The 559,064-nt window shown below is 39.4% G+C and overlaps 3 protein-coding genes and 4 long non-coding RNA genes across 21 annotated transcripts; 2 read left to right on the top strand and 5 right to left on the bottom strand.

Moving 5' to 3' along the window:
• Positions 1-6,006: 6,006 nt before the first annotated feature.
• LOC311442790 lies at positions 6,007-69,540 on the bottom strand. The gene is made up of 8 exons (XR_014696870.1): positions 69,220-69,540; positions 68,978-69,115; positions 57,060-57,192; positions 39,864-39,929; positions 38,164-38,208; positions 36,818-36,970; positions 7,026-7,082; positions 6,007-6,385 (listed from the first exon to the last, which is right to left on the bottom strand). It is a non-coding gene; the product is annotated as an uncharacterized lncRNA (long non-coding RNA).
• Positions 69,541-70,228: 688 nt separating this feature from the next.
• On the bottom strand, positions 70,229-95,203 carry ANXA2 (annexin A2). 2 transcript variants are annotated; one of them, XM_084532405.1, is made up of 14 exons: positions 95,056-95,203; positions 90,812-90,871; positions 86,939-87,038; positions 81,498-81,592; positions 80,700-80,756; positions 78,223-78,336; positions 76,439-76,529; positions 75,020-75,099; positions 74,613-74,672; positions 73,911-74,004; positions 73,062-73,157; positions 72,278-72,336; positions 71,522-71,644; positions 70,229-70,610 (listed from the first exon to the last, which is right to left on the bottom strand). In XM_084532405.1, exons 2-14 carry the CDS (start codon positions 90,857-90,859, stop codon positions 70,551-70,553), a joined length of 1,077 nt encoding a protein of 358 aa, XP_084388531.1. In that variant the 5' UTR covers positions 90,860-90,871; positions 95,056-95,203; the 3' UTR covers positions 70,229-70,550. The 2 variants fall into 2 exon arrangements, with proteins under 2 accessions (XP_084388531.1, XP_084388532.1); XM_084532406.1 differs by lacking the exon at positions 80,700-80,756 and having other exon boundaries at positions 95,056-95,192.
• A 1,951-nt stretch (positions 95,204-97,154) lies between these two features.
• LOC311442792 lies at positions 97,155-98,458 on the bottom strand. The gene is made up of 4 exons (XR_014696872.1): positions 98,437-98,458; positions 98,124-98,202; positions 97,416-97,582; positions 97,155-97,298 (listed from the first exon to the last, which is right to left on the bottom strand). It is a non-coding gene; the product is annotated as an uncharacterized lncRNA (long non-coding RNA).
• Positions 98,459-112,223: 13,765 nt separating this feature from the next.
• On the bottom strand, positions 112,224-136,169 carry ICE2 (interactor of little elongation complex ELL subunit 2). 4 transcript variants are annotated; one of them, XM_084532392.1, is made up of 15 exons: positions 136,092-136,169; positions 135,178-135,282; positions 132,124-132,391; positions 131,197-131,316; positions 129,960-130,094; positions 129,486-129,602; positions 127,851-128,010; positions 125,844-126,055; positions 123,805-124,756; positions 123,068-123,246; positions 121,700-121,829; positions 116,130-116,214; positions 115,987-116,037; positions 114,588-114,846; positions 112,224-113,451 (listed from the first exon to the last, which is right to left on the bottom strand). In XM_084532392.1, exons 1-15 carry the CDS (start codon positions 136,118-136,120, stop codon positions 113,281-113,283), a joined length of 2,973 nt encoding a protein of 990 aa, XP_084388518.1. In that variant the 5' UTR covers positions 136,121-136,169; the 3' UTR covers positions 112,224-113,280. The 4 variants fall into 4 exon arrangements, with proteins under 4 accessions (XP_084388518.1, XP_084388519.1, XP_084388521.1 ...); XM_084532393.1 differs by having other exon boundaries at positions 125,844-126,028; XM_084532395.1 differs by lacking the exon at positions 136,092-136,169 and adding an exon at positions 135,391-135,882.
• Positions 136,170-136,252: 83 nt separating this feature from the next.
• LOC311442789 lies at positions 136,253-180,357 on the top strand. Of its 3 annotated transcripts, none has more exons than XR_014696867.1 (7): positions 136,253-136,323; positions 137,481-137,573; positions 150,060-150,128; positions 152,956-153,039; positions 170,586-171,321; positions 171,892-171,956; positions 179,839-180,357. It is a non-coding gene; the product is annotated as an uncharacterized lncRNA (long non-coding RNA). The 3 variants fall into 3 exon arrangements; XR_014696868.1 differs by lacking the exon at positions 179,839-180,357 and adding an exon at positions 175,472-175,733; XR_014696869.1 differs by lacking the exon at positions 179,839-180,357 and adding an exon at positions 174,048-174,322 and having other exon boundaries at positions 136,254-136,323.
• On the bottom strand, positions 144,293-550,520 carry RORA (RAR related orphan receptor A). Of its 9 annotated transcripts, XM_084532396.1 has the most exons (16): positions 550,408-550,520; positions 549,605-549,712; positions 547,931-548,062; positions 513,883-513,974; positions 511,077-511,315; positions 509,958-510,205; positions 252,471-252,500; positions 169,584-169,669; positions 160,802-160,943; positions 159,028-159,423; positions 155,713-155,834; positions 154,158-154,290; positions 153,286-153,393; positions 151,705-151,815; positions 150,428-150,540; positions 144,293-149,160 (listed from the first exon to the last, which is right to left on the bottom strand). In XM_084532396.1, the coding sequence occupies exons 5-16, from the start codon at positions 511,088-511,090 to the stop codon at positions 148,996-148,998; spliced, it is 1,668 nt and encodes a 555-aa protein (XP_084388522.1). In that variant the 5' UTR covers positions 511,091-511,315; positions 513,883-513,974; positions 547,931-548,062; positions 549,605-549,712; positions 550,408-550,520; the 3' UTR covers positions 144,293-148,995. The 9 variants fall into 9 exon arrangements, with proteins under 9 accessions (XP_084388522.1, XP_084388523.1, XP_084388524.1 ...); XM_084532397.1 differs by lacking the exon at positions 513,883-513,974; XM_084532398.1 differs by lacking the exons at positions 509,958-510,205; positions 511,077-511,315; positions 513,883-513,974; ... (1 more) ...; positions 549,605-549,712; positions 550,408-550,520 and adding an exon at positions 443,433-443,481.
• Positions 260,327-266,347, top strand: LOC311443065. The gene is made up of 2 exons (XR_014697056.1): positions 260,327-260,479; positions 265,864-266,347. It is a non-coding gene; the product is annotated as an uncharacterized lncRNA (long non-coding RNA).
• Positions 550,521-559,064: the final 8,544 nt, after the last annotated feature.

The following is a 559,064-nucleotide window of genomic DNA, read 5'->3' as shown; positions in this document are numbered from 1 at the left end:
AGGCAAGCCAGCTCAGTTGCTGAAGTCCTCAGCTCACACTTGGAGTTATGAATGTGAAGAACTGTCCCACACTTCTCAGCTGTCTGACAATCACTACATTCAGACCAGGCAGAGATGGATCTCCACTGCACTGTGAGACCACACTAACTCTTTCTCTGTCGCCATTCAAATACCGTTATTACACAACATAACATGAGGTTGTCAGCACTCATCTCTACAAAGACAAGATTGCAAAAAAGGAAAGGGTTTTGCAATGCTATTTTATTACAGGGCAAGTCAAATCTCATTTAAATCTGAAGCCTTTTTTTTCTCACTGCAACTAGGAAGAGACAATTCCTCTCTAGATAATCTGTGAAAAACATACCATGAAAAAGACATCAATCACAAGTAGAAAACACTGCATCAATGCAACCAACCTATACAAAACCAGACAAGCTAGGTTCATTTTAAAGCATAGTTTTGAATGAAAATCCTATTGTGCACAAGCATTTATTTGTTGTATCAGCTGTAGTCACATATCTAAAATAAACAAAACAGTTTTTCAGCCCGTTAAGTTTGGGAGAAAGGGGCAGCTATTTTGTCTGCATTTGAAATGGAAGTGAAGCAGACCCCTCCTCCCAGCAGCATTAACCATTTCAAAAGATCTCATTAAAAGGTTTCTCTGTTTTCACTGATTATTATGTAGCATCTACAAGAACACCTATAAATCTGTTCGAATTAGGTTTTCAGGCCTTATTTCCAGATAATTTCTTTTCCCTATGTGGACTTTCTCAGGAAATGAGATTTAATGAGTCATAGTCCTTACTGATAATCACAAGAGAGCTCATTAGCTTTCTGTCAGATTTGTACCCACTATCTGCCCTCAATGTGCTTATGACTTACTTGAGCTAAATATGACACTACAGAGGAAGCAGACATACTCAGATGGAGCAATACAGTGGATTTCAAATACTGTAGCAATAAATATTTCTCCATAATTTACTTTGAGAACTTAAAGGAGAAAAAACAACACACCTTCTTTCTTAACCTTCTTTCCCTGTTATTCTTCTATAGCAACATTAAGAGCAAGACACCCAGTGTCTGAGAAAATTAATCATGACATTTCTTGAAGAGTCCTTACAGACACAGTAGCAGAAAACCAGTCTGAACAGTCCACAATGAAAGGCTCCGTGGAACACATCTCTGTTCTAGAATACAAAATTGTGGTTTATCACAATCCTGTAAAACCTTCAGGCTACTCATAACTGATTATTGCATGAAGCAGCACAGGTGAACCTGCTTGTACACCTGCCCCTTCCACAATCAAGGCTCAACATCTCCATTTCAAGTATTTCTAACTGGGTTTTTACTTCTGAGCTTATCACCTCCATAGCCACGTGTCCCCTGGCCCTGCCCTTCTCTGATCTGTTGTGCAGAGGAACTGTGGAGCCCTATGGCTGTAGCACTAGAAAAGATCACAGAATCACAGAATTTCTAGGTTGGAAGAGACCTCAAGATCATCGAGTCCAACCTCTGACCTAACACTAACCAGTCCTCCACTAAACCATATCACTGAGCTCTACATCTAAATGTCTTTAAAGACCTCCAGGGATGGTGACTCCACCACTTCCCTGGGCAGCCTGTTCCAATGCCTCACAACCCTTTCAGTGAAGAAGTTCTTCCTAACATCTAACCTAAAACTCCCCTGGCTCAACTTAAGCCCATTCCCCCTCGTCCTGTCACCAGGCACGTGGGAGAACAGGCCAACCCCCACCTCGCTACAGCCTCCCTTGAGGTACCCATAGAGAGCGATAAGGTCGCCCCTGAGCCTCCTCTTCTCCAGGCTGAACAAGCCCAGCTCCCTCAGCCGCTCCTCGTAGGACTTGTTCTCCAGGCCCCTCACCAGCTTCGTCGCCCTTCTCTGCACCCGCTCAAGCACCTCGATGTCCTTCTTGTAGCGAGGGGCCCAAAACTGAACACAGTACTCGAGGTGCGGCCTCACCAGAGCTGAGTACAGGGGGACGATCACCTCCCTAGCCCTGCTGGTCACGCTGTTCCTAATACAAGCCAGGATGCCGTTGGCCTTCTTGGCCACCTGAGCACACTGCTGGCTCATATTCAGCCGACTGTCCACCATCACTCCCAGGTCCTTCTCTGCCTGGCAGCTTTCCAACCATTCCTCTCCCAGCCTGTAGCTCTGCTTGGGGTTATTGCGCCCCAGGTGCAGGACCCGGCACTTGGCCTTGTTAAACTTCATGCAGTTGACCTCAGCCCAACGGTGCAGCCTATCCAGATCCTCCTGCAGAGCCTTCCTACCCTCGAGCAGATCGATACACGCACCTAACTTGGTGTCATCTGCAAACTTACTGAGGGTGCACTCCATGCCCTCCTCCAGATCATCGATGAAGATATTAAAGAGGACCGGCCCCAGCACCGAGCCCTGGGGGACTCCACTAGTGACCGGCCTCCAACTGGACTTGGCTCCATTCATGGCGACTCTTTGGGCCCGGCTATCCAGCCAGTTTCTAACCCAATGAAGCGTGCGCCAGTCCAAGCCAAGAGCAGCCAGTTTCTTGAGGAGAATGCTGTGGGAGACGGTGTCAAAAGCCTTGCTGAAGTCAAGGTAGACCACATCCACAGCCTTTCCCTCATCCACCCAGCGCGTCACTTTGTCATAGAAGGAGATCAGGTTCGTCAAGCAGGATCTGCCTTTCATAAACCTATGCTGACTGGGCCTGATCGCCTGCTTGCCCTGCAAGTGCCACGTGATGACTCTCAGGAGGATCTGCTCCATGAGCTTCCCTGGCACTGAGGTCAAACTGACAGGCCTGTAATTTCCTGGGTCTGCCCTCCGGCCCTTCTTGTAGATGGGCGTCACATTTGCTAGCCGCCAGTCAACTGGGACCTCCCCCGATAGCCAGGACTGCTGATAAATGATGGTAAGCGGCTTGGCCAGCTCCTCTGCCAGTTCCCTCAGTACCCTTGGGTGGATCCCATCCGGCCCCATCGACTTGTGCACATCTAAGTGCCGTAGCAGGTCACCAACCAGTTCTTCATGGATAGTGAGGGCCACATCCTGCTCCCCATCCCCTTCCACCAGCTCAGGGTACTGAGTATCCAGAGAACAACCGGTATTGCCGCTAAAGACTGAGGCAAAGAAGGCATTAAGCACCTCCGCCTTTTCCTCATCTCTTGTAACTAAGTATTTGGTCTCACTCTTTTGTTTATTTTATTTATTTATTTACAACTAGCTGTCCAGACCCATCCTTTCATTACTCCTTTGCATGCTTCAACACATATTTGCTTTGAACCCACAGCACTCTCAGGAACATGTTACCTTCATTTTCCATTTGGAAAATACGTGTGTAAGTGATATTCTTGCTGCACCAGAAAGCAAAGTGAAATATATAGTATTGATTGCTGGGCCTTATGTACATTAGGCTTCCATGTGGCCTCCATCCCAATAATACCTGAGCACTTCATTACCATAGTACTTGGTAGCTGACCTCACAACCTTCCCAAAAGGTAGGGAAAATGTTTATTTTCTTTCTTGCAGATGAAGAAGCAAGACAAGGCAATCATCCTATGTTCACCAAGGCATTTAGTAAAGGAGAAGAAAAAGAGACCCAAGTCTTGTGCCCCATGCTGGGTTGCTTTATCATGGACCAACCCTTCAAAGCAATCAGGTCATTTGAATGTAAATGCAACCAGCCACTGCTCCAACCAGCAATGTGAGGAAAAACAAAAACAAAAACCTGAAATAGTCTAGATCTCTCTGTGCCTTAGACTTCATGGCTCTCTGCACTAAATCTCATCTCTCTCCAGCTTGACAGAACTTTTTATAAAATTTAAATAAAAATGATCAACACCAGTTTTTGGCTTTTCAAAGGAAACTACCATGGACCCCACATAGACTGATGGGGGAGTTAAAAATCCTGTAACTGCATTAGATCACAGCTCTGAATTATGTCGATTCACCTGTTTTATACTTCCCCTTACTAGAAACGCAGGGGGAGGAATAACTTGTAAGAAACTGAGATCATCCAGTACAAACTTACCTTTAAAAAAAGCAATGACAGCTCTGCATCTTGGAGATGCAGAGCTGAGCTATTTATTATTACAGGTTCAGAAGGTTTCACGGACAAGCACTGGTTTTGCAAGTCCATTCTTTCCTAGACTGGGGACTCCCACCTCCTCAGCAGCTCCACATCATGCAGGCCTTTCTTCTCATTAAGAGCTTTTCCTGTGGGGCCAGTGGGGGTGATGAATGTGCAAGTCCCCAGGCATGACACTTCCAAGGGACCAGGGAGCAGAGGGACAGCTGCACAGAGCCACAGGTTCCATAGACATCAGATTTTCAGGAAGACCCTCAACTATTTGTCTGATCAGACCACTTGCAGATTTTTTATAGTTTTTTAAACCATGTTTTCACAGCAACAGATATGAGAGCTTTTTGTGCCACTGTATAATTTTATTTTATTTTTTTCCCCAGGAAGATAGTAGTTTCAGTTTGAGACAACGCAAATATAGATTGTAGGTGAAATTCCAGCTCCGTATGACTTCAGGGTTCCAATATCAGTCATTAATCACTTGAGTTGCACTTTCTGGGTTTATGATTTTGACAAAATCCCTTCATTTGAATTATGGCCTTGTATTCAGCACTAGGCCATGTATTATTCTACATATAATTTTTAAATACAAAGAGAAACAGCATGGAAAAATTAAAATCTATGACTTAAGAGTGTAGTTCTCTTATGGCATAGGCAAACAGAATGCTCTTGACTTTAACCTATGGGTTCCACTTCATATGTAGTGTATTTTTCATACATCATGGATTTTTATAAATTTGCTGTATAAAGCACCAGAGCTACTTTGCCAGCAAAATATAAGGAAAACAAATATGTCAGGGTAATGATGCCAGGACAATTCCTTATTGAAAAAAGCAGTTTATTAATACCTTATTGCTACAAGCTAGATCTTATTATCATCTTGGGTCATTTAGAATCTTATTAGGTATTCTGATGGTGGATGAATAATCCTGTGATAAATTCTTTGCCATGTCCTTCACAGTTGTCATAGCAGGATCATAAACAGCATTTATAACAATCTAGCCTGGAGGAAAAGGCTTACAATGGTCTGTTTAACATGCAGGAAATATTCAGATCGGCCGCGTCTGGTTAGATTTGAGACCCACAGGAGAGATACCCAAGTTAAATGTAGCATGGGTTTCTCTCAAGATTAGCTTTAAAAACGGCTTTGGGTCAGGGACATGGGGGCTAATGCCAATGATACGTCCACAAGCAGTCTTCTTTCAAAAAAGTCAGTTTGGACAGAAATGGTAGCTGCATGTAACTGTCTTACCAAAATAACATGTAAGGTCACTTGAGCTGCTACTTAAGAAGCATGGCTGAAATTATTTGCAGCTGAATGGCTTGAAGCTCAGACACCTACTTCAGCGATCACTATATGAAAAAAAAGTGCATACACTCACATAGTGAAATATATGCAGGTCTTTGCAGAGCCATAACTTGCCTCTACTATGCAACTTTGTGAACTTTTGCAGGCTCGGAACCTAATTCTTTAGAACTACTACAGAAGTTATATGGGTAAATTGCAGAAAAAATTTACATTGTTTTGAGTGGGTATTAAAGAAAATATAGTCTATATATACAAACAGAAATGGCTCCCTATCACTGAACACGATGAACTACTTGCACCTGTTGCCATTCAGTGTCACGTTCCAGGGCAGAGTAACAAATTCCCAAGTCTAAGCATAGTAAGTACATCTCAAATCACCAGAACCTTTCAGAACAGAAGCTACTGTTAAATGCTAACAGTAGTATAAAGTAAAGCTTGGACAAGACATTGTGCAGGACTGTCAGACTCCTTTTCAGGATGGTGATAATAGAAGTGGGTGGCTTACTGGAAGGGATTGTGGTGGCATGTGAGAACAGCCACGTATGCACAACAAACACTTTCTCTACAGTATATGTTGTTACTTTCTTAACACAAACAACTGAGATTATGAAAGATGCACAGCAAAATTTGCTTTTATTTGAAAAAGATAAATCGTGTCTTCTACTTGAATTTTAAATACACACACACACACACAAATAAAGAGTTCTGCAGCTCTAGTCCCTAAAACAGAGCTTGACTGTTGGAAAGCTAGCATAAACATTCACAGCTGAAAAATGTAAAAATTCCTTTCCAGGACATTCTCTGCTGCAGTCATTTGGACACCTCCAATTAGGAAAACACCGTCATATCCCAGGACTTGCTTGGCAACCGCAACCACCACCTCTGAGAACTGATTTTTCAGACATCTATGCCCAGGTCTGGCTACCAACATAAGCCATGCTGCTTCCAAGGACAGCATGTATGGCAGTGCAGTGGAAACACAGTCACCCTGCAGAGAGCAAACATGCTGTCACAGATGCTCAGAATTTGTCCCTGCAACTTTAAACACAAATTGTCAATAATTCTAAGGGTGAAACGCATCTCAAAAAAGAAATCTTAACAAAATCAAGTGTACAATGAAAGAAGAGTGCTAAACTCACCAAAGAACTGGTTACCTAGAGTAAACAGTTCTTGGTTACATTCTCTTATCCACTTGTATTCTCTCTCCTCTAAGTTTTTGCTTGCTGACTGCAGAGTCTTTGTGAGATTATGTATCTTTATTAGTTTTTAGCACTTTGGGGATTTACCAGCAGAATTAATACTTAGCATTGTAATTATTGAGATGAAACAAAAGAAAAAAGAGCTTTGGATTAAGCAGTTAAATGAAAAAATAGAAGTCTGCAAGAAAATGTTACATAAAGAAGCTGTAGAACTTGAGTTACTATATAATTTTAGCCAAAGATGAGGCACACTTTTTCACTGTATTTGTTTTTCTGGTTTGTTCTTAGCACAAATCTAGGTAGGTTAATGGAAAGCTCACTTAGAATCATAGAATCATTAAGGTTGGAAAAGACCACTTCAGTTGCCACAATACTGAACATGTATGTTTACAGTCTAATATAACAAATGTAACATAGATAGAAGCAAACCTTCAGCATTACGCAGTCATTTTTCTCCGCCCTGTTCACGTGCCATCTCTTTTCCTGCTGAAATCAATGGGATTTCTGTCACTGATCTGGCCTCATGTAAATCATACCAACTGATTGATTTCCTACCAGTTCAACAGTGCTAGCACTGCTAGTATGAGAGCAAACATGGCCCAACAAAGCTATGGTTTATCTCATAGAATTTTTACGCTGCTATACAACTTATGTTTGATGTGCAGTTAAATAGTCTAGTTACAAGAGGTCCCATCTGAATTAGCATTACCTGACAAACTTTGTATTGTTAGCTCTTAAATTGACATCTTAAATTGACCAGCTGTATCGGGATGCTTCAGCACTAACTGTGTGTGAACTAGTTTTTTTAAAAAATCACCATAACGCTACATTCCGATTTTCACCCACTGTTCAGGATTCTCATACAGCTTGCAAAGCCCACTACCTGAAGCACTCAAGGAGCTTTTCAATGGGTACTTGCAACAAAGCACATAAGAGCAACACTGCTGAAATAAATTAACAATCAACTCAGCACAGAGGATCCTTTTGACCCCCTTTTTTTTTAAAAAAAATATATATACAGAAGTAGTAAGCATTCATAATTACAATAAAGGAACCAAAATACACTTTCCAAGCATGCTGGCTAGGTTGGAAGAGACCTCCAAGATCATCCAGACCAACCTCTGACCTAACACTAACCAGTCCTCCCCTAAACCATATCACTGAGCTCTACACCTAAACATCTTTTAAAGACCTCCAGGGATGCTGACTCCACCACTACCCTGGGCAGCCTGTTCAAGTGTCTAACAATCCTTTCAGTAAAGAAGTTCTTCCTAATATCCAACCGAAAACTCCCCTGGCGCAACTTTAGCCCATTCCCCCTCGTCCTGTCACAGAATCACACAGAATCACAGAATTTCTAGGTTGGAAGAGACCTCAGGATCATCGAGTCCAACCTCTGACCTAACACTAACAGTCCCCACTAAACCATATCCCTAAGCTCCACATCTAAACATCTTTTGAAGACTTCCAGGGATGGTGACTCCACCACTTCCCTGGGCAGCCTGTTCCAATGCCTCACAACCCTTTCAATGAAGAAGTTCTTCCTAACATCTAACCTAAAACTCCCCTGGCTCAACTTAAGCCCATTCCCCCTCGTCCTGTCACCAGGCACGTGGGAGAACAGACCAACCCCCACCTCGCTACAGCCTCCCTTGAGGTACCCATAGAGAGCGATAAGGTCGCCCCTGAGCCTCCTCTTCTCCAGGCTGAACAAGCCCAGCTCCCTCAGCCGCTCCTCGTAGGACTTGTTCTCCAGGCCCCTCACCAGCTTCGTCGCCCTTCTCTGCACCCGCTCAAGCACCTCGATGTCCTTCTTGTAGCGAGGGGCCCAAAACTGAACACAGTACTCGAGGTGCGGCCTCACCAGAGCCGAGTACAGGGGGACGATCACCTCCCTAGCCCTGCTGGTCACACTGTTTCTGATACAAACCAGGATGCCGTTGGCCTTCTTGGCCACCTGAGCACACTGCTGGCTCATATTCAGCCGACTATCCACCAATACTCCCAGGTCCTTCTCTGCCTGGCAGCTTTCCAACCACTCCTCTCCCAGCCTGTAGCTCTGCTTGGGGTTATTGCGCCCCAGGTGCAGGACCCGGCACTTGGCCTTGTTGAACTTCATGCAGTTGACCTCAGCCCATCGGTGCAGCCTATCCAGATCCTCCTGCAGAGCCTTCCTACCCTCGAGCAGATCGACACACGCACCTAACTTGGTGTCATCTGCAAACTTACTGAGGGTGCACTCAATGCCCTCCTCCAGATCATCGATGAAGATATTAAAGAGGACCGGCCCCAGCACCGAGCCCTGGGGGACTCCACTAGTGACCGGCCTCCAACTGGACTTGGCTCCATTCACCATGACTCTTTGGGCCCGGCTACCCAGCCAGTTTCTAACCCAACGAAGTGTTCACCAGTCCAAGCCACAAGCAGCCAGTTTCTCGAGGAGAATGCTGTGGGAAATGGTGTCAAAAGCCTTGCTGAAGTCAAGGTAGACCACATCCACAGCCTTTCCCTCAACCCACATCCCTGAAGAGACTGGAGAATCCACAGAGCAGCTAAGAGTTTCATTTCCTCCCCAGTTGCTCACGAGGAGGCTGGGTCAGTGGCTCAGGGGAGAGAAGCAGAGCCAGGTTGGTCTACATTCAGGTGCAGGCAATAGCATCCCCAAGGGACCAGGCTCCCTACTGTAGCTGCAGACCAGGCGCTGTCTGTGGTTTATAGAGTGAAGCTCACTCAGCTGCACATGCCTCACTGCAGAGATATCATCAGGTTCATTGAGTAGACTCCTCTTTAGGTATACCAGCCCGTAGCAACTAGAAATCAAATTATACCTTCAGTGAGCAAAATGCCTTAGAATTATCACTCAGATGAGAAAAACTTGTAGCTTACCAACAGGGAAAGTGATGACAGTCAAATCAGCTCAACCATTCCACAACACATGCACCAAGCACCAACCAGGAAGAATATATGCAACATACCTTCCTACACTTCTGTCTCACTGCCAAGGTGCCATTGCACTTCTATTTGACAATGCTATTGACACAGAATGTATATGTAGGAGAAGTCAATAGTTTGCAGAATATTCCACAGACACTGTACTAGCTCTCAGGTAATTCACACTGATGGATAGATGGTGTGCAAGCCTAGTTTCCAAACCCCTTAGAGCAAAAGACAGAAATATGGTAAGGACTACTGAAGAAAGAACAGATTCACAGTAATTCTAAAGAGAAAAGATTTGCAGAATTTCCCTCTTGCTATCTTATTTTTCCCAAAAATAACCTACTCTAAGTTCTGTCCCCTCTTTTTACCTCTCTATGAAACATTCCCACTCACTCCACTGCAAACAGAGGTATTAGCTAACAGGTTTCCTAGGACTTGGCTTGGCACTCTCAGTGAAATACCTCTTTAATTTTCCTCATGCACTGAGATTAATTTACAAAGCTATTTCCATTGAGAATGCCTGATATACACTATAAATCACATATGCCCATATACATATTTCCCACTGTAGACCAGCAAGATGCTCAAATAGAAGCCATGCTCTTTTGCACCTTCCCAGCTAACTGTGAATACCTAAACCAGTTGTCCTTTGGTATCAGAGCCACTCAGCTGTAAATAGGTAAATTGCTCCTGGTGTACAAACCATTGATTAGATAGATCAATGGCCTTTGCAATTCCCCATGAGTGAATGCTATATATGCTCACTAACTGATTGTCTTAACTGCTGCCAATTAGAGCTTAAATGTCTAATTAACAAGAAATAGACAGAGTTCTCCACTGTTGACTTTGGAGGACTATGACCATTAACTCTACCTGTACAACACAATTAGATGATGAGAGGGAGAAAGTGAAAATTAGATGAGTGAAGAAATTGTCTGGATACCAATAAAACATATGTATAAATACTGCATGGGTTTAGATACTCCTGGCTTATTTCTCAATCCATAGCTTCTCCTAGAATGTGATGTCTCTGGTTTCTACTTATTTCTGTTTATTTCCCTTGATTTCTCCTAGAAAATAAAGTTATTTCTAGAATCCAAAGTACCTGTGAAGTAAGAACCTCTAACACTTCTATCCAGTCATTTTTGTTATGAAAATAATCCAACAAAGTCATGACCCTGTTATGCAAGTGCATGGAAACATCCATGTAAGAAAACCATGTATGGAGATGACTGCATTTTTTCTTTAATGGCAATCATGTATTAAACATTATTGATATTCCTCCAACAATAATCAAGCTGAAGAAAAAGCAGAATAATAAAATGTACAGTGAGAACTCAGTTGGATTCACTGCAACTCTGAACAGTTCATCCGTACAGATTATGAACTACTAAGATCAGCCTGAGAGCCTGTAGCTAAATACAGCTGGTAAATACCTTGATCATGAACAGCAACTGCATTATTCTTCACTGTTCAAAGCAATTTTTATTTCTTGAGCAGGATTAGACTACACAACTGCCCAGAGCTACACAAATAAATGCAATATGGTGCTACCTGAAAAAGAAATCTGCTGAGAAAGATGTTTGAAACTGGCAATAGATGCAGGCACTGCAAATAATTTTTCTGAATAGAAGGGTGATGCACCAGAGACCAGCTCTTATCGTGAAAACTACAATAACAGATGCCAGTGAAATAATACTTAGCAATGACATGGACATTCTACAAAAGTCAGTGATAAGAAAAAACAAAAACCTTTTCAGGTACATACGTATGTTGTTAATCATAATTAAGGCAAGTATGACAGCTTCTTGGCAACAGACACTGAGTTCCCTTCCCTGACAAACAAATCCTGCAGGAATACTCTCTCTTTCATTATATCAAGCCTGCAGCACTTTACACCAATATCCTCTACTTAGAGCACTCCAAGTCATAGGGAAACTTGTTTTATCAGTTGCTTTTTGGTAGATAATCACATGGTGACCTCCACAAAAGAATGGAGCAAGTTTCCCATTAATAAAGTAAAAAGAGCTTTAAAAGCTAGTACTATAAACAAACACATATACTATTACAGACAGGGGCAGGAGAGCAAAGACAGAAGAGAGATGCACAGCATCCAAGTTAGGGACCTAACACTACCCATATCTTCAAAGAAGATTCAGAGTGCCAACCCTAACAGTAGCAAGTGAATTGTAGTCTTTCTAAATTTGCATTTTTACTTGCATAATACAGTATCTCTAACACTTAACAATGAGCACCTGTAAATATTAAAAAAAAAAAAAAAAAGCAATACTAGGTATATAGGCATACTTCTTAGGTATACTTATTATCGTCCTTTCAGTAATTTGGGTATTTCCCATTCTACAAGAACAGCCAAAAACTGATCATCTGAGGGGAAGCAAGCCACTTTCATAGCACTTTAAAAACAACAACAACAACAAAACAAAACAAAAAACTTTTTTGTGGCAAGATTTTGGCCAGCTGTAAGCTTTTCATTCAAATCAACTCACTTTTATTACCGTGATTCATTAATTGATGAATAGTACTGAGCCATTTAAAGAATACGCTATCAGTGCAGGTAATAGCTGAAAAGGGTTGGAAAGAAACATGGTTAGGCATCTAAAAGAAGGTGTAAATACCACAAAGAGAAGAGAAATTCCTTACAGTATTTATAATTACATTACTGATGATTACATCTAAGTAATGAGGAAATAGAGGGAGAGCATTAGCAAAGCGTCTCACAATAAATTGCACAAGTTTACGGAACAATCTCTTTAGGGAAGTGCATGGAAGCTCCCTACCCCATCTGAAACGAATAAAACATGGGAGACAAAACACATTCACAATGTGCTGTGGGGACAATACTGAGCTGGAAGAGAGATGGACTAGTCTTTTCTAAGTGCTACACCATGAACCTAGGAGCGGGTTTTAAAATTACCACCTCTGCTGACTTCTGATTTTGTTGTCTGTTCCTGGCTGTATCTCATGTTAGTGAGATCCCATAGGGTTTAGCAATTAGCATGAGGAAAGCAGTATGATAATCAGAAGAAATTAATGGTTTAAAAACATAATCTTACACTTCCCTTGAGACTTGTTCCATGTAACTGGATTCTCAAAGAAAGAAAAAAAGAAACAGGTAATTGATTCTTATTAAGAGAATTATCTGCCACAAAATGTTATTCATAGGAAAAAGATATGAATTTTAAACTAAAATGCTCTCAGAGCCTGTGTGAACCTAGTTTCTGCCTAGCTTCCTATGAAAGAGAAGATAAAACTCTCTCTGTGCCATTCTTCTCTTTAGCACCTACACAGAAGGGCCAAGCACAATACAGGTCTTCATGTGCTAACGACATGCATGTGGAAAAGGGAGCAGGATGTGATGGTGAAATAGCAATCCCCAGGCTTCTGCCAGCAATTTCAATGAGAAAGCTGGAGAAATGAGCATGCACTGCATGCTCTTCTCAGTCACTTGTGCAGAGAAGCTAGGTCAGCTCCCAAGTCATGGATATTATCAACCTTCATTCAACAGAAGCTATATATTGTATTTAACTATGTCCAATGCTGACTTTTTCTACACTCCTTAGGAAAGACTGAGTTACAGACTTTATGGTTAACTAGCCTATTAAATAGGTGCGTGTTATTTATTTTGGCTTAATTTACTCTCTCTTCCAATAAAATGATGAAAAATTAAAGAAACCAGCCACAAAAAGCAGGGAAGAAAAAACCATTCTCAATAAATGTCTGTTCTTACTCTTATGAGTGCAGAAACTAAATGGATCTCTTAGGAAATTTTCCAAAAAAATTAAATACACAGAAACACTTCACTCATTTCAGTTCAAAACAGTGTGACACACAGTAAGTCATCTAGCTCTTGGTAAAAACAGAGGAAAATTTTAAGAACCCCATTCTGGGAACAACAACAAGAACAAAATCACACGTTGCATTTTGACAAGCTGCAACACCCCATATTTTCTTTATATGGTTTAGTCTATACAATACAGGTGGGTGCATGGATAGAGTTTTTTGTGTGTGTGTGTGTGTTCATTGGTAGTGCCTGTTCACACTGAGAAGCCCTGCTAAAAGATTAGCTCAACCCCAAGAATAAGGCTTCGTGCAGACTTCTGTTGCTCAGTTTCACAGATTTCATAGCAAAAATTTAAAAACATGAAGCACCTTCCTGTAACTGAACATCAGCTCGCACAGTAGAAAAACAATTTGGAAGCCTACGTGTAACAGCACCACCTGGTGATCTTTGACATAATGACAGAATGTCTTCCATCAGGTACTCAAAAAGTTACATTTTGCCCTTTTCTTCCAAAATCATTAATTAAGAAGATTTTGGGTTTTTTAAGTAGACAAAATATCTCCAATTCAAAAGTTGTAATGGGAAGTTTAAAATGTATATCAAATATAAAGCAGTCTAAAATGAATCTAAATCTCAAGTCCCCAGAATACTGGGGAAAATCTTAAAGAGGTAAACAATCAAGTATAAAAGGAAAGATAAATGAAATTCGGTACAAAACAGAGTTAACACAGCTGGAATTTTTATGTTTTCCTCTGACTAGAGCTTTGAAACAGTGAAGTTAGCCATTTGCATCCACTAATTTTACAAAAGATAGGGTTAATTCTATTCAGGTGTTCAAAAATACCGTTTATTGCTCTGTTATGAGCACTGCTGCACCCCTAGAAACCTTGGGAATCAGAGTTTCCATCTCCTTGTAATGTTCTGTACTTTGAACAGTCTTTTCTTGCCCACCAAGAGTCTTTCTTCAGACAAGATCTCCTTCTAATTTTACATATATTCCTCCATCAAAATACAACCTTCCACTCTTTCTCTCATCAGCCCAATCTTCCCTTCTACATCAAGTCATTGCTTCATGACCGTTTCTCTCTTTCTTGAACCATAATAGATTACGTCCAGAGAAAACACGGTATCAAGGTATACGCTCTTTGTTTTTTGGTTTGTTTGGGGAAAAGAAAAAAAGATGTTAGCATGACACTTTTTCTTTTTTAAGTCACTTTGGGAAGGCAGATCAGGAAGACACAAAACAGACCTCTCCAAGAGACAGATCAAACAACACTGAAATCTCCATGGAGACACCAGTTCATTCATGCCCCACCCTTTTCATAGCAGAGGGGCAACAGTCAACCATCCCTGCTGAAAAGGTGACTGTCTGGATCTTCCTCAGGAGGCTTACACCACTTCCTTCTGCCAGCTGGGACATGAGGGCATGAGCACAGTACTCACATCTGAGCACGTACCCACCTTACTTGGGAAAGCTGAGCTGCAAAACATTATCCCTTCAAATTAGGGCTTCTTTGGTTATCTCAGACATCAGGAATCTCTATGCTTCTAAATAAATAAATAATAATAAATAATAATAAAATCTTATTTTTAGAACACACAGCTTATTTTCTTCATGGATCTGGAGCCCCCACACAGTCAGCAGCTGGCAGCTTGATGCCCTTAGTAGCTCCAAACAAAGCATCTTTACTATCAGACGGTGGAAAAACAGGGGAAATGCTGTATTCAGACAGATGTCAAAAGTGTTTTTTTTGTTGTTGTTGTTGTTTTTTTGTTTTTTCCCCCCCCCCCCTCCGGGGACAGTGTGCCTGACTGCCCTGCAGTTTTTGTCATTCTGAAAGCTTGACACAACTCTATTAGGATAAATTTTGTCATAAGATAAATTGCACACTCAAAATGCCTCCTGAAGTTTCAAAATCCACAATTAACAATTTCATATTCATAATGGTAAACATCAATATATCTTCCTCAGGAAAAAACTACCATCTGCATAAATTTAATGAGTACTTTATTAATACAGTGGTATTGTGGTCGCACATTCATGCCACTTTCTCTTTTGAAGTCTGACAGTATTTTCTGGAAAAACTACTAACAGGGTTGTATTTTTTATTATTTTTATTATTTCTGGGGCTCTATAAGCACAACTGACTGCGTTCATGATTACAGGAGAAACATAGTTAACTCTCAGAAAGCAGTAACGAAGACATTGCTCTTTTACAAAAAATATATAAGGCTGGACATTCAAGACCAACAGAAACTCACATTCATCTTCCCTCCAGAACCGCAAACTGTGTTGACTTTTTGTAATTTATACTCTGCAACAGAATATTAACCTATAGAAAAACTACTAAAGAAGCCAATGTTTTTTCCCATAAAAAAGCAACACCATCTAAAACTCAATATATTTAAAAGGAAAGCTATATCTGGGGATGCAAACTGTCAAATACCTTTCCCTGATGTCTACTGCCATCTTTTGCATTCTGGCAAAAATACAAAACAAAAAAAATATTCTCAGGTTTTATTAAATTTCGTTAAGTTCTCAGCACTATACCCTTGTCATATTTACTTGAACCAAGTTAAGTTCTCAGAAAGTTATCTATAAGCTACATTTCCTTTCCAAGCAGTTGATGTCAATTATCACAGTCAGCACTTCGGCATTAGAACTAGATTCTGTAATACACACATTCTAGCAAGTGACTATTTATGTGCTTGGACGGAGCTGAAGGAGAAGGCCATAGAACAAAGTATGACTGATACCCTCTTTTTCCAGAAAACATAGTGACTCTCACGAATGATTGCAGAAAGCATTCTGAAAGCAGAAATTAGTAGAAATATCCCACAGAGCTTTTTTTGGAGATGGAGATAACCAGCTTGACCACAGATGCAATAGCCCCATTGGCGGTGTGATCCATTTTGAACCATACCCTTAGGATTGTCTAATTATGCTCATCACATACATTAAGTACTTCTTATCTGTAGCATCTTATACACCAACATCAAAGAAGGAATGGTGAGGAGCTGTTAATATCTTTGATCCTCTGCCACATGACTCACCACAACACACTTCTCTGATACTATTAAGCAATTCCATTACTGGCAGACTGAAAAGGTATTCAGTACTTTCTGAAATACTAGTCATCAAGAGAAGACAGCTGGCCACGAAAAAAAAAAATACGGTGAGAAGAGACGATTTCAAAGCTCCTGGTTCACTGGTGGAGCAAGGATTTCTTAACACTGGAAAAACAGGTGTAAAAGGAATTTTTCCATAACTATAAATGAAGAGCATCCATCCTCAAAAAGGCAATGTATTTTTAGCTTCTGGTATATTGATATTTGTACCATTATCAAGGATTTTTCTAAGTTGTGGCAATGTAAGCAGGAATTCTCAGACCTAAAAATTAGAGACAGACTTTTAAACACCCACTGTTCTCCAGCATTCTTCTATTTACCATCTAGTTTGTATTTTTATTAGGAATACAGTGTTCAACTTGTAATTTTCTAATCAACTGAAACCACAAAATGCTGATTAATCTAAATGATAACATAATTATAGTGAAATCAGTTGCACCACTAATTGAAGGCAGACGCAATCTGAAGAGAGTGATTGGTGCCTTAAAAATTGAATTCTTGGAGTAACAACGGGGGATCTAAAAGGATTTTTAATGCTAATGTTACAGCTAGATCCTATGATATACAATTATTTAGAAAGACACATATAGGCAAGATTTGGGTGGAGTATGCTGGCACAGAATCTCCCAATTCTTTGTCTAACAAATCTCGTGGATGAAAGAAAAATAAGACAGTAAAGGATTTCATTGCTAAAATGTTTTGTCTACCTTTCTTTTCAAATCACTGCGACCATGTGTTTTATCAATATCAGCTGAAATTCCTGGTAAAGGAAGTTACTCTCAGAGTAGCTTTTGGTTCTCTAGAAACAGAAACACACATATCCCAGGTAGCTTCTGATTGATAAGACGAAGATAAAAATGGTGGGGGGGGCTTTTTTTTTTTTTTTAAAATCAGTCCTGATTAAGTTGGGCTTTTGCAATGCCTGACATTTCTCCTCATCTCCTCATTCCAGGTAATTACTTTTTTATTATTATTATTATTTTAAAATGGGTAGTGATGTACTCAGATGATCTTTCAGAAAGCTGTAGTTTTCTTTAAAAACAAAAACAAACAAGCAAACAAAAAAACTAGCCAAGAATTACGTGTTGGTAAGTTCACTAAAAATGGCAACATTGTAGTGCAAACTTTCAAGGAAATCACTTATTCTTTTATTATTATTATTTAGTTTGGACCCTTTGTAGGTCTAGATGCCATGTTTAAGCAGATATCAGCAACCAAACTTTAAAACAACTGTAACTAAGAGACTCTGCTTGCTCCAAACACAAGTCCTCTGTAAACTAACAGTGAAGTAAAACCTTACCCATCTAGTTGTTATTTTGAAAAAGTGGGAGAGAACACCAGTTTTGAAAAACAATCCTAAGATCACATGCATGTTCTGTTGTGCCAATTCCATCCCATGTCATGTTTCTAAGGGACACTAAACATAATTCTCCCTCCTTATGTCCTAAGCTGGTTTTGATTCAGACCATGGACATGGGAAATGGTCTCACAGAAGCACACATTTTAATTGTTCTACAAAGATGTTTGTAATGCATCATAATGTTGCAGGGAACTTCACGTCTCCTTTATGCATTTATTCTTTTCTATACTGTTCCCAAAATAAGTAATTTAATTCCCAGTTGCCTAAATTCCCAACTTCCTAAATTCCCTTCCTGGTAGTTGAATACAGTGTTAGTCTCCAAAACCTTAATTCAAAATGCATTGCAATTGCACTGTCACAGAAAAAAGCAAAGAACCTCTTCTACAGCAAAAGGCTTTTGAGCCATCCTTTTATGTCATTAATTACTCAAATTCCTTTAGGACTTATTCTGTTTCTCCCCCTCACTTCCACCTCCACGAAGTTTTTTGATTGATGGACATTGCTGAGTTTACATAACATGAGTTCAGCTCTGATTCAAGGTGTCTTGACTCCATCGAAGCCATTTTTATTTTTTTTTATGTCTTACTACAGAGGAGTCTATAAGAAGTGCAGATTTGTCATTTTTCTAATATGATTGTTTCAAGTTAGCAAACTAAGAATGATGATGATGCACTTTGAATTTGCTGCTGAGACACATATTATGGACTCTTTCTGATGCTCAAAGACCAGAAGAATTTTGACGAGTGAAGTTGACCAAAACAACAATTTTCAATCTGCCTTGGTCATTTGCCTCAGTAGCAAATATTTTTTCAAGGTACAGATGGTTTGGAAGCCACTGAATATGCGAACAGATTTTATTTCAAGAAGGGAATATCTTGGGATTTCCTTTTTCTTCAGGATAATCACTATCTGTAGCATTTGTCATTTGTAGTTGGAGTTTCACACCACCCTTCTAGACCACTTTTTTTTTTTTTTTTTTTTTTTTTTTTAAGATCCCCTGTTACCACTATTAGAGCAATCTGTAATCAAATATAGGATAAACACTGATACAAACACATCATACTAAAAACTACCTTATGTGAAGCCTGATTTTTCTGAACTTACCCTGTGTCTTCCCTAACACGAAACAACTAAAGACGTGCTGCATTAATTTTACTAATCTTTAATAGATTATAATTGGAATTAGGTCTCCAAAGGGATGGCTTGAGTGTGTGTTTACCAACAGAAGAATGACAATGATTGATCAGAAATGAAAACAGAATGTTTAGTCTAATTACTTTATTAGTTATCTGAATGTAACTCACATTTTATTTAAAATTGTTTATCTAGGAAAACAAGATTGCCACTGGAAACAAGAAATCCCTTAGCTTTCTTCTTTCCACTGGCAATCTGCTAACAGCAGCAAATTACATTCAAATTACACATCAACTAGTATTAGTATTAATTGTAAACTAACCTCAGTTCACTTAATTGTGGGCATAATGAAGTATTACAATTAGCCATAATATATTATTTAAATAAGAAATATCAATATTATTTAGAGCAGGTGCCAATTACAGCAGGCAGTGAAATATGCCACCAAAAAAGGATCTCAATTAAAAATTCAATTTCAGCAAAGACAAAGGTCCCTGTCACTCTAGTAAAATGGCAAGCAGCACTACTGCACATCACCTTCATGGGGGAAGGGAGGCTAATTTGGAGCTCACCTGCATTTTGAAATATGGGTCTTAGAGGTGTTCAGGAGAGACATTTCAAAGACTAAACTGCAGAATTTTGCAGAATAGGTTTGTATAGTTCTGTACAGGAGAATGAAATCCCTACACAAAGCCACTAGTTTCAAGATGCCAGTATAGTGTTATTTCAATTCAAAATTATTTGGGTAAAGACCTGCATTTCCTATCTGCTCAGTCAATACTGTTTGAAATTCTCTTAAGAATATGGTAAATATGTAACATAGCTGTGGATGTGAAAACTCTATGGCTGAATATCCACATGCCTTTTTTCAGTATTTTCAAACTTTCAAGATTCATTTCTGGCTTCTAAGCACAGTTCTCTGCAGTCTTGAGCAAAGTGGTAAAGGCTGATGCTTACATCACCACTGACATAAATGTGGATTGAAGATGCTTAGCTCTCCTAAAAAGTTTATCTGCTTCAGTGTTTCCACCCACCGTTCTCTACCAAGGTAAGGCCTTTCACTCTAAATATCCGTGTCAAACCAACTGTCAGACAGAATAAGCAACGCTTTTGTTAGAGTACACTTGTCTTTCCAGTAAACAAACAAACTGGCAGATACTGTTCTGCTGGATGCAAAGTGGTAACAAGTTACATGTGTAAAGCAACCTAGACTAATTTATACTAGTTAAACTTCATACTAAAGACAACTTATGCTATAGCTGCAAAAATTTAAATTTCTAAGTTTTCACCCATCCTCACTGCTTCACATCTCAGTTTGTAAAATTATAAAGTAAATGTAGCAACCCATGTCTTGCAAAACATGGGAAATCTCAGGGGAAAAAATTAAAATACCAAATGCATTCTGTCTTTATCATTTGCTAGAAATGCTCAGTCCTCAGTTATGCTGCATCCTAAAATTGGGGTTGTCAAATGGATGCTGCCAACAACAAAACTTAGCATCACTGACTCTTAATTTTCCAAGTATTTAAAGGCATTGATCAGTTCCTGTCACCAAGCTGCAATAACACCATGTAAGGAAAAGATTTTGAGTAGAGCTGGGAAAAGTTGAAGAGAAAAATTGCAAGCTGGAATATGGTGCAAGTATGCTCAAGTTTCAGCCACAAGCCCACAGTGACAGAACTTTCCTTGCTGTACATTAAGATAATTTCAGCACACTACAATTATGTGCCTAATTAAAATTAAGAAATTAGAACACAGTTAAAAGGAATGATATTTTGCTCACAGCTAATTTCATTAAAGTATTAATGAACAGGACTCATTTTATGGCTAGAGGGCAACTACTTTCTCCAAAGTACTTCCATGCTAGCTAATTTATTCATGCATGAAAAACAATCCAATGAGAAATGAGCGAGCCGGGAACTGCTGGTCCTAATTAAAATATTTAAAACACCATGTCTATTCTGTTCCATCTAGTCAAAGACCTAAGCTAGAAGCCAGCACGATACCAATTAACATGGAACAAGCAAACACACAACACCCACAGACTCTGATTAAAGTGCATATTATTGCACCATACAATATATTGTTCTACACATGTATGTAAATGTTTAATTAACCCATGCCTAAATCTCTGTAATGTTCAGGAACTGATACTTTAAATCCTGAGCAAGTGACAATCAGGCTGCATGCCACGTTCACTCTTATTTATGACAATGCTTTATTAGCTAACTCGTTGGAGTCATCCTGCAATTCACACATTAAAGTATTTCTTATGAAGGGAGGGGAGACAGAAGGAGAGGAGAAAAAAAGAACAAGAAAAACATTTTCTCTGCATTTCAGACAGCAATGAGATTGCTGGTTGCCAAAGGCTTGGAAATGGAACGCAACGTTGGGTTAGCCTCAGGTAATACAATATTTTTCATTAATAATTGAAGGAAGAGCCTGGGACTAAACCCATTTGTCAGTCTTGGATGGTGGCAACAAAAACAAAATAAAACCGCTTTCTTTATCAACCAAAGAGCTGTTTGTGGGGGAGGAACTCAAGGGATGGTTCCCACTAGAGAAGAACACTGCAAAGGCTCAGAGAGAAGTTGGAGCCTTGCAAACTTAGTAGAAAGCAGGATCAGAAAAAAAGAAAATGCTCTAAACTTCAGTTCACACACAGATGAGAAAAAACTGAGTTCAAGGAGACTTGAAAAGCAGAAATTTGCCTCAGTTTGCACCAATGTAGGTCTTCCTTTTTGCGAAGTTTCTAGAGTCCTCTTCCCCCCCCAACTGCCCTCCCCAGTTAATCTTCAAGGATTTCATGAGAAATCTAGCTCCCCACAGAGGTTTTTCACCCCCTTTTCTATTTCATTCCCTGACAACACACATACACCAGTTTCTTCATTAAATGCAGCAAGTGAAAGAAGTTAAATAGCCTTCCCTTGCTTTTTCTGGCTGATTGGGTAGACTTATTTCCTTCTTTCCTTAACTCTAAAGGCTTGCAACCTGTTGATGGAAGTGCCAAATACAAAGAACTCAGAGTTGCCAGAAATCCCCCTAAGAGCAGCTCTTATATTTTCCCATTAAAAAAAAACAACACAAGGAATCTGTTAGTGGAGCCAATACTCATTCAAATCCTTGTGTGCATGGTCTTCACATGCTGGTAGTGAAGTGACCAATTAGTAAGACAACAGTGAGTTCATATACACTTGCTCCTATTTTCTGCTCTGGGCTTGGTCCTCACCGTGCCCTGATGAAGGGAAGGCACAGAGAGCTCTAATCCTCCAGAGAGCCAGGGAAGCAGAGGTATACAGTCAGAAGAAACAGACAAAGAGCAAGGAAGCTCAGGGAGACAAAGCGGGGTTGGTAGTCAGACGAAGCTGAATACAGAGGTCAGTGAAAGGTTGCAAATCACAGAATCACAGAATTTCTAGGTTGGAAGAGACCTCAAGATCATCGAGTCCAACCTCTGACCTAACACTAACAGTCCTCCACTAAACCATATCGCTAAGCTCTACATCTAAACGTCTTTTAAAGACCTTCAGGGATGGTGACTCCACCACTTCCCTGGGCAGCCCGTTCCAATCACCCAGAAGGAAGTACTGAATGGAACTGTCCTCACGTTACAGCAGTGAGATACACATCAGATACCTCAACTTCAGCTTTGCCATACAATGGCAAACCATACAAATTGCTCTATAAACCACCACCTGAGCTTTGCTAACACTAGTTTGCAGTAAGGGAGGTATAACTTCACATGAAATGGAGTTGCACCAGGGGGAGTAACAGCAGCCGCTGCTGCTGCCGTTTACTGGAAGTGAACCAGAGATGGTGGTCTCTTCAAGTAGAGGCTTTCTCATACAGTATTTGTCAAGTGTCTAGTTTAGTTACTCTTCATCAATCAAATCAAGTCATCTAGGCTCTGCCATAATACAAATAATTGCAAGTGCGGGGGTCGTAATTTAACATCATTAATAAAGTGCACTATAATCTCTTGGAAAGATTTCACCGTAGCTCAAAATCAGGCTTCTTCAGGGCTGGCAGAAAGCTCCTATTCCTACAGAGAGGAACCTCATGAACAAACTTTAGTGAATGAGACACACAGAGGATTTTTCTTTTCCTCCCAAGCAGGTTTGCTCATGTTTAAATCAGAATGGATTTTCAATTCAAATGTTAAGATTTACTGGTGTTGAATTCTACCTGTTCCTTAAATACTAAAGGGAAGAATTTCTGAGGAAGGGAGAAAGAAGAAAACAAGAAAAAAAAAAGATATAAACTCAAAATGGACAAGAAAGTGCCAAGCACTATTCACACTGAAAAAATAGGGATTCCTAGGGATCTTTCTTTAAAATCTTTAAAATAAAAAAGGGAAGATGCATGCCTTGCTTTCAACCCGTTTATTTATGATTTTGACAAAGTAGTGTTAGAGAAATACCAACTTAAATATTGTATTATAAAACCTTACAGCCACATCAACTTCACCTACAACATTCTCATATACGCTGCATAAACAAGGGTTGGAATCAAACAGAACACGGAAGGCCAGAGAGAGATCTGAAAAGGAACAAAGAAAAGGTGTTCATACAGGAGGAGTAAGGGGACACAGGTAAAAGAAAAAAAGTAGTCAAGTTTTGAAAGATAAGAAGAACAGTCAATACAAATGAGGAGAGTGTTTAAATAGCCAGAAGAGTAGGTACTGAAGCCAATAAAATTACCCTTGCTTAACTGGACCCTCTAATTTGATCAATAGAACTGTAGGTAGTACTGATACCAACTGAGAGCTGGACAGAAATTGGCCTTTTAATCGAGAGGTTAGGGATGTTAGAGGAAATTTATTTTAAAATGGTCCTGCTGTCCTGTGTCATATCATTGAAAAACGACTATCTTGGGTCTTCATAATGCCATTTTTGAACATTATTACAAAGCAGACGAAATAATAGTGTGTGCTGCTTTCTAGTGATTCAAGAACAAAGGTGCTCTGGATGATGATATTCACTGTTTTGCAAACCGTTCTTCAACCTGTAGTGTCATTTGTGACAAAATACTCCTGTAGTCTCCTAAAATGTCTTATTATCCACATACATATATTCTGGTCTGGTCTTCCAGTTTAAATTGGTGAGTCACTGTGCAACCCACTTCAGGCTCTACACACTGCCCTATTTATCTGCTGCAACGGTAACACAAACAAAAATATAGACAGACTCAGGATCTTGATTAGCATACCAGACAAAAAGATGACTTAAGGTTACCTCAGTCCATCCTCACCTCCTGTTCTTGCATAATACCTGGCCCAGTAGCTCGCTATGAACCAATGCAGAATAATTCGCAGGCATTGGTTGCTGTTAGAAGTTTATTGCCAGCGAATATTCTTTTTCTTTGTCGGTATTTTTAGAGCTGAACTGGGAAAAACATACAAATAGGTCTGCTAGTTCCACACGCTAAAGCCTGGCAAAACACCTTTACATTCTGCAGGAGACTAAGAGGTTTTTGGTTGTTGTTTTTGTTTTGTTTTCTTACCCTGGACTCTTTAAAAAAATTAACAGCATATCACTGAGTAGTAATACATTTGGGATCCTTGGAACTTTATACATTCAAGATAAAATCATGCCTAATGCTAAATAATTCTGCTGCCTGTCCTTTTATACTTCACAAGGGATCCACTTAAAAAGATCTTCTGCTCCACAGTAATCACTGAGGGATTTCTGCTGCAAACTGCTCCACATGGAAACAAGATTCTGCTCACTCAGCACAGTTGGCAAGATCAGGCCCAAAAAGGGGTTGCTGGGCTTTCTTTTCTTTTTTTTTTTTTTTTCTTTCTCTTTTTTCTCCCAACTCCTCTGATCGTCCCGTATGAGCAAGAGTGGGTACAAAAACTCACAGTATGTACTTGGCTTCATCAGTGATGGAGAGCCTCTCAGTAATTTAAACAGCCAATATACCAAGAGTTATATCACTTCACTTTTAACTCTGGTTGAAGTGAAGAAAGTTTTTCCAAGAAGTTTGTTGACTTTTTGTCAGCAAGGTACAGCCCATTTTATAAGACATAATCTTTTTCCTTGAGCTTTGCAGTGAAATTTGAATTATATCTGTAGGTTGTATACAGGGATAAATATCTCCTCTCCAAGTTAGTGGCAATAGATAAACCTCTAAAAATTATATGCCTATGGATTTTTTATTTGATTTTTTTTTTTTTTACCTTATTGGGATTTTTAAAAACATGACAAATAGTGTTTACCTGACATGCCCAATTTTCTACCTTCTCTAGGAGACAGTGCTTTCATTTGTGTTCTAAATTAAGTAGCATATGTAGGTTTCAACATTCTCCAGTACCAAAAGGAAAGAAAAAACTTCAAAGAAGACAACACATTTTTATGCATCTTTAGTCAGATAAACATTAGTCCTTTCCCCTAACTGAAACAGCTAGTCTAAATAATTTTAACTTACTGTTTCCTAAATATGCAGATGTTCTGTTGTCATAGTTCCACAAAGTAATGAAGAGCTTCTTAATATTTAATAAACCTTGCATGCTGTCCCCAGGCAGGGAGCTCAGACTGTTGATAGCCAGCTACTAAATGGCCATTACAACACAGAATATCTCTTTAAAATCTGCTTAACAAACAAGTTATATCACCTGCAATGAAATGTGAATTATTTCAGTCATAAAATTGCAATACTCTCATCCTACAAAAGCCCTAAATAGGTAGCATGGAAAACCAGTACCTCCTGCACTCTGTTCTTACTCAGAAAAATCTTCAGTCTGTGACAAATGCTTGTTCCTAGTGCCATTCAACTTGGTTTGCTGTATGGCAAAACGCAGACCAAAGGACTTCCTGTGGTCCGAGAATGCTACAGAGAAACTATAAAACTGTTTCTTGGGAATCTTGTTTACTGTCTCTTGTGTGCAATGCAAGTTATAACGTATTGCAATAATGATCTTCACTAATTGGATATAGGAGTCATTAATACAGAACAATAGTATTTGTGCACTTTTATATTCACTTTTATATCCTAAAAGCAAAAAACTAATGCTAATTAGATCACACAGAAATAAGGAAAAACATTCATGCAGCTAGGATTAGACAGCGTCCTTCATGGTGCTGCCACACTAGGGGCCCACGTATGCATCATATTCTGTGCCAGACTTTGCCAGATGGTTTTGCAAAGTTGAAGACGTGTTAAAGTGCTGTGTAAGAAAGTGCTACGCAAAATACTGGAAACTCCTAACTACCCCTGCCCAATCAATGCCAGTGTGCAAAGGCCACATCAACAGAGCTGGTGTGCAGCTGCAGTTTTGGTAAAATTAGCTTTGTCACCTGACTGCTCACAAATATCCTTACACTGCCAACACACCTTAGTTGTCAACAGATTGCAATAAAAGAGAAAATATACGTTAGTATCAAAAGACAAATATGAAGTTATCAGAAATAAATATGGAAGCTAACTGTTCTGCCAAAGCCTAGTGTGGCTAGTAGAGAGTGTGGCTTTGACTTTGTAAAAATAGAGTAATAGGAAAATGTGATGCTTTTCATTAAAAATGTTTAAGAATCTTTAAAACTGATCTCAGCTATCTCTGTAAGAATTTCATGGACTGAACTCAGGCTTTTTAGATTGTACTTCTCAGTGTCTAATTGGTTTGATACCTGCAGAGAAGGAACAAACATGATTAGAGAAGAGCAAGCCATCCTTTGAAATCAAGAACCTCTTTTAATCTTGAATATCCCATAAAAGTGAGCTGGATCCAGCTAGCTAGTCCAGTACTTTTGAGCTACAGGAGCCTAACTGGGCTACACTTATTAATTTAAAAGGTTGCAATAATTACAGGATCAGTCTTGCTTAGATAAACTCACATGGAATGCAAAAAACCCACATGCATTACCTGCAAGAATGCAGACACAGAAAAAGGGGGAAGTCTGTTCAGAACATTACTGATTGGTTCTTCTATCAGTATACACTGATGCTTTTCCTGCAGTGGCATGTGATCATATGAACCTGGGGTCATATCAGTATGCAAGCCTTAACTGACGAGAAGGCAAATTGGAACTAAAAATGTTCCGAAAGCTCTGATATATCCATGAAACAAGCAAGTGTCATGCAATGCAAAGAAAGAGCACCTGCTGGAAAACAAAACAAAACAAAACAAAAAAAAGACAACCATTAATAGAATTATATATTTTGCATTTCCAGGAAATACCTTCCCATATTTCTCATGGAGATTTTTACATGTCTGTTTATATTACAAAAAATCTAACTGTAACTGTATATTTTGGAAACATTCTTACTTTAATAAGCACTATTCAACCTGGGGAGCTTTTAAAGCTTGAAAAGGCATGCAACAGTAGCTTTCGTGAGATAATCTCAGAGATGGCATTTTTGAAATCAGGATGGTATCTTTTCTTCTAGTCTTTTTTCTGATGAAGTGAATTAGAAATACAACAATCTGAATTATTCACAGGTTATTCTCATTGCATGACAATGAATGAGTAGTATTTGCATACTTCTGGGGAAGGGGGGAAAAGAAGAAAAGGAAAGGTCTTTTTCCCCCTCCCATCCCCCCATAAGCAAGAATGGTGTTTCTGTATCTTTCAGGTAAGAGATCTAGTTTCCCATTTAAAAGAGTAGTTTGAGTTGGGTGAGCCAAGAGTCAGTAAACTTCAGATGCTGCCAGGAATTCATGGAATCAGATATATACTGAAAGCACAAAACTGCATTGCTGTTGATAATCTGTTTTTCAAAATATTTCAAAACCATTAAAAAGATGAAGAACTATTTTAGCAATTCCATTTTTATCACTCAGACACACTATATCTGCTGTGGCACTAAGGCCCTGAACATCAGCAAGAAACTCCAGCACAGGAACATACCCAGAACACAACCTGGTGGCAAAAACATCTACGTAAATACAGTTTCTTTCAAAGCTTACTAAGGGAAACTTGGAAATTAACAGGAACAACCATCTCTCAAATCAGCCCTTTGTCCTTTCCTAGTAGGAGATGCAATGACAACAATGAATAACTATCATGCTTTGCTGAGTTTAGGCCTCAGTTCTGCCCACCTGTGACCTTCTAGCTATCAGCTACATTTGGTAGGCTAAGGTATGGGTGTCCATGTGATGAACTGCTACAATCAGTAGCTCTGCTCTGTTGCAGTCCTTGCATAAATCTGCTTATAAGTTAGTAGGCATGAATAGTCCTGCCTCATGACTAAAGCTGAGGTCTAAAACCAGAAGACATGTCCACAACTAGAAAAAAGAATTAGACCTCAAGCCAAAGTTTAGGAAAGAAGTGTCATGTCCTGTGGATCAGTGTTCAGCCAAACAGCAATGATAGATTCTGCTGCTATTGGCAACCCACTGCGAAATGACTGCTCCAGTGCTTATTACAGTTTAATCAGGGAGAATGTAGATACAAACAGCTACCCATTATGATTAAATGAACTGGAGCCATACTGTAGCATTGCTATAAAGTAATAAGGTTTTGTTTCTCAGACAATTCACTGGGGTCCTCAAAAATTACATCTAGATCTTGACAAGATCACTTCCTACAAGACTGCTCACAGACCCTTGACCAACAGCAGCACTCAGTTTCCGAAGGGAGATTCTACTGTCCAGATGACTAGACACGCTTTTCTTATACACTAAGGTTAACTGTGGCATATTATGGAGTAGATCAAACCTTTCATTTTTAGAAGACAAACTCTGACCAGACATCAAAACATTTTCTTTGTAAATTAGAGACCTCGACACCTCCTGTCTTGAGCTCAAAAGATTTCCACTCTGAGCAGGTAACGCAGTTAATACAAATAATCGAGGATTGCATATGGAGCTGAATGTTGTATCAGCACTGACTTTCTGAATTTCTTTAGCTTAACAGTGCTCTGAAGCAAATTCATCTAAAAGTTCCTGGCACTATTTGCCTCTCTGTTTTGTGTTTGATATTTTACTAGCAACATACATCTCAAAAAAAAAAAAAAAAAGCAACCAACCAACCAAAAAAAACCACCAACTCCTGCCTACACAAAAAAGTCTGGTACAGCTAGCTGTGAAACCATCTATCTTAACGGTGGATTTCCGTGAGACTGTACTTACAGCTATCTCAATATGTATGGATACAATTAGGCAGCATCTGTGAAGAACGGTCTTCAAGGCAAAGAAAATAAACTCTAAACAGCCTGAACTGAATTATGAATGAGAAGTTTTGAAGCTTCCAAGCAAACAGACTGGCTGACTGCCTGTGGAAAGCAGAATCTTGAATTAAAATGCCATTGGTACAGCAGTTGGAATCTATCTTTTAAAGACCTTACACAGCATTCATTATACACAAAAAAGGTCTTCTGAAATTATATTGCTCAAGCCATAGAAGTTTTCTGGGCGTAAGGACTGCAGCAGAGGGCCCTAGCAAGACAGTAAGCTGTTATTACGAAACAGTGATACTAATGCTCCTTCATCTACCTCTAGTGGAAAACCAACCAATCAAAAAAAAGCAGGAAAAGCTTCTACTCTTGCCCTTGCGATATGACCGAGTTTAATTTTAAGTCTACAAGTAGTTTTTACTGATACCCATAAATTTATTCTTTTAGCTAACAGTCAAAGACACTAGCTCATTAGACTTTAAGAACCATCACCCAGACATCTTTGGAATATTCATTATAAGTGCCTATGTTGACACCCAACTAACTTTCAGTGTGGCTGCATCAGATTTTGAAAGATCAATATTTGTATCCCACATGACTATATGCACCAATGGATGAAATAAGAGCACATATCTAAAATAAAGGATCCAAATTTCTAAAAGCATTTTATCACGTCTGATTGTGATTTGGTAGCTTTCAGATTTTTTAAAAATATAAAATCTACTTTGATTTATCTTTGAACTTCAAGTTTCCTAAAGATTAGTATCTGACCCTGGCAATAGCCCTAAATGAAGATCATATTTCGTGTTCCTAGGAGAGTCCATACAGAGGTAGTTCTGTTTTCCTACCACACTGCTACAGCTAATAAGCTCTTTCTCCTGAGGAACGTTCTGGGGAATATCATCTTCCAAAGTGGATGATGTCTCAGAAATGAAAGAATTGCAATGTTGATTTGCTGTTGATAAAGTGGTCAATAATTAATCTAATTTAAGATATGTTGTTTTATTTAAAAAATAACTAATTATTCCTATAAACAATCATTAAAAATATACACATGCTACATAAACTGGAGATGCCCTGAGCAATGATCCAAAGAGTAAGCCTATCAGAGGAACATGTCAACAAGCCTGTCATCAAAATAGCCCCCACTCCTTCACCAGCCACAGATGCTGTGCTCTTATTATAACTAGGATTAACTTTTAAAAAATATGTATAACCACTTATAGAATTTTAAGTAGAAAACAGATTTCTTTTTTTTTTTTTTTTTGATATCACAAAAACCATTACATACAACCTTCTCCCTCTGAACAAAAGGACTTTATGTATGTACTGTAACTCTTCTCTCTGTGGGTTTGAAATTACACACAGTAGTGCCAAAGGTAAGTCATTTCTAGAGGTTTAATACATTTCTGATTTTTTTTTCCTTTTTCTCCCTCTTGTGAAATATATTTGTGGCCCACAGCAATCACTTTAGACTTTTTAGACACGTCCGGATAGAGATAGATGACACAAGTAATCTACTTATCTTCCTTTTCCATCACCAATAAAAGTGACAGCCTGCCTAATTAGGCCTAATAAAGCAGCAGCCAAGAGAGGGGCTCAGCAGCGATCTAAAGAGAAATGGCATTGACCCACAGATACAGGTGCCGCCTTGAGGCAGTACTGGTATTGCTTTATCTTCAACACATTACATCTAGCTCATACCATATTCAAATGCAAGTAGCATGTTTTTCTCCTCAATTCTTAGATCAAGAACAAAAAAAAAAAAATCTCATCTAATCAAAAAAGGCACTGACAATTTTTCAGCCTTACATTAAAAGCAAAGAGTCATTCAGAACAGTGCACTCCATATTCTATTTTATAATATCACTTTAAGCTATTTCTTTGAATCACAGACATTTCTTTGTTAAGAAGGAAAATCAAAAATTCATCAGAAGAAGTTCTCAGGTTTTTTCCCTTTTTTTTCCCCACCCTTTCCCCACTCCCCCCCTTTTTTTTTCTTCCCTCAAACAGGGCTACAGCATGGGGTTTTTAGCTGGAACCAACATTTATGGAAGTTAAGGAACCTTAAGCAATTATTAGTGGTGAGAGTTTGACACGCCTGAGAGTTGTCAACAACTGACTTTATTAAAGTAGAAGGAAGGGAAATAAACGGTGCTCTCAGCAAAATTAATACATGGCCTTGCAAATTAAAGATGTAGTGTTTTTTAAACAAGGAAAAAAGTGAACTTTGCATGAAACAACATTTTAAGCACATCTTTGTAAAAATTATCAGATTGTGAAACGGCATGAAAGTAAATCAAGTCTGCAGCTACGCATATTTCTACATCTGTTCAATACTTTTTTATTATTTTATTTTTTGGTCTGGAAGTATTCTTCATTCTTATTAGATCAGATTGCTGAAGGCTGTTTTTGTTCAGCGATGACTGGAATACCACTTCAAGTGCATTCCTTGCTAGTGGAGGGTTTATACCAAGAGAGATGAACATACAAGGGGCTTTATTTCAAGTTCCTGTCTTTTCTGAATGAGGTGCAAAAGCTACCTACAGTTCTGTCCAGAAAGCGGACAGTGCTTATATAAAAATACCTTGAGTGCACTACTTCAAATGCCAGCTTTTCTGTTGATAGTAACTAACACCAGTGATACCCATCCTGACAATATTTGTGTTTGCTGTTCAAAATAGATACACATAGCACTGTGAGTGAAGCAATCTTCTTCCGTTAGAGAATTACTGCTTTGAAAATACACACTACTAGTCTGGAAGTGTCACAAGCCATCACTAGGACTGCAGCCACTGGAGGGGGAAGAAAAAAAAAAAAAAGGAAAACACAAAAGATCTAGTTCAAGGCGTTAACTTGTCTATGAACAACAAAAATTAGTGAAAAACATCCTGGGTTTCTTTTTCTTTCCTTAATAATTGACCATCTGATACACATTTGCTTACTCAGAGCTTTCTGGTTCAAATTCAAAAGCCTTTACATTTAATCAAAAGATTTCAGTTTACTTAAATGGCCTTGATTTGGATCCTTCAAGATCACAGGATGAAAATGCTTTAGAAGATTAGAGCACAGAGAAATCTTACTGGTTGAGGATTAGAACAGAAATAAATACAGTGACATTTTCTATCTTTTTTTCCACCAGATGAAAATGAGCATACAAGGCACTGGATATGACCAACTAGTGGGTGCCAAAGAGGAATTTTACTTTTAACTAATTAAGCTGGACTTGCTATAACAACGGAATCCTTTCTAAAGAAAGGTTTAGCTAATCACGTAAGTATTCTTTACATTTATATTCATGAAAATTACAGAAGTTACAGAAAAGCCCAGGCTGGAAGGAACCTTAGAGGTCATCTAGACCAGCCTATCGCGTATGACAAAAGCAGGGCCTAGACAAGAATGAAGTATATTATCCCAATATTCCAATATTTGATTCCAATATTCTTGGGACAAAACTAAATCAAACAATACATATTTTTCTGTAAAGAGAATGAAGGAAACAGAAAATGGAATATATTAATAAAATATGTATGAAAAGCTGCTTGGGAACATACCTAAATATGCTGTTAGGGGACTGAAATACCAATAGGCACTAATTGCAAAAGGGCATACAGTAGAATTGGGATTCACAATTCTGATTTGACAGATGATGATGCAACCCAATGTTCAGCCTGAAATTGTAAATATTCAACCTATCAGTCATTAGTATGATACCTTCACAACAGCTAATATCTTGTCATTGCTTGAGACTTATTTTTAAAAGGAAAAAGTCTTTCAACTTTTGCTATATCACTAAGATAAATCCAAATAATAATGAGAATTTCATAATTCAGACCTCACCAGAACATTAACTACCATAGGAGGTGCAGAAACTGCAGAAGAAACACTACTGTTTTTATTTTTTCCCCAGTTCTATTAAAAACATATATATGTGTATATATATATATATATATAAAAATTAGCCAGCTCTAATAAGCATAATGATGTGCAAGTTATGCCAAGCCATAGTATCAAGATTTGTATTTGGAAACTTTGTGGACACATTCTTCTACAAGCTAAGAACTGTAGGTGTATTAACAGAACTACCTATATGTGTTGGGAAAATATTTCTATTACAAAAACCTTAACACCATCAGTATGATAAACACAGGAAACACAAAACTATGAATGACAGTGTATTCCCCACCGTTTAACATTGGGAAACTGCTCCAAGTTACTCAGTATGTTCAGCTTTGAAAATACTCTATTTATTTTGTGGGAAGAATTCCTGTTCTGTTAGTGCCAGCCACCAGAACCACTCAAGCTATTGTTAACATTACCACTATCAGCTCTACTGCAGTAAATACTTGCAAGCCTCAGATGCCAACCTCAAAATGACTAGTTAAATTACCAAAAATGAGTATCTAGGCTGAGAAAAAGCCAAAGGATTTGCTTAAAGAAAGCTCCCTGCAAGAACAAGAGTATCTTTCGTCAGATTCATCTTTTGGTTTTAGTAGCCACTGGTATCTCTATTTCCTATTTTAGAGCACTCATTTTGCATAGAAGCTCTGGGAGGTTATTTAAAGGGATCAAATGGAGGAGTTACATAGCTCAGCAGCATAAATTCAGATGAACTTAGAAGAGAGAAAATAATCCCTCATCTTTAAATTCAACCAACCTCATAAGCCAACTACAACCTGTCATTCTGTAGTTAATCCCACTGATTTAGGATTCTAGACAAAAGAGGACGATCCAGGTAAAAGGAGAATTAGCCTACTTACTGGCATACAGGCAATGGCTATGCATAACCACAGAGAATACAAATTAATTATTATAATAATTATTATATCAGCTTATTCTATTTACTGTTTTTGTCTTCTCCACATTATGTAGGGAGATTGATTTTGTTACTAAAGGGAGTGAGAACTTAAAGATGCAGGAATGGCCCAGAGCAGGCAAGTGCACGGTTTACATGGGCATTTCTACAGGGTCTGGAGAGCAGACAAAGGTGAATGATCTCGTACTCATAGGCAGGGTTTCTTTGGATGAGGAGGGCACCATTTAGGTCCCTTCCTCTGAGAACCAGAAACTTGGGGAACAGAATCAGAAACATTTCATACTTCCTGCATGCCAACTGAGCTTACTGATGACAGCAATTTATAATATAAACTAAGCCCTTGTTTGAACAGACCCCACAGTACTGTGGACAATTGAACTGCGAGCCTACAAGAGATCCACCTCTGTACCAGCCCTTGATACTGTGGCATCTGCTGGCTCAGCAGTGCTAACTCAGTCTGAACTGGTAATAGACTACCATAAAACCCTTAACCCTTAATGAAGTGAAATAATGTGATTTGCTGAAAATGCTTGGCCTTCTTTTTCTTATTATTTAAAAAGAAGTAACAGATGTAGGTTAATCTATGAATATAACAGATGAACAGCCTCGCACTGATCAAAGCTAAAATGCTGTTGGGAATCCTCTACCTGCAAGTTTGCAACATGCAACATCTTATTCATTTAAGAACATGGTTTACACTTCACTGCATTTATGATAGAAGGTTTGTCATTATATACATTTATGGACCAACATGGCATAAAAAACATGTATGCTGTCTTAGGTGTTTTAAGACAGGAAAAATGTAGTTATCACCAACAAGCACAGTGTAAATGAATCAGATCTTATTAGCAATTTTTTAATACAGTGATATCCTCTCATGAATGAAGTCACAGTTCCAGAAGTACAGTGAAGGTCACTTCCAGATCATGCATTAAGAAACTTGGAATTCTTCTGGACTAGTTTTCAAAGGCACTACAAAATCTCCTGATTTGAACAAAACCTGATGAAGGTCTGCTCTCTTGAAGACTTGGGCCAAAACATGTCACAAATATTAACACAGCAAATTTTAAGACAGTTACCACATAAAGAGTAAAGTTAACAGCAATTTTTTCTCTGATACTTCCCAAGGACACATCACTAATGTTAGTTGGAAAAAAGAATCCTCAGCCTCTCCAATAAGTTGTTGCTTTCTCATTTTTCAGTCCAAGGTAGTATTCACATAAGAAGGAAAATCTTGAAATAGGATCTATGAACTTCTATAACAAGGAAAAAAAAAAAAAAAAAAAAAAAAAAGCTCTTAATCGACTCAAAACATAGAATGACTTTTTTTTTGGGGGGGGAGTATCAGATTTGTATTCCTTGATATCTAAGCTGCAAATGAGTTTGGCTTTGATTTCAGTAAGTTCTGGTAAGAATCAAAGGTCCGTCTCCTACCAAATCCTAAAAGTAAATGTTTATGGTTGAACAGATGAATCATCCCATTGATGGCAAAGACTTGACCACCTAAAGCTAATCAAATGTGCTGTTAAATTGGATTTCTGGTGCATATATCATTATGTTGCACAACTAATGAAGTACAAGGTCTAGATGTAACTGATGAGTAAAGCCAAGTAGTTTTTTTTTTATGTTCCTGTCTCAGTTACATATTTTCCAGGTCTGTATTGGCATCACCTCACCTCATGTTGAGAAAATAAAGAAATTGCCAAAGATCAATTTGTAAGATAAGTTACTATAAAAAGTATTCTGTAAGAATACAGTAAGAACTGTCCTGTGTCAGATTACCAAAATCTCACTTCATGCCCACAGAAATGTACAATCTTCAAACTTCCTGTAAATTTACATGTACTTACATTTCCGTGACTTTGCTCCTTAGAGTTCAAGGGCACTAGTAGAAGATGCAAGACTATATATTTATGAATCTGTCTTTTTTTTTTTTTTTTTTTTTTTTTTTGGGACTGGGATTGATTGCCTTCTAGAGAGGCAGGTATTTGTAAGAATGCCCTAAGGGTTAAATAATGATGCCGAGGGGCAAAAATTTAGGTCAACCTGCATAGTTTCATATGGCCTTTGTAACCAGTATGTAGCTCATCACCACTGCTGATGATTACACAGAGAAAAAAATTCCCCCAGTGCTCCGTAAGTAAATAGAAAATGCTAACCTTAGCATATTCAAAGGAGCATTTTAGCATGCAGTCATTAAGTTATCTCTTGGTTATTTATTTCTTCTGCTTGTTATTAGCTGTGTGAAGAATATTATTCTAATTATGTCAGCCCAATCAGCAGTATTGCATGTCCAGGCTCATTTCCATTAGTTTGAGCTTTGTCTTTCACACTGTGATACTAATTCAATGAGACATCAAACATTTAAATCGACCCAGGATGCCGAGGTCAGGCAGTTTTGCCCTTCCACTCTATTAGCACTCGAGTGTAATTGTGTTTGTCACTCCCCGCATGACTAATAGTATCAGGGTGACTATCAGAGCACAAATGAGCAATGCACTAATATATTATTTTGTTCTATAATATCAATATGTGTTTATTCAGTGGTTGTGTTAGCCAAGTTGAAATGTTCACTTTAATATAGTAACCATAAACTGTTCACTTAAACAGGGGCACTCACTCATACAATTACTTTACAGCAATAGAATTCTGCTTAAGTGAGAAAAATGAAAAAAAAAGTCACTTTAAAAATAAGCTTCAAGAGACTCAGCTTTACAACCTAAATTTGGTCTAAAAGCATTAGTTTATATGCATAATTCATATATACAGCATATATAACAGTTTTCAGTATATAAATATAAATGCATTATGAACTATATATAATTAGAGAGTGCATAAACCATTGAAGCAATTTAAAAGCAGTTTGCATCTTTCAGAACAATTGCTAGAAATTTTAAAGTACCAGGCCTTGAACTAGAATATTTACATACCTGAAGAAAAGGCAGACAAGGAATTTCCTCTACATTGGTGCAATGGTACAATCCTCTATGGAATTTCAGCAAGTGGCTGACTTGAAAGATGCAGGTAATCACCAGATGATACTTTTCATGTATATAAAACTACACATTTGCCCTAATACATTCCTGAAAAGGAGGCACGATTAAATAGCTCAAAACTTATATAAAAATGGAAAAAGAAAGGCCAAAAAAAAAAAAAAAATCAAATCAGCACACATGAGAATTATCAAATCTAATAATTTCAGAAAAATTGAAATTCTCTCTCTGCAGAACAATAAAGTTTTTGAGTACTTCAAATGCCATATAATTTCTTTAACAGGTGGTTTTAGAATAACTAACACCGTCAAGTGCGTATGCATTTTCTCTTTGAGTTTATGTTTCAAACCAAGGTAAATTTTTTCTTTGTTTTCTAGGGGAGAACATGCACCAACTTTCATCTACAACATTAGTATTTTTGTACTTTTATTCTCTAGCACTGAATAAAGAACACGTAATGCATTTTTGTGCCTCTTTCTGAAATGTCAACTGTTAAGAGTATTATTTCACACCAGCATTACATAACTAGCTGATTCCAGGTTTGGGAAATAGGGGAATGACTATTTATTTGCTTATCTTTTAAACTGATTTAATACCACTTCTCAATAGTATACAATAGTTGCTTGCAATAGCTGAATACAATAACGCTTTCAATGAGCTACATAAACGTCACAGAAAATTATTCAAACTTTTGTCATCTCATATCACATCTACTATAAACAAACAGACCAAAAATAATTAGTCAAATCTGGGAACCATTTGACAAAATTTTGGGATGCTTTAGTGACTTATTGTGTATGCACACCCCTGTCTTTAGGCAGGGTTTCAAGAGAAGACTTGAATATATGCTAAATTTAGACTGATGTTTTGAGTTTCACTGACTCCAAACAAGCATGCGAGGCTTTTGGTGACTCACAATCAAAAATTTGTTCTTTCAATGGACTGGAGATAATATGCTGAAAAGCACCCAGAGTTGAAGTCATATTCTGAATATTAAGAGAGATGTGATATACCTCACTATCAATATGTTTGCTTCCTTCAGAAAAAGTACACTGTGTTAGCATGTACAATTTCATGCTTCACACATACAGCTTTAAGTGCAAATAGTGTTTCATAAGTGAAAAAATGTTACAGATCTTGTCAGGAATTGTTTTAGAAACAAATATTTGTCCTTTCATGTTAAGCAGACTAACTTCTGAAGTTTTACACTGAGTAAAATCCACTCAGCAAAATTCACATCAGAATGACAAATTAGGGCAAACAAAAGCAATAAACAAACCCACCTGATCCAATCCTTTTTCTTACCAATTGTTTTCTTCATTTATGATCTTCAGCAGGAAGAAAAAAAACAAACACAACAATTAAAAGCTCCAGACAACAACAAAACCTAACCTAACCTAAACAAACAAAAAAACACCATACCACAAGATCACCTGACTAGAGAGTCAGAGAATTAAAAATGGTTTCAAGCTACAGGAACCCACACCTGAGATGAACTTCTCGGTGTCTGCACATCACTGAGCATTAGCAATCTGTATCTTCTTTACATTCTCAGCTTGTGATGAATCTGCAGCAGACCAAGTTTGGCATCACGCCCAGTCTAACTTACATATCTTCTCCAAATCATAAACTTCTAAACTAATGCTTCCCTGTGCAAAGATATTGGGAAGAGGATAAATCTGCCTTAGCAGGCTGCTTTAATCCAATGAACCTGTGTGTGTTAACTGAAAAATTGGTTCTTATAAATACAGATCAAAGAGACACAAGTATATTTTAAAAGTTTTTTATTGACCTTTTGCTATCTGAGCATCCTCTCAAGAGAATGAATGCATCTAACATCCACATCACATTTTTGTTCCCATTTCTAAGGGAATTGCAAAGTAGATTTGTTAACTTCCTTGAATGCGTAACATCATTCCTGTTCATTTACGTCTCAGACAAAAATCAAGTTTTTATTTAATCTTCATGAGTTGCTCATATAAAAAAAAAAAAAGCATCATTTATGGGATACATTACGGATGGAAATACCATTTTCTAGCTTCTGTAAGAGAAGCCTAAAATTATTGTCCACTGTGTCATTGATTCATCCAATCAGTGAAAATTATCTTTGTATCACACTGATCCCTGTGTGTGTTGAAGATGTGCTATAAACCACTGAGCAGAACTCAAGAGATATATTTGTCTAAAGTACATTTATTTCTCTACCATACGGATGAGGCAAATGTTTGCATTCCTTTCTTTGCTCTTCCCAATTAGGGTAGCATGTATTTCTAATGAGTAAAATTAGGCTTCTTTGCTCAGAGTTCAAAGATTTTTTTTACCCTCATCCGTGACAAGCAATACCTATATATGGTAGAGTTTGTGCATGCTTTTCTATCAAAATATTTATTTTGATAAAAAAAGACAAAGTGTGGGTGGCAGGAAAAGCTGTATTTTGTGCACAGCTCTAATTACATATGTATGCAGACACATATGTGAAGAGTAAATGTGCTGTTTTGCATACTTTGTTTTTGCCTACCCATTCATGGTAATTAAGCCCGTGTGTATTATATTTATTCCCATGAGTTCAACCCTCCCTTTTGACAAATCCAACTATTAAACACATACTTTACTTCCAACAAGACTATGCAACACAGAACTGCTGCCATTTAGTTGCAAGAACTTCGTTTCTATTATATTATAAACACACAGCTTTTTTTCTAAAACAAATGAATGCCCATTTCCCTTTTCCCCTTTCACTTATGCTCTGATAAGCAGCTCTAAACAGACAACATTTGTCTTCCTAAGGGGAGAGCATTACCTTTCATTCAGCAATGTAACTTCTGCATCGCAGCAGATAGACAGTTTGTAAGGAAGTTATACCGGTGTGTTAAGAGTTATGAAGGCATCCCTAACTACGCACAGAGAAAGCAGAGAAATAATAATTTTTGTATTAAAACCATAACACAAAAGAAAGCATTGCCTTTGAAAGGCCTTACCTTACCTAGCCATCTCTGCAGATTCCATGCCACAGATAGCAGGTAGTAAAGGCAGCCTCAGAGGTTCATGCCTAAGAAATACAATGAAAGGTTCAGGGCAGAACTTCTTACTCACTTCCCTGTATGCTTTTATTGATTTCAGTTCAAGTTTCCAAAAGATTAGTTACTAATTCTTCAACTTCCTGCAGCAAAGATGATGATCAGTTCAAGCAGCCATTTGACTGGTAGGTCAGCGGCATCTGGATAAATAACTATATTGTGCAAATGAGCAGTGCATACATTCCATTTTTTGTAAATAATGGCTTTTCAAGAAATCCCAGCATCATTTTAGCCGTAATCAAAAGAATCTTGATAGCAAATTAAATTCTGTTTCAAAGTAAAACAGTATGGCCCACTGTGATCAAGCTCATGGGCTGGTACTTGAACTAACAATGCAGATACCGTGAGCAATAAATACCAAGTGCTATGATAAAACTCTTTTGACCCCAAAATTAAAGAAGGGAATGTCTGTTCCCATCACAGATAATCAAAGATAACACTGTAACACAGGTTTCAGTTTCTTTGAAAATCATGGCCATTATAAGACTACATGGCTACAACTTAAAGTAACAACAAAAAAGCAAAAACAACAACAACAACAACAAAAAAAAACACCACCACCATGTATTCTTCCTATTGATTTGTACTACAGACTGTGGGGAAGTGCCACATTGTAAACATTGCGAATTGGTGGGCTATTTTGCTAGCAAAAGAATGAAAATATAGGTTTGGCATTCATCCTATAAGGCCTTTCCTTTCAGGGTGAACACAGACAATTCAGGCATTCAAATCCAATGTATCAGCTACTTTTACTGGGATGGAAAGGCTTCACATTCTCCTTTTTATACTTTGTGTTCCACGCAGGGTCCAGGCCAGCAAAACTTTCATAACATATCTATGAAAAGTAAAACACTTGCAATTCAGTTGACCAAATAGTTCACAAAAGTAAAGCATTAGTGCTACATATGCAGCTGTCCAAGCCCAAGCAGCACTGCTACATTTGCATCCTGTGAAGATCATATCAGTAGCATACATGATCAACCTCCAATCCCACATAGTTTAGAAAAGGGAATCTTTTAGATTTAGGAGAGATTATAATTCATTTGAAAGATAAACATAGGTAAGTGTCAGAGAAAAAACAATGTAATATCGACAAATTATGGGTGCGCTTTATTTTAAATAGTTAGCACATAGAAACACAGGAATTTAAATCCAGTATTCTCAAATCATTTCCTTATTATAAGCTGCTGAGAAAATCCATGTTTCAAATCCTAAACTAACATTTTTCTGCTTAATTTCTAATGCAGATTAGAATGCGTTCATATACAACGTGATCTACAACAGCATTGCATCTCAATATCCATACATTTACATATGTGTGTGTGTGTGTGTGTGTGTGCATATACACCTCTGAGATGGGATAGATTTACACCCTTGAAGTCAAACACACAGGTGTGACTTCAAAAGGATTTGCCAGACAAAATTACAGACACATCACATTTGCAGTAGTGGCCCTGATTCCACTTTATGTGAGATATGTTGTCCCTTTGTTTGCTGCTGACAAGCGTAAAGAGCCACTTTCACTGCAGATAATAATGGTTAATTTATCACACAGAGCAGTGGCTGACCTCTGTGCGTCCCTGGCCCTCCATCACCTTCACACCTGCTCAAGCTAATTGTTAGAGCCAAGTGTAAATGAAAATCAACTGGGCTAATAATGAATGGAGGCCATTACTCTCAACAGCACGTTGCTTTACAAAGGTTTATCAAGCTATGATATAACTAGTCCCTTAGTCACAGCTCCCTGTTTTATACAGGAGGATAAGACAAACGCTTCAAGCCAGGAAAGAAAACCTGACAGTAAGGCAAAATGCCTATATTTGGAAGTGTTTTTATAGAATCTTAGCACAGTGAATAATATATTGATGTTAGAAAATGCAAGCTGGAAATCACAGCTCATAAAGCAAGAATAATATTTTTAAAAGTCTTGAAGGAAGGGATTTCCCTCTTATCCATTTAATAATATACTAGCCTAAGAAACACAGGGGCAAATATACTAATTAACAAACACAAACAAATGTCTGTGAAAATCCAACACATAAGTCCCTCATAAATCATACCAGAGACTTTCTCTGTAAAGAGCCCAAGACAACCTAGCACTTCAAATGCTACAATTTCAAGGAACCTTATCTTGCAGGTACCCTTGCTCCTGATAAAACAGAACCTAAAACTCCAAAATGATTTGTTACAGATTAGCAAATCCAACCTCCTACATCTACATTCATTTATCTTCATCCAATAGGAAAATTATGAAATTATTCAACCTCTTAGTCTCATAATGAAAAATAACTGTAAAATTCAGTGGGGTGCTTGTCTGTAACTTTAAAATTGAGGATACAGAGGACAGAAATATTTATGCAAGAGGTACTACAGTCTGTGAGATCCCTCTTCAAAAACTGTTTGCTCATACAAAATGAATTGCCAGGCTGGCAGTGGGCTTATGTCTCTCTGGCTGCACCAAGAGAAAAAAGACGATAGTCATATTCAGGACCACTCATCAGATAACAGATAAAATGCTACTTCAAGCTCCTGATCCAAGTTTGAACTGTTTTCAAGCAAAAACTCAGGAACTAAAGACAGGTAAAACCGTGTAGCAAGCTTTAAACACATCTAAACTGTGTCCTGGGGCCTTCAGCGGTTTACCTGAAGAAAAGCAAATATGTAGCTTTTTGCAAATATCCCATTATTCCTCTGCACACATCACCACAATTTTGGCTTTTACCCACTTAAAAGAAAAAGTATTAAAATTATCCATAATCTGGTAAAATAATTGTATTTACCTGATTCATTTATATTAGAAGCAAATGTATACTAGCTCTTCCTTGAAAGTATTATTAAAGCAGAGCTACTGATCAATTCAAAAGCACTGTTCTATTATTAAAAAAAAAAAAAAGAAAAAAAAAGAGAGAGAGAGAGAGAGAGAGAGAGAATGAAGACATCTAATACTTTCCACCGGCTATATTTCTTTTAGAATATACTAGATGCCTCAAATTCATTTAAAAAAAAAATCTTTCTTGCAGGAATCTGCAGGACAGAATCCAACATCAATAAAAATAAATAAAAGAGCAGGGAAGTTACTGAAGATCAGATTGCTTGTGGCAGGGCAAAGGCTAAAGAAAAATTAAAATGAAGAACTTGGAAGTGTGGTGTTTGAATTTTGGACAGTATTTCAAAAACCAGCAGTAATTACCAGTCAGTAATACTGCTGAAATTGCACGCACACTATTCTGGGAGAAAATCTATGTATGTATACATATTTTACAGGTTTACACAGGTATCCAGATTCCCCAGATTTTTTTTAGTAAATTTGATAGACTTACAGTTTTGCTTCCTATTATATTTTCTCTTGTTTTCACATTTTCATCAATAAAAAGCCAGTGATTAATTTTGTAAAACAAAATTTTGCAAAACAAAAACCCAAACTGATGTTCCTTTTTCTTTAATGGAAAAACACTTTCCAGTATGTGCCAAGAATCTTATGAAAGAAAACTAAGTGATTTTGCACTTACTGCGGTCAAACTTGTTTAATGACACTTAGAACACGGAAACATATGGCAATTAGTGACAGTTACAGTGCTTAGGGTTCCAAGCTACATTTCACAAGAATCAACATGGTGCAATACTTCACTGGAGCTGTACCCATTTACACCAAAATATGAATGCTGGTTTACAAACAAGTGGCAACCTCTCAGTCATATGCAAATGTACAGATGAAGATTAAAGAAATGTACACACATTTATTGCTGATTTGCGATGAAGGTGCTCTGCTATTTCACCTTACTTTGGGATGGGGGAGATTTGCAGAGACACCTTATCTGTTCCTTGGGTCACAGAAAGAGGTGATCACCTATTACAGTAATCTAATGATAACAAATTCCTATCTATTTGACTCCAAATATTTTCCAGCCTACTTACACACCCCATTCTTTTGCCACACATTATCCGTGTTACATAAGCTCTTGCTGTAGTATCTAACATACACTTTCTGTAATATGCCTTAAGCTCGATAGTGTGTCCAGTTTTATCTGCCAGTTGAGCAAAACTATTATAGAAAGGTTGAAAAAAAGAAAAAAAAAAAAAAAAAAGAATTTTGCAGGAAGATACCAGCAAAAATTATCCCAAGCAGTGCACAGAACCCCATCACTACCATGACAAGGCCCAAGGTTTCTCCCTTATGTAGAAATCACTGAATCAGGAAGTAAAGCAAAGTCACTTGAATTAAAATAGAAGGCACACACAAGTCCATGTCTCATTCTTTTCTAATATATAGATCCCCAAACTTTTTTTCATAGTAAGAAATTATAAACATAATTAAATATGGAAATATAAACAGAATTCATGTTTTTTCATGATAGACTTGATTCTCTGGGTTACCTTCAGAGCCTATTTAGAGGCAAATCCATGGACTCGAAGTGCAAAAACCACACGTTGCAAACTATGAACAGTTCATCACCATTTTCTCTGTAATTGTCAAACTGAAAATATATTTGGGAAGGAGGCAGCGTACTTACTTTCCCTCTCCAACCCGACCCCCAAGACACTCATATTCCAATCTGGAAGAGAGTTCTGATAAAGAAAAAAAAAAAAAAAAGCAAGCTTGAGGCTATCTCAGCATCTCTTCTCACCTCTTCCTCAGCTCTGTTGAAAAACAGTGTCTTCTCGGCATTCTCTCATCATCTCCTCTGCTTATGCTCTGGCAGCAATGCTAAGCATTGAAGAAAATTCTCAGTTCATGTACAGAAATAATTTTTTAGACATTTTACCAGGAAGACACCAGGCCAGAGAAGGATCTGAGTAGAATAGAAAAAAACCTCCTCTGCACAAGTGCCCAGGGCACTGCAGATACCACAGCAAGCATTCCAACTGTCAATGATTTAAGAAGGGAAAACATAGGTGCCAGAACTAAGGAACCTGTAAAAGCAATTATGCTCAGACTAGCAAACATTTTGTATGCTATTCCAAAAGCAAGGTCATTCTGAATATATAATTTGATTTTATTTAAAACTTTTATATCTTTTAAAACTTCAAAGTATTTTATGAATAGAAAATTTACACTACATGTCCCATGAAACAGTGCTAAACCTTTAGAGAACTAATCACCCCACTAAATAGAATCCTTTCCCTCTAAGTAATATTTAATGCAGGAGAGAGCTCGATTGTGACAGCAAAAATACATTTTAGTTTTCTAAAAGAGGAATCAAAGAAGTCCAGGCTTGAGCAACTATTTTCCTACACAATTAAATAAGGAAGATAGAGGAAAAAGCTTAGAGCAAGGCTCTATTTAAATAAACAGTGTTGTATACTTCTGTATTAGTCAAAAATGTAAACCTGCAGAAAGGGAACAAAACAATCATTTAGATTACAGGGAGAGAGAGAGAGAGAGAAATTCATTAATGTTTGGGACATTCAGTAAATTCAGTTAAGGAAGGCAGCAAAAAACAGTTGATGCAATCAGAAAACTCTACCCATCTATTAGGCATACAGCATTTAAGAAAATTTACAAGCACTAATATTAATTGGTGTTTTCAGCTTTTACAGTGTGTACAATGAGCTCAGACTTCAACAGACAGAATAATTATGCTAATAGAAGAAAAAACTTTCTGAAAAAAGGCAGCCAAATCTAAGAGACCTGTCAATGCCAGTGTCATCAATGGAGTGATAACTAGTAGAGAGCAGATATCAAAGGCTGTCTTTTTCTTCCACTCCATGCTCTGTTCTGTTTGAGCCCATGGTGGTCACAGCTCCTTTAACAATATTTATAATGAAGGAACAACGTTGGAGATGTCAACCCTGATTATTCATAAAGGCTCCTCCTGCCCAGCTCTCCCCTTAGGCTAACTGTAAAAGTACCTGATTCCCAATTCTCAAACACAAAAACGCACAGAGCTTGAAAGCTGAGCTGACTAATAAAGTTTGCATATCCCTAAGAACAAGAGCACACAATGAAGAAGAAAAGGAATGGCAAGATTAAACAAAAACAGTAAGCTTGGATGGGAAATAATAAAAATTTAAAGAGGCAAGAACTTAGATCCCCCACACACATTCCTGTTCATTTACATTTCAGCATGGCCTAGGAAGCATCTGTTTTATCTCTTGACTGCTGCATCAAGGTGTAAGATACACCACAAAACTTAAATAACATTTTGGAGCTGGAATGATAAGCAGTCATGAGCAATATAACTACTAATTCATTGAACTTCAACTCAGGAGGAATCTAGAACAAGGAATAAGATTGACCCAGCAAACGATGCTGGCTTACAATTTCACTTTGGGGTCTTTATTGGTATTCAAAATGTACATAAATATGGGAAATGCCTTCAAACAAACAGGAAACTGGGCTTACAATAGGATCACAAGCAGGATTTGCCTGTTGGAGAGCTTCTATGCATCTCTGAGTACTCAACAAATAGGGGCTGGTGGCTAGACTGTCACATATTTTTCTTAATCACGCAGGGGAGTAAAAGAGAACAAGGTCTTTGTCCCTTTGCTCTGCCCTGTTTATACTATGACTCATTGCTGAAAAGGACAGGGGTTCACCTGTCCCATACAAGCACACGGGTAGGAAAGAAAGCAAGAGGATGGAGTCCACACTAGTACTTTCTAGACTTTCTAGATCAGAGGAATTGCTATGGGATCCTGTCTGTGAAGTTCACTGACATTTATTTCCATGATAGAATCCTTTCAGGGCTCAGAGGTCACAAGCTGCCAACATGCACACATCAGAGCTGCTGACAGACACACCTCGGCACCAGGGCCACAAGTCATCAACATCTGAGACAATGCATCCCTTGAAAGTGAAGCCAGTGGACTACACTTCTCCCATCTCTATGACTACAGCTGCTAAGAAAAACAGACCTGTAAATAATGGAAGGGAATAACATATATTCCATTCCATCTTTAAGAAAAATGGACTTGTTTTTGCCTCACTTGCATAAACTAGAGTAGCCATGGATGTTGAGAACAAACTATTTTTTAACATGAGCAGGATAATATTTTCAAGAGACTTTCAAACTCTATTTGTAATGTGAGCAAAATGGAAACAAGGAATTAGAAAAAAAATACTGATAAAATTTTAAAACAACTGTTAACAATAGCAAATCCACTATCTTTACAAGCATTACTTTTTAAATCACACATGCACAAGACAACTGTTTAAAAAAGCAGTGACACAAAATTAGCATAGCTAGTTAAGCATACAAGGCAACCAAAATCTTACACAAAAAGGACCCACCTTCTTAGCGGGGCTGCAGTCACTTTTCCCCTATGCTATTAAAGGATAGGCCAGGTCTATTGCAACTGATTTTTACCACTAAGCACATACACCCTTATGTGTCTTTTGTTGGAAGGAGAAAATATGGGTAAAATTTCACATTACCTTAGCCTAGACTAAGTATTCTGTTACTCTTATAGCTCAGGTTATCCCATCTCAGATGACAGGAAGTCATAGTACTGTCTCTGAGACTCATCAGTTTTCTCTTAACACCTGTGTTATGCTGCTTTGATTTATTGTAAATCATAAAGAAGGATGCTGCTGTGGTTGTTTTAGCCACAGAGGGCATATACTCTTATCTAGATCCGTGTCAGCCTTGCAGTAAAGTCAAACAGATACTTCCTTTTACATTTGGCTCATTCAATTCATTGTTTGAAAGCATGTCAGAAACAAATTGGTTTCATCTCTAACATATGTGAAAATTTTGTGCCTCTGAAATGTTATAGTTGTCTAATTTCAGCCTTTCAAATCCTCCCTGCTGACTCCACCTGCACACAGTGGAAGATGAAAACTAGCAATTAATTTTCAGTGAGATACTTGTTCTATCACATCTGTACTAACCTGATCTGAACGACAGGTGGCTGCAGAAGTAACTTAAACATTGAGAACTTGACAGAGCTTTAAAACTGGTTAAACATCTCAACTGTACATATTCTGAATGAAAATATTTCTGTTTAAGGACCAAAATGTCCCCTTTTCAAAAATTCCTAGTTGTTCTATCTTTACAACATCTTTATTGAATTACAAAGGTATGCCACATCTAGTTCCTGCTGGAGGTATGGACCTTCATCTAGCTAGCCAAACAGCTGTGTCATTACTCCACAATGTGCATGTGTTTACACTTTACCGCCCTCCAGAAGAGTTACCTCTCCTCAGTTTTATCCATACAGCTTGGTCATTTGGCAACATAAAGGGACATATTCATCTCTACTGCTTCTTTAGCAATTGTGATGTGCTTCTACCAGGGATGCCTTTAGTTCAGAATTCATGATACTTTTCTCCCAGTTTAGGCAAGAGAGCAGTGCATGGAGTGGCAAAGGAGATGGAGAACAATACCTGATTCAGATCACTAACCATGGGGGCATGGCCTTTTTACTAATTAGTATGATTTCAAAAATAATTGGCCTTCTTCACTAAGCCTTAGTGCATCAAATGAAGTTGAGAGCAAAGAAAGAAGCACAGTAAACTCATTACTGTTTATTCATTCACTGCCAAATTATTAAAAGAGGTTATTTAAAAGGTCAAGAATGATCCTACACTACATGAGAACTTTAATCTGAACATATAAGAATAGGTGATGACCTAACTATGAAACCAGAATTAATAGGTAGATGGTACAGAACAAGAAGATAAACACAATACAGAAAGAAGTAATTAACCAAAGAAGTCATATATCTCAGGACAGGTCAACCTTACCTTTCTAGCCATTGTACTATACTGTACACTGATTAAACAGCTATTTCTGCAAATTTTATAGTGCATCCCACTAGTCACATTTTCTGGCTGCTCTCTGAGTCTACTCACTATCTTCTATCTCTGCAGCTCAGATTGACAAAAAGGCACTAAAGCTCTTTTCAGGTTCTGGGCCCCCCTGCTGTAGTGCAGATCTCCTGTCTTCTGCAGCATTGTATGATCTAGCAGCCCAGATCCCATGACTTGAGTCTTCAGGCTCTTCCCATAGCTCACAAAATCTCAACCATGAGTTTTTGGTTTACAAATGAGCTTTTTAGGAGTCTCATAGTTGATGTAGGCACAACACCCTTGCCCTAGTTTTTAGCTGTAAGAAATAAACCTTTACAAAAACTGATTTCCTGGAAGTGACCCTTCACTCTAGGTTGCTTCTCCCTAAAAGGATTCACAACCCCAACTTCTGTTTACTAAATGAACTTAGAGGTCTCTTGCCTTTTTACAATTTTCCAGTGTCTTTATTCAGACACTCCTTAATAACACACTACCCAATGAAAGCAGGAACTACCTGAAAAGCAGCTGACCTTTCCTGAATACTGGTCAATTGCTTTCCGAGGTGGTTTGTATTTGAATAGATAGTCATTCCTATTCAAAAACAGCTTTTCTGTAGTAGCTTTGTAGCTATCCCCAGCTGTTTGGATTCAACCCTATCTAAAGCTTGAATACAGAAAGGATAATATCTATACACCAGTCTATACATACATACTCACTTTAGTGAGTTTGCTGCTCACTGAAGACACACAGAGGAAGTTCACCTGTGCTATGAAATCTTCATGGGATCTTCAGTCTAGCTTTTCAGGGTAGTTCTAGAGCTTGTGAAACAAACTCATTTGTGGCTTATGGCCTTATTCGCTATGTTCAGTGATGCATCTCATAGGACAAGAGACATAAAATAAGTAACACTATTGTAATGACTTGCCACTGACTTATTTCCATAAACAAATCCTGTTCAATCTCTCTCTCTTTAGTACATAGTCTCCCTTGTAAAAACACTATGCCCTAAAGAAACAGGGAAGAGAGGGAAGGAAGGAAGGAAGAATCTTACAATCAAATCCCCCCCCCCAAAAAAAAAAAAAAAAAAAAAAGTATATAACTTTTCTGCTTGTAAGCAGTTTGTCCCAGCTGTCAGGAGCAACTACCTACCTTCAACTTTCCAGCAAAGCAGATGCTTTCACAAGAGCACTCATTATCACAAGCTTGAATTTCATACTCTCAAAGAAGTGCTCAAAAGCACTTCTTTGCAGCTGACTATGTAGAAAACTCAATCAAACCCTCACTAGTAGCTACGGACAGAGCAATAAACTCACAACAAGCTTCAGCGGGGAAATAAGGCAGCTTTTTTAAAATCATGAATTTCATGTCAAGTCACTGTTGATAAAATCAGGTTTATAGTATCTGCAGCAAAGCAGGCAGACATATGTGCCTACTGGAGCCACAGCTCTCCATTTTCTAAACCACACATTCAATTTAGATTTAATAACACAGTAATTGCACATTAAGTTCTCATTGATTATCTAAAATATATTTATTAAGAAATAACAGCAATGTAACACGTCTCTGCTAGATATTCACATCTATTACAAAGTTGTTAAACAGCAATAAATGTTTATCTAAAAATTAGCATTCAGCTAACATAAAATACACATCCTATTAAATCTAAGTGAAATACATGTTGAAGACAATTACAGCTCCTACTTGCCTCAATTTTTCTGACCAATGCTGTTTTGCCTATTCCTGAAGTCACAGCACCAAACCTTTGAATAGCAAATGTTTCTTGAAAAGATTCAAGAATTTTTCAAGAAATCCTTCCTAAAGCTTTGTTTGCTTGATAACAGCACAAAACCCTTCACAGATGTGTTGCTCCTGACTCTGGAGCACAGAGGAGGGCTCGCTCTACCATATTCCATCCACCAGAGCAGGCAGACTTCTGGGCAACTGCTTTCCATGTGTAGCAGGGCTGTGCTCCTGTTGCTGTTCCTGGTCTTGTCTGATTCTATTTAATATAAAGATTGACTTAAAAAAAAAAAAGGGGGGGGGGGAGGGGGAGAGGAGGGTAGGGAATTGTACTCCCTCTCCCAAAGAACTACCCTATTCAGTCCTACCCTATGGACAGCCTGAAACTATGAAGGAAGCAGCAAGGAGAAACTGGCTGTGCAGTTGATAGCAGCTGAACTGAGGCTTTCAGAAAAAGTAACTCTGGATGGAAACAGGAATTTGCATATAAATCCTTATTTACACATCAACAAGGAACTTTCAAGCCTTGACTGAAAAGGTACACACCAATGAGTTAAGGAGAAAGGGAAACAACATTCAGTGAAGTAAAGAAAATTGCAGTCTCTAGGGATACATTTTACTAAGATAAAAATAACACTCAAGCCACATCTGACCGGGATCAAAGACTTTTGACGAATTGTTGACAGGAGTCTAGCAAAGAACACCAAAACAAGCACAAAAAGAAAGAGTCTGAAAATGGAGTAGAAGGACCCAGGTGAAGACACCGCTACACAAATAAGAAATAACAAACAACGCACAAACAAAACAAAAACTTTGCTCTGAACATTTTCTTTAAGCTCAGAGAACTGATTTTTAGATACAAAAGAGCAACTGGAATGAAATGAGGTACATTTTGTCCAGTGGACGCTCCTTGGAATCACATCTGAAGCACCTATGTAGGGCAGCATAATGAAATTTCTATTTCTGCTGCTCACAAATCATCAATTTTCTGGGTAAGTCTAAAACTCCTACAGACTCACTGGCCTCCTGCTGCAGCAATTAATTCATTTTTCATACTAAGCTATTAATTAATTTTAAAAAGCCCTTGTTGTTGAGCAATGCATATACATCATTAACATCAGAGAACCCTTTTATTGCATTATTGTTTATTAACACACAAACTCAGAAAAAGGAAATTGGAAAGAGTGAAGGTTATAAAGAAAAAAACAGAGATGGCTCTGGAACATAGGCATACTCAGTCATGGAAATTCTGTTTGAAGCCTCACTGTCTGTTTTATTATGGATTCCATAGGCAGCTTCTAATTTAGTGCAGCTGTTAACACTCCTGCTACATCAAAAATTCTCTCTGCTGAACTTTTGTAGAGGTTTTTGCGTTACACAAGCAACAGTCCTTTCCAGTTTCAGTTTCCTAATTATGGTATTGCAGTTCTCATTTATACTATAAAATAGATCAGTTAAAAAAATAGTAGTAATTTACAACTGTTGGTAGTACTGTTTTTACTAGCTACTGCATTTACCCAGGGATACATAAAAGGTGTGGAATAGCTGGTCAGTAACTAGCTTAGACATTTTTACTAGGTGCATTGCCGTGAAACATGTATTATAGCACCTTTTCTGGCAATTCACTATGAAAAGCTTTGATCTTTGATTACTATTCAAAGCATTAATACCCATTTCTTTTAACCACATACTTTAAGAAAATCAAGATAAACAAATATGTCAATTGCCAGCTAATGAAGGGTAAAAACCTACAAGAAGGATTAACCCACTAATTGAACATTTAAAGCTTTAAATACCAAACTAATTGACTAAGAAAAGGCTGCCATTGATTAAACATATCTGCTAATCAAGATAGGTTTGTTTTTCTTCTATATGTCTACAATAGCCTCCTTTTCTTCCCAATACATCCACAATAGTGTTTCCCTTTTCTCTAGTGTATTAGCATATTGGAGATAACACACTTCATACCCTTTTCAGTAAAAATGATTCAGGACCCTTCTGAAACATTTATTCTGCGGTGACATATTGTGACAAATCCAATGACAATGGGGAAACGTGGAGAATCTGACAAATACTTTACTCCTCACTTTCACTAACGAGAGTAAAACAGTAAGAGAAACACCTATCAAAAAATTGCAGTAAGCAATTTATATGGTCGAGACACAAGCAGTGCTTTTTCTTTCCCCACTCTCCTTTCTCTTGCTTTTGCTTAGAGCAGGCTTTTTGTTTTTCTCTTCGTTTTGCTTTATATTGTCAACCAAGAACAGAGTTCCTGAGGAGACAAACAGGGGGTAAAGAAGACAAATCTGTCTCCTTTGTGTGAGAGCTGTAGGCCAGAGTTATCAACTCCTCTGCTATTCAAGACAGATTTGCATATCCAAGGCCACCCGAGGCAGAGAAGGCATTTGGAGTCTGATTTTTCCACAAGAACACATCAGGGAGCAAAGCAAAATAAGGAAACTCCGAAAAAGATCCAAGTAACTACTAAAAAATATCACAAAAGTTTGTGGAGGGGTAAGAACTCCCATTCAAGAATTTCTTCCTTGAAAAAAGACATTTTATACATAGTGGAATTTCCAAATATCCTTATTAAAGAAACTTCATGGACAGCAACTTGGCACAAGAACTTCAGATTGGCATCCATGCTGTTTCTGTCTATATCTTAATACAACAGTACTACTCTGAAGACAGGAATCAAGAATGCTGGAATAGTCAGTCTGCAAAACAGGGTGGGTTACTTTCCTGATAGTCATGTACCTTAACTATAGTTTAGTTATTGATAAATAAATAAATTAAATCCAAATGCACAGATGTAAAGCCACTATGAGAGGTACAAAATACATCAACTCTACCATTAATATCTACTATTTGGAAATACGGGAGAAACATCAGTGGTGGGAGATGAGATTCCAGTGCAGTCAATCCCTAACCACAATACTTGTCTTCCTACAAATATCATACTGGAATTAACTGAACATATAATGTCAACATAGTGATTAGAGAAATTACTTCCAGATGTGCTTTGAGGAAAATCACAATTAATACAACTATATTTACATTAAAGTTAACCTTTTACTGGGAGTATGTATATGCCTGCACTATGTTATGGAGGAGAAGCTGTACACATCCAGTACTTTCACTTACTACTAAGGATTAGCAGCTAATTAACTGTTAATCTTCTCTCCTACAGTACAACCTACTCTCCCACCATCATCCCCTCTTAATCTAACAGAGAGCTACTTTTGGACTTGTTCTGAAGTGGTTTGGAGTTCTGAAGGAGGGCATTAAAAATAATTACAAACAATAAAAGACAAAATAAAACAGTTGGAGAAAAGCAAATACTTGGAGATGCATGCAAACAAAAGTTCTAAGCATTCACAGTCTGGCACACTATTTTGATGGTTTCCTATATTCAGAGATAAAGTACTCTAACAAATATTCATGTCAACATAAGATGAGAGTTTTACCATGTGAGACACTGGCTAGCAGTAAGTGAAGGCCACAGAGTTAGATGGTAGCATCTCTGACTTTTCCACTGCCTGTTGCCACAAAGAGTTAAAGGCTGACAGATGAATGTATGTGAGACGAGGAACAGCAGAAGAACAGCACAGAAACTTAGACCAGCTCAAGCTTTTCCTCACCTGTCTATATAATAACACATTTCTTCCCATAACAACATTTCCCATGTGGCACACCAACAATTAATACAATACCAAAATCAGCCTGTTCTGTCTTAGAAACTCCACACAGCTGGTGTGACTGAAGTGAGTTTTCTCCCTGGGTACCCAGACTGGATTCCCCTAATCTATTTCTTGTCTTCAGGACAGTAGTTACTAGAAATGCAGTACATAGCTGGCAGCTCCTACAGCTAGTAGCAAGTCAGGGTAGAAATTAAAACCTAATGAGGGCACTACTTTGCAATCCTACAATGCATTCAAAAGCAGCAAATCTAAGACTCATATCATTATCATAACTGGTTTTTAAAACCTATGAAATAGCTCCAAACTGTCTTCTAGGTCAAGAGAGAACTGTCTAAGCTCTATTCTCACTGCATCCATTTCATAAGTATGATGACTTTTTAGCTTTTAAACAGCAAAGAAAATAACAGTCTTTGACAAGACCTCTCAAGACTCAAATCAAGCTATTCTACAAACAAAGAAAAATAAAAGAAAAAAAAAAAAGAAGCAAAGAGCAAATATTTTTGTTTATAACATTTGCCTCACAAATATTTAGCATTTGTTTAGGATGAAGAATAGATCACAGTGCCAGATGGTAAAATTACGCACCACAGGCCACACTCACGGAAGTACACTGTCACAAAACAGTATTTAGAGGCAATTTGGCTCAGCTGTAGGTAGCACAGACCTTGCTGTGAATTAAAATAAACTAGAGTTTGTAGGTGTAATAGTTGTATGTCACTGTTTTTGTCTTTATTCACCATGGTTAACTTTCCAAGCAGTTGATTATACAGCCCAGACCTTTATCAGTGGATTGCTTCCTTTCCAGGACATGTTCTGTGCTGGACCTGGAGGAAAAGCTGTAGGAGAACACAGATCCTGAAAGACTACATACAGGCAATACTAGACACAGTTTGCTATGGTGTCATTCTTGCAGCTTTTCCTGACAGTCCTTCAAGGAAGTTATTCATCTTCCAGGACAGGGCCAATCCGCAGCAATTAAGGGAAGCAGTGGCTTAGCAGCTACAAGAAAACAATGCATTGTGAAGTTTAACTCTTCTTTGAAAACTGCAGCCAGCTACATCACAGGGCATACCTTCATAAATACTAATTCTTCTTCTTCACAGCCATTGTAAAAATGGAATTACAGCTGCTAAACCATTAAAGAACCTTTTGAAAAAGTTGCTGGAGAGCTACACTCACATATGCATTAGACAAGGTAAAGTCTTATGACAACTCTCAGACCAGCATCACTTAATTATTTTCCCTGTGATTTCATTATGGAATAGATTTATTGCTGTACAGCTTGTAATTGCTAGGACTGTTCAATTCTGTGATACCTTTTAAAACTACTGAGTTCCCAAATTAAATACCACATGTAACATTCTGAATGAAAGGAGGTGAAATAAGTGGTCCATGTTGTTATACCATAAGGACGTTTGTTCAGCTAATGTATGTGGCCTGTAGTCACACAGATTTACACCCATCCTGGATTTAGTATAATCATTTGTTTGCTAGAATATTTCCTTTCTTGTCAAGCACTCTTAAAAACATAGTCTCACCTAGACCAGCAAGCAAGAAGTTGGATAGAAATGGCTTGAAGTTATGTTGGGGAAAATTCAGACTGGATATCAGGAAAGGGTTCTTCACTGAGAGGGTGGTCAGGCACTGGAACAGGCTCCCCAGGGAAGTGGTCATGGCCCCAAGCCTGCCAGTGTTCAAGAAGCACTTGGACAACACTCTTAGAAATACAGTTTAACTTTTAGGTTGTCTTGTGTGGAGGCAGAAATTGGACTTGATCCTCAGAGGTCCCTTCCAACTCAGGACATTCTGTGATTCTAGGGAAACTGACATGACAGCTGGAGGTTCTAAAGTTCAGTCAAAAATATTTTGTTTGAGAATTGGTGAAATGGTACAATTTTCACTTCCATATGCCCTTTTAGTATACAGAAAAGGAGGAACTTCATCACTGCTCAGTGTAATTTGGAAATATATCCTAGAGTATTATTTTAAAGCCAATGCAAATATGAAGTCTCCCTATTCACTCCCTGATATATTTTTACAATTTTTTTAAAATGAACTTTTTGCTCAACAGCAACTGAATGTAGCACAATGAGAGCTTGACATGAGTTTGAAGATATATGTACAGTCAAAGTCATTCAGTTGTTTTAAGTCACTCAGTTGAATATTTCAATATTCAAATATAACATAGCAGCAGAAAATTAACTTTTTAAAATTCATGTCCTTTCTAAGCTCAAATGGATTAGCAGCAGATTCAAGGTAATTAATTATAATTACAAGTTTCCAAGGGAAATAAGGCATAATAGACTCATTAACGGAAACACTGCATTTGTTCCGTGTTTAATTCTTATATTATTTTAACACAGTACAACATTTGTTAAAATTTTGGGGGGGGCAGACACCTTTACTTACACTGAATGGTTGCTCTCTCCATGAGTAGCCCCAACTGACTTCAAAGAACACCCACTTGGGCTCTTAATTAGACATTTTCAGCGTATGAAGGTAAAATTCCTTCCTTCTTGGACAAATTCTGTGGTGTCTATTGAACATGTGTCAGTGTGAGCTTTTCTCTGGACAGGACCATTGAATTTGGCCTCACAGTTACTTCCCGATACTCTCTTGACTCCTGAACAAAAGATAAACCATCTAACCAAATATCTAACTAAAGAGGACATGCTAATTAAGAAAGTGAAGTTTTGAAATAGTCTTAATAAAGACCTCAGTTATATTCTTACTTTTCAACTATTTTCTGTCTGATGCTACTGCTAAGCAAAGAAATAGTTTACACCCTCATTTCATTATGAAGATATAAATGTCACTGAACTCCTTATGAACTGAACACATGGAGAACTCAGTGCAGCCATTAATAAACCCAACATATAAAGAACTCCGCATTGCTATTAATAACTTTTCACACAAACCACTGCACTCACAGCCTAGACAATGCCAGGAACACTAAAGCAGCCTCTTCATGAACGCAAAAGATTCTCACTTTGATAGAGTTGTATCGTTGTCCTCAGTTGGAAAATCAAGGGAAATTGGTGATGCACTTGTCAAAGAAAGTAGCTGCAAAAATGAGGAACAGGTTAATTAAAAAAGGAATTACTATTTATTTTATGGTCCTATGCACACTCAGTAAGTTCTGAAGCACAGAAGAGAAATTAAATAACTTTTCATTTTGTCTCTATGCTTTTAGAACTGTGCCCAGTAAGATTACAGATAGGAGAGCGACAGGTACAGCAGGGATTTCTACCAATTAAGCTTCTACACTCTGGGTGGGTAGAGGTGTTTTTGAACCATGAGTTATTTTTGCACAGATCATGGGCTGCAGTGGCTAGCCACAAAAGGGCTGCGTTACGAGCAGTATTGCTCATATTGCTTTGCTTAGAGCTTATCATGCTTTCCTGCAAGTCCAAACTTCTAACAAGATTTCAGTGGGAGAACTGGGAGTGCTCAGTTCTAAAATACTCTCCTGTCAACAGATATAGCCAAATGGTGCCACATTTAATTTCACTGCATACTTGCTATTTTCTCCTCCAAGTCACCTAGCATCCTAAGAAGCTACAACACTGTTTTACTATCTACAACTAAAACACAGATTTCAGGTTACTATTTTTTTCTTTTTGGAAATCAAAGGCACTGTTTGACTCTCTACTACACGCAAATAACTGTAATGTTTGGGATTATCTCTATCACACAGTTTGCTTCAGGAAATACCTACTCCCTGACTACTTTTTATTCTGTAAACTAATTTTGATTCTGTATTTCATAGTATTATGAATAACCCATTTTGTAGATTGATAATTCAGTCACACTAACATGCCCACAGGTTCCAATAAAGGTTATTTTCGTTTGCTAGTTCTGCAAGTCCATCAAAATACGCCAAAAGTATCAATTTACATAACAACACACAGTGTGATATAAATTATACCAGTGTGGTACGTATCTTGTATATTCCAGCTCATCTGCAGATGACTAGAATGATGAAACAATCCATATGTTACATTACTTTCTTTCCTCGTATTGAGCAAAGGCCTGTATTTGGCACAGCAATCTTCTGGCTGACGTTTTAAGCATATTCTGAAGCTCAACCTCTTCAGCAAAAAACATAACTTCATGATAATATAAAAACTTGGTATTATAAGCATATCTTTAAATAATTTTTAGAATCCGGTCTTACATACAATACTACAGCACATTGTCAGTTTTTCAGCTTACCAAAACAGGAAAGACTAATGGAAGTAAACAAAGCTACTTTGATGTAAAGCTGTATAAAATGAGAATATTTTCTGTTGCGAGACTAACTGAAGACAGATTTCCTGAAGATCGTGAGACAGATTGAGACAGTTGCCTTTATCACAAATTTCTGTTAGGAAAGCAGGTGCAAAATCAGACATTTGGGAAAAAAAAAAAAAAAACAACTCATTAGGTAAAGGCAAACTGCCTGAAATTGTCACATTCTTATCACACAATATCAAAACACTCCAAAGAATTAAGAGATAAAAGCATGATTTTTACCATTCATATACATTAGCCAGTTATAATTTCTACTTCTCAGAAACAGTTTAGAACAACTGGAAAAAAATAAGAGAATTACACAGAATATGTTCAAATGTTCCATTTTTCACAAAACTGTCTAGCTGTATTTTAATGTTCACTGAAATCTTAAAAGGTAATTCTCTGTCTAAGAATCATTTGGTGGTAAAAATAAACCAAAACCCTTCTGCCATTCATTCTTGTTTTTTTTTTGTTTGTTTGTTTGTTTGTTTTTTGTTGTTGTTTTTTGTTTTTTTTTTTTTTCTCTATTCATTTATTTCATACAGGTTATTCAAATGTAAGCACACTTCCCTTTGCTTTCCTAAAGCCAGTAAGAGGAACCTGCAAATCTCATGGAATTCGTGTTTGGCCTGCTGCCTGAAAAACAAAAATTACTTCAGTCGGTATCAGCACAGAGCTGTTTTACTAGGTTGATACATAAAACTAGGCTTTCCTCCAGTTAAACAACAATAATTTGTTTTAGTTTGATAGGTCCTTCTAAATAATGGTGCCATCAGTAAACATCTGGCTTCTTCCTAGCAGATTAGGCCTCCAATGAGGAAAGTGTGTTTATAATTCTAATTTGAAACACAGCACATTAATATGCTGATTCTCATAATGTTTGCCTTAACCTGTTTGGAGAAATTATGACTACAAATATCTGGTACACAACACCTCTAAACTACCAGCTTGTATAAACAACACAAGAGCCGATACAGTCTCATACAGATGATTAGAACCACTTCAGAGGCAATCATGATTAGCGATTTGGCTCAAAGCCATATTTTACACATAAACAAAGCATCTGTTTCTGAGTTCCTGTCCCAAGCTAATAGACCCACCTCCCCTATTACTAATAAACCCATTCAAGAGAGCCAGATGGCCTATCTGAAACAGCCCGGGTGTTTTCCTGAGCTAGGCAAACCAGAGCCATGGAACCAGAGTTGGCTCCAAATCATATTTCCTTGGGCTCTAGGAGCCCGTAAAATGACACACAAACTGGCTCCACAAAAGAAGAATACAAAAGCTGGTACCATCCATTATTTAGAATTGGTGTGAGGCCAACAGCTGCCCCTCCAGATGATCCTTTCATGTAAGGTACAATGAAGGAAGATGAAAAGTACGGTGCACTCTTGCAGGAGTTGGTGTACTGCAATGCAGACTGTCGCCATTCCTTGCGGGATTTTTTTTCCTTCAGATTTTGCAAATCCCTGCCCGCAGCCAAGTAGTACTGCTCAGCTGTCTTGTCTGTATGTTGTATGTACTTGACAATTGGGTGGTTTTACATATTTAATAAAAGCGTCATATTTCATTAGTGGAACTGGGCTTTAAAAAGGATCTTGGGCTCCTCGGCAGGAACTGGAACTGTTGAGAGCCAAATAGAGCAGCACTGGTGTGGTTCAGTTGTAAGATCTCTTTCCTCTCCTGTGACCCAAGTTCTCATTTAAACAGTTCAGTCTGTAAGTGGATTAGTGAAGATGCTCCAGAAGCCAACGAGGTAGTGCTGCATGAGAACCCGTAACTGACCTAACCTAAGAAGACTATTAGAGATAAATTTTGTTTTATTTTCCTTAGAAGCAAATGGACAGGTGGTAAGTAGTGACAGGCAGAAATGGCCATTTAAGTTGCCTGCCCCATCAAACCACCTGCATAAAAAGAACTTCATTTTAGCCCTTTCACTATGATGCATAAGGTGCTTTGTTCCACTAAGCTGATGACTGAATTTCAGCAGCGTATGTCTGCATGCACAATTCACTACAACAGGAGCAAATAAACCTCATTCTAAGAGCAGTAGCAGGTCATATCACTCCTGTAGAAGCAAGGAATTTTTTTGCAGAGAAAGTCCTTTCAGAACAGCACAGCCAAAGTGAGAATGTTTCTTGTGTGCTACTATCCCTAAGCTACAGACCAAAACTTCTTTATTTCTGTCTCCTGGGCTACCAGCAGATTTGCAAAGACATAAACCTCCTCAAATACAGCTATCTGCCCCCCACCCAGCCATTAGAGACAGAAAAATGAATCATTGTAAGGGGAAAAAAATCAAGGAAATGTGCTGAAACAATTGAGGTCTGTCACTCCTCTTCATTAAAAGCAGGTTCCACTGTAGTTATTGAAGCTCTCTGGGATCTCTTGGGATAACTGCTGGAATAGAAATGTAAAGTACTGTTTTTCATGTATTTTCCCCATACTGTCAGTGCTGTGAGCAGGACATTCCTTGATTTTTAAAGGAAAGCCCTGAAAAACAGGCATATTTCACAGCCCAGATCAAGCGTAATTCTGAATCTATGTCACTGTTCACATCAGTGGCTGAGAACTCAGACTTTCCTTCAGAGGATAAAGGATTTAGTGAAATGTGCATAGCCAATGTTGTCCTGTTAGTCTAAGGTTTCTGCTGATTTTCCTTGAAGAGATTATTTCAGTGCAGGTAAGCCAGAGTATAAAACTTGAATCAAAAATCTCTTTCTGCATTCCTAGAAATGTAAGAAAAGATCACCATATACACATATTGTAAGAATGACATGCATGTTCCAGGTTTTCCTACTTCATGTTTTGAATTTCTGATTGAGATTTATTGTACAACAGGGTTTTGCAGTGGGGGGAAAAATAATTTAAAAAAAAAATTGGTTTTACCCACTGAGGGTAAAGTAGAGATAAGTAGAGAAAGGATGCAGGGGAAAAGAGGAAAGTGACCAGAAGCAAAACTGAATCTCCTGTTTCAAGAGGAAAAGCAGGTTGATGGTTTATGAGAAGTTCATTTGATTAATATAACAAGATTTATAGCACTCAAACCAAGCACTGTCTACACTAGGCATTTTATTGCAGGATTTACCAAATTAAGCTACCTGGAATAAGTCTTTGGGATGAATTCTACCCTCTGAGAAAGTTCCTTTAGCAGTACAATTGGGAACGAAGTCTTAATGCAACAAAAGCTGTCCTGAGCAGCCCCTTCCAAAAGTCACCGATGGAGTTACCAAAATTCTTACAATAACTCATGGCTCCGAGTCCACCTCAGCCTGTTACTTATGAAAACAAACAAACCAAAACCACCCCTGTCATTTCTGGAGTACATAAAATTCTCTGTACCTCTACTGGGCAATCACACCATGACAGATGCTGCCCTCAGTCCTCTGCCACAGTGCCCTGCTTCACCAAGGGGAATTCTCTCACCGTACCACGCAGTCTTCCCTTCCTCTGAGACCAACTGTGAGAACTTATCACTTTCATCAACAGCGCCTGGTTTAGCTAACAACAAGATCACTACAATATCAATTTCAATGTGTTTCCATTTTTCAGAGAAGCCTCCAAACATGGTATTTGCACTGTTAATCTATTTGAGTAAGAACGCACTAGATATTTTGTGAAACATGGTGAGATACACCTTGTCAATCTTTTTTAATCTGAAGAGTTGAGATCTATTTGCTTATCACTTCCCACCAAATGTTAATGCAGAATTTATTTAATGCTAGTTTTCGTGTGCTGAATTAGCTCACGACACAGCTGAGTGTCCCTCGTGAGCAAGTGATCCATTTGCACATGTCAAGCATCCTAGTCTATTTAGTCCTATCCCAACTGCTTAATGTCTGAAACAGAAGCATCCGCTACATTCTTCTTGATCTAAACAGCTAATTTAATACCCTTGGACAAAAGGGGCCTGGTGTTTTGGTAAGCTCCCATGGGTCTAACTATCACAAAGAAGAGATTGTTGAATACACACATAAAAAAGGAAGAGATAGGAGGCAGGCGGCCTGATCTTTATGACCCACTGATTATTCTATCAGTAAGTAGAAGCATAAATCTAGCTCCTGACCTAACAAAATACTATTTTACTTCCCTTTACTCTATATTTTATCTTTTATAGCCAATAAAACATTAAACATTACAAAAGGTTATGTTCGCACCAATATTTTCACTAAATGACAATAAATTCTAAGTTGAGCCAAGCAGAGGTTTCAGCAGCAGCTACTCTGACAGTTGTTGGACACTCTTCCTGCAATTCCCTCTGAACACATGAATGCCACTAATATCAAGAAAGCCCATCTGGAAAATCCAACACTGAATTTGAATCAGTCTAATGATCTTCTTAACGATTTAATAGCAAATCTATACACTAATACAAAGCTGAGTTCTTTTTCAATGATCTGGCTCCTCCACCCTCCTTTCTGAACATCCCCAAATACCAAAATCATCATCAGCCTTCTTAACTGAATTCCCTTGCCTTTCAAGGCTCTGAAGAGTTGTCTGTTTTTTATTCCACAGTGCTTAAGAGGGGAAAATTAAAATAATTGTTAGGAAAAAAGACAAAAAGAGATGATGGGACTGAAGAAGAATCAAGGTAGGGAGCAGACTAAATAGTCCACTCAATGCAAAACTAGGTTCTCCAGTTACATGGACTGTGTGGGTGACAGACAGGCAGAGTGGAAAATAGGTCTGAAAAATGGTATGCGTTTTGTGCTCCGTCGCTTTGGGACAGACAGGGAGAACATGAAGTTGTTTTGAACTGGATCCAGAAACAATCATCAAGAACCACTGATCAGACTCCCAAAAGACTAAAGATAGGACAAAGGCATTGGCAGGACAGCCATCACAGGGCAGACTGGACAGTTCTCCCATCACAACACAAGACTTTCCTGAAACACTTCCATCTAAAAGGTTCACTCAGTCACCAGCTGTTCTGTTCATCCCATAAAGCACTGAATATTGAACTGCTCCTTCTCAGATGCCAGATCCCAAGTTTGCAGATTCACCACTGTTCTAGTGCAATGTAAGACCTACAGCTGAGACAACTGTGAAAATACTTGCTCACCTGGGAAAATAATTTCAGATACATAAGCTATGAAAGTTTGATCAAGGTTTGAAAGGACATTTCTCAAGCAGCATTTGAGCTGAAATTAATTAATGACAATTAATGATCACCAGTGCAGAGGAACTGAACCTAGGAGCAGAAAATATCAGTGAGAATAGTCCACCACTCGTAGTAGACTCAATATGTCAAGATTTACTTTAAAATATTATTTTATTTTAAATGAAGAATTCATCTCTAATTTGAAAGGGAAACTAAGGCAGAGAGCAGCTAAATGACTTACCCAATATCACACAGTATATGAAGACCAACAGGGTAACACTATCAGGTAATTCTGTCCCAAACACAGTATCTTTTTTTATTCTAACATCAAATCCAAACTGCTGCCAAACTAATTAAACTGAGAACGGCATACTTCGGTAAGACCGTTTTAAAATGTGCAGTCATGAATACACTAGGAAAATGGAGAAAATGTTAGCGAGCATCTTAATTTTGTTTGGGAGGAGAAGAGGACAGCTATACTTATAAAACACATTAACTACTGGATTAATCCTGAATCAAGAGCATTTTCATGGCCAATTCATGTCTATTGTGATTGGTGAGGTGTGATATGAAGCTTTCAGTTACATTTTTTTCTACGACAGAGACTTTTTAGTGACATAGGAATATGGAATTACACAGTTTAAACTAACTGACGAAGAAAGTCTGGGATCAAACAGCATGTCTGCAAGCCCAATTTCTGCCCTATTTTAAAAATGCTCTGAACAAGGTCAGCAGAGCACTGTCCTGACTGAAGGGCCCACAAAACTTCAAAACCTGGTAAATACCTGACTAAGGGGCAAGCATACTGTAATAAGGTCAGATATTGAGAGGAATGTAGACAGTTGAAAACGACAAGTCTAGATCTTCAAAGCCACTGGAGTGCCTCATATTCTGCATTCCAGACTGAAGACACAGACCTGAATTTACAGATGACTCAAGGCGAGCATTCCACTCACTTGGACAGCTCAGGCAGGTTCTTACAGCTTAACAGACATATCACTCCGGGAATTCCAGGAGTACTCTCCCAGCTCAGGGGTTTTACTTGTTTGATAAATTACACACAACATTCCCATCTTTCCTTTCTAATATTTAATCAGAGAAAATTGTTCTATGTGAATTAGCTCTTATTTAACCAACTGCCTTTTAAAATGAATTTCTTACATGCAGAATCAAGGCATCTCTGCAGCTTATTCATCTAATGTCAAGGTGTTTTCCAAGCCATGACCTACACTAATCTAAAATACATATAACACATATAATAAAAAGAGAGAGAAGTAGATTACATCTTCGTATGTTCTGTGCCGCTGAGAGCTCTCAAATCATGTATGTTGGCAGCCTCTGAATATTTTGTCAGTATATCAGTTAGTTTACTACAGGTCATTATTTCGAGCCTTTTGGCTCCCACCCAGTTCCAACAACTTGTTTTAAAACACTGTATTATCATTATGGATGCAGCAGCTTCTGAAACAACTGCACTTCTCATTTTTCTTCACAATCTGGTATTTCCAGGATATACAGTAATATATCTTTTATATAGCAATAAAGGGTGGAAGGCAGAAATAACTGAAAAAGCCAGATCACACCTTATCAGTATTTTTTAAATCTTATTCCTTATTCTACATGACACACACAAGACATTACACCTCATTATCTGTGCCAGTTTTGAACTGACAGGTCAACCCCATTCTCTCAAAGTGAAATAAATTAACTCAAGAAAGAAAAGGAACAGAAAAAGGAGGAAAATTGTCCCATCTACCCCCATCAAAAAATGTAGCATGAGACCTGAATGTAATCAGAAAAAAAAGCAGTTGCTTTAGTGATACATTTTTTTAATAAAAAAATTGCAAAAGAACAGAAAAAAATCTTCCTGTAATCCATCATTTGCAATAATATTATGACTTAGTCATAGTTCAAAACTACTATACAGTATAAACTGTTTTCTGCTCTATTGCAAGAAAAAACCTTGTTGCAATGAGAATGGATATTCTGAACTAATAGTCCACAGCAAAACCCAAAACATACCTAAAAAGCTCCTAACATTATTTATGGAAATAGGGGGGAAAATAGAAGTTGTAAAGAATTTAGATCCCCTATTATTAGTGTATTTATTGTGAAATGCCAACTGTTGCTTTACTGTCCTATTTAAGTACATCATTATTAAATTTATTTGCAATAATTTCATTGCAATACTGTCTCAGAAACAAAATTGAATTAACTATGTAATCATAAAAAGCCTACAAGGATATAAAGCAACTCATTTAATGTTTTTATGATAAAATCTTTAAAAATATTTTTTTCCAATATAATTACCCTTCTTTAGTGCTTAATAAATTTTAAAGATTCTAGGAAGAGATTTGTTTGTTTGTTTTGCATTTACTTTAAAATCAAGTAGAAACACAGCAACTTTAAGATAGCCTTTCTTTTTCAGGGAACAAAATTTCAAAAACTTCATAAATTCAATCTTTTGTAAAATGTGGTAAAATGTATTTATAACTATTCTTTCAATAATAATAATAAAAGCAGATTTTTGTGCAACAGATAAGTTCTGTGTAAGTTTAGAAATAGTCCCCACAAACCTTAAAGCTTATTTTCACCTTACAAGTAAATCACTACCTGAAAATACACAGGTATAAAACCGACAGCTAAGGACTCCTAGCACAAGGCTGCAGAAGAATGGGCAAATTATTTAATAGCTATTACATCATGAATTCACAAGCAATATACTGTGTTCTACAGTTAACACACCTGTATACATTTCTTCCAATCAGCCTTCTTAATTAGCAAAATATTATTTTCTATTAATCACTAAACAGGTCCTTACATAAGCCACAGTAAAAAAGATCAGTGAGTATTTTTTCCATTAATACACTAAAAACGCATAGGCTGAACTTAAACAAAGCCCCTTCATATAATCAAAATAATTCTTGCTGTATTAAAAATTTAAAAACATTTCCTGAGTGTGGAAACAACAGTCTGAGTGAGAAGAAAAGGAACATTAATGTACTCAAATAATTGGAAATATCTCCTTTAGAAAAGCTATGTTAATGGCACACATTTTATTATCAGATAAGACAGTGAAAATGCAAAGATTGTTCAACTGATAGCAGCTAAATACTAGAGTGCTAATATGAATATAGCAAGAGATATGGCAACGTATTTAATTTTGTATGGAGAAAATGAGAATGAGTACCTGTTTTAAATCAGAAAGCAGCAGATTATTTCAAAATCAAAACACTTCCTGCTAACGGGGAGAAAATTCCTTTACTGCTACTGTCATTACTAATCCACTCCTTGGAAGGCTATTCACAAAAAAACCTTCCAGTTTTGAAAATTTGTAATACGATTAGAATATCAAAAATCATTTGGGTTTCCTGTGCCCTAAAGAGAGCAATTATAAAATTTAGGTAATTATTTCAAAGAACATAGTCAATTTCTAGATACAGAAAAAATACTGGAAGATGAAACTGAATTTTTGACATGAAGGTTTAGAGTCAAGGAATGTAAATGTTTGGAGAAAGCAGAGTTCATAATATATCAAGATGTATCAGGATTTTTGTTTTGCTTTAAAGGCAGGAATACTTGAAGCTTTCTCTGAGCTCCCTCTCGTGAGCAGATGCTGACAATACACCAAATGCATCACCTACAGTGGGACCCAAATAACATACGAGCTGTAATTTCATATACAGTTATTTGTTTCTTATTGCATCATACCCCAAAGAGCCTTGCAGACAGCAAGGTTCAGTTCCAAAGATAGTCATGTACAGCTAGCTTTCCCTAGAAGGAATAAAATATAAACAGAAACATATAAAAAATAAAATCTGCTTCTCTATCTGGTGCTTCTGTAGAGTTCATGATCTCTCACTGCAAGGAAAAGTTACACTTGAGGGACAAGCTTTAAAGACAGTCATAGCAGTGTTGACAGAGCAAGCATTATGCTTTCTGAAGTAGAAATGCTACAGTTTTTTTCCCTTTTTTAATATTAATGAAAAAGGTATTTTAAAATCAACCACTCAAAAAATCTTTCATCTTGCAAGAAGCTTTTCCATTGAATAGGATGTAAACATTGTCTTAGCTCTTCACTGAACTACAATTAATTTTAATTAATCCATTTTAAATCTTTCTCCCTTATAAAACATTTTGCATTACTCTATATCAATGCACTGCAATAAGAAACCACCTCTTTTATACGAGGTTTAGATGATGTGCAAATGGAGTTACAAATCACAGCAATAAGGATTTTTGCATCAAGGTGTAATCCCTGACAGCTTTTCCACCATTAGTGTCTTGATCGTAATCTGAATTAGACTGTTTAAACTGTTCTCAGGTGACTAATTTACCTGAAATATGAGGAAGGAAGTTGTGTATAAGAAACAGTAAAAGTCACCCTTATGCGTATGACTGTAAACCACACCAAGGAAACCACCTAGAGCCATGTTAGAAACATCACTATTTTCTTTGTAGTTGCTTAATTCCATATTCATGGAAAGGTATATGCTTCTTTAGCCCTATTACAATGCCTATGTCACAAAGCAGATCTGATAAGACACTAGTATAGATCCAAATAAATCCTACTACCATTATTTCTTGTGGAATTTGGTTTATTCAGATAAATGGTGCCAACAAACTGTAAAATATCCCTGGGAAACTTTCTGTGGTTGCATGTGTTACTGGAATGGGGTAACCGAAGAGGAAACAATGAACTAAATCAAGATCTTATCCCCAAAAAATGAGATCAAACCCTTTCTTCACACATTTTTGGGACAGCAAGAATCTGGAGAGGCATATTTTAAGTGCATACAATTTCTCTTCTGAAGGCAAATATATCTCAGATAAAGTAACAGTCTAAATTATATCACCAGCAACTGAAATTATGTCTTTTTTTTTTTTCTTTGTTTTATCATGTATTTGATTTGCCAGGTGGGGAATTACTAGTAAAACATTGCAACACTGCCAAGTACCATTCTTAGAGGTGGTTTTGATTTTCAAAGTCCAGGAAACCTGATCCTGACAAAATACCTATGACCAGGGACCTATCTTTTACATTAGCAAGCCCGCAACCACATGACAGGACCTACACGAAAGCTTGCAAATTTGTCCTTATCTGGAACATCAGTAAGCCAGTAGTATCAATAAATATATAAAAATAATATATATATATATATAAACTAATGACATCAACAAAACACGTATTACATGCAGAAAACATTTTTAGAATTCACAGGAGGCTAATATAGGTTTCTAGTCTACATTTAGCAAAAACAATCCCGGCCTTTGAAACTGTGCAGGTTTATTTAACATCACTTTGCTCCCAAAGAAGGACTGCCTGCAATTCTAAACACCATGTAGCAGCAAGGCAAAGCACGCTAGCCATCAAATTCTAGTTGTTCATTCCACGAACTGGAAAAATACTCGCCATTTCATTTCTTTTACACAGCCACATTTGAGCAAGCAAAGGTTATAGAGATGGCTTACCTAATTAGATTCAAAGAGTAATTTACTCTCTCAGCAATAGTTTTTAGATGTACAAATCTAGTCAGAGAGGCATTTTGTGACCAGGTGTGAAAGACACTGCTCCATCAGGCATTAAATTGGAGCTGCTCCTGAAAAATGCTATCATTTGTGTATTTAAGTTACCAATATTTTATCAACTGCATTTTATACCAAATATTCCTTGTGGTGTACAGCCACAAGGCATTTTTGCATGGATCTCTCACCCCTTCAATAGCAACACGAAACAGGCTACTGCATGCTTCTCTTTTCAGAAGGCTTGATTTAAAAAGTCTTAAGATTTACCCATAGAACTCCATCTGCCTCTGAACCAGGGCCACAAAAGAGGTAATGTCTGAGAGAAAACAGCTGATACATGCTAGCAGCTTCTTATTGCCAAAGCAACAACAGCTGAGAAACGAGAAAAACAGTTTCTCGTCAGTTACTTAATGCTTATACTGAAGTTGTGCCGGGAGCCGCTGTGAGGGGCTGGATGTGCGTAGTGAACGCTCACAGCGCACCCAGGGCCCTCGCCTCACGCTGCCGGCTCGCCTCGGCCCCGACGCAGGAGGGCAGACACGCAACACTCCCGAGTGAAGCGTTGAATACCTGTCACCACACAGCAGCAAACAGGACTCCCTGAGCGGCAGGCAGGGCGACGGGGACACGGCGTGCGCCTGCGGCTTCCCTCACGGCTCTCGGCTGGGTTTTGGGCGGCCCCGGGCTCCCTGAGGCGGACGAGAGGCGCGCGGGGGCCGCCCGCAGCCTGCTGAGGAGCTCAGCGCCCCTCAGGCGCGAGGCGCGGCCCGGCGGGAGCGGCACGCGCGGGAAAAAGGGCGGGAAGGAAGAAGGCGGGAAGGCAAAAGGCGGGAAGCTGCCTCCTCACGGGCCGAAGGCCTGAGGCACCCCGGCAGGGCGCGGCCCGCTCTGAACGCTGCTGGAGGGGGACTCACAAATACTCGCCCCATGTTTTACACGGACAAAAAAAAACGAAAACAAACACCTGGGGCTTGAGTTTTACTGTCACTGATTTGCAAACATACGTAAATAAAAATCAGGGGAATCGTTTTGCTTTTCTTAAGAAATTGCATAACCAAAAAGGGGAAAGGCTTCGAGGGAGGAAGATAAGGTTTCAGCCGTGGGGAGAAAACAAAATACAGAGAACGGTTGGCAAAGGCTAAATATGTGTCAATTGTTCACGCAATTTTCAAATTAAAGGTCCAAAAGAGATACATCTTAAAGTAAAACTTCCGTTTTATTTAAGTTTTATTAGAAACATTGCACAAAGAGGCGGTCTTTCAGAGGCACTTTCACCTCTTATCTCTGGAACGTTAGTTAGTTTCTGTGGCTTTATGCTGTTAAGGACTTTGGCAGAACCAAGCAGAGCACTGCTGCTGAAAGAAGTGCAAACAGCACTTGGAAAGCATGCTATAACAGTGGTCTTGCAGATAGAAAGGCAAGTCAAGGTTAGCCAGGCAAGTCATTTTTCCTAGGGTTACAGTAACAGGAAGAGCAGAAAAAGCATGTCTCTTGATCTGGATTTCTTCCATCACAGTTTTCAGTCCTCTCCACCACACAGGTTCAGCAGTGCCCTCTGGTAATCACCTTTTGTGTCTTGCTGTAAAGACAAAAAAAAAATGTATTAAGAAACAATTGCAAAATACGAAGGCATACACTTTATATTCTAAACATGTGGGACTGACTGTTTTACAGCTGAAGCCTTGCCAGCCTGGAGTAGACTATCACAATTGAGTTTTACTTAAATGTGAATGGGAATTATTTATCATTTCTGCAAAACATATGCAAGGTCAATACAGGAAATTTTGGTACAAAAAAGAGTAACACAACAAAGGAAAGCTGAACAACTTGATTCTGTTCCTTTTCACTAATCACCACAAAAATTTATACATTAAATTCACAATTTTGACAACTTCCTTATCATTTCAAATTGACATTTTTAGGAAAAGATTTGGGCTTAAGGTTTTGATTGCAACTACATCTAAACAAGGAAGAACGTATCTTGCTGATGCAAAGGTGGATATAGGAACAGTTTTCAACAGCTGCACAAGCTCTTTACCTATACCCCAAATTAAATAAAACCTATCACTTAATATTTCCTCTACCCAATCACACAAAGGGACAAAAAATCTGGCTAAAAAGCCTACTCCTTGGGCACTGGAATGAAAGATAACAATTCAGATGATATGTTCATTCAGCAATCCTAGAGCAAATTTTTTTTTTTCTTTTAGTCTGAGATAGAGATGGGTGAACAGAATTTTCTTTTATAATAAATCAACTCATTGGACTAAACCCACACATAACAGTCAATTGGCTGCCAGGAACTGCACCAGCAGTAGACTTGAAAGTTTAAGGTTGGTTTTTCTATCGGGCATTGATAACTGGTAATGACCTATTATTCTCACTGCAGCCTCTGAAGGACTTCCCATGAATTCTAATGGTAGAATTAGCCCAAAGAAGAGCACCAAGAACATCCACACAATTAATATAAACTGAAAGCTGAAAACTTACCTGGATGAAATAATAGAGGGATTTTCCATATTTCCTCTTGAATTCACTCTTAATTTTCAGCATGTCAACCTCACAGCGTGAGACCATAATCCTGATCAGGACCTTGTCACGGGTTCCCTTGCCCTACAAGCACATTCACATTTAGAACTTTAAGAGATGAAATGCATTAAAGGATGCTGTAACTGACAGAAAAACAACGAACTACAGGTAACTGAGATGCATCAGTAAAAGATCCAATGAATTACACCTTCTAACTAAAGTCATTATTATGATCCAGGAATTTGAGCATGAACATACCCTTCTCATCAGCAGTATTTGACCAACTTCTAGACACCAATCTAGCTACCTAGACTGCAATCCGCAGTTCCAGTTCAGCAGGAGGTCTTCTTCCTGGTATTGTCTAACAGCTGTCACCAGGCATTTCTCTTCCATCCCTTTTCTCAAAGAAATCTTTTGAGGCAAATTTAGTTATCTGATTTGGCATTTCAATAGATAGATTTTCTACTATCAGCTCTTGTTTACCTGCAAAAACAGTCAACTAATCTAATGAAGATCGTTATTACATGACCCTCCCCTGCACTTCCCTACACCAGATACATATAGCTATTAAAGAATGCTTTTGAACAGTATTAAGTCTTAGTTCACTCATCCACATGCCAGTTACACATCATATGAATAAAACTATCTAACAAACAAAAATTTGATGAAACAATGGCTAGAAGATAATGAGTAGTAAGAATGAACAGTCTTCCCTACCTTCATGGAATCATACAGTCTGTCCGCAAAATACAGCTGCTTGTTCTGAATGCATTGGACTGAAGAGAGAAAGACAATGAATAGGTACATACCCTGCCATTCATGTAAGAACAGAACACAGAATCTTGGAGTCTTTTTAAAGACATGCTAAGTACTCAAAAGAAGGTTTCCACCAACAGTTTCTCCAGAAGGGGACCTGGAGTAATCATTTTTAAGCTGAGATTGTTTACAAGTTGTTTGGCTATCCCTTTCTTTGTTTTGCATTTTCCTTAAACAATTTGTTTCTCTCAGTTTGAAATGAATTCTCTTCTTAGAAAATGTCCCATGAAACCGGGCAATACCCTAGTCATTTTCATCGCATACCACAATAGCAGCCACCCAGTATCCTCCACATCCCATCTTCCCTCACACACACACACAGCTCTATCTCCAGCCTATGTCTATGCTGAATGCTTAATGTGCCCAGCTAGAATTCCAACCTTTTGTGTTTGGGGGAAATAAACATTAACTTCTGCGACACTGACCCTTTAACAACAGATCACAAAACATGCCTTTTCATTTTCATTTGGCAATCAAGATATATATTTTGCAGAGGGCAAAAATCTGCTACTTCTCAATATTTGTAATGTCCTAAAATATGCAAATGGACCTAATAGTGCCAGCTCTTCTAGTTTCTTTCTCCTCCAGAGATACAGAAGAACCTGGGCCCTCTTCTCATCCCATTATGCTGCAAGTGCACCAAAAAAGATACTATCTAAAGGTAGACGACTTCAGAGTAACTCACCAAGATTAAGGAAGGCATTCTCCAGATCTCCCTTAACCTCCTTCTTGATGCTCTCCAACATATCATATGGACTGTAGCTCTTGTACCGCTCAAACACTATTACAAGAAAGAAAGCAGATGAAATCAAAGTCAAATCAAGAGCTGTAAAAGTAACCACCCAAACCAAAAATGCAGACAGAGCAATGCAGAGACATGGTTTAAAAAATGATTTAAAAAATATCTTTTTTAAAAATGTCTGTCCAAGTCCCTCTGAGAACTCTCTTAACTACAGCCAGTTTGCCAGCTGATAATGAAGTTCCCATACTATCATCTTTTTGTTTTCCTTGAACACCTCCTCAATCCTCTAGAATACCAGTTAGTCCTGTCACTAGTATTTTTAGAAACAACAGTGATTTAGCTCCTGAAAATAATGTTCAAATGGCTTTCCCATGTGCTTACAGAAGCTGCTTGATGGCCTTCAATATCAAATTTAAATGTGTGATATAGCTAACCTACCCTGGGACAGAATGAAAAGTTGAAGGACCTCTTCAAGGTTTCACACAACCCATTTTCTAGATTTGTAACATTTTCATTCTCAATGTACATAATGTACATGGCATACCACTGGGCAATTGTTGCAAAAAAAATAGTTAAAAAAAAAAAAATATGTAAAAAAGAGCTCTACATTCAAATTTTGAGATTAACATATCCACAGATAATTAAAAAAAATTGTAACAATATGTATATGAGTAAGATTTCCTTGTTTTATTACTTTTCACACTCATCTCCATCACCTTTGGGACAAAATACTTACTACTTTGCTCTAACTTGCTCTTATAGGGAAAAAAAAATCCATCTTTTGAACAGTACCTTTTTGCAGGTGTGGAACACTCCTTTCAGTCATAATGTTGATCCATTTGGGCACATCAGTTCCCTTCCGCTTCACACCAGCATCATAGAGTTCCTGAGTTTAGAAAGTAAAGCAAAATCATGAGTTACACAAAAAACATCTCAAATATATACAATTACTGGAAAAAGAGCACTACTGGAACTGTGTCCGTGTTACACAAAAGGACACATGGCTGGGCAGATCACTAAGGACAAAATATATAGATCTAACCCAAAACCAAGACTAAAACTAAACAGAGGTAATTAGAAAGCAATTACTCTAATTAGCTGTGTTTACCTCAGCAGAACTGCTTTTGGTAACTTACAGGTGTAATCAACAAGCATTACACAGCCACAAAGTTCAATAATCCCTCTCTCTGAATCTTTTGCAATTTTTTGGTTGCCAGTCTTTGCAAGATGCTCCCTTTTGTTACAAGATCTCATTTTCTATGCGCTTGAAAGAAATACCAGAGAGTTTCTGTACAGGTAAGTAGCCCATGAAAATTGTTATCAAGATTGCAAGTAACAAATACCTTGAGAGCATGCAAACATTGCTAAACAATACCATCTGAAATATACACACCTGTCTTCATAAATGCTTCTAATTCTCACAGAAATTGTACTCTGAATATCTCCGTAAGTTTGGCCAACTTGAGACATTTCATGGTTCTTACTAGCACTTACCCTAGCATCTTGGTCAATCAGTTCATAGTCGATCACAGAAGTATCTTCACATCTTTTGCCCTTCAAATGAGAATAGCAGGGTTTAGAAGACATTTAATTGATTGAGAGCAACTTACTACATGCATTTTTTTTCTCTTTTGTTTTATTAATCAGTGTTTGCTAAATGAGTAAACTTATGCTTCACTTTATGAATGAAGCTATGCTTTGCTTATGAAGTGGCTATAAACACTGTGTTCCTGTCAAAATACACCGTCCTTCAACATTTAAATTACTTTTATTTATTTTCAAAAGACTGAAAATACAAGGAAATTTAATATTGAATCAGAAATCCTATTGCTTTTCTGGCAATCACCAGTCAATTACCAATGGGCAGGCACATTAGGAAAAGCGGAAAGACAAAGACCCACCTTGGCTAGGGCAACCATCAGCTTGCGGAAGTCACCAGATGTGTCTGATATAATATCCTTTTCCAGTTCTGTCTTGTACACTAGAAAACAAAAAATTCTTTTTCAATTAAAGGTATCCTACAAATACCTCATTACTAGAACAGTACCTGATGACTGTTTTATGCACAGCAACATACAGCTACCATCTAAATCATACATGGAAAGCAAGGAAAACGCATGCTTCCATACAAAAGAAAAAAACCACTGCTATCAGCTAGTTTCTGGAGTTCCCATGTCAACAAAGGCTACCTCCTGATGTGGAAAGATAACAGGAGAGCCTGAGGATATTAAAAGGAAGGGAATTTTGCTTTAAGCTGAATATACTACTACACTGATCTTAGTTATCAATGACTGCTTGTTTGCCAGCCGTAGCATTTAGACCTTCACCACTCATGGACCTACAATTAGACAACTACAATTACAAGTTTAATGCAGAAGACAAAATTGTTATGATAGAAAAAAGGAATGTTGCATGTGATTCCAGTATGGTGTCTCAACATCTTTGTGGTTTTCTAATTGCTACAAGATCACATTCTCTCTCCTGTTGTACAGCAATTTCATTTACAGTAGCAACATTCTCTCCACTGTTACATAGTTTTTTCAATATATGTCATTAAGACTACATTGCTTTTGCTTGTCCTTTTTGATTCTACCAGTGTCTTAGTGGAATTGCTTGACAACAATTAAGCATTAGCACAGAACAATTTTTTCTATTTCAATCTATTTCTGGTGAAGCTCAGTTTTGAAGATCAAGGAAACAAACAGGTACTGGACAGCTGTACTACCAATTGTAATGAACACAAACAGAATGACCAATGTGTAAATATTATGAATATTAAAGGAAAGAAATGTTTTAAGATGGACCTTAGGTCACTGTCGCATCTCCTTAAGTTGTCACATCTCCTTAAATGAATTATACCTTAAATCAGATAAAATGCTTTATAAAAGTTGAAAAAGAGAATATATAATTTTATGAAGTTTTACTTCATGTCTTTTCTGGCAGATCTAACAAAAAACTTCTAAGTATGCTTTAGGGGGGTTCAAATTTACCTATTTATAGCATAACTGACCCTAGAATCCATAAATCTTTCATTGTTGATTCTATCACTGTTCACAGAACTATGTAGCTTACAAAAGAACATTGAGCCACAACTTAGATGAGTAGTGAATGTTCTCCAACTTGTTTGCTGCCAAGCAACAGATGAAACTATATACACACACTAATATCCAACATGCCAATTTAAAATTTCTTATACCCAAACACCAGAGAATCAAAGCAGACATGGTATAAGAAATTCAGTTAAATCAATACAAAGGGGTTATTATCCAAGTAGCTTCATGTACAAACATAATGCATTGAAACTTTCAAAATGAACTTACTTTCTCTGTAGACTCTATTAATTTCACTAAGCTCCTGATTTGTCCGTGAGCAGATGATTTCAATGAGAGTGTCTTCATCAGTTCCCAGACCCTGGAACACATTCAGTTAGTTGCTAGAAATAAACAGACATGCTTGAACAGTTTCAAAATATTTTACAGATATTTCATTATCCTCTCTCCTTTCTCCCACTCTTAACAGTTGCACAACCATTCAAGGATATTTTTGGTAACTGTTTGGTAAATGTTTCTAATGGGCCAGAGAAACCCCAGATGGAACATTTCTATTTGCCATATATTAGTTTTCTCTAATAGCTTTGAAATCTTGTTGCAAGTATTCTCTCTGGGCAATGTGCATTTTTCACAAGTGTCTGTAACTCTCAGCAACCTCACCACCACCACCGCAACTGCTGGAAGTCAACTTATGGCAGCCTATGGGTGGTTCTTTGTATTGACAGCACAGGATGAAACTCTGATTCTTAGCATGCAAATGGGCAGCAACCAATTTGTTCTTCCCTACCTCCCTCCAGATACCTCTCCAACTATGAAAGCAAAGTTAAGAAAATAATCAAATCGATCTTAAGCTCAAGCAAACTCAGAACAGTAGACTGAGTGCTTGCGAGATGGGAATGTCCAACTTAATAAGAGAATATAATACTTTGTACCTATAGTGACTCTAAGTTAATGGTTTGGTATTCAGGTGGTAAATGCAGCAGAAATGCTGCAAGTATATGGCTATCCTAAACATAATATGGCATAAATTACACACACACACACACACACTAGATTTACAGCAAATTCTGGATAGCCTGGGCTTAAACCAGAAGAGGGCAGCATCTGATTGCTCAAAGAATGGATTTGGCCCCCCCATTAAAGGGTTACCATATCAGTAATGGCATTTTTTTTTTTCTACTTGCTTTTCATAGTCTGGACAAATTAGTAAATCATCTCTGTCTTGTTCTGAGTTTCAGCATATAAATTGTAATACTTGTGTGGTTTTTTTTACATATTAAAAAAATAACCACATAAAGAATATTTGGAATTTAAGGGATGATTATAAATACAAGCTTCCAGACTTTAGTTTGCTTAGAAAGGTGAAAGCAGTGGCATGAGCACCTCTCAGAGTCTTGTTTCAGTGGCTGGCAGAGCAGATATTTCTCAACTAGTGACCTATTCCATGCTTATGTGTGACTGTAGGGGACTGAGTTCAGTGAGTTACTGCTGCTCCAAGAATGCTTTGATGCCCCCTCCTCCTTATGTTCTACACAGATGCAGGCCTGGTACATGATGTTCTTTCAAAATCAGTGATATGACCCAGTAACTGCAAACTACTTTCTCAGCCTATAAATGCATGCAGAGGATTTAATAGTTCCAGCTAGCAGCTGCTCTCTTATCCTCTTTTTTTTTTTTTGTACTAGGAACCTGTACGTTGTTTTAAAGAACAGTCACGAGAACTGCAACTAGTCAGAGCAGCCTATCAGTTACACCTGACCTGATTCAATTTTTCCTAAAAAGAGGATTTAATTAACCCTATAAATCACATGAAAAAAATCACAGAACTTCTTTAATTTCCCACTGAGATTTTGGATGCCTTGCAGATGGATGCTTAAACTGTAGGACTAAACTAAAATAATAAAATAAAATAAAATAAAATAAAATAAAATAAAATAAAATAAAATAAAATAAAATAAAAATAAAGGACGTATTTGAAAACTGCCCTTGAATACAAATTCATTCCTGACATAGTGACATCAGACTAACAGACTGAAATTACAAATCTTATTTACCTTCATGGCAGCTTTCAGTTCAGATGCATCATACTGTGATGGTGTCTTCAGCAAGCCCAAGATCACTGCCTCTAAATGACCTGACAGAGCAGACTTGAGTGCTGCTGAAAGTTCCTGTAAAGAAAAAGGAGACAGGATGGAAGGACAAAATTAAAGCTCACTTCTGATCTCCAGTGAATTTAGCCTGCAGTGCTTTAAATCACCAAGCCTGCAACAGTGTTTATTAAACAATCGACAAGGAAACAGAACATAAAGAGCTTTTGTTTTGTGAAAGCCTAAAAATGAAGTTAGGGCAAATCGAAATTTTCTCATCCTTTGACTATACAGAGAAATTCACTGGTGGCTGGCAAAGTGCTGGGAAGCATGATGCAAAGACATCCAAGTGACTCTGAACAACTCAGCTCTGGTCTTGAAGCACAGACACTTTGTTAGATCTAATAAGCACTGACAGATCTGAGTGTGACTCCCTACTGTCAGGTTTCTCCATCATACGTTCACAGTTTTCCCTGTAGCACCATATTATTTGTGTTTTTCCTATTATCACAACCCTATATTAGCTGACACATTGGAAAACTGACTGCAGTTATTCCACTGTAAAGGCCCAGTTCCCAAACAGCCAGCTGAAGAGAAAAAGAATGATCCTTAAGGGAAGAAAAAATACCCTGATCTTCAAGAAAACTATCAGAATTGTGTATCCAAAGTCTATTGTTAATCACCAGTCAATCCTAGATGAAGAAACATGTATATTCACTTCACAGGATGCATGCGGGTCTGCATTAAAGTCAGTGACAGACCCTCTTTCATGGAATTCAGATGTTGCTTGAACATCTGAAGGTGTTAGGATCTGTTAGGATCTGTTAGGATCAGCTTCATTGCAGTACAGTTCCAAAGTTCAAATCCCTGGAATGAAGTCTGGAGTCCACACAGGTCAATACCTTCCCTAAGCTGAAGGTAAGTACACAGCACTCAGAAGAGAGTTGTTGCTTATCAATTGCTGCTTTCTACAGTAACAATTTGTGCAATGGAGGGGCAGGGAAGAAAAGAAGAAAGATAAAAGTAGCCTCAGCAAAACTGCAAATAAGTTTGTACCAGAGAAATAAACAGCGAAGGCATTTATTTCCAAAGTCACCAATTTAATCCAGGATGCTAATATATGCTAATACTTCATGCATTTACTGCATGGATTGACCACAACATTGAGTCTTGGGCATCTAGCTGCTTTAGTCCAACAGATATTTTAGTACACTAATTGACTGCATACAAGATTTCACTATTTGTGTGGAAACAGGTTCTTCAGACATCAGCTGAAAGAGAAAACAACCACATACCTCTAAAATTAATTTTAACAATGACATGAATCACAATTAAACAAGTAAAGGCTTTGCAATCTTTGCGCTTTCACATGAAGACTGACGGAAATACAAATCAATAGAATATGAGTTACCAAACTAACTGTAACAAAACACCCCAAACTGAATCAAGAACATGCCCTCATATGAGCAGGCTCCTGGAAAGATAAGAGCTTCTCCCCACACGTAGTAAAGCGGGGGCTCCACTCTGCCATCCTCAGCCACAGCTAGGAGTGCTATAGGAGAGAAGCACATAGGAGGCAATGGACATGTAACTGCTTTCTTTGCTATTTGTAAATTGATGATTTTACTCAGTGTTCCAAATGAGCATGTGGCTATTAGCAGATCCTTTCAAACTTAGAGATCATTGGTGGCAGTTAGGATTGACCAGAAACACGTGAAGCTTTGGAGAGACACACATGCAGAACCCCCAGTTCCACTAATGCTTGTGATGGGGAAGGATTTCATAGATCAAACCATTCCTCAAGATTACCAGTAGTTCCCATTAAACATAGCTCAACTCATAGGAATGAAAATGGGGCTAGATCTGCAACTTTTTATTTGTTATAATAATCTATTGAGAAATCCTGCAACACACAAAATGAGGAGCCTAGCACAATGTATTGCCAAACAAATCCATGAGATACTTTCCCTGGAACATATACCTGCATCACTGAACAAGATACGTCTTTTTGTATTCCATTTTCTCCTCTCTTACCATTCCCTTGTTTATTTCACTGAGTGGTCTCTACTGAAGATTTCTGTTATTTCTATAGCTGTTTATCCTTTGGCACTTTTTGTACTTGATAAAGTCAGTTTGCTTTTGGGTTGCAGCAAGGAAAAAAAGTAAAGGAAGAGATAAAAACACTTACATGAAAGAAGCTGCATATTTTCTTGACTGCGCATTTTTGTGGTCATGCAAAACATTTAACAGAGCTTAGAGTGATACACTTGACTACTAGGGTCCAGCTTACATGGAAGATTTTCCCACTGCCCACAGGAAGTGACTGCCAAGGTGCAGACGTGCACACATGCATGTGTCCAACCTATGTGTGTTTCCGCACATATGTGCCTATATGAGCCATGCATAACAGCTGGTGAATTTACAAAACTAAACTTCACATTTACATGTGGTTTTGGATGAGCATTCTGGCTTGGAGGACTACCATTTGGGGTCTGGCAAACCTGAAAGAGATACATTCATCATAATTCCACCTCTACACAAGTTTCTTCTTTTATGTGGGCATAAAACTTAAATTATAAGCCTTTCAACTTCAAAAGTCAAGAGAACATCTCTTGACTTCCAGACAGAAGGACTCATTATGCAGACTGCTGCTTATTATTTTAGATTTCTCTCCATCAATAGATCAGTGCATACAATACTTCTGACAGGACAGTACCTAGTTCAGCTCATTACATCACTTTGTTCCACATCTGCAGCACTTGTAGCACAACTGACTGCAGTCTTTTCTCATTTAAACTACACCTGTGAACAGAAATGGAGTGTTTTCTTTATGCTGAGTTGTCTTAACAATATATGTATCTCCCCTAAGACCATCGCTTTTCACCTTTTCCTTCCAATTGAGACACTTGCTGTCAATGGCTTTTCACTACTGTTGAACACATTTCAGCATGGAATCTTGATGGCTGGATGGTTGATATGTTACCCATCATGATTTCTGTAAGTGCTAGGAAATCACCGTATCCAAAAGGTTTCAGTCCCAGTTGTACGTATTTGACCTATTTGGAATACTCCCAGTCCTAAACTGTAACATATGAGCACAGTATGTGCATCTTCCACTGAAAAAAATAACCAAACAGTATTTATCTCCAGCTTATTCCAAGTTAACTGCAAGACGTACAAGGCCTGAAAATCGAGTAACTATCCATAAAATTAATAATTAGCATTTCTGCAAGTTCTGCTACCTTTTTTGTTCTCCTCTGATAGGCAAAAGCAATATCCTGCCTCTGTTCATTGCTGCGGTTTGTCAGGATGTTGATGATGGTGACCTCATCCACACCTAAAAAGACATAAGACAACAAGTTAAGGAAATTCTTTTTACCCTCCACTTTGTATTAGTATGTTCTCTGACACTCAAAACACAGCATATGCGCTGTCTGGAGCAAACTTCAGTTGCTCTTATTAATTGGTATATGTAATGCCCTGGCACTGGAGACAGACCAGATTTTCAATGCAATGCCGATCTTTGCGTGCACAGGCAAGTAAACACATCAACTAAGTCTAGTCCATGACCTGTTTTGCTGCTTCTGTTTTCTGCTTCACTTGTGTTCACTCAGTACTCTGCAAAGCAAGTTGCTCAAGAACACAGGCTTTAAAACTGGAACAAATTTAAACTTAAACATTTGAGTTCAGTGTTTTCAATTAAGGCTTCTTAATAAAACAGTTATATTTTCTAATTCACCCCCTAGTCATTTAACTAACACTCCAAACATAAAAATGGGGAAAATAAAACAGTATACTCTGTGTTCTCCCAGCTGTAGTAGTTTGTATAGTCGTTGGTTGTGGGTTTTTTGTTTTTTCCACACTGGAGGGAACATTGTATGTTTTGTTTGTTTGTTTTTTAATCACAACGAGAAGATTTGCACTGAGCTTTAATAAAGCTAGCTAGAGATTTGTGTGTTCAAAATCCCAACCTCTATTTTAGTAGCTGAACAATGCGTCAAGAAAGGTTTAGCTTTAAATGAATTTAAGTGATGATTTCCAAATCCATGCACTGATGTTCAACTACAAGCTTAGAAAAGGAAAAATGTATTTCTAAGTATTGTACATCTAAGACTAATACAGTGCATGTTCTGCAACAGAAAGATGATTTGTGTATAGTTTTTTTAATAGTGAATTGCATGGTAGGCTTTAAGCAAATATGAGGTTCTAAACTAGATATCAGATCAAGCCCAGAGGGACTCAGTTCTCTACATTTACTACAACAAACATTACAAATAGCTTCTTTCACATTTGTGCACACATTAGTGTAAGTGATGATTTTTTTTTGATAGAAACCAGACAGTACAGAATGCATCAGCAGCTAGGAGCAGATCCTGGATCCCTGCCAGAACCCATTTACATTTATATTCCCTAATACCAAAAGCAACCTCACAGCAGCGTGAGACAACTGCAATAGATATTATATAATAAATCATAGTCAATGTTGCAAAAAAATTTGTAGTTCCTAGTTAGAGAATCTGAAACAAGTCTGAAAGATTCGGCTTCCTGTCTCCCTGTTGCCCACATTTTTCATGTGGAAGTACTGTACTTGATAGCCCCATGTCCTTAGCTCATATCGAGGCAGACCTACATCCGTGCTCTTATTCACATAAGCTTGGCCTGCAAATACCAAAAACCCTGGAAAGCATTATACCTCTTAGTTAGAAATTCTGGTCTGAGAACATGCTGACTGCACACTTCAGCCATAATCTACAGCTAGAACATTTTAAAGTGTTTCCATTTTACAAAATAAAGCAAATTCTCCCAGTCCAGAAATGGCCATACACGCACACAGCTTTTCAGCCTTTACAGGGCTTAGGCATAGAAAAATCTCTTAAGCGTTTTAATAAATTCTAAATTTAAACAATTCAAAACTGATAAATGACATTTGGAAGTTTTATGACAATTGTGATAGCTTAGAAGCCCACAAATGACTGCATCCAAATTTCTTATTCAAATGCTTTGTGGATGGAAATATGCGCCAACTCATTGCTCTGGCATTTACGGACTGCACACTTGGGAATGGTACTGCCTGGACAGGATGCTGACTCACATCTGCTGAGGTGGGGTGGAGCATTTCAGCTGCTCATTTTTCTCTGCTGCTCACTAAAGTCTCTGGAAGTTTCAGGATAGATTTCATCAGTGTATTTTTATCAATGGGTAACAAAGTTGCTCAGTTGTTGGTGTTTTTTTTTGTTTGTTTGTTTGTTTGTTTTTTTAAATACAGAAGGTTCCTTGCAGATGGAAATATACTTGCTAAGTATACTTTCAACACCCCCACTCCCCTAATAAAGGACAACTTTCCTCCTAAACAAGGTAATCTGTTGTGTTGGTAAGATCATGGTTCAATCAGGAAAAAAAAAAAGAAAAAAAAAAAAAAAGAGGAAATGAGCACATGCAAACTGTTAGATACAGTCTTTTCTTTGTTAAAAGACACCATACGTGAATTTCCACAAGCCAAAACAACAGCACCAGCATTGTTCTGAATAAAAAAGGGGATGTGAACAGTCTCCTAATTTTCTTGGAGGAGGTGAGAACAGAGCAAACATTCTTATTTTGCCAGAGCTGGCATATGTTCCTTCAGCTCACTTAGTTGAAGTCTGTTCTCTTCAATTTCATTTTCAAATGCACGACGGACAGAACACCAGAAGCTATCAGCCCTAACAGCATTGAAGTACGACAGAGATCATCAACCTGCATCCATCAATTAAGCGGGATTGTAGCTGGCTCCCGTTATTAGGGGGAGATGTATGCAATTAGCCCTTGCAAGACCTCAGAACCATCAAAGATCTGGTACCAACACAGTCCTATAACCATTTGACTGAGCTCACGACCATGACTTGTCTTTATTTTCCTTGGATAAAACCCCAAACCCATTAGAGTTAAAGGGAAAAACTCAGATAAAATAGGACTAATTTGAGCTTTGGCTTTTTGCTTAGTAAGATTGCACCAAACCCAAACTATGTTGCAATGTTTCTTTACTGATACTATTAATATTCTGAATATGCAACTGATAAAGTTTGGTGAATTTGGGGCACTGTGCCCCCTCACCAGCATGCCAGCACAATTCCTCTAAACTTTTACTTCAAAACAAGAAAAACTCTGATAAAAGGTATGGGCATGTTGAACACACCACATAAAAAAGTGAATTCGATTTCACACAAGACTTTATACTATGGTTTACACCTCATTACTGTTTTAATGATTTCTGGACACATACACACACACACACACACATATATATATATATATAATTATATGTCACAGATGTCACAAACACTTTCCTACAATAAAACCCATGTTTGAATTCTGCCAGTCAAGGAATCAAAAGATATACCACAGACCTCAACAAAAGGGTGTGGTTTGAGTTGCAAGTATTGAACTATTCACAGACTAGCCTGACAATTATTTAAACTATTTGAGATATATAAAGTCATAATTCTGGGGAGTACTTTGGAAACAAGAAAGAGACTTTAGCAGTCTTCTTTCCTACAAAGAATGAAAAGGAAATCTAGACTATGCTCTACTAGTATTTCTTTTATTTAAGCTCATATACCTGCGCTAATCTATACAACATGAAGGGCATAACAGAGTGTTATACAGATATTAAATCGTTTCTTGTCCTATGCAGCAAAACAACACTTAAAAAGAAAATTCTAAGGTACTAGATGAACTCTACAGAAAACCTCAATACTATAAAAGTGAAAATAGCATAGCAATGGCATTTATTACAAATGCAACAAGACAGAACTGTAACAATTCACTGGCATTATGCAAACTCTAGCACAAACTATTGCTAACTGCTACCCATTTTTTACTCTAGAGCCATATTTGCACATCTCCCTTTCTAGGCTGTTGGATACACAGAACAACCCTCCACTAAACTCAACTCCAGTGAAAGCCCAGCAAAATGCTGAGCAGTGTATTTGTGCAGCACAGTTTTTGCAGATAGCATCTAAGTCCCAATAAACACACCACAGTATTTCTCACGGATCCCGCAACAGATAAATAGATGGCTAACCTCTGAAGAATTAATCTGAAGAGTGTGAATGAATGTTGGAGTACTGAGATATTACACAGAACAGAACAGTCAGATATTCTAACCCAGGTTTTTGTCCTGAGGCAAATAGATCTGTTGTTTAGCAAGCAAGGCTAAGTTTTACCCACGTAACACACAACCATCAAAACAGAGGTGACACTGATACAGGGAGTTTGCATTGCTGGGAAACAACTAGATATTTAAATGGTAGCTTCTCAAAACTGGCTCCCCCCATCACAAATACTGTACTTGTATATTGTTTATGTAAGAATGCGTAAGATATATCCAAACAATTTTACCCAGAGATAAGACTCTACACAATATAAATTCTGTAGTGTCGCTACAAAAGTTGCGACTTGAAAGACTACTCCAAGGATTGTAAAATATGTATTTCATATACATATTAAATCTAAACAAAACTCTACATACATGCAAAGCATCTTCTGCCAAACATTTACTTTTTTTAAAATTAAACTGTTTAAAAAAGTCCATAAAATCATTTAAAATCAGAACTGAGCCTACTTTAATGAGCATACAACAGATTTCTCCGGTTAAATTAAGAAATCTTGTGAAAGAGAGCCTCATGCTTGTTAGAGACTGGTAGTATTTTATGTTTTATAGCAAGCCAAATATGTGCTTTGCTGGCACTGATGGAAGACTCAGCATTTCTTTCTGATGAGAAATTGTTTGGCTTTTAAATTTCTCCTTCTTCTGAAGTGTAGGCAAAACACTTGCCAGTTCTAGCTAGGCCCAGGTGTTGCCTCTTAGGCCCCAAGAAAGTCTGGAAAGCCTGGCACACACCCTTCCTTTGTTTTAGAGCAGGACAAGGATCAAGTATCACCACCACAGGAATACCAACATAGTATTACTCGGGAGTTGCAGCCCACACTCTCCGTACTCCTGCTTGTTTCAGTACACCAGGCTTTTCCATGGGGCTGAATCTCCTCTGCTTCATCATGGTCTCCCCACCAGCCAGCAGAAGTGGTGGATCCTGACACTGATAAAAGGACGTTTAAGTCTGCCTAGGAGCCTGCTTCAGAGAAGTAGTGGACTGACATACTGCCCCACTCATCGAATATTGCGACATCATTTCAGAAACTAGACTCTATTGTTTCTAGGACATTGACCCCTACAAGATACACAAGCATTTAGTTCAAAATCGAACTAAAATGGAGAACTAAAATGGAGAGCTGACAGGAAGCAATGTCCAATCCAATAGAAATCTGCAATTCAGACCTTGGTCCCAAATCATTGCCATGGAAGCTGACACTTGATTCTCACTGGCAGAAAAGTAGTAGAATTTCAAATGTTGGTAAGCCAAGAGAAAAGAAGTGGGTGTTTTCAGCAATAACCCAAACAACTCCTGGGTACAACCTTTTAAAACGTGTTTTAAAGCATACATTTACATATCTCAAAATCTAACTGTTCAGATTTCATCACTGAGGTCTGAAAAATCCCAACCCTAAAACAGGTATCCAGATTATGGACGTTAAAGTGTTGGAATGCTGGTTGTGCGATGCTTTACCTTTTGTTTGGTTGCTTGTTTTTTGTATGTAAGCATTCTAACTTACATGAAGGATCAAACCCACAGCCCATGGTCCTCACCTTTGGTCTTGATGGCTGCTTCCAAGGCTGCAGCATCCCGGTCAGCATCAAAGTTTGAGTATGCTTTAACTGTGGCATATGCACTTGGAGGGAGAGAATGCTGGGGGGGGGGAGAATAGAAAAAAAAAGAAAAGTTAATACAAGCTGTTCTCACTGCAGTTAATAAAACATGCACCTCCTTTAGTTAGCTGTTATTTAGCCAAATGTTTAAATACAACAACTACCTTGGGCTATTTATGAAGACTGAGTTCTGCTAAGAGCCACCAAACTCTGTTCTCCAGATGTGACTTTTCCAGAAACCCATTCAGACATGTTTACCATGCACAAATAGATACTACCGTAGCAAAAATCTAACACATTCCAAGTTTATTTGCTAATCCTAGATTTTCTAAAATCTAGAGCTTTCTGGCTAGATTTGAAGAAAATTGACTACATAAAGGTAATTCAAATAAGTTTTAAGCAACTGTTGTGAAAGTCTGCAGTATTTTAGATTTGAAGCCAACATGTTACTTGTGATTTCAAGCTACAATGAAAAAAATAAGTAGAGTGAGATAGAGCGTGAAACTTGTTCAGACTTGCTGATTGTTCATCCTCTATCTCATGGACATTAAACACAACACCAAATATATCTTTTTGAACCTGTACTTCCAGAAAGCACAAGTTACTTGCTGTCTCCTTTTCAAAGTCTGTGCCTGCAGATGCTTGGCTTAACCAGCACAAGGCCAACAAAACTAAACAACACTTCAAATTACCTCTGCTAAGAAAGCACTTGTTTGCTGAGTATCTACAACTGGAACATTTTAGAAGTTACCAGATTTTATCAGCTGTTTATGATTGCCCTCTCCAGAGGACTGTAGCTTCAAACAGGAGGTCAAGAGAATAGCAACTGAGCTCTTCTCAGCTGCTTCAATGCAAGTAACATATTAACTCGTATCACCTCCCATGGGCAGGTTAAACTAAACCACAGATTTTCATATAAATAGCTGAGAAATATGCATAAGTCCCATTCTGGTGAGCCAAATTTAGGGAGCTAAAACTCTGGCAGAGATGCATAGTGACTAATATCTGAAATGACCATAGCTGTTCCCTAAGTGACTAAGCTTTTTTGGTAAGGATCCCTGGAAACATTTGCTTCAGTCCCTAACTGTAACAGAAATCAGGGTTCATAAACAGGACTAAGATATCTTAATGTGCCTCGAAGATCTTTTTACAGACAAGTCGTTAAAAGGAGGACAAATTTTAATTAAGAAATTCTAAGTTGTAAAAACAAACAAACAAACAACAAAAAACAACAACAACAACAACAAAAACAAAACTACATTTGATGCTGTCCTGTAGAGGTCATGCTGTCCTGAAGATTCCTCTGGCTGTAGCCACTGTACCTTCCTGAGAAGGTCTGTGTTACTCTGCAGAGATTGGAGTCCATAAAGCACTGATAAACCGAACCATTCTTGCTGGTCTCTTCCCATCAGCTCACAACTGGCTGCAACTGACTGCAGTCTGGCCCACAGCCACACCACAAAGCTCAGCCTTTCCTGTTAGCAGATTGAATTGCTAACAATAACAGTAAATGGAGATGAGCAATGCAGTCTCAAAGAAATCACTGTGCCTGAAAGATTTCTAAACTGATGCCCATTAGTACACACATGCACAACTCCATGTGGCACTCCTGTTTAACCACCATAGCTGGATAATCTGATGTAAGCCAGCTGGCGAGCTGAGTACAGTTGTGCACCTATCCTTCAGCTCTAGTTTATGTGCCATTTGGACAGAGTATTTTACTGCAAGACCATATCATACACTGAGAAAATACATAGATAGCGTATTTGCAATGTGGGAGCCATCTGGGGGCCACTCAGAGCCATTTGGTGTCTCTCCACCCAGTGCATGTAGCAAGTTGCATTCAGATCTCCAGGCACCATTCAAAGACCCAGAAAGTGCCATGCAGATATATATCCAGGAAAGACAGAAAACTGCCAGCTACTCCACCAGTAAATGGATCATCTCCAAAATCAGCATCCACAAAGATGTTTTACTCTCTGAGGCGATGTTTATTGACTCTTTGGTACCTCAATGAAGTATGCAAAGGTCTTATCAGGCTGATTATTCTGACTATGAAAAACAGCCATTCCAGACAATAAGGTCTCATATTACTCTGGTACCAGAGTACAGCTAGTGTATGCTTTCAGATAGAAGAGTTTTTCCAACGGACTTTGCATTCAGTTCAGTACAAAATTTTCCAGGATGTGACAGTAAAAGTTCATCCTACTGTGTAAATGCACCAGCAGTTTGGGTCAGACTAAAGCAGGGGAAGATCATTTTTTCCCCACACACCTAGTCTGTTTCAGACATCCTACAACTGGTTTACTTCCTCCAAGCTGGAGGAATTAAACCATACTGGGAAGAACAAAACAGCAATGAGAGGTTATACATCACTAACGGGAAAGCTCAAAAGGTTTCTTCCAAAAATTTCTTCCAGAAACCATGAATCTTTCAAGATACCTACAGTTCAGTATCTGCCTTAAAAAAAAACCACTAGTCATGTTTGAAAAATGAGTTGGCCTGACATCGCCCTGCAAGTGATCTATACAGTCATGACTAAAATATAGGCTTCCGTTTTCCAGTGTAAAGAGGATATGATAAAGCATATCAGGAAGATCTCTGACAATCTTTCAATTCTCTCTTGTGGAGAGATGCAGAAATGGCAAGCACAGATTAACTTCACCTCAACAACTCCTTCTTTCCTTACAGGAAAGAGAAGGCAGTCTGAAGGAGTCTGAAGCAAGCAGGCCAGTTAGTAAAGGCAGTTTTTTGGTCTTGAAACAAATCAGTTGCTATAACAATGATGCAGAATGCACAAGTCCCCTATTGCAGAAGATAGGGTTCAGCTGTGCCTATTCTATACTACAAAAATTAAAAACTATTCTGAGAAAAATGGATGGCTGAAATACTGTGTTTAACATTAGCTAATTTGCTGAATCATTATTTAGGGGAATGGAACTGGGCAAATCATTTATGTGAACTGGCTACTCAACTCTGGCTTCCAATTTAAGACCTACAGAACAAACAGGATCCCTAGAATTTCTTCAGCTCTGTGGCAGGCAAGATTTATGATGAAAATGCTGGCATACAATGGTACTCGAATTTGACTTTTGAAATTACTCACATAAAACTAGGTTGTTCAAATATTATTACAAAAGAAATTCCCCATTGAAATTAAGATGGACAAGAAATCTGAAGAACTGACTGCTTTCGCTATACAAAATCAGCTCTGTTACTTACAGTGCGCTAACTAGTTACTTTCATCAGCTCTTTGACTGAGATCATACAGTCTAACTTATTTCACAAGTACCAAAAATCAGCAAAAAGTTTGCTTGTACCACGCTCAGGTCTGCAGTTATTGGTCATAAAATTTAAATGTATAGTAAGTTTATAAGCAACATGATGAAATGATGCGTACATGGGATTCACTTCCTCTTCAGTACCAATCACAGAACCACAAATTCATGGCACAATATCCTGACAGTACACTGGTAACCCTACCATCTAATGTTGCAATATAAGAAATCAAACAAAGAGTGTGATTTTCCAGCATTTTGATTAAACTGCACATGAACATTGCTCATGCTGCTGGCCAGTTGGACAAGCTGTCCTTAGTCACCTCATACAACTGTCTTATGATTTACAGTAGCCGTGTGGCTGAAAACAGACCACTACAGACCAGATTTTAGTCTAAATAAGTCTAAGTAGAAGAGATGTGTGGAATCCTGTGAACCGTACAGCTCAGCAAAACTGCTGGAAGAGTTCTGTAAAAGAAAAAAGACACGGCATTTAAGTTAAACAAACTTTTCTGGTTTGAATAATAATACTTACATCTCCTTCAAGGCTGAGCTTGCTTAAAATTTCATGGACAGTAGACATTGTGAAAGAATGCTGGAGGGAGAGAAAAAACAGAACAAGCAGACTTAAGTATATTTACAGTTAGAGCAGCATGTTACACACACCTGCACATTGCAGCACTGAAACTGACACAATCCAATACAATCCAACTAATCCCAAGCAAGAATGATGATTTAAGAGTTTCCAAACCACACTACTATAAGTAATGCAACAGTGAAGGGTCTTCGCTTTATAGTACAACAAAAATTTTTCTTTACTTCTTATAAAACAATTTCTGCTGCTTAGGAACTGGATAATCTCTACCTTACAAAGAAGATGAACTGAACCTATAACTCGGTGCAAGGAAAATTGTGGAGAAGGAGTATAGCCTGGTTCAGCTCAAATCCAAACATCAGCAACAAGTAACAGCATTTAAATCAGATGCTAAATTCCTCAGGTGCTCAAAAAATACACTGAAACTATTTATATCTATGCAAACATTTTACAAAATCATAATGTCGTTTAATCTTTAATCCTGGACACAGGCCTCAATGCCTCTAATACCATATGGTATTGCAGTGACTTCCCAGTAATAAGAGCCTCAGGGCAAGGCTACAAATGCCCATTAGTAATGTGATTGTCAGATACCAGCTAACAAAGACTACTCTAAAATGTTAGCTTGAATAATAGCCCATGAGGTAAGGTAATCAATATCATTGCTCCACTGCCAGAAACTGTACAACATCTTGCTACGACATGTAAAGAAAAACAGAAAAAAAAACCAGCCCTGAGACAGACACATTGCAAAAACAAACAGTGATTTGATGTATGTATGTTACAATGCCCTGCTTATTTTCAGCTCTGCTTTCTGGGCAGGGACGTTTGCCAGGGCTGTATTGCTGTTTTACTGGAAGGGTCTCTCAACTAAGGAAGTTTTTCTTTTTTTTTTTTTTTTTTTTAATTCCCCACAGATTATACACCAGAGGCAATATTTAAGTGGCTTGATGGAGTCCCAAAAAACAGCTTGCAAATTCTTCTGCTGAAAGGAAGGATATTGCCATTCACATTTCCTTCCAGTCACTCAGGTTGCACCTGCAGCAAACATTATTTTGTCCACTGAAATCAAAGCTTGCTTCTCAGGAGCTCTACAGTCAAGCTGTAGAGACAGCATTATCAAACAGGGAAAAGAGCTGGCTTGACAAGAGGTGAGAGAGAAAGTTCAGTAACACCTTAAGATCAGTGACGTTAAACTAACTGATAACTGGACCTGGAATCAAAATTGCATTATTCTCAGCCTCACTGGGAGCTATTCCCTTCACTTCAATGCTGTCACCAGTTCCCAGTCCACTGCCCAGGTAGTATGCCCTCTGAGCCAACTCCTAGGTGTGCCCTTTCCAGAGGTTTTCAGAACTTGTTGTCATTGACTGAAATTACTCGTGACTCTTTATGATGTTGGGGCTTCCTCAGGCAAACACCCCAGACAAACCAAACTACCCTCCAGTCAATGATCGGATCTGGAATCAAGACCTCAGAATTTAGCAATAAGTTACAAATAGTTTCTAAATAGCAGAGATCTGGTTGAAACTGTAAAGCAAGTATTTATGCTTTATTTTAACACCTAGAAATCCTCCCCCCCCAGTTCTTTTAAAAGAAAAAAGCACTGAAATCTTTACTTTTAGAAATAAAATGCAGAAACACAACTACATTGCTTTCATAGCAGAAACGCAGTAATTGCATGTTTCCTCACTTAAAATACAGCAAGAAAACCTTCCATCTTCTGAAGCAACCTAGGTATATGAGTAACAAATGCAACTCTATTTCATGGGAAATTAAGATCCCAGGGAGGAAAAAAAGGGCAGAGAATGAAAAGCACAGTCACACATTGATTTATTTGAGAATAAATCTTTTTCAGAGCAAAAATCCAACCCAGCTTTTTAAAGATAGGCAGCAGAAGTTGTAGTGAGCTGTTGGCACTATTACATATACCCTTTAGAGGTGGATGACATATTCCAGAGTTATGAAATTCTTCATGTTTATTTCAATAAAATTAAGTGCCTAACAATAAGACCTTTGTACTCGGACAGTGTTACAACCCACAGATAAGCAATGGAAGTCCTGTAGTCTTCCTTGCCGCAAAGAACCAGAAAACACCAGTGAAAACTGAAGCAAAGCAACTGCACTATAATCTTTCACAAAGCTTTTCGCAAGACTCCTATTTCTAAATCAATTAAAAACCACATTGAATCAGGCTTGTTGGAACAAAACACTTGAACAGCATCCAGGAACAGAACTAACACGCCCTCACGTAGGGCTGGGGCTGGAAGGTTCATGTCATCAGCACACAACAATGCTATAGCAACCACCCGTCCGTCAGCGGCATGTTGGCCACAGAAAAAATGGGAGTTTTTCCAAGAAACTTTGCAGAGGAAGGTCTTTGCTCAGAACAAATGCATCTCTTGTCACACCCTGCTCTGCAAGGCCATCACATTTGAGAACAGACTGAGTGTTTTTCAGAGGAACTGATTCTATCCAATGTAGATTTGAGAAGTTCTGGTTGGGTTTGAGCATGTAAATAGAAAATGTATGCACAAACTTGTTCTTCCTTATGCTGGAAAGAATCCATTTCCCACCCTCCTAATGTAAACAGATACTTCAATAACTTCAGGCAAGTTTCTATAGCCAGTTTGATTCATAAGTTTGTACTACATAACCTGAATCAAATTGTTATTCTACTAAAAGCAATGAACAACTATTTGACCCCAATCTGCATTCACCACCAACAGTGATTAGTGGCATCCAAACCTATTATTGTATTGGGTCTAGTCTATCCTCCGCATCCCCTCAGGAAAGCCCCATACCTTGAATCCCAGAGGCAGCCCAGGTATGTGATGTTAGGGGAAAACTAAACAAACATAAACCCACGCAGGATCCATGGAAAAAAGTGCCAGGTATGCACAAACAACTACATTGCTCAATAAGCAGAGTTAGCATTTTAAGAATTTAATCTACCCCTGCAGACAGAGCCTGAGCAAAGGGTGTTCCCATCCACATGAGCCAAAGAAGCGGCATCCCCGGAATGAGAGAATGGAAACCACCTCCCTCCGAGCACATTTGTGTCAGGTCTCCAAACCAGGGTGAGGCCTGGCAACGGAGATGTGGGAGAGTGGGGAAGAGGAAGAGCTGCAGTGGCTGATGCATGCAATGGAAGCCGCTGGGTGCTTATTTCACGTACAGCGCGTTTTGTGCTAACTGCCAGCACAAATCTGTCAGGCTCACTCTCTCTCCAAACCACGCTGCAGGACTTAGCAGGACGTTTGAAGTCACTACTTGGAGAAAAAAAAATACTTTAAACAAAGGGCTCTTCAAAACTGTTAAACCACGCAGCCACAAACCACTCTAGAACCGTTCTCTTCCACAGGCACTAACAACCCAGGAGATGCCCCGTTCCAGGAGGACACTGAACATACAAGAACGAGGCTCTTTCTCTCTTTAAGCTTGACTTACTTCACCTCAGAGATTTTATAGGAAAAAAAAATCTAGGAGAAAAAAATAATAAGTATTAAAACCGTCATGCATAAGAACACGACCAGCTCCTGCCTAACTACCTTGGAGGAGAAAAATAAAAATAATAATAAAAAAGTCTCCCTTTTCCTCCCGTTAGAGCAGCCAGCAGCGTCCCTGTGCCCCCCCAGCCCCGAGCGGCTCCGCACAGCGCCGGCAGCGGCAGCGCCACGCCCGGGCCGGGCCGCCAGGAGCCGCAGGGGGCCCGGGCCCCCCCCGCCGCCCCCGCCCCTCCGCTCCCACCCCGCCGGGCCGAGCGCGCTGCTCCCGCTCCCGGGGCAGAAGGGCGAGCCGAGGGCGCCGCGGCGGTGCTCGGGCTGAGCCGTGCCGGGACAGGCGGGTGACGCCCCGGGGTGCCCCGTGGTGCCCGCCCGTTCCTCTTCTTCCCCGGGCGCCGCCGCCACGCCCGGCCCCGCTGCGGGGCACACGGAGCGCCCCTGGAGCCGCCGCTGCGAGGGGAAGCCGAGAAACGGCAACAGGCGGCAGCGGCCGGGGGAGGAGGAGGAGGAGGAGGAGGAGGAGAAGGAGAAGGGGAAGGGGAAGGGGAGAGCGGCGGCCGACCCCCGCCCCGCTCCCTCGGTGGCAGCGGCTGCCCCGACCCCCGCTCGCCCCCCCCGGCCCCGCCGCCCGCCCCCGCGCCGCTGCTGGGGGCCGGGGGTTGCCCGGGGAGCCCTCACCTGGCCGGGGCGGGCAGGGCGGCTCTGGCGGCGGCTCTGGCGGCGGCTGGGGCCGGCGGCGGCTCGGGCGGGGTTTTGTAGGGCCGGGCGGGCCCTCCCCGCCCCGAGCCCCCCCGGCGCGGCGCTGACTCACCCGGCCGCGCCCGCCGCCCGCCCCGGGGAAGGGGCGAGGGACGGGGTGGGCGACGGCAGGGCAGGGTCGGGCCGGTCTCCGTGTCCCGGTATCTGTGCCCCGCTATCTGTGTCCCCGTATCTGTGCCCCGCGCCGCCCGAGGGCGCGGAGGAGCCGCCTGGAGCCGCGCCCCGGCGGCAGGGGCTCGGCCCGGGGGGGGCTGAGGGGATCGGGCCCCGCGGGCTGGGACAACACGGGGAGGAGAGGAGAAGGGGGCAGCCCCTGGCCCGGCACCGCCCGCCCTATGGGGGTCCCCCCGCCGCCCGGTCACGTCAGCCCCGGGGGGTGCCAGCCCGGCCCCGCTGTCAGCGGGCGCTGCCCGGGGCGAGCCCGGCTCCCCGGCGGGCCCTGACTCATCGGCACAGCCCCGCGGCTCGCCGCTGGCACAAGGCAGGAGCCGTGTGGCACCGGCCATAAACGCCAGGAGCCCTCTGCTCCGGGGCTCAGCCATGTGTGCTAGGTGAACTCAGGCACACCACACCCAACCAAGGAAAAAAAAAAGGAAAAAAAACTTCTCGCGAAAAATGACTGATCAAAGCCCAGAGGTGTCGGCGGTCACAAAAAACAACGTAGAGTAAAAGGAAATTCTCAAATAAAACCTTCACGGGATCACTTGAGATTGCATTCACCACGATATGCGGACAGTACACTGGTAATCAAACCCCAAAGCTTTGGAGAGAAGTAAGCACTCCCCCTTCCCGATACATGGGGTTAGCCTTGTATTTTAAAGGTTTGTTTTTTATTGAATCCCCTGTAGGTGACCACCTCAAGGCAGTTACTCTGACAGTATGTTGTCAGAGAGCGAATGTGAGAGCTATTTGCCTCCACTATAAAGCTGGGCTTTAGGCTCAGCCAAGTACGAAACGCAGCGGCGACGAAAGCAGGCAAGCACTACAGAGACAGCAGAACACGGGCTGCGAGACCAGGTAACTGCTGGGACTAAACCAGATCAGAGATTCAAAAAGGAAGAAGTATTACTAGACTTTGAACATCAGGTAGAAGCAAAACAGTGGATGGATTAACCAGTCATTGCAGAATGTAAAAATTAAGTTAATAGCCTTTTCCTATGGCTATCCCCTACACATCTATTTTATTCAGAAAAAGAGTTATTATAGCACAGCATTTTGTAAAACAAAGAACATCATTGCCAATATCACATTAGTTTCACACGTTAGTTTTCTTTTTGGCAAGGCCACTCTATTAATGAATCTGCTTTATGAATTAATTCCTGTCCACCAGGGTCTGTCACTAACAGTTAAACTCATAATTTCTCTCTGCTTTTCAGGTTTCTTAGAAAAATCACTGGAAACTTGGAAAGGTGATTCACAAATCAGAAATACTCACAGTCCCAGAAGTAACAGCTATCCTGTATTGCAATATTCATTAGGGGCTTTAAATAGGGATGAGCAGCTGAGCAGATGCCAGACAGCCAATTTGCTTACTAATAGATGCAATCCCTCGGGGATGGTTTAGCAGCTGGGGGTGGGCTCCCAAACTCTTGTCAAACATTCTCAAAGCAAAGCAGTGGAAAAGCATAACCAGAACCCCCTCAGCTGAAAGAAAATGTTTTCACATATGTACGTGTAACCAATACTTTATGTTGCATTCTTGTATAAAAACTGCTCAGCACATGTTAACATTCATTCTATCTCAGCACATTCGTTCTCTTAATTGAAGGTCTACTTACCTTTCTGTCCTCTACTGCAGCCTAATGGCACTACTATTCCCATTTCCTCAGAAAATTATTCTATTTTTAACAACTCAATATTTCTTAAAACTTGAGGTAGCATATAGCTCATATACCACCAGTATTTTAACTAGATTTTCATATGAACAGTTTGAAGCAGCTTTGATATCAAGTGAACTATTACCATTTTAGCTACATTAAGTGCAACATGAAAACATTTTCCAGTAATTCCAACAGCTTCAGAAAAGAACAGATAATACTGCCTCCAATATCCAACTTAATCAATTATTCAATCTTCGAATCACACACTCACCTCATTTTAAACACTCCCCCACATTCAGCAGCCTGTCTGATCTTACACAACCTTCAGGGACTGTTGAAGTGCTTTAGTAAAGAAAAAAAAAAAAAAAGACAGTGAACCATAGTGGGGAAAAAAAAAAAAAGTAGTAACTGAAATCAGTCATGAAGACATTAACATTATATTAAAACATAATGAATTACTTCAATAGATCTTTGCTTACGTAGGTCTACTGACATCAAAGGCACTTGTACCAGCTGGGGAATCTAACACGTATGAACAGCAGAAAAGGCATCAATACTTTTGGCAAGAAAACATCCTCTAATACCAAGGCCTGGTGATCCTGCCCATGGAAATGCTATACATTCTTCTGTATTTGAGGAAAAAAAAACCCACAACTCTGCAAAACCTGTGAGCTGAAGAAGGCAGCAGTCAGACTTTGCAAATAGGAAAGACTTGTTATCTGCCAAACAAGGAAAGGAAATTAATTCAATGGGAGAACAGCAGCCAAGTGCCTGAATCATTTTTTAGAATGAGACATAAGCTTGTAAGTCATATAGGTTATTTCTGAAGGTTTACTGAAAGCTTGGAGGGTTTGTACAACACCGACCAAAGTATGTTCTGGTCCACAACCACTGCTCCTTAGCATGACATTAGAGTAACTACTGTTAGCATTAGGCTGGTTAGAAGGCTGGGAAAAGGACTTCACTTATCACAAGCCCAGTCTCCCTTTGTGCCTGCCTCTCAGATGTTTAACTGGAAGAAACATGCTGCAACTAGCCTGCAAGTAAGGCAGTTCCAGGAAAGGTTTTCAACGTGTATTTACATTGCTAAATCCCCACAACCCCTTAAAATAACTGCACAGAAAGTCATTATTTCAAATAACCTGCAACTACCTCAGCTGCAATTACCTATTTGTGATCCCTGTCTTCCTGCACGCTGAGCACAGAAATCAGAGAACACTTTTGTTGACTGGAGCTCCCCAGAGTCCTGAGGATGGAAAAACAAATGTAATTGTGCTAACTTCTCATTCTTCCTTTCTGACAGCTCACTGTGGCTGTGGTTCATCTCACCCCCTATGGACATGCCTGTACGTCCATTTACTCCACCTTCTCAGACTCAGTGACATCACCATTGCTAACTCTTCCCCCCCCCCCCCCTTTTTTTTTTAATTATTGCTTAATATTGTTTGGTGTGTTTGATACTCATTTTCTCTCTGTTTACCTTCTATTTAATACACCTATTCTCTTCCATCTCAGCAACATCTTTGATTTTCCTTGTCGCTATCTTCATCTTATGTTATACTACTGGAGAACTGATCTGTTTAACTTGAACATTCAACTTAAGTTCCCCTCTGTGCCAAGCTTTACCATTGCAATAACATTAATACAAATGGGGCCACTCTGGCTCTCCTTTTTTTTTTTTCTTTTACTTCAGTCCCTGGATTGTTTGGCTCCTTCATCTACACAGATCTTGCTCACGCTCTCTCACAATGCTTTCTCAAAAAAAAAAAAAAAAAAAAAAAAAAGCGCATTAACACTGTAGTTATGAAGGCCACAATTCTCTCAACATTTATTGCCTATGTAAACATTTTTCTTAAAATACCAAAACAACGGGATGAAGACAGAGGACTTTCTGGTTTAGGTGTGGCTGATCTTCTATGTACCATGTTGCCTCACTGAACGTATTATGTTGCAAGAGGATAATATAAATTCCATTCTGCTTAACACATGATCAGGCAGACCTCTGGGAATTATTTTTGCACCTTGATTATTTGGTCTGATTTGGGAACTGCAAGGAAACAAATACACAGGTTTGTTATTAGTACTTAGAGGGATCACAGGTTACAAAAAAGTAAAATATACCTTTCAAGTTATGCTAGTTTGACTCCCATGGTTATGCTAGTTTGACTCCCATGATATTGACTTGGCAAGTTACTACATCTATTGCAGACTTCTGAAAGCACACCTTGCTTATATGAGCAAAGCTCTAAACAGCGGAAGTGCTTTTTTTTTCCCTCCCCCTTGGGAAATGCAGATTTTTTCATTACCATCCATAGTGATTTACTCTTAATCCTACAGAACTGTAATTCTGCTCTGTGTTTTCAAAAAGTACATTGAGTATCAATGCCATCCTTTTATCTGCTACCGTACCGGAGAACTAGATATCCTGTTAGATGCTCCACCTAGAAACCTCATCCCTGGGATCAATTCTATTCTTTGCAATCTAATTCCCACACGTACACACATATTCCTGTACAAATGTTGTTCTATACACAGAATTTCACTGACTTGAAATAATTCTTTTTAAAGAGCTACATTTATCTCTGGAGTGATCTTGTGCATTAGACAGATCTCACCTATTTTGTTATGTGTGCATTTTTACAAACAAAGTGTTATAGTAGGTATGCGTAGGTGGCGTTTGCCATTTCAGCCTGGCTACAGGCAGATAAATGGTATGCTTGTGAGTAGGCCATCCAGGTTAGAAACAGGAAGCCTGGACTGTATGCTATGGCTTGCTGTGTGATTCGGGATCATTGCTTTCTCACTGATCAGGTCCTGTTTTTTGACTGTTAACTCTTCAAATAAATTACTTCAACATAAAGAATTACATCATATTCAATAAATTGTTTCCAGTTTATCTCCATCCGTTTTGTATGACATCTACATTACAAGAAAATGGATGTAACTTTGTTTTAAGTATGTATTTAGCAATACTTTCAACTGAAGAGGTGATGGCCATGTTCTACAGTTACCTCCCATAGTGAATCTCAAGGTGTTTCACCCATTGCATTAGAACCTGACAGCAAATACTTTCCATGACTAGTAAAACATCTACCTCTCTCCCCCACTAATTAGCTGCACCTTGCACACAACTTTCAGAAGTCACCCCATATCTCCTTATACTCTGTTCAATCACTGGACTTCTCTTCAGCTACTTCTCTAGTCTGTATGCATGTAAATTCACTTCCATCTGCTGTTCTGTGTTCCTACTCGGAACACACTTTCTTGTGTGTACAACCATAACCGCAGAATGAACTCTATTTTCAGAGATTTTCCTCATCACCAGTGTAAATATCATCCTCATTCTTTCATCTTACAACCTCAGTGGATCCTTGCTCCCTAGCCCTATGGGCAGCAAGGAGCTTGCCTCCAGAGAGAAACAGATGCCTGGGTGATGTAGGATCTAAATCAAGGCAAGGGAGTAGCAAAGCAAAACATAACTTAGGACTTTAATTACAGGGTTCAGTCAGAAAGAAACTTCTTTACGCACAGAAGCTAATAATCAGGAAAGCTGTCTCAGGGAATATATATAGCCTAATTGAAGTCACCACCAATAACCAAAAAACAAAGGTTGATCACCATGGTGGAATCCCATCACACTGGCTGCCTGCTGTTAACAGAAAACAACATGGAATCATCTATGCTCCAGTCAAGATGCTCAAAATGAAGCAAGATCCTTCATTATTCTCACCTATATGACACAGAAAACAACATGAGCCAGTAACTTGAAAGGCAGAGTAAGTCTGTTTTGAAGCATGGGGAAAACAAGCTATCACATATCCTTTCTTTCTGTTCAGCATGTTCAATGGAGTCAGGCAGGAGTCATATACAAGTTCAAGCGACAGAGATTTAGTGACAAATGTGCATCACAAACAAATGATAACCCAGCCACTCAGATGCTCTTCTGTTCTTTGGAACACATGTAACTCATCTGGCATACATTCTTCACAAGCATTCATAGCGTCTGGACTTCAGTTTTGAATTCTGAACTAAAACACTGAACCTTAGCATTTTGGTGTTCTAGTGTGCCTCACAGGAGTAGCTATCTAGCATCTGACTGGGAGACAGAGCATAGATACATACATAAATACACTTGCCTTATTCCTTTTACTGGGGGTATTGGCAGGATGAGTAAACTCAGCATGTTTACTGTGAATGAAAGAGTCACAGGATGCACAAACAGTTGCTATGTGTGTAACCACATCTCTGTGCATTTCCTCAATCTCACAGGGATTTCCTGACACCTTGCCTGACAGCAAACTATCTTTTAATGCTAGAATTATTGTAGCGGGTTTACGTGGCAAGGTTTTGGTAGCAGGGAGCCATAGGGATGGTTTCTGTGAGAAAGATCTAGAAGCTGCCCCATGTTTGGGAAGGGCCCCATTGTTTTCCAGATCCGAGCCAATAAGCGATGTTGTTTTGCGCCTCTGTGAGAGCATATTTAAGACAGGGAAAAAACGCTGCACCAGACAGCAGCCGGGAGAGTCAAGGGAGTGAGGAACGGCCTTGCAGGTGCCAAGGTCAGTGTAGAGGGAGGGGGAGAGGTGCTCCAGGCGCCGGAGCAGAAGTCCCCTGCGGCCTGTGGTGAGGACCATGGTGAAGCAGGATGTCCCCCTGCAGCCCATGGAGTACCACGGTGGAGCAGGGTTCCACGCTGCAGCCCGTGGAGGAGACCACGGTGGAGCAGGTGGCCCTGCACCGACGGAGGCTGCCGCCTGTGGAAGACCCCTGCCGGAGCAGATTCTGGGCCGGACCTGTAGCCCGTGGAGAGGAGCCCACGCAGGAGCAGGTGACCCGGCAGGAGCTGCTGCCCGTGGGGGATCCAGGTTGGAGCAGTTTTCTCCTGAGGGATGGACCCCATGGTACGGACCCATATCTGGAGCAGTTCTGGAAGAGCTGCTGCCTGTGGGAAGCCCACGCCGGATCAGTTCATCAAGGACTGCATCCCGTGGGTGGGACCCCACAGCACAGGGGACGAGAGTGACCGAGAAGGAGCGGCAGAGAAGAAGTGCTGTAGACTGACCATAACCCCCATTCCCCGTTCCCCTGCGCCGCTCGGGGGGAGGAGGTGGAAGAGGGTGGATGGGGGGGAAGGTGCTTTTGGTTTGTTTTTTTTTTTTTTTCTTTGTTTTCTCACTTCTCTCGCTTGTTAGTTGTAGGCAATAAATCTTACTATCTCCTTATGCCGAGTCTGTTTTGCCCGTTACAATAATTATTGCGTGATTTTCTCGTCCTTATCTCAATCCTTGAGCCCTTTTCACATATTTTCTCCCCATTCCTCTTTGAGGAGGGGGAGTGAGAGAGCGGCTGTGGTGGAGCTCGGCTGCCCACTCGAGCGGAACCACGACAATTATACAACTTGTCCTTTACAAAGGCTGTAGAACATAGCTCAGATGTTCAGGAAGGTAACTTCACTTTCTGTTCTCAGACCATCACAAATAGCTTCACAAGCACAGTTTAATCTCCTCAGGGGGTGGAGAGTTGCAATTCTATTTGAATTAGACAGATATCAAGATGTCTTTGGCCCTATACACATTAATAGGTTAAAAATACATCTCAAACCTGCTATGATAGGTTCAGCTTTTTTGAGCAGTATCAGCATAATGCTGCTAGCAAACAGACTAGTAGCACATTACAGCATTAAGAGAGATTTTGAAGCCATTTAGATGGCACAATGTGTAAAACGATCACAGCTGCCAGCTCTGCAATAACATTCCCCAGACTGCCAACATACTGGAAAACACTGTAGGAAATATTACTCGTGCACACAGAGGCCCTGACATCATCCAGAACAAATCAGCATGAATAACCACAACAGACTGGTCTTTCTTGCCAAAGAACAGAAACAGCTATAAAAGATAGATGCTGCAAAAAATCCACAAGGAATTTTTCCTAGGAATAGTGTTAAAAGATTCATGTAAGACCAAGTCTGTCTGTTTCATTGTTTCCCATTGTTCAATTTTTTTTTTTCTTTTTCTTTTTTTTTTCCATTTTAGTGACTCAGAACAGAAACAATCCCATGGTTTGGATCATCTCCTAGCTTCTGCCAAACTAGAGGGGAGGTTGCCACGTCTTACATATACCCATGAGGCTTCATTGGCATAATTTTAAAAGTTTCAAGAAATCTAATTAAGCACCAGCTAAGCTTATTTTAAACAGTCCTTAAACAACAGATTCCTATGGCAAATTTGCAGGCTAATAACTGCATACCGCAAAAAATAACAGCCCCTTCTTATTAAACATCATACCACTTCTAAATCATCCATGAAAATGAATTGAAAATCACTTAAAGATTCACTGACCAAAATCAGCAAATGGTTACTACACCAGATGAACACATCTGCAAATTTCAGTTAAGATCAATGATTCTGTGAAATAACGGGAAAGCTTTTGTTTGGTTTTGTTTTAAAACTTATCAACCCTGTTTCAGTCCAAAATAACTCAAAATTAGGATTTTAAGTTATTAAATGATCTGAACTTCATTATCTAATTAGGCTCAGCTGAGGTTGTAGTGGTTGGGGAACAAACAATGCCTTTCAATGCAAAACACTGTCACACATTCAGAAACATCTCTCTTTATCAAACAGGACTATTGACACTGACATCCTTTTTTGTTCTTTCAAGTGGCAACTCATGGCTTTAGATCAAATTTAAGGCAAAGAAACTTGATTTCAAATAAATATGTTGCATCATTGAAAGGGAACGGCTGCTTGGGGAGATCTGTTTCTGCCAGGCAGGCTAAGACTTGCATTTTCAGGTCGAAAGTACAAGTTTGAATTCTAAAATCACTATTCTCTCCCTTCAATGAATCAGAAATGTATTTAAAAGCCTCCACATTTCAGTGTGAAGGAATACATCTAATATGTAACTGCATAACTACAAGCCTTCAACAAACACTAAGTTGATCAGGACAGTGCTTGCTAGTTCCATGGGGAACAGATCCGTTAACCTTAGGAAGTGAAACAAAAGGCTATAGTGAAAGCAGAACTACAGATGGCCTTTCAATCAGGTGTTCAACACTAACGTTTATTTTCCTGGTACTGCTATCATTCTAGGAGGTCATCAACACAATAATAAGCAACCATCACTGTCTGTAGAGAATAACCTCATATAAAGCAGAGAGGAGTGCAAGACCAGCTGACTGATCTACAAGAACAGACATGGAGAGACACGGCTGTTGCCTGTCTTGTGGAGTTGGAGGCAATACCAAAGAAAGCCTTCAGGGTAGTTTTGCAAGTATAATGGCTAGAAGCCAAAGCAACAGTCTGACATACACATGCGCTCACAGCACACAGAATAACATAAAGCCACAGTAATTTGTTACTTGAAAGCAAAATAAATGTGTACTCTATTTCATCTCCTCAAATCTATTCAGGCTGGAGGGAAACCTTTTACAACTGGATTATAATGCATTCTTTTGATAGATATGATGTTGTATGAGGTATCTTCCCTGGACAAGGCTGGAAACAAACTTATTGTTCATGTACCAGCATATAAACTTACTGTTTATCGACTAAAAGGCTGTAGTGAGAAGTGTAATCACCCACAAGTTTCTTTTTCTCCAGAGACAATGAGTGTCAGCATAGCATGTTCTCCATTTTTCTTAACCTAAATGTGCTGCTTTTGAGATAGAAAGTCAGTCTGATCAATGTTAATGGGCATTCTGTTTAGGGTACCTGTAAAGAACCCAAATAATTTTGAATGCACTTATTCATTTGTAAATGACTATGAAACAAACAAACAACAAAAAATGAAAGTAGCATGTGCAGTCACCTACCAATTACAACTCCTTTTTATTTTATTGTATTACTTTCCAATTTTAACAGAATATCCAGAGAATTACATGAAAGCACTGTGCTTCTTTAGTTAATCAAGGGAACAGAACTGCATAAGCACAGTAACTGAATGCAATAACTAAGAATGGCTTGGTTCAGTAGAAATTTGTTTACTTTTTTTTTTTTTTTCCTGAATTGCTTGCACAACGATTTAGTAGGTAGAGTTTTGGAATGTACTGAAACGTCCATTGCAGGAGGTGTGGCACAGGATGGCACTCATGCTGTTCGCTTAACTATGGGATATACAAATATTCAAGTCTGCGTTAATCTAAGAGCCATGACCTCATAAACAGACTTGGGAATGACTCAAATTGGGAGTAAGTGCTCCCGACAAGTGAATCTGTTCCTACTGACATAGAAAGTGGGAACACTTTCTATGTCAGTAGGAACAGATTCAGTGGGAACACTTTCTATGTCAGATTCAGGTCTGAGGAAGCACTAGACTGGGCGAAAGCTTGCCTATTTTTCTGATTTTCTACAGCTTATAATTTGGAGATACATGTATATGAACCTCTGTATAAAATCTGGGAATTTACTGTGTTATCATTAAATATCTTTATAAGGAAATGCCCAAACGTTCTGACTATACTTGCGCAGACAATGTATGACCTCCCCTTGTATGACCTTCCCTTGTAGAATCACAGAATCTCCCGAGTTGGAAGGGACCCATAAGGATCATCAAGTCCAACTCCTGGCACCGCACAGGTCTGCCCTAAAGTTTAGACTGTGTGCCTAAGTGCACAGTCCAATCGCTTTTTAAATTCAGACAGGCTCGGTGCAGTGACTACGTCCCTGGGGAGCCTGTTCCAGTGTGCAACCACCCTCTCGGTGAAGAACCCCCTCCTGATGTCCAGCCTAAACCTCCCCTGCCTCAGCTTGACACTGTTCCCATGGGTCCTGTCACTGGTGATAACAGAGAACAAGTCACCTGCCTCTCCACTCCCCCTCGCGAGGAAGTTACAGACCGTGATGAGGTCCCCCCTCAGCCTCCTCTTCTTCAGGCTGAACAGGCCCAGTGCCCTCAGCCCCTCCTCATACGTCTTCCCCTCTAGGCCCTTCACCATCTTCGTCGCCCTCCTGGGGACACTCTCCAATAGTTCAATGTCCTTCTTGTACTGTGGTGCCCAGAACTGCACGCAGTGCTGGAGGTGAGGCTGCACCAGTGCAGAGCAGAGCGGGACAATCACCTCCCTCGACCGACTAGCGATGCTGTGCTTGATGCACCCCAGGATAAGGTTGGCCCTCCTGGCTGCCAGGGCACACTGCTGGCTCATATTCAACTTGCAGTCACCCACAACCCCCAGATCCCTCTCTGCGGGGCTGCTCTCCAGCATCTTGTCACCCAGTCTGTATGTATAGCCACGGTTGCCCCGTCCCAGGTGCAGGACCCGGCACTTGCTTTTGTTTATCTTCATGCGGTTGGTGATCGCCCAGCTCTCCAATCTGCCCAGGTCTCTGCAAGGCCTTTCTACCCTCAGCGGGGTCCACAACTCCTCCAAGTTTGGTGTCATCGGCAAATTTGCTCAGAACACCTTCTAGTCCTACATCCAAATCGTTTATAAAAACATTGAAGAGGACTGGCCCTAAAATGGAGCCTTGAGGTACCCTACTAGTGACCATGAGCCAGCCAGATGTGGTCCCATTAACCACAACCCTTTAAGCCCTGCCCATCAGCCAATTGCTCTCCCATCGGATGATGTTTTTGTTAAGTTGTATGCTGGACATTTTGTCCAGTAGGATCCTATGGGAAACCGTGTCAAAAGCTGTGCTGAAGTCCAAAAAGATCACATCAGCTGGTTTCCCTTGACCTTCAATGCATTTAGGTTGAATAACCATGTTGCAAATGGTTTCAAACTCAGTACTGTTCTCACCTGCACCAGTTACAGCTAAGGATCAATCATCCTTCATTTAGCACTACTTTATCATCTTTGATGTTATTCTGTTGAGGGATTCAGCAGCTCTCTCGCCCTAAACATAAAAATCTGACTATTACAGTGCTCACACAGGTCATAACTAGCAAAGGACTGATTATATTAATTAACACAGCATTCTAAGTATCATTATCTCTGCCAGCCTCATAACTACCATTTTTCTGAAGGCATCAGTTCCTAAAAGCCTGCAAATTGTAAAAATTCAGGGTTTCCTGTACAAGGCAGTGGTGGGGAGTAGCCTATAGCTCTCACTTTAAGGTAAAATTTCAATAATATTATGAGTCACATGTCCTCAAGTATTAAAAGGTTTCTGGCATCCTTGAAATGCTCAAAAGGCTCTCAAAAGTATTTCAAGATTTATTAAAACTCAAACTTTTCTCACATAGTGACTTTTAAAAGTCAGAAGTGTTATCATTGTTCAAAACGTTCTGATATCTACCATGGTAGAGCTTGCTCTTTTTCTTTCTTCACAAATTAGTCATCTGGCAGTTACTGAGAAATGAGAAGCACTGATGGGGTATGTGCTTATTTTTGAGACACAGGCAGGTGATATAGCCTTTCTTAGCCATTCATGCTGCCTTACGACAGAGGAATCTCAGACATGCACGGCAAACTGTTTAGGTAAGTATCTCCAAGTAAGTCTTAGCAAAACTGAAATGCATTTATGCACCTTTTGGAAAAGTTGCCTTTAAAAGTATCTGTGTAACTGTAATGTGAACTACCACCTTCAACATGAAAGAAGCTGGCTTGGCTGATAGTAGTTTTGGTCAGCAATATCAGTATACTTTTCCTTTTGGTTCTTCCAAACAAAGAAATGGCCCAGTGGAAAAAATAACGATTTTCCTTTACTAAGGCAATCTCAAGAAATGTACACTTCAAAAAAAAAAAAAAAAGATATTAAGTTTCCTCTGAATTACCTCTACTGTTATACTTCATACAAAATTACCATGATGCCTTGAGGAATGAGGTAAGTGCACAAAAGATGAGTACTCATACTGATGAAAGTCCTCAAGACTGCACTAGGACGAATACCATTTAATAATGACACCAAATTATTCTACAAACCAAGCTAGCAGTGTGTTGCTGCAGTATCATAGGAACAACAGAAAATCCCACTGCACAGTATAGGACAGCAGTGTCTTCTCAATCTTACAGGCAGATATGTACTGGCTTGCCTCGAAGACAGTCATAAATTAAATCAGCCTTGAGATTATCTACAGAAGACCCTTGTAAGACTCAGAATGTCTATGGTCAGCTTTTTGACAATGACAAATCTTCACCTACAAACTAGGTAAGATGCAATTCAAATATTCTCTGCTTAAACCACCTGGACACTATAAGTTGCTTTCTGGAAATGTAATTTGGGATACATAGTAGAATAACACAACTTCAAAAATACTTTAATGTATTATTTTCAGCATAGAGTAATGGAATTCAAACTTGCAAACAAAATTTAAAGAACTCTGCAGAAAAATATGATTTAAAAACAACTATAAAAAAGCAAACCTACTCTAAACAAAGAGAAATTTGAAAGCATATCAAGCAATGGCAGTGCTTCTGGGAAGGACTGTGCCCTTCCTTGTAAGAAAGGCCGTATTGTGCTTAAGAAAAAAGAAGCTTAGTTACAGAAATTCTCAGAAGCATCTGAGACGTTATATATCCAATCAGACTTAGACAAAGAGAGACTGAAAATGCTCTGATTTCTTCTTCCAGTAGAACTAAAGCCAGCTTAAATGGAGGTCATCACTAAACACACTGAAGGACCACATCTAAACTGGTCTTTACCTTGTTTTGGAGACAAGCTGCTACTTAGAATACTAGACAAACAAATAAGAAGCAAAAGAAGTACCTTTTTAAATGTTTCAATGTTTGCTATTGAATGTCACTGCTTTGAATTGATATTTACTTGTTGTGGGTAGCTCCTACCTGCCAGCACAAGGATGAATGTCCTGTCACATGGTCCCTGTTCTTTTCCATGCTTCCAGCTGCTAGGCTACATTACAAGACACTGAGAAAACACAACAAATCTTTTCCTAACATTTTTACATAAACAATGTGCATTGTATTCTTAAAAAGTTTTGCATTCAGACAAATAGTGAAGAAGTCTAACAAGTCACACGTGGAAATGAAAGCCGATCATTAGTGAACCTTCAGTGCAAAGTGCAAATAGAGCTTGAAAGCACTTATTACTGAAAAAAAAAAAAACATGAAGTTACATTTCACAATCAGTAGTCCAATGCAGTCAGATCATGTTTCATGCTTTTGCGTGCACATCAACCAATAATCTCAAATGCCAGGTAACGATTGCCCTTCTAGTCCTCCAAAACTAAACTGAGACTGCCTACCAATTTAACCTAGTAAATAAAGGTAGCGAATGGAGAGAACCAGATTTAGTACCAGTCACTTTATACAGCACATAAAACTATGTTCTCAGAGGGTGTATTCTATTTTTGTGAGGTGCTTAGTGGCTCAGAGGTGTACTAGTAGTCATGACTGGAGCTCCTCAGGAGTTGACACTTGGTCCACTACTCTTCAGTTGTCTTATAAACCATCCAGCTACAACAACTGAATCAATCTTAGTTTGCAGATGACACTGAACGTGGAGAATTAGAGTTGACAAAGAGTTGCTGTTCAGAGAACCCTAGACAGTAAGAACTGCATGAAATTTTTAAAAGAAGTCCTGCACCCAGAATAAAAAAAAAAAAAATCACAAGTAGCAGCACAAACTGCCCCATTAGTACCAGACCACAAACATTTGCACCAAAATGCTGAGAGAGAACTGAATACCGAATTTAGAAAGACTCAGGGCAATTCTCCCGTAGTTACAACTTCCAATTCTAAGAGGCAGGACAGTATGTGCTCTTTATAACCAAGTAAATCACATAAAGACAAAAATCTAATGAGGGAAAAATAAAACTGGAAGATTTTTAGATGGGATAAGTAACATCTAACTACGCACTTCAAATGTTTATATAAAAGATATTCTTAAAGTACAGATCGACAAAAAGTACTAATTGTATTTAAAAATGAGTCCTATAAACCTTAATGTAAATGCACAACCCATTCCAAACACCAAGCTGAAGATTGGAATTATAGGACAGAATTGTGGTACCTGAAAATTTGTTCCTAAATTTAGTGGACTGAGGCCACAAATAAGATCAGTATTAGCTATCGATAGAGGAACAGTTTTCTATGGAGTAAGATCCAGGCCTGCTCACTCTCCTCCAACTGCATGTTCCTTCTTTGCACAGCTCTACACTCTACGTTAGATTTGGGAATTGACTGGTGGTAACGTAACAGTCTCCTGTATTCCTTCCTTCTCCTCCACAGGTAACTGTCCCTTTAGGATCAGTCTGCATAGGACCAACAATTCATCAACTGATAGCAGTTTTTCAAACTTGACTGAAATCCTTTTTTTTTTTTTTTAATAAAATATTTTTTTAGCCTTTTGTTTTGTTTCAAAGTTCAGAAGTTACTGCTCAAAATAAGTATCCTATCCATTCTCCTTTCACCAAACTCCTTTAAATGGTATTATAGATACAAAATGAAATATACCTTGCTACAACATTTGCCTCAAATTAATGAGCATTTAGCAATATGTTCTGCTAGCAGATCCCTTTCACCAAGCAGAGTTTTTTCTGAATTGTAATTAGAGAAAACAATAATGTAATTTGACTTTAAATACAGGTATCACATTGGATTACAAAGCTGAAATTTAGCAAAGTAAGAAACTCACAACAGATTTTAGTCCACGATATTTCACATTACTCCATTTTTAAATTCACCAAACCAACGATGCTGAAAAGCAAGGCAATCTTTTGGTAAACAGGAATATCCAGCAGCAAGGTATCAAGGACATATTGTCTTTATGCTGTATCAGGCTCTTACCTAAAAAGACAAGATTTGGTTTTCATATGGTGTTAAAACTAGCATCTCTCTTCCCACAGAACCTCATGTACTAAGACCTTATCAGGATGTGGCAGACATAGGAAAAAGGTGTGATATTGATCTAGGAAGCAGCAATAGTTATCAGAACCAAATCTATTCTTTACTTTTCAAGTCCATGCAGATTTGGAGTGCATTCATAAAAACACATACGACACAAAACCTCCCTACTATTACAAATAAGAGCTATCCAAGTGATATTGTTCTGTGTCAGTTATTTCAAATTCCTCCCCTTGGAGAATATCCCCAAGATTCATTTTAGTATCTTCAAAGCTATGGAGAACAGGAATTCCTTTCTGACAACAGAAAGCTTGTTGTGCTGTAACTGGCTTGTAAAAATAGTAAATTGTGTAAAAACTTTATGAAGGTACATTTGGCACGGCCACAACAAAATGAACAGACCAGAGTTTTTGACAGTATGTGCTCTACCCAACAAAGGGCACAAACAAATAAACCCCATGATATGTGAAGAAAAGCTGTCTTTAAAACAGGTAACCTACCTTAAAGCCAATTCCTCCAGTGCCACTTAATCCAAAACAGAATAAATAAATTAAAAAAAATAATAATGAATTAAAAAGCCATTTCATGTGTTGTATACAGACTCCATATTCCCTACATATTCTAAATGGATAATAAACTACAATTTGGATACTATTATTAGGTTAACATTAAAAGATAGAAGCAAGTCTTTTAGCTGCATAGATTGATTAGCAAACCGAGCACACATTTCTAACATAAGAAACTGTATCAAGAAGCTAAATTCCACAAAATTCTTGATAGAGATTTTATGTATACACACTGAAAACTGCTTTGATTCCCCACACAGACTAAGTTAAGCGGCAGAAATGACTCACAACTAAAATATTCCTATTATGGGAGGTCACTAGATGGATTTTGGATTTTGAATCAGGAATACTTGTAATGTGCAAACAGCTCTACGCTAATTCAGCTTGTCAGTAACATATTGCTACAGCTAAAACAAACTGAATAACATTATAAATATATCTAACAGGGACAAAAATCAGAAAATACTTGGTATTTCACAAAGAACAGTTTTTAATGTACATTCATTGCTTAAACTTGCTTAAAAGAACCTGTCTGCTGGATTTTTCAAACATGTATAACCCAGTGAATAAATTAAATGTTTTATTTTTACTTTCATGATAAAAGTATAATGTCAAGAGTTGGTAATCTTCCTTTGTCCAAATAAAACACTTGGAAGGAAACCTGTAAGGTCTTTGATTCACGTTAGCAGTATATAAACAGCCAGAATATCACTCAAAAAAAAACCAAACAAGTGGCCCAGACATTTTAAAATGGTAGTGTGATTTAAAATACCAATATGGGAAAGAATTCACTGGGTTCATTCTTGAAACTTTCAAGAATTTGTGAGCTCTTCTAAAATCACTACTTCTAGTAAAGGAAGACCTAGGCTGCAGTCCAAAAGATAGAAAGCAAAAGCTACAGTTGAGAACATAATTTTGCAGCCACAATTTCTAACATTGTTTCTGTTGAAATTCTGTTTTGAAAGTCAGTATCATAGAATAGCTTTAATATTATCTTTCTCACAATCAATCATGTTAGTTACAGATGCATCACAGCTTACAACATGCTTTATACTGGCCTTTTCACAAACAATAAAAATACTCTCTCTTATTAACTTCAGTCTGTCAGACTGGCTGTGAATTTTAAGTGAACTGCTAAGGCACAGCATAGTCCGGGTGATTTTTTTTATCAGATGACCTAAGGCAAACCTTAATACCTCAGATGAACACTACAGTATATCCACCCGTAATCTGATACAATATTTAGGCTGCAGCTATTCAGTAATACAATAAAAAACTGCAATATTAATTTTTGAAGACATGCTGGAATCCAAACTTCTTGGAAATTGTGTTGGGGAATCATAGAAATACTCTTTAACTGTTTCAAACTTTGCTATACTTCTAAGTTTCCTAGTGCAGATTTATAGCACACAGTCTTCAAACAAGCACAGCTTTTGTTCCCCAAGACTCAGCTGCTACACCACCCTAAAAAAGAACGTATTTTTTTAATGTAATTTAAAAATTGTTAGACACCGTGCTAAAATGATTAAACTAATTACATCTCTTATTTACATCACATAAAGCAAAATATGATTTTAAAATATCAGAATACAAATATGTAGTGATTCTTGAATTAAGGGAACTGAAAAGTTGTTTTTCTTGCTATTGTTTGACATCAGATACTGCCGTCAACCACTGCTTCATTCCTCATGACGCAGTTTTTCTGTGGAAATAATGAGACAGAATATACATTTCTCCTCTTCTCAGCTGCAGACACTTGCCTTTAAAAAAAGGAACAAAACAAACCTGACGGAACTTGAGATTTTAATTTGAATGTATGCACTGAGGTAAGAAAGGGTTAAGGTTTATAGACTCTTTCAGTGTTTTAAACATGGCTCTGGAGCTGTTTCCCCTGCCAGCTTGTTCTGGCTCCTTTGAAACTGCAAGAAAGCCTCAGATTTCTTGTTTCATTTTCTCCTTTTCCAGCCCATACTTAGCACAGTTCAGCTATTCCTACTTCACTTGTATTTTACTTCATTTTCCACTTTTTCTTCATCATTCTTTGTTTGCAGTAAATCTTCTTCAGCTTCTTTGGAGCCACACCTTCATTTCTAACAGGCTTAGCCGGATTGCCTTTTGTTTCCATAGTTACTGGCTTTCCCTCACAGGGTGTGTCCGACTGCCCTTTCACCCCCGTCATCTAGGCACATTAAAAAAAAAAAAAGAAAAAGAATTAATAATCTTAAATCTGTATTAAGCATAGACACACAACTACCTGCAGAGAGCTGTCCTCTACTTCTCATTCCAGCCAGCCTCAGAGGCTGCATCTGGCCTGGGTGACAGGCACAACTGGTCTTCCTGTCACCAGTGGGATCTGCCCACATGCCTGGATTTCCGTCTGGCAGAAACCAAAGCACACAACATAATTAGAAACTGCTCTGTGTTGCCCTCATATGAGGTCAGGATGTAGGTAAAACATACAACTGGCAAAAAAAGTATCCCACAGTCCACTAAGTTAGGCATAGTTAGCATGTGGGCTTTCAACAAATCAGTAAATCTACACCAAAAGGAAAAAAAATAATGCCTGAAAACATTTTTTTTTTTTTTTTTTTTTTTTTTTTACTTCTGACATGTCCATAGGTAAAATACATCAAGAAAAGCACCCTCAGAAGCAAAACTAGGAAATCCTTATAAATGGAAACACTGTATCTGTTTCAGCTGCACTGAAAGCCTTAAAATTACAAACCTTTTATTTAAGGCAAATGCTACATTATTTTTGCTGTCCAACAGCACGATTAACTAAGATTAACAATGCAGAGCTCCTTTCTGAAAAGATTTTGCCGAACAGGGAAAAAGGTGCATTTTTAAAAAACACATTAGAAGAGAAATGGAATAAAAGTTCAATATAATGTCTTATAGAACAGACCTCTGCAAGTAGAATTCACCTCACTTGACCGTACCTGTCTACAGCTGTGCTCATCATCTATACTTCTGTAGTCATTAGGGAGAAAATAACTCTACAGCATGAGTCCTGCAGTCTACTGAAGAGGCCTGTCCTGGTGCAAAGGTAGATCTACACAAAGTATTCCATTTCCCTTTGTTGAAAGTATAACAAGCTCCAATATTGCTTTTCCATAAAAGTTAAGTAAAATGAATCCCAGCTGAATACCTTTCAGGAAAAAGGCATCCCTATTCCTGGCAGTAGATGCAGAAGTCTAAAAGATCTCTCATACCCCCAGAGATGACAGACAGATAATTTCATCAGCTACATCCAGTGGATTAAAATAGATAATTTCAAGACTGGTGATCTGTTTTTCCATTAAGTGTGATACTGACCTTGTGTTTCCACATGGATTCTTGGGGTGCAGGTGGAAAGGTGCATGGCACTCTGCCATGATTCATGTGATAGGGCAAAGGGAGGCTGGGATCTAGTGGCACCCAAGGGACTGACAATGTGGCAGGTACTGTGGGCAAATCACAATGGGCCTTATGTAAGTTATATGATGCTCTCGTTGCCTTGTCAAGACAACTCTTGTAGATTGCAACTGATGAATCTCCTGCAGCATGAGTCAATAGATAAGAGCCCTCCTGCAAACTGAAAAGATAGAGATAAAAATTAAAAACACTTATTAGTTTGTTTCGTTGCTTCACTTCATCTGACCATTTGACCAGGACTAGTAAGTTTCTAATGCTGAAACAAAGCAACTTTAGGTATTTACTTATCTGTCCCTATTTCACAAAAAGACTATGGACAAAAATGAGTGAGTTAATCTGTATTCATAAATGCTTACTGATTTATATTTTTCTAATATACTTATAATGAACAAATTTATCATCATTGTATGTCATCAGTTACTTACATTATGTTTCAACAAAACATTTAAGCATATGTTGAAAACTGCCCACTTACAGCAAACTGTAACATTTTATTTAACCAGCATCTTACCAAGCACAATGCTTATATGGATAGACCCAAAGAGCAGAATTGCTTTATACACACAGGATTAAACAGGTTTTCAAGAAGATAAACATCAAACAACTGCCCATATAAAAAAAATCTTAGTGACAAATTACAAAGCCACAGAAATTACTTAGTGCAGGAAAACTCTTCTGTAATTCAAATTAAGATGCTTCACACAGTGCAAGAAACTTGCTTCACAAAAAAAAAAAAAAAAAGGAAAGAAATTTGCAGACTGAAAGCCCTGAAGTAGCTAAATAAAATAAAATAAAAAACAAACAAAAAACAAAAACAAAAACAAAAACAAAACAAAACAAAACAAAAAAACAGAAGAAAGGTTGCAATGGTGTACAGAAAAAACATAAGCTGTTATACTAAGCAGAAGGGAACATAACAGTCAGTGTTACTGCCACACATAAAGTAAAAAGACTATAAAAAAATAAAAAGTTCAAGTTCTAAACGTCAGCATACATAGATAGCATTACAACTTACTCCTGTTTAATCAGCTTGGAAGTGTCCAGCCTCCTCTCTTGAGTTAAGTGTTTCATAAGAAACAAGCTCTTATTCTTTTGCATCATTTACACAAAAACTGTAACCCTAAGAACACTTTTACATGGTATTACATTATGCTGTGCTAGACCTAAAAAATCTAAAATATTTCATGTATCCAAAAAAATCCTCCACAAAATCAAAGAGTAGACAACTATTCTACAGAAGAAATAGGATCACTTGGATAACACTGCAAATAAATACAGCCAATAAGAATAGAGAACTTACTCAGACACTTTCTTCAAAATGTGATGAAGTATATTCAATGAGTTTGCAGGCCTGTAAAAAAGGAAAAGAAATAAAAAAGTAGTTACTTGTAAGGCTAATTATAATTTCAAATTCATTATTAAAGAACTACTAAAAATACTCACTTAATCAATCCAAGTTTTTCTCTTAATATTTCTGGAGAAATCTTTTCTAGCATAATAAGCTTTGATGTAAAAGCATCAATACGCCCTGTAAAATATCAATACATTATTTTTTTTTTTCAAAAAAGAAAGAACAAACAAATATAAAAACATAACTTGCAGACCTAATGCATTTTAAAGAGAATAAAATTTTTTGCTCTTTTACACTGTAGAGCAGCGAAAAGTACTTATTGCACAGTACATGAAAGTAAAATGTACAGTTCAGTTGCTTTTAATTATGGGTAACTGAATTTGGACTGTCTTCTAAATCAGGGAAATGTCCATGATTCCAGTAAATCTCACATGTTGCATGAGGTCTAGCACATGTAACTTAATTTTGCCATGGCCTTAATCTTGTCTGCTTGTTTGTATCTTCCCAAATTCTTCTGATGCGTTTAACACTAGGCTTCCTCACTGTACAGATCACCCAAGTTTATCTTTTAAGGTAAATTTACCTCGGTGTTTAAATTACTTCATTTTCTATTCTGATATGTTATCTGAACATTTATGTTATTTCATATTGTGAGGATATCTTTGCCTTTTTTTTTTTGAAAAAAATACAGCTTACTATTCCGGCCTTTTTCATAGCAAATTGGTAAAGACTATTTATCTTTGACATCACTAGGAATAGCAATTCAAAGCTTTCCTCAACACATTTTTATAATAACTGCTGAGAGGAATGGTTTAGCCCAAATTTTCACTTATTAAGCAATAGAGATCATTATCGTAGCTTGTACATAGATGTGGTGACCTATGAAGGGAAGTTCTCATGTTGAGATTTTCCCAGAAAACTGTTCTATTACAGTTCCCACAAAATGAGGAAACGACAGCATAATAAAAATGACCTGCTCAATACAATTAACTGCCTTGCTACAAATTTGCTCTTGTAGGTAGTCTACACACTTCAATTGTACATTTATAACTGGTAAGCCAAAGCATTTCACATTCAAGGATAAACATTATTCAGCAATTTGTTATATGATGTAAGATAACCAAGTAATAACTCTCTTTTTACTAGATTTTCAAAAAGGCACCAGGACATCTGGTTTCTTTTAAATACCAGTGCATTTACTGCTTTTCTTGATATCAATATCTTGTGTAAGGCTTAAGTACCTAGGATTAATACTCTGCATTGCTAACTATAAGAAAAGAAACTTGAAGTCATTTTTATTTTATTTTTTTATAATGTGTTCTCCATTCCTAATTAGTGTCTTGTCAAATCAAAATCTTCTCCATTCTAAACTCATTGACAGCATAGCTGGGAAAAAAAATCTATGAACTACTCATACCTAATTTATATTACTGTATGTTATAATTGAGAAATGACTGACTGAAAATACTTGACATTCAGTAAGTTACCATACAGTAATTTTTTCCAATCAGTTTTCAAATAATCTTTATTTAAAAAACCATATTATTCTATTTAGGTGAAGGTAAACTATACTTGGGCACTTAATACCAATTGAAGAATAGTATCTGGGATGAAGCATTTCCATTTTTAATCAGAAAGCTTATCACTTTTTTTTTTTTTTTTTTTTTACTGATTAAATAAAATACAGGTCCTCGATTTAGGAAATGTGACAGAGATTACTTCCCTCTGCAGATGCAGGATTTCTTGTTTGAGTAGTAAGGGGTCTTAAAGCAACCAACCGAGCAATGTGCTCTGCCATCTGGAGGATGGCACACTCTGTTTGAAAACAGTATCTCTGCTTTTGTACAAACTGTAAGTCTATGAGAATATATGAAATAAAAAATTCCACTTGATAGCACATCTTGCAATTTACACAAGAGGCAATGGGTAAACTTCCGTTTTCTCTCTCATCTCCTGAGCTGGCAGCACTGATGAGTCACTGTGCTGAGCTACGAGATTCCTCCCTCAGTCAGAGTAATACCACTGAAGAACACCGGACAATTATAGGGCACTGGCCAAGGTCCAAAGAACTTTCCATCTAGCAACACAAAAGATTACTAATACTGTGAGTAGAAGTTCTTTCAAGGTCCAAGAGCTCCTAACCAACTTACCACTGATGTCTGCTAAGCACTCAAAACTTCACTTATAAAGGGTTCACTTAAGATCTACATAGTCTCAGAACTATCTGAATAAGGTGGCAAGTTTTCTAGGTACTGCATTATTAATAGTAAAAATAAGTTTTTAAACATTTTTTTCCATGTCTTCACCGTTGTACTATCACGTGAATTCAAGACGAGCACTAAGTCTGTGTCTTTACTATTGCTAATTTTAAAATTCCTTTACAATAGGTCATGTTTCACGTTAAAAATTTCATACTGTAGTATGATCCAAGAGAATGAATAATTCAAGTCTGTCTTTCTGTTTACCCCAAATACATGATAGCAGTAGTCTTACTTGCACTTATCAGAGTAATGAACAACAATGAGACATTCACCCTATTCTAAGCTGCCTGTAATACAGGGATATTATCACTGTTGAAGAATTGTCACTTGTGTTTCAGGAAAAAAAAAAACATGCCATTTGAAAGAAGTGTCTAACTAAACCAGGACACTTGCCACAATGTTTTTCACAGCTCCCCAAAAACATAAGCTGAAAAGCAAAATTTTACAGCTGCCTTTTAACATTTTTAACCATAGCAGAAAGAAGCCTGAAGTAGAACATGGCAACAGTTTCCTATTAAATGCTGTGGCAGATGCTTTTTCACAAAACTTAATGTTGACTTCCATGCATCTATTTTACCTACCTCTACGAGAAACTACATGTTGGTACCAAAAATCCAGAGCCCCCAACCTGCCTACCTGAATAAACCACATATTCTGTCAGTATCAAAAGTTAATCACATTCTCAGAGTCCATTTGTGTAGCATTAGAAAATAAATAAATAAATCTATATATATACGTATACATATGTATATTTTGTTGTTAAATAGTTGGGAAGAGGCCTGCCCCACATGCTAGGAGTACCACTTTAACTCCTACAAGCCCCCCCACTCCTGGACCCAGGTTTTGCTACTGGAAGAAGCACATCCAAGAGCTGACAAACAACCATGACTGGAATAACTAGTGTTTCTCAACCTCAGGGACACTTTCTCCTGAGCACAACAGAGAGCCTGTCAGAAGCTCGTTTATCAAGGCCTGCCTGCCTAGGGCTCCACGCCCGTTTCATGGTTAGCAGGAATCTGCACCGTACAGCGGAGACTAAGAAACCTCTGAATCAGGAAGGGGTGACTGCTAATGCCAGAATAACTCCTGCAGCACACAGACTTTTTTCTCCTACATTCCTGCGAGCCCCAGTAAAGGGGTGTTGGCTGGGTGAGCTGTATGCAAACTTCTGCACCCTAGCCATATGTTAAGTATCCTGTTACTGATGTAAGATTAGATAGACGTGCATTCTTTCAGCCTGCATGCTCTGTAAGCCAATCATCAGCCTCTACAAGCTTCCCTATTTCCTCACACTGCTTCTGCCTCCAGAGAAGCTAATAAAAAGTTTTCTTGAAGGGGCTAAATTTCAATGCAGTTTAGTACTGTTCTTCTACTCAAAAAAGAAAAGGAAAAAAAAAAGCTTCAGTAGAGTATGTCAAGATAAATTAGAAATGGAGAACTTTGTATGTCACTATTTTGTCTTTGTGAGGAATTTTAGAGGGGGGAAACCCACATCAATTATTACTTTCAAAATTAGAAAGTAGAAAAAACTTTCTATAAATATGGAGAGCAGACAAAGAGATTCAATCAGCTAAACTATCACTTAAAACATATCTGATTTCCCACAAACCTTATACTTCCATAAGATGCAAAGTTTCTAAGTAGAAATTAGGAAAGAATGAACTGAACATTTCTAAAATAGCATTCTGGCATGAGTCATCAAGAGCAAAAAGTGTCATTCAGCGCAGAAGTGGAAAGGTTAAGACAACCACAGGCCACAACTGCTACCATAACAACCATAAAAACAGAGCTTTCTACAACAGGAAAGCAAGGCCCTGCCGCAGAACATTCATTCACTGTACAAACAGGATTGGCCTCACCCCAAAGCAAGCACCAAACGTAGTCTAAGATGCGTTTTGGCTAACTTCTTTAATTGTTGCAGATCTTTCCTTCTAAAATGTTATTAATTACGAGGTAATTGGTATTAAAGGTATGTGTATATTAAAAACTTTGGTAAAATAATCTGGCCAAGTTCTTTATACGTACCTTTTTTTTATTTTTTATTTTTTATTTTTTTTATTTTACGTATCCTACTAGACATAACATTTCTTGACTTCTAAAAGAATCATTGAATCATTGTACAAACTTGAATACAGCATATTTTACTGCAAGTTTGTTAAGGAAGTTACCCTTGTAACACTGAATTCCTAGATTGTTTGGTTTAAGTTTTGATTTTGCACAAAATAGTCTTTACGCTAAGATACATTTCTGCTAACATTTCCATGTTTTTTATCCCCAATTTATTGTATTTTTATTTTCTATGCTCTGATTTATGGCTGTAATTTCTTCTACACAGGATTTTTTACAACTTCATTCTCATTGAATACACATTACTTCCCATTCTTAGACATTTTTACATCATCCTTTTTTCCATCTGCTGCATGATACAGGACAAAGAGTATGAAGACCATCCCATGACAGGTATGTTTCAAGTCCTAACACTTATTAGGAAGCAAAATTTCATGGATCAGTTAGGTATGGACAATGGAAAATCTGGAAAATGTGGTAATGTAAGTGTGATCATCCAGCGTTCAAAGCTCCTGAGCAATACAACCAACTGCTATAAAAAGTTTTCAATAAACTCACACTATATATTGTTCTTTTTCTGCAAAAGCATAAAGTTATTTTCAGTACTTTAATTTTGAGACATAAGTATATTCTTTTCAAAGCTTTTAATTTCTCATAGTTTTGAACAGTAAAACTTAGTCTGGTTTTATCTTGCTTGCTTTTCCTCATTCTCTTATCTTATCTGTCTACATGTTATCAGTGTAGAAGTATAAACATTATTGGCAGCTGTAAAAAAGAAACAAGTAGCATTTGACCCTTTCCCATGCTGAAGGTTCAAAGCTTGAGAAATCAGTATTTTCTGAATCATACACCTGATGGTCTGTTCTTCACCACTGTTGGTATGTGATAACAGATTCACTTAAAACAATTTCACAAAATGATAAAACATATTATAGAACATATCTCATAAAAAGTTATTTTTACAGCCCTTAATTCATGTTGTATATGTATGTTGTATATGACTAAAAAAAAAAAAAAAAAGAAATAATAAAGATAACTAATTTCTGAAAATTAAAATCAGGGTTATAGATACATTTTTATTTGAAGGGCAAATACATGCAGTTATTGAAAAAAACATTACTGGATGCTAACCATCCAAAACCAAAGTTGAAATATCACCAAATGGAAAAAAAATTTAGACACAAAACTTATTTAAGATGAAAGTGAAAATCTAAATTAGAAAATGAAACTAAATAAGGACATGTGGAATATATTTGTAATAAATACTTTTTTCATGTTATTCCATGAGCATTCAGACATATATGTTTCTTAAGCAAAAATCAACACAAACTTACCAATATAAAATAAACATGCAGAATGCAACATACTCTCTGTCCACATCTGACATACTTCACTTTCTGTAAGAGCTTCAACACCATAATAGGCTTGGTATTCCAGTTTTGGCAACAGGAATATTGGAACAACCTACAAAAGTGAAAATACACGCAAAATCAGCACTGACTGTCAAAAAAAAAAAAAAGATTACTGCACTTGAACTACATTTTGTCACTAATAATCAATATATTCTTCTACTACGCCAAGGACTTCATGTAATGGCTCATGTTTTATGAAACCCACGCTATGAGCTTAAGGCTATGGAGACACTATTTAAAGGAAGGTGAAATGGAACAGGGTGGCCTAGGCAAGCTTTTACAAATAATACTGAGACTGTATTATTGTGAAGTACCCACTTCTATGCTCTACTGCCCTCTGCAGGAATTTAAGAAAAAACACACATAATTATACCAATTTGCTCATTCTTAGAATTCTGCCATTTAGTCACCTTGTCAGAACCTCACCTTTGCATGTTTAACAGAGAAAATATAAGCCTCTCTCAATTGACAAACTAAGGTTTAAACTCCAGCAGTAGTTTTCAAAAATAAACAGTGCTCAAATTCTGATTAGAAAACCAAGCAGCCATTCACAGGCTTTTACATGCAGTGGACAGCAAAGCTAGGATAATTCTTCAAAGTAAGATTCGCAGCACAGAATCTTAACAAGTAATCAGGGCTACTGAGACCAATTTCTATTTCAACAAGAGTATAAACACCTCCTATAGCATATGTATACCTGCCTACCACCACTCTGGTATTTTCGGGAGGGAGATGCCAGATCAAATTTGTCAAATGATTGTGAGGACTCTTGACAAAAAATGAATTACTGAGAATTCCAGAATAAGATTTCTTTCTCCCGATGTAACGAGGACCTGATATAAAGAGGAATATTTAGATTTCACTTGTACTTGAAGCATTTTAGCTCTTAGGATGAACAATTTGCTAAAATATATTTCACAGCCTTTTCAAGCAATGTACTTGTGATCCTGAACAACCTCAAAATGTTTGGTGAAAAACTAATTGGTGCATTAACTTTTAAGAATAGTTCAAATTGATTTTATGTGAGTATAATTATATATACATATTACTGAAATATAGCTGTAATAAGAAATGCAAAACTACATTTATCTGTTCTAATCAAGTAGGCTAAAAAAAAAGTTGCTTCTCTTCCTAGAGCAAATATTTACTTAAAAAGATGTACACCATAGAGATACAATTAAAATGGAATAATATTTAAGGAACAGATTCCAGTTGAGCACAACTTGAAAACCAAAAAAAACCACCACACTAAACCAACCAACCAAAAACCCTGAACAAAAAATGCTGTACCTTTTGATCTTTTTTCTTTTTATGGGAATGTGGCAATGGCTTCACTTTCTGCACATTGCAACGCACAAGTAATAACAGATCATCCAAACTGAATAGCTTATACACAAGGTTGCCATCCTGAGGTGCTTTATACTCTGAAGGGTTTTCTGCAAGCATCTGAAGTTCATCGGGCAGCTTTCCTATAGAAAAAATAAAATTGAAAATGACAAAACTTGCATATACTTCACCATGCGGCTAAATAGCTTTTTTTTCCCCTCTCACGGTAGCTTTTTTGTTTGACAATAGTTTGGGGGTGAATGGCCTGCTCATTAGGCACAAGAAGTCACTTCTGTTTGTTTGTTTGCTTTTTAAATGATTTTGGAAAATATCTACTGTAACTTCTAAAGAGTACATTATTAAATACTCCCCCATATTTGATCCTTCTTATTGTATTTTTTACACAAACAGACCATTCTATACAAATAGAATTGAAAGGCTGTTTTCTATGTCACAGTCACTCAGCATAAAACATACTTAGAATGAATGCCTACTGAGAGCTGCCATCCATTTATTAGTTACTGAAACAGATCAAGCCTCGGGCTTAGATAGTGGTGCAAAGGTACTGTTAAAAAATCATATCCAGATAAACATAACAGAAGTACTATTAGGATTTTCTTCACACAAAAGAATGCTTTTTCTTGTAAGTTGTAGTGAACTGTCTCAATTTTACTCAATACCCAGCGAACACTGTTACTTACTCTTTGGCACGCCCTGAAAAAGCCATGTCCAGGTATTCCTAGATGAGCCACTGGGATTCGAGGCAGGACTTGGCAAAGTTTCTGCATGGGAGGTCACTGACAGTTTTGGAGATTGAGGCACATGAGCTTGCATAGCAGTAGAACTATCACAGCTCACTAATGGCTGCTCATGACCTTTTCGGGAAGGTGACTTAAGGAGTTCTGTTTGCATTTTTAAAATCTGTCCCACAGGATCAAATTCTTTGGACAACTTTCTTGTTAGCTTTTTGGAAGCATTTTTTCCCTGATCGACAACTTCTGAGTAATCGGTCATACTTGCTGATGGATTTTGGGTGGGGGAAGGCGACTTGGAAGTCCGTGATGAGGTATGAGAAACAGTGTTTGGTACAGTTGTTTTGCAAGAATCAGTATTTTTACATTCTGTATCAATTATCAAACGCTCTTCATCAGTGTCACTACTGCATAAAGGAGTGTATGTCTCATTTTTTTGTGCAGGATCAGACTCTTTCTTGAAACTAACAGCATTAGATGAAGTATTTAATTTTGTTTCATTGTCTGATACTTTTGTGTTTATGACATGCTGTGCTTTGTTCAACTCTCCCTCCTCTGACTGAAAGGTTTTATGAGATGAGTCTTTTCCAGGGCTGAAGCATAGAACGCCACATGATGGAAACTGTATGTTGGAATACGATGAAACTCCTTGCTCAGAAAGTGAGGTCTTCCCCTGTTCAGCTCCACTGCTTAGAGTGGATGTCTTTTTCTTTCCTAATTTTATGTCATGTGACAAAACTTTAACAGCATTACTAACTGTAGAAGTATTTTCTGTTTTAGAAGTCGTTGAGGGTTTGACAGCTGCACCAAAAGTTTCCAGTTCTGTAACATCATCATCAAACTCCATTCCTGTGTCATTTGGAAGAGGAATCTTCCTGTATTCGTAAGTATCAGAAGCCATCTTCACAACGGAAGAAGAAGATAAATATAATACAATCAAACAGGCCAATAAATAAAATGTATGAGTCACAAATGAGACACTGCCAAGTTGGAAACCTGAAAACTGTTCTACTATCCACATTCTGACTGTTGGGAGACAGGGCTGTTAATGAAAAAATGCCAGTGTTTCATGTGGAATACCTTAAACCATAGGTATTGAAAGGCCTTTCAAAAGAGAAGAAAAGCCCATAAAACTTTTATTTCCTAAATAAACCAGTCAAAAAATATTTTAAAGAAGTAAACATTAAATCTGAGCTGAAGACAAAATGGAAGCATTTAAAGGAACTAGACAGACATCTTCAAAGACAGTGCCTGTGCCTCAATAGTAGAAAAACTCTACAGGAAACCTAAACTTGCCTTTATTAAGACACAAGTAACTTAGAACTATAACCTAGCGTCCTGGTTTCAGTTAGGACAGAGTTAAATTTTCCTCCTAGTAGCTGGTAGAATGCTATGTTTTGGCTTAGGATGAGAAGAGTGCTGATAACATGCTGATGTTTTAATTGTTGCAGAGCAGTGCTTACACCAAGCCAAGGATGTCTCAGCTTCTTGCTCTGTCCTGCCAGTGGACAGGCTGGGGGTGCAGCAAGAGCTGGGAGGGGACAGACCCAGGACAGGTGACCCAAACTGGCCAAAGGGGTATTCCATACCATCTGGGGTCATGATAAGCAATATATAGGCATGACTAGCCAGGGTGTGGGGGCCGGCTGCTTGGGGTTAGGCTGGGCATCGGTCAGCGGGTGGTGAGCAATTGCATTGTGCATCACTTGTTTTGTACACATTATTAGTAGTAGTACTATTATCATCATTATTGTTATTATTATTACTGTTATTATTATTTTTCCTGTCTTAATAAACTATCTTTATCTCAACTCAAAGGCTTCACTTTCCCATTTCTCTCCGCCATCCCAGAGAGGGAAGGGAGAGGGTGAGCAAACGGCTGTGTGGTGTGTAGCTGCCGGCCGTGTTAAACCACAACACCTAATAGGATTTTTGTTTATTTGTTTGTTTCATTTTGTTTTACCCAAAGAAAACGTGAAGCTACGTACTTCCCACTGCAGTAGATTGTCCTCAGCTGGTTTGTCCATCAAAATATCAGAAATTGAAATGTAAGACTTCTTAGTTGCTAGGAAATCCATTGGAATTTCATAGAAGACTTGGTTCCTCTCTCTTACTGTCATTTCCTTTTTCAGAAGAGGTGAGTCAATGTAAACCACTTTAGCTGGTTTGCTATCTTTCAAGAAAGGGAAGTCATTGAGTTCTTATTAAAAGGAAGAAAAAAAAAGACCACTGTACAATTTAAACAATAAATCTTTGAATTTTCAAATATGTTCAAATAAATTCCACATTCACACTAGATATTATGCTCTCATTCATTATCAATGGAAAATAGAAGTATGTCCAGATATAGTGCAAATTATGATCATCCTGAAGCAGCAATACAGAACACATTAACAGTTGATTACATTTTAAATGCAATTCTACACAGAGAATTTCTAAGTAAGAATTAAGGATTCAAGATTCTTCATATCACATCGAAGTAATGGCTTCAGTTTAAATTTCTTCTACTCAGTGACTGGATTAGTGCTCTGCTGCCCCACTCTCTTTTGTTTATAACTTATATACACATCATTAATAAATTCATCCAAAACCAAACACAATACCCAGGCCAATATTATACAGAAATCAATGGCACAGGTGGGCCACGCTATCTCTGTTTTAGAAAAATCTGAAGAAGAAATAAAAACACTAATGCGAGATGTAGGGGTGAGGGGAGTGGGCAATGGATACAGAGAAGAAACCCTTTAAGAAACATTATGTAATGCTAACACACTCCCAGCGCCCCACTGGCTGTTAACTTTGAATCTAAAAGTTAAGCTTAAGAACCATAAAGCTGAAACGAAAGGAGTCAGGCACATTACTGCAGATAAAATACTTAAATGTTTCGGTAGAAAAATTAAAAACTTGTAAAACGTGCAGATATTTGCTAGCTACTATTATCCAAGAGTTTGCCATACAAATCTGTGTGAAGTACACACAACAGACATTTCAAGATAATATTCATTACTAATACTCATAATGGAGGGAAAAAAAAAGGGGTAACAAGCACTCTATATTCAAATTACTGATGGGGTGCTTGACAAAAGTATAGTATTCAGATGATTAGTCAAAACATTTTTCGTTGCGATTGGGAAAATGAATAAATAATGAATGTTCATGGAGTATATTCATTATTCCATGATCTGAATTGGACTTTTTAATTCAGGAAGGCACTTGCTCTTATTCTTTTTTTTTATTTAAATAAAACTCAAGAGTTTCTATTTATCTTATTGAAACCTGTTCATTTGATAGTATTAACAGCACCATGCAGTTTTTTCCTACCAAGGAGCAGAGTTTACAGTTTTAAGAAGCAAAAGGACATTTAACTGACTTTTTTTTCCCCAACTGGAAAATAGCTGTCTCTCTCCAAACCCAACATTAATGGCCATACCTATAGCAGTTGTTACTATTCTCAGTAACGAGGGAAACGAAGTGTAGACATAATCTTGCTATTAACCTTCCTCCTTGATAACAGATGGCATTCTATATCAATGGATTTTGAAAATTATTTTTTATGATAACTGCACTTAAATTACCATTGTTCTTTAAAAAGCATAGGTATATGACTCGTAATTACCAGATTACACTTGAAAATCATTTACTTCCAATTTTTTCCCTTTGAGATGTATGAATTGAATCAGCCAGATTTTATTTGTTAGTTTTTCTTAAATTAAAAACATGTAAGCACTTGAGACACTCATAGATACATTGTAGAGGGCAGCTTCTTCAGAAAGGGTTAAGAATCTGAACTTAGAATTACAATTATGATTTTCATTAACCCAAACTAAACTATTTTATTATTGTGTAAACTAACCAAACTACTATGTTCTTCCTTCCCTCAGTTGATTTTACTGGTCATACTGATTTCTTGTTCTTCAGTCAGCTGAAAACAGATTATGAGAATATATAAGACTTCGTGGACAAAAATGTAGTTTTTGGAAAAAAATATACTGTACCTGCAGCAGGGATCATCTTAACACAAACTGGAATTTCCCACTGTTCCTTGTAATTTAGTCCATGGTTATTCAGCAAAGTAAATAATGACTGATTACTTAAAACAACTTGAGGAGAGTACTTCAAAGCAAGTTTTTCTGCATTTGAATCTGAACTAATATCCTAAACAGAAAAAATTAGAATTGAAAAGTTTTTTAAGACATAGAATTTTCAATTCAAAACCAACCAAACAACATAGGTTAACTTGCACCCTTACAGAAGCCCAAATACCATCAGAATCAAAGGAAAAAGGTTAAAAAACAAACAAACAAAAAAACACACGCACAACAACTCTCCTTAAGGTTTTTGTCTGAATCCTACAGTTCCACCTTTCAGCATAAGGAAAAATGTCTTATTTTCTATCTTTCTCCTAATTCCTACTAATTTGAATTACCAGGTCAAACAGGAATTTGGAGGATACTAAAATACAGGAGTACAATGTAGAAGCAAAACCAACACATTCATTCTAACATATATTACAGATGTTCATACAAGTTAAGTAATAGCATCATAAAGCAGTCTAACAGGAAAGCATAATTAAAACTGCACAGTTGTTTGAATACAAATTATCTCTAAAGAACCTTAAATATAAAACCACAAAAAATATAAATGGAGATGACAGAAGTAGAAAAATTATGAATACAGGTTCCCATGAAAAGAAGAGGTTGGGCATGCTCACGAGGCAGAAGAACAATTAAGAACTGTGGAGATAATGGAAGCACGGGAGCCTTAAGGGCCATGAGAGAGAATTTCTAGCCATAAGAACATCTAGCCATATTCTTTTTTCTGAATTTTTGAGAAATAATAGTTTACAGCTCTAACACCTTCAATGGTAAATCATTCTCCTGTGTCACCTCTGCTGCTTTCTTAAGCAACAAACGTCTCTGCAATTGCACTGTCTCTGTTGAGAGGTTGGTTTCTGATATGTGAAAAAAATCCTTAAATAGGTGGATAGCAAACTATTTGGAATAAACAGTCAAACTAAGCAAATCATACAGAATGAAAACACTAATCCACTTCCTCTGAGGATGAACACAAACAGCAACAGCAGGTACTTAACCAGGTGGAATGGAAAAGTTGTTCAACTCAGACATGGAGTTTATGCTGTTTAGCAAAGGAGATTTCCAGGTTAAGGAAATGCAATACACTTTTCAGAAAACTAAACAGTCTAAAGTATTTTTTCTTATTGTCAGGACTGCTTAAATCACAAACCTTCATCCACCCTCCTTCCCCCACCCACACCCCAACTTTATAATTGCAAAACAAAATTTAAACGGAATAATACTCTAATAAACAATTCTATCTAGCTTTCACAATGTATTCTAATTAAAGGGCTGCTCTAATAATTCACAGAGAGAAAAGAGAAGTCCCATCATGAAGCACTAGCTCAAAAATGCCATAAGCTGATTTTCAAAGAAGATGGTATGATTGCTATACATGAAATACTACTACTCAAGTAACAGCACAGTACATTTTTCTATGCTACAAGATGTGTAAGATGAAGACGAAAATAATGAAACAATGCTGCCACATAAGAAGAAACAAATCATTCTTTACTACAATATATGCCATAAAAATGACAATAAAAGGTTACTTACATTTTGCATAATAGAAGCCTTTTTATCTGGAGTTATAAAAGATGTAACAGTTTTATAATCTGTGGGCAGCTGAACAGGCATGGTAGGGAAATATGTTTTACCATATCTTGCTGTGCCCTTATAGAAAATAGAGCAACACCAGGAAACAACTTTAACTGAAATCATGATGACCCAACATTTTTGTAATGAAATATATTAATAATTTATGCAGGTGCAAGTTAGTGTTAAGAAGACAAAAAAAAGGACTATTAATATATAATTTTTAGCTGTAAGCATACAATGAAGGGGGTTAACAGCCTTACTGCCAAGAATAATTTCATTATTTTTACTCAGATGCTTTTCACTGAGTTATAATCCCTAACCAAGCATTGGATATTACTTAACAACAAATTCAATCTTGGCATAATATAGTCCGAATACAAATATACTTATTTGAGAATAACAACAGAACAACAAGTATATTTAGGATATTACCATTACAAGAAGATTTTTTTCCAGCCTAAAGGTCAACTGTGTGTTAAATTTTCCTCCCATGATACTCATGATCTCCTGGAGCGTGTAAAACTCAGGGTACTTTTTCACGTGTCCAATACAAGCACTGAATAATTCCTAACAAACAAACAAACAAAACCTTTAAGCATTTGTGTCTTTCATAAGAGTTTCAATAAATTTATTTCCTGCAGTTGCCATACTTCCAACTTCAATATTCTTCCTGTAGATAATACAGAAATATCTAGCAGATCACTGTCAAAGTTTGGAGACATGTTCTGAGAAATTAAGATTGATTATTATTGCTTAAGATAACTGCAAACTGTAAGACATAAAATCATAAATCCCCCACGTTTTTTTTAAAGCATGGTTTTTGTCATCACGTTTCCAAACTGTGTTAATGGGAGAAAAAAAATACCGTGTACATGAAAACCCACAAAATAAAGTATTTTCATGAAATAAAATCAACCCCTCTGACTTTAGCTATACTTTCTACCCTGTAATAAGTACATGTATTTTTCTGTTTTATTCTGTAAAAGAAAGTGATACGGTACTTAGTAGAACAGACAAATTTTAGCAAGAAGTATTTAACTAGGCCACTTTTTAATTAAAGTGTGATACTATGTGGAAAAAAATCAACAGAAAGTCAACCTGCGATGGGAAAGTTTATCAAATCTGTATTCTGTAATTCTTTTCCCAAAATGTGATATTAAACACTGAATGATATATAAATTGCAGTCATGTTTGATTTTAAAATTGTCAGACTGGATATTTAACACAGCATGAACTTGCAGATGGTTATGATTAAAGCCTGATTAACCTCTGATTAAAGTGACTTTGTAACATACTACTTTGGAGAAAAGCTTAACATTCTGCTCAATGCGTGCTCCAGTAGTGTATGTTTATTTTCAGATTGTCATTGTAAATGCACTTAAAGAGTGATTTCTTCCTTCCCAATAGGATCTCACATTGATGACTTACTATACCTTTCTACAGTATTGCATTCAATGACCTCACTTCTGTCATATCTTATTGACTACATCTGAACTGTGGGCCAACTCACGCTGGACGGCGTAAGTGGAATTCCATGGCTCAACCAGACATGGAATCAGCAGAAGTTCTGGGAACACCACATCCCATGAGCAGTATGTATCTATCTTAATCGCAATTTCAATATGATTGTTTAAGAAGGATACAAATTAAAAATGGCATTGACAATTACCTCAGTGTAAAGTACTGCATCTTCAGAGATGTTATCGTAGTCTTGGATACAGCTTTTTGCAGCATTTTGAGCAAATTTCATAAATTCTGCAACTTCATTGTTTACTGCTTCTTTCATTTGCTGGGGAGGGGAAAAAATAATTCTCATTTTTAAGTCACAGTGGAAACCTGTAGGCTAGGTATGTAAACAGCAAATTTCCAGAGAGGTAGCACAGGCAATGGGTACAAAGAAGGGCACAGATTCCATTTCATGATCAATCTGGCAAGTCTCTGCATGCCTTCAGTTTCACAAGTTAAAAAAAAAACAAAACATAACAAAACAAAATCACGTTTGCAAGATTAGGCCCACTTCCTTTAAAAACAAAGGAAAATAGAGCAAGCTTTTTTTGACCATGCATTGGTGGTTAAAAGAAGTAAAAGAGGGGGGGGGGGGGGGGTAAAAGACACTATTGGAGCAAGTTTACATTGACAAAGTGAGGTTATCTGAGCTCTGACTTAATAAGCAATTACAGTGTAAATAGCAACAATGCAGTAAGTACTGATTTGCCCAGAGACTTTCCCACTGATACAGCACTAAGCAAAGGAATTGGCATTTACAAGGAAGCACAGGATACCAAATGCAATGGCTCTAAAACATTTACTGATTAATTACCACATGCACTTCAGCTAAAATTATACTACCAACCAACATGAAACATTTTAGCTCCTGCTAAAAAGAAAAAAAGACAATAGTTTTCAATTAAAAAAAAAAAAAAAGAACCTTCCCTTTATTTAAAAATGTCACCCCAAATACTTTTAATATGGTATTATGAGTGGCAATGAAGGTTTAAAGGGAGTTATAACAAATTCAATTTTAAAACGTTTCTGCTACGTAGTAAGACTCTCCTTTGTGACATTCATGTGTGTATGAATCTACACATACACTTACCAAATACATGAGTAATTCTCTTTGATTTGCTGCATTGAGTGGAAAATGGTTGTTTTTTTTTGAGAACTTTGTCATCAGATATAAGTATGTTTTCTGCTCCTTCTCAGTCAAACAAGAAGTAAATGGATAGGGGAGTCTAGGCTCTGGAAAAGGATGATCATCAGTTGTGGATTTAGCATCCACCTCCAATGGATCTGCAGCCTGTGTGTTACAAGTCTGTTTGTTTTCTGAAGAGTTTGCCGATGCCTCCACATTTTTCTTTGCCACTCTGAAAGAAAAATAGTAAGTGAAACAACTTATGCTTTTCACCTGAAGAGTAATATTTTTCAGAACCAATAAAGACAGTCATGCAAGATTAAATTTCAAATTCTGCAAAATGCATCAAGTGATACTGTGCCATTCCAATTCCTAGCCTAAATCCTAAGAATTTTCTTATTCTGAAACTTCACCTGGGCCATCAGACTAACCCTTAGTACCAACAGCAGGTTTGCCATTGATTTCAAGACCCAAAAAAAGGGTTTTTATATTCTTTTTAAAAGGTGTATATATTCATTTGTGTAATTAATATTGAGACTAAAAAGCTATGTATATTAAACTCTGATTCTTTGCTCTGGAAACACATCAATGAAACAATAGCCTCAACATCTCCTCATTTCACTGGAACAGGCTGCCCAGGGAAGTGGTGGAGTCACCATCCCTGGAAGTCTTCAAAAGACGCTTAGATGTAGAGCTTAGGGATATGGTTTAGTGGAGGGCTGTTAGCGTTAGGTTGGAGGTTGGACTCGATGACCTTGAGGTCTCTTCCAACCTAGAAAATTCTGTGATTCTGTGATTAGCTGATGTGTGGTATTCAGAAAATTTGCACTCCAGAGAGGCCTAACTTATGAGTTGAAGTTATGTCTGTAAAGGGGAAAGACTACCTAGAAAAAGCTTTTCTTTCCCTGTGAAAAAAAAAAAATAAAAATTAAAACCTACTTAACTGTCACAATAGGAATTCCAGATCTCCTTAAAGATTTTTGCTAAGAATAGAGTACACAAGCTTCATTTTTCAGTTCTGAACAGTGCTAAAATTATTTGCCAAAAATGGCACTGGACTAAGGTAAAGAGCGTTAGCATCCCTCACAACAACAAAGTAACAGCATTATAAATCTGTTTTTTAAAACAACTCCAGTATGTGAAGACCAGCTTAGCCCTGCTCCATTTAAAATAAGTGGTTTTTAAAAAGAAAATATTTAAGGTTAACAAAATGAATGTTAACTGCTGATCTTGGAAAAAGCATATTTTTAAGATACGGTTCCAGAAGGAGAAAACATCTCAGGCGTTATTCAAACCCAACAGTATCACGTCCACAGTTCTTAATAATACTTCACAGCTGTCTCTCTGAATATGAGAATGTGTCCATCCTTGTGGCACAAACTGGCAAATTTAATTAAGCTGCAGCAGCAACAAGATGCTGACTCAGATATGCCAATGTAAGAACGTCAAGAAATTCTAGCAGCTTAAATTGGCTATATTCAGCACTGAATGAAATGGCAGCATATCAAGATCATTTCAGTATGCAGTGCTGTCACAATCTTCATCAGGGTGCAAACCAAAATAATCTGACAGAGCTTTTCTGTCCATATTTACAGCATTATACTTTATTTAAGCTGACGGCTTAAATTTTTCCCCTTCATTTTATCAGCAACCTGTCTCCACAGCTTCTATGGTGAGAGAACATACGCTTTAGAAAATATTTATCAGAAACCCCAATATACAAATTGACATGCTTCCTCCAGCTTTTACTTTCATATTTACCCCAACAGGTTACGTTTCTCTTTTTCTTCATAATGGCCACTCAACCCAGTTCCACTGATGCCCAAATTCTTGGGGTTGCAACCTCTGAGTATAAGCCCTCTTCTACCATACACAACTGAACATAATCACACTCCTAAGTACAGACATGTATTCTCCAAACCCCTTCCCCACCCATTTTTTTAACCTCATCGAATGGAAGAATCCTACAGCAGTAACAAATAATACCCTGTGAGGATTGTGCTCATCTCAGTCACCACACAGAGAGTTATTCCAACATAGATAACCAGGCAAAACACTTAAATCCCTTTCTCTAGCTAAAGATGTAGGACATGGCGAGACATCTATTCCCCTACAAAGCACGTTTTCAGTATCAGTTAATGAAAACACAGCAATTCCCTTTGGAACAAATTACTTCTCCACGTGCTAAATTCCTCACTTAGAGCACAACAGCTACCGGAGTTTCCATCCCCATTTTCCATAATGTGAATATTCATCCATCAAGAGAAGCTTTCAGTTCTACCTCCCTAACAGCTGGAGGATTTCTTCAAACAAACAAGGCAATACCCTAAATACAATATTCCAGCTTTTGAAATCCAGCAGCACATAGTACTATCTATGCCAAAATTATTTGTGTCCTCAGCATTTCACTTCCCATCCTTCAGCTAACAGCCTATATAGTTTCCTGATTACCCAAGGAATTAGTTGAATCTCCACTGCAGCTACCTTGCTGTTCTGTGTAAACAGTGCTAGCTACTTCCAAAAGACACAAGTAAAAAGGATTTCACTGCATAGAAACATCAGCCTTCTAGAAAGTGAGAAGACAAGAGACTGACAACAGTTGTTAAAAAGAATTAGGTCTGGTTCATGGGTTACAGACTGTTTATCACGATTGAGTGCTTCAGCCCTCTTTGGTATGCAAAACCAAGCCAAAATAAAACACACCAAAAAAACCCACCACCAAACCAACCCCACACGTGCATCCGACACCGAAACGAAACAACCCTCCCAAAAATATAAGCCCCATTCTGCAAGACAGTAAGGACCAGCCAGAGGTCCCAACCTAAACTCTCCTCCCTTGTGTGGGCTCACACCAGGAAAGGCAGAGCCCAGCTGCTGCCCCACACAGCCATTAACAAATCACGCCATAGCCGGCAGCACACAGGATGCTCGCAAAACACTACGACCACGTATAAATTCGAAAGAACAACTATGAAGAGCAAAGAATATACAAAAAAAAAAAAATATATATATATATACCTGTTTGATAAATTCCATAGTTCAGACAGGCTTGGAGCCAACGAGTATTTTTCATAAATTTCATGCGAGAAAAATACTTCACTGCCATTTTTTGGTGGAATATCCCTGATAATAAAGAACAAAATAAGAACACTGCAACATACAACAAACTGAAGGCCAAATCTGACCCCGAGGAACAACGAACAGCATTAATTATTAAAAACTGGCAACTACCTATACAGTGTTTCACCCTTCCCTTCTCAGAGGCTACGTATGCAGTGTCAAATTCCCTCGTGGTTTTTAGTAGTTAAGTAAACACCTTCTTCACAGTCCAAAAAGAACAATTTAATTAATTCTGTGTATAAGTTCTAGATGTGGCTACAGGGACACTAATGTAGTTCTATGCTTTCAGACGTTCATCAGCCAAACTCCACCAGAATAAACTCGCTAGAATTTGGAGAAAAAACACAGCCACCCTGTTTGTACTTCCTCATTAACGGGAGATCGTCTGTCAGCCAGCCCGTGCCACCTGAAGGCTGCTTTGGCATGAAGCCCTTCTCGTGCACAGTGTACACAACACGCATCTTCCCGAACTGCCTCGAAAGCCACGAGGAAAGATTTAACTCTGCCTCCTTCACTCATTAACAAAGCTGACAATACGGACTCAAAACACCGACAGTGCCCTGCAGCGTTTCCCTGCGTAACCCCAGCCCCAGCCCGTCCCCCCTACAGGCCCAGCGGCACAAAATGGCGCCGCCCAGCCCCCGGCCGAGGCGGGAACTCAGACCCCGCCCCGCCCCGCCCGGGCGCATGCGCGTCCCCGCCGCGGTGCCAGCGTGAGCGCGGAGCGCGCCTCCCGCTCGCCTCCCGCTCGTCGCCGCTCCTGAGGCGCGCTCCCGCCGGGCGGGGGGCGGCGGGGAGCGCCCCGCACCCACCACTGCGGCCGCTGCTCCGCCGCCGCCATCTTGGTGCCCCTCAGGGCGACGGCTCCGCCGCCCGCTCGTCGGCCGAGCCCGCCCTCACGGCGCTGGCCAATCAGCGCAGCGCGCGCGGGGATCGGCTGTGCCGAGCCAGCCAATGGCGGCGTAGGCGCGGGCGGGCGGCGGGCTGCGGGCGGCCATCTTGTGGCAGGCGCCGCCGCGGCGAGGGTGCGGGGTCGGGCCGGAGGTGCGTCTGAGGGGCTGCCCCGGGGACTCGCACCCGCCTCCGCGGCCTTCGCCACGGTGTGGCCCCGACTGGGGAGCGGGCGCCTCGAGGCGCCTGTGCCCGCCTCGGGTGCGATGAGGCGGCCGGGCCGGGCTCTGCCGGGCGGTTGGGCCCTCAGGGGGTTTGGCCGCGTGTGAGGGCCGAGGCGCCTCACGGCGGTGGCAGCGCTAAGCGGCTCCCCTCTCCTCCCTGGGCTTTCAGTTTCCCTGGGTTATTCCCTGGGTTACGTGGTAACAGCAGGGCAGAGCCACAAAATCTGCCCCCCGTCCACCCTTTTTTAAATTTTCTGATGATGAGGCTTCCCAGTGTGGTGAAATAGCGAGTTCAAATGTTCTCAGTAGCTGTAGATTTACATCACAGAAAGTCATTCACTTGTGGTTTTATAAGAAAAAGTGATCCTCTTCACAGCTCTACCGATGGAGAAATGAAGAGGAAACTGCGTATTGTAGCAGTCAAAGTATTCAGAGCACCTAGTCCTGTAACTAAAACTCTGGGGATTATATACAAATGCCTATCAATGTTGAGAGGGTTCAGAATTTTCGAGAGTACTGCATTGGGGTCTGGGGGTCCAGTAGCAGAGAGGAGGGCCATGAAGATGATCAGAGGGCTGCAGCACCTCTGCTATGAAGACAGGCTGAGAGAGCTGGGGCTGGTCAGTCTGCAACAGAGAAGGCTCTGGGCAGACCGCACTGCGTCCTTGCCATGGTTGAAGGGGGCCTATAAGAAAGATGCGAAAATTGTCTTTGGTAGGATGTGTGCTGATAGGATGAGGATTAATGATTTTAAAAGAGGGTAGAAGTAGATCAGATATTTGGAAGAAATTCCTTATTCTGGGTATGGTGAGGAACAGGTTGCCCAGGGAAGCTATGGATGCCCCTTCCCTGGAACTGTTTAAGGCCAGGTTGGATGGAGCTTTGGGTAACCTGGTCAGGTGGGAGGTGACCCTGCCCATGGCAGGGGTTGGAACTAGGTGGTCTTTAAGGCCCCTTCCAATCCAAACCATTCTGTGAGTCTTTGTCCAAACCCACCACCAACCAAGGAGTCTCTAGTTTGCAGTTCAGCATTAAGAAAATGGTCTGATTTTAATTTTGCGCTTTTTTTTTTTTTTTTTGTCTCAGATAGAGGCAGAAAGGTTTTATTTCTCACTGGAGTCCCCCAGAGCCCGTTCTTGGAGGTAGCCTTATGAGGAGTAATCTTACTTCAAAGCTCAGGTATGGTGGCAGTTACTTAGCACAATGATTAGAAGACTTGCCCAGGTTGTGAATGTGTCAAGTTAAGTCGAACTTCAGTCTGGCATCTCCCTAAAGCCTGCACTTTCCTTTTTTTTTTTCTTCCTTTAAGTGATATACTTTATAAACATAATTTTCTATTTCTGTGACATAAATGTGAGCACCAGGACACACTCAAAGCCACCAGATCCTAGCCTACAGTTCAGCTTTTGTTACTGGCAGACATGGGAGTCCACAGATTACTGTGAAATGAGAGACAATTTCTTTTGTTTTACTTTGAATGGATGTTGCCTAACATATCAGTGGCTAGTTCGTCCAGTGGCTAGTGTCATCTCCTGCAAATGAAGAGATTGGGCAGAAATCACATCCTGAGGATGAGAAAATTAAACTTGGAATTCCAGTGTCTCAGAGAGTGCTTAAGCCATGAAGTTTGCCCAAGAACAAATGGCACTACTTAGCACTCGCTCTAGGAGTGCAATGGCTTCCATAATTTTTTTCTTGGAGATTCAATATGTAGGTGAAGGCTTCCAGATGCAGTGCTTCAAAGATGAATGCTAATAACTAATTCTGGATTATGGTCAGGCAAATTAATACTGAGCTGTTAAAGTTCTGCCAAGACTGAGGCACTGCTGGCTAGAGGTACAAAGAGAATTTTACATGCCTGAAGTCTTAAGATAGAAATCAAAGGTGCCCCCAAGTTAGCACAACAGAGGGGAGCTGCAACTTTGAATTTTCATGACTAAATAATACTAAAACTTCAGTTTTGATCCATGAATCCTCTTTCAGAACTAGCCCAAAGTGCAGTCTCCAAATTCACTGGTTAGTTTTTAAGCCAGATTTCTTGTATGGTGCACTCAATGCAGCGAACTGTGATGTTAAAGAAGACACTTTCAAGGATAGGGAAGCTAGACTGATCCAAAATAAATCTGAGGATGTTTATGCTCTTCTTAGCCAAAAGGGGAGCTTAAAAGGTGTTGGGGAGTCTTCTAATTTCCCTGCCATCAAGCGTTTTTGATTTATGTAACAAAAACCTCTTGATATATGTGCCTGAAAGCACAGCCTAATTTTGTAATTGTTGATCTCTTGAGGATTAAACCTAATGTATATCAAGATACAGAAAAACACAAGATTTTACTAACAAAAAGAGTCAAGACAGATTTTTCCATTAGAAGCTGAAGTTTTATTACAGGATAACAGTACATAAAGCACATCTAAAATCGATGTGTTCAATGCACTTAATAAAGGTAATGTAATATTAAAGGTACAGTTTCTAAGTACAATATAACAACATTCATATTAGAATGAAAATTGGAGTATTTAAAAGACAACATTAAATCTCTTATTTTTACAGTCATATTTACAAAATGAATCAAAATACTTTTTTTCGGGACTGAGTAAAATAACAAACTTGAATATAAGCAGGCTATTGTAAGAGTGAATTGGAAAGGTCCATGAAAGTGAAAAGTTAAGTGATTGGGTAAAGATCATTAGCAAAGGTTTAGTACAATACCACTTTAGTATTCCTCTTGATGGCTTACGTTTAATGGTGGCTAGAAAAGGAATTTATACATACTGTACATATAACAGACGGCATACATTTACATGTACAGTATAGTTTCATTTGAAGTTGTGTGTATTTACAGAAATTTGAGCATATCACTCAACGAGGTTTTTGAAGTTCATGTGCTTAATCCTCAAACTGACGTATATTTGAAATCATCATTTATTCTCATTTTGTTACGTTGAACATTTAGTCAACAGGGAAAATATGTTAACCAAATGGTTTTGCATAAATATATCAAACTATTAAAATTAAAACAATAGGGAGAACGTGTTCCTAGCATTATGTATAAGTTAGTACATACAAATTTAAGAGCGACTCCTTTTCTTTTTGAAAATATCAAAAGGTGACTTAAATCAACAAGGGAAAATAAAATTGTCATGGCTTGTATTTAAATAAGATTGTAGCTTCAAGAGGTTTTTATAATTATCCTGATAGTGTTTGCAATTAAACATTCCACTTATGAAAATATACGCACGGTGCAGTAAAGTTTGTATTTATTTTTAGGACAACAGTATGTTTGCTGTTTAAAAAAAATTATTTATATATATATATTCCTTGAATTGAGGGTATAAAAGCAGTGCATGGAAGCCAAGAATCATGGCTTTAAAATTCACTACCTTCTATTATCAAAAAGTGCAGTAAACAGAAACAATTGTATTTAATAAATTGCTCAAAAATCTTTGCTAAAGATCTTATAAATTCAGTAATATTACAGAAAAATTCTAATAAATATTTAAAAGGTTAATTACCTCCTTAGTTAGATATTTGATATCCATTGGTTTTTAAGAATTAACACAAAAACAGTATCTAGAATGAAAGGAACAGGGGATAAGAATACTTTTAAGGGTACATGACTATGTAAATTAAGGTATATATGAAAAATAAAAACAAAACCCCCAGACCTGACAAATGTTGCGAATTCCACTCCTTAATTAACTTTAGTTGCTAGTGGCTGTCCTCAGATACGTATGCGTGATTTATAAAGCATACCCAAGGACTGAATTTAGCCATCGATCTATCATCGAAGATTTACAGAAAATTCCTATTTACAGTAACTGGAGTTAATTGTGTAGGCATAGCCTAGTAACATCTGCGGTTTGAGTGTGTACAGATCCTATTTAACGTGAAGAGGGAGGAAGGCACCCATCAGAATAACATCTATAAATATCAGATGCCATAAGAAGATAGGTATCTACAAACAAGCCAAATAACTACCTCCCTTTCAGACAGACAGCATATTGTAAATAGTTTATACTGCTAGATTTGATTCTTTTCTTGTTTCTGATACGATACAGGCAGACTGATTTATTAACCAAAAGGGTAACAAGCTGGACAGAACGTTTTTAGTAATGTTAATAATGTAGAAGAAAATTCTACATTTGATATCAAGTATCTGTACCGGTGAAGTAATTTTCTCCTTATTAAATATACTATAGAATAATTTATATAATGACACTATGCATTTAAAGAGAAAACCATGTCCCAAATCTTGTACTCTGATACAGGTACTTGTTGGGCATATGTAGGTGTATATATATATATACACAAATATATATATATTTATATATAGTTATACTCAGTGAAATTAACAAGACCCAAAGGTGGTATTGTCTAGGAATAAAAGGGGTTTGTTTGCTTTTGTTCACAAAAGTAACTTATCTAGCACCACACATCAGAAAAACACAAAAATAGCACACTCTAGTTCTAAACAGCTATGTCTAAAATAGATTATATAGTAAAACAGATATTATACAGCATAATGTGGTATTTGATAAACAGATAAATATTTGCACTGTGTAGGCTGTTTATAGTATAACTTTATCTATACAGAATGAAAGCAAAAAGTTAACTGTATAGAGGTGAGCAGAACAACATTAAATATTATGACTCCAAAGCAGAGACGAAGTTAGAGTTGAAAGAATAGAGCAAGATAAAATGTTTACAGGCCATTACAAGTCCTTAAATTAGTAGTAAAATAAGGAATCAGTTGCTCAAGTTTAAGAAAGCAGTAAACAAGAGATTGCATTTACATGCAGATGTCTAAAACTTGTATTTCTTTTAAATCTATGCACAAAAAGTCATTTGTTTTTATTGCTTGACATTCAGTTATGGCTAGAGTATTTTTTAACCTTTTTTGTACTTTGGAAACAAGAATATTGTTAAAGGTGCCATAAAAATGGACAACATTGAAAACAGTTTGCAAATAAACCACCTAACACTGCAGTTCTTTATACATTTTAAAAAGCCTTGTCTGGGGTTTGTCATATGTTAAATATATTTAAACTGGGAAAATACATTGTAGCTTGAAGCCTCCCATTGGCCCAAACATCCAATACAAAAACACATCTCCAGAAAAGGAGCAGGCAGACAGTACAGTTACATATAAAGAAGCAGCCAGTTAATGTCCTAATATTTCAAATATTCACCACTGTTCTGTAACTTGTTTCTAAATCAATGTAGAAATGAGGAACATTTTGGATTTAGAAAGGTGTACAGTACGTATGCCTTTTTGTGAAATAAAATTCACTGTATTGCTTATGAATTCTCTGCATTAGAAACGACAGCATTACAGATTGCAAATTCCTGTTAAGTTTATGCATCTACATTAAGACTCTGTGGGGTAATTTAGGTTAGTGTTTCTCAAACTGAAAGTCACGACCATTAAAAGTTGCCCAAGTGTTTAGATTATTATCAAAACACTTTGTCAGGCTCACACAGCTTGTTTCTATGTGAATCGTAGCAGCTCTGTTCACCAGCACAGACAGACGCACTGTGCTGGCCGGGGAACTCATCCTACTTAGTGGATGCAGCTCAGCTCCCCTGGCATGAAGGGGCTGCAAGAACTGGCTGTTGGCTGCCTGCGCTTGTGGTAGCCATGGAGTTACTGCTGAATACCCAGCAGCAGCTCAGTTGCTTTAGCTGGGCAAGGCGGCCAGTAATTACACCTGGTTCTCACTCCCTACCCCAGGAAAACTAAGTTAATTCCAACACATAGAGCTCTATGAAGAAATATAGCCCAGAGGGACTGTGCTTTCAGAAAGCTTGAGAAACACTGACTTGCAGGAAAACAAGTACACAAAGGACATAGGAACACTGAAAACATGCAGGTGTTAACAAAAAGGTGTGGTGTCACACATCAAGTTGAACAACTTGATTGTGAAGGTCAGCTTGAAGAAGTAATGAGATTCTGAGGGAAGACAAAGAAATGAATATTGTGGCAGGAGGATTGAACCCATGAGTATTGATCTGAAGCCTTTATCATGTTTTTTCTTATTTGGATAGCCTACTTATTGCTATAAAGTTATTGCTATATTCTACCGATGATAAAGGCAAACAAACAAAAGACAAGATAAAGAGCAATGTTACGTGTGAAATAGGTAGAATACAGCTTTTATTTTGATGTTAAAATTCTATTTAGTACCTGAATAAAGTTCCAAAGATAGACTGTATATTAACCTAAATGTTACATATTTTCCCCTCAAGTCCAGTGACTTAGCATTATTTAGTGAGCTACTAACACAGTACTAGGATTAAAGCACATACTCAATGATTTTTAAATAAATAACTCATTCAAATTTTAAAACTTCTCTTTTTGTTGTTGTATTTGGTATCCTTATGCATTTGCCCTCATTTCCACCAAATGATTTACTGACAAATATTTACGCAAAAAGAAAATAGGAGGTTAATATTCAAATACATTGATGGAATGCAATGTTTAAAGTAATAAATATTAGTATTAATAATAAAAATTTAATTCTAGTAGTTACATTTCTCTAGCTAAGGAAAATAAAAATGTTTCCTCTGTGCAATCAAAATGAGCTAGCACAGGTAGAATTTCGGATACTGACTACTCAAAAGCAAATTGCTTCTTATTTTGGGATATTGGATGATAAATGCTGTTTCTGACACTGATTTATCTACTTTGGGGACTTCAAGAATTTGCTGGAAAAAATCATACACTGTTTGCACAGCTTCTACTGGCAACCTATTTGTTCATCAAGTACAGACTGGGGAACATCTATGTCAATCCTTAGAGCCCAAAAGAAGATACTGTAATGTTTGGATCACCCCGCTACATAGTTAATACATTGTGTAGACTGCGAGTATTAATAGTATGTTTAATTGATCAAGTATGAAAAGGAGGATTTCTGTTGAGAATCAGCAATAGTGATTTTCTTCTGGTGACATTGCCAGAACACAAGCTAATCAGGAGGTCATACTTACTTAGCAGTTGTAAGCCTTAGAAGGCCATTCCAAGCTAAACTGGACCATCAGCTTGCAAAATGTTAAGAAAGGTTTCCCTAATGATTATATGTGAGATCAAGTAAACAACTGGAAGCCATAGACCCAGTGGAAAACAAAACAAACTTACTAACCTAAGATACTGGAGAACTGATGCTTTTTGCAAGAAAAAAAGACGTTTGATAGAGAAATTCACTCTCTTCCTGATCTCTAACCAGTCTTGAAATCTTGCTCATTTTGTCCATAGTTGCTTATTTACTTTCCTACTTGCATTTTCAAAATAATGTGAGGCCACAAAAGAAAACTAATTGTGATAGGCTTCCAGAATCATACAATTTGGCACTTAGAGACTTACTAGACACTGCTGGTTTTCGCTACTGTTGTGATCATTTGAAACTGATGTACTAGATACGAAAATGACTGACTTCAGCCTTAGTGTTTCTTTCCTGTCAGGTTTTTTGCTTTACCATGAAGCATAAGTGATAATGATAGATAAGGTCTGAATTACTGTTCTTGTATTCTATGTGACTTTACTGCCAAAACCTGATCATTGCATTTTCATTCATATTGTACTATCATAAACTGATTTGTTTTCTTTGACAATTTAAATACTGAAAACCCATTTTATATTGCAAAACACAGAAATTCACCTGGAAAAAGTCCTATGATTATAACAACGTCCAGAGGTTATTGAAATTAAATTTCCATCACGATCTATTAATGGATCAGCATTAATTTATTTGCTAAAATATAATTGCAAAAACCTTTGCAATTGTTTGGAGTAATATTGTTTGGAAGAAAATAAAGACCAAGGAGCAGATAGATTGCAAAACTGAGTCATAGAATGAGGCACACATAGAGCATTTAGTTAAAAAAAAAAATAAAAATCTATCCAGTTCTCTTGTGCCTGGGGGAGAGGGGGAGAGGGGAAGGGAAAAAATACTAGCTTTTTTTTTTTTTTTTTCTTTTTAAAGTAATTTGTCCCACCAGTAGTACTGGCCACCCTGTTGAAGAGTTTTAGAAGATCCCTGAGCACATTAGTTTCTGACTCTTAACCCCAGCTCCAAAATGATAGGGCCTCCGTTGTTGATAACAAGATGGATTGTCATTCACAGTTAAGTCAATCATAAGGTGCTTATATATTTACCCTTTTTTTCACCAATCAGCACAAAGAACTGTCAGAAAATAACTTTTATTTTTCTTTTTAAATAATAAAAGGGCACAAAATTATTAAACAGTCAATGTTTTGTGACAGTGGTTTAGGATTATTATCTGGCTGCCCCTCAACAACAGACAAGTGATTCAATCGACATTCCTTAGCAAAAAAAAAAAAAAAAAAAAAAAAAAAGGCAAAAAAAATCCTGTACAAATATGTATTTTTCCCTGAGGGATCAAGGTTACACCCGCAAGTGCTCTATGTACATATTGCACTGTAGAGGAATGAAGAACATGTGCAAAAAAAGCAACAATGATTGAAGCTTACTAATCAAACCTTTTAATCATGACCGCTATGTCATCTTGCATTTTGGAATGTCGGAACACAGCTATTCCTTAAATCTACAATGTAAAAAATGAAGAAAAGAAAGAAAAAGAAACACACACCTCTACTATGGCACATTCAATGAAATAAAAAGTTTTCCAAAGACAAATAGACAAATTCCATCAAGAAAATAATACAAAGTTCGTTCATTTGTGTTTTTTTTTGTTTTTTAGAAAAATTACATTACTTTCTTTCATTGTTTCACATTACAAAATCTTTTTTTTTTTTTTTTTTAATGTTTACACAAATCACATTTTATTGCAGGAATATTTCAAGTGCCATCAAATATTTATAGAAGGGTTAAAAAAATAGAAGTCTCTCTAAAGTGGTCCAGACAAGGCTTTGTATAGAATAAATCTTTTTTCCACCTTCTGTTTTTGTCTTAAGTATTTTCAATACATTTTCTTTTTTTCATTGACACTTAAGAGCCTAGAAGCAGCCACTCACACGCACCCACGCATATATTCATGTGCGCACAACAGTACTCTCTTTCACACACACAGGTGCACATACACACACAGATATCTTGGTATCCATACTAAGATAGATAAGCTTTAATAAAGAACAACCAAACTTAAAAACAGCCTCCCTTTTCACCTCATCCCATAGTTTTTAAAAACCAAACAATATTAGAGATGCTGAAGTATGTTAGGGCGGTCCAAATGACAGTATACTATACTCTTTTCTAGAAAGCCAGAAAATATCTCTGTGGATAGTTATTATGCCCAATAAAAAGTCTCTTTGCAGACCTCAATGAACGGATCATTCAAGAGCAATATGTTACTTCTTTATCTTCAGCTATCCTCACGTTTTTGTTTGTAGTCAGCTGGGCAGATCATGAAGATACTTGTGAATATCCACTGCCCCCCAGTATGGTTTTTAACTGAATAGTCTGTTGATTGTCTGACACCAGGCCACAGTCCCAGAGTTGTGCAGAGTGCACTTCCTCTGCCGCGTCAGGTTCTCACATGGCAGGCATTCCGGCCAGCCGCACTGAGGCTAGTCTACATCCCCTTTCATAACAGCCTCTGTGGCAACTGCCGTCTTTTCAGTACATCTGCCATGGCCGTATCTCTTTTTTCCTTGTCTCTACCAAGCGAAACAAAGCCAGTAATATTCTATTGCCAAGTGGCTGCTAACTGTGATCAGGAAAGCAGACTTCCTTGGGGTGTGTATGCACAGCCTGGTTTGACAAGGTGCTAGTACACAGGAGCTCCCGCTGTGAAAAACAACAGCATGTAGGTGCTGCATAACCTGGGAGATCATGGCACAAGCCAATTCTAGATGTAACAGGCTTTCAGTTAAGGCCTTATTAGGAACCCTTCTATGATTATGCATTTTATTATTAAATGCTCCCCAATTCTGTGTTGTCAGTGACTTATGGGTATAAATACTCTGAACTAGATACTGAACAAAACCATTGGCGTCTAAAGGCCTGGTAAAGTACTAATATTCATCAGGAAAAGATAGGTTAATGATGTGACTGAAAATTAATCCCAATTGCCTGGTAGTCTACTTATTTTCAGAAACAGGAGTTGTATCTCACTCTCTAAAAAAGTACAAGTCTTACTTCATTACTCATTAGTTGACACTGCAATTAAGTTTAGTTGATCTTTAAAGGACTAGCACCTAAGGCTGGTCACATTCAGAAAACATTTGTTAGTTAAAAATGTTGATTTAAAAGTAGGAACACATACTGGAATCAAAGTACCGTATCATGCCAGTTACTCCAATAAAGTAAACAATGATTCTAGGAAAAGGTATCAGTGAGATTGCAGAGAGCGTGTGCTGGGCTGGGAGCGGGCAGGATGGCACAGCACAAGGACAGCTCTCTGGCCTCCATCCTGGTGCTCACAAAGCTGCAAGTGTTCCTGTCCACCTCTCCCTGCTTTCACCCCATATAGAGGAATGATAGCCAAGTGCTATCCAGTGCTATCTACAAGGTTCCCTGACGAAAAAAAAACAACTTTGAGAGGTCATGGCTCAATGGCTCAATTTGACCCTAAAGGAAACATTCAAATCACAGAATAAATCTCTGTTTTGCTTGTAATGATCTGCTGCCCTAGTTCTTCTTTTAAAATGGTTAGACTTCAGTGTGCTTCTGTTCAATTGAATGTTACTTTTCAATGACTGTATGTAAGCAATTTATTATCTTTGGAAATTGAAGTGGTAGAGTGCATTGTGGGTTTTTCTCTTTTTTAAAGTCCTATTTTTTTCATATGTACTTCATCATAAACTTAATTTGTACAGGTCTATAAGACATCTGGTTGTGTGTACTCATCTCATCCAAAAGCAGTTATGCACCTCTGGTGCAATAAGCCACAGTTTATTTTGTGATGTGGTTTAGTGTGGATATGTTCCCTTCAGAACTAATTTAATTTCTGTATCTTGCTGCATTTACTCAGAGACAGTACTATATGTAAAGAGAATGGTAACGTATTAATAAAGATGGCAAGATTTGGCTTATCAGTTGGTTACGCAACGCAGGAATCACAACTTCAAAATGCCAGAATGTAGATTTATGGTATTTGTGATTTCCAGGCATTAAACAGAGTCCAAAACAATGTTTTCTAGCAACAGCGTACCCTTATTTTATTAGTCTGTTCTCATGTGATAAACTTTAAAGTGCATCGATTTAAATAAAGAGAGCAATTCTGTTCAGCTACTTTAAATTGAACTGGTGGATGTTTGAAGAACATGGGTCACTGTCTAATCTCACTGAAGCCAAAACCAAACATCCTGTGGATTTTGGTAGGATAGAGTTTGGAGTTTGAAGGCATTGTTTACAAAATGGAGTAAAAAGTATGTAATATTATGTCTAAAAACCAATTTTCCACATATATGTCATACACATACTTTTACTGTAGATACAGACTTGAGTAAATCCCTTCAAACCTGGGTTTATGTTGGGCTTGGCACACTTTGTTAACAGCATGATTTTCAAGGGTGATGCTTTATTCTATCTGTAAGCGATCTGTAATTGCTTAAGTTAACTTTGTCCAAGGAAACTCAGCACCTTTGAAAATGAGGCTTTTGACTTGTGTGCCTAAATCTGAATCTTGGCATATAATTTTAAACATCCAGGTTTGAAAGATTTGAAAACAAAAGTACCTTTTAAATTAACAGTTGAAAAGCTGATTTTAATTTAGAAACTTTTCCTTATTTTCAAACTCTTAAAAAAAAATCTGTGTAACTATTTCAGGATATGACCAGCCTCTCTTTAAAAGTAACATGGAAAACAGCAGCATAAATACCTCCCAATGTACCAGTACCTGCCAAAAACCTTTTTCAGTTAAACTTGAATTTCTGGTGCACATGCAACACAACAATGAACACGCTAGCATTTAATTTAAAGAAAAAGGTGCAAAATGAAAGTGCCTTATCAATTCAACAAGAAAAGCTATACCAGTAACTACATTTTATATTAATTAAAACAATATATAAACAATATCTCTTTTGCTATATATAGTCTTCATGCCCATTTACCCTGTAATATATTATAATGCTATTGTTGCTATTGCTATGGACCCTTTTCATGCCGTTCTGTCTACTGGCAAACAGTGGTAGGTGAAAAAAATCGTCCTTCATGAAACAATGAGCAAGTTGTGCAAACTGATGCTGAAATCTCTGCAATGCACACCAGTCGCTGATTACTAGGTGGACTCTCTGTTCTGATCAACAAATTGATTGTTCTGTCAGAAGTCTGGGCAGTGAACTACAAGAGAAAACAACCTTCTGATATTAGTACCCTCAGTCTGTGTAAACAGAGGTCAAGGATTGAGAAGCTGAGACAGAAAAAGGGTCCATATTTGTAGGCATAATGGAAATCATATGCATGAGAAAAACAAGTTCAACTTTGTTTCATTGTTTCCCATCCTTCGCCTGACCCCGACTGCCAAGAGATGTGCAGTGTGTTGGCTCCCTAGGTCTGTGCAGGGCCATATAAAGTGTCTCGGTTTTCTTTTTTTTCTCTTTTTTTTTTTTTTTTTTTTCTCTTTTCCTTTCTTTTGTTTTAATGTTTGTACTTCAGACATTCTAGAAGTGCTTAGGTGATACGTTTACCCATCAATTTGCATCGCTGGCTCAAATTCTGAAGTGAACAACTCCTTGTAAAGTGGAGGAAAATGAAGTCGTACAATGTCTGGGTATATTGCTTTAAATGCCATAAGCTTTTCTGTATGTCGTCCGCACAGTGCTCTTAAAGTAGACACTTTGCATATTAACTGTAAAAAAAATGAACAGAAGTCACAGAGTCATACATAGAACCAGGCCTCCTTAGGATCAGAGCTCTCTGAAACATATGGAATTCACTTCAGTTGTTTACATTAACAGTGACATTTCAGAAGCATAGTAGTGGCTGAGTATGGTATGTCAGATTTAAAAAAAAAGGAAAAGGGGGAAGCCACTAAAATGCTATCAAGTAATGTATGAATACTATTTGTGAAAGAATCTTTCCTTGAAGTAGCTAGAAAAATGTATCACTTGCCTAGTATCTAGGCAATACCATGAGCACCAGATTGATATGGAACTATTACCTGTCTGGACCTTTATTCATGCTACTTAGCTACTTCCTTGGAAGAAGGCATGGCTGATAGCTCTTAAACCCACTGTATTATATAGGGAAATGGCAGTATAATAGATCAGGCTATTTACATTTATGCCCAATAAAGGTAAAATGAAATTGTCATAAAGGAAAGATCAGAAAAATCTGTACTAAAAAAAAATATGGCTAGAGCGGTCATTGAACTTACTGAGTACATATTTGTACAAAAGCACTGGAAGAAACCTTCTAACAAAGGTATCTAAAGTATATGCTGGGAAAAGAATGATATGAGCTAGGACTTGAAATGAGGACAATCTGGAAAGCCTAGACTTTATACTGGGCTGTAACATCCTGCTTGTTGTAATTAATTCCATGGTGTTAAACTAAGCATGAACATCCCTTCTGTGAAGTTCAACAAGGAACTATGTCTGCAAGGTAGTGCCTGTCCTTCCCCTGGTTTTCACTTTTTTTTTTTTTTTTTTTTTTAAAACATCACACTGCCTTTGAATTTTTGAAAACTTATGTGATGATACTTTAGATTAACATAATAGTATTTACTATCTCTTTTCTCCTCCCTAGCCATCAAGATTTGGAAAAAATGATGAGAAAAAGACTGTGTGGGGAACTCACGGAATGCTGAGAAACAAGGTTAGTTTGGATATTGTGTCTTGTCACAACCTAGTTGTCATGCAGACAGAGGTTTCATGAAGATCAAGGCCTGCATATTGGAAAACTGAAATAGTGTTCTGCATGGCAGAAATGTTGTTTAGGACAAGTAGAATAAAAACGTTGATGGGTTTTCATTTTCATTTTGCATTTATGCATTTACTAAACCATACTTTAGTGTGGTTTACTAAAGTATGGTTTAGTAAATGCATAAAAGCTTTTATATTGTTCATAAGAAAGTGTACTTTCACAGTTGTGACATGGCACAGTATGATTCATACCTTTGTTAGAATTCCATCTTCTCGGTGGTTTTTCTGTAGGACATGCTGAAGTGCTAGCTGAATCTTCTGTTGGAGTTTTTCAATTTTTACCTTCTCCTGAAGCCATGAACGATCTAAATACAAATGGAGTTAACACCTCTAGTACTGCGTACATCCATCACATTGCACCAAGAAATACTAATTCTATTGCAAATTTGTATTTCCTGTTTGCAATCTTCCTTACATTTTAACACTCTTACATAAGAAATGAGTTTTAAAATTCATTGGTTTTGGAATACATTTATTACCTCGATTTAAAATTACTTTTATAAAGCCCTCAATAAGAAGATTGCTGCATATCTGAATAAGCTTTATTAATTATTTGCTAATAAGGTCTTTAAAATGCAGGGTGTTTACAAAACGAAGCTAGCAACTTTTTAGTGGGAAATGAATAGATTACATAATGAACAAGCAGTTGGAGTGGAACTCTTTCCTTAGACCTACAGTGACATACAGAAAAATCAGAAGCAATATTAAGCTATTCAAAAAGTGCTCCTAAACTTCCTAGCAGAAATGAAGGATCACCTGCGACAGCTGGTGTGGCAGAACTGAGGGATTCTGTGGCTTAAATACTAAGACAAAGGGCAAACATACTTCCATCACGGCAAATAGCATAAAAATATCTTTATGATGGAGTCAATAACTCACTGTTGCTAATAGACTCCTCCAACACATACTGCTGAGTCCACTATACTGCAGTTTAAAAAAAGACTGTATTTCCTTTGGTCTTATGCCAAACACAAACTGACTTTCTCAAGTGGTATCCTATTTCACCCAACTTAATATGTCTTCCCAGTACCTGGAGTACTGTGTGAATCTGTTTGAGATAATAATCTCAGAAAAAAACACATTTTATCATGTGCTTGTGACAATTCTGTTACAGCTGCACGCTCACACCCACTGGCAGTTGACTATATCAATTCAATGCTGTCCATGTTCTGCCTGTCCCACCTAGATCGCCCTGGTGATCTCAATCAACATGCATTTAAGCTTTTGCGAAGAAGCTATACCAACAACAAGGAGAAACATTAGAAAACATGGGTTTAGATTAGAATTTCCAACTTGATTTGTTCTTAAATTTATGTTTTAAATATATTTATGAAAAAAATTGGTCATGAGGGACCAAAACATTGTTGACATTTCATGCTGTCTGATAGTCTTAGCTTTACCATTAAAAGATACTTCAAAATGAAAATGAACTCTACCATAGAAATCTAGAGCAATACTTTTTCTCTTACCTGCTGACATTAAAACAAATGCAGAAAACAAAGCTATCTCATCTTCTGTCAGGTGCATAGAACACAAACTTTTTCCAAATTCAAACACAAAACTAATGAAGTCTTCACAACCTGCCAAAAAGAAGGTACAGCTCATGCCAAATTGTTTAAAACCATTTCAAAGCTACACAGTTGCTGATATATTCTGATGAAGGTGAAACATGGGTGTAAAATACTTTATGAGTGAACATTCTTCCCCTTAAGGACTGTCGAGTGATGATATCGAGATCTCATTCATGCCTGTTTTTTTTTAACCTATTCACCCTATTTTATTTATTTATTTATTTACCAATTTAACCTAGTCCCACAAGTCCCCCACACCCTGGTACCCAGTATTCTGAAGGCTTTGTACATTTTATCTTGTTGTTCTTTTGGGGTAAATACAGATGAAAACCAAGCCATTTTTGAACTCAAAATCAGTTTGGCTTTGTTGCCATTCTAAATGAAACTTTCTCATGTTACTGTGGACTGGATGTTTTAAATGTGTACTTGGAAAATGCTGATTTCAATAATATTGAGCACACAGAAGAGGGAGGGGAGAAAGGCATACAAGATACATGCAGGAGCAAAAGGAGAAGCCAGGGTCTGAAAGCTTTTCATGCAGAAAAAGAACTGTGTCTCCTTTCATCCATTCTCTTGCTCACACAGGTGTAAGTCAGGTTACTGCTGCTGTTACACATGCTGTTACGCAGTTCACAAAAGCTGAGCCCTGCTTTGAAAGGGACTGCAACCTCTGTTGGAATAGGGTTCTCCTCTGCAGATCTCAGCCCCCAACCCAGCTTAAATTTCTGGGTGTAGTTGGTAACAGATGAAAGTAATTTTTCATTGGATCTAGTAGCAGGTAGAGGCCCACATCTGATACTGCATTCTCTGAATTGTTTGCACTGAGACTTTGTACCTTGAGGTATTTTAGAAAGGCATGGAATACTTCAGTAACTGTATGGTATTCTTCACTGCCATATTGTCACTGCCATTTTTCACTGCCCTCCAAAATGGCTTACATCCCAAATTTATACCCAATTAAATGCATCCTTTTAAAAATAGAAGTTTAAAAAAATTGCTACGGTATGGTTTAATTAAAAAAATATTTACAATATTTTACTTGCAAATAACTAGATTTTGCATATTACAAGACACTATTAACAACTTCAAAGCAGTAATGTCAGTGTATCCAAAAGAGACTTAAAGTTTCCTTTTTTTTTTTTCCAACAGGATACATCAAACTTTACAAGGGATTATGAAATCTGAGCTTCTGTTCTTCACAAATGTGTCCAAACAGATCTACCCTGATCTAAGGTACATAATGGATTTTAACACCAACAATCCTTTGCTGCATGGAGTTAAGCTGTTGTAACTCCTGAAATCAGCTTGGCTTCAAACAGAGCCAGCATGATTGTTTACAAAATAAGCAGTTTGAGCTTTTCAACTCTCTTTTTATTTGAATACTACAAGCTGATTTTTTCAAGGCAGCTGTCTCTCTTGCTCTTCTACCTTATTGTTTTTATTCTGTGGTTTAAAATGCAACACTTGACATTTCCTTACCTAAGGACTTGAAAACCTCTGGGCTAGCATACTTGCCATCAAAGTAGACTGTGTTGTTCTGGGAGTCAAAGGCACGGCACATTCTGATGAACACAACCTCTAAAGACCCTAAAACAGAAACAATGTATGTTTGACTATTTAAGTAGAGACTTCAGTTGCAAGTGAGGATTCAAAAACTTCAAAATGCTCTGCCTTCAGTATAGATTGAGTAGAGTAGTAGGTTTCTGTGGTGCAACAAAGAATAGTTCGATTTGATAGTACAATTAAAATAATTCCCATAAACCCCTTTAGAAGTTTTTGTAAAAGCAACTTAGTTAATGCTAATAAATATTTTTCATTAGAATAATGAAGTCTCTGAAGTCAAAGCAGTTCATTTAGATTATGCTCATGAAGCTTTAACAGCTTTGTCTAAGTAATCTGCATTACTTCTACAACATCTTGTGTAGAACAATCTGGATTTTTACCTACAAATATGTTATTCACTGTTAGTACGCCAAATCAAAAAAATTGAATCCAACTTCTTCATCCTTACACACTTATTGCTCCCTTTGTTCATAATGAAAATTTCATACATAGACTGGAACTCATCATAGAATGGTTTGAGTTGGAAGGGACTTTAAACATCATCTAGTTCCAACCCCCCTGCATTGGCAGCATACATCTTCCACTAAATGGAACTCATTCCATCCAGAGTAACCAAGAAAACATATTATTTCAAACAGAAGACACACAGAATTTGTACGTTTGTTCTTGTAGTATTTTAAATTATCATTGTACAACATATGTATATAAGTATACATCGTAACTGTATACAGCTAGCACTTTCCTCAGTCAAAACTAATAGAAGCAGACCTTAAAATTGACCCACATACCTGCTTTTAAAAGCACAATTTGATCATTTTGACACAGTTCCATAAAGCCATCAATGCGTTTGGCAAATTCCACTACATACTGTATAGCTTCTGTTATTTTGACTGCGCATAACTGCCACATTACCTCCCTTTGCTGTTTGAGAAAGAAGAAAAATTGAGAAGTTACTAATTAAGGTTTTAATGTTTGGAAAGCCCATTTTCATAAAGTAAAACTGAGCTGAAAATCAAAGTGGAGTGAATTCTCTCCAGCAATCCTGGCTACAGTCTGCTTATAACAAAAGGGATGTTAACCTCAAAGAAAAAGCCTCATGAAGATGAGTGAAAATGCAAACATGTAAAACTTCTTCAGTGATGGCAGAGAGATCCAGGTTGCAATATTTTTAGTTCATAAGCCAAAAAATCTCCAAGTGTAATAATTCTGGTGATTTCAGTGGGACTGTTACTCACTGCATCAAAAGAAAATTTACTATAGCACTGCATAATCACGTTTTTCCTATCAACTTCTGTTTTTATTTATTTATTATTACAGAACATGAATTATCTAACAAGCTGGTCTTCATAAGGATACATATAAAGTATACACATATGAAGATCATCTTGTGAATGACATAAAGGCAGCATGCAATTAGTGAATTTCTCTTATGTTAATAATAATTCAGGATGAGATTATCTAACAAGTGGAAAAAAAATATTCCTAAAGGTTAAGTATTTTTTGTGGAAATGAAAAATAAATTCAAAGAACAGTGTGCTTTAGTAGTGACTCTCAAGATAGTTTTCCAAAAGTATCCATTTGGTAGTAGTACGTGGATGGAAGGCATAATGAAAATACAAACAGGGATTAAAACTTACAATACCTACTGGAGGCATGGCAAGCATTCTGATGCTATTCTATAGGTAAATCTGAAACACTGTGGCAGCTGTAGAATGAATCAGGGATCCAACCCTGGCAATGAAGGTGGGAAATCTGATGGGTTCTGTGTTTATAACCTCAAAAGGAAATATACCATGCAAAACAAGAAAGCGTCAAATAAGCCAACAGACTTTTTGACTGACTCCTATTCAGGTTGTTGATTATTGGATAGGAATGGAAAATGAGTAAGACACTCCAATCCAAGATTCATGCATGTCCTTGTATTGATGACTATTTTGCAGATCAGCTGTAAAGAACTCTACAGTTACAACTTGATGGTTTCAACTGATTTTTATTTTATTTATTTATTTATTTGGATAATAGGGGTGATTATAAACTAAGAAGAGTAAATAACATGTCATTTAGGAGTGAAAAAAAATGCTGGTTTGTTATCTGTTTATCAATAAGAGACAAATATGTTTGGGAAGCTTTATCTTTTCCTGTATTTATAACAATCACAAATGCAAAGTATTTCCTGCCATACTCATTTAGGCTCTAGTACTGTTTTTTTTTGTTTTGTTTTGAAAACACAAAAATGTATATTCCTGATAGTAAACAGAAAGCAGTGAAAAAGTGACTTTGCGGTGCGTTATGGGAATACCATGCTTTAGAAAAAGCATGCCAAACTACGGCACGCTTTTATACCTTGTTCTGATAGTTCTCAATTTCTTCCTGAAGAAAAGTCTGCCATGTTATCTGCTGTAGCTCTTCTCTCAAGTACTGGCAAGTTTCCATATGAGACTTGGAAATATTCTGTGCAAGATGTTCTAAAAGAAAGACCAAAAAGTTATACACATTAAAAATGCAAAGCTATACCTTCAGACATGAGGAAACTAACATACTCCATTTGCAAGTAGGAGGTGGGGAAAGGTTAGCTGTTAGAACGCTTCCATTTCAGATCTCCTTGGATTTTTCTTCATAACAATAAATTAATGCAAACTGCTAACTGACTCATGGTAGACAAAGCAGAATTCTGTTTCTTAACATACCTGGCCCAGCTCCTCAGGGGCCCAAAGCATCCATTAGAGGGCACTCTGCACATGCACATACACACATAACACACGCACACAATGCAGTTCTGAGATTTGAATGCAGGAACACCAAGTATAGTCCTTTCACTAGTTTGTAAGATGTTTAGGTGAACTTCAATTTATTTTTAAATAAAGAAAATTGTACTGGGGACAAACTTCTTACTTACACAGCAGTGGGTGCAAAGAAAGCCTGCAGGATCAAAAAGCTTGAAAAGTAAAGGCAAAATTTAGTGAAACCAGAGAGCATTCCAACTACTGCAAATTCAGTAAGCGGCCTTCCTGCTTTTATTAAGATAAAGTCAGCTTTGAAACCTGGACTAAGAATTATACTGTGAAGTACTGTTCAGACTTAGAAATCTTCTTCTTTTCTGTCTTGTCTCTTGACATGTATTTTAGCACATAACAAGCAGAGGCCTAGTGCCTTGTCTCACAGTTCTGCAGTCAGTGCTTTTTCAAGTTAGGCCATCGCTGACTGGGAAGGCTTGTAGTGCCAAGTGCAAGGGGCTGCACCTGGGTCGGGGCAATCCCAAACATGAGTAGAGACTGGGTGATGAGTGGATTGAGAATAGCTCTGCGCTTGTGGGTATGGGTAGATGAAATAAATACAACATGAGTTGGCAATGTGTGCTTGCAGCCCAGAAAGCCAACCGTACCCTGGGCTGCATCAAAAGAAGTGTGACCAGCCAGTTGAGGGAGGTGATTCTCCCCCTCTACTCTGCTCTTGTGAGACCCCACCTATAGTACTGGGTTCAGCTCCAGGGTCCCCAGCCCAAGGAAGCCGTGGACCAGGTCCAGTCTTGGAACAGGTCCAGAGGAGGACCAATAAGATGCTCAAAGGGCTGGAGCACCTCTCCTACGAAGACAGGGAGTTGGGAATGTTCAACCTGGAGAACAGAAAATTCTTGGGAGACCTCAGTATGTCCTTCCAGTAGTTAAAATGAACCTACAAAGAAGACGGGGCGAGTCTCTTTGCCAGGATGTACACTGACAGGACAAGTGGTAATGATTTTAAACTAAGAGTAGATGTAGATTAGATACTAGGAAGAAATTCTTTACTCTGAGGGTGGTGAGATTCTGGAACAGGCTACCCATGGAAGCTGTGGATGCCCCATCCCTGGAAGTGCCCAAAGCCACGCTGGATGGGGCTTTGGGTGACCTGGTTTGGTGGGAAGTGTCCCTGCAGGGGTCCAGGCAGGGGGTTGGAACTAGGTGGTCTTTAAGGTCCCTTCTGACCCAAGCCATTCTGTGATTCTATGAAAGTGAAAAAGAATGGTGATCAAGAACTACATGATATCCTAAAGGATGAGAGTGTCAGGTCTTCTGTGAAATTTGCTTTGCTTAATAACACCCTATACCAACTCTTCACAAATTGAGCTGCTGGACTGATCAGTCTGTTTAGTACTTATTGCATTAATAGTTTGGTTTAAAATAATATCTAAAATCAGATTGTATTTGCTACCTGAACAATCAACAATCTACAACATAAGGTAGTTAATACTTTTGTTTTTATCATAGCTTTCATGTATTTCAGTACAATTTTTGTTTACAAGTGTGTACTTAAAACATTTACCATTTACTCTTTTACTTTCACTAGCAGCACCTGACAGCATTATTCATATGCCCTTGCAGGATACAGAAGGTGAAATTTTACCATGTTATTCACTAACTTTAGCCTCAGTTCTAGACCATATTTAAGCACACACCTAAATACTTTCATTGAACAGCCACACCTTCCTAAATTGAAACCTTAGTCTAGAAGACAAACATTCTTCAGACATTGTTTGGCAATGTCAATGCTGGGCACCCAAATCACGTTCCACGAGGCTTAAATGCAAGCACTGTGTAAATAAAGGTAAGCAATACAACAAACTCATTTTACTAAAGGGTTCCAAACTCAACACCTGGCCTAAGAAGGAAAATCCCTTTCTTTATAATATAGGTTTAATGTTGATCTTTTACTAATTCCCACGAGAATTTTAACAACCAGCGAGTGAGACAAAGCCAGTAAAATAGCCTTTATCCTATTTTTCTTCTCATTTTGACTTTATCTGTAACTGAAGGTACTTGGAGAATGTAAATGAAAGTAAAACCAGCAGAATATTTTTATCATATGCTTGCCACTAATTAACAAAAAAATAGCAAGAGAAAAAGTTACTTTTGGAATACCTGATTGTTTCAATTTTTAGGTTGTTTATTAATGGAATAATTAGGCATCTTAAAGCGGCTTCTCTAATGTCCTGTTCTAGTTCACTTTTGACTACTTGACCCAGTGCTCTCTAATGTGTCTGATATTGATAAATAAGAGTTGTGGAATTCAGCCCTACTGTAATCATTGAGTGAAAGGTTTGAAATAAAACATCCTAATTAATGTGGTCATTATACGGATCTTAGGGAAATTATCCAAACATGCTCCACTGAAAATTTTTCTGAAGTATCTGAGTCCAGATTCTCTTCAACCACTGGAAAAGAGAACTGCTCTCAGATTACATTAATGTTTTGGTTCTGTATATCCCAGATCCAGGTAAACAGTGGAAGAAAATCCACTGACTTTTCATATTAGAAAATCATGACTTGTCATTAGAAAATATGGTATTTACTTAGTAAAAAAGGAAGATAAGACATTCAAAAATAAATCTTCAATTAAAGAAATACTCTCGTTGCTCAGCATTAAAAATTAGATTGTTCATCAGTATTCAGAAGGTACTATTACAAGAATTGAAAACAAAAGCAACGTTACTAGATCTGATCTGTAACACTTCTGTAATGTGTTCAACCGTGATTAGGGTATTGTGCACTTCACAGAAGAATGCCCATACATGCTCACAGCTGTCCTGAAACAGCATTCTCACTATCACCTGGCTAAATGTGTCATTTTAATCCAAAGGACACTATCAAGACAATTACAATGGAAGTTTTTCTCTCTCATTACCTAATTCTGCCATGGACACAGTTGGAGAGGTCTCCCCATTTGTAAAAGAACAATAAGGGAAGAAGCCCGATGCTGGTGTGTAGTCACATATTGGTTCTGGTTTGATTCCATTAATATCAAGACCCGACTGATCTGGAGAAGGTTGTATGTCTAAGTAGAAGCTGCTAACTGCAGAGTCTGCTTTGCTACCTTCAGGGGTATGCCCATCAATGTAATTACTGAGGTCATCATGTAGCTCTGTTAACCCGTTGGTGGTGATATTGTATGTTGGTGTTAGTGGTTCTGCCTCTCCTGGTTGCTGCTGATGATCTCGCTGCTGCTGCTGCATTCGATGTTTCTGTACCTCCGCATACAGGCTGTCCCTCTGCTTTTTTGACATTCGACCAAACTTTACAGCTGAAATACAGACACACAAGACATTTAATTTCTATAAATCCACTACTGCATTTTGTTTGTCTTGGGTCTTTAAAAACTATACTGAAGGAGACAGTATAAAAGCTAAATCAGCAAGACGGGCAGACCTGAGAATCACTTCTGTCAATTACTGGTAATATAACAGCATCATGTACTCTTTAAAACACCGTTTTACCATACTACTTAAATTGACCATTAGAAGTTACTGTTTTAGCTTGATTTATTACCTTTCCATTTCTGTGCCTAAAATATTTTCTTATATATCCACTGAAGTTGACCACGTATCCCTTAAGCATTCAAATTCCACCTAGAAAAGCAGAAGCTAAAAAGTACTATGCTTGTCTGAGATGAAATGTCCAATTCCTGCCAGCAATATATTCGTAAGTCCTAAGAATATGTTATGTGATTTCTGGGACCTGTGTCAGCTGTAAAAGCCTCACAGTTTAATAAGATGGTTACCACCTTTTTTTCCTTCTAGAGGAAAGCAAATGTGTTAGATGAACTCATCATTTCATTACATGGTCAACCATTTCAGATTTTTAGTTTCGTGCCCAATAAAAAAAAAAAAAGAAAATTTATTTTAAGAAGTACACATAATCTGAAAACTATTTCCTTATTCGGGCCTGATGTACATAGAGTAATGCACATGTGTGCACAGAACATGCAACATTGCTGTCACTATTTCAGGGGAAAAGACTCAGTTAAATCTTGAAATTGTCTAAGTGATGGCAGCCTCATTACACCTGTGGAGGAGGTATACAAATATCAGCTGCAAATTCGGTTCTAATAGAGTAACATAAGCTTGCATTTTACTGAGAGGTAGATTTGCATCTTTACACTAGGTGTAACTTTGAGCTTAATAGTAACAGCACTAGAACACATTTTCTTCAGAAATATACCATTAAAAAAGAAACACTACAACACAGGTTTGAAGAAACAATGATTTTCTCTCTGATTTTTTTCCAGTATTCACTATACATGCATTTAACTTCTGTATTTATTCTAAAACAGTTCTGATCTGTATCAGTATGGCAGTCCATTACTTGCAACAACAGTACGTCACTTAAATTGGAATGAATACATAGAGGTAGTATTAACGTTAACACTAAAAACTGCATCTTAAAGTGACCAAAGGCAAAACCCTTAACTGGAATCTACAACAGATGAGTAGGAAAAAAATTCATACATGCCCTAATTTATATGTATTTATCTAAATGTATAATGTAAAACCACTCAATGATCTCAGCTATCAGCTTGATATCCAGTAACTGTTAAACCTTAATATTGCTTCAGTTGAACACACAGTATACTAAATACTGTTTTGCTTTTTGCAATTAAATTGTGGGTTAGCAGAGCTTACCATCTCGAGACATCCCCACAGCAAGGCATTTCTGTAATCTACAGTGTTGGCAGCGGTTTCTACTGGTTCGGTCAATCAAACAGTTCTTCTGACGAGGACAGGAGTATGTAGCATTGCTTTGCTGACTCCTTCTGAAAAAGCCCTAGAATTGCAAATAGAACTGCAATAGAATTGCGTAATACAAGTCAAGAAGCTGTTAACTGATGGAGTGAATAAAGACTCAGGAAGGAAGCATACCTAACTGAGAATGAAGTTCAGGTGCCCTATAGTCAACTAAAGGAAGAGTTTTTGTTTGTGTTGTGTCATCCCCCCCAAACAAACAAAAAACAGTAAACTGAGTAAGCTGTAGGAAACAACTGTTAAAAAAGTGTTATGATACATAAAGGAATTGCAGTTTTTTTCACTGATTTCACAGATTCCATGTGATGTACAATAACACTGTACACCAATTATTTCCAAATGAGATAATTATAAACCTAAATTTCCTTCATTTCCTACCTTTCTTGGGTCAGCATGGGTATTAAAATAGGAAGGATTCAACAGCTAGTTAATTCAACAGCTGATACCCTGTTCTGCTCTTGGAGATGACAGTAGCACACTGATGTTCAGCCTCATCAATGTATGTATGTGTTTAAAAATAGAGCACGATACTGAGCAATTGCCTCTATAGAGAACAAAACTTTAATGTATATACATTTAAAATCAGTTTGATGCTGACAAATGAGTTTTTGTTCAACTCAGTGAAGAGTTTCAGGTGGGGGTGGGGGGGAGCTGCAACAGATTTTATGTATTTGTTTTCTCTTTTTTGAATCAACGACAATGGGCAGGTCCACCTCCAAAGAAAGCTAACTCGGGAAGGTTGTGCAGTAGTTAGAAGTTAGTTCTTTCCACCAGAATGGCACGTTAGTAATCACTATGCCAGCTGCTTGTTTTGAAGTTCATTTCATCTTTTTGCCACAGACTGCCCAAACGTAAGCTGGTATGTGTGTAATACCTACTTCACAGGGATTCTGAAAAGATGTAGTCATTCTAAAGAGGCATTTGAGATCAGTAAGCACAGTATTTTAGTTTTATGTTGCCACATAATGGATTAATTAACACCGCTGCAAAGAAAATACTTCCTCAGAAAGGCTGGGCACCCTTTAATTAAAGTTGGACTTTTACCAATCTTTTATTTATTCAAGGACCACATTCTGGAGTCTCTCAGCACATGCACACTCTGTCCAGACACTTGGTGAAATAAACAAGAAGGACTTTTGCATGATAAGTAAGAAACTTCCCGCAGACAGAAGAATGACAAAATGCTGAGATAAAGCCATATGCTCCATCTTTTGAGGAGGGTACTAGTTTTCATCAGTTACGTCTCCTTTATTAAAGCTCTACTGGGGAAACATGAAATATATATATATATTTAAAAAAAAAAAAAAAAGAGAGGAAACTTAAGATGCCTTCTTTAATCCCATTTTCTTATACGTTTTCTCATACCATTTATTCTGGTCTGTTTTATCTGATTGAACTTCAACTAATATTTATCAATAGTGAGGTAATTGTCACTGAGGCTGAAAGTATTGCAGCACATGCTGAGCTCCAACTGAATGCATTTTACCCTGCAGAAAACGTGAAATAAAACCAAGGAAATGTTTAGGCATCATTCCAACATCATGACTGATCTCTCTGGAGGAACAAAGTCTCAGATGAGTAGACAGATTAATTTCCAGTTCTTTTAGCACCCTTACTGGAGCCTGGCACTCCATTGCAACTACGCATATAAGGACAATGCGATTCACTGGAAAAACAGGCTTAGGGATCAACTTGAGTGATGACTTACTGATCAAGGTTCTGCATCTCTGCATTATCAGTCCTTTAGAAGATTCAGTTCTCTAAACACTTCAACAGTTGCACTGAATGACATGCTCGTATATTAACTGTATTACATCTTCTGCCCCACTGACACCCTGTAAACCAGTTTTATCGATATCTACAAAGAACCTGCCCTCAAAGATCTCTGCTTTTTCTTCTGGCTGGTACCTGTGCTGTGTCTGTATTGCCAATTAGGCATATTTCTCTCTGTTAAGAATATTTGTGTCAACCTGAGGATTATTTTTAGTATTATAATGGAGAAAATATTGAGTTTTTTGCTTCTTCCAGATTTTCCCTAGAGACACAGCTGCTCAATACATTTTAGTGTACAATATATCAGCTAAGTTACAGCTTGAAGCTGCATTTTCAATAGAGCAGAACTGCCTCAAACTGGGGCCTTTAAAAGCACTTGCACTTTACAAATCAGAGATGTAGTAGAGTGCTTTTAAAAACAAACCATACAGTATTGTGTAGGCATGTTGAAAACATCAACAGTAGCTAAAGCAAAAAAAAAAAAAAAAAAAAACACAAAACCTTGCCTCAAATTTTAGAAGTGAATTTAAACTTGTCTAGAGCTCAGAAACATGTGAGATTTGAGGTGGAATTAAGAAAGTTAAACTGAAGGTCTTTTAATTGCAAAATTCTTCTATGTTGTATGCTGCTGTCATTTATCGGTGATTTCTCTAACCTTTTGACAGTCCCTGGTATCTCATGTCTCTAAAGGTAAAGGGAAGCCCCTATTTAGAGGAGACTTCTGTGGGTAAATATAGTTTCTTTCCTTTTTTTTTTTTATTTCATTTTCTGAGGAGAAGGAAAGACACTATATTGTGTTGTTCTATTTTCTCTCTTTTGCCAGAGGCACAGAGCTAGCTATAATTTTTCCACCAGGAAGGAGGAGGTGTATGCATGTTTGGTACACGTGTATACATTCAATCATTATGCAAACCAGCCCAGGCCACATACCCTTAATTGCATGGATGTTCATAACCATTATTTGAAATTCACGCAATTGCGTAATGGGCCACAGGCAGACTGGACCCCTCTTGATCAAACAAAACTATTCCTGCACTAGACAAATATCACTATGTTACACCGCTCTGACTGATGGCATGGGCTGAGCCAAGGTCTCTGGTATCAGAGTGTCTGTGAGTGCGTAGAGCCCTGCCGCCTTCTGATGTCAGAATAAAGAGCCAGCTGATTTTGATGAGGCATCATTGAGCTTTGCCCGTCTCCCTATTTATGTAGCTGTATTAACACAGTGCCAGAAGAAGAGAGGAGCAGATTACAAGCCATAGCCTCATCTCTGCATTTCAGACTCCTATTTATGTACAAAACAATATATGTTTTTTCATACGCTGCCAAAAAATCAAGTTTGGGAAAAAGGGCACAAGAACTTTTCATTTGCAAGTCAGTTTGAATAACAACTTGTTAAAAAAGAACTTTGAAATGTAAATAACAGTTTTCACAAAGTCTATTAATAGTTCCAGCAACTTCACTGTTCAGTGGTTCCATGTTACAGACATCTCTGTCTAAGCTTCCTACTTTGAAAGGGAAAAATCCGATTGTGATTCTCTGATGTCACAAATCTCACCGCACAGACTCCCTCTCCAGTGCAGCGCAGGCTGAAATGCTGATCTCATGTTTGGTCTTTTGACAAATTTTCATTTAATGAATTGATTCCTACAGTTCATTAACATACCCACTTCCACTTCTGTATACACATATGTCTTAATTAGCTGCTCATTGGCTGTTTAATTACAAGAAAACAGCTGACAGCTGCCTTGCTGCATCCTAATGGCAGACGTTTTGGAATGACTGTATGCAAGCCCGTGACAAAAAAGACTTATTCATAATCCCATGATTTATGGCTAATACTTAAAGACTGCCACGTATCATTAAGTTTTGCAATATTCTGAGCAATTAACAATTAGTTGGGGGGGGGTGATTCTTTTATTTTTTTCTAAAGCAAACTATATAAAATTTTCTTATAAGAAGCATCAGAAAAAATACACTGCCAAATGTAAGAAATGTAAACATTACAAGTGGATTTTAACCCTTTTATGGCAAGGTGCATGTATTTTAATTATAAAGGGAAAAGAGTACCATGACAAAATTTTAAAATAAACTGTTAATAAAGTATTTGATAACAAAGTTATAATGACACTGAAAACAGAAAAATAAGTTTTATATAAGTAGCAAATACAGGAATGATATTTTGCTTATCAGGTTATACAAGGCCTCTTATGTACCTTCTTCTTAACATGGCTCATTGCTTTCTTACATCTTTTGCTTAAACTTGGTTAGGCAAAGCATTATGAAAGAAAAACCTCAAAAACATGAATTAGAGGTACGTGTTTACATTACCAACGTGACACTCCATGTTTGGCAGAATAAAGAAAAACCAACTAGTACACAAAGTCAATGTCTAAAGGAAAAAAAAAGCAACACAAGATGGGAAATGACAATACCAAGTATTGTTTTCTGAAGTAACAAACGAGGACATTTCTTGTACTTACAATGAACAGAACCACCTAAAAAGTCACAGGAGACAGAAGGCAGGGGCTATAAACCTTTGAAAATATGAGAAATGTGCAGAAGTGCCAGGCATAGACGGTCTTATGAGAACAACTGCAGGCATTTAAGCAAAGAGGAGTCATACTAATGTGTTTGTGGGTCAGTTGGGCATGAACTGGCACTGTTGACAGCAAAAGCAAGTAATTGCATCAGTAAATTCTAAGATAGAGTTCATTAACACCAAGTTCATTTCAAACTAAATGCTTTGCTATGTCCTTTTCAGCATTCAGGTGTTACCTGACAACAATTTCTTCTTGCAGTACCAAAGACAGTGTTGGTGTCTCTCTTTCAAAAAAAAATCTGCCTAGCTAATTTGAAAGAAGGATGTATGTATTAATCTGTACTGGTGTTTCAGTTCTGTCTAGTCGTTCATAACAAATCAAACAATATCTGCAGTTCATAGCTAGGTGGGCAAGGGAGCAAAAGGAAGGGACTCAGCATGGTTAAATGGCCAGAGGCCAGTACTTAAAAGAAAGAGATCTGATACACGTCAGTAGACCAGCCTGAAGCAGAAAATACTGAACTGGATGGAACCATGTGTACAAACTAGTGTCCTTTCTCACCGTGGTTCCTAATACTGAGGAAAAGGTTTTTAATGTGTTCCTACAACTAACAGCTAAACGAGTGCTCCATTCATATACTAGATTTTTCAATAGTGCTAGTACAGTGCTAGCATTTCTGATCTTAAACACAAGAATAAACTTTTTTGGACTCATGCTACAGTGTCCATGGCACTCTTCACCTATGCTTCTGAGAAGAAGTCTTAAATTACTCATTTTTCTCTCCCCTCTCCATCACCCTCCATTGTATGTATCAATGATGGTAAGAAAGAGCAGTCTCTTAAAATTTATGTGATTTATATTTAGCCACAGGAGCCCTCTGAGATCAAGTATGAAACAGAGCTTGGCTACAAACTTCATTTTATCACTGGGGGGGGGGGGAGGGAAAAGTGGAGAGGGTGTTATTTTTCATATATATATTTTTAACGTGAATTCAGATTCGGTTAAATGGGTTCATGGGTTGGGAGTAGTCAGTGATGTTTGCGCAGAACAGCCAGTGACGTGATAAAAACAGCCAGTAACCCCAAAGCAAGGTAGGAAATGAAAACTTCTCAAGAAACACTAATTGACTTTAAAGTCTTCAATTCTCATATGTCAAATGCAATAAAGCAAGAAGAACTGGCCAGAAAACTTTCAGGTATATGAAATGGAAGGGCTACAAAACTACCAGGGCAAATAGGATCAGCAAAAATCAATTTGACCAAAGCTTTTCTGTGATTTCACACATGGTACAGATTAAGCTTACAAAGTAGGTCTTAGCAACTGAAGCTTCACATTAGATTTTAAAGAAATCATATTTCTAATGGTTATTAGTATTTAAACAGTATCATTTATGTTAACATTACTATTAAGTAACATTAAAGTTCACACCAAAGTGGAGTGCAAAACAGTAAGGGAGCCGAAAGCTTCCCACCCTGCTGCTGTTGCTGCCCGTAGATCGATCATTCCTGACAGGCCTGGCTTGAAAGGGCAGCAGCACCTCTGTTCATTTACGATGACTGAGGCCCTGATCCTGCAATCTGAAGCCCGTGAATGGGTTCTTCTGTGCAGAACCTCACTGACTTCAATGGGACTACGTTTGTGTAGGACATCAGCTCCATGAGTCAGTGTAGGGCTGGGAACTAGGTCTTCGTAGCAAAGTAGTTTTTATGAAAGAAGGTTTAACATAACATGAAGAGCAATGTAAGCATGCTCAAACCTGCAGAGATCAGAGCCATAGAAAAGCTGGGAAATACACTTCAGGGGAAAAAAAAACCACACCACCAACAAAAAAAGAACAAACCCAGACCAATACACACCTGGCTCATTTGGGAGAAGCCAAGTTATGCCAACTTTTTCACCAGCCAAAATAGTTCTGTTGGGTGAGACTTTGTTGACATTACTGTGGAATAGCTCAGCACAAACAAAACTCATCTGCTACAGTAGTGTACTTTAAATGCTGTACAGCCATTATCATTTAGACTCTTCCTGTGACTTGTCCCCACTAGAACTCCCTTATCTTTCACTACTTGCAGGTCACCCCTCTGATGCTCTGGCATTAAAGAACAGTGAACTTCAGAGTTCTTTGCCTCCTAGAGAGAAATAACTAAGTTGATATTTATTTGCTTTAAAATACAGACTAAAATTGTATAGTTAGAGAACTTGATTCTGCTATTGCAAGAGAAGGAGAAAATGCCTAACTTCAATCTTTGAGCCACTGTCTTGTTTATTCACACATGCTCCACCTGTGTTCAAATAGGCTTCAGCATGGTAACTGTACTTGCCTTCCCTTCTGCCCTTTCCCACCAGCTGACCATTCTGGTAGCATTCTCAAAGGCAGACTGAGGACTGCACAGACTTTCAGAGACAGATTATATAGAGTTCAAAGGAAAACGTTTTGTTCTAAAATGCAAGGAACTGCACATGCATTTCTCACTACGAGGCCAGCATCTGTTGTTCTGGCTGTTGGAGGTATACAATGGATTTTTCTCCTAGTAACTTTTAAACTTTTTAATTTTTTTTGTTTGCATTTATTCCTGTGAAAGCACAGTCACTCTGATGGGAAAGTTCTCAATGGATTTCTTTTTCTAACCCATAGTGCTAAACTCTTAGCAGCTACATACCAACTAATGTGACTGTGAGTATGGTGCGTGCTCTGTTATTTCTTCCTGTATGTAGCCATCCTGCTGCTTTTGTTCGGGTCTCTTCTCGCATGCAGGGCTTAAGAGAAGGCCTGCATTCAAAGAAACGCATGACAATGAAGCCAAAGATGATACAGTTGGCAACTTTCCTTCCCTTTGGCAGCCTGTTCCTGCTCTGCAGCAGGCCATGTTGTGAAAGCCCTGTTTTCTGCACAGATGAGTGTTAGCATTATGCTAACCTCAGTCTCTTGACAATGATGCTCATCAGGAACCTTGAGGCAGTCTTTCAGGTATACAGGTCCCAGACCATGTAAAGATTAAAGGGTCTTGGACAGTCAACGTAACTTGATATTCTTACAATCACACAGCAGAACTGCCACTGATAATGTCCGCCACTTCTCAAAGCTGAGATTTGATAGGTGCTGTTCAGCTACTGCATAAAAATGAAAAAAAAAAAACCCTACTATTTATTACGAATAAAGTGTTTTTTCCTACATTTGAAGTGCATTTCCTGCATTCTTCTGTAGCAATAGCTCTTCCAAAGGGCATGAGGTGTAGTCCTACATAATTTTAGCATTCTGAGGTTTCTTTTTCTTCTTACCAATACTTGCATGAGACCCAAAAGAACGTGAGAATGAAAACAAAAATCTTCAGTGGAAAAACAAAAAAGATATCTCTATGTTGTGAATGCAAAGACGTTGCTTCTTTGATGATGGAAGGCAGTATCAAGCATGTCAGGAGAGTACCCTAAAACCTACCATAAATGTAATTTCTTAACAACTAAAGCGTAGATTAATAGTGAAAAACCCATCAGCATGGGACAGCAACACATAAAGAAAGCCACAAGCTACAGCACAGCTGTGTGTACTGTGTCATTCCCAAGCTAGCGCTGTAATTCTGCACTAGTGATAAAAAGGAACGATCAGCTTCACATCACCGTGAGCTAGCGCTAGCATTGTTTTGTCTAGTTCTTGGTTGTGAGAGACAAACTAAACAAAACACAAGTGCTTCTATTGGAGTCCTTGTTCACTAAAGTTCCTAAAGGTACAAATCCAGAAAAAAAATCAAAGCTTAAACCTTAACACAGCAATGAGCTACATGGTAAGGAATACACACTGCTCAGAGAAAGACTTGAATAAGTTTAATAACAGTAGCATGTAGTATTTGTGCAAAAGCATCTTCCATACAAACCAAAAGAGATTTGTAACTGTAACAGGTTACAAAAGAAAACTGAGAAGTCACAGAGCTCTCACAGTAGCTATCTCAGCACAGCTTCTTAGTGATTTATAAAGCAAAAAATGGAGAGGGAGACTCAAGAAAATCACAAACTCCCTCTCAAGTGCATCCACAGAACAGATTCTTTGCTATTTGTTAGAAGTGGTTTATCTTTTTAAACCTCTTCTGCGTATTCATAGAGAAACAGCTTAGAGCACATGCAGCACAACTGCGTGATTTTTGAAGCCTGTCCTGAAAGGTGTGTCACAAAAATGCCTTTTTCAAAACCCAAATGAAAACAGTACTTCAGACTCACCAATTGATTTCATATTCTTTGAAATGAAACGTACTGATTCAACTTCCACACAATAGTTGCTCTTTAAAAGAGGAAGAAAAAGAATCACTATCCAAAGGCCAAATGCTGTTTTAAGACTTAATTTTTTAGACCCTTACCTTGCAGCCTTCACATGTAATGACACCATAATGGATTCCTGATGATTTGTCTCCACAGATCTTGCATGGAATAATTTCAATTTGAGCTGCAACAGAAACACGCAACCAGTTAATTACATTTTCTTTTAAACACCTTATAAAAGCATTCCCCGATCAGCATTTGTACAGTGAAAACTAATAACCTGCTAAACATTATACTGCATTAACTATTCATTGCTGAACTGTGAGGGTCCCCTAGAGCTTTGGACTAAATTATGGCTGCTCGTTATATAATAGCTTTTGGGTTATTAAAATGGGTCATTTGAGAAGGTGTTTAAGAACCACAAGAAGGCTGGAATCAGCATTTCAAAGCCAAAAAGAGTAAGAGAGTTCACATTTTGGCCAAAGAGCTAGGAAGACAGTGGAAAGGTTTCTTCCAGTCTCACTCCTGCGAGGTTGTAATGTAATTTAAAAGTTTGCCCTGCCTGAAAATGGATGCAACATCTTCAACGGAGGAGTCAAGATAATGCCACCCAGCTCACGTGACTGGCCAACACATAAGAGACGCAACACGGTAAATAGTAACTGCAGTTTAGAAATCCAAAATTCACATATCTGAGTTGAATTATCAGTAAATTTTTGTGTATTAGTTTCCACAGAGTGAATGAGGGAGGAAAACACAGCAGCATTCTAGTCAGCATATAAAAACCAAAGGAGATAATGTAGTCTGGAAAATGCCATAGAGAGATACAGGGTGCAAAAGCCCTCATTTTTATATCAAACTTACATATACATATACTATATATATATCATTATATCATTATTTATATACACTTGTAATTCAGTTTACTGTGTGATAAAACTCTCTGCATGCATCTCTAAATGGCAACTCCTTCCCAGACATGGGAATATACAAGGAATACAAGGATTTAGTAAGGGACTCCCCATCTACGCAGGAATACTTCTTCAACTGCTTTCAGAGAAGGCAGCGGCAGTCATTTTGCTAGCCAAGTGTCTCTTCAGACAGGACCATGCTGAGGCAGCAGCTTATAATGTCAGAGAGCAGCAATCAACATTTTCCGTGTGCTTGCATGTGCTCACACAAACACACCAAATGTGTCTATCAGCTGGAGAGCAAGAAAAATTCAAAGAATGCACCTTCTGTCCTGCAGCTGCGTTGGATCGGCCGACACTGATTTTCCTGAACTGGGTTATCCTGAACAGGAATACAAAGACAACCCTTGCTGCGTCTCTCACTGTGATTTATTAAACAGCTGAAGTGCAGTTAATCTCCTGTGAGGAACTGAAACCCATTCTCAAGATATGCCTGATAGCTTCAGAGAGCCTTTATTTCATCCAGTTCATGGCTATCCAGTCTGTGACAACACACAAAATCGCACCTAAGATACTGCATTAGCCTAACTTCCATTGTACTTTCAACAAAGCTTTCAAAATGTCATGTCCACTCTTTCAAATGCCGTATTTTACATGCCATTAAATCCCTAACTGACTGCTTACTATTAAATAGAATCATCTTTTATAACAAGAATGCTACTGTATGCTCCAGCACAGCTCAGGATCAGGCCAAAACTCAAGACCGGTAGACTGTGAGTACAGCACTGACTGCTCAACTGTTACTTCAAAATATTCTCCTCGCTACATCAAATGCAGTGAACGGAGCACCTGAACAGTACCCGTTTGTTCCCAGGAACCTAAATAGCAGCTGAAATAATCTGCTAAGGGAAGCACTACCCAGCAGGTAAGGGACTACATTGTTGTTTGCCTGGTATTTCCGTATCAGCAGCTTTCAAAATATTTTTGTACTGCAGGACACCACTTGCATCTGCTCCCATCATAAGGATCTTTGCGTTCTTGACATTTAATCCCACACCTTCCCTGCAGCAACAAATGATAGGCTGAAATTAAAAGGTGCGTTTAGGATGCTTAAGGAGACAAAAACTTCTGCCCTGCAGTCGTCCAAAAAGTGTTTTAATTTCACTTGGCTCTCAGCTAACAGCAAGGCAGGAAGTGAAATAATAAAAGAGAAAAATAAAGTGGATGATATTTTATTAATTCGTTCTCTGCATTAATTGTTAGGAGAGCATCCTGTGTTTCCAAAGCCTCAGAACAGAAAGAGTAGCATAACCTCCCCTGAAGTTAACACTTTACATTACCAAATTGAACAGAGTGAAATTCACACAAGTTCAACATTTGTACATCAGAAGTTCAATTTCAGAGAGAAATCCTATAGGCAGACTCTGGAATAGATCTATTGATTCCCATTTGTAACTTTTCAATATATGGTTATTTTTTTTTACTCTGCTACAAGGAGTCACCAGCCTTCTCCAGCTCCTTTGGCGGAACAGCAATAAAGCTCATCTGAACAGCTACACGGTAATATATTTTTCACATTTCACTTTTATATGCATAATTACTGCCTTATTACGAAGAGGTATGATATAATTGGATCTTGTTTATCTACAATCTCCAGCATATTAGTTAAATCACCCATGAAGTCTGTCTATGCAATCTCTGTTTCTTAAGCAACAGGACATTTGCAGAGTGTTTCTGAAGGAATGTAACATGCCTTCAAAGTGATGGCCTGAAGCTAGCTTACTAATAGCCTAAAAGGTGCAATAATTGGTCCCAAATGCATTTGCCAGGGTCCTTTACTGTTAGAAGAGAATCTACTCAGGTTCACAGGCTCCAGCTCTGCTGGATTGTGCTGACCAGCGTGCATACAAACAGCAGCACCAAATCCAGAATCGTTTCAGAACTCCCAATTCCCTAGAATTTACTACACCTTCAAGAGCACATAGCATTTACAATTTCAGCTTAACATTTCACTTTGAGATACAGTACAGTGGGATGAAACTCAGAAACATAAATTACTTGGGACTGCCACAACCAATTGTATTACAAATTAATGCCTGGAAAGACATCAGATCAATTACTGCTCTATGTGGTTGCCTTTGCAAATCAGCTCATTGAAATGGAATCCCTGTCGCAAGTTCATACACTTTCCATACAGCATGAAAGGACTTGGATACTTTAAACTTACTAAATGCAAATTGCCTGTGCCAAGATTATGCATTTTTCTTACGAGGGTGAAAATATTTTCCCCACTTATAACTTTGACATGCAAATATGTACTTGCTAAAACCTTGTTCTTATGCAAACAAGGCAGGTGGGAAATATTTTTACATGTCAAGAATATGTTCCAACTTGGTTTCTCACATTCCCAGAGTTACTTAGAGCTTCCTGCCGTGTTCTTATTAATTGTACCTGTGCTGTGCTTACATATATTTATATAGTGTATTTTCCAAGATTGTATAAAATACTCTAATTCATATTTTAGACTAGAATTAGCCTAAATTACAGTTTACAATTTCTGTCTCCTGAGGTGGTGCTCAGGCTGATTCTGGTTCATGCATGAGCAAATTATTTCTTAAATATGAACTGCAGAAAAAAATAAACTCTCGTGGTTGCTTAGAAACCGCTACAGATACCCAGGTGACAGATGTCGTCTGTATTCCCTGATTAAAGGCCTGAGAATCTTTCACACCCTGAAATAACAGTGCTCCAGAATACTACCAATGATGTCCTCTGCCAAAGGCAGTGATGAATAGGAAGTGAAGCCCAAACAAACACCAGGAACAAAAGATACAAACACAAGCACGAAGACCCACCTCAAGCATTGAACAAACTGCTAGAGAAACAGCTCCTGAGAGAAAGACGCGACCACTAAGGGCCACAGGTAGCAGTTGTGACCTGATGTCAAACACAGGGCACTCTAGTGTAAAACTGAAGGGCATCTGACACCCACTTCTATAAACGTGTATATCAAAGATCCCTTAAAACGTAGCTATTCCTATCACTGGAACGGCACGTAGTTTCCAAGAAATGTATCGTCTTTCTGCTGTAATGCTGTGTGATGGTTCATTTTACAGCAGGAAAACTGAGTGCACACTCTGATTTACTTGAAATCAGACAGAACAGTAACTTGAGCCCAAACACTGCAAGAGAAAAAAAAAAAGTATTTTGTCCCCTGAACCATTCTTCTTCCTCCATCCAGTGTGTCTTGGCAATATCTTTAAGTAGCTCTGATATGCCTAAATTACATGATTGTCTCCACCTAACTCCTAATGAACATGCCTACCAGACAACCAGAGACAACTAAACAACATCTTTTGTTGGCATCTGTAACAGAAGAATATCCCTTATTTCTTCCTACTCCAGGCTTCACTTCTTTCCCCAGATCTGAACCAGTTTCACTGGACTTGCCTGCCTTTTTAGGCCTCTCCCCAAACCAACCCCTCCAGACAGCCCGTCCCTTTTTATTAATTCCCATATCATGAAATGCTGCTTTATTCCTTGTCTGGTTTGAGCAATAGGGGAAAGAAAACTAACTAATTCTGCATTGGTAAGGAACTGTTTTCTAAAAGCTCGTCATAATAGTTTCTTCCTTTCTAACTCCTTGGGCAGACTCCCATCAGGACAAGGCTCTGTACAGCCATGGAAGCAAGGAACATCTTTCTCCTCAGTTCTGACATCCAAGTAGAAACGCGTTGAGCCTTGACACAGGAAAGTGTATTATCAATCCACCCTGAAGAAAACATTCTTCTTTAGAAGAAGAAAAAAAAAAAAAGATTTTCCAGAGATCTAAGTTTTCTCTTTTCTTCTCTGTTAAGGTGTGTGAATGAAAATTCCAGGTGTACACCCTCTTTTTTTTACTCAGTAAAGATGGACTGAAGCTTGTACTGGTTAGTGTGCCAGACTGAAGTCTATTTCTTAGAAGCTATATGGGCACTAAGCATCCTTCTGGGACCCACTTGCTTTCTGGTGAAAGCAGCGTAGCCAAAATTGCTAGCTGAACTCAAGACTTCACGGCCAGATGCGGTGTGCATATTACAGTCAGGACAGGAGCTGGGGTCTCTTAAGACTCAGGGTACTGCTTAAGAAGTTCTCTCTTCTTTTTCTTCAAAAAACATTTAAATTCCCTTCCCTGGATGTGGCTTACCTGTCCCCTGCTTCAGAGGGCGCGTAGAACTTTGTAGCTAATTCAGAAGGGTTTTGAATGAAGCACGATACATGTACAAATTGGGCTAACTTGTTTCTAAAGGGATGCAGTTTGTGCCAGACGATGTTGCTAGTGCTGTTCGTAAGTATATTGATTAAATTAGGAGGCATACATATTCACTGACATATTCATACATATTCATTGACTCAAACAAGGGTACTGCATGTAATGTGGTATTTAAAGCAACATAATATCTGATCACAAACTGAATTAACAAGGAATGATTTTACTATATAATATTCTAATCTTCCTGCATTTTCAGCTTCATTACCTAAATAATTTGCTCTGTCATGTACCCTAAGTAATTTGAGCTGGCTGCAAATTACTTGCCTCTGAACACCTGCAGCTTACAAACACTGCAATTCCACTAAACTAAAAGCCAGTGGCAGCACTGCTCTGCCCGTTCCATTAATATGCTACGCTAAGTGACCATCTGTCCACTCATATATATTAAAATATTTAAAGCCTGTGTACTTCTAAAGATGACATCTGGTTGGTAGACATCTGAGGCATTTTCAGAACACACAGTAACTGCTTGGATCAATAGCTGATGGAGACAAGCTCCATTTACCTGCCCGCTCCTTGTGTGAAGGTCTGTTTATTCAATGTGCAATCCCCACCTTAACTCCGTTCTGACCATGAGTAGGCTGCTGGGTATTGTAATGGCACAGCTAGGAACAAAGAGTTCCCGAGAAGACCTAAGAAAGCTGCCATGCTAGAGACTTGTGTCTTACGGTTGGATTTCTGGGGGGCTAGTACAGTTGACATCACATCACAGCAGCTCTCCCAGCACGTGGGACGTTCATTGTGTCTTTTTCTCCTTTACAAGCTGTCATACCTATAGCTGAGCTCAAGCTGAGCAGCATCCCTCAGAGCATCACCTGGCCATCTTCAGTTACCACGAAGTGTGCAGGAACACCTCTTTGAGACTGCTGATGCTGTCCAGCTTCCCTAAAACTGACCAACGGGTTGAAAATGGGTTTGGAAATTGAGAAGTAGGATGGATGGGCAGAAATCAAGACAAACACAACAACCTCTCTAAGCCTTGTTTCCTTAGGAAATCAAACTAATAATAAAACAAAATAAATACTGAGGTTATGCTGGTACAAATCCTTTGAAGTCCGTGGGTGTGATGGGTGGAGTGCAAATGAATGTAGCCACCGAAGTATTAATTAAAAGTAAAGTATGAGCAACACCTCAAACACACGAGGCAGAAATGCTGCAATGCCAAGGCTGGCTCTTTGGGCCTGAACACAGCTGGATCCCTCTTATTAGGTCAACTGATTGTGTGCAGCACTCCATAATGCTACAAACACTTGGCTTCAAAGAGTATGAAATGAGATGCATGATAAATAGTACAGAACAACAACATGAGCACTTTTGGGGCTTGCAAGGATGAATTTTAGGAATAAATCTAATTCTTTCAGCCTCTGTTATTTACTTATTTAGGGGGGGGGTTTGAAAGCTCCACCTTCGTTACTAATTCCATGAAAATGAATTGAACAGGAATTGTGCGGATGGTTGAAATAATACAGCAGAAGTTGTACAATGCAGTAAGTTATGTAACAATGATATAAAATCTTTCAATTTTATGTGATTTAGACACGTCAAAGGGAACAGTGCAGTAAGGGCTCATATTCTTATGCCAGAATCACTGGCATTTATGCTTAATATTCTTCTTTAAACCTCAAAATTTTACTTACACATTTTAAATTATATGCTTAATGTTCTTCTTTAAACCTCGGTATTTTACTTACACATTTTAAATTAAAGAACCTGAGCTTGTTATTACATTAAGCACTAGCTTCAACAAAGATACCTGAATGCATAATGACAGGAGGATATATGGAAAATAGTTCGGATTCTCCAATAGGCACAACTATTTCTGTGAAACTGCTGTGATATTTTTAATTTTATATTAAAATGGAAAACTCCTGAAAAAAACTTTAATAGAACATCAAAATATACTTAACCTCTGTAAGAAAAAATAAAACAAAATGAAGTTCCCAACACAAAATATAGGACTTCTACAAGGGTCTAGGAACACAATGTAAAAAATGACAAAAGGTTTTAAGAGGAACTCAGAGAGATGAAGTCTGCTCCTGCTCAGTCACGTGTGTAACACAAAATCATTTTTTTTCTTTTTTACTACAGTCTCATCTCCCTCCACAGTCTTTTCTTTATTCATCCAGAAATATTCTTATTCTTCTTGATCCAACAAGGCAACTTGGTATCTCAACATTTCTAGAATGAAGCAACTGAAATAACTATTTTTTCCCTTCTATTTTTGAGGAAAAAAAAGAGCAGTGATCTAATTTGTAGTCAAAAGCTAAATGGTTTGATTTTCCTTGTTGAAGGAATGACTGATAGAGACAATCCTAGCCTGGGACTACAGGCACATTACAAAGGCAAACCACAGATGAGAAATCACACTAAAGCAGTGAGCTTCATGCTTTTGCTTAAAATAATTGGGGCTGCCACATCCAGACATGTTCTGTCATCCAAGAGCACAGAAAACTAGTCCTTACTTGATAGGACATCCAACTTATAACTAAAATCTATTAGTTTGTTAAATTGAGGGGGGGTTTGAAAGCTCCACCTTCGTTACTAATTCCATGAAAATGAATTGAACAGGAATTGTGCGGATGGTTGAAATAATACAGCAGAAGTTGTACAATGCAGTAAGTTATGTAACAATGATATAAAATCTTTCAAGGATAAGAAAAAAATTAAGAAAATCCTAACCACTTCCTGGTTCCAGATCTGGGGAAAGAGTTGTTCTTTCTGAGTAGACCCCACCCACAGGCATAGTAACCAGAATTAATAGCAGGGACTAGAAGAGGGAAAGAATGGAGAAGGTTCTATGCATTTCAAATCCAAAGCATTTTAAGACTGGTTTGACTATTTTGATATGTTCAGAAAGTATTTCCACATTATATTATATCTATTCAAAAAAAAAAAACAACCCAAAACATCATTATACTTCATAATACTTTGGCTTCTTGCGTTCTTTCTTGTTCACTCAGTTGCTTACGAATAAACATATGAGTATTGAATTCTCTTCTCTGGTTCAAAATTAACACTAGATGCATTGGCTATGATGAGGAAGGTTTGGAGTATGATTAATTTAAGGACTGAGCTGAATATAATTGTTGTTAAATAAAGCAATGCAGTACAGCAGGTTTTCACAACAAACAAAAACACACTTGACACTGCAATCATGTGACTGCCTTTACTGGAACGCAACATAGTTTTATTCAAAGCCCTGGACTGCACATCAAGACGTAGATATAATTCTCATACTACTGCTGATTTGCTATGTGAATGGAGACACTGGTCCATTTCTCATTTTCTCTATCTACATAATCAAGATAATCAGCCTTTACCTCTACACAGCTATCTTAGGCAACTGGTACATACTGCCAAGTCTTGCATCTTCATTTTATGACCCAAGAAGCAAGTCAGTAGACCTCCAAACAAACACCATTCGTCATACATCTGCTGTGTTTTGCACTGCTTAGATAAAAGCTGCCACAAAACTACACAATAGTGATTGTGACCAGACCAGTTATCTGATTAAAACAAACAAATAAATAAATAAAGCCTACAGGTTTAATTGCATACCTACAAAAGGTTGCTCTTGACAAAATTACACAAAATACAACTTTCAGAAGCAACACAGGTGTGAGTTATGACCACGGTAAGTGGCAGCACTGCCTGTTTTTTCTATTCTGATTTGTTACTGCATTTATCCAGTAAGCAGCAAGCTAGCAGTTATTTCATTCCACGCTATGTTGATAGAGGATTCTAGACTTCACTTGGTTTCTGTCATCCCTAATTTCTTCCTTCAGATAACCAGTAACCTTGGGTATCTGTGAAGAGGAACACCTGCAGCAGGGGCATAAGCACAGTTCTGTTAAGACACATTCTGTACCATGCTGCTCTGCTGCTAGAACAAACCAATGCATATTGCCTGTTCAAATAAAAAAGGAAAGGAGAGAGGAAAGAAAGAAAAAGAAAGAAGTGAGCTGGCAGGCCAAGATGCATGTTCACCTGAAGGCAGAGAAAGTGCCCTGATACACTCAGACACACGGGGATTTCTTCAACTCTGCAGTTGTTTTTCCCTGATATTAGATAAAAGCAAATCTACGCTGATTTGTACTCCATATAGGAGTTGGGTCTTTCATTCTTAGTAGTAACAGAGAGGAAGAAAACAAAGTGAAATTTGCATGAGAACATAATCTGGAAGAAATATATTTTCTGGAACTAACTGGAGAATAATGAAGGCATTCTCGCCTCCCTGACAAAAGGAGTCAAATTCCTCCAACTGCATTGAAAAGCTGAAATGTATCTATATTTCTATTTATACAAAATACAGAAATAAACAGAAATAAGAGAAACTAATGAAGACTTAATTTCAATAAGGCATGTCTTTTAATAATGTCTGTTTCAGAGTGGAAATCTAAATTACCTCTAACATTTGCTCTGTTGATTAATGCATGAAGTCCACCTTTTCTATGAAATTTCCTACTCTGAGCTGCAGGAGCTGGCATTCCAAACACGGAATTTGTTAACTCCAACACTGGCCTCCCAGCTTCTTCTTCCTAATTAAATGTGCTGGCCTGTGGGAGCATCTCAATGTATTTGTTTGTTTGCAGCATGAAAACAAAGAAGAAATTACAAACCACTTGTTAATTTTAACCCAGAAAAAAGTATGCCAGCACAACATTCTTTAATTATTTTTCACGGGTTTTGAACAGCCTTAAATTATCAATACTTTGAAGGCAATCATTTTAGTCCCTATTAAAAGGCATATAGTTACATTGTATGCCAAATAATGAGATTTAATTAGTTGGTAGCTAAATTGCACTAGCATTTGTTCACTAAGGAAAGATCTTTTACTAGCTTTTTGAAACAGTGGTAAAAGTAGTACTTCACTTGCAACATGGTATGAAAATTGTTAACAATTTCAACTAAATTCATTTGTAAGGTGAATCACTGAACATTAGGTCAATGAGACTAAATGTGACTGTGTGTAACGCTTCCATTTCATTCTTTCCATGCATAGGCAGATAGCTCTCTGATCAATCCATAATTCCTGAATGCATGCTCCTACTTTGCAGGTTTCCCCTGGTTAGTGACCCATCACCTCCGCCCGTTCCCTATTCCAATGCACGTTTTCTGTTACATTTACAGTTTGGCCAAGTCATGGTGCAGTTCAGTATTTATTACCCCCGAGACAGCAAATGTCAGTCTGGAAAAAGGAACATGGAAAGCATATGGAAAATACAAGAGGATATACTTTGCCCAATAAGGCAGGTGTCCCTTTAAACAAAGGGTTTTGTCATGATTCAGGTTTGTCCTGCCATTTTGCTGGTCTGCAAAAATTTTATTAAGGGTTTGGCCTCTGCAGAAATTGCAGGATGTATCACTATGTGTATTGAGAAATGACACTTTGTATGAATACGTTAAAGCAAGACAAACATGGCTAGTGCAGAAGACACTTCCTTGCAAAAGAGCTGCACTTTGATGAAAAAATATTCAAAAACTCGATGTAATTGTAGAAGAAAAAGTAGCACAAAAAAAATATTTTACCCAGACTAGAAAAGTTCCATCATTCTCAAGTGACTACATCTTCCTTTTTAAGATATTTTCATTTTCTTTTTGGCTGTACACAAATTTGATGTCATTAAAAAGTTTTTCTTTGATGCTGTATGCCAAGTGGAATCATTAGTTTCTCACAAAGGTGTGCTCTCAATGTCTAGTTTAAGTTTTCATTTTCAGATGATTCATTTAAGGGATGAACAGTAACAACCAAAAACAACTTCAGAACTCTAAACAGTAAAAAGCCTGTTTAACACTCGCTCATTTTTAATTTCCTCCAACACCTCCTGTCTGGATTCACATGGCAGTCAATACTGAGAATTTATTCTGCAACTCCTTCAGTGATATTTGGCTGCCAGCAGCTCACCTACTCAGGCCCAAACCAGGATCCCTCAAACCTCACACAGGGGTTCCTCTGGAGTCTGTGTTCTGCATCTTCCCAACTGGCACAGGGACATTTATTTATTTATTTTTATAACCAGGGATGCTGTTCATTGCCACTGTTTTAGGGTCTTTGTGCTGTCTCATCTTTTCACGGCTCCTCTGCATGCTCTCTTCAGATGTCTTTAGAGGATTAATAAAACTACTTTTAGTAGTCCTTTCGACTTGCATTAAGTTCCTTGGTGGTCCCTCATTCTTCTGAAGCCAGGCCAGGACTGCCCATCTTGCCAAGGACAGGGAGAGCTGCTGGATAGCAGCCAGTTCTGCCTGGTGGTGGTTGGGTGCACATTTTTCTCCTCCTTCAGATGTTCACAGGAAGGAAATGCTATGTATGACCCGTTCGCAAGAACGACACCAGGAAGGAGAACATGCAGGATCATATCAGAGATGGAAATTGTATAGGGTGGGGCTTACCACATAACAAAAACAGTCTAGGGAACACTCAAAAACATTTCTGCCAGAGATAGTTTTCAACATGTTCTTCAAACCATGCATTATGTGCATGTGATTTGTTGTCCCCCTGCCAGTCACATTCATGCCATCTCCCTGGCCTCGGCTCTGGTTCCGTAGTTCTTCTCCTGTCTGTATATACTATCCTCACTGTTTGAAAATCATCATTTTTTGACAAGGATGATGGAAGGAAAAAAATACTTCCTCACAAAAACGCTTTAGAAAATTACAGGCTTGTGAAAAGGTGAAAGATCTTCCTTTGCCACAATTATGTTAGGTGCTCTGACCTCCATTAAAACCCTTTCTTTTGACGATTCATTTCATAGCATTTCATTTCCTACCTCTCCATGATAAAAGCAACTGCAAGGCAATAGATAAAGCAAGTTTGCTTGCTGTTTCAAGTAGATAAATTAATGCTTTACACTTAAGAAGCTTTCAGAGTGTCCTCAGATGCTATTTAACTAATATTTTACATTAGAACATCTACGGTTGGACTCTTGCAGCAAATATCTGACTAAAACTTACTACAATTGCTCTGTTATGATGCTGTATGCACAGGATACCTCCATCAGATACATTAAGGAAGATTAAAGTTAAGCTTCACATATTTAAACACTAACAAAGTCTACTTAATGGCCGTCTTCAAAATGACAGTGCCCTCCTAATCTGCTGGAGATAAAGAAGTGCCAAGATTAACGATTACATAAGTGCATCGCAGAGCCCAGAAATAATAATCAGCTCTTCTGTTGTTATTTGTGTATAAAGGCTATTAGAGTCATCTGACATTCCAAAATCCAATTTAAAGTTGTTAAACCCCTTTCACGTACTTACTTGAGGTTGGAAAAATTAGAGGTTCGAAAAGGGAAAGGAAGGGCTTGATTTACTAATTCTTTTTCCCCTTACTGATTTTGCTCTAAGCCAAATCTCACTAAGAAATGAAAAAAAATATTTTAAACAATGCCTAGAGTAACTGATGTTGCTGCTGAAGGAATAATACCAATAAAATCCTAACGTGCTTAGATAGCAAAATTTAAAATAATGACTACAAACAAAACAAGCAACTATTCTGTAGGAAAAAATCCTATTGAATTGAGGGTTTCAGTGACATCAGCTGTGCACACCTGAAAATAGTGAAGAGCTTCAGAAAATAAGCAAGGTAAGAAACCAGATGTGCTCTGACACCACACACCCATCTCAGTCTACTAACAGTATCAGCTTGTGTTCATACAAGCACAATATTGTTTGCAAGAGACCAATCTGTTCTTGGCAGATTGAGGCAAATGAAAGGTCTGACTGAAGCCTCTCTAAACACTACACGATCAATTCTTTTTCCACAAAAATCCTTAAAATTCAAAATAACCCCCTTTGTTCCAGACTAAGACTGAAAACCAAGTTGAGAAAAAAAAAAGTGTCTTCTCCTGGTTCCTACATTGCTCCTTGGGCTGTGCAGCTGACATGGGATGCGACAGGAAATCAGGTGGGCACGTCCCTGCCCTCTCCCTCTGATCAGCCGGCCCTGGTCCTGCCTCCCCTCCTCCACGCCCGCACGGACGGACAGCACGGCAGCTCTGTGACCAGCCATGCGTGCAGCGGCTGCACATCGTGCCTGCCTCTCAAGGGAGCAGTCAATTACCATCCAATTTGCAGCACAAATTGCTGCGACTCTGAATGCAGAATTCCCCTCTGGCTTAAAAATGCCACAGAAAGGGCAGCAGAGCAAGCTCTGACAGCCAGACATGAGGGGTGCGTGTGGCAGACAGACCTACGGACTGACCGCTGCAACACCATCTTGGTGGCGATGGGATGGGATGGGATGGGCCGGGCCTTGGGCTAAAACGGCAGCCCCAGGATCCACTGCCCCTGCTGGGGACAGGGCCCGCCTGGCAGCAGCTGGCATCCAGAGAGGCAGGCCCCACGCCCTCACCTTTACACCAACTTTCTTTGTGGTATCAAGAGAGAAGCGAGGTGACAGCTGCGATTCAAGCTGAGGAAGTTAATCGTGAGGATACATCTAAAGGAAGGACAAGATGTCTGAGCTCCCATAGCAGCAGATCCGAGGCAGGTTTTCTCCTTCCCTGTTGTGACTGTTAGCGTAACGACCTCAGCTGCTTGTACAGCACAACAGAGCTGTGTGGACTCTGTGCAAAAAGCTTTTCCTTTATGGCCAAGTAGTGATTTTCTAGTGTTCCCTAAGGTAAAGTCAATTAAGTGATAACTGCATCTCTGCAGAGAGTATTCAAAATGCTAATATCCCCACCCAGATAAGTCTTCAGCTTTGCCTGCCTATTTATCTCCAACTCTTAGAAATTATTGCCATGAATGCTCCAGCGCCTTCACCCATTATCTTTGCAATCCTGCTTCTTCCTAACAAAAAGGCAAAAAGCCCAACACGTAATAGCTCTACCACTATGGCCTCACTGGGAAGTAAAATGATCCAAGCAAATTATTATCAGCTTATCTATTGCAGTGTAGTTACCAGCATATTTTGCTGCTCTCAAAGTTCATTCAACTTTTCATCAAACCTATACAGGTAAGAAAATATGATGTGCCATCAGAGGCTCCCATACTCTAGAAATAACACCAGCCTGCACTGTGAGTTACCTGATGTGATTACAAAAACACACGCTCTCGTCTTTAGTGTTGTGCCAGTTGACCATCAGATGTGAAAATTTTGACATTCTTTTCAATGAGGATAACAAGATGTTATTCTCCTGCACATGGCTCTAGGACAGCATTTTTACCTCAATATGTGATGATTCATGTTGCATATTATGGTCACACAGGTTAAATATGTTCTCATGTTTTTAAGTGGGGAAAAGAAAGACAACAATATCAAAGCTGAAAAATCCTACTACCAAAACCAAAGGAACCTGATGATGTGGATACACTGCCTTATCACCAACATTTGTATGATTACTGTAATAATTCATTTATACCTCTGTTTATTAACAAGTAATACTACTAATAAAAAAAAAAATTGCAAAATGATCCCTCAAAGAACCAAACAGAGAATACTGGCATCTTTTTCAGACAGCTCTGAAAGTACAAAGGAGCAGAAATCAATCCTATGCTCCACAGAAAGGGGCAGAATACGTGTGTTGGGTAGAGTATGAGTACTAGCAGGAAATTAGAGTATAAAGTGATTGAATCATTTGCTGCTAAATTCATCTGAGAGATGAAAAGGGAAGAACCAACTTGCTTTGCATTGTTAATACTAGGTTTGAAAGGCCAAATGACAAAATGGCAGAAGCAGGCAAGTAGTGAATGTATTTCATCTGTGTTTCCTAAAAACAAAGGAGGCTCGATAAAGATTAGAGTAAAATGACAGAAACAACACCTGTATTATTGTAATAATTGTATCCAGAGATACTGAAAACCACTTACTGAGCTTTGCAAGGACAAGAAACCAACCTCGTAATCAGAGCTGAATAAAGCCATAGAATATTTTACTGAGAATAAAGATCTCTCAACCCTTTCACAACAGTCTTCACCCATCACTCCTGCTGATGTTTCTTTTTATGTTTGTTCTGCATATGCCAGAAGACAGACAAGAACGAACGCCAAGCAACTCCAACTGTTGACAGTTTTAATGCTATAGTGTTCTAAAACACTTATACAGAGTCCTTTACTACGCTCTCTTTGATGAAGAACCAAAACGTTTAACCAGAACTCCTGTATTTCTGCTCTTGGAAGAGTAATTGTAGCATAACTTTGATTGTCCAAAGCTACCAGGGGGACAAGTAGAAGCAGAGATAAGTGGGGGAGCAGCCAGAGGTCTTCTGTGAATAATGGCAGTGAAACGGGAGGAAACAAACTCAACAAAGGATTGTTGGCTCAGCTCAGAACTAAAGTTTCCCTGTTCCTGAATGGAGCATTCATAAGTAAAATAAGCTTCTCAAACCAAGCATTCTAAATTTTTGTAAAAACCATTTGACAGAGTGAAGAATTATTATTCATTTTGGTACTTGACTCTCCAGAGAGAGAGACAGCTGTTGTTCTTACTGCAGCAATTTATTAACCAGTTGTACAGCCGTAACAATGCTCCTCCTGGTTGTCTCAATGGTTAACAAGCAACCAGGCTCTTTCCAAATCCTTGTTTCCCCAAGTATTATTCAGGAAACATTGCTACAAGAAGTTCCAAAAACAATTAAAAATACAGATATATCACAAACCTTAGCGTCTGGGCAGAATCCACACAGAAGAAATATGTTCAGGTGCTTTAGACATGAAGCTAAAGATTTTAGTTAAATTACTGCAGCATAAGTTAGTGACAATGGAGTAGGAGAGTCACTTTGGATTTAGCATGGAACCTGGCCCAGGGCACTGGAACACAGAATAGAAATAAATACTAATCATGCTTGCTCACACTGAGAGGATTAGATAACTACAGACGTAGGAAATTAAAACCACAACAAGATGACCCCATGCTTATGATTTCCCTGTTGTACCAGATCAGTCAATATGAATAATTGACATTGTAAATTGAAATCCTCAGATAAAAATAATAGTTTTACCGCTTTATTTCTCTTCACTCACACATGAATTGAGTAGACTATCTCTGACAATGCCATGGTTTAATATTCTAAACACACTATCTCCTTTAACAATGCCTGGAATAGAAACAAGCTGCTGAGCCAGATCCTCAAGGGGTGAAAATCAACACTGCTACACTGACTTCAGTGGAAGCACATTGATCTACACCAGCTAAAGCTTTGGGCCCTAGTGGGCAATTAGGTTTCTATTATATGCTAATTTAAATAATGTACCACAGAACATTTGCTGTACAATAACGCAAGGCTACATTCTTCTGCAGAGAAGGACAAGCATTTGCTGTGGCAGGGTGAGAGTTATGTATTCTGGTTTCAAGGAGCAGGATGAAGTTTCGATATAAACTACTGCTCATAACAACATTTTTAAACCTGTAATTACTCACACTGTACTACTTTAGGAAGCCTGTAATTATTTTGTAACTTCTTACCAATGTCTAGTCTAGTTCGTAATTGCTAACACTGCCTCCTTCAAAGGAATTAGTGACTATGTTAAAATCTGTTTTTTTATTAGGTTTCTACTATACAGAGTGGCTGTGCTGTTACATTACAATCTGCGTTCAGCAGAGGAGGAAAACTCAAACTGATTTACGTCCAAATCTTGAGCCTTTGAGCAAAGCCTGAACAAAAGAAATGAGTAAAACAATCACCCACACTTTTCTTATGAGACTTCTGCAATAGCAGAGTTGGAAAAAGGATTGTGGCTGCAGCTGACACAGGCCAGAGTTTTTTCTCAACAGAAGTTTATACCACTGAGGACCATCTGCAACAGCCTCTTGCTTTCCCAGGGAGGCCTCATGCTCCAGCCAGAATATGAAAATGAGAAAAGTGGGGGAGACACGGTTCAGCCACAACAACAGCAAAAAAGTTCTCCAGGGTCTCAGCTGTTTTAGGTTGTAAGGCAATTCAGGTGAAAGGATACCATCACCATGTAAAAAACCACAACATTAACACCAGTTGTTAAAGTTTTGGTCTCTTCTGAAGCAATTTCTTACACGTTCTCTTATGTTTCTCTTATGCTACTTCTCAGTGTTTGTTACTGTCATCTTTCTTTCCTTAGTTGTCAGCAAGCAAGTTATTAGCATGCCGAGGTCCCTACTTGAAGTTTTCTGGAATTCTGATATACGTGCTTTATTTTGAAAGCTAAAAGCACACCTCAGCAGGGCAATTTGGAAGCTCTCTCAACAGCACTTTTGGGAGTGGGAACAGCAAAACAGGGCATTCTACCTGTATGCATGACTCTCACATGAGAAGTCACAGCAGAAATCTGGAGATAATCTGCAGCTAAAGACCAACATCTTTCCCCCCCCCCAGCATACACCATTTTGATTTGTCTTGTTTTCTGAGGAACCACTCACAATAGACAGGGAAGGTAACATGAGCTGATGTAGGTCCAGGTGTCGCAAGGTGAGATGTGGTAGTAAGCTGCAACACTGACATTATGTAATTCCCTTCATAAATGTACTTATCCTGGTAATAGTGATCTTCCCCAGCTGCATTCATAACTCTTCAGAAATTGTTGACTTTTGAGCAGAAAAAGTTTATATAGAGTCAAACATTTTTAACGATAGCAGCCACACAAGAAAAACTTGCCGTACGGGTAACAACTAAAATGTCGTCACGAGAACGCATCCACAGCTTTGCCGAACTCCACACTTCTCAGCTGCCCCTTCACCGTGCTGTGGGGAGGCTCTACAGACATGGTGAAAATCCCACATTCACAATCTACACTCAAAAGAAGAAACTAGAACCAAATTCACTTAAGGCTTTGATTTTGTTTCTATTCCCACCAGGGACAGGAGCACACAACCCCACTACACCAGCTCCGCAAGCCATGCACCAGCATCGATTTTCAGCCACTGAAAGGCACTGTCCTCCCCTGCCTCTCCCCCTCCTCCCGTGCCTGTACAGCTGCACCTCGTGAGCCAGACGAGCGAACGACTCACGCTGAAACTGTTCTTTGGCGGATTAACTTTACCCTGAATCGGTTTCCTGACTTAATTCCCCACGTGATTGCAGAGATGCTGTTGTGCTCGCGCAAGGGAGGGGTGTGTCTGTTTGGCACTGCTCGCCTGTGGATGGTTGGAACATACACATCTGAACTGCTAGGCCTGCAGATCGGGAAGAGGAGGCGAGGGGGAGCAGACAGAAGGACGAGGAGCACAGGCTGGTTTTCCAAGAAACTGAATAGTCTATGAATAAGTCACTGGTTTCTACGTCCAATATTGCTGTGAAACTTCAGGCAAGTCACTTATTTGATGTCCTCATTTCACAGCTGAGGAATTGACACAACACTTTCTTACATCACCAAAGTGTTGTAAGTTGAAAATTAATGACTGAGGTACTTGGATACCCTGGTGACAAGGGCCAAGTCCATACGTAGCTAAGAGAGAGGAGTGATTAGTGACAGGGAGGGGCTAAGGAATCAACCCATTATTTTTGGTGGACTATTTCCTTAGAGGATAAATGAGAATAACTGCTACTTACTTGATTGCAAGGAATTGAAAGAGCTCTCTGTAGCTCTCTTGTGGGTGGACAACTGAACAATTAAATAGCTATGCCCTAATTTTAGTCAGAGACCTTATGTCACAAGGAATTTTCAGGGAGGTGTCTTCTCCATGTGCAAAAAATAATTGCACTGTGGAAGGATAGTTGACCAATATATTAATTTAGCTGTTCAGAACTCAGAGATAGACTGTATCCCATTCCCCTTCCTCATATTCCCAATTCCAGAATTTCTAACCGTAAGAGAGATGCCATACTCAACTGCCTGTTCGAAAATATCCACCTGTCTGCTTACTCAGACTGAGGGAAGTTCTGTGAACATACTGCTTCCAGCCCCAGCGTGATGGGCTCAGGCTAAAAAAAAATTTACAGAAGCAGAAACCTATAGGCAGCAGGTGACATTATAATCAGATCTCATGTTCCGTGCAAGATAAATGGTGGACTATCACCGAGTGGGCTTAGTGGGTTTTCCGAGACACACATATGTACCAGCGATACTGGAAGGCATCTCGCTTCAAGCTACCATTGTTATACACAAGGAGACATCAAGCCATAGAAAATACACTCCGATCTTAGAAGTTGTTTCAATGGCTTGTTTTCCTTGCAGTTAAAAAAAACATCCTTTCTTCCTATCCTAGCCTGAATTTTCCTACCTTCTCTCAGAGGAATATGTGAAATATTTCTTCCCCTTGTGCCAACACAGGACCTGCTGTCACAGGATTGAGACGATCTGACTTCAAGTCCTTGCGCTGTTACAAGGATCGCATGTGAAAGCCAGTGCGAGTCATAACTATCACCGAGTCGTGCGTGTGTCTAACTTCTGTAAAACACGTAGGTCTCACTGAAAACACCAGGAGTTAAAGGATTAAAAAGCATCATGGAGCTGGGCCCATGCCCTCCTGTAATTCAATTCATACTTGTGGAACATTAGGACTGGAGAATTCCTGTCCGTGAGGATCCGATAAATACTGCAGAGTGCTTGGGTACACCAACAGGAATAGAAGCCTTGCAAATACTTCAATAGGTAAACAGTGTTTCAAGTCTTACTGAGCTTATTATGTCTCAAGAGCTTATCATGTCCTTGCTAGATTAGAGAGCGTGTGCTCAAAAAACACATACAAACATAAGGAAAAGTGCAGTGAAGAAAGCTTTCAAATAGCAGCCTCACAATTTTAGCTCCTGCCTTATGATTCTGTAATATGTGTTTGACCATTCTGAAGATCCCTGGGACAGAGTTGCACTGAAATTCTGTTTCCTCTCCTCTGAGCCAAGGGATCAGCCCTAAATAATTATTACTACAAAGTTGCATCAATGGGTTAAAAGCATCTGTAGAGAAGTAAATCCTGTACTGTCTGGATTTGCACAGAAGACCACTGAAATAGAAGGCAGGCTGAAATCTCGGCAGTCTGGCAGTTTGCAATTAAATCGCTAGGAATGCATAAGCATTATTGGCCTTCCAAAGCAGATCCTTCCAGTTTTATGGGCAGAGAGTTAAGCACCCTGTAAACTGTACTCAAGCCTCAAATTCTCAGTGTTGCATCTGCTTTTGTTCAACATTTTATTTTCTGAAAGTCTTGTGGTTAGGCAATGAATTGTGAGTCTTGATTCCTGGCTATGACACAGGCTTCTTGTGTGGCCCAAGCCAAGTCTCTTAAACTATACTTCAGTCCCTTAGTTGGGAAACAGGTAAAACACAACCCTCAGTGATGTTTTGTGCATAAATTAACTCGTGGAAGCCGGTTTTTCAAAGAGTTCACTAATTAACATTATAGACAACCCTATAGATAAAGAGATTATCAGAGGGCTCTGTCTGGCAGCCCTGGCAAAAGGGAAAGAGCACATTCCAGAACTGACGATAGGATCTGCATACAATTCAAGAAAACCAAGTTTACTGAATTACACAAAGATATCTTTTAAGAATATATACTTCTTTGTAAAAGAATATGTATTTCTTAGCAGTATGGATTTCATACAACATAGCCTATCTCCTACATTTAGTTTTGTTTGGAGAGAAATGCCACCATCAGCTGTCAGCACAATCTATGTAAGGTATGTTGACAAAATGTTACTGACTTGGAGGAATTCTGAAATATTTACTAAGTTTGCAACCAGAGTTGAACGTTGGACACATTATTTGCCACAGATACGCAAGTCTAAGTTGCTGGAGAATGGAAAAACAATACGGTATGTCTTACAATAAACATGTTGATTATCACAGATATTAAGGTATAAGCTAATTGGGGTAGATAATATGTTTTTCCAGTGTTTATACAGTGCCTACAATCTGGCTCATGCTTACAACAAAGAAGAAATTTCATTAAGCTTCCAAATTTCATATACCAGTATATCTAAGCATGAAACTGAATTAAAACAAAATAAATTAGAGCTTTCACATTAGCTTGACTAGAAATAGACTACAAACAGGAGTGAACATTAATAATTGTTCTATCTATGCTGACAAGAAATTAAAATAAAGGACTAAACCTTGAGCCTTAAGATTTTATTTTTTTAATGATGTAGGATGAACAAACTCAGTCTTCACTACTAAACACTTGATGTAAACCAGACATATCAAACTTCTTAAGCTCATCTCATTTTCTAAAAAATACTGATTCAAATAGTCACACAAAGATAAAAACTGAAAGATAAAAACTGGATATAGTTCATGAAATCTGTAGTTATGGTTCTCAGGAGCCACTGAAAAGCGACTGTACAATTAGGAGCTGAAATATGCTTTCAAACAACAGTAGAAACTGGCTCCAAAATTCTGTCATAAGTTACTGCCTAGCCCACATACCGAAAAGTTAAGAGTTCTCTTTGAAACATAGCAGCTTAGTGGTTACAAGAACTTAATATTCATTTTTGCCTTTGATTTGAAGATCATAATCCAGTACCAGAAAAACGGATTTTTCACTTGCTGTGCACCAGTGAATCTACTTGCTTTATTTCAAATAAAGCAACATTAACCTCTCACTAAAGCACAAACACCCGAGCAGGCAGAGCAGCCCCTGACAATCCCCAGGACACATGCAACAAACTGCAATTTTCAGATTTCTCAGTCAAAGCTCAGGTGAGCTTCATCTTTGTTTTTGTTTACTCGCAGGTGGTATAATTAATCCATCAAAAACTCTGTTGCAACTTTAATGGCATTCAAAATCAGCATGCCCCAAAATTGTCGCGAAGTTTATTTACAAAAATAAAGACTGCCTGTGATTTCACGATCAACTGCACACCATGATTATTTTTCTAAAGCATACGTTCAACTCCATGTTGTATACAGTATTATGGAACGGAGGAGGCCCTGTCTGACCCTTCATGCTTCTGTCCCAGAATACAGAATACAGAGTTAAAGCACCGCTGGGGTTTCCCACATATCTTCATACACAGATCTATGGCTGGGACTCTGCCATCACTACGCTTCAGTAGATCTCCAGCCTGCTTACATTCTAGTCCAACCCAGTGTAATTTATCATCCCTACATAAAAAGAATTTAAGTGATTACAGAGGAAATACAACCAACGCAAAGCCGTAACTTTTCAGAATTTGGAATCAGTTCTGCTGGGGCAGAGAGGAGTGCTCCGTGCCAAAAGAAACTGGAGAAATGCCACTTTGAAATTAAACCATCCACTTTCAGAATATACGCTACCAGGGCAGCAAAGCAATGTTTTGCTATTGATGGCACAGCTCTGAATCCTCCCTGTAAGGCAACAATACCAATCTTTTTTTTTCATTCAGGTATTTTGCACTTGCTTCTGTGAGCTTAGCAAGGAGGAACTTTTTTTTACCAATACACTTCTGCATTACAAGCAGAGGTAGCAGCAAAGAGTCAAGTAACTCTCCCAGACAGAAACTAGTCACAATCCGGAATAACAGGGCAGCTGGGGCTCCATGCGCATGACTGCCTGAGCAGGAGGAGCAGGAAGACGAGCACTACCAAACTGGGCTGCAAATTTCATCTTGGACCTTAAAATGTGAAGTCTTCCCAAAACTGAGAAGAGCAGCTGAACGGAGCCCATGCAAACAAAAGCCTTCCTGGGCCCTTATCTGATGTCAGTGATCCTCTGAAATTAGGTGTTGCCCAGGAAGAGCAGTGGGAAGGTACAGGGCTTGCCACTCCTAGGTGGCACCTGTCTTAAACACATTCCCACGGTTTCTCACAGTCACGTTGCCAGAGAGGAAAAATAAACCAGTAAAGGCCAGCAGTAGTTCCCTGAGAAAGCTGTGAAAAAGGAGCTATGGCTCCTACCATCTGGTACAGTGGGGAAACTACCCTCTCCTTTCACCAAGTCTCCCTGTAGTCCCAGCACACATGGAAGGTGGTGTGGCCCAGCAACAGGAGGATAGCAGGCTGGCAGGGGGAAGGCTGATGGCAGCACTCCCAAAGAGGTAGGAACAATCAAGGAGTAAGCGATGACTCACGCTGTGCGATTTATTGCTGGGCATCGTTCCCAAATGTGTTAATAAAGTTGCAGCCAAAGCAATGCATATCCCTTAGGTCTTGGCTTTGTTCAGCCCGGCCAAGATGATCAAGTCTTGTTTTCAAGCAAAACAAGGATGAGATTCCATACAATATTCCTACTGCAAGTGATATATTTATGTCTCACCGTTCTACCGCACAGCATTGCCAACCCGCAAGTATTTAATAAAAGAAGTACAAAACAAGAAAGAAGCAAGAATACATACAGACACGAAGTCATAAGATATTAAACTTAAATTTTAGCTTAAATTCTTTTTATTTTCTTTTTTAATCTTCTCTAATTTCAGATGTAAAAGATGACAGACAGTAGTAGTCCTCAATCACTGTATTCAACTGAAACAAAATGCTAATATGAAACCAGGTAGCAATGGATTCAATAATCGACAGCTATCATTTTCTTGAAGGTCTTTTGGAAACTGAGAAATTGAGGAAAGAGAAGAGAGGCCATAGAACTGTTTGAAAGGAAATATTTACTTGATCAGCTGGGGAAGCAGTGGTCAAGCATAAGAACTGTGACAGGTTTCTGTAAGCAGCCTGGTCAAGTGTCACATACCAGTTAGTGACAGAGAAGCATTTTTATATAGCGATCACTGTGCAAGCAGATGCTCCTTTTATCTCTAATTAGAATTAAAAGAGAAGCTATGTTCACTCTTAGACTTCAATGCAGCTTTGGATTGTTAGAGATGTAGTAACTCAATATGAACTGGCTGATGTCAGCACTTCACAGGACAGTCCTGTGAGGGACAAAAATTATGAAGCTATTAGAAGGGCAAAGGATAAATGAATCATTTTTGCAGTGTGCAGGATACACTTCCCAGTATTGTCCACAAGTAGGAAAGAGAGTTTCAGAACGATGTTTGAAGATGTTCTTGTTTCAGAAATTAAATGAGACATGGGCTAAATTAACAGAAGAACATATTGTCAAGCTATATCCTCAAGTAAAACAGGTATAAACTCAAGTATAAACATGTTTTTTTTTTTTTTTTAAAATGGCAGCTATCAGCTATCTACATCCATCTGTTTCCAAAGCCAGAACTGGCAAGGGAGGGGAGGGCAGGAGACAAAAACCCCAAAGTCTTTTCACATCTGAATTATGCTTCTCATGGAGAAGTGGAAAGCTCATGCTATCATCAGTCAGTAGTTTGCCAAAAAATCTGCAACAGATCTGTGAAAATTAGAAATGACATTCAAAATTGTTCATGACATTCATAACTGACTGATTTCTCTAATAGATTTTAGTAGATTTAGTGGTCTTACAACTCACTAGCCACCTCCAGGAATTCCCCCACTGAAACTCAGGTAGTGAGTATACGGCTGGGCCTTACAACATGTAGCCCAATCCATCCGTGCTTCCAGCATGTGAATCCCTAGTCAAGTTCTGCCAGATTGCATTCTACCAACAATATAAGTACTACCAGATATGTTATTTTATAAATCTTTTTGTTACCATGCAAGCTCTGGACATTGTGAGTACAAAATATGAAACAAGAGACAAGTGTGCTTTGATAATGACCAACAGCTCATGACCAACTCCTTTCCAGAGTGGGGTGCACAAGACAATCCACTGGGGTACAGGAAGAAAGTATTTTTATACCACTGATAAATTACTGCATCTATATCTCATCCTTTTAAAATTTCTCTTCCTGTGCTTATTTTATCATGTACATATTAACACAGTAATACACATATATAATTTATAAATAAAAATACATATATTGGGGGGTGCATTCTCTTTTTTAAAAACAAACAAACAAACAAAAAAAACACCGATAGGGGTACGCAATTAAAACTGTTGGGAGACCACTTTTCTAAACAACCTGATAATGCAAACCAACACCTACTGGCTGCCTTCAGTAAAAGCTTATCAGCACCAGGTTCTCGTCTATGAGATAAAGGTGGCAGTTCAATAACCGCTTCAGGGAGCAAGACAAGGAAAGGGCAGGTAGATAGCAGGTTCACTGCTGTCACTAGGGTTGAGCTGAGGAACCATGGTTTTGGATGAAGATCTCAGAGTATATATGCAAATAAGTAATGTGTATATTCAAATAAAAATATGATCCCTGTGTAATGGAAATATGAAAACGTCTCTTCATGTTTTCTTTGCTCCCTTCCTATTTCAGTTCCAAAAGTTGTTGACAAACTCACTCCGCTATAATTCTGGTTTTGTATACCTCACACATAATTTAGATAATGACTTCTGTGTTTTGTACAACTTGTTCAAGAGTAAGTTCATACAGGCTTCTTGCTAGCTCATTTTAGTAAACTCACATCTACCTAGCACTGCATGAGCGAAGCAGAGGTTTGATCCCTTCTAAAAATCCATCCTATGGATGATTTGTTACCAAGCACATGTGTAAGCAGAATAATTTGTATACATTCAGGGAGCTTGTTACACAAAATTAAACACTGTAGCTACAAAAGAGCCTTGGCACATTATTTCCATGCCTCTTTCCTCTAACATTCAGAATCTGAAAGCAGCAGTTTCTCTCCAAGTGAAGTGAAAAGCAGGCACGAATTAAGTTCTCCTGAGGGTGCCAGTGAGCTGCACTCACTGCCAGTGAGGGTGCTCTGTTGGTGACCCTGGCCCAGAATGCAAAAAGTTTATAAGAAATTCAGATTTTTTTCAGGGGAAAAGTGTAGGTGGGAGGGATAAGCGTGGCTTTATTGACCAGACCTGAATTTTGGTAAACCGAAAGACAATCTGGAGACAATCTGGTTTCTTCCAGTTGTCACAATCCTCTGGTGTGCTTAGAGCTATTCCAGAAGGCTGCTAAAGGAACAAAGATCTCTTGAAGAATTGAGCATGAAGGATTAGAAAGGTAAAGCACAGAGGTGTTCTAGAGGGCTCTGTCTTTCATTCTTTCATGATGATGTGAAACAGCCAGCTAGAAAGGGACTAAAAGGTACAGTTGCATTGTTACCCCTAACTGCACTGATAAAGGGATTAAATAAGGCACTGGCAGCTTGCTTTCAAAAGAGAGTGAAAGAAGAACACAAGAAAGTGAATTAGAGATGAAGAACGTTAACATGAAGGAGAAGAAATGAAAGAAATGAAATGAAAGAAATGAGGAACTAGACAGCAAAGTAAAGAGGATCAGGCAATTACACAGCACCTCAGCAAGATGACAGTACTGCGTGCAGCCCCCTGCAACCCTACGGAGATGTGAATTCCAAGCAGGCAGATTCTTACATTCACCCAAACGGAATAGCCAAAACAAGGTGAAAGGTGGAGATTGCAGCAGTACCACGTTTCAGTCTAAAAACATATACACTACTCATTTCCCAATCTGTCTTTGCAATATTAACTCTCCTTGGTAAAATTAAGAAGTCAAAAACTCTTTCAGAGGTTTTGCTTTTTTTTGACAGAGTGGAAGCTTCGGAAACTGGGGTTGGGAGGGTGTTTGAGAAGCACAAGCCCCAGCAATCCACAAAGCTTAGATTTATGGTATTTTCTTGAACTCCAGAAAAGTCAAAAAGGAATCCTGTTAACAAGTGTAACGAGCAGGTTCACAAAGGCTCACAAAAATTACATTAAAATCCACTGTGTTTTGGATGCATCTAGATATTAGTTCTGACGATCAGCTAGCACTTTATCATGAGCTTCACACAATGCATATAAAACGTCAAAGGCGTAACATCTCTCTCTTACATTAAATTGCCTGAATATAACAAACCAATTATTCAATTGAAAATACATCAGAGGAAAATTACCTTGAAAATTTACCAATCTGACAAAAGTTAATGGATTAACTAACCAAATAAAATGGTTTTATTCTGCCCAGTCTAGTAGGCTCACAGCATAGCCAGATCTTACTGCAAAGCCAAAGACCTTAACACGATAAAAGCAAAAAGCATTAAGTGTATTAATGCCTGTTCAACAGTGAATTGTCTTTGCAGTATAGCAATGCATTAATCTAGCTTCTGTTCACACTTCTTTGATTACAAAAAAACAGAAACACAAGCAACCCAACAAACAAGTCACTCTGCATAGCTTAAGAGGCCCAACAGCCTTTTAACAAAACAATTCTGTTGCCATTTTTACATGGGTTAGTCAATGCCTTTCTTTTTTTTTTTTTTTAAATGAGCTAAATATAATTAATGACTTCAAAACAGAATTAGTTCAACAGCATTTGGCTGAAAGCATTTATTCGTACGAATCCAGTTATAAATCATAACTCAAAGGCATATTGTAAAGAACTTCACTGAACATTTGAATAGCAGACTTCTATATAAAAGTGGTATTAAAGCTTAGACATTAGTCCAGTCAACACAAATTCTGATTTTAACAGGCTTGCATAAACATAAATTTTGGCTCAGCTAGTGAGCTTCGGCTGTCAGTACTCTGAAATAGATACAAGCTTTAGGAAACCTTTAATTCAAAAAGCCCATTATTGTACCAACTGGAATAGAAATACTTGAGTATCAAAGAGGAGTTCTTCCCTCCTTTCATGGTATTACTTCTGCAAGACACCAATTGATCTACAGCCCTTGAAAGAAAGATTCTCTCTTCCCTCTCCTGAACAAAAGTCAGTGTAGTTTTTTATCCATCACAGTGTAACAGCATCAAAAATGCTTTCTGCATCAACTTAAAACAAGGAGAAAAAACTGCAAACCACAAAGTTATTAAATGACATGTCAATTTATTTTGTCTGACAGATTCACTGCAGGGAAAAAAATGTTTTAATTAAAAAAAAAATATACATGAAGATTTGTTTAGAGCAGGTAGTAAGAACAAGTGAGGAAGAAGAAAAGGAAGAATTTATCTGGATAGTACTGCTAGTGTTACTCCGAGGTGCTGTTTGGCTTCATCAACAAAACAAGGATAGCTCACTGAATCCAGCAAGTGAAACACTACCCGAATCTAAACACCAAAGTGTTATGCCCCCTTTTCCTGGTGAGGAGCTGCTGTTCTCCAACAGCACCTTTGGGAAGAAGGTGCAATAGCCGTGCTTTACACAGGGAACAGGTGGGTAAAGGTAAAATCTGCCCCACAGCAGAAAAAGCCTAGGCTCAGAAGAACTGTGGGCAGACAGCTATTACAGGTGTAACTTCTACCAGATGTAAGCGCTTTACCAGCTTAATATCAGATCATTTGGAAAGGACTTGAAAGACATAACTGTGACTGCTACAGGCTGTTTGGGGAGCTGAAGAGCACTGAGATCTGTCCTGTGTCCCCTGGTTTGGGGTAGATGTCAGCCTGCTCTGATCCTAACAGCTTCCAACACAAAGCCTGTTTAGGCTGGCTTTTGCGGAGGGTAGGGCAAAATTTCACCAATAAATGAACAGAGCACGGCTGCCTGGCTCGGCCCTGTTTCAGATGACAGCAGGACAGCCGTGCAAACACCAGACTGGATACTTACCTTCTGAACTGGAGATTATTTCTCTCATCTGGGACTATTTATGCAATGCCTTGAGATTTAATACATTGCCAGACTTGCTGTTGGTTACTTAATAACATCCACAATATTTAGCAGTGTCTGATAAATTGTGTAACATACTTAATTTACCCTCTCTGACATTAAAAACAGTTACTGTTAATGAACAATGCCTGAAAATATTTAGGTGGGTTGTTTAATTCAACTGAACAATGTACTTGGAACTACTGTGATAGAATTAGCACACAGGGAAACCAATACGTGCTTATTTAAATTCCTTCTCTGCTACATGTATTTTCTCTTTAATCATACAGCCCTTCCATTTCTCACTGGGTATAGTTACTCTACAGCGTCTCCCCTGAAAAACAACACAGTATCTACACTTTTTTCTTTTAATGGCAAAAATTTTTATTCTTCCAGGCCATGCTAAACTTTCTTTGATCAGGTTGTTCAAATGGCTGAGCTCAGCACGGAAAAAGTATCATTTTGAATAGCAGCAATACGCACAGCTTCACTGAGAGACCTGATTTCCTTACTGGCCCATATTAAAAGCAGGAATATTTCTGCAACGTTATCACAAAGGTCCTGTACAGAAGAAGCTCAGCCAGCCTGCACTCAGTGACAAGGATGACCTGCGCGTTTGATGCATGCAAGGTGCTCCACTAATGTGAAGAGAAATACAAACAGGATCTGCCACACCAGCCTTGCAGCAGCTTGCTACGTGTCAAGATGAAGGATAACTTCTTCCTTTGGACAGACTTGGTACAACAACCAAGTCTTGAAAAGAAAGGTAAACACCTAATAGTGCGTAGGTTTGGAATAATTTTTCGAATTCTATTAGCATGAGTTGTGAATGAGTTCAAAATGCTAGGGACATGACATTATTTTCAAAAAAAAAAAAAAACCCACAGTAGATATTTAAAACTAAACAAGTCTCAAGATTACATGCTACTGACATTGTTTACAATGGGATTAATTACTTATGGGAAGAAACTATTCCATTGTATATCTGCCTACATTTCTGAAAAACAAGAAAAAAATAAAAATAAAATCTTGTTTGCAAAGCACCAGATTAGCTGCAAGCAAACTGGGTTTTGCTCCTTGGATAAATCTCTTAGATAGCCGAACCAAAGTAGCCCTTTGTGAAAAAGACTTTTTACTGAGATGTTTGCAGACTTGGAACATTTTCCAAAGTGATAACAATTTTGAGATCCAGCTTAATACAAATTTGAAAGCATTTTCTGAACACTGGAATTAATTATAATTATTCTCCCACATTATACTTGGTGATTATATTTGAAGTCATGCTACGTAATTTCAATTATGAAGGTGCTTTTACACTAGAAGTAGATAAGAGTCCTCAAAAACTGTAAAACTTTCACCAATGAAAATACGCTTTGCTAACAAAAACTTGCTCAAATGTAGAAATAATGCACAGCAGTGCTCTTCATATGAGATACATCGGTTTATGCCAGCTTTAGACATGTCCCTAGAGCTTTACCTTTAGCCTCTGAGGAAACAACCAGGCCACCTGTGCATGCTGACCATTTTGAATATTCATCTACGTGTAGAGATCCCATCCGTTGCTGATACACAATCTGAACTTAGAATAGTTTCCAAATCTCTAATAGCATGGCAACAATCCAACAAGAGAAGTTAAGTAACATAATCCTGCATCATTTTTTTTGCCAGCACTTCCCTAAGAAATATTTCAGCTCAATCCAAAAACAGAAAAAAAAAAAAAAAAAAAGTATTCAAGGATTTCATTTTGGGGTTTTGACTTTGTTGTTGGCAACTCTCCCCGTGTACAAGCTCTCTGAAATAACAAGCTATTAACTTGACAGTTCAGGTATTTTAAAGGTGGGAAAGACAGTCTCTAAAGACTTTTTTTTTTTTTTTTTTTTAATTCAAAAGTAGATTCCTTTAAAAGTTCCTCCAATTCAGCACATACATCACATACATTGAATTCATTTGATTAGCCTTTCTACAATGTAAAGCTCTTGACTCTTCCAAACATACTCCATGCCAGCTAGCAGGTCAGGACTTGACATAACTGAACGAAACCTCCACCTTCTTGTAACAGCACAGTACAAACACCTCTGCTGTTAATTCCTCATCACAGGGTACACACAATCATCACATTTACTTGAGAGTAATGGTTACTGTTTACAAACAATTATTACAGTTCCTCAGCAAAGTCTCAATTTCAGAGTGTGGAGCACCCTCAGCTCTCCCCGATGCCCTTGTGTACAGAAATGATCAGCGCTATTAGAAGTGCTCAAGCACCTTGTGGGGCTCAAGTAAAGCCACTTAGCTGGTAAAGCTCTACAAATACAACTCATTTCTCCCTATATCAACAGAGTGAGGCAACAGAGAGAGAAATAGGCCTCCCTAAATATACTTAGGATATATTTTTTCTCGAAACAGAAAAATAGGACCTTGTTTTTCCATGCAACACCTCTCAAATCACTAAGAACTAAGTTCTCTGAAATCAGGAATGCTCGTGGCACTATTTTCTTCTTCCTTCCTGGCTACTGCTACTTGTCGCTGTGTGCATAGTCTCCCAGGGTAGAAGCCTTTAGTCAGGCAACAGTCATGCAATCAATGGGGGGACAGCAAAGAATTTCATACAAGGTTTTGAATGTGTTTTCAGAAGAGTAGTTCACCTATGTATCATCACATCTGCACTGGTCTCTACATACGCAGCCACTGCAGCTCCTCTCTACAGTAGTGTTATAGAAGACCCTGACTTTTCCAAAGAGAATACGGCAGGATACTTGTAATTTCTTCATGGTCTCAAAGCAAACAAGACAAACAGTGGTACAAATCAATAATCCATTTTATATTTCACATGGCAACTTGCTTATTAAAAAAAATATATTCAAATCACTGTATTAACAAAAGGATCATTTTAAGAACACTTAACCTGATGCTGATTTAAAAACATACAAATATGTATGCTTGGTCCATGGACTGATCAAAACATCAAGTAACACCAATCCAAAGGCACTGGGGAATACTGTGAATGGTAATATCGACTTGTTTACAACTGTTTCATTGGTAAGAGGCAGTGCTAATCATAAGCATGAGCCTTCCCAGCTCCCTCTTTCATGGCCTTATGGAGAACTTTTTGTCCTTCCAAAAAATGCAAATGCAGGTTTCTCTTGAGGTGCCCGAATTGTTCTTTTTGAGCCTTGATGTCTTTACACAATTCCCAGCAGTTCTTAGCCTCTTACATTGTGACTTCTGTTTACTGATGCACTACTTCACTTAGTGTAGTAGCACATCAATTAATTATACAGGAGTATGCCTAATCAGGTTTCCCTAGGGTTTTTAACAGAAACCCTTTGTATTTCCTAATGATTCCCTGAGATTGTAAGTATTATTAGTTCTGCAATAAAAGAAATCAGAGTCTGCTGACAACACTATTTCCATAAAAGATGAAATTGGTATTAAAATTGTTGATCCAAGCAAACTCGAACTTCAGAGAATTCAGATTTAGTCTGGATTTCATGATTAACATTTTTACACCACATAAGCAGTCAGCACATATAGACAAGAAACACAAATGAAAAAGAAAGGATGGAGCTGAAGAACTGACGTGACCTACTTTTCACTGTAGTATTAAAACATGCATTCAGATTCATCGCAAAACCTCCGCTAACTTTAACACGATACTACTGCAATTGGTCAACGGTGGTCAAACCATTTTCTGTGACAAATTCCTCAGACCCTTCCTTGCTCAGACACAGTAGCTGTGCTCTAGATGGCCAGTATTTCTTTTCCTTTTTCTAAGGTAGAAAATCACAAACTTTCACCTTGATTTAAGGGAGACTTCAGGTATTAGTGTTTTAATACACTAGCTATGAAAAGTCTGAATCCACAAAACCACATCTCTCTTCCATGTTGCAGAAGTTCAGAAAAGATTAAAACAACAACAAAAATATATTGCATGGACTTCCACTATGTAGGAGCTAGTCACATTTTTGGCTAAATCACGTCTTGTATTAGGAGTAGTCTTAACTAGAAATATAGGTAGATGGCTGCCTTAACATAGAAGTGTTATTCTTAAAGAATCACAGAGGAGTTGATGTTGGAAGAAACCTTTGGAGGCTGCTTGGTGTGGCCCCTGCCAAAGCAGGATCCACTACAGCTCAGGGTTCTGAACAGTCGAGGCTTGAATATCCCCAAGGATGGAGACTCTACAGCCTCTTAGGGCAACATGATCCAGTACCTGACCACAGATATAATAACATAAAAAACTATTCCAGAAGCAGACACTTAGCTTTCATTTCTGCATTTGTACAACTTTTGCCCATCCTCCCTCCAACCAACGAGACCGTGGTGTTGTAAGCATACTGCCAATCTGTCGACCGTGTTTATACACTTGAGTCACAGCACACACAGAAACTGCGCAGCTGACATCACGTAAGCTCAGACGCTCATACCAAGTATGTTGGCAAGACTGGACTCTGAAAGACTGCTTTGAATTCTCCACCTTACCTAGTCCCCAAATCAGAAATGAAGATGTGCCAGAGATAATTTCCACATTAAGAAAGCAGCTCTCTCTAGCATTCCACGGGGACCTGTCTGCAAGGCTGAACTGTATCTCTACAGTTCCTTTTGTCCTGTATTTGCTCTTTGATGTACAAGTCTGCCACAAACTAAGCAGTGATCTCTTTGATGTTGAACTTTTATACTTTATTGTAACTAGCATGCTTACAAGAGCAGCTGCCAGTCATTTTCCCTTCTAAACATTCAAATTTCACGAGGCACTTACTTTATGAGTCAGATTTCTCAGCAACTCATTTTCAGAATTTCCACAATAACTGCGCTACTCTTTTGGAATGATAACTTCATTGGAAACCAAAATCCAATCATGTTTTTCAAGTATTACAAATTAATGCAAGCAGGAGCTAATATATCTGAATGCATTTAACAAAATATAATTAACTAGTCAAGTATGCATTTACTCACTTACTTTTAGACAATTCAGGTCTGAGCTAGAACCATGTTCAGCCAGTAAAAAGCACCAATAGCAGTTTATTAGGATCTCATCAAACACGTAATGCCAACTGACATTGGAGCTGCGTGCTTCACCACTTCTTAACAAGTGTATCAGCATGTTTTACATAGCCAGTTCTCATGGTTATTCTTCGTCAGGATCTTCTCGTTCAGGCTCTACTCAGTCGTCATAACAACATTCATACTGCAGAGAGCAGACACTAAATTTTAGATCTGACAATACCAAGGCAGATTAAATTACAAAGCTAGTGACTTCTGTTACAAAACTCTAATCAATGTGGGCAGAAATAACATGCTATGAAGTGCAAGTTTACCACCAGTACACGCTAGAGCTGTCCCTGTGAGACATACAAGAGTTTCCATCCCAAAGCTCTTTTGTGAGGGCTTTTAAGTCAACCATAACAACAGAAATCCTTTGGAGTAAGATTTTGCCATTCAAAAGGTCTCTGCTTTAGAGTGACCTTTAGGTTTGGCTATTTTTCACTTCTGCAAGTATAAACAGTGTGGTTGGGAGGGCAAATACCGGAAGAAAATCAGAGTATTTTGGGACAGTGACAGTAAGGAGGGGAAGTTTCCCCCATACTGAGCTCTATGTTTCCACCATTAAACCAGTACTACTTCTGGGGCCAGTGTTCTAGCCACAGAATTGCACTACTTCACACACTTTAATCTCCAGTTAAAAATGTAAAGTGAAGAAACATTTTTAGTGTGAAAGAAAAAAAGGATTATACAACGGAAGGTTTGTCACAGACAGTGATTCCCAGTATCCCAAACTACCTCGCAGCTCAGGAACAGAACCGATGTGCTCAGAGCTGGAGGCACTCAAAGGAAGCAGCGCCCCGGCAGCGGCTATGCTGGGCAGCCAGCTGCTGCGATTCACCTTCCTGACCGGGAGCTGCCAGCTTCTTCCGACAGATACCTGCAGGTTTTTAGGAAATAGGGTTAAGTAGAGCCAACATTAGCAGGACTGGAAACATCACATTCTCAGGGCCGTTTCACGTCCAGGCAAAAGGTAAGCTCTCAGCACTCACCCAGACTCGACCAACATGCAGCAAGACAGCCCACCAAGAAAAACAAGAGTGAAATGCTGCTCATGTTACAGAGAGGCTGCACCTAAGTTTCCAACAGTGCATCCCATGCAGGAGGCAGGAGATAAGGAGACAGGAAAACAATCTGCCTTCAGCTCCTGCCGCTGGGCCCCAGCCCCATGCCTGCCCAGGGTGCTGCCTGCCCGGGCACCCTGCGGAGCTGCTGCTCTGGCTGCGGAGTGCCGGGAGGGAGAACGCGCCGCGCCCGCTTCCGCAGCCATCCAGAAGGCGCCTATGTATATGAGGTTTCTCAAATGAAAGATCTATGGCTCTTTAATTAACCTGTCTGGTTTTTTTATTATCTGTTGATACAAGAATCTATCCAGCAGTCATAAACATCCTGATGCACTCATATTTTAAGCAAATGCTTCTTTTAATTCAATAACGTACCCACAGTACAAGAAAAACTCTACCCAAAGCCTAATACAATACATCTCTGTCAATCCCACAATTGCAGGGAGTGTCCCTCCAAAGGAACACAACGCTGAGCATAAGCTCAGCTTCTCCAGCTGATCACCAGCAGTTTGCCCCTCTCGTGTGGTGCAGCATGATGTGCTGCTGCAGTGAGGTTTCAAAACACACCTCCAAAGCACCAGGGCGCCGCGGCCCCAGATACCAGGCCTCGTACCCAAAGAGTAGCTCCGCTGACATTTATGCTCACCAAAATTTCTTAGTAATACAGCACCCAACACACAGATGTTTCTGAAGTAAACTAGAAAAACCTAGTCCAACAAGGGAAAAACGGTGGAAATCTACAATAAACAGCTTTGCGCAGTGCAGAAGATGGATTTATTAATTCCCAAATTGAGCTTGAAGCAATCACTATAAATTAACTAGAAAATGTGTTTTCCCACAATAACCACTCTGCCAAATCAAACACAGACAAAGATGAGCTAATTAATTTAGCTGAATGGAAAAGCACACCCATTATGAGTAACATTACAGTTGATATAGGAAGTGAGCAGCTACTGCTGCTCCTTTCAACTAGTAGAGCAATTCAGATCATTCAAATGCAAGTCACAAGTAAAGGATGCAAATGTAGAAATGCACAGAGAGGAAGCTCCAAATATTCTGATGACAAGGGAGTGCTTTTCCCGGGCTGTCTATGCTCTACTTGGACTACCAGCTTCAGGCAAAGAACACCTGGGGCTTAGAATTTAGCATCCTTTTGGGATGAGAGGAAGATAAATGACCCTTCAAGTAGGCACAGGGCTGGGCACAGGAGGCTGGGCAAAAGAGTGCTCCTCTCCTCAAAATTAAGGAACAAGTAAACATCATCTCACAGAAGTTTTAGGAGTTGATACTGTGCTATGGGTTAACTGGGCCTAAGACCACTGATGTTAAGTCTCACATGCAATGAGAACTTGATTTCTAATTGGATCATGCAAATTGTACTGGGTCTTAAACAGAAAATGGTTCTTGGGTGACGAGAGAAAATTGCTGAGTTAATCTTGACTCTCACTGTGCTTTGGACAAAGAGATGGAAATTCAGTATTGCAAACACCCTTTCAAACTGTAGTGGAGGGCCTGCATACCACCCTATTCCCACTGTCCTGTTTAATCTGTCCAGAAATTAGCATTTGGAACTACGACAATTCTGCCCAAAATGTAAGTCAGAAGCCGTGGCCATACTGCATCCTTCCATGGGCTTCTGCTGCTTGCAGTTGACAAAGCAGCAGCAACAATAACAAACTCTATACTGGTTTAAGAGTACTAAACAAACAGCATATTGTAGAAGAAAGCAAGTGCAAATAGGAGGGCCTTCTCCTGATTTTTTTTTTTTTTTAGTCCACAGTACAGAAAGTATTCTCTTGTATGTTCTAGGTGTGAGCAAAGGTGGCAAGAGGCCCAAACACACCCTGCCCTCCCCTGCTGTGCATGCTCTGTAGGGCGAGGTGCCTGCAACACCTCTGGCGAGCACCACCTGGAGCCAGCGAAAAGCAATCCTGGCATGCAGGAATACAGCCAGCAGTACGCTGTCAGCCAGGCAAAACTCCAGGTTGTGGTCACTTTAGTTTGAAAGAACACCCTCTGAAAAACCCTTGGTAACAGCAGAGCATCTATCTATGTAAAAATTCAACATCGCTTTTATCTCCCCCCCACTGCAGAATGATCAACTTCTTCCAAAGGGCGCAAATAAAGAGCCATCCAGTTGGCTGTACGAAGCGCCTTGTACCAGGATTCAATGGCAATAAATACCATGGCATTTCAAAGAACACAAATATTACACAATAATTACATGGCTGATACCCTATAAGTATGCTGACTATTCTATTTGCATTGTTCAGAAGTGAAGAGGTTAGCCTTATTTACATTCAAGTAGCTTTAATTAACCTTAGAGATAAATGCTCTTAAAATGAAAGCCAGGATGATTATACCTCTCAACACTGATTTTAGCCTAGATGGCTACATATGCAGCATGACAAAAGGCCCAAAGGCTGTATCCACGAAAACAGGAGAGCCACAAGCTACGGGTCCTGCATCACTCTCCACCATGAAGGAAAAGAAACAAAAATCTGCAGCAAAATCAAGACATCGCTGAAGTCAACTGTGTAAGTGCTGTGGAGCCAGGCTGCACGTCAAACGGTGTCAGCTGCGGGTGCTGCTGACCACTGCAAGGTGACACCGAGACAAACTGCACCCAGCTGCACTCATGGACAGCAGAGGATAAATGGGCTACGTTTGATGGTGAGGGCAGCAGGCCAACCCACCCCCTCCAGCACTGCTGTGGAGCCCCCCAACTTCTTGGGGATGCCCTTACACTTGTGACTCTGATGGGAGTGCTCTCACATCAGGCTGCAGCCCAGGAGCAAAAAGAACATCAGCTGCCTCAGAGACTGCACCTCCACAGCTAACAACCAAGTCCCAGCTTTGTGCTTTTAAGCTGAGAGTACACGTGCATAAAGCGAGGGGAGCAGGATGGAGCAGATTCTCTGCAATTTACTAAAACCGGGCTCAGATTTTCTGGGATATCCCCTTGCTGCTTCCCATCAGCATGAAGGCTTTGGCTCCCTGTGCCACCAAGAAGGAAAAGGGAAGCAAACGCTGACTGCTCCATGAAAACGGGAGCCTGTCTGGGAACCTGTGCAGACACAACCTCAGTGCAGAGCGTAGGCACTGCAAGGGGCTTGTTGCAGCGCACTGGCTCGTGCAAAGCCTGCCAGCTGTCAGTGGGCTCGGGACTGCAGCTCCCGCACGCTCTGAAGAGGGGAGCACTGCGACACCCCGTGAGTCACCGCCGTCCTGAGTCATCCCCTGGTGTTCTCGACAGAAGGCACAGCCAACTGGGGAGCAGCCTGAAACTGCACCCAGCGTGCCAACCTGTACTTTGTAGAACTTCTTTAGCCTGAATGCCTCTAGTGAGAAAACTGGAAGAAAAACAAAACGCAGGGCAAACGAAAGACTTGATTAATCACGGGCAAATCTCCCTTTAAAACAGCATGCAGCATAAGAAGCATTCATCTGCCAGGACCCCTAATAAGGCTTTCTGCTTACGTTTTTCAGCCTGTGTATCTTTTTCATCTAATGAGCAAAGTGCTCTGCACCATATAGTCACCTTTTTCTCATAACACAGCTGTTCTGGAGAACAGAATCCTCCCCTTCCCCATTTACTGTTTATTGCAAAACCAAGGAAAATGATCTTCAAAAAAGAAAAAGAGGCAAAGAAGAGAGTTTCTGCACCATTACTTATGTGCATATCCCTTAGATACCAGTCCTCAAGGAAAAGACAACTCATGAAAGGAGAGAACTACCGGCCGTTTGATCTTCGGAGTTATCAGCTCTAACTGCAAATTACTGCTCATAGATAAATACAATAAAGGTGAATATTTATTTTTTTTCCTCTTATTGCAAATGAAAAAAGAGCAACATATGCTAAAACGTATCAAGTCTGACTAGTCTTGTAATGACTTTACTAATTTTTGTTATATGCAGTTATTTTGCACACTACAACAACTTATCTCGTGGGAATGTGTAAAAAAAACACACTGCATCTCCACTTCCTTTAATACTAGATACAGAATTGCAAAGTCAGGCAAAGTTGCATGTACCTACTCATGGGAGACACAAAGGTTTGACAGTTTTGATTTAGCAATGTATAGTTTAGAAACAAATATACCAATTTAGAGTTCTCTTGTGTAGTGAAGATGAAATACTTGCAACCCTGCCAGTAATTAGTACATGATAGTTATCATTTCTGCAGTGTACTGTAGGCAAGAGAAGCAATAAGGAAGATTTAAAAACCCTTCAGGTTAAAATTTGGTGCTACATAGGCCTCAAAAACCCATGAACACACAATGATCTCTGCAACAGGGAATAAGAAAAGAACACCATCTTTTTCATAGATGCTGGTGAAGAACTTGATATAAAGAGGACTCAGTTCTTGGCTGGGGTCTCCAGACACTTTTCCCCAAGCAAATAAATGCCAATACACACATTCACCTCTGGCAGGCAGAGCCAAGCACGGCTGCAGGCCATCACCCTGTCTGGCACGCTGAACCCACCGCCACCTCCCCCCCAGCCAAACGGGGGCAAGCTTTCATATTTGTGCAGAACCTGCACCCCAAATGGCCATTCAGTGATTCCTGCCTGCCTACCTGTAAAGCCTCACCCCTTCAGGATTTTTTTTTTTTTTTTAAGGGTACATTAGTCTTCACATGGTGTCTGCAGGTCACTGCGGCTTTGTCCTATTTATTCAGAACTGGCCTGGAAGAATTATTTGTGAGATCGTATTGCCAGCCAGGCGGAACAGGCTTGCCGTTTCATCTAGGCAAGAGCTGTACAGAAGTTTGAAGTTTGATCTAGTGAGGTGTTCAGCACCCACAGTTATCACTGACTTAAACAGGACATACAGATTGTCCATACTTGAAAGAATGTCCCCAACCGAGACTTGTACAGAGCATGCAACTGCCTTCGATTATCACAGAGTGAGACATAAAGACAGATTTCCTCTTTTTACTTGCAAATCTTTAGTCTTTCAAAGGGCCAGAAACGTAGATTTCAGCAATAAACCTCAAACCAATCGTATCCTGTGAATGTGCCGCAATGAATGTCTTAGGTACGAGTCAGTCATTCAGATCAGCCGTAGTAAATTAAAGTAGCAAGAAAATAGCCTCTCAGCTAGCAATTCCAAAGGCCAGACTGTGTTAATATTTAGTCAACCAAGTTCTGTACTAGGGTATTTACTACATTGGATTTAACTCTCAACACTGCCAGAGCAAAGGCAGATTTAAACATGCTTCAATTTGTGAGGCAACTTTCTTTAAACCCCTGTCAAGATATTTTCCCATGCACGGTTGTTTACTGGTGAAAAGCAGAGAGTAATTACAAACGTGCTGATAGGTCAGTGCCAAGAAACATGACAAAAAACATGTCAAAAGGTCAGGCTTGGCAGGCTCAGGAAAGCTCAACCACAGTAAACAGCCCTGCAAACTCCACTAGGCCTTGAAGCGAGCTGGCTCTGCAGAGACGGAGCACGGAGGGCGCCACGAGAAAAGCTCACAGCCTTCAGCACTACAGCCCTGCTCATCTGCCAGGAAAAATACAGCAAGATACGAAAGTAATTTGCACTAATAGGGAAAGCCACGCGTTCTATTTCCTTAAATAGTTCTTTTTCAACGCCTAAACCCTCTTTCAGAAACAGCATCAGTCAGAAAACAAGTTGTATTTCTAAAGGTTCAAGCACAGACCTGGACAGTTAAACAATTCTTCCCACAGCAAGGTAACAACCAATTCTTCTAATGTAGCCCTTGAAGCAGCAACAGATTCAACTTCATTGATACCAACACAGCATAAGTCAGAATTTAGTAGCTCAGGTCATGCACTTCTATCTTAACAGTAAACATACCCTGTAGAAAAAGCACAGGAGATTCATGCCTTACGTCCCACAAATCGCCATTTAGAAATGTCCATTTAAAGGACTGTAAAACTATTGCTAGATTTCTTTCTGTACTTTATTAATTCATCACAGTGAAAACTGTTGTGGCCTCATGACTGTACAGGCCAAGTACTTCAGCTCTCACCACTCCCAGGCCTGCTTCCCGTCAGTCCCCCTAGAAACTAGGTGCCAAAAACGTGTAAAATACAGGTTTCTGACTAGCTCTCTCTGTCTTGGGCTCACCTTGAGTTATGTACTGGCACGATAACCTAATCCACTTGTTTTTACTCCAGTGCAGAATATTTGCTCACCGATTCATCGCCTTTAGTTCCGTTCTCCTTCAAATCAACCTTGAAGCTTCTCCCTGAGAAGACTTGCAAGAATAAGGTCTATACCAATGCATATGTTAGCAAAATTATTTGATTTCTTTGCAAACTTTCAGTGGTCAAGCATAGAAATTGCACTCCCCCTTAAAACCTTCACCCAGTTAAGTCTGGCCTGCATGTATATAAACAAACAACACAAGGTTTCCTGAATCCTCTAGGCAGACTTGTAATAGTTAGTAAACAATTTTTAAAGGTCCATCAGCCTAAAAATATTTGCACAAACTTTTTGAACTGTGATGCTTCACCACTACCTATTTTCTTAGAAACAGAGAGAAAAAAACGCCTTTCTTCTCTGCCCGAAACCATGAAGTTCCATTTCCTATCACGCAGCCTGCTTCACCGGCACCTCCAGCCTCCTCACTGGATTGCTCTTCACTTCCCAGCTCTTGGAGCATACCAGCCCAGCTGACCAAAATTTTCACTCATTCAAACCTGTATATAGTCTGAAAACCTGAGTATTTTCTAACATGAAAGCAGGCGTGTTTGACGGAGCATTATGTTGCATAAAAAAATTGTGATTCAGAATTTATTTCACATGGTACCCATTCAGGGTACCTTGAAAGTAACTGAAGAGAAATGAATACTTTTCTTTTTTGCTTGAAAAAAGAAAATGATAAAAACATCTCACTATCGTTCTGCAGACCATAATTTTCTGTACTTTACCTACACACCAACCGTAAAAGCTTAGAAGACCCAAAAGATGCCATTTCAGCATCAAGAATAAATAAAATATTAAATTCACCTACGCATCTTGCATTTTTCCCTTGTGCATTTGAGCTTATATAAAAATGGATTCCCTACCCTTCTAGTCTGTCTCTCAAATAACAAAATTGTTGATCTATTATTTCATGGAAGTCAGAGGTCACTTCAAGACAAATGACAACACATTTCCTTCAGCTGAACTCTATCCAGCAAATTAAGGAAAACATACGAAACAATAAAGTTTTTCAATGCACTAGAAAATTAAGTGGAACGAAATACGAATGAAATTTACTGTAGAAGCATTTTGTAAAAAAGACAAAGCCCTAAATGACTTCACAATAAAGCTGTTCCAAATTACACTTGAAAATCCAAAAGATGGGCTCTGACAAGGTTTTACATCAGTATGGAAATTGCTTTATATGAAACTCCCAAAAGAACAGAAAAAGATTACTTCAAAGGTGAGTTGCTGAAAATCAGCTTCTTGCTCTTTTACAATACCGCCTCATGCCTCTGTCCAAAAGCATACAAAGCAATTATACTCTGATTCTCTTTAAAACTGGTGTACTTAAAAAAAATAAAAAATAAAAATAGTTTTTTTATGTGGTTGAGGCAGGCTTACAAGTGACATGCTAACAAACCATGCTGTTTGTTATATGTAAAATTCTAAGGGACTGCTAGAATGGCCATGGAGTTCACACTTAAAAAAAAATACATTTTCTTTTGTTTCAGATGCGAGTATTTGAACCAACCCAATTATAACTTCTTGCCAAATACATGCAGCAGAACTAATGATTAATGAATATAGTGCTTTTCTTTTTGTTCACTCTGGCTCCCTCCGAGAAGCAAAGGAAGCCCACTAATTGAAAATTACCCTGCTTCAAACGCTGCTCTGCTATCGGTGCGCACTGCCTGCTGCTCTTGCAAAGAGGGAAAAAAAAAAAGAAAAGGAAACAGGCTCTCAGCGATGCAGGGTTTAACCTTCTTTTTCACGTAAATATTTCACGAAAAGGAGAAACTTCAGAAAAAAAAATTACCTATGCAACCCATGGAAATAATTTAAAAGGAATGGATCGTGAATTTCAGTCAGAGCGTTAAATTCAGACGTCAGCAGCGATGCTCTTCTGAGATTACTGTGGAAGAAAATCCTCGCTAAATATGACAACTACTGTTTTAAGATTTTTTTTTTTAAATACAAGTAATACTTCAAAACGCTGCAGTGCAAATCTATACCACCGGCACAATTTTATTAGGACGCGGCAGGGACTGGGCACACACCGCTGCTCTTCGGATTCCTCATCGAAAACTTGCTCGGTCTCAGTCCGGCATCGCCCCTCGTGAGGGCTGGCGGCGGAGAGCAGGGAGAGGGGAGGGCTGCGCACCCCGCTCAGCAGCTGTCATTCCCCTTCGGTCGCAAAGCCCTCCGGGGCCGAGCAGCTCTCCCTGCAGACGCCTGTCCCCGGGTGCCGCTCGGCCAGCTCCCCCTGCCCCGCGCCGAGCCGAGCCCCTTCCTTCTCCCCCCGGGAGCTGCGGGGGGGCCGCGACTCGAGCGAGCCCGGGGCCGTGCCGGGGCAGCGCCTACCTTTACCTTTCATCGCGGCGAGCACAAAACACATCATTTGTCAGGGGCGAAGCGGCGGGGCACGGAGCGGAGCGGCGAGGAGCGGAGCGGAGCGGGGAGGAGGCGGACAGGAGGCGGGCCGGGCCGGGACCCGGACGAGAGCCGCCTCAGCAGCAGCCGCCGCCGGCTGCCAGCGCAGAGGCAGAGGCAGAGCCGCGCCGCGCCGCCATCCCGCGGCCCAGATGAGGCTCCATGTGAGCGCCGCCCGCCGGCCCCGGCCCCCGCCTTGTTTACGCCGCTCGCTGCTTCCCCTCCCCTGGCGGCGCCGAGGGGCGGGCACGGGGCGAGCCGAGCCCTGCCGGGCCGGGACCAGCCCCGCAGCGCCGCCCCCAGCGCCCGCCCCCGGCCCCGGCCCCGGCCCCGAGCCGCGGGAGGACCGGGCGGTCGCAGCGCCGAGCGGGGCCGCCGGCGGGCCGGGGCCCGGCACCGCAGCGCTGTAAGGCGGCCCGGGCGGGTGCCGGAGCCCTCTCGGAGCCCGGCACCGGCCGCAGGCGGGGCTGGCGGCGGGGAAAGCCTGCCCTGCCCGCAGGGAGCGCGGCCCCAGCAGCCCCAAGGAGACAGGCGGCGATGCGCCGAGATGCGGAGCAGGGGACGGCACAGTGCATGGCACGGTACGAGCGGCATGGACAAGCGCCTGCAGAAACGCAGGGAAGGCAGATACACGAGAGGCAGGGGAAGCATCTCAGTGCGTGGAAAGGACCTTTCTACGGGGGAGGCACTGAAACATTCTCCTAATAAATGGCCCACAGCGGCTCGTCCTTACCTATTTCTCTAACGAGCGCCTAATGCAGGACAGTATTATTCAAACATGATTAGAAGCTACCCAGGTGTACTTACATTCGTCGGTCTAGCCAGTCAAGTCCCATTACTGCACGATACTGCCTTAAATCTGCCTGACTTAAAAAATGCCACGAGCACTGTGGTGCAGCAGGATGAACCTAGCAGGTATCTGGTACACAGAGCTGCCTTTGTCACCCTGTCTTACGCCAAACCACTTCTATCGAGAGCACTGCACGCACAGTGAGACACTGCCCAGAGAAGTTACAGCGGCAGATCCACTCCCTGATGAGATTTATGTTCACAGACATTTATCTGCAGAACATGTTTTAAAGTTGCGAGGCACCGAACAGCACTCTTACAGGACATGTGGGACCAAACCACGTCCCACTGACAGCGCTGCTGGGAGCGGGTCAGGCCCCGCAAAGCGCTGCTGTTACTGGGGGCGGCTGCTGCGGCTGCTCTGCAATTCAGATGCAGCCAGATACCTTGCACGAGAGAGAAGAATGGTGTCTGAATAGATTGTAACACAGAGTAAACATTGCACTCCGACACAGCAAGTAATGGCAGACCTATGGCTTGAAAAATGTCACAGTCCATTAGCGCTAGTTGTCTTGTCAGACATTTAACCTTAAGGTACGCAGCATTACATTATTACTGATCTGTATTTATTTCCAGTCCAACTGAAATGAAACCGGTAATCTGGAATGACATCTGATGTGCTAAACGGCCCCGATAATAAGCAGGCGACACAGATTTCGCATTCCTACAAACGCCTTGCAACGGCTGCTTCACAAAGCTGCAGAAGGTTGGTCACCAGACATTTTAAGTGGCAAACACAGCTCTCGCATTTTGAAGGCTGGAAAACGAGTATTACAGAGAGAGAAGAGCACACTTAAAATAGTCCCCGAGTTGCTATCAACATCCCAACTCAGGCCATCTGCTAGCTGCGCTGGGGCTGCACAAACACATCCACTCACACTTCAGCTTTCTTTGACCTCATTGTGGAAATGCAATTCAAAATGAGTTTCCTCCTAATTTACCAAGCGATGGCGATACAGAAAGTGGCACTGGAGTTTCGGGCCCAAACAAGACAAGTGGCAAGACTGTAGCGATGTGATGGGCCAGTAATAGCTGGCTTGGTGGCGCACGGATGCCAGCGTGGCTTTGCACAGCAGGGTTTTGCCCAAGCTACACGAATGCTTCCTATTTTCCATGAGCTTGCCCTCTGTTGTGCTTGCTAAGTGATGGGTGAGCACCACCGAGACGTTGTGATACCGCAAGGTTTTGAGGACAGCGGGCAGCTGCCCCTGGGCCGGGCCTGGGGCCACCCATCTGCGTAAGGGCGGCGGCAGCTCGGGGAAGCTTATCGCACACTGCGACGGGTCGTGCAGGCAGGACGGGGCACAGCCTGACGGCCTAACCACAAGCCTCTGTAACAATGTGCGGGAACCAACTGGGTCTAGCAAACTTTGCTAGCTGCGAAGGCAAATAAAAAAAAAAAAAAAAGAAAGCGTGACACTGCTGAGAGAGGAAGGGGAAGCACCTCTGCTGGTTATTATCACTTGTCATCAGGGAAACAGCACTTAACCAGGCACTCCATGCACGCAGAGGACCAAACCTGAAAAGCTGTCCTCCTCCACCTCTTTTACAAGCTGGAGAGCAAAGGAAGAAACTCACCCTCTGAAATCAACCGACAACCACTCTTAACAACTTGTTCAAAGACATCCCCCAGCAGAAGAGATTTGACTGCACTTTATGAAAGATGGTGCTTCTGTTGGCCCAACTCGCAGCGTGAGTGGCAACCACTTCTGCAGCTGGTTTTGCATCCCTGCCCAAGTGGAACTGTATCATTAAGCTTAATTCAGGAGGAGTTCCGAGACCTCCTTATCAGTAAAATTCAACATTTGAATAATAAATACAGGGTGTAGCCACCACCTTCCCTCCTTATAGAGCACAGGGGGGAAAATGTGCTTAAAAGACAAAAATGTGTCGTGTAATAACCCCCCGGCTGGGGGAGGAACCATGCAGGGCTGTTACCAAGCTGAAGCTGTCAAACCGCTCCAAGGTACAACATCCCCTCCCTCACTGCTGGGTTGCTGCCACATGTACAACTGCATGTAAATCCTCTTGCATAGAAATGACTGCATGCAGCATTCCTCCCAAACGGATGAAAACTTTATTTCCCGGAAAAGACATGTGGCAAAAAAAAACATGTCAAGAAATCGGCCAGGGCCTTCATATTTTTCAGTTTTAACAGCGAAACAGCTTCTTCGTTCTGTTAAAACCACCTAGAACTAAATTTTCCGCATATGTTTTTGCTTTAAAAATGGCTTCAACTGTCAGGATAAATTTATGCAATCATGCATATTTTTATTTTTTAACTTTTCATATGGTTTTAATGAAAGACGTTCTTTAAAATGTTTAGGAAATCTTGTACTGATTCAAATAGATCCTATGGATGTTTGGAAATGTTGAAGCATTTCAAGCACTTGAAACACCTATAAAAATTAGTTTCTTGCCAACATTTTACTAGCTCTTTTGTGGAGTTAAGCTCTGCCAGAAAAAGTAATGACAGCTTCACAATATATGGGTAAAAGCCGGTGTGATACTGAAGTGTAGACTTTCTCCAATTGCAGCCCAATCACAAGTCCTACCGTCAGATGAAGCGTGCAGCTCCCAGCTCCTATCACAGGGGTGCAGCTCCAGATGCGATTTTACAACGCACAGCATGTTCCAGGTGTCGGAAATCTGCACTGGTGCCTTTTGGGCTTCTTACAAAACAATAATTACACCACAAAACCCCGCAGGTGCAGTAGGGTCATAACAGCCCTGTTTACCAAGCACATCTAAAACAAAGTGTAGGAAGACTGCTGCTGTAAGTGATCTTTAAAATATAAAACACAATTCTGTCCGTCCTATTGATACTCACTTTTGAAGGGGTTTGTAATTGCTATATGCAACACACACAAAATTACTGCTCCTTAACACATTTCCCCCCTAGATTTAGTGGTATTTTAATCTTCATTTGTTTCCAGCACTCCAAGTAGCACACTGCTGAAGATGAATCTAACTGAGGTTGTCCTCATTAAGTTGCCTCTTTTTCATCTATTTAAAACTGCTACTATGCTGACCCTGCAATCGTACCATTTTGCTTCAGACAAAATGCCTTCCTAAATTCTTGCTGAGGAGGTATGCTTTTGCGCAGTGTGTGCCTGCAGCTATACGTCTTAATCAAGCCATTCTATAAACTACCCAACAAGTTTCAATTAAGTACGTTGCTATTCACAACTGTTGAACTGGTTGCTGCACTTTGTTAAACAGCTGCTACAGTTCTGCACCTGGTGAAATCGAGTATGAAGCTGACAAAATGTTTTGGGATCCATCTGGAAGAAAGGTAAGTCCAAAGTCACTGTCACGATCAGCTGTATATGCTATTACGGGCAGTAAAAGATTGGAGAAATCTAGTGAACTACGTTGTCACCCAACTTCCTCTGACCTCGAAATCCCTTGAAAGGATATCCTATTTGCTGCTTTTCAAAATGCAAGAAAACAGCAGTACACGCTGGAATTAAAGTGATTAGAAAAATGAGATTATGGCCAATCACCTGCCACCAATTGCAAATGGGTCTGTGAAATGATAACAAGATTGGCATAAACACACTGAACTGGATTTAGTAACGTTTCTGTTTTACCTGAGTACTCTAAAAGGGGGTTCTGAAGTGACTAGCATTGCATTTCTGATCACACTGCCACCGAGTCCCTGCTTGATCTCAGAAAGATTCTCATCTACATGGCTTTGAGGTTGTCTTAGATAATGTTATCAAAATGTTCTGCATTGTCCTGACATTCATGCAATCAAATAGCAAAAATTATTTGCAAGTTGTTGCATGTACTCTTTTTCATGCACAATCTTACCTGGCTATTTTTGGCCAGTGTTGCTTGCCAAAAGCTGGAGCTATGTATTTATTGTATGTCCCTTCTTGTAGGGACATGTCAATGGATGGTATGAAGATGACTGTCAAGATGCCACATCAAGATGGTGTAGCACAAAGAACAGCAACATTCTGGTTATCCTCAAAAAAGCAATTGTTAGATCCTTCTTTAAGGATCATCATATAATCATTTTTGTTATAAACAGGCTCTCAAAGAACTGTCTTTCCATGTAAATCTGAAGAACATCCTAATAGTATTGGAAAGCTTCTTACTCATCTAAAAAAGTCTTTGACCTGTACACTTTTTACTCACGTTTTACGAGCAACAACTTAGTTTCAAAAAGTATTAGGTCCATTTCCCAAAACATAGTGTGTACAGTCATTTGCAGAAGATTTGCAATGCTGACGGAGGTGCCCTGTTTTCAGGGTATGAAAAGTGAGAAACAGAAAACGAGAACTAACAAGAAGGGTACAAGCCCCCTTGATTTCCCCAGGAAACGTATGACTGACCTGACTACATGCTTCAGGTCTTCAGCTAGTTACACACCAGGGATAAATAACAAACTTTTCCTGATGCACTTTGAATGGATGTTGTTCTATTTACTTAATTTGGGGGTTTTTCTTTCTACCCTCTTTTGCATTGTCAAGAATGGCCAAGGATGGAGAAAGACTAGTAGTGAGCAGAGCATCTGATGAATTGAGATGGATTTCTGTCTCTGAATCTTCCTCGCCCACATGTCTGGCCAGACGCAGCATCAGGAAGGAACCTAATGACTTTATTGCCTTTTTTCTGATGAATGGTTCAACAGTCAAGATGATAGGGGCATATATATGCATCAGTGGATACTCTGCCTACCTCTGCATGTGCCTAGGGCATTAACAGCACTTTGGCCTCTTGTTTTCCTCTCTGTGTATGGCACACACTCTAACCTCTTCACAAAAAGAATGCTTGAACTGCGTTCATGATAAGAATAACCAGAGAAATATAACAGTCTACAGACAGCCTGTTCTGCTTATAAGCTCTAGAAACTATGCATAAGTCAGAGTTGCCAGAGAACAATGGAAGCAATCTCACTTAAGGAGCTAAAGGGTAAGGATAAGGATGCTTCAAAAATTGAATTTGCCTGGTACCCATTTCCGGATTTAGCCAAATTGATCTGCACTAACCTGTAAGCACACCAGTGCTGATGCTGTTTCAAGTCATGCTCAGTGTCAAAGCTGCCTCCTACACTACACAAGACCAGCAAGCAAATTTTCATTATTTTCAACATACGACTAAGAATCTGAGCTTCACTGGAACAAATAAGTTGTCCTGAGCATTCAGAGAACTAATATGGAAATCATTTTTCTTTCATGGAAAAGCAGAAGCATCTGTCCAGTCAAGCAAACAATGATTCTGCGTTATGAAATACTCTTTTTATAACTATTGACATTTCAGTCAGTAGTGCCACATGTCAATAGCGGTTTTATTGCTCGCATTTAAAGAAGAGCTTCCAGGATAGGATTCATCCAAGTTGACACTGTCTGATCAGCAGCATATTTCCTGCTCCTGTGAGCATATACATTATTTATACAGCTTTGCGCTGGAGAGTATTTGTGCTAGTATGAGAAAAATTAGACGATGCAGCATGTTTTCTGTGTCTCGGTACAAGACAGAAGCTTAGAACCACATACACTTTTCTCAGATAATTCAAGTCGATGTCAGGCCTCTCTCCAGAACTAGTTTTCAAGCCACAGCTTGCGTGGGCTTCTAAGCTTGTCCGGCTCCCTCTTTTAAGAAAAGTATTTAACTAGCAGGTCTTAGGTACCTGTGCACGTGGTGTTTTCTCCAGTTCCACCTCAGGTCAACGCTGAGCTCCAGAACATGAATACTAGCAAATCTAAAGTTCCCTCTGATGATGTACTGTAAGATCACTGCTAATTTCTTACATTTCATACTTCTTAGTATTCTGATGACAGCTGGCAAACTGTTCCCCTCTGCCCCAGTCAGGTGCTATTGTTCTCATGAAACTTAAGATCTACTCCAGCAGCCTTCACTCCAGATGTCCTCCCCCACGGAACCATTACGTTCTTAACATTATTAAAGAAACTTCATGACTTATGATGCTATTAGTACCGTAAGTGACAGCTGCTTACGGCTTTTAGGGCTTCAGCTTCAAGTATAACATAAACTTTAATGATAACTGTCAAAACTTAACAAAGCCTCAGCAATTGTTCTTAAACCAACCAACCACTGCATATGTACTTAGAGTGACAAATAAACTACACAAATGATGGTACAGATCCTGGGCATGAAATCCACGCAGATAATTCCTTTGCATAATTATGATTATCAGACACGATAAAGAGGCACTGTTGAAGGATATTAGTCTTCAGTAGACGCAAAATAAAAAGATGATTCACTCACAAAGGAAGATAATTATTTGAGAGTATTTTTTCTTTTTAAATAATAATCACCCAATTCTGAGAACACCTGCACAGCACAATCTTTGGCTTTAAAAGAGGGGAGAGCAGTATATTCTAAGCTGATGAATGTGACTACAAAGCAGAGCATATAGGGCAGACCACCTGTAGGGAATGATCTATTACTTCTTATAAAACCTGGTTTTATAGCCTGCATTTGTATTAATTTAGCTCAAGACAGCATTTTTTATCTTATTTCACTTAGAAAAGCAAAACATGTAAAGTAATTAGAAGCCTCATTTTCCATCTTAGTAATTCAGTATGAACTACTACCACTTGCTTGATAACAATCATTTTTAACTCGTGATTTAAAACTCATTAGCATAGCCCTGTCTTACAGAAAAGAATCTGCCAAGTGTTTTTCACATAGGCACATCATTTCTGATTATTTCAATTCAATTTTAAAGGATCTTTGACAGGGCTACTGAAAGACTTGTCAAAGAACAGGGAAACATTATGACATTCTTTCCCCATATTCCTTTCCAGAGTATGAAATATGAGGGACATTTCTAATAGAATCACGACTAATTTAAGACATAGTTAATCTTTAAGGCTGCTGTAGCTGGAGGGGTTACCTCTAACACATGGCAGCTGTTCTCCAACGCACATCTGTAATCAGGTTCTAACACATACCCCAGTTATTAAACAGAAACTTCTCGACTCCAAAGCAAATGCATTGCAATGCATGTTCTTTACCAGCTACAACAGACACTTGAATTTCAATAGTTTTTTGGTTTTTAAAAATTTATAAAAAATAAAAAATGTACTAAAAAATTAAAAATGTACCTGGTGCTTTCAAAAATTCTGTTCATTTTTTAGTTGAATGTAAACTGCCTCCCTAAAATAGCATTTTAGCTTTAGTTCTAAAAAAACTATTCGCTCTCTAGCATGAGTAATTGAAATGGATTTGTACTTTCAGTTAACATACATCATCAGAGCTATTACACATATATATCTGTTAAACAAACCTTTTATAGTTACACAATCCAGTAAGAGTTGCATGATGGTATAGGTAAAATGTGCTGCATATAGTGGGCCAATCCCTGACTCCTGTACACGCTGAGAAATCCTATTGAAGCCAGCAGGGTTATTCATACTTTTGGGACAAACTGCACTGATACAGTATGTTGGATCACTGCTCTTCTGGGGACCGTGTATAGAAGAACCAGGTGTTCTGAAATATCTGGGACAGGTGCATTTTGACAGAATGTGAAAATAGAGCAGTCCCTGTGACATCTTCTTGACTCTCCTCAGCAGTATGATACATCTGCTGTACTTCCATACAGCATTGAAGTGAAAAGGACACAAATAGTAAATGGTAGCTGGAGCTAACCTCCTGGAGTGGGGCTGAATCTCAAAAGCTCAGTATTCAAAACCAGGTGTGCTACAGGAACACATATCAATGCGTACAACAGAAAAGACATTTTCAAAAACTAGCAAGTACATGCAGTTACCCTCAATGTTTGGCATTTATCAATGCCTGTGATAAAGACACTATGCTAAAATTCTGCATTATACAATAGATTCAATAGCAAGTATCTTCTAACCATGCTGTAAGGGCTGTCCTATTAAGTGATGGTACCTATATTTAATTTTGGAACTGGGCATTTTTCCATAATGAAAAAAGAAAAAAAAATGAGCTAATTATAGGTTCTCAATATCTTTGCACACTCACACAGTCAGGGTCCTGAAGTCCTCTGGAAAAAAAAAAGGACGGAAATTACACGTATGAACTAGCCTCTAGAGACTCCTCTAGAGATTCCTAGAACTAGCCTAGAGACTCCTCAAAGACCTATCTTTGAGGAGAACTGAGGATTAACAGCTCCCAGGGATTAGGTGCCTTTGTGATCTTGGAGGGCTTCAAGCCCTTCAGGTGAGAAGGCACGACCTCCTTGAAAGAGCCTCCAAGGGGATCTCTGTGGACCCTCCCAACCCACTGTAAGCTTTTGGATATGCGCTGACCTGTTATAGGAAGGAAACAACATTCTGAATATATTTGCTTCTTTCTAACTCATCTGTCCTCCTCTTTTGTTTCATCTGTACAGAAGCTGGCTTTGCCATACTGTGTTCAAGGCTACACAAGAGCATTTTAATGCACTTTAAGATGTTTCCCCAGTTTAAGGCTGGTACTCTGGAAAGAGCAATATGCATTTTCACTGTGAGGAGTAAGCACATTATTTTTGCTTTCACAAACTCTAGCCCTTCCTCTTTACGTGTCTAGTGATCCCAAACTGAAAACATGCCAAAACACTGCAATATAAATGCTTCATTGGTTTTGTCAACCAAGTAAGAAAAAAAATGTTTTCAAGCAATCAGTCTGTAAGCCTGCAAAGCATTAACAGTATTAAGAAGGAAGAAATACACTGAATTTTTGAATGATAAAATTGAAAGGAAAAATCTATAAAGCCTACTAAAAATATAATTACCCATCATAAGAAATAAAGCTCAAATCTGGTTCTGAATCCACACAGAATCAGCAGCCTACCTGTATGAAACATTCAGCAGCTGGGGTTCACATTGGGGTTTCAGCCAGCATGGAAACAGTAGGGAGGGCTGTCATTTTCCTAAGTGAAAAAGATGCTATCTTTGTCAGGGGGACGCTGGAGTCTGTCTCACACTGCTACACCAAATCTTCAAGTCTGATATAACTGCAGAGTTTTATGATAAACACTTTGTGCAAAGTAAGTACAGACGAACATACAAGGGCAAAGTTCACTATGTTTATAGAGTTCTTATGGCAGGTGAAAACTTTCAGGCAGTTTGTTACAGGTATTTCTCCTTCTTTAAAGAAATTTTCACTTGTTTACATTACTCACGGGAATGATTCCATTTCTTTCATATCCAGCCACCTAGCTCCCTTCCCTTTCGTTTTCTGATGGAGACAGAAGGACAATCTAAGGAAGAACTGGCTTTGCATTAATTGGTCCTATCAGTAACATGGTAATGTCTTGGCTCGTAATTATTTCACTTACCACAATGCCGCACAGGCTACAGTCATCCCAATTTAAAAGACAACATTTAGTCACATTTCACATGCTCGGTGCTGGAGATCTGACAGACTATTGACATGATCCAAAATCCAGCAAAGACAAAAACAAACTTAAAAGGCATGAACAGCAGGATACCTGCACGCTTCCAACTCTGCTAAGAAAGGCAAAATGTCTCAGTAGAGATAGACCTAATTGTCTTCCCCACTGATACAGATAAAGCAATAAATAGGAAAGTTCTGGCAAAGGTAACAAGATCCTGCCAATGGTGGACAGAGGGTTTACATGAGTTAGGACTAGGGAAACAGCAATACTGGAGAGTCAAGCTAAATACATCTAGGTCATGTATAAAAGCTTTATCTTGGCTCTTTAAAAGTTATTATTAGTTTACCTACAGGTTATTATTTTTTTCCTTTTCACTAAGACCAATCAACAACAGTGTGGATGTTTTAATAATTTATGGTGATTCTAAGTTTTGCTAAAGGGGATGAGTGGGACTGGTGTGTTGTAGTTTCTCCCATTAGTGCCACACTGTACGTGAGTGCTGCAGGATGCGATACTGTACGGTCTGCATCACATTCCTGGTCACGTAGGTGGCCTTTATGCCTGCGAGAGCTGGATTTGTAAGCCACAGGTTTTGCAGCTAAGTGATTTTCAAGATCACTACTTGAAAGGCACATGCACAAATGGGGACATCATTGACAACGCCTTATTTCTTCTAGTCTCCCACTGCCTGAGCTACCATTTCTAAACTGTGATTACTGGGCTTGGGGGAGTCTTCTTCCATATCTACGAAACCAATCACCTATTTGTCTAATAGTTCTATCTGTCTAGGTTGGATAGGCAGGAATGAAGGTTTCCCTGAATCAGTGTGGTGTGTGCATCCTTCCGTCTGCAATTTTGATAAGAAATGTGGTGGTATTTCAGCAAAACAGGAAGCTTTTAGAAATCAAAAGAGGCAGCACAGAGAAAACAAAAGGTTCGCACTGTGTTACCGCAGAAAGTATGGAAAACACTATTTTTTTTCAAAATGTTTAAACCACAATATTTGTTTCTCTTTTCTCCTGGTTTCAAGCCTGTGCGGCTAAATACAGGCCCTTGTTTGCTGTCTCAGTTAGCATATTTTGTTCAAATATTACTATAATAAAATAGTTTGAGAGGTACAACTTGAGATCAGAAACTCAGCAATGGAGCTTATATCTGTTCCACGAGGTGTCAGATGGTCTGCAGTGGAACATTTGGAGTGGAATTCAAATAGACCTGAGGTTATAAGAGTTATTCAACAGTGAGTTAATGAGAGCGGTCCTTTATAAAATGGAGAACTACAGAGTGCTTTTATGGAACCGTAGCTTCTTTGAAGAGCATTTACTATGGAAACCAAGTTCTGTGAAAGGATCCAAAATACAAGGGAAACCACAGGTGTGGTGTCTGAACCAGCTTTCTGACCAAGGAAACAAGAATTTTAAAGCGTAGTGGCAGGGGGTGATTGGATAGGAAGATAAAAATCCTTGTTCAACAAAAGCAATATCTGGTATCCTATCTTGAAGACTGCAGTTTTTAGTGATAAAGTGCAAGCTGTTACACTCCTCCTCCATATGCATTTCCCTGGCTTGAGAATATTTCATTAAAGATGATTTGTAACAAGACTTAGCCATTTAAAGGTTTTTTTCATTCCACATATGGATTTGTAGGCTCTACTGATCATTTGCCTAGCTGACCTCCCCACAGAGAAGTGTTGGAAACAACATTATCGAGACTGAAAAAGCAGGTCCACCAAGGAGTGTCTGGATCTGCCAATGGACAGGGAAAGTAAAGACTCTGCTGCAAAGTGGTACAAAGTCCTGGTGCAAGCACGGGAAATGGCCACAAGGCAAGAAGCCTTAGACTCCTCTCTAAGAAACCCCAAACTTACAGATCAAACTCCCACAGGCAAACAAATCATTCAAATCCTGATGGATCGGGAAACAGATATGTGGGGCCATGCTTCCTAAAATCTTTGATAACACCACTGTTTATATGTCTGGAATGTGTTTTCATGCACACACCTGGAAGGTGTTCACTTCCTTTATTCCCTGTATCTTCATGCAAAAAGTTTCAATAAGTACAAGGCTATGAACATGCACTAGCCATTTCTGCATTTTATGTTAAGCATGTTGTTGTTAAAATAAGCCTTTTATGAAAAAGGAGGCCACTTAAGAAAACAGTCTATCCGGTTTGTTCACCAGAACTAGACAGAAAGCAAAAGAAAATATATGCTGCTTTACAACTTCTTGTCAACCAGGTAAACTGAAAATGTGCTGAGTTACACATTTCATTATTACATGCCCACACCCAAAGGATGCACAGGGAGTGGAGAAGAAGAGAACTACATGTTCCTTCTTCAAATTGCACCTATTATCTAATAAACTAGTAGAAACATTTCCCACAATAATAATATATATAAGCCTCAAAAGCTGTTTATTTGGCAACCTTGATGTATATATTTCATTAAAGCATTAACTGGCATATCACCCTACTGGCCTATTGCAGTGATTTAAGGACAAACAAAACAAGAAACAACCAAAAAAATAGAGCTGTGTTTTGTCCACATTGTAAGCATAGCCAAAAAGTAACATGGATGGGCATTTTCCTGGTGAAGTTAAGTAGCTTTAGAACCACAGACTGTTTACATGAATGACACAGATGAGAGCGTTCATCTTGTCTTACAATATTGGAAGTGAAGACAACTGGATTCTGTTCTACCACAAACATCAATCAATAGAGCTGCCAACTAAATTCTGATGAAGAAACTAGTTATTGAAAACAGCAAAAGTCGAAGGACTGGCAGAACTGGATGAAATTGGATCACAGATTATGTTTAAAAAGTTAAAAAAAGAATCAGAATGACTTTCCAATTAAATCAATTGAATGCAGAAATTAGGAAGAAAAATACATTGCACTTTGAGTTGTCAAAACGTATAATGGCTCCAGTAACTTCAATAAATCTTACCAAACTTCTTCTAGGCCATGCAGAAGTAAGTATTACCTTTTGGACTGCCATTTTATACCTGGTATTGCTGCAAACCAAACCTGCAAGCTGTCCATGTAGTTCAGAAACCACTTCCTCTTACACACGATTCGCAGACGACTTCATCATGCACTCAGAAATGGTTATTTCTGATTACATCTAAAATGAGCTGTACCACAGGCCTAAAACTTTGGGTGTTGAGTACTTCATTTGGATATTCTGGAGGAGGGATCACAAATGCATTTGGCAAGCAAGACTGATAATTATATGCTAGTTTTACTACCCTAATGAAGAACTGCCCAAAGCGCTGTAACTGTTCAAACTGTTTTGAAAAGAGACTTGCTTTGCAAGCATGTAAAAAATCATGTTAAAAATACTCAATTTTTTCTTGCAGCTTAAGCAGGGAAACCAAAACACACAATATTTCTACACACAAAAAAAGCCAGAAGGGACCTTTGTATCATTATGTTTTGTGGTTTCTTTTTGGGTCAGAAATGACCACACTGCCAAAAGCAAAGCACATCAATGATTACCCAGACCTATTTATAATTCCCATATGCCAAACAACTGTGACAGAAGGCTCACCATAAAGTGTCATTTTCTGTATATAAATAATATAGTTTTCTGAAACGATTCCACAAATAGTAGTGCTGCACATCTGCATTAACATTAAAAAACAGGTAAATATTCATTAATGGCAGGTTTCTTTCTTTTTTTTTTTTTTTTTTTTTTTTTTAATAGTGAAGTTTGTAGTTTCTTGATGGCTACATTTAGTGTAGCTGGCCTGATTCAATCTGTGCATGTTTACTGGTATAACGTTACTATATTTACATTACTAGTATATCCAAATATATTTTGGGAAGGGTAAAAAACTGAGGGAGTGGTGACTGAGTCAGGATCCCACATATAAGATTTCCATTTGGAATAGGTTTCCCAAGGTATCTAATTTCACATGCAGCACTGTATGTCTGGGATTTCTCAATGTCTAATTGATGGAAAATATTATGTCTGTGTTTTAATCCAATTCCTAAAAGGCATTCACTTTATATGGTTATAAGTACTTTAGTTGGATATGCCAGCAGACTTTTTGGTATTGCCATACCAAAGAAACCATGCTAGATTTTCCGTAATGGGCATAAATTCCTGTGGCTGCTGGGTCTTGGCTTTTTTAACTAACAACAATATACTGTTAGGAGTCACAAAAGTGAAATATCATAATATATATTTGAAATTTATTTCCAAAAGGCCTATGTGGATCAAAGAAAGCCCTGAGTTAAGAATGAGTCTATGCAGGAGTGAAGGAAAAGAAATACAAAATAACAGGAAATTTATTGCTTTGACATGGTAAAAAGGAAAAATACATTTCTAAAAAGAAGCCTAATTTGTTAACACTGAGTCCATGCACATAAGGAAGAAGCATTTTGCAAGGAGAAAAAAATAAAACAAAACAGCAAACAAAACAAAACAAACAAAAAAAAACAACAGATTTTTTCAACTTAGGTTTAAGAGGATCACATTCACCCCTGATTTATCTCCACTGTAATCACACTTTACAGTAGAGTTACCTGCCTGTAAACCATCACACCTGAATCTGCTTCTGCAAAGGCAGAATTAGAAGCCTAGGGATGGGCACTTGCTTCTTTATTGATTCCTTTCCAACTAGGGCCAGCGGAAAGGATACAAGGGAGATAAATTACTATGCAGAACTAGAATACACCTGTCATTCATCTGCTCTGTGAAACGGATCACTGAGCTCTGGATTTGGATCACAAAAGAAGATCACAGAGAAAAACTGTTGATAAACGTAAGCAAAGTGGAAAAATAATAGCTATTAAAAGATGTGATGAGGAAAAAGAAATAGATATATTCACATAACCAGTTTAATTTGCATCTGCAAAATCATCTCTTTTGGGTGTACCTGGCTCCAGACTATTGGAAGGGCCCGTGTTCAAGTTCTGATGTAGCTGGGAAGTTGAGAACCTCATCAGGCTATTCAGCAGCTAGTGATCCGTCCGGACCTACGGTTCTGATCAAGGCCCATCCACGCCAATGCAGATGAAAGAGCACTTCAGCCAAGATGTTCCAGACACACCTCACCTAGCCTCCCCTTTCCCCCTCCCCAATATTCCATGTTTCTGAAAACAAAATCACCATTCTGGTTTTATATTTACATTGCTCCAAGAATGTGTAATTTTAAACCTGAAACTGTTATAAGCTTGAGCCTATGTTAAAATAAATATGGCTTACATATACTGTTCGTACGCCAACAGCTCAGATAAGCTTATTTGTAAGCTAAGTATAGCACTAATCACACGAAGACATGGGTAGAAAATCCTACCATCACTATGAATAGTTCCCGTTAACTGTGCACATAATGGCAGATTCTCCCTATTTTCAGTACTTACGATATTGAAAGCTCTGAAGAATTACTGCTTAGGGAAATTCATTACCAAACTGTCTGAGAGTCCAAAAATCCTTACTCCAGGAAGAAAGAACTATATGAAACTGCAGTCTTCTACTTACAGTATAGTATAAACCAAATTCAATTAGATCCATGTAAACAAAGCTGCAAACACTCACGAGAACAAAAATGATGATGTCTTGCCACAGAAAGAACAGCTCCCCTGGGAAAAGATTAAATCAATATACTTAACCTTTACATTCCAGAGGACTGCCAAATCACCGCACTTTGGCAAGGACGCTCATGTAAACACTCATCAATTAAATTAAAAATCTGTGAGATAAACCCAGTTGAATTCCTTCTGGGAATGACTCTTGTAGGTATAAATCATACACCAATGGAAGGGAAAAAACATAGTAACAATTCCTGTAAATCCAAGGTTCGTTATTCTTCAGACACATCCAACTAATTAACTTCATGCAGACCTTAAAAGCAAGTATCAAGTATGAATTCATGCCAGGTCCAACCATGCTAACAAAAACAAGACAAGTAGCACCTCTCAGCAGGGCTGCAGCTGGAACACCAAGCTAAGAGAACAGTCCAGTACGCTGTGACACACCAAGTTCGAGAAGCCTCAGGTTGCCTCAGTAGGAAGGTGACTTTGCCATTTCAGTGACAGAACAGGTAAAGTACGTACAGGTGAACGTGCATGCCAGTAGTAGCATCCCAGCTAAAGCACAGGTGAAAATGTTAAGTTTTTAAACTCCTTCAAACTCACAAGGTTTGTGTGATTACAGCTAAATGCAATTACGCTACTTCTGCTACCCAGCACTAGCTGTACAGCTGTTTTACACAGCACTGAATTGCACCATTTAGATAGGTCTGTTGTTTTCATTCTAAAAGTGGATAGTTTCAACCTGTGGGGAAGTTTCAGATGACTGGGAGACCCAACACATTAGAAAATGCTCAGAGTAAGAGGCACTGGGCATCAACTGGAACACAGGGGGTTCCATCCAGGCATAAGGAAACCTTTCTTCACCATGTGGATGCCAGAGCCCTGGCGGCAATTGCCCAGAGAGGTTGTGGGGATCCTTGGAGATCGTCAAAAGCCGTCTGGGCAGGGTCCTGGGCAAGCTGCTCTGGGTGCCCTGCTTGGGCAGGGGTTGGGCCAGAGGGACCTGGAGGTCCCTGCCAACCTCAGCCAGTCTGTGATGCTGTGATCTGCCAGAGTTGAACAAGTTCTAATGAGCATCTTAAAATCTGTCAGCAGGGGGCTTGGGCAGAAAGAGGGTCAGAGCTCAAAAGCAGGAGAGCAAGTTTTACCCACTCCCAGTGTTCTTAAAAAAAATACCTCAGTCCAGCACACACAGACAGCCTATTTACTCGAGAAAAATATATACCTGGCTGTACAAATGCAGCTCACAACAGGTTTCTTCAATTATCATGTCTCAGTCTCTCACTGCAAAGTGTTAAGAAATCACACTATTCTGGCACTGTCACTTTGATACCTCCATTTTACAGCTGGTGGACATGAGACAACTGAAAAGTAGGCATGTCCTTGCCCAAGTCAGTGGAAAGTTTATGGCCAAATATGTTCTCATTAGCTTTCTGGCACAGATACTGGAACTACTGCTGGCCTGTACGTGCCTGTATTAGCAAATGGTGTGCATAATGTTCCTACCGCATCTCTAGCTGGAAGCTGTTCTGGCTATGACTTTTGCCATTTTGAGGATTAAGTATGCTTTTGAAAGATTAAGGTAGAAATTTTCAAAAGACTGAGGAAGACAGGTGCTCATATCGTAATGGAAGTCAGTGGAGTTAGCTGCTACAGATTTCTTCTGACGTTCCACCTTAATGCATTTTGATTCTACTTCAAACAGGACATTATATGGAGTCAAATCACGTTCGGAGTATCAGAAGCCACATTACTAACTTAAATGTTGCAATTGCTAAAGTGATTAATGCTTCAGTTCACAAGCCAGAAACCTTCAGACCCCATTTCCTTTCCACATGTCAGCGAGGTTAACAAAACACAGAATGTATTGCCTGGCCCTCAGTTCATTTTCAATAGTTCCTGTCACTGAGTCATTTGCCTCTACTGGTGTGACTTTACACAACACCAATCTCGTAATGACCTAGGACTGGCTTCAAAAATGCGTCTATGAAAACTGCTGCAATGGAGAGGCTGTGAGGCAAAGGAAATACTTACTTGTATTACACATAGAAACTCTTAAGCTGGATAGCAGTGTTACTTACCTTTTTGTGTGTACACACTGGCCACTGAGCTTCATCGTGACAGACTTGCTTTATTGTGGTATATAGTAAAACCCAGCTAGGAAGTGCAGCTGTTCAATACACATGGCAACACCAGGAATGGCAGAGCTATGACAGTTCCCTTCTCTCTCAGAGCAAACATCATACAAACAGATATTTCAGTAATAAATCCTGTATAAATCCTGTCTTCACCTCCAGAGGTTAGATTTGGCACAATTTTGCAAAGGAGGGAAGGTATAGGATTTGCAAAGAGATTGGGGGGGGGGGGGGGGGGGGGGGGGGAAGCGGGGAGGGGCGGGAGGGGCACAGCAAAACAGTGATCACTCTATCTGCAGAATTACTCTGCAGAATCAGCTTCCTCTGGGAAGGTGCACAACAGCACATAAGAAAGTATATATGTTTAGGATAGGTCTGGGAAAGCATGATGATCTACTTGAATCTCTTGCTTCTGAAGAAACCTCTTCTCCTTTTCTAACTGCCTTCCTCTTGCCACTTAACAAATAGAAAAACTGATTGAGAGGAAGAACACTAACAATGCGGGAGCTATCTGTGAAGGTGGTATTTAGACAAACCACAAGTTCTCATGCTCATTATCTCCTCACCAAATGAAGTCTTCTTACCCACCTGTGCATTGTTCTCATCCAGCTGCCCTACTTCTGTTTATTATGTAGCATTCATTAACTGGTTCTAGAGATAGCAATTGAGAGTGAGTAATTATCTCCCTAGCAAAAAGAATAAGGGTCAGATTCTTAAAGGTGACTGCTGAAGGTTTCAAAAGAAAAAAGAAAAAACAAGAGGGACTATTTTGCAGCTTGGCACTCCATAAAGAAACCCTGTATCCAAAGAGAGATACGTTGTTTATACTCTAAAAACCTTGCAGTGCCTAAACAGCTTTTGATGGTACACACAGATTTCAGGGGCTCTCCCTTCTGGATTGAAGAAGTACGGCCACTCCGTGTGCTCTTTAAACAGAAGATCAATTCAGCTATAAACAGTACATTAGAGTCTTCAGAAGTGTTGCACTAAAACTTTAGCACATGGTATCATACATTCAGGTAACATGACTTAAAATAGCAGTAAAGATACAGTAGGATAGTATTTACCACCTTCTTGCCATCGAAGGGCATAGCTAAGGCCATTGAAGGGTTATTAATCCGGTTGCTAGATCATATTAAGTGTGCCGTTGTAAGGTTGCTGCTATTGTTACCCATGCTAGCTGTTTATTATTATAATATTAACTTCCTAAGCTCATGATACAATCTTGGCTGAGAATACTGTAATAGCTCTATTTTATTTTGGTGTTCTTCTTGAGTAGTTTCCTTGCTAGAATTTATAAAATGCCACTAGTTGCAATGGTGAATTTTTAAGGCCCACCACAGCCTCCTGCTATGGAAAGTGGTAAGACAAGGGCAAGCAAAAACGATGCAGTCTAAGCAAGAGGACATGGTAGCATTAGCAGATCAACGTCTAAGGGGCCACTTTCACCAAGTGATAAACAATCACAATCAACAAAGTCATCAACAACTCAACAAAGTTCTCCTTTAGAGCAGTGAATGCTTCACATACTTAATTTTTCTTCCTTCATCTTCTAACATCTGGGAAAAAGAAGAGCTTCTCTCACCCTTCCTACAGAGTTCTGGCCTCCTGCCTCGCGCCAGCATGTACAGAAGACTAAGCTCTGCTTGTTACAAAGCATGGTCTTACCTTCCCTTGAGACTCATTCCTAAATGTCAGAATCCTTCTTTTAGCACTAGCTGGACCTGGCCATCTAAACTGAAAATATATCTTAATAAATACTACTCTGTTCTTCTAGATAAAAAATAATGCAACAGCCTTTCAGATACAGAAGAAAGGCTTTCCAAACTAATTTTCACATCTCATGAAGCAGCTATTACTAAGGACAAGCCTGCATTTCATGAGGGGAGAACAGACAGAAGGAAAGGGTCATGTTTAAGAAGACTCTGATTAAGTTCTACAGCAAGAGAGTGAGAAATAGATTTGCAAAGTGTGAATAACTCAGTAGAAAAAAGATTTTCTGATTGGAAGTTACTAGCATTAACACATTAAAAACGTTAAGCAGTAGCATCAATCAATCTTACTACATCATCTTTACAGCAATCTGAATTAAAGATCTATCTAAAAGAAGGACATTTGTTAGAGCCTGGATATCGCCACAATAAAAGTTTGCTAACAGAAAACAAAGTAGCTACATTTAAGTAGCAGCAGGGGCTACTTTGTCCCACAGAAATTTCAATGAGCTGACAGTGCCAAAACATACCCTATGTACTGATGTTGCCAGCAGCAAAAATTAAAAATCAGGAGCACATGCAGTAAACACATAGTACCCAGGTGGTCTACGTGACAGTTAGAAAGCCATCTATCGGGGGTGTGTGTGTGTGTACAAAACATTCATGTCACCAGGAGGAAGGGAAAGCTTTGTTCTGAATGCATGGTGCTGGCTAAAACCATGCTAGTAAGAATGCAACGTATGCCAGTACGGCTACTTACTCTAAACCCAGGCAAAAAATAATTTAGTAGAAGGTACTTGTATCAGTGTACCTGTACCTAGACTAGACAGGTGCCACTTGGACCAGGACAGCAAGCAGCAGATGCAAATTAGCTTTGACAGCATCAGCTGATGTTCAGTCTCAGATCAGCAGCGCTGTATAACAACAAACCCCTCAATTTCTGCTTGCAGGACAGCTTCTGAGGCAGTTTACCACTGTAACAAGTAACCTCTCCCTAATCTCTATCGGAAAAAAAATGTAAGCGGCCAGAATTGCTGAACCAGGCTAATTGGGCTGCTTTTGCCAGGAGACTAAGGCACATTCACACAAACCGTTGTATCCACAAGTGGGAGCTGGAAAAGGCCTTGTATCACTTCATTTTTGGTCTTGGTTCTCCTTCTATAGATCAGAGTATTTCTATGCCTTGCACAGATATTGAAATATTAAAAACTGTGAATTACTTGGCTCTGACAGTAGTGAGGGGAAACCTTCCATATGACTGATGACATGTGGATAGATTCTGCTCAAAATCTGGCATTTGTCCTTGCTCAGATGAAAAGACGTCCTTACGCTCCCAAAAGACAGTCTGAGCTCTACTGGCAATTATGCCCCCTTTGAGACATCACAGTTTGTAGACTAGGTAAGGAAGGGATTACTTTCTGTGCGCTGAGAAATATTCATGAAAGGTCATGCTTGGAATATTCTGTAACCAGTTACAGATAATAGCAACAGCCAAGCTGATGCCAAGACTGATTAAGTTACTCCAAAATATCTTTCATTTACACTTAATTTGACTTATTTTTTTCAGTAATTGGTACTGAGTTCTTTAAATTAATCTTTTAAATTGTTAATTTGAAGTATGAGTTAGAAATCAATTTAAACACTAAGTGGGACCTACATGAACCTATTAACAGCGAGTACTCATCTAAGCTATGGCTCCCATATTAGAAGCACACCAAATCAATCTTGACACGGGCTATTATACTTCCGTTAGCAGCACAGCACTGTGTGCTGATCAGGAATGAAAGATAAAATGTTAGATGAAAATCTCAGAACACTCTGAAAACTCTTGGCAACAAGTTTCATTATTAGTCCTCCAGAGATACACTGCACGTCTTGATTATTCTCCCATTTGCTTATAACTGCATCATTATTTTTAAATATTTTATTTGAGAATTACACTCCTTATAGCTTTTACCTTGGAAACAGCAATCATCCAGTAAAGAGTGGAGAAGAACACAAGGCAGACCCAGGTTCTTGTCCTTCTGCAACACCTCTACTTTTGCACCACTGTAGGAAGAGCAGAGCACCTTTCTAACAAATTTTGTACTGCTGGATGAAAAATGATCACATACGTACACCCGTACAGTTAAGCAGCTATTAGAAGCTGACACATTACTGTGGCTCCTCAGACTGAAAACAGGGTTTATGTAGCATGGGTTTCATTACCATGTTTAATTTCATGTGTAATTTGTGTTTTTCAAGAACACAAATCTGTCTATACATATCACGAGAATCACACTTGAGTCCAGCTAGCAGAACTACAGATTCACATTGTCTTTCAGGAAGAGTCTGACAGATACAAGCTGATGGATCTAAGTTGAGTGTAGTGGTTTACAATACTTATTAGTAAGCAAAACAGATCGTGTTTAGTAAGCAAAGCCAGGACTTCTTCCAGAAATAAACACAGTCGGGGCGGGTAATTGTTTATATCATTCAAGCTCTTTTGGGAGCGCTAATAATCTACAATAAAAAAAAAACACATTATGGAAGTAGTTGGCCTGCTGGCTAGGGACCGCAGTATGGCATAGGACAGTGGCCTATAAAAACATTGCCAAAAAAAGTACAAATAGTGAAAGTAACATCAGTATGTGCTTCGCAGATACATCAGTATGCAACAGTGCCCAAGTGCAGTAGATTCTCAGTCACTGGTAGTGCCCTACAAAGTTGCTTTTTGTGTCTAGCGTTTATAAAAAAAAGTTTGTAATTCTAACAATAAAATTTTGTAAAACAGTTGTTTACCAAAATGCTCTGAACTTTATTTACCACTTCCCTCTTCAAATTGCCAAAGTATACTGAATTCCAAAGTGAATTATGGAGTGTTTTTTTGATGATTACATGTTAGGTAATCATCAGGAGATTCAGAAATACTGCATTAAGGAGATAATAACCTTAATAACATAATGGTTAAAATTCTATGACATGAATAATCTTAATATTTCTGGTGCATTTGAGTCAAGGAAGGATGGGCCACTGTACAGGGAACAATAAAAATATTCCCTGGGTTACAGTCAGCTCATAATTCATAGAGCAGCATTATCAGCCAATGGTTGTTTTTTTTTTGATTAATCGTCTGCCAGAGCCAGAGAGTTTGAGGCTAATTGTTCCATTCTTGACTGCAGAATGAATTAGAGAACAATGTGCAGTCCTAAGCCAAGAAGGGAAAACAAAGCAAAACCAAGAGCCCATAATGAATGGTGAGGTTAGCTAGGTGCTTTTCTCTTCTATTCACAAAGATGTTGTGAAAATGGCTCCAAGGAACAGCAGGCATAAGAGATAGATAAAATCCTACACCACATGGTCATAGGTGACCGGACTCACAGTGGACAGCTTGGTTAATGGAACAATAGGTTTGAACAAGGAAGAAAGCAGAGCAGCATCACATTAGAAGGTTAACTCAGATTTAAGAAGTAACTGACTGAGGCAGCAGGTGACTGAGGAATGATGAATAGGCAACAATATAAAACAGACACCTTTCATTATAGGGAGAGGAAAACTACTGTTTAAAAGGATATTACAGAGCAGTTCTTGTGGCTGTATCTCTGCTAGCACCATAAATTAAAAGGTCTGTTGGTACTGGCTTGTGTAAGTAAAGGACTGAAAAATAAAACTGTTGGTTGCATCAGCCACCATTGTTAGTGCCTTCCCAGCCAAATCATCACATGTCCAGTTTTTTGGTAATGCTTAAATTCTTAAAATATGTATTTTAAACAAAAAAGATACATAACATTAAAAACACAGATGTAAAGAAACAAAACACAGAGTACCACATTCATACATAAGCCACAACAGGGTCATTATCCATGACTCCCTCTCATTCAAATTAATAACATGTCTGCAAAAGAGCATGGAAAAACAAGATGAAAGCTAGATAAATACAGTGTACTCAAATTCTGAGCAAAAATGATGCATTCTCTGCTTGGGCTTCACCTTTCCATTGAGAATGGACACTTGGAGGAAAAGGAAACAAGTCTATAAACACTTAGCAGTGCCAACGAATAAAACAATTAAAGTAATGACAGAAAAGGACAGCAATATTTAGCCAAAATGCTTAGAAGAAACGCCAAAGTTATGATGACCCAAACATACAAATAAATAGTGCCTAATGCTTTTAGATACTTTTAGGGTGAAGAAACAAAGTTGACTGTAGAGAATGAGCTGGCACTGAAACAGAACAAAAACAGTGACTCAGAGAAATTGTGTCTTTTCAAAACCTGCAGAGATTCTGGAGGCCCATCTCTAGGTAACACTACAGGAAAGAAGGGTAGGAACATGCTGTTTTTTAGCTCACTACGAACAGTCAGATGGACAAAGTCACTAGAGATAGCTGAACTGTTCCAGGTACCAAAGAGACAACTGTGAGAAGCTACTGATATACTTATTCAGAGCCTGGAAGCATATGCCAATTCATATATTCAAATATGAGAGAAAACCTTATCTTGTAGGAGCTAATTATCAGTCTTTTTTTTTTTTTTTTTTTTTTTTTTTTTAAGTTACTTGGCCAAACAACATGTTGTCAGTGCTTCAACAAACTACACCAAGTTAGCATTTACCAGGACTAGTTTTGAGTGAGTAAAGGCTGCCAAAGCTTTCCACAGCACATAGAATTGCCAAAACAACCTTTGACTCAATGACTATAGATAACAACAAGGAAAAGTCCCATCTGCACACATGCAAAAAAATATGGATTCTGTGCAGAAAACTTTTCTTTACAGAACACCTCCCTTTGTTCCTCTTTTCTTCATGAATCTCCATGCTGTAAGCAATGTAAGCCACATATAGAGCAACAAAGGCTTTGGGCCTGAAATCCAGACAAAAATAACACAGGATAGCATTGAAAGCTGTATTTCAGTGTTCATTTTACCACATGCTGGGGCACAATAATCTCTCTCCACTCTACCCCAATAAATGTTTTCTGTGTATATGGTGATAATTCAAAAAGTTCCCCTACATACTGGAACGAACTCTAGGTTCTTATACTGGCTACGCTACACAACAGAAAGGTAAAAAAGGAAGATCAGTCTGACTTTATGAATTTCTCCCTAATGAGGAACAACATAAAGAGCATTCTTGAACCATCAGTTTATTCTGAATAGGGGTGATGTTGATTAAGATTTTTATCCCTCAGCAGTTACTGCACAGAATAATGGAGGAATGCTCCACATTTATAGAAAAGAGAAAAACGTTTCTCTACTTCTGGAGAAATGAGGGAGTCAGCTGTCATCAGGATCAGGAGTCATCAGGATCAGCAGTGTGCTTCTGAAGCAACTCTCTCCATCACTTCATTATGTTTCAGCTTGCATTGCGAAGTGGCCTCAGAGCACTTGAGCGGGATTCCTTTCAGATGAAACTGAACTGAAAGATTTGCTCCCAGACCATATGTAATGCACTCCAGCTGCATTGGGCTTCCTCAGACTAGACCAGACCTACTCCCAAGTAAACAACCTCTGAAACACCTATGTCACCCTGATGTCAGATCCCTGTGTCAGCTGCTCTGCCCTATAGAGCTGCTCCCTTTGATCTGAACAAGTTGTTAAAATACACGTGCCTTTAGTGTTCCAGACTAGAATCTTTATGCTCCATCTATCCCAAGTTCAGCTACGAATAATTCTAAACATGTACCGAGGAGTTGGCACAGACTGTATCAAAGTTAATCAGAACAGATATTGTTAAATCTCCAGTAAGTCTTCCTCTGACTTTTGGGTAAGGCTCAGAATCTGTCATTTCCTTCTGTTATTCTGGTAAAGAGATAGCAGAGAAAGAAAGCTATTCTGGGGAAAAATCAGAAACTTATTCTGTTACTATGTGGTGAAAATTCACGGTACAAATAGCATAAGCAGTATAAAGTGTTTGACATCATGGCTCAGCAGCACCTACACGGTTTTCTTTCTTCCTTTAAAATTAAATGGCCTCAGAGTACAGTTGCACTGGTATGAAGCCGTGTGGTACACTACCTATAACACTTACACACTTAGCTCAATGCTCAAAAACTATTGGCAACTGCAGCAGAATTACAGCCAGCCTCAGCATATCCCGTGTGTCTAGCAGTAAGACTAAATGAAAAATGACTGTTATGCAAATGTCTATAAATATTCACCACCTATTTCAGATATTCAAACAACCATTTCAGTCACCTAAATCTGAAAATGATTAATTTACTATCTGCTTTTTGTTTGTGCGTAACAATAAATAACCAGCAAGTTCCCTGAGGGCTAGGATTTCATGAATCATTAAGCTTGTCACCAGGTGGATGTCTGTCATCAAGTACAGTTTGAGAGGCAGAAGATGAGCATAAGGACAGAATTCAGAAAGTTACATGCAAGTGATGCCCAGGAAAGAATCAGGGTCTGCAATTTGATCTACAAAGGGAAGAACCATGGTCTAACACAGACATCCCAGCAGTCAGGGAGGCTCAGCTAGGAACCAGGGCTTTCTCACAGCTCTGTGCAAGACTCCACAGAGGAACAAGCATGGACAAGTTACCCTTAGAGAGCATTTGAAATATGAGCAGGTGCTACACAAACACGATGTAAAGAACTTAGAGCATCTATCCATACTATTTTGAGCCAAGTGCTACATTTTCTTCCAACCATGAGAAATTGGCTTTGGTTTTAGAGCACAGAAGAGAGAAACACAGAATAAAATCAAAAAGATATTCAAAAGATATTTCCCACAAAATGTGAAAACTGGATCTTAAATCTGTCCACTAGGGTTGGAAACAAAATGAAATAAACCACATTGTTAATTCTACCCTTTAACTTAAACTTATTGCAGCAAAATGCATGAAAGACATCTCTACAATTACAGGAAGAGAAAATATAATTGTAACATGCACGTAAAATGTGTGTACATTTTCCTATAGAAGTAATAAGCTAAATATTCAACTATCTTTTCCTAATTATTTGCGTAATCTGACATCGTAATAAATACTAAAGCGCTTACACCTGCACATTACTCCTGAAAACTTTTGCACACATGAAGAACGAGCCATTTCTAAGTCACACTCAATTAAAGCATGATATGATCACCATCAGTTTATCCTATAAAACAAAGAACAGTTTTATAGAAGAGAAATTGATTTTACTGATAAACCCCAGTTCATTCAACACGCCCTGTCTTACTGACACAGAGGACTTTGTTGCTGTGACGTTACCTAGAAGACTCTGTCTTCCAGGAGCCAGGCTGCTTTGAAAGTAATTTTTCAGCCTGTTACAATGTGATCCATGAACTTGCAATTACAGCTCCCAAATGGCTAGGCAATGCCAAAGCCCTTGCTATAGTTCTGAAGATCAGTCAGCTCCAGTAGCCTAGGGTGTGTACAGGGATATGAAGCCATTTCTCTCAGCTTCCTTGCTTTTTAAAGCAATTTCTATAATGCATGAGCTGAGTGATAAAGTGAAATGTGCAAAGACAGTTGAAGCTCCACCAACAACCCTGATATTTGTAGTCAGCCCTTAGTAAGCACAAATGACTCCATGACTTTGACACAGAAGCTGCTTGTTTATCAGCTTATAATATTTGAGTATACTCAGACTAAAAGTTCCTCTTATCTTAATACAATCTTAATTCAAGCCTCATAAACAAACCCTCCCAAATTACCACCACCTGCTAAATGGCAAGAGCCTAATTTCTCCTCCTTCTCTGTGTATGAGACTCCAGACCTCTTCATGTCTGAGCACACACAATCTGACAGTTTTAAGCTTACATCACAAGAAACTGACACAGCGAATATGCCAATTTCAAGATGACTGCCATGAAAACAAAAACTGATTGCCATTTAATAAGCTTGTGTTTTCATAGAAATACAATGTGTTATAGATGGATTGTTTCCATGAAAACACGTTTAGAAATGAAACAAATATTTACTCAACACTAAGCCCAGTCATCTGCAAAATACTTAAAATCAAATAGTTTAGGATTCACATTTATATTAAATAATTGATGAAGGGTTGATACAACAGCTAATAGAATTGCTTTTATTTTTTAAGAACTTGAAATATTGATGTTTTTGGAAATCTATTTAAAAGCACCTAAGAACATGAGTAGTACATTTGATAATGCAAAGTAGACAAAGCTACCATCCATTGATAGATTGGTCTGGGAGAACTGCATTAACCTACTGGCAAATACTCTGATAAGATCCTACTTCCTGATGTTACTGAAACTAATTCCTGTACAACAGCAGCAAACAACTAGGTACAGCATGGTGTACCATTTCAGGCATAAAGGAGAAGCTATACCACTTTGCAGAGAACAAAATGAACAGAACCTTCTGTCTCTAAAACCAATGGCAGGATTTCTACTGACTCTGAAGAACATACAATTTTCCACTTTTCTTGTTTCGAACTTTTTTTTTTGTTGCATAGAGATTCCTACAAAAAAACATCTCAGAAGTGTGTTTTTGAAAGAGACAAAGAACTTCACCTCTAATCCTACTTTAATCAGGACATGCTTAGCTCGATGCATGTGGGTAATAGTGTGTTGACTTATGACCTCACTGGACGGAAGATGAAGTTTAACAGCTTTAATGTATCAAACACAAAGTCTGCCATCACTCAGTTCCTGTTGCCATTCCTTTACGCACAATTTGGTCACCAGCTACTTCAGCTGAAGCTTCAGTGTCTCTTCTTACCTAACAAATATGTCAAATTTGCACATAACATTTTGAACAATAGTAACTGAGTCCTTTCTTTTTGCTTCTCCTTTCCTTTTATTATTCTCTCTCAAACTCTAAGAGTAACAGTAATCATAACAGAAATCTAACCTCAAAACTATTTGGAAGCAAATGTGAGGCAAACACACAAAACCCATTGAAAGAGCTGTCTATTAAACCATACAGTGATTCTAAACAGGTAAAACAATAGAAGCTAAAAGGAGAAAAGACTAATTTGTGCTAAAATTATTTAAATACTCAATTAAAAACTTCTTCTGTATTTTATTTTATTTTTTTATACAGCAATGAACTAACCTAATAAATGGAATGTCTACTTTGGAGTATGTTATTCAAAACCAGCATACTGATTATTTATTTATTTTTGCTCTGTGCAAATTACATTTGCACTTGGTCAATTTATTTAGAGATAGCACCTTTGTTTTAATGACAAGTACCTAGGAGAAAGATTTTGGACGGGATTACCTAAAAGACAGGAAAGGAAAAGGAAGAATGGAATCATTCTAGTTCTACAAACTGTTGTAGAGGATAGCAAAGTTTCTCAGCAATTGCCCAAATCCCACCAGCAGGGGCAGTCCATGTCAAACTAACACTTAATCAAATTGTAACTGCTAAATAGACCTTTTGGTTCTCAAAAAGAGCACTATGAAGCTTAATCTGGAGGCTTACCATGCAAGTGCCACTATTATATATGCAAGCCAATTCTGACACAGAAGAACACTAAAGATTTAATGGACAACCTATTTTACTATAGAAATAAGTATGTTGATAGTCTTCTATTGCTTATTCTGGACATACAGTAAAATGTCACATTCTTACTCTCATCTTGGTGATTTCAAGACGAGGAACTCAATAGCTTGAGCCAAGAACATAAGTAGCTACATATAAGCCATCTTAACTTGGCACTTAGCAGAATGCAATACTGCTTGCCAGGCCGGACCACAGTCTAACTTCTGATTTAACACTGGAGTGAGAAAAGCAGTCTATCTACAAAAAACACAGTAGGCTCCTATCTCAAGTGACCATCACATAACCTCCCTTCTGATGACAATGAAAAGCAGCAAATGCATATGCAGAAAAGGGAATTTTCCTGGCAAACTGGGATTAGTTTCACAAGGAATATTACTGAATTGGCAAACACTATGTTCCCAGGTCAAGCTTCTCTGTGCCTGTTTTCTAAAGTTCCCTCTGTTAGATATGGCTGGGGTTTTTCTGGCGACATTGTTCATTTTGAAATATGAGCTTGTCAAAGATGAAATACTCTACAGGAACGTACATTACCATTTCATCATGGACAGGATTTTGTATCAAAATCTACTCTCAAAACAGCTGACAGAAAGGTGGTGAAGTTGCTCTAGCAGGACATGGAAATATAAAGTTCACTGCTTTGTTTCTAGCCCAGCTCTTAAAGCCAAGTCATCACCATCTCATGTGAAGTACTATTCACTGCTCACTGTGTTAAAGACGTGTTTTGTTTTGTTTTCTTTCTTAAATCTTCCTTGTGAAAATTGCTGAAAAAAAACAAACTATTTCAGTGAAGTATCAGGAAGTCTGTTCAACAGGAAAACAAGATAGAATGAAGCTTTAGTGCTCTTTATGTCCTTAAACAGCATGTAAAGTTGTATTTTTGGATGACCACTTAACTTCCACTTCTATTTCAAGGACCATAACTCTGGAGTAAGTTGGCAGTGTAGGGGGAGAAAAGGAAAAAGGGGTCAGCGTGAAAGAAATGTTAAGAGTTTAAACAGGAAACGTGGCTTATCTGTAAACGCTGTCTTTGCAGCCAGCAAATATCACACCTACATATCAGTTAGGTAACAGTAACAAAGATAAGAAAACAGTTTCTTCAGACAAACAGTGGTGGGAAGGATGGTTATCAACTGATGACTCTATCTAAAAGGAAATCACAAATGGCTCTGGTAATACACTGGTGTTCTGAAACCAGAGGTTTCCCTTCCCCTGTTGCACAGAGATTAAGCCTAATTTGAATTTCCAGAAAACTGCAAGTATACCACCACTGTTGTGAACTGGCTTTTGAAGTCAGTGGTAAATACCTCAAAAAAAAAAAAAAAAAAAAAAAAGAGAGAGAGAGAGAGAGAGAGAGAGGAAATACGCTTTAAGGGTGTGTCTGGTCTGTTGTTCAGCAAGTCATATTGTTACAGCTTGCTGAATCTGATAGCATATGTTAACCTTAAGCAAGAAGTCTTTACACACAGTGGAAACTAAACCAGATAGAAAAAAGGTCTCATAACAGCATCAGTTCTTGCAGCAAAGTTGTCAAGCTCTTTGCCAAGGCTTCAAGTCTAATTAACACTTCACATCTTAAATTGCTTAGTTTTTTTGTTGTTGGTGGTGGTGGTTGGTTGTTTTACAAAAATTCACTGAAGGTTCAGTTCTATTTCCATTCAAGTCAATGTTTTTTACCACTAATAGCAGTAAGTTAAAAGACAGAAAGCCTACTGAAGTCCCAGATGCAATCCCTTAAACCCCTAGTTTCTGTTTAGGTAAGATCTACTAATTTGATAAAGCTAACAGTGAACCCAAAACCAGACAATACAGTAATCCAAGGCAAGATGACTGCATCATTTAAATTGTGCAACTTTGGTGTTTAACTTACAATTGCAAGAGTTGAAGTACCAAAATACATTCACACTGGAATTGAACGATGTTCAGACTGGAGGGCGTAATTCTGATACTGACTTTTTCTGTCTCTTTATGCGCATATAAAATATATTTAGCAAAGTGTCATTTCAATATTGTGATGCTTATTTCAATGTGTACGAATAGGCACATCTGTATTTGCAAAATCATGCATATTTTAACTATGTTTTCATAGTGCATATACAGTTGATTGAATGGAAATCATTATGGCATTACAGAAAAATTATGTGTTGCTTCGTTGTATCATGAAAGCAGCTGTATTTCTTCTGCTGTTTTAAATTAAAGCACAATAGGAAATTAAACAACTACCCTATACTAAAATAACACCAGGCACCATGTTTTCTGGAACTAGTCTTCTGGCTGAATGAAGAATTTTGCACATGCACTTTATACGTCATCATCAGTTAGGTAAGCTGATGACCATCTTTCCAGCTCTCATGCAAATTACCAATGCAAATACGGACAGCATTTATATACTCTGTCTGAAACTTGACCCAAAGTATCTGCCACTACCTTTTGATCCTTTACTCAATTAGTGTAAAATTCAAGAATCACCCACTCTCCTTTTTAACCATAACTTGCATCAGGATTCTATTCAACCTCAGGCTAATCTCTTTCCATTCATACTTTTCAACTCCAAACCTGAGTTCCTCAAACTGACCCACACTGCTCTTTGAGGTTTTTTGTCCTTTTTAGGTGAGCATTACCAAGTATACTTCATTACATTAGCAGACTTTTTAAAATAGTGGTTTCACATAATATCACCATTTGGTGATAAATTTAAGAACAAGCCATTCAGTATGAGTTAGGATGACTAACTGATCTGTCTTACATGTTTTCGGCATGAAACTGTGTCCATAACTGGGGTTAAAATTTTAAATGATTTCAGATTGATCTTCTCAGAGAAAAGCTGCAAGAGCTTCCAATATTTTTACAGTCCTGAAAAGGTTAGACATCAATGTAGATTAAAAAGTCCTTTTCGGGTTCCAACAGTTGTTTCAGAATGGTGACTGCAAAAGTCTAGCAATGCACTGTCAAATAAATGAGTCTATTAGGAATGATGGAATCAGTCACTGGTTTCAAAATTCAGATAATAAAATGTGCTTTTTTGGGATCAGATACCAACCTTGGAGAAGTCCGTATGACAGCTTGCTTTAGAATCATTAGAATTCAGCCTTACTACAACAAAAAATGTAGTACTGTGTTTTAAGAAACAATGTCATGAAGTGAAATGACTATGAGAAGAGAGCTCTAAGGACAGACTCTTCTCACCGTATTGAAGAAAGGTAGAAGTACTATTGTCCAGAGGAATAAAACATGTACCTTAGGAAAAAGGCTTTGACTTTTGATCTTTGAACACACTGGACCCAAAGATCGTATTTTAACCCTAATTTTATAGTTGTGCAAAACCAAATCCCTTGCTGTATTTAGTGACAATCCACTCACAGAAACAAAGACTTACCTTTTTATAAAGACTAAGGTGACTTTAAGAAACAGTTCAAACCAGATGGACAGGTCTTGCACCAAGTCTGGTCCCACATCAATGAAATGAGAGGAAGCCTCTGCTTAACTTTGACAGAAATTGAATCAGTCTTTGGAGAGCATGACCATCTTTGTTTAGTAAGGGTAATTATCTCTTAGGAACCTATTCCTAAGTATGTGCTCAGAAGGCTTTCAGTGTGCTGATATTCCACAGCATGTATAGTTAGAGCTACCTAGACTCAGACTGTTCAGAGCCAAACTATGCCAACACTGTACTTCATTCAGCCTGGGTGATCCACATATTAAAGAAGAAAGTCATAAGCAACAGCACTTCTTATTTGTTTTCACATTGGTTGCATTGTAAAATACCCCAAGTGCAAAAACAGATTTAGAACAAGAAAGCAACATTCATTTTCTATCAGATGAGAAACGAGTCACTGGCATAGTATTTTGTGTGGCAGGGAACAAAACTTACTGATTGGTGGTGACAGCACCCAAAACAAACTTTTTATAGGGGTGTCTTCAAAGGTGATTTAAAAGTACAGCATCTAGCTGATGCTGAACAGGTTTTCTTTGACTCGCAGGAAAAAAAAATCAAGTATAGCAGTAGTTCAGTAAAAGTTTTGAACAAGAGAAAAGCCCTAGATAGTTGTCTTAGGATTATTCAGCAGGGCAAACAGTGCTTCAAGGACAAGTAGGAAAGTAGCTGCTATTTGAGGCAACTTCATTATAAAATCATTTTTAATAAGCTATCTGAGCAAAGAGAGGGAGTGCTCTTGCAGAGAAGCCCCCAAGGGATCTTAAGGCTGCCCAGTAAAGTTATTAGGAGGTTACACACAGGGGACCAAACAGCTATTTTACTGGCCTCAGGGGACAGGGTTTAGTTTTCACCTGTTCTCTTTAGGCATTGGCGCTAACAGCAGATCCTGTTAACCATCAATATTCTGCAGCCTCCTGTCTTGTGAGGAAAAGTGTCATTTACTTACTTCAGCTGGGACTCAAAACACAGGAAGTAGACTGTGCCACTCATGTAGTAATTGTAAATCAGATCAAGAAAAAACATCAAACTTATTTTCCCTTTAATGCAATTAAACAGAATAACTAACATACCTCAAGAAATCATTAGCACTGAGACTACTGGTCATATACCATACTGGAAAATACAGTAATATACCAACAAGGAAAAAGTTAGAGAAAAACTGAAATTCAGGTATTGGGTTCAATTAAGCTGCAAACCTTAACATGCTTGTAGAATTTGGGTGAAAAACAATTCTAGGATATTTGGACATCTTAAAAGCAGAAAAGTTGTCTCATGTCCCAGATCATCCTTCTCAGGTGCTACGAGAAGAACACTGCTTGTTAGAAACCACTTGGAGATATGAAGGTCATCATTTAGGAAAGGATCTCTGCTCACAACAGTATTAAGAGCATGTCTACACCTAAAGAACAGGGCACTCTTTTTTGGGATAGTTATGGTGCAGCAGCAGCACTCCAAGCTCTAGAAAGTCTCAGGGATTTATCAGGACTATATGTACCTGTTGAAATACCTATTGAATTTTATGCTGAGTCCAACATCTAAGCTTATCTAACATAAAGCCAACTTTATCTCCCTATGCTGTCTAATCAAACCTACAATCCAGCTGCACTGTAAGCTTGAAACATGAAATGACCACTTAGCCTGAATTTCAGTCTCATTAAAATACAGACTCAAGATATTTCTCTAGACCAAGGCCTACTACAAGTAGTATAGGAATCAATACAGAGCTTGATGTGGGAACGAAGGCAGCGTGCTTGGTGTGGAATACCACACCAGAGAGCAGATATCCCTTCAGATAGCAGAAGGGGTTGGTCTACTTGCAGTCTTTGTCAACAAAGACTTTGTCAAACAGCTCTTCTTCTTGCAGATGGCTTTTGTTTGGTGAAAAAGATTCAAAGCATACAGTCCCTACTTAATTCTCCATTAGGAGTTCTTGTCTTTAAAATTAGTGGCTAGCTTTGGAAACATCTCCAGAGTCTGAAATAAAGGGCAAATATCTTGCATAATGTTACAAAGGAGTCTTAATCTATAGAGGGTTTTGGTAAAACTATTGTTTTTTAAATCTGGTTATACCCTGGGTTATAAAAATATAAAATACACAGTGTTGAATGTAATACCAAAGTACATTGGATATCATACAATACCAAAGTACACTGATTATAACACAAAGTACATTTGTATTACAGTTAGAGATAATAAAGGATGAACAAATTAGTCTATAGATCACTAATAGTGACTTTCTTACTTATGTACTTATCATAATGGAATCTAGTAAGTATAATTGCAAAGCATGGTTTCAGCCAGTATCACACATTAACAGGCAGAGAAACAAAATAAAGAGGGAAGTGTCAAAACTTGTAGTAGTTCAGGGAGTAGGTGACAGTAACTTTGTGCAATGTGAAAGTTCACACCAATCCTGACCAGGTCCTGTGAAGGCACAGCTGTCCTGACCTAATTCTACCTCAGGAAGAAAGGTATTCTGGATACGTGTTTGAGATGAAGCTGAACTTCCCAACAGCTTAACTGATCAGAGAATGAGTTACATCTTTTTGTAGAGGACTTTCACGTCTGATTCTGAGACAGAGATTCAGCAGAGAACAGTGTCAAAAAAAGGCAAAAATATAAAAAATATAATAAAAAATCCATTACCAATGAGGTAAATCCTTACCCACAATTGAACGAGAGAACCAGACTTGATTGGTAGGTTTTCAGCTTAAATTTCACTGAAAAGTCCTTCTTTCTGAAAAGTGACCTGGTTGAAGTACAGGAACTGAGGTACTTGGCTATCCATACCTGGGACTGCCAAAAGAAACATGCTTTTTCTTTCCAAATGATAATGCCATAGTCTCAGTGCGTGAAGTAGGCTGCTGAGTTTTGGACTTAGCTCTCAAAGGGCTGCCTGTATGTTGACGGTGATCTGTAGGTGTACTCTCCCTGAAAAGTTAAACCCAACGAGCTGTCCCTAATTCAAAGTAGCACCTGGGTTAATGCAGTCCATGCTAGAGAGCCCCAAACAGGTCCCTGCCTCTTCAGTCATGCTCTGCTCACAGGTATGTCAGCAGGACTAGGCTAGGGGTCTTAATTCTTTTTTGCTGCATAACATTGTACCAGTCTAAGAGCTTCCTCCAGAGGTCTGTGGGAGTACTTGTATGGCCTTCTGAAGACAGATGGAAAATTGTGAAAATATATGGTGCTTTTTTCCATCTTAAAAATGTCAGGTAAGCAAGTAACTCAATGTACCTGGACCTCCATACAGATATGGACTCCAGCTATGTAATCAAACTCCTCTGAAGCCTTTGACTGTGGTTCACTGAAATTCATATAGTGAGAGAAAGAAGGTTTCATAAGATCAAGGATTCATTAGTGTTAGCCTTCTGGGTACATAAGCAGGAAACAACTCCTCACTCTTATAGTAGTCAAGTCGAACTCTTCTAAGAAAGTCAGTGTCTAGAATATAAAAGTGGTCTGAAGAAAAAGAAAGTGATTTATTTGTGTAACAGTTCTGAGACACAAGCGGTGTGGTAGAGGTCATCACACTCATTGCATGAAATATGGCAAGATTTAAGATTAAGATGCTGGAGGTGAAATACTGCATACGTCATGGCTGATGGTCCTTTGCAGCGTTTGGTTCCCCCAGAATTTCAGATCCTTATTATCACTGATGCAATGACACCTGTCTGAATTTGTGAAAAGGCTAAAGCTACTTATCTAAGCTATCTACTTGTCTATTCAGAGCATGAAACATGAGAGGAAGGAGTTGTATTATGAGTATTAGTTCGAATTAAACAACTGGAAAAGAATCGAAATGTCAGTCATATCTTTCTCCAGTCAAAAGAGAACTGCAACACCAAAAGTCCCCCTTTATACAGAAGATGGGATAGGGTTTTGCCTCTAATATTTGACTTCACTGGTCTAAAGGTTATATAGGATGGATAACTTAACAAATCAGCATGTGAGCCCAAGAAATAATAGTTCTACAAATAGACAGAAGGTAAGAATTTTTACTGCTTCAGTCTGTTTAATCCACTGCGTGAAAAATTGCATTTTTGGGTGGACAAAATTTATTCTCATTAGTGCTGCTTGAAAGCAGCAGTATTGCACTCCCTGTTTAAAAATGGCAGGTTTTGTAATGCTCAGACTCTGATACAGAGAGGATGTAGGGAAGCAGCAAATGAAACAATACTTGGATAAAATTGGTTGTATCAAGAAGAGTAAAACTCTCTTGGGTTATATTTAGCTTGTTACATTATGAGAGATCTATTTTTTTTGAACATCATAGTGCATGTGCAGGAATACTGAACTCACATTTCTTCCAGAAATGACCTAAGCACTCAGTATTCAGCAGCCCCCTAGTTCAACTTCAGCTGACAGAGCACATTTGTCAAAGACTAATGCCAAGAAGGGGATAAAATATACCCAAAATCTCAAACAATAAAACCAGGAAGAACTTAGGTAGTGGACCAAGAACACCACTGTTTTCAAAACCCGTACTATAAAAATGGCTATTCGGATGAAGCCTGAAAAGGATTAATCCAATCCTTTAAGTGCATAATATATCAAGCTTCTAGCATCATACTTCAGTAATTAAGTTGAAAGGTTGTTACAAATAAGTGCTAGTTTATGGTCAGTCAACATCCTCAGATGCTGTACGTGGTAAACTTGGAATACGAATACTTCACCCAGATTTCTAAACAGTAATAAAGACAACACATATATATTTCACAAAGTGTTTGTGGGAATGTTTTTGAAATTTGTTTGTAGAAATCCCATTCCACGTACCATGTTTTGGGTATATTATATACATGTATATGCTAATGCAGAGTGATAGGTAAACTCTAGATACAAAGACGTGATACATGAAAACATTCTGCTCGTCACTTGCAGTTGTTGAGCTCTATGACTCAACAACTCAGATGTTATTCAATATCTTTGCATTTAGGTTTTTATGTAAAATTGGACTTTTTTCAAGTTATTCTAAAGCCTAATATTGATATCTACTTTTTGTATTCAACATTTTTTTTTTCTAAGTAATAAGGAAAAAATGTTTATTGTGCATATTGTCAAAATACCAAACATGCACAATTTACATCAATTCCTCTTGTATGAGAATTTATCGTAACAGGAATGTATTTTAAAAGACTTTCAACCAGAGCTGAATAAACCTCATATAGATTTGCTAGCAAATGTAGCCTGCGTTTTCATTATGGCAATTACAGCATATTGCTCCTTCTATTTTAATCCCTTCTTAATGGGCAAGCTTATCTTCCTGTTATTAAGGGAACCTTCTTGTTCATGCTTCAGTAGTTGCATGAAAACTGATTAACAAATTGGGGAACTACTCATAGCCAGTTCCCGTAGAATAGCATAAACATAGTTCTCACAATGTAGAAGATGGCAGAAGATGCTGGGACCCTAATTTCTTTCTTCACTAGATTCAAGGCCAAACCTAGTGAACAGCAGCTAACCACCTAACAGAGCTGATGAATACACCTTCATGTCATAATGAACCTCAAGCACAGCATCCACTGAGATAGGTGTGATGGCAGTGTCTTATCAGCGCTGGCAGGGCTTGACAACATTCCTGTGCTCTTTAGATCTGTGGTTACTAGTTAATTTTGCCTACAACAATTACTGAATATTGGAACTGGAGACATGACTCTTACAGCTGGTCAGTTAATGGCACTGCCATTCACAAAACATACGGGGCGGTTTCAGCTGATTTCCAGGTGGAGTGTTACACACCACCGTGTACAGTCACTAGCCTCTATACAAGAGAGGCCCAAGCCTGAGCTAGCACAAATACTGAGTTACTTACCACCTCTAGAGAGGGTGGTCGCTCCAGGCCAGGGTTGAGCTCATGGGCAAGGCTGTGCAAGGAAGCTGTCTGTACAATGCCTGGCCTGCGGATATACAGAGGACTTCAGTCTCCTGTACTGTTAATCTCAGTCAGCATGAGCTCAAATATTTACTAAAAAGGGTCACATTCCGCTCTCAGACACCTATCTGTAGCTCTCAGTAAGGTTGATGGAAACCATATATGCATTCACCCAAACAGAAGCTGACCCTAAGAATACATTAAGGAACAAGCCCACCTAATCAGAGGACTATCATGCTCTAAAGGTTGGCGACATTTAACATTTGCTTCAAAATTCATACCGATCAACTTCTCATTTGAAACTGTTGTATCAAGCAACTGTACTTTTTAAAATCTCTGTTGGGAGATTTCACAAGTGGCATACAATATCAAGTCAGATTTTTCAATACACGAATATTTTAAAAACAAGAATGAAATAAGAATATTAACATAAGACACTTTATGACCACTTTAAGCCTATGAAGTTGCGGTGAACATATTTAAAATGCATAACTCTGTTAAAATGCAATGTAAATCTTTGTAAATTTTGTGCACCCTACCACCTGTTTTGTTAGAAAGCCCTCAAAGGACTAGTAGCTTCAACTTCAACCTATTGCTATTTGAGATCCTGGGCAAGCACAATTCCTGCACTGCCAGATTTCAAAACCTTCACAGTATCAGAAGAATCTCAACATACCTCCTTCAGCTACAAATTGTAACATTTTCTTGGCATTGAGCTTTTAACTCACTGTAGAGTAGATGAGATCCGATTCCCAATAACGTTTTCTTTGAAGAGCATTCAGAATAAATGTACATGTAAGTAAATGCACGCATCCACATCCATTTCCAAGGTTGCCATTTATGAAGACTGTTTATATAGTTGAGAGCAAAACAATAATCATCTTATTTCCATCAAGAACTCCTTAAGCATAAACACAGAATGATCTATCTTACAGATTAACGCATAGGGACAGAAGACTTGCAAATAAATAATTTCTTTTTATGTGAAACAGTATGTTTCACATAAAAACATACTGTTTCAAATGCAACATACATAGAAAATTATAACCATTCTAACCACCTGTGTTTTCTAGATATATTACTCACCAGCTAGCTGCAAGGTACATACTATAAAACAAGGAATTCTGTCTTTTGTCTTCTTATCTTTCCTTTTCTGCCCTTGGCCTTGACACATATGCACATGCACACACACACACGCAGAGTATAGTCATTTAGATGACATTTCAGGCCAGGACTGGAACCAATCTAAAGCAGAAAACCTGCCAGCATTTTTAAAATGGAGCCTTCTCAAGACAAGACATAAACCTAGCAGAGCCACAGCACTGCCTAACATGAATTCCATTCATTAAAGAAAACCAAATCAAAAGATATTACTTACATGTATGAGTCTTCTTTGTTACAGAAATACCTGTAGGGAAGAAATGATCCCAATGTTAGCAAAATGACCACTGTGTAAATTCTTTTGACATTTATTTCATTGTTAAACTATTTTATTTCAGGCACACAGCTGCCACTACAAAAGAAGAATGAAAATTGCAATGATTTTTTTTTTTTTTTTTGTCAGAGCAAGCAGCAGCTCCCTTCTTTGCATGCAGGCTTTAATATTACATTGTCTCTTTACACCTCCTCAATGAATGTTTCAACACACAGCAATTACATTTTGTTGTTGGCATGTTTATCTACCTGACTTTCTTATAAAACAGAAGCTGATGCAAACCAAGGATATTGACAACACTACGGAAGATCCATCTTACCTCACATGGTTAACAATTTTACCACACTCATGTGACATAGCACAGATGAACCTACCCAGACAGAACAGACACAAAGAGTACAATTTATTTGCTACGTTATTAAGTTCTAGTACTTCTTTGACTGCCAGCTGTGGCCTTTGCTCATTGAAACCAAATGAAAAGCTCTCTCATTGATATGGCATTACTTGCCGTAATTCCAAGCTAGATGCAAGTATCTCCAAACTGTTAAATGTATACTTTCTGAAGTAATAAAGATGTTTTTATACTAGACGGGCATGTGATGGCAATCATCAGTGATGGTCTAGTGCCAGTGAAATGTGAGAGGCATTTTAAAGAAAGCAACAAAATGAACAGAGTGAGGCAAAATTCATAATACCAGATAAAGATAAAATTAACTCTGTTAAATGTCATTGGAATTCATGCTTGAATACAAACAATGTTGTCTTCACTTTAGCAGATAACTAGTGCTGTACTCAGACTGCAGAATTTAAGCTTCACTTTCCTTGGGGGGAATTTTATGAGAAGAATAAGAAGTTATTGGAAGCAGTACAAGTATTTGAAATATTTCATTTACGATTAAGGCCAGTAATGAAATTTTGGAATTGGAATCGTTTGGATTTCTTTTTATTAAAGAGAGAGACCTCCTCCTTTAACTACCCTCTTGCAAAAACAAATCACTATGGAAAAAGCAGGCTTCTATTTCAGGCCTTTTACTTTGTCGCACAACATCTCAGGGAGACAGCAACACATTATAAGGAGTCAGAAGAATGTAGATATCTTATCTGCAAATTTAGAGAGCTTACTTTTAAAGCCAACAGTTTTCAAAGTAATCCTGATTTTGGTATACATCTAAATCCATACTGCCAACCCAGATATTTAGATATCAAGTCAACATAAATGTAATGAGATTCTTTTTTGGTTTAATTGTATCCGTATTGCTATCGGTCTTTTGGATTTGAACCACCAAGTTCTGCAAGTGTGAGCACTGGAACCTTTCTTTTCCACTCCAAATAGAAGCTGAGTCTCCAAGCTTTGTGAAAAGGTTCTAGGCAGTTAGTTCCTTTGAGTAGTTTTGTAAGTGGCAGATACTGGGAAGTAATTTACAAAAATCAGACTACTGGCTCTTGATTATGTATGTGTATTGACTTAAATCTGAAAGGTCCCAGCCAAACCTCCCCATTCCTCATTCCAGGAACCCTAGAGCCACAGTAAACAAAAAGAACAAAAGGAAAACAAGCATAACAGAAAGAAAGCCATTCAGTTACAGAAGTAGCTACTACAGGCTGCAAATTCATTCTGTAAATCAGGATTTTGTAAGAGCCAGATTTCTCAGATTTTCATTCCCATTCAGTCATGCCTGGGTGGCTCAGAGCAGTTGGTCAGCTGTATGCATCAAGGAGGTGACTGTTACTACAGGAGTGAGAAAAAGCAGAGACCTGAAGTAACTAAGGCAAAGCCGGAGAAAGGCCAGTGAAAGTGTGCTTTTTGCCATATGCAGTCCTCCCCCCAGGTTTTTCTCAAGGTCCGCCTTACTCTTTGGATTTGAAATGACAGCTGTCATTAGGACACTTGTTCTTCTACCAAGGAAGAGCATGTTCCCTGTCTTCTTGCATGACTGCTGAAGAGCATGCACAGCTCTCCACAGTATTCATTGTGAGGAACTGTCCCAGTACTTCCTTGGCAGAAGTACCTGCCCCTGTCCTAGCTTGCTTGGCCAGCTCCTACAATTTTAAGGATGTTTCACTGAATAGGAAATGCAGTGGGAAAAGGTCTTTAATCTGAACACCATTTGCAAAACTTCCTTTCCCAACACCAGTGCTAATGAATTGATACGTCAGTGCTCTTTCAGCATTATGGGAGCCATATGTGTACTTTTCTCAGAAAATAATGCTTTCTGTAAAATCTCTTTGAACAGAAAGTGCTTATGCTGTCACTTCTGATTACTCACAGCCTCTTCACAATGGGATTTGCCACAGCACAAAACAGACTTAGCTGTATTCACTGGCTGAGGGACTACTTTCCCCCATACATGAAACAGTGATGGAAACATTAGCATTTATATTTTTTGACTTATTTTTTTTAATATGAAATGAGTGGTGGGTTTTTCCAATCATATGTTTCCACAATAATTACTGATTACCATCTGATAAAGACTTTTAGCTGTTTTATGCAGATGTTTTTAGATAACCTTTTATAACAACACAGAAGTGGGGTTTGGTTGTTGGTTTTTTTCTTTCTGTTTACATCATCATCATAATTATGTTTTTAAATGTAGCAAACAAAAAAAAAAGTATTTTGCTTTGAATTGAATTTTTTAAGTGATTAATTGTGATCTGGTGGAACCAGGATAAATGTTGCCAGTGAGTTCAACAACATGAGATTTAAATTAACCAGGAATCTTCACTTACGTTAAAATTAGACTAACTTTCAGTTCTAATTCATGAATTTCCAAGAATCTTTCCCTGTCACATCAGTAACTATAAGCAACTGGAAAATGTAAGGAAAAAAGTACTGGCATATCCAAACAGTTACTCGGGTTAGATGCACCACAGCTAGTGCTTTAAATACCAAATATGCAATGCACTCCTACCTCATTGCGATCTGTTTTAGCCTTAATGCAGGAGGCTGGTGACTGCCAGTCAAAACACCTGAGAAGTATAATCAACTCCCAGAAATTACTGTTTTATGAAAAAAACAGTCTGAAAGCTACTTCATGTAAGAAAGGAGAGTTGCATGAGCTTTGGCTTCCTCCTGGTCTGTGCTAACTCCCACTTACATAAATGTCTGTACGCCTTTCCTGGGAGTCGTATCCTACAGGTCTTATGCAGACAACTCCACAGTTCTTTTGAAATTGACAGGATCTCTTGAGAAGCTAATTCTGCAAGTTCAACATACTCAGCAGTTTTCTTCACAGAACTGGGCACGATTAACTCGGATTACTCTTGTTCATAAAATTTATGGGACTGGACCATAGATTTACGTAGATTTGAGTGGACATTATATAATAAAACTAAAACCTAATACAAAGCTGAAAGACAAAGATGTATTTATTTTTGTGGAGTGGAGTGCAAATGACCTGCTGATTCCTTTCATAATGTGATTTAATGTAAAAACCCATTTTTTAAAGTTTATCCTCCTATATATGGCATCATTTCAAAAAGTGACATAACTGAGTAATATGTGATCACTTGCCATTATTAGCACTATCCTAAACTGCCAGCTTTTGATTCTATAACAAATAAAAAATAAAATTAAAATAAAAAATAAAATAAAACAGGGCAAGAAACAACCCTAACTTCAGTGCAGCAAGACTTCCTGACTTAACCAACTAGACTTCAAAGTAAAGCAAAGGAAATGTCATGAAAATACCACAATATATCACTGCCGTGGTTATCAGTGAGTGAAAGTTTCAGTATTACAGTTATCACAGAAATTATCACTTCAGCAATGCAATTTGACATTCCTGATCAACACCAAATCTTAAACAAATTAACTTCTTAGATATACTTTTCATTGTTGCTATGCAGTGCTCTTTGCAATAGCAATCAATTGTTTTAAATGAAAAGAATTCATACCACATTGCCTTTCCCCCTCCCGCCTACTGCATTTAATTTGCCATGATGGGTGATATTTACAAAAAGAGCTTTCCGTATGCAATGAACTTTGAAAAGAGTATCTACCAACAGAGACAGGATATTCTTTTGCAAGCGGTTAGCCTGACTGACCTTCACTAGCCAACTTCAAATAGAGATAACAATGTCTTCAAGTACAAAAGGAGACTCAGATATTTTATACATCATAAGCTATTTCTCACAGTTTCCCATCCAAATAGAGAGGCATAACGAAACGCTGCTTACTCTGAACCTAGATCCCTGCTGCTGTTGTACAGTTGTCAACTTTCTGTATTTCAAGAGGAAAACATACTTTGATGTACAGAATGATAAGGAAAAAGTCCCCTGTCTGGCAGAATACATTACTCTGCAAAATATCAAAGGAGGATATTCTTGAGAGCAATTTTCTTAAACCTCCAGGAAAACTGTTCCCCAGAAATTTATATGGATAAAGACATGTGTTGCTGGCAAACCTAGTAACTAATCTTCAGGACATATGTTAAACACCACTGTGTTTCCTTCCTTTTGTAGAGTTTGCTTTGCTTTTTTTTTTTTTTTTTTTTTTTTTTTTTTTTTTTTTGCCATAAATCAAGTGATTCTCATTAGTCTGATGACAGTATATGGTTGTAAGATTGCCTACATGTATGATGCATGTCATGTGTGTGTGTCTGTGTGCGCGTATAAATGTTTTACTTACTTCTAACCTCCCCCATAGCCAGCACTGTGGCTCTAGTATATTCTGGAACTTAGCACTTTTGTGACAAATTGTAAATCTTTGGAAAAAAAGATTAAATTTTTAAACTCTATGCCTCCTGCCTAACATACTGTGTAAAATCAGAAAGAAAATGTATTACAAGCTTGGATCCCACTGCGTTCCATCCTGTCACTCCACTTCTTTTTTACTTTGTCACTACACAAAGCTAGCAATTAAGGTGGAAGATTATATGTAACACTTGGGCACTTGCAGAGAACCTACCAAAGCAGAATAATAGATCTAAGCATATTCAGACAGGAGTTCATTCTTTTAGAAAGTTTAAAAAGGGTTTATTTTAAGTCTGTATGGATCTCTGGTTTGAAGAAGCTTTGTGGCCTTTATAGGCACTGTTTATAGTGACCAAGGTAAAAAATAATGTGCATAAAAGTATAGAAAATACAACTCAGGTGGATTTAACCGAAGAAAATGTTGCAAAACAGTGTCCTTGTCTAGGACAAAAGAGCCATTAATGATGATCAGCACATATTACTGAAAGTGCTCCAAGTAATTTTAGCACTTTGTTTCAAAAATTGTTAATGCACACTAATGTTTATAGTTCACTCAAAAGAGAAACAAATTATGTGTTAGGGTAGCAAGGATCAAGGACAACATTACACAAGGTACTATAGAAGTATAGTACCTACGCACTAGGACTATAAGAACAATGAAACTTCCTTTAATTACAAAAAAAAAGTTTGTTTTTTTTTTTATAAGCACTTTGAATATGATAACTGTAATATATATATACATGTGTGTGTATATACATATACATATATATATATATATATATATATATAAAATAATCCATTTTTTCCCAGGCTTATTCACAGCTTTTACTGACTAGGAAAGAGTTCACCATCTGAAACAAGTTTTTCAGTCAGCTCTAGATCATGCGTCTGTTATAAAGTCCACGATAATACACCAAAGTCCTAGAAAACAACACTGACCTAAATGTTTCAGTCAGAAAAAAAGAAAAAAAAAAACACACTTGTTTTCCTAAGATTCATAGCTGTTTCTTATACCTAAGACCTATTTTTCAGAATTTTATTTTTGAGTTTTTCTAGTCCTACTTCTAGAATCATATGGTTATTTCAGAGTTAGCTACATTGTTATTATTATTATTCCTTTCTGCTCAAATATGGATACAGGATATTTGAGGAAAAGAGATTAAAAACCAAGTTTTCTTCCTCCCCTCCCCCCCTTTTAAAATGTATTATCCTTATTTTACAGACAGATGACCTTCTTAGCCCTTGCAGCTGAGACTGGCTTCCTGATTCTGAGACTGACTTCCTGCATTGTCTAAGCATTTTATGACTTCATTTTTCAGTATGTGACAGCCTCCCCTGACAAATGAGCCTTAATATGCATCTGTGAAAATAAATTACAAGTCACTATAATTCTTTCAAAGTTACAAAGTATTCACAGGAGACAAAATATCACTATCAGGAGAATTATTATTTGTAATCTGTACAATTCTCAGTTAAAAGAATTCCCTGTTCCTTCTAGATTTTCCCAAACCAGAAAGCAGTCCCCAAACTGACTTCAAACCTCTAGCGCGAAAATTACTCCAAACAAAACAAGAATTTTTCATGAAAAAAACAAAAGATACAAGTTTCTGTGTTTAAAGCCAAGATAACAATATAGATCCAGTTAATGTTAGCCCGAAAGTGAGATACTAACTTCTCATTTATGATAAATACTAAGCAAACCATTTCCCCCATATCATCATCCTGGACAACTGGCCACATCAAACTCACTCCAAAAAAACTTTCAATAAGTAATTTGTTCCTACCTGTACGGAAACCTGAGCTTAATACTTGTTTGATGCTTGATGAAGAGTCACCTTGTTATGCCTGGATCCCTCACATGCAAACAGTTGGCACCATTGCACAACTAGGAGATGGATCATCTGATGGCACAAAGCACTTTTTCTTTTTTCCTGATGTGTGATGGAATAGTGAACAAATGTGAGAAAACGATGAACGAGACTTTTGGCTGTAAAGAAAATGATCTTTAACCACTTTTTTTTTTTTTTTTTTCTTACAGCCTCACTGAAGATCCCTCTGAATTCTATTTCTTTTGTCCTCACAAACAGTGGATAAGATTAGGAGCAAGGAGACGAAACTTCACTAAATAACCATTATGTTCTTATGTGACTAACATCACTGCGTTACGTACATGTACAGCTGCAGCACAGGCTAAGTATCCATTCCACACTTGCACCGTATTTCACATATTAAAAGTCAAAGACAGTTCGGAACTGTATATAAAAGAGTATTTCCAGCAGGAAATAATTTTATAAAAAAAAAAATAAAATTATAAAATTTTATAAGAAAATTTTGAATGAGCTTTGTTTAAATGACTACTTACTCTACAATTGACTGAACAGATCACAAACTAAGAATTTAAAAATAGTCTTGCAGAGCAACACAATCACAGTGATGGAATCCAGTTGAATGTACAAAGTTTCAAAAATCCAAGCAAATTACTACAGCTCTGGAAGTAAACTACAAATTGTGAAGAAAACCAGCACTTCCTAAAAACTGTCACAGGCGTTTCTAATGTTGTATATTTACTTAAAACCATGAGCCTTACTGTAAGTCATTGTTTTATGCAGTTTAACAACAACAGCAGAATACTGCCAGAAGTATGGCAGACACCGCTGCTGTAAGCTGTTTTTTTTTTCTCCCACTGACATTCAAAGAACAATCTCCTCTATCTGAAGGATCTGTCCTATCAGCACACTAATAGGAACCATTTTTTAACTTGCACCAGATATGCAGGCAAGAAGCTCTGGAATATATGTAGTTTCCTGAGGGGAATCAGTCCTTACGACTGGCCCTTCCTAGCATTTGCTTCACAGACTACTGCTCTGCTTACTTTCTGCTTCATGTGATCTTAGACAAAGAAAATATCTCAGCTGATATAAACTGTTACATGGTGAGCATCATTTCTGCAAACTTCCTACTGGCTGAACATCAGCAAGAGTTGAACAGCACATTTGTAGAAGCAGCAAGTTTGGCACATGCGCACAGGGATGCGTGGGAGGGTGGTAGCTACTTGCCATATGTTAATTCAGGCCAACAGCTTTCACTCATTTCTCCAGGTACACGGACATTCAACCATCCTCAGAACAAAACGGAAACTACCACACAGAGGTCCAGGAGCTGCAGTACTGGCTGAGACAGGAACCGTGTGATAAAACTGCAAGCTGCACCAGTCCCGACTAGACCAATTCTCACCTCAAGGCAGTTCTTCAAGACAAGAGGTAAAATAAGCCTCAGGGCCCCTGTTCTGTGCCTTCAGGTAGCTCTAACTATGATGTGAACATCTGCATACAGGCTGCTAATGCTTTCACAATGGTAAAACAAAACAGAATATGAAACAAAACCAAACAACTATCAAACGTGTAGCTGCAGTCATTACTTATATTCAGTATGCTAGGAATCTATTAAAGAATATTTTAATATATTAACAAATATTTTAAATATATCTTTATGATTTAAAATGATCTGATGGATATTGTTATATCAAGGAAGGAAAATACTGGACTTTTATTCTGAATGCATTTTAAGATACAATTTTAGATTACTTCTCTTATTTTATCCTATAATACCTTGCAATAAAATATTGTAAAGAATACATCCATTTGTCTTCTGTGCTAATGCTGAGCACAGAAAATTGTCTCCTGGAGAGCAGGAGACTATCATTGAAATCCTCTCAGTAATTTTGTGACCAGAAAAAGAAATTGTTTATGAGTTGTCCATGAACACAGTATGACTATAAAATCCATAAATATGAGAGCAACAGTTTCTTCTGGAATCTGTATGCATTTAGAAATGCAACAACAACAAGAAGAGAAATTCAGTTCCTTAATTCATGAGTTACTGATCTAGTATGTTTTCTGAACCTACATCCAGTGAATATTGGTGCTGCAATGGGCTGCCTACTCTTACATGTAGCATGCTCATCTATGAAATGAATCATTTCAGATTCAGGCCTCCAGCATTCAGTAATACAAAAAAAGGTATTTTCTCATCACAAAACCCTATCTTGTTGAGCAGCTCATAGCACGTTGTGCCATATACTGCTTGGTATCACAGAACCTATTTGATATAGTGCCAATAGGCCATGCCAGATACTCTTAAATCTTACAGAATGAAAGCATGTACTGGAAACCCTCTGCTGCTCTATGTATATACAGCTGACACTGCCGTCTTTTCTGTAGTAGCTTGTTCTAGGCTAATTAAAAGTCACAGGTCTCTGAAGTCTGTATGCGTCCTGGGAGTATCTTTGTCCAGGTCTGTCTCATACAACTATGTGCCATTTCTCTGCATTTCTTTTGGAGAAGTGTCACTAGATGCAACATTCCATTCTTTCCATCATCCAAATTTCCATCTAAGTTTAATTATTTGCATTAAACCCCATATAATATCACATTACTCAAGATGAAAGTGACTTGTCAGCATCAGGTTGATTCTGTGTGTCAGTCTGACACTGAACCCCATGGATTCTTCAGGTGAAAGGAAGGAAAACATACAGGGTTGTGTTCTCAGCTGCTCTTTGATGGGAATATACATAGTTTTAAATGACTGTGTATATATAACTCTTCCTATAAAATAAAAACAAAGTCCAAAAACAAATCTGAAGGACATAATGGTTTTGGATTTCAGGAGCTTCAATTCTACATCTGTGCATCTATCCTCTTTCCTACATCAGTTTAAATCAAAGTTGGCATGCAAAACACTTGGTTCAGAAGTATGCTGCAACATGCCCTGCAAGTTTGTTATATCAAAGTGTTCTCCCTCTGTTCAGCAGTTCCTACTGTCCTACTACAAATACTGCTTTGTCAACTCTGTAATGACAGTCACTTGGGACAAAGAAGAGATACATCCATAGACTACTCAGATGCACCACTCTGACGGCAGTGAAAGGAGCTGGCCAGGCTGTAAAATTGGGATGAAAAAGGATGTAGAAAACTTGCTACATATTTTAGCTGAAAGATGGCATTTTGACTAGCACAATCCCCCCGATACACCACAGATGAGGCTTCTCTACAGAGACAGAAAAAGTGGTGGGGGGAAGGACACTATCAAGTGATTTATCAACCCCATTTGCTCTGACATACAAGTTGCTCTGGGAGATCTCCAATCCAAATATAGCCACAATAAACTCCAGGTTAACTTTTGAGAACAAGCAGGAATATCATACAAGGTGATATGTTTGCAAGCTACAATAACTTTTTTTTTTTTTTTTTGCCAATTTCTTACATAACATACAATCAATCTACAAAATTGCACTTTACTGAATGGCTGACTATATGTAGAATTGCAATGTCTGCAAACATCTGAGGCGTTTAGTGAAAAATACAATTATATTCAGTCAAACTCAACAATGTGAAGATTTATCCCACATCAAAAAGAACACAGCTCTCTCATGGGTACTTCTTTTGTTTTCCTTGGTGTTACTCAGTTGACATTTTTGCAATACTTCACATCATCAAGTTAGCTTTTATATATCCTTAAAAAGCAAATGTTATCTGCCATTTACAGACAAAGAAACAGAAACTAAGTAGTTATGTAATTGCAAGTCTTGGATTTGTAAACTGGGTTGCCTGGCTTAGAGCACCAACTTTAATTCAAAAACTACAGTAAGAAAGTATTTTCTTACTGCATCTTTCACAATCGGTTTCTGACTTCATCAAGATGAGTGAGATATCACAAGATAAGCAACAAAAGCAAATTTTTAACAATATGCTAATCTCATCCTATTACGGATTTATATTTTAGAACTGAACTTTGGGCCTCTATTCTAAAGGTAGTTCTTGTAACAATGTGCTAAGATGACATTATCATATGTGCTAAGACAAGATCTTGTTTATATTTACATATATATATATATAAGACACAAAATATTTTTCCTGTAAGTTTTTCAAATCACCCTATGGTATTTGATAAATACTAGACACTAAGTACAGCACAGTGTTGCTTTCTGTATTTCTAAATCATTTTAAATGACAACTGATTCATAAGGTACCCACTTCTCTGTTGTGCAAGCCCTTTCAAAACCACAAAGGAAGTTTATTATGCAGAATGAATTCCTTGGTTCACTCCAAGGACTTAAAGCAGACTTCCATCTACTTAACACCTTGGATGAATTTGGCCGATTGTGCAGTAAATGAAGCCAACTTTGGATATCAATTTCTTACTACAGTCATAGGATTATTTAAAATGTAATTGAAAAATCATCAGTATTTTTAATAAGGAGTGTGTTTTCTTTGCTCAATTGCTCAGTTAAGTATTTATACATCTATATTTTTGATCCAGAAAAAAATGATTTCTTAGTCATTACTTTATCTATCCCAACTGAATACTCTAGCTGTAATGTACATGTACATTTGCCTTTCATTATTCTTCTGAGATTGACTGTTGCAAAAATTGTAATTTTTCAAGCAGCCTCCCATCATGGTAACTTTTCCCTTTTTTTCTTTCAAAATATACTGAGGTTAAATCTCAACTTTTCATTGCTTTGCTCTCATGAGGAAAAGAAATAAAATTCTATTATGTCTTCTTGATCAGCTTCGATGAATGAGGGGAAAATAGAGAGAGGGAAGGATTTGTGCTAGAAGTTTATGCAAAATTTGAGACTTGAATATAGCACAAGTAGCACTTCAACACTTCAGACTCCTTCAGTGCTGAGACCCCTGGAGAGTTGAGTTTAAATCACTAAATTTATTTCAGGAAAGGGGAGAACACTCTGGAGAAAACTCTGTCGACTCCAGCAAAATTAATAAACTGGTTGCTGCTGATGTGAACTACATTTCCTGGCAAAAGTTTGACAAATTTCTAATTCCCTCTTAGCTAGCTTGTGAATACTGCACTTGTTGCTCCTTTTTAACAATTATTTAATACTATAGCACAAAAGAAATGATCAAAATTGCTAAGTTTCACTCATCTAGCATTTTCAGTGCCAGTTACAAGTGATAAAGGAAAATTATGACCTACCTCAATGGTAGGTCTGTCAAAAATGGCAGCCTATTCTTTCTCTATTAAAAAAGTTAATGTTACTAGAAAATGTATTAGTTAATGTACTAGAAAACAAGTTTAATCCCCATTAGATCATTTCAGTTCAAAGAAATCAGAAGTAATAATTTGAAAACAACCTGAAATTAAAAAAAAACACATAACATTACATATTTTTTTTTATTTGAGACAGAAGCCATATATGGTGTTGTATATGCTACAAATCAGAACAGAATTAGTTAAATTTGTCATCTAACTCCATTCATTTAGTATAATTATACCCTAACCTTGGTGGCACACACTTTTCAGTTTTTCTTCTCCCCCTTCTTAAAGACCTTTACTGCTTTTCATTTCCATATGTTTAGGATGCCAGCTGTTTTAGTGTTCATTGCACTGCTGTGATGGTTGGTGATAGATGGTACAGTTCTGAGCAGTTCCCTATACTTCGGGTCTAGGGGAAAACCTTCAGTCTTCGAAAAGAAAAAAGATTATGTTCCAGAATTGAACGCAGTTCATAACGTGTTTACATGGCTTAAGAAATACAGCAAGGTGTTAACCCTTTGACCTTAAGTATATTTTACAATCTCTATAATAAAACTTGCTATGAAATATCTGAATTACACTAAACAAAACAATAAAACATAAATTAGAACAGAGTCCATTTGCTTTTTATCACATACCATGAAAACTGGTGTTTAGCATTTCAGAAATACAAGTCAAAAAGGGCATCTTGAATCAGTACCCTGAAAACTCCATGTTTACCTTGTAAGCACAGAGGCCCTTTTATTATTATACAATAAGGTTTTATTCCTTGTAACTATTTATTTACAGAGCACAGATACCACCCAGCTGTATTTTTCTCTTACAACAGGGCTCTAAGCAAGCCTGTAACTGTATTACAAACTTACTATGCTTCCCCTTATCCTGGACCTAGTAGAACCTTTCCATTCAGTAGGAAAGGTCTTCCATTAAGGGAAACTCTTGGTGTCCTAAAAGCTCTATGCTGAAGTAGGAAAATACCTGCAGTAGACAAAGAAGAGGGAAAAAGGGAGGGAGGGAGGAAAGATCATGTTATGTTAAGAAGTATTCTAAAATACTGTGTAGATATGTGTACTGCGCACACCAACTATGATCACATCACAGCTACAATCATCTGCAAAATAAAACCAGGCCTCTGCACTTGTTAGTCCAGTCCTCTGGCAGCTCTGTTGATAGGTACCTGTGCATTCCTGTTCACAGAGTGTGACAGTAAATCTGTGTGTCACATCCATCATTCGAAAACTCCTACTACAATACATGCAAGCTTCACATGCAGATTTGTGGAATGTGATTGGTAAAGCTGCCTATTGCCTACCAATTCTTAGTTTGTCCTAGCTGGCTTATTGTCCATTTGTTTTTTCTGACCTGAAAGGTTTCTTGTTTATTGTACACTAAACTTGATGAAGTGCAGTGGAGTACTTCAAACAATTATTTATCACTTTCAGTATGTACATTAATTTGGCACAGAAAAAAATCCATGTTAATTTTAGATCTAACTCTCAAGCAAAACTGCTGCCTTCAGCACATTTCGGACTGACTTTAGTTTTTTTTTTTTTTTGCTCTGCATGCTAAATTCATGGGAACCTGTCAGTGAACCACGAACTAACAGAAACTCCTCTGAAATGCAAGCCTGTGGGAAGAGACCTGTTTCTATGAATTCAAGGACCTGATATGGTTGACACTGCGTGGTTGAACCTGCCAGGCTGAAGTTACATGGTTAAAATTTCAACTATATGAGCTGAAAAGGAAGAATTAAGTTTGGATCTGAACTACTGCACCCAGAATCAAGAGACTTCAACTCGCATTCTTGTCTCATCATCAGTTTCTCTAATGACTGCGCAAAATTTGCTCCATTTTTGTGTATTACAGTCTCCTACCAACGTAGCAGACACATCCAGCCTGTATCTTCCACTCTTTGCCTGTTAAGTTCACACGATAAACTTTTTAATATTGGACCTGAATCTTGATGTAAGTTTGGATCAACTCTACAGGTCAAAATCACCCAGTCATAACAATGATCACAAGCTTTTATTTTGGGAAAATAGAGAAATTTGATTAAAGCAAATGCTTTTTCATTCTGTTTGATACATTACATCACCATCCACAACACCCACCAAAAATTGTGACCATCTTTGCAATTAGCCAGCAAAATCCTTTCCTTAAACTTTTTTTTCCCTGAAGACAGTGGTCCCCTCAGGAACACCGCAAGAGCTTTAACAAATGCTTAGAAGCAAGATGAAGCTGTATAGCAGTAAAGAAAGAAAGAAGGGAAAAGAAAAAAAGGAGAAAGAAAACAAGAAAAAAAAGAAAAAATATGAAAAAGATCCAAAGAATCCCACATTACTTATTCTCAGAGCTCCAGGGAAATTAAACAAGGCTAGGAGAAAAGCATAACCTGACTCCTTTACATACATAGCTCAAATTTACAGCATTAGCAACTGAAGCTCAGGACAAGAAAATTGAGCATTGGTCTGTAAATTCATTCTAATGACATCACTGCCAGGATTATTCTTTTGGGGATAGCTCACGTAGGGGGTTGGGAAGAGACGGCAGGGGATTGAGGAAGGGGGATTTGATTATGTTTGAGCTATTTCGATTTGAGGATGCTCTTCACTGACAATACAGAAAGTATCTTATCTGAGAAGGGATTTCGCTCAGCTGCTTTAAAAATCCTCCATACATACTGAAAGTCAGCACATTCCCTGCAGGATCAATTGGCTTGACAAACTCTCGACATCCTCTGTACCATCTTAAAAAATGTATTTCCATATAAAAACTTTCTCCAGGCAAAAATATGACATGCAAGGGTTTGTCCCGGGGCAATTAAAAAATAACTTTTTATAAGTAAATTTAGTGCTCGCAAAAAGTTGCTGCATTGACAACACTCAGTACCAAAGGGTTCTCTTTAATCCAACAAGCTGCAGCAGGGTGAATGTCTCTCTTCTGCCACTGCTCTTTATCTCACAGTAGGCTGAATTAGATCTACAGACGGGGGTGAGAGTGAGTTTAGCTCTTTAAGCTCATTCCTCAATAAAACTTAGTTTTAAACATACATGCAATCTGACTTGAAAGCTAAACAAAAACCAAAACCCAAAGCAACAACAACAACCTCATCCAAAAACTTGAAGTGCTTAAAAGACTTTTTACATTTTAAGCAGCCAAGCATTGTTCTGTGCTGAAACGGCTAGGAATACTGCCAGTTATAGTGCCAATTAAAGTCAACAAAAGCTCTGAATGGAGCTCTTTGGTGAACAGTACTCTTCAGTGCACAGGTGGAAAGCTGGTAAGAAAATGACACCTCTTTCTTAAGGTTTCTTGTATTCCCAGCACTAAAACATTAAGTTCATCTAAAACACTGCATGACAGTAATCAATGTCCAAGCTGTTCCATTATAAAATTAATATTTTTAGACTTTTGGTATAAGATCCTTACTTTTTGCACTGCATTTATTACTGTATTTACTGTTTTTGCATGCAACATATGCATATAATTATCCCTAGACAGTCGTGATACCCACAAAAAAAAAGACCCCCAAAAATGTCATTTAAGAAAATAAAAGCCTTCCATTCTAGAGTTCTGTGACTATAGCTGTCATCCTTCCAGGACTGATGATACTTTTCAGAATACAGGAAATTTAGCAACTAAATTATAAAATAGGTCAGATTGGTTGAAATGCAACCTTTCGCAGAAGGGAAGGATTGCCAGAGCCCCCCTTACAGCTCTGGGTTGGATCACCTGCTGGTGTAGTTGACCGCTGCTGAATAGCAGACTGGCTCACTTCTCCACAGCAGGTAACTCTGCTACGCTCACCCACATCAAGTAACCCAGAGCTGCCTTAGCACATCAATAATGGAACTGCTACTTTAACACTAGGCATCTAATTAGGGTCCCTAGTTTAAACATCCCTACATTTAGAGCATAGTTACATGCAGATAGAAAGCATGTATGTTAATGTATAATAGTGTAAGATTCACTTTCTGTTCTGTATCTGTTATTGAGAAAATATAAGTTGACATCTATTGTGCATACTTATCACAACCAACCTAGCATTAGTAACTATTCCTTCTTGTCTGCTATATGATTTGGCACTGACTAGTAAAATAGGTGGTTTTTCTTGGAACTGCTTTCAAAGAGGACTTCACAGTTGAGGCAATCCAAGGTTTTATGGGGCCTCCACACACTCCCTTCTGCAATCAAAACCGCCATGAACGTCAACATGACCAAACAGGGATGGAATATTGAACTTTGAGCTGCTGGGTAACAGCTACGTAATTTAGCACACGCCTTAAGCTCACCAACACGGTTTATCACATTCACTTTTGAGATGCCTGTAACAAACACTTCCAGGTGAATGTCTCTATTCGTTAATGTGTGTAATAAACTGAACAAAAAATTGTCAGCTGAGCTCCACTAAAATGAACAAATACTTTCTCATGCTCATTATAGTTATATCAAGTTTACTGCACACATTAAAAAATGATGAGATGCTTCCAAGCGGCTCTTGCCTTCTACACGTTTAAAAAGGAGAGCTTGCTATCTAAGAAATGGCTTCTTAAGAGACAGGACTATGGATCTGCCTCATCATAATGCAGAAAACTGAACTGATTTAGTTCAGCATTCTCTTGTAATCTAAATATTTATGCTCTTCCTCATACTTCCACAAAGATGTGAACCCAGTGTTCCAACAACTCTTTAAGAGCTGGCTATTTTTTTTCTCCGAATTGCATACATTAAAGAATGAGAAACCAAGGAAACTACTGCCTATGTCGCATCACATAAAAATAGCATTTTACCCTGACATCAATAGCACTGCATAAATGCAACTAAGAGTAGCACCTGAATCAAAAGATAAGGACATAGTAGAAATAAGTGAACAAAGAAAAAAAAGGTAATTTGAGGGAATTCTGAAAGAGTCCCCTAATGACTAGTTGAAAAAATGGGAGAAATTCTCTAAGCAGCTTCTGTGATGTTTCCATAAAGGAATTCAATGCTTAGGTCTCACCTTTTACTTGTTTGCAGAGGAAACGTGCATTTGCATATGCGGTTAAATATGTACGTGTCAATATATGTATTTTCCCATAGTGATGGGTGATTTTGCCACTACGTCTAAGGCAAGGATTTTGAATGTATCCTTGAGCCAAGCATTCAATCTCTGCTCCCCATCTGCGTTACTGGGATAATATTGCCTCCCAGTGATTCTACGGGTAGGGATAAATAGGATTAAGTTTGAAAGGTGTTAATACATCCCAGAAAGCTCATATAAATATTCTGATTTATTCCTAACATCACCACAGCACGATATTCATTTATTGGACTGATACTCACTGATAGCACTGGCTACTTGGTTTAAATTAGTAATTGCTCTTCACTGGCTTTTTCATTTTAAACTCAAACTCCTGGCAAATATGATGAAAAAATGATGATGTAGCAAAGTGAAACCCAGGAAAAAAAATCTTCCAAAAATACAGAGATTTAAATTTACCTATTTCCTTACCTCTTCCTAACCTGAATTGCCTTGCTCAGAAGGGGTCAGACAAGGAGTCTGTTAACATGTGGAAACAGCCTCTTTTGGATGCACTGAAAAGAAGCAGTATTCATTACTAAAAATCATACAGGAGTTGTATAAATATTTACTGAGCTGAAAGAACAAGTTGGCCGATGTTTTCCACAAATCAGTGGAAAGGAGTCTCTAATTAATGAAACCAACGCTGTAGGGTTTTAATAGGCACTTAAGACCAGTTCTGGAAGCTAAACGCAAATGCCACAGTTCAAAGACTAGAGTCTATTAAGGCCTAGTGCACTCTTGCTCTCGGCTGACTGCTTGCAAACTGTGAAGAGGATTAAGGTGGATGGGATCACTGCCAACTTCAGGCTGTTAAATTACTGCATTACAAAAAAAAAAGCTCCATAACTTACTGTTGAATATTTTTTCCTTAAAACTCTCAGCCACTGGAAAGATAAACAGGGAGGCAGAAAGGTTAAATTTTTTTTTTTGGAAGTAAAAGTGCATTTACTGCACTGACAACAGCAGGATCATAACTACCTGACTCACCGAATATCAATAATAACAGGGAAAAAAAGCAGTAATTAATGGCCACGTCTACATTCATTTCATTAAGTGCAAACAGCTGTCATAAATATCTTAATTTAAAGAGCTGCTGGACAGGGAATTATAGCACTCTGAAAAGCTTCTTCCTTCTGCTGCTTCACAGAACTGGAACATATCAAGGCTTTAAATTTTTAAGTATGGCTTTCATGTACTTTACTGCACAAGAAAAAAAATCTCTGAAAGATCAGCTTGTTAAGAGATTCTCTCCTAGCAGTCTCCTACTTTTGTTTCTGTCTGGAATGCTTTCATACACTGAAAGGAAATGTGTCTGCTTATTAAGGTTTTAAATACATATATATATTTGTTGTTTAAATATTACAGTAACTTTACCTCATTTAGGTGGACAATTCCTCATTATATCCAGAATATATACAAGTAGTCTTGTTAAAATCTCACATTTCATGTTAAATTGGGTAGACTTTTCCCCATTTTTTTCCCCCCAGTTTTTCTTAGGGGTCGCAATGTTATCATAATTTAACGTTTGGACAGTTTGAAAGTAAGTCATAAATACAGACCACTTCCCATACCCAGGGCGTAACCAGAGCAAATTTAGGGAAGAAGAGCAACTGTGTAATTATATCAACACAAGATATACCAAAGGAATCAAAGAACATATCATTCATGCCAAAACCTTCTTTCTCAAAAGACCAGTCTATTGCTGCCTGCTTAGCATACCCATTTTCAAGATTAACAGATCCTAGGATGACTGCCCTCTCTATTAAGAAAAGTCGCTGTATCTACCAAACCATATTTGAACATTAGGGGGTTTTTATTGCCTTCTCTTGCCAGTAAAGAATGACTAATAGCTGTAATTTGTAATTTCCCACCTTTTGTGGTTTCTGTTTCAAGCAGCGTTCCTTATCTTTTGAGAGTTTCAATTTGGGGAAAATTGTCTTATATACAATATTTTCTCCCATTTCCTGTCAAGTTAACACCTGCTGGGTCCTAGCTAATGCTGTAGGTGACAAGCACACACTGACTGAGACACTTTGTTTTGATAATATTGCAACAGCACAGGTGTCAGAAACATTATCTGTTGGTCAAGCAGAGCATGGTAGAGTCGAACCTTTTGACTGACTTTCAACTTCTGCAACTAAACCGTGAAAACAGGTAGCAACAGGAAACACCACTTATCCCTGAGATGGGCTTTTCTTTTCAAAAACAAAAGCTCTGCGGAGTCCCTGACTAAAGGAAGACTTAGTAATCGTTTTAGGGCTTGGCATACATTAAAACCTCTCTTTTAGATACACAAGCAGCAGCTGACTTAGGCCTGTCAAGATCCTGTTCCCCACTTGTTTTCCAAGCTGCAACTTAGTTCATCTGCTACATAACCACTGGAAAACAGGCAGTGGCCGTACAGGTCAGAAGGAAACTCTGGGCCTATCCTGTTAGCTTCACATCCTCCACAGAAACAGCTGAAGAGACAGCAAAGGGAAAGGCCTATGAAATGCTCAGCTTTTAAATTAGCCTTAGAAGATGAACAACTACGTATGCGTTCCCCAGCAATACTCCTCAACGCTCCAGAAGCTCCACTACTTGTTATTTGTTTAACACAAAAATCTCCAAGCAGAGCTCATGACCAACATTTAGGTTATACCCACATATTAGGAAATAAATTAAAAGTGCACAACTTTAGGCATATAGTCCTATTACCATTGCATTTTCACAACACTCGCACCCAAGTCCAGAAGGTGTAATTGTCTCCATTGTAAAACAAATGCAGACCAACAATAAAAACAACCACTTTTAGAAATGGTTTAATTACTTTTCAGTGTGTGTACCTTCCAAAAGAACAGAAAAAGCCCAATTCATTCCTGACCCAGAGTCTGGCAAGACGTCTCCTCAGGCACAGCGTACGGGCTCAGAATACGGGGCAGCAAGGCCAAACCAACTTGCAGAGGTACCTCGGCAGGCAGTTCAGGCGGGTTTCTCACACCCATATTTCCAAGTGAGCTCCCCAGCTTTCCACGTTATCACACTCCTGCTCAAGTCCTGACTCAATTATCGCATTTGCCCACCCCAAAAATTCAGCCACAGATAATGACTGGCTTGAAGTTAGCCTCCCGCCCCTTTTCCAGGCAACATGGACATGATCCACATGGGAAACAAACCACAGTCAGCCTTGGCTAACAAAGACAGCACAGGCGTAGTCTAGACCTAACCTTTATTTCTGTCAGGTTTTGGATAACAGCATGTATTTTCACTTGACACCATGAAAGCCTCTATCTATGCACAATCTTGTGAGAAAATAAAACCTAGGGTTCTGGTTAACAGAATGAAACGTATCAAATCTACAATGCTGGGAATGTCCTGATTGTGCTAATACAAATGCAGAATTCAAGTAGTGCTTTTGTTTCTGTATTTCCCTTCTTCTTGTTCTTTTGCTGTAGGAGTTTTTTGTAAGTAGGAAAACGGAAATGGCAATTGCTTAGTCTGGAATCAAGGAGAGAATGCAGTAAAGCCAGGCAAGGGCATTTAAGTCCCAAGAAACACAAGCTGCAAGCTTTGCACACACAGCTGTTTCATTGCAAAGCAAGTTGACAATGTATTCCAAGAACAACACGTGGTTACAACACGTGGTTTATTCCATTTTCTTTCAGTTTCAAAAACGTAAAACAAACTGACCAAACACACTACATCATTCTGGGACAGAGCAAGGGAGAAGACAGGATGAGAAGTGGAACTAAACCTGAACTGTAGTGAAATTGCGGCCCATAACTACACAGTTCAACATCTCTCGCCGTGAAGTGCTAATAGAAAGGTTTCACAGGCTACCAGTGCCAAGCTACTAATTTTCAGCACTCCACAGGTCTCTGCTGAAATGCATCACTGGAAAACTTCCCTGCTCTCCTCCGGTCTAGGCTTCCAGATTTGACAGCCTGAAAGACTGGTCTTTTCATTCTTCAACACTTCAAAAATGAGTATAGACACCCAGGGATGTTTTAAATGTGGCAACCAACAATTTATACCAAATGTGTGTTGTCATTCTTAGAGCAACAGGATAAAGTATTGTACTGGTGTGAAAGTTCTGGGCTACAGAAAAAGGCTGCTGTTTCTTTTTCCAAAAAACATATCAAGTATTGAAAGACAAAGTAACATGCAAGTATTCTCAGCCCAAAAGGTATCATTTTAACTTCTGATGCTTCTTCTAAAACACAATCAGTATCTTCTGCCAAACAGGAAAATAACTGTGTAGCCTCTGCTATCTTTGACCAGGATTTCTTTCCTCAGATCTGTTCAGCACCAACACCATACAGCTTTTGTATGGATAACTGACAGCACTTTCTTGCCAGCTTTTTTTCTTCAGATGAACTCATATTAAGTCCTTCACGTTGGGAAAAAATAGGCTCTAAGATGCATTCTTACATCCAGCCCAGCCCCTGACTTACATCCTTGATTAGTTGGAGCAAGCACTACACAAGATGGTAAAGCAATCAGACTTGATTTACTGTCACGTAACTGCTTTTTCACATTAAATCTTTTTGATTCTCGCTTTTATGGATGAGGTAATTGTTGATTAATATTTGACACAAGCCAACACAGAGTAGAAAGCTCCCTCAAGTTCTAATTCACTAGTTCTTTATCAATGCTAGTAAACCTGCTTTAATACCACCATATTAGCACCACTGTACAAAAATGCCATCTGTGTGACTACCAAACTGAACCTGTTTGAGAAAACACCTGCAGTGAATGAACACAAGAGAAACCACCTCTACACAAAGAAAATGTCTTATTATCAGGGAGAATCTTAACACGATCTTATTTATAAAGGGAGTTGTAAATTACAATTTAGAACCCCATTTAGGATGCATTGAGAACTCACGTAATTCAGTTCACTTACTGGCAGAGCAGAAACCAATGACCTTCCCATTAAATATCAGAATGGTAATTATCCTAAAGGGAAAACTTAAAAGGTATTAAGCATTATGTTTTCAGCCTTGCAAAGAGCAGAAGAGATGCACATGGTGCTTTTGTTCAAGTGACTGGATAGAGGAAGGAATATTGCCTAGTAACGCAGGAACCTTGCCTGCACTTTGCACTTGCCCAATTCAGCAAGGACAAGAAAATCACCAGGAGAAGTAAAATGAAAACAAGCAAATAGATGTACTTAATTTAATTAACAACCGGCCTCTATGTATTGAGGTGCCATCACAGACTAGTTTTATATAGTACACTGAATAATACTGATGTCACTGAAAGCAGTGACTTTCCATCTGCGGTCACTGAAATCGTAAGAGAACAGCTGCATCAGCTCAGTGCTCACAAGCTGCTGGGGCCTGATGGGCTTCACCCCAGAACACCGAGGGGGTTAGCAGTCGCTACAGCTGGACCCCTCAGCAATTTATGGAAGGTCTTGGGAGCCTGGGGAGGCTCCTGTGGCTGGAAGCTGGCCAACAATGTGCACATCTACAAAAAGGGCATGAGAGAAGACCCAAAGAACTACAGAGCCATTAGTCTAACCTCAGTCCCTGGAACAGCTGTATTATCCTGGCGGATACTGGAAGGTGGTTAAAGAACAAAGCTTTTATCAGAAAGCCTGATTTCTAAAACAACATTTTATCAATGATCTGGAGTGGAAAGCATACTCAGCGAGTCTTCTGCCAATACTAAATTGCAAGGTACTACGGACTTCCCAGAGGGAACCGAGGTATTGCAAGGGATCTAGATAGCACTGGGCAATAGGCAACAGCATGAGGTTCAGCAAAGGAAAATGATGGGTTCTGCCCCTATGACGAAGCAATGATCAATCCTTGTGCAGAACTGGGGATGAGAGGCTGGAGAGCAGCTCAGCACAAAGGGAGCCGAGGGTGCTGCTGACAGCAAGCTCAACATGAGAGCTGTGGGCCCTGACAGCCAAGAGGGCAAACCACATATTAGGGTGCACTAAATACAGCACAGCCAGCTGGTTAAAAGAGGGGACTCACTTGCTATATTTAGCACTGGTGCGGCCTCACCTGGAATATTGCATGTAGTTCTGGGCTCCAAAGTGTAAAAAGGGTGCTAAGATCCTTGAAAGCATCCAGAGGACAGCAACAAAGCTGGCAGAAGGGCTGGAAGGCATGACGTGTGAGGAGAGGCTGAGGACCTTTGGGCTGCCTAGCCTGCAGAAGAGGAGGCTCAGGGCAACCTGGCTGCTCTCTGCAGTGCCCTGAGCAGGCAAACCACAGAGGCAGGCACTGGGCTCTGCTCCCTGGACAGCACCGAGCTGCACCAGGGGAGGCTCAGCCTGGGCACGAGGACACGTTTCTGTGCCGTGAGGTGGTCAGACACTGAACAGGCTTCCTAAAAGCAGCTGGTGCCCCGTGCCTGTCAGCACTCAAAGGGTGTTTGGACAGTGTCCCCATGAATATGCTGCAACTTTTGGTTAGCCCAGAGGTGCTCAGGCAGTGGGACTTGATCTTTGAAGTTCTCTTCCAACTGAACTATCCTATTACACATGAAAGGCGCCTCAAGAAGTATCTTGTTAACCAGCTGCAAACAATGTTCCTTCTAAACAATGAACTTAAAAAAAAAAGATCAGCACTAAGAGAAATATACAAAATGGGCATGTTTGTTGAGCAAGAATTACAAATTATTGGTTCATTTGGAGCAGAAGTAGCAATAAATAATCCTTTTTTCTTATGGGATCCAAAATAGACCGAAGTGCTAGGTCCTGCCGTCCTACTAAGGATTCCATGGAAATGACTAACTGAACAATATGGGAAAAAAAATCTCAGCCTATAGCTCTTACAGACAATCAAAAAAGGGAATAGTCTCAGAATCATATTACAGGACAGTTAGCAATGGTCTTTTATGTTAAACCTTAATGTTCATAGTTAGACCACTGAAGCAGCCTTGGAAATATACAAAAATCAAATAGATCTCATGTTGCCAAGCTGCAAAATATACTCCAAAGAAGTTCTTTTTTCTTACTCTGCTCCTTCTCATGCAGATCAGTTCCTGACAGATCCTCAGAGGTTGCTTGAGGACATGCAAAAAGACACAATACATAAAAACTCCAGGGATACTAGAGTGTCCCTCTGTGGTTACAGGAGCTCTCTCAGAAAACAATTTCTTAGTGCTCGGTAAGCAAGAGGTTAATAGCCTATAAAAAACACCTCTAACAAAAATGTTATTTCAATTGTATTACATTTAGGAGCCCTGAGGGTCATGGGGTAGATAATCAAAAAGGACAAGGAGGAAATTAAAAAAGGGAAGAAGGCAATCAAAAAGGGCATTTAGAAGGACCCATAATCCTCCATAGGAAGAATACTAATTATACTACTGCATCATCTTATAATTAACCCTGATCTAAATTTTTTTTTTTTTTTTTTTTTTAAGTTGTAATAACTTTCACATGTACAATGATTTGATTGCTAATTCTTGCCAGTCTTTTCCGAACAGCTATTTTAGTTTTGGTAGCTACCTTTTATGTAGCAGTTTAACTCTCATTTATAAAGAAGTAAGATAAAATATTCAGTTACTTGAATTATTTTGTCATCAGCCATTCTGATTATCGTCCTGGCTTCCTTTTATTCTGACAATGGTGGGTGGTACACCCACTCAATTTTTTCCCCGCAGAGTCTCTTCTATTTAGGTGCGAAATTAATCTCTGGTACAAATTGGTGCGTTGTACCCATTTCAGCAAACTTGGCTATAGGTCTTTACAACGCCTTCCATCTGTATTTCATTTACTAAATGTGGGATATTGTCATAGGTAGCAAACTAAGTTCTCAACATACTTACCTTCCATGGCAGACCCCTCCTTGCGCTCATGACCATTCTTGGGCAACTGGGCACACATCATTATGACATTTCTGATGACTTACAAACAAGCCTGAGGTTTTACCGAGCTGCAGAAAATCAGCAAGCCTCAAAAGGTGCTTTCCCTTGGATGAAGGCTAGACATTTATGTGCAAAGCTAAAATTCCCAAGCTAGCTTGATATTTTGATACGTGCAAAGGTTTCACAAGAAAATCTGGAGCAAGACGATCTAAGAAGTAGATGACTCTGGAACTGGTCTGGAGGAACAAAAAGATCCAGCAATAAGCCTGTCTGAAGTCTGCCCTCAAAAGAAGGCATCTACAGATGTCACTTATTTTTTCTCCCATCTTTTGGATTCATTCTAGTCATTACACACACTATACAGATATAAAAGCAGACCTGCTCCCCTCTTAGATTCAGATGTATAAAGTAAGAACATGTACCATCAGAAATCACTGCTGAACAGATTTTCATAGTGCATATGAAGTTTTCCTCTTGTTTTCTTAAATTCCTTCATTATCAGTAAAATCTTGATAATTAGTCCTTAACAGTCAATAGATTCTCACATAATTAGCATCTGGAGAGCATTATTCCCAAAATCAGGCCCAATCGAAAGACGGTAGTCTGTAAGGCTTTACCTATACTCCAACTGAAAGAAGCATGTTTTTAAAATATTTTAACTATCACTTGAACACAGAAAGACAGGGATCAAGGGTTTTGACTTCTATTGTGGGAAAATACTGGCTGCACAGTGATCTGGAGACTATACTGTGATCAGCATGTACTCTCTGGACAAACACATTTCTCCTCTGGAGAAAACAGAAAACACAAAAGGCAGTCTATGTGATTGACGCTAATTTCCTTCTGGCTAACCAAAAAAAGGTATTATTTTCAAAGCAAGAATTTAACCCTGGTTAAAAGGCCAAACTACTTTTTAAATAATAGACTTAAGTCCCACATCAAGAAACTTTGTCTAGGTGCGGTAACATTTTGTAGAGAGCCACTAGTAGCAAGATTTCTTGTATCAGTTATGACGTTTGACTAAGAGCTATTCTGCCTTCAAAGAAGTTGGGCAAGAACTGAGCATCTCAAAGTGTGGGTAGGCTCTGAAAAACTCAGTCCTTTTTGATTCCTTTTGAAGCCCTGTCTTAACCTAACTGCACATTCTCAATCAATATTTAATAATACAGAAGTAGTATCACCCTGAGGCATTCAATATTCTCCTCTATTTTCAATGTGATAATATTTAACATAGCCACTGAATCATTTGAATTGATAGTTGCATTCCTCAGATAACACTAGTTAGATTTGAAGGCAGCTTAAGCTTCTAATGCAGTCTACACCAGCAGGTAGCTGAAACTGGGAGGTATAAAATGTGAGAGTAATTATTATTTAAGGCATCAATTTCTCTGTGTTATTCAGAAACACTGACTGCAGCCGTAGTGATTTTTTTCATATGAAATTGCCACACTTGTCTGTGCTTTTTCTTTTTGCCAGTTATCTTACAAGGTAGTAATGCAGCAGTGAAATGAAGCACAGAATCATCTTATTAATGATCTGTCATTTCTAATGCCTTCTTCTTGTCATAACACAACAAATAATTAAGAGCAAATATAGTAAACAACTAACACTGAAACATCAGAAAAGAGAAAAAACTGGTGTCTTGTAAATGAACCAGAGGTCAGCTTCGGATGTTGAGCAAGCACAGCCCCTTACGCCCACCCAAGCTGTGCACTCACAGCATGCAACTAACAATGGGAAGTTTTTGTTACTAGAAGTTCAGCAGTTGCATTACTACTTCACATTAGACTTTTGCCCTGGATAACTCAAAGTGGTGCCTGCTTAAGCAGCTGCACACTCTACAGACAGACTGAGTAGATGAGCAGGGTAGATTAACAGATTATCAAGGAATTTTCTGCCTCTTCTCTGCTAAACAGAGTCCTCTTATTACATTGTCAGGAGCCTGACACTGAAATATTTTCCTGTGATTGATATAACACTGTAACATACCGACACCACAAAAAGATGAGTTCACCCGCCTGAACCACTGTATTTATAAACATTGCAATAACACCTAGATAGGGCAATGGCCACCAAGAGACTAACAGCTATTAATTTTAAGTCACAGCTACTAAAATAGCAGCTTCATCAAAATGAACAATTATTAATTTCAGTTAAAGAATTTGAGAAATCAAATCACATTTGGCAATAACTAGAAAATAACAATGTTAGAACACCAACTTGCATGTATCAGGAAACAAAAGTGAAAAAGTTACCCAGTATTTTTTGGTGTATGTATATGAATAGTGGCCGGATCAATTAAACGGCTACTCTTTAAGAAAAGGATTATGTTGACTTCCCTGGACAAATAAAGGCCATTATACAGAGATATGCAGGCTAACAGGGAGAAAAATTTGCAACTCCACGCTGGAAATGTTCTTCAATGTTTTAAAGCTAGCTGAAGTAGAAAAAAATATCTTTGTTTTAGAACAGGTACAATTAAAACACAGCTCTTCAGTGGCATGCTGGCTGGGGCCCAATCCAGTGCCCTTCCCTGGATGCAGTGCAAGTATGCAGCTGAGCACCAGCTGCCACAAGCACCCCAACCACAGCACAGTTCTCCTCAAGCTGCTGCTGCTGCGCTGGCCTGTGATGCTATGAGAGCCCAGCAACAGGGCTCTTGGAGGAGGATGTTGTCTCCTGCTCAGGGACCATTTCCAGATTTTGTCCTTCCTCAGATCCCAAAGGTATGTCTTCAGGTTCACGGGAAAAGGTCATTCCTATGTGGTTTATGGAGTGAGGAACTGTCTGGGATACAAGCCTGGAATACTAGTCAGCTAAGCATAGACCAGAGAGATGCTCAGGGAGCAAAGGAACCTCAAGAATCAAAAATGCCAGCCTATTAATCGAAGGTGGGAGATTTGTAGATATGTTAACCTTCTGTTTCTCTAGCATTGCTAGATTTGACGACAGCTACATCATGTCATGAAATGTACTCTTCAGCCACTCAGTTTACAGAAGCAAATCAGCATGACCTATCAACAACTCAGATGCATCTCGATCTCTCTGCATAGAAGAAAAAATTCCACCTCTCACTCCATAATGTGCAGATTACACCTGAGTGAACTATTCACAGAGAATAATCTTTGTAACAAATTCTCCCTTTTTCCCAGTTATGAATACACTTCGATGAATTCGCTTGTGATTTAAAATAATTTGACCTTTTCAAATGAAAAAGTAAACTAGCAACCTATTGCCATTGCACAGGCAGGATTCAGTATCACCAGTATCACAGATACTGAAGAAAGCCACATGCTTTCTTATTTAATCATGAGGGACTGTTCCTGTTCCCTGACTAACATATATGTTTGTAACTGAAGCAGACCACTAAAGGACAAGAGCTGATGGCTGACCATCCTTGGTTCCTTCAGGAGCAAATACATTGTTGAGTTACAATGATACTCACCAGCTAGATGAAAGACTTCAACAAAATTGCTGGAATTTAATTACTGGAAAAGACTGAGGCCATTTTAATACAGACTCAAGATAGTTTTAAAGGGCCTGTAGAGAGAGACATGATCTCAGATATTCAGGGGACAGCTAATCCCGTCAAGCATAACCACTTACCTAGCCAAATTCTGGTTTTGAGTAGCGTGCTACTCATTTCACCTGGAGATTATTATATAGTTTGGGAGTGAGACTCAAGCCCACTTAGGCTGCTTATAAAACACATTCCACATTCTCTACATTTCATTCCCACTCAATCAACTCTACTTGTCAAATGGGAACAGCTCCTACAATCACCAGTGCAGTGGGAAGGAAGGTGAAACAGGCTGTGCAAATGCCTTGAAAGCAATGCATGGGGCCAGGCATTAAGGAAGTTTGAAACAGAAGCTATTAAACAGGAAATTATGCTCTTTTCACTCTGACAGTCATCATAGTTCACAGCATCTTAATGCATTTAGCAAGGTATGGACACTGAAAAAAAATCTGAATCTTTTACACTATTACCATTAGTTTTATATTATAAAAAAAAAAAAATGCATTCCAGGATTTGCATCAAGTACTGTTAAAACCAGAGAGATCTTTCCCCTGAAGGACTTAATACTGGAAGTGCTTAGATTTCTGTAAGATAAGAGGCAAGCATGTAGTTCGAGATACCCTCAATGTGCATAACCAGATATAAAACCCACTTGAACGAGATCTGGAACAGAAGACAGCTAATTGTGTCTTGCAACTTCCTCTTCACCAACTTCACTTATCTAATATGGCTGAGAATACAAAAACAGTATGAGCATTTCAGGGATTTGTTAGAAAAAGAACTGACAACAAAAAATAAACGTTCCGCCCAAGAACACTACAAATGCTCTATGCTTTTAAAAATAATATAAAATCATTTAATGTGAAGAGTCAACTTCATTGTTCCTCTCTTGCACCGCCTGATGGTTCTGAAATAAACCCGGTTATTCCCTGTTTACCAAATCTCTTCTAGTGAATCAAAGATTAACACAAGCTACCAGGAACACAGCCCCCCCAAGAGGCAGAATGAGCAAAGTTAAACATCCCTGCCCCTTCAGCTTCACAACAAACACAGGTCAGGGTGGGTCTACTTCTCTCACACGGGCTTCATCAGACAGGCACACTGCACACCAAACCATCCTGCACGACTTGTACTCATCTACTTCATGTTGTTGTATGTGGTTAGATATCAAGAGAAATTCCATTGGGACATACTGCTTCACCTACAAATTGTCTCTTTGGCTGCCTAACCTCAAATCATCCTCTACTCATTATCTGTCCTGTTAGAAGTAGCCGTAATACCATATCTGCAAAGACTATAATCTGCAAGAGTATTTTCCCACACCTTTTATAGCTTTCAAGCACTCATTTCAAAATGATTTCCACAAATGGTTATACTTATAGGCTTTATGGGATGTTCCACTGATCATTTTATGAGATGTTCACATATTTGGGTGCAGAAGAACCAGCTGTCTTATTTTTAGCACATGATCTCTGTGTGACTGCTTTCTTTGAAGCTTTTTTCCTTCAGTTACACTGCACTGACTTTGGGTATGTTTTTCTGCAGGAAACTGTAATTTATTCCTGCATATACATTGATGAACCAGTCAAAACATACATCTGAAAGTGAAACTTGGTCTGACAAGAAAGGTTAAGATGGAAAAAAAAATCAATTATTTTACCCAGAGTTTTTTTTTTTTTCTTTTTTCTTTTTTCTTTTTTCTTTTTTTTTTTTCTTTTCTTTTTTCTGGACAGGGGAACACCTCAGATCATGTAAGTACTCCATTTGGTAGGGTCTATTTTATAAATTACTATCAGACTTTCAAACAAGGGTCACTGAACTCTCTCAATAATGCTAAATGTTAAACCTCCCAGTGAAGGTGGAAACCACAACACAAGCTGTAAATTCAAAAGTAAAATTATCTTACACAAAAGTAGACTAATAAATAACTTCAGGGGCATGTAAAGTAAAAACTGATATCATGCGTGAACTTTGTCCATTTAAAATGCAAAACTCTCAGTCAAGGCTTAGATTTTTGTCAGGAAGAGATTAATGTTCCTTGATGTGAACTGGAGGCTGAGAAATCATTAAAGGCAGCAGCAACAATACCGTTAGGTTTTGTCAACTGCAGCACAGCCTATGTGAAGTGGTCCTTTTTGAGTGAACAGAGGTAAATAACAATAATTGCTTTGTTAGACTGCATGCCAGAAATAAAGCTTTTTATACTTATGCAGAGCAAAAGTCAAAACCACAACAGGAAGGCTCAATTTCAGCAAACAGACTGTAATGAAATAATGCTGGTGGTTCTGCTAGCCAGAAGCTCACTTGGGCCTTTGAAATGGTAATGTCCTTCACTGCATAATGGAAATCTAGTAAAAGAAGAATCTTGTTACACAAAAACGTATATTCTTTGAACAGATGCATCTATTTTTCCTAACAGATCTAGATTCAAGTTAGATTCCCTTCAGCCTCTTCTGCTCCTAATTTGAAGACTATCCGCAAGGTAACCAATGTTTGACAATCCTACTGGACTTGAGAAGACCCCAACTTGCAAGGAAGCTGTTTTTTCTCCATCACCTGCATCGCTTCTCAACACCTCACTCGGATGTCATGATCTTGCACATGCAAGGGAAGTCTGCGTCACTCATGTACCCGCAGCAATAAGACCTTATCGTCTCCTTGCCATGCTTTGCTTCTTCCAAGGAGATCTTTAGTTTCAGTTTTAATAGCAAGCGTTTGCAAGGTCAGTTCATTGTGAAATCTTCTAAAAGGTATTGTTTTTCCATCACCAATTAATTTCTGAAAGAAACTAGGCCACCATTAGGCTGTAACAATTTTTTGGGCATTAAATTGGGCAGCATCCTAGCCATTTACAACTCTTTACCTCTGTGCCCCATATTATACTGCTTTATGCGACAGACAATCTATCTACTCTAATAAGCAGCTTGGCTCTTCAAATATCAACAAAAAAACACGTTACTCTTAGAACATGTGCTTTCACTTTTCTGTACACTATCTGCCACAGTCCCAATCCTAATTAAAAACCACCTTAGGCTAAAAGAAGAATGTAAGGTCAAGTGAATTCAAAATGTTGTTTAGATCCAGCCATGATGACTTGGCAAGATAAATGATATGCAGTTAGCTCCAGCAAAGAGGTCAGAAGTGGAAAGGGTTTGGAATCTGCTCCTAGAGCCAGGTCCCATTCAAGCATCTGAGAAGCTCCGTGGGTTTTTGGGGGCTTCAGGTACTCTTTTTCATGACAGAACTTGGCTCTGTAACAGAAGAACCCCTAACATACAGCCCTTTTATCATGCCTGAGATGACGTTTACATCAAAAAATTGCGTGGTGCAATGGGAACATGTCTGTAGAGTAAAAAAAGTTTCCACTGACAACTCCAACACCCACACTGTACAGATCTATGCCAGTGGGGGTTATTTCATCAGACCAGCTCTAGTCCAGTCCCATGGGCTGGATGTTCACTGGCGTTTGGATGCATACTGGGTGTACTACTACAACACACCTGGCAATTTCGTTTCATCTGAGAAGAATCCCACTCACGCACTCCAAGAATGCTTCACAGTGAAGATGATTGAGACATTTATATCAAAAGCACAATCCTGTTCCAAGCTAGAACATAGATGCAGACACTAGTGGAAGAAGTTTTCTTTTAGTCATCTTGTTAACAACTGTTCCTAGAAGTTGTGTAACTACCCTTGTGCTAATAGCTATGCAAGTATTAACTGCTGAAACGTCACAAGTCCTAGATTATTCCTGTTGTTACAGCAGCAGTGTCTGCTTACCACACACACAAAAAATTGTTTCTTTAGTTGTGGCTAACCTGATGCATTTTCTTCTTGTAAAACTAGCCTTCTGTTGACTTGAAAAAATACTGCTTTATTTGAACAATATATTGTTAGTCTCTCTTCATAGCAGTTTGAAGACAGACACTGACTTCCTGCGTACCAGTGGTGCTCAGTTAAGAAGAATGTATAGTATGAGAAAAATGTCTATCCTCATTTCAAAACCTCTCCTAAAAATCAAACTTCCAATGGAGAATAGCAGCATATATAATAGAAGGTCATTAAAACGTAACTTAACAAAACATGATTTGGTAAGTCTGGGCTGGTACTTTGTCATATAAACAGTAAAACACCTTTGAATAATGGCCACTATTTAAAATCAAATTCAATAATGAAAGCACAGCTGCTAAAATTGTAGGCTGACAGAAAACAGTGGTAAGCGATAGAGAGGTTTTTAATATTTCTCATCAATACTTTCAGTGAATGCCCTTTTAGTCAGAATCACCCAAGGTACTATGTACAAATAGATATCTTAAATTGTGTATTTTGTCTCCCTCCTGGCAACAGCATGGGTCCTATCCTGGACTTTTGTAATACTACGTCTTCAGTTCAAAGCCTACCAGCAGACAGGCCACCTATTCTGGATTATTGTGATGGTGGCTGATTTCATTCTGTGGGTGATTTGCAGTCTTCAGTTACCTAATGGGATGCACAGTATGAACACAGTAATTGCAGCGAGTAAGAGGCAGATATGCTTGTGAAGGATCAGGCACGTCAAGACCAGTTTATTATCATTGCTTGTAATTTTCTTATGATGCCATTTTCAAAGGTAATTTGGCCCACAATGTCCCTTAGCAAAATGTAACCCACAGATGAGTATGTTAGACCCTAACAATGTTTGTAACAGAGAGAAAGAAAGCTATAGTGATGAGCTATTACAAGGATCTTAAAGGGCAGGCACCTAGTGGAAAACTATTTCAATGGCAAAAATGTTTGGGAGGCACCTTCTCTCCCTCCTGCTGCAGAAAGACCTCACAGAAGTATTTTGGCTATGGTTATTTATAAATACCACTTACTAGGGCACTACTTCCACTTCAGGTTTAAGGACACAGCAAAAATTACCCACTGTTAGCTCAGTCACCTGCCCAGCACAGCACAGACAAGACAACATCTGGTCCCCTCTTTGGTCTACAGCTCAACACCATCTTTCTCTGCACTCCTTGAGAAACCAACCACACCGTTTCCAATCCAGTAGGATTTTTCGGCTATTTTTTGATGCAATTCCAGTTCCACTACAAATGCAAGGACAGCTGCATTTGCTTTGTCTTCCACATTTTACATCTGTTACACAGAGTTTGGACTGCTGACTTATTTGAAGATACAAAACACCACCAACTGAGGAAGCATCCTGTAGGCTAGTCTAGTGAGCCCACAACAAAGGCTCTGCTGTGCTGCACACATATTCACTTTGTGGGCTTAACTGTACCGATCTGCTCTCTACACAGTGAAGTATAGGCACACTTCAGACATTGACTGGGCAGGTCCTGGGAACAGTAACAGCTCATCTACATACTTCTCGCTGTGGGCTGCCAAGGAGTCCCAGTTTCATGACTCTCCCCTAATCTCCTTCTCCTCTTTTACTTTCCCTTAAAATTCCTGTGGGCTTATCCATCTCCTTTTCCACATTGGAATCTTTCAAATTAGCTCTGCATAGAGAGGCCAGAAGAAATTAAGTAACACTGCCGCAGGTGCATCCCCTTCGCACTTCAGGTCACTCTGACATGCTTTCACAGCCCTGAAGGCATATGACATTTTTAGGGTTTTGTGAATGCTTTTCTGAGCTTGTGACGCCTTTTGCTGTATGTCTCATTTCACAACTCTGGACTTTTTGCTTATCTGCAGCATCTTACTGACTCCTTCCTGGAAAATTCTTATGCATGTTTGACTGGATATCAACAAATTCTTTTGATCTATCTTCTCCAGAAACAAAGTCTCCCCCTGTTTGCAGGAATCTAGTCCCTTTTCAGTTTAAAAAGTTGGAGATTCATTGAGATGCTCAGTGAAATCTCATGGGGATATGACTGAGGAGAATAGGAAAACACTGCAAAAGTTCATGGCACTACATCACTTTTCAAGGAAGTTCTCGAGCTTTTGCTTTCCTATCTGTGTAAAGGTGATGGCTCAGTCAGATTACTATGATCATTTTCATTGTGGAAGGGACACGGAGAATGACTGAATATGAGGATCAAAATAAAAAAAAACAACAAGTGGGAGGGATAATTTGTGATGCTACAGTACTAATTAGTATCAAGAATAAAAGCAAAGGTCTCACAGCTCAGACTAGGTTCCATCAGGCCTTCAAATATATTGTGCTTTGTAATTCCTCCTCTTCCGTTTACTTGTACAATGGAAATCATGCTAAAGAGGTCAAAGCATGCTGCACAGAACAGCTGTGTTTGCCCATTTTGAAGGCAAGCTGGAATGCAGGTTGCACTGCATTTACACAGCACGAACTACTGTTATATCAAAAATGAAAAGAAAAACCAAAGTGGGTTTCCCAAAAAGTTCTATGCACTTCATATAAACAAAGCTCCCCACACGAGTTCCTCTAAATGCTGCCTGAGCAATTCGCACTGCATGGCTCTGCTATAGGCTGCAAAGGGAAACATCACACACAGCTGAGTATCACTGGTAGAAGAAAAACCTATGAACGTCCAACTAAACTGCAAGGAAAAATCTCCAGTGGAATGAAGGATGGGGAGGTTACGCTTTAGGCGAAGGAGCTAACTGCACTCAGATCTAATGAAACGTCTGCCTGTAAGCTCATGATAATGACATTCAAAGACAAATTTTAGAGAGCAGAGCACAGGCCCATGCTTATTTATTCAACATTTAAACACTTGTTTAATCCCTGAGAAAGATGACCACCAGGATATGAAGTGTTAGTACGAGATCTCATATTTAACTCTTACAAATGCAGACAAACATAGGAAGAACAAGATCAAACAATACTGCTAGCTTCCATTAGAAAACCCAGCACCTCACAGCTTTCCATCCAGAATAGAAACATGAGACACATCAATAGTATTGGTGGACTGCAATGAACAAAAGCCCTCAGCTCTCAAGCAGCTACATCTCCAGTGGTGTGAGGAAGGACTTACTGGCCCAAGGGAATACTGGTAACTTAACCTCAGAAATTTTCCCACTCAGGTTCTGCCCAACGATCTACTCCACTGACTCCTTTTCACTATCCAGAATGTTCCTTTCTGTTATTTCTGTCTGTTCCCAATCTTGTGATGTGATTAGAGTAGATGATTATGCTTACATAATACTATCAAATTAATTTGCAGCAGAGCACAACAGCAGAGGAAAACGCTCGAGTTCTGAAATCTCCCCCTCCCCATTTTATTTAAGTGACACCAGGGGATTATGGCAAAATGGGTCAGTAGAACACTGCTGGGAAAACAACCAAAACATCAGGCCTGACCTTGTAAACGAGAGTGAGAGAACGCAAATAAAGACAGCAGTTTATAACATGTTCTGTAACAAGAGCCACCAGGGTGAAGCAGCTTCCTGAATACCTATTGCTATCCGAAAGTTGACAGACTTTATACATCCCTTCAGTGGGGTGAAACATTCTGGAAATACCTTTACAGAAGTACTGGAGCACAGATTATTTGGAGTTTTACTTACTGCTGGAGGATGCCTTCCTGCCAACAGTAAGTCATATAATTAATATGTTCCCACTGCTTTAAACAAAGGCAGGGGAATTGAACGAGCAGCACCTAATGCACGGTCCAAGAGACCTGACGTGATCCATCTCGGTTCTCTGGCATTCTGTGTCTCTGGATGGTCCCTCTCTCACATACCGTACAATTTTCTACTGCTGGGATGCTGAGATGAGCATCGCGTTATAAGATTGTAACTACATAGTTGTTATCCTATCTACACAGGACAAGACAGCCTTCTGATAGGTGTACAAAGACCTTTTCTGTAACTAGCAGATTTATACTGATTGTTGTGATAGCTGGCAAGATGCAAGACAACAACCATTAACCAGGTTCATCACATTGCTCTGCTAGCATGGATGGTTTGTGATCACTGCTAACCCTGCAAAATGCCCACAAATTATTTACCTTTCCTTTGGAAAAGCAGATACTTCTTAAACAACTATTCTTTCAAGCTCACTAGATAAAAACAATTTGGGTGTGTGTCCAACTTCTCAGAAATATGTAAATGACTCCTGTTTGTCTTTTCTTCCTTCCAATGCAGACACCTACTTTCCATCCTAAATATTTTAATAGAGGTGAATTAACATAGCTTCTTCTGGTTTAACACCACCTTCAGTTTTACACCTTGACATGCCAAAGCAGCATCCCTTGTGCCTCAGCAGCTTCATAAGCTGAGGTAAGCACAATAACTAGGAGCGGTGTGCATTTGCATGCCACTGCTGCAAACTGTACTGAGCCAGTGACACCTTCTGCGCTTTGAAAAAGGCAGAAAATTTTGAAAAGGTATCTCAGCTCACCAACATTCAATTTTTATCAAATCTAGGCCTAACTCCTTTAGTTATTTAATTCCTTCCCAGTACTCTATTAAGAACTCCACTGTATATTTAAGCTTTATCTTAAATATATAATGTTAAATAAGTAGATTTACTGTGTAGTTACTAAATTCAACCTCCTCCAATATAGGTATAATCATACAAGCATTCAGCTCTCACAGTCATTCTGCCCTGCTGGAAGTTTAATTGCATTGCACCTGCTTACTACATTTTATCTTGTTTGCAGTGGCACATTATGTTGATAGTCTTGCTCTTCACCAAGGTAAAAAGAAAGGCTTTTTCCCATTTCTGGATCACATGAAATGACAGAAGCCCTCCATTTAAAAATGTTAGCAGTGATCATGGTGATGAACAATGAAGACCATTCAAAAGCAAGTACTACACAACTCCTTCCTGAAGTGTTATAAGCACAACATAAGGCAGACACGCTGGAAGCATCATCTACAAACCTACCTCTCCTGCTCCTTCCTGTTTGTTTTTCTTCTCTATCAACATTATAATGCTTTGATGAAATGTAAGTATGAATGCATAGACATACTGTAATTTGCTGTGCTTTTTCTTCCCCCATGTCTGTAATTTCTGCATAACTAAGACAACTTGTTAGTATTAATCTGATTTACACATAATAAGAAACACATTACTTTGTTCTTGTAACCATATAATCATGAAACTTGCCCATCATGTTACTGGATTACAGATGTCTAATCTGCGGTCACCTTTATTAAACAGTCAGTTTGCTTACAAATATTTATATTGCGTATGTTCAGGATAAAACATGAAACATTAGATACTTTGTGTATCCTAATGCTGATTCCCTCAACAGTGCATGTGTTATTCCTATACTGCTCTCTATATGCAAGATACACGAACAAAACAATGATGGTGAGAAAGCACAATGTGAAAAAAAAACAAACACGGAAACATACTTTAGGTATCCTTCATTCTGACTGCTTGCTATTTTTAACACTGCACTGAAGACACTCCGCTTACATAATTTCCCCCATACAAAACAAAATGGACTTTTATGGGGGAGGGCGGAGGAGGGATTCTAATACAAGTTTCCTAAGTCCTTGGTCCTGTCTGCTGTCAATTAAGTATTCACATCTGAAACACAGCCAAGACGCTACATAGACTGATCTGTCACCAAGGCTTCCACAACAAAACACATGATTTTCATGCCTGTATTGCTGGATAGCTGAGCAGTGCCAAGCAATTCATAGTTCAGAAATAAAGACACCTAAAATTATGGAAATCTACTCTCTGCCTGTGCACCTTATAGTCGAGGTACCAATTCCAAAAGCTATTAGACAGGCAGAAGAATCCTCTGCAGTACTGGCTACAGCTGGCTCATACTGATGCAGTTAGGACTTAAGAAGCTTTCAGGACTCATCTCTTTATATGTAAAGCCCAAATCTGGAGTCTAAACTATAACAATAGCCATGACACCCACAACAAGTAGTTGCTGAAGACAAACAGCAAGAAATCAGGCAGAAAGGCCATTTTTGCATGGCTAATTATATTCCTTTATTATGGACTGAAGAGTTAACGTAAACAGTTGTGAAAATGATTTGAGGAATACACGAAAATCTACCCGCCCAAAGCACCATCACTATTGTTACTACAAAGTGAAGCAGAGATCATACTTCCATCTTTTTTTTGGTGGTGTTTTTTTTTGACAAGGCAGGGACAGGGGAAAGGAGAAAAACAGATTGTATTTAAAAAGGCTGTAGGGTCCTATGGGTGAATGAACTTAACTAAAATGCCAGATATTTCAACAAGGTAACTTGCGCAGCGCTTTCATTAGGCTTGCATTCAAGACTAACTCTTTACAAACTCTTCAGCCTGCATTTAGTAATCAGCTACAACACTGTAAATTAACTCTGATTCATAAGCAGAAGGCAATGACAAGTTCTACTCTTGTTCTGCATGTCTGTGTAGGAGAAACTCCAGCCTGACTCCTATGTATTTAAGAAGGATGACAGTACTTCAAAGTGACAGCTGAGGGCACTGTGCTGTAATGCCCACTGTATGTCTCTAATGTCTTCTTAAGCCATTAAAAGATAATGCAGAAATCATAAAATACATACTAGTGCTTCCATAATTTGAAAGCTTTTTATCAAGTACTACAGATAGCACCAGAAGCAGCATATGACTGGCATAATTTGGACACGGGGCTGGAAGAGGCAGAGATTTTATAAACCAATTACTTACATACCTGTAATATACTACTCAATCTTCTTTCAACTACAGGAGGGCTAAGGGATGGCACGTAACACCAAAGAGAGAGCATTATTTTAGTAGACTTACAATTTTAAGAGTATTTTTAATAGAAACAAAGCAGAATCACAGTATAAATCAGCAATTTGCCCTTTCATGGGATTTGCTCCTATATACTGGTGACACCTAAGACAGATCTCTGTTGACTGAGACTGGGGCTGGTCTGAGCGGACAGGCAATGCCACCCCCTTCATGTGTCTATGTACTAGCCAAAGCAAAGAACCATGCAGTTGTTTCCTCAGACAGTAGGAGCTAAATTAATCTATCAAGTCATTTCATCTGATGCTTTTGCAATTTATAATAAATGTAACTTAATTCCTTAGTCTCTGCGACTTTTCTAACAGGTGACCCAAGTTTATGTCTCCAGAAGGACAATAATTAAAGCAGTATAAACCACTTCTATTTCTTCTCTGCTAGACATGAACAACTTTTTCTGAAATAATTAGACAAAGATGCTGTTTTGCCAATTAGAATTGCGACTGATTCTGGAAGGATACAGCCACGCTTAACTGTATGCTCAGAAGTTTTATTCATTTGTGGTCTCTGCTTATGTTTTAAGTATGTTAACCTTCAGAGAGACCAAAGAATGGCTCAGAAAAATATACCCAGCATCAAATAACCCACATCAACCATGGCAATAGCTGTCATTTTGATGCATCTGACTTTGAGCAAAATAGCTGAGTTTCTGGATTGCAGAATCTGAAGAACAGCTCTCTCCCAAATTTACCCAATTTTGCAAACCTACGTAACAAAGCTAACACAAGTCAGAGAAATCTTAGGACCACTTGCAGAGTTTGAAGATTGATGACAGATTCAGAAATACCTTTGGAGAGAAGAAAAAACACAAGGTAATCTCCTATAGCACAGTTTGCATCTGCAAACTGAACCAGTTAACTCTTTCCTTCACAAATCTAATGCAGTCATTTTTCCATGGAGACGTAGCCATGAGACTTCCTGCTGACTGGTGCCAACAGATGTCTCAGGAGGACCAGTAGAATATAAGGTTTATTCCTGCACTTGCACAAACAGGAGTGCTTTGTCCTCTTCTGTTTTTCCTCTAGTACTTTAGCAGGAAATCAAGATTAACCTAGCCATGTCCACAGCTCCTTGAGGTTTAACACGCAAGCCTGAATATTAATATTACAGCTGTGGTTATAAAGAGATTTTTACTCTGCTGCTTGTCTGTTTTGGAGAGGTGGAAAGAAATAAGTGCAGGAACCAACTGCCAGTGCGTTAACCTGGCAGAAGAGCAGAACTCAACCCCCTAATCGTTCCATCTAAGGAAGAATTCAGGATAGTGAGGAAGCAAAAATACCACAGGAATCCCATCATCACGGTGATCATGCTCAGGTTCTTCCAGCACCTCATGTTTGCTACACACAACAGTATCACACACACATACCTCCGGACCAAGACTGCAGAACTCAGAACCATCCAAGTTGTATTAAAGGAGTAATACACTTGCTAAGATGTGAATAGGCAATACAAATAAACAGGCATTTAGAAAAATTTAAGCCTGTACTCAAAATTGTTGCCAATTCTTCAAGCTGTAGCAGTACTGTTGTTGTAATGGCACAGTAGTTGTGATCTAAAAGCTAGCACCACTTTTGCCCTTCCAGCCAGGCTGAGTCACTTGCTTATCAGGCAGAAATGCCTTCGCACCCTCTAACATTATAGCCATGATCTCCACCTGTGTATCCTTTTCCTTAAGCCTCATTTTTGCTTCCTACCTGCTTCTGCTGGTGGTACTGCTCTCCCAGCAGGCTTTGTATGCTGCTCCCAATGTGACTGGCATGTTATTAATGAAGAGGTGGCTGGTGTCTCTCATTATGCTTCCACTGAGTGAAAGCACCTCAGAACTAATTTAGCTTTCACTCGCTGGGGAAGACATAGTACTCCACCAAGAAGTTCACAATTCTGCTGCCTTTAGCAATAAAAAAAAAATTTTTTTTTTTTTTGTTTTAACATTAATAAGGTGAGAGAATAGAGTATTTCCAAAAGAAATTAAGAAATGCAGAAGATAGATGCAAGTGCAGAGGCTCCCCGTGAGTTACCACCAAGCCCAATTGAAAGAAATAACACATGCATTGAAAAAGATGTACAGGGTGGAGAAGAACTCCACAGGCAAACAAGTGGTAATAAAGCCTGCACCTCGTGCACAGAGTTAAGCAGGTCTCTCAACCATTTAAACTTTCTTCACTGTTTGTGAGAGTTATCTGTGGCAACACATGCATAACTCCTAAGAAATTAAGGAGTATGGAAATCATCTTGCTCCCCAGGCTGAGAAGGTCGTATCCCTCGCTGTAAGAATAGAAACCTAATTAAGAGACCAGACTGCACTGGCTAGAACAGATCAAATCCACTTAAAGCTATCATCTGAAACAGTTTTAAAAGACTTTCCCTTGATTATTGATTCATTTACTTATACTGCATACAGGGACAGTCATTCAGTCAACGCAGCCCTGCAGTAGCTCATTCTCTGAAGTAAACAACCTCTTTACTTCCAATCACATTTTATTTGCCAGCATCACTTTTTGCTACACTTCCTCCTCTTATTTTTCTCTCCTATTTTTCTATTTCATGATCTTTAACACAGGATATTTTACTTTTCACATTCTTACACTTTGACAATTCACATTTTACATTTAGTATTTTATCTTTTAATACTGAAGTAGCAGTACTATATGAACTAACAGAACCACATGATGACAGGCTATTGTACTCATGGTATCTGTAGGTTACATGCACAGATCATAGAATCATAGAATATCCTGAGTTGGAAGGGACCCTTAAGGATCATCAAGTCCAACTCTTGACACCGCACAGGTCTACCCAAAAGTTCAGACCATGTGACTAAGTGCACAGTCCAATCTCTTCTTAAATTCAGACAGGCTCGGTGCAGTGACCACTTCCCTGGGGAGCCTGTTCCAGTGTGCAACCACCCTCTCTGTGAAGAACCCCCTCCTGATGTCAAGCCTAAATTTCCCCTGCCTCAGCTTAACCCCGTTCCCGCGGGTCCTGTCACTAGTGTTACCAACAGGGTTTCCTCTATCACAGGATCAAAGTCATCACGAAAGGGGATCAAGAAAGATTTCTCTTGTCACATGTATTTAAAGATTTCCCAGCAATATGCCAATCAAACAGTGTAGTAGAATTGTCAGTTAATCATTACTTGGATGGATTTGGATCAATGTCATATCTCACATTTAAGGACCAACGTGTGTTTGCATTACATAAAAGAAAAGCCTTACTCTTACTTGTAAATGAAATTTTCTTATTCTTTCATGTTTGAAAAAAAATTAATGCTCAGGAAAGAGTATAAAAGAATCAAATAATAATAACGCACTGAATTTGGGCAGGCATACATTCAACTTCCTACACAACTGTTGCTGCAAAAGGAGTGAAAGTTCCTTAATGGTCAAGAGTAGAACAAAGTTGAAATTAAATCTACTTTACCTTCTACATTACCCAGCATTTAAAAAACTGTATTAAAAACTTTATAGGGCAAACTATTTTGGTAATGATGTTTTGGATACTGTTTATCTTAGCTTGTGCAGCTGAGATAGCATTCTTTATTTCTTACCTTGTACTCATGAAAATCAAACAAAAGGGTAATTTAGCTTGCTATTCCTCACACTAGTACTGGATACTGGGTAGACAATCCAAATTTAAAGTTAAGTTTTTTTCTACCCCAAAATAAATTGTATCCAGAAAATTAATCAATCTTCCTTTGAAATACCACCAAAACAAACCTCGAAACAATGAAATAAGTTGGAGAGCAGTTACACTATCAGAGTTTTGGGTATCTTAAGTGTTTTTGTAGGTTTTTTAGTTGTTACTACCTGCGAACATATCAATTCCTCTCTCTTTTACACAGTTATTGCTGGAAGAGTATTATTATACAAGAAGCTACAGAAGTTTTAGCCATGTTACTTACTCATGACAGGGAAGTACAAAATCTGATCCTAAATTAGCTAGCATTGCCTTGGTCAGCTCAGTGCCTGTATGCCCATATATTTTCTCTATATACATATATTAAACCCCCCCCCCCCCACCACTGATATGCAGTGCACCACTTTGAATGCAAGCTACACTGAAATGTCTCACTATCATTTCAAAAGGCTTCCTGCTGTCATACTGAAATGCCCAGATAGGTGGACTGCTGTGAAATATGTAGGCGATGCCTGCTGACTGGTTTTCAGATGATGAGGAGCATTTGAAAGCATCAAAGATTCCTGTGTGGATGTGTGTACATTAATCCCTTCCTTTGTGATACCTAGACTTGACTATTGTAACATGTTGTTTAATAGATTGCAAGACTCTGCTCCTCACAGACTGAACCCTATTCAGAAATGTCAGTGCTCCCACCAGGCTTCTCACTGATTTTAGGTTTTCTAAACTTAACATGATGGTTGCTGTGAGATTACATTGTTTGAAGGTTGAATTTACACCTCTCTTTCAATTTGCTGTCTTCCCTATTTCGCTACTGGCAGGACTAGAATTAAAGTGCTAAATGTTCCCTAGACAGGAAACCTGGATAATGGAAAGAAGAAAGGGTAGGGCTTTGGATACAGTGCCTTATCTTTAAAGCTCCTTGAATATGTGGTTCAACTTCCTTTTGTCTTAATGAGAGATAATATGTTGTTAAAAAATTCACATCCCCACACTGCTCTTAACAGAGGAACGATGCTCAAGTACTTGTTTTGGTCTCAGTGAAATATATATATTAGAAAAGCTCAGATATGATAGTGAAGAAAGACAATAAGAACCCAGACTTGCAGTAACTGTTTTTCAAAGCAGTGGAGTTGTCATCATTCTGCTCCACTTAGTTTTTTCAGCTTCATTCTTTGTTACGGCATTTCAACAAGTACCGCAAAGTCAAAGATGTGCTCAGCTGCCGTACTAAGTTCGGTGCTTTCAGTTCACAAGATGCCTGAATACTGAGCAGGCAAGTGCAGAGAGAAAAGCCACTGAAAACCTTCACTGTGCTTCATTTGGAATCAAGAGTTGTTCCAAGCTCCTATACTGTGCTGAATACTTTCACAGCACCGTTCTGAAAAAATCGATTGAAATAATGGGTGCAAATCTTGCCTAATATTTAGAAAAAGGTTTATGAGAGACCGAAACCAGCACTTCCACACTATATACATCGCTGTGCTTTTTTACCAGGTACCCTCCCCCAGTATTGAGGAGGGTCACACTGAAGAAAGTATCTTTAATATATCAAATAAACAAAAAGAGAGAGAAAAAAGCACAATTTAACTAAATAAGTAAAGTTAATTCTTAGCATTACCATGTATTTTTACATGTCAGTGACAAAACTAACAACAGACCTTTGCTGCAAAGGAGCGTGTGGTTCCATGAGGGACTGCAGGCCTCTTTTTTTTCCTAGGTATTCACAGAAGTAAAGGACAGTTTGTAAATAGCTTGCCTGCACTGTTCATTGGGTTCATTTGAAAGCTGCTAACAAATACACTCAGCTTCTACGTATATTTGGTATCTTTTTGGGGACTTTCAGTGCAGCTCACTAACAAAGATCAATCACTGCCCTCTTTAAAAGAGTACTACTTCTGGCACTTCTTTAAATCCCTTCTGGTTCTTCCATGCAGCCAGCGTAATAATTTACCACTGACAAGACTTGCCAAACTTCCCCTACATCTATTTCCACTTCCCTTCATTTTTCTTTCGCCTTTCATTTTGTGTGTGTGTGTGCATGCTGACTCCCTAGTTCCTCTTCTACTAAATTATGCTCTATTATTTCCACAGCCTGAAGAAGTCACAGCTGAAGCATTATTGCTAACCTTATTTTGTATTCCTAGCATGTCCTTTAATCTGTTTTGAGTTTTATTTGCAGCCAAGATGCTGACACAGCATCAATTTTGTTTTCATGGTTTGACTGGGTAGAAGTACGCCTTACTACAGGCACTAGGATGAAAAACAGTCAGCTATCGAACAGCAACACAAACACTTCTAGAATTGCCCCCCCCCCCTTTTTTTTTTTCAAGTTCTGTGTTATTGTTTCTAAGCAGTAGCTTCAAACCCTCAGCTTCTTGGAAAGAAATGAGGAAAAAACAGGTAAACTGAAATGTATTTATTTCGCATATTCTCTTTTCTCCTTTCCCTATTTTGCCATTTTTTTCCCAAACTATAAACATTTGTGTTTGACCCACATCAAAGGCTTCTGTAAGGGACCAGGTTGTGAGGGTCCCCAAAAGCTTTTCTGACCTGTAAAAAAACCTGTGCTTTCTCAAATATCACTAATACCTGAACTGATTTGTTTATAACTAGACTTCCTTGTTTCATGTCCTTCAACACCTCAGGCATCCCAAAGTTCTCTCTTTAAGCCACACAGTTCTCCCTCTTCTCATGTGAAACTGTGCTCTATGAATACACTCAAATTGAAACTCCCATATCCAAGCTTTTCTGAAGCCTTATAGGAGGTCCACAATGTGAACCCAAATTCCATTTTGTAAAAAAAGGCCCTTTAACAGCCGAACCAACACCTTTCATACTTCAGAAAGCCAGTAAGGACAAATATTAACTTCCTTATTTCTAATATCCTAAAGTCTCTGCTTATTATGAGTCTAGAGAAGTTAAGAAAGCCTTTTTTTTTCTCCACACTTGACTGTCAACACTGCTTAGTGAGTTAGCAATAGAAATGATTGCAAAATCATCTTGTTTATTTTATTTTTGCAATCCATACATCAAAGTCATTGCCAATCATGCAAATACAAGGTATTAAAAAAACAGCCATGAAGAAAGGTATTCTTATTACAGCTTATAAATAAGCATCACACAAACTGGCATTAACGTTTGTAATTAAGAAATAAGACACGCAGTTTCAGAGCATCCAAAAACATGAATAACTACAGGGCTTAATACATAGCAACAGAGCACATGTACAAAGATGTGTCACTTGCAAAACAATTAACTAATAATGGCACTGGAAATCCAAGCTTACCTCTGAAGAATGAGATGGGATGCACATCATCACCACCTCAAATGCGAAGTCCCTCCCCCTCCAGATTTCAGGAAAGGAAGTCACATGAATATTAAAGAAGAATAAAGTTATGATTTCTTGCTCCCTGACTCTTTCCAGTCAAACAATGAAGAGAGATCGCTAAATGCCAGAAGAGTGACTGGTCTCCCTAGAGTGAGGCCCCTGTTCTGTACCTACTCCATGTCAAGCTTATAACAAAACTCAGGACAGGTAACTCAGCAAGGTTGTTTGGGAAGAAGGCTGAGGGCTGACAGGTGAAGTTGAAGGCCTCAGAAATCTCAAACCTGACACCAGCCACTTGGATCTTGTCAACAGTTATTCTTGCTCACAGCTTTTGTGTACTGAAGGTGCTCATTTTTATTAAATCCCACAACTTCTTTGTAAAAGGGTATGTTCTACAGTTTTCTTACCACACAAAAAGCTAAGCTTCACTATCTGCTCATCATCAACAGACAGGCTTCAATGTGAGGCTTTTGCTACCTCTTTCATTCAGACTAAAAAAACTGCTACAAATCATTCGCTCACCTGGAAATTCCCATGTCTCAGCATATGAGCTTCCATCTGAACAGCTCACAGGATGTGTGCATGGGCTCTGTGCTCCATCTTACTCCTTTCAGAGCCTACTGACTTTAGCCTAATAGTTGATAGCATAAAAGGCTGCACAAACAAAGTAGTGCCACAATGCATTGGCTTTGACTCACACAACAGAGGAGACACAATCCACATTTATACACCCAGTCTCCCCCACACACCAGGTGCCTAACCAAGGTACTCACATCAGATCATTTTTTTATTTTTTAAGCTCCCTACACCTTTCAACAGGGAACTGCAGGCACCCCCCTATGGCATGTCAGACATTTCAAACCTGAATCAGTCACTCATGGCTGCATCTACAATCAATGAAGAGACACAGGCACCTTCAGAGAGATCTTGACTCAGATCTTGTGTACAACTGAGACTGGATCCTGGTATATGTTGAGCACCATTTGTGACCTCCCCTTACATGACAGGAAGGGAAAAAAACAGACACCTTGTGAAAAATAGTAGGAAATACCATTTTACAAAAGTATAACTGTTGCAGATTTCAAGGCTCCCAACTTCATGTTTGGAAATGGCTATAATTGAGCAGCACAGAAGTTATAATTAAGAGGCATCTCGTAACAACACAATTTTCTGTGTTTATTTCATCCCATATTCGGGGAGCAGAATTTGATATTTTTCAAAATGCTTTAATACTTTAACTTCTACTTACTGCCAAAACCCAGGAAAGATGCATAGACATAATCTGACAAACCCTACTGTACATCAGACCCTTTTTCTCCAACACATATCTTAGTTCAATTTGCATTTTAACTAGAAAGTACATATATTCAGATTTAAAACTGTAATGTTTTCTTATCTGTGCTTAAAAAAAGAGGACTTAGAAAAAGGTTAATGTTTAGTTTGAGAGTACTTAATTCAGTTCATCCAGACTGAATTCTCAATCTGATGCCCACTTGGGTTGGTCTTTAAAGAATCTACCACACTTTAGATTTTCGAGTTTCACAGCTAACAGAAATGTTTACTCATGTCGATGGGCTTTTGGTGTTTTTTCACTTTACATTAAACTACCCAGGAGGTCCTCTAATGCTAACCGCAGCCAGGAAGCCCCATTAACTTGACCAAACTATGCCTTCCATAGCTTGACGCACCCTCTTTTTCATGTGGCTTTTGTTTTCTGTTGGCTCTGCCTTCTTCTGTGACTCATTGCTGGTTATACCGTCATATAATCCCACACACTCATTCTCAGCAGCTTCAACTTCAATAATCTACCCATTACCATGCTGTATCCATGCTGTATTCGTTTTTTACCATAGCGAAAAACTGATTTCTATCTGACCCTCCCATACAGACTACCACACCTGCTCTTCAGCAAGAGCCAGTTCCAAGCGGTACTTCCAACGCCCTAAAAAAAAAAACCCACCTCTCATGCACGATTGCTGTCACTTTTTTTTCTCTCTCTTTGGATTCATTGTTTTATTACCAATATGAAACTTATATTCCTAAACCTCTCTTTGCTTCTCTTCTTCCTCTGCTACACTCACAATTGTTTTTTCACCCTGAATAAATAGAGCTTTCTGTGTCCCTCAATTTATACCCACATCTTTCATTTATTTTGTATTCTCTGCTCAACTCAAGGATCTGATCTTTGGGATCTCCATACCTAAAACCACGTTCTGAAAAAACTGTTCATAGCTTCTTGCAAAAACATGAATGTTTCCTCCTTTCTACACTTCCCCACAAACTTCATCAGCCGGTCAGAAAGACTCTAATTCTTTCCCTGTAATTCCCTGCCCTGTTGGACAGAGGCAGTAAGATAAAGTCATAACAGACATTTTCCAATTATTTGAAATATGCATTACTGTTAAAAGAGGGAGAAAGGAACTGGAGAGCTTTAAAAACTGTAACAGATATATTCTCTCCCTTTGTCTAATATTTAGCTTCCTAAAGAGCATTAACTTTGAGATACAGCTGTTATTTTCTTCTCTCTCTGTTCAGGGCAACGCACAACAAAGATGAGCTTTTCCCTAGGAATCTTTAGGTATTACTGAAATATGTTAAAGATGACTGTTCGATAGTCACATGAAGTTGTTTCATTGCTGTTTATATAATACATGTATTTTCTTCCACAACACCTCCATATCAAGCAAACTGTTGCACAATGCTAGTGAAGAGATGAAAAATTCAGGTTATTTTTTCCCTCAAGGTAGCGTATTATGTAGTTGGTTTTGTTTGTTTGTTTGTTTGTTTTTTTATACTTTATAACTCATTTTGCTAGTTATGGTATAGGGTAGATATATGAATAACCAGCACAAAATCATTCACTGCTGTTTATTGTCTCATCTTTTACAGAAGAAAACCAAAAAAAAAAACCCAACCCTAACATTTATGTCAATGTAAGAATGGATCAATGGATAAAAGCCAAACCAGTCCCAAGAGAAAAGCAATAGTCTCTTTGCCTGTTAATGAACAGTCTGTTGTTGCAAATTCACATAGGCTTTAATTTAATAAACACAAATGGATGAATGTGCTTATGGGATGTCACCCCCTTTAGGCTTGAAATCACTGACATGGAAGAATTGTCACACTTCACTGAATTGAGCACTACTCCCTACCCTTTCAAACCTTATTCACTGTGGCAACACTGAAATGAAAAATGGAATAGAATTTTATAACTAATTCTTATGACTTTGCGAGTTTGATTCTTTTGCACAAGAATGTAGATTTAAAAAGTCAACTCCTCTTTTATCTGAATTAAACATGAATTGCGTCAGTTTGACTAAAAAATGCTTACCTTAAACAGTGTTTCAGTAAATTAAAAAGAACAATAAATTAAGTTTGAAGCTCATTTAACCTCATGAGCTGCAGTCCACGTAACGATTATTGCCAGTTCATACTTACTAATTCAATAAATGCTCTTAGTTTCAGGTAGCAGCTAAAACTGCAGTATAGAACCATAGCATTGTATAGAACAGTAGTTTTAATCCACTCTGCTGAACTAGTGACCATCAAGAATCCACACACATCCTCTCAACCCACCCTGAAGAAAAATCTGTATAAAACTAACTCAAAAAATATTTGTCCATTGCTACTCATCCTGGTAAGGACTAAGCATCTTTTTGTAAAGGCTACTTTCCTTTGCAGGAGCGGACAGGCATTTAATTTCCCTAGAAATAAAGGGAGAATAAGAAGGGTGCAAATTGCAGAGGCTCACCTCTGTGCATTCTTTTAAACCAGTTTGGAGGAGCCTAACTCAAAGTGCCATCCCACATGCACCAAATACACAAATATACTGTACATCTTAATAGAATGTAGGTATTGACAGATAATGGCTTAAAAAGTATTAGAACAGAAACAGCTTAACACGGTCTAACAAAAGCACACCTGGAATGTCAAATCACTCTTAGACATTCTTGATTTTGAGCTCAGAAATATAAAGAGACTCCAGTTTAATCTAAGAGTCAATATGAGTTTCTGTTGTGGAGACTATTGACAGAGAGCTCAAATATAGCCTCCAGCAAGGGGTGCCTACCACAAACATGCATACTGCACCACTAAGCTACACTGATAGATCTCACAGGAGTTTGTTCCTTCAGTATGAAACAATTACCAAGGAGTGTATTTTGTGGAAAGCAATGTAATCCAGAGATCAACCCAGATTTCTCAAGGATTTTTTTTAAACCTATTTTACAACTTGACTAATACAGACTTGTTAATTTAGGCATATCTCAAATGTTCCAGAACAGACAGGACTATGCTTTGTGTGTTTCCCCCCAACACAGTCAAGAAAAGCTTTTTTGAAATGCAGCCAGTAAAGCTACTCTTGCTCAAGACTGCTCGAACAGAGAAATCTTGCTCCATCTCTTTGTCCATTATTAGGTGCAAAGGCCTGGATACAATAAACTATTCAAATGGTTCTTTAACTTTCCTTGACAGATTAACCCAAGGACCCATTCCACAATAGACCCATGACTTTGCCAAACTGGATCTGAATTAGCAAAACTGGTAATACAGTCGCCCAGTTGCAGACATGCATTGGGATCTTGTTATTTTCTAAAGCTGCTACCAGAATTGCATAGTGGACATGGAAACAAAAGAAAAGACTCTAAGTACGCTTCAACTTCAATGCTTCTGACATAAAACTCTGACCTACAGAATTCATTAAACAAACAAAAAAAAACATACGATTTCCAAATGTTGCTACCCCTAGAGTTATGGGGGGGGGGGGAGGGGGAGGGAGGGGCAAAGGATTGGAAGAATACAGAATAGCAGACAGTTCCACTAGTTATGTAGGCTAAACCTTCATATGATGGCAGAGTTATAGCTTTAATCAAAAGCCATCTTCAGCATTTCAATGGAGTGACCACCAGCCATACCAGCCACCTCAGTGAAGTCATCTAGTCGCATAGTATACTTGAACTTAATTCATTATACATCTTCATTCACAGTAAGAAAAGGGGATCATCAGCTATCTGATGGGATATATAAACTTCAAAATTTTCAAGACTGTTTCTTATCTAAAAAAAACAGGTCCTTGAGACACATCTTCATGTTTATCTCTATTCCTTTGATGAAAAAAAAATCGCAAATTTTGCTGTTTATCACCAGTGGTGGCAATACTGCAGAGGGCTGAAGGACCACAGAATGGACACTTGAAATGATGGCACGTGTTTCCTAAAGAAGGTAGGGCCACTCAAAATACATCTTGTTAATGAGATTATTTTATCTATTAAATCTTCAGTACCATCTAAGATCAACCTACCTATTACTTTGCCAAGAGATACAATACTAGTTTCAAATGAAGCATTGTGCAGAAAACACCTTCATGGAGTACTCTTGCCTGAACATTTTGACAGCACTTCAGAACTCCACAGAAATACTAACTCCATCACAGAAGAAGTAGCTGCTGACAGACTGACCATCTGTTTCTGAGGCCATCACATTAGCGGGTTTGTAAGGTCATGCTGATGAAAGCACATGGCTTCCAGTTCTAGAGTTAGATCGGTCATGGTTACTTCATAGTCACCTGCAACAACCAGCACTGCACAGTTTACACATGCCAAGCAGTTTAAATCCTTTATTTCACCTCAGCAAACTAAGCAATGAGTAGTCTTCCTGCTTGTTGTTATTGTTAAAGAACTCTCCCCACTCTTAAGTTCGCATTGCAGAATGCTGTTGTGATATACATGCAGGTCCAGCACACTTGTATGAGACGTACATGTAATTCATTTGGAACTGCTCAGTGTCAGCACAGCCGGCAAAGCCCCTGAAACATACAGAAGCCACAGCTGTATTATTTAAAGTGGACCCCTCATGCTGCCTGTGTCTATATTTTTGCAATTTGATGAGGCTTCAAGCTGGAGAGCAACAGAATCCCATACTAAAGCTTGCTAACAACACCTTAGTATGAATTGAAGGTGACGGTACTGAAACACTAGTATTAAGTCTTGGGCCTGCAAGTTTTACAGTATTAGCTTACAGCTCCAAGCCTCAGATCAGCATCCAAATATCTGGGGGGGCTTAGCCTAATAGAACCTGTATGTTCAGAATCTATACATTACCCTCGAATGTCCAGTGCCTCCTGGGGTCTTCTCACCAGTCTTATCCCCATGTGACATTAAAAGGACAAAAGGACATTTTGCAGCTAGCAACAGTAAGACCCCATCAGATTGCTCACTACTTCTTAAGGCAGAATTAAAGCCTAAGTTTCCTGATGTTTTGAGTAATTATTTATGCTAAGGAAAACAGTTCCAGCTGAAGAGACTAAAGGACATAACAAGGCCATATATACTCACCTGGGATATGAAAGACAAAGATCCAGTTCTGTTCTGAATCTTGCTTAGTAATAGTAGAAGCTAGTGTGTTGAGGGGTCTGGCTCTAAAGTTTTGACTAGAAATTGCATCTCTGCAGAAAATGCTACACTGGATTACAGAAAAAGCTTTGGATTTATCAAATCAAGATTTCCTGGCAAGGAATACTTTTGTGGTAAGGTAACAAGTATACAATGAAAATTTGTGATGGACAGATATCAACTGCAATTTTTCTGGATTTCACCCAGCATATTTTACGTGAAACTGAAAAGTAAATTATGCAAAAAAGCATGCTAATTTAATAGCACAATTTTCATGTGCATTTGTTTGATACACAAATGATGACTCACGCTAATACAGATATATAAACCAACGTTTGTATTTGCTTTTGCACTGCTGCTGTTTACCCGTACCTCTAATTTTAATGAATATGTGGCAGAGGAGAAGGGGAGTTGCAGTCCCATGAGCAAAGGCTTTACATTTTGACCCTGCCATCTATTAATTTTAGTACTGTAGGACTGAGATATTTAGATCCATGCAAAATGTACAAAGTATTCTCTCCCTGGTTTCAGAGAACTTTCAAAATATACCATGTTAAGTCTGTGTTTAATTTTTTTAAATTTAATTAAATTTTTTATTTTTTGTAACGATTACCTTTTTTGCACCCATTGGTCAAATTGCTTGCTGCAAGCAGTTCCATGGGGACCACAGAGCTACTTTTGGGTGCTCGTGGTAACTGACGCTTTCTGCACAAGTAAGGAGCGCGAGCTGGCTACAGAGGCTATGGGTAACAGATGCACATGTGAACACCAGAGGATTCAAGCCACTGCTGGAAATGAAAGGTAGTTAGCTGAACCCTGGCTAGTATAAACTTCATGATCTCTTCTGAACTTCCTGTGACCCTTTGGGTTATGACTGACAATTAAAGAAACACTAAGCTATAGAAACACAAACCTACTTACCTTTCCCGTATCTGCCGCAGTTTTCTTTTAAGCAATTTTTCCTGTAAACTGAAGGGTTTTCTATTTAAAGTGGCTTATAAAGCTGATGAGGCTTAATATTAAGGTTACCTATATTTATAAAAAAAGACACTTTCCATATATGTATTTTAATATAAATACCGTATAGGAAAATAAGTAATATCATTACCTGTGTAACTGTTTCACAACATACAGTGAAATTACAGGACTTATCTAGGTACATCTATGGAAACTGACATAATCCTTTTTTATACCAACCACAGACTTGATTTTCAAAACAAGCTTTTAAAATATTAACAGTTTACCCAATATCTATCCAAATATACCATTTTTAACATTCATTTTATATTTATCCATTCATATATGCTTGTGCCACATCCTGCCTGCACATATCACTTCCATTTAAAGCAATTCAGCCGAATAAAGTTGAACTAAGCAACTCTGGAGTTTAAGTTTTAAGGCTTTGGAAGAAAAAGTAAAACAAAAATGAAACTAATTCTGCAATCCAGTCACTGTGTGGCCACATGCTGTTGACTATTTCATTGTTGGAAGAGACTGCTGCTTCCATGAGGTGAATGCTGAGTACAGCATCTCCAAGTTAATGTGACAAGGCCTAAACGCAGTTTGGCAGAGCAGAGCTATTCGTTTTTACTGATCAGGTTCTGCGCTCTGCTCAGCATGTTTACCAATACTCTGACAACACGAAGGCAGTAACCGACAGCTTAGTGCATTAAATACAGCTGCTCTGTAACTCTTAAGTCATTCGTTTATCTTTTAACCAGGCTTCTTCATGCAGTTAGCACCACCGCCAAGTGTACTAAGGAGAATTCACACTCTGCTACAGTTCAGTAGGCTGAACTCCAAAGCTACTGGTAACTTGGCTGCGGTGTCAAGACACAGTTATATAACCCCCTGAGCTGAATGCCTCACCAGAGTAGGGAGCAGAGTGCACAAAGGGAAAAAGGAGGAGGAACCCACATTCCAAAGGTATTATGACAAGAATGGGCTTCCTAGACTTCTTCCTAGACTTATAACAGACTTTCATTTTGTAGAAGTTATTCTTTTTTTTTTTTTTCCCCACTGTAGAACAATGCACAGTTTCAATCTAGACAATCAGTGAAAGCAAAGAAATGCATTAATCTCAGCCACTTGCACGTACACTGGAATAACATCATTTGTCTGTAGACTGAAGTCTGAGCACTACTACCTGCATTCCTCAAATAAACTTAATGATTAAGGGTGTATGAATTAAAGGATTGTTGCCAGGCCAAGTCACCTATTTCACTGACAGATACCTTGCATGTTTGTGAGAAAGAATTACGATTGGAGTCTCCATCATGATCAAAAAAGAGAAATTAAGTGATTTCTATCATCATGGTAGTCTTTTGCTTCAGTGCGTCAAGCATTCAAAAAGGATAAACAACACATAAAAGAGACCCAAACCTCTCTGATAATCAAAACACACAGTATTTTGTTAAGGCATAGGCATACCACAAATTTAGCTGTGGTACCAAATCAGGATCTGAGCTACCTGAAATGAACTACCAGAAGCAGAACACTATCAATTTAATCCAGGTCAAGATCTGACCCTGTAAGTCTCAACACCAAAACAGTTAAAAAAAAAATAATATAATAATTAAATTAATCCTCAGTCACTTTTCCCAAAATGGTCTCAGATGACAGGATTTTTGGTAGTGCTCACTGTCACCTAAATGCTTGCATAAAGAGTAATTTATGTGGTTATTTCATACCACAGACAATTAATTTGCAGTCTAGCATAATTCTGTCACTACTAATCTGGCTTGTTATTATGCAACTAAGAAAAGAAAGGCTGGGCAAGGGGAAGAAAAATCAGTATATGAAAAAGCCAACGCTCACTGTGTTTTTTGCACCCAGACTACTTCTGTTGGGCCCACACCAGCTTTGAGAGGTTAGGGCAAGATTTGAGATTCTTCTGTTTAATCAAAAGGATCAAGTCTAAAAACTAGAATACTCTTTGTCAGATAAGGAGCTTTATAAATAGCTTTGCAGAACATTGAAGATGGCTTGGTCCACTGCAATCGTATCTATTGATTTCAAAGCTACAAAAATATATACAGTTTCATATAAGGACAAAATGGTCCATCTTTTTAATTCAGTAAATGCATTCATATTGCTAGCTGAAAATTAAATAATAATAATAATAATAATAATAATAACAATAATAATAATAACAATTAGAGAGGACAGTTTTTTTCCTGCCATTTAGATGATGGTCATAACCTTCAATATCATGATTTTATTTACCAGTAATCTTAGCTGTAAATCCCACAAATAACTGTATGAGTCATATCAATCATTTGAAGTAAAACAACTTTTAACTTAAGCCATCATTAACTTTGACCTTTAAAGCTGAAGTAGAATAGGTAGAATAGGTAACTTTTTCTACTTTGCATCTCTTTTTGTCAAAACCAGAAACAGGTACAGTGAATACCATGGAAAACTCCCCCCCCCCCCCCCCCCCCCCCATACAAACCTAGACAAAGAGAAGTCTGGAAAATCTGTAAGTGGCTGTTCTCAATACAGAATTCCAGTCCAAACAAGATGCGCTTGTGTTCTGGGATATCTAATCAAAATTCCAAGCTAACTGAGGTGCTAACAACTTATAACTTGTGCCAGTTAAAAATCTGGGGAGTTATATGAAAAGAAACAAACGTTATGCAGCAGTATACCTGAAATTTCGGATATTACAGAAATAAAAGGCAGTGAATACAAGTTACTACAGTTGAAGTGGACTTATTTTCATTTCCTGGTAATGAAACATTAAGGAAAAAAAATCAAAACCCCAAAACCTCAGAAAAAGTAGCTTTGATTATGCAGGTTTGATCTCTCAGGTCAGATGACAAAACCAGTTCTGAACAACTGGCTGTCTTCCTAGATGCACTGAAGGCCCTGTAGAGTCCAGAATGAATCATAAAGAAAACAGTGTTAAGTAAAATGCGACTCTGCAAAGAACTGAGTGCCTTTCAATATGATGAAAAATGGAATGGAAGAACTTAATAGGATCTGGCATAAAGGTCACTCCTGATTAGCATGCAGATGTTGCCAATTCTGCAAGCTACTTAATTCATTGCTAGTACAGTAATTAACATTGTTCTTGTTACGCTTCCATATATTTGAGGGGAGGGATTTTAGAGAGCATACCTGAAATTCTGAACCAGTACTGAACTGTTTGTGTTCAGCTGCATCTGAGAAGCTAATGAGAACGTGCATCTCTCTAAAGGGCCTAATAGATGCATGACACTCAATTAGGATATGCAAAGGGGAAAAAGGGAACAGCGTGGGTTTTGAAACCAATACAAACTCTCAGCTTCCTTTATCAAGGCTCTGTCAAAAATAGGGAGGGAATTTACAGTGTTTCTTTCACGTGGTAAAAACTTGAAATAAATGAATAAGTAAACGGAGTGGGGATTTTACCTGAGAATCTCTAAGGCATAAAAAGGCCAAAACAGCGCATGCAAATACTGAGACAGTCTTATAGCATCTTTCTCACAAACGGACCCAGGATGTAACAAGCATGCACAATGAAAGGAGAATCCCAAGTCCTTCTATCAGAAGGTTTCTGTAGTAACGTACAGAGGATCACCCTGGTCACCTTCACAAATACTGTGCGACTGAGCTGAAAACGTTAAGGTCTTCAATTCTGCCTGGAAGCTCCCATTGGTGTCAATTATATTTAGTAATTAACAGAGGACATCAACTTGTACACTGCTCCGAGTCTGCTTCTTGTTAAAACTTTTGTCAACAGTGACACTGAGTGTCCTGCTGCCTACTCCTCATATTTTGTCTCTTCTGCCTATGCTATTTAGAAATAGCAAGCAGCAGTCTGGTAGGACTCACAACGAGTATTACATAACGTAGTAGCACGAGGTGCTCTTCCTAAGAACCCTTGCAAGTACATTTCAGCCATCCTACAAGGTGACAAAGCATTACACCACACTGTATGAGTTTGCAGGCCCCAGGAAAACAATGTGCAACATGACATGGATGAGAGAAAAACAATACCTGTACCTTGGAGAAACATATGGACATCAGTGCAGCATAAGACAAATGAACTATTAATTGGAAGACAAAAGGCCCGTTTGTTTAGAGCTGAGTATTAGAGCACAAACCTAAGTAGTATCATCAAAAGGTAAGAGTCAGCAGAAGATGAAGAGCACAAAATGGTTGGCCTGGATTACAGATAAACAATAACTTTATGGACATACTATTTATCTGAGTACTGGGAAGACAAAGTCGCAGGTAAAAATGTTAGACTCCTAAGTTTAGCAAGAGACTTCATTAAGAGGGAGGTTGCTGTGAAGTTAAAACTGAGATAATTCAGCAGTATTGTAGGGCTCTCACACAAAAAGATACACCAAAGAGACAAAAAAGCAAGCTCTGAGCTCTCACTGCCCAGCACAGCAGTTACATCCTCTGTACTTGTCCCGCATAGCCTTTTTAGAAACCTTTTAAATGCACATTTCTCAGGTGACCTTCTGTTCTGCCTCTACAGAGGTCTTGCAACGTGACAGCCCAAGCATCCACATGCACATCTAAAATTTTGTGTGCTGGCTTATACATTTAAACAAGACTTATGGTATCCCATTTCTGAATAGAAACATCTTAGCCTAAAGTCTGGAATCACACATTAACAAACGCCATACTCCAAAACCATACAGTGGTGTCTGTCTCAGTGACTAAAACCACTAGACTCATTACACTTTGCCTAGGTACTAATGCTGGTGAGACTGGACGCTAATCTCTCCAATTCACAACATCAAAAATGAAAAGCTATGTTTGGTTGCATCCAAGAGAGCTTTTAATGCCAGTATTCTAATGCATCTCTGATTTTCTTCATAATTTTATCCAACTACATAAACAGAAATAGGGCATATGAAGATATACAGTTGTCTGAGTATGGATTTTAAGTGCATCAACATTTACGGATATACACAGCTTACAGAATAAAAGATACCATTGTGCATCTTATTTTTAATCACAGAAAATAGCAACATACTATGTGAGTGCTGCAAGGCAATCTGCCAACAGAACTAAGTAAAGGTATGAAAATACTTTTACTGAAAGAATTTATGCTGAATTAAATGTTTTGTTGCTTTATTTGATTTGGCTTACTGATAATTTAACTGTCACCAAATTCTGTACTTAAGAAGTGACAATGCTTAATGACAATAAGGCACTGGAGATCATGTGTTAATGCTGATTAATGCACTTCCCAAGCGTGCTAGAAGCATTTGGCTTGCCTTGTACCTTACACTGTGCACCCAAGGCATGCATTCATCAGCACTACTGCTCAGTCTGTCATGTCTTATTGCTGAAGGAGCGCACCATTCTCAGTATGTTTGCTTTAAGCCTGCCTCAATCAATTTACATTACACTGCCCACCCAAATCCACATTTTTGAGGTTCTCCTAGCTCTTGATGATCAGGGGCCTGCGTGTTTAATAACATTTTGCTCTGCCAGTCTAATTAACTCCGTCACTGTATCCGCAGTCAGATAAAATGCTCATTTCACACCACATTAATTTTTATCAGCTGAACATTAAGCAACACAAAGCTATCTATGCTTGGTTTAATTTACATACTGACAGAGCTACAAAGCATTACTGCAGTGACTGCAAAGCAAATAAGTAGAACTGGCATGAAACATGGCTGCTTCAAAATGAAATATTGATTTGCAAGACTGGCATCCCAAAGTAAAAGAGAGGAAAAGAAAAAATAAAAGAGAATTACAAATTATTTTCCCCTGTCAGCACTAAAAAAAATATGTATTTTGTAACCAGAATGTCCTTAAATGCTATAGCTTGAGAAGGGTATTAAAATTAAAAATTATCTGACTGGCCAAAGAACATTCAGAGTGATAGTAACGCGTCTCATGACTTAGAAAAGAAAAATGCAGGTTAGGAGGACTATATCAGAGAATACATCTTACAAGACCTTCCTGCCCTCCTCACTTTGCTGACTTGAGCTTAGCAGTCCCCTCGCATAAAAAAAATAGTAACAAGAAGAGAGGATTTAAGAAAGACCCTAGAATTCTAGTACACGACAAACTCCGGGAGCCTGGAATTTCATTCAGAGTCTAGCAGTGACCCTTCCTTGCTATTTAATAGCATCTGTGACCCCACAGCACCCAGAAGAGTAAGTATTCAACTGAGTTAAACTGAATACTTAAATGCTGGCCACACAGATCAATCATTCCCAGTTTTTCCAGTATGCTGCACCACCATAGACAGCTGAAGACCTTAGCTCCAAAAACAGTAACATTCTGTCTTCCACTCAACTGGCCAAAGTCAAATCTTGGCTAGAGCACAATCTGAATTGCACTCCATTGAAGAGCTACAGCACACACCTTCCTCTGGGCCACGTCTAGTCTTTGGTTTGAAGTTAAAACAAAAGATTAGGCAAGTCCAAGAGGGCTGTACTGCAAAATACCCACAGAGGTTTAATAAATAAGCAAAACGAGTAAGCTAGTGTTTTTCCACTTCTACCTGTAGGTTGACGTAATATTTTAACCCTTGGAGCTAGTGCCATGGAGTGGATGAATGACCTTTTGATGCCTTTTTTCACCTCAGTGCCTTGGTCATCCTGAACACAAAGCAATGGCTCTACTGTACTAAGGAGGTTTCTGCTCACAGCAGTGCACAAGCAGATCCTGTGTAAGCAAGCAAGGAAGAAAACTCTTAAGTCCTAGAGGAGAGACAAAATTTTCCTTTCCTGAAAATTTTGTAAAATTTCAAGTTTTTTTCATTAATTCATTGAAGAGCTACAATTTTGGCCCTGCTCATGGGTGTGATTTTCTGGCTCCTCTGTCTTCTAGAACTGCTATTGGCATTGATACAGTTAATTCTCTCTGACATTTGAAATTTCCCCCATTCCTGCAGCATGGTGCCCTGGCTTCCCTGCCACTACCTCCAAGTGATCAGACAAGTAAATCTACACAGGACTGGGCAATCATGGGATTGTTCCCCGAGAAAATTGGCTACTGCTGTGAAATCTTTCTTTGCTGTTGAAGCCATCTTTACAAGGGGCTCTCTTCTCTTCAAAGACCAAATACAGTTAATAACCTCCAACCCAGAAGCACTGATACTCAGCTTGACTAGTAAGCGAAAAATCATTTCAAAACATGACATGGTATTATAGCTACTTCTCTTGACTACAGTATAGTTTATTATTGTATTCCAGCCTTCACTGAACACAGCTGGTTTTGGAAACAAGCCAACTCAACCCATTATTTACAAATACTGACATAATGAAGATTTGACTTAAATAACAGTTCAGTGCCTAACTCAGCCTTCCTAATGAACATAAAATTGCTCTGTGGTTCCCTGCTTACTTTACCACAATCTTCATTCTCCTCCCTTTCCTGCCAAAGCGAACATCCAAAAAAGAAAAAATACAAACCAACCACCAAGCTTCAGCCATCTCTGAACTTTGGGTGTGTCAAAAATCATTACCAAATCTATATGCTACCTTCCGATAAAGCTGGGAAACTGTTTGGTCGATCTTTATAGAACATGCTTTCAACATATGTTATGGCTAGTTTCTCAGGGCGCATTCAAGTTACTTTCAGCTGTCCTTTGAAATATGAGAAGCAAAATAGACCCAACATACCATTCTAACTGAAATCAGTCATTGTTTCGGCATAACTACAATACAAAAAGCATTGACCCTTCCTGACATTCTTGTCAGATTAGTAGCAGACAGTTTCCTAAAACATTAGTCAGTCGGAACCCAAAGGACAACATGACTTTTAATTCAAGGTAACTGGAATAAAGAAAATAGAGGCTGATTAATTAGATCTTTACAGTGAACTAATTTGCATCCCTATTCTCACTGGTTTTCTAAAAAGAGAATCAACGTATGTTTGCGCTTTACATCATCTGGTTCTTCCTCACATTAAAAACGACAGGTTTTGCAGGTGAAAAAAAAATAATTTTCCTATAAAAAGGTTTCATTTCCTATTGGGACATAAATGATTTTTACCAAAGTAAAATTCCTTTCATCATTAGCGTAGTTGGGATAATAAGCATGGAAATTTGTTCTTGGAATTCTCCCAAGAACTTGTAGGACTTTCAGCACTGTTGTTACAGAGAATTTAAGAAATTAATATAAATTATTTCATGCATCCTGCCACCACATCATCTGTCACATCACTATTTTTGCCCAGCATACAGACCAGCATAACCCCTTCTTGCAACTTAAGCCTCACCTCGTGGCTGAGACTGGTACCTGGGGGTACAGAAATCATGAATGCCTGCATCACTGCACCAACCCTTCTTCTCTTTTCAAGCCAAGAGAGGGATGTTTCCCCAGAGAACAGCAGGGCAAGTAGAAGGATCGGTCAAGGAATCTTCATCTTGTCTCTATCTTTCTAGTACATGAAGTTGCACAAGACAGTGAGTTGTTCAAGTGTAGAATGATAGCTCTCATGACTGTGCAACAACAAAACATACTATGTTGGAGGAGACCCCTCTCAGTCTGTTGACATTTATTTCAATTTTTTTTTTCTTACTGAAGTGAAATTTCACTAGTAAGCCCAATTGCTTTACTCAAGTATTTTGGAAGTCCAAAGATCCTTATGAATTTCTTTTCACATCTAAAGCTGTACTAATTCATTTAAATTGAAGTGGTTCTCATACTTTGAAATAAGTCTTGCTTTGCAGCTTGGAAAGATCTAGGCAAATAATAGCCAGTTAATTCCCCTTTTACTTCCTGCCTCAGAGAGTAATACAAGACCTTGCCATGGATATCCAACTGATCTTCAACTCTACTTCAGATCATCCTGAAATACAGAGATTGTAGGAAATTATGTTAAAATACACACTGTACTGTTTCTGCAACAGCAAACTAATCAAACCTCTTCTCACATGCTGGTTGGATTCACTAGCCAACAAGCTGTTTTTCAAACTAAGTCTGGATGTGCCATGAACTGTCGGATTGCGCCCTCAGCAAGTTTTCTGAAGTGTTCGCCCATTTCATATACAAGTACTTTCTGCCTTCCCCAGAACTGCAATTTAGCTTCTGCTGTAAAAGTCTTCAAGGCTAGGGGGAAACCTAACTTAAATATCAGTAGATTTAGCACCTTCAAATTAACAGACACCTTTTCATCACCCCGTTCCATTTGACTTTCCTGTTTTGTATAGACTGTGTCTTTTGATAACTCAAATAAGTAGCTTATTGCTATGCAGGCTTCAGAAGTGAAACGTCACTGGCTGAGAGGGAGCAAGTATTGGTCTTGACAGTTTGGATGCTGCTTCTTTTCTCCAAGATGACTTTTTTGACAGCACCAGAAAGCTTTGTCTGTTTTCAAACTCTAAGATATGACAGGGACTCAGTATGCTGGATAAGACAGACCAAGCCAGGTCAGTGTTTTTGTCTACACAAGCTTATGGTCTCTTTGAATTTATAAACTAGTGGAGGAAAACATGCTGGGGAAAAGGAGGGAGAAGTATCTCAAATTCATCCAATAGGTATGCTATCAACAGTCAAACCCTGATGTGTTTGAGAGGAACCCTGTAGCCTTTGTTAAGCTATATACATCCCGTGCTTAATTGAGAAATGATTCTTAAGTCCTGGAGAGCTACAGGTCTCTCTATCTCTCAAACGGGAAACAATCATATCTCACAGCAACTCATTATGTATTCTTTTTGTATCATGAGTTGTTTTAAAACCGTGAAATTAGTTCTGGCAGAGTGTACAGAGAAACACCCATGAGATGAGACTGAACAAGTTATGTAAGGTTTCCACACACTCCTCATGAATGTTAACTCTTTGTGGCCAGAAGTCTGCCTTTATAGAACAGGAAGTATTCATATAGTATATAAGAAAACGTTGTTGGTTTTTTTCTCCTTCTGTGTATATAACAACTTTATATTTAGTTTTGGCAAAGAAACCTCCTTCGTTGTTTCTTGTTGTATTTAGACAGTTATCATGCAACATGACTTGTATCAATTAAAGAAGTTTACAGTGCCTGTAATTAGTTCAGCTGGAGCTGTCTGTGCTGACAAGTAAATTGACCCTTCTGTGTGGCATTCTGAAAACCTTCCCAAACATATCAGATCCATCAATATACATCATGCCATATGAGAACACATCTGTCAGAAAACAACATCAATGCAATGATGTGCCTGATATATTTGCCTTGGACTAGCAAGCATTGCCTAGCAAGCATCACAAACCCTTCCAAAAACTATAGCCATTGTAACCATCAGGGAGCTTGTAGCCTTTCTGGAAAGATTAGCCTTAAACTCAGCCTCTGAACACTTGCAGATGCAGTTTTTTTGCAGAGGCTAGGGTTAGTGAGTTGAAGTTAGTAAGTTGAAGGCTTTTAAAGCTCAAATTCTTCTGTTCTGCTGAGCCTGGAGAGGTATGATGACAGCTGGGGTTGCATTCATGTTGTAATTCAACAAACGCACATTTGGAGCTAGAATAGATTCCTCGTGCTGGAATTGCAGCTCAAGGTACATTTAAGATGGGACCTTCTGCCATTCTCCATTTACAGTAGGGCTCTAGCCTATTAGTAACTCAACTGAGAAAGTGGCCTGTGATATGCAGTGTTCAGAGACCGAGGGAAGAATTCATAAGACTAAGTGTCAGGACACAGAGTCTATATAAAGATGCATACTGCAAGTACAGCCTCCTTGAATTGTAGGTACAGTCCTAATTGCTTAGGACTTAAAAAAAAAAAAAAATAATCACATGAAACTTCCAGAGAAGCTTTAATTTGTTAGATTTCCATTTAAAAGATTTAGTCTACAAACCTCACTGCTTGCTAGACCTGTGTGAGTGTGATCAAGTGAATGAACTGTCTTTGCAGAGCTGCTGGAAAACAGGTTTGTTCTTCAGAAACGCAGTTAGTTCCCTTTACTTTTTGAATTTCAGCAAGAAATTCAAATTCATTGACAAAAGACTGGAATAAGTGACAAAAACAGAACAGAAGCAGTATGTTGGCTCGATTCAGTAGCTTAGATTAACAGAAGGAATGAATTTTTGTTAAATAGCAGAAGGCTAAACAGAAGATCATCGCTGCTTTTGGAAAAAACTTTCCACATGTTACATACATCTCTGTTTCTGAAACTTTGTAAGTTCTGGGGATAGAAACTGTCTCACTTTGACTTTATGAAAGAAAAATCAGGACACTTTTTTTTTTTTTTTTTTTTTTAAACTTTCTAACAATATTCTGTTGACATACTCTGCTACAAACATAATGAACAACAGAAGTGAATGGCTTCCTGGTACCCAGTACATCTGAATGCTACACAAACTGCAAGAAGAAAAAAAGTCTCATTGGCGTGTTCTAAAAATGAAATGCACCATTAAGAGAGGAAACAATTTTAGCTGCTTACATATTTCTTAAAGCAAATAGGACCTCAGAGTTCAGCAATACTGCATTACTCAATGCTGATCCAAAGTCTTATTTTCCTCTCTTTAAACATTCTGGACTATTGTTCAGAATATGATGCCAAAATGTAAAACTGAAAAACACAAAGGATATTAAGATCGTCTGAATTACAGATGTCTCTAAAGACAAATGGCATAAAGATGTGAAACAGACTGACCTTAAATGTCCTTATTCTCAACCTGCCTAAACGGCCTGTGCAATTTTCCTATAGTTTACAGACTTCTATAGTCAGGCTGCTTGGAAGTGATGATAACCATTCACAGAAATCTTACAAAAACAAAATCAAAATTGCTCCTTCGTGTACTAAGTCCATTGAACATGTTACAAATCAGCAAGGTAACAAAAATTCTCACCAACTTATCTACACCAATTACAGCACTGGAGAGGAACAGGTGACCAAAAGACACATACATATTAATACTCTCCATGGGATGTGAGAGGCTGTTGTAACAGACCCATCTTCTCCCAGACATTAAAATTTTAAAAGAGCCATTCACTGGCAGCTGATTAAAAAACAACAACAGAACAACAACTAACAACTACAATTATTTTTGTTGATTAAAAAAAAGTAATAATAATACTTAGGATGTCTTTCTCTGTTAAGTACTAGAGATGCTTGCTTCCATGTGAGCAGGCATAAGGAGTGAAGGCAGATGAGGATTTCCAGTGGTGTGGTTCACTTTTAAAGTTACAAAAGAGCAGCACAGCCCATAACTTTTGGAACTACTGTGTGTGTTACCTTTATAACATTCATGGTATTCCACTGTCTGTTGCACTGAACAATGTTGGTTTTATTTTGTTTAAGGGAAGGTTTACCAACAAGGTTAGTAGAAAATGAAGGTAATTGCTCGTCATTGTCTTAACAGCTGTGAAGTAAAATAAATAAATAAATACATGTCTTTACAATAACATTATTTAATCACACAGACTCTTAGTCCATTCCAGCAGAGACCAATACAATTTACTCATAAATGCAGTGATGTGTATTGCTGGAAATTTATCACTTATTTTTCTCCAGCTGGTACATAATGTTTTAAAGGCATCCCTGACTTAATGCTTCAAAACACCTTCCTGCATAACAATGAAAGTATTCAAAGACAGAAATTCAATCTCTGTCCGTCAAACCTCTGCAATGGAAAAAGAAGCTACATATTGCTGTGGGCTGACTTGCTTTGGTATGATTTTTCTGTGTGTGTGTGTGTGCTTGAATGCTGCTTTCCAACTGACGGTGAACTGAGACTACAGCTCTGAATGTACAGCATGCATGAACAAATGCATGGCATAGTAGTTCCACCACAAACTGAAAAAGGACAACATAGGATACAACCTTCTTAAAAGCTGATCTGAGTCATTTAGGAACGTCCACCTCTGGGGCATCCCTGAAGAGTCAGAGACTGAAGAGTCAAATCTTCTAACACATTAGGGAAATGTGAGGTTTAAAATAATCTTTAACTGGGGAGAGAGGGAGAAGTGGGGAAGTAAAACTGACCAGTATTTTTCTAGTCCGGGCCTCTCTCTGCAAGTTTTCTCCCATGTATAGATTTTGGGGACAGATGGAAGTAGGAGTAGACTATCAAGTAAACCGTTTGGGCAGAGAACACTTCATTTCCCTGGGTGTGCAAACCAAGACGTTGTTCAAATGGTGATTTCAACCAAATTATGATTCATTACTGCAACACAATTCACAAACTAACATGCAAGCGTGGCTGTCCAGCTCACAAGATTCAGATCTACTGATTTATCCTAGTACAATAATTAAACTCTACCTCCAACAGCCAAGGGAACACCCGCCAACACATGAATGATTTCACTGAGAGCAGTTACTTTGACAACCCACACAAAGATATTTCATTCCTATCTAAGCAACATGATCATCAACTGTAACCAGCCACTTAATTGTTACCTCAATCCAACATCCAGTATTACAGCTTGCAAAGCAAATGCAGGCTCTCTCCCGTGAAACAAGAAGACAAAAACCCCACAAAACCAGCACCGTAATACTGAAGAGTAAGTGACCCAGGAAGATGACAACATGTTTCAATATTCCACATAATTTCCACCTTTAATGGCAAAAAAGATAAAGTAAGTCACAGCACCTTCTCATGCTGGGAGTGGAAAGCAGCATAATTCATTTACCATCCCTTCTACAAGTATTTCAACTATGAGCTTTATGGCTCATCTCTGAAGAGACTGGGATAGAGCCAAATCTTCTTTAATATGCATTTTGCTTGGTGAAATAGTTTTGACTATTTTCCTTTTTCTTAGAAAAGTTAAAGCTGTAATAAATCTAAATTTTCTGCTCCTGATTTTTCACTGTAAAAAGCAAAAACAAACAAACAAACAAAAACATTTCAAGGCACCTGACAAAATGAAACAGCTGATAAAGAATTTGAAAATTCTGCCTAGTTCAATACATGTTTTTGTAACTTCACCCCTCCCCAGCCAAACTGGGCAAACAGAAGCAAACAAACAAAACTTCCCATGTGAAGAGGATGTTTTCAGCTGGCAATTTCAAGTAATGAAAAATTAAGAAATGCAAAAATTTTTGTCTAGGCTCCATATAGTTGTAACCTAAAAGTTGATTACATTTTACAGCAACAGCAAAAGGTCAGTAACTGCACCAGTTCTGTAGTCGTCAGTACTCAGGACTTTGGAAGAAACTAGAATTTCTGAATAGAGCAAAATCAGTCCTCTACCCTTAGCTCCGGACTGATGTCTTAATAAAGAACCAAAATTAAAAGGGGGGGGGGGGAGGGATGATAGAAAGGTAAGTTCCCTGTTTGTCCTGATTTCACTGAAGTCAGAAGTAGCTGAGAACACTGCTGCTCTCAATGAAAATGCCACCTAACTCGTTTTCTCTGCAATATATCAATCTAACCTACAAACCAAACAATGCTATTCAAGTCCCTTCCTTATCTTTTGAAGAGCTTTAGGACCATGGCAAAAGAATGTGAAAACTTTTTCATTATTCTAGGAAGCCCTATTTCTTGATTCATCAAATCAGTCTATTTTTCAAGTTTAAGGTTAAGGAGAGAATTGTACAACTAAAATTTAGTGAAGTTAACTTCTTCTGTATTTCACTAAAAAACCTCAACATATTCAACCTAGTGACCAAGAATTTTGGTTACCCTTTTTGATGTGAAACAGGAAACGTATTCAGCTAATTTTACCTCTCATTAAATTTTCATTTTCCTGCTACTGCATTTAACTGTCTTGTATTATCTTGGTGTCTCAATGCTATATTTTAGAAAATGCAAACATACGAAATTTTAATAAATAAAGAAAGAATACTCCTAATTCAATATTGACTAAGCCAACCTTGCTAATACTAAAAGGGGCAAATTTAATCTCATTTTTGAAAGCAGGTATAGTCTCTAAAGGATAAAAAGGTTGGTTAATAAGCTCATTACTACATCCATATGAAGCTCTCATATGGTCAATATGTACTCAATGTGCTAAGCAATTCCAATAAAACACTACAATACCAGCTGCATGCTTGTATTACAACCAGTCAGCAGTCTGAAAGTGAGAAAATGGACTGCATAGTAATGTTAGGTAATAGTTATGTCTATTCGTCTTTACAGTTATTTCTCCTACATACTACTTTCGGTTACACAACTTGATCTAGAGAGGAGTTGCTGTCGGTTATGCATTTCTAGACAGCAGGCAGAAACGATGAGCAGGGTGAGAGCTGTTAAACTTCCCATTTTTCCCTATATGCTAGAATGTAGTTAGGGCAGTGGTCCAACTTCATTGCTACAGTCACAGGTCTCTTAAGATTATATTTATTGCCATTGCTCTAATGGAGATCCTAACATTATGAATAAATCTATCCAGAAGACATTGAAGCAATTGAGACAGTAAATTCTTGAGTACACTCTTTTCTTTGGGTTTGTGTACCTATTACATATTTACATGTACACACACTCCTGATTGCTACTCCAGACACTCATGGCCCCAGTTCAATGGCAGTGAGCACTGCAGTTTTCCCAATGTCTAAAATCTGCTGTGTGGATCATTACCATGCACCTAAATATACTAATGGTATCAGTTCATTTTTCCACCTCCGTATTTCCCCTTGCTTGAGGGTATAAAATTCCATACGCATATTCTGCCTGCACCACTTTTTAAGAGATTCTCAAGTACATAGCTGTACATTGTATAGATGTCATGCAGTTCTGCATCTCTATGAAGCATGCCATAACTTATGATTTTACTCACAGACCTTCAAAGTAATCAGTTCCCAACCACAATAACATTAGAGGTTCACTTAATTACTAAGTACTTCAGGAATTTACTTCGGATGTTGATGAACTTCTCATTAAACAGGAATATACAGGGAGAGCATTCCTCCTTGTGATAAAACAAGTTATAGATGTGTTTATACTGAAGACTTACAACACTGTACACAAAACTCTTTCTCTTCAGTTATAAAGTTGTTTACAAGGAATATGTTTTGACCTGAAGTTTCTGAGACTTGTTCAAAAAACTGCTTCTCTCTTCTTTATATTATGTCAGAGGAAGTCTGACAGCAATCTAATCAAAACATGCAAATGATGTTAACTTCCCTGAATGGTTGTAGGAGTCCTCCAAAGAAATTTACAGGTAGTCCTGGCACAGAGATTTTTTTTAAATCACTGACTTCATTTTTCATGGTTCTATCATTCTACCATTCTATAAGGCCTGCTTGTCAATTTACACTTTCTGCTGAGAACAGATGCTTCAGGCTGGGGAGACGCTTAATTTTTGATTTAATTCTGAACACCTCAAAGGATGGTGAGGTTCAAGAAGCGATAGAATTACAGAACCTTATTTAGCCTTCCACTTCACTCAACATTCAAACTGAAGTGACTTTACTGAATTTACTATCAAATTCAAAGCTATTGTCAAAGCAACTTTGTTTTTTCCCCCACTGTTGGTCACACTTTCCTTTACAGCAATTCACAGAGAAACTGACTTTGAATGCAGACTGAGAAAAGAATAAAGTCTCCCTGTTTCCTTAACTCCATTCCTTCTCTTAGCTGTTTATACCGTCCTCTTCCATGGCATGTACTCAGAGACCGATGAGCTGAAGAAGCTGTTAAAATCTAAATGCATGCAATGGGTGTTAAGCCATTTTTGTAGAAGCCAGATGAACTCAGCTGAGAATTAAAATGAGCATTTGAGAAACCCCACCTAACAACCAAAGGAGGGGGTTCTATTAATACAAGCAAACATCATCAGCATCCTTTGCATTAGTTTATTCCAGTGATCTGTTAACACAGAAGATGAAAAACATGTCAGGTTCTCCTCAGTACTGAGAGCATGTACTTCCAAGGATTATGCAAAAAAGCTTGCATGTCTCCATATTTGGGTTTCCCAGTTTGACAAACTGCATTACCATATTGCAAGTCTTCCTGTACCTTGCATTTATGGTAAACTATCTGACAAACTTCTATTTTTCTCACATTACCTATAGCATCCTGCTTATTATGTCTCTAATACAATTGCAGTGAGGAACTTCAGCACCCAGACATTTGCACAAAGCCACACATGAGCATCTCTCTAAAATACAGCACATTGCAATTAACAGAACCACAGAACTTGGTCTGATTAAGAAAAGCACTAATGGGACTTCAGCATAAGTAGAACAAAAATACTATCCCAGACTACTAATATACATGGCTAAGATTTTCAGAGAGGCAGATAAAACAAGTTTCTGTGAAATGGTGACTGTTAAACACACAAACTGAAACACACCCATTTGGGAAAGAGACTGAAAGCTCAAGGCTCAGGATACAAGTCTGGCATGTAGTCCAGTGATTTATACAAAGTTGAAGAACTGCACTTAGGTAGCCTGAGAGAGTTCTGATGCAGAACAGCCAGTTGCCTGTTGGTCCAGGATTGCCCCTGATGCTAAAAAGCCCCACAGCTATAAACCCGGACTCGACTGAAGCAGGGCTGGGCCTTGAACCCAAATGGTTTTGGCAACCAGATAAACTCTTAAAAGGAAATCCCTTCCACATCCAGATGAAACTCTCAATTTTCTAATGTACTCACAAATAAAGGGGGTCAGAACTATCCATTCGTACTAGAAGAGCTAGAGAGTTTCAGAAATAGACAGATTCAGTCTTCTCCTGTGTTTAAGAACATGACAGTGAGATGTCAAGATGCTGTCCAAGTCTGGTATAACGTCTAGAAAGGGAAGATTCTTCTTACAAACTTGGGTGGATGTTTCTTTGCACACGATCTCAGTACATCACAGAATAATTAGAATACATAACCAAAGCAAAAATAACGCAAAGGTCATCTAAGTGTATGTAGTAAAGTTAATGGTTACTCTACTGCCATATCAACATGTATAAAATGTTAAGCTTGCAACATACATGTATCTCCACAATTAAAAAAAAAAATTTGAAATTGTACCTATAATAAACTGTTCTCATTAAATATCATCCGTTCACTAAACATGACTTTGCAAATGAGTATTTTTTTCTCCTGAAACTGCCTATATAGTTACTTATCCCTTCATTTTCTTATTACTTTTATTGTTTACTTACTTTTAAGGGTGTTCATAAAATCCTTACATAAAGTACAGGCCTGTCTTCCCCTCGATTCACATACAAACCTGAAGTGTAACTTATCTCTGTAAACAAATCTGTAATGATCCTGATGCTGAAGTACTTATAAAGCAGATGCTTAACATTCCAAATTGTGCAACTCATATAGCCCCTGACAGGTAGAAATAACTCAGAATACTGATCGTGACATCAAGACTACCTGGAAATTTCACACCACCACTGCCACTGCCCCCAAGCTCTCAGGAGGAAACCCAGGACAGGAATTCTCTGTAGACTTGTACTAGGAGGCTGAGTAGTGCAAACACCCAGCTATAGTGGTACAAATTACAGCTCAGATTTGCAAGGGCTCTGATACGTTAACTCTAACGATTCTGACCTGGACATTATAAACAAGCAGGTGTTCTAAACTGGAACAAGCCAAAAAACAAGCACAAACCCCCCATTTTTTTTTTTGTTCCAAAATAGTGTTTGTTTTTTTTTAGCATTATATTTCAAAGAAAAAAACGTCTCATACTACTAATCCTCATCTAATATAAATGACAAAGGTAATGCTAACAGAGAGGAGGATTTTTCTCTCTCCCTTTCTCCTACACCAGACTGAGAAAGGTAACACATATGGAAAACTGGCTGATACTTCCTTGGTTCAGAGATAACAACAAAAAAAAACACACTAAAACCATTATCATCTTTTCCTTACATTATACTGGAAGTGTAAGCATTACTCTTTGCTTGAATGTAAGTCATTTAACCCTTGCAATTCTTTTGATCCTTACACCAAACACCATTCATTACATATTATAACCTGCAATTCTCTTGGGCTTTACTATATATCTCATCATTCTTGATTTATAATGGAAAAGTCATTAAGTGACTCCCCCGTACCAGACAACATGCCAATGGCTAAGCAAGTACCAACACCCCCAAAAAGTACACACTCTCTCCCTGGCTTATCACCATTCCACTCAAACAATGGACCAGAGTCACTGGCCTTATAAAACCAGAATAAGTTATCACATTTCCATGGAGTTAAATTTGGATCATATAAGTACAATCAGTATCAGACAAAATATTTAATTAGATTTTGCATGTGGATTTTCAGCCCATAGTGATTTGGTAGAACTGAGTCATTCATACATTATAAAATGAATAATACTGCCTTATTAACCATAGTAAAGGTTAGAAGTAGTTGAGATGAAAGCTGGGGGGGGAGAGGAGAGGTTTGTTGTCTGATTCTGACACAACTCTAATTCTCTCTCTCAAATCATGTCACTGTGAATGGAAACAGAACTATGCCCTGACTAGAAAACGCAAAGGTTATGGGCTCAAAACCACAAGACATGGGCTACCCAGCCTCAACCATTAAAGCATTTACACAAAACACTTATGAACAATTCCAATGAATTTAGGAGCTAGTCACGCACTTGCTAACTTTAAGGACCAAAGCTGGAGTGGAGCTTATTCCTTTAAGCATGGTGCTGTCAACCTTAAAAGCAAGGTTCTCTCAATCATTAATTTATAATATAAAAACAAAAATGAGCTTAAAGGACAGCAACAAAACTGCATGGAGGCTACAACTAAACTGGCCCTTCTAAACCACCAGATGTAGGCTAATAAATCTTAGCCGGCTACAATAAACAGCACAAAAGCAGTGTACATTTGTTTCTTGATATAATGAATTTTGAGTTTCAATTATGCTGAAAAATTTTATCAATTATCCCACTGGAACAATTTCCACCTATTCTGGATGTCAAACTGCATTAACATTATAGAATACTTTTAAGAAGCCTAGTCAAAAAAAATTCCTAAGAACTATATTGGTCAAATTTAGGTGTCTGTCCTAGTCTGCAATTATCTTTGGATTTATGGAAGTACTTTCCATCTATATTAACACCTTGATGATGAAACCCAGACTTTAAAACACAAAGGGATGAATCCTAAAGTTACTATTTAATTAATGAGTTACTAAGTAGGTCTAGAGCCATAAAGGATACGAACAAGGGGATGGAAATAGAGCGCCAAGTAGCTTCACTCATTGTCAGCATGTGTTGGATAGCATGCAGAAATAAGGTATTGCCTAGGGCTCTATTTCGTAGTCCGTATGATACCAGATTGCCTTAGAATTTCGGGGACTTCACAATAACCTAATGAACAAACAGATCAAAGACATCATTGCTCACTTCTACAATCTTCTTATTCCACCAGAACTAGCCACAAATTTTTATCAGAAATTCCAAGTAAGCACTGAGACTTCTCCTGAAATTTAGAAAACTTGTCCAAGACACAGGCAGAAAGCCAACCGTGAGGACAGAAAGTGAGCATATTTTATTCTTGCTGGATGGCAGGCAGAGTTGCCACCGCAACATGTTCTCCCTGTCAGCAGCCCACAGTTCTGGCAGGGTTAACCATGACAGACTCCCTCTTCAGAGTGGGCTACTGCACAGCATCAAGACAGACATTTTAGAAGGCATTCTGTACTGAATTAAAAGCATGTTCTCTTTTCTCCCTTTCAGACACTTTCTTAAACGCATGACATTGTTCCATATTTAAATTGTTTTCAAATCATTAGTATTTGTATCCATAGTGCCAGGCAGTGAACAGCCTTAAAAGAAAATATAAAATCCATGAATTAAGGAGAAAATGAAGAACACAAAATTACCTGTTTCAGAAATTCATCCAATCTGCACAGTAACTATAATTAAACACAGTTGCTTGAAGTGGGAGAGAGAGGTGTTGCATTTAAGTTTACGTATATTTCATTACATTTTCAAGGTCCTTACGGCATCACACAATGACTCCCCTCTCCTTCCTCAAACTAAACCACCCTGAACCCACCCAACAAGAACTTGCAATACTGCCAAAAGCTCACAGAAAAACAAAGCATTAATGCTCAAAAATAATAGGGGAAGAAATATGCTTACCAAACTTGTAGCAATTCATTAGTGATCTTAGTCTTTGCAGACACAGAAGAAAAAGACGGTTAAAAATTGTCTATTTCTGTGCCACTACAAAACCCATTTCAAGCGTTGACATCGTTTACTCATTTCTCCACCCTGCACAGGTATTTTAGTTTGCTTCCTAGTGCTATACTACAGTACAAAAAGAAACCTAACAACGTATAGTTGCTGTTTTTGTGCTTGAGAAGCAGTCTGAGATCATAGGCCAAAACTATAAAGAGGAAAAATGACAGGGAGAGAGAGAGAGAGAGAAACAAAACTTTTCTTTGTCCCATATATGTGCATAATGAAAAATAGCCAGCAGGTTTTATGAGTTTTCTTCTGCCTTAAACACAGAATAGACCCTAACAGCCTGCTGGTGGTTTAAAGAACACCAGGAAACATATAGGTCTTGATTTTTTCTGTCTGGCAGGTAAACTGGGAAAGGAAAAACTCATCTATTCCCATACTACCTTAAGATATTTGCTGCCAAAACGTGAAGGAGAAGATTGGCATCATTAGTTTCAGTTGGGAAAAACAGATATGGACTAGGACTACTAATGAAATTTTTACACAGTGTTAGCACACAGCAAGTTTCTTAATCCCTACCTCGTTACAGAAAAATCTCTGAAAACATAGATCTAAAGCTTCAAAATCGAAAACAAATCAGAAATTGTTTAAAATATATATATGTTTTATATATATATATATATATTTTATATATATTTTAAAATATATATATATTTTTTTTTTAAAACAACAACAATTCATGGGTACCTTTAAGTTTTTAAGTCTATCCTACTGCCCTTGAAAAGTCTTAAAACATGATACAAGAGCCATCAAAAACTTTCGATGTATCCAAAAGCTAGCAGAAATGCAATCTCAGGACTACACTCCATACACAATGACCTTTGAGCATTTCAGGTCTAGGTCAGATCATTTGTTTATCATCCTTGTAAGTGAAAATATTTCGAACCAGACTGGTGTGAAAGATTGGTCCTTTAATCCAACCTTAATCAACAGATCCCAGTCACCACCTCTGCAGCACTGCCACCTTCAAAAACAAATGTCAACTTTCATTTTTGATCATGACAAACAGTGAAAAAATGTATTCCAGTAAAATAACAATAGAAAAAAAATCTTTCAGCTCTACATATAAATGTTAAAATCAAATGAAGACTTTCAAAACTAAAATGGGATGGCCCACTCATAGTTATTTCTCAGATTCCCGCTTGCTTCCTGATTTATTTGGTATCTTCAAGAAATACTGGAAAAAATCAAAAGACAGATTACTTCCATTGTAATTGTGCAATTATTGGAGAATCAGAATATTTGAAAGTTACGCATCTTTTATTTTTTACATAGCAGCAAAAGGGAAAAACAAAGAAAAAACAAAACACAAGTTCCTTATAGCCATTTTTCACTGAAAACACATAACCACTGCCAAGCTGCCAAAATTCTGATCCTGTATTTTGACTCTAAAAGTGGAATTAATTAAGAGTAATGGCACTGAAATTTCAGCTCGAGGTTCTCACTAACAATTCTTTTTTTCTCTTGTGAGCTATATATGCTTTGCTAAGATATACATGTGTCCAAGAAACAGGGCAAATTTCATAGCTTAACATTTTTATCTTCCTAACTAAAAGAATCAAGTACCACATACCTCAGATAAGGATGGGAAACTTCCACTAACCTTTCAATTACCACTATTACATGAAGTCTGAGCTCGCCTGATAGTAATGCAAAAAATAAGATTTTTTTTTTCCATATGTGCATAACTCAACTGTCATTCAATACCAATATTACTAACTTTAATCTAGTCTATAAATTTAGGGAAGTATGAGGGACATAAGTACTTTTCATGATTGATTCAAAAGATTCAATATAAACATCAATACAATGGTTATCGAGGTACCACTACCCACTAAGTATTAGCATACGAACACGAATCCTTTTTCCTGATGTTTCATCTCACACGGGCTACTAACACTGTCTTTTCCAAGCTGTCTAGTACATTGAATACTGATTTCTATTAAATGGGAAAACTTTTTTTTAGTAGTTCTGCAGTCCTTACCATACTACAAGCTTGATCCTGATACATGATAAAAGCAGAATATGACAGATGGAAGTGAAACTACTCTACACCTCAGAAAACCACTTTTGCAACAGTATGTTCTGAGGAAATTTTTTAAGGCTCAGTCAACAGCCCAACTCCTGTTGAATTTGGTTACTACCATTAAGCTATCCATGCTCTCAAAGTGAGGAAGAATGGGAGTGCACATCTCTCTGTAAGACTGAATAGCTGACAAAAAACAGCCCAAATGGAATGTGTTTCAAAAGCTGAAGGGCTTAAATCTCATTTTTAAACTGCTTTTGTTGGGGGGGAAAAGTGAAACAGCTAATTAAAACTGTTTTTTTCTTCAACTGTTGTCACCTAGTATTACAAGGATTAACACAAGGCTGAACAATATCCTGAAAGTGAAGGAACACACTTGGCCCTTATCAGCAGTAACAGCTTCAATGGCTTTTAAGCAGGGCTAGTTTGATGGGAATATCAGAAGGCTTCTTCAAACTGTTAGTAAAACAACTACACATACCGGTGAGGATTCTTGTGATGTAGGAAGAAACAGGAGCATTGCAGATACCCACACAAACCTTCTGAATTTTCTGAACTTCTGCATTTTGTCACCATTTAGTCTACATTATAGCCTAAACAACTGATGATTTGAGTATCAGCATCATCTCTGACATAAGATGCACAGCAGGCAAAGTGAGTGGTTTAGTTTAACACTTTAATACACTTCTGCTGGCTTTCACTGAAGTGCTCTGAGCTAAAACACAAACAGGTATGAGTATGACTTACTTAAAACTAGCAAGTGAGATTGCTCCACCAAAGGAATACTTAGAGCTGAGTTTAAAATGTTTGTTTGAATTGCCAGGAACGCTAAATGTTAACTCCTAATTTCTCTACCTTTTCAAAAAACAAACAAACAGAAAGACCTTTGAGGAAATTTCAAAAAGTGGGACAATAGATTTTACAGCTACTGAATTTGAATACCGGAAAAGAAATGCAAAGCTCCTTCTCTTATTCTGCAGTGTGAGACCCTAAAGCCACAAACCAAATGTCATTAGTCATAACGAAACCAATAACAACATGGAAAGATAAACATTTTTTGAGCAATGGGTGCAAAAGACAAGGGTTCCATGCCCTTCACTCCAAGAGCATCTTTCACAGCAAGGAAAATAAAAACTCAGGCTTGAATGGTGTTCTGCAGGACCATGGAACTGATCACAGGACTCCGCAACACTAATAAGATATTTGCATCAAGTCTCAATGTGGTAAAACCAAGCACCTTGACAAAACTTTTTAAACTTAGTCACATATTTTATTCCTTTGACATGTTAATATAAGATTGTATAAATCTTGCTTTTGCTGCAGCTGAAATTCCCATGTAGCTATAATTGATAACTAAGAGAATGGTTGGTTCTCTCTGATAAACTCTACTTAGCATGATGTATACACTGCAGAGTTAACATTTTATTGAGCTGTTTGTTCAGATAGTGGGCCAGCTAACACTTCAAGGTAATTGAAGGAACCAGGCAGGCTCACAAAATATCAGAACAACATTTTTACTAGAATCACGTAAAAGCAGTGCGATCTCAGTTAAAATAAACCATTAGAAAAATTTGGTTAAATAATCAAGCAACGTTCTGCCTGTATCTGAAGTATCAGTTTAGATCAGTATTTGCTTTATGCCTAAAATGGCTTCAAAGGTCATAACCATCACCTTCAACTGAAAAAAAACGTTTTGGAATCAATACAACCAAAATTGTGTCTGTCGCACCTTCTTTCTGCTGAGCACTTCAGAAGCTAGATGGGATCTTTCATTTGACTGTACCTCCATCTGACCTGGGCTCTTTGCTGAATCAGTTTGCAATGATAATAAGAACAGGTAAAGGAGAAAAAATATCAACCAATTATCAAGGCTTTGAAATATCCATCCCTTACAGTAGTTCTGTCCCCCTCACCGCAAAACAAAACTACCATATACATGATTGTTACAGGGCTATATAATAACTGCCAACCCCAACTGACCTGAACTGTGCAGTATCAAAGCAATACTGGAAGGGTCATGAGCTCTCTGCACACAGCGTGTACCAGTACAAGCAAATGTTCCAGAGTTACATAGCTCACGCGCAATCCTGTGATTTCCTATTAAGGAAAGAAGAAGACAGTCTAACTAAAAGAGCCTTGCAAGAGGGTTGGAGAAATCATACATAGATATGGAGTGGATTAGTTTGAAAATGAAAGAAAGAGCTTAGGTTTTGATTTCACCAAAACTCTGAGATTCAAAACCACCATAAGCTGTTCCAGCTCAATTCAGACCATGAGTAGTGGAAATATGTTTACTAACTTTCACGTTATTCAAAGAAAGAGCTGAAGAATGACTAATACTGTGAGATTTCTGTTACATCTATTCCTAAATGAGTCCAAGCCTACTTGAGAAACTTTTGCCCATGTAACACTTCTGGTTAGAGGTGTGATTTTTTTTTCTTCTATTTTGTAACAGTACTGTCCCGGCAAAACCCGTAGCACAGAGGCAATAATAACACCATTATTGTTTTCATTTCTGTAGATTAAAGTATTCACAGAACACATATAAGCTTCACTATTAAAAGCATTTTTTTTTTGGTTATTTAAATGGGGTTTATTGTCCTAGATGGGTTAAAAATAAAAAAATATGCCTGTAAACAATCTGTAACAGATCAGGCTTCAGTAATCGCTCTGCCAGGGGCATTTACAGCATGTCTATATCAAAACTTTAAGGGAGCAATAAGACCCATAGTTACCTGATTACAGACAGCATAAAGTTTTAATCAGGCTATAAATGAGTCAGAGAACGACAGAACTGGAATGGCAAATCCTAGCTTCAGCGAACTCGAAACGTTAGCTAGCTCTCAAAGTGCATTTGACAAGGGATTACTCTCCACGCTGAATTACTCTCTCTGTATATTTCTATCAAATTAAGTGATAAAGTGCCACATGAACTTCACAATAAAAGGCAAAAATACGGATGGTCTGCTTTTTTAGTACCAAAAACACTGACTGGCTGTTATTATCTATGCAATACGAAACTCTACATCGTGTTTCGTTCAGACTGGTGCCCAGTGAAGAGGTGGTATAAACAAAGGAAAAATACATGGCTGTTATCATGTTTCTTGCTAAACAAGGAGAACTTTACAATAAGGATGAAGCTTTGCTGCAAACTTGGCTACCTGAATCAGCAAGAACACCACCGCATAATCCTTGACACAGCTACATGACAAATCATATGTGTTTGGACTTAAGCAGTTTCCTTTCTCAATGGAAAGTCTCCTTCTGTGACCAAATCTGCCTTCAGTGTTGCAAAAAAAAAAAAAAAAAAAGCTTATACTCAGATTTCCTTTGAGGTACAGCTGCTGTAATAATAAATAACAAAATATTTACTGAAAAATAAAATGGATACCAAAAAATAAATAAGAAAAAGATGGTACATAAAAAGATGGCCTTAGTTAAGGATGAAACATTCTGAATAATAACCTTCAAGTGTACAAGACTGCTAGAAACCCAGTCAGGTGCAGATTTTTTTTAAGTTGTATTTTTTATTACACATCTCTAAATTCAGCTGGCTTAAGTCTCAGGAAGGGGTTAAGGATTCTGATCAATTTGGACTGACAGGTCTTTTTGATGCTCTCAGAAAGAAACACCTTTTTTCTACCCTAATCAGAATCTCCTTATACTGCAGACTAACATGTTTTTTGTTTTTTTTTTCCAGTAAAAGCTCACTGCATTTGTGAATGACCTTTATACAAGCAGAAGATTGTACAAACTGCTGTCATCCAATTAAACATGTTGTGTTAATGAAAGCTAGTGAAAGTACTCAGACTCACATATATACATTACAACATTCTGCTATTGAATGCAATTCCAGCATTTTGAAAAAAATAAATGTTTTCCGTAAAGAAATACAAGCAAACAAACTGAGGCTTCAAACTTCTAATACTTTCACATTCAGTAGTCTTCAAGGCTTAATCTGATCTAACTCCAGCAACATAGGGACTTGCAGCATAAATTAACTGACCTGTCTACCACTGGAAGAAATTATTTATGATCTGGAAGTGCCTACTTGTTTCTGCTGACTACAGAGGAGAATCTACAAGAGTAGTTCAAATGTAAATGTTTTCAATGCCAGTATATAGAGATCCATGAGATGAATTCCCCCCCACCCCCCCCCCAACCTGCTTGTGCCATACTTTTATCGTTCTCACAGGCAGCCTCATTTCTGTCATGGTTGATATTCACAGGTTACAATACAAGTGTATTACAGGTATTTCTTTACGTTATTCCTGCTCAAAAACTGAAGGATCTCAGAAAGCTTGGTGCAAAATCATAATCTGCTACATGGACACTACAATCAGCTACTCAGATCATTCTGCCATATGGCTGAACAAAGGGATGGAATGGAAGAAACATGGAGCTCTAGAAAACTGGTGAGTCAGTGTTTGCCATAAGTTCAGAAGTTTTCATTTTCAGCAATGCTTTCAGATTTTCTTGTGACTAAATAAACTGATATGAACATCCAGGACAAAAAACTGTCTTGAAAAATGAGTCAGAAAACTGTAAAAAGTCAGCAAGGGTAAAGAGAAGCAGGGTAACAGGATAGCATGTGATGACCCAGTAGCATTAACACAGCTCTTACCAAGTGAGACAGGATTTGATCTTACTTTCAGCAGAAACAAATGGATTCATTTTTTCAGCTATGTTTCTATTAGCAATTACTGTTTAATTAAAATATTAGGCTACCTATTCTAATGTAAAACAACAGGATAATCTGTTTATTGTGTCTTATGAAGGTTTGCATCCAATACCTCAGAGGAAATAAAGCTCTTTCCTCCATCCATACTACACATGGTCAGATTTGCAATCGCCAGGACACACCTGAGACAATGACTGTTTTTAAAAATGTTTTTATGCTTCATAGTGTGAATCAGCAAGTTCTTTTTCATTATTTTTCCAACTGCATATATTTATATATGAAGTCTGAAACAGATCATGAGAACAAAAACACGTTAGTTTTGGGGGGAAGGAGGAGAGAGAAGTTGTGGCAGAATAACAAGGGTTGATGAACATTGAAAGCGGATAACCTTACTAACACAGTAACCAAAGTTGGGAGTGAACCAATTCCCTAAGTATACTCTTTCAATTTAAAACAAACAAGCAAACAAAAAAAAAATCAAAGAACAAAACTCACAAACACAGCAAAGAATAGAATGCCCTAATCCTAATGCCCTAATCAGTAAGAATGACCAACTGCAACTCACTGTAGACCAAAAGTTCACTATAAACAACCTTGGCCATTTTCTTCCTAAAACTTACTGCCTAAACTAGCCTAGGCACTTGCGATGAAAGATCAGTAACCTTAAGATATGGCACGACCCCAACTTCTTCATCACTTTACTTTATGAAAGCCAAAGAAACACAATGTAAAATAAGAATTTTCTGCACTCAGTAGAAGACTGAAGTCTAATTTGGTAAGGCACAATCAGCTACAGAAAACTCCCTGTAAATTTTACACTAGATACTCAGTAATAACAAACAAAACAAGACTATAATTGTGTAAAAAGTAACCAGCAGAAAAAAAAAAGAGAAATTGGTAAGACAACTACAGCCAGTAACCATTCACCTCCTAACTGTTAGCGTTGAGCTGGTGTCTTTGTAGCAGTATGCTGTGATCTGCAGTTGCCTCTGCAGAATTTCAGTTTCAGGAGATGAATCGGTGTTTTTAATGCAAATCATTTGTTGGACTTCAGTTCGATTTTATGCTTCAACGCCCTCTTTCTATAAAGCCCTAATGAGAAACAAGCACACCATGTTCAGGATAAAGTTACATGTCAGAAACAAACAATAACAATAAATTTAAATGAAACATGAATTGGAACTTGATGATATTCTATGGCATCTGTAACTACCGTGCTTCTCTTACTCGTATGCATCAACATAAACTTGAAATCACAGATATTCACCAATATGAATGAAGCAGAGTAGAGTCTTCAATGATTCTAAGACGATTTACAGAAATCATGTAAAGCTTTGAATGTTGCATACAAGAAACTATGCCTGTCTTGTGGTATATCAGAATTTTGGAGTCGATCTAAGTTCCAAGTAAAGAACTAAATCCATGGAAAACTAAGTTGAGACACAATTTCCACGTTGCCCAGAGAACTAGACACCAGTGGTTTTTGCTGAGTGCAAGCTATCAGCACTCCGAAAGCAGACAGATTTTTAACTGTCACACACCCCCACGTTTCAGCTTTGCATGCACAACATCCATATGCAATAGATGTACGTAATCTCAGTAGCAATCTTGACCTCACACATGGAAGCAGCCCACATACTTCTCACACCCACAAACACTTTCTCCCAAAAGTAATTCATGGAACCTATAATAATATTATTAAATACATGTTTAATGATTAAATGCATAACCCAAAATTAGTGATGTTGGGAGCAGTTAACTTTTGAAGTGAAACATCAGAGCAACCAGAAGTAGTGCAGTCTGATAAAGTCTTTTTTTGAATGATCAAATTAAAAACATATTTTGATAAAAGACAGACTAAACTGAACAGTGAGGAAAGATACAAAGAATCTATATAGCACTGTTTTCTTCTATTTTCCATTGCTTGTGGTAACAAATTCATTATCATGTTGCTGGATACTGGTGTTTTGCACAGCGCAAGTTTTTTTGATAAATGGGATGGTTCCTTACAGCTTTCAAGTGTATGCTTACACCTCCTTCAGCGAACAGCATACATAAGAGAACAGGGAACAACTGTTGCATCAGCCCTGACTAGAAGTATAAAATGGATCTCTCCTTAGAACAGACTGACAGGAAGCAGAACATTGTACTTGAGAACTGCAGCCCTCAAGGGTCCACACACCTTTACTGGAGGAGAACTGCTAGAAGTGGGCCTCACACACCGTGACCTACAATATCCACAGGGGTTGTGAATCGGATTCATTTCTACATACTGGTTGGTCAAGATAATGACTACACCCATGCTGAAATCATATTCTTGTGAGATATTTATACATTCTTTACTTGTAGTAAAAACACAATAAAGATAAAAACAATTTTACTATGTACTACTCAGTTTAGATTGCAGATAGAAATTTTGGTCACATATCCAAGGAACAAAATTAATTTTTTAACCCAAAACAGAACTGCAAACGTATTTTACTGATGATCTGGCAATGAACTGACATTTCTGCTACTGAAATATTTACAGTGGCTTCTTTCTCCCTGGGGTGTATGAATCTCTATGAAATACAATTCACAGTTTACTCAAAGGTAAAATAAGATGTAACTCTGTTTACAAGGGTCCATACACAAAGTAACTCCCTGAAAAGCCCTCTATTTCTACACAAAGGAGCCCATCTTCTTCTGCACTACTTCCATTCCCTCTGTCATGCCAAAAAAACCCGCGTAAGACCTTGCTTCTACAAAGAATAGCTTTAAACCCAACTTCTACCACAATACTTTACACAACAGATTACAGCTGTATTTCCCTCCCTCCCTCCCCTCTAAAAAAGAGTAGCTTACATGTGTGAGAAAATCTAACAGAAAAAGCTACTCAGAACTGGATTACTTAACCCTTCCCTGTGCAAAAGAAAAGAAAAAGCAGTACTCCTAAACACCGTATTATCCTATTATGTTTAGATTCTTTCTGCATAGAATATTGTCTTATCCAGTGCAATAGTGTTTCTGAGCTGGACCACTGCTGAAGAGTTAAGCTTTATAGACTTCTGGTACTCATTTGTTGAGCCAAAAAAATAAAACAAGAATGTTTGGTGAAATGTGCAAGACACCTGTTTTTCACATTCCTCTCCACTCCCTGGAGCAAGTTGTATCAAATGAAAACAACGATGCTTTATGAACTCCTGTTTCTCCTTTCATGTTGCATGAGGAGATAAAGAACAGCTCCCCAGAGCCAATTGTTATTGCACAGTAACTGTATTTAACACATGTATTTATATTTTCATCACAAAATGGCTGCAAATGAAAATACAGAAAGTTTAAGACATTACAGGCAGACAGTTACTAGAAGAATCTCACAACGATGTCAGAAAAATAAAAACAAATGCCTTTTTCTTAAACCTTTTTCCCCAATAGATGTGAATTAAAAGCCCAACCCTTTACAGAAATGTTTCGCTATTCAAAGTATTCAACCCCAAAAATGTGATTGCTACAATACATGCATAGCTACACATTTTAGCTAAATGTGTGGTAGGTTACAAACATCTTTAGAGGATAAACATATGAAGTAGAATGTATCAGTTCTCAAAGGTTACTCAGCAGTATTTTAGTAAGACTTCCCATAACTTTCCATTAATTTACTCTATCTAGGAAACAGTAACAGGTTACCAAATGCATTATGTGTGCAGGCAGGATGCTCTTCTTCTTACCATGCAGCTGTGTGACATGAGGAGCAGCTGGAGAACACCATCAAGTGAAAAGCATTTTCATATGCAAGGTGATTGTACTTATATAGGCATATGAAGAAATTTACTATGATATTTATGAATTAACAAATATAAAGGGACAAGTGTGTCCTTACTGTGGGTAGTTAGGGTCTGGCAGCCGGAAGATGTCGCGCTGTACGGAAAGGTGGAGCCCCCCCCCTTGATGGGCAGTAGCGCGTGGTCTGTGACATAAGCAAGCAGAAGTGACGTTGTGGGCCTCGGCTATATAACCCCGTGTGACTCAACAATAAACGCCATTTGCCATCCACCACATTGGTGTCTGTGAGCCGATGGACCGAGCGGCCTGGGGTTGGTCGCCGTGCCGTTCCTGAACCAGGTTGCCACTGCCCCTGAAGGTAATACCTTACTATTCAATGATTTAAATATTTTGTATAATTTTGTAAACAAATGAGGGGAAAAAAATCACCCATCTCTGTGGTTCCTCAAATCCTTAGAGCGTGTGAACTATGTTTAGGTTTGCCACTGGTGTGGCCCACTTGAACTAATACACTCTAAGTCAGTTTGTCTTGTTCCCCCCAGTTTGTACAGGTAGATTGCACTTCTCGTTAGCAATTTGTACTTCGGGTACTATACAAGAACAGTCACTAGTCCTTGGTTGTAGTCCTGTTGGTTTCCCTCACTGTATTTCCAGACCAGTGTTAGTAACAATGAAATTCATTACTAAGAAGGACCTTTCTTAAAACAGTCTAGTGCTTTCATGAAAAAAAGAGAAATGAGTGCTACAACTGAAGTCACATATTACAGTTCTGTTAGCATGCTTCTGTCTTCTGAAGACAGCCTTCAATATAACTTGAGGCTATTTCAAAAGGCCCTTCACTAGACTTCGCAACAAACTCACCCTCAGTCACTCAACAGGAACAATTTTCATGAAAAAAGTTTCGAAGCTTCTAAGCAATCTGCTCTATTCAACAATAACCTGAGCTCCCTCACAGTTTATCCGCTTGGTACGCTTGCCTTGTAAACTCAACATGCCTCCTATTATTCCTTAATTAGAGTCCTCCGGAATATATTCATCACACACAAAATAACACTGCCTGAAACAAGTGGTGATAACATTATGTTCAGACTGTTTATAGCATTACAAGAAATGCACAGCATGATCTGGCTTTCATCCAAATGCATTTAACTGAAGAATCCTCAGCTACTTGTTGGCTTTCATTTCTGTCCCATCTTTCTCTCATCAACAGGAATGGATGAAGACACTCCACACCAACGATTTTATTGATGATGTTCAATGAGTTTGCACACTGGCTGATAATTCATAGTATCATTTAGGTTGGAAAAAATGTCCAAGATCATCAAACCCAACCGTTAACCTAGCAAAACAGGTGTTTCCACCCAGGCCAATGAAAGTTCTGGCACAAAAACACATCCTTGCACCCTTCCCACTCTGTACCAATTGTCTTTGAGTACGCTCACAACTTGTTGCAAATGTGTTAGAAGAAATTTTTAATACAAAAAAACTCAAGCAAGTAAGATTTTTCTTCCAGCTAAGGTATATGCAAAGCACTTATTGAAGGCCACATAACTTTTGATTAGTTTATGTCTGCAGCTGGCTACCCCATTAAAACTGCTGTAGATACTTTGCCTATGCTGCAACCTTACTCTACCACAAGTGTGAAAACACCAACATTCCTTCAAAGCCCTGTACACAGGATAACTTAATACTATGCAAATTTGGGTCTCATCAGCAAAAATGGTGCCAGGGTGAAACCTTGAAGCTTTGCTAAGCTGTGACCCTGTGTCAGTTTGCATCCATTTCATGTGCTGGTAAAAGTTCTGCTACAGTATTTTCAAAGACAAGGAAATAAACATGGTTTTCAATTCTGACAAGCAGTTTACTCCATGTCAATATTAACATGTAGTGTTGTATTTGCTTTGTAGTATAATTATTTATTTCTAATAGAAATAGTAGCATAATTTCAGCATGAAAATATACTGCACTTCAGCCAAATAGAAAACACATGTGGCCCTCTGAATAGATCTTTGGAAATTGAAAACAGGTGACCTAGTCCAACTAACAATGTTGTGTAGTACAATAGGCTGAAATGTGATGACAAGTGCAGTAAAATTAACTTGCAATTAAAAGCAAGCACTAAGATAGATACCACTTGGTAAAGTAGCTTCAAAAGGAATTGCTCTTATACAAGGTTTAGTGGATAGTATCAGGGGCTGGGGGACAGTTGGACCGGATGATCTTGGAGGTCTTTTCCAACCTTAATGATTCTCTGATTCCATATGAGGGCAGTTTTGAAATAAAATACTGTAACATACAGCAAGATCCTGACAGTAACTATCCATTGGGATATATATTTTTTGCTTTCTTCTATCAACAGAAAAACAACAACAAAAACGCTTTGTTTTCCATACTTCTGAGGGCTTTGTATTTTATCACCTTGCAATGACTTGAGTGCTATTTTTTGCCTTTAGAACTCTCAAAGAGGCCAGCTAAAATGAGAACTGTTTGCCTATGTAAGTTACACCGGATGAAGCAATATTCATACAAACCACCCATTAGTGAACAATTCATCGGGCCTTGATTAGGAGGGTCTCACAAGAAGTCATCTTTTGCAGCAATTTTCCTTTTCCACAGTTCTTTGTAAGCATTTGCACCTAACCTAAATAAACACTCGGCACAGGAAACTTCAGTAGCATACTCTTTTAAACTGCATTTAGCCCAAAGATGTCACAAGATGTTTTCCGGACTCCTCTGCCACATTTCTAACTGTATGCACATTATTATTCTTCTTAATCTTGAGCCAAACCCCCAAGAAACAGAACGTATTCTTCAGTGACTTAAAGATCATTCTCTCCCAGAGCCCTAAATTCAGGGAATTTTGGATTAATGGCTCAACTTTTCAGGGACAAGAGATACCTAAAGTGAACACAAGTACTGTGTTGGGGTCCTACGAAATCAGTTATTACCTAGCTATATTTAGCTAGCACAACACTGAGATATATACATTCATAGATTTCCCAACCACTCCTAATGATGTCCGCGCAAACATTTCTCTGTCATACCGGAACACTTGAGCATTCACTGGATGTATTCTGGAGTCCTCTGAAGACTGCAGAATCCCTCCTCCTAATTTTGATTTCATTACAGTTCCCCTGTTCAGTTTGCCTCTTTCCCTACCCCCATATTTTGACTGTCATACAGCCCTGCAGCTCCCTCTCATATCCTTGGTTCTGAAGTCTGAAATTACACATTTATTTATTTTTTTGAATAACCTAGATGGTATCCCTATTACACCTCCTGTGAGGCTTGCTTTGACAATGATGTAGCCATGCCATTGTGGTAATATTCTCCTGTTTAAATAGAAGCCACTGTAGTTCCTAGCCTGGTCCTGATACCACGTCTTACCCTCCTTAACTTCTTTTTCCTCACAACAAAGCAATTGAATATCCTCAGCCAGAGTTCACATAGCATACAAACAGATTTCCCAAATCATTGCAGTTCAGAATCCTATCAGATCACATACATTCTCCATTATACAGCACGCAGGTTTTATGATCTTATGCTGACTGCAAAACAGAAGATGATCACAATTCATTATTTTTTTTTTAGCCTCAGCAACAGATGCTGCCCAGAGTCGGAATGACTTCCTATGAATGACATGCGGCTAAAAACCCTTGCGAATCTCAGTGTCCCTGGCACGAATGAAACGTGGATGAAACAAAACCCTTAAGGCACACTGCAGTCTAATAAGGAGACCCCTTGCTGGAGCATTCCTACAACAGCAAATTACCATCTTCATGAATAAGAGGCATTTGAGATAGAAGAAGAGAAAAATATGAAAGGGGAAATAGGTACCTTCATACAAAAATAGAATATATTGAACTTGTTCAGAACTACATCTTGCTAAGTTAACCATGTAGCTTGAACACTGGGCAAGCCTCCTTTGCTAGTGAGAAGTGACGAGGACTCATGACCACGACACAGTGACATAGACTAAATCCTCTGAACCATCTAATTTCACAGTTGAACAGCAGAGAGGATTACCCTGGTGTTCTACAGGACACTGAACACTCCTTCTCCCGGTAAATAGTTACGTGAATAAGGGCTGGGGAAAAGAACACAGCTTTCCTTTAACAACCGATCCTTTAAAGATGGCTCGCATGCTCAATTTAGCTAGGCAAAAACAGAAAACACAGGAACGTACCACCAGGATTTAGAAGACTGGCTCAACTCCTTGATCTGCCATAATTAAGCCACATCAACCTTCTACGCCTTCATCTCTTAATCTGAACTGCTGAGCTACTTAATGAAGTTGCTTGTAAAACTGATGAAACATGCTATGTATTATTACCAGTTGCCTCTCCATCCAGCAAATCTTCGTAACACTACCTACTTAAGTATTTTCCATAGGGCTGCGGAGCTTCAAGGATCTGTAAGAGCTTGGAGCAGAGCTAGGAGAGAAAATTTCCCAACAATAAAGCGAAGATAAATTACTGCTTCATATTACATTATCTCTAATATATTTAAATGGAAAAATACTCTAACAGAAGGCTTGATCTGGATGAGTTTATGATAGCGGAAAATTAAATACTTCAGATGACATTATACAAAATTGTCTTTATCAATAAGCTAAAAGTCAAATACATCTTTCAATTCACTGCATAAATAACTTCAGGAAGGAGCCTTCTTCGCTGCAGGGTGCAGCTCAGGTAGCTGCGACCAACAGCATCTGTACTTTAATAATTTCATACTTCTAGTTTTAGACACCTGCCTTCACCAGCTGATTTACACATAAGATTGCAACTGTGTCTAAAATACAGAGATGTAAATGATTGACAGTGTCTGCTGGAGTCCATCTGGAAAAACATATCATATAGTAGGATAAAAAAAAATCTCCCTTGTTGCTGTCAACAGATGTATACAATAGATCCTAACAGAACATTCTATTCACCTCTCTGTGTAGGATGCAAATCCTTTTAATGTTAATGATGCTCTTGGTTTTACATTGTCAGGGGATATACATGCATAAATACTGCATAAGTACCAGCCATTTCCCAATTCTAGGAATTTCAAATACACACTTTGTCCGCATTTATTTTGAACCAGTTTTAAGCAACACCACAGAAAATTCATACAAAATCTACATTAATATTATACTCAAGAGCTGGAAAACTGGGGAAAAGATGAATCTCTCAATCATTATGCTGGCACTCAAACAATCACAGTGAGTTGTGTTTTTTTTTTTTTTTTTTTTTTTTTAAACTGTTAGACTTCTCTAAGGAACATTGAGACAATAGCAAACATGCATACTGTAGCCATTCACTGAAGTACAACAGACTGAATTAAGACCTCAATTTCTGTTTTAACACTGGATTACATGGCTTCCCAAACCTCTAGCCTGATACTGAATTTTTTTATTTTTTTCATTATGAGAAATATGACTAAAATAATCAGGAAAAATTACTGTCTGAGCTAGTGAAAGTGACTGTGGAAGCAAAACAATTACTCTATTATAAATTAATATTGCTATTCATCTATAATCTATTATTGAGTGCTTGAAGAATAGTTTGTACTCAAGTGGATAGAAATTCTCTCTATAACCCATTTATTGCAGAAGATAAATTTAAGAGTAGTGTCACATTTGGAAAAATGTTATTTTATTGGCTGTAATTTTTCATGGTACCTGTGGGGACTGGATGACAGCTCAACAGTGCAATTGTCCTTCGTGTTGATATCCTTTTTTTTTTTTTTTTTTTTTTTTTTTTTTTGGAGACTGTCCTGGGAATATACTAAGAGTGATTTATTTGTCCCTGGACCTGTAAAAGGTTTCAGACAGGTGGAAATGGATGTACAGCTAGTTGAGGAGAAATAAGAAATGAGCCCAGCATCCTTATTTAGCCAGGAAACTAACAACCAGTGGGGAATATTTAATCACTTCGCATTACAACTGAGTAAGACTTCTGATGGCTCGTTTCCTTGCTGCTTGCAGAGAAAAACTCAGCCAGCCCAGAATCAGCAGCCCACTGTTTCACAATAATGAGATGTCCTTTGGCATCTACTTTACACTGTCATCCTCAGAAGCCAAACAGTATGCTGCAAATGCTGCTGTGACTAATTTCCCTAATGAAATAACCATCCCAAGTTAAATTTTACTTAATGAGCAGTATTCAACACTCTTTATCAATGACTAATTTTAGGACACAGATCCTGCAATTCTTACCATCCATAGGACTAACACCTGTGTTCTGTAACTCTGTATTAACCCTTCTGACTATTGGGTCAACCAGTATAGCAGCGTTGCTCAGCCATAACAGGTAGGATGACAAAAAGAAAAGAGGCTCAAGCTGCATTTGAGCTTTGTAACAATTTTATTCTCATCATAGATTCTCCCCGAAAGAGGTGTTTGCTTAAAAAGTAAATATACATGTCTTTAATGTAAGTAGGCCAGATTTTACTTATATTTAATGAAGTTCAGCCTTTGGGGTTAGTACATTTTAAAATCACAAAGACTGCACACCACAGTTGAACTTGGGCAGGAAACTGTTGGGCTAAGAAGGATGGTGGCAGTCTGTCTAGACAATCAAATGCAGGATCCAAACTTCGTTCTACAAATAAAAATACTTGCAAACTCATTTGGTTCAATTCTCTGCAGGTAGCTCACTAACAACAGTAATTATAATCAACAAAACCCACACCTCTTACTATTAGAGAAAATACAAAAACTAGAACAAGGTTCCACAGAATTTCCTTGGTTTCAGTATAATCAATTTATTGCACCACATGCACACGAAGAAGTTATCTACTATACAGGCCTCACGCTTAATCCTTCTTCCTCTCAAGCCCTTTTTTTACTACCTGGATTATTCAAGCTAAGTATCCCCAATGGCACTACTGCTATTCAATTATTATTTTTTTTAAAGATAGTGAAGTATGGTTGAATATTATTTGATATTATTTGGGCTTCCTTGGTTTTCTTAATAATTTTCATGGCTACCATTACAAAACGTAGGCATGTAGTTATGTGACCAGGATATCGAATGGGAACACATTTCTGTTAACTTCTTTTTAATTGAGTAGCTTTATTAATCAAACTTTATTGCTGTCAAACAATAATTATAAAAACCTAAGTGCCATCATGCTGATTTAATGAGCAAACAGTATTTTAGTCTTTGAAATCCTAGCAATAGCACTGTGCTCAGAGGTAGCAACATGCACTCTGAAATTTTCTTCTCTCCTACTGTACTTGGCCACCTTCAAAATGAGACCAAGGTAATTATGTGATTTGACAAGGGAAATGGTAAGCATGTAGGCACTCATTTCAGTCCTGAGGCTGTAATAAAGAAATACAATACGAGACATTTCTTGTCAAAGTAACTTTGCAGAAGCAGCCATTTCCGGCAATTCAAACTATATTAACCACAGCAAAGCTAAAAAGCCTAGGACACTTCGCTATAAACTGATCCTGAAAAAATAAAACAAATGGCTGAAGAACTACACAGCAGTTCCAGAGAGTTAATGTTCCATATGTACGATTTGTAATAGTTTACCTATAGAAGCAACTATTCCTGTGTGGCTATGCAATGTTTTTAATGATGTTTCCAGAAAACATCTGATATGACATCTGAGCTCCTGGAATACTAACTATCCTTGCTACAATGCTCCCAGGAGCAGCACTTGTAGGTAGGATTGGAACCGTCTGGGATGCCTATTCAGTAAGTATCTTGACAATTATTGGTCCCATTCTGTTTTCAGAAGCATAAGGCTCTCTTAGGGTAGAGAAGTTTTTTGCAAGTAAGCGCTCTGATTTTTGATTCTGTATTGTTCAAGGCCACTCAAGCAGATTTCAGGAAGTCTGCTGCTAAGCTTTTGAGTTCAGCTCTCAAGTGCAGTGTGCTCTAAATACACGACCTGCATTGAACCGCTGCCCTAGCAAGCTGTAGCTATTATTCACTTCACAATACAAAGCCCATAGTACTAGAAGGCTGGATCTACATGATATATTAACTGCTTTATGAACACTACGTGTTTTAGGAGACCACAGCTATCCCAACTACACACAATACCATTTATCAAGTATACCTCACAAAGGCATTTTTAAGTCCTCCGCATCTTTTTCACCTAGATACATAACTTAGATAGAACAGGCAAGACAAAGTAAGACAAGCCTACAGCTTTTTCTGTCATTGAAGACTTTTCCCCTTAACTCCCATTCCTTCCCCAATCAGGCACCATTAGAATCTCTGTTCAATGTGATCAGCCTTTGTATGTGCTGTGTAATGAATAGTTTATAGACTGACTCAATAAACTGGAAAGTAATTACTGGTGAGAAATGCATCTCTACACAAATGTAATATTACCATTTGTCTCTAGTGCTTTTGGCTTGATCCCATATAACGTTACACCTACAGAATGAACTAATTGTCTGCTCTGTTAGAGATTATGGATAGATTTTTTTGGTTTCTTAATAGAAGCTATGAATGGCACAGAATAATTAGCTGAATCATATTTCTCATTTTCTTTAATTCACAAGACACTAAAGCTCATTCCTTTCACATCTCATGACTAGATATGCAAAGTCCTCTTAGGACAAAGGCAAGCAAATATTTATTCTTAATTGAATAAACAAGATGCTTTCTTGAAACAAAAGTATCCAACAGTGGTTCTGTCTGAAGAATACACACACCTGAGCCTCTAACAATGAGCTTACAAAAGCATATAGTATATATACAAAAGGTAATACAGCATGAAAGGAAGACTTTTAAAAGTTTACCGTTATGATGAACAAGCAATCATCTTAAAGACAGCAAAAATAATTATTTCCTTGCTTTGCTCTAGTCAGGGTAAGGGAATTTCTGAATGCGTAGAGCAAAGAACACGAAGGCTGCTAGTGAAATTGGTCCTCTCAATTTTGAAAACAGGCCTGTATGAAGGAATCCTTTGAACTATTTATTGCAAATTCACTTTCGAATGCTTATATATTTTGATGAACTGATAGATGAAGTAACATCCAGCCAGTAGACTTTAAATTGAACTACATAACTAACTAAAATGGCCATTCAAAAGGAACCTTCACATCTTTTTGTCACCTATCCCTTACTGAAAATTTATATGTATGAAGCACTAAGACAACTCTTCAATACCTTTAGACACTTAAGCAAGTTTTGAGACAAACTATGTCATCTCAAAACTCTGCATTTTCTCTCATGACCTCTGATAGCTTTTATTTCTGGACAAGGGCATCTTTTCATACATACTGGCTCTATACCAGAAAGTGAAAGCCATTTCTTAACATGAGATTAACTTTGCTTCAGTATTAAATTGTATACAGAGAAACATCATTGTTCCAACTGAGACATCCATGAACTAGAAGCTCTCTCAGCATTTTACTTCATACTCGGTTTGACATATTTACCTTACATTTTGCAGGCAAGTCACACCTAGGATATCAACTTTGTGTTAGCAAGTAATGTATGGGAAAGGAGAATTCATTTATTCCACAAAAATATACCGTAGGTAGGAACAAATTCATTCTACAACCTATTTATTTCAGGAAAGTATAGAACTATGTGAACATGTGTCCCTAACTACAATTAACTATGTCAATAAAACAATGAGAAGAAAAAACCTGATCCACTGCTAGCACTGTGAGAATTCATTTTATAACCTGTCATCTGTCAGGGAGTATAACACCCAAGATATAGTCTCGTGTATTATTAATAAGAAAGATTTAAGATTTTTTTCTACATTCAAGAAAACTTGACCTCACAGATCAGTCTTAAAATGGATCTTAGGCATACGTGAACTAAAACCCAGAAGAAATCTGCTCCCACATTCAGGTTTGTAAATGTACATTTCCTCATCAAAAAAAACATTTGCAGAATCTCATCTTCATTTACTAGAGACTGCAGATTCAAGAGCACGTCTCGAGTTCTGCTACTAAATGCTTCCTAGAAAAAACTATAGATTTTGTATCATGGGTAGGAGAGAAATATTTGTTATCTTTAACATTCTACTATTGTACCTGAACCTGACAGAATCAGTTAGACTTGAAACTGGAATATCTATGACTGATAACCAAGTAAATCTGAAGTCTACCTACAAGGTTCTTTGCTTTTTTTCAAAGTAACAGTGCAAGTAGGCTTAACCAAATCTATTACAAAACAGATTTTTTTTTCCCAGTATTCAAAGCTGGTTCTATAACATTAACCTCTAATTAAGGTTAGCATACAGTAAAATTATGCAGGTATTTACAACCTCTAACTTGCAAGAACTCTTTCCATTTTTCTTTATGGATAATACAGGTAGAGGCAAACGGTATGACTCATTTATGTATTCCTGTTTAGATTTTCCTTTTGATTCTGATTAGTCTTTTTATCATAATATACAGACTTGGTTTTTAGTATAAATGATGGCACACATTTTAAATTTGTGAACAGATGCAGAATTTCCTTATTTCTTGCTTGAACATAACTGATCAAGAGTGCTTGATGCGGAAAACTAAACAAGTAAACATTTTGTTTTTTCTTTCCACGGACAAGAGATTCTTTTAAACAAAAATATTGTGGAAATACATGAAAAGTATAGGTATATTGTACTGTGGGAAGTGTTAAAAAGTATCTTTTTTTTTTTTTTTTCAGATTTCACATACAACTAAAACCAGTACATAATGATAATGAAAATGAGAAGTAGTACTTTGATAGATATCAAGCCAATTAAATTTGGACCTGCTAACTAAGTATGCTTATGAGGCAGATGACCAGAAGTCTGCTTTGAATTAATTACGGTACTAGAAATATCAGAATGGTCAAGACTCGCATTGATTTTCAACATCAAGCTGTTTGCATCTGTAACGTGGTGACAAATCCATTTATTTGCGGTGTGGAAGACATGAAAATTCCCATGTAACTTTTCAGCGTAATTCATCGAAGTATGTATCCTGAGAGAATAAGCAGCATAAGAAGGACCAAGTCTCTCATCCAACTGCATTTGTTAATAGCCTGGTGAAGGTCACACATTGAAAAAGCAAAGGAATTAGGGAAAAAGAAAGGACACAAGAAGGAGCATTCAGTGTTGAAATAAAATCACAGAATTAAAACGAAGTCCCAGAAACCACAGATAAAAAGCTCTTTCTCTCATACAGTTCTTTATACAGCAAACATCTGACCATAACCAGGCATCAAGCAAGTCTAGCACTAGGAAGAGGGAGAGAATAGACAGCTGCAAATCCATGGAAGCTGACTTGAGCCAACAACTCTCAACCAAGGGAATGAAAGGCAAGGCGCTGGACTTCTCCCTCACTCCTGAGAATTGCTTAATTTACTCTCAGAAGGGAAAATAAAACATGTAGACCAATCCATAAAGTCAGGAAGACAGGTTTCATCCTTTGGACAGAACTAGACACAAAATGACTTTTAGGAAGTATCTTAAGGAAAAAATGATATTTTAGAAGTTAAAATTAATCACATCTAAAAATGGCAGAAATGCCTACATTGTAGTTGCAAATGAAATGTGGCTTAAGACAGTAGATAGGCACTTGGGCTTTCCGTTTCTTATATTAAGCACACAACAACTAAAAATTTGCTAAGATTAAAAGTATGCATGAATTTAGGTCAAATCCTTTAAGTTTTCTGATAATATATTCTTCCCTCTTTTTCTTACTGCCATAAATGTGATTTTGTTTGTTTGTTTTTGGTTTAAGTGCCCAGGAAATGAAGAGAACAAGCACAGTTGATGTCATTTTAAAGGCATTATTTATGCTTAACTAGATACTCAATTATGTGTTTTGATTGTCTAAACACTTTTCTTGACCCTTGGGTGTCATACTATATATTAATCATGGGAAGAACCCAATGGTTTTATCAGGATTACTTTTGTTTTAAGAGAGCATCCTTAAATCAAGAGGAAGAGCAGGCAGCCTGAGTAATATATACAACTTCACTGCATATAAGGTAAGTTTTTTTGCCTTATTAACTTATGCAATATTTACATTTTGATCTTTAGCACTGGTTAAGAATAATAATTTAAAAAAAAAAGTAACATCTTCTTGCATAAACAATTGTCTGGACTGATGACAGCACTATTAATTTTAAACAAAAATCTTTAGTAGCTTCAAATAGTAATTGTAAAACCTCTGCTATACAGAAAAATAATTAATAGTCTCCGTATCTCACTAAGCACTGGGCACATCTACTAGGAATCTTATCTTGTATGCAGAAAGAAAATGAATTTAAATACCACTGAAAAAATGTGAAAGCTAAGATCTGCCAATATTTGGCCAAATATGAAAGCAAAATATCTGCGACTATTCATCATGGGTGGCTGGACTATCAAGCAACCATTAAACCACTCAAGAAGTACCTCTGTGCAGTAATAAATGTCTGTTCCGATTTAGTTTTTATTACTGAAATGTGTAATAATGGCACAGAGGTGGCAATTAGTACCCAGAGAGGGAAATCAGACAGACCAACTCTGAGAACCACTTGACTGCAAATTTATAATGAAAGAACTATAGAGTATCAAGGGCTCTGATCATGCAGTATTCAAGGTAGATTTTGGGCTATTGTAGAAACAACACAGTGCCCAACATAAATTAAGACTGCAACAGACTTGCTGTATACAATGTCCAATTAGCAAAATAAGTATGAACAAGAGTACAGGAAATGAAGCATGAATTATAAATGAGACTCTAAGACTAACAAGAGTTGCATATTTTGGAACAACATGGAAAAATATATCCCATTGTTTGTTCACATGGATTTTGACAGCAGTGAAGCCGATAATCATGATGATCAATTGCTGCTCTCAATTATATATATTTTCAATATTCCCATTTAGTCCATTTTGATCGCACAAAGAACTGATATATTCCAGCTCTGATGCTGCAACCAGCTCACTAGCATTCTCTACACACCTCTGTTTGCATAGGCCATAATGAACAGCAGACATTCTTCCCCCATAGAGTTCCACAATTTTTCCCATATTTAAAAATATTATTTCACATTTCATCAATATAACTGAACCAACGTAACCTCCACTCTCTTCATCTCTTCCTTAAGATACTGAACAACCATACGCAACTCCCAGGCAAGGTTAAAACAAATGTGCCAAGATTCATCGTTACAGTAAAGTGTTATCATGGCTAAGTTAGAGTCCACCTTATCCATACCACAGCGTATTTCACCAAAACAAGCTGGCAGCACAACTCACATTTCACCCTAACTCTTGTAAATTTGAGCTGGGACAGTATAACCCACGCCTTATGGAACTGAGGCCCTGCAGTATTCCTAAGACAACAGACTCGATCCAGTGGGTTGAGGCTATGTTTATCTTATCATCTCTTCCATTCAGCGTTTTTTTTATTTATTTATTTTTTAATGATATAGAAAACACAACTAACAGAACAAGCTCTGTCTACCTGTCTCTGTATCAAGTCAATATGCAGTATGTACAGACAACTTTTCAGTTCTTCTCCACCAAGTCCACTTGAGGGCATTTTAATGGGCCTTTGAGGGTAGCTTTCTTCATTTTAAAATAACTAGGTGAGGAAAGAAAAATAGAGGACCTCCCCAGCTCAGTCCACGTCCTGCTTGTCATTATGAACTTCTTTGTAAGAATCAGAAAATCATTCCTGAAGATCATAAAATGACAGTCTTTCTTCATAGTTACTTTTTGACTTTTTACTCAAAAGTAGATTATGATTTCCCATACTAGTTTGGGAACAATTTTTACAGAACATTTCCAGAACAACCAGAAGTGAGAAATAGCTGGCATTCTGAGGCTGATTTCCTCATGAGGTTTCTAGACAACTTCATTGTAATAAGCTCTGTAAGCTGCTTCTTATAAAGGTCATTAACCCACGTAAGACAATGGTACAAAGGGCAGAATAGGTACTTCACTGGTTCTATTGCCTTAGATCAAACCATGTCATTAAGTATTTACCACTGAAATTATCCCTAGTTATAAATAACCATATTTTGTTCCAAATTCTAACCCCCATTCTTTGCCAAAAGTAACAGTATTTGCTTTCCAGACCTGAAGTTCAGACAGGCCAGTATTTTTTACAGCAATTACCTCTCAGCACAGTTGTGAGTGAGATTCAGGATATTTTAAATGGCGGCCACCGAATTGCCCCCAACTGGGCATTTTGTCTTCAATTTTAGAAGAACTTAACCAGAAAGACATATACGCTTTTTCAGCATCTCTATATTATTGCAAAATTTGCTTTATGCTGCAGTGTAAAACCCTTACAGTAGCATGTTTGACTGAAAGCAGTGTGATTCACCACTGAAATGGTTTGCAACTGAAATGGTTTGCATAGTCTGTGAAGCAAGCACCAATTGTGTTGATTTAGACTAAGTAAATTCATTAGAATTAAGGAAAATATTTAAATACAAACAACTGAATGAATTTTAAAGTGTTTAAAGACCCAGTTTGCCTTCAAAACTTATTTTTCTTATCATTCCAGTATGCCCTATCATTGTTTTTATTTGACTTAGAAAAAATATTACTCTATTAACACTGGTTAAAAGCCATACTTGCTTTCTGAAGCAAAGCCAACAGATGAATTAATACAGTGTCAACTACACAGACAGCTCCCCCAGATCAGGGAAGAGACAGTTTGGCAGGAGAACAACAGACAGTCATGGGAATGTGATCCAAGATCTTTTTAGCTAAACAGCATGTCACCTTTTCATCAGGCCCAAACAAAATTGGTAATGCAGCCTTATTTTCCTAGATTCTGTAAACAGAGCACATGTGCATAACCCAAAATACCATCAAGTCAGAACTAGATGCTAAACCATTCTCTAGATATTCAGTACTATTTGTGACTATATTTGATTTTGAAATGGGACATTTTGTTGAGTATTTGAGTTCTTCATTTAAAAAAAGCGAAGAGCAATGCGAAGGCATTTCAATCAAGTTTGCTTAGTCCCCTTAACTTCCATAAACACTGTAAAAACGGGACTTTCTGGTTTCTTGTGCAAATTATCAATCTGAAATCTCGAAGTGGACATTACTTTGAGTGCAAGAAAATGTCTTCATGTTTAAATGGAGCAATGAGAATACCAAGTCCAATGTAAAAAGAGAACAGAATCAGTTTCCACAAACTGGTGAACAGACCACATAGCACACTAAATGAAATCCAGATTCTAAGCACCCAGCGGGATAGAAAGAAAACTAGAAATCCAGGAAAATCCTAATGTTTCTGCATTTGCACAGTAAACAATTCTCATTGGCTTTTCTTCTTCATTCCTGTACATATATGAACTTCATTAGCAAACGTGCACCTAAAAGGTGCTCGAGGACAGATCAGTAATTGCTGTTTTATAACAAATCAGAAGTAACTGAGAAAATCTTCTGTAAAGACTATGTCAAAACAAGACCCTTAAGGATTAGCAGGAGATAAATCCTGTCAGAGATTTTTCTCAGCAGCAGTAAAAGGGTTTCAGTATCCAAAGATCTTAAAAAAATATATTTTTATGCCTCTCAGAAGGGCCATCTAGTGCTGCCTTCAGAACACTATTTCTCCTGTTTTGTTTCTATACAAGCTCTACCTTTCACAACAAATACAGCATCTGGCAATTCTTCCAAGGAACAACATTGATTCCATTTTCTTTTCACTGGTGGTATTATTGGCTAGGACAGCATGTTTAAGAACATTTGCCTAGCATGAATGAATGGCAATTAACAAGCCTTGAGCTAGCTATTTGTGAATAGCAGCCTATTAAAATCATAGAATATCCTGTCTGGAAATTACATTAAATCTGAAGAATACAGAGTTCAATTTCAATGAGTTTTTTTGTTTGTTTTTTAATAAAGACTACAAAGTCCTATTTGCTTGTCATATAAGTCAACATTTGCTCTTTCAGTCTGTAAGAAATTTTTGTGGAAGACTGGTTTTAAGTAGTCAGAATCTTGACACATGTCAAAGCCTTTAAACCTCAGTTTGAGAAATTAATATTTAGCGTGCTGTCAATGAGGAGCTGTCATGTTTATTGTCTTAAAGTAATCTGGACAAGTCTTTCATTTGGACTTGTCACTTAAGCTTAAATCAGTAACAGAATGCAGCATCTGTCTCTGCACTCTGAGCTATTGTGAATGAAATAATGGCAATCGATAGGCATTAAAAACAATACAGAATTTTCTTCATAAACAAAATGGACTGGTGATATGTGCCAGCATGACCGCATTCACATTCACCTCCTGGACTAGAACTGTAAGAGTGCTTTTCCCAAATAGTTTCCTTATTTGAGTTTACAAAGCCTCTCAGGATTACGTTCTCTCTGCACTAACTGATAGCAAGATAGAAAATCACTTACATGTTGATCTTATGAATGGTCCCTACTTGCCACCATCTGCACTTCTCAAATACTGTTTTGCTTCCACTGTGTTCAGGTTGTGTGTTTTTTTTTTTTTTCTATTTTTTTTCCCCCTACATCACAACAACTCCTTTCCAGAACTGAATATATAACAGCTTTAGGTCAGCACATTACATACCTGTATAACAATTAATAATAGTTCATGTAGTCTAAAGGCAAACAATGTTTCTTCTTATGTCACAGTGGGTCATTAAGGAAAAGAAGAGGTGGCTCTTTATGGAACTGAAGCCTTTTTCTTTGTCAGGATCACCTGGTTCCAACCCCCTGCCATAGGCAGGGACACCTCTCACCAGTCCAGGTTGCTCAAGGCCCCATCCAGCCTCATTTTAAACGCTTCCAGGGACGGGGCAGCCACAGCTTCCCTGGGGAGCCTGTGCCACGTTCTTTGAGGATGACACCCGCTCTTTGATAGGTATCATAGACGTATTTCAGTATCTCCAGGTTCTTCTCCTTAACTTAGAATGTACCTATTACTTGCAGGATCTCCCATATAACTTCATGCACAAGGCTTAGATAAGGTTATAAAAAGTTTTCCTTTATCAGCTGGAGGGAATTGACAAAATTTTTGTCTTTTTCAATATTGTCTCACCTCCATGGTCTCTTTAAAAAAAAAAAAAACAACCACAACAGCAACAAAAATAAATAAATGAAAAACTGATAGCTAAGTGCAACTGTAAGATATTCAGCAGTTAGGAATTTATGCACAGCTTCCTTTCCTAACTGGCTTATTCTGCAGGCAGAGCTTTCTCTTTATACCGCTGCCATTTTAGAAGACCTATTTCAATTCTGAGATGCAGTTTAAATAAGTAGGTTCTTTTACTTACATGATGTGCAGTACTCTATGTGACAAGAAGTAAACAGACAGTATGGCTCAATGATGCTTCATTAACAGAAAGTAGGCATTTACTTATACTTCACATCTGCATTCTCAGGAATATGAAATGTTTCCGATTAATTCACATTCATATGCAACATTTATTAGAAGCATGTAAAAACCTAAACTGACCAATGAAAACATATTTTAAGATTTCTTTTTGCTATTATCTAAACATTCATTCTAATACAAATTGTAAAGATTTTAGAAAGCTCATTTATTCTATACCATCTTTTCTATAGAATATTTTATGATATTGTATTATTCACTAGTAAATCAACTGGCTGCTTGAAGAAAATAATCAATATATACTGTTACAGGCTAATTCTTTTTGCAGCCTCAATTCTACAGGCATAATCCTTAAACTTGCTGAGAATTTTCTAATAGGTTCAAAAAAACCAAACTATTAAATTCTAAGCTGATAAGTTATAAACATCCTTCTCTATTCAAGTGTAATCAACAGAAACCCAAAACTGTCAACTACAACATTATAGTCTTGTTCTAATTGTAAAGCTGAATGCCAAGCCTCAAAGGGACCCATGCAGAAGCAAGGCACATTCCCTAGCTACTTTCATTCATATATACATTTGAAACATTATATGCTACTCCACATAAGATGTTTTTCTGCAGGCATCCCTAAGGGAAATCAACTTTAAAAACCTACATTACTGGTTCAAGATGTTGACAACAGACATTTTATCCAGCTACAAGTTTCAAGTTCTAACCATTCAGACATCTTTTCTTTGAAATCTCTGCTAATTAAAGATATCAATTGAATAAACTTATCTGTTGCCTAAATTTAGACTCAGAAGATAAAGTTCTTCTGAAGCCCATCATTCTTTGGGATGATGTTTGAAAATACCACATACTTAAAAACCTTTTCTTGTACACTTGCCAAAGCAACACACAGCCCTACAGGAAACTGTTTGGCTTGACTTATCTCAACTATAAAAAATTCATTAACATTCCCTGAAATGGTGACAATTGCTTAGTTATTTTATTCTAAAACTATTTCAAAAACATGAAATCTGAGAATTCTCCTTCTTCTTTTAAGGCCATAACCTTATTTTTTCAGAACAAACCATAGACTTCAATTACTTTTCTGAATCATCAATAAGGTAATATATATATATATATATATGTAGTATCTATCAGAATATGTGATACTTCATTTTCTGAAAAATTTCCACATTTATTTCTGAAAATATCATCCATAACACAGACTTTAAAGAGAAGAAAAAAACAAAACACTGTCCCAGCGGTTAAATAAAAAAACTTGCAATACACTATGAGTTAATGAGGCATATTCAAGCTTTAAATGCATTTTCATCAGTAGGCAGCTTTCAGTTTCCAGCCCCTCTAAAGCATACTTTCAGTATAGCATTAGCCCAGGCAATTACTTTCTTTGCCTAAGCAGAACTACCCTAGATTAGGTACAGCAGTCACCTCAGAAAATTGTCTCACGTTCCTCTCTCTCTCTCTCAACAGCAGCTGCCATACTCATCACTTTGCTCTGACTTTCAGGAGTATACTGCACAGCCTTGCAGAAAGCTGAGACCATTCTGACTCTTTCTTGCTAGTGAAGCAATGTGTTCTTATGCCACAGACTGCACCCTCTTTGAGAATTGGTCAGGCTACTTGTCACGATGAAAGCAGCATTTTGTCTCTTAATTAAACCAGCAGACTAGATCAGGGCAGCTTCAGTTGGATGTGGCTGCAAGCAGCCACAGAACGCATCGGTACAGAGAATCATGCCATATCATAAAAAGTAAGAATTTCAAATACTTTCAAGAAATTCAACAGTTAAGTCTTATACAAACTCTCATCTCTTTTATTGAGAAGGATCTTAATAAAATTATTGAATATGCTCACGTCATTAGTTAGTTTTCAAACAAGGTTACACTGAGCAAGAACTTTTGGGTGTGTTTATAAAGTTTCATAGCTCATAAAGCTTTGATTAACAATCAAAGCTATTATCTTAGTCTGATAAGTTTGCTGGTCTTCTAACCAAAACTTTCAGGATATAATATGTTAAAGCAATAGCAGACAACCAGTATTCATAGGCATTCTCATCTCTTTCACCTGCTTTTGAAAACCACAGCATAATATCAAAATGATAGCATCACAAAGATGACTAGGAATTTTAAAGTATTAGAAGAATAAATTGGGAAGTACTTATTTTTGGTCAAAAACAACAAATAAGCATAAAAGGTATCATTGTTGTAGAAACAACATTAGCATTGCCAGAAAGTGGTTACTTGTCCTCTGAAACTTCCATGCAGCTTTATTTTTGTTCCACCCTCCCCCCCCAGCTGTTATTTACAGGAGCTGTGCCAAAGAGTAACCTTCAAACCTTACACCAATTTGTAAAGTGAAAAATGAACATCAGTTGCTTGCTGTATGTAGTCATTTCATCACAGCTTTGGCACACTACACAGAGCAAAATCATCAAGTAACATGAAGACTTCAATCAGGAGGCATCCCATTCCACAAGAGACTGGCGGGAATCAGCCATTTGATACACACTAACTAGAAGCATTCTGAGGTAACACTGTTTCTATTATTATGATTTACCCCCTTCCTGGCTCACATTTATTATCTCGGTTTACCTAATAATTTCAAATGGACCAGGTAATTTTCTAGCTTTGCTGATACTTTGGCTCAAAAGTAAGAAAGTAAAATCAACAGGAAGAAAGTTATCTGTGTCAATGGAACTGTTGATACACTGAAGATGTGAAAAAAACTATTGGACTAGGTGGCATACATGTAGAATTGGAAAGTACTACATCTGTAGGATATATGTTTTATACCCTTCAGATTACTTTGGAGTCGTTAACTTGGAGATGTTTTATACAGTTACTTACACAGCCCTATGAGGTACACAACTGTCAAGTAAATCTGTATAGGTAAAGCTTAGGGTTAGCAACTGAATGGAACATAGCCCCAGATACCAGGTTAACTTCGTGGAGGAAGAACTCTGCTACCAGTTTTAAAATAGTAACAAAGACTGCACAAAGTTCAAAGACCTTTTTCATGTAACCATCACACAAAAATTGGTCTTAAACAAGTACCTTGACTCTCTCAGAAGGACTTTACTTGACTTCAGGAGTATTAATAGTGAAGTGTTAGAGTAAATGTGACTAAGAGCACATGCTATAAAAGGGTACACTTGCACAGAAATTCTCCACTTTTAATACATTTCACTGGATTGCAATTGGTTTTGCAGTATAAAAAAGATTTTGTGCTTTTTTTTTTTTTATATAACACGCATCACATCAACAGATGTCCTAACAATTGTTGTCACTTTTGTACAAAAATTCAAAACAAACAAAATGGCTGAAAAAATCCCATCCTGCTTCAGATTAAAAACACGTTTATCAGTTACCTTTTTACCACATCTCTTAACAGCTCCAAGTACAGCTCAGATAGTCAAACAATTTCTCTGCAATAAAACTCTCTCAAAACATTTCTCTGATAGCCTAAATAAATGACTATGCATGTTTTTTTGGTGGTTTTCTTTTGAAAGTTAACCAGAGTTAGGCTAAGCACCTAGCCAACAATGACAACAAAGGGCTCATTGCAGAATTCACTTGAACCAGAATTACAAGCTCTCATGCAAACCTTCCGAAATATATCAGTTACCAAAAAATAGTCATAGTCATGGCAAACCATTCTACTGTTAAGTTCCAAATCAGCACTGTCTTTTTATTTTTTATTTATTTATTTATTTTTTTAAATTTATTTAAAAAGGATTTTTTTTTTTTTTTTTAAGAAATGACACAAAGAACAGAGTAAGGAGAATATGAGAATGGAAAAATCTTCATTGAAGAATCAATGTGATGAACCTAGCTATGAGAAAAGCGGAAGGTAGACAACAAACAGAAGAAATTGTTAACTGACTCATTTCCAGGCTAAGAATTTCCATGCTAATGCTTTTTAACATAGATACATGTTTGCATATACCACATTTCATGTTTGCTTGGAATGAGAAGTGCATTATATTTGGCATGGCAACTCAAGGGAATGTCTACCAAACGCAGGATATAAATGGCAAAGATGACCATTTCCAGAGGGCCTGCTACCATCTGTGGGGATACTCATTAACCCTCTTAGTAGTGCTTTTCATCTGCCACTCCAATGACTAACAAATGACGCTGTCAGAAACAAGCTGTTGTGAATGGACGCTATGCATTTGGAGTTGCAATTGTGTGTAAACAATGCAAACTCCACCTGCAACTACTTGCTTCTACAAATGTTTATCCCTCAAGCAAGGTAAAGAAGAGATTCTGCAAGAAATACAGAAGAAATTTTGATAAGAACAAACAGCTGAGGTTATAAAGCAATGTATTTGGGGAAAGACCAAAGAAGCCACAAATCAGATCAACAGAATTAAAATACAGTTCAGAAAACTTAACTTTTGAAGGTAGAATGGCTTGGGGTGAAAAGTGACCAATTTTTGTCTCAGTTACACGTTTCTGTGTGATTCTTGTAGATGAAAAGCTCAGTTGTCATGACCTTTGCACGAAGATTCAATTACCATTGAAAAAGAAAGAAGTTCTAACCTTTAATAAAAACTAAATCCTGAGTTACATAGTCTTTGCCATGGTCAAATTACAACATACTAAGATCATTAACAATCAAATTAAATTAAACAAGCTTTTTAAAGAGATAAAGTCTTCTCCCAATGGTTTTAAAAACAGGTCCAGTCAGACAAGAAAAATCCATATTCAACATGGTCCGATTGCAGCAACTCATTTTTTCCATGGCAAATCCCCCCCCCATTACATTTCCAGACAGCATGCATAACAGATCAAGAAACATAAGAACCTCTTCATGCTGCCACCTGGTGGGCTTTAGTGAAAACACCATCTACATTTAGCCCAAACTAAAGACAACATTTTTGTTTTCCAGCCAACATTTTGTTTTTCCATTGTCATTAATTTCCCCCACCAGAGTTCCAAACTAAGGTGGAGTTTTTGTTCTCTTCCTTCGCTCATCTCTGGCTTCTGCACTGAGATGCAGAAGCCATTTTCAGCAGTAACTTCATTTCTGGCTGTGACTACCATAAATACAGCAACACTCTTGGAGAAAAAAACATATTTCATCAGTTTTGTGTTTGTCAAGGTTGCATCTTCGCTCTCATCATGTAAAACAACTAGCAGTACTAACCTTCATGCATGCATGAACCAGGAATCCACATCCAGAGTAAGGCTGTATGTTGAGCTACTGCAGTTCTACACTAGCTGTCTAGGCTTTCAAATGACCCAATACCACCATTTTCTGTTGTGTGCCTTCCTTCCCCAACACGTCAGATTAGAGATTAAGTACAAAAGAGAAACAATGACATTACGTCTATCATTTCTAAGGAAGAATTACAGTACAGATGTTTTGCAACAGAATTCCCACACAGTGAGCAGGCTGTTTTATGATGCATGACTTTCACACTTTATTTTTCCAGTCCTCAAAGAAAACTAAAGGAAGTAAAAAGTACCTGTATATAATCTCTCTAGCTATTTTCTACACTTTTTTTTCCTGCAAATGGACAAAATGCTCTTTGATTAAAAGAAAACAATAGTGAATCAGTCCAACGCATACAATTAAAAATCACTGCACACCACAAACTGGAAATGCCCCAGAAGCAGCAGCAGGCACCCAGGAGAATAAACATAGCAGCTGGCAATGACCAAGCAAATGATTCAATACAATGTAAATGTTCATTAAAAACAAACCCCAAGTCAGACATCCCCCCATTTTATTTTTTTCCCTTTAAGCAGGGAAAGAAATAATCTATTACTTGAAAATCTAAACCACGAGTTAGAAAAAGAACATGCTTTCTTCCCACATAACTCGCCAGCTTGGTTGGCCACTTCAAAAAATCTCGTATTACTACTAGCTAACCAACCATGTAATTCTAATTTGTTATCACAGAGCAGGTACTATACACGCTTATTTAGGCCATCCACATGACAGAGTAATTTGCAGTTATATAATTTCATGGTAATTATAGTTGGAATTACTATGTACAAACTGGGCATTTCCAATGTAATTACCAAAAACTAGCTACTAGAGGCTCAGTATTGACATGATTAGTAGAACCTTTACTAAACAAAGTATTATGTAAGACTGACTTGGAGGTTGTTTTTCCCTCCTCCTTTAGCTTTGTAATTGACAAAGAACAAAAAAGCAGAAAGTCAGACTGAAGCCAACATTTCGTGGTGTGGGTGGCACTTACCTCCCATGAGCTGATTACAGCTGCCGATTCTGCTCTCTCCTATTTGTTATCAAGAATAGCACCATTTTTCAAATGTTACCCCTCCACCAAAGAATTTTGTTTTGCTTTTATATACCTTAATTGCTTAATTTCAGTAAGACACCAGTGCTGCTATCATTCTTTTCAGTATCTTCATTACTACAGAGCACATGGTTTCTACTCACGTCACAGAAACAAGAACACAGTTCCACAGCCTGTAAAAAAAAGCAGCGAAGTTTGAGATCACGAGTGTGTTGTTAGCTGTATGTGACTGATTCGTGTTTAAGTAGTCCAAGAATTTAAGGCCTGTTAGGGTTACATAAATTCTGTAAACTGTTGTCCATGAGTTACCTCCAGTTCACAGTTCATAGACTAATTAGAGGGGAAGCCTACTCACATGGTTACAGTATTTGAAGCCCAAGAGATGGTGCTGTCTTCGCATGCTGTGATGGTTAAGCCTTTGTATCAACATCTGGAAATGAAGCAATGGGCACATGCAAATATGAAGAGAATCAATTCATAAGTCCCAGTGATATGATTAATAATAAATAAAAATGGCTAAGTCTAAAACTATCCCAAGGCAGTGAAAGACTGAACAAGATGACTTGTGACTAAAAAGCACTTTCAGATTATGCCTTTCTATTAGGGACAGAGATAGGATACCATGCATAAAATTTCAGTTCCATCAATAATGAAGAAAAAAGTTGGCATAACGAAACTCAAATGTAATATTAAACTGGAATTATTTCACTATAGCTGCTCATCACACAGATATTCTACCATACCCACCACGACATGCTGCAATCATAAAAAAAATATATATATATAAAAAGATCTGTTAAGCATGTTAAGTCAAACTCCTGGAAATCTGACAGCCAGGAAAGACAGGAGTGATGAGGAAGCAGCAGCTCTTCAAAGCTATTTCAGTCAAAGTGCCTCATTCACGGACCTGTTTCTTGTGCTAGTGATATGGCCCAAATTGCTACATGCAGCTTTTAATAAAAAAAAATCCAAAAATGAGAAAGGTAATCCATCAGTGAAAACTCTGAAAAAAATATTGTAATTATGTTTTCTGAGTACTTTAAAAAAACATACATCATTGTTAAAAAAAAAAAAAAAGACAACTACAAAATAACAAAACAGAAGACTACTAAATGCTGATTTCCCATTCGAAGGATAGAGATTGAGGAACAGGATGCCGTACTGGAGGTGGTTCTGCCTGTTTCAGTAGAACTGGATGTTAGTTACAGCTGTTTTTAAAACTAACTGTGCTAACTTGCCTACTGCAAACTTTTTTCCTCACTTGATCTATTTTTCTCAGACTTGTGCTGCCTGTATGATTTCCTTCTCTTTGCTCACATTCAACCTGCAGAGTTCTACTTCCTGGCTCTAGAAGTAGCTGCTAATACTTTGGCAACCAGCATGGGGTATGAAGTACAGAAGACCTATAAGCAGCACTCACATTTAAACTGGTGCATAAAGGAGAGGAAAAAAGGGAGGGTGAGCAAGACCGTGCAGGATGCTTTGCAGCACCGGACAAATCATTGAGCACCCAGGTTGCCTCCAGAGTACGTTTGAGCTCAGAACATAATACTAAAAACATTCTTTAATATTTAAACATCAAATTTATCTAGTGTGGAAGAAGGTGGCAAACCCAAGCATATCTGCTTGTGCTGGTTCTCCCTCAGCGTTTTACCTTGCTGTGGTGTGGTTTGTAACCAGTTATCTGTGTAGCCTGAACCCCCCTGGGTCCAGGTTCTGTGTTGGCCACCGCACCACATTTCCTTACCGAGGGATTACAGACAAAGCAAGCCACCGACAGATTGCTGCCCTTCAGCCTGGGGTTGGGTTGCAATTCAGAATAGAGCAAAGGGCCTAACGTTTCGGGTGCAATTCTCTTTTGCTCCTAATGACCCTGTTCTCCAGATGAAAACGAGCATCCACCCTTTGAGTTCATCTTTGTTACAACTGCAGCCCCACTTAGACTGTCCTACGTAAACCGGACTAAGCGTATAGAAAGGAATTGGAAACGTGCATGAAAAACAGCAGCGCCTGTTAGCAGGCAGGCCTGCAGGTAAGAACTAATCGCTGAGAGAAGCACTGATCACTGCGCTGCAGAGCCCGGCAGATCCCCCGCCAGCAGCGGGACCCCGCCATGGCCGCGGCTCCCTCACGGCCTCGCCTCAGCGCCCTCCGGCGGGCGGGGAGCGGGCTGGGCGGGTGCGGCGCTGATTGGCTGCAGCCCTCGAAGGCGGGAAGGCGCCGAGCTCGCGCGGGCCGCGGCGGTCTCGAGAGCGGGGCACGCGCCCCGTGCGGCCGTTGGAGCCAGCGGCGGCTCCCGCCCGCCCCTCCCCGGTTTATGAGGTGGCTTCAGCCCCGCACGGGGACAGCGGCGCTGTGCCCCAGGGCTCACAGGCTATCACACTGCCTCAATCCTTATTCATGTTGCGTATAAAAAGGAAAAGGGAAAATAAAACCCCTGTGGGCTGCACCACCTCTGAGAGGAAAGCAGGCTCCACAGCGAACAGCGGGACCAACAGGGAGCCGTCAGCGGGATCCGGGGCCATGCACCGATATGGCAGTGCTGCTGTGTTCCCAGCTTGGCCCTAAAGCTACAGCACCCCTCAGCACACCCCTGCACGGAGCTGCAGCACCCACGTGTCGCAGCCCAGCCCTGCAACCAGCGGCCGCAGGTGCAAAAACATTCCCTGCTCCTTAACCGGCACTGCTGGCAGCTGCATGCTCCTGCCAGATCCAAAGGCCCTGCTTCCCCCAGGCCAAATCATCACCTATCTAAACAAGGGTTTGGATTCTAAGTAGATTTTTCTGGGTGTCACCCAGTCTGCAAGTCTTAACAATAAACGACCAAGTGTAACATCTAAAACAGAAACAACGGCAACTGCTGTAATAATTTCTGTCACAAAGGTCCCTTTTCAATTCAGTGACACACTGTCTGCCAATAAGCAGCCATGGGGAGCCCATGCAGAACAGCTATCTATAAACTACAGAGTCTTGCAAAATAGGGTGCCTTCCCCTAACTGAATGACACCGGGGAGTTCGCCCCTATACGGAGATTCCTCAGCTGGCAGCATAAAGGGACTGCCACTGCATTGCACCGAGAGGCTGGACGGGCATCAGAAGCAGAATTCACTTTCATGGTCAATGTTATCTGTTTACATCCTGCCCCTATATAACTGCTTTCTCAATCTTTAGATAAAAGAGCTGCTTTATTTCACACCTAAAGAGACATGCCAAAGCACTTAAAGTTCAACAAGTTTAATTATGCCTACAAAGCAGGTAAAGCAACTACATCAGAATAAAGCTCACATCTCTAGAAACCCAACCCAACTACTGTCTCCTTCTCAACCATACTAACAAGAGGCATGTCATTCCCTGACTGATTTAAGGAACTCCCAAGCTTACCACTACAGAAGGACCTGGCTCCTTTAGAAGAGAGGAGCCTAAACAGCAAGTGCATGACTAATGCTGCTCATACATCTATGGAAATGTGTATATTTCAGATGGTATCTCCAATGAGATGCTGAAGGGTTATCACAGAATCCTTTGATAGTGAAACATGTTTCTTTCTTGGCCAGTCTTTGAAGGTACCCCTGTCTCACAGAACACATAAATGACGGATAATCTCATGACTCAGTTTACTGTATTTCTCTTCAGGCCATAGCTGCTTCTAACAACTTTGGATTTTGAACAGCTCAGCATCAAATCTGCACTTCTCCAGAGAAGCGAGCTCATCTGCCTCTTATTTATCCACTGAAGAGGATTTGGTTCTATCTTTTATCATCCCCCTCAATGACTTTCAGCTACGCTTCCTGCAGGCACCTCTTGCATAACAAGTGTAGACAGCCACCCTCTCAGATCTTGCACCTCTCCCCCTTCCTGTTTACACTACATCCTCTCAGAGAAAACGCCCGCCCTTACTGCCATGACAGGGCGTTTGGCCAAAAGACCTAGCCTTTAACAGCAACAGAGGGCTAGGATCCACCAAGGTTGCCCAAAACAACACATCACTGAATTAGGCATACAATGCCAGAAAAAGAACAGCATTTTGCGTTCAGAGATGTTCCACTCTTTCAGAAGCAATTCAGTTTCCTTCCTTCTCACCCACCATTGTGTCAGAATGGCCCAACTCTTGGCAAGAGAGTAATAGGAAGCACAGGGAAGAATGCTATCAGCAGAGCAAGGAATGGTTGAGTCCAGAGCAATAGGCTAGACACTTACCTTAATATAGGATTGATAATCTTACACTTCAACAACAGGCAGAACAGCACAAATGAACAAATTAAAGATTAAAACTCATGGCAAACATACGCAATTTCTACCGGGACCAAACAAATGCTTTTGAAAGCACTTGCTCCAGTTCTGGACTGGTATCTCACAGCATCTAGCTCTTTCCAGTGAAGAGTATACACATGCATATATTGCTTCACCTTTTCTTTCCCTTTTTTGTTCTTTGGTTTGAGTTCCAACGTAGTGGAAAAAGCACTGTACAATGCCCCTGCTGCGCTACAAGTCTCCTTTTCGGTTCCATTAATGAGCCATAAATAACATGATGAAGGTGTCAACAAAGAGTGTAATTTATCATAACTTGTCAGAGGGGCGATCCTTAGGAGGAGAATGTTCATTCGCAGTCCGGTGCAACACACGAAGATTTATTCCTTGCCTAGTACTTCCCCCTACTCCCTCAGCCTGCCAAAATTTATCTTGTGCTGGAACCCTCACAGGTGCACCACTTTGACAAATATGCTGCGAAGTCTGGTATTCATCACGGGCAAGTCTTTGTTGGGAAGGAGGCAGCAAGAAATAAATTTGTTTTAGAAAGAAGGTGCTTGTGATTCAATGTGCTCAGGGGTATGGGGAGAGGCAGACAGGCTCATTATTTTTAACCTCCCTGTGTCTGCAAGAGAAGAAAATGAGGTAATGTAGTTGATGTGACATTACAGTCCCTGACTTCATTACTTGCTGCATGGTTAAACAAGCACCTAGGTAATTACTACTGCTGCAGTCTGCCTTACCTTCATTTTCTCCTCACGCTTGCCACCAATAGGCAAGGCAAACTGATGGCTGCTAGTGCATTTTGCTCATGGCCAAGTCCTTTAAATAAATAAAGATTCACCAGTTCAAAGTCTGTTCTTACAAAGCCTAACTGGATACGGAGCTACTAAAACTATTTCTAGATTCATAAGGCAGCATTCAAAGATACTACACTGAATAAGGGAAGATTCAGAAAGCAGAAAAAGGCTTTGATGGGGGTAAAAAGCTAAAACAATTACAGTGCTCCAGATTTACATCGTTACAGTTAACATCAAAGCATAACTGTCAATTAGTGTCTTCCCTGAAAAAAAACACAAAATGCAACATCTACAGGCCTGAAACAGACTCACAGATCCAAACAACTGAAAATTTTCGGCATGTAAGAACGAGGGCAAATTCAGCCTTCATCTGAATTTGATGTCTGCAAGAGGGAATGCTGCCTGTAATGGTCATGAGATTTATCACTGCCAAGAAGTACAGCTTGACATTCTGAATCCAAAACTGCCCCAGTTCTACAAACACTGTGTCTGAAGGTAGTTTGAAAGTGAGTCCATTTTGGATTGCAAACAAAAAAAATGCTCAAAATCACCACGTCAGAGTGATACGTACTTGCCAGTTTTCTAAGTGCGATAGAAAAGCAGAAGCAGAAAGCTCACTAACAGAACATGAAAAAAAAAAAAAACAAAAAACAAAAAACAAAAATAAAACAAAACAAAAAAAAACATGACCCTGATATGAAAGAATTATTTTCTGAAAAGAGATCAAGACCAAAACATTTTTCTCCCTACTCTTTGGACCGATTTGAGCTAAGTGATGCTTTTCTAAACACAGAAAAGCTATTTAAGACAAGCTTGACAGCCATTAGATTTCTTAAGATTATTTCTGACCACAGAGCTAAACATTTGGTCCTGAAGACTGAATTGCTAAGAATGGATCACATAGATTTGAGCAATTTATCTGAATAATTTACATCCCTATGTGTTATAACAGAAAGGCATGTTAAAAATTACAGATTCTATGTGCATAGAATGCTGGCTATTTGTAAGAAGTAAATACATCTAGTATTCCAGATAGAAAACTAGAATAAAATACTGTTCAAGACAGGTGGTATGTACAGGTATGTTCATTATTACACATTAGACAGAGAGAGGACGCTGTTTTGATTCTTTGGATCCACTGTCAAGAAAGCCCCATCCAGCCCTGTTCATGCACCCTGAGAAGACATATGCCCTCGTCAATCAGGAGACTGCTCAGAGAGCTCAGAAACAAACAAACAAACAAAACTACTGAAAGGCATATTTCTCCATTTATCTGGCTTGCTGATGTTATGCTTATTTGACGTACATATAATAATGGCATGATCTTTTTTACACCTTCTAAATGATTTTTCAATGGTATCAGAATTAACCATGCTATGTCTGCAAAATTGGTGTAGACAGTACTTGAGTTCTAATAGATGGCATGTGAAATAAAACAGCATATAAGAATAAGGGAAAGGAAACCATTTTTGCCTTATTCTACAGAACAATTTCCAGCATTTTTTTAAATATTAGTTCACTTAATTTGTCTCTCTGGGATTAGGATCCATCATTGGGAGGGCGGGGGGCACGATAGGAAATACAGGAATGTGCTGAAGTTAGCATTGCGACAGGGTGGAAGCAGTGTTTGCACTAACATATTTAGGACACACCATACTTACGGATGGTTTCGATTCACAGCCATGTACTTCTCTGAAGTGTCTTCAAGTCTTCTATAGCACAGTATGAATGATTATGTTCTCATGGGAGCTATGACTATTCAGTCATTTATATTTAAAAAAGGTGAAGGATTGCACATTCTTAACAATCAAAGGTAATCTACATGCAACAAACATGCAGATCACCCTGCTCTTTGAATAGGCACACTTATGCTTTTATAGCCATTCACAGTTGGTAGCTCCACCAATCCCTGAAAGTCACATTAGCACCAGCAACCAGTTTAGGACTTCTTCAGCCTGAACAATTACCCTACAAGGTTTGGGCTGTGGGCTCCATTACCCTCATTCTTCCACCTCTCTAAAATTTCCCTTTAGAGCAGGCAACTCAAAAGCAAAGGCCCTTCTCCTCATCAAAACTGTCAATTTCTTCCAATTACTGGAAACCTTATTATTCAACAGTCTTGTTAAGAAACTTTCATCTGCCTTTAAAAAAAATAAATACTAGTTCTGAAACTTGCAACTGACAGTTCCTTGGTTCAAGAAATACCTAATTAGCATGCCAGCAGCAACATGCTTAACAAATTAACTCCTGTAGGGCCACAGTGGCCTCCTACTGACACAGATCCAGACAAGCATCTTTGTTTTCTTTTGCTTTCTTCTGAAGATTGCTCTGGTCTCTTCAAGTCTCCATTCCCTCACATCATATACTACCAGTTTACTAAAATACAGCATTTGTTGTTGCACATGAAAAAGACCTTTTAAAGCAATTAAATCTAAGATTTTTAATTAATTTATTTATTTTTATGTAGCTCATGGTTCTTACCTAATGATGCCATTAGAAATTACTTGGCAGAGAAGGTTTCTAGTGAAAAATTGCTTTCCAGTGACAAAGTCAGGGGTTTCATTCTGACGTTACCTGGACGAAGGGGAAGATGCCAGCCAGAAAACTAGAGCAAGTTAATACAGGGAAGGAAAAAAAGACAAAGATGCTTTGAGGACAAAATAAAACATCTATGTGAAAATACAGCAAGTAAAAATGGCAAATAGCTTATTCAATCTTTGGGCCAGTCTTTACTTGGTTGTGGAGCTGAACTCCACAGGAAGCAGAAAATGTCACGCTGCTGCTTATACGTCCCTGAAAATTCAGTGCTGTGCTGTTTTCACCTCAGTCCAATCAATACTTGCAAATATGCTCCACAGTAGCATATGAGAACGTGATGTAGAATCCTGAACAAGGAGATCGAGAGGAAGCCAAAAATTCCCTCATGAAAACAGCTCAGACTCAACCTCTGAAACTGTATCTGCCTTTGAAAGGTAGGTATTAAGTATATGTATATGCATATATAAATAAACATGAGAGAAAGATATGTTTGAATGCCTTTAACTGGAAAGAAAATCTTCTCCATCAAAACATGGTATCTCTCAACCTCCTGTCAGACATTATTACATGGAGCAAGTGCACAGCGCACTCAGAGCTTAGGTCTCTGCACGTCTGACCCAGCTCTGGAGGTGGGTGGCACAGCGAGCTCCAGGCTACTTCTCCGTTTTCCCCGATCGCAGTGCTGACTGCAGTCCAAACCGACTCTTGCCAGAAGTTACAGTTGTGGCTGGCAGGAACACAAGAACTGTATTTCATGACAAATTAGAAAACATTTTTCATTCTGTACTGGAGTAAAGATGAAACTCCTAAGAATTTTGCAAATATGCTACCTTAGAACAGTTAACAGCTCAGGCTGAGACATGGGTGCCTCACCGAGCACAGCTAGGACTTGAGCTTCACCATCCCATATCCTCAAAGAGCTTGCGGAAGGTTAAAAGCTAGAAAGTCAATTACAATATAGATTTGGCCCACTTGATTAACCATGATTTCAAACATGATACTCCTCAAATGAGATAGTTACCAGAGCTTGTTCTGATTTGTGCATACCCATGCCTCTCACATCCCGAAAATCTATATGGTCATTCTTTAAGGTAACACTGCCTCTCTGGTTGCATGGCAGCGAACAATCAATGTGAAAATATTCAAATTCCCATTTGGGACAATGGACATGGCATTTTAGCAAAGGGAAATATGCACCACAGGCTCCGATCTGAAAAACTTCCTACGTGGACTTTCTTGCATCTCTAATTTTCTCAAGCATGTTAAAGCTAAATGGTATTTACCAACAGAGACCTTTTTATCAAACCACAGGTTATGATGCGAAGCCAGTACCTGGCAATCAAATATTCTCTGCTAACTTGAAATAACATTCTAGGTGTGTAGGCCTGCAAAAAGAAAATCACACTTACAAGAAAAAAAAGAATGTGCATATATCCCTAGTCATTTATTTCTATATACACACGTGACAAGTAATTTTGCAAAAGCTGAAACTATCTCCTGTGCACATCACTATTGTCTTCACTTCAAGCTCGGTGTATTTGAACCCACCTTCTGACTTCAACACAGCAGGGGCAAACGCATTTACTTGTAAAACAAAGCCAGATCTGTTCGGAGGTGGACACAATAATCAATCCAGTTGCCACAGAGACGGTAAGTGTTCATTTACCATTATGTGACCTGTAGCAATATATATTATGTCTTTTGCCAGCAGGAGCCTTTGTCAGCAGCCAGTCACAACCATCCTTCAAGGAGAATTTGTAACAGCAGGATGGGGATTTTCTGGAGACCATCCTTCAGTTCCAAATTATAACATCGGTGCTGCTTTAAGTCAGCTCTTACCATTCAACTGCTCTTCTATAGATTTTACCACACACATTTCTACTCGTAAGTCAACTTGGTGCATTCTGAGGAACACAGCACCTCCTCCAAGCAGGAGGGAAACCCTCCCTGCTCATAGAGCCTGCACTGTGTATGGCTGTCATACCTAAAAAGGCCCTGAGAGAACACTCAACGGGGTTGTAGTGCTCAAGTGAGCTTACTAAATTAAATGAAGTTACTAAACTGAGATTGAGATGATATATATGCAGCAGGTCACAAATGACTCTGTACAGTACTAGAGACCTGATTCTCCATAAATAATCCTAGGGGAGATGGCAGATATTTTGACAAATTTTTGGTAATTGCTTAGCAACTTAATTCCCATCTAATTACTAACAGAATTACTACATTACAACACATGTATTTTTGCTTTTCTTTGTAACAGTACTAACTCCATTCAAAGTTTGGTAAGAGAAAGGATCCATGAATCATGCCATCTATATCCAAACGTCTATGGTCAGTAAACTACATGCAGGCGTGGGAAATCCCAACAGCCACTCTGCCAATTATTTCTGGAGCACAGAAACCAATCAGCCACAAGTTTCAATACACCTTTCTTTTCAAAGAACTCATCCACCTTCAAAGAACAGGTGGGTGTACATTTCTCACTACTATACAACTACAGGCTGCCACTAACCCAGACATCCTGAGCCCTACCACCAATGCCCATTTCTAAGGGACAGAAAGGTCAGAAAGTTGGACTAGATGCTGTAGGTGCTTTTCTGTAATAAGCTGGGTATATGCTGAATGCTGGGTATCTACAGTATACTGTACAGCGTGTACCTTGCTTCACTGAGCTGCTTTCAGTCACCAGGAAGATGAAATAACAGAAGAAAGCGAGACAGCCAAAAGGCAAAGATCTGTTCTGTACCACATCACAATGTTCGCTTCGGAAGACCACAATAGAGTTAAGATTGGGTATGTTCCCATATTCACAGTCTGCATCTATGAATAACCGCTACTGAAGAGTAGAAAGCTGTGATTTATCTCCAAGCAACTTACTAATCATAACTGCTCTTCTACGGTAATTCAAAAACATAAAAAGGTGTGGAATCTACACACTTCTGATATAAGTGTGGTGCTTGTGCAAACAAACGCTACTCTATTAAATATTGTGGCAACAATCTATCTTAGGCCATGGTCAGAATCTTGCCATTTTCCTTTCCTCATTTTATTTACATGTTTAATGAACTGATAATGTAACTAGACTTATATTCTTATACTCTTTGTATGAGTAATGCATATGATTTTCAATTAAAAAAAAAAAAATCAATCTGAGGAGTGTCATCCGTTATTCTGTTGTCTCATGGAACATCTATTAAATGTGCTTTTCCCAGATAAAAACTGTCTCATCTCAGTCATCTCATGAAGTGAGGGTGATTTTTTATTTTTTTTTTAGGAGTGCGTAAATGAATGCATCAATATTTAAGCTTGAGCCCTTTTTTGTTGTTGTTGTTTGTTTTTGTTTTGTTTTGTTTTCTCCTTCCACTGACAATAAAAGACCAAATTCAGGTATTTTAAAGTTCTTCCCCTTCATGAAGCGTACAGCCAGGTGACCAACTCATGGCTACCTGCTTTATCCTGGCCACCTAGTCTACCCAGTGTTAACTGCAGATAACTGGATTTCTTTTCCTACTCCCAGGGATGCCTGGTGGAGAACCAAGGGAGTACCTAGTCCCTTCACTCTTTGCTTGTCTCAGCTCATTGCACTGTGATCCATGAAGGACAGCGTGCTGGCACGGAACAACACCTATAGTTGTAAAGGAAACATTTTTATTCCACAGCATTATTAGGAAAATTAATCATTCAAAAATTAGAATTATGAAGATTTATATTAAGTTAATAATTTGGCATTTACCAATGTAAAAGCCACAAAATAAAATAGCCAAAGTCCGTTTAATTTCTCTCACCTTTGTGTTTTACAGTTAAGCAGTCCATTTTCAATTCCCATTAAGGTTAAGAGCCTTACGTCCCTGAGAGGAGTGCTTCAAGCTTACACTCAACATGCATTTTTCAGTTCTTCTAACTTACAGATGCTGATGACAACATTAAGACTGAAAGCTGAATTCTTTTAATGAGCAATCATCTGGTCAAGAATTATCTGCTCAAACGAGGTATTGAAGCTCTTTTCCAGAAGATAATTCCCCTACACCATCAAGGAAGATAGCTGTCCTATCTTTCCCTAAATGACACCTAGGATTATCAAACAGAAAAACAAGAGGAACCAGAGAGACCAGAATTAAAAGATTGGTTTTAAGAAGCAGCACACATTTTGCCCTAAGGACTTCTCTCCTATTGGCAGTATGGTGACTGCAGTGATAGATAGGACAAGCATGGGTCAGGGCTCTCACAATTCAAGACCGAAGTGTCTTTTGAAGAGAACAGGCAAAAATAGGTTGATAGGCCTTATTTCATTTTGAAGAGACGCTCTGAGGTCAGATGACTTACCCTAGCTTAGCTCTGGACAGATCTATGCTCAAAAAAACTGATAAATCCTAATATTATTGGTGGGAAAAAAAGTAAGAATATACTGAGACAGACATAGTCTCTTACTGCAACCTAAAGGAATCATGAGCCAGTCCTATACTAGCATACGGGCCTATTTAAGCAAGGAAGCCTTCATCAGTTCCAGTACAACGCTAAGACACACACACAGCTAAACCCAGAGAAAGATCTGAAGGATTGGATCCCAGCTCTCTAAGCCTGAGCACATTGGGAGGCTAACAATACTCCGCAGAAGGAATAAACATTGACATGCTTGGCAGCTGGGTTCTGCCACCTACTCTAGGCTCCTGATGGTATTGATTCAGGAAACAGTCATTCACCAGCAGTATTTAATAGCAGTATTTCACAATAGAGAAAATACTTTATCTGCAAACAGTCTAAAGGTGGGAGGGGTCACTTCAATCCTCACTCTTTCCAACTGTGATCTCAGCAAACCCTAAAGTGATACATAATAAATTATTATTTAATAAATCAAATCCGTTCAGCAAGAAGAAATGCAAAATACTCGATTTGGTTGGCAAGAGCAATTATATAAAAACATGGGGAAAGAACTGGCTTGGCCCTAATTTCGGGGAGGATCTGATGCTTTTAAGCATCTCAAAGAAATATGTTGAACAGCTGGAAAGAGCTCAGAGAACAGGAATGGGTAATACACACTTAAGGAAACACTGAAAGATGCTATCTGCTTCATGGTCTAGATATCAGAAGACTGTACAGAGGCATTACAGAAGTCTCCAGATAAAGTTTACTAAAGAGAGGAGTCATCACATTTCTGTGACCCCTGAGGATAGCCTGGGAAAATGATGAGTTTAAACTTTAACAAAGCAGATTTAGATTGGACATTAGGAACACCTGATGTGGATGACCTGAGGAGGTTACAGAATGTCCATCCATTTTTGGAGCTCTTTAATGCACACATCTGTTAGGAATGCTTTCCAGATAAAGATCCTGCCTTGAGGCTGAGGAATAGCTAAGATGACCTCTCAAGGTACCTTGCAACACTATTCCCTATTACCTTTGTGGTTTGTCAAAGAACACAGAGAAAGCAATACCCTGCAAATAATCCCCAAGTCACTGCATCTGGATACATGGCTTATTAGAATAGAAATGACTTTGATAAGTATTTCAGGGATAAAAACAAACAACCCAGAAGGTATTCTGTCAACCACAGGCTATTAAAACTAAACAAAGAAAGCAGATGCTCCATCTTGGAAAGAAATTAGTAATTAAGAGCACAGCCTTCCAGCCATGTTCAGGACCAATTACTCAATTGTCCATGGCCAACTGTTAGCTAACTGTATTTGCTATCATTTCACGCACTAGCTCAAACTTCATTTGCTATCATGCTTATTTCGTAGTTGTCTCCTCTTCACTTTATCGTGCAGCAGTTATAGTTCTGTGAAATTCTAATCCAGTGCAATTCACCATACAGACTATTATAAACTATAAACACTGAAACAATTAATAGTAACACAACAGTGAAACAAATTCCATGCACCTACAAACCTTGCATATCTAAAGCAGACAAGACTTAGATGTCACTTCCAGTTGAGAAGTATCAACACCTCAAGTGAGTTCTATGATTCACTTTCAAGCAAGATAAATCCAAACTCCCAGCTCATCATTTATTTGCACTGGATCACGGACAAGTAGGGAAAAACATTTCTACAGCTTCAGCTGGAGTTCAGCTCTATTTAATAGCTGAATGAAGTGATAGTTTGCTGATGTCATAAAACTCTCAGAAAGCCGCTGTGCTACATGTTGAGAACTGTCTGGAAGAAGCATTCCAGGATTTTCACGACTATAAAATAGCCTGTAATGATTGCTGTTTATACACAGACTTCTATTCCTCTCCATCCATGGTGTAAATAAACCAGAACCCAGCTCATTTTTACAAGCACAAGGAATGAAAATGTTGTACTAAGCCTCTCCCACGCTCTTTCTTCCAGCAACTTAAATCTGTTAGGCACATGAGGATAACTAACTTTGATATGCGGGGGCTACAGCATTTGGAGCTGAATTCCAAGCCCGTGGCATCATCAGCTTCTGAGTGACCATGATGTGTCCCGTAGTGATGAGAAAAAAACCACACTTCTATTTTAAGAATTTCTATTACAATTTTGCTTAACTGTCAAAGGTGCTATGAAAGCTAAATGCACTATTTTTAAGTACTTCTTAAGCAAAGGACAAGAGCAGTTAACGTTTTCAAATGTACTCTTATCATATCTTTCACAAGTACTTTTTTTTTTTTTTTTAAAAGAGCTCAAGTCCTACAGAAAATCAATGGGAGTTGGTGCTTGTCTGCACAGCCTCATTCAAGTCAAGTTAAATCAAATTAACTAAAGTGAAAATTACTATGCATTAAAGATCATTAAACTCTTTGAAAGATTCCTCATTCAGAAGCAAAGTGGCTTTCGTTAGTTCTCATTTTAATTCGTTTTGGAAGTGCTCTAGTATTCATTTTGGCAAAACATCAACCTTCAGACTATTTGTCCCAAAAGCACAAAGACTCAGATTAGAACCAAAAGAAATCAGAATAGAGGTTGACAAAGCTTTTATGAAAAACAAATGAGTATGGAAAACAGTGATTTCATCAAAAACAACATGCCAATTACAACTGGCACTACATAACTAAAAGCAAGATTGTTTTCCTTGGCTGATACCCCACCGCCACCTCCAGAAGAGAATCATTTCACTTCCCATAGGTTTGGGATAAAAGCAAAACAACAATTTCCCTCTGCTACATCCTGAATGCAAACTATCAAATACAATGACTCCTGAGCTAGAGCTTAAAATTCTGAACATATAATAATTGATGTTTATCTGTTAGAATGGGTCCAGAGGAGGGCCATGAAGATGACCAGAGGGCTGGAGCACCTCTGAAGAGAAGGTTGAGAGAGCTGGGGATGTTCAGCCTGGAGAAGAAAAGATTCTGGGGAGACCTCACTATGGCCTTTTGGTAATGAAAGGGGGCTTTTTTTTTTTTTTTTTTTTTTTTTTTTTAAATAAAAGACTTCGGACACAGGCAGAGAGTCATAGGACAAAGGGGAATGTTTTTTAAACTAAAAGAGGGGAGATCTCATTAGATGTTAGGATGAAGTCCTTTACTCAGAGGGCGGTGAGGCACTGGAGCAGGTTGCCCAGAGCAGCTGTGGTTGCCCCATCCCTGGAGACGTTCAAGGCCAGGTTCTACTCAACCATTACTTGGAAAAACAAATTATTACCACATTAATCAGTACAAACTCTAGTTAGTGGGGATGAAGAAAACTCTACCCTCCATTCAAACAAACAAAATAAAAAAAATAGAAGCCTCAAAACTCAACTTTGAGACACATTCGTGTTGCTCCGCAGAAGCAAGGAGGAGGCAGAAATATCCAGTGAAACAGGAACAGAGAATGGAATGCACAAAAACCCCACAGCTAACATTAATAAAGGAGCAGAGACGTGGAAAGAGGAAAAAATCTGAACCAGAAGAACATTTTAAATATTTCAAATGGTGGGTTACTTTGCCAAAGATTAACTCAAAAGGATGTTTTTGTTCCTGTTGTCCTAGCTCTGGTTCTTTACCCAGGCTTTTTATTCAGCAGAAAAACGCAGCAATATATTTAGCTGACCCACCCTGACAGAGAAGAGAGGTACTGACTTCTGCAAAGTTGTCTATTTCTTAATTGTTTCTTTGCCAGTGATTTTGATATCCACTCATTGTGTGCCAGAGCAACAAAGATCTTTTTTAACAAGTCAGTATATTTTCTATGAATTCTTCTCTGATTTTTGCTTCTCTCCTTAAGATTCTGAATGGGATGTTCCAGCTTTAAAACAAGATTTGCATGTACCACTAAGAAATTTAGCACTACTTTACATCCTTACGGATGGCCCCACAGAAGTGGAGGAAAACGTATCCCTGATTAAGCAAGCACGCAACTTTCAGGTCTGATTCAATGCCAAAAAGCAGTAAAGTATCCTAGATTTTCCTATTGTACAGAACAAGTCCTTGAAAATGTGACATCTACCAAGGTAAAAGCAATGAGAGAATAATTCACAGCATTTAAATCCTTCCATGTTTGTCATCATTTTGGCAAGGCTCCAAAGGCAGAGGGATCTGTGCAGTTCAGAACAGCATGGGTGATCATGGGTGATTTGACGGCATAACAAGACACAAATTACGTAGGAGCAGAAAAAAACAGGATACTTCTACAGTTTTCTTGTGAACGTCAAGCTACTAGTTATGTTCTTTCCACTTGCACACTGTATTTCAGTCTGCTTTAAAAAAAGAATCAATTCTGTCCAGCTATTACTTCTCCTTCCTCTGTTTATATTTGAAGGCTGATATTTATTTATTTATTTTCAGTAATAAGGTCTGCAGGCATCACTGTTCAAATTATTAAAATCCCAATATCCCCACCACAAATGCAGAAGTCTGGCACTTTCTTCGTTGACTAGGGAATGAGCTGGCAAAGCTAAAAGCTTAAACCAAGCTTTTAAGATTTTTCTGATTCCACTCTTTCATTTTTTCCTCCCTCTCTCTAAATCTTGGAGTAAAAGAAGATTAGTGCAGATGGATGAAAATATTTTTTCCACTTCAGCATTTGCTGTCACTATTCAGTGCTAAGCGGGTTCTCATATGGTGTCACTGGAAAGATGGAAATTCCTACACTTCTCTTAAATATAATCACCTTGCCACAAAGGAAGGAAAAAAGAAAAATTGGCTGTTTATTTTGGCCTGGGTTTCCTATGATTTATCCGGCAGGAGAACCTGTAAACACAGTAACCTCTCAAATTGATGCCTTGCCTTTTATTAAAGTTCAGCTGGCTGCTTCTGCACCACACTACACCAATCAGTTTCTGGCTCACTGTGCCCAGCCAGTAAATTGACCTGGACGCAGGGAAGATGAAAATATGCAGACTTAAAGTAATCCCCCTCGCTGAGCACTCAGGCACATGGCTGGATTAAGTGGAGGAGGGCAGGGGGGTGCCGGCAGCGCCGGGAGGGGCTGCAGGAGCCCGTCCCCAGCTCTGCAGCACGGCAGCACCAGCAGAGCGGCGCTGGAAGAGCCGGGCAGGGAGCCCGGCCCCGCAGCTCCCCTGGCTCCCAGCTATGTCCTTGCCCACCCCTCCTCTCCTGCCTCCAAGACGCAGCCATCGGAGCCCAGGACCTGCATTGGAACGGCCACATCGGCCCTTCAGCTCGAGGAACCCAAGGGGGAAGATAGAAGAAACAGGCATGATGCTTTTACGTTTTGCAAACAGAAAGTAACAGCAAATAAATAAAACAGGATGCAAACAAACACTTCACTCCCCCAGTGTTGACGCAGGAAAGCAGCAGCTTGCTAATGACTCTGTATTCCTAATAAAGACTCCGATTACAACTTGATCCAGTCACAAGTGATCAACCACATTTTGGTAAATAGCAGGAGGGTGCTGCACTACAGAACACACAGAATTCACTGGACGAGCGTTAAATGGCTTCAAACCACCCCTCTGCCCAAAGGGAGAAGCAGAAGCAGCTGCTCAGACTGCTACACAAGGATCAATTACTATGGTTCTAAATAGGCAACAGTATTACACTGCACACTGGTTATTTATTGCTATTTGGAAATAATATTTCACTTAATGCATGCATAATTATTAATAAGTTTGCTTAGTAAAAAAGTTTCTTCTCAGTTGGAAGACTAAAACATTCATTACCAATCCACTGCCAAAATCTGCATCTGATCTAAACAAGCTTTGCCAGTGAGGATATTTTCACTTCTAAACTCTATGGATTACCTGGAGAAAAAATAAAATAAAATGAAAAAGCCATTGCATTCTGGAGATGAAAAACAGCAAGGTTGTTCAGCTAATTATAAATTAGCTGAACATTCGGGGCTTGACTGAAATTCTGTGTTTTTCACATGGAAGTACTCATTAATCCTTAGAATCGGAAGTCATCTATAGCAAACTAGCTCCTTCATGAAGAAGTTAAATGCATGTTGAAGATGAGAAACAACACAGAAGGTAGGAAGTATCCAGAGTTAATTTTACTAGCACCTTGTAGCAAGAAGTTACAGAACATACTAAAAATCCTCTAAATTATCATGGCAGATTCAGATTTTTATTTTATTTTTTTTCTGGGCATCTGAGCATGACCCATCTGAGTTTACTGGACTGTGAAGTATCACTTTTCTCCAAAATCTGAGAATATAACAGAATATCTGCATTCTGGAAGCTCATGTATAAACTGTCTTAGAATGTCAAGTCATTCAACTCTAAGAATTTCAAGATTCAGTGTATTTAAACCATTATGCGACTACCCTATTGCCTGTGTTTATAAAAGGGAACAGACATTTAAAGACATATTGTATATGTATATATTGTGTATACATAGCTGTATATACATATACATATAGATATAGATATTTCAGATATTTAAGAAATGAGGACTAAAAGGAACAATATTGTGATTTCACTAGATTGTATATATGCTACTGGTCCAAAGGCGCAATGTACTTTTAAGGGTGTTCACAAAACTGACGTATTATTCTTGGTTACTATTTAGTGGTACACAACATTCAACCAAATGACTTACAATTAAATCTCTACAGTGGCAACTCTTCTGTTATCTGCTTATTTCTTCTTGCTGATATACTTGTATGTAAACCCACAATATAAAATTTAAATAGAAATCATCATCTCAAAGTATAAGCTTGCCAAAAGTTTTGCTTTTCTACAGCTGTTTTGTGCATACACATTGAGTTTAGTAATTTATAGAATTTAGTAATGCTATGTTCTTAAGAAATTGTCATCTAGATCCTATTTCCTATCCCATTGTTACTGTTGGCTACCTAACAACTGTTATGTTTCACCCTGGAAGTCCGCTAACATACACGGCAGAGTGAATGAGATCTGTTTTTACAGAAATAGGTGTGAGCCCAGATGGCAATTCTGGATCCAAACCTAATTTTGGAGGAGAAAGAAAACATTATAAGTTTCAGTTGTCTTTCCTACACTTGGTTGGGTGAGGTTAAGAAAGCCTTTAATGCTGTTTCCCAGCTGATGAGACCTTTGAAACCCACGCACAAGCAGGAAACTGACATTAAATGAAGGAAATTGAGGTGAAAGCCAGGCTGTGCTGGTTGAGAAGTAAGAACATTGCCACTAAGAATATTTCTGTAAGTCTGCGTTATTTATTACATTGCAAAACAATCATCTTTATTTTCACGGTTAAAGACAAACCAGACTCATAAACCCCTTGGAAACTGAAATGCCAACTACGCATTTGAATAATTTTGAAACTCACATAATATATGATAGTGCTAAATAAAACTTTACTGCTTATTTTGGCTAAAATCAATCAATAAAAAAATTCATAAATCAGTCACCTAACTTATTCTGAATGACAAGCAAATACCATTCAAATAATCTTCCAAAAAGACTTTCCGGCAAATGCAGCCAATAATTTAAAGTTCATCTTCTTTGACTGTTCCAGATGAAATCCTGACCACAGAACAGTGGGGTTATACACCATTGCATGCTACTTGGCAGAACCTATTTTCTGAAAGTGAGGGGGAGAAGAATATTTACTACACTTTCTACCATGAATGTTTACTTCCCATCTAATTGGATGAGAATAATCCACGTGCTGCAATGTTGATGTGAACAATTCCAGAGCAGAGCTCTTCTACACAAACTATTTTTAAAAACAGAAGAAAAAAATGTTGTCATAGAGAATTCTACATTTTTGCAGGGATTTCAAGGTTACAGTCCATAAATCACATTTAATATCAAGTAATTTCATATTAATGTATCAATTCAGTAGCTCTTTAAGATAGAGCATACTTACAGGCTCTGAAAATATCTCTACTGTGTGAGATAGAGAAGGGTAAATAATCCTGTTTGCAGCCAACCCTCCCCAAGTCTTTAGTCTGATCCTGTGTCAGATCACTAGACTGCAGTGCTTCCAAAGTTTGTCTCCAGATGTTACATGGATAAGAAAATATCAAACGCTATTGCATCACACACAAACACCATTCCAGCATGTGTTCAGGCCTGTTACATCCAGGGGAGATTACAAGACACGATGAATAGTAGATGTTATGCCTTCTCTGTACATAAAGCAAATACATTAGAAATAACTCATTTTGATAGTTGTTAGTTTGCACAACAGCTAGTCTTTAAAGGTCTTTGAAGCACATTTGGTGTTGATCTTAACTTTCACTGTAAACACAGCAAAGCAAATATTTATTTCTTGTAATAAAGAGAAGAAAAATTTATGGATTCCTAATAATTTTCAAACCAAAGGCCTTCATGCTTACAACAGCAGACCATTTGCCCTGTTTTGTAGGTACCAGATTATTTCCACGAGTCTGAACTCACAGCACTTCTACTCTGCCTGCAAGAACAGTACAAGCTGGTGACCGTGACCTCCTCCACAAATATCAAACAAATATCTACACCTACATTGGTGTACAAGCCCTAGTCAACTGTTACAAACAGTTATAATCCAGGGCCTAGCTGCTGCATCTGTTCAGGATGAGATACACTCAGGTCTAACCTCTCAGCTTCTGAACAGAATCTGGGAAGCGAATGCCACCACTTATGCCAATAGTGCCTGATTTTCTGGGAGATGCCTATATGGCCGAGTAACACAGCAAGCCCACCTGACCCTGCTTCGGCTTTTATGGTTTCAGCCACCTGGTCAGTGCAGACACAAAATGAGAGTTTGAAGAATCCAGATCAATTATAAGATGCCACCTGATGTACCCACACCTGAAGTGATCCAAGTAAAACCAGCAAAATGGATTCAATTGGCCACTACAGTCACAGTTTGCACGGTGAGTCCTAGTTTAGACTGAAGCAGCTCTCTGCTTCAGCGTGCATCCATCTGGTTATGAGCCCTGTGCATCAGTTATATTCTGCAGCTCTTGGCTCATCCTGTCTGTCACGGGCTGCAGGAAGGGAACTAGCACTGAGGTCTGAGAAAGGGGCAGCGCTCCGCGGTTAACAGCGGGGTTGGGTCATGCTTCTGTTATCTGTGCTCCGAGGCCTACAATGGGCCGTCCCTCTGCAGATCTGGGATGCTTTCGTTTCAGGTTCTTGACCAGTCACTCACGAGGTCAGCTGTAGCATAGCTAATGTAACCTCACTAAGGATTTGGAAATCAGTTATCTGCTGAGCAGCTCCTGAAGGGTCAGTGGTTACACCAGGTTGGGCTCCTTACCGTGTGCATACGTTGCTAATGCAGAGTGTCTGCCTGCACTGCTAGCTGTGCCGAGCTGTTCCACATCTCCACATAAAGGACATTTTACATCTTTCTGATCTATCATTCCCTTGTACTGAAACTGAAATCACACTGATTTCCACAACATATGGACAACAACAGCCTCAGACTCGACTGTGAATGGACTTAAATTGATTTTTCAGAGATTTAGACAAGTAATTCACTTGGCACCTGGTACAGATGCTTGCCAATAATTAGGGCTGTAATAAGCATAGGGCATTCTCATCAAGGAGCACCAAATGTCCTTGTTCTGGAGGCCTGATCCCACCCGCTGCTCAGCGAGCCCTGTGCTGCTAGCACCGAGCAGCCCTGTGAGCTCGCCAGCAGGGCGACCACGAGCAAGGGGCCTCCAGCAGGCACCAGCACAGCTCTCTGCAGCTCCTGGGGAAATTTCGGCAGCATCCATTCTTCCACACATAGTCCAAATCATTGCTTAAGTCAGCTCTCATTTATTTAAGTGATACAACAGGTTCCATTATTACCCAGGCAATAAGATGCGTTTCATGGTTTCTGTTAGCAGTTGCTTTCACACCACGCTCTATCCACGGCGCATTGTGGCCAGCACCTAGCAAACCACTAAGAACCAGTAAAGAAGCAAGTTTCCACTGGTGCAGTGCTCTAGCAGCAAGTTATGAAAACAGCAAAGAAAATGAAACACACTAGGCTGCCTCGGAGCAGGATTAACTTCAGAATAAGATTGCTAGCCAGTAACGCAAGCTCATTCAGAAAATTACCTGCTTTGATGGTAACTTTAATTAGAAGAAAGAATTGATTAAAATACACTCTTTCAAAGAAGAATTTCACTTTTCTTAAGTTGGGACTTTTTTGTTTTGTTTTGTTTTGTTTTTTTGTTTTGTTTTGTTTTGTTTGTTTGTTTTCCCTTTTTTGATTTTTAAGCATGCATTACCACTTTTGTGTATACTAGCTCAATTTTTAGCTCTAAGTATGAAAAATCATTGAAGCTTCATCTCAACTACTTAGCCACACAAAAACAAACCAACCAACCCTATTCCATAACAGGGAACTAACAAATCTGGGGACTACTCAGTACATCCAACAACACCAAGCTACATTTCATAACTCATCAGTCTTTTGGATTGAAACTGTATGATTTCAGGACTTTTGTCATTAATACCATCACCATCCCTGCACATACCTACTACTGATCACATCTGTGACAAAAGAAAAAAGCAATTGCTTATTGCCCAACAGGTACAAAGTTTGTGTATGTATACACAGGTACTCTCATACACATTTTGAAGTTGCTTCATTTTTTTAAAGCAATGGTACATTTTATTTGCACTTGCTAAAAGTTTACCTGTATCAGTACAAAAGGTTTACTTATATCCATAAAGGTTTACTTGCATTCAAAAGAGTTCTGAGATTAAGAAACCAAAATAGCCACCAGGAACTAGAAAGCATTGGGTGCTTTCAGGTATCTGAAGCATGTCAATGTTGCTGAGGCACAACTGCCCCATAACTGTGATGAAAATAATCATAAAAGAAACACAATAGCACTCTCTTAGCACGGTTCCTCTGTACCTAGGTTCCCTTTCTTTACCAGTAAGACTCAAGCTCTGGTACTTATTTACAGTGCTTTCCACCTGAAGGAGCTCATTAGCAACTGGCATTGTAACACAGCTTTCTGAAGAGTAACCTGATGTCAAAATGGGGCTCAACTGCGCACGGGAGTGACATTTGAGTTGCAGCACCTGTAACTACATACTCCATGCAGTATAAATCCTCCATGGCAAATGCTCCTAAGTCTGTGAGTGGATTGCTTTCTGCAAATAATTTAGTTTTCATTTTAGCAAGTCTTCCAGCTGTACAGCTGGTGTCTCTCTAAACACAATCGGTATTATCACTCTGTCAGTTCTACCACTACCTCACTCATCAGCTATTACAACAAAGGACGTTTTAGTGCTTTCAAGCTGGAAAGCGTTACTTTCCAAAAGATGTGTCAGAAATTTCTGCCTATAACCACAGAGGTGAGTGGGAGCTCGCTCTTTTACTCAAGCCCAAAAATGTAGTTCCTCATTTTGGAGCATCTAATGCCAACTGTAAGGCATCTGCTGCTCTCTCTCCTTGTCAGAAATGGAGCAAATCTCAGCTCAAATGGGAGGGGTTTCTCAGGTATGAATACAGGCAATCCTTGGTGTTGAATCCTTGGTGCAGAAAGGTTTTCTGCAGCTATGCAGTGATTCGTCTCATCACTGGGGCACAGATTCACGAATTCACTGGAGAGGAGAAAAGGAGAAAATGATACCTAGAAATTATCTTCAAACTGGCATAGATTTAGTTGAGAGTACTTCTTTGAGGACAACAAGTATAAACAGAACACAAAGTGATACAGACTTCGCATTTAAAATCAGTCTGAGAAGTGATCACTGATGAAACAAATACAGACAGGTTCTGTGGTTTGCTCCAAAATGTGCCTACTTCAAGTTTACAAAACAAATGATCACCTCTTCCATGGCTGAGAGGAGACAAGCAACATGGAAGAAACCAATGGACGATTCGAGGTCCCAAAGAAGAAGTATGTGCAGGTGAAAACAGACCGCAATCCAAGCAGAGGTTGAGTTAAATCCTAACAAACTGCTAAGGGGATTCAACATCAACACACTCCTACACTAGCACCATTAGAGGAATTGCATCTTCTAAATGGTATGCAGTATAAAATAATGCATCTTTCTGGTACCTATTAACTCTTGTGACTGCTACTTATTGATTCCTGGAAAATACACTGAAAACAGGACTCCGGCATATTTGCATGTTTAGCTTAGAAACATTTGGTCTGGAGCCCAGGAAGGTTTCCGCAATATTGCTGGCTTTGCCATTAACTTGCTGGGTGACCTGGCACAAGTCACTTAACTTGAAGATGTCTCTGAGAACACGTGTGCCCATCATGAAGTGACGTGCAAACACCAGCTCTCACACCTACCAGGTGCTGGATACACCCCCTTTCACTGACAAAAACACACCACTGGTTTCATTCAGAAGCCAGTTGATGTACCAATCTCCGACCTAGCAGGCAACACACTGCTAGGTGGTCAGGTCACACACACAGAATAATTGATGCATTGTATAATAATTGATAAGAATAACAGTTGATATTCCCACACAGCTCAAGCAGGGCTCGGAATTTTCCTTGTGGAGTCTTTGACAGAAATCCCTTTCTGGGAACAGGAAGGCAAAGAGCTCCTGAGACTGAAAACTCAAACATCACCACCCCAACAGGCGATGAGTGATTCATCAGCCATCTTAACTCATTCTCCCCTCCATCTCCAGTAGAAAACCCACTTTGGTGCCAGACAAGGGCAGATGTTACAATGGGGTTCAGAGTACCTTACAGGTAGGTAACTTCAGTTTTTTTTTATCAGTGGGTGCTGTAACAAGATACTGTCAGGACTGTGCATCTACCTGCAGAAGAGATGGGAAATATTCCAAGATTTCAAGGTAACTAAAAAAACAAGGGTTATAAACATAGCTAAAAAAAAAAAGACAAGATGAGAGGGTGAAGAAATGCTTAAGAGTAACGACTCAAACTTTTTCTGGGTCTGTACTTCCCTGTTCATAGAGGCACAGCTGAGACAATGCAGCTGGCTCTGTGACAAATGTGAAAAAATAAGCCAATTTGAGCTGGTTGTTAGCAGTCGGAGCATAGTGTCTCAGATAAATGAGTGTCTGCCTCAGGTATGGCAGCAGATCTTCCTGAACCATTCCTGAGAGACTTGCCAGGACTGCAGCAGCCCTTAGCCATCAAAAGCAGTAAGAAAGCTCTCTTCAATCTCCCCTCCCTAACTTTGGTAAAAGGTGACCTTGGAGCAGAATTTTCTTCTTCTTCCTGCCCTCTGCTCCTCATTCCAATTCCATCCTTCCTCCTGTCTTACAGCTAGACATGTTTTCTTATTTAACAGTAGATAAACCCAACACTTCCCCAGCACAGTTGCTCAAGCTGATCTGTGTGGGATGTCACACCTCTAACTGGAGCACTGTCTCTAACTTGGAGTGGTATTTTCAGCCTGATCTGATGTTTGCCAGGAGTCCCAGTTTGGCTTGGAACTTCTCGTCTGTCTATACTTATTTGAGCTAACAGCCTTTTATGAGGAAAGAGCAGGCAGGGAAAAATCTATGCAATACCTTGTGCCTGCTTCTATTTCTAGGCATCATATTTACTGATGCTGTTTTCACCCTCAGATGTGTTTCACCTGCTAAGGCTACTTCATCTACTACATTGGTTTTCTTCCTGTTCAGGAAAATAAAGAGCACACCAAATCCACAAATGAAAGAAAAGTGAAAGAGAAAACACTAGCCACAGAAACGCTGTTCACCCACCTTCAAAGCCTTACAAAGAACAACTTATTTTGCTACTTCGCTAATTCCACAGTAAAAGGAACCAGAGGCAGTGATCCCTGTCAAGGGCCAAGGGAGAAGGCTCAGCAGAGAAAAATACAGAAGAAACAAATGAGGACCACAGGCAAAAAAAACATTAAACTCCTAAAATCCTGGAAGAACGGAAAGTACCTGACACTTCCTCTAAAAAAGGCCTGTTGTCCACTTCTGACAAACCACACGGGGCTACAGTGGTCTCTGTTGAGGGCCAAAATTTCACCAAGAGTTAGAAGTAAACCTGTTCCCCATTCAAAACTTCCTTCTGTTCTGAGGATGTACTGTGTTTTGCATATGCAAGTACTCACATCATGGGTCACAGAATGGTTTGGGTTGGAAGGGACCTCGAAGACCACCTGGCTCCAACCCGCTGCCATGGGCAGGGCCACCTCCCACCAGCCCAGGCTGCCCCCAGCCCCATGCAGCCTGGCCTTGTGGAGGCATCACCCAAGGACACCCAGAGCAGCAACCAAGCAGCAGAGCCCCACGTCCTGCCTCACACACGCTGCTCTCTCAGCAGCACCAAGACTGGCAGGAGGAGAAGAGCCTCGCAGCAGGATTGGAACCGTCTGGAGCTGACCTGCGAGAAGCCCTGCTTGAACAAACACGACGCCTGGACAGATTTGCTTTTATAAATACGCAGGCTTGTTCTCCTGGTTCATTTTCTTTTAGCTTCTGAGAGGGCTTCAGCAAGCCCAGCCTTATGGGACAGGGCCTGGCTTGTGGCCACAGATTTCACACTTGGTTTCATGAGCAAAATCTAAACAGGCCCCAACTGCAGAGACCGTTGTGAGCAGCTGAGCTGCAGATGGATTTCTGGGGAGGGCAAGAGAGGTAAGAATTTTAAACATCTCTCCAACATTTCGAACCACTTAAGAGACTGGAAAAACAACTTCCTGTAACATGTTTAACGTTTCAAGCGGTTTAGCAGCTGGAATAGCAACCTTCCTACAGTTAACATTTAATAGTTTGTGCCACTCAACCGATGGAAAATTGTTAAATAAATTTAACCTGTAGAGGTCTTTTATGGAAAAGAAAAATAACTTTCCAGAAGTGAAGCGAGGGTTTTTTTTTTTTTGTTTTATTTTATTTTCAAATAAAGCCCGAAAGAATGGTAATACCATTAGCTACACATTACTTTCCAAACATTAAAAAAACTCTCATCTAAGAGCAGGCAGCAGCGGTAAGTCAGCAGTTTCATTTCATAGGGGCTTATGCAATCATCTCAGGTTTTCATCCACACATGCACATGCCTTGCGAGCATTTAAGTGTCAAAGCCCCACGTCTCAGCGTTAAGTTACTAACCAAACAACAGTTTTAAATTAATCAAAAGCAGGCATTAAGTTTAATAGGATTTCAATTAGCGACAGACCAAAATCCAAGTCCTAGAATCCTCTCAAAATACAAGCAAGCCTACAAACCCACAAGTCGGCCTGTATCACTGGAGATCAGAACCAAGGAAAACAAACAGCAGAACTGAATCTTGTGTTTTTCCAGGTCTGGACAGGCCTCAAAGCTAAAAATCTTTGCTGTTCGTAGAGACAGGCACATTGCAGAAAGCAGAAAAGTGTGTGTAAAATTAAGAAACAGCCACGTATAATGCTCTGTAATGACGTGACATGATAATGACATGCACTCAGGACACACCTTGCAGCCATTGACAGATACCATCCTAGGGCCTCAGGGCTCTGACACTTGAATTAACGTGAGGATACAAAAACATTTAGTTTCTAGCTAGCTTTTGTGTTTGGCCACAAAAGATGACATGCACACAAAACAAGAACAGAACCAGAGATTGTGGATAATCAGTGTTCTGAGCAGAGATGGAACAGATGGTGGAACAAAAAGAGTAGTTTAAGAAGAAAACAAGACAGACAAAAAAATGTCCTTACAGTGATGGAACTGCAGTGGTGAAGAGAACATACGAGCACAGATGTTGTGTAACTTAAAACGAGTAAGGATGGGCTCTGGCTGGTGCTGCCATAAGGTATGGCCAGCCCCTTCCCAGGGCACATTTGCTGATATACTTTCACTCAGCCAGCAGCCTAAGCCATAGCTCTCCAAATATTCAGGTTGAGCAACAGCTAAAACAATACGCATTGTCCAAGCCAGAGAAACACCTGGAGAATTTCTAAGCATACACAGGCAAAGCAAGAAAGCCATAGGGAAATCTAGAAAGCCACAGGGAAAGCCACACGGTACCAGAGATAAAAGTTTAGAATTCCATGTCACAGGCACAATGGGCATATAATCAGTTAGAAAAACAAACAAAATTTTGAGAAGTATTTAACACGTCTGACAGACACACACACTCCACCCTTTAAGCTCTAACCCACAGTACACACTGTTATTAGGTAGACTGTTATTAGGTAGAAATTATGGGATCTCAATGGTATTGCTGCCACGTGGCAGGCTTTATTTTGTTTAATTTAACAATAAACTCATTATATTAACTGAATTCAATAGAAACAGCAGGGGGAATCCTGTTAATTTAATCTTGAACATCAGAGTGCTTCCAAATGTGCTAAAAGAGTGAACACAGAAGGAATTAGAGGAATGGCTTCATAAAGAAGAAGGAAGTTTCCATTTCCTCAGAATGCAAGTACTGAATTTAAAATGCCTGATTTGACATTAAATCGTTTAGACATATGGTTACTGTTTCAGACAGGAGACTGAGCTTGACCTGACCTAACATAGCCATTGTTACTTTATTTGGTGTGGATAAATCCCTACACAGGGGTTGCCGTAAAGCAGCAGGGTTTCTATCCATGTTAGCATGTGGGTAAATATCAGCAATGCCATTTTCCTGCTTCCCTGAATACGGAAAACAAGGACAGTCTCACACATCGCAGTTCAGTGATCCTAGCAGTACTTTGCTACCAGTGACAAGGCCTTTGGGTTGAAACTCAAAGGACCATTCTTAAATCATTTCGCAAGGTTTACAGCAAGCTCCACAGTCTTCTCCACTGCATTTATCTGTAACTTTCTTGATTTACGTTGGAGGAGCACCCTAGAACATCTGACAAACCTCTACCCCATTATTCATTGCAATTAGCTGTAGAAGCAAGGAATATTGGCGTACCTTGATGCATTCCGATGCTTCTAAGCAGAGCCAAGAAGAGACACTTGAAAACAGATAGTTAGTAGACATCCACACTAATAACTTCCACAGGTACTTCCTCTGCTTTGTATGGGCAGTAACTGCTACTTGTGGGGATCCAAGCACTCTTGCACTGCTGTATCAGAAAGGGAAAGCTGGAGTGTGCCTAGATGTAGAGCAGACGGGACCATGGTTTAGGTTAGGTGGTACTGGAGAACCACACCGGTACTTTTTAGTGAAAGAATCAGAAAAGGAGGCACATATCATGCACGCGCCCTGTCACCGGTGCAGGCCACAGCCCCTGGTGGTGCGTACCAATTCTGCTCTCAAAATGCAAATTCCATGCACAAAGCTTATTTACTGCGGGTTATTTATCCTACCTGCACATACACACCTGCAGCAAAACAACAGCAGCAAAAGGGGCTCCATATAAACTGATGATCAGATCAATAGTCTTTTGAGGAGAAAACTCAAGTCAACTTTAATAATAGAAATCACCGCATGAAGGAAAAGAGACCACCTCTACTAGATCCTGGACCAACCCTTAATCTTCTAATACATGCAGACCTCATAAAGTAAGCAATTTAAGTATTTCACACTATTCAACATAAATTCATCTGTGAGTTTTCATCAGTCTGTGTCCTGAAGAAAACACTTCGCAGAAGCCAATTTCGACCATTCTCAGAAGGGCAAAGCTTATGGGCTTCTGGCATCACTAAGCATATCACTGCAATTCACTCAGAAATGCACCAATTTTTCCTGTGCTTTGTGGGCATCTACTAATTAAGCCTCAGTAAAGCTGCAAAAGCCACAGTGAGCAAAGTATTATTTAGACATTTTCCAGTAGCAAAAAGGGAAACAAAGATGGGTTATAAGCATTTCACAAAGTCACGTAACAATCTGGTCACAGACGACTGAATTTCTAAATTCTGCATCCCCTGCTCCCTTGGCATCTAACAATATATCTTAGCTTCTAATTTTGCATGGAAGACATTTTTGAGAAAGTGCTGTCAAGTACAAAAAAGAGACATTGGTAAGCAGGATTTTTCCTGACCTAAAAAGACAGGTCTTGCCTATTTTGGCCTCTAGATACAACCAGCCTTGTTTTTTCAGTCCAGACTCAGACTGCTTAAGACTGACTGGCTAGAATAACATGACTCTGACAGCACATAGCATGGCTTGAGGAAGGAGAGGAAAAGCAAGGCAGAAGAACTGGAGAAAGGAAAAAGACTGAAGCTAAGAGAGAAGTGAAACCAGAAGCAAAAGGCCAGCCTCTAGTGGAACAAATTTTATACTTACGGTGCTCTTTTTGCTTTTTGGTTTTAATTATAAACCCCCCAGATAATTGTGATAACATTTGGAACAAATGTGTTCCTTCATTCTTATGTTCCTCACGTAAACTTAAGTTTACAAAGGGTTGTTTCTGTTTACTGCAGGAACAAAACCCCTGCATTAAAAACGGCTGCATTAAGAAACTTCAGTGTAAGGAAACTTCACGTACGGTTATGAAATCTGGGCTCCTTTATTCTGAAAAGAAATGATCAGATAGGACAAGTACATGTGAAACACTGGTAATTTTATGAAAAGGAAAGAACATACAGTGGTTTATCCTTTCACACAGGTAAGGACATGAAGAAAGCCATCTAAAGATATACAGCAGTTAGCAGATATGCCATAGGATACCATAAAGGCCAAATGACTAGGAGAGACTCCTGTAGTTATTATCCTGTAGGACAATTAACATACCCCTGCCAGCAGGGACAGATTAACTGCTTTGCGAAATTGAGTCTTTGATAGTACCATTTTGGGAAAAGATACAAAGGCAAAGGGATGGATTGATGGCCTCACCTGACACATCTGCCTACCACCCGGGGAATCAAGGGTGAGACCACCGCGTGATTAGCAAGGAAAGTCAGGCAAATCATCGTCCTGCTTAACACACTGCTCCCCATTTCCCCCCATTGTGCCATGTTTACCTGTTCCTGATACTTTCTCATACCCTGCCTTCACATGCTTTGCATGATACTCCATCTGCGCTGAAAATGAACTCTGCGTGCTGTCCCTTCTAAATGGATGCAGATCACAGGAGCTGTTGCATGTGGCCACGGCCCAAGACTCTGTACAGCCCTTGATCTGCAGGATCCTGATTCAAAGACATCACACGACAAAATGGGAAAGTTTTTTCACCCTTTTCATTGTCTCAAGGACACTCACTTTACAACACAGAAGAAAGTACTTCTTTTCCTTCTATTTGAGATTTTCTTCCATGATATAAATTACCTATTATGCCTCTACTCTTATTGACAGTGTTTCTTGACAGAAAAGATTAATTTGCTGTTAAAAACAGAACACAAAACAACCACTAACAAGAAAAATATAAAAGCAAAGAACTTAGACTGTTTTAACAAGCAAAATATTTTGTGGCTTGTTCAGTAAAGTAAGCATGTGACCTTTTCTCTTCCTCAAGGCTATTTATACTTCTGCATAATCCTGGATACCTGCAAATGCCTCAAGAAGCATCAGTCAGGACATCTGTTTGGAAAGGGTCCTAAGGCCAATGCAAGGACAGAGCAAAATTTCAAGCCAGTTCTGAAGAGATCTCAATAACATTGAGGCACACACCAAGAACACGGGCAAAAAGCGCAAGTATATTAACTATGGTGCTAAAAAGCTCATCACTGGTGAATTCTGGACAGACATCTATACACAGATACCCTGAGCATCTTAATCCACGGCCTCCTGATGGGCTCTGTAAAAGTACTATCTTAGTACCAACCCGTTACTATAGCACAAGAACTTGACACATGGCTGTAACTGTATTAAGTGAATCCATGGCTAACCGTTTGCCACAATTTATCTTGTTATATAAAAGTGATTACAAGGCCATTTTCAAAGCACAAAGTCTACAGAAGTCATAAGCCTAAAGAGCAGAATACCAAACCACAACGCACAGAAGTAGATTGAAAAGACCAAACGTGTTCGTCTGTTCTGCTCCTACGGGTGTTTTGCCAGGGCAGAACCTGGTCACAAAACCCCTCACGAAACAGAAGCAGTGTCAGAGCACAGAGGTGTTGTTAAGGTGTCCGCGTGACAATGAAAACCAAATTCCCTTTCAAATGGAAGCGAGGGGACGGGGACCTCTACTACAGGGAGTCAGAGTGCAGGAAGTCAGCCAGTCGACACTCTGCCAGTGGGGGGTTTGCATTTTGACCTATTTGCTAACAGGCTTGGAAAGACACAACTGTACCAAGCCAGACCATGAGAAAAGCTTACTTGTTTATTAATTTCAACAACCTGAAAGAAGTAAAAGCCAGCAGATATGCATAAGCATATAAACAAGCATATAAACTGCAAATATTGTTAGCTCATCTCCCATGGAACATGTACTACAAAACAAAAAGGCTGTCTTGGTGCCCAACAGATGCAATAAACTGACAGCTCTCTCACCTCCTGAGCTCTGTTTTATAAGTCATTTCCTTTCCATGTTACATTTTAGAACAATTTGTTTTTAAACTCAAATCTAAATGACTGAATATTGAGTGTTTTTGAGCATTAAAATTTTAGAGTAGAAGAGAGCCATATAGGACCTCCCAGTTTAAATCATTTTATGAGACTGCCTGACCTACAAGTGCAGGCTACAAAGAGTTTTACAAGTTCCGTGCTTAGCCTGCTTCTGTCATTTCAGTGCATAAATTTAATTCAAAGCGGTTTAAAGAACTAATCTCCCATTACAGCCACACCATGTGCACTGTTCCTGCAGTCCCCTCCACAAACAAGTTTGTTAGCAGCTCTCAGAGATCTTGCCCAAGGGTCAGATCAACTATTTCAGAAAAAGGTAGTTCTCTTTGTTTAAGCAAGAATTAGCAGCGTATTTCCTTATACATCGAGTAAGAAACAAATACAAAGGACTGATGAGATTTTATGCTTAATCTCTGTCAATTCCAAAATATTGCCTGTTTAGAAGTCAATAGTAATTCTGAACTATGCACTAAAAGAACATATGCCACCAGTTCCAGCACCGGGCACCATATATGCTACAACAACAGTATTTCTTTGATATTAAAAGCCAAAGGCTGTTTTGTGGTAAATCCAAATATAACCCACCAATAACCAGATGGCACCAGGGTATTTTATGGTCACAAAGAGACATGTGACACTGAAAAATGTTATATGTCATTTATAATAACTGTAAAAAGAAAAGCATTTTTATCATATGCCAGTAATGACCATTGGCAAACACACAAACAAGAGCATTTCCCATTTTTGTCAGAAAGCATCTGTCCACTGAACCAAAAATTGCTCAGTTCCAGAAAGCATTCAGTGATGTTCCTTCATTTGGCTATGAATCCCACATTAATCTAGTTTTGAAAGCACCTTTGGATGTCCTGTCCTGCTAGATTCTGGGCTGAATTCAAAGTTAATTCAAGTTGCTCAGGGCCACGTCCAGAGGACTGCTGAGTAACTCTAGGGACGGAGATTCCACCGTCGCTCAGGGAAACCAGGACCTGACCGCTCTCATACATAGCAGTGATTTTCCTTGCTCCAAGTGTAGATTGTTGCTTCTTGTTCTCGTGCTATGCACACGTTCCCACACTAACACCTTAAGAGGTCTTAAATTCACTCACTATATAATAACAAAAGTTTTGAAGATATAAGGAGGCTTCTGGGAATTGCTCCACCCTCTCTTATGGGGGATTTACTATTAATTCTTAAATCATATACCTGTCTGAGGGTCACACTTGTAATCCTCACCCCACAAAAAACAACTGTGAAGGAAGTATAAACTCATGTCACCTGAGTTTGCTGACAGTTTGAAACGATATTTGCATACCATGAATGGTCTGATTGATGTCAGGGAGTTGCTAAAATTGAGGATGACTATTTAAGTGCCAGTGTAACTGAATATTTACAGCTAATATCAACAGCTATAAACAACTCATGTTAGATAACAGTCCAAGATAAACTGCTCATGTCTCTCCAGGTGACAAAACCACAATGATTTTGTATTTATGTGGACCAAGAAAAAGAAACCCCAAAACCACTAATTTCCTGCCTGATAAATTTTACAGCACAGTTAGGCTTTGGTAATAAAAAAAGAACAGCACAATCAAAATAAATTCTAATAATCAATTATACATAGAGCATTCTGAGTTGGATTCAAATCCCTCTTGTTTTAGTATCACTTGTTTACTGGGAGAATTTTGTCTTCTTCCCCTCTCTTCTTTGTGCTTAATCTGAATGATTTTTATTACTAAAACATCCATTTTTCATGCTCTGTTTTCTGCATTCTTCTCTTATGTTTTAGTTTCTCATCGTTTAAGACAAGTACAGGATCTATAATCATCCTCCAGCTTTTTACACCCTCATAAAATGGGTTATCAGCAACACATTAGCATCATTCAGGTAATTAGAATGGCTGCCTGTAAATACAAAAGCGGAAATGTTACCTCAGAACACTCTCCAAGTAGGGGACACTTCAGAGTTGATGGATTTTGAAACTAAGCTCGTATTTTACTAAGTAGATATGAAATTCATTTTTCAGACTTATTTCTCTAAAACACAATTCATGTGGTGTAAAACTTGCTTGCAGAGAAGCTGTGCTGCTCTAAAAGCCTTTTGTCTGAAAAGGGCCCCTATGGAAATAGCTTTGATTGACTTGGATGAGATGATGTTATAAAAAATGGTGAATGTCAAGAAGCACAAAGCTAATATAGAATCAAATTACTGAAAAACGATGTGGTGACTTTTCTTCAGTAACAAAATCAGCTATTTTCAGGCAGGTTTTCCCACAGCCACAAAAGACTAGAGATCCAGGAGCTGAAGAAGTCTTACAACTGCATGCTATCCTAAACTTGTACAGATGAAGAAGGCATTGCATAGCTCATGGTATAGATACGTGCTATGTGGTCTACAGCACAACAGCATAGCACAGAGGCAGAGAAGGGAGGAACCTATGTTCTAACCAGGCCTAACTCACTGGCTTACCTGCAGTGGGCCAGAAGTAATTAATTAGCCTTTCCTTACGTGTCCTTGGTGATATGCAGCACTTCTATCACTGATAATCCCAGTACTTTTGACTACATTATTATGATTATTAATGTGAAATCTGCTTGGTTTTCATAAGGCACAGTATAAACAGAACCACAATTGATTCAACTACATGGGAAATGCAATGGTTTTCATTCCCCCAGTTAGCTATAGCAGTATCATGGTGTTTAATCCAGTATTAGCAACTCCAGTTCATTAAACTGCATCATCTGGCACACACAGTGCTGCTGCACTGGCACAACTGATTTCATACTGCTATAGAAACAGTACGGCTCTATTAACAGTATTAATTCATAACTACTCAATTCATAACTTCTCAGATGAACTCAAGTGTGCTCAATTTTTAGAGGAAGAATAATAAAACAGGGATACAAAATTTAAGAGGTCGCATGATTAGCAACATCTTTCCATCCAACTGGGAACACTGCAGAAGAAGGGATGATCATTCAGCTCCTGAAAGTAACAGAGGAACGTATGTTTCCAGGGCATCTGACCAAGACAATGGAAAATCTGCCAGTTAGCTTCATTATTGCAGAATCAAATCCTTAGTTCATTAACTTGCAAACCTGCCAAACCTCAGCTGGCTGTGACGTCTACACAGACGAAAGCAGTCAGAGAAGTAAATGCAAAGGAGGAAAATCATTTGCCTGCAGATGAGAGATTGTAGATTTTATTCATCCTTCTTGTTTTTTCCTATTACTTAAATGCCGAGATGGAAATTAACATTTGACTCTGGTTTGTGCATCTCATCTAGAGTACAAAAGTCAAACTTCTCGTTTCCATCTCTGATAGAATCAGATCTGAAATCTGTCTAAAGAGAATATGCCTTCATCTGATCTTTACTAGCCTAATCACTAGCTGACTCCAAGCTCTTCCCATACTTTTTTATGAATGTCTGAAAAGGTTTTATGAAAGTCTGACATCATAATCATAAAATGACTCATGTCAATCCCCTAAGCTAAAGAATACAGACTGAGTTTTGCTGAGTAAAATATAGATGTTTCTGCTTGGGTATTCTTTAAATTGACTATTCAAGACGTAAATCTGCATCTCTCGGACTGAATGTTTGGCATAAAATGTCAAAGGACAGGATTCTTTGCCCTTTAAGGTAACTGTTTCTTTTGCTGACTTGCTGCAATTTGTAAATCCTTTTTCTGATTTCATTTCTGATAAATGAGAAATTGAATAACTTAGTATGCTTACAGGGCAATACCCAGAAGACCTCAGGAGTTTCCACTGCTGTCTGTCACCAGCACTTTTGAAAACAAATTAGTAAAACAACCACCTTTTACATGTCAGAACCAATAACTACTAATGGAGATTCCCCCCCACACACACACCTTTTTCTTTTTTTTGCAGAGACCGACCAAGCTGGAGCTCCAGAAAGGAACGCAACAGCCGAGCATCCTGACTGAGCTCAGTACTTGCAGCAGACCAAACATGCTCCAACTTCAGGGTACGTTTTGCTGAACATTTGAATGGTTTGACATGGTCTTGCAAAGATGGGCTCCAGCTAAAGCAGGAGCTCTCATGTTTAAACTGCCGTCGCTTAGGAGAGAGATATCCTAGCAATAAAAAGTAAATCCCAAATTACCCAGACTGCTTGAGAAAGACGACAGCATGCACTGTGTAAACCCATATTGTGGCTGCTTATTCACAATATTGACTGTCAATGGTGCTTGGTTAAAATGATTATTGCACACAGCATGGCTAACTTTTAAATGTAAATGGTATGCAAATATATGCAATGCCATCTTTAATGCAGATGTAGCAAAAAGTATTAAGATACGTAGGGCCTAATTAAGCCCTACATCAAAAACCGCATATAAAACTTGACTCCAAAGTCTCAGCAAAATAAATTTGAGCTCGAAGTCCCAGCCTACACACCTAGAGAAGCAGGGGGAGTAATCGTTTCCCTGCGACTTCTGAAAACTGAAGAATGCGATGAACCCAAATAAACGTTTCATTTTCTTTCTTCAGACAGAGCACCTGCCTTACAAGGAGATGCAGATAAAACGGCACAGCCATTTCATTCTCTTCCCTCTCGGTATTAAAAACAATGAAATAAAGCCTATGTTTTGTTTGGACTATATATGAAAGTCAGGAGTAGGGACACAAATTCCTGAGCAATGTAAGGCTCAGCCTAAGTAGCAGAGGGGGGGGAAATGCACGGTTTGTTTATTGTGAGCCAGGGGCTGCACTGTACCGGCCCTGCCACTGGGACTCAGATTACCAGACTCACTGGAATAGAAAAGCACTTGCACGTAGTCGAATCCAGAAACAACAATCAGCCTTAGGGACTGATTAGTACACTGAAATGAATGAGGCAGTTGACAGCACGCAGCCATCAAGCAGGTATATGGCACTGAACGGAATTGCCACCCCCACCCCCTCTCTCTCCCCTCCTTTGCTGTTAAATACAGCTGCTTCTAAAAAGAGAGGCTCAAGTCTGGGCTGTGACCGGCAAATTCCACAGAGGGCAGGGACTGCACGGGGCCTGGGTATGCTTCAACATTTCAGATAGAAGGAAAATGTCCCACATCAGGTCAAAGTGACAGCCAGGGAAGACAGCCTTGTTCCAAGGATGCCGGCCCGAGTAGCCTGAACTGCAGACAGGCCTAGTGTCAGACCCGAGAAAAATCCGACCACATCCTCTTCCTGGAAAGGAAGCAGCCGTAAACTGTAGTTGCTCCTAATCAGCTACGGAAAAGTAATCAGACCCACTCCACCCTCCAAAGGTACGTGGAGAAGAGGACGCAGTCAGCTCCAGCAACTGCGCATCCCTTGTCAGGAGGGAGCCGATGCCTTCCCTGCCTGCCTCAGCATCCAGACACCCAGCGCCGCTCCTCAGCCAACAGAAAGCCACAGAAAGCCAGAGCTCTGTCATCTCTCCCCACCCACCTGTCTCCTCACACCCACCTGGAGCTCTCCCACCTTCAGCTGGGCTGCTGGAGGCTGGTCCCAGCCCCACCCGGCAGCTGGCCCCAAAGCCGCCTCTCCCGGAGTCACGCAATGGGGCTGCAGGCATTTGGATATTCAAGCAGACTGTATAAATTTGCAGAAAAGTCGATGCTGCTTGCTTCCTATCTCTCGTGGCAGCCCAATTTCTTTGGGGAAAGATGCTGCAAATTATTCACTGTGAAATATAAAGCTTGCTTTTAATTTTGTTCCAGTTTTATTTCCCTTATATCTATTTTTCCAGCATTATGAGGGGGAAAAAAAAAAAAAGAAAAAAAAGAGAGCCACCACGTCAGCCCAGTCCAAGCCAGACATAACATCCTGCATATGCTGCCCAGGGTATTATAAAAAATGCCTCTCGGTTGTCTCCCCCACCCCTCGCGAGGCAGTGAGGCCCGTTCCCCCCTGCTGCCCGCGAGCCAGCAGTGCTTTCCAGCAGGCTGCACACTCCAGTTCCTCGGCCCTCGCATTCCTACAGACGCAAACAGAGTTGACTGCTCGGAGTACTACGGACTTAGCAACTGTATTTTTCCATCTTCCAGAAAAACAGGGTGGGGAATGACACCGACAAATCCTCTTAAATCACCGTACAGGCGCTGCGTCGCCAGCAGGGAAGTCGAGCAGCTCCCTGCTCCGCACCGTGCCGCTGGGTAACCGAGAATCTGCAAACACTGCAACCAGCCCTAGGAACTACACCGAGGCTAGAAAGGAAAGCAAACCTGGCCAAATGCTCATTTTATTAGTGCAGAGCACTGTCACAGGCGAGAACCGAGCACAGTAGCTTCAGAGGAGAGCTCTTCAGGACGGCAGCCCCGTTCAGCACGGCAGCCCGGCTCCCCGTTGCCTCTGTGCACATGATTTGCCATTCCCGCATTCTTCCAGGCACTGCAGCAATGTTCTGAGCCTTGTATTTGAATTAACCAGGCCCAGAGGATAAAACTTTCAAATTAAACACATTCCTACAGGATTTCAGGCTCATTGTGTATGCACCAAGGAAACATAACATCCTAAAAATAATACACACACAGAAAGAAGCACATTTTGCAGGCACATTAAAGCAGAATATGAATTATAAGCAAGCTCATGGGAAAAGACGTCAGATTACATGCAAAATGGAGCATTTGTAAATAACCTCATTCTTTGTAAGCTATCACAATTATCATCAGCTATTTATTTTTACTCGCTAACAACACATCGATCATTGCTGAAATTGTCCACTTTTTCTTTTTTCCCTGCTGAATTGTGAAGCCCCAGAATGTACAGAGTTCAAGCTAACAGCTGTATGGATTATTAATCATTAGCTAGAGCTCAATTTGCATCCACTTCAGTACATGCTATTTCATGTTTGGCTCTAAGACACGTACCTCCCCAAGTTGCCACTGGTAGAGCACAACATTCAGAAGATTCTAAAGCTTTTGGCAAGATTTATTTGATATCAGTACTACGAGTTCACACGTACCAAACTGCTTTAAAATCTTTACACTGAAGAACTCTTGGCATTCAAAGCATTCATGCTATTGTTCAGAAAACTACAGCAAAGGCAACATTGGTTTAGTTTGGAATATTAAAGCAAAAACTTTAGCTGTATTTTTCTAGGGTTTAGCCTTTTAGACACAGATTCACAGGATCCTGATATTTCAAATTACTAAACATGACAGAATATTTAAGGGCTTTGCACATTAAGCCCAATGAAAAATTCAAAATCCCTGACTGGAATTAGTAATTTTGCCCCAAGCTAATCAGAGATGTTATTCCAGTAGAACCAAAGTCTTCCAAGTTGGCCCTCAGCTTAATTTCACTGATTAAAAAAATTAATACAAGTCAGTTTGCTTTGCTACAGTCCTTTCATAAGCCAGCTGAAACTGGTACAGAGAAACTACAATCTGAAAAAAATATTTTGAGCATCTGAGGAGCACTTATTCCTCTTATTATATTAACTTGTGATTGGCTTTAAACTCGAGTTTGAAACTAATCAGAAGATGGGGAACGGGAGGCTCTTCGTGGGTAGAGCACTCATTTGAAGAGATAAGGCTTCTAATCTCAGCTCTGCCAGGATTAACTTGCCTTTACAATTTACCCCCTCCAAGAGTGGGGAAAGTCAGGAGTTCAAGCTTAGCCACTTACACCAGTGCTCAGATTTTCAGAGGCATCAAACAACTCAGGATACACAATCAAATAATCAGAAGCTGAGAGTGAAATTTTGATCACTCCTTCCATGCTTAAATCATTTGCCCCCACGTCCTGAAGGCATTAGTATGCACCACTGTCTACACGTGATAGTCCTGCGCTAAGACAAATAACAGTTAGGTAAAATGAATAAGCATGAATAAATAGGTGAAAAATAGTTGAATTGCATTCCAATCAAACGTAGCCAACCTTTTCCAAACTGTTATTGTGGTTTGGGTTCCTTCATTGAATTTGTGTTTAAAGGGCTTCATGAAGAACGTCCTACAGAAGGCCACAGTTCCTCTACTCTCTGTCCCTCAGCCAGAGCTGACAGCATCAGAGATTTCGGGGCTGCTGCCTAAAACCCACAATACTATGCATTTCAGACACCAGAGGGATGAGAGCCATTAGACTGCATTGGAAGTACACAGAGAGAAAAGGAAAGAATATATTTTAGAGAGAGCTGTGCAAAAAGGAGTAGAGTGGGGTCACGAGCAGGCAGAACTCCATTTCTGAACACATCGTACTTTTAGCTCTAGCTAGTCAGCAGGAAGAGACCCAGAATTAAAGACACATGGAAATCCTTAGCAGAGGTCCAAAATTTACACTATGCTGTGCGCAGTGATGTGCCGGCTATTCACACTGAAGCAGTGCATGTGCGACTAAAGTCTCTAACCACAGTTAATGATCAACATTTCCATATTTCTCTCAGGAATGATAAATATTTTTTTCCAGATGTTTAAACTTGGATATTAGGTCTGGTTCGGTTGATTTTAAGCTTTGGCCAGGAGAACTACTTCTCCATTAACAGAGAGCTCCAGGAAGGGAATTATCATCTGACTTGGGGCTTAGAAATTCTAGTCTTTACCTTTTCTGTCCTGAATAAAAGGGGCAGTGCTTTGGGTATCACACACATTCTCAGACTCCGAGGTATCTCACATCAAAGAATTGTTAATTAAAGGAGTAATTAGTGAAATATACACACTGTGGAAACCAGACAATAATCCATACAATGCTTCACATCTTACCAACTGTGCATGGCCTTTTAAAAACAAACTAGCAAAAACACTAAAGAGCAAAGAATCCCAAGTGCTGTAGCAACACCACCCATGAGCCAAAACCAAGGGAAGTCACTTGTAGCTACTCTGTACGTAGAGCTTTGGCACTACTCAGTCTGAACAGGCAGCTACTGACGCATTTATGTTCTGCATCTTATCAACCTTAGACTAACATTCTCACAAGAACTCAATGCCCTTGCAATCAATGCAGAACACCACTTGTAAAGTCACCGCCTACTATAGTTCTGTCTACAATGGGGACACAACAGTACCCCAAAAGTCAGAAAAAAAAAACACATTCATAATGGGATGTTTCTTGGCATTGTACCTTTTCCAGAAGCAGCTATACATCCGTACAATGGTTCTCATGTTGTCTTTCTAAGGACTTTGTGATAGGCCTGAGATACAGGATAACACACAACACATGTCCTGAGCATTAGACTCAAGTTCCAGTGACAACTCACCATACACAAATATGTAAGGCTGTGAACAAAACCTTGCAAGTAGCTCATTTGAATCCAGGCCCTGAGCTCATTCAACATATGCTTAAAAAACACCAAACCCTTACAGGTGCTTGGTCTTTGCAGAGAGCTGTAACTGCCCGAGCCGAGTTACCGCACACTGATGCCGCTCCAGGAGACATTTGACTCAGACCAGGCTTTTACAAACCAAGTCAATCTTGACTGCTGTGTGGGCACCATAAACCGCAGCGTCTTTCTCTTATAAATGATGGACTTGGGTAATGCAGTATGTTGCACTGCTGTTGTACCTTTGCCTTAGAGGCTGCCTATTGCGTTTACTTCACTATGCAATACACGAGTAGACCTTGATACTACTACCCTTACTCTGTGCTATTCCACATACACCAAACGAAGCATTTTCTTCATGTGCTTGCTGAAGACGAGTGCGTGCATATGTGCACATGGCCATTCAAGCATGAACCCAGACAAGATGCAAGGATTTGGAAGATGGGGGCAGCATGAAGAGACAGAATTTGAATTACGACACGAACATATTGCCAACATTTAGTTTTGTGTTTTTAACTTAAGGCTCAAGAATTATCCCACATCAGCTAATACCTGTAACTTATGGATAAGAAAGACTCATAAGAAATGTAACCACAGACACTAACAGCAATCATGTACACAAGCTTTGTGTACACAGATCACTCTAAAGGCAGATCCTGGATAACAGTTCAGTTCTTTCTTAAAGGCAGATCTTTAATTCCTATGCTGTGAGTAAATAAGTGAAGCAATAGTAAAGCTGAGAAGCTCTAAGTCCATCTTATAATGCAAGGCAGATTTTGTACTAAAATCCTGATCAGTCCACACAGCAATGCAAGCAGAAAGCAGACTTCTAGATCTCTGCTGAAGAAACGTATTGCACGCCTTGATACAAAATTTCACCACTCCCTGTGTTGGACTCCAGGTTTTGTTTTCTGCAGTCTCTGTCTTTCTAATCACACCAAACTGCGACTGTAACTTAGCATAACCAGATTCTTCCTGGACAATGTCCTTTAGTCCTAAAATAACAGTTCTGCACACTGAGTGAAGAGAAAAAAAGAAAAAAAAAAAAAACTAAAGCATTTCTTTGGCATTTTCCTTTCCTGGCAAGGAAAAAAATCAAGTAAGCCAAAAGGAGCATCCAGATTTTAAGTCAATATTGCACCAGAACATATGAAAATACCAATGCATAAATGTATAATGCCTAGACTACTAACAGAAAGTAATTATTTATTGGGTACAATTGCAAGGAAGGATTTTACTTTGCTTATTTCTCCAGTGCTTAGCAAGCATTGTTGGCAGCTTCCCCCCAAAACACCCCCATCAGTCTATCATAGTAAGCTTGCTTGCATACTTATTGCATCTGCTTCTCATTTAATGACCATTGTTTTGGTCTGTCAGAAGAACTACAACAAGCATCCAAATCTGCAAGATTAGGCAAATATTTTGACAATGTTGTGTGTCTCATTTTCTTGGAGAGAAAGAATAAAGAGGATTTTCACTTTTCACATAACTTCACTGGAGCTCTTAATCAAAATGCTACAGAAAATCAAATAGCAGATTGAACATACTTCTAGTGACAAAATAAAGCATGCCACTTTGTTTCAGATAGCTTGCCAATTCTCTGCACATTGGTATCTCAAGAGCTCAAACACAGGACTTTAAAATATCATTCACATCACACGGCAGCTGCTTCTAAGCAGAGAACCAACAGACCAAGGGAGCTGTAAATGACAACTGAATGGTAATGCGGATGATTAGGACACTGAAAAACTAAAAAAGAGCGGATGGCCCTGACCGTAGCCTTTTAACCTGAAAGCACTACATGTCTTCCTAATAGAGGCTTTTCTTTAACTCAACGCAATAGCAAATATTCATAAAATGTAAATTCATATCCAGATGCTAAACCTCAAGTCTCACATCAAAGCTAAGATTATTCAAACTGTATCTCAAAGGTAAATAGAACTAGTCCCTAACCAAATCATTATGGGCTGTAAATCATTGCAGCAATCAAGCAGAGCTACACCAACTTCTGCGTTACTAGATCCTGCCTGAAAAGCGTACTGAGAAGCCAACAGTACCGTGTGTTGAGCAATGAAGGAGAGTCCACTTACACTCATTTCAAAGCAGTAAAGTGAGTGCTCTAAGCTGATGAAAACCAAGGCTAGAATTTTTATGAGGGTTTGGTGCCTCAACTGTTACTCGACTTTCTTTCAACTTTTCAAGGGCTTCTTTACTCACATGTTGCTCCAAAGTCTGCTTCTCCTGTAGCTTTGCGTTTAGGCCTGCTACAATGCAGTCAACTAGTTAAGCATTCCCCTGCTGCTGTCTACGATAGCTGCTATGGTGTTGTGTAAAAGACACCACAGTGGAAAGGCAATGTAGTAGCCCCTCGAGAAACACCCTGGTAAGGACCCAAACATCAGAAAGAAGTTGTCAATCTATAAGCTGGTTCCTACTTTCAGGCCAAAGAATTAATCTGGGAAGCTAAAAGACAAGCAGGTGATGTCTTTCTCAGGTAGGATTTCAGAACAATCCCTATGCAGCTCATAAATGCCCCCTGCTCCTACTCTGGCTGGGGAAGAATTAATTACTGTAAGGAGACTGCTTAGGATGGTGGTTCCCAAATTGTCTTAAGCAACTGGCAGATGATTTAGAAATACAGCAACTTCTTTTCCATTAATATTTCTTATCATTCAGGACATGACAACTTATATGAGAACAATATAATACCTTCTTTCGCACTTCTGTTTTTTACACCTTTCCATCTTCCTAACAACCAAGCTTTAGTTAGAAGCTAAACGTGTTCAAACTTCCCAACCCACAGAACGCAAAGATGACTTCATTACTAACAATCTATGATGAAAAACATGGTTATTGTTTCTCTCTCAGTATCAGCTGGCCCCCTGACCACAAGCCCTGAGAGCCATGTGCCGCAGTGGGAGCTGCAGGTGCTGCTACGGCAGGACGGCCTGAGCAGGGCTCTGTGCAGTGAGGACAGAAGGGCAGAGCTCAGCACAGCACTCGGCAGCCATCGTCGGCCCCTCAGCCACACTTCCAACGCACCTCTTCTCTGGGGATGGTCAGCTCAGAAGAGACTGGACATTCAGAAACTATTTCTGCATCACGTCTCTTGCTCCACCTAGCTCCAAGGACATGCTGGACCTCACAGCGGTGTCTGTGCACATCATAGAAAAAACAGGAGGTATCTGCAGCACCTCTTAACACATATGAACAGAAACTAGAACAGCTGAAAAGGTTTAATCACTCGTGGCGACCCTGGTTTCCCTGATGCTGTGTGGGCAGCGCAGCTGCAGCTACTGTCCACCACAGAGACTCTCCAGTTTCAGCCGCTAAAGGTTTTTTTAGTTGGTTTGCACCTTCCTTTCATATGATGATAATTTCATCACGGTGACACATCAAAGGAGTAGAGATGCTGTCGGTAGCACTAACAAGTCTTGTCTGATCTCAGACCTCCCGTTCCTTAACTTTTACTGCTATCACTGAATCATCGTATTGCAAGAACAAAACAAGTCGGAGATGACTCAGCCTCAAGCCTGGCTCATCCTCTCTTGGCACACCATGCCCTTCTGCTGCTGTAACACAGGCTGAATGACAGAAACTAAGCAGACCTCTTCCAATATAAACACTCCTTCTGTTTGGCCATCTTCCCTACAAATCCATTATTTCTCTGATTTGACTGAATCCCGCATCCACCGTCGTGGTCGCTGTCCAACTGCGTTTGACTCATATCTGTCTCCATTGCTTCCATGCTCAAGATTTTAATGGTTTGTCCAAAGAACGCTGGCAAGTGTAACATAATCTTCCCCTTGCCTTTTATTTAATTTTGCTTCCATAATGTCACCCTCCTTTTCTTTCAGTGATAAAGCAGATGTTCTACTTTTTCTTCCTCCAATACATCCACTTCGCCCATGGCAATACTTCTTCATTATCTTTTTTAATGCCTGCTATCTTTCCTGCCTAACCCTATTACTTCATCCCATCTTTTCTTTCAACTTTTCCAAGTTCAGTCAAACCTTCATCTTTTCCACATCAGAAATACTGACCTAACTCACCACCATCACCTCGCCACCCTCTCTAAACTTGCAGGAGATTTTACTGCCAAGAACTCTTCACCAATTGCAGTCCAGGAACCATAAAATGAATTCTCTGCTCCCCAGATTGACCAAGCCTTCAGGCTCAAACCCATAATTCAGAATGTTTTGCAGTTACTCTTCTCAACCTGTCAGCCCTCTTCAGTGTAGCCATGGGAGTTCCTTTTCTTTAAATAGCATCCTTCTTTTAGTTTCCAAGTTTGTCTTTTATTCCTGCTTCTCCCTTCTTCAACACATTCATATTCTTTGGAAAACCCATCTTTCCATGGATGACAAGACATCATTTACTTTACAAGTCATAATTGCGAAGCTCTACAATTTCATAATCCCATCCATTCCACTCTCTGCTTGTAGATTTATCACCACAAATTCATAGCTCATCTCCTCCCCTTGGAGCCATCCCATTGTCTCCTTACATAATTCACTACAGGCAAACATTGTGCTCACATTGCCAACTATAACATGGCAACATGTCATCTTTTTTCACCCAACCTGGCCATTTGAAAGTTAAAAGGGCCACATCTAAACCCTGCAAAAAACTCCTCAAGGCATAATACACAGCCTTCTGTATTTCCTTAAACAACACCCACATGAAAAAGGCAAAGAAGCCTGTGTGTATGCACCAAAGTTGCTGGAACATCTCAAAAAGTCGTTGCATTTCTATGAACAAAAAAAATCACAGATGCTTTCTCATTATAGTGACCAAGTGTTTTTCACAAGTCAGAAAATGGAAGTCTGTGTCAGCTTGGCTGAATGCAGTAGCACAGAACGCCCCGTACCAAGTTTTCCCCATGCCTGCTCAGAATCAGTTACAGATTAGGAAAAAGCTAAATAAATAAATAAAGAGAGCTGAAGAAATCATTAAAATGGTGATAAATCACTACAAGTGAGGGAACCTCTAGACCACAATATTTTTAAGTGAAATTCCAGCACAACAAATCTGCAAGGGTTTTGTGAATAGCTTCCACAAGCCCTACTCCTTCTCTGATTCTGCATCCTACCTAGCATTTTGACCAGTATCTGACAGTCTGCCTAGCCCAGAATAAACTTACACTTCCTTTCCTGGCAAGAAGCTGCTGATTTTCGCTTCCCCCGTGTTTTCACATTTTTGGTTACCTATTTTTCCTGAAGGCCTTCATAACACAGACATCTTCCTCTTAGTTTAACTATCGAGAAGGACTGCAGGAGGAGGGAAAAGAGGAAGAATTGTGCATCAGTTCCTTTCACCAGACTTAACTTCAACACTGTCACATCTCACAGGTCACTGCCAGCTTTTCCTCAAGCAATTGTTACGTCGTGTTTTTCCCTTATCCTATCTTAAAAAATTCTCCTTAAACACACACCATTCCCCTCACCAGGATTCATATCATAAATTTACTCATAGTTTTCTTATGTACAGGAAGTTTTACTCTTTTTGAAGACATATTTATGAAGCACTTTTTCAGTGCATGTCTTGAAATACGTTATAATGCTGGTCAAGCATTATTATCTTTGTGCTGCAAGCAACTTAACTAACAGAATTAAAACATCTACATACGGGACTGAACAAAACCAGTTCTCAGGCTTTTCATTCACTAACCATTTAGACACACGAATTGCTATTGGCTTACTTTGCATATACCAGTAAATTAATCCTCTCTCATATGTAAAATCCCGGTGCAACTTTTATGCTGTAACAGTGCTGTCATCAAGAGCATCACTGCCATTTTCAACTAATTTTACAGAACGAAACCAAACTACAGCATACTAAAAACTTTCTAAAATGTTCCCAAGAGTTCCCTTATTTAGGCTTCTGGGTAGAACTGACCATTTTCAGACTTTCTGACAAAAATCAAGGGAGCTATAGACAACAGAAGCTTCAAAGCTTTGCTGTACTTTGTGAAAGGGAATAAAAGGTGCTGGCGGTAGTCTCAAAGCATCTCTTGCCCAGAAGTTATTTTTCTGACAAAAGAATGGAATTGGTCATCCACAGGATATTAATTTGTATCTCTCAGAGGCTGGGAAGGCACGATGATAGCTCCGTAATGGTAGAAATACATAATGCAGCTCTTGCTGTATTTTTCTTCCCATGTCCATCCTGCTGCATATTACACTTCTGCAGCCACCTTGGAGAATTATTGCTGAAATATTTTCTATTTTCACTGCTCTATGGTCTTGTTTCAAATTAAAAAAAAATCTATCTGAATAGTTGTAAAGATACCCCACACAAGGGTTTCACTTTGAAAGTATCACATGCATCCATGTTCACTAGTTTTGGAACCATCAGCACTGGTTTTCCTTTTTTTTTTTATAAAAAAAAAAAACAACCTTTTGTTTTCAGAACAGATTTCTGCCATGAGTAGTTGATTGACGTCATCTAGAACAGCATATCCAGTGGCACTCTATCGGTATACCACAACTTGTTTTATCTTTAACAAAATCCAAATATAAAAGACATTTAGTAAAATCAAAGAGCTTTGTAGAGGTTATGCACATACTTCATAGCTGAAGTTAGTAATGTGCAATACAGAACTGCTTTTCAGGTGTCAGCCATCAAAACCAGATATCATCCACCTATCTCTTCTAATGTAATTTGCACCTGTTTGAAAGGGCTAACCATGGCCACAAGGTTTCCCACTGACACTGGCAGAGGAACTTCACTGTTAGGAGCATATCCCGTAATCTACCAGACACAGCACAAGTCCAAGATATGGAATGAGTGCCTCACATCCTGGTTGATGAATGAACTAAGAATGGCAGCACACCCAAAGCAAAAGGACAAAAGAATCTGTCAAAGTGCTCCATTTTCTCCTAATCCTCATCTCACTAGCAGCAAAAGACAGATAACCACAGAGATAAAGTTGATTTTTCAGAAGCAACCTCCAGTTATGTGCCCACATACTCCACACAAACACAGCATTTTTCTTCTCAGAAAACTGCATGAAGACCTCTCTGAAAAAAGTCATGTCAAAGTTGTTCTGAAGGCCTGGGAGTGGAAAAGACTGGTCAGAATAGCTAGGAACACAGTTAGCCATCTGACCACATGTGGTGCAATTCCCTTAAATAACAGAGGCAATGTGTAAATATGTTTACTTTGTATTTACTTTTACAGAGATAGCCTGGAATGGTTTAGCTTCATAGCATATGACAAATACGATCTGGTGTTAATGTATAGCACCACCTGATCAAACTATCTGGCTCAAATTCTACTGCTAGTGCTCAAAATTGGTGTTTTTACAGGGACTGCGAAACACCATTCCCACAAGTGATTCTGAGAGGCCAAGATACAGCAGTGATAGTTACACAAAAATAAAGGCCAAATCGACTTTATGGCTCTGAGCTCCTTGTGAGAACTCCTTGTATGCTCAGCTATTGAAAAACAAGAGCTCTTGTCCAAAGCTGTTCACAGAAGGATACATGGCAAGGCAATCGCTGTGTTACTTAGTTGGTGTCTTTCCCTCTGAATCGAATTTAACTGAACCTAACAAACCTCAGGAAACTCAGCAAACCAGAGCAAGGACAACTGAGTTCAGCACAGGTACTGACACTGCCTGTATGGAGTTGCTCCTGCAAGTAATTCTGCATCCCCACTGAAAACAATTCCTGGCACTACACACGTAAATACTTCAGCCTAAGAACTCCTCAGAGCTGGGTCTTACAACGTGCTACACAGTAACTTTTAGCACAAAAAGCATATGCAGGTGGTGCACCTAAACCTCACCTCTCTACAGCAAGAAGGAGGGGCTCACCCGCAGTTCTGCCCTCACCTGCTCCACGCTGCACCAAAGAAAGGGCAGATCTCTGGCTGGTCCTGTTGGTGCTGCCTGTCTTCTTCAGATCACATTCACCATCAAGATGAAAGTGGCACTTTTATAGCAAATTATCTCTTTCCAGAAGGATTAATGCTAAGAAGGTTTAACTTTAGGCTGTCAAAAAATCAAAAAAAATATACTGTAAGACTTATTTAATATCTCACTTCGAGAATAGTTTGGAGCAAGGGTTTCAGGGACCATAACTCTTCCAATTATATAATCCAAGCAGAAGACAGACAAAAATATCTGGAGATTAAGTCTGTATTTCCCCACTGATCTGTGGCATGCTTTTGGCCAAATTGCTTTGTGTGCCTAATTAGAAGGGAAAACAAAACAAATATAAGGCACATCAAGGGGGAGGAACAGTATGGATCAGATTTGCAGGCATGTACTCACTTGCACATACAGAAATGCCTATCTAGAAGCAAAATCAGGCCAGAATTGACAAGGTAGAGAGAGACAGACAGATCACAGATAAAGACATCTCTTTCAAGACATAAAAAAAGGAAAAAGGGCACGGATTAGGAACATGCACATGGTAGAGCTATGTTTTCCACTGAAGGTGCTTTTATTTTCACACAACAATTTTGCAACTGCTCGCTTTCTGCCTATAAAAATCTCCTATGCATCGCAGCGCCAGGGAGACAACACAGCTTCTGGCTGTTGTGCCTGAGAGGAAGGAGCTGCTCAGTCCCGGGCTGTGGTCGAGCGTGACGCCAGGCCCCAGTGAGCCACCAAAATCCCCTTTGACAACTCACTCTCTCCTGCGGGGGAAGCCCTCAGCACCCTGTTAAGCAAGGCCCAAAAGATAATCCTGCAGCTTGCCTGCAGTGTTTATTGTAGAGCTAGGCATGGCACTAAACTCAGACCAAATGCTGACTGACTTCAGAGAGGCCTGACTCATGTTTCTGCCTGATCAGTTTATGATTTAGGACCAAAAATGAAGGCCTGCAGGTGATGATGCTGAGGCATCCCTTTGTATCAGGGTTGCTACTACAGTTACCTGAAGAATAGAAAAAAAGTATCCACTAAAAATGCTTCCCTATGGTCTCCATATGCAGGGTACACTCTAAGATACACATATTCAGCTCCTTCGGTCTGGTATGAACATCCTTGTCCACTGCTCCAGCATACAAACTCCTTTTACAATGAAGGTTTTTCTTCTTCACAGTGGGGGAAAAAAAACAGCAGACTATCAATCTGATATTTACATCATATTTTGGTGATGGGGAAGGGGGAGAAACACACACTTGAAAGTCATTTCCTATTATAGGTAAGACGTCCCCAGCCCCATGGTTAAGACCCAGCACTGGAGTCTATTTTGCCCAACAATGCTGATTTTCTGGGAATATTTTGGCGAGGTAGCTATCTTTTCAGACATACGTACAGAATGAAATGCAATAATGGCACTCAAGTAAGAGAAGTGTATGTTATTTCAATACTGTATGTTGATACACTCAGCTTGCCATCCTATCTGTTGAGCCCCAACAAAATATCCCCATAGCCCCAGAGCTTGGCCATGTCAGGAGCAGAGCATTTCCATACATAATGCTTCCCAGGGCATAAAACACCTCACGTGTGACCAGATGAGGGAGCAGAAGTTTCTCCATAACAAACTAAGTCAGCCAGTTGAAGGGATACTATAGGATGGATGTAAGCTTGACTTTTAGATTTTTAAGGCCTACAAGAGAATTCATAATCAGCTGTTATCTCAAAAGGGAAGATGATGGAAATCTTTCCTGCCTCAGTTTTGCAACAGATACTGAGAAGTGAGATTACGAACAGCAACCAGGCTGTGCAACTCGCCCACCTGCTGCTGTTCTGAGACAGTAAAAAGCAAAGAGAAAACCAAGTTCTTGAAGTTTGCTGGGTTTTATAGTCACACAGCTTATGCTACAGTGCATAAAATGCAAAGTGTGTAACAATATCATCTTAGCAATCTACTAAACTGCAAGACTGCAGGATAACTTCAGTAATTTGGTCTATCCTTCTAAATCATAAACCTTACCATAAATTCAAAACCAAATTCCACTCTTAGACAAATCCCTACAACTCCAATTGAAATCACTACTGACAACTCAACTCACCTGAAAACTCACGCTGGTTCAGGGAAGTGAATTGACACATCACAGTTCAATGAGTTTGCTTCAAAAAATGGACGTTCCCTCATCAATTTCTGAGAATTTTCTTAGTTCTAGATCAAAGACATTCTAACTTACCAAAACTCAAAGTACAATTGACTTTGATCATCTGATACAGTCCATCCTACACTCTGATTTCTACCTTATGAGAAACACATACAAGAGCTATCATGTAGTTTTAAATGGAGTTCCCCAACTGGTTTCAAAACTACATTCTAGTCCCAGTCCAATAATATTCTTAATTACTGCTTAAGTTCCAGCAGAAACTTTCTATATTCTTCATTTTTCTATGAAAACATTTAAGGGTGTCCTTAAAATGTAAGCACCTACTTAAAAGCGCTTTATTTAAATTTGGATTATACGCTGGATTTCCTGTAATAAATTCCAAAAAGCTGAAACAACATCACAGGAGCTTGGTAACTCAACAGGGAGATTAAACTATGCTTCTGGTGAAACAACTTTTGAAGCAGCTCTGGAAACACTGTTTTAATTTAATTTTTTCCAAGTAAGCAAAATTTTTAGGTTTTTGCCTGCACTGCTTTGTAGTGCGTTAGCAGAAACAGCTCAGGTTTCTCAGGACAGCTCTAACTTATGTAAGACAGAGTGCACATGCCTATCTGCCTGCTGTCTTATTCTTGAGTCCAATGATGAAGTGTTAAGAGTGCTATAAAAGACCAGGACATAGTGTCTTTTAGGAAGGAATTATTTCAAACTATAATCAACAATTCAATTGCTACAAACGCAATTTAACCTGGTAGTACACCAGGGTGGCTATGCCACCTAGTGATATTTGTCATGTACTGTTCTCAGCCCAGAGCAGGACAAAGAAAGCATAGAGACAAAACAGACCAGCCTCAGCAAAAGCCAGTGCTCAAAAGCATTCCTTGACTTACTCCACATCCACAATTCACCAAACCAAGAGCAGCAGGATGGTAAAGCGTGTGGCAGCTCCACCCTGCCAGCCTCTGCAGCCCCAGCTTTGAGCTTTACAGAAATGGGACGGAAAGGAGGGGGACAGATATCAAGACAGACACATAGGGCAAATTGCAATCAGACAGCCCAGAACAAGGCAGGGTCAAGCTAACGTGACAAGGGCAATAGCACTATTTCATAAGGTGGGTATTATCAGAAACTAGTTATGACTTTGGTTAATTCTCCTTACAGTCTGCAGAGTTGGTCTTTACACAATGGTATAAGCTCCATGTGAATAAAAAAACAAACAAAGAAAAATGTGAGTTGTGGGATAGAGCTCAAAAAGTACTGTCTTCATTAATTAATATCAGGATGGCCAGTAGTTCCTTTTAACATAGAAGATCCTAATGAGTTTACAAGAAAATGTAGAGTAATAGCCCTAGGAGGAGTAAATACAGAGGAAAAAAAAAATTAAACCCCATTAAAATACACTGGCCTTTAGATTTTGATGAGATTGTCCTTGAAAGTTTGCAACTGCAAACCTGCCCCTTTAAACACCTCCATTATGCTTCACAGAAGTTGACAACATTTAAGACTACATGTCTGAATTACAGATCACTCCAGCTGTGGTGGGATCACAGCAGATCCTCAGCAGAGTACGCACCACACCATGAAAAGAGAAGCCACAGCAGTGCCCAAATGATTTCTTCATCCTTTGAGTACAAGGCAGAGTTTGTAGGGAGGGAGACTGAAGTCACAGAAGCCTGAAGAAATAAAAGGTGCTACTACAGCCAGAGCTAGCATCACTTAAAATCGATTTGAAAGAGCAGTATTCCAGTGCAATCGTACCTCCCAGCCAGGTTGCCCTGTCAGCAGGCCACCTTGTTTCCCAAGCAAGAACTGCGGTTCGTTAGCTTACTGCTTCTCCCAAGCAGCTTCTGAGTTCCCCTATGCAAATATCAACAGATCACCCTAACAAGCATATCTCAGGCAAAGTGACAGTACAGCATGGGCTCTGACATCAGGATAATGCGAGAAGAAAAACAAACAAACTGGTTAGTACACATTAGGCACTTCTTGCTTTCTAGCTGCTATGACTTGGTTATTACTTCTGCTCTTGGTATGTTTTGGAAAGCTCCTAGAGCTCCTGTTAGCGCAGGGCCACCAGACCTGCACCTTCTCCTGTTCAGGCCTACAGGAGCAGAGCCCTGCTTCTTGGTTAGGGGCTGTTCTGAGCCATCTGCAGCTAACTTCGGAAATGACCAGCTTGGGAAGATGCTGTCAGTTCTTGCAGCACAGAGGCTTTGCATGCACACTATGCTCCTGTTCACAGAGCCATCAGCTAAGGTTATATTGGTGCAATTAGTGTTAAGACGCTTAAAAAAAAATCAACCATTACTACATATGCCATAACAAATAGAGCAGGTTGGACTGTTACTTTAAGAATTACAACTTGCCAGTGTTTATTAACCTTCAGTCAACCAGCAACAAGCTACCGTGATGCAAATTTTAATATGTTTTTACAAAACCTACATCCAATTATGAGAAGTGGCGAAAGAAAGATTTTTAAATGGATTCATTATCCGTTCGTGTACACAGCAACTGTTATAGTTTGAACAGTAAAATTAGCTCCGTTGTCAAATTACTTCAAATTTACTAGGTTGATTTAAAATAGCACTTGAGAGCATTTCTAGTATCTCCAGGATACTTGCTGGGAAGCAGAGAACACCAGGCAGCTGAAAGGACCACCTAGTCCATGTTGCGGTGTTACCAGCAGAATATAATTGTCTAAGAGGGGGATGGACAAAGAAAGATTCTGTAACATACTGAGTTTAGCTAAGGTAATCCCCAGATATTTTCTAAAAATGCCAAGCAGCTTGCAAAGCTAACTCCGATGTCAGGTATGCCCAAGGCACTTGGGTCCTCACATCCCCACTTCTCCGGGGATGTCTCCTGCATCGCTGCAGAAAGTGCACCCTCAGAGCCTCAGTTGCTCTGCTGCTTACAGCAGTCTTCCATACATCCTTTTTACTTCAGCTCAGTAGAAATCCAATTTTTAATTTCAGTTCTGCCTCAATTACAGCCCTTCTTGAAGCTGACCACAACTTCATAATTGCCTTTTCTGTCCTCAGCTTTCACACACCAATTAGGCTCCAAGTGCTCTCCAGCTGCACCTTGAGGTCTCTCACAATTAGGGGATGCATGGAAGAGCAGAGAGGCTTGGTGACAGAGACGTTTCCTGAGTTAAAACAGTAGGAAATGTGGCACATCCTTAAAAGCACAGCATGACACTGCATGTAATCCCAGCCTCTGCTATGCTACAGAGGTGAGGACACCGGAGTGAGTTACCTGCCTTCTCACTGCTCGCTTGGAAATAGGATTTCAGGAACAGAAAACAAAACAAAACAAAACAAACAAAACAAACAAACAAACAAAAAAAAAAAAAAAAAAAAAACAACCTACATATCCCATTCTTGCAGCATTTGTCCAATCAGAAATCCTTCTGTGCCCTGTTTGTGATATGACTGATGAACAAGTATTATTCCCGAACCTGAAGCATCTTTTAAAAAAGCTTATTCTTTTTCAAAATAACATTTGAAATCCAGTACACTTGTCCTTTCCAAAAGCGCATTTCCCCAGTCAAATCTGTGGTATCCCTGAAGAAATCATCCATTTGTTTGATGTAAACATGAAGCATTTCTTCAGAACACCAGTTTTGAATGGAGGGTGGGGGAGAAACAATAACATTTCAAAATATTTTACACATGCATTTGTAATTAATCTATAGTCTTTCCAGAAAACGCTTCTAAACCTCACAAATCAGAACAGATATTCACAACTCCTCTTATCCTTACAAAATATCCCACAAAAGAATTGTTTCTCTCTCTCAAAGTTTCTTTTTTGAGACAGAACACTGCCCAGATGGATAAAGGTAGCGTTGGTAGATGTAGTGGAATTTAAGGTATGTATAGCAATGCAAATCTTCTCCCTGTGGAGAACAGGGTGGAATATTCCTGCAGCGAGGGGTTACGCAGCCACAAGCACCGTATGCACACGGTTAGCAGCTGCAGGGGAAGCTCAGAACCAGCCCTTTCTCTCAGCCTTCTAACAACATTCTAGGTGCATCCTTGAAAAGGCATTGACTTTAATGGTGTAAAATTCAACAAGACTTGAAATTAACCTTTTAGTGCATCTTTCACATTCAATGTGAAATAGCAGAGCAGGTTGTGATGTGACATTTTTGTAGGTGAAAACATCAAAGGCAGCCCTGCCGCAGACTGATCTACCTTTGAACACCCAAGGGTATCTGAGACTGCCAAGTCTCTGTAGACTAGACAGAGAGAAAGAAAAAAGGAAGGGAAAGATCTAAGATATTCCACTATTTAAGGTGAAGTCATTCTAACTAGGATTTAATTCAATCTTTTACACTTTGTTACTGCTGGTGCTTTTTTTTTTTTTTTTTTTTTAATACACAGTCAAAAGAGAAAGTCAGGATAAAAGGGAAAGAATATTATTTCTGACTGTCAGACCATAATAAGGCATAAATACATGAAAATTTAACTGGCACCACTTATTCTTTCCTTCCGCTTTAGCATTCATGCCTTAGGAATTCCTTTATATTGAAGTTATGCAATAAACAAACCAAAAAAGCAGTATCACAGCCTTTGAAAAAGCTGCACAAAGGTAAGCACCCATCTAACAACTCCAGCTTCTGTACTAATGGACGTTGCCTGTTCCTGCTCTTCTCCCCACAACGAATTGTGCTCTCGTGGTGTTCTGGGGTGGCTCTTGTTGGCAGTATTTAGTCTGTCTGGAAAGCACTCCTAACAAGACACATTCCTGTCCCTCACTCTGGGCATAACAAGAAACGCCAGCCCAATTTCTGGCTTGCAGCTCCATCCACACTAAAAGGACACCTTCTGGTACATCAAGCCAAGCCAAGCCAGGGAGCTGTGACCAGTGAAGCCATTGAAAAAATCAAATATATTGTCATCAAAATGCTGCAGCACTGGATCCTACAAAGTTGCAAAGCACAGGGATCAGTGGGAAAATGAGCGCTGCTTGCTTAGGGGGTTCTCCCCACTACTGAGTTCCTTTAATAACTCCTTTTTTTTTTGTTTTGTTCATCTTTAGAGAGGTCACCATTAAACTTAATAACAAAACGGAAAGCACATCAATCATATATGCCAGACATGAAATAGTTACTCCTCATTTGGCCAGTTCGTTGCAGCTTGGACTTCTAGTTCTAGACTTGGTACTTCCACTGTAACAATCAGACATTATCGTCTCACCTACAGTTAAAAAAAAACAAAAACAAACCTACAACCTCCCTAGTTCTCAGATCGAAATACTTAGATATTTGTGGTCTCCTCTTTGCTTAGACTGTCCACTCAGACATAGTAAGTTTTCTCCAAATTCTGAAGGTCTCTCCAGATCTAATTCTCACTGATCTGATTTAGTCTTCAGTAGTTGATGCTTTTAGTCCCTTTTATCTCCTCCTGCTTATCAATCCTACTTCTGTGACCTTTTTTTGTTTGTTTCAATGATTTGTGGAAACGGGAATGAGTCAAGAGGACCTTTTCAGTTGGACATCTTACTGTCAGTCCTGCTCCCCTTCCCCCAAGCATTTTATAGACTGTCTGCCTCAATCCCATGAAACCCCCTTGCAAGCTTTTTTTTTTTTTTTTCTTTTAAAGGCATGACTTCATTTACAGCAGAGTTGGCAGTTAAACAGAAGGCACTGTTCTAAATAGGCAACTCTGTGACAAACCTTCGTTGCATGATATGCAACAAAATACGCCGATACACCCTGATGAAGCATCCTGACTTCTGCACAGGCAGTTGTCCCCAGCAGAGCTCAGGCTGGAAGGGCACTCAGGAGGCCTCTCATCCGACCTCCTGCTCACAGCAGGACCAGCTGTAGGAGCAGAACCTGTTAATTTGTGGCTTTATTCAGTCGGGTCTTGAAAACCTTCAAGGCTAGAGATCACAACCTCTCAGGACAACCAGTTCTTCCTATATTTGATTGTCCTCATAAGGATTTTCCTTTCTTATATCTAACTGGAATCGTTTCACCTTCGGTCCATAATCGCCACCCTCTCTTCCCTTGCACCACTGCCAGTAGCCCAGCTCCTTGGGAGCCTCCTCACAGGTACTGGAAGGTTCCTATTATGTCCCTTTAAGCTTTCTCTTCTCTGCAATAATGCTGACTAAGATTTTGATTTATTCCTTTCTCAGGTGCTCTCAGTATCTTCAAAAACTATCAGTGAATGCTGGAGGGAGGATAAAATGCTCTGTGAGACAGGCAACGCAGGCTGCTTCTCTGCAGCCTGTTCTGTTTAGGTGCTAGAGCGGGTGCTTGCCTCTTGCCTTTAGGGCGAGCCTTGCATGCTGCAGCTCCGTCAGAGACCTGGGCAGCCAGCTTAGAGGGACTGTGAGCTGGTACTCCTCTGCTTCAGGGCTACAGGAGAGAAATCTAGGGACATCTGCATTATTTTTCACAGCAAGGAACAACAAAGAAAATTATTATTTGAGGCAGAGGTTGAATTTGCCAGCTATGGCACCCATGTGAGAAATCAGAACCCTCTTCTGCTGAACCCAAGTGCTTTACTTGAAGAAATGGGCTATGACAAAAGGGCAGACTGAGGCTGAGTGAAGAAACGATCAAAACCAGAAGAGCTTAAAGAGATTGCTTCAAGAGACGATCCAAGAAGCTCAGAATAACCACAGCAGGCTGTACAAGCAGGTGGGAGAGCAGGAAATGCAAGACCCCAGCTGTCAGTTTTAAAAGGCCCCATGAAGTTTATAAAACCCTCTAACAAGCTGCCTGTTCCCTAAGCAGTGGCTGCTGCTCAGTGTTCACCACTAGGGCAGGGAGCAGCCCTGCATTTTTTCCTGGGGCTGGGGTCACAGCCTGACACTGCGGAGGGCAGAGGTCTGCACATGGGCGCTGCCCCCACTCATCACACCTGGCTCAGGAACACGGGGGATCCAGAAGGCAGCCCCACCAACAAGAGGGATAGCTTAGTGCAGAGGAATAAGACCAGGAATGAACAGATAAACGGCGTATGTGCCCATACATTAACCCAGCCTCCTAGTGGCAGGGAGATTTCTATCTTACAAACACCAATGGCACTTTGTGGTTTTGTAAAGGTATGAAAGGCCTTTGTAAAGGCCGCAAAGTACAACTGGGAGGAGAGCAAAAGGAATGGAAGACCAAGCTTGCTGCTGCCTTGAAGTCGTGCACAACTTCCCTCACACCGAGTAATCCAGGCTCAACCATGCCCCAACTTCCTGAATGAAAGGAGGGCTGCCGGGAGTCTCCACCAGAACAACTTCTCGCCTCCTGCCAGAGCGTGCGACATTAAGTGAACCGCTTGAAAAAGGGATGAATTCTTAAACGGCTTCTTTTCTTGGATCAGCTTAAATCTGTTTGAACTTACCTCTAAAAAGATCCGGAGATCTCACATAATGAGGAAAATCATATGTATCATAGAATTTCTTACGGCTCTTTCACAGTCATCAAGAGAAATAGAAGGCAACAGACAACTGGGAAGCGAGCTGGAGATGAAGCCTTAGAATAAGTTGCTAATTCTCGCCCAGCTTCCTCCCACGTATTGTGGTATCTTGACCTCGATTTTATCTTTATCAGTGGTAAGTACAGCAAAGATGTTTCTGATGAACATTTTAGTCAGTTTGTGGTGCCACAGTAAGTGTGGGGTGTGTCACATCCATTAAAAATCTGAACTGTTAAGTTTAAGATCAAAACTGTCAGTTTTGATCCTACTTTAACATAGAACTCTGATATTTCTGAAAAACTTTTTAAGTTTTCATTGATGCACCTGTCATGATCTCAAAATCATCTGTCTTAATAGCATGAGCTAGGTATTGACTGAGTGCTTCAACAAGCACGATCAGCCAACTCCCAGCAGACTGGTGCTTTCACCATACCTACTGAATCACACACTCAAATACCAGCCAAGGTTCCTGGGTTCTACTATAACTCTCTCTTTTTATTGCACAACAACTGGAACTGCAGCTTACTCTATCTGCTTCTCAGAACTGCTTTTCCCACTTTGCTCTTTGCAGGAATAATTACTACCAGGAAAGAAAACAAACAAACACCACTCAAAACATACCAGGCAACTGAATATAGAGGTTTATGACTCAAGTTTTATTTCCAGTGACTCAAAAACTTAGCAGCGTAGCACACCACACTACCAACAACTTACCAGTGTGCAATGATATGATCAAGGATGGAAATTTTCTTAATGTTATCTCCTCTTATCACTCTTTTGGGGACGGATGGTAAGTTACATATAACCGCATTATTCAATTGCGAGAGAAAGGAAAATATGAAGCCTGTTGATGCAGCCCAGACCTGAGCTTAACTGCAGGCCCAGAGCAGGAGTAGGAGGTGGGGAGGCAGAAGGTAGAGGCCCCAGCTGAGGATGGCCAGGGCAATTAGAGGCTGTTAGTGTATGCAGGGCTCTGACAGGGTTTAGTAAGCATTGACATCTAAATGGCTGGAGAAAAAAGAAACACCTGAGCTTCCTCTGAATACAGAGCAATGGTTAAATAGAAATTTCTGCAACATGACATTGGACGTATGCAAGTTGCAACTATTCTTTTTCCAGAAAGCAGAAAAAGACTAAAAGGAGGCTTCTGAAAATGTAAAGCAGCTCCCCTTATATAAAAGGTCCCTTTCCTGCTTCTTTTGAAATACACGTTACACGGGTACCAGAAATAGTTAATACATGAGGATTCTGTTAGTGTGTTGCTCCTACAGCTTCTGCTTTGGCATAAAAAAGGAAGAAATAGAAATAAGGACTTCTCCTTTGAAGATGGGTACGTGGCATGTGAGCAGGTGATTAGACAATGTATCAGACACTCCTGAGAGTCTGATGTCTGCAGATAAGTGACTGGATGTTAACAAAATATATTATTGGTGCCTTCTGCCCCTGTTACTTCTGTTATTAAGTGACAGTACCCGGGGGCCCCTGCTCAGAGCCAGACTGGCATCCCACTGAGAACACACGTATCACAAACCACAGGCCAGTCAGAAACATTTACACGCTAGGACTAGATCCCTGTCAATACCAATTGTGGGCATTATCACTGGAGGCTGCTGTACCTCTGCCAGCAACCTCACAGCAGAGACAGGCAGCAAGCGAGGTCGGTCTCCCTACCTAAAGGGTACAGGTTTCTTGGGTACATGGGGCTCTAAGGCCTCTTAACTCTCTTTGAGGTGACTGGTATTGGGATCACCAAAGCCTAACTTGCAAATGGACTGATTATTACAAACTGTTTTCTCAGAAACCTTTCCTGTTCTCAGAAGTTATATTATTAGAGGAGCTTCTTGAGGGAACCTGGGCTTTGACACCCAGGAAAGTTACTGGGAGCACACAAAGTAATTAGAATTAATTGTTCCACAATAAAGGCATTTATTCCGGATAGGAGCACAGTAACTTAAGGTATGAGGTTTAGTCACCTCACACTAGCTCAGGTTTCCTCTGGTTTTGCAACAGCAGCCTCCTGGCCAACCAGAGCCCCTGTATACCTATCCTCAGCAGCTCCTCTGGCAATCACCAGGTCTCCAAAAGCCTGCTAGGCTGGTGGAAAACCTGTCAGCTGGCAGCCCTTCGTGTGAGGAGAGAAAGCCTCACAGCAGTTCTTCTGGAGCAGCCAGCAGGTGGCAACTTGCTACCCCCCGTTATTCTTTCCTGTGAAAATGCCTCCACAAGGGGCACGCCGCAGCCAAGGACCTCCTCTGGCACAGGGAAGCCTCTGAGCAGCCTCACTGACCAGGAAAGCTCAGGACCCACCAGGGTGCACGGGCTGCTCCTCCCCTTCTCCTGAGGCTGCCGGCAGGTTATGAGCAAGAAGCACGGCCCAAGGCTGACTCCAGGGCTGGGACACGACAACGGCTCCGTCCAGCTGGGGAGCAGGACGACCTGCCGAGATCTCGCAGAGCCTCAGTGCTTCAGTACCCGGGCACTGCGGGCACACAGCAGCACAGATTTACAGGAGATACTAACAAGTGCTTTGAGTTCAAACAGAGGAGTTCAGCACACTGCTCAATCCAACTTCCCTCGTCAGACCACTTGCTAGCTCAGAAGGCAAAGGCAATGCACAAGTGATCACACTGGCAAAAACATGCTAGATAATGCATGCCTGCCCTGCACTGCACGACGAAGAGCACAGGATTGTCTGTAAGCTCGTGCAAGTGCTCTCTAAACGGGTCCTACCAACAGAACTTCTTTTTCCACTGCAGACTGGAGACTGCGACGTGAAACAATCCACGGCTCCTTCAGCCTGCTGTTACCTGACAGCCAGCGGCACTCACCCGACAGAGCACAGCACCTGGAGCCGTGTTCCATGAACCATGCACCAGAGGAGGACTTCGGACACGGTACTGACTGCGTACCTTCCCTCTGACTTTCCAAGATCCTAGTCCTTTTGGTGGGTCAATATAAAAGACAACTATGGATATAAAGAAAGATTTGCCAAAGATTGTACAGGAAACCTCTATGGGTGTTTGAAGAATGATGAAAAGAGCCTGCGAGTAAGAAGCATACCTGACTGCTTGAATCGTTTAATCTATCTGTAGTTTAAAGAAACATTGTAATTTTGTTTCTGAGCTAATTTAAGTGCTACCCTTCACTTCTCTCCTCAATTCTGTGCTGCCATTGCCAAACTGACATCTAGTTACGGGCTGGTACAGATGAGAAAAACAAAATTCCAAATTATCTGAAATATCACTTGGATTAAATGGGAGATCCAATTTACCACTAAGATATACCTGAAGTCATACACACAAGTAGCAAGTACAGCTATTTTAAATGGTTGTTCAGGTCCTACAGCTGTGTACCCTCAGCACTGAGAAAATATGGTCTCCATTAATAAAATGGAAAAAAAGAGCTCTAGTCCCTTTGATAGAGCCTAGCACATCCCACAGTTCCTGCATTTTACAGAAGGAATAACCCCAACAGTTCACAGTCAAACACTTCCACACTGGTTAGGATGCTAGTAAAAATCCAAAATCTCTGGGGCAAAAAGAAGAGATGGAAAAAACTCAGAAAGCAGAAATTTTTATCCCACTCAATGAATGAGGCCTCTGAGGCAAGGAGTGAAGCGGCTGCTTTCCAGTCACACAGGAGAAGTGTATGGGGAGCCAGGTACTGAACCCATGCCTCCACCATGTATTCCTGAAAAACTAGTCCTTGCTGCCAGCATACAGTTTGTAAGGTGAGATATTATGGAAGAGCCCTGTCATTTGAAAACAAACAAACAAATAACACTGGAATTAATAACACAAAGACTTTCTGAAAATTACAGTGCACAAACATACAAATTCCTCAGTCAGCAACACAATACTAAGAGATACTCACAGATTGTCATTTTCCCATTATGTTTTAAACATATATACATGTATATAATTTTCTAAATAAGCCATACATAGTCGTCAAAGAAATTTATCTGTAGGTAAAGCGTTAACAATTATGTATGGAAACTAGTTAACCAGCCACTCCATTACATGCTACTCTAAAATAACAGGCATGACTTAAAATGATTGAAGATCCATGGGTGCTTTCTGCCATTTCAAAAATTCAGTAGAGCTAATTGGTGCCTGGAGACAGTACGTTTCGGAATTTAAGTGCCAATGTTAAATTGGAACAGCCTGCCATTGCAGGAGCCGCACAAACAAAAAAGTCAGCACACATACTTCAAGATTCCTCTGACTTCATAATGGGAAAATAATGCTGAACTTAGAAAAATCACTGCCACTGTAGTTACTAACAAAAAAGCTAGCCAAGAGCATATTACAAGAGGTATAGTGACCCAAAGGCTCTCCTAACACAGCCAGAGCATCTCTTCAGAGCCTTTGGCCTTTTTGTTGAAATGCTAGATTTGTGAACTGTGTGCGTTTGTGTACCCAGACGTTTTCATGGCCCAGCCAATTGTTCCACGCTGTACTCCTTGCTGCAAAGCAGCAGCTCAGGTAGCACCTCAGAAATGCAATGGAAAAGAGCTGCGCATTGTATTGCACTGCGTCCACTTTATTCCTTTCTGCTACAAATCAGGAGCAGCATTGAAATTGTAAATATATACTCCAGATGCAGGTTGCATGGCATATCTATCTGTGTTCATCATGCTGTGGGGCGAAAAAGGAGAAAAATGAAAATAAAACTAACTTGCAGTAATAATTTGAGAAGTATAAATGACATAGGCTATTTATGAGCCACTCCATTCTTGGGAGTTATTACTACTACTCATCAAGCTCTCGAAGAACAGCACCCAAGGGCAACCAACATTACCAAAGGCAGGATACGAGGCTGGGCAAAGCAACAGCAATCCTGCCTCCAACCCAGCAGGGGAAGGCGTCCTGCAGTACGTTTCTGCGCAGAGACCTCGCAGTCTGTCCCTGTCTTTTGTTATTGTTACTTGTTAGCTGTTTTGAAGGTAGGTTTGCTACAACAAATGCAGAAGTATTTTCCAACTTCCCAAGCAACATCTAAATATGCTTCAAAGGAGTTAATTCCTTTAGAGCAAATTAGGCCCAAACCAATAAGAATGGGCAAAAAAAACCCTGAAATAATCTGTTTTGAAAGCATGGTGGGAAGAGAAGCAAAACCAGAGCAGGGACAAATGGCAGAAACAGATCACAAATTTCTTTCACAACATCATAATAAGAAAGGGAGACAAGAGAGAGGGAAAAGGCTGGTGCATCCAGGGAGGGAAGAAGGGGTGAGTGGAAACAGCTGGAATTGCTCAGCTGTGTCAACATTTGGCTGTTTCACAGATTGACTAGCAAAGTGTCATCTGAAACCAATTACATTCCCAAAACCCCATGGACCCAGTTCATAACATTGATTAATCCACATTGTGAAAACGTCCCCAAGCAAAACTAGAACAGCTGTCGGCCCTTGGAGCTCAGAAATAGCATTTGACTTAAAAAAAAAAAAATAAAAAAAAAATGAGAAACCATGCAAACTCTTTAATACTATCTTTATAAACTACAGAAGATCATACATCTGTTTCTAGTGGTTAAGAGCAGAAAAAAGATCGCCACTTCTTTATACCATTGCTCCTCCTGCATTACCGTGGTGGATGACAGAGAAGGTTGTCAATATCAGAGCTGGGCCAGCGCTAATCCCCACAAAGCACCTGCCTGAGAACTAACAAAGTAAAACTCCTCAAGTTGCCTCTTCCTCTTGCACAGCCTGGGGGAACTGCCATTTAATTTGTGCAAGATGGAAATTTCCTGTCCCCACTCTAAAGGCACCGAAATGATTATCTGCAAGCAGATTACATATTCAGACATCACCAACTGCGCTTTGGAGACTCCCAACCCTGCTCTCCCTGTAAGCCCATCGATACACCCACATGAGGCACGGGGCAGCTCTGACAGCATCCCCCTGTTGCTCCCCTCCACAGCTCTTCAACAGCCCCAGCATGGATCAAGTGCCCAAAAAGCAAAGGGCTTTCCGGAGTGAGCCATAGCAGCACCAGCACAGCCCTCCCATCGATTGCTACTGAATCCCATGGGAAAAGCTTCGGGTTTTTACAAGGTGACTTTGGGGCTGCTCACCTCTGACTGCGGGAGGGCAGATAATGCAGATCCTCCCAGTACTGACGGGACATCTCACCACAGACATCTTCACGGTCCCACGGACCTGAGCACGCAAGGTGCTGGGCAGCACGGCCGCGTCCCTTTCCCAGCCATGTTCTGTCCGTCTGCGCAGCACCAGAGCCCACGCGCTCCTGCTCAGAGCACCTCACCGGTCATGGAGACTTATTTTAGCTGTCGCGTTTCACAAGAGGATCAGACAGATTCTGACAAACTATAAAATATTTCCAAGCTCACTAACATCACTGCAGGAACATCACAACAAATAGCAATGGAAGTGTGCAAAAATGAAGAAAAATTAAAAGAAAGTAAGGCATGGGAAGACTTTCAGTCTTCACAACTGTCAATTTACCACAAGACTGCAGAAAAAAACAAACAAACAAAATTTTGCTTGCACATTAATCAAATCACTTCAATAAAGAGGGTATTTTTATATGAAGCTCAGTGTATTTTTTTCAGACATATATTTATTTTATCAACTATTCTAAAATAAAGTTTAAAGGCAGAGGCTCCACCAGCTACTCTCAGAGATGAAAAGCCCTTAACACTTCAACCTGCAATATTATTCCCACAATTCTATCAGAAAAAATTGCTGTCACCATGTAACATCAAGAGAAATTTTGTGCTGTATTTACATTTCTCTTTCCCAGCTTCAGAGCAGGAAATAGTCAGCCTGACAACACAGGTACCACAGCATCAGTCCACAGATACAGAGGCGCACAAATCATATTGTTACCGTGTGATTCCAACCAAGATAGTGCTGAAGTGACAACTCCTTTCCCAACGAACACTTAGCATTCTTGGTATAACTCACTTCCTACAATCTTATCAAGGAGTTCATGGACTCAAATACAGATTAATTTATCTTTCAGATTAACCTTTCTGTCACTCACCTTTCATGCTTTAATTTCTAGGAACATATCACAGATGAAAAACTTTATTTAAGCTTCAGTATTTTGCAATCAAGTATGTAAGATAAACAAAATGCAATGCACAGGATCAACCATACCTCTTAGCTAACTCTGGAAAGAAGTTCTGCTATAGTCGTTCTACATTTGAGGACAACAGCATACTGTTGAAAGAAATTATATTCCTAGAGATAAACACTTTTTCAAATTCAAGAATGATTTTTTTTTCAGTTCATTACAAAATACTCTAGCAGCAGTTAGTTACTGCCAGTGGCACAGCACAAAAGCTATTAGCATCCTTTGGTACAGGTTTCCAAGCCCCAGCCAGGATCAGCATCCAGTATTTCAGGTGCTATATAGAGTAACGTCTCATCTTTAGGCCCCCTGTTTTGCTGGGTACCGGGAGTCCATCTGCCCAAGGGAGCATTATTCAGGCCTATAAAATCACATCACGTTTGTGTGTGTGCTTGCTGAGTGTATGCCAGTGTAAGCTGTACAGATATAGAAATCACAAAAGCAAAATACTACTTCACACCTACACAGTCTTGTGAAAGACTTTCACAAACTGTTCTCATTTCCCATAAATGTTGGAAATAAAAAACAGTCTCAGGATCTAATATTTCATACTCTGCAATAGGAAAGAAACATAGCAGCATTAAGTACAAATCAGAAGATTGTGACAACACAGCAAACCCCAGATCAGATGGATGGTCCATATGTAGCAGAGCCTGGCTTTACACATCGACCGACAAACAAACTTTAAAGAACAACAGAGGAATTCAACAGCTACCAGGCAGTATATTCTGTCCTGTCGAACGTGCAAGCGCTAACTTACAGCTTCTGACCTCTGTAACTTACAATCCTCTCATAAAGTAAGCTGAATGATTCATAATATTTGTCTTTAAACATGTGGAGTTAAAAGTTGCAATCACTTCCACCTTATTAAAATCCAACATGAGAAAGTGAAATAATTTCCCAAGTAACTCTTACAGTAACAATGGCTGGATTCACACGAGTAACTAATAGTAGCTAACAAACTGAGAGAATAATATACAAGGTATTCTTATGATTATAATGACAAAAAATAGTACAAAGACTTGTAGAATTAGGGCAAAGTACAAAGAGGTACTCAAGCTGTATCAGACATCCATAAATTCATAGAATTTAAGTCAAAAAGACCAGTGGGATGACCTATTCTTGCACATTGTGAAACGTGCTTATCATAGGTTGGTGCATTTCACATCATTAACCCCTGCACTAAGCCCCATAAAAAGTATTCAATCAAAACGTTTCTTACAGAAAGGCATCCGAGCTCAATCTGAAGACTTCAAGAAATGGTGCATCAGCTGTTCCTCCTAGTAATTCCTTCCAATGTTAAACCACATTCGGTGTTGAGCATTTTTGCCTACTCTCCAGTTTGAATTCATCTGCTCCAGCATTCAGCTGCTGGTTCCCATTTTGCCTCTCCACCAGGTTAAATATAGTCCCTTTAGTATCCAGGCTTTTCTCTTTCTGAGGATTCTTAAACTGTTACCCTACAGACTCCTAGTCTTCTCACTGATAAATGCAAGAAAGAATGCTCCAACTGCTTGAAGACCATTTTCTCCTACCCCAAATATTTCCAGGTGACTCCCTGAACCTTACCCAATACTTCAATGTCCCTCCTCATACATGATCCTAGAATGTAAGGAATTATTAAAATACCAGTCTTGCCAACATACAGAAGCATATAAGGAGGTAAAGCCTCGCCTCTCTCCTCCTATCTCATTCCCATTGACACAAACAGGTATTGCATCACTTTTTCCTCCACCAGAAGCCTGTGGTCAGCTGTTACCTGAGAAGAGCATCTCTGCTTTGTGTGATACAGTCTTCTCCCACTCAAACATTTTTTATTTTTTTTAGGGAGTTGATTTACGTAAGTCTCCTGCTTAAAGAGGCAAAACAACTCAGAGCTCTCTGTGTGAAGTGTCATTACTACCTCATCTACCTTGCTTTCAGTTGCTTTTCTGTGCAAATAAACTGTCAGTGATTCAGATCAATATTTCTGTTGATTATTTGGAAAAAATCAAAGTGTTAAAACTAGTCCTGATCCTTCTGGTATCCTTGCACCAGCTTGCACCGATTCTCCATGACTGTGTCTGAGATACGGCAGTTAGCCAGAGCCACATTTAGTGCACAGATTGCTGCAACTAAAGCAGAGCTCACAGGAAGAAGCAAGAAGGAACTTCAAATAAATCCTGGTGAACAAAGTGCATTCGATCCCCCACACTGTGACAGTATGAAGAACTGTTACAGATAGGAACTGCAGATGAGTTTCAAGTCCTAAAGTTCCCAAAGCCAAGAATCACATTTGTAATATAAAGGTGAGACCCACTGCCGTGAACCAGTGATTGAGACAACCAGGAATTCCTAGCACCATCGGTAAGTCTTTCTCATTCCAAGTTTTCTGAAGAAATATGGATTGGCACCACAGATTGGTTATCTTCAAGGGTCAAGTGTTGAAGAGGAGGTATGAAATGGGTGACTAAAATAAGCAAAGGAGAACAACAGAAGGAATCGACGTCTTCCCAAAGAGAGTAATGACCATATATAGTATGCCTTCTTTATATATAGCTGGTATGTGTTTGAAGGCTGAGGACCCTTCATCAACTCTGTCATCAAGTGGTATTTCCCAAATGGAGATTTGGGTGTTCAGTGAGTACCAGCAGATATTTATTTGAGCTTTAGAAAGCATAAGTGCTCTATTTGTCCTTACAGGGCCCGTTACATCAAAGAGTATTTTGTAAAATTTCCTACTGACTGCAGGAACTCAGGCCAGCAAGATGGAAACTCATATGACCATCACATTACCTCCCTGCACTGGCTCAGAACTGCAAGAGCTCCCCATGCAGGTCACCCACCCAGAAGAGGGGAACTTGGACAGTTCCCTGAACTCAGACATCCTCTGAGATTTCGCCGGGCACAAGACACACTGGAGTTACCAGGTTTGAACGCCTTTGTGAAATACACATGGATCAAAACCTAATGTTCACAATATACACCTTTAAAAATATGCCCACAGGCCTGATCTGTAGTATTGAGACCCACAATTGTAACTGCATAACAATACAGAAATAATAGCAATACCGAAAAACAAAACTATTGGATGACAATTCTTCAGATGGCCACATCACATCAACAGAGGACAGATACAGCAAAGATTGTAATACTCAGATACATTAAAAGGGGTATAAAAAATGTCTGATGCAGTGAAAGCATGAGACACAGAATGAATCTGATTAAAGATCCTTTCTCATTCTCGAAACCCTTTTTCTGCTTCCTTTTACTACATGCAGAGGAGAAAAAAAAAAACAGAGGCATATTGTGTAAGATGTTAGGGAACACAGATTTTTGGTTTTAATCATCCCCTAAAAGCAAAAATAGGGAGATATAATTACTCTCAGGAAGACTTACACTAGGAAACCTACCCAAGTACCATGCTACGTATATTTACCAGCCCCTGGGTACCTGGCTACTTCTTCCACACACCAACCCCTGGACTTGCTGAGCTCAGGAAAGGACAGCAAAGGAGCAGCCTTCAATATCTGCCCTTCCTCTGTGGTTGAAGTGACTGGATTTTTGCCTCCTCAGCCTCTGCAGCAGGACACAGTGGACTGCATCAGAGCAAAGGCAGCACCTTTTAATACAGCACCACCTGTCCCCCACCCAAATTTAATGTTTAATCACTGCTAAAATTGGAACAGAAATTGCCTGAATAACAAAATGGCACACAAACAATACATAAATATATATATTCTTCAAAATGGTCTTGAGACTAGCAATTTGCAAAAGGAGGGAAATGCCAAGAAATTCATCAACACTTTTAATTGCCTTTTTTCTTTTCAATGTCTAGAAGAAAAAAATATGTAGTAATTTAATGTAAGATGAGAAAGCTATCTATAATTAAATTTAATCAGTTTGGATTTAATGCTGCAAGAGCTTTCTTTCCTTTCCTCTGAACAAGGGTACAACTGTCCTGACTGTGTCTCATGCAGCCTCCCAGTGCCCACAGACTGACAGGAACCTGCAGGCAGGCAGTACAGACCAAAATAAGCTATCAATTCGATAACCCAGCATCCACGCTCCACAGACTAAAGCTAGAAGACAACTATGGCACCTTGTATGATCTGAAGTTAGTTTCAGAGGAAGACCCCACAGATGCAAGATTCCTTGTTTCCCATGCCTACTTCCAGCATTGGCCCTCCCAGCTCATCTTGCAGTGACCTAGTGCTGCTTTTTTTTTCCCAGAAATGCACTCCCTATAATAGGTGGTGCTTTTGTTCCTATTTCTCTTTCACCTTTTCAAGCCACAAATTTTATAGGCAGTCAACCACCCCCAAGTGCTAAATACCAAAGCACATATTTGAGCGGAGCAGGATCTGTTTGTTTGCTGAGTTTTTCAGCCAGGCTAGCTTCCTGGTTTACATCTCGGTATGAGCTAGCCTTGGTACACAAATGGGTTTTCCAATGTATATGTTGATAAAGCATATACATTGCTATGCTGATAAATGTATAAAACGACCAAAAGAATAAAAGCGACCAAAGGAATCCACTCAAGGACTTACTCCAGATTACACACCAGGTAGAGAACAGTTGTCATCTGGGTATACATCGTAATGGCATGTGAAAACAGCCATGCCACTGATTTATCTACTTTTCCCCCTAAAACATCATATTACAGATAGCCATCATTTATTAACACTTACAACACTTAACTTCTCTAAGTTAAAATGCATTTTAAGATGCACTTCAACACACACACAAAAAAAAAAAAAGCCACTGTCAGGGAGTTTGTCTACAATTGTATGTTGCCCAAACACATCATCAAATGCACCAAAGGTTTTATCCCACAACATAAGCCTCTGCAAGAAGGAAATGTTTCCTGGAATACAGGAGTAGTATTTTGAAGATTTCTAGAAGCTACTGAAAGTACATAGATAGAGTAAAATTGAACTACAGCACTTAATCATAGAAATGCTAAAATGAAAGTTAAAAAAAAAAAAACAAAACAAAACAAAAAACAAAAACCTTCTTTGACAGCATGACCCAAAAGGTCAGCATATAACCCAAGTTATTTTCAGGTCTGTCACAAACAAAATTACACCAGCTGTCCTACTGTTGTAAAAACAATACTTTGCACAGAACTCATACATTTTATTTTAAAACCTTGAAGCCTGTTAGTAAGTCGCTGAAGAAGATATGATTGTCTTGTTATTGTCAACATGCCCACCCACCCAATCAACCTTCAAAACATCAGAATTCACTTTACTCCCACTACTCCTTGATGTAAATTATTCTCCTATTAAATAATTCTCTTTTATTGTTATAATCATCCTTCCCTATCTTGGATGAATTGCTCTCATCCTAACATGACCGAGTTTGATATTACTTCTTGAAAAAAAGAATTAATCCGGGAAAAAACACAAATGACTGCGGAGAAATCCTTGTCCCCCTCCAATGTGGCAAAGCTCTCCCTGTTTTCATTACGTTTCATCCTTTCCCCTACATGATTTAAGAACATCCCCATAACACAGCCAGATCCATGGCACTGGAAATAGGAGCCCCTGCTAACAGGTATCACCAGCTCATGTTAGACATTCTAGCTGGAAGCAGCAGCGGCACAGAATGTCACACCTTTACTGCTTTGCTTCAGAATACAAATCTCCCTGTCCAGGTCATGGTTGTGAGCATCCCCAAAGTGGCATTCCTTGGAGCCACTTTATGAGCCCCACTACAAAAAAGCAAACACACACAGTGTGCCTTCCTGGCAAAGGGACTGAGACGTTCACCAATATTTGTTTGCTAATCCCACATGATGCCACTAAGGCAAAGCATATTTCTTCTCTCTCTGAATTCTTCTTCTCATTCTCACCTAAACGGGTACCTTTATGCCATTAAGCCTTTAAAGAAACAGTGAAGGTACCATGAGAGTTTGACTGTATATGCTACCTCCTGCACGTGTTCAGCACACGAAGAACAGATTTGCTGGCAGGAAATTGAAGATCTTTCCAAAGCCAGATCCCTAAACAGAAGAGCATGAGTTCTGCAGTAGACATGCACTGCAAAACCGGGGAGCCGTTCTCCTTGATAATAATCATTTCAATTGTTTTCCTGTTTCAGGAAGTATTATAAAAGCAGCCTGTCTCACCATACTCAGCAAGTATGGTGGCCAGAGGTACTGCTTAGGCTTAGATTGAAGTCCTTCAAATCACATAAACCTCCCAAACTGGAAAACAAAATCCAGGAGCTTGACACAGCACAAAAGTTTGTGGCTACTGTTAAACTAAAATCAGATTAGATGGTAACAAAGGTCCATTCCAGCCTTTAAAATCTTTCTATTTACTTGAGATGCAAGTGCAGAAAATACAGCCCTTCTTTTTTTGCACTGTTTGTTTTCTGCCATTAGTTTTAACAATCTGTTTATGGGATTGTTGCTTTTTTCTTCCTGGACTGAATTCTCTCCAACTATCTGTAAAATTGCAGCAGCAATTCCCAGTGATTGCTCTGATATGACAATAATGGTGGGACTGCAGCTCCCCAGCTGCTAAATCCAGCCACTTATTCTCTGGGGCTCCTGCACAGTTTGGGATATTTGCCACACCCCCCCCAACCCTTTTTCTTTTTTTTTTTTTTTTTTTTTTTTGATTCTTTATATTATCCTATTATTAACATTAAAATCAATGGTAGCCAGGGAGGTCATTCAAATTCTCAAGCAGAGAGATTCTAAAAGGCAGAGGCAGTAAATGAATCGTCTCTTTCCCTTATTCTTCTCCATCTTCCCACATGCTTTTAGTACAGTTTTTTTCATCAGACACATATACTGCTGCATAATAGGTGCCAGAACCAAGCCTCTCCTGTGCCTGACAGGCACTGGATTATAGAAAATGTGCCTGTAGCAGCTGGTGAGTTGGGCAAAGTACTTTTTCATATCAGCGCTACAATATACTGTGCTGCCTTTTCTAACAACGACAGGAATTTACAATTTTAGTCTATGATCAGATTTGAGCTTTTCTACTGTACCTGATTTCTATGGGGTACCGGTAATAGCTAACAAAGACATTTTCAAACTTGCATTGTATGTGAAAATCCAAAAGATAGAGGCATATTAATAAGTACTGGCTGGGAGATATATTAATATATCTTTTGGCAATGAACATTGAAAGATGAATTATTTTATCCTAGTTTTGAAAAGCGGCACAGATCAAACAATAAAACCAAGTGGCAGAGGGCTGCAAGCACAAAGGAGCCACTTTTAGCTGCAACTGAAAAATGCTGCCTACGACCTGTGTCCAGCATAATGGAAGAATGGTTTTGATATGGGTGGGGGGAGAAATATAAATATATGTTATATACGATCTTCAGCAACCTTGCTGTAGGATATAGCTATGATTATACTTCTGCTGTTGTTTGGTATTTTCCTCCTCCACACTGAAGTCTTCAATTTTAAAAATACAAGTTCTGATACAAGTTTCACAGTGTGGAAAGTGATACTTTCAAAACTGAACCAGCATCGTACTAAAGCCGCTCAGTGTTGCCAACACAAAGGCACTTCACGAAAAGCCCTATATGCAGATTTGCTGTCATCATTGTATTAATATTGACAAACATCAATTCACATGCCGACAACTCAGTCCTGCACTGTTCATTAATTTATTTACACCTTGTATTTATATATATCTAAAACATACTTTCTTTTAAAAGTACCTTTATTTTATGCTTAGAAACTAAGGCAGGAAAATATTCCTGCCTCAGAACAGTGCAGCGTAGATCACTGAGGAGAAAAAATGCACACATTTCTCCAAGACAAAGACTGCGTGCCCAGCTCTAGTCAAACAAGTTCATTTGAAACTCAAGATCCCACCTGAAAATATTTATGGGAAGTATATACATGGGTATGCATTTCACTTGCAGGTGAAGTTAATTCAGAGATTAGCTGAAGAACAAAGCTATGCATTAGCTATTTATACATTTAATTAATTGATACTGAATGAAAACCACCTAAAAATACATATTTACTGTGTCAAGAAGCCGTAATGAACTGCTAAAATCAAGTAAAAAAAAGGACTATCAAATATGCCCAAATCCTACCAGAACTCCACTACATAAATAAATCTTATCTAAGAAGGCAAGTTGCCAGCAGAAACTGGTAGGGGGCATTAAGAACTGGATTACTTGAGAATTCTAGGACACACCTCTACCTTGGAGAATAAAGACAAGTGAAAAATAAACCCTTTGAGACCGATATTTGAAATAAGCAATGTTTACATGCAATTTAATGTTATCAGAAATTATAGCCATAAAGATTGCTGCCTACTCAAAGATAAATGCATGATAAGAAGGCTGACAGGATTTTGAAATATTTTTTTCTGCTTTGAGATTCATTTAACAATTCTATATTCAGTAACTGCTCCACTCATTTTGTTTGCATGGGCCTGGTTACCATCATGCTCGAGATTTTCAAACTGTGTCTATGCAGCTCGAAAATGAATAATTTATTAAGTCTCCTGTATTTGCATCTGGAGAATTTACTTAGGGCTATATCTAGCTGGCATTCCAAATGCTGAACAAAGCAGGCTTGCCTACAATGCAAAGCACTGGGAGAACAGTTGCAATATGCTAGGACGCAGACATCGATAGAGGTCACCACTGTCCTTGCCCCAGAACAGGAGCGCAAATGGGCTGGCAAATGTCATTATGACCACGGAAGTCACTGAGGCCCGAACTTTGCAAATCCATCACAAATTATAACTTCAGACGCTCAGTCAGGCTCACTGAGTTGCACTAAGCCACACGACAAGAGCAGGCTGCAGACTCCAAAGGGGGACTGTGCCTCAGAAGAGCGGCCGCGCTGTCACTGCAATAATTACGCACAATCAGCAGAGGGGGGGACTTCAGAAACCACTGCTACAAGGCAGAGAGCAGAGAGAGACAGTCCCAGGGGACTGAGAGCAAGAGGGAGAGTTTACGATCAATAAGTTGACAGCCTGGCTGGGCCAAAAGGTCTCCCCCGTGCTTCCTGAAGTGCTCTGTGTTGTGTTAGCCTTGTAACGCTCCCCACTGCTCCGCCAGCCAGAGGAGCTACACTCGGATTCAAAGCAGTACCTGGTATTAACATATTTACTAATAAGGTAACGACCGGATCAAGCCTTGTGTGCCTCACAGAGGTTGCTCCAAACACATTTCCATTGCTCTGTCACTTCAGAAAAGAGAATTGGATAGGAGAAAAGGGCACACCGGGGAGTGGAAAGAAACATTCGCTCGAGAGCCCAGACCAGCAAAAATGCATAGTCCTGAATGTGGAAAAAAGGGAAGCTTAATAAATCATCATCTGAAGTTGCCACGGTAACAGTAAATATCGAGCTCCCTATACCATTTAACTCCATACATCCACTGCCAGAGGAGAGGACAGACACCGCTACCTCCCCAGCACGCGGGGATCCTTATTTCAGCCCGAGGACAGCGTGTGCAGCTCGGTGCAGTCAGGCTGACGACCTGCAGGGTACTTGAGGTGAAGGAACACTTTCTTTATGCAAGTCAGCTCCACACCGCACACTCACTGTACTTTTTGCAGAACTTGCTTCCTGGTGCAGTTGCCTCTGAGAAGCAGTTTGCCAGATAAGCAGCAAAGCCATGTTTGCTTTCCAAAGCTAGGAACGCTTCACAATCGAGTGAGGATTTCAGTCACACATGGGAAGCCAATAAATTGTTTTAGCTTTAAGTAAATATAGACACGCAGATACAAACCAAAAAATCTTTTTACATATCAGAGACTTGTTGGAGGGAGGGGTTTCAGTAAAAAGAAAGGATCTGACAAGAAAAAGGATGGTGCGTGGGTCTCGCTCAGAATAAGGTCAGCTCCCACAGACTTCCTCGAGCAAGTTTCCTAATGTTCCTGCATCTTGGTTTCCCCCATCTGCACAACAGTGTTAGCGTGTACTTTGCTTATCTAAGCTGATTAGCATGTAGAAAGCAATTTGTTAATCTGAAAGTTCAGAGCCTATGAAAGAAAACAAACTTTGTGTCAAAACTTTGCTGCCTCTGAGTCTGAACAAAACAGACTGGCTGGCAATCCTTGTGCTAAAAAACACTGTCAGTGTTTATAAAGCAAAGATAAAACATTTCCACATCACATAAAGAAGCAAATTGTCTAGTCATACTTAGAGCACTACAGTAAGATAGATGAGGAAAAAGACAGTCAAGCAATAAACTAAAGTGACAGCAGCACTAAGAGTAGCTGCTTATTAGAAAAGCGCAGCTCAGACGCAGGGGAGAGAGTGAGTCAGGTTCAGCTTTCCAGCGAGGAAGCACAGAGATTTCAGTGTCCTGCAAGTCAGTCAGGTTGTTCCAAATATTCTTTTAAAACGCTCGCTCTGTCATCTCATAACATAATCCCGCCTCTGGACATGAGCTAGTTTCTGTCAGGGCAGGGTAACTAGCTATCCCCATTTCTAGAAAGCAAGGTCCCTTAGACCACGTGCAGACCATGACATTTCCTTGGTAAAAAACAAGCAGACCATGAAACCATGTGGGAACAAATACTTATTTTTTACTGAAACAAGTCTTCGGCTGCAGTGCCAGACCATTCATCATAAATGCATACAACTCAACTAAGCTTCTCCTGCTGTAGTGTCTGCAGCACTCATTGATTTCACATTAAATAAGATAGCATTAACCTGAAACATAGTTATATTGCTTCTTTTTTTTCCCTCAAGATGTGTGACCAGGTTTCTTCCTCAAGACCATTCTAGGACAGTATCATCAACAAGTATTTGTAGTTGAGTCTTTACAGAAAGCTCTTCAGACTACATGTATGCAATACGTATTAAAATACAGTTCCTGGCCCAGAGCACTTGATCACAATTCTGCATTCACTATTTTAAAGGTTCCAAGAAATATGCTGCCTGAAAAAAAGGGATAGGATTTTGAAGCAGATGAAAACTTAATGGAAAACTGTGTCCTTTCTAAAAGGAGCTCTCTTTTCCTAACAAGTTAAATATGAGCTTAATTTACCAAGTTATCAGAACAATGATGAGATTTGTGGCAAGTCGTGAGAACTGTCATCTCTGCAATCCTCTGGTGGTCAACAGTTCCGGGGTAGTCTCAGTCATCCATTCCTCACAAGCTGCTTTTCACATGCAGAGGAACATGCATGTATCTATTTTTAAGAAGTGTAGCAGCTGAAGGATTTCAGAGTGTTTTAAGCATTTGTCTGTCTTGATAGAAAATTTCAAATACCTATTTTGCCTTCTTTGTGTACACAATTTATATTCCAGAGACACAGAAACCATGTGAAAGCCTGAAAGAAATTTGCAGTTCTGAAAGACTCCTCAGCATTGACAAGGGGACATCAAATACCGTGTGCTACAACTCCATGGCTTCATGGTGCAGCCACTTCTTTGACAGCGTTGCTGCAGAATTGCTGCTTGAGAGAACTACTGAATAGAGCCTTCACTGTCTAACGTGGCAAACCCGAGCTCCAGATGGATGAAACTGTAATAGGTTCAGGGCAAATATCCAACATACCATCAAACCAAGGTTACTTCACAGTGGATGCAATTTGCAACTTCAATGGAACAAGAGTGAAAGGAATCAAAGTGAGCCTTTGAGGAAAGCGTGATTTCCTAGCTAACACAAGCCCAGTATTTTATGTCATCTGCACAAAGACATCCATAGCTTGACATTAAACATGTAAAAGATTAGACCTAGGGCAGTTTCCTTGGAAGCTAGCAATGCTATCTTTCCGTGACCCTTTTGCTTTCTCTCTGCCACAGACCAACACAGATAATGCCCAAGTGTGCAACTTGCAGGTCATGTGGCACCACGCTGAACTGAACAATATAATAAAAAAAGGAGCCCCTCCTTATTGCAGGAAGCCCTATGCCAACAAGGGACAGAAAGCATGGCCTCCAATGATACACTGGCAAGGGGTAAAAATAGTACAAAACCATAACAAATGAGTTGAAGCCCAAGAAGGATTTGACACCTAGTACTCTTTCCTCCCCTCCCAAAGGAGGCAGGATTCTCACAAGGCCTGCCAGACCCTTTCTGCATTATGTCAAACGAAGCAGCCACTATCAGAAGACTTAGCTGCTAGAACAGGCTTGGGAAAACATACTGAAAATTATTTTGTCCCTTCTGAACTAGTCCCCTGCCAGGGTCTTCAAGCAGGTAACCCGACATACATACATGTATGTGTCTGTGTGTGCATACACAGTACAGGGGCTGCTGCAGGACTCCCCTTTGCTGTACAGCAGAGCTAGGACACAGGGAGGCTACCTGTGTATCGGGGCTTCCCTTCAAAGGGCAAGAAGTCACAACATCGTTTTAGACAGAAAGCACAGAAGAGGTTAACAGAGAAAAAACGGTTTTAATAAAACATGCAGTTATTTAAAATAGTTCAAGTATAGCAGAACTCGCTTCACTCTTTCAGTTATGCCAGACTGGATGATGAAGTTTGTGTGATTAATTCCATTCTCTTCCTTTTCATCTCAGAAAACTGTCAGCTCTGTTGTACCAACAACATACTGTTACAGTGGCATCGTGAATAGCTCTTGGATAGCAAACAAAAAATATTAAGTGAGCTTTGCCAATTACCTACCACATGTTTTGCTCACAAGCTGACTTGTTCCCTTAAAATTCTATTGTTGGAACATCTAACCTTTTAAAAAATAATAGGTACCACTTTAAAGCAATTGTTATTTTAATTGTGAACCGGGATCATAAATCCATTCTTTAAGAAGCAATTGTATGTTCTGCTGAATTCTTTTGAATGTGCCTGCTTTAATTCCCTTGCAGGCAACTTCTGCTATAATGAAATTTTTCATTTGCAAATTAGATTTGCTTGTAGCTAGAAACAAAAAGCCATCATCACAGAGACAGTAAAAGGGGCATATCCTTACCTAGTAGGAACAATTAGTTGCACTGACTGCAGTTGTAAAAAATGCCTCTTCTTTCTCCTCCAGTTCTATGATCTAAAGCAGGACGCAGAAACACACACAACGGGATATTGTGTATGCTTATACACAGATGAATTACAGAGTTGGGCTGTTTTATAGTGTCTTAAAATCTGCACTATTGAATGGGGTAAGTGTCATTACCATGTTTGTGTGCATACACTAACCAGACAATCAAATTAAGATAGATAAAGGAAAATTCAATTACTAACATGGAACGACCACTCAGCAAGGAACTTAAGCATAGGCTCACCTAGTAAATAAGCAGTTTAAAGGCGGCAGTAATCGGCTTGAAGACTGTCACAAACTCTGCGGTGTACTCGACTTGTTTTTCTATTTTTCATTGACACAGAACTCCAAATAACACAGCAAAGCAACCTGTAACCCACTTTCACAAGCAGAAAAGCATGGCTGTTCCCATTCCACTTTTGAAAAACCTGCTGATAGGCAGGCACAAAAAGATTAAGCAACTAATCCAAAGTTATTCAGGAAGCGTGTTGGAGAGTTAAGTAGTAAAAAGGGATCTTCCAAGCTCCAGCTTCTTACCTCCACACACACAAACCCCTCCTACCCCAGGACATCAGGTAATGTTTAGACTTGAAAACATGTTTTCCCTGACATTGCATTTTGTTTACATTTGCAAAACTTGTTATTTTCTTGAGACCAAAATAATTCTGGCACTGTACGACCAAGTTGTTATTTCAATAACTAAACTCCGGGTGAGAGAACCAAGTATTGTATTTTTAGGTTCACTGTGAGAAGCATTGTTCATTTTTATCCTTTCAGTGGGTGATCTTTATCTCTGGCAGCCTTTGGGATTTTTCCTTCCTGTTAGAACACCAAGGACATCCTCAAAAAGCTTCACTCTAATGAATCCTGTAGTCCTCCGAGTGGGCCACAACTCATTTGGGGAAATTAGTGAAAAGGAAAAGCTACAAGATGACAATGAGCAGACCTGAGAATGATCCCATTTTCAAGCATAAAAAAGAAGTAGCTGGAAACATACCTGCCATTAGGCTCAGCATGAGCTGGAGGCTTTGAAACTAACACTGCATAAAGAGAAAGTTCTTCTTTTGGAAAGGTGGAAGATTTTACCTAGATACGTAAATCTGTCAATCGCCACATGCCTTATTTCTCTTTGCCACAGAGAGGCTTGTGAGGCCTTGCTCTTTTTCTGTCATCCATTTCAAACAAAAAAATCCTATTCTATTTTCCAATCACCTCTGCACATCAAGCTCTGGACTGCTTACTGAAAAAGTTCCTCAGACTTCTCATCTCAAACCCTGCAGAAACCAATCTGGGAGCTGTAAGCCAGGTTTTGGACCTGGTTAGGGACCAAAATGTTGATGAAGCCATCAGCTGGGGCTTAATATTGCCATGTTTTGCAAGCACTGAAGGCTTAGGCCTCTTATTCTCTTCCCTTTTCTGAATGAAGTTATTCTACTATGACGGAGGTAGGGTTTACAAATGCTCACTACTGGGCAATCGACAAGAAGGTAATGAAAACCAGGATTTACTTGCCTTATCAAAGCATCACCCCACAAACTCTGTAAACTGCCTTGAGCCATATGCAGCACCTGCTGAGTGAGAGAAATACACCCCATAGTTATAAGGCACTATGTCAGGACTGCAATGTTTTATACTGGAGCAGTGGGGAAAGGATCCCAAGAGTCCTTCTGAACTTCATCCATCTCCACCACTTGGTGAGCAATTTGAACTGCAAACCTGTGAATGAGATCATATTCCTTCAACTGCAGTACATTTCAACTCCTGATGCTCCTGTCTCCACTGAGCACCTCGGACTGCACTTGCCTGCAGTGCACCATTTACACACGAGTGTAATCCCAAACCAGTACTTTCTGACAGCTACTTGGGACAACCTTCTGTACGTACTTCATGGAAACTGCCAGCGATTGGGGGTTGAAACCTGGCATACAGGAAGGACATGCTCTGAGACATAAATTTGCAAATAAAGGCTGCTCCTTTGCAAACGCACTGACTGAGCTGACTGACACACCAGTTGAGAAGCAGGAATTAGAGATGATTTAGTAAATAGTTGTCCAAATATTGAGCTTCTGCTTTTTCTCATAACTGAAGGGTTAAAGATCAAAATAAAATAGACTGGCTTAAACTAAAAGGATGAGACATGAACACATGACAAGTGCAGAAGCATGCACACAAGTTCTCCTGCTAAATAAAAACATTTTATTCCTACTTTAGCATAAAATCTGGCGCAAAAGAACAAATCTGTAAAATCCAAATAGTTTTGACTCCTGGTGAACCATTTTTGGTGAAACCTACTGCTGTCCTGAGCTCCTGGGCAGACAAGGACTCGACTCATAGGCTGAACCTCCCTGCCTGTTACTAGTTTATGGACACTGGAAAAAAAAAAAAACAACACTCTTGGTGACAACTCCAGTAACAACCTGACAGTCTGCAGAGCTGTCCCACAGCCCTCCATCCAGGACGGAGCACCCTCCCGAACCCTGGCTACCAGTGAGGCTGAAGCAAGCCACAGTAAAGGCTTCCAAGTGGCACAAAGCCGAGAACTTCTCTTCAGCATTTCACACACAGGCTATAACCATCCTCTTCAGAAAGAAAACAGAAGTCCTGCCTCCTCAAGCTGTGCAACGTATCTTCCTCTCTTCTGTAACACCAAGGCTAATACAGAGATTGCTTCCCAGATTGGTTCTCTTCAGAGTCATTTACCCTCCACCTTCCCAACTGTAAGTCCTGCACAATAAACAAACATCTCCCATATAAGCACTATTGTTTTCTGTTTCTTTCTGCCTTATCACTCCAAATACTCCTCTCCATGTGGTGATAACATGCAGAGAGATGCAGTTCCTGTGCATACTAGTTAGCATTAAAAGGGTGTGGGGGGGGGGGGGGGGGGGGGGGGGGGAAAACACAAAACAACAACAACAACCACGTGTAGACAGAAGAAATGCCTGACAATACAAGCAGTGAGAACAGAAGATGGTCTGACATGCTGCCAAAGGTAACAGGGATAGAATCAGGCATGCATTAGAGATGAAGCAGGCAGCTACATTCATAGCCCAAATTGCATGTGCCGTCCTGTTTCTGTGGCTCAGAACTGCACCCTGCCTGCTCTCTGGGGGACTTCTCCGCACTGGGTACCCACGCCCAGAAGGTAAGGGGTACAGCTAACCCTCTCTCATAGTAGATCAAAGTTCATGCACATGAAATTTCAAGTGCCTCAAAAAGAGAAGAGAAGCTAACACTTTGTGCACCTCAACAGCTCTAGCATCACCCCTAGTGATGAACAGATCCAACCTCCAGGATCTGACATAGCGACACCCTGAGAATATAGCAATATTCACACACACAAACACACAGCTTTGGCACCAGAACTGAGAACAAGGAGGCGGCTCTTCCTGCCCTCTCACAGTATGTACTCACGGACCTGCAGCAGCAGAATTTGAGTGCAAGAAGATGAGAAGAGAGGTGCCAGAAACAGGGCAATGCTGGAGCCATGTCCTGACTGCAGAAAAGGTCCAAGCAGAAGGTGACAAGCTGGAAAGGACACCGGTTCTCTTGTATCTACTGAGAGAACTACTGCGCATTTACCAGGTTTCCTCAAGTTCACCGCTTCCATTACTGAAAGTTTAAACCCACTGTGTTTCACCTTTCTGCTACTGCTGGTTATCAGCACCAAAAGACTAGTTAAGTTCTTCCATAGTTGTGGTGGTTACCAGCTGTACCACACACCTGAATCCTACCCGAAGAACAGAGGTGCCCTTATTCTAACACTTCTAATCTAAAGCAGAGCATTTGGAAAGTTTTAACTTAAACTTCTATCAGAATACATCAACAACAGCTTCCACAGTGACTGTACCTTGCAACAGCTTGCCAGCCATTTTATATTCCATGGACCCTGAAAACTGCAGCAGCTAGAATGGGAAAGGCCAGCAGAGCTGCTCAAGTGGGACAGCAGGAAAAACCAGGGGCCAGACAGCAGGTAATCCAGCCATCCTCGTATGTGCAGATCAGACACGGGCAACAACTTCCTCCTACTACACTGCTGGATGAAACACACACAAATCAAACCCAGACCGATGAAAGAAATGGCCTCCGTGGCACAGGGTGCGATAAACAAGTTTATGACATTTGATAGCACAAAAAATGATTTAGATCCAAATGGCCAAGAACACAGCATGTTTTACTTGAAGCGTGCCGGAGGTGTGAGCTCAGGAGGGCAAGATTTGAAGGCAACAAAACTCTGACACACTTACAGAGGCATACCAAATGAATCCTGGTAACATCTTTAAAACTGGCCAGCCATTTCAGACAACTATACTAAACGCTGTCTATTCTTCCACTAATTTTTAAGCAGCATTTAAACCTTTCTGTTTTCCCTCCTTCCTTCAGTCTGACAACTTCTCTGTAATTTGTTTTTGTTGCTGTTTGTGGTTTAGTATTTATTAGTATTATTTTATAGCAATTAGCTTCCCTAATAAGTTCTTCCTGTTGGCAGGAAGCATCTTTACATTTCTCCCTGGAGGACTATCCCTCCTGCCTCCGCAACTGATTTCTCGAAATCCAGGGGTTCCATAATTAATCTGAGAGATACTTTCTGTAAGGGGTGTGTGACATTTAGAGTTACACTAACAGTGCCTTTGGTTATATTTTGTTTTTATTTTCATCCTCACTACTGAACTTTACCTCAGTCTAAGAAGAACTATGTGAAGCGACTGTTAAATGTCCTTTATTCTCCTTTATCTTAAAAAGATTTGTTGACACCCTAAGCAACCTTCCTAAAAGCTACCTTGGTTGATTCTGCACAAGCACAAAATTAATAAGTACAGGATATTAAGTGGTACTTTCTAATTCCATCACACCGTCTTGGATCCAGACACATCTAAAATCTGTGTCCCAGAAAGCTGTGATACAAGGAAAAGGGCCTATGAACGTTGCAGCTCTACATCTTTCACATGCAGGAAGGGATGAAAACCCGTTTCCTTAAACGTGCCTTACAAGCACCCTGAAATGCCACTTGGCAGATATGGTACGTTCTGTCAATCTAGAAAAACGAATACATAAATCTTAACACATTTGATAGAGGGTGATTTTTCCTTTTTTTTTTTTTTTCCTTTCTCCTACTAAACAGTATGTCAATACATTTTCTTCTCTTTTTATTAACTACTTCTGTTTCTTGTTGCATTTTAAAGCTTATTTCTGCCTAGGAACTGTAAGGAAACATATAAACATTGAATCACACCTTTGAACGCATCTGAGGCTTTCCGTCTTTTCTCTTTAAAATCCAGACTTCGTTCTCATGATCACAGAGAGAAAAAAACAAAAACCCCAAAACTCTCTTGCTCCCCCAGTCAGACCAAAGATTGTCATGCTTTACAGACCCCTGACCAGAATACAAGGAATATTAGCAAAAATCAAGCAGGTGAATTGGTTTATTTTAAACTAGAACTCCCAAAGTCCCTCAGTTCAATCAATTTGCATTAAATTAATTCAAACTAGTGTTGAACTTCAGCTATTATTTTAATATCTTCAATTTTCCTAAACTACTCCCTTCATAATGAAGGTGCCCCTCTGTACCTCCTAAAGCTTTCCCTGAACTAAAATGTTTATTTACAGGAGACAAGTGTGATTGCAACACCCCTTCAGAAGGGATACCCAAAGACTGATGGATTTTTTTTTTTTTCCTTTTCTTACTTCGTCTTGCTCTCCTCTCCACAGAAACATCTGACCATTTCTGTAAGCTTCAAAAGGTAGCAAGGCTCAAGATGTTGAGCCAGGAAATATATTTATCATGTGCCTAATCATCATGCTATTAAGGTTTGGGTGTATCTGAGAGAACAGCCTGCTGCCATCCCCCTCGGCTATTGGCGTATCCCAACACGAACAATAGTTGCAAACAAAGGAGCAGAAAAATGGAATGAATCTGAGCTCTGGCAGAGGCTGCTCTGGCTGCATCCCCATGAGGAAAAATGGTTTGTTCTGCCCACGTGGACCAAATTCACAGAATCCAATAAAAAAGGTCATGGTGGTTACTGTCAGTGTATGCTATAGCATGGCTTTCTCTCCACTTAATTCAACCGCTTTTTACCTCATTAATTAACCCAAAATATTTTAACGAATGCACAAGAGCAATGTTCATAATGATCGGTCTGACTGCGTTCCCTCTATTAGATCCTCAAAAAAATAAAAGTAAGACAAGGCAAAATAATCAGGGAGCTTTAAAAGAAAACTAAGTAATTTTCAGCACACACATGATTTAAAACAGCAAAAAAACAGACAGCCTCACGTCCATCCTCATTTCCCAAACTAGGCTAACATGGTTATCCTGCTAAAAGTGTTAACAAAGAAATATGACATCCAAAATCCACTGGTGATAGGATTTTGATTTTTCATTCTTTCACTTATTTCCTCTCAAAATTTAAACTTTGGATATTTGACAAAGGACATCATGAAAATTATTTCTCTAGCTTATGATCTGTAATTTATGCAGGCTATCATAAAGTGAATAATGAAATGATGCTTTGCATAGTTTTATTCCTATGGGTTATAAAAGGAAGAGCATTGGCACTGTCCTGTCATTGCAAATGGTCCTGGATTTCTGACGTCTCACTTCAATTGATGTTAATGAGAAAAAGAATACTCAGGCAAAATCTGCTGTTGGCACAGCATACGAGAAGAAAGCCTCACAGAATCCCAGAAGGGGGAGGGTGGAAGCAGGCAAATCTCTAATGCATAAAGTAATAGAGTTTCAAAAGATCTCTACAAGCTGTTAAGTAGCAGTGGGCAAAGAGACAAAATAAAAAGGACTACCTAAATGGCCTCCTAAGACTTGAGCAGGACCCACACCTTAATTCAGATTCCCCCACCCCTACTTTCTGCATGCCTGCACTCTGCATTTCAGCTGAATCAGTTGTATGTTGCTGTTTGGTTGTTGTGTTTTTTGTTTTTTGTTTTTTTTTTTTTTTTAAAAAAAAAAAAAAAAGTTGGTCTCACTCCATCTGGAACCATTGGAGAGATCTGACAATTTCTTTGGGTAATAAAAGTTAAGATATTTATTTCAAAAATTTTGGCCTAGAATGCAGTGAACTTTACCCAAAGAAAATGGCAAACCTTCTGAGGCTCAGCCATCAGGGCTAATAAGTATTGCAATGAATCAAATTGATTAACTGCATTCCCTTCAGACATCCAAAATATTTCCCTGTTATTCACAGGCAAATATACGTATGTGCCATGAGCTTGTTAGATAGATGACAAATGAACATAAAAACCTCAGGGCACATACAGCTGTTCCAAGTTGGAAATCCCTGGTACAGAATTCGAAGTCTTGGGAACTCTTCTGGCACCATTTCATCCCTTGTACACTTTGGTGAGAAAGCTGTATTTCTAGATGAAAACTGCTAACCCTGACGGTCTAAACACATCGCTGAACTCATTAAGGACCAAATAACTTCTCCCAGAACTACCAGGTAGCTTTTTTCTTAAGCAAATTTTACTGGCTAGACTGAAAAGCAGAGGTGACAGACAAAGGATCAAGAAAAAAGAAACTGAGTAATACAGGGGAAAAGAAACTAACTTTGGGACTCCTTGGTGTTTCCATGAACCCAAGTCTTACCAGTCTCTCAACCCTACAAAATCACCTGATGGGCAGGAGAATCCCAGGCCTCCAGCTGACAGGTTACTTGACTGGGATACATTTACGAAGCTTGTGAAAGGCTTCATGAGTGTGCTCGTGTTGTTTTAGCTGGGCAAAGAGGGAAATGTATCTGTGATATGGGAAGAAATCAAGCACAGCTCTAAATGCCGTTATTTCAACTCACCCTTGGCTACCCTGAGGAAGGAACTGAAAAATCAGAGGATAATTTAACTGTGCCAATCATGGTACCGTACCTGTTTTACCAGAAACAGATTGTCTGTAGAGAAGAAGGTCTGTTCACTGCAGCTCAATAAGGCATTCATTAAGACTTAAGAAAATCATCCTTTCTGAGAGATACATTTTGTTATCCACAGTGAAGCTATTATATGTTTGCTCTAAATAAATGCGTTAAATACAACTCAGAGGAATTCATTTCTAACACATATTGAAAAATAACGTACTGTTTTAAACATTCAGTGGCTATGTTTCTTATTTGCAGGCTATGGGACTTGAGGGACAGCTGTAATTAGGGCCCTATTTTTAAAGACACTTAAATGCGAAGTAAAGCAAGGTAGCTTATACACCTGCTTTGGTTATTTAAAACTACCATTTTATACTCTAAAAAACATACTGCTGTATTGCTGCTTCTTCAGAGAAAGTATATATACATACACAATAATGCTATATATGGCTTTTTTTTTTTTTTTGTTTACAGGTTGAATCACATATTTTGTGAAGTTAAGCAACTGGCTTGCAGGAAGAATCTATTCATCACCAAGACAGGAATTCTCCCCCTTCTCTACCTTCTCTCGCTCTGAGTTCTGCCTGCCATAGAAATTCCTCCTGCGTACACAGAGCACACTAGGCATAAGCTTTTCTTCTTTCCATCAAAGTGCTGAGAGCTGCAACACAAAGCTCTACCTACTCAAATCTAACAAAATGGCTATTAGCAAAGAAGAATCAAGTTGCACATCTTCCTCCAAATTTTCCTTGTGCCCTGCAACGAAGCTGCTGATGTGAACGGCTACTTTCCAAGTTCTGCTCACAAAACATCCAGGAGCCCAGGACTGCCCGTGCGCACGTCTCAAGGACACAGTCTTCCTAGTGCTAACGCTGCCCTTGAAACTATAGCAACTCAACACCCAATGTGATGTCAAAGTATTTCAGCTTCAAAGACTAATGCATTCCTTGGGATGCCATTAAAAAAAAGACAGTGTATTGTACCATTTGTTGAAGGACTAGCAAACCCGCTTCTTATAATTAAATGCTGAGGAAATATGACTTTTTTTTTTTTAATCATTTCATTACAACAAGAAAAACTCTCCAAAACCTTCATATGAAGGCATCAAACCGTACTGCCACTTGAAGGGAAAATCCTGCATAAAAATTCTTGCTGAAATGCACAGGTTTATTGGTATATTCACTTAAGTATGCCATAAATCGGTTATGTTAACAAGTCTTCTCATAGAAACAGCAGATGTGGGAAACAGAATTTTACCCTGCAGAGCATTCAGCTGATACTGTAACAACCAAGCACAGAAAGGCCTTGGAAAAGATCTCTTTTTTAAGAGGAATTGATAGTAGCTAGGCAAGTTCCAGAAAGAGTGAGCAAAGGGGTTAGAATGAAGCGCAGATTTTCTTTTCCCTCAGCTATCCCTGGCTGTCTCTCCCACTCAGCTGTCAAGCAATTCACAAAGAAAAGAAACAAGAAGACTATATAATTTTGTTCCCAGACTTCTGCTTACCTCAGAGCTTCAAGATCACAGTAACTGTTGACTGAGCCTTCATTTACCTAGGGAAATCCCTAATCCTATTGAATAGACCCATAAAAAGCAGTCTCTAGGTGGTGGTAACTCAGAGAGCCTCCTCTCAGGTCTCCTATCCTTGCAGAAACTGTTCCCATTCAATTACATGCTGCAGCTGGAGACCCTCCTTTCTCCTGGCTTCATATTCCTGGCAGTGCAGATGTTAGATGATATGCCAATACATCTCCATTTGTAGGAAGATTGTGTTTCCTATTTCAGTCCATGGGGAGAGCTGGTGTACTTAACCACAACCCTTCCTCCAGCATCCTTCAACTTCTACACCTTTCTGCTCTGAAATTTATGAAAATAATTGTGCTCAGCTCTTCTGCTAGACAGCAGAGCAGATCCACCCCTCTCTGCCCTCCTCCTCTAGAGGCTTCCTTGTGTGCAATTGCTTGTGTCTCTTCTACGGACAGGAAAAGCAACGAATGTCACTTTCTGAAATAGATCATACAGCAAGAAGTCAACAAATAATGTATTTCTTACAGTAACCGTTAACTGGAAGACAAGAAGCTCTTAAGCCAATTGACCAGCAGTTTCTTAAATGCAAAAACGGGAACCTGACTTCTTACAAATGGCAACTACATTTCAAGAGAGATGGCATTCTTGTCCAGCTCCAAGGTGTGGCTGCCTGCTGCTCTTTTTCTCAGCAGTTTCACTCCCTCTGGAGTTTGCCAGCACAAGAAGAGACCCAAATCTGGGTTCAAGTATCTACGCCCAGGGCTGCCTCAAGGCACAGTCAGAGCAGACAGCTGCCAAGAACAGCTGCCAGCAACTCTTCCAGCCACAACAGCTTCTCTCCTGTCTGTGTGTAGGTGAATAGGTTGGAGTTTGGAGACCAAGAAGGCCTTACTACATGCCCCTTGGAACCCACAAAAGAATGCTTTCCCCACGGAGCCGCCTTCCTGCTCCCCCCTGCAGGCTCTGCCTCGTGCTCCCCTCTGACACAAGGTGCTGCCTTCTCACTCCCAGTTCGCAGCCGCCCAGGAGATGCAGGGAAGTGAAGGCAGGTCGGCTGCTGCTCAGGGTGGGTACAGCTTCTTCCAGGGGAGCGACCAAGCAAGAAAGTTTGCCAGGAGAGAAAAAGAGATGAAAGGGCAACTGCCACCCACTTCAACACCCTCTCGAAGTATTTTGTTTTCAGGTTCCTCCCAGAATCACCCTAAATTCAGTCTCCTCCCCCATTCCCATCACACACCTTTCTGCCATTTCAAAATGGGTTTCGCCACGTGACTCAGGGCCTGCAGCTGTGCCTGTCTCTCGGCTCAGCTTCCTCAGCAGAGCACACGGCCCCCCTCCAGCAGCAGCATTCCCCCTGCCTGGGACTGCCCAGCAGAGGCACCACCACGCGGGCGCCTGTTTGTTACCCCTCTGGGATCTGTCGTCTCCAATTGCAGTCTTAGCTGTTTCTTTTTACAACTCAGAAGAATATATTTCAATATATTTAGCATTCCAGCTGATGCAGAGGCCTCCAGTTTTTATTTTTCTCCACCGAAGGTAATTCCTTTGTCACAAAGCAGTCAGAGCCCCACCAGACCACGTTCATTCTGAAGGCCAGCTGAAAACTGTCACACATCCTTTCTCATCCGGCATGCTTCTCCTCTTTGCTACATACTGGGATAGAAATGATTCATGATATCTTCTGCACATGAGAAAACCTCTTCGCTTTTCTCTTTCCTAAGTGGTTTTCTTAAAAAAATATATTCTTCCTACTCAAAACAAGACGGGATATAACAGAGTGTGTTGTATTCCTGGTGGGTGTGAAAAGATGTCTTATTAGGATACACATCATCTCTCACATATGAAACGATTTTCCCCTCTTGGTGTTAGATACATTGTTCAATTTCCATTAATGATTCTAACCAAGGTTTTAACCTCTATTTTCCTTTACTACCAACTGCCTGAAGCATGCGAAGGGTTTCCTGAATTTAGACAACTACTTATTACCTTACCAAGTCAATTTTATTTAGTAAAAATATAGTAATTTTTTTCCCATTAAAAAATTATGGGAAACCTGGATTAAAAGTTCAACTGACACATCACAGAATCATACAGTATCTTGAGTTGGAAGGGACCCACAAGGATCATCGAGTCCAACTCCTGGCTCCACACAGGACCACCCAAAAATCAGACCAGGTGTCTGAGAGCTCCAGCAGGCTCAGTGCTGTGCCCATATCCCCAGGGAGCCTGTGCCAGTGCCCGACCCCCTCTGGCTGCAGAACCTTTCCCTAACCCCCAGCCTGACCCTCCCCTGTCCCAGCTCCATGCCGTCCCCTCGGGTCCTGTCGCTGTCCCCAGAGAGCAGAGCTCAGCGCCTGCCCCCGCTCCCTGTGAGGGAGCTGCAGGCCGCCAGGAGGCCTCCCCTCGGCCTGCTCCGCTCGGGGCTGAGCAAACCAAGGGACCTCAGCTGCTCCTCATGCATCTTCCTCTCTAGACCCTTAGCCAGCGTTGCTGCCCTCCTTTGGGCACTCTCTACTAGTTTTATGTCCTTATAAAACTGTGGTGCCCCAAAACCGCACACAGTACCAGAGGTGAGGCCGTAAAATAAGACAGAGGAAGTCAGAAACTTCCCACCAACATTTCTCCTACTTTCTTTCTAATTCCGTTCTCTCAGGGAAGAGAGCTGTATGCTCCTTCCCGAATTTTAATTATCAGGAAAACATTTAAGGTATACTTGAACTTCAGTTTCAGATCACTGCAGTAGAAAAAAAAATACTTAGAACACTGTGCCAAGAAAAATCTTTTAACACAGAAATGTGACAGTCAAAAATGGCACGTAGTCCAATGACAGCTACCAAACAGATTGCAGTAGTTTCGGAGGGGCTGAGATACTGATACATCATGTCTTGCAGCATTATAAACAACAAGTTGAGGACAACACTTACCAAGAGAATGCAACTACTTTGGAATTACCAGCATTAAATAGGGGAATCTCTCTCTCTCTCTCTTTTTTTTTTTTTTTTTTAATTCTTAACTTTCTCTCTTATGCTTATGTTTTTTATCAAGTTTACTATGGTTGTACCAACCCAGGAGGGTTGTTACCAAGTGAACAAGTATTACAAGACAGCCAAAGAATGGATGAACCAGATACAGGATAATCACTGTTGCAGCTTTTTAAAAAGGATTTGGGATTCATATAGCTAATTAGAATCTCCTGTATTATGTTGCACAGAATTAAGTAAACGTAGAAGGGATATAAATCCAAATGCTTCATGGCATAAGCCAGTCTTCAGCAGAGACAGGAAGAAAAAAAATCACATAGGGCCACATTACTCCCTAATTGGGCATTGCAGGTTTTCTCACACTTCCCTTCACAGCAGCCAATACAGAACACTGTCAGATCAAAGAGACTAAAAAGGGTAGAGGTCTGATTCAATTATGTAATTGTCATCTGGATGGAGGCAACCTAAATTCATATAATTTTGGTGATATCCACCTGTAATGCGGCAAGCATTCTAGACATTTAAGTCCAGTTCAAAGCAGTGAGCATTACTGCCTGCATTTCATGCTGAATCATCGTAAACTCTTGAGAAAAAAGAGAAGAAGAGAAGGGAGTATTTTATGTTCCAACGTACCTTCAGTTCATTTAGTTCATCTCATTCCTTTTTCCAAGCCCTTGTACTGCGGTAGGAGCACAGAATGATGAAATCACACTGCTGACCTGCCCTTTAACGGGACCTTAACTTTTACACTCCTCTGCATTCAGCCAAGCTAAAGAGATGAATAGCTACTGTAATTTCTGTCATCTTTAACTCTGAAAGCCAGAGTTTATGTTGGTTCCACTTCATATTTTTCCCAACCTTCCCTCGCTCTCTATTCCCATCTTTCATCTCGTCTTGGTTTCTATTTTTGTCGCTTTTCCTCTATCTCACCTATACCTTTTTTTTAAAACATCTTCTGCTCACCTACTAATTTGCACTTCACTTGCAGTCTCTTCCTTGATATAATCAAGTAATTTTTTTTAAACCAGTATCTGAATGGTCCTTTTTCCAGCTTGTTTATATAAGAGGACAGTGTGAAAAGTACTCTTCCTGCACTGCTATCCATAATCTGCACCAGAAGGCAGTGTTAAACATAGCTGTTGCTAGGACAGTTTCAGCATGAGCTATTTATCAAGACAACGGTTGTTGGCTAACTTGTGAAAGGTAGCTGGGGAACCTGGCTACTTCTCTGTGGCTGTCTCTCAATAATCATCAAATAGCTGTCTTCCATTTTCCCCAATTTATTCCTCCATCCTACAAACACATAGATAATATTTACTCCCATTTAACTGCTGCCATCCATTTCCTGTATTCTTGGACAAGTTACATAGCAAGAAGGAAACACATTTGTGTATGGCTCTGCTGCACTGACACCATCCACCGACAAAAGCAAAAAATCAAGTCACTCTTGAGATTCAGTAAATACACAGTGGAACGTGAAGCACCTGTTTAGGGAAAAAAAAGTGAGGAGGAAGATTGCCTTCAAACAGCAATTCATTTTTTTTTTTTTTAATCTAACGAGCTAGCTTCACAGCTACTGTGATACTCCAGTCCTAAATCTGTGTTCAGCAATGTTTGCAATATAGCTCTGTGCAGGAAGAACCAGCTCTGAATTTCATGACTGAGTAGATTTACTATCACTATTATGGGACAATTTACTTCACAAGATGACAAATATTAAATCTTCATCACTCAAAACATCAAACGAGTGAAACTGAGCACAGGCCACTGATGAGACAAAGAATGCTAAGGATTACAAGGAGTGGAATTAGCCTGATGTGAAGAGAAATGATGTAAATAAAGACAGTTCACATTATCCTTTGTAGTACCCCCAGAATAACCAAGAACGCCATCTGCATTATCTTCAAGATTCAAAAAACATGACAGTAACACAAAAATGCTTGCAGTTGAGTCACGGAAAAAAACATTTAAATCATTAAGTAAATGCAATTCGTCTCATACAGTTGTAGATTTTTCCCTTCTGTTTGGTACTTAATAACATGCAGGAGCAACATTCTTAGTGTTGCTTTTACGCTTATTAGTATTATAGTCCTGATAAATTTACTGTTACTGCAATAAGCTCATTCATACCACAGCGCCATGCCTACTTACGCAGTGCAATCAAAGGACCTCTAAGAACCTGACAACAGTAACAGCCGAGGCAGTGACACCAAATGACTTGTGCATGACTGTGTCACAAGTCTGCAACAGAGCTGGGAACAGCATCCAAGCCTTCTAGCTTCAAAATACTGCCATAACCATAAAACAGCACTTCTCATAAATCAGTACAATTACATAAAGCACATCTGTACCTCATCAATTGACTTCTTTTTTCCCTCTTCTCTAAGTTTGGAAAATCTTCAGAGACATGGTCACCAAATCTGATGACAGGGTTGTGCATATGCACATTAACATGTGCATTTGCAAACGTCCTGGCACAACAGATCCAAGAAGGTGTACAAAGAATAGCCTTCCCTGTGAGCCTTACACAGGAAGTAATTTTAAACAAGATTTCATTTAATGATACACACAAAAAAATGTCTATACACACAGGATAACCAAACAAATATAGATTATGTATGTGGGGGAATTGTATTATAAAGATCATATAAATTGATCCCATAGCACACAATGAATGGGTGATACAAAGCATTAATCACATTAATTCTTGAGGAAAAAAGCCTTTGTGGGGATTTTAAATTGGCCTTCATAAGTGCCTTTTTTGTTTCTTTAAGTCATCGAGCTTCAAGAATTAAAATTAATTAAAACTATAAAGACGGAGAAAAGGAAACTCAGGTGGTTACAACTAAACATGTTTTCAACTGGGCAGAAAATTAAAACATACATTTGCCATTTTCACAAGCTATCAGGGAAATAGCATGGGCCTATTCTTTAGTTTGTCTCTGGCTCCTAAGCTATTTCTCTTGCAGCAAAGAAATTCTTTCTGGAAAAAATAAAATAAAAACGTAACATGAAGTAGTAACTTCCCTCCTTGGGGCAGAGCTGCAGATAAAATGTCAACTTATAGGAAAAAAGCTAATACTGTTCAGTTACAGTGACCAGAATTTGTTTCATGGAGTGGCAAATTCAGTAACAAGAACCCCCACTGTACCTAATGACTACTAAATTACACGGATAAAGCTTCTAACGCACAGCAAATATTTGAACCGAAGACAGATGCCAAAACATCTTCGATAACATTGTCCTCTGAGTGACTTTCACAATCTTTATTTTCTGTATAAACCACAAGGTTTTCATTCGAAAAACCCTACAGTTCTAGATGGCCACCAGCCACAATTCAGGGTCTTCCATATTTCAGCTAAATACTACCAAGGATAAAATCCATCTCAACACAGAAGGGCTCTCAAACCACAATTAACAGTATGCCTACATGAAAGAAAGCTGAAAGATTCTGGAAAGTTTTGCAAAGCTGCTCAGCACTGCAGGGGCGGCAATAAACTTCACCCCCCAAAATATGGTAATACATTACATTTACATGAACAAAGCACAAGGGCTTTGTGTTAATGGTCTGTGTTAATCAGCCTTACAGTTTCAGAGTTAAGTAAAGATCAAAAAAGCAATACAGATGGTAAAATGGAGGATCTTGGATACACAGGAATAAGCTATACAGTATTTTCTCAGTATTTCTCATTTGTATCACTGAAAGTTGAGCACAGCTTGAGGTTTTTCACTATATAGGCACAAAGTTTATCCACAGAAATGGTATTTTTAAGATGTATTATTTCAGAACACTAGGCTCTGTCATTTCTGATGTTGTGCAGCAAGATATTTGTTCATCTAAGCACCATGCAAAGCATCATGTTCAAGAAAAGTTGTGCAACTTTGTACTTAAAGAGTTATGTCATCGATAACAAGACAAATATGAATAAGAAGCTATGCACACGTAGAATTATTTAAGACGTATGGGCTCATTCAAGCAGCATCTCGTAACAGCACTGAAAAAGATTTGTTAACTAAATTTCAGAATACCGAAGTAAAAAATACATGTATATATATACTTCCTTAATGATCCTTCCAGCAACTTCAGCTGAAACTATGTAAGAAATACAAAATATTTTGCCTACTTCCAAACCAGAACTAGAAAGTAGGTCATTTCCACTTTTTGCGCACTTCATTTTTTACACGACAAATCAGATCCATAAATACAATGGCAGAATAGAATGCAGTAGCCCATTATTATAAGGGGCTGGGACAAAGGACTTCACTGGAGCCTAGGAGCCACAGATTACTTCTAATGACAACATTGATGTCAAATGAATAGGTGTCATAAAGCAAAAAAACACTACACAAAGAGAAGAAACTTACGCTGTTGCTAAAACACCTGAGAAAATGAATCCAAAAAACCACCTCTACCAGCGCGGTTAGCAGTCCTTCAGATGTGCAGTTTCTTTCAACACAATGTTCATCACCACAGTTCACACCACACATTTGTCAAACCCAGTTTCCCAGCAGAGGGCAAAATGCTACTTCGGTGTCTGGTTTTTACACTGTTTAAGGGACACCAAGAGGATGGAGAGATGCTGGTCCTGAAAGTAACAGCTCCCAACCAGAAGAGAGGGCCCTGGCACGCAGCCCAGCTCCCTTGCCTGGGAAGTGGTGGAGACAAGAACATAAACGACACGGAGAAGAAAAACTAGCAAGCTTACTCCTGCAGATGACAAGACAGTATCCATTCCCCATTGCGTCCATATCTGGTCTACCTCACCTTATGAAAATAAATATTAGGTTCCTATTTTTCTCCATCATCTTCACACTATTGGCAGCTTCAAGTAAGAGGGTATCTTGTAGTAAACTACATAGTGGCTCTACTTTGCAGAAAAAAAAAAACAATCTCTGAAGCACTAGCAACCGAACAGCATCAGTAATTAAATTATATCTCAAAAATAAAACCAGAAAAGAAAAATGTTTGTATATAACAGCAACACATTCAAAATTAACAATCCTAAAACAGATTAGCACGTTGAATATGCTGTAAATAATTAAGGAACCAGTGCCTTCATTAATGATTTGATACTGTCAGAATGATACTTACTCCATTTTTCTCCTGCCTTCCATTCCCCAGTGCAGTTTTATATTTATATACGGAGAAAGATATATTTTGTACCTGAGTGATGACCATGTATTACCTGAAAGGCTTAAATTCTACTTCGAAAACAGCCCTCACAATCCCTGATTTGCTAATTTCAGGGTAACAGGATACATTGCAACACCGTATCATTGATGCAATTTGCTGGACAACATGAATAGAGATAGCAATATCCAATTAAAGTGTATCAAAGATAACAGAGTTAGATTTGCAGAAAATTTTCAAAGATTTCCTATCTTTGAACAAAACTTATTAGGGCTCCATCAGCCGTTTGAACAGCTTTAATGAAGTTGAAGCTCAGCTAAATATGGAGTTATTTTACTCCGTGATTAACTTTGAAGAATTTTATTTTTGAAGCCCTAACATCCTGTAATTAAAAAGAATCCTTAACACATTGCAGTAATTCAGTATTCAGTAATTTATGTTACAAGTTTTACTTCCAGAAATGGTCTTGATATATAGCCAAATGCTGTTAACCAATGGATGCACTTTCATTTATTGCTACTGGCTTCTTTAATATTTTAAATCTCTCAAAGAAACCGTATTCTCAGCTTCTCATTCAACGCTACAGCAATACACTTGAAAAATGCCCTTCTTTTGGCAGCCAGCTCATCTGCCTGCAGTGTTTGCTGCATGTTAACATTTACCTACAGCAGTGCAAGTCAATTCAACTGCCAAGGTGCAAGCCCAGTCCAACCCAGCCATTTCCATGCAAAGATGAAGCACTTGCAATTATTGACCCTTACAGCAATTTGAAGCTACATGTCAATGCTTTCTTAATTCCACGTGCTTGCTCACTTCATTTGGGTCTCTGTAAAATTCCTCAAAATACACCCTAAAGATGGCACCTAGCAACCTATTAATGTTGTCCGTACTTGAACTGGAAGATTGAGTCCCCCAGACACTAAAAGAAAAATATTGATGCCTTTTCTATTTTGCCAATACTTTCCAAGAACAAAACTAAGACAATCACCCAATTCACACCAATGCAGGGTTAACAAGATTTCAAATACAGAGCACAACAAATTATTTGGCTAGATTTCACAAACCCTTTTTAAATCACACTGTTTGGAAGGGTTTAGTACCTCAGGACTGAAATGACCTCTGAGCAGTGCATGCTGTTAGCACACAAGCTTACAGCGTAGCAGGAAAAAGCTTAATACAACAATATGAAGTATATGGCATTTTAAGAACAGAGTATCTTCTGTCCCATTTCTAAGTGAACCCTCTTGCCTTCTTGGTTTTCTTTAGGTTCAGTAATACAAGTGACATTAACCACAACAATGAAGGAAAAGACCACCTACAACACAAAAATAATGAACACTACAAGTAACTAACTACAAGCAATTCTCATCCTAACACCACAAACTACTTGCAAAATATTTTCTGCTATTTCGATTGGGATGAGGACATGTTGTGTTCAAGCCATGACGGTACAGCAAGGGATGCAGGTAATCACTTCCAAACCTGTTAACAGGGAGCAAGGATTTCTCACTGAAAGCACCAACTGAAGATTTAGAGATGTCCCAGTGGCAACGTGTGCAAAGACACCTACCAGCCTTGAACTGCTGCCTGAAACAGTTCCTGATAAAAATGATTGCTTTCCTATTTCTGGAATGGACGTAATACATAAAAACACCGCCATCAACTCGAGCAAATTTCGAAAAACATCTGCCTTTTATTTGGCTTTGCAAAAACTCTCCTTTCAGTAACATTCCTCAGCTTTAATCCATATCCAAAATTCACTCAGCCTGCTCTCATAACATCACTGTTGCAGCTTAACAGAAGACTACAGGACACCTTTGTGGCTCTGGAGTAACGGCATGCCTTCTCTACCCCAAAGGAAAGCAATGAACAAAGGGAAGCTTCGCGTCAGGGTTGGGCTAGTTTTGTGGTGGCAGCCAGCTGAGGCATGCGCATCCATCTCGGACCTCCCATCACACTGCCCAAGCACCACAGAACCTCTGCAGGGTCCAGCCTGCTCAGAGAAGACTGAAAGCTGTCCTCCAGCACTTGCTTCTTGCCAACAGGACACCTGCAGGGGGCTGACCAAAGGGGAAGCAAGGCGGCTCTCTCTCTTTGGCAGCCCTGTGACAGAACAGGAAATGAAATGAGAGAAAAAGCTACTGGAAAGAAGCAAGCCATAAGTAAGGAGGAACAAAAACATTTCAGAGATGTTTGTCATTTCCCTCTTTTCTCTCACTCTCCCTCCCCCTACATGCCGCATTATTATTATTTTCAGCTCTCCTAACCTGTGGGGAGATATTTTGGGTAAAATGAGACAAGTCTACATGAAATGCAGGCTTCTGATGCCGACAAGAAATCCTTTTTTTCCCCCCAGAATATTTGGCTTGACACTTCAAAGGCTTATTTCTCACATTCACAGGGATTCTTCTATAAATACATCCATCTATATGCACACAGAGACTGCAACATATCCTTGGTCACGTAGGACTTCACAGTCATTACATACACACTAAACTGTAGCCCTACAGACCTCACAGTAAACCACAGGGCACAAACCGTAGACACAATCAGCCATCACGGGCTGGCTGAGGTTGGCAGGGACCTCTGCGTCCCTCTGGCCCAACCCCTGCCCAAGCAGGGCACCCAGAGCAGCCTGCCCAGGACTCTGCCCAGGCAGCTTTTGACTATTCCCATGGATAAGACCCCACAAGCTCTCTGGGCAAACGCTGCCAGCCAGGGCTCCAACGCCTGCACAGTGAAGACAACATCCTAGCTTGTCTTCATGTGCTACAGAAAAAGCTGAGATGCAGTCTTCCCAGATACTGCTGTATGTTCCAGTACTTCAGGGAATGGGCATCGATCTCCTCCTCCTTCACTAGGGTACACGGGTCTTCATTTACATCATAGCTTATGCAGGCATAGGGTCCGCAAAAGATAACTGCTTTGTTTGCTTAATTAAGCAGTCAAATGGGGGGTTAAAGGAGAGTTTACAGCATATAACTGGGGCTCTTTTTGGATAAAGGAGTTACTTTATAAAAACCATGCACTTCGACTGCTTTCCCCTCCATGCCTGATAGCTTTGCAGATCTCTTCTTTTTGCAGGGGTTATAGTTTACTGGTTCCTGGTACCAGCCCACGCCCAAACCATACCATTAACTCTCCCAAAATGAATAATAGATGAAAGGAGGGGCTGCTGAAAACACTGACAAGCAACTCATCAAGAAAAGCTGTACGAAACCTCCTTCTCAAAGAACAGTAAACCATACCTATCATCACACAGAGCGCATTCTATTTAGAGTACACCTATCTGGTTTTAATCACATCAGAGAAGTGTAAATTCTAGGAGCAAACCCTTTCATCTTTAGAGCCAAGAGATGTATCAAAAAAGTTAAAAACAATATCAAAATATTTTAGTCACATTTTGAGCTTCATCACAGAGATGTTTTTATAGCGTCGAGGAGGTGTTGTGCAGACTCTGAGAACCCACTTTTTAAGAAGTGCCACACCTATGCGTTATTACCACACGAAGTGCAATCTTCAGTACCTGAAAAAGCTGTAAGCTGTCCTTCTCAAAATATACCATTCAAGAATTGAGCTTAAATTGTATGTTTCGGAAAACAAATGTGTGTGAAAGGATGGGATGGCACACCAAATGAATTAAGATGTCTTCTTAGCATTTTTATTATAGCCAAATTACATTTTAAGAAACTGGAAGTAAGAAGTGTATTCTGGCCATATAAGTCACCTGAGTACTTTGCTAACTCCACACTAGGTGCTTTACAAACCCCAGTGCATTTCTTCTTTTCTTACTGTGGCATGCTCTTCCCACTTCACAGGACAAGTCACAAAGCCTCTGGGAAAACAGGGAGAATGGACTTCCCTCATCCACCTTTTAACCTTGATTTTATTTCTATTCTCTGCTGAGGTACAGGAATCTGTTCCCAAGTGAGTCATTGCAGGATAAAGATCTTTAACACTGATGGCTAAAGATTTTCAAGTCTCTGAAAGTACTAAAGGTGTGGACACAGTTAAGGTCACAAAGAATTGATACAAGCACAGTAATATTTTACAGTTTGCTGTATCTTTTAACCTAAATATGAATAAACCACCAAATCCTAGTTACTACAACATTGACTCCCCTATGATGACTTTTCATGAAGAGAGACATGCTGTAAGAGAAGCAACAGATGACAGCACAAAATAAATTCCTCCATTCCTGCTCACTTGAGACATTTTTTCAGTGTCTACAAGGTTTCCTACTTCTTTCCTGAGAAGTGCATTCTTCCAATCCCTTTTACCTCATCCAAACACATTTGTCATCTCTCAGCTCCTTGGTGATATCCACTAGCACCTCCATCTTCATCTTCCAGCTCAACCAGACACACCTGTTAGCTCTCTTACCATGGATCTAATTTTGACAATTAATAAACGTGACACCTTAACATGATCATTTTAATGTTGGGAATTCCTGGGAAGGCTGTATACCAGAGTTTCACAAGTGCAAATTTCATCAGAAACTGAAACAATCCTACTTGCAGGTACAGGAATATCATTTAATGTCTCCAGCTAAATCACCACATCTTCACATTTCTGACATCAACAATACATATTCCAGAAATCCTTCAAGTGACCAATAGGCAATTCTGACATGTTCGACTGTACTGTTTAACTGCACTGAAATCTGGTAGCTGTCTCCAACTAAAATGGTCAGAAACAGGAAAAACAGCAAAAGAGCATGCATTCTTTACAATGAGACCAGCAGCTATGCTACAGAGTTTAAAAGGCATTAACTTTCTGCAACACACAGTATGACAACTGTTATTGTAGCGCACAGCCCTTCAAAGAGAGGCAAGGATGCAAAGCCTTTCTGCATCAAACTGGCTGTCAGAACTAGAGGACAAGAGTGAGTACTGCTGGAGAGGGAGAAAGAAAAGATCCTCATCTCCAAGAAATGGAGACAACCTTGGATGCTAGTAAGAGAATGTGCTCTGTATAGAAGTTAGGCAGTTCAACCAACCAAACTAAAGCCTGGGTAAGAAATTACAACAACAGAAATAAAAAGCTGAACTAATTGTGCTACCATTCCAGCATAGATTAAACTGCACAATCTCCTCAAGACAGCTATGCTGTAGATGGTTCAAACGTTCATGGTAACTTGAAAAATCGACATTATGTGGAAATTCTGCATCCCCTGTACTGAGCATTTGAAAGTGGTCCAACCTCTGCACATCTCCATGGAAGACGCGCAGAGACTGACATGGCAGCAAAACAACAGCGGGAAAAAAAAAAAAAAAAAGTAAATTGTTGACGTGACAGGGGATGTTTCCCTTCTCTGCTGTATAGCGGTAATCCCTGGGAAGGTCCCAGCTCCTACTGGTAGCTAAAGATCACACATGTAATTAATACAGAAGAATGAGGATGCGTCTGTGAGCTTTCCTTACTCTAAAAACATATCCGTAAGCTTTCCTGTGACACTTGCACATGTACCCACCATTTACACAACCTGATGCAAGCGTCCCTCTTTTCTGTACGATGACGCAGTGTTCTCTTTCCAGCTGAACAAGACCGAAAATGCAGTGGGTGAAAACGGAGCGGTGTAGCTTGTGCTGTTATTACTACATATTCCCCTCCACACGCCATTTACATGGCTGTAACTGCAAGTGAGGAATTTTCAACACATACAGCGAGCGCTAATCTCTATTCTCCCCCATCCGTATATTGAGGATTGGTAGAACTGTAGAGGCATAGTTTCATTTTATCGTAAGTCACCAGAAAGAAAACATATTGCTAAAAATGCTCGAGATTAACAGATTTTCCTGGAGATTTTTCCCCAGTGTCTAGATGAGAGAATAAATTGCTAGGGCTTCGCTGTCAGTTTATCTTGTCATCCAGACCCTTCAACTGAGATTACGTCTGTTCTTCACTACAGACCATCTGTTTTCCTCTATAGAAAGGATGTATACACATCGGTGTTCATTAGTGTACATCAGAACTGCCCTCTTCTTGCACAGTACCAGCAATTAATTGTTGTTACTTTAAGCTCCAGGAGAGCAAAGTAGAGCCTAACATCACACAGACAGTGACAAAAAAACACTTTCATCTATAATTTAGGAAAGTGGCTGCAGTTCAGCAACAGTTAAAGACTAATCTCTTATGCTTTTTGTGCATTTACATAATTGATTTGCTAGATAATGCACTCTGCTTCCTTATTTAATAAACATGTTAATGATTTCAGACAATTACTCAGAACTGCCTACAAGTGTCTGCCTAAGCAAAGCAAAAAAATTAAAATGAAAATACTCACCAAAAGGCACATCCTTCATATCACATTACACAAGATATTAAGTCAATATGTCACCCTGTCAACAGTCACTTGCTACCTGCTGTTACACATTTATTCAAACTCCCATGTATTAGCTGGGGCTAAGGCACCGACTAGACACCCATGTGGGCTAAAAAGAGCTCAAGAATAAAACTGGTGTTCTGTCAAAAGTCTGCGTCTGTGTGCGTGCGGGGAGGGGAGCTGTGAGACAGAAGGAAAGGAGGAGGGAAGAAAATAATGCAGGATAGAAAGAAAAGATTAGAGAAGACATCTCTGCCATGTAGTCTTCTTAGGGCTACAGGGGGAAAATTATGGAAAACCTAATCTTGTTCTATTTTTCCCTCCATAGCTCGAAGAAGGCCCAACAGACAAATGCATCACTTCGAATCTTGTGAGCCAGCATACATTTTAGCCACTCTTGTTCAGTTTCATGGCTCTGGCTCTGCAGCCTGCTGATCGTGGGGCTAGGACTCAGCCCCACGTCCCGCTTATCTCTGCTCTGTCAGCCCGCAGTGAAAGCCTGAGTGCACGGAGTTGCCACTAGGAGAGGCAGAAGAGATGTTACTGCTGGCTACACCTGCACCGAGCAAGCTCCACAGGGAGGGTATTTTTAGTTGGAGACATCCTCAGGGCTCTCCTTTCTTGCCCTGCCATTACAAGTCACGATGAGTATATATTCAGACACATTCAGAGGCAGTCCTTGCTGAATCTAAAAAAGAGGGAGGGAGAAGGGAGAAAACACCAACAAGCCTAATAGCTGGTACCACGATCACAACGTAAAATCTAATTCTGCACTTAAAGACAATTCCAGCACAAGTGGCTGCAGGTCTGATCTGCTCCTTGACATAAAACATGTTATACAGCAAAGGTCAATTTGCTTTTGGAAAATTGGCTAGCACAAAGCAACGCACAAACCCATCCACAAAGCTTTTTTCATGGCCTGCACTGCAAAGAGATTCAAGAGGGTGCTGCTACCCACCCTCCCAGCTGGAGGTTCAATTGCCACAACAGCAGCTGACAACCAAGAGAGCAGAATAAGAGAAAAATTGTCAGTGTCTTATCTGCAGTTTTTAACCATAACAGGTATTTTAAAAATAGCTATTCTCTCCTCTCCGTGTTGGCTTAGCAATTCAGGGAGGGAAAGGAGGGAATCAATAAAAGACATATTTTGCTACACCACTGTTATCTTCATCCAAGCAAGGTTAATGGAAAAGTATCAGCAAGATGTTTCACCAACTTCAAGTAAAGATCAAGAACACAGGCATGGCTGTGCAATAAAATAAAAACACTGCTTTACAAAGAGAAATAATAAGTGGAATGGTCTTACCGTGGTGCAGTTAACAACTCGAGCACTGTACAGTGGCAACAGCAATACTTAATGCTTCTACATTTGGTTACCTTTTAATAATGCACATTTTACCTGTGTGTGCCATATCAACAGCCTGGACAAAATAGCAAGGTTATAAAATTGGCATTTTGTGAGAATGGAAATTAAGGAAGTCTGCCTCATCCCTAACAGCAAGCAGGTTCACTACCAAGCATTTTGATCATCGCTTCTATATTGAAATTCCTTACACTGAAGAAAATAGGCAGAGACTTTTTTCACTCTTGACCATGGCACACAAATCCCATATTTCCACCAGATACATTTTTAAACTGAGAGTTTAGTACTATTTTTGAAGAAACACTCACTGTTTATATTCAGAAGCTTCCACCAGTTTGACATATTTCAGGAGCCCTACTGGGATGCTGTATTTGACATATGAAAACTTCTCTTGGACTAGCAAACTTTTCCATGCACTGGAAACATTTTACAACCCTCACTGATGGCATATGGACTGAAAGGGAAAGTTTTCAGTAACTCCAGTGTCTGCAAGGTTTCCGTAACAAGGCTGTAAGTCTTATTAATAAGTTCTGACCATTTTATGAGGCCAGCTAAATGGCTAGGACGGACGTTACTGCTCTAAAAATAGTTGCCACAAACTGGAAAGCTCCAATCCTCTCTCTGGGTTTCCATTTGCTTTCCACTTCCACCAGACAGGTAACCAGTCAGCACCCCTGTACTGCTCTCACACCCTGAGCCCACAGTCCCTCCAAGCAGCAATAGTTTGTCTCATCATCCTCTAGAGGTGAATATCTGAAAAGTAACATACTCCCCCCCCCATATTCCACCATCCCCCTATCATCTGCTATATTATAAGTACCAAATAAGTACAAAGCCTTCAGATCTTTACTACCAGAATGAACTAGTATCGTATCTCATTGCATTTCTTAGGCCAAAGTGGGCACATAAAATTGGCCAGGAGAACCACTTGGAATTTTCTGTGTCCAGTTACTCTTACTTGCAGATTTATTTACCTTTAAAAGAAGACCAGATGTAAAAATGATTTTTTTCCCAAAAATTTTGTTGCTGTATTATCTTCCATAGCTATCATACCCAGCAGCTCCAATAGAGTTCTCTTACAGCACCCTGTGGACAGGGCACTAAATGCAAGATAAAATCGTGGTACTTCTAAATCTTCAGTGAAGCTGTTTTCTACTTTATTTGTCACATCATGATTCAAGACTTCAGGCTGACAATGAATTTGGGACAGGCACTGAATTCAAACCTGGAATTAACTCTCTCAGTTCTATATCTGTGTGTACACATGTAAAGCATTTGCCAAATCTAACAAGTGAACTTTATACTTACCATCTCTCCCCATGAAGGCTAAGTGTTTAAATTCAAACACAAGACAACAGGGATAAGACTGCAAATCCAGAAACATAGCCACAGTTTTAGCATGTCAGGCCTGTCAGCATAAAACTCTTCGAATTGTGACAGCTTTTGCAGGTACCTTGTCATAACAGCAGAAACTGACGAATTACTCACAGAAGTAAAGACCTCTAAGTAAGCAGATACAAACTATAATGGCTTCAAAGTTTGACTTTACTTTATTCCATGTGTATACATACATATCTTTCCCTACATATTAAGAGGAAAAGCCAAAGGGTCAAAATTATAAACTGAAATACAGCTACTAATTCTAGCTCCATGTAACAGCACTACTCGACTATTTTATCATCAAGTTTATTTGGAAATTAAGTGAGAACAGAGACCAGGACTCAACCTATCTGGAACTCACATTTGTTACTTTTTGCTCACCGAGACCCATTCTGCTGATCTGTCAGTTCTGCCCAGCTTTTAGCTTCTAACTGCTCTTTCTTCATCAAGGTTCTGTATCCATTTTCCTGTTCTTGGCTGGTATTACCACCAAGAACAGATTGAGGATAAGTAAAAATGGTATCAGCTCTATTAGTGAAATATCAAAGCCAACACTGCCTTGTAGTAAAAATAAAAGACAGACAGCAAATGAATGGTTATAAATTACCATTAACAAATAGAGACCATCACAGATAAGTTACAGTGACTGATTTTTCCACCTGAAGTCACTAATGAGCAAACAACATAAAAAGCAAACTTTTTTCAGAATGGGGGGGGGGGGGGGGGAAACAAACACATGGCACAGCACACCTGTTTAACTGCAAAAACATCTTGTCTGGGGTTATTTTTTCCTCCATGCTAAGAAATCTTAAATAAATGTATCCTCCCATTTTTGCAGTCTCTGTCACCAGCAGCTTTGTTGCAAACACCTCCATGTCAGAAGGCAGGGGAGAGGCAATGTGAACAACCCTTATTCTGTCTTTCTCTTGGTGTTTTTGTTTGGTGTGGTTTGTTGCTGTTTTTACTATTTTTTAAGAAGTGCCAGCACAGTAAGTCACTTTTGTTCTGCATGACATGCCAAAGCACTCACTTAGGAGCAAAGGTGCAATTCAGATTGCAAGGCCAAAAGCTTACTGCAGGTAAAACAATTTCCTCTTCCCCTCTAGGTCTATTACTTTCTCCCAACTGCTCCCTTTGGGTTATACCCTCAGCTGAAATGAATCAAAATCAATGAAGCAAAGCTTATGGACACTAGTTGTTCATCTATTGTAAAATCTCCTTGCAAGCAGCATATTCATGTCGTCCTAACGTCCAGGACAGCCTTTCTTCTCTTGGCGCACAAAAGAACACCCTCTCTTCGTCCACAAAACTCATCAAGACTGGTGAGTTTGTTCAGTGAGCTCTGCTCCAAACACTATCTGATTTCAATTACAATGACAGCGAACAATATTCTTTCTAAAAATAAGAAGCCAACACCAGAATATAAAAACAGGACCTATCTCCCGAGATTTATGCCCACCTCCCTTCCCTGCTACCCACTGCTTCTCTCCTTTCCACTTCTCTTCTCTTTGATCCTTTCTTCCTGGTTATCTATTTAATTTAGACTACAAGCTCTTTGAGGGAAGAGCCAGTATTCTCAGGGGTTTGAAAAGCATCATTGCAAACTGAGGGCATTCTATTAAAGAGCTATTTATAAATAAGGCTCTGTTGAAGGATGAAAGTGATTTATCAGTTGTGATGCTGACATCAATTCAACGTACACCTTGGACAGTGGTTCAGCTCCCTGTCCTAGGGAGAGCGCAGTATGTCAGGCACTCTCTACTCTTAAGATCTAGCAATGTTTGTAAGTCGTGATACATGCTCATTTCATTGAAGAAAGTGAATTTTCAAATTAAAAACAGATGGAAAAAAATCCACTTCAGTAAGTAGAAGAGTTCCAGTTGTGAAATTCAAATGTTATGTTTATTTCACATGTTAAATTATATATAAGGTGCCACGTTAAATTATACATATAGGAAGAGCTCATGTAAGTGAGGTAAAGTCTCTCCAGATTTCTCTACTTTTCTCTTTCCTAAAAAAAATAACATCTGCCACTTTCCTCTCCTTTTTATTTTGTCAGCAGAAGGTGAGAACTGTGTTGAATTCTGATCACAGACACATGCCATAAGCCTTTAAGGGACATTTAGCTTTATCATGCCCATCTGAACCAAAGGCATTTTCTGGCATTCAAAACACCTCAGTGGTGTCTACGTTTCCCAGACAAGAAGGCATCTATTTTCCCCCTTGTATAAGAGTACCTTTTAAGAGCCTGCTGTATCCTTTTTCTCTTGCAATCAATACACTAGGTTTTCCAGGCAGTATCATCTGAAACAACACACCTATCACTAACAGACCAAAAATTCAGCAGAACCATAGAAAGGAGGCCTGAAAAAAAAGTAACTTGCCGTCAATTGCGGAGTTGATTTCAAGCTCATCATTACTACTGTTCCTAAAATTGGACAAATACATTTAATACAGAGAGCAACATCCACCCCATGATGGGATGACTCAAAGTGGGATGGGAATCAAGTCCAGTAACAGGCAGTACATGTGGACACCACTCAAAAATTCATTACCAGGTCTACTGAAAGCCAGAACTGTGCCAATTATGATGTTTGGAAGCAATTTAGTCAGGGTACACACAGTACTTCTTTCAACCGCTCATTACTGCCACTACACAGAAGAATCATTACCAAGTTCAATGGCAACAAGCAGTTTTAGTGCTCACTTTGTTTCCTCGGCCACTACCCTCCTTCCCATTCTGACTGCACAGGTGACCTGAGGCACTACTTGAAAAGAAACAAGGTCTACGACTTAACGCTGTTCTCAGAGCTTGGCAGATTTTCATTGCATTGCGGAGTGAGACAACTTGGTCTCTTCACTTTTTCTGCAATGTTTCTCCTTCTCCAGCACTCCCACCCAAAGAGCTATCACCTACTGTGTATGGGATGACACCTATGCCCAGGCAGGTACTGAAGAGAAGCACGTACTCCTAAAAAACCCAAGTTACATACAAGCATCATGACAGTAAAGACCAACATTTTCAAGGGAGTAAGAAGCTACAGTTTGGCTAGCTTTTCAAAGGAAAATTCACAATCTTTTCTATCACATCAGAATAAATATACTGTGAGCACTGGGGATATATTTTGAAATCAGCTATGAGCTGATCCATCTGGGACACCAAACAAAACAGCACAAAGGATAGCATAAAAGATAACTACCATCCAGATGGCAGGAAACAGACCAACACCACGAATGTTTCTTCTCTCCCCTCCCAATCTCTCAATTAGATGGCATAAGTCATCTGAAGAACAGATTCCCCAGAAGTCAGATTCATAAACCTTTTATTCCTCTTTTTCCAGCTGTTGTTAATTACTTCAACCTCCACGCATACGCCTTGTATGATCCTTTATCTTTCTGCTTCCACCAAATGGAAAGATTTAATCTGTGCTTTTTTTTTTTTTTCCTTCTTCATTTGCAGGGAGGGGGGGAGACTTTGAAAGGAAAGACCTTGCACAGAACTGAGGAGGATGTCTTCTTCGGGGCATATTACTGCCACTTTATTTCATTATTATTATTCACCTTTTTTCCATATTCCTATAGCAACCAAGTTCATGGGAATAAAAATGTTTTTGCATTTCCAAATGTTACTCTAAATTCTGCTTGTTTTATTTCTTTTTTTTTTTTTTTTTCCTAGCAGAAAACACTTTCTGAAATGCTCTTTCTGCATGCTAATTTCACTGCAAATACCTGAACTGAATTCTGAGTAATTAGCAAATGAGGTGACCTGTGACAGAAGCTGGTCTGTCTTAATATACATACAAAAGCTCATTAGAGAGGGTGTTTTCAGATCAAGAATCTCTACTGCCTGAAAGGCTTATTAGGTGTTCAGGAATACTGGAGAATATTATTTATTTTCATTAATAAAGCATCACTTCAGTTCTGACTCATAGGAACTGCAAGAGACTATGTAATGTATCCAATCTTGAGTGAGACAACTCAGGTCATGCCTACATGATGGTCGTTAATTTGCACTTCCACATTTAAAAACAAAACAAAACCAAACTTCTCTGCGAAGCCAGAATTACACTCATACCAAAACACTGCAGATAAAGATATTTGTGTCCTTAACACTTCTCATGAAAAGGAGTATCTGTAGTATTGCAGAACAAGTCCATTCGTGGAAGAAATGTTTCATCCAAGGAGTAATTTTCCTTCAGAAAAATAAATTGACAATTTTCATTTTTGACTGCATATTTTTGCCCCCAAACCAACACACACAAGACATTTAAGTTTCAATTTATTAAATAAGCAATCCAAGCATAGTAACTGTGCAGCCTGCTCAGTCAGGGCCCACAAGCCATTTTGAAAGAAAAAAAACATGTGCTAGTGCATATTTATACAGGCATATACGTTCTCACTTAGACCACAGGAAAAGACAAATGTGTTTTGAGATGTTACATAAAGTTTAGAGTTCACAGGGAATGTTTTTAATTTACAAATGAATTGTCAGCTCTTCAGAGGCAAGTCTAACGTGTAGACGCCTGCGTTTAAAATTTCCCCCAAAATTCAAAAATAACATTTTCACATTTAGCCCCATATATTAAACATGATACAAAGTTAAAAATGAATGTTTGGAGCTGCTGAACACACAGCAGAATCAGTCTGCTCAGAAAATGTCTTCCAGAAAAGGCATACGCTCTCTTTTAGGGAGCATTAAAACACTAACCATAAGAACTCAGGTCAAATAATGTTCACCGCAATATCATTTAAGTTAACAATGAGATTGCTTCATCTTGCCCATCTAGGTATGTTACACCAACTTACACTGTTCTTCCTGATGCCTTTAGGGAAAGAATGGAACAGTTTCTGAACGGACAGAGCATCAGGTCTCCGTACACTGAAGTAAGCCGTTAAGAAAGAAACTAAACTCACCGCCACGTGTCTGCTACCACCACCAGCACCCAGACACGGGGACACTTCCTCATGGGGCCGGTCTGTGGGGAGCAGGAACACCAGAGCTCCAGCCACCTCTGACAACACTGCTGCTCTACATTCCCCAGAGCTGGTTAAAGGGTCAAAGAAATGCAGTTTCCCTGTACCATGCAGTTAAGAAATCAGTGTGCCAATAGTGCGCACACAGTTGTTCACCTCAAAACACCAAACGACTGGTTGCAAATGACCATCTCCTGCCACTTCTTTCAACTACACTACAACACGATTCCAGCATCAGGCCAAGAATGCAATGCAGTGTCTTGTCACTTTATTCTTTTACATATATACCCAAGTTTACTGAAGATAAAGGTTTCCAAGATGATGTTTAAAAAAGATTAATTGCCTCTTGAGCTTCGGGTTGACATAGGCAATGAGGCAGTGCATACTGTAAAACATGCCGCCTGGAAGACTGACAGGTTTCAAAGGATTTATCTCTAAGGTATACAATGCAGAACTGTTCCAGGATTGCACTAGAAAAGCCTCTACGAAGCACAAAAACCTCATCAAGCCAAACACTGACACACCCTGCTGTTGCTGTGCAGCTCCAGAGCATTCGTTAGTAGCTCCCCTACCATTCCTAACTTCTACCTCGCACAAGACTCCGGATATCCTCGCTGTCCCTTGCTTTAGTGCTATAGCACATTGCAATCATTTGCATTTCCTTCTCAGTCTCTCTGTTATTAGGGAGTGTTTGAACTAAAAAATAAATAAATAAATAAATAAAAAATCACAGAAAATTTGACATCTTATATCGTTTAACACAGAGAGAAAAGCTTAAATGGTCAGCAAGAAGCCCTTCTCCCTCCTTCCCTCAACACACGCTCTTTATCTCTCGCTCCCCCTTCACTGCTGCCTCCTTTCCTTGCTTTTTGTCAATTAGAACATGAACCTGCAAAACACTGGTCAGCAAATACTGTCAGAAGAGACTTTTACCCCATGTAAGCTGTTCCTTCAGTCACTCCCTCCACAAAGTTGGAAACTGGTAAGTTGGAAAGTGGTCATCACAGTCTGTATTCCAGAAAGACAAAAAGCCTTCACAGGAAGTAACTATAATGTCCAAGTGTCTCTGTTGTCAGACAGCACCAGCACGCACCACCAGCAGAAGGGATTATGCTCCTGCAGCAGAAAGGCCAGGGCTCCAGCCACCAGTAATGGATGTCCTGACACACATGGCAGACACAAGCGCCTAACTACAACATTTTTTATTCTAAAAAATAAATAGAGGGAACAAAGAGTTACAGAACAGACTTCTTAAGATGTGCTGGGCACAAACTGGAACACAGGGTTTCCGTCCAGACATCAGCAAACCCTTCTGCACTGTGCAGTGGCCAGAGCCCTGGCTGGCAGCGCTTGCCCAGAGAGCTTGTGGGGTCTCATCCTTGGGAACAGTCAAAAGCTGCCTGGGCAGGGTCCTGGGCAAGCTGCTCTGGGTGCCCTGCTTGGGCAGGGGTTGGGCCAGAGGGACGCAGAGGTCCCTGCCAACCTCAGCCAGTCTGTGACGCTGTGATGCTGTCTTAAAATGTCTCTGCCTATACAGATATAGGCACACAGCAGTAAAGCACACAGACTGGCCAAGATCCTCCACACACAAAAGCATTGTAAAAAATTACCTGCAAAACAGAAAAAAAAGAAAAAAAAAAAGAAAAAAAAAAAGAAAGAAACAGTTCAAGTGCTAAATACCAGATTCTTAAAAAGTTAAGCACAAAAATACCCTTTGCAAAATGAGAAATGACTGCTGGCTCAAATTGGAACAGTCTTATACAAGATGCCTTAAAAACAAACCACAACAACAAAACCACAAAGCTGAACACTACTCCATACTGTTTAAAAAGCTAGGAAACTTGATGAATACAAATCCTTGTTCTTGGACTGAATGTGCCAGAATTGGAAACAGGTGAATAAATTCCAGTTGCACTTCAAATGATAGCACAAATGAGCAAGTTAAAAAAATCAGCCACTGACATCAGTCACTGGGCAAAACCATTTAGAGATACGTGGCATGTATCACCAGTGTTCATGTATCACCAGACACCAGTGTTTTCCTACAGCTTTCCCAGGATCACACATTTCTGCCTGGAATTGCATAGGTATCTCTCTTAATGCAGGGCCTTTCAGAGAGGCAGAAAATGGCTGCATCTTAGGATCTCTGCATCCTTCTGCAGCCAGGCACTGTGTCCTGCAACTAACTGAGGTCTTCAGAAAGAAAAAGGAGGGGAAAAAACAAGTTTCCTACTGTATCCTGGATCTCCTCAAGACAACTGGAATGCTGCAGTGAGGTATTTAGATACAAAGCTGTCCAAAAGAAGCATGAACACATTAGCGTATCATCACAAACTGCAAATTAGGATTTTAAGCCTTACACAAGAGACCACTTAGCCTCTACAGGATCTTACAAGAACAATGCATACTGCAGACATTTGGTTGTTGTTCCCAGCCAACAAAAAGAAGGAAGGATAGGAGCACAAATCTGTAAATAGAAGCACCCGAAGTTAGTCCAAGGCTCTGACAGTGCAGGTGAACGTTGAGCTGAAGTGTGATTACCCTCTATCCAACGTTCGTTCTCAGCCTCCAGCCAGACAATATTCCCATCACCATTTTTCAGACAAGGAAGTGGTGTCAGACTTGCCCCTAGTTTTTGATTCAGTTTTTATTCATTACCAAGAGGTTTATTATGAACACTTGAAAAGTAGTTTAAGATTAAATCACTAGGCAGGTTTTACATGTAGGCTTTATATTGTTTATGTGTATATTATACACTACCGAGTTTGAGGATTTATTTTTTATTTTTTTGCATTTTTCTTAATGTTGCAAGAACTAATTAGTATCTACAATTACATGCATTTATTGCCCTGAATAACAACCTGGTAGATGCCCCACTGTGGTTAGCCTGTTTTCCACAATAGCTGTGGTTTTCCTTTTGCATAGATTCCCTTCTGAAATTCCTCTGTTATATCGGCTAGAATGTAATGACAACTGTCCAGAGAATTTGTTTGCAGACATGCATCATAAAATCTCCATCAGCACCACAATAATGTATCAAAAGATTATTCCAGTAATACATCTATATGAAGCACTTCCAGAAATAGAAAAGAAGTTGTAAATCCTTGTTTAAATAACTTGTTTAAGAAAAAAATGACAAAGCTGGACCGTATCAACGTTTACACAACCAGGTGCCCAAAAAAACCCAAAGGCAGATGTGTGCTGCAGCTATCAAGCACCACCAGATAAATTACACTTTCTGTATTTGCATGGCTATGTAGAACATTACACAGAAATCACAGGGAGTGAAAGGCTGTCTGGATTATAAAAAATGGGGAAATTTCCAGTGCTCATAGCTGCCAATGGAAAAGGCAAAGGCAATACTGGAACTTGTTGGCAAATATAGAAAAAACGCTTTCAAGAGATCTCATTTAATGTATCAGAACCATCACGCATCCTGACCTCTAACTTTAAATATACTAGTTATATCCAACTAGTAAAGAATTCATAGTTACCAATGCATTATGTATGTTTCCTATGAAGTGTATGGAATGAACCCAACGCAAGAGAGATGCTCCCTACGGTGGAGGCTATGTAAAAGCCTACCATCTTGATTTATGACACTGCTACTCATCTTCACGCACAACTTGTTTAGACAGTACAGAGCATTGTGTATTTATACTGTCATCAAAACCATCAGGAGCAAGAACTATTTCATTTTTGATGAATGAACCTTACAATGAAGCAAAAGCTGAGAGGGATTCTTACAGATAATAGATGTGCAGGAATCAAAGTCAACACTGCTATTTCATTAGGGAGTGAACAATCAAAAATATGAGCCGGATACGAAATGGCATTCACCCTCTAAACATTATAAGTCACCGTAAGTTTAAATTGCAAATAAGCTCAGTATTGAACAACACTAAAGCCTCCCAAAAGCAGTCAAATAAATCATGTTTGAACAAGGAAGCTTTTAAACAGGCATACTTGGGAAAGAATATGCTTTAAATTATTATTTTTCCTACCTTCCAAAATAAAATGACAGTAACGACAAAACCAACAGGGTATTTCAGAATATTCCCTGTATGCCAAATTGGAGCACTCAGTAGTAATTCAATCTTCTCCACTGCACCTTCTGACTCAGGGAAACATCCTCCTCCTTAACTCTTGTATTCCTTTTCAACAACTGTGTGTAAAAAAGGATTCACCATGCTCCCAGAGACAAACCAAATCACTTTTCCCTTTTCATCTAAGTGCACTTACTAGCTAAGGGGTCTGAACCTGTGGAAGGCATTCCTCAGCAAAACACACTGCCTGCTCAGCCCACATCTCCTGCACACAAAGGACACGGGGAGCTGCTGCTGCCCATAGCGGGAGGGAGAGGTCGGCGGTGAGACCCTGCGTGCTACTGTGCAGAGATCAGGGCTTTAGCCAGGTTTTTGATTTGGCACAAACCCACTGTTTTTGTGTAGAGACTACATTTTTAGAGTCTTCCACAGACTGTAAAGCGCTCCCATTTCTGACTACTAACCACAAACAAGTGTTACATTATCATCTCTCAACAGTCCCATTTAAGAAATCAGCTGTAGAAATACACCAGACTCCTGATTGCATAATCAGTCTTTGAGAATTACAGTAATAGATAGCACTGCGAATGCCTGGATATGTAGGGAACAACTATGTCGGGAAATTTGTATTTCCTGATTTTGTGGAATAAAGCCGAGTATATCAAAGCACATCTGAAGCTGCAATCATGGCATACCTTCCTTAAAAAGAACTCATGCAAATATTTGGAAAATGACAAAAACCCCAAGCAAGCAGACTCCAACATCCTTGTTTCCAACTAAAAAGACAACTTCTAAAGGAAAACAAAAATAATTACATGAAAATGTTGTTACAGGGGCCATACAACAATCTTGTAATAAAGCATCTCAACAGCAGTAGGAAGGGCACAATAATTCATTATCCTGAGACAAACCCCTCCCATTACAAGCAATCCCTCTCTCAAAAACTCTGACCCAACAACAGCCTTGCTTTCAGCAGTACCTGTGCCTTACCAAAGCCTGATTTCTCATTGCTGTGATCTACATGACCAAGCTTCCTCAGGTGCTGCTCAAATGCCCAGCTCATTTTGTCACCCATAGCTCCTTTGATGCTCTCTCCTAATCCTCTAGCACAATCGCCCAAGACAGCTCTCCTACCCAGCTGATCACTGACAGCCTTCTCCTGCCCTCCTCTGCTAGGCGGTGATTTGCAACACAGCAGTAATTTAATAATCCAGCACTGGCTTTCCTCCAACTGCACTGCCGTGAATTGCACCTTTAAAAAACCTTCTTGTTATTATTTTAAAAAATAAATTCTTTAAGCTAAGACAAGCAATTTGCTTTTTGCTTAGAAAACTTGGGTTAGATTACAAAGAACCTCTAGTGGAAAAGACAGCCTCAGCCTAACAGCCTCAGCGGTGAAGGCAACCGCTGTTCAGTGGAAAAATGCAACCCTCTTATTAAAAAAAAATATCCAGGGTGTTGGGGGGATGTTGAGAAAACAGCAAATCCCAGGAAAAAATGGAGGGTCAGGTCTCACAGATCTTACACTCATGCATTACCTCTGACTTCACAAATAAGGAGCTGAAAACAACTCCACGGCAGAGCTGGAGAGAGACTTTTTTGCTCAGCTGTGTTCTTATTCTTGACACCCAGACAAAAGTTGAAGGAGATGGCAGCAGTTGAAAGCTTTTTCTGTAACGAAGGAACTGAAGTTACCAGTTATAATTCCAGCCAACCTTCCCCTTTTTAATGCTGGGGGGAAGAGACAACAACTATATTTTCTGAGACCATGAGGCTGCCAACTGGCTGTTCTGCTGGAAAGGACTGAAATGAAATGTCAAGGAGAACGGCTGGAAGAGCAGGGCGAGGAGAAGCCTATAGTTAGGGACTCCTGCTTTCTTCTGACGGTACACCGTGGATTTGAATGCTTCTCCAGGCCCTGTGGAGCTGGGGCTGCTCTTCAGTAATGTAATATTGACACTTGTAAGTCTACTTGGCAACGAGACCAGCAAATTCTTCTCTACGGTCTCACTGGTCTAATTCCAAAGCCACTACAGGGGAGTCAGAGGCACTACTTCAGATTCCCATCATTGAAAAAGGGTCAGACTTGCTCCACATCTTTTACCATCTCCACAGTAAAGAGGACAGAGAACTTGGAAAAGCACCAACTCCATATATACATTTGTCAGGATGTTCTTCAGAGTAACAACGACATTGCTATAGTCAAACAGAAGCCCTCCTTCCTTTTCTAACACCTGATGCGTATTGATTGCTGAAGCTCCATCACCGTGACTGTTAAAGCTCTGTAAGCAACGAGGTGCACCAGAAACTCAGAAAAACATGTCAGAAGCGTTTCCTTGACTATTGGCCCATCGCATATGCACACAAAGTTATGAAAGCCTTTGCCTTCAAAAGCACACAGGCTTTTGGGTGCTCTCAGCATTGCCATCCTTCACCTCTAATCCAATATCTGCCACCTCCTCCAGCATCATTTTACCTGCACAACAAGTTCTGCCAGAGAATCCACCTTTTAAAGTAATATCCATACCATAAAATTAATCATAACAAATGAGTAGTGTCTTACATTGACAGTAAACCGGGCGGTATGATGAAGAAGAGACGCTTATTTACTTAATACATTGTGGGATATTAAAATCAATGCTTGGGTATTTCCAACTATGATTCTACTGAGTTGTTCTCATAAGCCTGAAGCCCTTCCTTCCTAAAACACTGACAAATAACTTAGCCTAAGAAATTATCGCAAATTATAAGGAAGCACATTCGTAATGTTGAGGATAGTGGTGGTAAGGGATTAGATACTTACTTCCCAGGTGAGAAACCCAAAAAGGCTTGCTGTCTGCAGTCTGTTTTCTTTACACACAGTCATGTTACTGGTTTTCCTTAAGTTTTCTTTGAGAGCAATTCTCTGCCCACCTCAGTCATAGTCCTTGTACTGCGCCCCGTCAGGTCGGAGCAGGTATGAGAAGCAGCATCCACAAAGAGCTGCAGCTGCCTGAGCAGGACCTACAGCATGAGTGCCTCACAGCTGTCAGACATAACGCTCCTTACGATTATTGCCTCATCAATAAAGACCCGTACCATGACATCAGGGATCACCAGGGCCACTGGGGTCTGCTTCCTGTCCTGGAACAAAAACCCATCAGTGGAAAGGGTCTTGGAGCTACAGTGTGCAAGTAAATAGCTGTGTTGCTTTTAAGGGGAGAAAGAAGGACAGGAGTAGATGGCAGCACAATGTTTTTATATAACACAGCCCAGGTTATACTACAGAATTTTGCTGCCACAGTTATGTCACTAGTGAGAAGGAAAAAAAGCAAAACAAAACAAAATACGCCCACAAGTGGCATCACAATGCCAGCAAAGCCTCCCGTGGACATCTAACTTTTCAGCAGGACTGTCATTTGATCAGTACAGGTTCTATCATTTTATCAGATGATTTTGTAACAGTCTAAGGCCTCCTTTTGATTTTGTTTCATCTCAAGTGAGGAGCTATGCTACCTGCACCTCCTCCTTTCTGCGGGTATTACATGCACCTTCCCTCCAGGCCTGCTCTGTGCAGGGTGCAGCCTTGCAACGTGAGCTACCTCTTCGGTACAGTCTTCTCCTTCATCCTGCAGCTGCCACAGCACCACAACAAGACACGAGAGTCCCTCCCAGCTCGCTGCCTTGGAGGCTATGGAAAGGAGATCCCACCAAGGGTATCTACAGCCTGCTAATCTGCTGTCTTTGAAATGCCGAGACACTTTGTCCAATTACAACTGTGGAGAAATATTCATCCTGTCCCTGACTAAGATGAAGCACTTCTTTCAAAAGCTACAGTGGCACGGCGCCAGCACGAGGGAGTCCAAGTGTTCTGTGCAGAGCCAAGAGTTATTAATTAGTTTTATTAGTGGCAGGTCCTTAATGTGAAGTGACAGGGAAAGAGAGAATATCCCATCACTACTGAAATATAAATTGTCCAGATTTCAGTTTTGTTGTTGCACAACACATACAGGCGACCAGCCAGGGAAGAGTGAGGAAGAGCGAACCGAGCCAAATGCCTGTATTCAGTGTTCCTGTATATTAAAGGCGTACTGAAAAGACTGTTACCTCAGGTGGCTCTCTGGGGAACTGCTCATGAATTTTAATTACGAGGGAGGGAGAATTTTGAAAAACAATGCTGCCTGCGTGTTAGCATTAAGCACTGCCTAAACTACAACAGTAACTTGCCCATGAAAAAAGAAATAGGCAAGATCAGGGGGACAAAGCTTACTCACATTTCTCACTTCAGCAGGACTGCTAGTATGAGTAGAGAATGATTTGGACTCAACATTAGATTCAGCATTCAGCTTAAAAAAAATGTTATGAGCACAAGCAATATTTATTCTTGTACAGAGTACTTCAGGCATGTAGGTAAGCAGGTCATATACCCCAGAAGACAGGTTTGGAAACAACAGTCCCATCTCAAATATATCAAAAGACTGTTACTGAACAGGTTAGCAATCAGTCTCAAACCTGGTTGTGCCAGTGAGGCCTTAGCAGTCCTGCAGCTTGTTCCCCATGGCCACTGCATCTGCTCAATCTGCAAAGCTGCCCTGGCTGGGACTGCTGTCTAACGCCACAGCACTCAGAAGCTGAACACCAGTGTGTTTGTATAGGCTGATGTGTTAACGTATGATTATCTGGTCTGTAACAGGGTTTTAGAAATAAATATCTAGTTAAAAACAACTTGAACACTAGACTAGATGCACTGGATTAGAGAGCAAAAAGAAATGGGTCTGTGTTAAAAGAGCTAAGAATATTGAACATACACATGCTAGTTTCACTGCCATTTCTCATCTGCGCCAGAGTAGTACTGAAGTCTGAGCAGCTATAAAGATCACGTTAGGCTTCACAGGAACACCCAGATACAGAATACTTGCAAGAAACGTCAGATACAGATGGAAAGTGCAACACAAGAATGGAGGTGAAGTCATAACACAACTTGTTTTAGAGCACAGAATTTACACGTTGCTCTGCTCTTCTATCCTGTATTGTAAATTATATGACATAAAACATTGATTGCTTCCAGCATCCAGTCCAGTCCCTCCTCCACATTACAATACAATGAATAGGAAGTACAAATAAAAACCTGCAGGCCAGACCTCCAGCTAAACAAGCTGTCAATGTTATTGCTTAAAGCTGTTGGTGAGAAGAGAAGGTAGTCACAGAATTTCTCTAGCAGTTCCCCCTTCCCTCGCCAAGTGAAGCCAAAAAATCCTTGCAAGAGAGAACAGGGACATACAAAAACAGTCCATACACCAAAAGGTGATTTTTTCACTGGAAAGAAAAAGTAAGGTGGTGGCAATGAAGAAACAGCAAAAAAGGAGAAGAAAATTGGGATAAATAACCAGTCATCCAAACTAACTCATTATGGCTCCTTTGCCATGAAGCCCTCCAATGAGCTCTGCAGCAAACACCACAGATCTGAGCAATCGGAGTTATCTCTGAGCAACAGCGTACCTGCAAGAAAAGGCCTGGAAAAACATTAATCTGATAGAAAGCTTTAAAGCAGCTGCGTTAAACAAAGCCAGCCAAGGCTACTCTTGCAAGTTCTGAAGTAAATAATTTCCCAGTGGAAAAGGAGCCCCATGGACTAAACTAATAAAGAGAACTGTATGATCTAATGGTAATATTTTTAATTAAGTTAGCTTTATCAGATTGGCAGGAATGAAGTGATACCCTAAAGAAAACGAACCTTCAAATAGCAAAAAAAGAAAAATGGGGGTGGGGTATATTTGCATTCAGACACCCATAAAATTCCAGGAAAACTTCAGAACACCAGTGACAAAGCCTGTCGTATTAAAATCTCCTATGAATGCTGTTGCAGCTGAAAGACACACTGCTTTACATTGTGTCTTTTTTATAAGCATGAGGGAAACAGTCGCCCTGTCTAAAGAAAAAGGAGAAAAAGTCACCACTGGCAGCAAAAAGCAAACAAAATCTAACCAACCAGCCAAACAAAACCCCAAAAACTTTTCAGTGCTTTGCCTGCCCAAGATATTAGGAAAGAAAACACAGCATATTCATCACACTGCTCTCAAGTCTGGTTTTCTGGCACACAGATTAGTACTAGCAAACAAAAAAAGTTTTAAGGGGAAAGAAAGGGTTTCAAAAAGCTGAACACAAGCTGGCTATCAAAGGCACTAACCTTCGCCACCCAGCAGACCTCCATCACGTACATCAGCCACATGCCACTGCTGCTCAGGACATGATGTCACAGATGGGAGCTGATGACCTGAGGATGGACACACCCGAGCACAGCGCTACCTTTATTGTGAAGACAGCAGCAGCTTTTAAGGCTCAGAGAACAGGACTAGGCCCTTCTTCTAGCAGTCCCTTTGTTCTGAATGCAGAAATGTACAGTCACTCTAGTTACTAGCATTTTAGTGCTTCTATTTTGCCTCCAAAACCATGACTGCTCTACCTCTGATTTAATTTTTAAAAGGAATGGATTACATTAGCACATCCACCTTTGGTTTTAAGGACCCAGAAGTTACTACACCAAGGTGAAGCTAGGGAACACTACGATACTTAACCGAAATGTAACAGGTTTTTTTAGGATGTTCAAAAGAGACAATCACATTTTCCCTTGTCATTATTTCTCCACTGTCACACACACTTGAGTCTTCTCATCCTGAAAGGCAGAGGCCAAAATGGCTGCTCATACAACAGTGTCCAAGAAATGGAGCACAAATTAGGAAACGTGGTAGAGCTGAATAGGAAGAAAAAATTCAAGTTTTATATCTCCCAATTCTAATTGGGATGAACAGTACGTGTTCATTCAAAAGAGAAAATAAGCCCATTAGCTCCCAAATAAAAAGCAAATAGCAGCAAACACTCACAAATGGAGCTCAGTCTGTACAAAATACAGAATACGAAACAGAATTTAAAGCATTATGCTGGGGTTTTCAAATCATCCTGTAGCAGAAGAAAGAGCCTCATTTCAGAATACTGAAATATCATCTAACCACAGCTCCTTATTAGCTCCTGTAAGCTTTGCTTGCAGCAGAAAAACAGATCATTTTGCTCTTGGACACCTATTAAAACACTTATGTCCTACACTGCACACGTATGTCGTTATTGATTTAGCTTAAGGAAGTGATTTTTATATTTTACTGAGTTCTTGTCCAAGAAGTAGGAACTCTAAATTTAAAGACAGATGTGTGTAAGATTAAAAGTAATGTATCCATGCAAATTATTTCAGTGTACTCTTGCCAGGGCCAGTGTATAGCTATTTAACTAATCATCCTAACAGTTCTGTGCATAAAGACTAGTAGGAAGACTAGAGTTAAGAAAACCAAATTATATGACTAAGAATAACATGTAAATTGCATTTACAGACAGTAAGATATATTGTTCTGGGCATGCATTTAAGCCCTGGGTTGTAGGGTTTTTTTGTGTGTTTTATTTTTTTATTTATTATTATTATTTTGATTTGCTATTTCTGACTATATGTAACAGTGTTTCTAAACACACTACAATGAGTTTGAGGAGCCTGAACATTAACATGTCAACCTCCTCCACTGGCACATCCAGCAAGGTTCATGGTAACCTCCGCTCTTTGCACAATTTGGTTTAAGCTCTTCCTTCTAGATTCTGCTCAAGCTTCTGTCCTCAATGCCCCCAGCCCAGTCCCTACTAATATCAGAGCAGTTTCATGAGCTATCCCCTCTGGTACTGCTGCCGCAGTTCTGCACCCAGCCTCTCAGGCTGCAGCTCCCCTACGAAGCCGGCCCCACAGTGTGCTGTGCAGCCCAGCACGAGAGGTTTTCGTGGACCTCTGCCAGGTTCCACTGCACACCACAGGCATTTTGCCAGAGAAAAGACACAACCCCCTCCAAGGATCAGAGGCATAAACTCTCAACCTTCAGGCTCGTTATATGGCATGGGTAGTCTTTACTTTTATTTACTGAGTGCCAAGCAAGATGCTAGCAGAGCACAAACACAAACCATCGCTGCTTCAGAATTCTCCCCAAAATGACATGGCTGAGAAAGCAGCTCAGGGACTCAGCAAGAACGCCGAGGAAATTTCAGGGAAATACACAACCTGGGACACAAGCTGTCCCCCAACTTCAAGCTCTTGCCAGAACCCAAGTCTTGAACATGCTCCTCCTCGTTGCCTTTCCTCACCTCCAGGGACAGTTTCTCTTTGGAATAAATACATGAGAAGTTGGAGAAGCGTCTCTAATATTTAACAAAGCTCTGCAAACATTCCCAAGGGGAAATGAATGCCTACAACACTCAGAAAGGGAACTCAACAGTGCACTCAGGCACAGAATGGTTTGGGTTGGAAGGGACCTTGAACATCTCGTTCCAACTCCCTTACCATGGCATGCTCTCAGCAGGGCTCAAAAGCTGAGCCCTGCTATGTTAATGATAGGATACATGATAGATGATATGACCACTGTGGACTTGTGAGCATGCAGAGGTAATTGCTTTACATTACCACAATGATTCTCCTCTGAGTAGTGCTGGAAAGAGCTGCTGCAGAACTGGGATGCGAGCAGTTTCAGAAAAACACATAAAAGCTGAGGCGCAGTTTAATCACTGTCGTACCTTATAACCTTCCAGGCTTGATACTACAATCTAAATGCATACAGAGGTGAACGCACGTTACTTATAAACACAGCCATCTTCACACCTACCTTCAGGATTTACCAAATTGTGCAACAAAAACCATTACCTGACAATATACTGGTTAAAATACTAAATAAGCTGTCAGATGGCACAACACCCAAGTCAACAGAATACGTTCAGCAATGTAGAGAGGCAAATTAAAAAGCTCTTTATCCTATTGCCCATGTAACATACGAAAAACAGACAGCTTTTTCATGGCCTGCTTTATCACTGTGTTTGGATTAGTGCAATGTGAAACGCAGCAACTGCTGTTATGTAACTAAACCCTGAGTATACAGTTGTCATTCTGGGTAAATTTAACTCTGCAGGTTTAGGACAGAGGTCTATTGCCAGCCAGACCATGTGAAATAATAGAAATTTAAAGACATCGGGCCCTTTCTGGTTTCCTTCACACATAGAAATAATTAGACAGGTCACTTGCATGTCAAGACCCCAGCCTGCTTGTTATAGAAGCCTGGGGGTAACAACCACTGTAATAGCAAGCCTGAGAACAACAAATCCCGAGGAAGGCACGGCTGCTCAGCTACGAAGCTGGCTATGTTCTCCCCCACACGCATACAGACAGCAGGCACCAGCAACACAGACACTTTCACAGTTTAATGCAGTGAGAAGCCAAAGCGTGTGAGCTTGTACCGTGACGAAATCATAACAGGGAACCTTATAATGAGAATAAAGTGTATTATTAGCACTGTTATGAAACTGTTTTAGCACTTGCAATTAGTGCTTCCCTATGACTATCAGTTAACATTAATCTGTGAATCTGTTTCCCTTCTTTCATCATTTATCAACAGGGAAGACACCGAGTTACCTTTAACTGAAAGTGGTGAATTAGCACCAGTGCTGGAACAGTGTCAGGTAACAGTACCACAGCTCAAACAACTCGTGTCTGAAAATAAACAAGAGGAGTAGCAAGAAATACATGAAAAATCTCAGAATTTAGTTTATTTCTGAAAAAGCCTCCCTAAGCTTGATGATCATCTCATTTTAGAGTCTTTACATCCACCTTTCTAATGCTTTTGAAACGCCATAAAGGTGTTTTTTTTGCGTTTCACACAATTCAAGAGCTTGGTTCAGGTGAAGGGATTTTTCTAGCACCACACATTCATCCCCTGTTCTACAGACAGAGCCGTGCCATTTGCTGACCAGGCCAGAACCTGGAGGTCTGTCTTCTGTCCTGAAAATCCCTTCGGATTTCACTGGGAAAGGCCTGCACTTACTGGAGCGTAAAAATTGACTTCTGTCATTGCTGAAAACAGTTTCCACTTTAGTTCTAACAGAAACGTGTCTTCAGACTTAAATGAATGAGGACATTGCAGAGGGAGAGATGATCATATCACTGACTTCCACATATTGCCTCATGACTGTAACTTATCCTCCAATTCACAGGTTAGGGACAGAATGTGCCAACACTTTTTTTTTACATTAATCCATTCCAAAGGTAAAGCACTTGAAGTAGATATATTTAAACAGTGTGAGCTAAAATCTGACTGTGACCTCACAAAAGCATATATTGAAGCCACATCTGCAGATGTTTTAATATACTCAAAAGACAAGCACATTAGAACATCTCTTAAAACTCAAAACTATTCCACGTTCATAAACAAGGTACAATAGACTGCTAATAGGATGAAAACTAAAAAAAGAGGGTATCAAAAAAAAAAAAAAAAAAAAAAAAACAATTTTTTCATGAAATTCAACTAAAAGCATATGCTGATACATTTACCAGCAGACATACACCATTTGGGTTATGAAAATTACACGTTTGCCTTCTTCCAACCACAAATCTTGTTGGGGCTGAAAAGCAGGATTTACAAAACTTACCGGGGATTTATTTCTTGCCATTCTGCAGCCCAGCCAAGCAAGGAGCTCTAAGTGCTATGCTGGACAGCCACGATCCAAGCATATTGAACTGCACATGCCCACATCACCTATATGGTGCGTGGACGGCCAAGTCCAACCCCTTCCATGCCAGTAGATTTACTCACTTATGCATTGCACAACAAAAGCAATTTCTTCTTTTTCTTTTTAAGGAAAGTCCAGAAATAAACGTGAAAGCCCAAGCATAATAATCAAGTAGACTGCAGAGCTAACAATCTAGGCCCTACAGCATTCTAGATCTTCAAATCTCTTCCCTAGAGATAAAAGCAGCAGGCCAAAGTGCTTCTCAGCGGTTAGTGGATTGCGCAGCCTTGGTCAAACCCATCCTGCAGGTTCAGAACTCGTCTGACAGAGACATGGCTACACAGTACTGCAGAGCACTTAAAAAATGCAAAGGTTACGACTGGCAGTTAGTGACAACGATCTATTTTCACTTTCACCACTGCTCACCTTAAAAGGATTAAGCTACAAAGCAGATGTGAATCTTCAGCGGTAACAACAGAGGAAAGCTCAGAATTTGGTTCGACCAAGTACTCCCCAGCTCCTCCAACCCCCGAGTTACGCTCACATGAAGATACGTCTGAACCTCTTCTCCAAACATCCTGCCAGCATTACATACTTGGGCTATCCGAATCTGCCCCTTCCAGCACTACTTGAAGCAGCTGTCAGATAGGTCACTGGCTTAAGTACCTACCACCCAGCTGCAGTACTCATTCACAAGTTTTTCCAGTAACAAGTCAACCAAAAAGTGATCTTTCAACATGAAGAGAAAAAAAATAAGCCCTAGTAGTTAGCTGCAAGCCTCTGTATGTAAGCATGCCATCGGAAGCCCTGCCAACCTACCCGATCGTATCGCACCAGACACTCCCCACACACTCAGGGACTGCTGATGACACCCACAGGCCACAGCCCTCCGCCCAATTACTCCTGGCTTCATCATTCCCTTCTCCCTGTAGGCTTGCAGACAGTTCTGTATCTTGTTTCCTAATAGACATAACAAGGCCTTTGATGTTCTCATCACTTCTCTTTAACTTTCATTCTAGTCAGCATTTTCATTCACACTGAAATTAGAGCTTAATGCTCCTGGTTTAAAGAGACTTTCAAATAAGTTCATGAAAATGTATCGAGTGACATATGTATGTTTTTAAAATGCAAAAGCCCTACAGAACTCATAGGACTGGGCTTTGTTCGGGGAAACAAAGCTTCTTCACTCGAGTCCACAAGGTAGATTTCTGAATCGAGCTGAAATGCCAGACAAATAATAGCACTGAAAACTTCCATCCTAACGAGGGAGGTGGAAATCTTAAATACATGCCTCCTTGCTGTTGGACTCTTCAATTTATTTGATATGAGCTTGCTTGATATGATTTGGTATGAGCTTGGTATTGTACGCTTCTCCGTGATTTACCCAGTGAAGACAGAAGAGGAGTACTGTGTCAGCACTGGAGGGGCGATGGAAGCAGTCGCTCAGGAAGCTGGCAACAAAGCTGACAAGAAGGATGTGCCCAGAGCAGGAGGCTGAGTTTCTGATTCCTGGGTTCACACAAGAAGTAACATCGAAATTTCATAGTTAGGACTTGAAAATTTCATGTGTCTGATACATTTGAAGAATTAAATTAAAGCACTTCAGTGAGCCAACTGATGGAAGCTGCCAGAGTCTACTAACATATTCATAACACACTTCCTGGGACAGGACTGTGACAACATGCTAATGGAGGCCCCTGTCTTTGCACTAGATACTCTAAGAATCAAACACAGCTCTCTCACAAGGGACTTTCTGCCCACTTCATCAAAGTTGAAATAACACAGGTTTGTTAACATTTCTAATCATCTTAGACAATGGAAAATAGGAGTCTTCCATGAGGCCATATTTGAAGCGTAACAAAAAGCTCCACAGAAGCTGCATGGTGTCACATAGCAGTTAATATGATTTTTTCATCAGATGGATGCTGCTCCTGCCTTGCCCCACTCCTCTTTGTGAACAGGGAAATTTCAAAGGGAAAGAGGAAGCACATTGTTTACTTTTTACTTTTGCCCTTTTCTCAGTTAAAATGCAGTAAAGTTTTTATCTGGCTTCCTTCTGAGCCTTTTGCATTGCAAAATGCAGCAGCAGCTACCCAAATATCACAACTTTCTCCACAATAAGCCCCAGCTTTGCTTTGTGTTTGGTTAGTATGTTTTTCCCCCTTCAGAGTTATCTGTTCTTATTTCAGTTATGTCCAGGTTCTTAAAATGTCAACAAATCCTTTCCAGGTTAGCAGCAGATGAGGGGCTTCTGTTTCGCGTGTGAGAATACTTTCTCTACTCCTTCACCAGTTTTCTAATTTACCTTGGGCAAATCCTGCTGCAGAGAAGACACCATCCAACTGGCAGCAGAACATTAGCAGGGCCTCATTACTGCACTAAGCCCACTACACCTTCTAATTCATGAGGAATGAAAGTTACAGCGACTTAACAGATGGGTAAGAGAAACACTGGGTCTTACCTGCTCAGTGGGGTCACCCCCAGGAAGAGCTACTTTACTTCTTATTGGGGTAGGGGTCAAGAGGATAAAGATCACACACTGAACTTTAGCTATAAGCTTCACAGATGGATTTTTAAATTGCCAAGGATAAAAAACATTAATTTATTTGCAGACAGCTAAACTCTCAGAGCAAAGGACAGCTAGTCTGGGGACTGACAGCTCCATCATAATAACTCATTATTTTCATGCTTTTGTAGCCTAAAGACTTTGGGCACACTAACAACAAACCAACTTCAGAGGATAATTAGAACATAACGAGAATTCCTTACTTAAATGAAGACTAGAGTGAAAGCAAAGAACAGTTTCCAACATCCTATATTGGCATGTGACAAAAACTGAAGTCAATGAAAAAAGATAGCAAAAACCTGGGAGTTGTTTTATTTTTAGGCACCCCCTCAACCTTTTCTTTTACTTGCCAGTGTGCCTTTTTGGCTGGCTGAACTAGTTACTCAAAGCACCTGACAGTTTCAGCTGACTCAAGGAACACATTTAAGCTTTATCTGTGCCGCATAGTTATTTGCATCAACTCAGAGTCTGTTCTTTTGACAGTTGTCTCATTTAATTGAGTAAAAAAAGCTGTCAGTCTAAAGAAACTGAGCCCAAGGTAAACTCACTTTGAACTAACCATCTGCCAGAGCATCTCTCAGGACAGTCAATACTTTAGGATACACTGAATCCAGTTCTCTGGATCCCTAATTAGATCGTTCCCGAATTAAACTGTCAATGGCCCTAAAAATTCACGGCACACCTTGCAACTACAGAGGAAATTCTTTTCCCTTACAATAGGCATGAGGGAAAGCCCATAACATTATGTTAGTAACAACTGTAGTAAAACAAACAAACAAAAAATCACAACAGATTAAATCCATACAGCAAGCCTCCAAAACACCAACCTGCATGGATATGCTGCTCCAAATACAGGTTCCCATGCTATACCACAGCATAAAAATAAAAAGAAGCAATATCCTATAAGAGAAGAAAGCCGATAATATTGCCCTAGGGGAGATTTTCTTTCAGTTCCCAACAGTAACGTAGGTCTGGCCTGGTCAGGTAATTTACTAATTCAAAAGGATATACAAGACTCACGTGGTTGTTGTAGATCGGTATCATTTCTAACTGCAGTAGGAAAAGAATGGGATGCATTTTAGATTAGAAAGCCAATGGATTAAGAACCAGATTTGCCAACTAATGTTACTGAGGCTCCATCACAAATGCAGCCTGACACATAGCAAGGAGCCTGGCACCATTAAAAGATTTTACAGGGATTTGATGCACATCATTATCAATTACAAACTCCACTTGCATTTGTTTCTGTAGAGGAATCATTTTTAAATCCATTCCTCTATATGGATTCTCTAGTGTCTAATAAGTGCTTTCCTTTAATTGCGTGTAATTAAGTCTCTTCTGCAGGCCTGTTCTCAGAGAACTTGCAGATACGTCATTATCTGTGAAACATCTGTCCTTCTGTCAGACATGACCAAAACCAACCGATCAGAAAAAAGTGGTGGGAGGGGAAACATACCGAAAATTAAAATCCCTGTGAAAGAATGAGAAAGAAAGGGAATATGAAGAAGACAACGTTTGGGGTAAGGGGGAAAAAAAGGTAAAGGAATGAAAACATTCTATGGTCAGTTTATTGACAAGAAACAAAAGTCACTTGGAATTCTCTCTGTGTTCATGCTTATCCCACATCAAACCTTCCACCCTTTTAAATCCCATCATTTCCACGTATAAGCAGGTGAAATAACATACGTATGGAATACAATCACTGGAGAGACCTTCAAAAGCTACTTGGATCTAGTTAAGCTTCTCTACAAAGCCTAGAAAGACCATTTCAGGGGCTGTAGCTGAATACTGGACAGTTACAGATTAGTTCAGCTCAGCAAGAGACACAAATTTGCCAGACTTATATTTATTTGACACTCTAAGAGTAGTTAACCATCCAGTCTTGCACAGAAAACAAAACCTTGAAATAAGAAAAATGTGACCGTAAGGCAGCTACTCCTGTGTATCTCCATCTGCAGGAGAAGGTGGGAAAGCAGAAAAGCAAAACCTTAACTGCATTTACAGCTCTCCTCTTCAGGTTTTCACTGCCTTACTTCCATCCTCACCATTCTGGCTTATCTAAGAGAACGATTTGTCAGCTAGCTGAATTCTCAAGTCACTGAAAATTAATTCCACATTTGTAGTTTCTTCAGCATATTCTCAGCTCTTTGAAATACACAAGGAATTAATCCATTCAAAGAGGTCTGTTGTTCAAAGCTAACCCTTCTCATTTTTGAGGAAAGATTCAAGCAAATACAAGAGCCTGGGTTTTACAACATCCATTTTGTACCTGGTCGTGACCTACTAATCTTCAAAGTCCACTGATCCACTAATGTTTCTGGAGTAAAGCCATTGATTCTTTGGGAGTCAGAGACCAGCAGTTAAAGCGACAATGTTTGGGGGTGAGGGGGCAACGATGACAACACTGACACTGGCCTGTGTAAATAAAAGGTGGAACTTGAAATTACTGAAATGAAATCAAAATTTTCAGCTTTTAGAACACTGCATGTATTACGACAATTTCATGAGAATTCCTATTTGTTTTACTATTATACAGTGCTACAGAAGGCCAAATTCTACCCTCTATTGTGCAATGCGTAGATTCATACAGCAGCTTCCTAAATGCACATGACATTTAGGTCCAAGAGTAACACATAAAAAAATCAGATATAGCAAATATAGAACAAGAAGCGTCTTTCCACTTCATTCAATCTGAAGCATTTCCCAATCAGTGGCAGACAAATTACTTGAAGATGAAGAACATTATGGAGTGCTAAAATAAAAGAATTGGAAGAAGTGTAAATTGGTAACAATAATTGCATTAGATCTGAACCAGTCTAGCTGCAATGGGCTGCCTATTCTCCAACACACAGTTCTGACTTCTTTTTCTCACAATGAATTACGAGTGACTTTCCCAATTGCTGCATTAAGGCCCTAAGAAATGCAACAGTCTTAAGAAAGGAAGGACTCTTCCTGCATTAGCACGTACACAGGACTGCATCACTAACAGTAAAATCATGTTCAGCTTCACTGGGTTGACAGCCACACTCAGCAGTTGGAAAATTCTGCCATTGAAATACACAGAAATGCAATGCTCAACCTCACAACAATTAACTTTTTAACATCTTGTCTGGAAGTCACAAGTCGATAAAAGTCAATTGCTCTCAGTTTATCTTTGCCCTAAAAACTGTAAGTTGGGGAAAGTACACCCCAAATAAGCTTCCCACTTTTAATTCTTACCTGTACACCACGCTTATAAGATGCATTCTTTTCCCACTTGTACCGTTAAACACCCACGGTGTAGATATCTGAATTTGCTGTACACCCCGAAACATTGGGCTTCCCTTATGGAATTGTTGTAGTTTAAAGAAGAGGTACACTGAGGGTGATTCCCTGACTTTATTTGGACATCAGCCTTCAGAAGTTTGATACTTATTTTCCCCTAAAAACACCCACTTCTTTATTTTTAGAAATAAGGGACATTTTGAAGAATTAATTTACTGTGCAAACACCTCTCTATTTTTTGATTAATCCTGTGCAAGCCGACTACCTCACATTCTGTATTTTGGATGAGTAGGAGGTATCAATGTTGCATACCTGAAGACGAGCAGTATTAGAACACCCTATGGTAGCTAACACTGTGGAAAGTGAAACACAATAAGGCTTCTTATCAACTGTGGAGACCTGCCCCTTCCCTTCTAATGCTTTTCAGACAAATACAAAAGAGAAACCTGATGAGGATAGATAACAGACCTTACTTGCTGGTTTGCAAGGAAAACGGCTGAAGCTTCATGGCTTCATGGCCACTGCAAAGTAACTGCACATCAGAAAAGCTGTGAAGTTAGACTTTAAGCAAACTAGGTAAGCATCTTCCACCAATTTGCTTTTGTTATTGGATTTGCGACATGGTAAGGCATTTCTAAGTCAGCACCCATCCAATTTCACCACAGCGTAAAGTAACTACTATCAACATCAAATACCTGAAGCAAATCCCAAAACCCGTAGAGTACAGAAACTCACTCATCTGGTTTCCAGACCTTGGAAGCTTCTCAGGACAGGGCTTCTCCCATCTTCTGCTCTTTCCCAACCCATGTTATGTATTTTCTTAATTAATCAGACATCACACAAACAATATTTTCATACTCCTTTCCCCAGCCCAAGCAGCAACTTTCACTTGCTCTTCAAGAATTATGCTTCCAGGGACAATACCTACTCACGGTACCACTAGGATTTTTCTGCATTTCTGCCAGAACCATTTAATTTTATTGACACAAACACAACCTCCCCAAAAGGATCAAGGGGAAATCTTCTCATGCAGGCAGCAGAATATACCTACTCTTCCTTGTCAGATCTACATTAAAGAGCACTAATCACTCTCAGCGAGAGTGACTTTTTATACCTTAGGTTAGAAACTGGCAGCCCTATCTGCTGTGAAAAATACAAGTTCCTCACTATTCTGTACTTTAGGCTGTCTGGGGAAGAAACAGAGTCTACATTCGTTAATTTTTTTGCTATAGCTATTACTGTATTGTTTAAAGCAAATCAATGTGTAATGGTCAAAATTCCCCCCTCAAAAAAATTGCTTTTATGTATATTACAATGCTATAGTTTTGATGGTTTATATATTCTCTGAGCAACTACTTTCAGTTTTTAATTTCAGTTTTGTTCTTTTTGCCCTTTAGGAGCCCATGAACATGGTTTTGGTTGTTTGGATAAGACTATTACTTGTACTGCGTGACTCTCATACCACAACACTGATCGCGTATCCAGCATTACATCAAAAGCAAACAGAAAAGCTGGCACAAATTTTACTTTTTACAAAGTGCAAATAGATTCATTTAAAAGTGAAGGATTATGTAGGAAACATTTAGAGAGCCATTTAAGCCTCTGCATATGTTTATTGCCATTTCTACAAAGCCTACGACGTACAATGTAGACTACACCAGCACTGCTCTCCAGTCTGCTCTCAGCTAATCTAAGCAATTAGGCTTCAGAGCCTTATTAAAACCATTCCTTTCCCTCAGGTTGAGTCTTACAAAGAGTAGAAAAACAAAGCAAACACATTAGCAATCAGCCTCATGGCAAACATAATAAACTCTGGTCACCATACCTCTTGAAGTGTGGCTGGGCTAGCAGCTTACTTTATCCAAGCACTAGTTGTAACAAGGGCTCTTTCCCCAGTGAGTACTAGATACTGTCTCTTTCATATTCAGAATTGGTAGTAAATACTGCCAAGTCCATAATCTTAGCTTGTTTCCAGGAAACAGCTAACATTACTTGTCAAACCTGTACACAAAAATGTCTTCTGAAAGACCAGAGCTTAAATTTGTCTAGCCAGAAGGAAGGTTGTTAGGACAGCAACAAGCGAAAGATAAATTTCATTAAGCCATCACGAAGTTTACTCACCCTGAAAAACAGTCTTTGCTATAAATGAGGAATAAGATATATAAGGAATAAATGAGAAATACCTACAGGTGAGATACTGAGAAGGCTGAAACACAAGCAGCACAGATGAGAGAAAGCAAAAATAGTAGAACTAAATTACTCCAACAGAAGAGAAATGAAACAGTTTATTAGTCCTCAGTGGAAGGAGACCTCAATTCCATTTTAATTTCAACACACAAAGCACATAAGCCACTTAATACTCACTCAAACATTATTTTTGTTAGTGTGGTTATCAGTATTTATCTACCGCAAAAAACAACACTTCCTCAAACTCTTTCCCAGCTGTTCATCTTTCAGAAGCAGTACTTCAATGCATCAATTTAGCAATTTATAAGCATACCTGCATCTGTTCCAGTTGCTCACCACATCAATTTTCTAAAACAAAATCATCATCTTGTTTCCATTAATTGGTCATTACAACATGTTGATCTCAGCAGTCCATCATTTGTTATAATTTTGTCAATTAAAAAAAACAACCTGGGAGATGATCTCTGCTAATGGGACACCACATCCCTTGCATTTGCTGTTCTCTAAAACCTTACTTTGCTGTTTTTGAATTGCTTGATAAAATTTCTTATTAAATGCTTTGAATGAAACCTTCATACTCAGGACGTATTACTGGCTAGCTAATAATACTCTAATTCTAGCTTGGCATCCCCATCTTGCTAACTAGCATTTCATCTTAAATTTATAAAAATCTTACTGATCCCAATAATTAAAAGCTTATATTCAGATGGATCACAGATTTCAAAAATCACGCAGACCCATAAAGGGAAGATGGCTTTTCCCAAATATACACTGAAAGCAAATACAGCAGGTGTCACTATCAATCAAGATCATCAAATCGTTGAAAATCCTGAGTTGGAATGGATCTACAAGGATCATCAAGTCTAACTTGATGTTGTTCATTTTTTTCCTGAAGATGCAACTTTCCTCTAGAGATAGAAATACTTCACTTAAATTTTAATATCCAGCAGCTCCTACTGTCTTCATGTTGGAAAAAAAGCTCTTTCAAAACCTGCTTAGCTCAGAAATAGAAGCTTGAGCAAGCTACTAGTATGAACATACGTAAGAATATTTTTAGAAAACTCTTGTGTTAAGAAAGTGACTTCCATGCCCACTTGGGTCTCATAAATACTAAGAGTAAAACCTACTGCTTCCTTCCACACTCCAAAACAGAAGAAATTAACGTTGTTTCACTGCAGATTTAACAGGCCTGGAAACACTTGCATTAGCAAGATTCAAACAGAAAGAACAGCAGAAGCTTCCCTAGTCTCCTTGGGAAGCAGGGTATGCCACTTCTAAAGGACAACGTGTATATATTGAGAAGGTAAGGAAATGCCATTTCAGGAATTGTTTCTACTCCTAAAATGGGAATTTTAATTCAGAGCATTAGTAAACCCAGGAAAAATGCAGAAACTAGACAGTCAACAGAAACCTGAAACATTCTCTTAGTGCTGAATAAAAAGGGGTCTTCAGTATAGCTGACACAATCGTGAAGAATTAGTGGCTGAAAGCCAACTGACAGAACAGTGATGGGAAGTAAGGGAGAGTTATTAACAGGGTCTGAGTGACACCTTTATGTGAGCTCTTCAGATTAAGATTAAATTTGGGATCTGTTATTTGTGGGGGGGAGAGTTCTGAAGGAAAAGCTCTTTTTTTTAATTGTTGTATTTGATTTCTGTTTGAAGTATGTGGTGCATTATGCACAATGCAATACTCTTTTATATTAATTACTGCTTTGGGTTTTGGTACGAGAGAAGTCCAAAGCCCACCAATGCTTGGGATTCCATCTCTTCTCCAAATTCCCAACCTCCTGTCCTTTCCAGTCAGACAGCTGGCATCAATGCTATTCCAAATTTGTTCATCTAACTTAAGTTCAAAACGAGGAAGGAGGCAACAGAAACCTGTAGGGTTTTCTTTTAGTTTTATATTTCTATCAGTTCTCTCGTACTCTAAGGAAAGACTTGCAGCTTGTTTCTCCCATAAGAATCTCACCATTAGTTCTCTGACAGCAAATCCACCTGTCAACTGCTGCAAGAGAGCATGCACCTCTTCTGTAAAGCGGTATTTTCTCCCTTCTCACTGAACATGTACAGATGATGTTGCATCCAGAATATGCTACTCCAAATTTATTGATAAGGCATCTGCTGTATTTTCCCAATGCGACAGAAGATCCATGGAGAGGCCCATCATTTCTAGCTCCATTTTACTAGCTACTACTTTGACTATAAAGTACTCTGATAGAACTCCTTTGCTCTGAAGTCTGTCAAATACAGGTCTTCTGCAATGGTCCCCGAAGACACAAACCAAAAAGCAGGCATCAGCTTTTTTGTTTAAGGCCTACAGCAGTGACCTTGGGCTCTTTTGCTTCACTTAATTTGACTTTGTATTAACTTCAGATTAAATACCAGCCTTCCTTACTAATTTTAACAGTAACACCTGCATCAGCAAGACATGGTAATAAAAAGTAGAAAATTTCATTAATGATATTTTAGATATCTCCAGCTCCTAAAAGTCTCTTTGGACAAAACCTGCCCTTAATCCTTATCCATAAAACAACCACATACTAGGGATCTGAAGTTATGCAACAAACTGTGTTTCAATGCTCTTCGCATCCCGAATCTGAAAATCCACTGGGACTGAACAGTCTTTGATGGCTGGTAGCATGTATTGAGCACACACTTCCATTTTAAGCTCAGAATCTGCAGTAGCATCTGATGTGGCCACCATCAAACTGGAGCCCTTCCAACACCCTCTCATCCCCTAACGGTGCTGAGCCATGAGACACTGACTGGGATCTGCTCCCGGCTGTACCACGTCAGATGTGGCCATGCAGTGACTGCAGTCACCTCACACATGCTGTGGGTGAACATGGGGGTCTGGGGATGTTTCCCTGTGTCCAAAGGAAAACATACCAATAGAAAATGTTTGAAGGCCATGTGATCCCTTCCCATTTCTTTTTAGGCACAGATTTGATCACATAAACCACATGAAATACTGCTACTAAGAATTCAAACAATTTATGCTTGTTTTTAAGTGCTTCTAAAAGACTTTTTTCCCTTGAAAACTCAATTGCCCCAGTAAGAACTCTTACCCAACACACAGAACTGAATCACCTCCTCCAGTACACAAACCTACACTATGGTTTTTTCCCAACTCTTCCCTCCCCTGACACAGTGACTCTGGACACCTGCATCCAGGCAAATAAGTGCAACACTCAGTGACGTGCATTGCAACATCTGCACTCCATCTTCCACAGTTCCACCATGAAGCATTAAACAAGTCCTAAAGTCCTAAACACCTCATTTGCAACATGCACAAGCAAATTTCACCAGCAACAGAAAACAAATTTATAACCACCGCAACACTGAAAAGGAATTTATTTTTCTTTCAACTTGCTCTTTCTTATGGAAAACATCAAGAGGCTATCTATTCCTGCAGTTCCTTGAGTAACATGTTTCTGCAATGTATTAGAAACTGTTCCACAATGCTACAAGTCTACCTGAGTCTGCAAAACTGAATGACTGCCATAGTACTATTAACTGCACATTAGAAGACAAATTACTTCTAATTTGTCTAAAAGCAGGCAAGCAGCCTGCTCAGTCCTTATAAAGGCTGGTAGAAGCCACGCACAAAAGCTTTATCATGTTTTAATCTAAAGTATGCCTTAAATTTGAACTGCCACATTTAAAGGTAATATCAAATTCCTTAATATTAAGAAAGCCTTAATTACTCCCCTTTTTGTTCTTGTTTCACGTCTATAACCTTTGCTCTTAGCAATGTCCAGCAGTTTCAAGTCTCTATGCTTAAAACAAAACAGATTGGAAAAATTAAAAAGAAATGCAAATCAAAAGCTGTGTGTTTACACAGAAAACATTATACTGGAAAGCAGTAACAGAGAAATATTTACTTTTCTGGGAGAAATATCACATAGAAATGTCAGCATTACACAAAAAAACTCAACTGCTTGCATTTATATTTAAATGTGGTTGCAAAAATCAAACTGCATGAGATCAACTCAACCCTGTGCTGGTCTTGTCAAATATGAGGCAAATACGCTCGTAAAAGCAGGTAAGAATTTATACCAAAAGAAGGACCTTTCCCGCCCTCGCCCGCTATAAAAAGCTATTTATCTGTTTCTTATGCAGTTTTAATATCGTTAGTTACATAATGCACCAAAACTTATTTTCTTAGATCACCCCAAGACTTCAGCGTATAGTTTACACGGGATCTGAAGTCTTTCCTACAGGATAAACCGTGTAACTCCAGGGGCCAGCAGCGGTTTAGCTGCCAGTTAGGAGCTAAGCAGGAGATTCTCTAGGTGCCCCTGACGGTTGTTAAGCACCATCCACACAGCACAGCTTCTGCTGATACAGCTGCAGCAGAGGAGTCCCGTTCCTCCCCAGCCCTCACTGTCTCCAGCATGGCTATCTTGACAGTTTTTATGAAACAAAACATTTTTATGCTGACTTAGTTAAACTCTTCCCCTGAACACAAAATAAACTGAAAAAATCTCCCTTCCGCTGGCATAACTGCACACACACCAGTAGCTTTCACTACAGCACCAGTGACAGAGCACAGGTTTTGCATTTCCTGCACCACCGAAGCGCACAGATAGCCCAGGGACACATGGCTGCATGGAGCTAGTCTTACCAAAGGATACCTAGACTAGAAGCTGTAGAGTAAGAAGGAAAACAGTTTAGGCATAGTTCTTACTTCCTCTTCCTCCTCTGACACCAACAAATAGAGTAACACCAGGCTTGTACTTACCCCTTCCTCTGTTTCCTATAGGAAGCAGGATCGAACCAGGTAAGTGTGGATGTGCGTTCTCTGGCACTTACCAGCCGGCTGCTGCCAACCCACTCCCCAGCCAGAGGCACTGAGGGGCCATCTCTCACATAGGTCCTGCCTTTTTTCTGGCCTTGGGATTTGAAGCTCAGTGTGTCTCAGTCAAAACCTCCGTACAGTGCAGCCATTAGCTATTTCCACAACTTCTCCACCCTGATCATGATCTGGAGAGGCCCTAAGGAGTCACATTATAGTGGCATAGCAATATACAATCTTGGTTATTATTTCCGTGCAGGGAAATAAGAGAAAACTAAGAAAATCACCAAAATAGAAACTGAGTCCAAAAAGTACCATGCTGACTCTGATGTCACATCACTACTTTGTCCGTTCCCAAATATTTATTACAGTAGAACCATAGAAACATTTAGGTTCGAAAAGACCTCTGAGATCATCAAGTCCAACAATAGCATGGGATCTCCTAATTAAGCTGTTGCTCAAACACAGTAAGATACTCTTTTTACCTTAAGTACATCATGTCTGCAGTAATTTCATTCTAGTTTTAGACTTTTTATGTGACAAATACCGTCTGGGTAGAAGAGCAGTTATAACTGAGTGTCTTGGAACATGATGACACTAAGATTAGAGTAAGTCAGTAGAGGTGAAATACCACTGCAACTACACTACATTCTACCTACAAGGGAGGGAGGAATAGGAGGGACTGGTATACAAGACAGGAGTTTAAGAGACTAACGTGAATCCTGAATTTCATACACACCGCTTCAAAGCCATCGGACAACTACTACTTCAAATGATTTCTTCCTTACAAAAAATATCTAGTAGTAGCCTCTTATATGATGCTTAGCACTCTTCACAACAGCCAGAAATCTGTCCCTGAACTGCCTACAAGAAGGTAGATGTAGCCCTTCAGTCACTGCAAAGGTTTTGGAAAGGGAACTGCACAGCTGCCTAGGAAGTTAATTTTCAAACACAAGGGGTATCTTAGTAGAATCTACCAATCTCAAACTCTTCCCTTTGATATAAGGCACAAATCAGAACAACACAAACCTTATCAAGGGAAGCTGGAAACTTGTCTCACCATCTAGGTTACAAAATGCATTTGCTTCATAGCACTCTCTCACAGCATCCCCCTGGTTAGATCACAACATTTTTGTTTATTTAAGATAATTTGCACTTTCCTGGACCATATAAACAGGCTTAGATTTTAATCTGCTCAACACACTGTGCGGAAGGGCTTCTAATTTTACAGCACCGACATAAGACAAGTAATTCGTATAACACATTAGCACATCTATGGCAAAAGCATTTAGTCAGAGCTCATTGGGAACAATAGGGTGCTGAAGCAAATCTGAGTCAACTGTTTGAGACTCCATCGTCCACTAAAAATGTTTTATTACATTCCTCAGTAAAGACAAGATCACAGAATATTCATTTATGAATTGTCCAGAGGCAATAATGCAACAAAATCCTCTGCCCCTCAATAGGCACTGTAGCTTCTCCCCCTACTCGAGCCCTTTTCCAAACGTTAGGGTTATTTTTCAGGCTGTTCTCTAAATCAGTCATCTTTCCGTTGAGCCCTTTCATTACACTTCTTCTTTAAGTACCACGTCTTTCTTTTACTGTTCATTACCCTAAACTACAAGCTCCCCTTTGGCTTCACTTACTTCCTTTCTGGGTTTGTTTTTGCATTTTTCTATTGCTGTCCTTCCAGAGCTAAGTCTGCTTCCCGCATGCATTCTGCTGTGTGCAGACAAAGGCAATGCAACAAAATATTTTGAGTATATTGGCACAAGTCCCCACCTAAACACTTGTGATCATTTGCTCTCAAATCCCTGAAGACATTCTGCTTTGAACTGCTGCTGTGGAAAAAAAAAAGAGAGAGAGAGAGAAAGGATACGCGAAAGAAATTCAGAAGGGAATTGCCAATTCCAGAGATCTGTGACAAGCCATTTCTACAACCTCTAAATTGGGCTGAAAACAACAGGAAGGGGGACTTGAACTCCAGTCAACCATTTCAGCACACTGCTAGAACGGAGAAGCCCATCTCTGGGACAAAACACAGCCTGCTAAAAGGAAGTTTTTGGCTGTTTGGAAACCTAGCTGATCCTGGCTTTGTCCAGAATATTTTGTCCCTATCCCTTCTGAGGTGAATGTGGTACAGGAGGGTGTTCTTTGGAGAACTGAAACTAAATATTTTAGAGACTGAACTGCTTTATCCTCTAAGAGATACGGTCACTGCTGTGGAAAATTAATGACTAACTGGAATTTCAAAGGAATTTTGTTTCCCTTTTAAAAATAAATAAGTATTACCATCCCTTGATCTTCTGCATATCCTTGGATATTGCACTAATAGTCATACCAGAGCATATCTAGGATGCTGTAATTTCAGTAGGGTGTTAAGGTCAACACAATTATCAACTGCAATTTCCTCACTAACTGGAGCCAGGAAGCCCTAAAAAGAGGTGAAGTTCTTGAGTGTAATTTGCCTGGGGTGGGGTGAAGGCAGAGAACTCTGTTACAGTCACACTGTTGGACGAAGCCAAGCTAGCATAAACCGATTTTGACAACCAGCCAAAGTAGTTGATATGGACACCAGTAAGCCAGGTCACCTCAACTGTCAGCTTCTAGATTTTCTACAGTTAAATCCTTACGGGCTGTTCTCCTTTCCCTCCTTCCTGCTCTCTAGCAGGACACAGCAAAACGTTCTGCTAGGAATAGAGCTAAGATTTCACCAGTTACAAACTTTTACTACTCCTAGCGAACACATTCCATATACAATGACAGACAAGTGCAACTCCACACAGGAAAATTCTTGCTCATCTCCTAACAACAGTCCTTAAATGAGGATATACATTCTTCGCCAGTGATGGAGCTGCAATATGATCCTGGAACTAAAATTATAGCAGAATAATAATATATCTGCCAAAGTAACTACAGTTACTCACCCAGTGCTACCTACCCTGAAAACGACAGTTCATTCATCTCTTTTCCAAAGCCATGTCCATTGGTATTAGAAGTCTATTTTTCTTCAACAACGTTACAGTGCAGTTCTTCATTGCTAGCAGTCCTCCCTTGATCCTTAACACACATGCAGCTTTGTACATTTAAATAGTATCAGTGACATCAACAGAATCATTCATGATGCTTGGTATTAATCACACATAGAGACTGTCACAGGATCAAGTCTTCTGCCAGCAGATCAGAACTCTTAATAGCCAAGAGTAGTTTTCAAGCTGCTAACACAACATACCTTAATCTGATCTCTTTCAGATTGCTGATTGTGGAAATAAGGTTACTTCAGTTTTTAAAAGTACATGTGATTTGAGTAGAATATCATATATCACTGCAAATATCAAGAGTGTTGAGTGATAACATCTTTAGAAATGACTTATTGGTTTGTTTTTAAAAGACTCTCGAAGTCTAAAGACCAACTGAAATTACAATACCACTACATTTTTCTTCATTTACTATTCTTCCAAGCATCAGCCCTGGAAAGAGTTGCTCTTGTGCTTTTGCTAACAGACTTCTACGTGCATTGTCTCAAAAACACTATGATTCAACATCAGATGCTAACAGTTCAGAGTACATTCCAATGGAACTTCTAAAAGCTCACCTGGTAATAACCCAGGCAGAAAAAGACCCTTCCTAACTTCTATAATCACAACACAAACGACTATAAAACTGCTCTTAAGATTACACAAATGAAGGATGATGCAAAGAGAGGAAGGATTTCTGTTATGCCCCAGTTTCATTTGAGATTGGTTTCATTTTATTTTATTTTTTAATATACACAGGATTTAGAATTTACTTTATACTGACAGTTTTTGACTTCAAGTGCAGTATTAAGAAAATCTGTATTTTAGCTTGTCTTATAAATTTCAGTACTTCTTTAAATGTAATAGTTCAAATCTTACCTTTCCGCCCTTAGTTACAGATGCAACACAGCACAGCCCTCTAACTAATTTGCATTTGATAGAGACCTTTGGCAAAGTCATCCATCAGTTCACAGAGACACATTTTTCCCACCTCTACCTCTGAAGAGAAACTACGAGGTGAAATCCTACTTTAAGTATTTTCACAGTTCCATGACAGGAAGAAAATAAAACCTATAATCTGTATTTCACAAGCCTTGGCCTTGGTTTTATCCTTGACTGTATCTAACAGACCTTGCTTCAGTACCAGAACAGTCAAGTCAAGCTCTACTAATACATAATTTAAGTTTTCCCCATGGTGTCTACAGTTCTGCAAATGCATGTAGCCCAGAAATATAAGGCATACACTTCTATGTAACTACGGAAAAAAATTCCTCTCTCAGATGTGGGGAGTTGGCAGTGCATTGGAGGTATACTTGATAGCTGTTATGCCAAATGGTCTACCTCTTTCCTGATCTTTCATTCTGCATTCTTTCATCCGTATTCTCAAAGCCGGCCATAGCCTTCTCAGCCAACATTCACCATTCTTCATGCAAATTGTCTCTTTGGACAAGCATACACTGGGACAAGCACACATTGTTTAAGCATGCTCAAGTGAGTTAGAAAAGAATTGGGGGGCGGGGGGCACCTGTTTCTTCAACCTCCTTTGAGGAGTCCAGGAGTTTTCATTGCCACTGCTGTTTTATATTAAGCACTTTCAATCCATTTAAACAGTTGCAGGACTGAAGCTGACAGACATATTGTCAATTAAAGCTGTAAATATCCCACAGTCTGTACAAAATGAAACATTTAAAAAAGAACAGCAGCACCACAGTTTTTCACTCCTTGATCACTACACCTGCCTCATTAATCTCCTGTACCCATGTGAGGTAAATACAGAGTACAACTACAAACTAAAATCAATAAAACCTTTAAAAAGGTTTAATTTGATTCTACCAGGGAGGTTATCATAATCCAGCTCTGCTTTCTCACATTCTGCTAGCAATTTCTCTCAGCTCGGTTTCAACCGCTAACTTTGTTCTCCATCTCACTATCTATCTATCACGCTGTTATAATGCCAGCTCAAATGCTGTTTGTAACAGCACAGCAATTTTTCACGAGTTGCTAGCTTCATAGTGTGTTCCTTTAGAAATGCACGGAAATTATTAGATTAAATTACAAATGAAAGCCTCTGCAGTCAGTCATGATTACTGGGGCATTTATATACATTCACTTGATCATGAATTTTAACATTTGTTCCTTCGCATCCTCAGATCTTCTGTTTATATTCTATTTTGCAAGACTGTATGGAAAGTGAAATTGAAGACAACTGGAAGATAGCCACCGATTTTCCAAAAGGAAGGCCTGTGACACGCACGCACCCGACGCATTACTGGCCTAGCAGCAACAGATCCTCTCTAACCATTTTTTAAACCCTCAGAAATATCCGGACACATCCCAGAATACAGGCAGCACTTTTTAAAGAAAGCAACTGCACTGAAATCTGCCTCACAAAGGAACGACTGCAACACCCAGCTCTCTCCTCAGTTCTGTAACATTTCCGACACCAGCACAGACCAAACAGTGAATATGCAGCGAAATACCTGAAGAAAACACTGCGAATACTGCAACTGGTGATCACAATATGGTAAACAGCAGGATCTTCGATTACCTCACTGCTGCGGGTACAATTTCCAGGTATTTTAAACCAGTTTCTTGACCATACACAGGCACTGAAAATATCCAGTAATTTTCTACAGGAATAGTGCTGTTTGACCCAATTCCAATGTAGATAATTATATTATCTGTACCTAAAATCCCTCAGAGTGTTTCAATCAGGTATGGTATTCTTCACTTTCTGTTCTGATCTGCTTAGCATGGCTGAGCACCATTAAGCAGCTGTCAGATTCCACACTAGAAGTGGCTGGATTTCAGTAATAAGCAAAATGGTTCCCGATAGTGTTTAAAACACCTGGGGATCCTTCCAAATGAATGGTGCAATGAGGCTAAACTAGAAGATTAAACTGCCGTAAAATAAGCCCCACAATTTCTTCATAAAAGTACACACCCTAATACCTTTAGTCTCTGACGAGCTCAGTTGTTGCTGTGCATGAAACATGCCTAGATGAGTCTTCAGATAAGAGTATGAAAAATAATTCACAACCTTTACATTCAAGAAAGTATAGGATTAACCCCTCCTAACCTACAGCCCAAGCTATTCTTGTGTTTCTATCAGCACAGACTATCTACAACACATAGCTCAAGTACTAAACCATGAGTCAGAGAACAGAAGTACGTTGGTTCAGCTATCAAAAAACACAATACCAGCCTCTCCTCATTTTCAGTGCACGGAGATTTTATAACCAATATTTAAAGAAGCAGGAGAACTACCTGAACACGAATGCATTTAGTTAGAAGAGGCCTTCCAATCGTCAGAACAGCAAAGATGTAGAAAGCCTTCTGTCAAAACAGTAAGGCCAAAAAAGCTAACAACCTTTAAATGAAGTTCAGTTCATGACATGAATTGTGTAACACGGATCTAGTGACAGTGCAAGAATTCAGCCTCTGTGCTCTGCCAAGCCCCCCTCCATGCATCTGCAAGGATCCGTGCAGCTAAGGAGGCACTAACTGGCTGCCAGCCGTGGATACACGTTTTATTCTGAACACCAACAGCTCTGTAAAATATGCTTCCAGAAGTGATTATCAAGGCTACAAAGACTGCAACAGCAATAGGGGAAAGAGGAGACAGTTGAAAGAAACGAACAAGAAAAAGAAAAACGGGACAGCAGAAATCTGCCCATGAAGTGTGGATGCGATGCTTCCCCAGCCCGACTTGTATGAACTTGCATTTCTATCAATGCCAGAGAAATTCAGGAAACCTACGGAATCTCACTAAGGAGCTCAGGTCCAGGCGTAAGTGTACCGTGACAAACTCAGCTCCACTCGAGAAGCTGTCAGTGATCCCCCCCATCCTGCCCGAGGAATTAAGATGGCAGCGAGCCTTGGATGGCACAGGTGCCTGCAGCTGAGGGAAGGCTCTGGGAGGGACAGGCAGCTGAGGAGGTGGCACAGCTGACTCAACAGAGAGGGAGGGCCCTGAGTCGAGTGCACTGCTCCCTTCTGACAGCTCCCTGGGAACTCTCGGGGACCAGCGCTCTCCTTCCTCTGCCTTCCGCAACTGTGGGACGCCGGCTGCTGCTGCCTCTGCCCACAAGCCCCTCTGCTTCACATTTACGAGCAAGGAAACACATGGCCTGTAAGCAAACGTTAAGCTACAGAGCAGCCAGACTTGGCAGCACATTGAGATATACCCCAAAATATATATATATTTTTATTTTTAACATCTTGTCTTCTACAACTGTATGCTACTGAAAACTTGTTCTTCAAAACTGTTTCAGCAGAGAATGGATCACCAGCACATGAATTGATTTCAAGGGAGATATAGATAGCACAGTAATTTAAAACTAGCTTTTTTTCCCCCTCTCTTTTTCACTGGGATAGCTCTCAGATTAAATCCACTGAGATCAATTGAGACATTCCAGATTTTCCCCAATACACATTTTTGTAGCTTAGAAAACAAATACAAGAAAAATCACACAACCTCCCAAAGCTGAAATTGCCCTTTCCATTCAAACACAGCGCTGTACCCAAAACTGAAATTGTCACACAGCCCGTTAATCTCCATTACAAAACACATTCTTTATTTAGTAAAATCACAGCATTTAGTTGAACGATAACAGTATTTACATACTGGTTTATGAGCTCCTGAGATGTTTCTCAAGCAAATAAAATCAGAGAATAGGTTACGGTTTATTGAAATGAGAGCTGCACTGTTCCTAAGAGAACAACATACTGCTGCTATCATTGCTCCTATGCTACAAGCATTTAAAACATCGATGTCCTTTAAAGGATTCATAGCACATATAATACACCAAAATATAACTAAATCAGTAGTGCACAAAGCATGGCCCTCTATGATGACAAAGGCAACCTAAATAATCTCTAGAACATACCCACATTTGAACACATCCAAAGACCTCTCCCAAAAATGATGCATCAATTTTTTTTACAAGTATACTCTGTGAAATAGTCTAAACCCAGAAAGGCAGAAAATCTAGCAGTAGAATATTTAAAGAAAAGAACAAAACAAACCTACTGATATCACTATTAACAAAGTCACATCCTCACTTGTAGAGCATCACCCCAATTAAAATGAAACTGTCAAAAAACACAACCAGCACCCCAATCTACCAATAAAAAAAAAAAAAAAAAAAGAATTTGGCTGAAAAGATGACATTAAATTCCAAATAAAACAATAAGATTGCTGGAAAACAGTGAACAACAGTTCAACAGCAAGGAAAAAAGAATACAAGTACCTACACAGCTTAAGCTTTCTATTAGAAAACACCAGATACCATAAAGATATGTAAACCTAGCATCTGTCACCGCTGCCAATGCTGCCTTTCAATTTTTTTCCATGAGATGTCCTCTCTTGATTGACTGAGACCAAACGCTCAGCTCTCCAAAACAGAGCATTTTTTTTTTTATCAGATTAAAAAGCTTTTTACATACTTTTCATTTTTTATGAGGCAACAGTTCTCTATTAAAACATAGCTTATTCAATTATGACTACTTTTAAGTGGACTAGTAGAACATGAAGCCTTAGACTGCAGCACGGGGAGAACTCCACAGATGTCAAAGCCTGCAAAGGGTAACAAATGGCACCTAGAGTCTCAGTCCAGGGTCATAGCAGGTGAGCGAAGCATTCTTGCTGCTTCCCATGGAAAACTACAAGCCCTTATGGCAAAAAACACACACAGACTGAGATTTTAACCTGCTGGACTGTGATGGCTCTTAGGGAAATCTTAATCATCAATGTTAACAGTAACAATACTCTCTTCTCTTGGGAAAAAAAAAAAAAAAAAAAAAAGAAAAAAAGAAAAAAGGGCTTTACTAATAATTTCCCACTTGTTCCATGCATGTTGTCATCTTTCTAATAACCAGTTTTGGTATCAGACTACAAGAAACATCCCAAAGTACGCCAGCATACATGCATGCACGCTCCCATCCCCTAAATAAATCGGGTAACGATTCTTAGTTTGAGTGGTGCTTTTAATTACTCCTGAATTTATACTTTCCATTAAGTATTACACACTGTGACAAAAAGAGCATAACCTTAACAAAATAAAAATCAAAATACTTAAGGATGTGGCACTCCAAATATACATGTGTACCAAGGAATAAGGTATTTTGAAATGCTAGCATAACTAAAGCTGCACTCAGTAACTTAGTCTATGGCAAATTTCCCCATTTGTTCTTCATCAATAGCTTTTTCTTCAGTGTTGTTTTCTTCTTCTAGATAAGCCGGCTATTATAAATTCTTAAGTATCAAAGCTGATTTGCAGCAGGTGCAGCTATGAAAATAAAGGGTACAAAACAAACATTTCTATTGTTTCAAAAGGTTTGCTGAGTCAAACAAGGATTCTTACAGATAGACAGGTGAGTGCGGGTGTATTTGTGTTTACTGTACCATTCCTCCATACTGACTGCACAAAAGTCCAGATCTGCCAACTTGGAACACGTTACAGAATCACAACCCAAAGAGGCAAATTCTTCGAGTCAATACACAGCTGAACGTATGAGCTTACGATGCAGCTGTTCTAAAAATAAATTCACCTATACTCGTCACGCATTAAGGTCATGCTGTTGCCGTAAGAAATCCAGAACCACATGAAAGAATCAGGATTCTATCTCAAGAGTGGGAAAAGAAAAAAAAAAAAGCTGCAAGTCTCTGGGGACCACATTGCACGTCCATCCAGTCCTGCTTTCAGGGCGGCTGGGCTGGCAGCACCGCGCTGCCTTCCCGCAGGGCGCTGTGTGCTGGGCTTTCCACGCCGGGCGGGCGCTCAGGGCACTTTTATTGCCAAAGCTCCGATTTCCGTAACGCCGGCCCCGACCCCCCGCCAGCCCCGCTCTCCTGGCGGCCCGCACTCGAGGAGCACGCTCGCGTTTTCTGCCAGCTCCGTGACATCAGCCGACAAACCCAAACACTCCGCCGGCCGCTCCTCTCCCCGCAGCCCCGCCGGGACCCCCGGCGCCCCCTCCCCGCTCCCCGCGGGCCGTTACATAACGCGGCGCGGCGCCGGCACGGAGCGGCCCCCCCCTGCTCGCCCAGAGCCGGCGGAGGAGGGGCCTGGGGGTCAGCGGGGCATCGGCGGCACGGCCCCGGTGGCTGGGGAGGGCCGGGGGAAGCCCCCCGACACTCACACACACACACATATATATATATACAGGCACACACGCGTTATGTAACGCGGCGCCGGGCGAGCCGCGGGACCCCGCCGGCAGCAGCCGCCTGCCCGGCTGGGGGGGCCGGGGGGGGGCTCGGGGGGGGCTCGGAGCCTGACGCCGCCCCGGAAGGTCCCGGCCGCCCCCCGGCACATCGCGGGCGCTGCGCCCCCCCCCCGCGGCGGGCACCCCGTTACATAAGGGGCGAGGGCCGCAGCCCCTCTCGCCCCACGCCCCCCCCCCCTCCATCCCAAGGCGCCCCCGGGCGCGGCCCCCCCTCGGTTCCCCCCAGTGGGATGGCGGCGGGGAGGGGGGGTGTGGCCGGGAGGGGGGCGCTGCCAAACACTCGGCAGCACATGGTCAGCCATGTTCCAGCCTCCAGCCGGGGAGGGGCGACCCCAGCACTCCCCCCCCCTCTGCCGGTCGCCCCTCTCCCCCCGGCAGCCGCTGGGGGCCGCCCGCTTTGCCCCCCCCCCCCCCCCAGTCCATCGCCCCCTCACCCGGCGCCTCGGCCCCCGGCAGGGGCAGCGCTTGGCGAGCAGCGGGGCTCAGCCCCCCCGCGCCCCCCTGCACCCCCGCACCGAGCCCCCGGGCACCGCGGCTCGACCCCGGCCGCCACCTGCGGGACGGGGGGGGCCCGGAGCTCCGGCCGGGGGGGCTCCGCCGCGGGGTGGGCGCGCTGCAGCCGGGGGCCCCTCGGCCAAGTTGGGAGCCCCCCGCAGCGGCGCTGAGCCGCGGGCGGAGCGGGCACGGAGCGGGCAGCAGCGCGCCGCGGGGAGCTGTCACGGGGAGCCGGGCGAGGGGAGAGCGAAGCGGGAGGAAGGGAAGGGAAGGGAAGGACGCTGCAGCTTTAAAAGTTTGTTCCCCCGGAGCCCGGCGCTCGGGCTGTTGCTTTATATATTTATCAAATTATGTAATTTCGGAGCGCGCTGCCCCTCGGCGCGGCTGCGAGCGGAGCGGAGCGGAGCGGGGCGCAGCGCCCGGTCCCCCCGGCGCGCCCGTCCCTCCTCCCGCCGCGGTCGCGGAGCTGGAAAAGTTTGCGAGGGTTTGCGGGGGGCAGGAGCGTGCCCAGCTCGCGTGCGCGGCCGCGACGAGCCCGGGCGCTGCGGCGGGGGAGCGGAGCGGAGCGGAGCGCTGCCTGGCCCCTCTTCCCCCTCGCCCCCCTCGCCTCTCCCTCCTCCCACCCGCCCCGCTCCCACTCCCCCGGCCCCCTCCCCCCGGTCTCCCTACCTCTGCTGCCGCTGCCGCTGCTGGAGTAGCTCTGCCTGCGGCCGGCGGCCGGCGCATCGCTTTTCCGGGCCGGCTCCAGGCTCGCCGGGGTGTCCCTGGCGCCGGCGGCCGCCTCGGAGACGCTGCTGCCCGGCTCGCTGGCTGCGGGATCGGGGGCTGCCGGAGCGGACTCCATGTTTTTCCCACTGTAGATCGCTTGGAGATGGCGAGCTCCTCCACTCCCTCTATCTTCTGTTTCCAGCGCGACTCTATGGTAGGGAAGCAGAAGGGAGAAACGCGAGCGTGCTCCAGATGGGATGTGAGCGTGCCTGGCTGTGACCACAAGCAGCGCTAGCGAGAGCTGCGCACCCCCCGCCCCCGCACCCCCCGCGCTCCCCGCGCCCGCCGCCCTCCGCCACGGCCCCGGGCGGCAGCGGGCGGCGAGCCCCGGCCCCGGCCCCGGCCCCGTGCGGAGCCCCGGGCGGTCCGAGGGAGCGGCGGGCGCCGCCGCAGCCCGGGCTCCGTCGGGGCCGGGACCCCCCCGGCAAGGTCACGGCGGCCCCCGGAGCGCGCAGCCCCGGCCCCCCCCGGCCCCGCGGAGCGCTCGGGCTGCAGCCGCAGCAGAGGATGCCCCCCGCGTGCAGCACCGCAGGACCCCTCCGCTCTGCGGCCACGCAAGCACATTTCAGACAATACCTCTTTCAGGCAAGTGCGCTTCGACACAGGGAAAAGGTGCCCAGCCGGGTACCAGAAAACCTCCCGGGCTGCTCGGCCTTCCCCAGGCACTGCCGTGCGGTTCGGTGGGATGAACTCCTCGTCCATTACCCGATTTTAAGGTGAACTCACAGCTGCCGTGAGCGGGGTGCTGAAGAACATCCCTCGTGCAGAAGAGGCCATGTTACGTGCAGCTCCACTGCATGGCTAGTGCCTCCTGCGCAGAAGGTGCTGAAGCTGCGTGCTTGGGCTGCTCGGGCTGGCAGCACGGCCTCACCGAGCAGGTCAAATCACAATAGTTGTACTGAGAGCAGTACAAGCTTTTCAACGTGGTGTTTAGTCGTGTGCAAGCAGCTGATGCAGCACCTTTTGCTAACGTATGTATTGGCCTGCTACCACTGCTATCAACATCACTGGTCTTGGTACCTCATGAAATTCATAGGGCAACTCTGGACACATCCATCCTCTGCTGTCCCATCACCGCTACTGGACTGCTGTCACAAATAGTGCCTGCTCATAAACTGTTTTGAAACAGACCATGTCATAATTGCTCTAGGATGTCATCCACAAATTGGACTACATGTTGCACTGCTAATATGTCTTCTAGCTTAAGGATAGTCTTGGGTCAGTTGACTTGGAGATCCCAAAGTTCTGGTTACAAGTGTCTAAAAAAGAACAAGAAACAAAAACATGGTATTTCTGATTATTTGTTGGCCGCATATATTATAAAGGGATGTGCAGAGACTGCAGAACATAGAGTAGCATTACAAAGAATTCTGCATGTATTTACACAGAACAACTAAATTTGAGGAGGTCAGACCTCGACTTCCAGATCCGCCCATTAAGTAAACCAGCGTAGCTCTTGCAGATTAAGCATTTGGTTATTGCAGGCCTGGAAACCCAGCATAGGAGCACAAAAGTATTTTTGCCAGTGATGAAGGCATCTCTGCCTGATAGAAGCACTTTCTCAATTGCATGACTGGGAGGGGGAGGGGGAGTAAAGAGGAGGGAGGCAGGAGTACATTTTGCTCTCCTTGCCTTGATTTGAGGCTCTAGGGGAGGGTCCCATCCTTACACTACAACACGTGCTAACTCGGACAGGTTCACAACCTTTTTGGCATGGTTTTGCCGGAATCTGCAGAAGGCACTGAGGTGGTCCTTCCGTGATGCAAGTTGGGTGGATTAGAGTTGCAGTTGCATGCAAACTCTCTTCCTTCACTTTCCACTAATTGGCAACCTCCAAATAGAGACAAGAATTATGTGAGCTGTGGAAACTGAAATGCCTGTTATCCTTAGAGAAAGCTTATCCCGCACTCTTCAGATCAGGGTTTAAGCAGACTGACCAGGCAGTGTGTGTTGGGAAACTTGCCCAGCTAATAAATAGAGGACTTCATTCCTCAAAGCTGCCAGACCACTGCCTTTCACCAGCACTGGGAACAATTGAGCTACTTGCCACAGTAAGGATTATTCACGTGAGTGTTTTGCAGAAGTGTTTTTAGTATTCCAGATACTTTAAATTATGAAATAATATGATTTTTTTTCTTCCTTTGATGTGTTAAAGGCTGCTGAGGCTTAATACACCTACCATATAATGTAATTGTCATTTAGAGCATCTTCGCCCATTTCCTAAAACTAAACAATTTTCCAATTGACTTTTTTTGTCTGTTTTTTGTTTGTTTGTTTTTTTACAAGAGAAAGAAGGGTGTGAAACACTGAAGGCTACAATATGATATCATATAGTAAAGCTTTGTTTTTAAAATGAAATTAAAGGGGAAAATAATCAGAGGAGTAAACAAGCATCTACAGCGTCTTTTCAGTGAAAAGAAAAAACGAGTTTGCATTCTTTAACATCTCTTTCAAGACACTAACAGTAAGAAACAGCTAAAGCAGGACAGATCTTCAGCATGCTTGCAGAGGCAACGATCTAAGTTTTTGCAGCACCTGCACAGCAAAGAGACAAAACAGCTTTGCTCTTTCATAAAAACAGAGTGCCTGAAAAACCTGCAAGCACCTTCAGGAAAGGCTACAGTCACAGTTCACTCAAGCTCTATGTAACAGAGGAAAACCATGACGACTTTTGTTACGCTCCCTGTCATTGAAGCAGCTCTGCTGACATACTTCCTGAGCACGGGTCTTCCTCAATTTCTCATCTTTTATTTCTAGCTTTCAAGTCATACCAAAACACGGTTCATTAACTCTGATCACTAAGCTTGTTTTAACAAGTAAGATGGCATTACTGGCAATGATAGGTATGCTGAATAACTTGACAAAAAAAAGGTTTCATTAGATTAAGAAGTGCTCTAGAAATTGCTGCAGATGTTATCTCTAACAGTGGCCCAGAAATGATCATATGAGAAGTAACAGGAATAGAACAAAAAGTGTAAATGCTCCCAATATTTCCTATTAATCTTGTTCATTTTATATAGATGCAAAGGTTTTAGTAACTAAACCATTTAAATAACGTAAATAATCACACAATTCTTGTGTGACTCTGCAGTAGACAAGATATTAAGATCACATGGGATGACAGACAGAGCAGCACAAAAATCTATCATGCATACAACCAAACAACACAGAAAGCTTGGTCCAGTGCAGGACAGGCACAAGGTATGCTGTGCACACACGAGGAGGAAAATGGTAGTTTGCAACAGAATAGTACAACACCACTTCGCCTTACTGTTTGTGGTTCATTAACCTACAGGCACATTTTGAACTTGAGGTAGTCAATAATGGCCTAATTATGTCATTAATACAGCTGTGAAAATGCCTTACTTGAAAAAGAATGCCAAAGTACATTCCAAACCCAGGAAGTCCATAGTAGCCTCTATTCCCTACTGTGGAACTGGACTACAGTGACCCCTGGCCACAACATGTCAAAGGGGATTGCTAAACCTTCCTAGGAAGCTTTATCAGCTCCAATTAAGCAGTTGTGGAGAGCATATTGATGCAGAGCTGAATAAACACAAGGGCAACATCTGGGTAATGCCACACAAAAAGAAATAGCAAAGTATTTTGGTGTATTTTCTGTCTTAGGTGTTCCCTTGTGACATTCCCCACCAAATCCTTCCAGTTGCAGCTCCTCCTAGGCAACAAGCTGCCAAGGCAAAGGCACATTTGCTTTCACCAAACACATTCCTATCTGTGGCTTTGATGGCTTTGCAGGAAAAGAAAAAAGCGCAAAAGGTCGGAAGAAAGAGTGGCATACGTTCTGAAGGGCAAATGTCAGACTCACCAAGTAGCAGGACATCTACTGGGTCTCGAGTGGAGTCCTCTCATCTGGGGCCACCCAGTACAATTCAGATGCATTCATCTTTATCGAAAAATCTTGAAAAAAGAATTTAGATCATAAATATCTATTCTTTGTAACCATATTCTGTGGCACATCTAGTAGGGATTCATGGAACTTTGGTTAATTGAATACTACAGCAGGACAAGGAACGGCTTCCACTTGAAACACACACAGCCTGTGATACATTAAAGCAACTTTTGGAAATTATGCACCCCGTTAAGCTTAAGCAAAAAAAAAAAAAGCAGACTAGCAGACTACACATATATAACCTGAACTAATCACTGAAGCTGAGTATTTGGCAGTAATTAAATACTACTTAAACAGAGTTCTGTCCTATTCTAGATGTAAACAAAATAGGAAATAATAAGAGATAAGACAACTGCTGGAGGCACTGTGACTGTATGAGTACTGGATGCAGGTTTCACTGGACCTTTTCCCACAGTCTCTCGCTAAGCAAAGTAGAAACATCCAACAGTTCATCTGGAACTTCCACTCACACATAATTGTTTAAAGATTAAGGAGCATTTTGTTTTAGCTAGCACAGCACAGTTTCAGTGCAATCTTCTTCCTGTCGCAAACTCATCTAAACTATGAGCTGCTTATCATTGTTTCTGTGTCTCTGTTCTCACTTTCTTCCTCTGCCATTTGGATTCATTCCTTACTAGATGTTCCTTTCTGAAAAACTGAACTGGAGAAGCATGCAACACATGAAGTAATTAAGCCTTTGCACTTATCTGTACAGCAGTATGTCCACAATCACCATGCCCTAAGTGTAAAGAGTGAACAGCAATAGCACAAGCCAGTTCTTAAGAATTCAATACTTTGTGAATGAATGAAGGCAAAAGGCCAAGAGATATCTGTCTTTCTCAGTATGCTGTCTTTGCTGTTCTCCTGAAGTTGGTTAAAAAAATTACAGGCTATTTTTCTTTAGCAAGATGAGCACCGTTCTCACATTGCATACACTTGCAGACAACCTCTTCCTCCCACAAAGGTAATCTAATTGAATTAGAGGAGCAATCCAGCCAACCCATATTCTCTCGAGGCTTGAATGAAAACCTGGAAGACCAAAATCAGATCCAAATATTCATTTTTCATCTCAAGAAAATGGAAGATCAGTACATTAAATGCTTTCTGAAGTCTTGGGTCATTCCTTGTCCGAAACAGGGGGGTGTATTTCTTGTTTGTTTTTTAAAACTCTTGCTTCAGTACCTTGTTTTTAACTGTGTTTTTATTGAACAGCTGTTCCCTCAAATGCAATGTTTACTGCTACTCTGATGTAAAGGATGAATTACATAACTCATACTTTTTATGCAAGAAGTGTGCTTCCCTAAAAACAATAGTAGGTTACCAACAGATTAAAGCAAAGAGTAACAACAGCTTCTCATGTAGAAAAAAATGTTACTATTATCTAAATATTCATTGTTCATATTCCTTCATGCGTCTGTCATCCTCCCAGCAGATCCTGTCACTGGCCTCTTTCAGAACACCTTACTGGAAAGAACCATTCTGAGATAACTGTCTCGCTGGCAGCATCTCAAAATATTTGATATTTCATGTCTATTTGGAAAGCTCACTTTCACTTGAAATCATTAAGGAAATTTGCACTGGCCAAGCAAAGCATATTGAACTAGGAATTAATAGGTCCAAATCATTCTGGATAGGAAAGCTACAAGTTATCTTGTATCTAGGGCCACATTAACACGCCAGTAATAAGATACTTTCTAGAAACTAATGCATGCACAGAGTTTAAGCCAAAACACACCTGCATTTTTTGCAATCCAAAACATGGCCAAATAATATGCTTTGTGATTTACTTCTAACTATTTGGAAAGAAAGACGGCACAGATACCTGCGTATGAGGTATGTGAAGAACATACTCTCCGATACACAGCCACAGCGAAGCGTTCATACAAACCTACTACACCACTGGCACGCTTCCCTTTTAACGTCACAATGCTGAATAGTCACGTATTTCACTTCATCACTAACTCACAATGACTTCCACCCCACTATCTCCAGAAAAAATGGGGTAATTATGATAGTAAATACCTGATTTTTCCCACTATTTCACAATCCAGCCATCAAGGAAAGTGGTCTGGACAGCAGGTGGGAAGCTTTCTCAGGTACCCTATCGCACTGGGGAGGAGCCGTGCCTGTATACCTTCTGATTTCCTTCCTTCTTCCCCAGGTCACAGAACTGTATCTTCTGGCTAGCTTAGACATATAAGAATTTCCTTCACTGAACATGTACCAAAAAATTACGCTAACCATCAGTTTATTCAAGCGGCCCAAATACACTGCAGAGACATTAAGGCTTAGATGAGCACTAACTGAATTATGCCAGAAAGGCAGAAGTGAAAGCCACAATTTAATTTAAAATAATTATTCAGCTTTTACATTATTTGAAGCATCATTTGATTTAAACACTGTATCTAGTAAAATATTTTTATTTGAGAGAAAAATGGAAAGCTATCTACTGTGTGCAAAGGTCAACTAGCATGCCCAGCATTACTGAAAACATTCTCCCTGTTTTAACTCTTCAAGAATGTGACACTCCACAATCTAATACTACTCCTAGCACAAAAGCATAAAGATTGCAAAATATTAACTCTTTCATTTGCCTTGGAGACAAACATTTGTTTTTAATAATACGATGCCAAAGTGATGCAAATTGGCTTCATTATTGGAGTGATTATTGGATTACTTTTGCACCACTTTCCCACAGAACTGATGCTACCTAGCATACAGTAAAATTACAAAAATTGCACTTAAACACTGAGAGATAGAAACAGATCTGAATAGAAAATTCTTCACATACTAAGAGTCAAAAAAATTTACTGACAGTCCAGGATAAAATAACTCGAGTTTCATTTAGGTCTTTTTTTTTTTTTTTTTAATATATATATACACATGTGTATAAAGCCTGTCTTTAACAATTATAACGCAGAAAAGTTATATATAGAAGAGTGAATATGGAGCTTCAAGTATTAAGCTGAAAAAATCCTTGAAAGAGGAATTTCAGAGTGAATATATTCCAGTGTATTAAAGGAACAAAGGAACAGTGAGAAGGAAAAGATCTGTTTTTCCCCTGGGTCTAGAGATGAGTGAAGGAAGGGAACAGAACTACTACAACTTACAGTTTAAATAGTGTAAAAAAGTTTTTAAAAGTTACTGTAAGATTTGTCTTCATGTTCTATAGAGCACAAAAACACAAGCTAGGAGTTCTGCTGTTTGTTGTGTTGTTGTTTTTTTTTCCATTTCTTTTTTTCTGTGCCAAAAAATACAATGTGAACATGTTTGGTTTTTGTTTGTTTTTGTTTTGTTTGGTAAATCAAGCAATATTTAACATGAAATTAAAAGAGGGTTTTTGCACATTGCTATTTTTACTTAATATAAATTTAAATACACTTCAAAGAAAAATGCTGAAAGAGGCACATTTTTATTTTTAACGTTTAAAAACTCTTTTAAACATGCTTTAAAAGATGTATTATAAAAAGCCCATTTTCCATTTCCTCAGTTGAATAAATAGATCAAAAATTATAGCTATTTCAATTGACCCAAGTATGGATTTCTCCAGCTAAAAAAAGTCAGTCTCTCTCCACTTAGAATATGGAGAGCTCTTTGGTAGCCTTTGTACAATCAATATGGTGATTCTTACAGCACTTCAACTCCAGAAGTATACCTATAATGTTAAGTAGGCTACTCAGCAGCAGTAGTAGCATCAACAGAGGCTCTCAGTGTCTTCAACTGGGACTCAACTATCCTCAATATCAATTGCAGATCAACATGAAGAAGTTCGGTCCTACTATGACATTAAAAAAAGGCCTTCAGAGTAAGGTTTCCGAGTCTAGGACAAGTGTCCTGAGACCTGTGTCTGTGTACAGCTGTAAGATGCTCTCCCAAAATAAGGACTTAAACAACAGGCAAGCTGTTTCCACGTCATTTTGACTCAATGAGCTTCTTGCTCCCTGGCTGCCTAAGCACCCCACTATTAGGATGAATCACAAGGAGTACCACAGTGAGTATCAGGCAGTTATGGCAATGCACAGCCATATCACTGAATAAACCTGCAACTTCTCTCAAACCAGGACAGTCTAACAAGTCTAAAACAACAAAACAAAGAGCCTACCACAGAACAGCTTTCAAAACCTTTATCACTTTTAATTGAATGCCAAAGGGAAGAAGCACATTGACACACTCAGTACCTCTACAAAGAGAAGGGAGAAAACTCAGAAAATTATTCAGTCTAATTAAAATGATTGCAAGGGTGGATTTTCTGGTATTTTATTTGCAACAATCTGTAATTTTAAATAAACTGGACAAGGTTGTTAACCAAATAGCTAGCTTTAACTCATTTGCCACAGGACTCTAGGTACATGTGAATTATGCAAATTAAATATCAGATCATTTCCTTCTGATTCAAAGAACAAAATTAGCGAATTTCAGCTTAGGTAAACCTGGCAACAGAAGATCACCACTCCCTGTTTGAGTCTTTCCAAGCCGATGCATGCAGTATCAATAGACACAGGCAGGACATTTCTCCTCTGTCTTCGCAGAAGTCTTACCTTTTATTTAAAGTAAAGCTGTTATTTACAAACAAAAACAAGCTACGTAAAACATCCTCACAAATGTATTTAGACATACTTTATTCTGTTAATTAGAAAAATAACTGCCTTACAGGTTTCAGTCAAAATAGGAAGTTCTTTGCTGTACAAACTTGGTCTGTGTTCATGTTTAAATTTTGTGACTGGGAGACTTCATGATACCCCAAAACAGTAATTTTGAAGTTTAAAGCAAAAAAAACTGCTATACTTTGATTCTTACAGTACTCTTCCATTTGAGCTTGCCACTTAAAGCAAGTTTTATGCTATTCTTTTTTTAATCTTCACTATCTTCCATAACGCATTGGATTCTTTTGTAGATCACCTCTGCAATTCTCGGTGCTACTACAGAGAATTAACTACCATTTGAAAATAATATACATCATCAACTCAAGCAAAAGAGAATTAAAAAATACAAAAATATACAGAAATAAAATCTCTAGTGGTGAATAACATGAAAATTGATTGACTTAGATAAAATTGAATATATTTTGTCCACATCCAGCATGAATGTTATCCTACAGGTACATTAATGAAGTGTCAACAGATCTTCTCCCATTTTTTTGCAGCTACCACTATGTTTCATCTCTGTAGTCCTGCCATTAGTCACCCAGAGTAATCAACGCAAACTTTCACTGACAGCATCATGCTTTCTCACCTTATCATGACAGCAAACACTTGCCTTGAATTCAAATAGCTTAAACCAATAATATTATATTTACAGCACTAACTTCACACTAATTTAACTTGTCTTCAACTTATCCATGATCTTTATAATACACTGCTATTTTCCTGTTACACATACCAATAGAATTTATTGCCACTCCCCCTGTCCACTGAGACTTCATTTTATAACATAGTTACAACAACATTAAATGGTTCTTGGGAACAACAAGATCAGTGAACAATTTTCAGAGGAACACAGAGTTGTTCACTTTAAAGTTCCTTACCAATGTTTGTGGCTTTTCATAAATCATCACAAACATGCAAAAACACAGTAGTTCTACTTAAGAATTTTTGATTGTCTGAATGTAGAGCTTAACACGTAGCACAAATACTAGCTTTCATTATGCTTATTCCCCCCCCACCCCCCAGTGTTGCAAAATTTGTCTGAGGTGAAAATATTTGAAATTGGTAAGTCTGGATTGTAAGAACCAAAAAAATCTTTATTTTTTATATTCACCATTCATGATTATATTCCACTGTGAAATTCAGTCTTCCCCACTTTTTTGCCCTACATTAAAAATTGTTTAAAAAAAATAAAATCTAACGAGACTAGAAGAAAGCTTTAAATAACCATTGTGACTTGTCCCACGTGCTACATACACGTCTGTTTCAAAGAGACAAGAAAGACCAAGAAGCCTACAATGATCTTCCAGACAGTGTACACTGTACCACTTCAGGCTCACAAACAAATCCAGGAGAACTATTTCGTACTTAGCATTAAAATGAACCCCAGAATCTTAAATTTTCTGTCAGGGATCTTGTGCTCTTTCATTTGGCATGATGGGCCTCCTGTCTGGTCAGCTCTGCACTTTGGATCCATAAGAAAGAAGTTGTAGGCATGCTCTTTGCATTCTGGGGCTCAAAGTACAACTTTCACAAAGCAGTTTACATCCCTTCTAAGTTGATCTCCTAACTATATTCCATCGTTATCAAGGACTCTTAACCCAGGATGCTAGAATTAAATTTTCTTACTTATGCTTAGCTAGCACAATGAAGTCTTTAAGTTCAGTAGGAACTCCAAGCCTATTCTTAAGTACTTATTAAAAATAAAGAGCTCAGCCCTATTTTTCTCCCAGATGGATGTGCTGATTACCACAGTAGTGTTTTTTTCTGCAGTACTCTTATTTTGTGGATGAAAGATTTTCATGAAGAGTCCAACTCCCCAAATGCTTGCCGCCAAGAAGAAAGGGACTGGGTGTCGAGAGGGGACAGAATAGACCCAAAACCACACAAAAAGTTTCCAAAACATTTTTTTTAAAACCACATTTTTAATAGTCAAGAATGGAATATGTAAACAACTGTTTGCTTATGCTCTTAAAATCCTTTTATAAGCAAAGTTAAGTACCCATTGGACTGCATACACTGACATAGAACAGCCATGGACTTGCTCAATATTTCCTGTATCAGTCAGAACATCTGAGTGCCTCATTTAGCTATGAGCAATTAATAGAATGTATAGCTCAGACTTTAAGGGCATGCAAACCATCCAGAAAATAAAAAAGCTCAGTTTCAAGGGAGTTACATATATTTAGACTTTTTAAAGATCAAGCTTTTGGAGAAGTAAGATTTGGGAAAGCATACTGCTATCAAGGAATGAGGCTAGTCACAGGTTTTACGTGACACATGCTTAAATGCCTTGCTGAACACCAGGACCTCGTAAATGTCAGCAACATGACCCTCTTTGTTCCTATGATTTTAGATACAAAAAGGTATTTAAAATGTTTTTAAATTACTGAAGCTTCCTTCTGAAAAGAAGGAAAGCTTGAGTTAAGATGTTTGATTGGTATTTTTATATACGCCCTCCATTTTTTCATTTTTGATTCAAACTCAAAAAAATCAAAGTGGTACCAAGACAACTGTACTTTATTTCACCTTGCTCTTTTTTCATGCCCAAATATTATTTTGTAATACAAGGAAATAAAGAAATAAAGCTACTCCAGTGTCGGAAAACTGAGCTGCCTTGATTTTTTTGATAGGTCACATGATACCACTTCTGTTCCCCTGACAGCATCTATGGAATTATCAAGATTTAGAAGAGGCAATGACAAAAACAACCCTCCATACACTCCTCTTGTTGATCCTAGAATATAGTTTGTATCTGTGTGTGTATATGTATATACATACAGACACACACACACTCTGTAAGCTGAATGCTCACTGCGTATTTTTGTTGGTTTAGTTTCTAGGCCATCAGGAACAGCACAGACATTCAAAACAAGCACCTTGCTGGAAACATATGTGGAATCATTTACTGCTTTCAGTATTATCTGTGAGGAACCTTAAGCTAAGTTACAGTACTTGTTTTGCTAGTGCAGGGAAGCAAGAGATCAAAAGGACCACAAATAGTTAAATAACATCACTGTTCTTGTCAGACAGACTGGCTGCTCCTACTCAGAGGAGTTAGCCATACCAGGAACCATTATATTATTCTTAACCATTTAACCATCATACCAGCCAGCTTTTTAAGAGTTCTGGTTCTTTCCCAAATCTGTTAAGGTGAAACGCAATACTACAAATACAATATGTAAGCTTCTATACAGATGCTCCTTGATTTGACTGACTTGAACTCACATTATGCCCACCTTCAGAAGTGCTTAAATGGTGACAAAAAGTCATTAAAGACAAATAAATAAGGACATGCATAGTTCAAGTACATTTATTTTTAAATCTAAGTGAATATTCAGAAGTTTGTCTGTGGTATTCAGTGTATTCATTTTGCACTTTCTGAAGTGCTATTCTTCACAAATACAGAAATTCAATAATTAGCTTTCCAGCTGTTCATTAAGCTTCTGGAATAGATAAATAATGAATAACAGCTAGCTATTCATCAGAATGCAATACCTGAAAACTTTTATCCCCTTATCTGACCCAAGGTTTCGCTGCTGTAGAATAGAAATAAAATTCTAGCTGAGAGCACAGTGTGTTTTACCTGTAAGGAAGCATACCCAACTAAATCACTTGGTTATTGAAACAGAATGTGGCTCGCCTCAAATTTGTAAAATGACGTTTAGGAAAATAACTTTGAAGCATACCTCTGTTGGTGTCTAGCACATCCATACAGCCTGAAAGCCTTTCAGAATGCCAAGTAGGTGTCATCTGTTCGTGACACTCAAGAACAAGTTGTCTACTTAACCTAATAAGTCTGTTGCCTGTGAATCCTCCTTGGTTAACATAGAAGAGAAGGCTCCTACATGCACCATCTCCAGTTCACAACTTCAGTCCTGACTTAACCCTATTACACACTTGCTTTTTGTTACAGGTAAATTTTGTTTTAATTTTATTCTGACCTGGGATAGTACTATCTTTACTCCCATGAAATAGAACGGGTTATTCTACTGTGCATGTTGTATATCGTGCAGCTGTTTCTACATTTAAGCAAGGCTGTGCTTAATCATCTTAGTGCCTCTGCCTTTGAACAATCCGTTATATTTCATTGTTTGGCCATTACTACTTCCCTTATCTAGCAGGTTCCTAATGCAAGCAGTTCATAAACTGCTATGCCAGATTGGCAAAGCAAGCCAGGGAGTTTTCTGTTCTAGATGCTTGTGTCTAACTAGAGTAACAGGTATTGATGAGCATTCTCAGGGGGGAACCTTCTAATCACTGGAGAAAATCGTTAAAGAAAAGAAAATCGTTCTCTTCCAAGGAGAAGAAAAATCATATTCAGTGCAGTTCAGAAAGTGATATGAAACCTATTAGTAGTAGTATTTTTCACAGACTGCAAAAATAAAGCTAACTAGTAAATTTTTTGCTGTTCCCCCAACAGGCGTTGTAGATTACTAAATGGGTCCGTCATACTATAAGCACAGTAGTGCATTTGCATTTGATCACTTACCAGAGTGCTTGATAATTCTAATCATGAACTAAGCACCACACTTCTAGACTTCTAGAAGAGAGAAAAATGGAGTCTGCAAAATCTGCATTATCTCCCTTAATGTTTCAACTTCAGAAGGAGCAATTTTTGAATGGACTAATTTGTGCACACCTCTGTAGCTTCATTAGGAAGTATAGGATTACTGCTCCCCTATCACCTCAGGCTTGCTCCTGGGAGAGGGAATTCCACAATCTTGTACTGCAGGCAGAACTCTACTGCTTTTTAACTCAGAATGCACATTCACAAGAAGCTAGGAATCACACAGTGCTCTGAAACCCTACATCACATTCCCCCCACATCCCTTTACAAGTAAACAGTTACCACATTCCCAGCACCAGCATACTCTTCTGGAGTCAGGAGCAGAGTCTTCAACCTGCAGACTCTAAGCAACCAACAGCTCCAGTGCCTGGACCACATGTCCTCACACAAGTTCCAGGAGAACCAGGAGACAGCTTCTAACTCCTACAGCTTTGGTGATCAGGCAATCCACTGACTGCAACCAAAATTAATTTGGCCACTGCAATTCATCTGGCCACTTGCAAATATTCCATTATCACGCTATGCAGATTGTACTGTAAATGGCTCAGCTTGGTCAGTCAAAATGCTCAGGAGTATCCATGAAGTATGAATATCCTGACCCTCAGTAACAAACAGTAAAATCTATACCCAGAAAATACAGTAGTCGGACGAAACATCATGCAAACCCAGCAGTGAGCACATTAGTATGGCCAAGGTTTTTTTCCACCCACTGCAATTTTGGAGTTCTCAAACACAGGAATCAAAGAATCAATAGGGATTTGCATTATGTCCTCAGTGTTCCCCAGACTGGGTATACTCGAGCTCATGTGAAACTGGAGAAAAGGTGCAAAAAAAAAATAAAGCTGGGTTCCTCTTAGAGAGAGGAAGTCTTAAAGGGACTTCTCAGTGTGCATTTCACACATGCAAGCAGTTTAAATCCAGCTATCTGCACTTCTGAACTAGTCAGAGGCAAGTGTAGGCTGACTAGCATGTAGCTAACAGGAGGACCTTATTGGAGGCTAGCTGTTGTCAGACCCACCGACTGGTGACTTAGGCATTAAGCTAACGAGGTACAATCAGTTCGTAAGTACTGCCCAGCCAGAGTTACTTCCATACTGTGTATTGATTTATCAAGCTGAAGATGTCAAGGAGCTGTAACTGGTAAATTTACAGCTTGCCCAGATGAAGTTGCATTGGGGACTTGTTCTGAGCGGCTGCATTGTGTCCGAGTTGCTATTCGTCAAGTTTACTGCATCCCAAGTGCTCAGAAGGATGAAATGCAATTGCTGACTTGGGACGTTAACCCGCCAGTGTGCTGCAACCATTTCTTATACATTCAGGATGCTCCAGCTGCAGATTTTCACAGGTAATTTTGAATCACTCTGACTTAAACAGTTTCTAACAAACTGTAGTATTATAAGCCTATAGAATAATGGATGCTTCAATACTGAACGTAAAAGCCTTCCACATTATTTGATTCTGTATTTACGCTTTAACTCATTACTGGGTTTAATTACACCATATAAGCTCAAAGATCGTTTTCTAAAGTTATTTCTCCATATAAAGGGATCCAGTTGCTTCACCCCTCTCCTCTGCTGTGTATTCTTTTATATGATGTGCTAAAATAAATATAGGAGAGAGCAGTAGCCATATATTAATCTGCTGAACACTCCCAGGAAGGAAAAATTATCTCCTGTGTAAGATTGCTACGCACCATTAAAGAAGCCAGAAGAGGCAGATGGAACAACATTCTGTACTGGAACCTTAGGGAGATCTCCAAGGGTAAAAATAGTGGGGTTTAGTGTTCAGAAAGGGATTCAATGAAAATACAGATAAATAAAAATGCAACTTCCTTGCACTTGGTAATCACAATAAGCTACTCATTCTGCCTTTTTTTTTTTTTCTACTTTTTACTTTTATTGCTTTTCAAAGATAAAAGTAACTGTAAACACATCATTTGCATCCATCTCACCTATAGTTCTCAGTTGTGCTAAGAAAATGGAGGAAAGCATACTCCAGTCAATGTACTCATATTAATTTATTATGGGCTATGTTACACATCTAAAAAGCGTATCCTAACAGCATTGTGAAATCTGGACAAAAATTGAGTGATCTTTGAAAATCTCAGTCCTTTTCAATCAAGAACTACTCATTTTCTTCAGTATCATTCAGGTTTATGCAAGTCTACAAAAAAAAAAAAAAAAGAAAAGGTGTCCTGAAACACATTTCTTTAGGAAACGCTCTTAGCATTTCATTTTCTGACAAATTCCAATTACATCTCATTCAGAGAAAAAGGTTTTCTACTGGTTTATCTGGATTTTTCTCAAAGGCATTGGTGCAGCATATGAAATGGGAAGATTAGGATCAAGACTGCTTACAGAGATCATTTCAAGGCAGAATATCACACACTGAGAACAACTACAATGGAGCAAAATCAGAATAATATTCCAGATATCGCTGACTGTAGATCATCAAATTCAAGACCACTTTCAGTAGAGGCTCCTTTACCAACTTTGAAAATTAAGCTTTAAGTATTTTCAAAAATGCTCAGGAGACTTTGAACAGAATGCACATAAAACCTTCAGCACCGTGACACAATGCTTAACTCACAAATTACTCTTAAACAAACTCCAGTGTCCGGGGTTGCTGCACAGTGCAGGAGGATGAGGCAGGGATGAGACCCACAGAGTAATAGAGCTGTCACAGGGCTCCAGACACCAGGCGAACCATTCTCTCTGCAGGGAAGCAGCTGCCTCCACTCTCTCAGCTTCCACTACTGAGTCTTTTCCATCGTAAACCACAGAAGGTACAGAGAAGCTGTCTTTTATAAACAGTTACATAAAACTCTACTAACTCAGCTGTTAGAGTGCACACAAAAGTTCCAGGACATTTCTATTCCCTCCTCCACCTGAGGTCTGCATCTCCTACATGGAGGAACGTAAAGTAGATATGCTTAACTCTTTGAGGCTTTCCCTACTGCCCAGAGGACAGGAAAGAAAGAGAATGGTATGAATCCATAACCTAGGAGTTAAATACTGGTCCGTAGGATCAATACATATGAGCTATTTCCCATTACAGAGGCAGTGAACAAATGACTATCAGATAGTGAACTTGCTTAAAAGTGGCATGAATTAGTGACGTAACACGAGTTGCTACCTGCTGAAATACGTATCTGCACACCTGATCCACCAGAACATCCTGCAGCTTTTCAGCAGTGATTGCCCTAATGATCATGTACCACAAAGTTCAGACAGAACTTACAGATTAACATCTTAAGTGCCTCCCCCCCCCCCTTTTTCCTCTTGTTTTGTATTGTATCTTAGTCTTACACAGCTGTGTTGGAAAACACTCCCTACAAAATTTCCTTTGAGAAAGAGCAAAAAGTGCTACATGATTCATCAAAAAATTCAAATATTTACCATTGACAATGCAAACCATCGAGCTGAAATGTGTAAAATGTAGCATTCATCTGACTCAAAAGACATCAATACTACTTTGTCACAAACAAAAGAGGTTTTCAAAAGGTACATTTGGGAGAACTTTACACCAAAGTTTATACTGTAAGACAAGATTAAATTTACGATCTATGCTACTTGAAACCACTTCCAGTTGAGGAAATTACAATGAAAGAAGTATTTGAAATGCCAGAGAAAATATTATTATCATAGACACTAAAAATATCAAATGGTCTTTTAATAAAAACTTTTAAGTTTCACATCAAAATAAGGTGGGCTGTGTTATGACTGTATTTAGGAAAACAAACACCAATTTTACATCAAGGCCTGGAGGAAGAGAAGTTAAACAGGAGTTCAGTGCACCTGTTTTGGCCATTGATGTTCCTCATCTTGTGAGTTCTGGCACAAACAGATGCTTGGTGAGAAGAGCTCAGCTGCTTCACCTTAGACAGAGTAAGTCCTGGAAGAACTTAAAATCAAAATTGGACAAAAAGTAGGAGATAAAGAGACCTTTTCCTCCCTTTGAACTGATACAAAATTAAAAGGCTCCTTAGAAATTACGCACATCAATGCACGAAAGTCAAGCACAAAAGTGCATTTTACTATGAATAAAAACAGCTACCTATTCAAAGCTCAAGTTTTGAAAAGTGCCACTGATGGAGATATTTCTGTCAGTGAGGAGAGACAACTGACGCTTGTTACCCAGACTCATATAAAATACACTGGCCTCGGAAGCACCTAAGAATTGTTTCAACAAAGCTTTATGTGGAAGAACTCAGACTATAATTGTCTTGCTCCAGCTCCCATCTTATTACCTTAAAACTTCTGCTGACTTTTAATAATTATGAAAAAGGTTCAGTCTGGTTCTGTGAGCTAGGCAACTGAACGTGGATCCTCTTCACATACAAACAGGAGGAATTAAAGCTGTCAGTCGTGACATGGCTGCAATGTATTGTTTTGCTGCAACATACACACACATCAGACTTTAATCCCCTCCCCTTCATTCATACTCAGTTTTTCCTGTTTTATTCTGTACTGGAGTTCTGCTCCATACCTAGATTCTTTCACCAAGGACTCAGCTTTACTTCTTAAGCTTCACCAAAGAAGTTTTCCCTTTAGTTATGGCCCTATTTGCATTATTGCATCATGTTATTCCTCCAAGAACAGCTGTTACCAAAGTACAGGACTTTGAATGCAGTACCACCAGATGGTAAAAATAGAACTGACCAAAGCTAAAATGCAACTTGGTCTGTAGTTGCTGTTAAAGACTTGTATAGGCTTGTTTAGCTCACAAGATCATCACTATCATCTATTCAATGGTAACCCTACAAATACTACTGAACAATTAGCTCCTGTCTCTACAAAATATTCATTCAAGCAGAGTTCACAGGAAAAATCTCACTTGAAAACATGGCACTTACTTTAGTCCAGTGTGCCATAAAACTTATATACTCTCCCTGCTTTTGTTCCTGTTAATTCTACACAAAGACTAACGTTATGGCAAGTCACTTGCACTGAGGAGCTGATCATTTTACATGCATCGTTCTGGTGGCTTTTTGATATTAAGCACAGCAACATTTCATCTGAGCTTGTATCCCACAACTGGGGTAAGCAGATTGACTAGAACAGATAGATGGTTTGCCAATAACATGCAGGACATACTGAAAGTTTCCCAGTACTTGAGTCCAAAAATGCCTGATTTTTGTAGCAGTGGGGAGTGAAAAAAAACAGAAGATGAAAGGCAGCATGCAGTCACTATGCAAAATGTGTCCTACTGCACTGCTGCAAATATACCTATGCTCCTCAGCACATTTAGATATTGAAGCAAGGGTAGGGGAGCTCAGCCATCATATCTGTACATTTGTTCATGGGCTCCCAGGTACTCATACAACTTTCAAGTTTGAAACCTCTACCTGTTACCAGAATTGTTAGTATGATTTTCATCAGCATTGCTACACAACATGATTTCTTCCACTAAAGGAAGATTTGGAAATCAAAACTACTAGAAGATTTGCAAATTAACACTAATTCATGTACAGCCAAAACCAAACGCTACTAATTTCACCAAAAAACATCCTTCAAGTTGTGAGCTCTTAACTCATGGTCTACCACCAATACGTTCCCAATTTAAAAGACTTAGTTCATACGCTGAAAAAACAAACAAACAAACAAACAAAACAAAACAAAACAAACAAAAAAACCACAACCCTCACTAAGTATTTAGGAAAAGACGTCTTCAAACAATCTCTCACCTTTCATCTTCTGCACTTGGTCTAGACTTTACATCATCCTGTCTTTTTGGCTGAATCCTGCCTAAATGCAGAACTACTACTTCTAGACTTACTACATCCGTGCACAATGCACCTCCTACAACTACAGCGTAAAAAAAAAAACAATTGTACAGGAACTATCCTCAACTGTACATTACAAGCAGTCAGCAGACTATATAGAGGAAGGGACCAGGACTAAGCCTTCAGGGAAGAAAGCACTCTCGGCTACTGTAAATTACGGACACAGAGGCATTGTGTACTTACAGAACTGAGAAACTCTTTAAAGACCAGAAGAAAAAAAAAAAAAAAACACCAACATTTTCCTGCTCAATATGCAAACTTCAGGAATGCTTTTAACAAAAGACAGTACACAGTAACAGAGGTCATGAAAGTACTCCTCTAATTTAGTCATAACTGCAAGATAAATCCTTTTTTCCCTCAGAAAGGAAGGCAAATGGGACAAACATTTGTTCATTGCATAAATTAGATCCTTCATCCTATACTTTAGCAGGAAAACTTGGACAAAGATGCTCACTTGAAAAGGTAAAACTCAGATCTCACACTCAATTGAGTGCTTCTAGTTATAACATACTTAGTAAAAACTAAGGTTTTGCAGGCTTTCCAAAGCTTGAGCACAAACATCACAATGCCTTGCCTAAGAAATTCTTCAAAGAGCTTTAGAAAAAGACAAGGCTTTAAATTCTCACCCCAAGGCACTAGGGTTTTGTTTTTCTCCTTGTGCGAAAACATTTCCAAATCATTATTTTCACAGATTCTAAAGTTTACCAGTTCCTTCACATAAGGGTCAGCTGTAGATAAAGTCCTCATATAGTTCTGGTTCTTAAATAGTACCAATAGCAAGGACTTATTTTGTCCCGCACTCTGTGCTTTTGTGGTCTCATCTCCTATTCCCCGTTGCAAAATGAAATTTTGCAATTTTCATACATCAACAAAAACAAATCCCTAGAGGAACTTTTTACAGATTAGACATCTAAGAAATTCTTCTCTTAATCTTCACACCAATGTATAAAGACTTCCAAATTCAGGCCTACAGAAGGCAGTGGCTGAAAATCTCCAACATCTTATTCTTCATCATACTGTTTTAAAATTTCCTTCCAATTTTGCTACACATTTAACTTCCTAAATATATCTTAAGTATTCAGAAGTGATCTTATATTTTATATCAATATAAACTAAGCTTTTTTTTTTAAATACTTGCTTATGCCATAATGATATGATCGTGCATGTGTACATGTATTTAATTCATACTATTTGTTGTTACTTCATCTACTCTGAGCAAACTGAGGCAGATGAACTAGTTTTCAGAAAAGCAATAAATTTTAGTGACAAATTGTTGTCGTGTTCTTTTCAGAGTCTTTAGTAGCTTGGTATTTGGTTTGCTAATACCATAGAGAAACACTTATACACAGCAGCTTTTCCAGTATGAGTTCCAAAAGGACTCTGCAAATGACATTCTACCAAATGAAAATGAAATGAAATTTACCAAATGCAGCTTTAGCAAATTCTTATCTTTAGGTCAGATGTGAATGTTAAATTGTACTGAAATGCCTTACTAAATGTTCATGTAGAAGTTAGGGTGGTTAACTCCATTAAAACCTCAAATTGAACAACAACAACAACAAAAAAAGCCAAACTATCATAGGAACAGTTTACAAAATTGAAGAATAAAAAGCCACCAGTTTAATCTCAGGCTCTCTCATGAAAATTTAACAGATTTGTTACACAACCACATTTTTAAATGAGAAACCCCTACCTGATGTAAAACATTTTTCATGCAATGAGTATTATGCTTCCTATGTAGTCTTCAAAGAAAAAAAACATTAACCGAGTTACCTTTTGTAAGATATTTACTAATGGTTTCTACAATACTACTGGTGTTCTTTTTCAGTGTCTGCTAATGGTAGTTTTATAACCACACTCTTATAAACATATAACTTCATAAAAGCAGAGAGGCACCTGAGGAGTGCTATAAGAATAAATGCCAGCAAAATTGCCGCAAATTACAGGATTTAAAAATGTTTTTCTAAATAATCTTTCCGCTTAAGAAAAAGGCTTTTCCTCAGCATTCCTTCATACTTCCTAACCTCGCTTCATGTGTATTTCAGTGCAGTTCTTTAAATTACTTCAGTCGTTTTCAAGAAAATTTCATTTTATATTTTCTTCCTTTTGGGTCTCTCCAGTTTAGCCTTATTTCTCATTAGTTGTTCCATCACTCTCCATTTCTCAGTGCTCTTCTTCCTTTTCCAGTTATCTTTAATGCATTTCATTCCCCTGAAATATTTGCTCCATCTTGACCTTATTCCCTATCTCCTATTTCTAGTTTAACCTTGAAGTTGCAACAGTTGTCTTATTTCCATGACAGAATGTATCACCCTTGTGGCATAATCTCATCTGCACCTTTCTCCCACCCTTTTGGTCCCTGCAACCTTCTTTGTTCCTCTAAGCAGGTAACTTTGGATAGAAATACTGCATTCTGATTAAGTCACAGATGCTACTCTCCTGTTACCTTCTCCTCAAAAAAGTCAATGAGGAAAATATAATATGTCCTTTCCTCCTGATTCATTGAAATTTCACAGGCACCATTTAAAAGTTAGAAATCTTAACTTGAAAGAATACCTCTGCAACTCTATTTCAATTTTCTAGGCTATAAGAGAAAGCTAAGGAAAAGCAGACCCCAGGAATACTTTCTTCTTATATAAAATGCAATGCTTGAAATCATGTTGCTGTGCTTCCAATATCCACTGCTTGCACTACAGGCAATCCATTGCTGCCTTGTATCCTTTGAAGCAGACCCCTCCTTGTCTCTCCAAGGTTTTACCACGTAATTCACTTGGATACTGAAGTATCAGTACTACTGCTACTTAGTGGAAACAGCACCTTAAAGAGCTGATATGAAATTCAAGTGTATGCTTAATTGCATTTTAATCTGTTTTCTGCTATCTACAGAAGCATGCAAGCTGCTTGACACGTCCACAGACTCAGCTCTCCCTTGCAAGACACCATTCATGCTCAGACAGCAAGCACTGGAGGTGCATGAAGTAGCAAGGCAAGATGTCAAGAATCAATTAGATTCTTTTGCCTAAATTTGATGATGGTTAAAGTAATCCCCTTCTTTCTTCAGGCTCTGAAGTGAGTCTTACATTCTAAAGACAAGCTTTATCCATGAAAAAGGCAACTCTTGACAGATCACAGAATCATCTAGGTTGGAAGAGACCTCCAAGATCACCTAGTCCAACCTCTGACCTAACACTAACCAGTCCTCCACTAAACCATATCACTGAGCTCTACATCTAAATGTCTTTAAAGACCTCCAGGGATGGTGACTCCACCACTTCCCTGGGCAGCCTGTTCCAGTGCCTCACAACCCTTTCAGTGAAGAAGTTCTTCCTAACATCTAACCTAAAACTCCCCTGGCTCAACTTAAGCCCATTCCCCCTCGTCCTGTCACCAGGCACGTGGGAGAACAGGCCAACCCCCACCTCGCTACAGCCTCCCTTGAGGTACCCATAGAGAGCGATAAGGTCACCCCTGAGCCTCCTCTTCTCCAGGCTGAACAAGCCCAGCTCCCTCAGCCGCTCCTCGTAGGACTTGTTCTCCAGGCCCCTCACCAGCTTCGTCGCCCTTCTCTGCACCCGCTCAAGCACCTCCATGTCCTTCTTGTAGCGAGGGGCCCAAAACTGAACACAGTACTCGAGGTGCGGCCTCACCAGAGCCGAGTACAGGGGGACGATCACCTCCCTAGCCCTGCTGGCCACACTGCTTCTTATACAAGCCAGGATGCCGTTGGCCTTCTTGGCCACCTGAGCACACTGCTGGCTCATATTCAGCCGACTATCCACCAATACTCCCAGGTCCTTCTCTGCCTGGCAGCTTTCCAACCACTCCTCTCCCAGCCTGTAGCTCTGCTTGGGGTTATTGCGCCCCAGGTGCAGGACCCGGCACTTGGCCTTGTTGAACTTCATGCAGTTGACCTCAGCCCATCGGTGCAGCCTATCCAGATCCTCCTGCAGAGCCTTCCTACCCTCAAGCAGATCGACACACGCACCTAACTTGGTGTCATCTGCAAACTTACTGAGGGTGCACTCGATGCCCTCGTCCAGATCATCGATGAAGATATTAAAGAGGACCGGCCCCAGCACCGAGCCCTGGGGGACGCCACTAGTGACTGGCCTCCAACTGGACTTGGCTCCATTCACCACGACTCTTTGGGCCCGGCTACCCAGCCAGTTTCTAACCCAACAAAGTGTGCGCCAGTCCAAGCCACGAGCAGCCAGTTTCTTGAGGAGAATGCTGTGGGAGACGGTGTCAAAAGCCTTGCTGAAGTCAAGGTAGACCACATCCACAGCCTTTCCCTCATCCACCAAGTGCGTCACTTTGTCATAGAAGGAGATCCGGTTAGTCAAGCAGGACCTGCCTTTCATAAACCCTTCTAAGAGCAAAACACATTTTTCTCACAATTTTGACACCTCATAAGAGACCATGTCTACCTTGTTTTATTATTATTATTATTTGTTGTTGTTGTTGTTTGTTTTTTGTTTTAATACTTGTCCCTTCATTCAATATTCCTTTTGTGAGTATGTTTGCCTGCAGAGTTCCAGCACTACTGCTCCTACTACCACAGACTCTTAAAAAGATGGAGAAGAGTCCCCAAAGACAAGCATGAGAATAAAAATCGCCAAACCAGGGAAAACAACTAGGCAGAGGAAGCTCTCAGACACGCAAAGCAAACAAGCTGAAAAAGGCAGAGCTTTAAAACGCTTTCCTTCTAATCTCATACACTTGGGGACAGCTACAGAATGGTTCTAGCAGAAACATGATTTACGAGTTTATGATTAGTATCCATTGCAAGAATGGAAGATTGTACAACTAAGAATCCTTAGAATTACAACCTTAAAATTACATAATGGAGCAAAGCAGTCATTTGATGCAGGGTTAGCCTTGAGAAAGCTCTGAACTTCTGCAGTAAATAGCGTAATTGGAATTACAAGAGAATCAGTCTTGGGTTTTAGTCAATATACACCTCCAGATGAATTGTTACCGAACAGATCGTAGTTAGCTCAAAGTTTTATTAACAGGCTCAGTAACAGAATACTGCAGAGTTCAGTCATCCTCAGTTATAGCTTTCTTTTATAACTTTTGTCTTTTCCTTTTATTGTTAATTTTAAAACTTGTGGTTTTCCTCCTCCAGAGGACTACAAGTGCTGAATTCTTACTGTGGTTGCAAGAAACCTTATTGTTCTATCAGACAGCATTATACTCCTAAAACCTCCGAGTATGAAATGGAAAATGTCTTTCCAAATAACACATTAAGAAAAACTCTCTCAAGTGTTTAAAAACTCAACAATAATGAATTTAAGCTGTACAAAATTTCAGCTCAAAGGCCTGTATAGAACAAAGACTGCAACCTGACCTTGCTCACTGTAAAAGATTTGGCGAGTCCTTCTGCACCCCAAAGAGACGTGGAAGTTCTGCATTAGGAGGCACTGTATACATGTCACACTGGCCTGAAGAGCAATGGTTCTCCAGAGAGGCTGTATACAAGCTTGTCCATTAATAAAGATGCAAACCGAATAACATCGGTGGCATTTGTGGTGCATGTCAAATCCCCTGTGTCAAACTTTCCTTGAACAAGGCAGTCATGCTGCCCCTTGGCTGTGAAGCTCAAAGGAGGTTATTCCTCCAGCACATATTTTTCCGGTTTGCAATCAAGTGGTTTCTTTAGGAGCTGGAAACATTTAAGAATCATATTAGACCACAGAGGAGTATTTCATCTCCAGTACAAGAACATCTCCAGACCATTTGAAAATGCTATTGCCAAGTAGTTGTCACTTCCATCTCAGGAAGCCTTTGAAAAGGCTATTTACACTTTTGTCTTTCTTCATGATTAGATTACTGTAATTCCTTATTGACTGGCTTGCACAACAGGGCTCTGCAGTCTCCACAGGCTGTGCCTGATGGTCTGTTTTTCTGTTGTTTGTGGTGCTTGTTTTTTGTTTTGGTTTGGTGGTTGTGTTTTTTTGTTTTGTTTTGTTTATGAGAAAAAGGAATGATTTGAACATACTGTGCTGATCATAAACCTTTTCCATCAGTCACAAGTCAATGAATCGATTGTAAAATTGTTCTGTTTACTTATGGCAGAAATCATGGTCATTGTGCCTCGTAGCTGGCATGTCTGATCAAAATTAACTAGTTTAATCCTTCCAACAAAATCTGTACTAGACAGTATAGATCACATCCTATTCTTTCCTTTCCCCAGTATTGCATGAGAGCTGTGTGAAGCAAAGTATTGCAGCTACAAACTCCAAAGACCTGCAGTTCTACAACTCGGGAACAAGTGTGGTTTCTCTTTAAAATTCAAGTTGCAAAATGTGGCTTCTCGGTGTTAAAATTGATTTTATGGTGGGTTATTTCACTTGCAATACTGATTTCTGTTTTTTTTTTTTTTTTTGTTAAGTTTTTGATTGCTTGATATGTTAACTTCAGACTACAGCACTATATTTTCTGGCCTTACTGTTTACCAAGATAATTAATTGCAATTAATATAGCAAGAGGCTCATTCCATTCCTTACAAATATAAACTACCCTTGACATTTACAATTACAGAATGGTTTCAGATGGAAGGGACCTAGTACAACACCCCTGCCATGACTGGGTTGCTCAAAGCCCTATCCCACCTGAACAATTCCACTGATGGTTTACCAACAACTTGTGTATGCAACAAGTTACACTGTCTGACCCTATAATGGTAAACAATTTCTTCCTTTTATTAGTCTAAATCTACTCTTTGAAGTTTAAAACCATTGTCCCCTGTTGACTCTGATAATCCAGCTAACATTTCATTCACCACTATGAACCAAGTATTGTTCAACTCAAGGTCAAGGGGCTTCCATCTAAAGAATCTACAGATATCTATCATCCCAGACAGGTTTTCAGCTTCTTCTGACAATCAAATTATTTGATATTGCTGTTCATTTTGTTAAACATTAGAAGGCATTGTTTCTGCAGAATTGTAAGGCTGATTAAAAATGCATATTCTGGACACAGTTGTATTGAGACTGTTCAAAGCTAATGATTTACAGTTCTGTTGGATTAGAGGAACAGAACGCCGCGATAAGAAGTTAGCCTTCCAAAACCATCCACACGCTGTTCCCCCCACTGGTTCCTATTGTAACTTCATGTCACCAGAATGCTGGTCCATTTCCCACACAGTGCTTCAAAACTTACTGCTTCTGGGCTGGGTTCCTTGTTTAACAAACGAACTTTTCCTGCTTGCCTTTAAATAACTGTACATGTTCTCAAAATACTAAATATTGGATCAAGAAACAAACAGGTGATTCCAGGAAGACAACTACCTCAAAAAATTGTGTCCTGATCCTCAGCCCATACTTGATCTTGTTTAAGTCTTCAGTTCTGTGTGACATGGCCCTTTTTGAAAAGCATAGCACTCTACTATGTGTGGAAGAGACTCTGCAAGCCAGGAGGCCTTAAAGGGCCTCTTAACACATTTACAGTAAGAATTTCCTTCCACATAATAGGCTTGGTGCCCACTGACACCCACTATAAAGTTGGACTAGTGACAATTTGTTATTCCAGTCAGACTTGTTCCAAGCCTCTCCTGACAGCCCAAATTGTAGTAAGAACATATATTTTTTTATTATAGCGACAACATTCTTTGAAACATATTCAGAACTGCTGGGTATCTATCGAAGTAATTCATCTCAGTTGAAACCTGAGAGCATTTAGAGGCTTTTTCTTCCTTTCTGTGTTTGCATGTGACAGTAACAGTTTCTATATGCTTAAAGTGATACCTTTGGTAATTTCTCATTCACATTCAGATGAACAAAGACAGGTCAATTACATACTTTTTTTTTTTCATAAATATATTTTCATTAAAATCAAGTTTGAATCAGGAATCAACACTTGAAATCTTTACTCCTGACATCTCTGTAAAGCACCCACATATCTGCAAGAGAATATTGCCCCAAGGTAGGTAAGTGATTGCCTTACACAATCTTTCTAAAAATTAAGACATGGCTTGCATTTACCATCATCATGGTGCAAACGTTCACTGCAAAATGTAACGAATAAATTTTTAATAGGATGTTACTAGTTACCCTGCCTAGATCCTGATCACACAGGAAATCTATGATATGGAAAAAATACTCAAAGTAGCCATAAAAAGACTGGCCCACTTCGAAGACTATCTTGAGTAATTTCACCTAATTTCTCAAGACTGTTTCCTCAAAGCTTGTGTAATCAATATTAAACCTTTTCATATTTGCTACATGAAAATGGCTTCTCAAAAGCTGAAAATAGAGCTAAATGATGATCTGCAAGAATTACTTGGGGAAAAAAAGAAAAAAAAAAAGTATAAAAAAATTTGCAATTAATACAAGTTTAGCATACAAGACTAAACTACCAGACAGAAACCATGTAGTGAGTGGAGCTGTGAGATTCTGAATCCGGAGCAATAGAGAGGATGACAGAAGATGTGGTCCTTTTCATTTAGCTAGTAGTTCATGACCAGACTGCATTACCTTCTACTTACCTACTTCTAGTAAGTTTAGCAGAAAGCATTTTCTGTAGGTCTAATTTATTTTTTCAGTCTGCTCTCATGTATTTTGGAGGAACTTTAAAAGTAAGAAGATCAATGGAGAACTTTTAAACAGAAGATCACCTTATCTAAAGGTGATGCAGAAACTGGGACAGTTTCCAAACATTTAATGTTCCTATAAAATCATCTAATACTACTGACAGCTCCAGAGATCATTAGTCTTAAAAGATGAAATAAATCAGGGAAACATAGCTAGGACATTTGACAGAAAGACTAGCTAGTTAGAAAATTAAATACAAAAAGTATATCAAAAGAATATTAAGTACCTAAGAAATAATTATGCAGTTGTATCTCTGACACCTCAGATGATCAGAACAAAGTAAGAGAACAGGTGGAGATTCTCCTGGTGTGCCAGAGCTCCATTCTGCATAGAAGTGGGAGAACGGACTGGTGTCATGGTTAGAGCTCCTTCTGGGCAGGTTGCCCTAATTTATTCTGGCTCCTTTAGGTTGCTCTAACTTACGACATCAGCGAAGGACTTAAAGACTCACAGGCCAGAGAAGAATCAACATGTAGAAATTGATTTCTGTCCACCCAGGATTCTTCCTTCCTTTCCCAGCCACTTGCAGATGAAAATCCATTAATTTGTGCTCCTTCAGCTCAGAGGGGCTGATGCCTACTAACTAATCCAGCCTTACATCTAGAAATCAACACCTGTGTTTTAACATTAGGAATATATATATATATTTTCATTTAAATGTAACACTTGGGAGAGATTTACGTTTACAGAGCTTTGTGTAAAACACCCCTTGCTTTGAAGATTGGTAAAACAATTTACGGTATTAGTGTAGGTGACACTTGGAAAGACAGAAAAGATCCTTCACGGAAGGTCAAAGTAAAATGGAAACTGCCTGAAGATCCACACAATTCTGAGTTTCATGGAGCATGATATAAAATGCAAAGTATGGGACGCAGATAAAACAATCAAATCTAACTTGTGGAGAGTTCTAAGGTGAGTAATTCAGTCAAAGACTTATAAAGTCAAAGTTCTGGTACCAATGAATTCCCCCTCTCTCAAAGAGAAAGAGGCTTGTTTACACGTTTTCTTTCCAGGTTCCCCGAAGCTCACATAGAACACAACTGGAGCAGAGCAGACTGTTGAATGACAGGTAGCCTGCATTCTGCAAGTACTATTTTGCAAAATATCTTCAGAGTTAAGCATTCAAGCTCACCTATTCTAGATGAGCACCAGAAAGACACTAAAGGTTCTGAAAATCCCACCGAAAGTGTCCCAAACCTGAACATTCTAGAGTAGATCAGGAAGAAAAAACTTCTGCAGAAGTGTATAGTCCTTCGAGCTTTAATATTTAGGTTAGATACCTTCCAAAAAGAAGATAATACTGTGTTTGACCTCTGTCACATGAGCCTTTGGCGAACGGGAACTCATGCACAGCAGAGGGCCAATTCTTAAATATACCACTGTTCAGATATTTTCACAAACGATGTTCATAACCTGCGCTCATATGTATCCACAAATGAAAAGAAGCATGTGCATGGGCAGAGACAGCGGCTTACAATACAAACAGATGCTTATGAATACTGCTTGTGCAGTAATCAACAAGCTTAAGTGTTTCCAGAACAATGCATTTGCAGAGTGGCTTTTTTTATTTTAACATGCCTACCAATAACAAGGCGACTTTCATTAATGGATAAATCGTATCTATTTGTAGTATGAAGTCCATGGGACTCCTGTCAATCACTAGCAGTACAGAAATATTCATAAGCTAATCATGGCTAAGCTAATTTTGGCTCCTTTAGAACCAAATTATGGTGTTTTATGCCAAACCTTATCCAAATAATTGCAGTCTTAGTGCATAGTCAGGAATTCGAAAGCAATACAAAAAGGTGTTGCTGCACCTGGTCACCATTCAGAGTTATGCTATTCAGCTTCTCATCTTAGAGTAAACAATGCACATCAGGCATAATGCCATTAAAGCTGATAGCCAAGCCATCCCACAGATTATTGCGAAACATTTTTAAGAATTAAGCATTAAAACATCTCCTTCTGTAACTCAGTTGCTTTACAGAACTGAAGACTGAAGGATAGTTTGTTGTATAATTCCCAGCTGGCCTCCAGAGACCTAAAAGCAGATTGGCATTGTTACACAACTGGAAGCTAATTATTCTATGTCTGTGTTCTCTGTGTGCAACAGTAACGACAGTCCTGTTTGTTTAGACTAAGCTTTCTTTTGACACATGTTTATAGCAAGCTGCTAACATGCAAGGCTAGCATGCATCTTCAGATAATTTTCCACAGGAACAAGCCTCACAGCCACCTTCTTTCATTATTGTTCTCCAGGTAAATAACACAAAGCAAATTGTAGTTAAGACTTCTGCCCAGTCTCTGAATCTACTAGCCCTTTATGTATGATGCAAGTTTAGTATTCTCAATAGAAAAAAAATGCATCGTAGACATAGATAATTTTTTCATCAGTGATGCTTTTCTTGTTACTTGTCCAACAGTAACCCAAGCAAGCCCCACTGCCCATTTTTTTTCAGTCACAAAAACGGTTCAGCATCTACTAATTCATTATCACGTTGACAGCACTGGGATGTTCTCAATTGCTTGAAACACTGAACACACTTGACAGATCCATTTATTAACTAATATGAGGCTAGTCAAATGGATGCAAAAGGAATTAAGTAGTTATCAGACCTTCAGTGCATTGACTTACTTCAGTGAGAAGTTATCACCTAGCATGGTGGGACATTAAATTTATGTATTGAGGAAAAACCTGTGCTAACTCACGGGAATTACCTAGAAAAAAAGGACACCAGAGTGAACATGGAAGTTTGCTTCCCATCATAGTGTAAAAACCTGAAAGTGGCATGCATATGGCCTTTTCCTTAGGAAGTCACCTTTAATTCTGACTTCCTTCTGAGCAGTAGAATAAAGAAGCATTTAACCACAGACATTCCAAACTAAAACATTGCTGGAAAAAATTGTGAGCCAAGTTTGCAAGGATTTTAAGTATTTGACTCTCTACTCTTTTCTTTCCACACCAAATTCTACACTCACCTGCCCCAATTAAAATGCATTTGATTGCAAGCTCTCATCCATAGAGCCTTGTTGTGAATTAAGTGTGCTTGCTACCATCCCACCACCCATTCTCCCTATTGTTGAGAGTGGTTATTTTGTTTTTGTTTTTTTGACTGAAAGGACCTAAGTTAACCTATTTTAACAGTTTTCAATGAGAGGATGCTCAAAACGTTAGGACGAAATCTCGCTGAAAGGGATTCCTCTAAATGATTATGTTGCAGGAACTGTTCCTCCAGTAGCCAAAGGGTTTGTGTGCTGTAGGTCCAAACCTATTTAGATCTCTGGCAGAAGAGAAGATATCAAACTTACTTTAGTTAAATTGTTTGCCCAGGCTTATAGTTCTCATTACTGCTACAGATTGTCCCCATACTATATAACAAATTCAGAAAAGAATTTTAAGTAGGTAGAATACAGTGTTCTGGTCACAGCATAAACTTTTGATTTGATTTTGGACTAACAGGAGTACTGTTTCCAGTTGTCTAAAGAGAAATACTAGCCAGCTCACCCTGAAAATCTTCCACCCCAAACCATCAAAAAATCCATGCACAACAGTGAATCTGAACAAAGAGTAAAAATAAAAAGGAAACACAAAAAGAAGCCTCCCATACGTCCTCTCGATGAACCCATATACTGAAGGAGATATCTGGTAGCTGGCCGCTCTGCTGTGCACACCAGTAAATGACACTGCTGGCAGAACCCACAGTGCTTCAAGCACTGCCACATTTTTGAAAAATCTAGTTCCATACTGACTTCTATAACTATCAGTTAAATTTAAAATAAGTCATGAATTCTACAGGAGTGTCTGGCCACTTGGTCTAAAAGAGACCCTGGTCTAACTACTGCTAATGTGCTTAGGTCTGAACCAAATACTAGTAAGCCTGCCTTACCGACATCTGACCAATTCTAAGAATACTTAAACATGCAGCTGCCTCTTTAGAAATATTCTTCTTCTCTTTCAACTTAACAACCAATTCAGTCATTAACTTGACAGTCAAATAAATGCATTATTAGCCTCTTCAAATGTCAGACAATATTAAAGCTAAAATTGAGGTCAGTCAGTTTTACACTTTGACTTCTGACAAACTGATCCTAATCATTTTCCTGAGTTTACTGGAATAAGTTGCATGAGATAGCAAGACTAGCTCTTTTTTTTTTTAATTCACAAATACATTCATCTCTAAACTCTTTCAAAAGAAATGTCATTGCAGCAGCCATGAATAACACAGACAAGTATAAGTACAGTACGGACTAGTTTGTTAAGGAAATTAATGCAGAACAAAAACAAAACAGAGGACATTTCCTCCTCACTGATCACCTGCTCCCAAGGTCTCCATAGCTTTTACTCAATTAGTGGGGGGAAAAAGATCACACACACACAAAAAAAGCAGGATAAAACAGCAGTATTTACCAGTTTTATTTAGGAAAAGACTATTAAGCCACTTAAAGGTTAACTGATATGCATGAGTTATCATATACTCCTTCTCTTCAAGGTTATAGACTGTTTAGCAGAACCCTGCCAAACGCCAGTTATCTGAAGGGAGCTAGTAATCATCTCTGTTGATGACAGACCTCTGAGCAGATGGTAAGTAAATCAAGGTCCTGATGTGAAATGTTAAAGCTTTTATGCTGGAAGACACTGTTAAAGCATTATCCAGGTTAAATCAGATTCCATACAATACCAGTTTACTAGTAGGCAGGCGTGAAGCCTTCCACTGAGGAATTCTACAAGTTCTGATGCTTTTATTTCCCCTGCTCTAGTGTTTTTTGGTTTTGGATTTTTTTGTTTCTTTGTTTGTTTAGTTTTAATTGGGGGTTGGTTTTCCTGCATTTTTTATTTTAGACACTAACAGGTTATTCAAACAGTGTTGGTTTTTTTTCTTTTAAATAGTCATTGTAGAAGTTCTATCAAGAGGGCAGGGTGAGCAGGGGAAGGGAAGACTAATTGATTTGTCATTTAGAATAATTTTTAATACTGCTTAATTAGGTCAGCATCACATAAGAATGGCAGCTTTCAGATACATATGAAATTGTTCTAAGATTCCTACTTAGATATGCCCAGGCAAATCTGGCATTGGCTGTGCCCTTAAAACCTCTCCAAATAATAGTTAGCACCTAAATATTTGGAAAGGACACAGGACATCAGAAACAAGAAGTAAGCAGCTACTTTTGTTTTAAGGAACTGAGTTACCAAAGGAAATCTGCTGGACCTGCATGGGAAGATTAGGATAAGCTCAGTAAGCAATTTTGTGTAACTACAGATGGGGTAAAGCAATTTCATAGAAGCAGGGGCAGCAATAATGCTACTTCCAGTGCTTCAAATCAGCTTGCCCACCAACATTAAATATAAAGCACCAAAATCTAGTGTCTTCATAGGAAAGAACAATATTTAGTGGTCTGATGATTTGGAATGCTAAGATTTATGAATGGTTAACCTACAACAAATAGAGATTATGACTTGGATGACTTTGCTAATTGCTCCATCACATTCCATTGCTGATCCAAGCTACTCATGTTGTAGAAAACATGCAGGAAACTGCCTTGAAAAAAATCAAGCCAGTTTGATTCATAATGCTTAACACCTGACAAGTTGATGAACCTATATGCCCCAGCTCAACTTGAACAAACCCTGTCAACAGTAGCCATGACATTCAGTTTCCCCAAAACACTAAGGTATTTTTTAAAGTTTCCATGTGCATATTACAGGGAAGCGCACAGAAAACTGAGAATCAAGAATCACTCACTGAACCGATCCAGAGGATTTTGTTTTTCCCCAATGGAAGAATTCTTCCAGCAGCTTGTGATTTGCCATAATTGATTAAATCAAATACATGTGTTATTTTTCTCAAGCATTTTCTTTAGACAATTATATTAAAACTTGCGACTTAAATCATCCATTTGCCAGCCATAGAAAGAGCCCTTCTATAACATCTTTCCACTGGCCTGAAAAGCTTCACACAAATTGATTACACTATTGCTTCATATGCAGTGGTAAACACCAGTCTAGCCATGTATTTTAAATTTCTATCCTGTCTCTTCCTTTCCCCACCCCCCATCTTGCACATGAAGATCCATAATCCCTGTGCTAATGCTTCCATTGTCCTCTAACTTCTGGAGTCATTTCTAGCTTATGCTCCAAGGAATGGAGGGAGAAGCAAGAAAAGTACATTTTTGACAAAGACCTTAAGTGATGAATACAGCTACGGGGGGAGAGATTTTCCCCTAAACCTTTAGTCTTTTCATTCACTCTCCAAATGCACTGAGATTAATAATGCCTCTGGGCCACTGTATGCAAACCTCCACTGTACATACAGAGAAAAGATTATAATTGAATACCCTATTATGATGGGCAAGGAAAAAAGAAAAGCAGGCAGACAGGGCTCAAAGGCTGAACTGGCCTGGTTTGGCTTTCAGCCCACAGCACCTACAATTATCCTGAAATGATTTTTATTTATCTATTTAGTGTTCCCACTAGGCAGAGTGAAAATCTAGCATTAATTTAGTGCTCATGGTTAGGCAGAGAGCTCTAAATTGAGGAAAGTTACTCAAATGGATAATGAAATGTGGCTGGAGCCCTAATGTCCTGCTTTGAACAAAAACAGTACAAACCATAACCCTCTGCAAATGGTTTACAGTCTGTTAGTTTATGCAAGAATTCTGCTAAATTACATTTTTACAAAACAGCCTTGCCAATGTAGCAGTGCTAGACCTTTATATAAATGTAAGCAGCCAGCCAACGCTGAGCATCCCACAGCTTCACAGCAAAACAAAAGCAAAGGACAGGACCAGAAGAGAAATCAGCTCTGCCTAAACAGCCTACTTGGAATACCTATCACGAAAAGGATGAAACCCCAAAATCAGGATGGCATTTCCACAGTTATTTATGACGACACCTAGGTGAAGTTATCTAGTTTGCTCCTAAGCACCTCATATTTATAACAAAAACATCATCTTCCAAATTAGTACAGGGTATTGCTAACAGTTACTTCATTAGATGAAGACCTTGCCAGTGCTAGCATTTGATTAAGGACTCTAAGTAACAAAGGTACTGGAATAATGAATGAAACACTAAGTTAAATTCTCTCTTTAGACCACTGTAAATTCAAATGCACTCCACAGAAGTGTCTCTTGGTTTGAGTTAAGATTGTGTTCTCTCCAGATTTTTGAAGCTATGCTTTGTGAAAGCAAATTGTAGCATAAAGAGAATACTTACTGTCTTAGCTGTAAGCTATAAGCCATTTTATAAAAGCTTCCCATAAAAAAGTTAACAATTTACGACTTCACATGAAAGTATGAGAACAAATTTAGAAAGGTAGCAGAAGGCTGAGTGTACAATCGGTGTGCAAGTGTTAATCAGGACTATTCAGAATAGTTGTTCTAACAGCTAAACACAGAGACGTGATTTCTCAACTGATCCACAATTTGAAGACTAAAATATATTCAATAAATCTAGGGATCAAGCTTGGTACATGGAACACTAATGCTGCATTCCAGAAAATCAATTTATTATCTTAGCTGTATTGTCACTGCTTTTTTGAAAAGACACTAACCACCACAATTGCTCCATTACTCACCACAGTACATAAAATGTCTAAGATATTTGAAAACAAATAACAGAAAAATATGGATTAAACTGATAAAAATGATAATTCCAGACATGATTAGATTCGCTGTGTTGTGTAGCCTGCACAGCAGGTGGGGGATCCTTCAGAAGAATTAGGGAAAGCAGATTAATGGGGAAAAGATTAAGTGTGCTCTAAAAGCAGGACAAAAACATTTTTAAAATGACAATTCTAACAACAATGTTCAGGGATGCCTCGGAATGCACAGTGTTGCATTTAAGAACCAGATGCCCAAAAGTCTCCTACCTACAATAATGCAGTGCATTGTATGACTTGAAATCATAAGCTGAATAAGCATTTGACATTAAGTGGCGCTTATGACAAATATTAATCAAAACATAGGCAATCGTTTTTAGCCCTGAGTAGCCAAGCTCTATTTTCCCCTTCTCTGCATGTAACTTTTTACATGAATGATCCTATGGATAAAGGCCTAGGAATCTTTTCTTTATATCCAAAAATATATTAGAGTTGAAAATGAAACCTAGTAATAGCTATTTCTAGAGCACTGAATAACACACATTAATGCCACCGTCCTCCCCCAAGTGTTGAAGGCTAACTTCTAATAGAAAACACTGTTCATTTAATTAGGTAAGAACCAAAACCACTGTGCAAAGGGTCCCAATCCTATAGCCCAAAAGAAGAAACACTGTTTAGCTGCTGAATACAGGCTGCAGTTTTATCTGCTTGCACCAAAACAGCAGACAGCTGCTAATGCAAGACCTAATGCATCTTTGAAAAGCATTAGCAGCAAAGCAAATATTCTGTATTATCATCCAAAATGACACAGCCTTCTATGTAAAAAAAGTAATACTGGTACACTTATCCCCAAAATCACAAGTGACACTGCCTCAAATGTTCATTGGGCTTCAGTGTTCTTGCTTTCTAAATTTATTTCAGTTTTGTAATTCTACAGAACCTCCTTGTTAGGGTTCTGCAGCTTTTCAGCGATCATGACTGTATATGTTTACAGATGAGTCCTTAACTATTTAAGGCAATCAAATAGTAGGAGGCTCACAGTAAGTCAAATGGAGATTGCAGCACTTGGAAATAGAATTGGATTTCCAAAGTTATTACAGAAACACCCACAGATTTAGCATCATCTCACAGAAAGAACATTCCTTCTTCCTCTGGATTGTCTAGGACGTGTCTATCACCCAAGGCTGATTACTCAGAAAATGCAAAAAAGCTGCTCTAAGTAGAGGGAAACTAAGGAAAAGAGATTGCATCTGGTTGCTTCTACTCCCCCCTGAACTGCTGGCATGAGCTTTTGGGGGGCAAACTTGCTGGCCTGCCCAGAGCAGCTGGCACTGTCTATTATGCTAATAGGAGGTAAACCCAAGTGCCATTTCAGTCAGCTAAGTCTCACTCAAGCCATCGCTTGCCAACCCTTCTATTACGTTTTCTGTGATAGATGAACAACTTAATTTGCTTTCTGCCTACAAATTTGACCTCTATGTTGCTTAGCATAATTTTTATCTGTGTCCACGATACTTCTCAAATCTGTCCTTGGTTTTGGATTCCACAAACGTGACATCACTGAGAAAACTGAAATATTATTAAGAATAATATCTATGGCCACAGCACTAAGTTCTGCATATCACTCCCCAAATGAACACATGGTCTTGCTGCCTCTCTCTTCTTTTCATTCACCTCAACCTCCTTTGTTCCCTGGTATCCATTTGTTATGTTATGTTTGTACTTAGGCTGTAATCTCCTGCAGGCAAGCATGTCTTCTGTATGTTGTGCAAAGTGCTTTTTCAGGCAACAAAGCAGAATAATGTCTCTCAGTTTCCCCATCTGTAGAAGCATGCTAACACAGTACTCACCTACCTCACAAGGCAGCTGGCAAGTTAAATTTGTTAATGATTGTGAAATGTGGAGATATTCCAGATAGCCCCACAGAACCAAGAATTATAGGTCAAAAAGCGAGGCTTACAGCTGGAGTTAGCTTCCTATTCCATCTAATGACAAACTAGCATCTTTCCCTAATTAAAGGGGGGCTCAACTGTGGAATAAAAGCATTATTTACATAGCTTTCCTATGTTAGCTTGGAAATACCTAAGGTGCATTCTTACTCTGGGGTCATACAAAGAACAAAAACATGTTTCTTCTTCTTCTCTTGTAACATTACAGCATGGAAAAACTGCCTTACAGGATGTTATTAAACTCAAACCAGGTTTCTTATCTAACAATGTTTCATAAAAAAGAAATCTATTATTTTCTAACTTCTGTCTAAAAAGACATGTAATTGCATACTACATAGACATGCAGAAAGGCATGTTATTGTGAGTTCAAGAGATTGCAGCTAGCCACTCTTTTTTTCATAATTAAATTTCTAAGTGCTCAACATCGTATATACTTTAATTTTTCATAAGACCTTAAAAAAGCGTTTGGAATAGATCCAGCCTCACTCTAAGCTCCTATTGTCCAATCCTCCCTTACAGCAACTCTTGTATGACCAAACATCAGTTTATAAGGGTTCTCCCTCTAACTTGTATTTTTATTTCATTATTGGTAAATATTCAAAATTCTAATCAAGTTCTCCTCAGTTTTAGATATCAGATATTCTCCATACTCATAATAACAAAGCATGTAAGAATCAGCAGTACCACCATTTGCAGTGCTAAGAACCACATACTTGGCTGAAACACAAAACCAGAAAGCATACACTATATAAAACAGTATTTTATACGTGTTTGCATCTCCTTAATTCCAAGTCTTTTATATCATGTGTATATAATAACTGTACTTACCATATACAAGTCCTTTGTATTCCAGGACAAATCTGCTCACAGAAGTGGGATGTGTTGGTCCACAGTGAAAATTTCCATCTTTAGCAAGACTCTTGTCACAGAGGAAATCTCTTGTTGCACCTGCACAGTTGACTTCAGGTAGGATTTACCATGCAGCAGGGAAAATAATGTATTTACAGTAAAATATAATTCATATAAATCCAAATAGCTGAAGAGAAGATATTTGAAGCCTGCCACTGATTTAGACAGTTAGGTGATAATGTAAGTACCATCATCCATGTGTTCATCTCTTTATTTGCTTTTGTTATATTTGGTCATTTAATAGGACAACTGCCATACTGTCATGAGGCTGTTAAACAGGACCTTACAGAATCACTTAAGAGCCAAATATGAAAAGACACTTAATTTTGAGCAGTATGTCAATAAGCTGTGCAAATTATGGCCCTGGGAGAACCCTGCCATGAACATTTGGAGATGAACATTTTTTCTACTTTAAGTTTTGCTGTTTTTTTAAGGAAAAAAGATAGTCTTCAAGTTGAAGAGTCGTGGTGAATGGAGCCAAGTCCAGTTGGAGGCCAGTCACTAGTGGCGTCCCCCAGGGCTCGGTGCTGGGGCCGGTCCTCTTTAATATCTTCATCGATGATCTGGACGAGGGCATCGAGTGCACCCTCAGTAAGTTTGCAGATGACACCAAGTTAGGTGCGTGTGTCGATCTGCTTGAGGGTAGGATAGCTCTGCAGGAGGATCTGGATAGGCTGGACCGATGGGCTGAGGTCAACTGCATGAAGTTTAACAAGGCCAAGTGCCGGGTCCTGCACCTGGGGCGCAATAACCCCAAGCAGAGCTACAGGCTGGGAGAGGAATGGTTGGAAAGCTGCCAGGCAGAGAAGGACCTGGGAGTGATGGTGGACAGTCGGCTGAATATGAGCCAGCAGTGTGCTCAGGTGGCCAAGAAGGCCAACGGCATCCTGGCTTGTATTAGGAACAGCGTGACCAGCAGGGCTAGGGAGGTGATCGTCCCCCTGTACTCGGCTCTGGTGAGGCCGCACCTCGAGTACTGTGTTCAGTTTTGGGCCCCTCACTACAAGAAGGACATCGAGGTGCTTGAGCGGGTGCAGAGAAGGGCGACGAAGCTGGTGAGGGGCCTGGAGAACAAGTCCTACGAGGAGCGGCTGAGGGAGCTGGGCTTGTTCAGCCTGGAGAAGAGGAGGCTCAGGGGTGACCTTATTGCTCTTTACAGATACCTTAAAGGAGGCTGTAGAGAGGTGGGGGTTGGCCTGTTCTCCCACGTGCCTGGTGACAGGACGAGGGGGAATGGGCTTAAGTTGAGCCAGGGGAGTTTTAGGTTAGATGTTAGGAAGAACTTCTTTACAGAAAGGGTTGTGAGGCATTGGAACAGGCTGCCCAGGGAAGTGGTGGAGTCACCATCCCTGGAAGTCTTCAAAAGACGCTTAGATGTAGAGCTTAGGGATATGGTTTAGTGGAGGGCTGTTAGCGTTAGGTTGGAGGTTGGACTCGATGACCTTGAGGTCTCTTCCAACCTAGAAATTCTGTGATTCTGTGATTCTGTGATTGTTGCTGATATATACTACTGCAATTACACACTCTCTAGCTTTTAAGGTGAGAAAAAAGATTAAAAATTATAGATGAGATGGAAAAAAATAGGATACTCACTGCCCCACAACACATATCTAGAGTTTAAGAAAACAAAAACTGACATTGAGTTCCTTGTCCAGAATCTTCAACACTCCAGGTGGAAGGCAACAGCAAAGGAGAGAGCATCTGAAAGGTACATACAGTGCCTGTCACCCCCTGATCACAGATCATCATCCTCCCTTTGAGTCAAATTCCCTTTGAAATATATCTTCTGTGCATACATAACTATGACATTGACTCACTAACTTTTTTTTTTTTTTTTACCTGATTTTAACTATGCCCTTTTCTGTGCCAGTACCACGATTGTTGAGTACATATTGCTGGCTCTAAAATAGTGTTGGGTTTTTGTCCATCCATCCTCTGTGATTCAGCAGTTGCTTAACTGCTACCACTCACCCATTCCATGGCAGCACATCTACCTATCCTCTTTCTAAAGTTACTTCCACATGAGAAGGCACCTCATGCTGCACAAATAACACAGTCATAATCCCCTTAGATAATGTATAGCCTCTTTTGTGCCCTGGCATAGCAAGCGAATTGCTCGGTGATTGATCATCTTGATTAAACACAGTTAATTTGTCTTTATGTCTTGAGCAGCAGTGTCCAGGGGCCTGCAGGCTCCACACCAGGGTGCAGGTCACAGCTGTGACTCGCTGTGCCAGTTAGCTGAAGACATGCGTGCACAAGGCAAAACATGAAGTAAGATTGCCACTCGCCCTCTGCAGTTAAATTAAGATCGTCATAAGAAAGCGTAGGTACTTCAAAAGGCAATGACTATTATCACCTAAGTAATCAAGCCACCAATTTAAGGGTCAAAATACCAGCAGAAAGTTGTTAAGCACAAGCAGCCAGTCCTGTCAGGGAGTCGGCGGGCTGGGGCTGTGGCGAAGGGCAGCTTTTCGTGCTCCCTCAGCCCGTGAGGGGGCACCTCGGCACCGCAGCGGGGTGCCACCGGCTCAAGGGGCGGCCCGGCGGCGGGAGCCCGGCCCCCCTCCTCAGGGGCAGCCGGGCCCGGCCCCAACCTCCCGGGGCTGCGGCGCCTTCCCCGCCCAGAGTCACCGCTCGGCCCTGGAGCTCCGCGGAGCCGCCGCGCCGAGGCCGCCGGGCCCGCGAGATGGCGGCCAGGTGGGCGCTGAGGCGGCGAGGCCGGGGGATGCCGGGCCTGAAGGGCCTGCCCGCGGCCACCGTGCTCGCTGCCCGTCCCCGCCGCCGGCCTGAGGGCGGGAGGGTCCCGCAGGAGACCGGGAAGACGTCCGGCAGCGAGCGGCGGCTCGACGGCTGGCGCCTGGCTGCGAGGGGCAGCGCCGGCCCCGTGAGGGCAGCGAGCTGCCCGCCCCCCCCGCCCCGCGCTGCCCGTGCTGCTGTGGGGACCTCGGCAAGGCGGGCGAGCCAGGCAGAGCGGGGCCCGCCTCTACACAGGAACATCCCCGTTCGTTCAGCTGCCTTTGTGCCGCTCGGGTGGTCCCGCAGCCCTTGTGTTGAGGCACGGTGAGGGGATACTCACGGCTTTTACCACAGCTTCGTGCAAGGCAGCGCGGGGAGTCTGAAAGGTGTTTCCTGCACCTTCTAGGCTGAAGCAGCACAAGCTTCTTCAGCTTTGGGCTGGGAATTTTTACTCATTTGAAATTCTCTAATTAAAAAATGAGCCAGCGTTCTCCTACCTGAAGGCTCCACATGTTTTTTAAAACACTAAACTGATAATACCCAACCATCTCAGGGATATAGCAACACATTTCCCACGCTTTTCTGTGTATTTTGTTCAGCACCTAAACATTTCTATTAAGACTTCATTTTCGGAGTGAAAAATAACTGCTTTTCAGCTTGCTGACGTATGCATACAACCAAATGTACCAAAGAACACAGAAACCTTAATGCCCAAGAAGTCTGAATACTCAGAGTCCTCCATGTCATCTGCAGCACGCAAGTCAGTTGTCAGTACGCAGCCCAGAAATGCCAGCATATGGTATGCTATGGCATCCATATATATCAGCAGAGGACTACTTCTCCCTCAGTTTCAGGAGTTTTCTTCCTCCCTGCTCTCTAATTGACATGCTTTAAAGCATGGTGAAGACTCAGTTAGTTCCCTGTGGTATTTCCCCAGAAGACTGCAATGTTAGGAGTTCACACATAGTGCTCTGCCGCACTGTGTATGAGTTGCTTCATATTCCAATAAGCTTTTGTGCTATTTTAGAGCTGTCTTGAAGAAGGCCATACAAGCAGTTTCAACTGCAATAGTATGAAACATCTGGGAACAGGATTATTTCTGTCATGTGCTGCCAAAATACTTTGCTTATGGAATTAAAATTTTAGGGATTTTCCCAAATCTACACAATGTTTTTCAACGCTTAAATTTGCATTAGGACATTTACATTAGCATATACATGTGTAGAAGACCATCTTGCCAGCCAGCTCCTATTGGTTATTCCAGAGCTTTACTCCACCTAAAGCTAGGATTTACATCTGTTCCTGAAAGACTTCAGTTACAATAACAGATTTTCTCCAGCTAAGTGCCTTTTGCCATCTGCTCTTACAATCACATCTGCAAGTATCTGCCTTCAGTGATCACCTTGCTACAATTATATGTGCCTTCCTGACTTGCTATGCAGGGCTGCTTCCCTGTTTTCTAGATTTGCTATTTCTGTAAACTTGGAAGTTTCAGCTCCTTAATTCAAGTGACCACAACAAAATGCTGAATGATGCAGTAAAGGAAACTAGTACTTGTCCTAAACTCTTTTCAAATACAAATACTTGCTGAAAAAAATAAACCAAGCAGCTTCTAACCCCCTTGCCAGTATCAATGCTAGTACAGTACACAAGTAAAGTAACTCTGATATTCTGTTAATTGCAATGTTTATTTTTCACCCTTTCAGCAAAAATAAGCTCTCCTGCTACAAAGAATGTTTTGCTGACATTGCTTATAGGCATTAGAGCGGCCACACCACCTGGCCAGTGCTCACACTTAGCTACAAACCCAGAGGAGAGACCTGAGGTTTCATCCTTACTCTTGTAGTCGCAGATAAGAAAATACTCATCACATGAGAACCCATTCAACACAGTTTTCTTGGATTTGTTGACAGTCAAAACAATAGGAATATGGAGTGTCAACTATCCATTCATATCAGTTGAATTGCAAGTTGAAACTATTGTTTGCTCCTTCAGTGTTGAAGGCAGAAACAACATGCTCATACCCAGCTTCCAAATCATTTCCCACACCACTCCCAACACTGATAGTTCCCAAATGCCCTGTACTCAGCTGCCAGAACTTCTCACTTCCCTGTGACAACCTCTACAGCACAACCATATACATTAACACAAATCTGTCACATCAGAATTGAGAAAGGTAGGACAGTGTAAAATAAACTCAGTTTACTATCCAAATATCTGACAGAGGATATACCATAGCTGCATCAGTAATTTTCAGGCTTCATAACAAAATCTTGTTTATTTTCCAGTGTTCTGCTAACACTACGAAAGGTTGCAGCAGAATATCGAGACCTCTGTCAATACAAAACTACCTCATGCACCAGAATGTGAGATGTACCAAACCCTATGGACTACACGAGGCTTAGTATTTCTTTACAGAAAGTTCCTGTGCCTTTGACTGTTGTCATTAAGGCATTCCTGAACCTCTCTCCTGCAACGCTCTCAAAGAAACCATGTTGCACAGCCTCTGCAGCCCACACACTGCAACCCCATTCTCCCCACCTGGGGTGAGCTGCCTTGTCCTGCATGGATTGCAAACCCAAAGGCTGCTGTTCCACGCTGCTGCAACATTACGCTCCTCAAAACGGAGTGTACATGCTTAGCCTTTCACATTTAACCTACAATTTTTCTAACTTTCTATCTTCATGTTAAGAATTAAATCAACAGCTTTACTGGTCAGGAGAAAAACTGGCAGACTGATAGCAGTGTAGATAAAATAACCAAGAACTCGTTTCCCATTTATTGTGGCACTTAATTTATTCAGCTTGAGGAAATCAAAGGGACTGCCCAGAAACACGCATCAGACTCTTGCTAATGCCAGCTAGGCCACTTCACAAACCCAAAAGGGAACACTGGCCTGGCTGATCGCTGACAAGGCTGATGGTCAATTGTGAATTGACTTTCAGGAAGCTAGCAGAAAAAGATCCGTTATTAAATCCTGTTGACAAGCCTTAAAACTCAAACATTTTTTCTTTTAAGTACAATGGTCTCTCTACAGAAATGTTTTCCCAGAAATACTTTCTGGGAAATACTTTTCCACTACTCTGTAGTGGAAACTTCATTCAGCACAAAACATCTTTTCTAGTCACTCTCCAGTAGCCTCACGTCCCTGTTTTTAAGATCCGAATAAAGTGCATGACCAGAATTTCTTGAAACAATATTAATCCAAATTATGACATTCACAAATCGAGTAGAATTTCTTCTCACACTCACCTATTATAACCCAAGCAACACTGTTCATTACATGTTTTATTACCTACCGCTCCCATGTATTTCATGTACCGTATTTGGTTTTAATGGTCCTAATGCACATATTGCTCTCAAAATAGTAGAATTTTCTTTTATGCCATATGCATGCAGTTAAAAAGAATTTAAATTACAAAACATTATGAATGTCAATTTGCTTTTGTTCCTTTACATGTTACACATTACATACATTGCTTTGCATGTTCTGATCATTCACACTTGACATGGCAAGTATACGACGCCTTAACTCCTATTAATAGTTTATGTTACATCACATGCACATTCTCTGCCTTCCTTCTCTCTTAAGACTCATCATTATTTATCTGAACCAAGTGAACTTTGTCATCTATTCATAGGCCTTTAAAAGGCTCCAGACCTCACATGCAATCTACTGCGTTCTTTCATGAATTATTCAGTGCCAGTGTTCTTCCATCATCCATCTCTGGCTGGCTCTATATCTTCTGTTCTATTGAGGTCTTGACTTAAGAGAAAAATCTCCTGTTATTCTTTCTTGATTGTCACACTTCATTACAATTAATATTAATTATGTGGGTTTCTTGTCCAATATGTAGCTTTCTGGGCATAAAAGATTACCATGTTGTAACGTTGAAGTTTTTCTTTGCAAGCTTCTATGTAATAAAGCACTCTCCTGTCAGGAGCTGTCAGCACCACATATATCTACTTGATAATAACCTTACAGTAATAGAGTTAGCTAAAGAAGTTGTGTGCAAGCCGACATGAATTCCCATAGAGAAGCCAATCTTGTAGCTTATCCATGATTTCCTATGGCTGACATGCAGTTAAACACAGTGTTGCAAACAGCCTGCTTGATAAAATGAATAACCTGTTACAGCCTTGAAAGAAATGTTGGCCTAGGATGTTAAACTTCTATTGAAGGCTTAGGTATAATAAGTAGGTTCTGACAAATACTGTTCACACGAATGTTTGCAGAATGAGAATGTTCCATGAATACTAATGAAAACATTCTCATGAGCATTCACAATCTACACAGGAAGCGTAGGAGTCTGACCCTTCAAGTACCTTGTCCATGTCAGAGACAAATCTCATGTGATTTTAAGCCAAGATATTCTGTCCTGTGGTTGAAAAAGTAGCTATACACATCCAAATTCATAGCAGACCTGAAAAGTTATACGAAGAACTATGGAAAAAACTACAGTTGCTAAAAGAAAAGCAACAATTACTTAGTCTGTATGTTCTCATGAACTATTGTTGACTTAAAGGGTGATTGTCAGTTATGGATTAGCAAGCAGATTAATAATACACTAGACTATCTATTGAGCCAGATGAAAGGGCCACACTTGGACCAAAAAAAAGTAAAGAAACATCTCAAATCAATTGGTCAAAATGCAGATACCTAAAAAAATCACAGTACTGCAAGGAGAAGTTCAAGAAGAGAAGATAGCAAGTTAATATGGATTAGGAACAAAGTATGATTCAAGTAAGTCAAGTGGGACACATGGAGAGAATAGCCATGGAAGAAGAAGCATTGCAGCCTTGTCTGGTAAGTATGGAGGCATCCATACTACATACTCTCCGGTAGTACAATTAAATAGGAGAAATTAGCATCACCACCCTACACTGTCTACTGGCAAGGATACTGGCAACCAGCCCAGAAGGAAAAGCCAAGGTTCTCTCCAACCATTTCTAACTACTAGAATGAGACATTAATCCCTTGCCACAACAGTAACTACAATAAAAGGGCTAATACAGCAAAGAAGCACTAGTCCAAAAGCATATTGCATGAACAAATGTAGTTAGAGAAAAATGGAGTACAAGTATGGATGTGCTGGGTTTTACCAGCTGAGCAAAACAGGCAGTACCCTAAGGGGAAAAAAGTAAAGCCAAGCACATGATATTGACAGTCTGTTGCAGTTGTCACCATGCCAGCCAAAGGAGCCATCGGATACACAGCAATAATTCCACTCTTCAACATAACTAACGTGGAAGGTCACAGAAAATCAGTGCTGTGGCAAATGCTCGGTTATCCCATCAGGTATCTGCATCAACAGCACCCTGTGCACTCAAAGGCCAGCACGTGTTGATTTAGCTGCTTTGGAATTGTCTATACTTCTGATTAAAGGTATTAGCAGCAAGAGGAAAAAAACTATGTGCCATTGTTTGTGTTGGATATTTGCTCTGGAGGCACGGTAATGTTTTGAGCCTAGAGGGAAAAAGATATCCAATATAAAAAGAGAAGCACTATGGGTAATAAAGAAGAAAACAAATCAAGCCCCAAACCATAATGCTAGTTACAACTGAACTGCCAATGGCAGTTCACTTAAAATCAGCATTTTTCCTTAATGGGATCAGTGTCTCAATGTGCTGTGCCTGAAGTTCCATTTGGGTAATAGAACTGTTCGTCTTTCTTACACCTATCCTTAAAGATAGCTCAAAAAATCATTCAAGTTGGCTGGCATTTTCCTCAAGTGAAAGAAATACCAATTGTAGAGATATTTGTACAGTTTTTGTTTGTGATGGAAAGAGAAGTAATAAAGAGAACGCATTAACTAAATAGTTGTATGACATCAGATAGTCCTCTTCTAGACATGACACACACCCTTGAAGTCTTGCAGGTTGTAATGTGTTTCATAGTAGTACAGGCCAATGTGCAATGTGGTCCTTTAAATTCATGCAGACTGGACAGCTCATTTCCACCACAAAACTAAAATAACTGAATGGTAGAGCAAGTGTAAGAACAGCTCTTTAATATGTAAAACTTTACACCAACTTTGGCCTATAATTACACTTTCACCTTAACAACCTGTTATGGCAGTGCCTGAGAGGTCAGGTTCCGAACTGCAGTTAGTAGATGACTGTAACAGAGTCTGAAAAATCATTCTCTACTGGAGACACCACTCTCAAGTACCCTCCCGTAATCTCTCTGGACACAAGCACAAAGGCCAGCCTAAAAGCAGATTATCCTTCACATGGAAAAAATATTTTCTTCTCTCCAAGAAGGATTTTTTGTTTGTTTGTTTGCAGTCACACCAAAGCTCTTATCCTTGGGTAGGGGAGGGAGGGATCTAACAGCAGATGAAGTGATAACAGATTAAAAATAAAGACATGAAATACATTAGCATGCTTATGCCATTACATGCAGATATATTTCTGCATGTTTATCATCAGTCTAAATTTAATACTTCATTCTTCTAAAAGGTTTAAGAAAAACTGTCACAGGATAACTGGGTATCTTCAACATTTATTTGCTCTGAAATACACAAATATCTGTTATGAAATAACGGAAATCAGAACTCAGTATATGAATGAATTACTGCAAAGCAAACTGGGGTGTGAGCTCAGAGCATGCAGAGCTCTGCAATGTAACTACTTGGTTGTGCTCTCTTGCCCAGCAGAAAGCTGTTACACCAGGGTTTCCGCAGGCAGGGAAGATGCACACAGGCAAGTGCTGCAGAGGAACTGATGCACTGTAACACACACCCTGCTTTCTCCCTCAATGTTTTATGTGCCCATGTCCATTACAGCACCCTGTCACCTCGTGCAATGGGATACCCTAACAACCATCCGGTCGGTAACCGGTAATATTTCTATGTAAAAATTCATCAAAAAAGCCATATGTCTTCCACCAATTTAAATAGAAACAAGCAGCTTTGACATTTCTGGGCTTTTGATCACTCAAAGCAGTTATCTGCTTTAAATTAACTTTCAGTAGTTATATGAATTTTCCAGCTAAGAGACATTATGCAAATATTTAATGCTATTTAGTCACACCTCAAAAGTAGTATCATTAAGCAAACTTAAACACAGGTCTGGGCTGTATCCAGCTCCAAACCTTCCTGAATTCATTCAAAAAGTGGATTGTTTTCCGTGGGCACTGGATGGATACTGTGATTACAGTGATATCTGCACAGTAATTAAATACCGCATATCTTTGAAACCCAGTCTGTGGTGTCTCATCTCTTTGAGTCACTTGTGACACTCCTCTTTCCCACTGTACTGTTTAAAATAGTTTCCCACAGACATGGTAGCTTATCCATTAAAGGATAAGTTACCTTATCCTATTTGTAGATTCAGGAGGTACTTGCATAAGATGCTCCCAAAATTTACTTTTCTCCCTCTTAGACTGCAAGATACGCCCAGAGCTAACTTTTTATTCAAGACAGATTTATCAAAAGCTGTTATAAAAAATATTAACTTCCATCTCACCAAAAATCTGGGTGTATGAGTCAGAAGCCCCCATATGGTACCCTTGTCCTGCACAGGTAAAGTGACAGGACTGCAATCCAACAAACTGCCATAGATTTACAGTGGCAAATAGACACTGTGGTTACCAAATACATGGCACAGGGTCTGTGATAGGTTTGTGATGTGGAAGGAGCTGTGCTAAGTAAATCCAGTGCTGGCACATGGTCCACCAGGAAGCCCGAAGCCAGTGTGGGAGCAAGCATCCAGCAGTAGTTCACTACTGCACAAAGGCCTGCACTGGGCTGAAACCCAGCATCAGTGCCTTCTCCCCCACCTACCCCTCCCAATGCGCTGGAGAATAGGAGATGCATCTGCCTCAAACATCACTTACCCAAGCTGGGACATCACCTCTCAAAGTCTCCCAGTTCCCTTAAGATCACAGATTTTCCTTAAAGTTAATGCAACTGGACACAGCTATGCTTTTAGAGCCTGCCAAGAACACAAGCAGGACAACATTCACTTCTGCTGTTTCTTTCATGCTGATGTATTTGAGGTTGTGCATTCATAAAGACATCTCATTAAAAAGCTCTACACATTTATTTCTCAAAAGACACAGCAAGCAGCTATGGGAAAAGAATTGCATGTTTCCAACACTTCTGATTTAAAAACAACCATACACATACAAATACAAAGTAATTACAGGAAATCCTGCACAAAACATGATCTGAAATTTATCATATTTATATGTTGATGGGTGTGTATCCACTGACCTTCCCTTTGCAGCATTTGCCCAGGAATAGTGAATAAAGCAAAAGTTGGATTTATTTATTTATTTTTTAAATCATTGACTATTATGATAGTGAAA

This window comes from Aythya ferina (genome assembly GCF_964211825.1).
Source record: "Aythya ferina genome assembly, chromosome: 11".
In the NCBI taxonomy this organism is placed as follows: Eukaryota; Metazoa; Chordata; class Aves; order Anseriformes; family Anatidae; genus Aythya; species Aythya ferina.
The sequence above is the reverse complement of the archived record's forward strand: the minus strand, read 5'-3'. Positions and strand labels throughout refer to the sequence as shown.

What these genes read in the sequence shown, in the direction of transcription:
- ANXA2 (XM_084532405.1), bottom strand. Translation starts at nt 90,859, where the DNA reads ATGTCTACTGTCCATGAAATTTTAAGCAAGCTCAGCCTTGAAGGAGAT. An exon ending in AGCAGCCATCAAGACCAAAG is followed by an intron (nt 81,593 to 86,938) that starts GTGAGGACCATG and finishes ATGTCTTTTTAG; the next exon opens with GTGTGGATGAGGTCACCATC. An exon ending in AACTGAAAGCTGCCATGAAG is followed by an intron (nt 76,530 to 78,222) that starts GTAAATAAGATT and finishes AATGTGTTCCAG; the next exon opens with GGTCTGGGAACTGATGAAGA.
- ICE2 (XM_084532392.1), bottom strand. Translation starts at nt 136,120, where the DNA reads ATGGCGGCGGCGGAGCAGCGGCCGCAGTG. An exon ending in GCGGAGCAGCGGCCGCAGTG is followed by an intron (nt 135,283 to 136,091) that starts GTGGGTGCGGGG and finishes CTTTATTATCAG; the next exon opens with GGATATTCCACCAAAAAATG. An exon ending in AAAAAAATCTTCTTGTAATG is followed by an intron (nt 129,603 to 129,959) that starts GTAATATCCTAA and finishes ATTTTCTATAAG; the next exon opens with GGCACAGCAAGATATGGTAA.
- RORA (XM_084532396.1), bottom strand. An exon ending in AGAGGTTTTCAAGTCCTTAG is followed by an intron (nt 151,816 to 153,285) that starts GTAAGGAAATGT and finishes TCTTTTTGGCAG; the next exon opens with GTTGTGAAGACTTCATTAGT. An exon ending in AAGATGGAATTCTAACAAAG is followed by an intron (nt 149,161 to 150,427) that starts GTATGAATCATA and finishes TTTTTTTTACAG; the next exon opens with TTAATATGCAAAGTGTCTAC.